The following is a 576,716-nucleotide window of genomic DNA, read 5'->3' as shown; positions in this document are numbered from 1 at the left end:
GACATTTGAATAGATTTTTAATGTACTAAAATAGCATTGCTAATATGTACCATAAAAATAATTTAAATGCTAAGTGAAAACACTTTTCCAAATCTCTAGAAAATTCAACATCATTAAATGCTCCCGGTATCCTAATCGTTCATCCCAAGGAGAGGACAAAACCATTCACTCACAGACAAAAATCACTCACAAATTCTTCAACATTTTCCATGTTCAACATATAAACAAAAATTGTCATAATTTTTCATTCTTGAGATTATTGAATTTTCACAAGCATTAAATTTGTTCACTACATTGTTCAGTACTTACAAGAACAGTTGAGTTTGTAAGCAACCCTTCATGGTGAGTCTCGATACAAGGATTCTCTTAGCAACTATGCTGTAATTGTCAGGGGAAATACTAAAAGAATGACGTTCATCACCGTAAACATGAAAGAGAATATTTTGTCATCGTTAGAGCACTACAGCATTTCACACAAAAGGAAATTAATTGTATACATATGGTATGTGTTTGCAGCAGTAAAATACAATATTTATTAATAATTCATAAGAGAATCAAAAAGCCAGAACTTTTTAGAGGGAAATTTTTATTATCCACATTTAAGTCTACTACTAAATTTTACCTGCTGAAACCAAAATTAATTCCTCTTTGAAAGTAACTCGATTTTGCACAGGACTTCATGGCACTGTCTGTTCCAGTTTCTGTAGCACATTTATAGTTAGATTCTAGAGCCCCCTGCTGACTTGTTGAAGAACTACACGTAATTTATGGAATTTAGAAAATGAACATTCCCTCTTTTGATTGGGAGCACTAAAACAATACCACAGAGAATGAGTCAGTATAATGTGACTGCGGCATATGTCTACATACACATTAAGTTCTTCCCACAAAATAACAAAAACAAACATTTACAATGGATTTATGACAGCTAAATCAAATTTCATTTTTATGGTATAGCATTCTGGCAGTTTACTGACATTTTTTGAATTGATTTCTGTATACCTGTTCATTTGTCAATGAAAACTATAGTTAATGGCCTTAATAATTATACACTTTGTTACCTGCTGCATTTGATTACTTTTGTTACATATTTGGACATTTTTAACCTAATGACTTAGTCCATTTATAAAGTCCTTGATGCAAATTGCACTATAATTCACCTTTTGTGTTTGATGTATATTTCTTGAATAAAGTACTTTTATTGTAATTGCTAATATAATCAGTTTATAAAGGTATGGTGTGTTTGATGACATAAATTAGTATTGCATTTATAAGACGGAGGATGGCCTAGTGGTTAATACAGAAACTATTAATGCAGAAACTCAACTAATACCCCAGGGATAACAAGATATGGAGCTGGATGAACACAGCAGGTCAAGCAGCTTCAGAGGAGCAGGGAAGCTGACGTTTTAGGTCTAGACTCTTCCTCCAAAATGGCCGTTTCAGCCATTTCTGAAGAAGGGTCTAGGCCTGAAACGTCAGCTTTCCTGCTCCTCTGATGCTGCCTGGCCTGCTGTGTTCTTCCAGCTCCACACCTTGTTATCTCAGATTCTCCAGCATCAGCAGTTCCTACCATCTATGTAACAATAATATCCCAGGGACCTGGGGTTTGAATCCTGCCATGGCAATGGTGCAATCTGAATTCAATTTTTAAAAAAGTCTAATTAAAAAGATAAAGTACCTTTATCCAAAAGAGCAAAGAAAATTCCAGCTTTCACGGCACTGAATGGCATGTCATGCCAGTTGGTATGAAGAATGCACCAGTTACATGTCAAAGCTGAACCATTTCAGTGTTACACAACTGTGTGATATACACGGATGATATTGCGATTTTTAGCCATACATGGAGGAACATTTGGAGAATCTAGTTGAACTGTTTGAATGACCTCAGGAGGTGGGCTTGGTGATAAAACTGGTTGAGAGTGAGTTCGCAAAAACCCAAGCTACATTTCTAGGCCATATCACCGGATGGCTGAACAGGACATGAAAACAAAGATTTCCCACATCGTTGAAATAGAGGGGAGTGCTGTGATTCCTGACCTTGCGTGGTTTTTATCAAAATTTTGCACCAAATTTTAGCAGTGCAGTGCTGAATTGACTGCCCTTTGGAAAGAATTCTGAGGGATAGGATTTATGACTATTTAGAAAAGCATAGCGTGATTAAAGGGAGTCAGCATGGCTTTGTGAGGGGCAGGTCATGCCTCACAAATATTATTGAGTTCTTTGAGGAAGTCACGAGGCAGGTTGACGAGGGTCGAGCAGTGGATGTGGTGTACATGGACTTCAGCAAGGCATTTGATAAGGTTCCCCATGGCAGGCTCATTCATAAAGTCAGGAGGTATGGGATACAGGGTGATTTGGCTGTCTGGATTCAGAATTGGTTGGCTGACAGGAGGCAGAGAGTGGTTGTAGATGGTAAGTATTCTGCCTGGAGGTCAGTGCGGAGTGGTGTCCCGCAGGGCTCTGTTCTTGGGCCTCTGCTCTTTGTAGTTTTTATAAATGACTTGGATGAGGAGGTTGAGGGGCGGGTTAGTACGTTTGCTGATGACACAAAGGTTGGAGGTGCCGTTGATAGTATCGAGGGCTATTGCAGGCTTCAGCGAGACATTGACAGAATGCAAAGCTGGGCTGAGAAATGGCAGATGGAGTTCAACTTGGATAAATGCGAAGTGATGCATTTTGGAAGGTCAAACTTAAATGCTGAATATAGGATTAAAGGCAGGATTCTCGGCAGTGTGGAGGAACAGCGGGATCTTGGTGTTCAAGTGCATAGCTCCCTCAAAGTTGCCACCCAGGTGGATAAGGTTGTTAAGAAAGCATATGGTGTTTTGGCTTTCATTAACAGGGGGATCGAGTTTAAGAGCTGCGAGGTTATGCTGCAGCTCTACAAAACCCTGGTGAGACCACACTTGGAATATTGTGTCCAGTTCTGGTCACCCTATTATAGGAAAGATGTGGAGGCTTTGGAGAGGGTGCAAAGGAGGTTTACCAGGATGCTGCCTGGACTGGAGGGCTTGTCTTATGAGGAGAGGTTGACTGAGCTCGGACTTTTCTCTCTGGAGAGAAGAAGGAAGAGAGGTGACCTCATCGAGGTGTACAAGGTAATGAGAGGCATGGATAGAGTCGATAGCCAGAGACTTTTCCCCAGGGCAGGATTGACTGCCACGAGGGGTCATAGTTTTAAGGTGTTAGGAGGAGGGTATAGAGGAGAAGTCAGAGGGAGGTTCTTCACCCAGAGAGTTGTGAGCGCATGGAATAGTTTGCCAGTGGTAGTCATGGAAGCAGAATCATTAGTGACATTTAAGCAACTGCTGGACATGCACATGGACAGCAGTGAATTGAGGGGAATGTAGGTTAGGTTATTTTGTTTTTGGATTAGGATTATTCCATGGCACAACATCGTGGGCCGAAGGGCATGTACTGTGCTGTACTTTTCTATGTTCTATGTTCTATGTTCTAACTGCGGAAAATTTCAGTGGATGGATGAGAGTGAGAAGGCATTTGACAGCCTGAAAGCTGTGTTGAACACTGCTCTGGTGTTAGCAACACCTAATTACATAAAATCATCCAAGGTAACAATTGATGTGAGTGATGTGGGTATCGGTGCTGTACTCTCGCCAGAAGATGATAAAAGTATCGAAGGATCTATCAGGTATTTTTACTAAGAGTTGAATGTTCATCAAAAAAAAATCACCATTGAGAAAAAAATCTTGAGTTTTCTAGTGTCATGGCAACATTTAAACATTTATATTGCTAGTAATGTATTTGAGGTGATTATGTGTACTGAACATAACCTCTCAATGTTTTTGGAGAAATTTAAGAAAAAAAATACTAGACTACTTAGATGGAGTTTATTGTTGCGGCCATTCAATTTAAAACTTTAAATGTGGCCCGGCAAGAGAATGTAATTTTGTCATGACTTTGATGAACGAACTCGGAGGTATTTGGTGGAGAAAGAAATGCACAGAAATGAACTTTGAATTATTGGCTATCTATATGCTTAGAGTTAGTACAAAGTAAATATAATGTAGTGTATTAATACTGTGAGATTAAACACTTCTGAAAATGAAGCTATCTTTGTACTTTAATGGTTTTTTTTAAGGGTGGAGGTATAATGATACTCTGCTTTTCAGAAATGTGTTCTGTCCTGTTTCTCTCACATAAAAGTGTTGTAATAATGGTGCTGAATGTCATCTCCAAACAGGCAGTTGTAGACTCATACAGTGATATTGCTGCACAGCATGGAAACAGAACTTTCAATCCAATTTGTCCATGCTGACCAGATAACCTAAATTAATCTAGTCCCATTTGCCAGCTTTTGGCACATATTCCTCTAAACCCTTCCTATTCATATACCCATCCAGATGCCTTTAAATGTTGTAATTGTACCAGCCTCCACCACTTCCTTTGGCAGCTTATTCCATAAATGCATCACCCTCTGTGAAAAGTTGGCCCTTAAGCCCCTTTTAAATCTTTCTCCACTTGTTAAGCTTATGCCCTCTAGTTTTGGCACAGCTACCATGGGGAAAAGACCTTGGCTATTCACCCTACCTATGACCCTCATGATTTTACTTCTAATAGGTCACCCCTCAGCTTCCAATGCTGTAGGGAAAATAGCCCCAGCCTATTCAGCCTCTCTAAAGATCAAACACTCCAACCCTCAGAACATCCTTGTAAATCTTTTCTGAACCCTTTCAAATTTTACAATATCTTTCCTATAGCAGGGAGACCAGAAATGAACGCAGTATTCCAAAAGTAGCCCAACTAATGTTCTGTACAGCCGCAAAATGACCTCTCGGCTCCAATACTCAATGCACTGACCAATAAAGGCAAGCATACCAAACACCTTCTTCACTATCCTGTCTACTTGGGACTCCACCTTCAAGGAACCATGAACCTGCACTCCAAGGTCTCTTTGTTCAGCAACACTCCCCAGAATCTTACCATTAAGTGTGTAAATCATGCCCTGATTTGTCTTTCCAAAATGCAGCACCTCGCATTTGGGGATGGAAAAATGTCTTGGGTGGTGGGGTCGGATTGTAAATGGCGGAAGTGACGGAGGATAATGCGTTGTATCCGGAGGTTGGTAGGGTGGTGTGTGAGAACGAGGGGGATCCTCTTGGGGCGGTTGTGGCGGGGGCGGGGTGTGAGGGATGTGTCGCGGGAAATGCGGGAGACGCGGTCAAGGGCGTTCTCAATCACCGTGGGGGGAAAGTTGCGGTCCTTAAAGAACTTGGACATCTGGGATGTGCGGGAGTGGAATGTCTTATCGTGGGAGCAGATGCGGCGGAGGCGGAGGAATTGGGAATAGGGGATGGAATTTTTGCAGGAGGGTGGGTGGGAGGAGGTGTATTCTAGGTAGCTGTGGGAGTCGGTGGGCTTGAAATGGACATCAGTTACAAGCTGGTTGCCTGAGATGGAGACTGAGAGGTACAAGCTGGTTGCCTGAGATGGAGACTGAGAACATTTTTCCATCCCCTCCCCTGTCTGCTTTCCGGAGAGACCACTCTCTCCGTGACTCCCTTGTTCGCTCCACACTGCCCTCCAACCCCACCACACCCGGCACCTTCCCCTGCAACCGCAGGAAATGCTACACTTGTCCCCACACCTCCTCCCTCACCCCCATCCCAGGCCCCAAGATGACATTCCACATTAAGCAGAGGTTCACCTGCACATCTGCCAATGTGGTATACTGCATCCACTGTACCCGGTGCGGCTTCCTCTACATTGGGGAAACCAAGCGGAGACTTGGGGACCGCTTTGCAGAACACCTCCACTCAGTTCGCAACAAACAACTGCACCTCCCAGTCGCAAACCATTTCCACTCCCCCTCCCATTCTCTTGATGACATGTCCATCATGGGCCTCCTGCACTGCCACAATGATGCCACCCGAAGGTTGCAGGAACAGCAACTCATATTCCGCCTGGGAACCCTGCAGCCATATGGTATCAATGTGGACTTCACCAGTTTCAAAATCTCCCCTTCCCCCACTGCATCCCTAAACCAGCCCAGTTCATCCCCTCCCCCCACTGCACCACACAACCAGCCCAGCTCTTCCCCCCCACCCACTGCATCCCAAAACCAGTCCAACCTGTCTCTGCCTCCCTAACCGGTTCTTCCTCTCACTCATCCCTTCCTCCCACCCCAAGCCGCACCCCCAGCTACCTACTAACCTCATCCCACCTCCTTGACCTGTCCGTCTTCCCTGGACTGACCTATCCCCTCCCTACCTCCCCACCTACACCCTCTCCACCTATCTTCTTCACTCTCCATCTTCGGTCCGCCTCCCCCTCTCTCCCTATTTATTCCAGTTCCCTCCCCCCATCCCCCTCTCTGATGAAGGGTCTAGGCCCGAAACGTCAGCTTTTGTGCTCCTGAGATGCTGCTTGGCCTGCTGTGTTCATCCAGCCTCACATTTTATTATCTGTATCCAAATGGCTAGTTCTCCCTGTATTCTATGTGATCTAACCTTGCTAACCAGTCTACCATGAGGAACCTTGTCAAATGCCTTACTGAAGTCCATATAGATCACATTCTGCCTTCATCAATCCTCTTCGCTACTTCTTCAAAATACTCAGTTACTTAGTAAGGCATGATTTCTCATGCACAAAGCCATGGTGACTATCTCTAATCGGTCCTTGCATTTCAAAATACATGTGAATCCAGTCCCTCAGGATCCCCTCTGACAATTTGCCCACCACTGATGTCAATCTCCTGGCCTACAGTTCCCTGACTTCTCCTTTCTTAAATAGTGGTACCATATTTGCCAACCTCCAGCCTTCTGGCACCTCACCTGTGGCTACTGATGATACAAATATCTCCGCAAAGGGCCCAGCAATCACTTCCCTAGCTTTCCTCAAAGTTCTAGGGTTTATACCTGATCAGGTACCGAGGATTTATCCACCTTTATGTGTTTTAAATGTGCAGCGCCTCCTCCTCCATAATATAGACACTATGCAAGATGCTGCTATTTATTTCCCCAAGTTCTCCAGCTTGCATATCCTTCTCGACAGTAAACACTGATGCAAAATACTCATTTAGTATCTCACCCATCTCCCGCGTGAATTCTCCTTAACCCTATTTGCCAAAGCTATCTTGTGTCCCCTTTTTGGCCTCCTGATTTCCCTCTTAAGTATACTCCTACTGCCTTTATACTCTTCTAGGGATTCACTCAATCCCTGCTGTCTGTACCTGACATATGCTTCATTCCTTTACTTGAACCAAACAGCTTTGAGTTCTCCCTTGGTGTATTTTTTTTAAAGATAAAAGAATTTGAGTGGGTGGGGTCAGGCTCACTGACCCAAATGGGACTTCAGTTTTGCTTGCAGTTAGTTGAGTTTTTTGCTAGCTGGCTGACGGAGCCAACAACCAGAGTGAGCTCTCTGCTGCTAAATTGAAGAGATAAAGAGAGGGTTTTCCTCTTAGAACACAGAGGGGCCAGACTGTTTCCTCCATTGTTTCTGTCTACTGTTACTGGAGAGAGGCAGCACATCAGACTAATGACTGTTTTGCTGAATTACAATTTTGCCAAAGGGTGTGTTTATTGGAAACTGCCTATAATGGAACAGTTGGGGATTGGTGATAAAATAACACATTATCTTGTTAAATATTACAACAAAGTTATGCCAATTATCTTTTTGATTATTTTAACTGTGTTGTAAGAATAAAGTGTGTTTTGATTAAAGCTTTGTGATGGCCCAATCAAATCATGTCAGGAACACTGCCTTACACTTGTCTTTTAGAAGGGTACAGGTTAGGATCGAGTGTATCTCCTTAAATACTCTTGGGAGTCTGGTCAGGTCCGTACACAAACACAGTTCAAGCAAGTGGCCAAGAGGGTATCTCTGCCTGCCTATGTTCTGTAATGTAATAAAATGTGAGGCTGGATGAACACAGCAGGCCAAGCAGCATCTCAGGAGCACAAAAGCTGACGTTTCGGGCCTAGACCCTTCATCAGAGAGGGGGATGGGGAGAGGGAACTGGAATAAATAGGGAGAGAGGGGGAGGTGGACCGAAGATGGAGAGTAAAGAAGATAGGTGGAGAGAGTGTAGGTGGGGAGGTAGGGAGGGGATAGGTCAGTCCAGGGAAGACGGACAGGTCAAGGAGGTGGGATGAGGTTAGTAGGTAGCTGGGGGTGCGGCTTGGGGTGGGAGGAAGGGATGGGTGAGAGGAAGAACCGGTTAGGGAGGCAGAGACAGGTTGGACTGGTTTTGGGATGCAGTGGGTGGGGGGGGAAGAGCTGGGCTGGTTGTGTGGTGCAGTGGGGGGAGGGGAAGAACTGGGCTGGTTTAGGGATGCAGTAGGGGAAGGGGAGATTTTGAAACTGGTAAAGTCCACATTGATACCATATGGCTGCAGGGTTCCCAGGCGGAATATGAGTTGCTGTTCCTGCAACCTTCGGGTGGCATCTTTGTGGCAGTGCAGGAGGCCCATGATGGACATGTCATCTAGAGAATGGGAGGGGGAGTGGAAATGGTTTGCGACTGGGAGGTGCAGTTGTTTGTTGCGAACTGAGCAGAGGTGTTCTGCAAAGCGGTCCCCAAGCCTCCCCTTGGTTTCCCCAATGTAGAGGAAGCCGCACCGGGTACAGTGGATGCAGTATACCACATTGGCAGATGTGCAGGTGAACCTCTGCTTAATGTGGAATGTCATCTTGGGGCCTGGGATGGGGGTGAGGGAGGAGGTGTGGGGACAAGTGTAGCATTTCCTGCGGTTGCAGGGGAAGGTGCCGGGTGTGGTGGGGTTGGAGGGCAGTGTGGAGCGAACAAGGGAGTCACGGAGAGAGTGGTCTCTTTTTCCATCCCCTCCCCTGTCTGCTTTCCGGAGAGACCACTCTCTCCGTGACTCCCTTGTTCGCTCCACACTGCCCTCCAACCCCACCACACCCGGCACCTTCCCCTGCAACCGCAGGAAACGCTACACTTGTCCCCACACCTCCTCCCTCACCCCTATCCCAGGCCCCAAGATGACATTCCACATTAAGCAGAGGTTCACCTGCACATCTGCCAATGTGGTATACTGCATCCATTGTACCCGGTGCGGCTTCCTCTACATTGGGGAAACCAAGTGGAGGCTTGGAGACCGCTTTGCAGAACACCTCCGCTCAGTTCGCAACAAACAACTGCACCTCCCAGTCGCAAACCATTTCCACTCCCCCTCCTATTCTCTAGATGACATGTCCATCATGGGCCTCCTGCACAGCTACAATGATGCCACCCGAAGGTTGCAGGAACAGCAACTCATATTCCGCCTGGGAACCCTGCAGCCATATGGTATCAATGTGGACTTCACCAGTTTCAAAATCTCCCCTTGCCCTACTGCATCCCTAAACCAGCACAGTTTGTCCCCTCCCCCCACTGCACCACACAACCAGCCCAGCTCTTCCCCCCCACCCACTGCATCCCAAAACCAGTCCAACCTGTCTCTGCCTCCCTAACCTTGCTATGGCAGTGAAGACCTAACCGAACAAGATGGGCCAAGCTCTTGCAACCTCCCTCCCTAACTCTCACCCATCCCTTCCTCCCACCCCAAGCCGCACCCCCAGCTACCTACTAACCTCATCCCACCTCCTTGACCTGTCCGTCTTCCCTGGACTGACCTATCCCCTCCCTACCACCCCACCTACACTCTCTCCACCTATCTTCTTTACTCTCCATCTTCGGTCCACTTCCCCCTCTCTCCCTATTTATTCCAGTTCCCTCTCCCCATCCCCCTCTCTGATGAAGGGTCTAGGCCCGAAACGTCAGCTTTTGTGCTCCTGAGATGCTGCTTGGCCTGCTGTGTTCATCCAGCCTCACATTTTATTATCTTGGAATTCTCCAGCATCTGCAGTTCCCATTATCTATGTTCTGTAATGCTTTGCTCTGTCATACTCTTTGGACAGCCCTCCTGGTTTATGTCCTCATTTACTAATTTTTATCCTCAGATGATTGCTGTTGATCCTCTGTTTTTACTGTATCCAGGTTATTCCAACACCCCTTCATTGAGTCCAATTCAGAAATTGGATGGATGAACAGTTGAGGAGGATGGCAGCCATACAGCATTCAGGGACATTGTGTAGAAGAAGCAGTTGCACGATGACTCGGACAGGTACCAGCAAGCTGCATTTACCAGATCTGTTTTATCCTTTAGGTTCTGGCACCAGGTGGTTTTCTTGCTGAAGGAGAGTAGAATTGGAGGTGTAGGTTGACCAGGGTTAGCTGAGGTATTAATGACATGCAAATGCAAGGAGAAAAAGTTGGTTGCTATTTAGGGCTCAAGAGGAAAATCACATGAATTTTTCTTGGTATTGAGAATCGATTCTTTCAGCTTTGTGATACTTTGCTACCTCAATTGCCATTACTTATGCTACAAAAGGGAGATGAAAATTCTGCCCAAAGCATTTCACCATTTATTAAATCCAAAATACACAATTTTTCTAAACAACGACTATATCAGACAGCATTGTGTCCTTTTTAATTCTAAAACTGAGCTCAAGCCCAAGGACAGGTTGCAAGAGCTTGGCCCATCTTGTTCGATTAGGTCTTCACTGCCATAGCAAGGACAAGCTGAGGGACTAGACGGAAAAGATATTGTATTCCTGAGGAAAATGTGTCATGTTTATTGTATCACTGTCTTTCCATTGGTGCCCAGGTCATTACCTAACTGCAGGAGGAAGCAGGAAGTCAAATGTGATTGATAGAGTTTCCAACTCAGGCTGTACATCTGCCTAGAGACACTAACAGAAATGATGCCACAGAAAAGTCTGGGTTCATGGCAAAGGCAGGTCAGGGGCACAAATTTCAAAAGTTAACCAATGGAGGATGATCAGTACAGCAAAAGTAAATTGTAGAAAATGACCACATAGAATTTATTTATCAGAACTTCATCAAGTTAGCGTAAACAACTACAGAAAGAGTATGAGAGATTATCGGAACTGCAGATGCTGGAGAATTCCAAGATAATAAAATGTGAGGCTGCCTCACATTCTATTATCACAGAAAGAGTATGAACAGCTATTCCCTAGATTAAAAACCTACCAAGGCCATTTTTTTTTTAAAAAAGAGACTTCTTTCATGGGTACAGGCTTCCTAAAGGTAGCTCAAAAGCATGGGTAAAACATTACTATCTGGGGGAAAATATGAGATTTTATTAACTTAGCAAAATATGGTCCAACTTAAACAGCTTTTTATTGAAATAAACCCTACAGCTTTTCAAGATAATAAAGTGTGAAGCTGGATGAACACAGCAGGCCCAGCAGCATCTCAGGAGCACAAAAGCTGACGTTTCGGGCCTAGACCCTTCATCAGAGAGGGGGATGGGGTGAGGCTTCTGGAATAAATAGGGAGAGAGGGGGAGGCGGACCAAAGATGGAGAGAAAAGAAGATAGGTGGAGAGGAGAGTATAGCTGGGGAGGTAGGGAGGGGATAGGTCAGTCCAGGGAAGACGGACAGGTCAAGCAGGTGGGATGAGGTTGGTAGGTAGGAGATGGAGGTGCGGCTTGGGGTGGGAGGAAGGGATGGGTGAGAGGAAGAACAGGTTAGGGAGGCAGAGACAGGTTGGACTGGTTTTGGGATGCAGTGGGTGGAGGGGAAGAGCTGGGCTAGTTGTGTGATGCAGTGGGGGGAGGGGACGAACTGGGCTGGTTTTGGGATGCGGTGGGGGAAGGGGAGATTTTGAAGCTGGTGAAGTCCACATTGATACCATTGGGCTGCAGGGTTCCCAAGCGAAATATGAGTTGCTGTTCCTGTAACCTTCGGGTACCCTGTTCCCTCCTCTAGATTTGGTCTGTTCTGGGTGTAAGAGGATGCCATCCACACCTGTGAACTCCCAATTCCAGCTTCCTGGTGGGAGCTACACCAAAAAGGCAGAACTACTGCGCTCACATTACACTTTCTACATGGCCATGAAGCAGCCATGTCCAGTTAACAGTGAGCTGAAATGTCTGATTATTCATTGACATTGGGATATAGCTTTCAGTACAGGTCCCACACATGCACATATGTAGAATTGGTTACCTACATTAACGATGGTGCAGATTAAACAAACACAGATATGAAACCCAATCAGTGCATCCCTTCACTACTGACACTGCAGTTATCTCGCACAACATTTCCTTTGGTCACTGCCAAATCCCAACAGATACTTGGCCATCCCAATGGTTGAAGACCCCATTCATATGATCCACCAGCCTCCTCCCAACTGAATCCAGACATATGAAAACTGAATCTGTACAGCTCCGTTGGTGGATATATACACTTTGACAACACTGTGATTATCCATCTTAAATGATGGGTCCCACCCTATAGGCCAGACTATTCCACATTGGATCACATTGACACTACACACTCTCCCATCCCAATTCACCAATGTCTCCTCGTTGCATTTTTTCATGCTCTAACTCCACGTTCTTCCCCTGCAAATCCCACCAACATGCAATCATGCCACTACCAGCATAGATGTGCACAGGAGACAACACCACCAGCCCCAGCCAGCATAGATTTAAACAATAGCCCAGGTAAGTGCAGTGTCTCAAGTAAAATGCAACACAGAGCATCAAAGGATGGTGAATGACCTTTGTGCTCCTCAAAGTAACCAGACCTTTTCTGTTATTTCACGTTCATTTGACCAGCATGCATTCTAACTCTGCCACTCACATATCACCAAACTCTAGACAAGGGTGGCGCAGTGGTAGTATGGCGCACTGACCTCTACATCGCCGAGGCCAGACGCCAACTCTCCGACACCACCTCCTACCGCCTCCTCGATCATGACCCCACACCCGAGCACCAAACCATCATCTCCAACACCATTCATGACCTCATCACCTCAGGGGACCTCCCACCCACAGCCTCCAACCTCATTGTTCCCCAACCCCGCACGGCCCGTTTCTATCTCCTTCCCAAAATCCACAAACCTGCCTGCCCTGGTCGACCCATCGTCTCAGCCTGCTCCTGCCCCACCGAACTCATCTCCACCTATCTGGACTCCATTTTCTCCCCTTTGGTCCAGGAACTCCCCACCTATGTCCGTGACACCACCCACGCCCTCCACCTCCTCCAGGACTTCCAATTCCCTGGCCCCCAACACCTCATATTCACCATGGACGTCCAGTCCCTGTACACCTGCATTCCGCATGGAGATGGCCTCAAGGCCCTCCGCTTCTTCCTGTCCCGCAGGCCCGACCAGGCCCCCTCCACCGACACTCTCATCCACCTAGCTGAACTCGTCCTCACACTCAACAACTTCTCTTTTGACTCCTCCCACTTCCTACAGACTAAGGGGGTGGCCATGGGCACCCGCATGGGCCCCAGCTATGCCTGCCTCTTTGTAGGTTACGTGGAACAGTCCCTCTTCCGCACCTACACAGGCCCCAAACCCCACCTCTTCCTCCGGTACATTGATGACTGTATCGGCGCCGCCTCTTGCTCCCCAGAGGAGCTCGAACAGTTCATCCACTTCACCAACACCTTCCACCCCAACCTTCAGTTCACCTGGGCCATCTCCAGCACATCCCTCACCTTCCTGGACCTCTCAGTCTCCATCTCAGGCAACCAGCTTGTAACTGATGTCCATTTCAAGCCCACCGACTCCCACAGCTACCTAGAATACACCTCCTCCCACCCACCCTCCTGCAAAAACTCCATCCCCTATTCCCAATTCCTCCGCCTCCGCCGCATTTGCTCCCACAATAAGACATTCCACTCCCGCACATCCCAGATGTCCAAGTTCTTTAAGGACCGCAACTTTCCCCCCACGGTGATTGAGAACGCCCTTGACCGCGTCTCCCGCATTTCCCGCGACACATCCCTCACACCCCGCCCCCGCCACAACCGCCCCAAGAGGATCCCCCTCGTTCTCACACACCACCCTACCAACCTCCGGATACAACGCATTATCCTCCGACACTTCCGCCATTTACAATCCGACCCCACCACCCAAGACATTTTTCCATCCCCTCCCCTGTCTGCTTTCCGGAGAGACCACTCTCTCCGTGACTCCCTTGTTCGCTCCACACTGCCCTCCAACCCCACCACACCCGGCACCTTCCCCTGCAACCGCAGGAAATGCTACACTTGTCCCCACACCTCCTCCCTCACCCCCATCCCAGGCCCCAAGATGACATTCCACATTAAGCAGAGGTTCACCTGCACATCTGCCAATGTGGTATACTGCATCCACTGTACCCGGTGCGGCTTCCTCTACATTGGGGAAACCAAGCGGTGGCTTGGGGACCGCTTTGCAGAACACCTCCGCTCAGTTCGCAACAAACAACTGCACCTCCCAGTCGCAAACCATTTCCACTCCCCCTCCCATTCTCTTGATGACATGTCCATCATGGGCCTCCTGCACAGCCACAATGATGCCACCCGAAGGTTGCAGGAACAGCAACTCATATTCCGCCTGGGAACCCTGCAGCCATATGGTATCAATGTGGACTTCACCAGTTTCAAAATCTCCCCTTCCCCCACTGCATCCCTAAACCAGCCCAGTTCATCCCCTCCCCCCACTGCACCACACAACCAGCCCAGCTCTTCCCCCCCACCCACTGCATCCCAAAACCAGTCCAACCTGTCTCTGCCTCCCTAACCGGTTCTTCCTCTCACCCATCCCTTCCTCCCACCCCAAGCCGCACCTCCAGCTACCTCCTAACCTCATCCCACCTCCTTGACCTGTCCGTCTTCCCTGGACTGACCTATCCCCTCCCTACCTCCCCACCTACACCCTCTCCACCTATCTTCTTTACTCTCCATCTTCGGTCCGCCTCCCCTTCTCTCCCTATTTATTCCAGTTCCCTCCCCCCATCCCCCTCTCTGATGAAGGGTCTAGGCCCGAAACGTCAGCTTTTGTGCTCCTGAGATGCTGCTTGGCCTGCTGTGTTCATCCAGCCTCACATTTTATTATCTAGAACTACCGTTCTCATTGCTGCATACATCCTGTTCCTTCAATGGCTTTCACTCGCCTAATTTTCCCAAACTCCTAATTCTTCTTGCCCTCTGCTTTTTCTATTCACTCACCTGATTTTTTTCTTCTCCTGCATCACGATTCACAAATCATAGAATCCATACAGTGTGGAAACAGGGCCTTTGGCCCAACAAGTCCACACCAACCCTCAGAGCATCTCACCCAGACCCATTCCCCCATAACCCACCTAATCTACACATCCCTGAGCACTACAGGCAATTTAGCACGGCCAATACACCTAGCCTGCTCATTTGGACTGTGGGAGGAAACTGGAGAACCCGGAGGAAACCCACATAGACACAGGGAGAATGTGCTAACTCCACACAGTCGCCCAAGGGTGGAATTAAACCCAGGTCCCTGGTGCTGAGAGGCAGCAGTGCTAACCACTGTGCCACCGTGCCAACTGACCACTCTTCCATCCACCTTCATCTTCAGCGCCTTCTTTTATCACTTCGCCTCACACCAGACTGAAATCGCACGAGCCCCTTGACAGACTGTGTCCAGATCCCGGCTGACTATAGTCCTTGACTATATTGAGGTCTGGTTACTTTGACTTCAGACCTGGTCATTTAGTTGAAGCAAATACACTGTATTTGCCACACAAGCTGCTGACACAATCTTTAACATAACACAGTGCCACATGTCAACATGCTCATTCCTTTGACTGTTCAATCCTCTGAATTGTCACAAGGTGCCACTTCTACCTATGCACTAAGAAGCAATGAAACTCACAGAAGCTACCAGCCTCCAAATAAGTGCAAGGAGAGTGAGTGCTAACAAACAAAGTTAGAACCTATGATAAATCATATTTAGCTGCGTGGGAAATGCTGTGTGTCCCTCTGTGCAAAGTGACCTGGGAGAAGCTTACAAGTTGTAGGTGTCGCAGAATTCCAAAGTGAAGTCCTGAGGACTGAATTAGTCCAACAGCAGGCATGATGAGGTAATAAGGTTGCTGGTGTGGCAATGCTGACTTGCTTTGGGGGGGGAGAGAGAACGCAAAGGGTGGAGTAGTACAGTTTCCATTGAGCACACAGGGTCATTGCAATGAAGAGATGGATGAAGACCCAGAGAAGCTAGCAGCAAACCACTCTGACATTCATTTGAGAATTGGCACCAGTTAGTTTCGCACACAGAGAGAAGTGGAAGCTGTATAGAAGTAAGGTGAGTTTGTATATTAGAACATGCAATTGCAAGGAAACAAGGCAGCTATTGCTGATTACAGAGATTCTGAACTTGGTAAATTAGCCTGGAGGGAAAAAAATCTACCTTTCTCCCCCCTCAATGTTGAGATTCTGATTTCAGTTTCCCCATATCTTCCCATATTTCAAACAAGTTGATCAAAATTGTACCCAATGATTGTTAATTTCTGACACAATTAAATAACCAGGGAATCAAATAGTAAAATGAACAGTTACAATTAATCCTCAAATTAAACATCAGTAATTTAAGTTATTAGACATATGGATTTTGTAAAATAAAATCCAAACTCCACTGCACAGTGCACCACAATATCTTGGATTCTGATCAACACAATTTACGGTGCAAGCATGCACATAAAGTCTGTGTGCAAATATAATGAATGCTCAGCATTATTTGTTTACTACTGACTGCAAAACATAGGCAAAATATTCAGTTTAGGCCACTAACCCCCAATGATAACCTGCTTTGTCAGTTCACTATTAACTTCGCACAAAATGTAAATTGCAGGGCCTTCATGTTGCGAAGAAGTTGCAAAGTCCTTAGAAATCTTTAATTAACTATCTACAGGCAGGGCAATCTATGAACAGAAGTTTGTTGACAGCCAACCTAATGCCAGTCAAGCAGCACCCATTATGCATGAGCAAAAGATATTTTTTAAAGAGAATGCAACTATTAAAGATGTGGGTGCAGGTACAACAGGAAGGGAAAGATCTGAGAAGAAAGTATGCCAGAGGAATGCGTGGGCTATAAAACAATCAACTATAAAACAGACTGCAAAAATTTCTAATTTCTGTCACACAGGCTTGCATCAGTTAATTGCTAGTATCAGTCATGCTGCTGGACAGAAGCTAGTTACTCCTTAAAATTAGGGAATAATTCAGCTGGACGAATTTCTAAAGAATGGGGCGGTAACAAATGAAGGAAAACAGATGCAGGTGAAAGATTTTGACAAGTTCAGTTAAAGAGCAGTTAATAATTTTCTGGTGAGAGTCACGTTTATGTAAATAAATTTCAATATTTTATTATGTTTTGTGTCCCCACTTAAAGTGTGCTACCGCATGTTAGACCACTCAGAAAATAAAGGGTATAAGTGCATCAATAACTGATGGGGTGCAGTGGCTGTTGGCAACTAACTAGCTGCCAAACGAGTGTCTTCTTCCACATTTCACTGACATACTGAACATATTTTGCATTGTCTCTCCAACTGCATAGAAAAAATTGTGCTGTTTACAATCCTATAGTTTTTTTTTCAAATGAGATTCATTACTTAGAATAATTACTTAAGGCTAACTCATTTAATACTGGATCTTAAAAAAAATTCCAGCCAAAACATGCTATAAAACGATACTGCACAATTATGTACAGTACAAATTAACCAAGTGTGACTTTAAAATACAGAAGCAACAGCTTTTATTTAAGACTGCAATCTTGCTTAATTACTTAATTATGGATTAGAAACTTATGTAACATACTAGGAGTATTTTACACTTTGTTACAACTGAGAATTGTGTCACAAATTACAGCAGTCAATAAAAAAGAACTAAATAATCAACATAGACAAAATTCTAAAGTAACTTGAAGTGAAACTATGCATGGTACAAATTAAGGAAGGAAAACAATGTGTACAGATTCAAAGCAAAACAAAAAGCATTTAAAATAATGTACAACATTGGTCTCAAGAAAGTACAGTATTTAAGTGTTACTGCCCATATTTCTGTTACAAAAGTTCTGTTCTTTTGTACTTGGAGTCTTGCTTATTCCAATCTTCTAATTCAATTCTGAAGAACTTAATTTGCCGGTTGCTATCCAGTTACAGCTGGTCCATTGGTCACATGACGCTGAAAAATGTCTCATCCGTCTGTCACCAGCAAGACATTTCATACCAAACAGTAGAGAATTCACTTCAGACGTAGAAAAGTCTGACTTTGGAAGTACTTACAAGAAGATCATCGTCATAGAATTTGGTTTCAATGACTACATTACCGCTGTTGATAAGGAATAAAGTGAACTTAATTAGAATTATAATATTTACAAATTACACTTGTTAAAACCTTCATAAATAATGAGGTTAAACCAAAGAACTAAATCTAACAGCTGAATCTAATAGGGCATTTTATACGCACATATATATTGCTCTCTTTCCACCTTAAAAGTCTAATTGGTAGCATTTATTAAAATACTTGAATTCAATATATTGTTAACATCTCAATGCAATCTTTCACAAACAGCTTTAATTTTCTTTATTCATAACTAACTATAGCATAAACACTAAGTACTACAGAATGAACGTTGATTCAGCTTTAGTTACAGAACTAGCTGAACGAAATGCTGACAATTAATCCATGACAATCCTGATTTCGAAAAAACATGAAAATGCATCAAATGGTGTATAATTTATTATTGTTCAACAGACTAAAAAACATCATTTTCTAATATCTCTTAAGAAATTTTGAAGGATACCTTATTGATGTTCAGAAACAGAACACTTCACATAGTACTGAAATGACATGCACATCCTAAGGCACAGATTTTCATTAATGTAACATTCACTCAAAGTTAAATGCTTCAGATTAAGCAGCAATATACTTAAAGTGAGAACACAGAAACTGATCAACAATCAGCTCCAATACAGAGAAGCATTAGTTTGGAAAAGCTAAAAATAAATCATAGAATCTCAATACTTCACAAATTTCCAGATATATTCAACAGGCTTCAATCCGAGTAAGATACAAGGTTTTTTTTTGTACTGTTAATATTAATCAAATTTCTGATAGGATTGTCTTCAATGTCAAATTGTACAATAGCAACAGATGTTTAATGTAATTCCACTGCTAACCTAGTTTCTTTGTCCTCTGCTTTCCTCTTCACAAATGTAATGAGCATTGCAATAATCATATGGTCTGCTCAGAATAGGATTAATCAACGAGAAACAAAAGTGATGGGTACAAATCTGGTTAGTACCTTTAATTGTCGGTGTTCCACTTAATCATTTTACAGCTATGTAACCAGAAGATGACCTATCTCTGAGAGTGTTTCTCCACTAATTCATCAATATATGAATAGCAGTGAGACAGCTACTGCTCATCAACTGAAGGCAGAAGCAACACGACCTGACTCTGATCCAATTTGAAGATATTATATTATTATTCGGATAACTCTGCCCAAAATCTTGATCGTAATTTCAGATAGGATGATTCTTTGATTCTTCAAAGATTGGATAAGTTATCCAAAGCTATAGCCTTTATGATATTCTTAGGCAGGACACACTGGTAGCAATTAACATCTCACATTTTGATAGAACTGCTTTTGCAAAGGGAGGAATGGTGAAAGAGAAACGTGACAGAAATAACACTGTAATCAATGACAACATTAGTAAATACCAGATAATCAAACCATCGGATTTAAGTCTGAAGGTCGAATTAGAGGTGGGTCAGGAATGAAAACCCTTTAAATATAATCGTGACAACACAAACCTACAACTTTGCCTGAGCCACTTGGAAGGTATTCTCAACTGGTATAATTGTATCATTAGTGAGTTAGTTCTTCAATTTTAAATTTAAATTACAATGTGAAGCAGGTGTTATTAGAAATAGAATATTTGTCAACAGATGATGATTGTATCTACAGCTATTGTAGAGTTACGACATACTCTCGAAAGAAGTATGCAACCCACAGTACCAATTTTATGATTTGTTTGTCTGAGGATTCTAGCCACAATAGCCTCACTGAGATGATTCAACAATGCATGATTGAAGGATGTATTAGAACAGTCACTGACTCCACCAAAGCATCTGTAAAAACTGGGATCTAAGAGTCACACCAAAATCTTACCCAGACAAGGCATACTGTAGCTTTTTTTTTTACTCAAAATGAAACATTTCACATACGTAGATGATAAGCTAGTAAATGAAGATACAAATTAGTATTTTCTTCAGAGAAGAATGCTGATTTAATATTCAATTATTACAGCTGTGTATTTATCAAGATTGATCAGTGTGTGTTTTTAGTGCATACGATTCTAGGACTTCCACTGAGTTCTCTGGCTTAACATTAGTCATGGGTCCATTTCTCTGCAGAAACTACAGCCACTATAACTGCTTAAGATTCAAAGCAATCATTCAACTCTTTAGGTAAGGAAAGGGATACAGGAAACCTCTCCTAATCCTCAAGCAAAATACAAAAGAATTAAATGAATTCAGCTTGGGTGGATACATTAAAGTAAGAGAAAGTCAATTTTGGAAGAGGAGATTTCATTTCTGATGAAGTTTTGTTCAACTGTAAGTAGACAACAAAAGGATGCACAGAGTCATACAGCATGGGAACAGTCCCTTCAGCCCAACACGTCCACGCTGACCAGGTTTTCTAAACCAAACTCGTCCCATTTGTCTGTGCTTAGCCCAGATCCCTCAAAACTTTCCTATTCATGTACCCAGCCCTACCATTTCCTCCAGCAGCTCATTCCACACACGCACCACCCTCTGTGTGAAAAGTTAGTCCCAGGTTCCTTGTAAATCTTTCCCCTCTCACTTTAAACCAATGCCCTCTAGTTTTGGACTTCCCTACCCTGGGGCAAAGACCTTGGCTATTCATCTCATCTATGTCCCTCATGACTGCATAAACCTCTATAAGGTCACTCCTCAACCTCCTACACTCCAGGGGAAAGAAGTCTCAGCCTCTCCTTATAACTCAAACCTTCCAGTCTTGGTAACATCCTTGTTAATCTTTTTTGCACCCTTCCCAGCTTAATAACATCTTCCTTAGGGCAGGGAAACCAAAATTGATCACGGTACTCCAAATGCGACCTTCCTAATGTCTTGTACTGCCATAACGGGGCACACTAACTGCTGTACTCAATGCTCTGACCAATGAAGGCAAGCATGCCAAATGCCTTCTTCACCAACCTGTCTACCTGTGACACCATTTTCAAGGAACCTGCACCCCCAGGTCTCTGTTTGACAGCACTCCCCATGGCCCTACCATTAAGTGTGTAAGTCCTGCACTGGTTTGTCTTAACAAAATGCAATACCTCAAATTTATTCATAAAGTCTCCGTGAATTTTGCAAATTAATGGAAACTTGTAACAGTTAATTCAATCTGTAGGTGTATCAGATTTGTGACAGAGTCAGCTTCCACCACAATGTATTTTTAAACTAGCACAGAAGATAACAAATTTAATCTGGGTTTAGATTTTTGAGTGCTATAACTGCTTTCCAGTGAACTGCAGTGAAAAACCATTTGGTTGGACACAGCCAAAAATTTCGGACTCTTTGGCAAATTTTCTTTTTCCTTGAAGATTATTTTCTAATCTTAATTTTTGCAGTGGCAAGCCTGGGTTTTAGAAATCTCAGTTGTTACAAGAGGACCCAAGACAACAGGTGAGAGAGAAGAATCTTCTGCATTTCTAAACAGATCATCAGGTTAATACAGGTCACACATGTTGTCCACAAACTAGGCTATTCCAACCAAACTGGGTGTTGGAAGAAAAAAAAATTTTTGGCAGAATTACACAACATTAAATAACTTCATTTAGTTGAAGCAAATACAGTGTATTTGCCACATGAGCTGCTGACATAATCTTTAATGTAACACAGTGCCACATGTCAACACGCTCATTCCTTTGACTGTTCAATCCTCTGAATTGTCACAAGGTGCCACTTCTACCTATGCACTAAGAAGCAATGAAACTCAAGAAGCTACCAGCCTCCAAATAAGCGCAAGGAGAGTGAGTGCTAACAAACCAAGTTAGAACCTAAGATAAATCATATTTAGCTGCTTTGGATACGTGTGTCCCTGTGCACAAAGTGATAGAAAGGCAGTGGAGTTCCTAACCACTATCCTCCTGCCCACCTGAATAGCTCCTGCCACCAAACTTACCAAACAGGTGGGCCATTAAATTCCATCCACTGAGTTTGGAAGGCAGTTAAATAGCAAATCCAAAGATGAGGTGATGTTGTTCAGTCTCTGTCTTCAGATATTGCCAGACCTGCTGGTATATCCAGCATTTTGTTTTTATTTAACCACCCAGTTATTTGGGAGGTTAAGGGAAAGCAAAAGTAGGACCTGTGATAAACCTGAGATGGAAGTAGAAATAAAGATGCTTTATAATACGACAGCTACGAAGGACGATGACAGGACATACTTCCTGAAGATACACATTAAAAGAATGTTACCAATTTATAGAATGGAAATAAAAATTCCTTAAAAGTTACCAACAAAAAAGTTGGGATTTGTCTTTAAAAGAAGACTAACGTCCATTTACTTGTTTAGGTACAAATCTTGCCATTTTCATTTACAGGAGAGAAACTTGCCACATCATTGTTTTTTTAAAATATGGATTATCCAGGTGTAGAATGTAAACATCTATATGGTAGAGGTGGAACAAAATCCCTAATGTTGCTATGTAGACTGGTAGAAAAATGTACAGAACAAAATGGCAATTCTGCCCTTACGGCAACAAAAATCACCTTAAAATGTATTGTTTCTGCATTATTCCATAACATTTTGTTCCAAGTAACACAAAACGGCCACCAATATGAAATATATACCTACCTGCAAATCAGAAACACAGATAATGATGATCAACCAGAAATACAATATTAATATTTTCACTATTCATTTATATTTCAGAAAATACATGTACATATAGGAGCAGCATATAACTGTAATTGATTACAATATTAGATTTGTAACTTTGGTTCTAAAGCAAAGCAGAGACCATGTTTCAATTTGACATTAAATACTCCATTCCTGGAGGTGCGTAATAACATCTCTGAACTGGTTGATTAGAAAAATAGGTTAAATAATCCTTTCACATAAGACATTGACAATGCAGTAAAGGCACCTCCTAAGCAGCAGCAACTACAATAAGCTTGAAAGATAGATGAATGAGTCTAAGACGAGCATTTTAAATCTAAATAAGGGCAGTTGTGCAGGTGAAAGCTGTGTTCGCTGAAGTGAACTGGGACAATATGCTAGGGGACATATAAATAGAGAAAACAGTGGCAAACATTTAAGAGTATATTTTAGAACACTCAGAATAAGTATATTCTTACAAAGAAAAACCTAAAGCTAAAAAAATTAATGAAATCATCAAATCTAAAGAAAAATCATATAACTGCAAAGATAAGTGGCAGGTCAGATGACTGGACAGATTATAAAGCGCAGCAAAGAGTGACTAATTTATATATTTTTAAAAAACTGCTAATGCTGGAAATCAGAAATTGATAGAAAAACTCAACAGGTCAGGCAGCACCTGTGGAGAGAAAGTAGAGCTAATGTTTCGGGTCCAATGACCCTTTTGAGTTCTAATGACTAATTTAAACCTCCTCCTCTAAAAGATTGATCAGGAGGAAAAACTGGTTATGAATGTAAAAATCGATTGCAGCTATTTAAAAAGTAGAAGGCAATGGTCAGCATGGTGGCACGGTAGTTAGCGCTGTTGCCTCACTGTACCAGGGTCCCAGGTTCAAAACCAGCCATGGATGTTTTTCTGCGTGGAGTTTGCATGCGTTTCCACTAGGTGCTCTAGGTTCCTCCTCCCACAGTCCAAAGATGTGCAGGCTGGGTGAATTAGCCATGGAAAATACGAGGTGACAGGGACAGGGAGTAGGTCTAGGTGGAATAATCTTTGGAAAGTTAGTCCGGACTCGGTGGACTAAATGGCCTCTATCTGCACTGTAGGATTTAATGATTTAAAGTGGGTATTGGTCTTCTTAGGAGTGAGAAAGGGGAGCTAGCAGTACAGAATAAGGAAATGACAGACGAAATGAACAAATACTTTGCTCCTGACTTCACTATAGAGAATATGGAAGCATCCCAGTAATAGCCATATATCAGGAGTGGAAATGGAGATGGAGATACAAACATTAAAAACTGGAAGCAGGATTCAGCAATTTACCTCCTTCAGCCTGCTCTGCCATTTGATATGAGCATAATTGATGTCATCTCTGCCTCAACTCCACTTTCCTGCCCATTCCCATAACCCATCAACCTTTCACTAATTAAAAATCTTATCTGTTCTGAGGAAGGGTCACTCAACTCAAAACGTTCACTCTGATTTCTCTCCACAGATGCTGCCAGACATGCTGAGCTTTTCCAGCAATTTCTGATTTTGTTTGTGATTTACAGCATCTGCAGTTCTTACTGTTTTAGAACTCTAAATGAATTCAAGTAGGAGACAATGTCCCAACATCCATAGCACTCTGGGGTAATGAATTTCCCAGATTCAAGACCCTTTCAGAAGCAATTTCTCCTGCTATCCCTTGTCCTAAAAATATGACCTCTTGTTCTAGCTTGCCCCACATGAGGAAATGTCCTTTCTACATTTGCTCTGTCAATCCCATTTAGTATCATAAATACGTCAATTAGAACTCCTCTTATTCTTCTAAACTCGAGAGAAAACTTGACAAGTTACAATCACCTAACAAGTGGTACTGAGCAAACTGATGAAGCTGTAGGCTGCCAAATCGCCAAGTCCCAATGGACTTCATTCTATTACCTTAAAAGAGGTGGCTAATGGAGATGGATAATGTGCTACTGTTAATTTTCCAAAATTCACTGGATTCTGGAAAGATTCCATCTGACAGGAAATTAGCTATTACAGCTCCTCTATTTAAGACAGGTTGGGGACAAAAAATAAAAAAAACTATAGGTCAGTTTGCTTGATGACTGTCGTCAGGCAGGTCTTAGAAACAATTAGAAAGGAGGTGATAGCATAGCGCTTAGGAAAATTTTGGGGAGGGGTAAAGTAAATTGAGAAGAGTCAACATGGATGTGCGAAAGGAAAATGATGTCTAACCAATTTACTGGAATTCTCTGAAAGAATAATATGAATGTACTGTACTTGAATTTCCAGAAGGCAAGTGACAAGGTTCCATGTAAAAGGTTATTGAACAAAGCAGGAGATCATGGTGTATGGGGTAAAATAATAGCATGGATTGATGATTGGCTGAATGGCTGGCACAAAACAGATAGTGTATATAAATGGATTTTATTAATGATTGGTAGGATGTAATAAGTGGAGTCCTGCAGAACTCTATACTAGTGCCTTAGTTCTTTACACTTTATAAAATGGCATAGATGAAGGGCGTGAAGGCATGGTAGCCAACTCTTAAAATAAAGATAAGGCGGAAAGAACGTTGTGAAAGAATATAAGGAGGATACAGACAAATTTAACGGGTTGAATGAGTTGGAAAAAAAAATCTGGCAGCTTAAGTAAAGGAAATGTTAGCATGCAGACACACCAAGTATTTAAGGTGGCTAGCGGAATACCAATTTTGATCATGAGAGGAATTAAACATGAAAATAAGGATTTTATGCTTCAGTTGTGTACAGCACTGGTGAGACCACATCTTGAATACTGTGTGCAGTTTTGTCTCCTTATTTGAAGTAAAGTTGTAAACGCATCGGAGGCTGTTTACTAGTTTCAAACTTGGAATGTGTAGGTTGTCTTATGGGCAAAGTTTAAAAGACTAGGCGTGTTTTCCTTGGAGCTTAGAAAGGTATGTGGTGACTCAATTGAGGTATACAAGATCCTGAACGGTCTTAACAAGGCGAATGTAGAAAGGGTATTTGCTCCATAGATGAGTCCAGAACTAGAAAGCAAGTTTAAAAATTATGGTCACCCTTTTAGGAAAGAGATTTTTTTGTAACTCAGAAGTTTCTGTGAGTTTGAAAGCCTGTTCCTGAAAAAGGTAGTGGAGGTAGGGAGACTTAATAATTTTAAACAAGTATATTTTGAAATCAGATATATTCTTGTTAGGCAAAGGGATCAGAGGTTTTCAGAGGTAGATGGGAATGTGAATTTCAGAATATGAATGTCAGCCAGGACGTACATGAAAAAACAGACTCAAGTGGCCAGATGGCCGATGGTCTGCTCCTAATTTGTGTTCATATCCATAATACTTGACCTTGCTAACCTACGCTGACCTATTCCAGGGTGCCTATTTCCACCACTCCAACAAGCTCCATTCTCAGCTCAACTGCTGGCAAAGCCCTCATTCACGCTTTTATAACCTATAGACTTGATAATTCCAATACAGCCTTGGCTGGTCTCTCACATTCTAGACTCTGTAAACTTGATGTCATCCAAACCTTTTCAGCTGAAGTTTACCTGCACAAAATTCTGTTCACCTGTCAGCCCTGTGTTCACTAACCTACACTGACTGTGGGTGAGGAACACCTCAATTATAAAACGTACATCTCGGTTTTCAAATCTCAAATTCACTCCACGTCTCTGTATTCCCCTTTAGCCTCACTGGTCTCAAGTATCTGCACTGAATTAATTCTAACAATTGGAGCATCTCCGATTTTAATTATGCCACTAATTGGTCACTATGCCTTCATCTACACCCTCAGTTCTGGAATTTGCTCTAAATGCTCTCTACTTCTCTTTCCTTCTTTAAGATGCTTCCTAAAACTTACTTCAACTACACTAACTGAAATGCCTTGGCCATTTTATTATGTTAATGGTATTATATAAATACAGTTATGGAAAAAGACATGATAAAACTAAACATGAAGTGCTCAAATGAAAGTGGGGCTAATTTTAATACGTTGAGAAAGAAAAAAAGGGTAAATGCCTGAACTGGAAAAAACTGCAGGGAGTGGGTATTACTAAACAGATCTCTACAGAGTCAACACAGTCAAAAAAGACAAACAGCCGTCTTCTCTGCTGTATTATTCCATGGACAGCAGCTAAAGAACTCAGCAGAAAAGACAGGTTATAGTTGCCACAGAAGCATGAAAAAATCTAAATCACAAAGCAGGTTTATACAATGTGCTTTCAGAATGGCATCAATCTAACATAAATTTTCTTTGGAAGTATTCCCTTAGTTCACATGTGGCAAGTGAAAAGGATAGAGGTATAATTAAAGAATTTGGTAAAGAAAACGGTAACATAAGAAAAAATAACTAAAAAGAGAAAACAATGATATGGTAGTAAGCTGCAGGTATGTTTTAGCATTGGTAATCTACTTTATTTTTCAAAATCACCAATTTTTTTTTAAAAACACAAATGTAGTGATACACTAATGAAAGATATCAAATCACAGGTCACTTACGTTAACACATTAGCTGGCATCATCTGTGATTCTGGTGCTGCTTCTATTAATGATTGCCAAGTGTTTGTGGAATTAGGAATGACAAAGCCAAATTCAAAAAACCATTCTGGAAAATAAAAAGTAAGTTTTCATAAAGATTAACCAAATCAAGAGTCATGCTACTGATAATAGTCTAATGAATGCCATTTGCCAAGGACTGATTAACTCTGTAAATTGGTTTTTAATAAAACAGTAAAATGCATTACTAACTATGAAGCAGACATTACAGCAAACCTACTGATTCCTGTGTGCAGCTTAAAAATCCACAGCAGCCTTACAACATTGTATATATAGATGTAGTACAAGGAGTCCTTAAAAGGCGAGTTACCTACAAGTATCATTTCTGATGAAATATTTGCAATTATTTAACTTTAAATAGATGTCTTCTGCAAATTTTCATGAATCATATAGGATCTGAGGCACAGCTTGTGACGCTTATATGGTCCTGCTATGAAATTCTTAATGGACACTTTTTCCCTGTTCTTGACTTATCAAATGGAAGACTGCATACTGTTTCAAACAATCAAGCATCGAAATGGTACAGTACCGGTCGTTAAGTGTAGCCTCAACTAGTCACTCACTGCAGTAATGAGTCATCAGGGAAATAGTGGCAATAAAGCTGACCCCTAGACTTTTCATAAAACTTATCCAATTTTCCTATCTACTTTTCTCTTTCAGCAAGCTAAGCGGCCTGCATAGTTTGCACCTCTGTGTTTTCTTTTACATATACCATTTCAAAGGTTGTATTTCCCTTGGGTGCAATTACCAAAGCATTCAAAATGCAGTTTGAGTAACACTGTGCAGTTTGTACAATGACACACTCCAACTTGTATAGTACTATTTTAGCTTTATGTTTTGGCATTCTGTTTGTAATGTTAACATCTACCCTACAATGACAGAGAATGATTAATCAAAGTTAAATTGAAGTCAAATACCACTGAATCTGTTAAAATTTAATTTGCACTAATCATGAAAGGTGTGTGTTGCCCAATTTTACACCTACTTGCAAAGTATAATTTAGAAATAGTAGAAAATCGAATACTATTTATTTAGATGCTTCCCCCAGTAAATTTCTAAACCATCACACCCCTAAAGCTCTGGTCTACCTTGAAGCCAACTTAACTATTCCCAGATTTTATCTCTAATCCTCAGTCACAGTATGCTTAAGTAGCTGTTTTCTGATTTATTTATTTACTAGATAAATTGGGGATTTCTTAAATGCTTTTCAGAATTTTAGATATGTCACCTAATAAGGATTTTTACAGTTTACTGAGGATATAACTCCCATAAAATATTTTATGAAGCAGAAATGCTCCCAGATGCACAAAAATCATAGTATGACAAATGCTGGACTTCTGAAATGAAAGAAATACTGCAAACAAGCAGGTGAGGCAGCATCTGTCTACAGATGAACCTGAAACATTAACCCTTTTCATGGCCTTTCATTTGTTGTATCTGATGAAGTATGTACAGAAGATGACTAATGCTTGAAGATGTTCCTACATATTTATAAACTATCATAAACTATTCCTTGGGAGGATATGACAATATTACAACGGAACCACCTTTGGTTGCTTAATATTTCTGCCTCAACAATAAACTTGAAATGCAATTGCAAAAGGTCGTAAAAATTAATTCTTTCTGGAATATGATAATGAATGGGATAGACTGAAACTAGTGAATTTACAAGCGGCACCCTTTAAATCTGTGGGTTTACTTGGAAATGCTAAAACAAGAGGTGCCTTCCAGAAAAGGGACAAAGGATCACTAAAGTTTTGGAGTAGATCTGTAGCTCGGGTTGTGGGTGTTGAGGTTGGTTGGCTCGTCAAACTACTGCCAGAGACAAGCACGAGAATTCCTGAAAGTATGGCACTTCTCGAAGCGTGTTGTTAATAAACACATTGAACTCGTCCCCATGTACATTCCACTACGAGGGTAAACCAGAAGTGAGGCAATTCATCTCAATGGACCTCAGAGTTTAAAAACCAGGCGGGAAAACACACCAACGCTTCATTGGAGGCTGCACTGAAGATGTTACCAAGCATGGTAACGAAATGTCTGCAAAACAACAAACTAGCTCAGCGAGTCAACCAGCCTCAACGGACAAAGGATTTCACCGTCACCAGCTGCATTAAAATCCCTATGCTGAAACTGCAGATGAAATGCAAACCATAAGAATTTCTCAGACATCAATTCCATTCTTCAGAAATAATTAGCTGCCTAGCTTGATTTACAAAGAGGAGATTCTTAGAAAAGCAAGGTGGCCAGTGACACTAGTGACAAAATGTTTGTTCATGCACATGAATATGGTTGCTTGAAGAATTAGAATGTTACTGCAATTATAATGTTGGAAAGTGGGAAAGGGTATCAGAAGATCCAGATCAATCGATGTCCTTACACACATATATGGAGAAAGTATAAAATTTTGAAAAGAACCAAAAGGAATATTCTCAAGTTAGTGATGTGTACTAATGTGTGACAGATTTCCTTTGACTGAATAAGTTCAGTACATGCATTTGGGTCTGGAAAATTATGAGTATTTATATATAATACATGGATGTCTTAAATGTGAGAAAGGTCCTGGAGAAGGAACAGAGGACAATCAAGATAAAAGCTTTTTAAAAATTTAGTGCAGCTAAGATGGTTAGGGAAAGGTTTAGGGTACACGTTCAGAAGTACTTCTGCCAGAAAGTCTTCAGCTTTTAACTTTTCCCAGAACATTAGAAGATTACGATGGGTCAATGTTATGGGTAGCTATAACATTTTCAAAAGGAGCAGGCTTAAATGGGCTAAATGGCTTTATCCCCTTTTCTTTCTGTTTTAATGAATGAGTTGGAATAAAAGGGTCAGGAAAAGAACAGAATGACAAACTGGATTGAGTTGCTCTTCATCTACAGAAGTACTATACAATGAAGCTCTAAAACGATCTCTCCTAATCAACGCCTACAGCCCAGCTTTACTTGTCTTCACACCTCTTCCCATAATTCTAAGCAGGATGGGCAAGTGTTTGGAAACAATGCACGTTAGTAAGAGTCATCAGCCTTAACTGGTAGTTTACCGAGGAGAACTCAGATTTCAAACAGCTATGGGTTAACAAGTTTGGTTTACACCAATCGACCATGCAGAAAATCATAAGTAGTCCAAATACACTAGACTGCAATGTCAAGAGTAGGTGCGACTCTTGAGCCTGCTCAGCAGCTCATCTAGAAGGACAACTTCAAAATCAAATCTATATCCTTTCAGCAGTACAGCAGTATTAGCTCCTTTGATGAGTAAATAGGAGAGATTCAACACAAACCCCACCCACTTCGATATACTCAATGACCAGAGGTTCAGCAAGTCATCAATCAAAGCAGACGTAGCAGGCCCTGTGGTAATGAGAAAGGAATGCTGGGGACGGGCACTACAGGCTTAAGATATAACCCTACACATAGGAGTCGTTGATGAAGAAACTTTGACATTTGAGGACAACAGAGTAAAGTATCTTCAGGAAGTGAGCATGTCTCAAAACAATGCTTCAACCCATTCTCCAGCACAGATGTCATATAGAATTTGCAATTGCTTACACAAATCAAGACTTGGTCTAATATCACATATGAAATGACATCAACTTAGACTATAAACCAAAACAGAAATTGCTGGAGCAACTCAGTAGATCTGACAGCACCTGTGGGGAGAAAGTAGAATCAACATTTTGAGTCTGGTGACTCACCATGAGAACCTCTAATATAATGTTACCACAATACAATTAAATAAGATAATCACCTTCTAAGCACTGTCCTTTGAAGAAAACCTTTTGCTCTAGTCTGAACTTTTCCATCTGTTCGGATGAGGAAAAGTTTAACTCTCGGGAAACAGCTTTGCATTTTAGGATCTTTTTAGGAACACGAGCTGCAGAGAAATCAAAACAAAGAGATATTCCATGATTTTCCATTTTGAACTATTCAACAGAATATCCAGTTATATAAATTTTATCATGAGGCCCAAGAGTTGAGTCCAAAATCATCATTTTTGGTGGAGACAGGAAGCAAGGAAATAAACAAGCACAAAAATTAAATTACAATGGAAACCAAATAGAAGGCCCATATTTCTGGTCAGCAATGTTAAGAGCATTGACACTGATTGCAATGATTTCTGTGACCCATCTCTTCCATGTTTTTCAGCTGAAACTTCCAAAGCCTGCTGAAGTACTGGAGGGTCAAATACAGTCATGCACAGAGTTGATTGTTGGGTGCAAGAAAAGACGGATGAAGAAAGGCCAAGGCCATTCTTCATGACATTAGCTGCTATATTCAGGAAAATGTTTAAAGGCCTAAGTCTTTCAGTGGATTAGTGACTGGGTGGTACATTGGATAATTGGGTTGCGCTGGGAGTCATCTGGAGAAAGATGGGATTGGATCGTGTCGGGGGTTGAGGGGGAATGATTTGTGGTGGGGGTGGGGTTAGGGGTGCAGTTCTCAGTCTAGTTACCCCTGTTAATCTCTAAATTAGATCAACTGTTTACTAGAATATCTTCCAGGATAAGTTTGCATGGAAGCCCTGCATCTAGTCAGAACATTTGATTAAGTTCAGTCGTGAAGGCTTTCAAGGAGGAACGTGGGCAATACAGAGCAGCCCATCGGAAGCTTGCTTTTCCAGGGAATTACAGCACTTGTGTGTTTATCAGGATTTCTGCAGGATCCTGACACACATCTCCCAACTTGCATCCAACGTTTAACAATCTAGATTCTGGAAGATTTAGGCCATTAAGTGAGATACATAACCAGACTAGCTGCATATCTCATCTTAACATCTGTCACAAAATGCTTTTCAGAGGAAAAAAAAATTGCCATCTTTCTTTAATAATTGAAATTCTCCAATGTCCAAAGCTTATTTTAGATAAGGAAATTAAGATCAAAAATGTGTGCCACAATAACCTGATTAAATTCATAATTTACATTTTTTATTTCTTATAATCCAAAAGAAACTTCAAGAGTCTCAAAACAGGACTTGGGACTTTTGTCCAGATATGTAGATATATCATCTGATTTGAGACTGCCCCGCACAAAGGACACATAATGCAACTAAAATCAGAATGCATTAGTAAGGTGTGGTGAACAGTAATTCACTAGCTTTGTTGCTGGATTAGAAACCAGAGATCTGGACTAATCATTTTCAGGAAACAAGGTTTTTTTTTAAGTCTTTCTCTTCTGATTGGGGCTTAGTGCACTACCCTAACTGCAAAACTGAAAGCAGTATGAGGATTTATGAACTTTACACTGTTCTTTCCTGTGTGAACTGTACTTTTTGGTATCATCAAAAGATCATCCATGGCGTTGTTCACTATCAGTTAACATTTTTGAAATAATAATAGGGTCACACGAAGACACATAATCAGACACACTGATTAATCAGGATTGTGGGGTGAAGGAACTGAGATCCAGTAGGGGTCAAAAGCCTACAAGCACTAGAATTGTGCTTCAACCTAGCTCTAACAATTCCAAATGAAGGAATAAGCCAGTCACTATTAATAGTTTCTTATGTAGATACATTCTCTTGGTATAATGATGTGTCATTTAGAATTCAGACAGAAGTACTGAGTGGATGGTCCATCTCAGCCTCCTCTTGAGGTCCAACATCATATGTGCCATTATTCAGCCAATTCAATTCACTCCACATTCCATCAAGAAATGACTGAAGGCACTGGTTATTGTAAAGGCTGTAGGTCCTGATGACATCCCAGCAATTGTACTGAAGACGTGCTCCAGAACTAGCTAGCCAAGCTGTACAGCTACATCATCTACCTGGCAGTGTGGAAATTTGCCTACGTATGTCCTGTACACAAAAAGCAGGACAAATCCAATCTGGCCAACTACTGCCAAATCACTCACCTCTCAATCATCAGCAAAGTGATGGATTGGGGCATTAACTGTGCTATTGGTGCCACTTGTTCAGCAATAATCGACTCACTGACACTTTGCTTGGGTTTCACCAGGGCCACTCAGCTACTGAACTCAGTGCAACCTTGAGGTGGAATGAGTGTGATTGCCTTAAAAGTAAGGCTGTGTAGGATCACCATCTTCCGCTGCTTTATCAATGATCTTCCTTCCATCATAATGTCACAAGTGGCAATGTTCATTGATGATTACATACTGTTTACCACCATTCTCAACTCCTCAGATACTTCAGTAGCTTGTACCCACATGAAACAATATCTTGACAATGTCCAGGCTTCAGCTGTTAAATAGCAAATAACATTCATACAACAGATGCTATGCAATGACCATCTAAACAAGACAGACTCCAGCTATCTCCCCCTAACATTTAACAGTATTATCATTGCTGAATCTCCCTTAACATTAATATCCTTCTGTTGCTAACATCATTGCCTGCTCGTTTACTGCTGCCCTAATTCCTCCTGACCGATGCATTATTGTGGAACTTGTGCTCCTACTGCTTACCCCAGCAAAAAACAAATTTATCAGAGATAATGGGAACTGCAGATGCTAGAGAATCCAAGATAATAAAGTGTGAAGCTGGATGAACACAGCAGCCCAAGCAGCATCTCAGGAGCACATATTCAGTTGTGGGTAGCCACTGCTGTCAACTCACGACCTATTTGCACTTCCCTCACCTTTATACTTCATTCTTGATTAATCAGCTACAAATAAATATATAAAATGTGTATGTCAGTGAGCGCTACCTATACCAGAAGGTTCAGCATTTCCAGATGTTTATATTAAGTTCTTGCACAAGGAAATATGTAGATCCATGTTGTTATCTAATTGTCACATATCAATGACTCACTCTTAGCCTGAAGCTGCACCAACTCTGCTTCAAATTTTCTTCCTCTCAACTCCTTGCCTCAAGATTATCTGAATATTCAGATTATAGAATCATAGAATTCCTACAATGTGGAGGCAGGCCACATTCTGCCCATCAAGTCTACTCCAACCCTCTGAAGACCATCCCACCCAGATACCCACCCCATCCTATCCTTTTTACTCTGCATTTCCCATGGCTAACCCACCTAACCAGAATATCCCTGGGCACTGTGGGTAATTTAGCATGGCCAATCTACCAAAACTGCACATCTTTGAACTGTGGGAGGAAACTGAAGGACTCAGCAGAAACCCAAGCAAATGTGGGTAGAATGTGAAAATTCCGCAGAGAAGGTTGCTGGAAACAAATTCAAGTACCTGGTGCCGTGAGGCAACAGTGCTAACCGCTGAGCCACCGTGCTGCTCTGATATGTTAATGGTTTTCTTGAGTTCATGTCACCAGTCATTCCTATGAGCAGACTTTGCAAGTCTCCACTATATGTTGCCTATCTTCTTTTATACAATATCTAAATTACTACTGGTTAACTTTGATTTCAAATAGTTGTCCACAAAGACATTCATTTTGGGTACATTTCTCATTGACCAAGGCATTACAAGTAAATTAACGAAATAACTTAGAAAGAGGAGAATAGTTCAATCACAAAAGTCTAACATTAACAAAAATTTTTTTAAAAATCACAGAATTGTTACAGGTGCAGAGGAGGTCATTCAGCCTATCGTTCCTGCACTGGTTCTAATACCGAGTGCCAATATCCTACCTTTTCCCTACATTGCTACACACCATTTCTATCCAAATAATCAACCAATGCTTTCTTGAATGCTTCAACCAAATTGGCCTCACCACATTTCCAGGCAGTGCATTCCATACCCTAACTCTCGCTACGTTAAAACTTTTTTCCTCACTTTATTTTTGCTTTGTTTACACATCACTTTAAATCTATACCCTCTAATTCTTTTTACTTTTACGAGTGGAAACAGCTTCTCCCTATCTACAATATCCTGCTCAATCGTGATTTTGAAAACTTTTATCAAATCTCTTCTCAACCTTCTTTTCTCCAAGGATAACAGTCTCAATTTCTTCAATCTATCCTCATAACTAAATTTTCTCAGTCTTGGAATCATTCTTGTAAATCACTTCTGCACTCTCCAAGGTAATCACATCTCTTCTACAATATGGCATCCATAGCTGTACACAATATTCCAGGTGAAATCTAACAAGTGTCTTATACAAGTTCAACATCACCTCTTTTCTCTTGTACTCTATGCCCTTATTAATAAAAGTCAAGAACACTGCATACTTTACTAACTGCTCTCTTGACCTGTCCTGCCACCTTCAACAACTTATTCACATATAGGCCCAGGTCTCTCTGCTCCTGAACATCCTTTAGAATTTTATCCCATACCTTACATTGTTTCTCAACATTCTTTCAACCTAACTGCATCACATCACACTTCTCTACAGTAAGCCTCATGTACTACCTATGAGTGATAATGGGAACTGCAGATGCTGGAGAATCCAAGATAACAAGTGTGGAGCTGCCTGAACACAGCAGGCCAAGCAGCATCTCAGGAGCACAAAAGCTGACGTTTCGGGCCTAGACCCTTCATCAGAGAGCATCGAAACGTCAGCTTTTGTGCTCCTGAGATGCTGCTTGGCCTGCTGTGTTTATCCAGCTCCACACTTTGTTCTCATGTACTACCTATCTGTCCAGTCCAGTAACTTGTTCTTTGGAATTCCAATGTCCCTTTGGATTTCCATAATGTCCGCCTCACAGTTTAGAACTCTTCAAAATTTAATGTCATCTGTAAACTTTGAAATTGCCCCACACACCAGGATCTGAATCATTAAATATATCAGGAAAAGCAAGGTCTTAATAAAAACTCCATAAACTTTCCTCCAGCCTGAAAAATATTCACTGGCCACTATACTGTTTCCTATCACTCAGCCAATTTTGTATCCATAAGACCATAAGACGTAGGAATGGAAGTAAGGCCATTCGGCTCATCGAGTCCACACCGCCATTTAATCATGGCTGATGGGCATTTCAACTCCACTTCCCTGCACTTTCCCCATAGCCCTTGATTCCTTGTGAAATCAAGAATTTATCAATCTCTGCCTTGAAGCCATTTAACGACCCGGCCTCCACTGCGCTCCATGGCAATGAATTTCACAGACCCACCACTCTCTGGCTGAAGAAATGTCTCCTCATTTCCCTTTTATATTTACCCCCTCTAATTCTAAGGCTGTGCCCACGGGTCCTAGTCTCCCCGCCTAACGGAAACAACTTCCCAGCATCCACCCTTTCTAAGCCACACATTATCTTGTAAGTTATCTGTGTTGCTACTGACCTGTAGCAATGTGCTACAACTTTCCACACAGGTCTGTTGTGTGGCATAATATCAAACACCTTTTGGAAATCCATATATACTGTCATCAGCCCTTTCTATTGCCTCTTCAAAAAAAACTCCAATAAGTTATTCAAACATGGTTTTCCCTTGAATAATGTATGCTGACTCATCCTAACTAACCCACGTTTTTCCATGTCATTATTGATTCTATCCCAAGTAATTTTTTCCAGAAGTTTTCATACCACCAAACTTAAACCTGCTGGTCTTTAATTGCTGGGATTATACTTACAACTTTTCTTGAACAAGGCTGTAATGTTTTCAATCCTCCAGAATGCTGGTACCTCCCCAAGTCCAGAGTAGACTGAAAAATTATGGCCAGTGCCCTGCAATTTCTATCCTCACTTCCTTCAAAACCTTTGATTGCATCTTGTCTTATCCCAGTGTCTTGTTAAATTTAAGCGTGAACATTCTATCCAAGACTATTCCCTTATCAATCTCACACCCAGCTCATGACAGAGTTTCTTCCTGAGCAGCATCCTCTTCTTTATTAAACAGCTGCAAAGTATTAATTTAATACCTCAGGTACGCCCACTGTCTTCACATTTAAATCCTGTTTTTGGTCTCCAATAGGCCCTAATCCTCCAGTAACCATTCTCTTACTGTTTACATGCCCACAGAAAGCTTTGTGATTTTCTTTACTTTTGTTGCTAGTCTTTTCTCACAGATTCTCTTTGCTTCTTTTATTTGCTTTTTCACCTTCCCCCTACCCTTCAATATTCATACTGATTCTCAATTGTTAATTTCTACTTCCTCTGTCATCCAGGGAACTCTGAATTTGTTTGTCTTGTCTTTTCCATTAGAGAAAATGTATACCAACTGTACCCAAGCCATCTCCTCTTTGAGGATTGCCCATTGATCACTTATTGTTTTCCTTTACCAAACTCTTATTCCAATCAACCCTACTCAGTTCTGTTCTTAACCCATTAACATTATCTCTCCATCAACTGATTTTTTTTTACACTGGATTGTTGCATGCCATTCTCCATCACCATCCTGAACTTTGCGATACAATGATCACTGTTTCCTATAAATTCCCCAACAACCTCATGATCTATTTTTCCCATCTGATTGCCAAGGAACAGATCCAACAATGCATCCTTCATTGTAGTGGCCAGGCAGTGCTGTCGGAAACGCTCCCAAATACAATCTGGGAACACTTACTCTGTGCTACCCCTTATACTACCATTACCCCATTCTATAATTGGGTTATTGAAGACCCCACTGTAACTACACCGTTGTGTTAGCATCTCTCTTTAATTTCCCTACAGATTTGCTTGACATCCTTTCCATAGTTGGTGGTCTGTAGGCTACACCAAGCAAAGTAACTGCACCCCTTTTTATTCTGTAGATCTTGCCAAATTTACTTTTACTTTAACTCTCTGGGACATGTTCCTTCTCTAGCACTGCAATGCCTACTTAACCAATGCAGCTATCCCTCCTTCTTTCTTTATTTTTCTATCTTTCCTGAATAGCTCCTTCCCAGGAATGGGTAATTCTTGCACCTTCTTGAGCCAGGCCTCCATCACTGCCACATTATAATTCCACACTGCAATCATGGTCTGTAACTCCCCAACCTTATGTGCAACATTTCTTGTATTTACATAACGTGCAGTTCAACTCTTTTGGACTCCCAGTCTTTCTTCCCTGTTCCAACTTCACCTACTAATTTGTTATTCTCTGTGCTACTGCCAGCTGCATCTCCAAGTATTTTGCAAGCCCAGGCATTGTCCTTTACTATTCTCCCTTTGTGCCCAGATATCTATTACAAACTATTGCACTCCTTTAAAATAATAACCTTGTAATCACAACTGAAAATTCTAATACCATACGTTGACTTTAGAATGTATAATTTATCTGGAATTGTTTTTGATACTATTCTCACATCTAATATTTCAAAAGATTCCCCTAGTTAGAGAAACCGAATAACTTTGGGTATACAATGTTAAAATTAAAAGCAGAAACATTTAATTATACAACTGTACTAGCTATTTATATAATTGCAGTGGTTAAGGAAAACAAAAGAATGGCACAGATGATGAATTTGGAAGATTTTAAATCAAAAGTAGGTCAGAATTAAACTATTGCTAACCCACACAACAACGCTACTAAAACGGACAACACCCCTCCTTCTTCCTTTCTGATACAGTTGACCTTACATAAAGGCGGTAAAACAAGTAAATTACTTTTCCAACTTTAAGGGAAATTTTTACAGGAAAATAGAATATGCTAAGACTGGGTATTAATGCAACTTATGCAATATTAAAGTGGCAAGATTTGTATGTTCTGCTGCAGATAGTCATAAAAAAGGAAAAATTCTACAATTTTTTTGTAAGCTAATTTACTCAAAGGTTTAAAGTGAAAGCTGTTTTTGATGCTTTCTAAATATTTACTGCATCTTCTTTTTCCATTCACCTCACTTAATTATGTACTGTGGTGTCAACTTATTTAACTATCTGCAGCTGCTTTATAAATAATCTGCATTGCATCATAAGGCTAGAAGTGGAGTTGTGTGCACACTATTCAGCACCATTCATATCTCACACTGAAACAGACCATGGCTGCATGCAGCAAGACTTGCACGTGGATGTGGGCTGGAAAGTGGTAAGCAACATTTGTGACACAACTGTGAGGCAACGAACTACTCCAACAAGAGTGAATCTAAACATCATCCCTTGAAGTTCACTGACATTTTCTTCGTTGAGTACCCCAGATAATCATCCTCCCGGAGCTAGCTATTGACTGGAAACTGAACTGGACCAGACATATAAATATTGTGGCTATGAGAGCAGGTCAGAGGCTACGATTCTACGCTGAGTAATCCACCTCCTGATACTTAAATGCTTGTCCACAATCTACAAAGGCACAAATCAGGATTACGATGGAACACCCTCCACTTGTCTGAATGAGTGCAACTTCAACAACATTCAAGATGCTTTGTTTGAATGAGTGCAACTTCAACAACATTCAAGATGCCTTACAACATCCAGTACAAAACAGACCACTTCACTCACACCACATCCACCACATTCAACATTCATGCCCTTCTTCACCTCACGACAACAGCAATATCTTGTAGATGTTGGTATGTTCACCGAGCTAGGAGGTTTGATAGCAGACATTTTGTCCCCTTACTAGGTGACATCCTCAGTGCTGAGGAGCTTCCTGTGAAGCGCTGTTGTCTTGTGCAGGTTCGGCACAAGACAACAGCGCTTCACAGCGGACTCCATAGCACTGAGGACATCACCTAGTAACAGGACGAAACGTCCACTATCAAACCTCCCAGCTTGGCGAACACACCAACATCTACAACCAGCACCCGAGCTACAAATCTTCACTCAAACCCTAAGCATCACTATATACCAGGTGCATGGTGGATTGCAGGAAGTCATCACATCTGTTTTGAATACACGTTTTAAATCTGTAACCGCTACTGCTAGAAGGATAAACCAGCAGATGCACAGGAACACCATCACCTGTAAGATCCCCTCCAAACCACTCATCATCTTCGTTCTTTCACTGTCATTGAGTCAAAATCTTGGAACTCTCTTCCTAATAGCATTGTGGATGTCTCTGTAACCCAAGTGCTGTAGCGGTTCAAGAGGTTAACTCATATCACATCCAGAGGGCAATTAGGAATTGTGAACAGTCCTCTCAAATTTTAATGTTTATGTTGATCTCGCTCTTTTTGTGCATTCTCTCCCTTGATAATATTACATTCTTCGCTCTGTTCTATTACCCTTATGCACTTCATATGGTATGATCTGCCTGTACTGAATGCTAAACAAAACTTTTTCACTGTACCTAGGTACATGTGACAATAATACATCAAACCAAACTAGAAAGCTTGCTTGGCCAGTGACACCTATATTCTATTAATAATAAAAGAATCCATCTGCAACTGGTTCAAATAAAACGTTTTTTCCAAGAATTAAAAACATGAATTTATTGAGCAAAATTCTTTTTAAAAAAAGACTTCTTTCACTTGAAATACAAACAGATCTAGGAGAATGGATTTGCAAAATCACTCAAGTAGAAATGTGAGCTAATTAAACCCCAGAAAGAGACTAGGGTCCATCTCAAGAAGAGCAGAATTAAAAATGTTCAAATTGTGCAGAAACACACTGCACTGCACTTAAAATACTGTACACAGTTCAGGTCTCTGATTTGCAGAATGTGCAACAATGATACCAGAACTAAAAAGATTATAATTATGAAAGTTCTGGATAGGCTGAAGCTCTTTCATCTAGAAAGAGAAGGTTGAAGGCTAACCAAACAGAGTTCTTCAAAATTATGAAGGAGCTCGATAGAATAGACAAAAAGAAGATCTTTTTGAGCCGCATCCTTATATGTGAGCCAGGCATTCTGGGTTTAAGTCCCATTGAAGGAGCTGAGGTCCACGGAGGCTTCGCTGCTCATATCGTGGTCTATCAGGCTGGTTATCAGTCTGGAAATCTTTCCAATATGCCTGTATCAGAAAGTAATGATGGAAGAGTTTCCTGGTCAGCTGTGCTTGACATGAAGTGGTTCCCCTCAAGCTATAGCCTCTTGTGACAGTTTTTCCTGAAACCGTTTGCAAGCCTTAAGTGTGGGAACAAAGTTGAGAAGAAATTTAAAGAGTTTTAATTAAATTCAAAAATCTGAGAGAAATCTCCTTACTCATAGTGTTTAGAACTTGCCATAACATAGAGAAGTTGTGGTGAATAGCATTGTTGCATTTCAGGGAAAGAGAGTTAAGTACAGAAGACACTAAGGATTAGAAGGATATTCCCATACAATTAGATTACTAAGAGTGGGAGGAGGCTCATGTGGGGCATAAACACTGGTACAGACCAATTAGGCTGAATGGCTTGCATATGCTGTAAATTCTATACAATTCCCACCCCTTGAACAATGTAATCGAAACCTCAGTGCAAACTGATCTCAATCATGGCAAAACTTTTCAGCTCCAGAGGCAGAAGGTTGTGGGTTCAAGCTCCACACCAGGACTTGAGCACAAAAATCAAAGTGATTGTTCTGATTCCATCAAAAAATCTACCAGTAACCAAAGAGGAGCCTGATTGCAGGAAGGTGTACAACCAGAAAGATCACAATCTTTGCATTTAGAATTACCTATTGTTGAGGGAGACTGTTGATAAGAGCTTTACTGATGTTGCAGTAATTTGGAAGTACTACCACTGTTGTAATCTAAGAAATATGACAGCTGATATGTGCCCAACAAAATGATGACCGAATAATATGTGGTGATGGTTGAAAGTGGAATAAATGTTGACCAGGAAACAGGAGAGAACTCTTCTGTTGTTCTTTAAAATAGTGCCATTAGACCTTTTACACCCACCTTAGACGCATGCAGAACCTCAGTTTAATGATCTCAAAAGACACCACCTTCAACAATGTGGCTCTTCCTCACTACTGCATAATAGGTAATTCTAAATGCAAGATTGTAATCTTCCTGTTTTCTGATTTTCTGATGGAATTAGGCCTCTGGGCTAAGAAATTCCAGCTATGTGCAGCTGCCAGTCAGTCAATCGGGGCTGGTAGCTCCAGATCAATGCTGCAAGGAAAACATCCCCTCAACTTCCAGGATGAAGGATCGTTAACGGGAAAGTGCTGGTTAAGGGCAGTGGGGTGGGTTTATGGAATCAGAGAATCCCTACAATGCCATTCAGCCCATTGTGTCTGCACCAACCCTCCTAAGAGCATCTCACCCAGACCCAACCTGTCCCCTTATCCCCATAGCCCTGCATTTACCATAGCTAGTCCACCTAGCTTGCACATCGCTAGATACTACAGGGCAATTTAGCACAGCCAATCCACCTAACCTGCACATCTTTGGGACTGTGGGACCAAACCGGAGGACCTGGGAGGTACCCACACAGACACAGGAAGAATGTGTAAACTCCACTCAGACAGCCACCCAAGGCTAGAATCAAACTTGGGTCTCTGGCGCTGAGGCAACACTGCTAACCACTGAGCCATCTCATCACCTCCAGGTTGGGTGTCCTTTGGTTCAAATTGTGGATACGAGTCAGCATGGTCAGAGGCAAGGGCAGAATGGCAGCTCTCAACAGCCATGATATCTGTCATTTACAAATCATTGCTGATCGAGCACATCTCCCTGAACGCAAAAATCAACAAGCTGCCCACACCGGCTATTGCACGCGCTTCTGCAGTATGTGGGTCTTGAATCTGGGTCTTGTGGTCTCACTTGGAGCTGAAATAGCAGGCCTGGCAGCATAAGGAATTTAAGTGGTTAATTGACTACTTATAGTTCTCAAGCGGAGCACAGCAGGAAAATTAAGCTTGGGTCTTCCCACCCAGAACTTAATTAAGGCAAAGACAAGGTGTTGTTGGGGTTTTGGTATATATTTTCCAGTTAGCCTGTTGAGAGGCATACCTCAGGAGCAAATGGAATTTGAACCTGAGTCTCCTGGTCCAGAGGCAGTAATACTACACTGCACCACAACAGCACCAGTAGGGCTTAGGTCACTATCTTTCCTAATTGAGCTCAGATCACGTTACTTGGTCTGCACAAGGGCCCAGAAGATTGTGTTCCAAGTCTTTCTTTGTGGTAAGGTAAGTTAAGGGGTGATCTGATTGAAGTCTTCAAGATATTAACAGAAAAAGGCAGAATGGATGATGATTAGCTATTTCCACTGATTGGAGATTCTAGAACTAGAGGGCACAGTTTGAGAATTAGGGGCAGATAATTCAGGAGAAATGTCAGGAAGCACTTTTACACTAAAGGATGAGAGATGTTTGGAACTCTCTTCCACAAATGTCAGTGGACACAGGGTCGGTTGTTAATTTTAAACCTGTAAGAAATAACCTTGTTAAGGAAAGGTATTAAGGGATAGGGGCCAAAGGCAGGTATATGAAGTTAGGTCACAGATCAGCCACCACCTAATTAAATAGCAGAATAGGCTCAATGGGTGAATGGCCTACTCGTGTTCCCGTGTAATTAAAACAAACAAGTATATGTGCATGCCGTACTTGATCATCCAAATCACATAATCCTGCTTAAACAATTCTTATAAATTTCTTGCTGCTCATTGTCTCATACACAATATGTACATTTCTTCCAGCTATCAGAGATTCACAAGTTAATTACCAAGATAAACCAGTCTATCTCAACTTTTCTAGCAAGAAAACAGAAGCATCCCATTTCATTAATTTAAAAAATATATGCTAAGGCATACTACTCCAATAGAAAACTACTGAACAAATGACCTGACCAAGAAACAATTTGTTAATATCTCAATATTTCCTGCCATATTACTCTCATGATGGTCTTCCTCTCCTTGTTTATACCTTGTTCCTTCTATGAGAGAGTGGTTCTTGTGTGGAATGAACTTCCAGAGGAAATGGTGGATGTGGCTACGGTTACAATTTTTAAAAGATATTTACATAAGCACTTGAAAAAGAAAGGATTGGAGCAATGTGTGGCAAATGCAAACACGTGGGATTAGTCTAATTTGGGATTATGGTTGCGTGGACTGGTTAGACCAAAGGGTCTGCTTCCATGCCACATGACTCTATGACTATGTGCATTTTCAAGATCCTTAAATTATATGGCTTATATTTAAAATCTTTCCAGTTCTGTAATAAAGTATGAAACCCTTATACTGGGGGTCATACAGGATTCCCCAGATACTGCTTTTCATTAGTGATTATTCATCCAAGGTTTGCACAATCGGGCTTTAGGGTTAGGTACTGAAAGTATGTCTATAATGTCAGAAACATTTGTGGCTGCTCAGTGGGTATGAGTAGTCCCTTAAAGCCTGCTTGTAAGAGTCCACACAAAATCCAGAAGAAAACAACAATTCTAGAGTCACTCAGCTCTAGCCCAATGCAACAGTAACTTGTAAATATATCAGTCTGTACAAAGATGCATAAATCACACAGAAATCAAGAATTTTCTAAAAGATAAAATATTAAGAGGAATTGCTGATGTTTAGGTGGAAATTCAGGAGGTAGTTACACTCTTAGGGTTAGGAAGTCTGTTTAGTAGTCAGGAACAGGGAATTTTATTCAGAACCAGGCTCATAAGGGAACTCCAGGTGCAGTATTGGTGAGCCTCAGCCTTCACCCAACTGATGAAGGGTCTAGGCCCCAAATGTCAGCTTCTGTGCTCCTAAGATACTGCTTGGCCTGCTGTGTTCATCCAGTTCCACGCTTTGTTATCTCAACAAGTAAGAAGTCGTTTTTGCCTCTATAAATGAAGAGTCTGCAGGGGTGTATTAGTAAACTGTCTATGAGACAACTGTACAATAGGCCACTCAAGTGCAGGAGGTGAATATAAATAAGAACATAAAGTTCTGCAGAAACTCAAGTTCTGGCAACTTCTGTCAGGATAGAAACACTTCATTTTAACATTTCAAGTCAATTTCCAAACTGAGGAGAACGGTGATGGGCTTTATGCTGTACAGAAACATGGGGAGACACCAATGGAACAAATAGGAGGGTCGGGAAAAGGTGAGAAGCAGAAACTAGGAGGAGTAAGTGATTCAGGTCTTTGATCCTGCAGCCCCATTCAATATGATTGTGGCTGATTCTCTACTTCAGTGGCAAATTCCTGTTTTCCCTTGAAACCCTTTGATGCCCATTTTAATATCTGTGTTCAGCAAAATTGGAAGTAATTCATTTGGCTCCCTCATCCAAATCATTTATTTAAATCATGAATAGCTGCAGCCCAAGCACTGACCCCTACAGTAAACCACTGGTTCTGCCACCCAGAAAAGCACCCTATTCTTCCTACCCTGTTTGCCATCTGAGAATCTATTCTCAATCCATGTCAGTATATTTATCTAGAATCCAATATGTTTTTATTCTGTCCATTAGCCTTTTACGTGGAAGCTTATCAAGTCTTCTAAAAATCCAAATACACCACATCCACTGGTTCTCCTGACCTATTCTTACAACGTCAAAAAAAACCCAGTAGATTCGTAAAGCATGATTTCCCTGTCATCAACCCATGGTGACTTTGTCTAATCCTATTAATGCTTTCCCAGTATTTTACTATAGACATTAGGTTAGCCGGTCTGTATTTCTCTTTTGTTTCCCAGTCCCTCCCTTTTTAAATTGTGGAGTTACATTTGTCACATCTGCTCCAGAGTCTGCAGAATTTTGGAAAGTGGCAACCAATACATCAAATATTTCCAGGGGCACTTCCTTTAGTAATGTGAGATACAAATTGTCAGACTTTGGGGATTTGTCAGCCTTTAACTCCATTAAGTTGTCAGCACCTTTCTTTTCACTAATACTGATTTTCTTCAAATTCTCTGTCACACTAGGCCCTTGGTTCCCTAAGCTTTCCAGGAAATTATGTGTTCTCTTTTGTGAAGGCAGAACAAACTGTGTTCAATTCTTCTGCCAGTTCTTTTTTGCCCTTTATAATTTCTCCCATTTTTGGCTGTAAAGGACCTACATTCGTGTTCACCAAACTTTTCTTCACATTTTTAGAAACTTTTACTGTCTTTTTATTAATGATCCTAGCAAGTTTCCTCTTATGCTCTATCTTCTCCTTCCTGGTCAATTTTTTTTATCCTCTTTTGCTGCATTCTAGATTGCTCTCAGTCCGAAAACTTCCATTGGAACTCGCCATGTTTCTTATTTAAAATACAGTCAAGATTTTCCACTTGCAATATCAACAGTAATCTGTTCACTTGGATATGAAACATATGATTAAAGTACCTTCATGCTCCACTCCAGGTAACGAGAGATCTTCTGTGCCTTGCCATAAAACTTTTCCTGTTTCTGCATCACGCAGATTCATCCAGTTACTGATGAATTAGAATTGTTAAGTAAACAGCAGCTGAGTATATCAAGCATCTCATTTTTCTTTGATAAAATCTAATTAGCACCGTTCTTGTGAACGGCTTACAGAAGGTCAAATTTTCCAATACAAGTTGTTATTTTTAATATAATAGTTTTAAGATCTGAAGTCTTCTCCCATAAAGATACATAAGAAAAACTACTTCACCAACAATTTGTATTCACAGGTTTTAGAAACAACCAATATAAATAATAAAATTTGCACAAGAGATTTGATTTTAATGCGCCTCAAATAGAGATGTTCAAACTTTCCAGTGGTGAAAAAATATCATACGTTAAGAACTACAATACAGATATAATTGTTCAGGTGATAAGAAAATGGTATTTATTATGCATAATCACTTCACTTCACTATACTATCAAGAAAAGCAATGGCTGTTATGTAAAAATGCACAACAACCTAATTGCACACAGTGACATTCTGTAGATGGTTATGAGATGAATAACTGCAAGTTCCAATTTTAGAAGGGGGCTGAGGGAGGTATAGTTGTATTCTAACTGAGGAACAGTCTATTTTAATAATTTGAAAATTAAGTCTTGTTGTTTGAGGTTCATCAATTGTAACATTTCTGCGGTAAAGTTGCATTTTCGTAGGTAATATATTTCACTAAAAAACATTAAATGAAAAAAAGCAAATACTGAGTGCTGTCTCCAAACATAATCAATAGGTTCCATTCGTGTGTTGTTGAAGAGGGAAACCATGAAGACAGTATTCTTTTCTGACATAAGAACTAAAAAGTCCCAAGGAGAGTGAGGAAGTCGGGTCATTTGGTGAATTGTACAAACAGGTAACAGGTGGGCACAGTGATGCATACAGCACATGTGAGCAGCAATAGCTAGTTGGAAGAGAGACCATAGATTAGAACCTTTCTGGGCTAGAGGGGACAAGGTTGCAAACCAATTCTATGCAGAAGTCAAATGTGGGAGGAAACCACAGAAACAAATTTCAGAAGCACGATAATGCGGGAGATGATCAAACACTTGGTTTAGTGGATAATCTGCTTCAATGATTATGGGTTCTGGCTAAGGATGTAAGAGTGCACTTTTGCCTTGGGTTGTGATTTCACACAGCCTGCAACCATCATCTCTATACAGAAGAGGCTGGACAATTCCAGGTTAAAAAAAGATCTGTGGAGCGAGATCAGAACTTTACTCTGCATTGCAAAGTCACACAATTTCTACGGAACAATGAGGTACAGAAATGGAAACTTATGCAACTACTGTGACAATTTTCTGATCCTTGAGTTGGCAGAACCCAATCCTTGACGTTAGTGTGGCAAGAATCACAGAGCTGGAACCCTCTGATTTATCTCTGAACGTCAGCATTTTTTTTTCCTCCCCAACAACTGATCACTGCCTTGCTCGGTAAGCTATTTTTCCAGACTGCTCAATCTATGCTGAGATGATTCAGCCTAAGGCAGGACCATCAGGACCCAAAACCTTTTAGATTTAAGAAGACTTTAAAGCCATTATATTCAGAATCTCAGCAGCCATCCAATTCACCTACCACCGAGGCTGCACTTTGCAGCTACGGCTCAGTAGGATAGCTATTAAGGTTCTTGTGGCACAGTAGTATTGTCCCTAGTCCTGGACAGAGGCCCAGTTGAAGTCCCACTGGCTCCAGAGGTGTGTAATATCTTCTCTGAACAGATTGATTTGAAATCAAAAAGAAACCACTTAAGGTTAAATATCAGTACACAAAAGTTTCATATTTGCCGGTTGTCATTTTTCTGATTACTGTACTTTGCGGATAAAAGACCAAATATGTCAAATGGAGAGTGGTGGAACGGGTGGTCATTTTGATTGTGATCAAGCCTTTGAAATGAATGAGAGTAGTGAACTTTCTGGTGGATCTTCAGTCTTGAAAAGGGAGAGCACATGGCATTGCCAACCGGTCTAATGGTTGAGTACATGTCTCAAAAGTGCTCTTCAATTAGATGGCACCTAGAATTCCTCTTTATTGTGGTCAGGTTATTTAAATCTAATGCTAAATTAAAAACCAAAAGAACGGCCGAGTTAATGTTTTGGGTCTGGTGACCTTTCTTCAGAACTAGACCCAAACCATGAACTCATATCATCTGTGAAGCAGAAATCACAGACCTGCTGAGTTCAGCTGAGGGAAGTAATCAGAATGCCTCTGATTAGGGGATTGGGTGATGATGGCTCACTGGACAGTAAACATTAACTATGTTTCTCTCACCAGATACTGCCAGAACTGTTGAGTTCTGCTGAAGGAAGGTGTACTTTGTGTGTTTTGTACTTTGAGCCTTTAGTAAGATCATGACTGATCTGATGTGGTCTCAGCTCCATTTCCCGTCTACACTCCAGCAGTGAAGCCCAATGGCCTTGGAGGTTTCACCAGATAACCTGGAGCGTGTTTGTGCCCAATTGCCCAGGCTTGCCAGAAGCAAAGAGATCCTCATCAGCTTGAATTCTTATGCATTGGGGAAGAGTGAGGCAGGGTGGAGGTGGAGGGCATGACCAAATATGGAGTGCTCTTGAGGCGACTCTTAGGGCAAATGTGTAGTTCCACTGTTGACTGGGTCCTCCTGGCAAAATTCTGTTTCGTTCTGAAGAAGAGGCACCTGAAATGTGAGCCAAGCTCCAATCCTCCTGTTGCCTGATGACCAATGACCAGGACAATGCAACACTGGTGTGCGCACTCTCCAGCAGACACTTTGGGTTTGGAACTGACTCTCCATGGCAGCTGCTAACCTGCTCATGGATGCAGCCAGAGAACACAAGTTTGAAGCAGCTGGATTTCCACAGCATAGCTGAAATTCTGCAACCTCTTGCCATCACCAACCACAAATCTGTCTGCTGCTCCTCTTCCTCATTATGCTAGTGATTGGAATTCCCAATGGCCTGGGGTGCATCTTCCTCAGCATGCTGAGGAGTTGATGCAGTGCGGTGCATGACAACTTGTGCTCCCAGACATTTTAAACATGACATTCCCACTGAGTTGTCAGTATGAGCTGGTTAGGGGATAAGTGTTAGGGATAAGCTGCCTTGCTAATTCTTCTTCCAAGATCTCAAATCTCTTCCTCATAGATCAAGGTGGTGGTTTCTGGCAGAGTGACTCCTTTCTCTACCAGGACCATGAAAATCCTGCAAGACACAAAGGAGAGAAGCATCGCAGTCAATGGTTAGAAGTGGTGTGCAATGGCTGTCGCTAACAGTGTTACTGTGAGAGTTGCAGAGGAATGAAGAATGGTACTTACTCTGCTTGCAGATATGTTGTCCCAATCTTCTCTTGCAAGGGGTAGAATTTTCTCCCCATGGTGGGTGAGGAGATTGATGATAAGCATCCCTCTAGGCCCGTTCTGCCCAACTGTGGGCTGCCTCTTCCTGGAATCAGAGAAAGGGACAGATTGAGTGAGATGAAAATGGGCAACACAAGTACTGGTACAAAGGTTTGAAAGGTGATGATGTGTCTTAGGTGAGTGAGGAGGTAATGCAGAGGCCATGCTGGGAAGTTGAGCGTGAGTAAAAGAAAATGTTGTATGCAATAGTGAGAGCTGCAGAGCATGAGCCTTGGTGGAAGTTAAGTGCAGTGGCAGACATAAAATAAGAGTAAGCTGGCACAGAGAAGAATGCGACACTTCCCTGGTGGAGTTATGAATGCCACTGAACTTCTTGTGACATTGCTACCCAATCCTCCAGGCCGTGGACACTGAACAGAACTGAGAGGGAACCTTAGTTCAGAAGCTGATGGTGTGGGTTCCTCTGCTGGTCATCTGGGATAAGGATACTCCACCTCATCTTCTATGCCTGTTGGAGAATCTCAGTGCCATTTTCCACTTCTCCAGCAACTTTTGAATGGATGTCTGCCTTAAGGGCAGCTTCAAAATGCTCATGCTTATTTAAAAGAGTGCTTTGCACCTAGATAAGGTACAGTTGCTAGGCATGTTGGTCTTTCAGCAGATATCCAATGTATGCCATGTTCTTCCTGAATAGCAAGTGACAAGATGGACTAGAATCAGGCAAGAGGGTGCCAGAGAGGCGAGGTTCATAGTTTATGAGCTAAGTTTAGTAAGATACAGCAAGAAATCCTTCATGAAACTCAATAAAACTATACTTCTCCAAAACAAGCGTTAGATTTGGCCTCTGACTTCTATCACCTCTGGCAGTCTCAACGTTTCAGTGGCATAAAAATGAAATGTTGTTGCAACCTTGACCACAAAGACTTTGCTGCCTCCTCTGACATTTAATTCAACATAGCCATAGGTACTTGTGACAACCTCCTTGGTAAAGCTCGAATTCTTAAAACAAGCAAGTTACTCATGCTTTATTTCCCATCTCAGGTTACCCTTAAAAACATGATGGTGAACTACCTTCTTGAACTATTGCAATCCAGTGCCACTGGGAAGTGAGTTCCAGCATAGTGACCCAGTGACACTAAAGGAACAATGATATATTTCCAAGTAAGGATGGTGAGTAGCTTGCAGGGGAACTTGCAGGTGGTGGCATTCCCATGTGTGTGCTGCCTTTGCTCTTTAGTTGGCAGTGGTTGTGGGTTTGGAACATGCTGCATAACGGCTCTTCAGCAATATTTGAAAATTTCATTTTTTTATTAGTAATGCTCAAAATCAACAACAATTTTCTTATCAGAGATAATGGGAACTGCAGATACTGGAGAATCTGAGATAACAAAGTATGGAACTAGAAGAACACAGCAGGCCAAGCAGCATCTCAGGAGCACAAAAGCTGACGTTTCGGGCCTAGACCCTTCATCAGAGAGGGGGATGGGGTGAGGGTTCTGAAATAAATCAGGAGAGAGGGGGAGGCGGACCGAAGATGGATAGAGGAGAAGATAGGTGGAGAGGAGAGTATAGGTGGGGAGGTAGAGAGGGGATAGGTCAGTCCGGGGAGGACGGACAGGTCAAGGAGGCGGGATGAGGTTAGTAGGTAGGAGATGGAGGTGCAGCTTGAGGTCGGAGGAGGGGATAGGTGAGAGGAAGAACAGGTTAGGGAGGCGGGGATGAACTGGGCTGGTTTTGGGATGCAGTGGGGGGAGGGGAGATTTTGAAGCTTGTGAAGTCCACATTGATGCCATTGGGCTGCAGGGTTCCCAAGCGGAATATGAGTTGCTGAGCTGAGTTGAAAAACAATTGTGCTGAAAACAATGAGTTGAAAAACAATTTTCTTATTGCTATGTAGCTGGTTGCAATAATGAGGAAGTTGTTAATTGAAGCATTATCCACCAAAATGTCACACAACCTCTTTAAAAATAACAGGCAGCCAATCCGATTATTAATCAGCTTCATTACTATTTGCCTGGCAGCCATTATTCACATGTGGTTCAATAATTCTGATAAGGCATTATCTTCCACTATATGTGTTCTATACCAGTGTTATAGTTTAAGACCCATCAGGTTCTATCTCAGAGACTCCTTAACAAGTATCCAACCAAAGCAGCCATCCTTTGTCCATGAGACAAAAAAAAAGCAAAAATATTTACAAGCAAAATGGGTTCAAGTGACTTTAGAGATAGTCGGAACTGCCGATGATGCTGTGGAATCGGAGATAACAAGGTGTACAGCTGGATGAACACAGCAGGCCAAGCACATCCAGACCCGAAACAGCATCAGAGGAGCAGGAAAACTGATGTTTTGGGTCTGGACCCTTCTTCAGCTCCTCTGATGCTGCTTGGCCTACTGTGTTCATCCAGCTCTAAACCTTGTTATTACATTTCTTTTCCCTTGACTAATAGACATTGCTTCAATTTTTTTAAATATATAATTAGCACTCCCCAGGATTTCAGCAAAGGTAATGAAGGAAATTGAAATTTAAAAACAGGATTTGTCAAAAAAAGAGAATAAAATAAAAGATATTCAATTTTAGTTTAACAACTACTACATCTAGTTTCAGGATTGATGGGAAAAATAATAACTCAAATAAATAAGATAGAAATATTTCCAAGTTGGAATCATGATTTACAATAAAATAGAAAACAGTCATAAGTGGTAAATATCTGACACGAACAAAAAAATAGAGATACACAGTAAGGCATTCAGCAACTTTTAGGTATAGGCAGATAATGATGTTTCAAAAGTGCATCTTTCACAAGAAGTGAAAGGACAATAACTAGTTATGATGAAATACCCAAACCCAAAAATAACAACAGGCCTTCTTCCCACAATCCTGATTTAGTGAACCCAGCCTTTGTAATCCGACTTCACCTGAAGGCTTTAATCCAGGTTCCTCATGTGGCCCAAGAGATCAGTTTAAGTAAATGAAATATCCCTTAATTTAAAAATAAGAAATATTTAAGGATGGAAAAGGTTGAATTAGAAGAGAGAAGTCAGGCGATTGACGAATATGTAAATAAGACATGGATTCTGAGGCTACTTAAAATTACATCCTCCTCAATCCCAAGACAATGGGCTCATTTCTTAAAACAAAATGTAGATTAGAACATACAACAGTACAGCACAGTACAGTACAGGTCCTTCGGCCCAGGACGCTGTGCCAAACTTTTACCCTGATCCTAAGATCTATCTACCCTCCACCCCTACCTTGTACTATCATTCATATACCTGTCTAATAGCCACTTAATGCCCCTAATGAGGCTGACTCCTCCACCATCTCTGGCAATGCATTCCACGCCCTGACAACTCTCTGGGAGAACCCACTTCTGACGTCTCCACTGTATCTACCTCCACTCATTTTAAAACTATGACCTCTTGTAATAGCTACCTCCACCCTAGGAAAAAGTCTCTGGCTGTCCATTCTATCTATACCTCTGAACATTTTGTACATCTCTATCAAGTCACATCTCATCCTTCATTGTTCTAAAGAGAAAAGCCCTAGCGCTCTCAACCTTTCCTCGTAAGACCTTCCCTCCATTCCAGATAACATCTTGGTAAATCTCTGTACCCTTTCCAATGCTTCCACATCTTTCCTGTAATGAGGCGACCAGAACTGGACACAATATTCCAGATGTGGCTGAAACAGGCTTTTGTATAGTTGGAGCATAACTTCCCGGCTCTTGAACTCAATCCCTCTATTTGTGAAAGCTAACACACCATATGCCTTTTTAACAACTCTATCCACTTGGGTGGCAGCTTTCAGGGAAATGTGGACATGAACCCCAAGATACCTTCGCTCCTCCATGCTGCCAAGAATCTTTCCGATAACTCTGTATTCTGTTTTTAAGTTTGTCCTTCCAAAATGAATCGCCTCACACTTCTCAGAGTTAAACTCCATCTGCCACATCTCAACCCAGCTCTCCATCTTATCAATGTCCCTTTGTAACCTAGAACAGCCCTCCGCACTATCCACAACTCAACCCACCTTCGTATCGTCCGCAAACTTACTAACCCACCCTCCCACTCCTATATCCGAATCATTCACAAAAATCACAAATAGAAGAGGACCCAGAACAGATCCTTGTGGTACATGACTCATAACTGGGCACCATGTTGAATATTTTCCGTCCACTGCCACACTTTGTCTTCTAAGAGTCAGCCAATTCTGAATCCAATCTGCCACATTTCCCCCTGTCCCGTGCCTCCTTACTTTCTGCATGAGCCTACCATGGTAAACCTTATCAAATGCCTTAGTTAAATCTACGTATACCACATTCACTACTGTACCTTCATCCACGTGTTTGGTCACCTCTTCGAAGAATTCAATAAAGTTTGTGAGGCATAATCTACCCCTTACAAATTCATGGTATCACAAATCAAACTGTGCCTATCCAAGTGATCATAAATTCTATCTCTCAGAGCCCTTTCCAATAATTTGCTCACTACTGAAGAAAGACCAACTGGCCTGTAATTTCTAGGATTATCCCTATTACTTTTTTGAACAAGGGAATGACATTTTCACTATACCCGTGGACAGATTAAAAGAAAGAAATGAATAAAAATGTTGAACAAATTAAAAATTTCATGTTAAAGGTATTTTTGAATACATTCAGTCCTCAATGTCCCTGAGGGATTGGGGCATGGACTTCATACGGATAACAAAACAGATGAATACCACACCCTTGTACCATAAAGGTCTGAGAGACTGGTTTACCAAAGACAATGAAAGAAAATAAAAAGATGAGATATGGAGCAAACCTCAAGTACGTGGATCTGTGGATAGCAAAATCAGCGGATAATGAGGTCCAAGTATACAATCCATCAACTCAAGTCATTCTACTAATAATCTCCAGTCTTAAATGGCAGCTGACCATAACAAAAGGGATGTAATCCAAACACTTCTCTAATTTCAGGAAACATTAGTTTCTGACATTCCCTGGTACTCACTGTCTGTAGCAGCTGCTAACAGTTCAATGCACCATGTAACATCAGCAAACCCTCTTATAATGTTTCCATTATTGCATAAGCTCAAAGGAAGAGAAATGATTGCCTGTCTTCTGTAAATGAATGTACTGTTTTAAATATAAAGTATAACTCAAAATTTCTGATGACTTTATACCTCATTGATTCTGATCAGGTAATGCTGAAGTCACTGACTACGTCTTTCAAAATTATTTAAGTGTCTGAATATCTTAAAGATGTTCTTTTACATAGAATCAATGTAGTATGTTTTTCAGTTTTCAAAAGAAGACAAGTAAATTACAGACTTGCAGATGAGGTTGCGAGTGGAATTTCAAATACACATCCTATGAATGAGCATCTCAGAAGTAATTCTTCTGCTGCAAACAGTAATGGTGATGAAGCTGTGACATCTGCCATGTCCATCTCATCTTCAGCGGTTTCTTCAATGCTAGGTTGAGGGGAAGAACCCACGTTCTGAAAGCCCTACCGAATGTTCCAAGAGGCCACATAAGTTTTGCGCCTGCCCAGTTTGAGAGGGTGCAGCTTTCAAAAAGATCCACGTGCTTGTTCAGAACTATCTCAACTTTGTGTGTCACGAGACTTGGCCTCACCTCGGCCACACCTCTTACCCATGCAGGGCCATTCCCATGGTTTTGGCACCAAGCTACATCACCTGAAGTAAACAGCCTGCCTCATTTTGTGGAGTCTTGCATCTGGCACTCGTGTGACTAATGCCATTTCACTTTGCTGTCACCCCAGCTCCTGGAAGATCCTGGTGTGGAGTCTTCTCCCTGTCAGCAACTCTACTGGAGCTGTCCCAGTGGTTGTGGAGGAGTGGTTCTATAATCAAACAGGGACCGGGATAGTTTTGTATCAAGTGAAGCCTGCCTTCAAAAGTTTAGACCACACTTTCTGCTAGATTATCGAATAATGGTTGGGGGGGGGGGGGGGGGGGCGCGGAGCTGTTCTTATGTGTCAAATGCCATTCCACTTTAGGAAATATTCAAATTCCCTGCTGGTAATTGATGGCCCATTGTATGCAAGCGATATTTCTGGGAGTCCATGTATTGCAAAAGATCCACGCAGATTTTCAGTTGTTGTTCTCATATCCAATGAATGAACTCTATGCATGTCCAACTGCTTTGAATGGGCATCCGCAATGGCTGGGAACACAGAGCCCATGAAAGGCCCAATATAGTCCACTTACACTAGAGTGCAGGTTTACCCGGTCATTCCCACGAATGCAGGGGAGCTGCTGGCAGTAATTTTTGTCATTGTTTGCACTCTGGGCTTTGCATTACAAACACAGCTATGTCTACATCCGAGCCTGGCCACCAGACATAACATCTTCATTTTGGAAACCCCTGGTTGACCTTGATAGAGTTTGGTTAGTTTCTGGCGGCGAGCTTTGCTCGGTACAATCACTCTCACTTCCCATAGTGAGTACACTGTCCTCTGTGGTGATCAGATCTTGCCAGATCCATACAGATTTCACTTCTGGATGTGGAGGTCCTTTTGATTCCCCCATCACCACCAACTATTTAAGTTTTGTGAGGATGCGATTATTTTTGCGTTTACAGTCTGATGTTTGTCAACTAGAAGAGTATCCAGAAACTTTAAAACCAAAACGGACTCTTCTGGTGGTGACATATCAGTAATGTATCCACCAGTGGGAGACAGCTCAGGGCACCCGCATTTGCCAATTGGCCTCGCAAATAATGTTTCAACTCATAATTGTACACACTCAAAATAACAGCCCGCTGCTGAATTTGATTTGAAGCTATGGGCAACACAGCCCTGTCCTCTTTGAGTACCCATGGTAGGGGTCTATGATCCATTACAATCACGAATTTACAACTGTGAAAGTACTGGTAGAACTTTCTCACTTCCCCAAAGGCTACATCTTAGCTACAAGACCATTTCCAAGGCTGACCCTTTGTCAATAGCAGAAGGATGCCAGGATGGAGGTCAGGTTATATATAAATTTACCATAATAATTTACAAAGCCAGGGTACCTTTGATCATTTTATCTTCCAAAGTGGAAACTTGGTCTTGGCAACGCTGTAGCCTAAACAGGACACTCAGAGTGCCTAGAACACACATTTTTTCCTCCTAAGACACGCACCTGCTTGGGGAGAAACGTTTAAACACAATGTCCAAGTTCTCTAAATGCTCTTTACTGGCCTTTCGTGTTATTAGCACATCATCCAAGTAAATAGCGACCTAGGGTAGACCTTGTAAAATGTTCTCCACAGTCCACTGGAAAATGACATGAGCTGATGGTCACCCACATGGCAGTCTCATATACTGGTACAAAGGCTTATGAGTATTAAGCGTACTGCTGGGAATCCTCATCTCATCGCAAGTGTAGGTACACATCGCTCATGTCCAGCTTTGTGAAGGGCAGCGCACGCCACCCAGGCCAGTTTTGTATGAGTTGTCTACTTGTACAGCTGCAAAAAGCATTTACTGTTTGTTTAAAGTCCCCACAAAGGCAAAAGGACTCAGACGGCTTCACAAGTGCGATGACTGGTGCTGCCCATTCCACAAACCGTACTAGTTTGAGGATTCCTTCGTTTTCCAGCCTGCTGATTTCTGCCTCTACTTTTGCCCATAAGGCAAATGGCACCAGGCAGGCAACGCAGAATTGTGGAATTGCTTCTTGGTAAACATATAAAAGGTGGCCTTAGTCCCCAGACCTTCACGAAAAATGTCCAGATATTTAGGCAACCACTTTCTAATCAAAAAAAATGTTAAGCCAATCAATTTGAATCTTTCTCAATCAATTTCACCCAAACTTGGGCCCAAGCCTATACCTACAATCAGTAGTAAACAAACCAGCTGCATGTCACAAGAGCCCGAACCGGAGTCATACCCTAAATCTGTAGGGTTTCCTGGTTTCTCGGCCTGGCCAAAGTCTTATGCAAACATAAGGGTTGGAGTCCAGATCAAATTTTGGTAAAGACTGAGTCTGCAATCACTGATACAGCTGCATCAGTATCAACATCCATTAGAATTTGGTGAACATTAATCAGACTTTTATTTTGATTCGTTCTGATTTAGATGTTGCTAAGCAATTTAACTGTTCCAAACCAGATGTAGGTGGACATAGGGTATGCATTCTCCTGGATTCCAGCCTATGAGTTTTCTTATTCAATTTAGGTCAAATGGGACTCTTTTGCTGTCGAGTCTGCATTACAGCAGCAACTACGACGGCCTGCCGAACCAGATCGTCAAGAAAGTTTTAACCATTACGCTGAGGTTTGGTTTTTGTTTTCGGGTTTTGCTGTGGGCACACCTAGAGTCCCTCTGTTTGGGATATGTCGTGAGTGAGGCTTTCCAATTACCTTCATTGAAGTGGCGTTCCCTAAGTTCAGTCATCCTGGCAAGGGTGCCCATTTCTGTCAGAATATTGTGTAACTTATCAGCGCCACTTGCTGCATTTTCTAAATGACACAGCCAGTTGTAGTGTCACATAACAAAGAGTCTCTCAGCATCTCCCTTAGGGTTAAAGCAAAATCACATGCCTCGAAACATTCTAATACTGATTTTCCTGGTTCTCAAAGTGCTGAGTAAAACCAGTAGTATTTCAGAATTAGAGTCTTGGGGGTTGTAATATTTTTCAGCTAAATCTGTCAACAGTCGAAGGATTTTAGTATCTGGTACCTCCGGTAAAGTTACGCCCCTAATCACCAAAAAAGCTGCGTTTCCGCAAGTTGTCAAGAGAATTCCTCATTGCTTTTTTGTCTACCCCAATTTCACTTGTCCAGAAAAAAATAATGTGTTCTTTCCACATACTGGGCCTAGCCTTTGACAGCAGTATCAAATGAGTCAAGCTTCTCAAATAGCAGCATAATGCCAGAAATGTTTACCGCAACTCAAAGACGGCTGTTGTGAGTGAATCTCTTCAGGGTGTGTTTTTCTCTCATTGCTACTAAAATAACTCCACGAGGGCCAGTATCCCATCATCAAGTCACCCTTTACTTACGCTTGCATAGTGCTTGACATTGACCAAACTAGCTCAGAGCTGGCTGCAGAATGAGCACAACCCCTGACACTTCTGTTTGTATCTGTCAGCCAGGACTCACAGATCGGAGCAAACAAACAGCTCCAATCAGGGAACTCATTCTAAGAGGTTCCCTGGTTGACCTTACTCCAATCACTATAGGATTCACAAGGTACTTGCTGAGGGAATGTTTCCCAGCTGGGGAATCTAGTACATGGGTTACAAACTCTTAAAGTAAGGAAATGAGTATTTAGAACTGAGACAAGAAGAAAATTCTTTACTGAAAAGGTTATGAATCTTTAGAATTTGCAACATCATAGACCTGCAGATGCTTAGTTACTGATTATATTTGAGACAGACGTCAATTAATCTTTGGATATAAAATGCAATCAAAGGGTATAGAGTTAGTACAAGATAGAGTTGAGCTAGCAGATCAGTGAGGTAGTTGAAATGGCTAAATGGCCTATTCCAGTTTCTATTTATGCTCTTGCGTTGCTATTTAGATTGGATAATAAAGGATCTTGGGGAGGCAAGACTGAAGCCTTTGTCTTTACATCCCATCTCCACATACAACTTCTGCCTCCTGTTAACACATGAAATCACCCAACGTCCCAGAAATCATCCATTTAACATTCCCATAAAACCTAACCTGTCAGGTATCTGGAATTTAAGTGTCACACATACAAGGATGTGTATGTTTATGATGAGACACGTTCTGGCCGTGTCTGTCCACATAACACATAATCCACTATAAATGCCAAAATTAAGACTGCATTCACTCACACTTTTTTCTATCCTGATGCTATTCTTCTGCTCGAGTATTTGCAGGTAGCCCATCCATTAATGTGTTTTACTTCTGAGATGCTGAATGCCTACCACTTACCGATTGTGAACTTCTTAAATCTATTTTGAGAATAACGCTCAGTTAATATTCTTTAAACATTCATTCATTCACAGGATGTGGGCTTGACCAGCTGGGCCAGCACTTTGTCACTGCCTGGCCAGCATTTCTTACCCACCACTAGCTGGCCTTGAGAAGGTGATGGTCAGCTGCCTTCTTGATCTGCTGCAGTCCTCTGGCAATGGGATGACCCACAATGCTATTAGGGAGAGAATTCCAGGATTTTGACCCAGCAACAGTGAAGGAATGGCGATATATTTCCAAGTCAGGATGGTGAGTGGCTTGGAGGGGAAATTGGAGGTGGTGGTGTTCCTGTATGTCTGATGTCCTTGTCCTTCTCCTGGAAGTGGTCCTGGGTTTGAACGGTGCCCAAGGCTAGCTACTGCAGTTCTTAAACCACTGCAGTGCACTGAGTGTAGGTTCACCCACAATGCTTTTCAGTTCGGAATTCCAGGATGAAATTTGTAGCATCACTTCCTCCAATAAGTTGCTTAAATTGTCCACCTCTATTCACATCTAGGATGTGGTGGGAACGCAGAGTTTAGATTCAATTTAGTAATGTGGAACCACTTAATTCTTTTGACCCCTTGCTGCTTGTGTTATCTGGTACACAAGTAGTCCTTCACCAGTTATCACCTCATTTTTAGCTACCCCAGGGGCTGTACCTGGCATGCCCTCCTGCACTCTCCAATTGGTTTGGTGATAATGGTAATACTTATTCCACATTTCACATTCCCCATACGCAGAGATCCTGAAACCTTCTTTTCATACATTCTACTCCAATACAAATCTTAGCAGTGCTAGATCTTGTCCACACCATTGTACTGTTGCATGGATTTTCTCAATGCTGACGGAAAAGAGAATCTTTACCCAACTTATCTTGAACCTCTTTATTGGCCTCTGAAAAAACTAAATTCCCCCAATTTTCAACAACTGCACTTCCAAAAGCTAAACTGTCTAGTCTTTTCTCCTTTCCACTAACCTATTCCTTCCTTTCCTCACAATATTTGTGCAACATCTTACAAGCTTAACTGAATTTGGAGGTGGGAATGCAATGTTCTGGTTCTAGTCCTAAATAAAACAATTACCCTTTCTCACCCCTCTGGTACAGCCCTCATATCCACTACCCTTAGTGCAAAGAATGTAAACTTGAACAGATTTGGTGGCCAGCTACCATAAGTGTCATGAGTCGACTTTTGAAACCCCCAAAAAATCCTTCCAGGCAAAAAACAGGGTTGACTTGTAAGGATAGTAGGAACTGCAGATGCTGGAGAATCTGAGGTAACCAAGGTGTAGAGCTGTATGAACGTAGCAGGCCAAGCAGCATCAGAGGAGCAGGAAAACTGACGTTTCGGGCCTAGACCTTCTTCAAAAATGCATTTCTAAAGAAGGGTCTAGGGCCCGAAACGTCAGCTTTCCCACTCCTCTGATGCTGCTTGGCCTGCTGTGTTCATCCAGCTCTATATCTTGATTCATGGGGGTTCTGTATAAACTACCAGAACGGGTGGTCAACATTTGAAATGTGAAAAAAAATTGGTAATTTATTTTAACTTTGTGTAGCACTATTTATTGAATAAACGAATTCTGTAATGGCGCCTCTAAACAAAATGACAGCTTTTAAAAGCCCATTAAATTCAGTTCTTCTGTATCCAATGCAAAGAGCTCCTAAAATTCATTCCAAGTCAGGGCTAAGGCATCATTGTAAGCATCCTACTCAGGACAGCACTTTTAGTTTCAGAATCATCCTTCTACCCACTAAATTGTATGTTCCACATTTTTTAAAGGATCTAATGACAGTTTGTGCACTAATAGCGTCCCATGATTTAATGATGAAATCATTCAAAACATTCAGCAGGACGGTGCAGACATTTCCTTTGTTTACGAAAGTTTGTTTTTTCATCAACTGTCCACCTATTTCATTTGGTGCAAATGTGGTCCTTGAAAGGCTTGTTGAAGCAGAAAAATTGATGCAAGACTTCATGGTTTGACTACAACGTAGGTGTTACTTCTTAGTAAGCACCTCTTGATATCAATCATAAGGGATCTATAAGACCATAGGACATACAAACTGAAGTAGCCCATTTAGCCTACTAGTCTGCTCTGCCATTCAATGCGATCATAGCTGATCGGATAATCCTCAACTTCACTTTTCTGCCTTAACCCCATAACCCGTGATTAAATGACAATGACTAGAAATCTATCTCAGCGTTAAAATTACTTAATGATTATGGCCTATCGTTCTAGACTTTCCCACAAGAGGAAATAACATCTCTGCATCTACCACGTTAGCCCCGTAACAATCTTATGTCTCAATAAGTTCTCCTCTCATTCTGCTAAACTCAAATGAGTACAAACACAACCTACTCAACCTCCTTTTATACCTGGGATAAACCACATGAACCTTCTCTGGACTGGGTCAAATGTTAACATATATTTCTTTAGATAACGGCACCAATATTGTTCACAGTATTCCCAGTGTGTTCTGACTAGTGCCTTGTATAACTTTAGCAAAACCTCTGTATTTTCCCTTTATTACCTTTGAAATAAAGGCCAACATTCCATTTGCTTTCCCTATTCCTGCTTAACCTAGATGCTTACCTTTTGCGATTCATGCACTAGGATTCCCAAATCCCTCTGTGCTGCAGCTTTTTCACAATCTTTTTTCCATTTAAGTAGTATTAATACATTTTCAGTACTTAACTCTTCCAAACATGCCCCACTAATAAGGTGTATTCTTTATGCAGTCTACCAGGATACCTATCCTACATCTTTTCGATGTGTAGCTTCTCTCCATCCTCATTCATCCATACAGCTTCACGGAGTTGTACAGAAAGTCCTGAAGGGAGCTTCATTTTCAGTAATGGGTCTACGTTTGAAAATGACTAAAGTCTTTAAGTTTGTCTTGCTGGCGGTGTAGGTTAGCAGGCCTACAGCACCGTTCCAATGAAGCTTAATGAAAGCTTGAGGAAAAGCACCATATCTTTCAGTTAGGCACTTCATAGCCTTCCAGACTAAGCACTAAGTTCAACAACTTGAGAATGTAATCTCTGTTCCACTTTTTCTTTACTTTTTCCATTTCTTTCTTTCAGTCAGTAGCATAACCCGCTCTAGGCACATCTTGTTTCTTTTCTTGCCCCATCACTTACCTCTTAGCTCTGGAAGACAACTCTTTTATCATTCAAACTCACCTCATCATAAAACTTTCTTTTATTTTCCCAATCAAACCTTATTCAAAGATCTATTACATCTGCCTCTACCCAGTTCTGGTAATCAATTGTAATAACGGTTTAGATAGTCCCATGGTCAGAAAATCACTGCAGCTGCATAGACCAGAGTTGCAGTTCAGGACTATGTGGAAGACCTGACATAGCTGACTCAAAGGGCCTGTGAAATTAGACGTGTGAAATTGAAAATTCTGATGTGTGATTTCGATGTCTGGAACACCTCATAAAACCTCTACAGTCAGAAAATACAGAGGGCGCCAACTCATTTAAGCTTAATAGTTACCCAGGCAAAAATCAGACGATTTAAAACCTACCTTCTGAATAGCCATTAAAGTGAACTTCCAAGTCAACACTGAATCCCCTCAACTACATCCAGTCCTGACACAATATCCCCCAACCTAATCCAATCATACCCCACTGCATTGGGCATAAACCCCAATCCAGCCTCTCTAAAGCCCCCCAACCTGACAGCCGCTACACTCCTACAGGGACCCAATCCAACATGGATCCAACACATATCTCGTCCATCCCACCAATTTAGAACAGACAGTCCTAGGCACTCATCCACTTGCCCAACTGTAACCATCTTACCACCTGCTATCCTACCCCGCACTTATCCTTTCAATGTATCTGTCAAAGTGTCTGGCCAAGCTGGAAACATTTAAATCTCAGAACATAACATACCGACTGATGTAAAAGGGAGCATAGTTTGGATGATGACCCTCTTCCTTGATGGCTACATGAACTGCCAAACAGGTTTCCCTGTTTTTTGACAGGAGGCTTCTGTTCAAGAATTTCTAAAGTAGAAATCATCTCACTAGACCTACAGTTTTTTTGGTTTGATCACAGTCAAAAATAGAATTTCTAACCTAATCAAACTTTCTGGGCCACAAACTCTATTTCTCTCTGCAGATGTTGCAATAATCTGCTGAAAATTTTCCAGTACAATTGCTTTTGTTCCAACGTACAGCGTGTCTTGTTCCACAATGCATATAAGCACTAAGGAATGTACACATTCTTACCAATGTCGATAATACCTAAAGATAACTACTTGAGTTGAGTTTTTTTTGTGAAACACTCTGGACCAGAAAATATCTGCTGAGCTTTAGACTTGATGGAACTGACAGTAAGATCTTTTGAGGAAATACTGGAGCTTCTATTCTGATTGCGACACATGCTACTGCAATCTAAACCACACAGAAACGTCATGATACATTTATATCTATGTAAACAGCAACATCCTGCTCCAGGAAACCAAATCACCTAATTCTTCAATAAAACTAAAACACTGCAAATGCTGAAAATCTGAAACAAACACAGCATGTTGGAGAAACTCAGCAAGTCTGGCAGAATCTGTGGAAAAAGAAATGGAATTAACATTTCAAGTTTGGTGTGATGGTAAAGAAGAACATTGCCTAGGTTTCTCTCTCCACCGATACTGCCAGATCCACTCAATTTCACCAGCATTATCTGTGTTCCCTTCATGCAATTCTTCTCTCATTTCCCTCAGGCACCCAAAAGTCTGCTTTTAAATGGGTATGGAGAGGAATATGCATAATTTATTGTCACTTGCATTTTACAGTGAATAATAGTAAAATACAGTGAAAAGCTTCAACTGTCACCACAATCTGGTGCCATTTTGAATGAGGAAAATGAAGTAAAAAGATAAACTGAAAGAACAGTCTATCTTTGTTCCGCCGGCTCCACCATAAATCCTGAGACAGCTCACCAGTGACACGACGCCGCCTCAGTGCTGCCTGCGCTGGGATCACCATCATAGCAGTCACCACTGTTTAGGCATCACGTCTTTGCTCCTGGAGCCACCCTGCTGGCACGTCCCATACCGAACGCACACTTGCCCCGCACCCAAGAGTCCACAGCTCCACTGCCATCTTGCCAAGGACCAGAAGTCCCTGGATCTGTTGCTGCCTTGATGACACCAGCAGTCCCTGCTCTAGGCATACCATGCTGTCCCTGCTGCAACCACCGCGTCACTAATGCCAGGAGTCTCTGATTCTGCTGCCAGACCAGGTTACTGTTGTGCCAGGAGTTCCACTCCTGCCGTCCTCCTCCAAAATGTCACCTTGCCAGTGCCGCCATCCTACAGAGTCCATTGCCGCTGATTGCTAAAGGAGCTTGGCTGCCACTGCCGCCCCCCGTCCCAAACGCCAGGAGGACATTCTTGCTGTTGCTGCGGCTCCTGACACCTCCAAATGCCTGGAGGTGGCATGTCCAGCGCCGCCTCCGACTGCTGGGAGGTGTCGCCATTCCACGCAAAGCCGAATCTCACTGCCACACCAATGCCAAAGAAAAAAAAGCAATAGGAAAAGATGAAAGAAAAAGAGCAGAAATAAACAGAAAATGTAAAGAAAGGAAGAAAGCAGATGGAATAAGCCCCCAGGCAAGAGCCCACACACAGCCTTGTATCCTACCCAAAATGGGGAATGATGAATACTACTAACAGGCAACTTAAACAAATGTTAAACTTTGCAATTTGAAACACTGTAGTCAATTCAGAACAGTTTGTGATTAACATACATTCAGAAGTTTAAAAAGTTGCATTCACATCAATGCTTAGTGAATAGAGGCATTTTCCACTACTGTGTTATAAAATCAAAGCACACATAAATCAAGCAGGGCAATACAGTAACCAAAGGATTACAAACCATGTGGCAAAATGGCAAAAAGCTGAAATTTATTTTGAACTATAATCTGCAAAAAGGAGATAACTGTACACAGTTTTTGTCTTTGTGGGTTATGAAATAAGAATTTAAACATAAATAGAATGGGACTATCCACACTACAAAGCCTGAATTTCCAGATCCCAAGCTGGGGTGGATTGTTCTGCTACACACCAACCTGAACCTAAAAATCAATTCATCACAATTTAAAGGTTAGCTTGGTTCTGTTCTGGCAATCTCACTTCAGTGAGAAAATTGCTAATTCAGCCTTGGTTTATACCCCAAGTTGTCACTCAGCACAACACTATCTGCCTTTGAGATGAAATGTTAAACTGAGATCCTGTCTAACTTTTCTGGTCGGTGTAAAGGATCCCTTGACTTCATTTTAAAAGCAGAAGATTTATCTTTAGTACTTAAGCCAGCACTTAACCAAAGTGCCAAATTTAACTGGTTAAGTGTCACATTTTTCTGTTTGATATTGACTATAGTTTAAGTGAATTAAACCGTGTGAAATGTAGATGTAAAAATGTGCAACATAAATGAAAGTTATCTTTCTTTTACTAGAATTTAAATTCTATTAATGTCACAGTAGGATAGAACTGTCTAACTTGAAGACATCTCTGGAAAATGAAACTCATATCATCCTCCCTTAGTTGTTAGTTAAATAAAGATAATAAAGTTGTTAGTTTTGTTCATAATTATATAGCTTTTGAAGCAGGAATTTAAAAATTTCAATCAGTTTTACTCAACATTTATAAAAATAAAACTTGCATTCATAAAGCAATTTTCACGAATTCAGGAATTTTTCAAACCATATTACTAAATTGGTGTTTGTTTGAGTCAATGCTTTAATGTAGAAAATGGAGCAGCTATTTACCACAAATGTAGCTCCCACAAATGGTAATAACAAGTAGATAATCTGATTTAACTGTTGATGATTTAGAGATGAATATTGGCCAGAACTCCGGGGATAAGTGCCCTGCCATTCTTTAATACAATGCCATGGAATCTGTAACACCTGACTGACAGCAAATTGGACCTTGCTGAATATCCCATATGAAGGACTACACCAGTGACAGCGTAGTAACAACCTCAGTACTGCACCGGAGCACTAAAGAGAGTCCAAGTGACATATTTAATCATTTAGAAGCCGTCCCTCTCCACAATTTCCTAACTACTGTTCCCTGCCAAAGGTAATTATTCTGTTTCGATAGTATCACAAGAGCAGGAAGTTAAAGGGCTAGGCTTTACGTGAACCTATAAATCAATTTATCAGTTTTAGGAGGGAACGAGAGCAATCACTGCTACATCTTACCGTATTTTTTTTCCACACATTATGCACACTTTTTAGCAAGCATCATTCATTAGCTTGCTGGGAGAACTTATCAAATAGAATATTCTATTTAATTCTGGTTATCCTTCTAAAAGGACAGATGTTAATAAACTTGAGAGGGTTTAGAAAATATTTACAATGACACTGTTGGGACTGGAGGGTTCAAATTATAGGGAGAGACCAAATAGGCTGGGACTTTTCTCCCTGGAGAGTCAAAGGCTAAGGGGTGTTCTTATCAAGGCTTAGAAAATCATGAGGGCCACAGCTAGGGTGAATAGCCAACGTCTTTTCCCAGGATGGGGAATTCAAAACCTAAAGGGCATTGGTTTAAGGTGAGAGAGGAAAGATTTCAAAAAGGAACGAAGGAGTAACATTTTCACACAGGGAGTGGTGCGTGAATGGAATGAGCTGCAAGAGGAAATGGTGGAGGTGTGTACAATTACAATATTTAAAATTTATCCAGATGGGTATATGAAATTGAAGGCTTGAAAGGAATATGGACCAAATGCTAACAAATGGACTAGGTCAGACTGGGATGTATGGTCAGTACGGACAAGGTGGGCCGAAGGGTCTGTTTTCATGTGGTATGATTCTATAACCCTTTCTTCATGGTCTGCAAAAACCAAAACCGAATAGAGGGTTAACAAAGTGTGGAGCTGGATGAGCGCAGCAGGCCAAGCAGCATCTTAGGAACACAAAAGCTGACGTTTCGGTCCTAGACCCTTCATCAGAAAAGGGAGATGGGGAGAGGGTTCTGAAATAAATAGGGAGAGGGGGGAGGCGGACTGAAGTTGGATAGAGGAGAAGATAGGAGGAGAGGACAAGAGAGTTGCAGTGGGAGAGAGATCCCCTGAGGTTGGTCCGTAGGGAGGAGGGTAATCTTCAGGTTAGGCATTCCTGGAAGAGGCTTTGCAGTGAGGTTAAAATTGTGATCAGAGATAATGGGAACTGCAGATGCTGGATAATCCATGTTGACTGACCTGCTGACTTACTACGGAATTTTCTGTGTTCATTTAACATTCTTCAGCACTGCTAACCTAACTGGCTTAAGGATAGGTCAATGAAACATATTATAAATAACCAAGTTCTAAAATTTGAATTACAGCTATGTCACCTCAACACACAGACCCAATTTACAAAGTAATTCGCACTGTACTTGTATTGGAGGTGCCAATGTACCATAAATAGCAATGAAATGACTAGCCAATAATCCAGGGGGTTTTTGGCAGTGGTTGACAGGAGAATATGAGTGGTGGCACTATAAGAGCTTCCTAAAATGTTTCGAACAATGACAGGTTTGCCTTGCTAAGGAGAAACTTTGTATTTGGGTAGATTGCTTATAAATTTAACTGGGAGTCTTTCAGGAAGTATCTAGTACAACTTATTCCATGCTTTTACTGCAGCAAAATGAGATGGCACACTCCAAGTCGACATCACTGAACAGGGATTGAACCCCATCCTGTTGATTTTTATTCTGAACCACAGTCTTGCCATTTACACAACTGAATTAATCAGCTCCCCTAGGAAGTAATTTATATCTGGGAAATGCAACTTTCCCAGCGTGATATACTAAAGGCTCATAGACATAGCCTGAAGGTCAATCTAAAGTTACAGCCAGTGTTTTCAATGAAGTTGCTCTCAGACGTTAATGGTTCCACAACCATCTAGACTGTACAGCAATGTATTTTAAAAAGTCAATCAAAATTCGTCTGAGACCATATCTTCTTCAATTTCTTAACTTTTGACAAAACATTGGTTAGAAAGATGAAGACTTCAGTTCAGTCCACACCACAAACCTGAGACATGAACTCCATTCTTCTTCCTAGCAATTGTCTGAAGCTAAACTGGACTGTTCATGAACTGTGTGTCATACATGATCCTGAGATGCACTTCCTACCACATATCCATACCATCCCCAAGTCTGCTAGCTTCTAGCTTCAAACATCAGACTTCATTCCTGCCTCATCTGCTGCTAACAATTCTATCCACCCCTTTGCAAACCCAAGATTTGATTACTGCAATGCAACCTTGCTTCATGATCTGACGAAGTTTCGGTTTTAAAGTTCTCATCTTTGTTTTTAAATCTCTCCGTGGCCTAACCCCTCTCCATCTCTAATCTTCCTTAGTCTCACAACGTTCCAAGATATCTCCACCTCTAATCCTGACTTCTTCAGCATCCTTGATTTACCTAATCCACAAACGGTGGCCATGCAATAAGTTGCAGGGCTTTAAGATCTGAAATTCCCTCCCTAAACTTCTCTGCCTCTTTCAAGATATTCCTTAAAACATACCTGTGACAGGAATTTTCATCACTACCCAAGTATCTCTTGTATTTTGTTTGATAAGAATCCTGGTGAAGCACTTTTAAAGGCACTACAGAAGTACAAGTTGCTACAACCTGTACATTTTTCCTTTCAAGTATTTACAGGATTATATCTATTTTCAAAATTAATACCAAATCTACTTTCACCTTTTGTTCTGGTTCGAGGTCAATGAGGTGGAGTGCAAAACAATAAATTGAAATGCTGCAGAAATTCAGCACGTCTGGGCAACATCTATGAAGAAAGAAACAATTAACATTTTGAGTCTGATATGACTCTTCATCAGAACTGCTGGAGTGTAAGTTTAAAACAATGACACTGTAACAGAGAGGGAGCCGTGTCTGGACAGTTTGCTCAACTACATATTTCAGCCAGACTACATTTTCAAAATTTTTTTTTCATAGAATGCGGGTGTTGCTGGCTTGGCCAGCATTTATTGCCCATCACCAATTCTCCTAGAGAAGGCAGTGGTGAGCTCATTTCTTGAACTGTTGCAATCCATCAGGGGTCAGGTCAACCACAGTGCTGTTAGGAAGGGAGTGGTACAGGTCTGTGTTGCTATGTTCACATTTCATGTTTTCCAGCTTTTCTTTTTTCCACCAATTTCTCTATGAAATACGATTTCAGATGCTGATTCTTGTAAGGGATCATGGTTCTTGTATTTAGCAGGGTCATCTTTCAGTAACTAGCGATAGCCTAGTTGTTAATAATTCTAATGGAATCATTAGTATTTTATTTAGGCATATATCCATTGTTTATAACTATGTGAGGTGATCTTAGATCTTGCAAAGGTGGATTTCAACAAGATGGTTGCTAGAATGGATGACACAGTTTAAAAAGAAAAAAAGAAACAGTCTTTCTTTTAAGATAGAGATGAAGAGAATTTTTCCAACCAAGGATCATTAAGATTGTGGAATTTTGTCTCCCTTGATGACAGTATAAACTAAGTCTTTCACATTTACTCATGACAGATAAATTTTGGATTAATTAGGGAGTCAAGGGTTATTGGGTGCAGAGAGGAAAGTGGAGATGAGGCCAAAACCAGATCAGCTAAGATCTTATTGAATGTTGAAGCAAGTTCAAAAGGGTCAAATAGCCTACTCTCCTCCTACATTTCTATTTATTTACTCCTCATACCCTTGCCAATTTTATTGCAGTGAATGTAAAGATATGCATCACATTCAAGACTCTCTGAAGAAAACTCTGTAATGCATCAATTTGGAGGTAGAAATATGCTAAGAGCACTATTATTGAAGCATAAATTGGACTGCAACTTCACATACACACAATTAAATGCAAAAGTCAAAAAAAATCAGAATCAGCTGTCCAAGCTGCCCTGTTCATCTATAGGCTTAAAGTACAATAATAAATTACAACAAAGACTTACCACTGAAACACACAGAATTTAGGTTATATACCCATTGAACTCATTTTATAAAGCTAAGAGTTTGACCATTTGAGTGTAAGTTTTTTTGTTAAATGGCTTAAATAAGTCTTAACTAATGCCAAACAGCCTACCAGGTTTGAAAATTAATTTCTGTATATGTGGAGTTCTCATTCCTTCAAATTTTACTTGTTATTGTGAATTTAAAAACAAAACCCTTTCTTTTCTACCTCATCTCTCTAAATATACTTCTTCCTTGCACATTAATTAGTATTTAATTAACTGTTCTAATCTACACTTCCTGGATAGGAATATATGCTCCAGCGAGGATCCACAAATCCCATTGGTTAATTAGATGCACAATTCTTTGTCCAGTTCAGACAGGTCCCAAATCTCAGTTGAGGGCACTGCACCAAAATAGCTTTCAAAATACCGCAAGAAACTGTACAAAAGCCCTGAGAGAATCTGTGGCCAAATGTAATGAAAGACTAACACTGTTTGCTTTATGCTAATCACAAAATCTAGGCCATCCAATATATTTTCAGACATAAGCTCAATGACTAGTTCTTTGAAAATTTCGAGGGCTTAAACAACATCAGAACACAACAATTCTCACCTAATAAGAACGAAATTAAAATAATGTACCAAACCCAAAATTTTATAATATTACTAAATTATACAGCAGCTCAACACCGCTCAATGCTAATTAGGGATGCATAACAAATACTGACCTTGCCAACAACACTAACATTCGCATGAATGAATAAAAAACATCCTTACAATAATGAAATCATCAAATTTTATGGTTCAAAAGGAGGCCATTTGGCCCATCATGTACTGGCTCTCGAAAGAGCTACCCAGCAACTGCTGTTCTTATCAGGGATAACAAGGTTTAGAGCTGGATGAACACAGCAGGCCAAGCAGCATCAGAGAAGCAGGAAAGCTGATGTTTTGGGGGCCAGAGGCCATTCTTCAGAAATATATTTCTGAAGAAGGGTCTAGGCCCAAGACATCAGCCTCCTGCTCCTCTGATGCTGCTTGGCCTGTTGTGTTCATCCAGCTCTACACCGTGTTACCTCAGATTCTCCAGCATCTGCAGTTCCTACTATCTCTGCCATTCTTATCATAACAGCTATTGTCAACTTACTATAATCAAACTTTCTGAACCAATATTTTGTTCGCTAAGACAGTAAACCTGTCCAACTGTCATTAGTCAGGAGTGACATGTATTGATTTAATAGGTAATGTAGAGCAGCTTGCAACCTGCACCATTTTTAATCATAAATGTCACCTACAACACAAGGACGATCTTGACAACATTTAAATAGCACTTTAACAAAAACTGTCGTGGGAGATACGTTTCGTCATATTGACAATTGGAACAGTACAAAACAATAATCCTAAAATGAGCGGAAATTCAACTGTTTGTCCCAAACGTGCCCATATCACGAGCTGAGTTACGCTTTGGATTATTTTTGCCTCAAAAGATGATAATTTGTCCTGACAGTAAAATAACGCGCAGTGCTGCAACCGCATTAAATCGCTGTCCCTTGCAGCACAAACTGAGATTGGGGAATTAGCCGGGTGCAGACTCCTTGGCCCTGTCCTGAGGAGTCACCTTCAACGCCCTGGGCCACTGCAAACTATCGTCAGACAGCTGCTGTTGGCATATCAGAGCTGAACATCCGCATTCACATGTGTCCAGGTCCAGGTCCAGGTCCAGGTCCAGGTCCAGGTCCAGGCCCAGGCCCAGGCCCAGGCCCAGGCCCAGGCCCAGGCCCCGGCCCCGGCCCCGAGCCTACAAGCCGCACTTACCCCGGGGACAGGCAGCTCACAAATTAGGTAAAACAGGAACCTTCACACGGGTAAAGGATACAGCTTAAAGCCCTTCAGAATCTCCTTAGCCCTGTCTTCCTTCGAAGACATTGCAGTTCTCCCGATCCTTCTCCGATAGATCGGAACAAAGGGATTAAAGCGATTAATGTGAAAACAAGAATATCTGTAATGTCAATAAATGTAAAATCGAGCAACAAGCTGATTATCGCCACAGCAACGCTCGGCTCATCGCAGCCCGGAACACCTCCACCCGCCAGCAGCCAATCAGAATGGCTAGCCGGTGCCAACGTCCGATTGACATGGAGATTGACCAATAACCTACGGGTATCTCCGTCAGTCAGCCATTCATCAGGAGGACCCACCCTATAGAGGCAGGGACTGTCGTAAAGCACAGGGCCGATTGGTCATCTTTACAGTCAATCACAGGCGGAAATGGTTTTTGTTACTGGCCTCCACGCTTAATTTTCCTGAAAAAGTAATTCATTGAACCATCTCATTATCCTGGATTAAACTGACACAGAGGTCTCACTGGACACTCTGGTCAAGTTTGGTCAGGTCAGAGGTCGGATATAGTGTCACCAGGATGTCGACCTGTGAAAGTATGAACAGACAGCACATGTATCATTGATAGGAAGAACATTGGGCCATTCAGCCCATCTGCCACAAGAGATTATCTGCTCATTGACATTTGCAGTGCTCTCCCCATATCTGTTGATATACTTTGTATGTTTACAACCTCCTGGGAAAGCACCATAAAGGGACCAAAAACAAAAGTGAGGAAGTGTCACTAGACCCAAAATGTTAACAGTGATAATGGGAAACCATTTCCACTCCCCGGCCCATTCTTTCGATGACATGTCCATCATGGGCCTCCTGCAGTGCCACAATGATGCCACCCGAAGGTTGCAGGAACAGCAACTCATATTCCGCTTGGGAACCCTGCAGCCCAATGATATCAATGTGGACTTCACCAGCTTCAAAATCTCCCCTTCCCCCACCGCATCCCAAAACCAGCCCAGTTCGTCCCCTCCCCCCACTGCACCACACAACCAGCCCAGCTCATCCCCTCCCCCCACTGCATCCCCAAACCAGTCCAACCTGTCTCTGCCTCCCTAACCTGTTCTTCCTCTCACCCATCCCTTCCTCCCACCCCAAGCCGCACCTCCATCTCCTACCTACTCACCTCATCCCACCTCCTTGACCTGTCCGTCTTCCCTGGACTGACCTATCCCCTCTCTACCTCCCCAGCTATACTCTCCTCTCCACCTATCTTCTTTTCTCTCCATCTTCGGTCCGCCTCCCCCTCTCTCCCTATTTATTCCAGAAGCCTCACCCCATCCCCCTCTCTGATGAACAGTCTAGGCCCGAAACATCAGCTTTTATGCTCCCGAGATGCTGCTGGGCCTGCTGTGTTCATCCAGCCTCACATTTTATTACCCAAAATGTTAACTCTGATTTCTCTTCACAGCTGCTGCCAGACCTTCTCAGCTTTTCCAGCAACTTCCGTTTTTGTTTCTGATTTACAGCATCTGCAATTCTCTTGGCTTTTACCATAAAAGGAGCCCTGCTTTCCTGGACTCATACCAAAGTTTATGTTTTGAAAAATATGCACAGGACCCTAACTTACCTGACTTTCAGAGCAAGGTTGAAGGATATCACGGACCGGGTTTCTGTCCTAAACAAAACCTATTGTTTTTTATAGATAATTTGACTGTAGTTACAGGTAAATATAACACCAGTAACAAAATCTAATCTTCTTATAGATACCCTATTATACACATAGAGACAAGAAAATAGGGAAAACAAATTATTGACAGGGATAAAGCAAAACTGGAATATCAGTTCAGTGGTCTTTGCTATCCAGTTTTAATGTTGAGATGTTCTTTCTTCAGTTAACCAGAACCTTCGTGTTCAGTTGACTTTCCCTGGAATCTTCTAATGATTTGCTATGAAGACTATATATAGACCAAACATCCTTGGCCTCAAACCAGTCTGGAACTGTTTTGAAAGTCAGAGAAAACAACAGTCTTTTATTGATTGGTTGATGTTACTGATTGATTTTATTGAAACATAAACAAAGCTTTTCACTGTATTTCAATATGCAAGCGATACAGGCAGATCACAGTAAGCAAGGATACACAGATCAAAAATACTTAGAGACATACAGGTTACATTATTTGAGGCTACAATCCATTTAACAGGCTGATAATGACTGTAAAGAAGATGTTTCTGAACATGCTTGTGCATGTGTTCAGGCTTCTGTATCTCTTGCTTGACGGAAGAGGTTGTAGGAGGTCATTACCAGGGTGCGATGGGTCTTTGCTGATGTTGGCCTTCTTTCTGTGGCAATGAGCTGTGTAACTAGAGCCCATGGATGGAAAGTTGGCTTCTGTGATGGTCTGGGCTGTGCACACAACCTTCTTTAGTTTCTTGTAGTCCTAGGCAGAGCAATTGCCATACCAGGCTGTTATGTAACTGGATAGTATGCTTTCAATAATGCATCTGTAGAAGTTGGTGTGGATCCTTATGGACATGCCAAATTTCCTGAGCCACCCGAGGAAAAAGAAGCATTGTTGTGTTTTCTTGATTGTCACATTTAGAACATAGAACATAGAAAAGCACAGCACAGTACAAGCCCTTCGGCCCATGATGTTGTGCCGTGGAATAATCCTAATCCAAAACTAAAATAACCTAACCTACATTCCCCTCAATTCACTGCTGTCCATGTGCATGTCCAGCAGTCGCTTAAATGTCACTAATGACTCAGCTTCCACGACTACCACTGGCAAAGTATTCCATGTGCTCACAACTTATGTGGGAAGTCCAGGACAGTTTGTTGGATATTGTCACTTCGAGGAACTTGATGCTCACCACTCTCCCAACCTCAATTCCATTAAATGTAGGTGGAGGCGTGTGCTCTTCCTTTCTTTCTGAAGTTGATGATCAGTTCTTTAGTTGTACTGTGTTGGAGTGACAAATTGTTTTCATTGCACCACATCACCAAGCCTACATTTCAAAAAACTCAAAACTGTGATAAATTATAGTTGGGGAATCTCCCAACTCCCATCAAGAATGATTCTGGACTACCACCTATAGTGGCATTTGTTGAAACCACCATGAAACACATGACGAATGGTAAAGCCACTGCAGTGGACAGGATTCCAGTGGAGATTTTGAACCTTGGAGGAGCAAAGCTTACCCATCATCTCCAAAAATTGGTCCTCAAAATCTGGGACAAAGAGGAAATCTCTGACGATCACAGGGGTGCTGCCAATGCCACCATCTTCAGGAAAGGAGACAAAGCGAACTGTGGAAGCAACTGAAGAATCTCCCCATTATTGGTCGCCAGGGAGATCACTGAGACACTTTCTCCCAGTCTCTGAATAAATCCTTCTGAAAGCCAGTGTAGCCTCTGACCAAACTGTGAAAATATGGACATGACTCCAAAATAAATGCCAGGAACAACACCAACAACTTTACATGACTAGCATCAACTTGACCATGGTTTTTGATCCAGTCAGTCGGGAACTGCTACTGAAGACCCTATCAAAGGCCAACTGTCCAGTGAAATTCATCAACATTGTTTGTCTCTTCTATGGCAAGATGTTGGCAACAGTCCTCACAACAGTAATGTGACAGAATCTTTTGAGGTTAAGGTATGAGTCAAGCAGGGATGTGTCACCACCGATGTCCTTTCTTTCCTTTTCATTGCCATCATTCTTCATCTTGTCAAGAACACAAGTTTCCCAGTGGTGTGGACATTGTCCACAGAATGGACGGAAAACTTTAAACCTCAAACAATTAAAATCCAAAAAGAAAATCACACGAGTATAGTTCATGGAATTTCATTTCTGCTCTCTCAGTCTTCAAACCTTGTTTAATGCCTTTGCAGAATCATATTGAAGAATTGGTATCATTCTCAACTCCAAGAATCAAGTCCTTTCGAAGCCCATCCCAGGGCAAGTTCTGTTCGGTCCCTCCATTAAGATCAATGGAGAAATCTTCCCAAACATAGAACATTTCCCCTTCCTAAACAGCCATCTCTCTTCTAATCCAATCCATAAGCACCACCAATGAATATCTGAGAATGAGAGTCTTCAAAGATTGTGACATCCACTGAGATCCTTGTGTATAATGTAGTCATTCTTCCAATTCTTCTATATGCCTCCTAAACTTAATTTACATATAGACACCGCTTCAAGGCCCTGGGGAAGTACCATCAATGCTGTTTGAGAGGGATTCTCCACGTCACCTGGGAAGACAGGCATACTAATATCAGCATTTTCGAAGGAGCCAATAGCACCAGCATCAAGACCATGATCATTCAAAACCAACTCTGCTGGGCTGGCCATGTGCTTAGGATGCCTGAGTTCCGACTACCAAAGCAAATCTTCTTTGTTCACCTCATGGAAGGCATCGAAATGAGAGATGGACAAAGAAAGTGCTTCAGAGACTGGAGGCTTACCTCAAGCAGAATAGACATCAGTGCCTGAGAGACGCTGGTTCAGAAGAAACCAACTTGGAAGAATCTGCCGTGTAATGGGACACAATTTTTTTGAGAACACTGATCAGTAAGTGGAAGTATGAAACTGGAGTCGGAGAAAGGAATACCAGTGATTGAGGTCAAAAACCAATTCCACCTGCCATATGTGTGGTTGGAGGTACAGCTCTAGGATGTGGTTCATCAGCCACGCGTGCACCCACAGAACTCATGAACAGTGACACAGAACTTCCTAGATGCACAATCATACTTGTTAGTGAGTGATAACTGATGATGACTGGTTTCTCCGAGGTAAAAGAGTGACTGCTTCACTTGGAAATGTCTCTGATTTATCAATTCAAACATTACAGCTGCCAGCAACTGCTGCATAAAAAGTAACTCATTTTAATCTCTGCTAGGGAGAACAGCGGTACACCCTTCTGTGTCTTTCTGTGAGCCTATGACTCATGTTTCTTATCATTCAGTTAGCTGAAAACCAATCAGATTCACTGTAAACAACATCCCAACTCATTATTGTCTGCACGTTGCAGGGTGCCTTAGCCACAGAAATGAAAGTTTAAAGAAAGTAACAAATTCCTTGCTGTAAAATTTTGTAGCCCTCCTAGTTAATTCCTATTTTCTTAAAACAGTTCTTTCTCCTTGTAACCCACTGTTTATAAAGACGCAAAATTAAAAAGACACAGTTATTAAAGCACGTAAAAAATTATCAATCTCTGTCTTAATATACTCAATGACACTGCCTCAACAGACATCAAATTACATAATTCTAATGGTTCATTTCTCTCCGATTGAAGAAATTCCTCCTCATTTCTTGCCCCACATGTCAAGACTGTGTTCCCCAGTTCTTACCCCATCACAACCATTACCTGTTACATCTCAGCCAACAAAAGCTAGGGTAAATATCCTTCCTGCACCCGGCCTATCTAGTCTTTTAAGAACTTTGCAAATTTCAATAAGATCACTCCTCATCCTTCCAAATCCTATATAACGTATATCCCCAGACTCCTCAATCTCTCCACATTGCAGAATCCTACTGTCCCAGGAATTAGTCACATCAACCTCTATGACAAATATATTCTAAGAGATAATGGGACCAAAACTGTTCACAGTACTACACAGGCAGTCTCACCAAGGTCTATTCAACTGAAGTAAAACGTCTTCATTCCTGTATTCAAATTCTCTTTTTTTTGTTGCACCTACTTGTTAGCTTTCTGTGAATTATGAACAAGTACACCCAGGTCTCATCAACACTCCCTAAACTCTCACAATTTAAGAAATACCTTGCATCTCAATTCCTTCTTGACTTTAGCTCTTCCTTTTAGATTAGATTGCCTACAGTGTGGAAACAGGCCCTTTGGCCCAACAAGTCCACACTGCCCCTTGAAGCATCCCACCCAGACCCATCCCCCTATAACCCACACACCCCTGAACACTGCGGGCAATTTAGCATGGCCAATCCACCTAGCCTGCATATCTTTGGACAGTGGAAGGAAACCGGAGCACCCGGAGGAAACCCACGCAGACACGGGGAGAATGTGCAAACTCCACACAAACAGTCGCCCGAGGTGGGAATCGAACCCGGGTCCCTCGCACTGCGAGGCTGCAGCGCTAACTACTGAGCCACCATGCCGCCTTCAGCAACATAATTCCAAACAACCTCATCTCCAAATTCCAAGAACTAGGACTTTACCCCCTCCCTGTAACTGGATCCTCAACTTGCTGACCCGCAGACCGCAATCAGTAAGGGTAAGCGCCAACATCAGCTCCACAATAGTCCTCAAAGCCAGTTTCCCACAAGGCTGAGTCCTCGGCTCCTTACTACAATCTTCTACACTCACAACTGTGTGGTCAAGTTTAGCTCGAACAAATTTACTGATGACACCACTGTAGTGGATCAAATCTCAAACAAAGATGACACAGGGCACAGAAAAAGATAGACAGCTTGGTAGCTTGGTGTAAAAACAACCATGTGCACCCAATGTCAGCAAAATGAAGGAGCTGGCCATTGACTTCAGGAAGTGGAGTGGAGGACATACCTCTTACTGTATCAGTAATGCCGAGGTGAAGGTGGTCAAGAGTTTCAAATTCCTGGGAGTAAATATCACAAACAATCTATCCTGATCCATTCACATCAATGCTTAAGTCAAGAAAGCACACTAACACATCTACTTCTCCACAATGAGTCTTACCAATTTCTATAGCTGCACCATAGAAAGAATCCTATCTGGATGTGCCAAGCTTGGTGTGGCAACTGCTCTGCCCAAGACTGCCAGAAATAATAGAAAGCTGTGAACACAGCCCTGTCCATCACAAAAAGCGACCTTCCTTCCATCACTTCCTACTGCCTCAGGAAAGCAGCCAATGTAATCAAAGACCCATCCCATTCTGGTTACACTCTCTTCCATTGTGCAGAAGATACAGAAGTTTGAAAACACCTACCAACACATTCAAGAACTTCTTCCCCGCTGTTATCAGATTTTTGAATGGACCTCTCATATATCAGAGTTGATCTTTCTCTGCACCTTCTCTGTAGCTGCGACACTACATTCTGCATTCTGTTCAATTACTGTGATGTACTTACATAAGGTATGGTTTGTCTGTTTAGCATGCAAAACAATACTTTTCTTTGTATCTTGGTACATGTGACAATAATAAATCAAATCAAATGTACTAAATGTATACTTACCTATATTATACTTTACCTGCTACGTTCTTTCCATTCAATCAGTCAATCTAAATCTTCTTGAAACCTTTTTTTGCATAATCCTCACAACTCACATTCTGACATAATTTTATGTCATCCAAAAACTTGGAAATATTACACTTTGTTGCTACGTCAAAATCATCAATACAGTTTGTATGCATCTGGGGCCCAAGCACTAATCCTTAGAGCACCTCACCACTTACAGCCTGAGAATGACCCATATATTCCTACCCTCTACTTACTTGCCATTAAATTAGCCTCCATACATGCTGGTATATTACCACGTCCCTCTTCCTCAACAGCATTTATATCCCATGGCAGCAGGATCTCATTTTTCACTCAGGGACCCTGCAGCCTTCAGGACTCAAATGTAGAACTCAATAATTTTAGGACTTGAATGCTTTCTTCCATGTCCTTTACAAACACCCTCCACATGCCCCATCCCACCCTACTCCCACCCCCTCTCTTCAGCATATACTCCACCTTATTCTAGCCTCTACTCTTCTGAAGAAGGGTCACTGAAACGTAAAAGTTCACTCTGCTTTCTGTCCACATATGTTGCCAGGCATACCTAGTTTCCCAGCAATTTTTGCTTTTGTTCCCATGCCCTCTAGTTTTGTTTACCATACTCCTGTGTGGGATTTTATCAAAAGTCTTCTGAAAATCCAAGAACATCACATTCTCCAATAGTTAGGAGCCCAACAAAACAATGAGTGACTTGAATCCCAAATACCAAGATCAGATGTCTCTGTTTGTTAACTCTCCAAGTATATTTACACACCTCCAGTCTGAGCAAATTGCAGCTTTGCTTCACATTTATACTACAATTAGAGTCTAAGTGCAACTTTAATGTGGATGAAAAAATATTATCTCACTTCGCTCCAGAGCCAGATTAAGCCCTGACACTCAAAACAATAGAATGAGAAATAGGACCAGGCTCACTCAAGCCTGCTCCCTCCTTCAATAAGATCATTGCTGATTTTTCCATAACTCCATTTCTCATATCACTTGATTTTCTTTCTTCCCAAAAAATCTGTCGGTAACAGTCTTGTGATGAAGCATTCATGAAGCCCACTGGAATAGTGAATTCCAAAGATTCATCTTCCCTTAAAAAGTAAATTACTCCTCATTTCATTCCAAAATAGCTGACGTCTTCTATTTAGTTTGTGACTCCGAAGCCTGGATCTTTGATGACTCAGAAGTCCTTTGAAAATGGTAGGTGGAACCCAACCCTGGGATTCCCAGCCTCTTTCCCTAGGTTTCTGATTTTTGGGAACGTTCTTTAAGGATGTCGATTGATGCAAGTCAGAAGCCTGCACCCAGCAATCCCAATCTGACCTGTTCCATTGTGGAAATAGGCATGGTCTACTGTTTTGCATGTTTTCTAGAGTTAGGCCATCATTTTAAAGAGTCATGGTTTGCAGGATCGCAGCTATTGTGAACCTTTGCCTACATGAAGAAATGCTTCGAAGGTTAATTCAAAATGCCCTTTTCAAACTCCACATGCCAGGCTATTCCACCTGCACCCCACCTGCCCTGAATAATCCCTACTTCCAATATGCCTTCTTTGCCAAAAAAAAGTGCCACATTAACAACCTCATTCCACTCCAAAACTGCATGCTAAACTATGGCATTTCTACGCTAATTCACACACTATGCACCATTTAAAAGCAATAAAGCCATCATGTAAACTGTATGTGTAAATAATATTTTTTATTCATTAATGACTTCCCAAATGTCAAAACAAATCCGACTTACTACAGACCGATTAAAGTGTCAATCATCCACACTTTTTAATTTTTAACAGCTGAAACTGAAATGACTTGAAATTTATTAACCTCCTTGCAAATAAACACTGTGAAATTAATAGCAGGGATCAAACAGCCAGAACTGCCAGTCAAGCAGGGTTTCAGATTTTTCAACAAAATGATGGATATCTGGGCTCTCATCCAAATCTCATTGTTTATTTTTGGCCGAGAGGCCAGGCAGCATTCATTATTAGTCTTGAGACCTTTCAAAACCTGTCTAAATATGGTAAGTACTCTTGCAAAAAGAGGACATTTGCTATCCTTGCTACATCTCTTCTGCGCTTGCTGTACTAACCCTGAAAATGTTGCATTGGCCCACTTCTGCTTCAGCTTGCACTTGGATAAACCCCAGTTGCAAATGAGCATTTCTTTCAGGACACCAAATACTTTGTGGGTAATAGCAAAGCTTCCAGCATTGCTGCAGACTGGAATACCTGGGCTATAATAAATTGCAGCACGAAGGAAGCTGTTGAGCCCATCCATCATGTTAGTGCCTGATCAAAAACAACTAGCCACCCTAAACATATTTTGAGGCCCCGAATCGATACATTCCCAGAAGTTACAACATTTCAACTGTGTATCCAAATACTTTTAAATACAATATGGGTTTCAATCAGTGCATCCAGACTGACATCCAATGCCTGCTAGGTGAAAATGTTTCTCCTCAATTACCCTCTAATATTTTTAACAAGTAATTTAGATCCATCCCCAAATGTATGAACTTTACCCTAAGGGAAATGGGGTCACTCATCCACTTTAGCTTAGGCCCCTCATAATTTTATCTACCTTAGTTAAATCACCCCTCAGCCTCTTCTCTTTCAAAAGAAACAAACCTCAGCCTAAGCAATATTTCCTCATAGCTACATCTTTCTAATACTGCCGACATCTTTGTAAATCTTTTCTGTACCTACTCCAGTGCAATCTTCTTCCTAGGACAGACATGAGTGGAATGGTATAGAGAAAGATGATTTGTTGTCTTTAGTCTGCATTGTAGCAAGTCATGATTTATCAATTTGTCTTGGAAAGTTTACTTTTAGTGGATTATATTTCAACATTTTGGTCAAGGAATGGCCAGTAACAGGGAGAAGGTGATGTATGAGACTACTGGTGAATGAGGAATTGGGTTGTATTCCTGGTATCAGAATCAGATATGTTAATTATAGATTGTTCAGTCAGAAAGGGGCCGTATTACTGTTTGCAGGACTTTACACAGTACCAATAACTTCGTGCCTTTCCCAACATTGTTAACAGTGCCACATAATTCAATAAAATTTTACTGGTTATGAAGTGTATTAAATGTACTGTGGTCATGAAAAGTAGAATAATAAATGGAAATTGTTCAGTGTTGATAGAAAGCACTTCACAACAATTTGTACAGGGATTGCCCTCTTAAGTATTAATTACCTGAAAGTTATTTAACAAGCTATATCTGAACGTAAGTCTTTAAGATTTTAATTTAACAGTTGCAGTTTGTGATTAGTTTTTAGAACAAGCCGTAACATCCCGCACTGCCTTCAGTTACTCAGGGTTATGGTTGGAAACAAGCAGGGAAGGAAGCTGGACATCTGCCTCGTCAGCTTGGACCAGGAGAAGGCCTTCGTCAGAAAATTGCAAAATGGATATGGTCTCTAAGATGGGATTTGCATAAGGAATCTGTAACTGTATCTAAGTGTTCTACAGTAGTACAGTTGCAATTAATTAATGGGAATCAGAAAGCTTTCTGACTAAATCTGGAAACAGGAAAACCAATCTGTCTTAGCTGTGTTCAGAGATAATGCGAACTGCAGATGCTGGAGAATCCAAGATAACAAAGTGTGTAGCTGGATGAACAGAGCAGGACAAGCAGCGCCTCAGGAGCTCCTGAGATGCTGCTTGGCCTGCTCTGTTCATTCAGCTACACACTTTGTTGTCTTAGCTGTGTATAGTGTTGAATTATTGTCAAGTCCACCAAGAAAGATGTGTGTGTCAGAAGGATGTTGATCTGAGGCAGCAGAAGGGCTTAAGTCAAAGACTTGCTTTATATTTAGCCAAGCTGTTGCAAAGATAAGGTTTAATAAATAGGAAGAGGAGACTCTGGGATAACAAATGATTTCATGTGATCTCAGCAGGCATGTGCTAGTAGCCTTTAATAAATTGGACAATGTACAGCGCAAAGTATGCTATTCTGTAGGTTTGTACAGTTTTACCTGTAAATGTAGCTTAATAGTGATGAAGAAGTCTGGCCTGTGCTTGTGCCAATGTTCAAATTAGAGTATAATGAAGCAGCATGTTCTGCTCAGAACCACTACCATTTGCACACTAATAACCATTTGCAATCAGCTCAAACTGCTTCAGGACAAAGGTAAATCATGACAAGAGCAAGCCTTTGGCAACTAAGCTGACAGATCCCTTGTCTCCTTTATGGTTTGATCAGACTATCTGAAGGTGCTAGGGATTGGGTCAGAGGTTTCCAAACAATGGAAGGAGGGTAAAGCCAGTTCAAATAAGAGCTACTCATGTAGGAGTGATGCTTCCTCTCCATCATGGTAAGAATATGGTTATCAGGTGCGTAGTACTCTTGCTGTTACTGCATGTGGTGCATGTGTTCTACCCCACATGTGTGCCATAATAATCACCCATGGGATCATCTACTTCATCTGGAGACTGAAATTTGACCATGTCTAAATCTCCATATAAAGGGAGGTAGATAATCACCAACTTCATCCTTATTCTGATGACCACCTTTGCGTTTTCTTCCATGAAGATGTCGCTAGTATTGGGAAATAGGGCCTGGCTATATTCTTACAGAATGCTCCAAACATCTGGGCCATAACGCACAAACTGGCCTTCCTGGAAAATTTCACTTCGCAAAATACCTCTAACCACAAATGGTTCACACGAAATGTCTTCAATATTGCAGATCCTGTTGGTTGACAACTTGAGCAAGCAGTCAAAGTCACTTGCCAGAATTCTTCAGTGTTAAAACAAGACCAAGGTGTAGCCTTGGTTGGCGGCAAGAAACGTCACACTTGTTTGACCCCATCCCCACCAACAAAACCTCTACTATGAGACATTGACATGCAGTCATCCATCTTACAGTCAGCTTAATAGAAACACAGTACATGCCAAACTCTTGTCCCGTGAGCTCATAACATGGTGCCAGACTGGAGCTGCAATTAAGAATTGGAGACCTGAATAGAACTACTAAAAGAGAATTACAGGAAGATTTGGAGCTGTTGAAATTTGCAAGTCATAGAAAAAGAACAAAGGAGTAGGACACAGATGAAAACACTACGTAAGGCACAAGGGCTGCAAATTTTCTTATGCCTTGTGCCAGTCAAAATGAAAAGCACTTGGAGTAGAACTGGAACTTTTTTCCAATCACAACAGCAAATTTTGACGCATTTAATGAATAAGCCAAAGTAGCTTGAAGTAGCTACACTTTTAGCACTATAGAAAAAAGACCATTGCAAGGAGTATTCCAGCCAGTATAGGCCTGTGTGGTCTCTTGGCTACTCGCAGTGATGCATACTGAGACAATCATCAACTACCATTAGCGGACCATCACCTCAGTGAAAGGCACTCTTTGGTTTACACAAAACTCTTGTTTTTCCAGTGCAAAGAAATAACTACTACTGAGTGTTCCAAAGTCAAAGACATGAGAGAGATATTCAAGCTTGAGGTAGTTCTACAAAGACTTAATAGCAGAGGACCACATATAAAAACCCTCCTACGTGGAAGAGCTGGAAAATATCCCCCAGGCTGAATGCACCAGAGAATGTTTGACTTGGAATTGAATTGGTAAACACAGCTAGTGTGGTGAGGCACCATAGACTGCCAAGCACTGTATTGAAAAGTAATGTACTTAAATTACACTAAGAAATAAAAAGGTCAATTATGTTATATATTTATGTAAAAAATTATGAGGAAAGAAATAATGTTTAAGTCAGAGTGACTGCCTCTCGCTCTGCAGTAAACCATGACAGCCTACAATGTAAGTCTCCAAAGCCATGCTCTGCTGTGCTACACAAGTCATAAAATTTTAAAGCAACTTGGATGAACCTAGAATGTCCATTCCCCACTATTTCTTGCCACCTACTGACTAGTATTTCCACTACACTGCTGATATCTCAGTTTTACTCCATTGCTGTAGACAATAGGCAAATTGGGAGTGAAATCAGGCAGCATCATTTTACACAGAGGCCTGTGGAAATATGGAACTCATGCTCCATAGAAATTGAGAAATTATGGTTGAAATAACATTTTCAAGACTGATTTTGTTGTGGAATTGTTTCACCAACATATATGGAACAAAGTTGAGGCACAAATTAGTCATGATCACATAGAATGACAGAATACACTTGAGTGGCTGAAAGAAATTGTCTATACCAGTCTTGTTTGTACTAAATAATGGAGCATCTACAATAGTCTGGTGTAGAGAATTTCATAGATTCACAAGCCTTTGAGTGAAGAAATTTCTTCCCATCCCCAGTGTTAAATGATTATGCCTTTATTCTGATTTCAGATTCTCTCATGAGTGGAAACAAGCTGTTAGTGTCTATCACATCAGCCCCTTCAGAATTTTACAGCTATCCATGAGATTGCCTCTCTTTTCTAAATACCAGAGGATACAGGCTAAAATTTCTCAGCCTTTCATTATTAAATAGCCCCCTCATGTAGTGAGTCTTTCCTGTACCATTTTACCCCATCCATGCCAAGTTCCATTCATTTACTACCCTTTTCCTCGCTGACTCAACGTTAGTTTAATCAAAATCCGTGCATGGCCTAGTTACTCCCCATCTCTATAAACTCTTCCAGTTCCACAACCTTCCAAAATATATGTATTTATCTAATTCTAGCCTCATAAGCTTCCTTGATTTTAATCATTCCATCATTGCTGGGCATGACATCAGCTGTTCAGGCCCTTGTCTCCCTCACTGTCTTTCCATCTCACTTTCTACATTTAAATACTGCTTAAAATATAACACTTTAACCAAGAATTTATTCATCCGACCTTATATTTCCTGAAAAAAACAAGGAACAGATGCTGGAAATCAGGAACAAAAATGAAAATTGCTTCTTCTGAAGTAAAGTCGCTGGACTTCAAATGTTAACTCTGCTTTTGCTCTATTGATGCTACTAGACCTGCTGAGCTTATCCAGAATTTTTTGTTTCTGATTCCAATATCGCCTAACTTGGTTTGGTGTCATATTTTAATTTAGAATGCTCCTAAGAAGCAGCATGGAATGTGTTATTATGTCATACATGCTGTATAGATGGAAGTTGTTATTTTGCTTTGCTACCTTAAGCTTTCTTTCTATAGTCTCAGATTTCACACATCATTTATCTTTCAGAATTGCTCAGCTACCCATTGCCAGAGTGGTTCATCACTTTTGATACTTTCAATTTTATGTGCTCCTTACCCCTACTGATGGCCCATGGGCCGATTCCTTCATTTACCCTGATGTCATAGATTTATCTTTCACTGTTCTTTGGCTCCTTGGGCTTCCCTGTTGTCAGTCTTTGTGTTTCACTCCTTTTGTAGTTTATTTCTACTGTTCCTCATTCGTCTGCAGGCAGAATAGATTCACCAGCACACCAACAACTGCGAGCTTATCAATAAGCTCTGTTGGGCTCCTGGACCAAATCCTGTCAGCTCATGATTGACTTTGATGAAAGACAACAATGCCTACTTTTATTAAGGAACAAGCAAAATAAATTTTAAAAAGGAGACCCTTGTATTAACTAGACAGAAGCACAGTAATAATAATTCACTTCAATTCTCCATTTTGGTTTATACAAAAATTGGGACCTCATGTCTATAATGAACATTGCAAATGAACAATTCCTCCAATTCTTTAAATGCAGTAATATACCCTACTTTGTTTTAACCATATATAATTTGCTGTTGATCTTCTTTAAATTGGACTTAACCAGCTGGTTTGGGGGAAACACCCCAATGCCTATTTTTAAGAAGAAGTCGAAAGTAAGACCAAGAAACTTTAAAAGCAGCCGCAAAGATAGACAATATAGAAGCTCAGTAAGAATAATTCACTTCATCTCTTCCTCTTGTCCATGACAAAAATTAAAATTTAATATTACAAATCTGCCAAAATTTATCAAAGTGCACACAAAAAGTGTGTGGAGTTCAAAGTTAAGAAACATACATAAATTAGTTAATAGTAATCAACTGGAAGCTGGAGGGAAAATTCAATGGCTTAAATTATTTTAAAGAAAAATAATCGCAACATTAACAGATTCTTGTAATTAACATCAGAGCAACATGATAAATTGTACGGCGAGAATGTGTACAGAAAAGTAATAATTAACTGGCAGAACCTTAGCCTAAGCCCATGACAGTTGGAAGTTGTCACCAAGAAAATACAGATCAAAGTGTCCATTTGAGATAAGACCGGAATTACTACAGTTGGTTTTCGGGCATTTGAACCTCAGCCAATATCTATAATAGGTAGGACAGTCAAATTCTAAAATGCATAGGGATACTTTTATCGTGGATAATTAAACCTGTTGAGCATGTTTGATAGAACTGGAAAGGAGGAGGCTAGAGAGAAAGTTTCAGAAGAGAGAGGGCGAGTGCTAGAAGTTCAGAATGGAGAAGATAGGAAATATCTTTTTCAAGAAAAGGGACCGAAGACGAAATTAAAAGTTCAAGATGAAGAAAGGGATGCCTGGGGAAAAGAAACAACAAATGAGCTGGATGGAATCAATTACATATTATAGGGAAATGGTTTGATAAGGTCCTAGGCTTTGTGCTAAAGGGTTCAGAATAGATCAAGAGATAAGACAGAACTTAAAGAGAAAGATTCTGTTCAGTTACCCATAGTTGAATAGGACCTGACCCTCTCAAAGGGAGGGCTTGTAGATTCAAAAAGGGTCAGAATATATCCAGGGACAGCCAAGAGAAGTTGGACAAACTGAGTCCTTTCCATCAGCATTCTGTAGTATGGTGGAAATTTGGAGAAAGCTTGAAGGCCCTACTGAAGTTAAAAGAATCCATCAGGGATCCAGGCTCAGTGAATGTCCCCTATATTTAAAAAGGCAGAGACTGGGCCAGTAAAACTAAAAGGGATTAGGGAAATAGTTTGCTAAAGGGATGAATACAGGGACAGAGCAAAGAACTGATTTAACAAATACATTCTTTGCTAAATTGAATGGAAAACAGGACCATCATGCAGCAAAGGGTCGCCAACCCAAAACGTTATCTTTGATTTTCTCTTCACAGATGCTGCCAGGCCTGCTGAGCTTTTGTGTTTTTGTTCCTGATTTACAGCATCTGCAGTGCTGTCAGTTATTATGAGTTCCCTGATTGTGGCTGTTACCCTGCTCGAATCAGGGAGTCCTGGCTGACAGATAAAAACAGGAGTGTCAGACATCCTGCTCACCTTGAGAGCTGACTCAGGGGGAGCTGGATAAGTGTCAAGGACTCTCCATGTGTAAATATAGGGTGACCTGATGACAGTATACCAGCCTCTGCAGAGTTCCTTCACAGGGCCCCCCAGTAGACTTGGGTAGAGGCAGGAGTGGTAAATACCTTCATGGCTACATTCGAGAAAAGCAATGCAGGTGGCTGACTACCAATTCCCAAGCATCCAACATTGTGCAATACAGAGATAAAACGCCTGGAATGAGATAAACCAACTTCAAATGAGATACAGCCAAAGTATGGCCAGTAAAATCCTTTTTCCCCCAGAGTAAAGAGGAACACAAATATCTCTCAGTGATAGTGAAAACTGCAGATCCTGGAGAATCCAAGCTAACAAAGTGTGAGGCTGGATGAACACAGCAGGCCAAGCAGCATCTCAGGAGCACAAAAGCTGACGTTTCGGGCCTAGACCCTCATCAGAGAGGGGGATGGGCCCGAAACATCAGCTTTTGTACTCCTGAGATGCTGCTTGGCCTGCTGTGTTCATCCAGCTTCACACTTTGTTAGCACAAAAATCTCTCCCTGCCTGCAAATTTAAATCAAAGTGATGCCTGTGCATCAAGGTCTAGCTAGCTGAAACTTTCTTCTCAATTTTACAACAGTGATAATAAGAAAGTCCAACCTCTCTGAACTATGACAGGTTCCCATTGAACCTGAGGAGTTTTTATTAATTGCAAAACTATACTTTATTCATTTAAAATTTTTTAATGCACATATGCATGTGCTAAAACAATTCTGTGCTGTCTTTACATACAAAGAAAAACCAGACATTAGAATTTGACATTGCCTGCAGTGGCAAAATCCAAAGGCATTTCCTACTTATGCAGGACAAAATGTACGTACATTTTGAGGCAAAGAGAGAATCTGAAACCTTAAGGGGCCCTCGTTGTACTTTGGCTGAAACCTCAGCCAGTAGTCTTTCCTGCTGTGCCTTGGAGGCAGCTGCCCCAAGTTTTAGGACATCTCTCAGCACATAGTCCCAGACCTTGCTATGTGTCAGTCTGCAACTCTAGGTCAAGATCAACTCTTTACACGAGGAGACGAGTTTCAGGCAGACCAAGGAGTGTCTTTCACAGTGTTGGTGGTCCTCCATGCACAGTCGATGACTGTCTCAGTGTGTGCCCTGGGAAACACACCATGGAACACAGAGTCCAGTGGCATGGAACTGCTCGGAATGAACTTTGGCCAAAACCACGACACCTCTCTCCACACCTTCTTTGCAAAGGTGTATTCCATAATGAGATGAGTGATAGATGCTTCATAATAGCAGTCACTTTGAGGGCAGCATGCGATGGTGCAGAGAGACCTGGTATGGATGAAAACAATGGAACACTTCACAAATTTGCTCAGGGGCCATCTTGAGCCCAGAATCCTGCATCAACCCCAGAGCCTAGAAGAAAACTGCCTCACTCAGTTGAAGACCTCTAGGGTGCAACAGCCAAAGCTAGGACAACACCTGTGAGTGAGCTTGTCCCCAGAGAAATGAGACAGGAAGAGAGGCAGGAAAATTTAACTGGAGAGGAACCCACACCCTTGCTAGGTGACAGAAGGCCTGGCTGGCCAGCAAGACGGCACACAGATTGTGAGAGTTGTAGTTACTTCCAATAATCTACCGCACGAGTCAAGTAGGAAGTTTTCTCAGTTTTTCAAGTGCATGCAGGGACAATGTATATGAGGATGTCTGAAAGAACTTAAAGCAATGTAGGGAAAGGTAATATCCTTCACAGTGTTTTTATTGCTGCACGCAACCTCATTATACAACTTCCAATTTTGCTTCATAGTAACATAAAAGGCAGTTGTCCATTATAGGGCCATAAGACCATAAGACACAAGAGCAAAATTAGGCCATTCAGTCCATCAAGTCTGCTCCACCATTCAATCATGGCTGATATGTTTCTCAACCCCATTCTTCTGCCTTCTCCCCATAATCCTCAATCTCTTTATCAACCATTAACCTATCTATCCCTGTTCAAAATAGACTCAATGAATTGAACTCCACAGCCCTCTGAGCAATGAGTTCTACAGATTAGCCATCCACTATCTGAAAAAAATCCTCCTCATCTCAGTTCTAAAGGGTTGCCCCTTCACTGTGAGACTATGCCTCCAGGTACTAGCCTCTTGCACTCGACAAAGAAGCATCTTCTCCATGTCCACTCATTCAGGACTCTCAGCGTTTTGTAAGTTTCAATCAGATCCCACCTTATCCTGCTAAACTCCATCAAATACAGACCCAGACTCGTCAGTTGCTCCTGATATGACAAGCACTTCACCCTCCCTGATGTGACACAGCGTTTGAAATTCAGACTGCAGCTCACCAACTCTGACCTGGAGTTCCTCAAGCAACTAACACTTAGTACAAATGTGGTCACTATAAAACTGAATTGATCCACCAGCTTCCACATCAAGGAGTTACAAACCTTTGCCTTGTCCTACATCTCTATCTAATGTACCTAATTCTTAATTTGATTATTAAAAATTTCATACTGGTCTTTGTGTTTGCAACCTGTAAATATTTTGCCTACTTACCTTCAATCTGATTGTTACCTATAGCATATAGCCCAACTAAATTATCAATCAATGAACTTACAATCTATTTGCGATGTCGCTCTTTTGTGCTGAGCCCATGATCCTGGGCTTTAATTTATCCTGTTAAATATAACCTTACAAATTAATAGCCCAAAGATGCGAGGAAAAAACTCCTCTTCCCCTCTCCACCAAATTCCCATGCTGCGTCCAAAATTCCCAGAATTACATACCCACATGGGCTGTGTCTCATTCCCAATGTCTTCTGTCATTTCTGACCATGTGAAGATTAATCACTCTGTGTCTGAAACAAACAAATCCCAAAATTTCTGGAGAAAGTCAGCAAGTGTGGCAGCATCTATGAAGAGAAATCAGCTGACATTTTGAGTCCAGTAACCTTTCTTCAGAACAGCTAGCAGCCATAACAAGGTGGTATTGAAGCTGTTGATAGTGGATTTAGGGGTGGGGGACACGGTTGCTAAACAAGAACAAAGATTAAAATGGAAATCCTGTTAGAGAGAGGAGCAGAACTCCTTCAAAGTAGGCACACCTGGAAAGATGTGGCAGTGAATTAAATAGTAAAATAAACAAAGATTTGCAAGTGCCAGCAATCTGAAACAAATAGGTGACAGGCTAATGTTATTTGTGTCTTCCTCATCCAGTCAGAGAACAACAAATCTTACCCTCTATGTTAATAAAATGTGAGGCTGGATGAACACAGCAGGCCCAGCAGCATCTCAGGAGCATAAAAGCTGACGTTTCGGGCCTAGACTGTTCATCAGAGAGGGGGATGGGGTGAGGGTTCTGGAATAAATAGGGAGAGGGGGGGAGGCGGACTGAAGATGGAGAGAAAAGAAGATAGGTGGAGAGAGTATAGGTGGGCAGGTAGGGAGGGGATAGGTCAGTCCAGGGAAGACGGACAGGTCAAGCAGGTGGGATGAGGTTAGTAGGTAGGAGATGGAGGTGCGGCTTGGGGTGGGAGGAAGGGATGGGTGAGAGGAAGAACAGGTTAGGGAGGCAGAGGCAGGTTGGACTGGTTTTGGGATGCAGTGGGTGGGGGGGAAGAGCTGGGCTGGTTGTGTGATGCAGTGGGGGGAGGGGAGATTTTGAAGCTGGTGAAGTCCACATTGATACCCTCTATGTTGCTGTTTTTCCCCATTCCCTGTCAATGCCTGGCAGCTTTGGTCTCTCAACTCTCTTCAAGCTCTCCAGAACGTTTTGATAGCACTAGTTGTTATTTGTAGGTTCCTGCTGACACCATCCTCGAGGATGCACAAGGTTAATCTAGTGCAAGGCTCATTGTTTGAAATCCGTTCTTTCCTTTTTTCCTATTTAACCCTTGTAACTTTGACAGTGAACACTTTAAAAGACTCACATACTTGATGAACTATGTGAGGGCAGTGCAAAAGGAACTGGGCAGCCACCTGATTGCAGTAGGCTCCCAAATGACTTAGGACAGGTTGAAACCAACCCTTCTCCAAGATAACAAGTGAGAAAAAGCCAATAGTCCCAACGCTCTACCACACTTGTGACTATCAGATGGGGAGTTCAAGTACAGTTAAAACCAATATTAAATTCTGACTCCAGCGAACTGGTGAGTCTCCACCAGAAGGAAGACATGTCCGAGGATAGCCATGAGATATCTGGTAAGAAGGTGGTACAGAAAGTAACACCATTGAATCCTGGACTTTTAGGCTGTGAAACTAGAATCTTAGCTGCCAGCTAACACTACTGACAAGAGCAGTTGAAGGAAATGGTTATCCTGTTTGGGAAATTCAAAGAAATCAGACTAACCACCCACTCCATAGATATAGGAGAACCCTGGTTGATACATCAAGAGGCCTATCAACTGAGCCCTGATAGGATTACCCAGGTCAAGTAGAAAATCCAGCCCACACTGGATGTGAAAATAGCTGAGCTGCCAGCAATTGGAGGTCCCTCAATGCATTGTTCCTGGAGTTGGGAAAAACAATGCAGATCCACCTTATAGACTGGGGTATACATACCGTGACCAGCACAGACAATTCTCAATTTCCATGCCTTGCGGCATGTGCAGATGAAGTGGGCCACCTACTCTACAATAGCAAGAGTAACCTTTGTTTTGTTTTCTGAGGGTATCGAGAAGTCCCCTTGACTCCCAGAGTGAGAGAAATCTCATTTCTCTCATCCTGGAAGGCCCATACCAATGTACAGTCATACTTTCGGCCCACACTGTAATACAACACATTCTTTACTTTTGATAATTCCCACCAAGTGCTCGGCAGAAAACACCAGACTGTTTTGCTAGGATTGGCTCTTTGCAGCTTTTAAACAAGTGAGGAAACCCCCAAAAAGAGAAATTACTCACATTGGGTTACGTTCTGCCCATGGGCTGATCCTAAGATTGCAGCCAAGAACGGACATATTCCCCTGCTAACTGTTTGTTTGTTTTTTGAGAGAGAGAGTGAGAAAATGAATGTATACATCCTTGAAATGTTTCTCTTTTTCTCCACGAACACACTAAAAAACTATTAGAACACGATTTTTAAAAAATTTCATGGTTAGATGATGGTTGGTAATGTCCAGAAATCAGGAAGAGAGTTTTTGTTTATACAAGACTATACTTGCTTGCTTAAATTTCTTAAAATGAACTTTTGCTGGAATTTTTAATGGCTGCTGTTGAACACAGAATGAGCAGGCTGCCTGCTTCTAGAAATTTCCGGCAAATACCAGGACAAAAGCAAACATATCACCTCCTGGCATCTGCCGCTCCTTGCATTGTATGAATTAGCCAACACAAAAGACAAGTAGATGACATGTTTATCTCAGCCAGTTCTAAATAGAGGAGACCATTGAAACACATTATAACAAGGTGTAGAAGCGATTAGAGCTGGATGAACACGGCAGGCCAAGCAGCATCTTAGGAGCAGGAAATCTGACGTTTCGGGCCTCGATCCTTCATCAGAATATTCATCCAGCACTACACCTCTACACCTTGTTATCTCGGATTCTCCAGCATCTGAAGTTCCTATGATCATTGAAACCCATAATTGCTTGGCTTAGTGTTGATGACTGCGTAATTCCCTGCTACAAATCACAATAAGTTTTGGTCAGGTCATTAAAGCCCACCTCATCAGCTGAATGGCTGAACCTAAAAGCCAGTCACATGACTAAAGTTAAAATGAAAGAAAGAACTGCAGATGCTGGAAATCTGAACCATGACTGAAGTTTCTAGTTTCTATGAATCACCTTTAGCTATAAAGCTTTGACTGGTAATGAAAGTAAATTAGTGTGGTGCTGAAAATCTGAAACAAAAACAGGAACTGTTAAAGAAACCCAACAGGTCTGACAGCGTTTGTGGAAACAGAAACAGAGATATGAGTCCAGTGTAACCAGGTGTAGAGCTGGATGAACACGGCAGGCCAAGCAGCAAAGGAGCAGGAAAGCTGACACTTTGGGCCCAGGCCTTTTTCTGAAGAAGGGTCTAAGCCCGAAATGTCAGCTTTTCAGTTCCTCTGATGCTGCTTGGCCTGCTGCATTCATCCAGCTGTACACCTTACTATCTCAGATTCTCCAGCAGCGGGCAGTCCCCGCTATCGATGAGTCTAATATGACTCTTCTAAGGAACTCAGAAAACTCTGAAGAAATGGCTACAATTATCTCATCCCTTTCCAGCCTCACTTCTGCTTTTCCTGAATGAACCCACCCCCAAGTAACTTAAAACAGTCCTTGCAACATTTTTAATACTGAAAGAACTGCAGATGCTGCAAATCAGAAATAAAAACAGAAATTGCTGGAAAAGCTCAGCAGGTCTGGCAGCATCTGTAAAGAGAAACCAGAATTAATGTTTCGGGTCCAGTGACCTTTGCTCAGAACCAATGATAACTCGGAAAATGTCAGGTTTTACGCAGAAGATAGGGTGGGAGGTGGTAAGGAGTGAACGATAGGTGGGGATGCATCATTCTAACTGTACATCTTCTGTTCCTAATTCACCATTACATTTCCATAGTGTTGATCTGTTCAATTATTATTTTCTCATCTCCTGAGTAGATGGCCATATCCTTCCACTGGTCTTGGGTCAGGAGTTTTGATTGGTATCTGATATTCATTTGTTTTATGAAAATAGTTAATCATAGTAAGTAGCTGTCTAATGTAAAGTCATCAGTTATGGCCCATCTTGAGTTGCTATTAAGAAGGTGCGTTTTGAACTGTTACAGATGGGTAGCTTATTACAGCTAAACTTTTCTCTGCCATTTCAGAAAGTGTTAAAAGTCAATCCACTTACTGTGGGTTTGTAATCATTTTTAGGCAAGGATGACAGATTTTCTTCCATAAAGGACTTCAGCGAACCAGATGGATTTTTGCAATAATCCAGCAGTTACATGTTCGCCATTTTCTTACCGTTGTTAAATTCCAAAATCATTCAAGAACTGAGGTTAGTGACTTGCTCAGTGAGCTGGCTTGTGTTCATTCAGATATTTCATTACTATGCTACATAACATCATCAGTGAGGCCTCCAATGAAGCGATGTTGTTCTACTCTGCTAAACAGGACAACATAAGCACAGTAGTCCAAGCCAAACATAGAGACACACGGGAATTCCCAGAGGCATGGCTCTCAACCCATAAAGCAATCAACAAACAGATAGAATTGGACCCCATATACAAACCCATACAGAACTAAAAGTAGTAAAAGCAGAATCTTTGAAAGTGGGGGTAAATGGGTTCTTGATAAGCAGGGGTGAAAGGTTCTCAGCTACAGGCACTAAGTGGAGTAATCAGATCAGCCATAATCTAATGGAATAGCAACAAGTGCAAGGGTCCAAGTGGCCTAATCCTAATTTGTATGTCTGTATGTATATCCACTACCATGCCCCAACACAATCTGGATAGCATTGAAGGCTGACGAGTGGTGGCGACTAACTTTTCACCTCTCCTCATTTTGGCCTGGTCTAAGCTTGTATATTTCATGAAAACTGACTGCTACTCTCGTATGATTCTAAATAAACCTGGCTATTCAACTTCTCTTGTCTGGACTCATGCTAGGTGCTGACATTGCAAACTGTTGTTAGTGAAGTGCCCGATTACGGCTGTCCTGAACAAGAGAATTTCTGTCACCTCCTCAACCTTAAAAGGCATACTCAACATTAACAATGTAATCCAATTATGTACCATTGCTCCTTTAAATACAACAGAATTAGAAAGTTGAAATTACTCCTTTATAACAAACAGGAGAACTACTTTTATAAAGAACTGCAGAAGTTCAAAACATTGACACATGATCATTTTCTCAAGGCAACATAAAAGACCTCTAAATGCCGCCTGTTCCCACTGCCAGCATCTTAAGGACAAATCTTCATGAATGCCAACAAGATTCTGAAAAAATATGAAAGATATGACAATTAACTCCAGATCAGATTGTTGTAACATACAAAACTATGATCGAAGGTTAAAAATATATCACTCTGCAAATACGTAAAAAAAAAAATTTAATGGCAACTTCACTTGTGACTTTGGAAAGGTTTCAAATTAAATTGCAGCCTTATTCTATACACCGTTTAATTCAAAAATAGGCTTCCAGAACTTTGTATGTCCACTAGGTGGTGCCAGTAAGGTTGTCAGCTGGAGTGGACACAGTGTCATGGGCAGTGAATGCAATAGAACGTATTGGAGATAGTAAGTACTGCCACTGCTGGAGTCAGAGATAACACAGTGTGAAGCTGGAGGAACACAGCAGGCCAGGCAGCATCAGAGGAGCAGGAAAGCTGATGTTTCAGGTCAGCACCCTTCCCGAAATGTCAGCTTTCCTGTTCCTGTGATGTTGCCTGGCCTGCTGTGTTCCTCCAGCTCCATATGGTGTCATAGAAAATATTAGCTTGTGTCATGCCTGGTATACTTAAGTCTGAGAACGAAGTGAGATAAACTATTTCTCCAATAGTCCAGTGACTGCTACTTTTGGAGCAGCATTTTTATTTTCGTAGAATTCTCACAAGCATTGCATTATGATGGAATGAAGTGTGAAACAAAGAATGCACATCTAGCTGAGATTTATAGAATCCATACAGCATGGAAACAGGCCTTTCAGCCCCACAAGTGTACACTGACCTCTGAAGAGCATCCCAGCCAGGCTCAACTCCTGACCCTATTACCCTGCATTCCCCATGGCTAATTCGCCTAACCTACACATCCCTGGGCACTATGGGTGATTTAGCATGGCTGATCCAGCTACCTATACATCTTTCAACTGTGGGACCAAACAAAAACAGAAATGGAGAGAATGTGTGAACTCCACACAGACAGTCACCTAAGACAGGAATTAAACCTGGCTCCCTGACACAGTGAGGCAGCAGTGCTAACCAAAGAGCCACCGTGCCATCCCTGGTATCATTCTGAAGCAGATGACATGGATCTAGAAATTCAGCTCCACTAATGTTGCTCACAATTTTTTGAATGAACCCGGACAGCATGTTAAATTTATGATGGGAGCTGATTAAAATCATGCCTACAGTATTCAATTGCTGTATACTGTATATTGGATAGCAAAGCTTTGGATAAAGCCAGTCTGAATATTACTTTAAATTAAATCATTGGAGTTAAACTAGGGGATACGGGTTCAAATGAGGTAAATTTATGGCTGATATTAGAATGACCAAAATGTCTGTTAATATAATGCTTCAATAAGATACACGTCAATACAATAAAATGCTCTTAGGTTCATTAAGAGACAAAATTTGAAAGCGAGTCACATATGATGGTATTAGGACAGATGGCACAAAGAAAATGAAGGTAGAGAGAAGGAGATGTTTAGAGAGGAAATTCCAGAGTTAAAGGGCTTTCATAACACAAAAATATACAACTTTTTTAATATGGAAACTATCTGACATCATTTTAGAAGCAATTAGTTGCTACTGTGGGAGTAGGAACATTTTGGATAGCTCAATCAAGATGGGTCAAATTGCCTTCCTCCTCATGATATTATGCAGAGTAGCTCAAGTGAACAGTGTAAATGAGGAAAAAATAGGTGTGATCTTGGAGGAATCAGCTGGAACAAAAATAGAAGTTGCTAGAAAAGCTCAAAAGATCTGGCAGCATCTGTCAAGAAAATAAATCAGACTTAACTTTTCTGGCCCTGTGACCTTTCCTCAGAAGTTTGTTTTTCTCTTCACAGATGCTGTCAGATCTGCTGAGCTTTTACAGCAACTCCTGTTTTTGTTCCTGATTTACAGCATCTGCAGATCTTTCAGTTTTTATTTAGAATCAGCTGAGTGATACAGATCTGCAGTAAAATCATTGAGAGTTGTAAGGACTAAGGAAAGGAGTAGCAGGAATTTCTGAACTGTGTTTAGGAGAACTTCCTCAGCCCAGTGAAAATTGAGATATTGCTGCGGATGGAAACAAAGTGGACCAGATGAGGGGAACATTAGGGTAAGTGATTATTATATTGTAAAGCTTAATAGTAGAAAACAGCAAGGAACAGTGTAATTTAAAACTTTTGTACTGGAAAAGGTCTAACATCAAAACAAAGAGAAAGGATGAAGCCAGGGTAAAGTGTAATAAGAATCTGACAAGAAAGCTGTAACGTAATAAAGGTTGATGCTTAAGCAAGGGTTATTTCAGACACCAACCAGCACATTCCAACAAGGTCAACAAGGTCCCACTTGCTACAGTAAACTTTAGTTAACTGACAACAAAGTGTGAAGCTGGATGAACACCGCAGGCCAAGCAGCATCTCAGGAGCACAAAAGCTGACGTTTTGGGCGTAGACCCTTCATCAGAGAGGGGGATGGGGAGAGGGAACTGGAATAAATAGGGAGAGAGGGTGAGGCGGACCGAAGATGGATAGAGGAGAAGATAGGTGGAGAGGAGAGTACAGGTGGGGAGGGGATAGGTCAGACCAGGGAAGACGGACAGGTCAAGGAGGCGGGATAAGGTGGTAGGTAGGAAATGGAGGTGCGGCTTGAGGTGGGAGGAAGGGATGGGTGAGAGGAAGAACAGGTTGGGGAAGCGGAGACAGGTTGGGCTGGTTTTGGGATGCAGTGGGGGGAGGGGAGATTTTGAAGCTGGTGAAGTCCACATTGATACCATTGGGCTGTAGGGTTCCCAAGCGGAATATGAGTTGCTGTTCCTGCAACCTTCGGGTGGCATCATTGTGGAGGAGGCCCATGATGGACATGTCATCTGAGGAATAGGTGGGGGAGTTAAAATGGTTCGTGGCTGGGAGGTGCAGTTGTTTATTGCAAACTGAGCGGAGGTGTTCCGCAAAGCGGTCCCCAAGCCTCCGCTTGATTTCCCCAATGTAGAGCAAGCCACACCGGGTACGATGGATACAATATACCACATTGGCAGATGTGCAGGTGAACATCTGCTTAGTATGGAAAGTCATCTTGGGGCCTGGGATAGGGGTGAGGGAGGAGGTGTGGGGGCAAGTGTAGCACTTCCTGTGGTTGCAGGGGAAGGTGCCGGGTGTGGTGGGGTTGGAGGGGAGTGTGGAGCAGACAAGGGAGTCATGGAGAGAGTGGTCTCTCCGGAAAGCAGACATGGGTGGGGTTGGAAAAATGTCTTGGGTGGTGGGGTCGGATTGTAGATGGCGGAAGTGTCAGAGGATGATGCGTTGTATCCGGAGGTTGGTGGGGTGGTCTGTGAGAACGAGGGGGATCCTCTGGGAGCAGTTGTGGCAGGGGCGGGGTGTGAGGGATGTGTTGCGGGAAATGCGGGAGACGCGGTCAATGGCATTCTGCAGTCACTGCCTCCACTTCCAGAACCAACACCACACTAATCACCCTCACCGCTGCTGCTGCCGCCCACTCCGCACAGCCCACAGCCGATGGAACCCCGCCCACAGCCGACGCCGAGGGAACCCCGCTCACAGTGGACGCCGATGGAACCCCGCCCACTGCCGACGACCACATCGCTCCGCCCACAACCTCCACAGCCAGCAACCCCGGAGAAGACAGCCATGCTGAGCCCTGCCGAATCTTCACCATCCCCCCAGACCTCCCACTGATTGAGGATGAACGGTCAGTCCAAAGCAAGGGGCTCACATTTGTCCCCCTCCACCCACACATCAACGAATACCACTCATGTTTGGACATCGAGCAGTTTTTTTCTGCCGCCTTCGCCTCCACGCTTACTTCTTCAACCGGGAACCTAACCCTCCCTCCACTGACCCCTTCACCCGCTTCCAACACAAGTCCTCCTCCTGGACACCACCCCCAGGCCTCCTACCCTCCCTCAACCTCTTCATCTCCAACTGCCGTCGAGACATGAACCGCCTCAACCTCTCCACCCCTCTCACCCACTCCAACTTCTCCCCTGCAGAACGGGCTGCCCTCTGCTCCCTCCGCTCCAACCCCAGCCTCACCATCAAACCCGCAGACAAGGGTGGCGCAGTGGTAGTGTGGCGCACTGACCTCTACATCGCCGAGGCCAACCACCAACTCTCCGACACCTCCTCCTACCGCCCCTTTGACCCACCCCCCAGCACCAAACCATCATCTCCAACACCATTCATGACCTCATCACCTCAGGGGACCTCCCACTCACAGCCTCCAACCTCATTGTTCCCCAACCCCACACAGCCCGTTTCTATCTCCTTCCCAAAATCCACAAACCTGCCAGCCCTGGTCGAACCATTGTCTCAGCCTGTTCCTGCCCCACCGAACTCATCTCCACCTATCTGGACTCCATTTTCTCCCCTTTGGTCCAGGAACTCCCTACCTACGTCCGTGACACCACCCACGCCTTCCACCTCCTCCAGGACTTCCAATTCCCTGGCCCCCAACACCTCATTTTCACCATGGACGTCCAGTCCCTATACACCTGTATTCCTCATGCAGATGGCCTGAAGGCCCTCCGCTTCTTCCTGTCCCGCAGGTCCGACCAATCCCCCTCCACCGACACCCTCCTTCGCCTAGTCGAACTTGTCCTCACCCTCATCAACTTCTTTTTCGATTCCTCCCACTTCCTACAGACAAAGAGGGTGGCCATGGGTACCCGCATGGGCCCAAGTTATGCCTGCCTCTTTGTAGGTTACGTGGAACAGTCCATCTTCCGCACCTACACAGGTCCCAAACCCTACCTCTTTCTCCATTACATTGATGGCTGTATCGGCGCCGCCTCTTGCTCCCCAGAGGGGTTTGAACAGTTCATCCACTTCACTAACACCTTTCACCCCAAACTCAAGTTCACCTGGGCCATCTTCAACACATCGCTCAACTTTCTGGACCTCTCAGTCTCCATCTCAGGTAACCAGCCAGAAACTGATGTCCATTTCAAGCCCACTGACGCCCACAGCTACCTAGACTACACCTCCTCCCACCCACCCTCCTGCAAAAATTCCATTCCCTATTCCCAATTTCTCCGCTTCCACTGCATCTGCTCCCAGGATGAGGCATTCCATTCCCGCACATCCCAGATGTCCAAGTTCTTCAAGGACCGCAACTTTCCCCCCACAGTGGTCGAGAACGCCCTCAACCACGTCTCCCACATTTCCCGCAACACATCCCTCACACCCCGCCCCCGCCACAACAGCCCCCAGAGGATCCCTCTCGTTCTCACATACCACCCCACCAACCTCCCAGCTCAGTTCGCAACAAACAACTGTACCTCCCAGTCACTAACCATTTTAACTCCCCTTCCCATTCTTTCGATGACATGTCCATCATGGGCCTCCTGCAGTGCCACAATGATGCCACCTGAAGGTTGCAAGAACAGCAAGTCATATTCCACATGGGAACCCTGCAGCCCAATGGTATCAATGTGGATTTCACAAGCTTCAAAATCTCCGCTTCCCCCACTGCATCCCAAAACCAGCCCAGTTCTTCCCCTCCCCCCACTGCATCACAAAACCAGCCCAGCTCATCCCCTCCCCCTACTGCATCCTAAAACCAGCCCAGCCTGTCTCCGCTTCCCTAAACTGTTCTTCCTCTCAGCAATCCCTCCTCCCACCTCAAGCCGCACCTCCATTTCCTACCTACCACCTCATCCCGCCTCCTTGACCTGTCCATCTTCCCTGGACTGACCTATCCCCTCCCACCTCCTTACCTATACTCCTCTCTACCTATCTCCTCTTCTCTCTATCTTTGGTCCGCCTCTCCCTCTCTCCCTATTTATTCCAGTTCCCTCTCCCCATTCCCCTCTCTGATGAAGGGTCTAGGCCCAAAACGTCAGCTTTTGTGCTCCTGAGATGCTGCTTGGCCTGCTGTGTTCATCCAGCTTCACACTTTGTTATCTTGGATTCTCCAGCATCTGCAGTTCCCATTATCACTCACATAATCCCTCTCGCTCTCTCTTTCCGAGGGTTAATTGGTTCCTGCAACCGTCAGCAGTAGATGTCATTGTTATCTTTTACGTTCTCAGCTCGCTGCTAGTTCTTTCCAATCATTGTTGTCATCTTCTTTATTTTTGAGAAGCAAAGAGGAAGAGAGATTATTTTAACCTGTTTTAGTCCTGTTATCAAAATTCTGTCTCTCTGCTTTACTTTTTTCCTTGAAATACAAACTGTTTTATAACCCATCAGTTTTGTGTCTCAGATTACCTCAAACTTGATCAGTACACATGATGTTTCCATCTCCAACTTGAAGACATTCTCACAATGGTGCATATTAGAGAGGAGATTAGGATCTTCTTACATTTTCCAGGATAAGTCCGGTTTCACTGCTTTTGCAGACTACTCAGGCTGTTTCTTGTCAAACCGAGGCAGTTGGGTGCCATCCACAGCCATTGTTATGTCAATGATTTTGTGCCTGTTTAAAACCATTTCAATCCACATAAATCCCAAGTAATGAATCGGACAACAGAATTGAAAAGACAGCAATTCATGATTCATATAATCATGACACCACATTTTCTTAAACACAAACGTAAAATTTTTTGAAAGGTGTTTACCAATGAGCTGAAAACTTCGCAGGAGCAGTGCTCTGGAGACATATTTGCAAAGCAAAATTGATTAGAGTACAGAAGGTCCAATGATAGTCAGGAAAAATTAATACATGTTCAATATGTTCTTGTGTGCAGCCTTGCAGACTCTGACAAATGTCTCAAGATCATCTTTGGACCCAATTATTAGTTTCTTGCCTTATATTGAGCAGAATTTCAGTATAGAACACAAAGTGCAGTGTATTCAACTTTTATCGTGATTTGTTTTTATCCAAATATAGCTGTATTCAATTTTCTTTTTGCAGTGAATGCAAGTGCAGCTAAAATGTGATTAAGCTGGTCTCCTATACATTATTCTAAGTAATTGGCACTCAATAGCTGACATAACATTTTCAGTAAACAAACTTGTTTCAACTCTCAAGGGTAGATTTTCATATCGTGTTTCTTGGGTGGCCGCATTTCTGGGTTTCCTGGCTGTGAACACTACTGGCCACTGACTGAAGCCCACTAGCTCGCCATTAATATGCATTCCACAATGCCTTAATCATTAACCAAATGATATCTAATCAGTGTTACAGGCAAATCAATTTCCTTATCCAAAAAGCAAGGGCGGGGATTGTGTCTTGCCATCTTTATTTTTTTTTGCTTTGCAGCTTGCCTTGACACTTCGGTCTCCCATCACTTAACTTTCAGAAGTTTAACCATGGCACACATCACTCCTGACGGCAGAATACTTATTGATGCAGCACTTCTGTGCTGCTGCTTCGCACCCCACCTCCCCCACCCCGGCCCCGGTTCCCACATGTAACATAGTTAGAATTAAAACTTAACATGCTGGCAGTGTGCACAGGAGACACATACCATCAAGCGGTGGGAAAAGCTTTTCATTTAAGGTTCTCAAGTAGATTTATTAGCCTGGGGTGCAGATGCTGTGGTTGATTCGCTCACCAAGCTGGTTTGTTAGTTTGCAAACTTTCATTACCCTGCCGGGTAACATCATTAATGCAGCCTCTGATGAAGTTCTGTTTTGTTTTCCCACCTGGTATTGAAACTCTGGGGTCCATTGGAATTGGTTACCTCATTTCCATCTTTCCTTTGCAGTGTATGGAGTCTAATTCAACATGTTTATTGATGGCCTTCTCGGTGGAGAACCAAGCCTTGAGAAATTCCCATGCTCGTCTCTGTTCGGCCTGCCCTAGGATCCAGATGTTGTCCCAGTCGGACAGATGGTTCTCCTTATCCATGTGGATGGAGATGAGTGAGTATTGGTCATGTCTTTTTGTTGCTAGTCAGTGTTCATGTATTCTTATGGCCAGTTTCCTTCCTGTCTGTCCAATGTAATGTTTGTCACAGTCCTTGCATGGGATCTTGTACATCACATTGGCTCTGTCCAGAGTGGGTAAGACGTCTTTGGTTTGAGTTATCATTTGGTGTAGGTTTGACGTAGGTTTGTGTGCCACTCTGATGCCCAATGGCCATTGTGGTCAGTTATGTTCTTTGTGTACAGTAACGTGATGAGTGTGTCAGGGCATACTGTACCTTTCTGTTGTTGTTTGTGTGATGGGCATTGTCGAACACAGCTTTTCGAGTATCCATTGTCTTTAAATACTTGGTAGAGGTATTCTTCTTCATTTTGGCATCATTCTGGGTTGCTGCAGAGTGTTGTTGCTTGTTTAAATAGTGTTTATAACGCAATTTCCTTTGAGAGTGTTGGTGTGGTTACTGTTGAAATTCAGGACTTGATCTGTGTTTGCGGCCGTTCTGTGTACCTTTGTCAGACATTCCCTGTTGGCCCTGCGTTCTAGTATGACATCCAGGAATGGGAGCTATACGTACTTGTCATCTTTCTTGAGTGATGCCGGTGAGAACGTTGTCTATCAGTTGGTGTGTCTCCTCTAGTTTGGTCCGTTTGATAATGACAAAAGTGTCGTCCACATATTGGATCCATAAATTGGGTTGGATTTGCAGGGAGGGTCATGCTTTCAACCCTCTGCATCACCGCTTCAGCTAATAGTCCAAAGATAGCTGACCCCATCCGTGTCCTGTTGATTTGTTCATAGATTTAGCTAATATAGGTAAAGTGGGCCGTGAGGCATAGGTCCAGTAACTTCAGTATGTTGTCTATGGAGATGGTGTCACTCAGGTCTCGTTCTTTCAGTAGTGTTGTTTGTGTTTCTCTTGTCAGTGGTATGTCTGTAGATGTGAATAGGGAGGTAACGTCAAAGTACACAATGTTCTTGTCCTCGTTATTTTTATAACATTGAGGGATTTGAGGAACTCCTGGACTGAGTGGATTGAGTGGGGTGACTTACTGACAAGATGCTTTAGCCTTCATTGTAACTCCTTGGCTAACCTGTGTGATGGTGCTCCTGGCAGGGCTGAGGGGTGCTTCTGGGTTGTGTGCCTTTTGGAGGCCATAGAATTGGGAAATGTTAGTTCCTTCAGGTTTCATTTTTAGTTAGTCAGCTTGTTGATTTGCCTGATCTGTTTGATTCTCTTTGGTATGTTGATTTTTTTATTAGCTAGTTGTGGTGTCGGGTCTATCTGCACTCGCCCGCATGTATTTGTGTCTGTGAGTAGTGTCTGTGCTTTAGTGAGGTAATCCTGTTTGCTTAGTATCACTGTCATGTGCCCTTTGTTCCTTGGTTGGATTATAATGTTTTTGTCTGTTTTAAGCCCTTCTAGGGCCTTCCTTTCTGGTGTGTTGGGATTGTTAAGTTAGCTCTTTCTGGTCAGTGTCAGGACCAGAGTCTGTCTTATGGCTTGTTGTGTTTCCTCATCGATGCTGTTGGTCTTCAGTGCGACTTCTAGCGTAGCTTGGAATTCTGCCCTGTTCGCTTCTCTGTGGTTGTAGTTGAGTCCCAAAACTGGAACAGCTTTCTCTGTGTCTGTTAGTGTCCTATCTGAAAGGTTTCTTACCCAAGTGCCTGATCTTTGGTTGTCATTTTGGTGGGTTAATTTGGCTAGATTTTCTTGTAGGATATGTCTTTTCTTGGTTCTTGTTATTTGCTGACTGATGCCAACAGGCTCTTTCTAAGTCTGTCGTCCAGTCTAGGAATAGGGATTTTTGGTGCATAATTTTCCTGTCATATCTGTGGAGCCAGTTGTGTGCATTGTTAATCATTACCTTTACCATTGTGTTCTGCTGTCTTATGTGCATGTGGGCTGTTGATGGGAGGTTTGTATCTAACACTTTGCAGGAATACCTGGTTCCTGAGGCATCCACGTAGGAAGTAGAGTTGCTCACGGGTGGCACTCTGGCATGTGGTGTAGATTTCTGATTTCCAGAATAATTTGAGCATGCTGTGCCTGAAGGTGTCTAAGGTTCTTGAGTAGATTTGTAGCTCAGATTGTGGTTGGTTCACACACCAAGCTAGTTCATTATCAAACCAAAGGCCCTTTACCCACTCTGGACAAAACCAACATGATATACAAGATCCCATGCAAGGACTGTGACAAACATTATGTTGGACAGACAGGAAGGAAACTGGCCACAAGAATACATGAACACCAACTAGAAACAAAAAGAAGGGAAAACACAACAATGCTCCACTGGAGGCTGCACTGATGATGTTATCCAACAGGACAATAAAATGTCTGCAAATTAACAAACCAGCTCAGCCAGCCAACCAAACACAAAGCGCTTCATTGCTGAAATGCACTAACAAAGCTGAGTGGACTATAAAAGAGCATTCTGGACAAATCAGGAGATTCCATACAGTCACCAAAATTTTGCTCCCGAGCTCAATTGCCATTCACACAAACTATATTGAGAGCATAACAGAGGCACAGTTCTTTTTCCAATTTAACTTCCACTTGAAAATATTTTTCGTAATCCTGGTTCAATTTATTCTTCTATGCAATGTCATTATTTGTTGAAAATTGCTTAGTGAACAATGTAATCTCTTTGGAATATCTCACACGTTTGTTTTTTTTCCCCATAATAAACTATGTCGTGATTTTGTCCACTATTTTTTGAATGTTAATCTTTGTTGGATGAACTTTCTGGCCCTCCTTTCTCTGTATTGGAAAGGATATGGTCTCCGATGACTCTCAGTGCAGATGATTGAAATATTGCAGGTGAAGTAAAAGCCCTTAAAATACTCTGCCAGTCAACATCCTAAGATGGACCCAAATATGGACAATGCAGACACTATCCTTTGGCCCCTCATTTGCTTATCTTGGTTGACTGTTCAACATGTCTACAATCTTCAGGAAGACAGGCATTCCAACTTTCCTACTCCTGGCCCCAGCCTTTGTATCCCATGGATCTCTCTTACACTCTTCCATGCACCTACCCATACTCCACACCATGCCCACCACACTGATTCACACTTACCTGGCCCAAGCCTCCATGCAAGCTACCATTCTCCGCTTCTTTTCCTTGGTCCGAGATCAAAAGGAAAACAGCCTAGTTCAAACATAACTGCGCAAAGTCAACTGTTGTATGCCACTTAAATCCAACATGAACAAGATTATTGTGTGCTGCATGAAGATAGGATGTACTTATTTATAAGTTTTAATGTAATGAGTATTCAAGGTATACATACATATCGCAAGGATGAAATTGCCTTGGGATGTAATAAGGCCATGCTGAGTAAATCTTTTAAGTTTGAACATTAGGAAAGCAAAATTTCAGCTCCTTTCAGAAAGTGAAGAAAGGTCCCGATCCGAAACGTCAGCTTTCCTGTTGCTCTGATGTTGCCTGGCCTGCTGTGTTCCTCCAGCTCTAAAATTTGTTAACCCTCCTGAAGAGCTTCATTGTAAGTGAATCCAGATTGATTAATTCATTCTTCCTCTTTTAGCATTCACCAAGGAAACAGCATCTTGAGTATTAGATACAAAACATTTTTCACATCTTATTGAAAGTTAATTTAATTGCTTAAAGATACACAAAATAAAAAGAGCTGAAATAAATTAAAATGCTGATTGTCAGATCCAGGCCAGCTTCTTTGGTTGAAAGACTAATGGAAGAGCTAATATAGTTCCACTGTTATTCTCGGTTTCTCTTTCTCTTCAGGCAAATCTTTTAATTGGTCTCACCAAATTTTATTATTTAGGATGGTGATGGACATTATTGAAAGCATTAACAGTGGAAGTGATGCAAGTCGAGTCTTACAAAGAGCAAAAGTGATTAAATAAATCACTGTTATACATTATTTGGAGATCAGTACAAGTGAAGCATTAATTCATTCAATATCAGTAAAAATTTACATGTTTTAAAATATCTATTTTCATAAATTCAATATTTTTGGAGACAAATATGGGAAAAACTCCACTTTTTGGATTACCTTACCTGGTCTGGCCTACATGTGACTCCAGACCCACAGCAATGTGGTTGACTCTGAACTGCCCTCTGGGCAATTAGGGATGGGCAATAAAGGCTGCCTAGCCAGCGATGTCCTCATCCGGTTAATGAATAATGGGATAATGTTAACTATGATCTGTTCAATACTCTGATATGACAATTATCTTTTAATTCTGTTTGTGACTGGAGGGAAATCTTTTGGTCAATTTGTTGTCTGAAGGACAAAGAACCTTAATGCCACGCTTATGTGAATATCCAAATTAAATTAGTGAGAAATTCACACAACTACTGTTTCTGTTTGCCTAGTTTAAAATGCCTAGTCATTCACCCTAGAATGACATTCCATTCAATCCATTCTAGTGAACTAAAACCCAGATCAAGAATACCAGATGTTAAGGGTCTCAAGTGAAAATAGGAACTAAAATCAATAAAAGCTGCATTCTTTACAAGCATAGAGTGAGGATTCACTCTCTGCAATGTCTCTTTTTAGAGGCATCCATCATGAGACTTTAGCTCGTTATATTTTCTGGTGCTGGATGGGTGGGGGGATATCACCATTTTGAGAAGTAATCACATTAGAATGAAACATTGCTACTTTTAATCAGTATTTTTGCTTCATTTAAATGACAACATGCCTTTTGAGGTATATTGTCATAGTCATATTGTATTGGCACTGACAGTAAAGCAATCAGAAGTTAACATAGTTAACAAGGTGTTGAGCTTAGTGAACATAGCAGGCCAAACTGCATCAGAGGAGCAGGAAAGCTGACATTTCGGGTCTGGACTATTCTTCAGAAATGGGGGAGGGGAAATGGAATCTAAATAAAGAGGCGGAGGAGAAGGTGGATGGACGTGGATAAAGGAGCAGATAGGTGGAGAGCAGATGGACAAGTCAGGGAGGCGGAGATGGAGCCAGTAAAGGTAAGTGTAGGTGGAGAATTAGGATAGGGATTCGTCAGTCAAGGGAAGACGGACAGGTCAAAGAGGCAGGTATGAGGCTGTTGCTAGGTAGGGGGTGGGGGTGGTGTAGGTCAGTGAGGTGAAAGACATCATCGCATCATTCTCCATCACTTCCACCACCTGCAATCTGACCCCAATTCCAAGGATATTTTTTCCTCCTCACTCTTAGCTGCCTTCCAGAGGGACCACTCTCTGTGATTCCCTTGTCTGCACCACACTCCCCACCAGCCCGGCACTTTTCCCTGCAACCACAAGAACTGCTACACCTGCCCCCACACCTCACCCCTCACTCCCATCCCAGGCCCCAAGTAAACCTTCCACATTTGGCAGATGTTTACCTGCACATCTGCTAATATGGTATACTGTATCCGCTATTCGGATGTGGCCTCCCCTACATCAGGGAAACCAAGTGGAGGCTTGGAGACTGCTTTTATGGGAAACATACGCTCGGTTTGCGACAAACGACTGCACCTCCCAGTCGCAAACCACTTCAACTCCCTGGACGACATGTCCATCCTGGGCCTCCTATAGTGCCACAACGATGCCACCGGAAGGTTGTAGGAACAGCAACTCATATTTCGCTTAGGTACCCCTCAGCCCAATGGTATCAACGTGGACTTCACATGATTCAAAATCTCTGCACCCCCAACCTCATCCCCAAACCAGCCCAGCTCATCCCTACCTTTTTGACATGTCCGTCCTCCCTTGACTGAATAACCTCCATTCTAATCCCCATCTACATTCACCTTTACTGACTCCATCCCCGTCTCCTTGACTTGTCCATTTCCTGTCCACCTATATGCTCCATTATCCACCTTCCATCCACCTCCCCCTTTTTCTCTATTTCAGAATCCCCTTCCCCTCCGCCATTTCTGAAGAAGGGCCCAGACCCAAAACGTCAGCTTTCCTATTCCTCTGATGCAGGTTTGCCTGCTGTGTTCATCCAGATGTACACCTTGTTATCTCAGATTCTCCAACATCGGCACTTCCTACTACTTCTGAAAATGTTAACAAATACTGTTGTGCTCTCAACTTTAGAAAGAGATAGGTTGCTAGATTACAACAATGCTGAACAAGCCCATTACAGAAATTATTTATTACAACATGTGTCTGATCCTGAAAAACCCATTAAAGCTGATGCAAGCTAGGTCTACATTCAGAAAGAACTTTAAAAAGAGGATTGTGTCAGAAAAGCTGAACATTAACCATTAATCATTATGAAGCATAAGGGGAATCAGCACATTTTGTGTGCACAATAAAATATTTCTAGCAGACCACAGTAAAATATGCAACATCCTACAGATCTGAACCGTCATTATTATCATGCTTTCTTTTTCAATTTTTTTTTATAGTTAATGACAAAGTAAATATTTTGATGAATGGGATGTAAGAGATTTTAAATTGTGCTGTGTGCTAATGAACATAGTTTTAGTAAAGACATTTATGTTGACCAAGGAATTTTATACCCGTATATTTGTTACTAATATGGCAAGAATGATTTGAGCCTTAAAATTAATTTGCATTTATTTTTAAAGCCTTCTCTTTCTGGAGTGAAAGCTAACCAAACACTGATGACATAGTAGAGACTTTCAGTGAGAATGTGCTGATTTTTTTTCATGATTTTGTGTTTTCTATTTAATTCTTGGGTTCAAATGCTCTGTCAAATATCTTGATTTACTGTCTAAGTTCCTTACGTTCCACATGATGGCTGAAAAATACGCAAACATTCTCCAAATTTGTTGCGAGATTAGAGAAAAACGTCCTGATGCTTACCTTAATGGGGCAGGGTTGGCGGGGTGGGGGGGGCGCAATAATAAAAGTAACATTCCAGAAACTAGGCTGTAAAATAGCTTTGTGACCATCATACCAAAATTCTTCATTTTCCTTCACCAGTTCCAGGTATGAGTATGCATAAAAAGTATCCTTTGGAAATAAACATTGACAGCAGAAATTGGACAGCCGGAGCTGTCAAAGATGGTCAGATGTTTCAAAAGTGTAATAGATGTCTGGACTCTTGGTCGAGGCTCAATAGTTATTCTTTGCTATCACCGAATGGCTGCTCATTTTTTTTATACTCCTTTGTGATGAGTCACTTACTATTTAACATGTGACGATCACACACAAGAGAATGGTCGTATAATGCTCAAGTTAAAAAACAAATCTTGCAATCTTGCCGTACAGAATAATGATCATGAGCATGAGGTTGAATTGTACAAACTAGAATCCCTGCATTCCTCACATCCCAAAAATCAGGAACTTATCTGCCAACGGAACTGTGAGAGTGCACCATGCGGACTGCAGTGGTTCTAGGAAGTGGATCAACAACACCTCCTCAAAGCCAATGGGATTTGTCTATAACTTTTCACTTTTCCATTGAAAACCACATCCCAAGAATGAATGAAGAGAAATCTTCATTCTGTGAGCAAATAAATGCCTATTTATCCATCAAACCTTTTTAGTTTAAGTGGAACCAGTGAGACGACAACAATAATCAAGAATTTACTAAAGCATCACGTTCTCTAAAATTGGTATGCTGTACAATCCTGATTAATTCCATCCTGTTAAGGCTTTATTCACTGAACACTGTGGTACCACTTACAATTCTCCCAATTCATTACAAAATAAATATGTTCACTACAGAAGCTCGAGAATGATTTTGAATTTTTGATTCCTCCGTGGAATTTTCTATTAATTGTTTTCTGTTGGCAATTAACAAGAATTTCCCGTGATACCCTATTACTTCATCAGGTGGCCCCAAAGGATATGCAGAACCTACTCAGTGAAACTGCCTTATAGGATGTTGCCACTGAATTGTTAATATTAAATATTTGTTATAAATATTGTACACTCCACATCTGTATTCTTAATTTGTTACATCTCACTGGGGGTAGTACGCTGGAAATTAAGCTTCACTATTCCCTCAGTCAACACAAAAAAGGTAAAGATTTTGTAAAAAAATGCAAATTTCTCCAACTTAAAATAAAAGAAATAGCCAAGAATTCTGGAGATCAGTAGGTCTGACAGCATCTATGAAGAGAAAACAGAGTTAGCGTTTCAAACCCAGTGACCCTTGCTGAGTTTCTCCTGAAATTTGTGTTTCCCTGATTTACTTGATTTCAACCCAGATTTCTAGTCAGCATGGATCAGGTTTCTGCACCAAACAAGGAGTATTATTTCTTTCAAGGAATTAAAGTTTAGCTACTGGCAAACAATTATAAATCATTGCCATATAATACAAATCATTAAAGCTCTATTCTCCTTATAAACTTTCCCATAGACATGAACAGAAATACACAAACAGTCATAGTTAAATGGGTTATAGACAGAGGGGAAAATCTGAAAAGATTTTGGTATTGTTTTTGGCTCCCAGGTTCTAATGTTGAGATGGTCATTGTAGTGATGGTAATGACTATTAATATTATCATCTTTATGACTCCTCTCTTCATAGTCACTTTCTCGCCCTCTACCTTTCAATTCCTTTAGCTCTGAGAACTATATCTCACTCCTTCTTGAAAATATTCAATGTTTTGGTCTCAACCACTTTCTGTAGCAAAGAAATCTACAGACTCACCACATCTCCTCATCTCAGTTCTAAATAGCCTTTCCTGTATCCTTAAACTGTGATCCCTGGTTCTATACTCCCTGTTCCTCAGGAACATCCTTCATGTAAACACCCAGTTCAGTCCTGTTCAGGGAAGGCAATGGCCTTAATGGGCTATTAATGGCTATTAATCCAAAAACCTAGGGAATATTGGGGGGGACCCAAGTTTGAATCCTGCCACGGCAGATGGTGGAATTTGAATTCAATAAAACTCTGGAATTGAGAGTCTAATGATGACCATGAACCCATTATCCACTGTTGGGAAAAGAAACATCTGGTTCACTAATCTCTTTTAGGGAAGGAAACTGCCATTCTTATCTCATCTAGCCTACATGTGACTCCAGACTCTCAGCAATGTGGTTGACTCAACTGCCTTCTGGCTAATTAGGAACGGCAATAAATGTTGGTCTAGTCAGTATTGCCCACACCCTGTTAATGAATAAAAAAATTGCATGTTTCTATGAGATCCCCTTCATTCTTCTGAACTCTATTGGATCCGGTCTCTCTTCATTTGTCAGCCCTGCCATTCCAGGAATCAGTCTGCTAAACCATCACTGACCCCCACCCCCCTCTCTTTAGCAAGAATACCCTTCTTCAGATAAAGGAGACAAAAACTGCACACAATACTCGAGGTATGGTCTCACCAAGACAGTGTACAATTTCACAACTGCATCCCTGCTCTTGTACTCAATCCTTTCACTATGAAAGCCAGCGCACCATTTGCCTTCTTCACCATGTATTGCATCTGCTTGCATCCTTTTGGTTGAGCACCATAACGTGAGGTATTACTCCTCGATTGCAGCATCTAAAGTACCATTCAATGGGCTTCTAATATGGCTCGAGAGATGCCACTGCCAGAAGTTGTGCAGTGATAAGCACTTCCACCTCTCTGGCTGCACGACTCCCTGAGAAGGATCCAGTTGCCTAATTAATGAGCTGAAGAACAAAAGATTACATGTAAAAAGTCACTCTGAACCATGATGGACCAAGCATCATGTATTTCACTCAACAAAACATTTTAATTGAAAATGGGAAAATTATATTCATAATAAACAAACTGCACGTTAAATGATAGCCGTGTAGCTAAATGCAATGATGCTTTGTAACTCAAGCAAAAAATAATGTTGGTAGTTAGGGTCCAATAGAAAAACTCTGTCTATTTATTCAGTTGCTTTGTATTATGTTGCAGTATCACAAAAATACTTTACATGCTCTCTAAGCTTGTAGTCTTTTGCTGGTTTGTGAAGCAATCACCAATGGAAAAAAGATATACAAGTATGATATAATTAAGGAATCCAACGTGCAACTATATATATATATTCAGAAAAAATGCCCAAGGGTTTTATGTCTGAGTTTGATGAATGAATGCTAGCATAGCAGCTGCCAGCAGGAGAAAGAATGAAACATGATATGGCTAAAACGCCGGATGGAATTGAAATGACTTATTCAATTGAAATCCAATTGAAAAAGTCAACGTACTTCTTAATTGGAAGATCTGGATTCCAACATTAAAAACAGTTCGCGGAGCATCGACAGCTAAAAAATACCATTTTAGTGCTTTTCTTGTACAGACATATATCTTCTCACGTGCATTGTTAACTACTCTATTAACCTGGCCTACCACCTTCAGGGTTTGGTGGACAAGTATCCTAAAATCCTTCTGTTCCTCTGACCTTTCCAGAGTCCTGTCATTCATTGATTACTCCCTCATCTTGTTACTTCTTCCAAAGCCCAACGCCACACACCTTTGAGGGTTAAATTCCATCTGCTGATGATCTGCTTATCTGACCGCTCCATCTCCATCTCCATCTCTTCCTATATCTCACAAACAAAATAATGCAGCTCGCTACTTCATCACTGCACAAGTTGCTTTTGTTTGTAATGCTGATTCCAGCCCACTTTGGGGCAGGAACAAGAACCCAATTCATGAATCAAAACAGGATGCATCTCAGAACTCTTAATTTGCTCCGTCAGTGCTGCTCATTTTGCGCATACTTGTACGCTTACAGCATCTCTACCTTGCATTTGCTTTTCTGTGCACTACTGCATCATTCACAATTTTACACCCTCACAAAGCTTTTGTCTTGCCTTGCCGTTTAGAACAAGCCCATAAGCAGGCAGCTTCTCATCATGGTGAGCAGTGATCAGTCAAAAGATAGACATGTTGCTGTTTGGCACTATACTTCATCAATGTCACGCCTTAAACATGTGTCTGCAGCTTATGCAGCAAATACACTGAATAAGCTTCAACATAACGATTATCTCAAAGTATAAGGGGAGTATGCCTCAGTCAAGTCAAAGAGGACTGTCGTCAGTCAGGGACACCATCTGATTTCAGCTCATGAGCTTGAACATGATCAGTTAGCCATTTGGTGTGTTCAGGATCAGGGATTTCTATCAATACAGTCTGGGCCTATGGTCTATGATCAGTCTTGGGTCTGCGTTCTCTTAAAGTTTAGGGAGTTTATCAGCAGCCAAAGCTGTGGTCAGAAATTTGAGAAGACACATGCAGGGATTGGAATGTAGAGGGGACAATAACTAAAGCAGATGGAGCTCAACTTATAAAGGTAGGACAGAATAGAGCACGAGAGGGGTTACTGCAGGAAGGTGTTTATCAATGATTTTCACTACTCAGGCTTCATCAAGGGAGAAAGTGCATACAGTCCTAAGTATTTATTGATTTTCCCTATTGTAAAATTTAATTAGTCAATGCTGCTCAGGGTTTCTAGAAGTTGCAAAAGTGCACATAGAAAATGCACACAAAAGAAACAGGAACTTAAGAACAGGGGTTGGTCATTCTGCTTGTAGAGTCTCTCCCACCATGCAATATGATCATGGATGATCAAACACTTCCATGCCAATTACTCAGAGATAGCAAGGACTGCAGACGCTGCAGTCAGAGACAACACAGTGTGGAGCTGGAGGAACAGGCAGCATCAGAGGAGCAGGAAAGCAGATGTTTTGGGTCAGGGCTCTTCTTCAGAAAAGGAAAATTTACCTTTTAGGTCAGGAATCAAGGTTCCCAACCCAAAACTTCAACTTCCCTGTTCTTCTGATGCTGCCTGGTCTCCTGTGTTCCTCCAGCTCAACACTGTTGTCCATTCCTATTACTCATCTTCTTCCCATAACCCTAAAATCATATGCATATTGAACTTGTTGAATCTTATTTCAAGAAGAGCACTTAAATATTCAGAAAATATCATTTCAAATTAGTGAAACTGATATCCAGCCAAAACAATGCAGAATCACAGGGCTGAATTTTACCAAAAATCTGCTCAATGTTAATTTTAGGGACTTTCATGTAGCAGTATCTCCTTGAAGGCTGGCAAATTATGCGACCATGCTTGCATTATCCTGTGCTTACCAACAGCACAAGGACTTGCTGTTGCTGGGACCTTCCAGGATTTTCACTGCCAATGCTATTAAAACCCCAACCATGCATCAAGTCACTTGCTGTCAATCATGAATAGCCCTTCACGGTACATATAGTAGGAAGGAATTAGAAATGAATAGCTTCCAAGTGGAAGTAGGTAGCGTGGGTAACATCTCATTTAAAATAGGACTCTTACATTTATAAATGCATTGCAAATTTAGTTCAAGATACACAGGTAATCAATTTTAATACTCTACCACATTAGATCACTCTGAGGACGTGCTAATTTTCCTAATGCTCAGTGTAGAATAACATATTTTCATCGTTCAACGTACAACCATCTCATGTTGGAAAGCTGGCAAACAGTTGAAAACATTTAACTTTTATCAAACTACAGATAAAGTAAGAAAAAGAAAATCTGTATTTGTTTTTGGAAATAACTGGAGGCTGTTTGACTTTCAAAAAAAAAATAAACAACAGACAGTAAGTCCAGCAGCATCTCAGGATCACAAAAGCTGACGTTTCGGGCCTAGACCCTTCATCAGAGAGGGGGATGGGGTAAGGGTTCTGGAATAAATAGGGAGAGGGGGGGAGGCGGACCGAAGATGGAGAGAAAAGAAGATAGGTGGAGAGAGTGTAGGTGGGGAGGTAGGGAGGGGATAGGTCAGTCCAGGGAAGACGGACAGGTCAACCTGTCTCTGCCTCCCTAACCGGCTCTTCCTCTCACCCATCCCTTCCTCCCACCCCAAGCCGCACCTCCATATCCTACCTACTAACCTCATCCCACCTCCTTGACCTGTAGGTAGGAGATGGAGGTGCGGCTTGGGGTGGGAGGGAGGGATGGGTGAGAGGAAGAACAGGTTAGGGAGGCAGAGACAGGTTGACCTGTCCGTCTTCCCTGAACTGACCTATCCCCTCCCTATCTCCCCACCTATACTTTCTCCACCTATCTTCTTTTCTCTCCATCTTCGGTCCGCCTCCCCCTCTCTCCCTACTTATTCCAGAACCCTCACCCCATCCCCCTCTCTGATGAAGGGTCTAGGCCCGAAACGTCAGCTTTTGTGCTCCTGAGATGCTGCTGGGCCTGCTGTGTTCATCCAGCCTCACATTTTATTATCTTGGATTCTTCGGCATCTGCAGTTCCCATTGTCACTCAACAGACAGTAAGTGATCACTTCATGCAACTCACATTTAATGGAACTAGGTGTCATTTACGTCCTGATAGGGTTGTTGGATCCAATTCCAATATTGCACCACCTCATGTTCCTGTTTGAAAGATTGCTGTCACTTTCCAAGCTCTTTAGTGTTTATCATGTACCCTCTTTGCTTGCTTCAGTTGTGCAGAACACAATATAAAAAAGACATGCCACATACTCTGCCTGGACTGCAAAGCCCCCAGCCCATCCCACCAAAACCGATCCAAGGGTCAGAAACTCATCCTCAGGAAGCCTTTTGTTTGCTCCTAGACTTTCCCCAGGAGGGGAAACATCCTCTCAGCATTTAACTTGTCAAGCCTCTTCAGAATCCAATGTGTTTCAATGAGATCACCTCTCATTCTTCCAAATTCCAATGAATAGAATCCCAGCTTTTTAACTTTTGCTCATAAGGCAATCCCTCCAGACTGGGGGTCATATTAGTAAACCTTCTTTGAACTGCCTACGTTGAAATAACACCTTTCCTTAAATAAGTGGACCAAAGCTGCTCACAGGACTTCAAGATGCTCAACATTTGCAGTCAGATTTCCCTATTCGTATATTCCAACCCCCTTTGAAGTAAGAGCCACCATTCCATTTGCCTTCTTGATTACCTGCTGTACCTATGTGTTAGCTCTCTGTGTTTCATACATAAGTACCCCAAATCCTCAATGTTGCAGCTTTCTGCAGTTATTCCTCATTTTAATAATACGCTATTCTTTTGTTATCCCTTCCAAATTGAAACATTTCACATCTTCCCATATTTGCTAACTTTCTGTTTGATGACTTAAATCAATAATATTTATTTGTAGACTATTTATATCCCTCTTAACACTTGCCTTTCTATTTACATTTGTGCCATCTGCAAATTTTAACCATATTTTCTTAGATTATACTGCAGCCAGTTTTCTGATAATATGGTACAACTCAGAAAATACCAAGGCATTGGAGCAAAGTAAAGTTTGTCCCCTGAGTAAGCATTTCTGTCTCAATTTAAACACCTAACAAGGTCCAAATGGATTTCATCCGTAGATTGATTCAAACAAAGAAATGCTTTTGGTCTTTATACTGTAATTCTTGTCTGATAAACAATTTGCTCATTTTAAAGAAAATGGTTTGGATTGTTTCACTTTTACTACCTTTTTGTGATAAATATTAAGTATTTTGGAAAAATGAATTTTGATATTTTCTGTGTAGTTAATTTTAGGTAAAATTTGAGCCTTAGGAATTTATTCTTCCATTTAATAAAAGATTCATTTTACAGGATGATCAATTATCCAATATTAAATCACATTAGACTACATTATGTTCATTTGATTAACTATTAAATACAACTTTAAATTAATCACATGATAGCTTATTTTTAGCATGCGAACTAGGTCTCGAGCATTACATTTTAAAGGGCAGTAATGCAACAGAGGTCTGTTCTGCTTCAGATGGTAAAACCTAAGTAGAAATTCTGAGCATTTACTTTCACATTTAAGTGCTGATATTGCATTCCCAGTGTACAATGTTTCCATAGGCATTAACCCACTGAAAATATATACCCTACTTTAAAGGAGTTCCATTTATCACTTTCAAACCACCAATTAAACAAAACTGGTTTGAACAATTCCTTGAAAAATAGGGCATGTTTTTTCCTGTTGACATGCATGTATTTAGTTCCAGGTAGGATTTAAGATCATTGATGGTATGATTGTATCTGGAAACTGGTTTCAATAAGTTAGATTTTGGCTCAAAGTAACCGCTGCTAGGAAAAAATGGGTTTGGAGCAAAGGCTCAAGGACCCTAATGGCCCCCTGCTGTTTCTGTCTCACTATTCATTGATATCATGGCTGATCTATGTCCTAACTCCATGTACTCGCATTTGGCCCATATCCCTTAATATTTTTGCCTAACAAAATTTATCCATTTCAGATTTAAAATTAACAACTGATTTAGCATCAACAGCCATTTGTGGAAGAAAATTCCACACACTTATACCACCCTTTGTGTGTATGAGTACTTCCTAACTTCTAACCGGAGTGGTTTGGCCTTAATTTTTTACAGACTTCAGATGTGGCTTTAGGAGACAAAGAAAACTTGCTACAAGTTTAGTTAATGATTTCTATGAGGAACCCAGCTAATGAAGCTAAAGAAGCTAATGAAGCTTATAGCAATCAGGCATGACCTTCAATCAGTGATCATGTTTAAAATGCTTGGGGAGATCTGGAGGATCCTTTCAGTTCACTAGCCTTGGACTCCAGGATAATTGTGGTTTGCTGCATTCTACAAGGGTTAGAAATGCAGAGGGTAGAGTATATTGACCATATAGGATGAATCTGATGAGTTGGAAATGGAGAAATGAAGGAAGATAGTAACCCAAAATGCATCATCAGCCATTCACCTTGCTGCCCAGGCTCTTAGAGTTGTACAAGATAATAAAATGTGAGGCTGGATGAACACAGCAGGCCCAGCAGCATCTCAGGAGCACAAAAGCTGACGTTTCAGGCCTAGACCCTTCATCATCTGATGAAGGGTCTAGGCCCGAAACGTCAGCTTTTGTGCTCCTGAGATGCTGCTGGGCCTGCTGTGTTCATCCAGCCTCACATTTTGTTATCTTGGATTCTCCAGCATCTGCAGTTCCCATTATCACTCTTAGAGTTGTACAGTTAGTTAGCAGGTATGGACTGATGTAGCAACTCCATTCAACACATACTCTCACTTAATCCTTACTCCCCAATCTCATTGACACAAAGGAGTCTCCTAACAAACCAGCCATTATTTTACTTTAAATCCCATCAACTTTTGCCTTGTTCATCAACCAAAAAACCCTGAAAACATGAGTTTCCACTATGCAAGAAAGCTGAAAAAAGAAGTCCAAATGATTAACCATATGCGTATCAACCAAACAGCAGAAACTTAACAAATTGTCAAACTCAGCCAGTGAGTGAGAGAGGCAGCAGCATGTAGGAGTTGTGCAATGGGTGATAAGTGAGAGTACTGAGTGGAGTTCACACTTCTATATTCTTATTTGTCAGCATCTTTGTTATAGGCCAGCTTGGCACAGATCAATAAAGCATTTAATGCCAAAGGTAAGATGACTACCAACCAATTAAATATTCTGGCATCCTGAGTCTGCATAGCCATTGTCATGGCCTTCATGGACTCCTTGCAGCAATTGAAGTTCCACAGAATTATTCTATACAAGGAGAAAAGGGGTCCTTGCAATGTTCTATGCCATCAACCAAATCATGCTTGAACTGGGGTCATCCATTCTCTGTAATTTTAGAGAATGTGTACAGAAGATCTGTCACTACATTTATGATTTTCTGATCCTTCATATCTATGGTTATTGAGGCAATTTTCTTTCAAAAGAGAAAATATTATATCTGTATCCATTCTATTAAAACATTTCAATTTTAAACAACATTTCTTGGTCACCACACAGCGTTCTTTTTGAGATATAAAAGCGATGCAGACCGTCAGTTCTTTAGATTTGCATATCATCATTGTAAATATTCTCTTTATCCTTAAATGCCTCTATTTTATGGATTGGGTCCTCAGTTCGTTTAGCAAAATATTTGTTCCCTACACCCTGCCAAACACCACTCAAGAAGCTGTCCATTATTGTACATTTCTGTTTGGTAACATAATTAACCATTCTATTTTCTGAAAATTTCTTCTCTGATCCTCAAAATTGGCTTTTCTAAAAAATTTTTCAGAGATTGTAGGAACTGCAAATGCTGGAGAATCTGAGATAACAAGATGTCGAGCTGGATGAACACAGCAGGCCAAGCACCATCAGAGGAGCAGGAAAGCTGATGTTTCGGGCCTAGACCCTTCTCCAGATATATTTTTCTAAATTTTTATGAAGAAGCATCTAGGCCCGAAACGTCAGCTTTCCTGCTCCTCTGATGATGCTTGGCCTGCTGTGTTCATCCAGCTCAACACCTTGTTTTCTAAAATTTAACAGTTTTCATCAACATCTTTCGATCTACATCAACAACTTTATCTAGTGATCCCAAAATGGAATATGTTAAGTTGTTGATGTAGAATGAAAGATGTTGATGAAAACTGTTAAATTTTAGAAAACAAGGTGTTGAGCTGGATGAACACAGCAGGCCAAGCATCAGAGGAGCAGGAAAGCTGACGTTTCGGGCCTAAACCCTTCTTCATAAAAATTTAGAAAAGTATATCTGGAGAAGGGTCTAGGCCCGAAACATCAGCTTTCCTGCTCCTCTGATGGTGCTTGGCCTGCTGTGTTCATCCAGCTCAACACCTTGTTTTCTAAAATTTAACAGTTTTCATCAACATCTTTCGTTCTATATCAACAACTTAACATATTCCATTTTGGGATCACTAGATAATGTTCTATCTTCCTAATTTTAATTTTCTGGTTCAAACCCCATTATTAGATTCAATAGTAATTCTTCTGTTGCATTGGACTCTTTTCAGTAGGGTTAAAAAGCAGTGCTTCACAAACATTGTCATTTATTTACCTCTTCTGACCAATCACTATCAGACTAGTTCCAATTTGTCTGCGTTTTTCTTCCTTTATCTGCGAGAGGGTGGCCTCTAGACTATACCTTTTTTGCATGAGGATCCATTCTTCATTGTCATGATGTTTTGTTTTATTCATTCATTATATGTGGCCATTAGTGGCTGAGCCAGTGTTTGCTGTCCATCCCTAATCCCCCAGGACAAAAGCTGGTCATTAGATGCAATTTGGATCACTGCAATTCTTATGGTGAGTTCCAAATTTTTGACCCAGTAAGAGTGCAGGAGCAATAGTATTGTTCCAAGTCAGAATGGTATGTGGCTTAGATAGGAGCTTGCAGCTATAGTTGATTCTCTGCATCTGCCATCTTCTGCTACCCTATAAGATGATAGAGATTGCAGATTTGGAATTAGTGAGTAAATGGTGAACATGTTTAATAGGATGTCAGTCAAGCAGCTGCTATATCCTTATGGTGTTGTGCTTCTTAACTGTTATCAGAGATGCACTCATCCAGTCAAGTGGAGAATATTCTCTCATTTATGAATTGTGCCTTGGACAGGCTTCAAGTACTCAAGATATAAATTACTCAATGCAGAATTCTCAGCCTCTGGTCTGATCTTATGGTCTCAGTAATTATATTGCTGGTCCAATCTAGGTTCTAGTCAATGGTAACTCCCAGGAGATAATTGGGTAGGTAGGGGCTGCAGGTAGCACTGAGGAGGTGGGGAGACTGCAGAAGGATTTGGACAGGTGAGAATAGTTGGCAACAAAGTGGCAGTTGGAATAAAATATGTGAGAAATTGTAGGTTATGCACATTGGTAGGTAGAATAGAGATGTAGACTATTTTCTGAATAGGGAAAAGCTTGGAAATTTGAAGTATAAAGGGGCCAAGAAGTCCTTTGTTCAGGATGCTCTGAAGGTTAACGTGCAGGTTCCATTGGCAATTAGGAAGACAAATGCAATGTTAGTACTCATTTCCATTGGAACAGAATGCAAGAGCAGAGATGTAGTGCCGAGGTTGCATAAGGCTCGGACCAGACTCTATTTGGAATATTGTGAGCAGTTTGGGCCCGGTGTCTAAGGAAGGATGTGCTAGCCTTGGATGGGGTCCAGAAGAGGTTTACAATTTTGATCTCAGGGATGAAGGGTTTGTCATATGAAGAGCAGTTGAAGACTCTGGGTCTGTACTCAATGGAGTTTAGAAGGATGAGGGGGTTCTGACTGAAATTTACAGAATACTGAGACCTGAATACAGTTGATGTGGGGAAGATGGTTCCACTTGTAGGAGAGACTAGGACCTGAGGGAAAAGCCTCAGAGTGAAGAATTGAGATGAGGAAGACTTTCTTCAGCCAGCGTGTGGTGAATCTGTGGAATTCATTGCTACAGAAGACAGGGAGGCCTTGTTGTTGAGTATATAAGACAGAACTAGACTAGGTTCTTGATTAGCAAGGAGACCCAAGTTATGAGGAGGAGGCTGGAGAATGAGGTTGTAAAATACACCAGTCATGATTGAATGGTGGAGTGGACTCAATGGGCTGAACAGCCTAATTCTGCTCCTATATCTATATGTCTTCTAGAAGTGGGAATTCAAAGTGCAATGGTTACATTTTCTCTTGTTGTAGATAATAATTTAAGTGATTAGGAACACTTGAGTTGCACAAATGTTATTTGCCACTTATCAGCCCAAGCCTAAATCTTGTCCAGGTCTTGCTGCACTTAGGCAGGGAGTGCTTCAGTGTCTAAAGAGATATAAATGCTGTCATCAGTTAACATCCCCACTTCTGACCTTATGATGGAGGCAAGCTGACGGATTCTTAGGCCGAAAGCACCTTGATACACCACTGTAAAGCTCTCTTGTGCTATGATATTTATTCTCCAACAATCCAATCCTTTTCATTTCTGCCAGATATGGACTCGAACAAGCAAAGAGGTTTGCCTTGAAGCCCATTGATTCCCGTTATTCTCTGGGGCCTCCTTGACACCACAATCTTTGAAAGCCTGCCTTGATGCGGAGGGCCTCAATTCCCTTCTGAAGTTAATCTCATTTGTTCTTGTTTGGAAAAGGCTGCAATGAGATCTGGAGGCTGAAACCAATCTATACCTCTGATAGCAGGTTATTGTTGAATGCCAGCTGTTTGATAACATTGTCAATGATGCCTGCTATCACTTTGCAGACACTTGTTAGTGTAGTAATTGAATGGGTTGGACTTGTCTTTTGTTTTGTGGACAGAACATTTCCACGTTTCTGTGTTCTGGAACACAAGTCTTCAGTGTAATTGCCAGTATATTGTCGGGGCCCATAGCCTTTGCTGTATCCATGTCTTTAGCTGTTTATTGATAGCATATGAAATAAATTATTCTCTTTTATTTCTGTCGATAAGGATTCTACAGTCTTACTGACAGTTTTTTTTTAACAGCCATTATGTTATTACGAATAATCACAGCTACGTAATCTTACTGTTTTCCCTCTCTATCTTAAATATTTTATATCCTGCAATGTTTAATCATTTGGCTCTGAATTACTAAGTAACGTCATCATAGTTTCAGGAGGACTACAGGGCTGTTCTCTTGTTAGAGAGAGGTAGCTGTTGGTGGTTTAACCTGAGGGACAAAGTTGAGAAGGAGGAAACTTCATGACAACCTTGTGTGGTATGGGAATTGGACCAGTGTTATTAGTGTCACTTTATACTACAAACCAACTGCCTAAAAAACCTAGCTAACCAATCCTCAATGCTAACCATGCCCCAGTGGCCATTGATTAACATCCCATCTAAAATAAGTACAATCCAGCACTCCATCAGTATTTAACTGGACTGTAAATCTGTATTAAATCTTCAAGTTGCAGAATGGAGCTTTGAGCAATGATCTAATGCTTTAGAAACCATAATGCTATCAATGAGCCAAGCTGACACAAAAGAACACATTCTAATAAAAGAGTGATTAGGCAGAAGGTCTGAGATAGGCAATGCACACAAATAATAAAAGCAATATGATACTTGGTCAATTTTAACTGCGACTGTTATTTACATGTAGTTCCCTGGCATTGGACAAACCCGTTGCATGGCTGTAATTATGCTATGATAACAAAGTGTGGAGCTGGATGAACACAGCAGGCCAAGCAGCATCTCGGGAGCACAAAAGCTGACGTTTCGGGCCTAGACCCTTCATCAGAGAGCTGTTCATCCAGCTCCACACTTTGTTAATGCTGCTTGGCCTGCTGTGTTCATCCAGCTCCACACTTTGTTACCTTGGATTCCTCAGAATCTGCAGTTCCCATTGTCACTGACGTAATTATGCTATATCTACTTTACTTTTTAATGCAAAGTGTTTGTACTACTTTGAGGCGGTGGCGGGGGGGGGAAGAAACTTTACAAAAATCAATGCAGATTGGTGACAACTCAAAAGGAATCACTACACCACATGGGTTAATTTGAAATTCTCATGACTGATGCAAATTTGTTTGCGTTTATCTCTCCAGGGATTCTTGGTTCTGGTTCACTTCATTGTTTATACTTCAAAATGCTTTCAAGGCAAGTTTCCAGATCCCAGTAGCATTCACACAGTAATGAATTGTTGGCAGATTTGGTTTTAAATTCGTGCAAGGCAGCTGAAAGGGATATGGAAATTCACTTCTTTAATTTAAAATGGAAATTTCTTTTCTATTTAAGGGTCAGTTATACTCATTAGCAAAATCCTGAAGCAGTCTCAGTTTGTCAGAAAGCTTCATTAAAATGCACTAATATCTTGTTGAGAATTTAATGGTATAAAACTTATTTATTGACATAAATTTTGTAATAGTATAAGAGTTTAAATCAACCAAATGAACATAATTATAAAATATTCTGTAAAAATCAGCATTCAAATCAATGATACACCTCTTATAAAACACTCTTTGGTGTGATCTGGTTTGAGAATCTTCAACAGGACAATTTTCTTTTGAAAAGAATATGATATATTCTCATTACAAAGTTTCACTAGATTTTTATCAAGTTCACAGTTGGCAGAGAAATCTGGTTATTAGCTTAGTATCCTGCAAGATAATTTTCTCATTATTACTGTTCCAAAACAATATATCATAAAAAAAATCAAATAAAAAGTTATACATAATTCAGTTAACTTCCATTATATTAGGGCTTATTTAATGGCAGCCACTATTTCAAATAGCTTTATACAATTAGACTATGGCATATAGCTAAATCTCTTCAATAGTTTCTGCCTAATATAGCTGTGTAAATTAATCCTCTAATGGCTTTGCACCAGTCTCACCCGAGGAGTTTGACAAATGAAGCGTTCCCAACCAGACCAGCCTCATTTCTGAAGAAGGGCCTCGGCCCAAAACATCAATCTTCCTGCTCCTCTGATGCTGCTTGACCTGCTGTGTTCATCCAGCTCCACACCTTGTTATCTCAGCCTCAATACTGTCCACGTTTGTAAGTGTAGCTTGAGAAAACATCCTGACTCTTTGCCTTTTCTTAATGGAAAAGTAATAGCCCTCACTAAAGACTTGCTACTAATAAAATATGAAAATGTACCCCAGCAGTGTGTGGCAGGGAAAGTTCCACCATCAGTCCATTTCATTGCAAAGTCACTCATTCACAGTAAATTTCTATACCCTCAGCCCATTGCTTCAACATCTTAGTCCCTTATTATGTCTGTAACGGATTTCATTATCTTTTTGATTTAGTCATTTTCTATTTGTTTCCACAATAATAGTGATAGATATATCTTGCTTCCTGTCACAAATGGTAAATTGAAACTAGCAACAGTACCGTAAATGTTGAGATTGTGCTTTCACAAAATTTCAGAAGACAGAACAACAAAACAATTTCTATGCTACTTGATCACAAAACACTGATATTTATAATTTTAGTGTTTGAACTCTCAAACGTACTAATAACCAAGATATTCTCATAGATAGTATAAACATGGTAGGCAAAAAAATGTGCAATTAAATAGTTTAAAGCTAAAAGAGCTGAAGAATACAAAATTCATGAACAAAATTTGTGTTTTTGTGTTTTAGCATTAATATTCAAAGCCTTACTTACAAACACGAGCTCACCTAACCTAAGGGTTGTGATAATGAGTGCAAAACCTAAAAGCACATCTGTAATGTCTTAACAAAGCTATTATTAATTTCAAGTTTGGCGTTAAATATGGGCTAGCAGCTGTGGTGTGGATCCACATATACAATCTCAACAGGAGAATTTAAAAGTAGTATCCAAATGGTGGAATTTGAAAGAATTTGGAGCTTTGACAAAGAGAAAGAGAGAGAGTATGCCTAACCTGAAGAAGTTACCCTCCTCCCTCCGGACCAACCTCAGGGAATCTCTCTCCCATTGCAACTCTCTTGTAATCTCTTCGGCCTTGAAACTGCTCGACCATGTCCTGAAGCAAACCAGGCTTCCCTGGACTGACCTATCCCCTCCCCATCTCCCCACCTATACTCTCATCTCCATCTTCGGTCCGCCTCCCCCTCCCTCCCTATTTATTCCAGAACCCTCACCCCATCCCCCTCTCTGATGAAGGGTCTAGGCCCGAAACGTCAGCTTTTGTGCTCCTGAGATGCTGCTTGGCCTGCTGTGTTCATCCAGCCTCCCATTTCGTTATCTAAGAGAGAGAGTAGTTTCATTTTGAAATCAGGACCGTCGGCATTACTCCATACACTGTAGGTTTCATTGAGGGATTGGAAGGAGATATATTCTTCTTCTGTAAGAGAGCAAAAGGAGCCTGAAGAGGAATTCATAGCTGGAAGCAAATAAGATCAGCAACTGGAGCAAACACCAATACACAGTTAAGGTTTTGCATGACCCTTCTGTCTTCTCTCCACAGATGCTGCCAGACCTGTTGTCTTTTTTTCAGCACTCATTTATTTCAGCAACTGGAAGCTATGCTTGCTCCTGGTTTCAATACAGTTGATGTGATAATGATCTAGGTGGTCAGGAATGGCGACTAGATCTTTAAATTTAACCAAAATGATTGTATTCATCATTCCATGCAATAGCCTTCTTTCACTATGCCATGGCCATCGCACAATTCTAACATGATTTCATACCCTTATTTTACTAAAACTGCTTCTCACCTTGAGCTTTAAACAACTTCATATAGCTCCCAGATATCAGCCTCACTAAATATTCTGCATTAGTTGTGTGAACACAATTCATTATAGGTACTAGAGATAATAAGAGCTGCAGATGCTGGAGAATTTGAGATAACAAAGTGTAGAGCTGGATGAACACAGCAGGCCAAGCAGCATCTTAGGAGCAGAAAAGCTGACATTTCGGGCCTAGATGAGGGGTCTTAGCCGGACACGTCAGCTCTTCTGCTCCTAAGATGCTGCTTGGCCTGCTGTGTTCATCCAGCTCTACACTTTGTTATCTCATAGGTACTCATTTTTCTTGCAGGACAGTTGGGCATAGAATAATAGGAAGAGTCATAGAACCATAGAGTTGTACAGCATGGGGACAGACCCTTCGATCCAACTTGTCCATGTCAAATCAAATGTCCTAAATTAATCTCCGCCCATGTGCCAACACCAGGTCCATATCCATCTAAACACTTCCTTTTCATGTACTCATCCAGATGCCTTTTATATGTTGTAATTGTACCCACCTCCACCACTTCTTCTGGAAGCTTGTTCCATTCAAGTACCTCCCTTTGTATGAAAATGTTGCCCTCACCTTAAAATGTATGCCTTCTAGCTTTGCACCCCCGCCCCCCCATCCTGGGAAAAAGGTGTTGGTTATTCACCCTATCCATGCCCTTCATGATTTTATACACCTCTACAAGGTCACTCCTCAGCCTCTAATGCTCCAGAGAAAATAGTGCCAGCCTGTTTAGCCTCTCTCTGTAGTTCAAACCCTCCAAACAGAGATGATCCTCCAAAAACATCAAAGTTGACAGCTGTTGAGGAGTAAATGCTGGCAATCAGATGCATATGATGTTCTGACCATCAAGGATACAGATATTGGGATGTCCAGCGATGTGGAAACTGAATGAAATATCAACATGGCAGTGTCAGTTGTGTTGTCTTTATTGTAACAGCAAGTGAAAAATACAATCATCCTCATAATGCTCAGTTGCAACATGCTTATTTTGCTGGTACAAATGTTTTTCTTCCAAAACAACCATCATCTCTTTTTCTTTTAGTTTATTCAAAAAAAATGTGGGTGTTGCTGGCCAGGCAAGCATTAATTGCCCATTCCTAATTGCTCTAAAAAATTGGTGGTAAGCAGTCAACCACTGTGCTATTAGGAAAGGAGAGCTGGGATTTTGACCCAGGGACAGGAAGGAACAACATTGTAGTTCCCAATTGTGATGTTGCGCAACTTGCAGAGGAATTTGCAGCTTGTCGTGTTATGTATCTGCTGCTTTTGTCCTTCTAGATGGTAGATGCTGCATGTTCATAACGTGCAACAGGAAGCGCTTTGGTAAGTTATTACAATGTTTGTAGATAGCACATATGCTGCCACTGTGCATCAGTGTTAAACGGAATGAATATTGAAGATGATTAGGGTGTACCAGTCAAGCAGGAGGCTGTGTCCTGGAATGTGTCAAGCTTATTTAACTTTGTCAGAGCCATACCCATCCAAGCCAGTGGGGAGTACTTCATCATACTCTCGACTTGTGCCATGCATGTGGTGGATAGGCACTGCAGAGACAGGAGATGAGTTCTTTGGCAGCAGAATTCCTAGATTTTGATCAGCTTTTGTAATGACAGTAATGATCTATGACTCAGATCAGTTTCTAGTCAATAGTAACCCTCAGGATATTGAAATCAGATAACTCAGATGCCAATACAATTGAAAGTCAGGGAGTGATGATAGAGTCTCTCTTGTTTTGGATGGTCATTGCCAGGCACTGGTGGCACTTGTGTTACTACAGCCTAAGCCTGGATATTGTCCTAGTCTTGCTGCATTTGGACGTGGGCACCTTCAGCATCTGAGGTGCTGTGAATGGTGTTGAACATTGTGCAATCATCAAAGAAAATCCCTGTTTCTGACTTTTTGATGGGAGGGCTGTCATTGATGAAGTTGCTGAAGGAGGTTGGAAGCAGGACACCACCCAAAAAAATTCTGTAAAGATGTCCAATTCCCAATATCTCCAGTTTTGCTTGGGCTCCTTAATGCTATACTCGGTCAAATGTGGCCATGATGTCAAAGGTAGTCATTCCCATTCACTTCAGAGTTTGGACTGATATGGTACCCAAGTCAGGAACAAAGTGGCTCTGGCAGAACCCAAATTGAGTGTCAGTCAACAAATTATTCCTATGCAAGTTCCATTTGTTGGCATTGTTGATGACCCTTCCATAATTTTTCTGATGATCAAGAATACTCTGAGAGGGTGGGAATTGACCAGATTGGATTTATCCTGCTTTTTGTCTATAAGACAAACCTGGACAATTTTCCACATTAAATCAGGCACCCAAAACACATCTCGAGTAGGTTGATCATCTGTTAAATTATATATTTTGTTGTCAGTTAATTATATCATACTTGAAAATCACTTGTCACATTCAGCACATATGTTATCATCTAAGGGGGAAAAGTGTCTTCCTTTAGACCTGCAAACAGGCTCCTAGAGATAAAGATATCGGGGAGTCATTATGACAACTCCCTAGAAAACTGACTCACACCAACATAAACCTTTTCTCCTGTGTGCACATCAGGTGTATCTTGATGTCATGGATTTTTTTTTTCTCTTTACTGATAGTCCTGGCCAACCTATAAAAGGTGTACAAAATGATCAGAGGGATAGATAAAGTAGACAGCTAGAGACTGTCTCCTAACGTGGAGGTAGCTATTATGAAGCAGCATGGATTTAAAGTGAGTGGAGGTAGATATAGGGGAGACGTCAGAGGTAGGTTCTTTACTCAGAGTGGTCAGGGTGTAGAATGCATTGCCGGAGAGGGTAGTGGACTCTGCCTCATTTGGGGCTTTTAAACTCTATTAGATAGGCATACAGATGATAGTATAAAGGTAGTTGTGGAGTTTAGATCAACCCTACCCTGATCCTAAGTGTTCAGCACAACATCGTGGGCTGAAGAGCTTGTACTGGGCTATGCTGTTCGATGTTTAGGTTCTAGGTTGCCTACTTGCTTTATATGTTATCCCATCCCTGTGGGAGACAAAATATGGAAGAAAACCTGAACATCTGCTATTGGTGACAAGCACCATTGTGGTTCCAATTTTCGTAAATGATAACTACTGCTCTGCCTAATTTATTTACGTGCAGCCGAATGGGAGATTTTAACATGTTTTCAATAGCATCAAAAGCAAGAGTTTGAATGTGGTGTCACTTCCTCTCCCATTAGTAATAGGTAGCTACCAGGTAACAGGTCTATGACACTGCAGAGGTTTGACAGCACTGGTCAGCCTCTTATGATCTTGTAAAATTATCTAATGTTGCCCTTCAGACTCTAAAGTTCAAGTGAAAACAAACCAAGTTTGTCCAATCTCTCATCAGAGCAAATACTATACAAACCAGGCAACATCCTGGTAAACTTTTTCGTACCCTCTTCAAAGACTTCACATACATCTGGTAGGGTGGTGACCAAAACCGTTAACAATACTCCAAATATGGCTCACTAAAGTTCTATACTTTCGCAATATAACTTGCCAATTTTTACACACTATGCCTCGACCGATGAAATAAAGCATGTCATATACCTTCTTGACCACCTTATCCATTTGTATTGCTACTTTCAGGAAACTGTGGACCAGTATGCCTAGATCCCCCTGTATGATAATGCTTTTCAGGGTTTTGCCATTTAGTGTATACTTCCCTCCTGCATCAGATCTTCCAAAATGCATCACCTCACATTTGTCCAGATTAACTGCCTTCTGTCATTTCTCCATCCAAGTCTCCAGCCTACGTATATTCAGCTGTATCGTCTGGCAATCCTCCTCACTATTTGCACCTCCCCCACGTTTTTGGGTCATGCGCAAATGATCTCACCCACTTCCTTCAGCTCCACGCATAAATTTGCTCCTTTGTATTTCAGTTGACCTATCCTTTCTCTAGATATATTCTTGCTCCTAAATAGGTATGAAGCTCTATGGATGTTTCCTTAATCCTGTTTACCAAGACCATTTCCTTTTAGCTCTGCTAACTCTTTGTTTCAGTTCTCTCCTCATTTCTTTATATTCTATTCTACGAGGGCTCTGTCTAACATCAGCTTCCGAAACTTATACACAATCCTTTTTCTTTTTGCCTAAACTCAGTATCTCATCATCCAAGGCTCTCAAATCTTGCCATCCTTATCCCTCACCTCAAGCATAAATTTTTGAAAAAGCAAAATACTGCAATTGCTAGAAAGAAAACAGAAAAGGCTGGACATGCTCTAATGATCTTGCAGTTTTTTTTTGAGAAACATAGAGTTAGCATTACAAGTCAACAACATTTCATCAAATGATTCTTTCATTTATGATAAACCTGCTGAGTATTTCCAACATTTCCATCGTTATCTATGCTAACTTTGAGACTTTACTTTAGATTACACTTTGAAACTAATTGGTGAAACTACTGAACTAAGCATTTATTTTACAGGGTGTTTTGTTACCGATTTCAGTTTGCTATTATTGACCCTGCCTCAACTGAAAACAATGGTCTTCCAAAAATCTGAGAATGATTGAGGAGGTTGATTCAGGATCTGCAGAACTTATATAGGACAATTCTTGTATTCTGAGATGTCTGGTCATTCATTCTTAATTTAAACCTTGGCTTGTTCTTTTTCCTGTTCTCACTTTTCCTCATCATCTTTTTATTGCTAGATCTCAGAATGCTAGAATCCTTCTCATAGACTCTGCCTTCATCTGGTTCAATCCGGACAGATAGTCTCAAAGCTTCATTTCATCATGTTGGCTTCCACCATAAATGAATTGCTCATCATATTCAAGTTTGCTAACACTGAAACTACATCTAGTATTTCATGAAACATCCCGATTTTGCCTACTTTACTGGAGTATTAGCGAAAATCGGGAATTATTTGTGTAATTAAACAGACAGACTTAAAGTACAGGGAAATTTATAATAATTATTCATTTAATTTGAAGGTTGCTATAAAAGTAATTTCACAGTTGGGAGTAAGTTATTTGTATTCATTTTTAATTAGATAAAGAAGTCTTTTGTAGCATGGGCCAGAAATCTCACATCAGTATTAAAAATGATGTTACAAATGCTTAACATTTAGAAAATGTGAATAGAATAATCCACTGAATATTAAAAATGCTCTGCCAGCCACCCTTAATTATTTTGTGTCACATTCTGTATATATCAAGAACACAGCATAAAATCTTTGCCTTGTGCAGTCACTTGGGGGTGTTTTGTTACAAGAATATGACAGTTAAATGTAACGATGCCACCACAAATTTCTGCACGGCATATAAAATGGAATCACCTGAAATATTTTTCTGTTTTAAAGTAACATTCCAGCACATAAACTGGATGTAAAATCAAAGACTATATTGCCAAATATTGTGTAATGATTATAAGAGAGTCCCAGAGTTTGACTCTACGAGAATCCTTGCTTTATGTAAATATAGGTTATATCAACAACAATCTTTATTGATTCTGACTCGTTTCAAACAACCAGAAAGGACATGTTGTGTTGCACAGGTGTTTGTGCCACTTTGAATTTCTCATGTTATTGTTGGTCTTATCAATTAAACTGATCTTGATGTGGTGGTTATCTTGAGCCATACAGGAGCAGCAAAGTATATCGTCAAGCAAGTAAAGAAGGAATCTTTCGTCTAATGTGTGTGCATGGCTTGCCAAGAATGAGACCACCTCATATTAAACCATTCACAATTATGTCATCAAAATGATAAGTCTAAAATTATTCTTCCAACTTCACAATTTCTAATGTTGCCAAAATGTTTTATTTTCCTTTCACTGTGCCAACCACAACAATCATTCTGTGAACCAGATGGCTTTGAATATCTGCAGGGATTTTAGATTCACAAAAAAAAATAAAAGATTTATTATGATTGCCCTGAAATCTTCAACACATTTACGTAGTATACTTGCTATGATTATTTTAAAGAAATAGATACTTAGTGAATGAAATTTATGATAAATTCATATAATATTCCAACCCTACTTTCCTGGCACAATTCAGATCTGACCACCAACAAAAAGGTAAACAAATTGAACAATTTTGAATAAATATGTTAGAATTTTATTAGTTAAAATACACGTGAATTTTCTTCATAAAATTGATTCATTATATGATGAGAAGAACAATGTGGGTTTTTTAAAGACACGATAATTCTGATCACGTTAACGTTCTGCAACTATAATATTTAAAGTTCCACAAAAAATTTAATTATAAAGTAAAGGCATAATAAAAGGGCCTGCAATGTAATACTATAATCACTCAACAATTGGATCTACTCCACAAAGACTCAAATTATGGCTTTTCTTATTCCTTAACGAGACGAGGATGTCACTGACTAGGTGGCATTTATTGTCCAACCCTGAATGCCCAGAGGGCAGTGCAGAGTCAACCACATTGCCATGGGTCTGGAGTCACATGTAGACCAGAACAGATAGAGATGGCGCTTTCCTTCCTTAAAAAGGACATTAGTGAACCAAATGGGTTTTTCTGACAAATGACAACGGATCACGGTGATCATTAGATTCTTAATTCCAAATATTTTATTGAACTCATCTGCTATGGTGGGATTCAAACTCGGGTCTCCAGGAGGTTATTCACATCTCTGGATTAACAGTCCGGGTGATGATACCACAAGGCTATTGCCTCCCCGGGTTATGTCTGGATTGAAATATGAATTGCAAACATGAGATAAGTATTTAAAAAAAATGAAACAGGAAGAGATAACATGGGCTTTCAAGCTTATTTTCTCCTAAGACTCCAGGAGGACATTTTATAAAAAGTCGCTGCAGGTAAAACATCCCAAAACAAAATAAAAACATGTTTATTTATGTTCACAACTTAAACTATCTTTTGATGTCTCCTGAATACTAACTTAATTACAACTTGCAAATCTGACCAGAACCATAAATTTATCTCTAAATTAAACTTTATAAAGTAGCTTGTCTCATAAGCAATGAAATCATACATTGGCAATTTGCATGCCACAAACCATGATCTTCTGTTGATTAATTGTAAAATTTTGAACTATAATTTCCCAATGAGCTGCTTTTTCTAGGTTTCTAGAACAGTTTTAACATCAAAAACTATCATCTCCTCATGTCTTTTTCTCCTTACAGAAGTAAACAAATAATTGAAAGTACTGAAAAAATTAAAATTTAAAATATTGTCCATTTCTGCTTTGGAGGTCCATTTTCCCCTCAGACGACTTTATAAAATGATGTTTTTTCCTGTTTATCTCCCTTGAACTAGTTATGCTAACTGCACACATGGGTTTCTAAACCCTAAGACTAAGGAGGATGCTTTTCTCATGCAGTGGCCAAAAAGATGCAGAATGCAAAAAGGAATCTAGATCTACAAGAGGTGCGTTTCCTATATTAGCCCCACCATAAAATTCCAGTTAGTCTAAATTATTGGTCTATATTATGTCCATTCATATAAATGACCATATAACAGCTATAAAAGGAAGGATATCCATTGCATGATACATATCACATATTTGACACTAGGGATGCATGTGTGGGAGGGGGGTGCGAGGGGGGGGGGAGGGGGGTACGAGGTGGTGGTTTGGAGATGGGATGAGGCCAGGGGTGGTGTAATTAACACTAATGACATCTAAAAGATTTGAAGAATATTCAGAAACTTACACTCAACATTACAAATGCAGTTTTGTAGCTGGTAGCATAGTAATATTGTTCTTAGACCAATAATTTTGAGACCTATGGGTTAGAATTTCACTGTGGCAGATGAAATTTGAATTAAATTAATAAATTTGAAAATAAATGATAGTTTAAGTTGTGAACATAAATCTATTCTTGAATGTTATAAAACCCCCCTCTAGTTTACTAATATCCATTAGGGTAAAAAAATTTGCCAGTCTCACCTGGTTTAACCTGTATATGACTCCATACCCACCAGTAATGCGGGTGACTCTGAAGTGGCCTGGCAAGTCACTGTTCTATCTAACCTTATAAAGCTTGATTAAAGAAATGAAGCTGCATGGACCACCCAGCAGCAACCAAAGGGACTGGAAACAACAACAATGCATGTAGCCCTGTCAAACATGGAAAGTCCTCATCATTAATAACTGAGGACTTGCACCAAAATTGGGACAGCTGTCCCACTGATTAGATAAGATGTAGTGATTTTCACAGAATCAAAACTCACAGACAGATGGACAGACAATGTCCCAGATACTACCATAACCATTTCTGGGTACGTTTCAGTAGGATAGGACATTTTCACCAGTAATGTCAGCACAACAGTACGGAGACAGAAAAAGTTGCTCTGGGAGTCCTCACCATATAGGCTGGAGTTTATGATGTGTCATGGCATCAGATCAAACACGGGGAAGGTAGCCTCCTGCTAATTACTACCTTCCAGCCAAACAATTCTCCATGTTGCCCACTAGGTTTGAGAATCCATAGAATGTACTCAATTTTAACTACTAAAGGCAGCTCAGTCATATCACTTTTAACTGAGCTGGTTGAGTTCTAATGGACAAAGCTGCTTGGCTGGGTCTGCAACAGGTGATGAGCAAGCCAACTAGAAGGAAAACCGTACCTGACCCTGTCCTCACCAATCTACTGCAGAGAAGCATTGGTCCGTAACATTGTTGGTAGGATTGACTGCTGCACAGTCTTTATGGAGAGAAACCCCACCTTCAGAGTAAGCTTACTTTCCATCATGTTGTCTGGTGCTAATCATAATGAATGGGTTGGATTTTGAATAGATCCAGAAATACAAGTTGGGGCAAGCATATGGCACCATGGGCTATCGGCAGCAGCAAAATTGTATTCACCGCAATCTGAAACATGGCCCTAGTGTGGCATCGAGGAGCCCTGGAAAAATTAAGTCAATGAGAATCAAGGAAAAACTGATTAGTTGAATTCATACCAAGCACAGAGGATGTTGTGGCTGTAAGTCAAATCATCTCAGCCACAAGATGTCAATACAGAAGTTCCTCAGGGTGGCATTCCAGACAGAAGCATCTTCGTCTACTTCAATAATGACTTTCCCTTTGTCATAAGGTCAGAGATATGGATGTTTGTTCATGATTTCACAATATTCAGTACAATTTGAGATTCTTTCTGATATTGAAGCAATCCTTGCCCAGATGTAGCTTCTCTTGCTGGCTGTCTGACTGCCCCATTGTCATTTTACTTTCTGTGCTCTTAACCAAAGAGCTCACGGTTCTTCTGACTTTTTCCAAAAATTAATAAGGGCCTCCTGGCTCAACAGGGTGAGATGAGACAAATAAGCCCCATTGTTCAGCTTGACGAAAACAGCAAGCCATAAAATCTCACAAATTTGTTTAATACATAACTCCCTGCCTGCAGGCTGCAATTAGTTTTGAACCGATGAAAATTCTCTTTGCTTAAAAATGCAACACATCAGCATAATTAATTCCCAAAAGCTTTATGTAATGATAAAAAGTCGAACATCAGCAAAGAAGTACAGAAACACTAAATTATTATGCTGGTTAGACTTATGTTCTCAACAACATTTAAAATAGGCATTAGGTTATGCCTCTACATTTCCATGTCTTTTTAAAGAAGAAAATTTACACACAGTACAATGCAAGCCTACACAACTGCCACAAACCCAAGCACTGGGGCTTTCCCCTCTATTAGAAGTCTGCTAATTACGTTCTCTTTTGCAATTTTGCTGTAACTATCTGGACTTATCTTTTGGTTTTGTTTTAATTCTCTGATAACACTTTGGCATTGCTGCATGATTTCTTTGTTAGTTAAATTAGCCCAGATTTCCACATTAATCAGAGATCTTTCCCATTGACCTTTTTCTCCAAGTCTGTCTTCTCGTCAAAATTTTCCTTGCCTCTTTGTGCTGCAAAACTGTTAATCAATTAATGTCTTACAGTTTATGAAAGATCGTTGACTAGAATGTTGGGATAGATTATTATGGGTATGAACAACTCAAATACTGTAGGCTTTGTGGCAGAATTGTATTTGAAGTGAAGTGAGGCCTATCTCAATATTGGGACCAATTTACTGCATTTTTAATGCCAGTGCTGGGGTCTGAGGTGAGATTTGCACAGCGAGTTAGGAGATTATTGCTTATCAACCACATATCTCAATCTTTAATACACAGCTTCCAATCTTGTCGGGTAAACTAGATATTAAGAATTCTTGACACAGAAGTCAGAGTGGTGACTGATGACTTCAACTTGTTGCCGTGTATGAAGGTCTCCATGTTGCGCAGCACTGTAAGCATTTTAGGACATTTTCCATGGACCCCAGTCACACGCACCAATCATCCACAGACGTTGACATTGAATAATAGCCAATTCCTCAGGATCCTCATGGCATCTCTGATCTACTTGTCGGATGCACTGGAAGCAGAAACATGCATTGCAGGATGCACTGACAACTACATTGAAAGGCATCTGCAGGGACAATTTGCACGAGATGCAGCTCTCGAGTTAGACCAGGCTGTATCTCGGGGCTTCCATTCTGAAGAAGAGTCACTGCATCCGAAATATTAACTCTGCTTTCTCTGTACAGAAGCTGCCAGACCTGCTGAGTTTCTCGACCAATTTCTATTTTTGCTATGAATTTCCAGCATTTGCAATTCCTGAGAAAACTCTGAAGAAGGGTCACTGGACCTGGAATGTTAACCTGGAATGATTTTTTTCCTCACAGATGTCACCAGTCCTGCTGAGCTTTTCTAGCAACTTCTGTTTTTATTTGCAACTCTGTTTTATTTTGATGTATCTCAGATCTGCTCACTTGCTCTTTTAATACTCACTCACTTAATGCCTACCTGCATGCGTACACCATTCATGCCATACCTTGCTTCGTGATACCAAGTTGTGCAATCACACAACCAGGCAGCGTGCCTTGCAGTCAAGGAGATGGGACGTCTTGTAGTATGACAGTGTGCTATGCCAGTTTCACAGATGCACCATGAGCCAGCAGCTTATGCAGCAAACACATTGCATAAGCAGCAAGGAGTCAGGTCTCAACATCTTAGAGCAGTAGTCCCCACCAAAGTCCGGGAGGGAGCCAGTCAGGGAGACCCGGCCTGATAGGGCAGGAGCAGCCTTCTATACGAGTCCAGGTTGTAGTGATTGTAATGAGGTCAGCCAGCTGGACATCATAGAATAGGAGTTCCCTGATTGGACCAAATTAACAGCCCCATTCAGGGAGCCCTGGCTGACAAAGAAAAAAAGGGTGATTGCCAGAGATATTGACCATTGCATGCCTGGCCCAAATGCTCTTGCCAAAGGCTATGCATTTGTAAATAAAGGGTGAACGGCGTTAGGATGCTGGCCCTGAAGAGTTATTTCACAGGAGACTGGCCATAGAAAGGTATTTATGGTCAAGGGTTCTGTGCCTCAAGAGTGCTAGAAATTGATCATATTCCTGTGGCTCCGTAGTCACCAATCCAAATGGAATAGGACTATCACAGTCAGGGAGATCTACAGGCATCAGTCAGGGTCCTGATTCAGCTCATCTAGGGCTGTCCAGTTAGCTCACTCAAGGGGTGAGCCACAGTCAGTCTTTTGGGTCTAACCAGAAAAGCTAAGGGGAATAGGGATTGGTGGTGAGTGGAATGATGAAGTGGAGGTCGGGTGCATTGCTGCAGGAAGGCGGTTCAGGCTCTTTTAACATGAATTGGGTGTTGCAGACTAGGGGATAGAGGGATTGCAATTGGGTCAGTTTCTTCAAGTATTTGGGAGGCCGGGGTGGGGGTGGGTAGAGGGATAACAATTATGAAACAGTACAAAGTTGAGGAAGAATGTAGAACTTTACAGCACAGTACAGGCCCTTCTGCCCACAATGTATTTATAAGGGAGGGATATAGTGAATATGGGTTGGAGCAGATAATGCGGGAGGGGAATTTGACCATGATCAGGAGCATCTTGACTTCAAATGGGGAACAGTGTATGGTCACCTCATATGCCAGGGCCTGAATGGTAAACATAGGCAGATGCAGGCTCTCATAGATGTCTTGGGCAGGAACCTGGGGAAGTGCAAAGCCTGTAGGATTCATGGGAAGAGCTACCAAAAAAAGAAGGGATCTGGGTGTTTGGGGTCTCATCGATGTACGGAGGTGGAGGCTGGAAGCTGCAAGCGAATAAACAACAACTCTCACTATGACTTACCCCTTATGTGGGAAATCATAAGTATGCACTGGGGTAGAAAAAAAGTTATCACCAAGTGGATGGGATAAGTGCTTTGCCAGACTTCAGGGAGAAAACAACCAAAACAGTCAACCTAATTGTGAGGACAACCCTTATTTAGCAGACAATGACAACCATAAAGGTAGTTGGTTTCCACATTGTAAAGCTATATGCCAGCAGCCCCGGGCTGAGGGCCATTGACATCTGTTAGTCTTCTGGGAAGAGGAGACTCCTTTACTGCACCACCTCATTCACCAGGACCTCTAGGTCCCTGTCAGAAAATTATAGCACCACATTCCCCTGCTCTGACATCTTCTGACTGAATATATGTCACTGATAAGGGCAGGTTTTGATTGTGACTGCTTGCTTGGTGCACAGCAGCCTTTTAAACATGGTGCCAAGATTCTGGTCATTCAATAGATATCAAATGGGTGGAGAGTTCTTCCCAGAAAGGACATGCTGTAAGGTGGTGTTAGAATTGGACAAGAAGAGCAACATTGATAGTTCATGAATTGAGTTAGATAAGATATAAAGAGAGGCTTTGGTAGACCTCCCTAGGAAAACCCTTCCAAAATACTTGATGAAATTGACAGCCAAAAGACAAGAGGTCTCAGTCTTTGGAGGGACTCTGTCTTGGTTTATGGTTGTGGGTGCTGGGAAGAGATCAGGGAGCTGCTTTGGGATAGCAACCAGATAGATTTCCACTACATGTAGTTTCATTTTTTTTTTCAGAATTAACCTACTTTTCTAATCAGAGATTTTATTACACAACTCTGGAGCAGGAGGTACTTGAAACTGGTTCTCTGTGTCCAGGGGTAGGGATACTACTACTGTACCACAAAAAGGACCCCTACATATAAATTCCCAGTTGCAGGATGGAATGTGATTTAGTTGCCAACTGAATGGAGGTAGGCAGCTAACTGGACTAATAAAGTACTGACTATTGCTGCTTTTCTTGGTAAAGTAACTGCTCAAGAGGCTGATATCCAGTCACCAAGTCACACTTTATCCGCGCATGCACAGCACATGGACTCTGATCAGCTAGGTCAGAGCTACCCCTCGAGTGAGTAGACTCCCTGAGACTGTTATTTCTATCTGTCAGCCAAGACTCCCTGTTTGGTGTCGTTAACCTGGTCCAATTAGAGAACTCATACGCAACAAGATCCATCTGGCCAACCCTGTTCTGGTCACTACACTTGGGCAGTGAGCATTTTGCCACTGACACATTGGATCGCCAGTTTCCCTGAGGCAGCCATGTGAAGGAACCATTGGAGTTAGAAGCTCCTACCCCAAAAGAAGGCAATGTTCAGGGTACACCATCCCTACGGACCAGTGGGCACTCTGGAGGGAGCTGCCTGCTTGCTCCCCCTGGCTTTTAATTCTCTATGTACCACTTCAATGGCACCTCCATTTAGTGGTTCTCTCTTAATATCAGAACTACCTCAGCAACACCCATCTCTCCTACTGAAGCTACTAGGTCTTTAAGCTGTTGTGATATGATATACATGTGCCTTTATCCCAAAAAAACGTGGTCTAGCGGTCACGAGACTGGGATACAATCTACAAGCAGTCAACTGGTAGGGCAATAATTACCTGGACTGCATTTATCCAGATTTTTACTAGGGGATTACTAGGCAGAGCATTATTAGGGAATTTTCTGCATTGGGATAGATGCTAATGTCATGGCCGAGTTGAAACAGCTTGGCTGAAGTGTAGCCAGTTCTGACACTCAAACCTTCAGCACCACAGCGGAGAGCAAGATGGCTAGTAGAAGTAGAAAAGTTAATGCACAGCAGGATCAGTCAGAGAGATGGGTGACTGTTGGGAATGATAAGGAGGTAGTTCAAAAGTTTTTGGTGGCTATTTCTGTATCGAGCATATATTCTGTTTTTTTGGGACGGTTGAAGGGGATAGTCTCTGAGGAAAATGGAAGGGCCAGTCAGTTATTGGACACCTGGAAGGATTCTTATGATAGGCAGCATTTGACAAGATTTAACAGAATCATTGTTATAGAGGACACTCCTGTCAGGGGCATAGGCAGGAGATTCTGTGGCAGTGTGCATAAATTTGGATGGTTTGTTGCTTTCCTGGTGCTAGTATTAAAGGAGGTCTCTAAATGTTGCAAGCATATTGTTTAAGTTGAGATTGAGAAGGCAGAAATTATTGTATACATTTGTAGGAAGGACATTTTTTTTTAAAAGGGAAAGGGTTAAAGCAGTGTAGAGTGAATTTCAGACGTTAGGTAGAAGTTTAAAAAGTACAAATCTTAAAAGTAGTAATTTTGGGTTTATTCCCAATGCCAAACTCAAATGAGGGAAGGAACAAAAGGTTAAAGGAGATAAACCAATGGCTGAAGAGCTGGTGTATAGTTCAGGGATTCAGCTTTTTGGACAATTGGAATGTCTTTTGGGATTGTAAAGATCTGTTGAAAAAGGATGGGGTCTAAAGTAAACTGAAAAGGGGCCAATATGATAGCAGGGAGATTTGCTCGTTCTATTAAGGGAGACTTTATTCTGATAAAGAGTGGGAGTGGAGGAATTTTAGGTAGCAGTGTACACAGAAGGATTGATGGGGAGGGTTCTGAAAGTGAGGAAAGTACATCAATTAGAAAAGAAAGACAAGAGAGAGTCGGAGTACGAAGTAACTATGAAGAACTAAATTACATTTATCTCAATGCAAGGGGTCTTACAGGTAAGGCTGATGTACTCAGGGCAGGTTTAAGAACAGGATTGGGACATTACAGCTATTGCAAAAACCTGGCTGAGAGATGGACAAGACTGGCAGCTCAATATTTCAGGTTTTAGATGCTGTAGGAAGGATAGAAAAGGAGGCAAGAAAGGGGGGAGTAGGGTGATGTTTCTGATTAAGGAATACATTACTGCTGTGACTAGGGAAGATATTTCTGAAATAATAAAAAATTATCCTGTGAAAACATATGGGTAGAAATTACAAATAAGAAAAGAAAGATCACTTTGATGGGATTGGGCTCTAGCCCCTCTCAGTAGTAAGAAGGAAATTGAGAAACAATTATGTTGGGAGAACTCAGCTATAATTTAAACTTAATAAGGTTGTAATAATAGGGATCTTAATTTCCCAAATATTGACTGGGGCTACCATAGTGTTGAAGGTTTTAATGGTGAAGAATTTGTTAAATGTGCTCAAGAAATTTTTTTAATCAACATGTAGGATGCTCCTGCTAGAGAAGTTGCAAAACTCTGCCTTCTTTTGGGCAATAAGGCAGGGCAGGTGACTGAAGTAAGTGTGTGGCGACACTTTGGGTCTAGCTATCACAATTCTGTTAGTTTCAAAATGGCAATGGAAAAGGGTAAGACCGCCATAAAAGTTGAAGTTTTAAAATTGGACGGAGGCAAATTTTAACGGTATGAGACAAGAACTTCCAAAAGTTGATTGGATAGACTGTTGGCAGGTTAAAAAGAAGTCTGACAAGTGGGAGGTGTTCAAGAGTGTGATGCCAAGAGTTCTGAGGCATTTTCTTCGATTAGAGTGACGGGTAAGGCTGATAAGATTAAGGTTCAATGGATGATTAAAGATATTGAGGCTCTGGTCAAGAATAAAACAGAATCTTATTTTTGGTACAAATAACTTGGTTCAATTGAATCTCTTAAATCAATATAAAGGGTGTAGGAGCATGCTTAAGAGAGAAATCAAGAAGGCAAAGAGGGGATATGAGATGCCATTGGCAGAGAAGGTTAAGGATAATCCAAACAGATTCTACATTTACATTAAGAGCAAGAGGGTGACAAGAGAGATGGTAGGGTCTCAAAGATCAAGGAAGTCATCTTTGTGGTGAACCCCAGGAGATGGGAGATACTAAATGAATATTTCACATCAGTTTTTACTATGATGAATGAAATGGAGTCCAGAGAATGCAGAGAAACAAACTTTGATGTTTTTAAAACACTTCACATTGCAGAAGAGGAAGTTCAGGAGGTCTTAGAAAATATAAAAGGTGGATAAATCTGATCTAATGTATGCCAGAATGTATTAAACAGTAAGGGAGGAAATTACGAGAGCCCTTGCAGAAATATTTGCATCATCTATTACTACAGGTGAGATGCCTTCTGATGGAATGGCTAATGTTGCACTTTCGTTTAAGAAAGGTTGGAGGGAGAATCAGGGGAGCTATAGACCTATAAATCTGACTTCGGTTGTGGGTGCGTTGTTGGAGGTAATTATAAAAGATAGGATTAATGGATACTTAGAGAGGCAAAAATTGGTTGAGGATCATCAGGATGGCTTTGTGTGAGGAAAATTGTGTCTCAAACTTGATGGAGTTTTTGAGAAAGCTACCTAAAAAGATTGACAATGGCAGAGCAGTAGATGTTATTTTGTGAGTTTCAATGAAGTCTTTGACAATGTTGTGCATGGTAGACTAATTAGTTAAAATAAGTTCACATGGGAGTCAGGGTGAGCTTGCCAACTGGGTCCATAATTGGCTTAATACCAAGATGTTGCAGGCTATGGAGGGCTTGAGTAATAAAGGATAAGTTGGGGCTTTTTTCTCTCCCCCCCCCCCCCCTACTGGAGAGTAGGAGGTCGAGAGGCAACCTGATAGAAGTTTAGAAAATAATGGGAGGCATAGAGAGAGTTACCGGTAGTTGTCTTTTCCCTAGGATGAGGGATTTCAAAACCAGGGGACACTTCTTTCAAGGTGAGAGGCGAGAGATTAAAAAAAGATATGAAGCAATTTTTTTCCCCTTCTTTTACACAGAGGGTAGTTTGTGTGTGGAATGAACTTCCTGAGGAAGCAGTGGATATGGGTACATGACGGGATAGCAAAACTTATGACTAGACAGGGCAGCATGGTGGTTCAGTGCCTAGTACTGCTGCTTCACAGCGCCAGGGACCCGGGTTTGATTCCACCCTCGGGAGACTGTGTGTGGAGTTTGCACATTCTCCCCATGCCTGTGTGGGTTTCCACCAGGTTTCCTCCCACAGCCCAAGAGATGTGCAGGTTAGGTGGACTGGCCGTGCTAAATAACCCTCAGTGTTCAGAGATGAGTAGGTTAGGTGGGTTATAGGGGGATGCGTCTGGGTGGGAGGCTCAGAGGGTTGGACTGGACTTATTAGGCCGAAGGGCCTGTTTCCACACAGTGGGGATTCTATGACCTATGATCTAAGATGCATTCTAAACAAAAGCAGCATGTGATACGCAGGAGCTATGTTGTAGCTTCTCCTGGTTGGCACCCATTGTTTGCCTGATGCAATTCTTGGTTTTCTGTCCTAATTCCCTCCTTGACCTGGGATTCATCTCCTGCCATGATAGTACTTATAGAGCAAGAGGTATGTGGGACCATAATGTTACAAATTGAACACAATTCTGCTGCTGGTGTTGAACTTCTCAGGTGTTAGAGATCTGTACTCTTCTAGATAATAGGAGAGTATTCCAATACACTCCTGGACTTGTGCCTTATGCCTTACAGATAGCTTTAGTCATCACATGAGAATTTACTTGCTGTGTATTACTGCAGTAGGTCAGTGGTTGGGTATTTATGTGACTGGCACACTTGAAGTTTTGGTCATTCAAGATGTCAACTGTGGGGGATTTGATGTAACAAATGAGGTAAAGAAAAGTAGGTCAAACATACCAGGAACTGCAGATGCTGGAGTCAAAGAAAACACAGAGTGGAGCTGGAGGAACACAACAGGCCAGGCAACATCAGAGGAGCAGGAAAGTCAATGTCTGGGATCAGGATCCTTCTTCAGAAGTGGGGAGGGGGTAGAGAGCTGGGAAATAAATAGATGGAGGAGGGGTGGGGCTGAGGCAAGGCAGATGGATGGTGATTGGTGAGTGCAGGTAGTGGGTGGTGTGGATTGGTCAGTGGGAAGGGTGGGCAGGTAGGTGGAAGAGAAGATAGACAGGTTGTGTCAGGTCAAGGCAGCAGGGATATGAGAGAAAAGGTTGGATGTGGGATGGGGCCAGGGGAGATTTTCAAACTGGTGAATTCTAAGTTCAGGCCATCAGGCTGTAAGCTCCAGAAGCAGAATATGAGGTGTTGCTCCTCCAGTTTGTGTGGGGCATCTTGTGGCACTGGAGGCAGTCCAGGTTCAACATGCCATCAAGGGAGTGGGAGGGGGGAGTTAAAATGATTGGTGACCAGGTGGTGTTTTGTTGATTATTGCATACAGAGCGCAGATACTCCATGAGTCTGTGCTTGTTCTCACCAAATGTACAAGAGAGCACATCGGGAGCAATGGATACAGTAGGCCAGTTTATAACACCTACAGGTGAACCCCTGTTAGATGTGGAAATTTTGTTTTGGGTCTTGGATGGAGGTGAGGGGATCAGTGTAGGGGCAGGTGTAGCAATTCCTGCAGTTGCAGGGAACAGTGTCGGGCGTGGTGGTGCTAGTGGGGAGTGTGGAGCTGATGAGGGAGTCATGGAGAGAGCTGTCCCCATGGAAGGGAGATAGGAGTGGGGAGGGAAATACCTTTGGTTGTGGGGTAGGATTGCAAGTGGCGGAAGTGGCAGAGATTGATACGCCAGCTGCAGAAGTTGGTGGGACAATATGTGAGGACCAGATAGCAATGGGAGTCAGAAGGTTTGAAGAGTAGTTTGGCTTTTTCTTACCGGTAATGGTAATTACCTACTACGTGGCAGAAATGTTCCCAAAAACAGACCACAGATGCCATTAATAGCAATTGTTCGAATTTCAAGGATGGATCCAAAATATTTCTATGTTCAAATTAAAAAAACTGAAGAGCAGAGATTTTGCAGGAATTTTTCTGGCTACGTGTTCTGCAAATACCACCTCTAGGTGGCACAAACAGCACACATGCGCAAACAGTAACTCTACATCATTCTTAAGTCATGGAAAGCAGTAACTAGTCTCAAAGATGGTGCAGAAGTTCTGCAGAAATAAATTCCACGATCCAGAACTCAATGAAGTGGAGGCCGAGTCCGAAGTCACAAAACGATCCCCGTCTGGTGGGGTCTGCAAAGTACCTCTGTTTACAGTGCTTGCCACACCTGGTGTTATTTTACTACCCAGCTCAGTCCAGCCATTGCACCATGCCTATTCCTCCCAACCTGCTGTTCCCCTTCTCCATGTTCTTGACCAGGTGCCTGGCACACAGCAGCAATTTCAGCCCTTAGATCCTTTCGGATCCACAGCAGCTGGAGAAGCCCTAGCAGTGATCCTTATAAATAATTGTTCTATTTGTATTTTTATTGTAACTAATATGACCTTTTAAATTTACTTTCTTTAATTTGCTAATTGTTTTATAGAAATGTGAAAGTCAGTTAATGATTTGGTAAGCATGACAAACTGAACTTACATCAGCAATATCGTTATCACTTTATTTGGGTATGGCTTTCCTTATTTGAGTCAGCAATTCTATCATCCAGTGAATCTGAAACTATGAAGGCCAAAACAGACTGAAATTCAATGACATGGATTTGCGTCCCATTATCCAGTCTAGCCATGCTAGAACCGACAGAATAATATTCAGAATAAAAGTTACCCCCGCCATCATGTTCAATCTTGGTACTGTGCAAGTGTTCATACCACCCAGCTTATCACAAATTGCTCAGTATTATAGGAAAATAGTTTTGGGTACCAGGGCAGTTAAATGAGGATTACAATCATTTTAATAGCTCATATTGCAGAAACACATTTTAGCATCATGCATTCAGACTAGACATTAATCCACAAGGGATCAGGCCAACAAAAGCATTAGCTTGGTAATATTTCTTAGCTGTGGTTAGTTTGACAGAATGACTGTCAGCTTTTGATACACTGTTGAACAAGAATTACAGAAAACTGACATGGATTGCCAAATTGAGAATAATTTTAAAATTTATCATTGAAGTACTTTACTTAATTCTTGGTAACTCAATACACTGGAATATTTATACATCGTTCCATGGAACGGAGAGTTTTTTTAAAAATAGAGATATTAAGAACTGCCAATGCTGGAGAATCTGAGATAACACGGTGGGAAGCTGGATGAATACAGCAGGCCAAGCAGCATCAGAAAGTTTGACATTTTGGGTCGGAACCCTTCTTCAGAAATAGGGGAGGAAAAGGGGATTCTGAAATAAAAAGGGAGACGGATAGAAGATGGATAGAGGAGAAGATAGGTGGAGAGGAGACAGACAGGTCAAAGACGTGGGGTAGAGCCAGTGAAGGCGAGTGTAAATGAGGAGTTAGGGAAGGGAAATGTCAGTCCAGGGAGGACAGACATTCAAGGGGGCAGGATGAGGTTAGTGGCTAGGAGATGGGGTGTGGCTTGAGGTGGGAGGAATGGCTAGGGAGGTGGGGATTAGCCGGGCTAGTTTTGGGATGCGGTCAGGGGAAGGGAGATTTTGAAGCTTGGTGAAGTCCACAATGGAACCCTACAGCCCAAGGGTATCAAAGTGACATGACATGCTGTTCCTGCATCTTTCGGGTGGCGTCATTGTGGCAATGCAGGAGGCCCAGGACAGACCTGTCGTCCAAGAGGGAGTGGGAGTTGAAATGGTTCACAACTGGGAGGTGTAGTTGTTTGCTGCGAACAGAGCATAGGTATTCAGCAAAGTCTGTAACATTGGCAAATGTGCAGGTGAACATCTGTTTGAAGTGAAAAGTCTTCTTAGGGCGTGGGATGGGGGAAGGTATACGGGCAGGTGTAACACTTGCTTCGGTTGCAGGGAAATGTGCTGGGGGTGGTGGGGCTGGAGGGGAGTGTGGAGTGTACAAGGGAGTCACAGAGAGAGTGGTTCCTCCGGAAAGCACATAAAAGAAGGGTGGGGAGGGAAAAGTGTCTTTGGTGGTGGGGTCAGATTGCAGAAAGCAGAAATGTCAGGGGATGATGCGTTGGATTTGGAGGTTGGTGGGGTGGTACGTGAGGATGAGGAGCTTTCTGTTTTGTTTATTATTGCAGGGAATGGGTGCGAGGGATGAGTTGTGGAAAATGCAGGAGATAAGCCCGAGGGCATTTTTGATCAAGGGGAGGGAAAGCTGCAGTTTTTGAAAAGAAAAGGACACCTGGGATGTTTGGGAGTGGAATGCCTCATCTCAGGAGCAGATGCGGCAGAGGCAAAGGAATTGGGAATAGGGGTTGGCCCTTTTACAGGAAGATGGGTGAGAGGAGGAATATTCTCAGTAGTTGTTGGAGTCGGTAGGCTTAAAATGGATATCGGATTCCAGGTGGATGCCAGAGATGGAGACAGAGGGGCCCAGGAAGGAGAGCGAGGTGTCAGAGATGGTCCAGGTAAACTTAAGGTTGGGGTGGAAGGTGTTAGTGAAGTGGATGAACTGTTCAAGCTGCTCGTGGGAACAAGGCAGCCCCAAGACAGTCATCAATGTAATGGAGGAAGACATGGGGGATATGGCCAGTGTAGCTTTGGAAGAGGGATTGTTCTACGTACCCTACAGAGAGGCAGGCATAGCTTGGGCCCATGCGGGTACCCATGAGCACCCCCTTTGTCTGTAGGAAATGGGAGGAATTGAAGGAGAAGTTGTTAGGTGTAAGGACAAGTTCAGCTAAGTGGACAAGCGTGTCAGTGGAGGGGGACTGGTCGGGTCTGTGGGACAGGAAGAAACGGAGGTCTTTTAGGCCATCTGTATGGGGAATGCAGGTGAATAGGGACTGGATGCCCAGGGTGAAAATGAGGTGTTGGGGACCGGGGAATTGGAAGTTCTGGAGGAGGTGGAGAGCGTGGGTGGTGTCACTGACATAGGTAGGGAGTTCCCTGGGCCAAAGGGGAGAAAATGGAAATGCAAAGAAATTTCCAATTCCCCAGTATCGATGGTATCAAGGGTGAGCTGGCAAGATGGATACAGAACTGGTTTAGTCATAGGAGACAGAGGATAGTGGTGGAAGAATACTTTTCAGAATGGAGGGCTATGACTAGGTGTTCCACAGGGATCAGTGCTGGAACCCCAACTGTTTGTGGTCTATGTAAATGATTTGGAGGGAAGCATAGCGGGTCTAATTAGCAAGTTTGCAGACAATACAAAGATGGGTGAAGTTGCAGAAAATTGTCAGAGGATACAGATCAGTTGGAGGCATGAGCAAAAAGATGACAGATGGAGTTTCATTCAACCAAATGTGAAGTGATGAATTTTGGAAGGTCAAGTACAGGTGGAAATTATACAGTGAACGGCAGAGGGATCTGGGTGTGCAGGTCCTCAGATCACTGAAGGTAGCAGTACAGGTAGGTACGGTAGTAAAAATGGTTTATGGCATGCTTACCTTAATTGGAAGGGGCATTAAGTACAAGGACGGACAAGTTACGCTGCAGCTTTATACAACTCTATAGTTAGGCCACACTTGAAATATTGTGTACAGTTCTGGTCTCCACACTTCCAGAAAAATGAGGATATGTTGGAGAGGGTACAGAAAAGGTTACCAGGATGCTGCCTGTTATGGGGGATTTTAATTATGAGGAAAAATTGGATAGTTTGGGTTTGTTTTCACTGGAAATCAGGATTTGAGATGGTGACCCGATAGAATATAATAAGATTGTGGATGCATGGATGGAATGGAAAGTATGAGGCTTTTTCAAAAAGGTAGTGGGGTCAACTGCTAGGAGACACAGGTTCAAGTTGCAGGGAGTGTGGGGAGCGGTGATGATGGAAGCAGACACAATAGCAACATTGAAGAAGCACCCGAGTACGTGAATAGGAAGGGAATAGAGGAGTACAGATCCTGTGTGTGAAGAACAGTTTTAGTATTGAATAATAAAAATGTGTCAACACACGCATGGAGGGCCGAAGGGCTGTTCCTGTGTTGTATTGTTCTTTGCATTCAGATCCAACATTTATAGAACATCTATATTTTTCATGCTCAAGGTACTAGCACAGCTTGAAAATGGCATCCAAACTGCTTTGGGCTGCACCCAATGCTTTTTGAGTGGGTTGATAAAGTGGGCATCAGCAGTTAACACTAGAATTAAATAGGATATAAAACCATGACATCAACCAGATCTAATACCGATTTCATGCCAACATCATTTTCAAACTCAACACTTCAGCTATTACTCATTTAACCTCACACATTTAGCAGCAGAAATCCGCCTCCAACTCAATTTCAATGGATCATTAACTATTTTCATGTTAGTTGGTGATTGATTTCTACTTGCTTATTTTGAAGTAAAAAGGGGGTTCAGAGATTCATTGTGTTACTTAAAGCCAAAGTTTCAGATTATGTGACATATGATAAAAGCTCTCAATTCCAGGGCTCTGCTTAGATCACCTGATCCCAGTCATGAACGATATAGCTTATCTCCTCCTTGGCCTGGTGCAGGGCAGGGAAAGATGAGCAGAGAAACTGAGGGATAAACACAAAGTGCTGGAAAAAAAATGTAACAGGTCCAGCAGCATCTGTGGAGAGAGAAACAATTGACAACTCAAGCCCAGTAGGACTTCCCTTCACAATGGAGCAAGATAAATTGCTTGAAGATGGAGGAGAGGAGAAGGCTATCAGCAGGGGTAATATCTTAACATACGTACGGCCCAAAGATTATAATGAAACCTCATGTTGCATCAGCTTTCTGGCAATCCTGACATATCACAGCAATGCTTGTTGCGATAGCAGGGACTGCAGATGCTGGAGAATCCGCGATAACAAGGTGTAGAGCTGGATGAACACAGCAGGCATTTTCTGAAGGAGGGTCTAGGCCCGAATGTCAGCTTTCCTGCTTCTTGGATGCTGCTTGGCCTGCTGTGTTCATCAGCTCTACACTATTATCTCAAGCATTTCTGTGTGCTGACCCATCAGTCTTTTCCTGTATACTGCCCAACCAAGTTATCGTCCCAATCATCTGGAGCAGAACTTGAATGATGTTAATCTTTCTTCCTGCCCTGGCTACAAATCATTCATGCCTACTGTCTCATTGCTTGCAAAGGTCACGTCTAAGCCATTGTCTAAAGGGTATGTTGTGTTGGTATCTGAGTTGTTTGTTGTAAGTCTCACAATCAGTAACAAAGTTTTGTCATTGTTATCCCCTCTTCTTCCTCAATCACTACATCGTCTTGCGTCACGGCCTCACCAAGTTCCAATATTTGGGTTTTGGAATAGCATCCAGGCAACTAATAAATCAGATTATCGTGCAATCTGCATAGGACGATGTAATGAGAGACGAGAGAGAGAGAGAGAGAGAGAGAGAGAGAGAGAGAGAGAGAGAGAGAGAGAGAGAGAGAGAGAGAGAGAGAGAGAGAGAGAGAGACACACACACACACAGAGAGAGAGAGATGGGCAATGTACTAGTTACCAACCAAATTCATCCCTCCCATTGACCAACCATGTCACACCTACTACCAGTGCCCACCTATCACCACCATTCCACTAGCCCTGCTCCCCTTAACCCTTCATTCAGTCCTGAAGAGCAATACCCGAAACATTACCTTCTCCATTCTTCATGCTGCCTGACTTGCTGTGTTCTTCCAGTGTCTACCTTGGATTCCAGAATCTGCAGGTTTTTTTGTCTCTTACCACATGTATGCCACTGGAAAGTCTCTTCAAAGGATGCCCACTCTAAAGAAGTTCTCTGTCTCCCTCAGGCATGAGCTCGGGGACCATTTTTCTCACCGCCACACTGCTGTGACCTCTTCAGCCCTTCAACTCTTCGACCACATCATGAAACAAACCTGCTACTGCAGTCACATGGCCTTCCTCAGCTCCTGTCTTAACCACCATCTCAGCCCTGAAGGCCTACAGGTACATTTTAAACCCTCAAAATTTGGACTCACCTTTGATGCCCCACACTCACTACACCTTCCATGCCTCCAGAAACAATTCTCTCTCCAGGTTCTCCACTCAACCCTCTCTGCAATGTGCCAGCACATCCTCTCCCTCTCCTCATCCCTCCCCCAGCTTAAGGCCTCCCTTTCCCAAGCTTGTGGAGGACCTGTATTCTGCGATAAATGATGCAGAATCCACACACACACACACACACGACTTTTCTGCTTCATTTCAGACATTAAAAGTCATAAGTTTGCAAGACTCTATTCATCTCTGGTCAGAATCTGTGCCCTGTTTCCAGCCACCTCCAGGACCCCCATGTAGCCACCATCATTATGCATGTGCAGACCTTATCCAGCACTGGGCCTCTCCAGTCTGATGCCACTTCCGCCACAACCTGAGCCTCTGCAACCAGTAATCTAATCTTTGCTCCACAAATAGTGCCTGAAGGACAGGGACCTACCTCGACTTGCCTGTAACTCCTACCTCCAGTCCAGACTGCCCACTCTCCAACCAACACATTGCCTCCTATTCCCAGGGTCACTCCTCGATCCTACTGTCCACTTGCAGCTAGCCCACACACTACTCCCTACATCTCTGTCCAACTCCCTACCACACCCATCCCTCCCATCCAGTTCTCCACCACACCTCTAAACCACTCCCACCAAACATAATGAAAATAGGTGTTTCCACACGTTCTCACTTCTCACGTCAGCAGCCTTCGCATCCAACACATCATCCTCAAATACTTCCACTAACTCTAATTAGACCCCACCACCCAGAACATTTTCCACCCGCCACCCCTCTCTGTCTTTGGCAAGGACCATTCCCTTCACCACTCCTTAGTTCACGTCACATATCCCAACAAGCACTCCAACCCACCTGGTACCTTCCCCTGTAACCGTAAACGATGCAACACCTGCCCATACACCACCTCCATCCAGGGCCCTAAACAGCCCTTCCAGCTGAGACAGGGTTTCATCTGTATCTCCTCCCAACTAGTCTATCGCATCTCGTGCTCCTGATATGGTCTTCTCTACAATCGGTGAGACAAAGTGCAGACTAGGTGATTGTTTTACCAAGCATCTTCACCTGGCCCGTAGCGGCCAGCCTAACCTCCTGGTCACCACCCATTTCAACCCCCCTCCCCACCTCCCCCAACATGTCCGTCCTTCGCTTCTTCCAGTGTCGCAGCAATTCAGAATACAAATTTGCTGAACAATACTTTAAATCTTCTGCCTGGGAGGCCTACAGCCTGGGAGGATTCAATATGGAGTTCCCTAATATCAAAAAACCTTCCCATCCATCCCCCTGCTCCCTTTCCCGCTCCACCCCGTCCTTTCCAGCTACCAACAGAATTCATCCCTCCTATCGACCAACCAGGTCATACCTACTACTGGTGCCCACCTATCACCACCATTCTGCAACCCTCTCCCTCGCATTTATCTGCAGCTCCCCTTACCCACACATCAAGCCGCAAAGAAGGGTAATACTGGAAATGTTGATTTCTCCTTCCCTCCAGATGCTGCCTGGCTTGCTGAGTTCTTCCAGCCTACTGTTTGGCTATCTTCGGTTCCAGCATCTGCAGTTTTTCAAATTTTGTCTCTAACATATCTGCAATGTTTGCTGAGCTGGCAGTGTGTACAAGTTGTGAGAGGGCAGTGAGACTTGCAGGAATGCTACATTTTTGACAGTCAGATCCAAAATGTGGGCCCAATGTGTTTTCCACCAACTGGTGGCATAATAAATTATTTCTGCTCTCAGTGAGCATTTTTATCAATGTACCCAGTGAAGTGTTCAAAATACTTTTTCCTCCTAAAATGAAACATTATTCTTTGTTGATTTTTTTCTTTAAGAAACAATTATGATAACATAAATTTCCTATTGTATTATTTCTACAGAATAAGCTTTGTAGGCCAATTCAAGCTGGATAACCAAGTCACTCACTGTTAAAGCCTTTTGTGGAATGCATTTTAAAAAAAGGAATGTCTTATGTAATCTGATTTTCTCTTGACCTGCTAATCTGTCTGAATCTTTTGAGAGTTTCCTTCCATTTCAGTACATTTTATTTGGGCCCTATCTTTTCAGTTATTCAATCACATAAGTCACATAAAGAGCAAAAAGGAAAAGAAACAGACACAGAAGCAAATGCCCCCATGTGAAATACAGAAAAAGTCAGAGTATAGAACTGCCAGATTCAGGTTTCGTCCATTCTGCCGAAAAAACATGTATTGGCTCAGCAGAGAACCCTCTAATGCACTGGTGTCATTTCAAATGACACTGCCAGCATGAAACACTTTGGGTCTGACAAAGCTGATTTCATAGTCAGAGAAGAAAAAAAAACACTTTAATCTCGGCGATCTGGACATGAATCCAAGTTCCAAAAGGTAGAATACCAATGTGTAATCACTTGCTTCATCCTATTCCCTATGTTTGTTTGTTATTTCGGAAAAGCTATTTAGCTACCTATTTCAAAGAGTCAACAACTTTGTTAAAGTAAGGTAACAGTGGAATCCTACGCATGCATGATGACAAGTTTGTTACTGATGTTTAAAGATTTTTTAAAAATACCATCTAATGAGAAGGAAATCAAGGCACATGACTTATAAACACAGATAAATAAGCTATATATATCACAAAGAGTAGTAGAAATAATTGTGAACAACATATATATTTTCCAAATCGTATTCAGCGATGTGATGTATTCTCAGATTTGACTGATGTATTACATTTTATGATACTTTTGAACAACTATTCATGTTCTCTTTTCTCAGGAGTAGCTTCAAAGACTTTCCAATGTCTCTGAGTAATCTGAATACATCATTCAATAATTCAGTGTTCAACAGAAACACATTACAGGAACTAACATAGGCACCATTCAGACAGACAGAGTAAATCATTTCTTGTGTAACACACACACAATGTCTTCAACTTTTTATATTATTTTTCTTTTTTCAACTAAAAAGGTCCTCAAAATCTCTCAAACATGGATCATGTTCCCTTGGAAAAATATCATTTACTAATAAAAAAAGTTTAATTTGAAACACCTTTCCGGGCTTAAAATTACCAGCATTCAAAACCTTCACCTATGCTCCCTCAAATATATAAATTGTCAGAGATAACATGGATAGTTTAAAACAGCATAGTTACTGATGCTTATTATTTTGCTGTGAATGAAACCTTTAAACTGTTAACTGCAGAGAACCAGGAGTTTGCCAACAAACACTTGTTTTGTTAGTTTTGATATTATGTGGTGTAGCCAACTGAGAATTGACAGAAACCTGGAATATTATACTTGGCACAAAAACTTATATCATAATACTCGATACAATTTGCCAGTACACAACCACCACCTGTCAACTCTTCCTATGCAATATGAAGTCTGTTGCTGTTAAGCAGACTTTCAGAACGCTGTTATTTTTCTTCTGTTTCCGTCTGATCATCCACGCAAAAGTAATTGATTTCTCACAGCAATACTGTTTTTGCAGATGCCAAGCATCCTCCAACATCTTTCCAAAATGCTTCCATTTATGTGCCTAATAATAAGTTTTAGCAGGATATTCAGACACATTTGCATCAGTCGAGTTTGACATTATCCGCACATTTTCATTTCCAACAAGGGCCTTTGGATGTAATCAAAAGTGGGAGTCATGGCAGATTTTCTCATCCGTAACTCAAAATTGCTGAGGACACTTGCACTACCTTTGTTGAATTATGGCAAGGATCGTATCTGGCAGCAGAGAGGGGGCATTAAACCTATTACCATCTTGATCTGTATGTCAAGTGAATAAAATTGTTTATTTAAAAAAAATCAATGGTGCTTTCTCTGCTCAAATTCATGTGTCAGTTACCTAGAGGAAAACAATTGAGTGTTTAAACATGACTACAGAGTAGCATATGTATCATTTTGTTTTGGAATGAACAAATCAAACAGGAGAGGCAATAGCCTAAATGGTACTATTGCTCGACTATTAACCCTGAGACCCAGATAATGTTCTTGGGATCAGAGTTCAAATCCTGCCATGCAGATGATGAAATTTAAAGTTAATAAAAGTATCCGGAATTAAGAATCTATTGATGACCACGAAACCATTGCCTCATTGTTGGGGGGAAAATACCCATGTGGTTCACAGATGTCTTTTTAGGAAGGAAACTGCTACCCTTACCTGGTCTGGCCTACATGTGACTCCTGACCCACAACCATGTGGTTGACTCTGATCTGCCCTCTGACAATTAGGGACAGGCAATTAATGCTGCCCAGCCAGCGACACCCTCACCCCATTAATGAATAAAAGAAACAAAATTATGGGCCACCAAATGAAATTACAATCTGCTCTGGTTCCTCAGCAATTCACAGTATTACAGAAGTATTGTGCAAAGAAGGAGGCTATTCAGTCCATCAAGCCTACACAAATTCATTAAATGAGCTCTACCTAGTGCCAATCTTCTGCTTCTTCCCCATACCGTAGCAAATTATTTTTATCCAATAATCATCCAAAGCCCTCTTGAATGCCTCTACCAAACTTCCAGGCAGTGCAGTGCAATCTATACCCTGACTACTCAATAAGTGAGAACATTTTTCCTCACTTGCCCCTTGCTTCTTTTTTGCCCATTACTTAATATTAATGTCCTCTTGTTCTAAAGACGAGCAGGAATATTTTCTCCCTGTCTAATTTGCTCATGATTTTGAAAACCTTCATCAAATCTCCACTTTCTTTCTCACCCTGCAACCACCCCCCCCACCCCCATCCTCCCCAAGGAGAATACTCCCAACAGCGATCTATCCTTATAGCTGGAGATCCTCATCCCTGGAACCATCTTTGCAAACTGCTTTTGCACCATCTCCATCTTCACATCCTTTTCAAAATTTGATGCCCACAACTATACTGTGTTTTCAGGAGAATGGCCACAGGAGATTCCTGCACTACCTGCCTGTCTCTCGTGCTCTGTCTGGTGGTCACCCATTCCCTTCCTGCCTGTAGAGTCTGAGCCCACAGTGTGACCCACCTCTCTATAAACGTGCTATCCACAATGCTATCTGCCTCATGGATACACCGCAGTTCCCCCAGCCGCTGTTCCGCTCTGAAACTTGAACTTGCAGGAGGTATAGCTGGACACACTTCCTGTACATATGCTGTCCCTGTCGGGGTTGGACTGGAACTGTCCCCGGCCTGCCACGTGCAGCAAGTGGACAAACCAAGACTTTGAGCTCTCCTGCCATGGCTTACCTCTTTAAATTGAACCCTAGAGAGTACTTTATATTAGATTAAATCAAATCCCGTTATTTGTGGCCCTGCTTTCCTGGTGCATGTATTAACCTGACAGATTAGAAGCCAAAAAAAAAATGTACATAGAAGTTGTGAGGACTTACCTGCCTTACCCGCTACTCACCAATCAGCTCTCTCCCTAATAGTCACCTGCAGCAGGGCAAGACCACACACTTTCCCTTGCTTCAGGTCCTCAGTGACTTTTTTGGTGGTTGGAGGAGGAGGGAGGGAAACTAACAGGTAGTGTTTATGGTCTACCTGTCCCTGGACAATACTCCTTCCTCAAACCCGTTTGGCAATGGTAAGTGTACTGACGCACATCCTCGCCCCAACTGCCAATCTGCATCATCACTGCCTTCTGTCCAATGATGAACTGTAGGATTCAATGCAAGGCAGAAAGGCTTTAGCCACAGAATGTTCTACATGGACTGGTCAAATGGAGAGGACAATGGCAAATGGGATTTAAGCATGAAAAGTGTGAAATAATGTATTTTGGGACAAAAAGGCAAAAAAGGTGTACAGGGCGAATGGTATGACCCTGGGAAGTTCAGAGGGTCAGAGAGCCTTTGGTGTGCATGTCCAAAATGTTTGTAAGCAAAAAGGAAGGTGGTTTAGGTGATTCAGAAGGTATATGGATTACCTACCTTCAGTGGTGGAAGCATTGAATAAAAGAACAGAGAGGGTACAAAGAACTATACAAGATGTTAGTCTGTACTCCAACTGTAACCTATGAGCAGTTCTGGTCACATAGGAATGTAGATACTGGCCTAAAATTCAGTGGGTTAGCCAAAATTAAGTTCAACAAAATTGCATTGAATGAAATTCGGAGGAAGCATTTGAAGACTGGTGATGACCTAACAATTAGAAGAGTCACAGTTTTTAGTGTTTGTGTTGGGCCAAATGAATGTGCTTGTTTACAATGTGTGACACAGAAGTAATGGAATGAACTGTCACAATAACGCTGGAAGAGCTAACTTTTCTTTAAAATAGACATAATGAATGTCATTGGATTGAATTGGCTCCTCCCATTGTCCTCGTTCTCCATCATTTAGTGGCCTACCTCATTGCTCCACCTAATTGTCACAGCACGGTACACCACAATGATGCAGCACACATCTGCCCAAGCTATGCTGGAGCTCCTGTACCAATCCTGACCAGTGGAACCATATCTTCAGAAGCCCTATCATCTGTTGCACCACAGCCCTGGTCACAGCATTGTAGATATCACATTGATGTAATGTGTTACCCAGCCAAACATAAAAAGGAGAGTCAGCTACCCACCAACCCCTTTTCCATCCCAGATCTACATCAATCTTACATTGAATTCAGTTGCGTCCATTGTCAAACTTAAATGACATATTACAAGGCAAAGATCCCCTCCACCCAAAAATGTCAGTGCATGCTTTAGAAGTGATGAGGTCTTTTTGGCCACAATTTACCTCTTAAGTCATTGTCCCTGTATAACTGAGAAAGCAATATTAGATTTGCAAGTATCATTGGCATGGAGTAAATGGTCCTTGACCAGCTTTTCATGCTTAAACACATTCACTCCATGTGCATTCCTAATGGGCAAAAAAAAAGATTGCAAATGAAATATAGAAGTTTACAAATGTTGCTTCATGTATTGATCCCTTCAATATCCTAGCGCCCAACTGTGGAGCACATCCTTTCACCTATCAAATTGACACTGACTTTGTCCACCCAGGGCACTATCCTAGTCATCGTCCAGTTACATCACACATCTGAGCAAGAGTTGGCAGGGAGCATGGTTCACAGTGGATACCATCAGCACCAGGCTTTTCCATCTCATCACCAAGTAACCATCCACAAAATTCCAATCAATCCTGAGCATCCATGTCCAACTTCATTTCACACAACGATGATAGCCCATCTATGTGATGAGGAATTATAACCAAACCTTGCCACAAGTTGCCCTCCTGACTGGGTCCTGACATTAAACCTCAATGATGGACACCCTGGTCATCTATGCTACCTCTGGACTGGTGGACACTACCAAAATCCCTCTCCCCACTGCCAGCCAAATCAATCCCAGAACTGACTAAATGCCAGGCATCTGGCTGATTTTGATGAACGGTCTCAGGTGACCCAGACCCATGGCCAATATCTTTGCTCCCCAATGAGATACATGATCCACCAACTGCTGCTCGTGGCCTATAGAATTGACTGTTGTCCACTCCTTGACTGTACCTGGCCTGAATGAACGAATGTGGCCAAACCCCTCGATTTTGTGTGTGACTGAAAGTATTCGGTTCACCTGACAACAAGCAACTGACCCCTCCTCACTGGACTGAGAGCTAGCCCCGGTATTATTACCAGTTGTTACCAATATTACCAGTTTAATAAACATGTTATTGTTTGCCACGTAGGCAGCTGGGACATACTGTACATGCTAGAATGATGTCTTCATGTGCTACATAAACCCTCGGAGGTAATGGCCTAACGGTATTGTCGCAGGACTGTTAATCGAGAGACCCAGACAATGCTAAATTGCCCAGAGTGTTCAGGGTGTGTGGTTATAGGGGATGGGTCTGGATGGGATGTTTCAAGGGGCGATGTGGACTTGTCGGGCCGAAGGGCCTGTTTCCACACTGTAGGTTATCTAATCTAAAATGTTCCAGTGACCAGCGTTCAAATTTTGCCATGGCAGATGGTGGAATTTGAATTCAATACCTATGTGGAATTAAGAGCCTAATGACCATGAATCTATTGTCAAATGCCAGGAAAACCCCATCTGGTTCATTAATGTCCTTAGGGAAGGAAACTGCCATCCTTACCTGGTCTGGCCTACATGTGACGCCAGACCTACAGCAATGTGGTTGACTCTGAATTGCCCTCTGGGCAATTAGGGATGGGTGATAAGTGCTGCCTAGCCAGCGATGCGGTCGTCCTGTGAATGACTAAAATAAAAAAAAAGCAACATGCTCATCCCCCAAGCAAATCCCTCGCAAGGGACATGACAAGTAGTTTTTCTATGTATCTGTGTGAAAGAGCATGTCAAATGACAGTACTGATAGCCTTTAGGTTCAGAAGAAAATGCCAGTGCACTAACAGGCATGGCAAGGCAAGGATGCTATAAGCATGCAGGTAGGCATTGAATGCTAAGAGAGCAAACGAGCAGTCCCGAGTTGCAGCCTGGTCCAATTTAAGTTGGGTGACTGTGTGTGAAACATTTCCTTTCAATGTTAGTTGTTGGAGCACCCTGAAAAGTCAGCCTTTACTTCCTAAGCAGTTTGCAAGTGGATTAAAAGATGTGCCATAAGGATAGAGAGAGTTGTCAAATCTCAGATGTCAACGTCTGTGGGTGAGGTGTGTGCACATTTGTGGATCATGCCCTGAATGCTGTGCCGTGGTGTGCTACATGATGGATCTTCATTGCCAGCAGTGAGATGACAACACCAGGTACTTGCTCTGACTTTGATGTTGAGAATTCTTGATAGCTAGCTTGTTTGGCAAGTCTAGTAAGATAGGAAGCTGAATATTAAGTAGGTGACATGCACTTAAGGCATTTAACAACAAATAATCCTCTAATTGGCAACTCACTGCCAACTAGCAAGAGATTTCTCTTGAAGCATAAAAGATGCCATGAGCTCCTACCACCATCAAGTTGGGCCTCATCGGACTTCTTACATGATTGTCCACAAAACTGGCCATTCGCCATGCCATTGAGGCCGCTATAAGATTCAGCCTTTAATCTTAGCTATTTGCAAATCTAGTAGATCACTTCAAACAATTAAAAAGTGGATAAATACCAGGTTATGGAAGTGTTAGTTCGATGGGGAAGAAGAGCTACTGGTGTTTTGGAATACTGTGACAAATAGTCAAACATTGCTTTTATGTCAGGCTCTGATATTTTTGTAATATAATCAACAATCTAACATACTTAGTATGGGAATGGAGGTTTTTAAATTTTGTTGTTTAGTCAGCTAATTATGGCATTTGACTTATTGCCCTGTCACATTGAATTCTTGTATTCATTGCACTCTCTTTACTTTGAGCTTTTATTACAATAACCCGTTCAGTAAATTATGTCTGTTTAATCAAAAGTATCGTTTCAGTCATTTAATGTATTTCTTGTTTGTTATGTGCATTTTTTCATACACAGAAAAAAATTGCATGGATCTTTGAACTTGGCTGATAATGTTTCGAAGCAATTTAGCTCATCAGCTGATGAGGCAAGTGTATGCTCATTACGACTGACTCAAGTAAAATGAATTTTTCAATCTTAATCTAGTTTCCAGAAAATATGCAATTTAAATTATCGGTAGCTTTAATATGTCACTGAAACAGCATTTTCATCATTTGTAGTAGAGCTTAATGCTTGGAAGAGGAGCAACATGCTGATGATGCTGTTTAAATCATTGGACCTGCTATTTCACTTCCAGTGAATATTTTGTGGCAATATTGGTCAGGATTTTGACTAGGCCTTTGGGATTCTGCATCAGAACCAAACCAAGGCTCCAGCCTCTAATTGTTCGGTATTAGCAAGTTCCTCGGATTCAGCCTCCAGCTTGTCATTCTTCATTAGAAGCCTGTTTGATCACTCCCAGTGTTACTGGTCCTGCAACCGCAGGAAATGGTTCACCTGCACATCTGCCAATGTGGTATACTGCATCCACTGTACCCAGTGTGGCTTCCTCTACATTGGGGAAACCGGAGGCTTGGAGACCGCTTTGCAGAACACCTCTGCTCAGTTCGCAACAAACAACTGCAACTCCCAGTCGCAAACCATTTCCACTCCCCCTCCCATTCTCTAGATGACATGTGCGTCATGGGCCTCCTGCAGTGCCACAATGATGCCACCCGAAGGTTGCAGGAACAGCAACTCATATTCCGCTTGGGAACCCTGCAGCCCAATGGTATCAATGTGGACTTCACCAGCTTCAAAATCTCCCCTTCCCCCACCACATCCCAAAGCCAGCCCAGTTCGTCCCCTCCCCCGACTGCACCAGACAACCAGCCCAGCTCTTCCCCTCCACCCACTGCATCCCAAAACCAGCCCACCCTGTCTCTGCCTCCCTAACCTGCTCTTCCTTTCACCCAACCCTTCCTCCCACCCCAAGCCGCACCTCCATCTCCTACCTACTAACCTCATCCCACCTCCTTGACCTGTCTGTCTTCCCTGGACTAACCTATCCCCCCCCTACCTATACTCTTCTCTCCACCTATCTTCTTTTCTCTCCATCTTCGGTCCGCCTCCCCCTCTCTCCCTATTTATTCCAGAACCCTCACCCCATCCCCCTCTCTGATGACGGGTCTAGGCCCAAAACGTCAGCTTTTGTGCTCCTGAGATGTTGCTGGGCCTGCTGTGTTCATCCAGCCTCACATTTTATTATCTTGGATTCTCCAGCATCTGCAGTTCCCATTATCACTGTTAGAGTGGCCAGCTTTCCCCAGAGATAGCCTTTTGATTTTGTTTTCCAATTGACCAGTTGTGAGCTCAGTATATTGACAACCACTTGACCAGTTTATGGGCAAACAGCTACAGCCTTGTGTGGATACTACAGCAGAAACACCAGCCTGTAAAATGAAAGCACCTCAAATCCTTCTCTTCCTCTGATGTAGAGAGCCAACAGAAAATCTCCCAGTATGTTTTCACTCACCATTTCCCCTCGAGACTGCGCTCTCTGCAATTAGTTTTTTGAAAGGAAAAGGGGGGGGAAAAAGCCTTCAGTGGCACTGAGTGGGCAAAATTTTGACCAGTGAAAGAAAGACTGAGAATCAGAGTATCCACAACTTCAACGTGAGGGAAAAAGAAGATTACAGGAGGAATCCAAAGCAAACAGATAGACATTTCTGATTATAAATGAGAAACTCACGTTTCTTTCTTGCTTTGGTTGAAGATAGTCTGATTCAAATAAAGGTTTAAAACTGCATATTCTTTGAACCTGAATTAGAAGGTGGATAAAATTATGCAGTTCAATGGTTTACTCATATTTATGTGGCTTGATTTCCAGTGCACTCTCTCAGTCAGTTGTGACAATTATTACCTACCAGTTGTAAATGTAGACTGTCCAGCCCATCCAGAGAAGACAGACAACTGTCAATGGGCAAAATCACAGGAAAGCGGACATGAGGAATGTCATGAACCCACTGAATGGCTAAACATCTATTTCCTTTGGTTTTCTTAACTGGCTGATGCCAACAAACTTAACCAGGCCAGGCATGAGGAGTTCAACACAAAAAAGTTACAGATAATGGTGAGAAGCTTAGAAGGTATAGATGGGCATTAAAGGGCCTGGTTGCTTCTGTTGAAATTGTGCCAGAGAATGGATAGAAATTAGACACTGTAAATTACTGATGTGAACGTCAGAGCAAGCACTAGGTGACTCCAGCTCACTTGTTCCTCTGGATCAAGATTGTGGTCATTCAACACCAATGCATCAACATGTTCCAGGGTACCAGATCACACCCACAGATGACATCTGGCATGTGCCAGTCTCTCCAAGCCACCGTAGCACATCTCCAATTCATTTGCACAATGCTGCATTATGACGTATTCATGGAGCTATCATTGAAGTGCTGCAGCAAAGAATGGACTAGCTATATCACAGGACTGCACATTTGCTTTGAGAGTGGTAAGTCATTTAATGCCTACTTATACAGTCACAGTATCTCTTCCTCACTGCCCCTTGCTTTGGTTATGCCACGTCTTTTAGCACATTGGCCCTTCAGGCAGTGCCTTCACAGTACTTTTGCCTTGACCTGCCTCTTAGCACATACACAAAGGCACTTAGCTTATCATGCTAGTCAGCAGTCCTCAGGCAAGGGGTGGATATCTTGCAACACAGTGCATTGCTGTATCTATTTCCTATTTGCTGCATGTGCCAACAGTTTACATGGCAAACGCACATGTTCTGCAAGCAAACAGCCAGATATCAACATCTAAGTGGAGCAGTCCTTACTGATGTACAGGAAGGCACTCAGTCAGTGGTTCCAGTACAGTAAGTCAAAGGCAGCCACCAAGATCAGATCAAGGGCTTGTCTGTAGCCAGGGGATTCATACCTCTGTAGTTGAGGGAGCAGGTCACATTCAGTTCTGCAGGTCCACTGTAACTAGTCCAGTGAATCATTCAAACAAAAATCAGGGAGTGATCTCCTCCGTTGGTCTAGTAGGAAGAGGACTGACTGCACCTGCACCACCCATCCCCCAGGATCACGGCGTCCCTTTCAGTGTCTACTTTGCATTATTAGACATGGCTTTGAGGAGCTTGTGCAGCCATGCAAAGTGGCTTTTGAATGCCAGTTGATATGACCTGATATCTAAGCAGTATTGAATAACTGTTTACAGCAAGTGACAAGAGTCATATGTACATTTGTGTGGTAAGTTGTTGATGAGGAGAGTTGGCATGAAAGCTTGTGAAAACTCACTGGGCCTCACAGAAGTAAGCCCTTCATGAATGTTGATGAAAATGATACATCACCAAAATAAAAGATTCAGCCAAAGATATTTCCTTTTTGTTTCAGTATCCCTGAAGCCTTCATCTGTCCTGTTTCATAGGCAGAGGCACTGCTTTGCCTTCCAGTGAGGTGTATCCTGGGCTGTTCCTGCCATCAGCAATTATTAACAGTGTTAGGTTTTTCATTAAAATGAAAACCCAACCTAATGTCCATGCTGGTATGTTGGAGGGCTAGACTGTATGTTTTCAGGAATTTAGTTTCAAAGTGGTTTGTGCAGATTGTTTTGTGACAAGCATTTGCTCTTAAAAGGATGTCAGATTGCTCTAGATTCTTCAGCTAGGGGTTTCTTTCTTCTGTGAAAAGCTTAGGTCTACTTTGACAAGTAGCCTACTGCCAATGAGGATATGAAAATTGAAAATTGTAGTCATTTTTATTTGACTTTGTGAATATTTCTCATTTCATGAGCTGCAATGGGAGTGATTTGCAGATTATTTTCATTTCTACAATTTGAAGATAGAGATTAGAAAATCAGTTAGCATAACATCCTTTATAAAGAAATTGTTCCCAGTTACCTTCATTTCACAACTCAACGCAAAGTGCCTTCCTACCTTAGGTTTTAAAAGGAACACTTTTCTTAGGTGTAAAAAGCTTCTTCCAGCTGAATGAAGGCAGAACATTTCATGCTGAGCTCAGCAAATTCAAAAATAGCTATTGATGGGAGAGGCTTAAAATGCACACAATGGAAGTCTGCAAGGGATAAAAGCATCTAAAATGGCAGAAAATAGTAAACATTGAAAACAATGATTTTTTTTTGCAGAGCTTACCAAACGAGCAAAATCTTTAGAGCAAATTAATGGTCTGATTTAGAATGTAGTCACCATTAGTTTACAGAATTGTAGAATAAAAGAAGGAAACAGTACGGGTTGAATTTTTCACCTTGCTCCCACCCCCAACATTGATGAAATGTCACTTCCTGAATGAAGGACTTTGGTGGCCTGAATACACTAGCTGCAGCATTTAAACAAAAATCCTTTGGTATTAACAAATATTCTCGATTCAAATTATTTTGAGATGCAAGTTTTGTCCTTTCTTACTTTAGAATGGCATAACTTCTAAAATATTACACATCATTAACTATGCCTTTTGGTTTAATAAAAACCACACATCCAATGCATAGATGTGCATACTCCAAACTTGTACCATTTCCAGGCAAATCTGCAGTGATTTTCTGCACATGAGTTTTTGTTTAAATCTTGATTCCACTGCAATTTCAGATCTAAATATTTTGTTATATATTTCCTGCTAATTCTCATTAAATTTTAAAATTGCAGGGCCATGTGCAAAATTTCCTAAACGCATTCCCAGTGATAAAGTCAGAAATTGGGAATAACATTTGTCAACCTGCTCTTCCAGTTTTGAAGATGGAGTTTCTTGTGGTTTCAAAGTACCTGGATTGAAACATCAGTATACTATGTTTAGAAGATACTGGTTGTGGAAGTTTGTGTTGTATGTCATATCTGATACCCACAGGACAAGTCACACCTCAGCACTCCAGCCATATAAATGTTGGCTAAACGAGACTTACCTACTTCTGACTCTGCCAAAATAGAGTGACATTTAAGAAAGCACCTCAAAGAGACAAGACCAGAACTCTTGTGTAGCATGGGGTGAAAGGGAGTTTGCGGTGTGAGGGGGGAAAAAGTAGATACCAGAGATCCGAGATAACCATAATAGCTCCCTTCTCTGCTGTAGAACTCTATTACACCAAAATAAATGAGGTTTCTTAGATTCTGCCCTTTAAAACAGTGAGTTGGTTTTCTGTTTGCGAGTTGAGAAGATTTGTAGCTCAGGTTGAGGTTCTGGATGTAAGTTTGCACGCTAAGCTGGAAGGTTGGTTTTCAGACGTTTCATGACTTTTCTTTTATTTGAAAAAAATACTTTGTTCATAAGATTACAAAAAAAAAACACTTTTCTACAACTACCCAGTCATGCAAGCCGCTCTGGGTTACCCAGGGGGTACGTACACCAACTAAAGGAAAAAACAAAGAAGAATAAAAAACAAAGAAAAGAAAACACCCCGGCAGTCGTCACCCCGCACAGTCCCATTGGGGAAGGCGCCAGCTGGGCCCAGTTACCAGATAGGGCCCTTTTTTCTATTCTGGACGAGGGGTTTCATATGGTGGTCTTTCCCCACCGCGCCTTGGCGGTGGCTGCCCCAAGCTTTAGCGCATCCCTCAGAACGTAGTCCTGGACCTTGGAGTGCGCCAGTCTGCAACACTCGGTCGGGGTCAGTTCTTTCAGCTGGCAGACCAGCAAGTTGCGGGCAGACCAAAGAGTGTCTTTCACCGCATTGATGGTCCTCCAGGCGCAGTTGATGTTGGTCTCGGTGTGCGTCCCGGGAAACAGCCCGTACAGCACGGAGTCCCGCGTCATGGAGCTGCTCGGGACGAACCTCGACAAATACCACTGCATCCCCCTCCAGACCTCCTGCGCATAGGCACACTCCAGAAGGAGGTGATCAACAGTCTCGTCCCCCCGCAGCCACCTCGAGGTCAGTGTGCGGTGGTGCAGAGATTCTGGGCATGCACAAAGGATCTCACTGGCAGAGGCCCTCTCACCGCCAGCCAAGCAATGTCCTTGTGCTTGTTTGAAAGTTCTGGTGATGAGGCATTCTGCCAAACGACTTTGGCAGTCTGTGTGGGGAACCACACGACGGGATCCACCCTCTCCTTTTCCCGAAGGGTCCCGAGGATACTATGTGCTGACCACTGCCTGATGACCTTGTGGTCAAAGGTGTTTCCTTTCAAAAATTTCTCCACGAAGGACAGGTGGTACGGAATGGTCCAACTACTCGCAGCGTTCCGCGGCAACGAGGCCAGGCCCATCCTTCGCAACACCGGGGACAGGTAGAACCTCAGTAAGTAGTGACACTTGGTGTTTGCGTACTGAGGATTTACACACAGCTTGATGCAGCCGCACACAAAGGTAGCTGTCAGGGTGAGGGTGGGGTTCGGTACGCCCTTTCCCCCCATTTTCCAGGTCTTTGTACATGGTGTCCCTGCGGACCCGGTCCATCCTCGACCCCCAAATGAAGTGGAAGATGGCCCGGGTGACTGCAGCGGCGCAGGTCCAGGGAATAGGCCAGGCCTGCGCCACATACAACAGTACCGAAAGCCCCTCGCACCTGACAACCAGGTTCTTACACGCGATAGAGAGGGACCGGAGCGTCCACCTGCCCAGCTTCTACTTCAGTTTGGTGATACGCTCCTCTCAAGTCTTAGTGCACGCCCCAGCTCCACCAAACCAAACACCCAGCACCTTCAGGTAGTCTGTCCTGACGGTGAAGGGGATGAAGGAGCGGTCGTCCCAGTTCCTGAAGGACATGACCTCGTTCTTACCCCTATTGACTTTGGCACCCGAGGCCAGTTCAAACTGGCCGCAGATGTCCAATAGTCTACTCAGTGACCGACGATCGGTGCAGAAGACGGCGACATCGTCCATGTACAGGGAGGTCTTGACCCGAAGGCCTCCGCTGCCTGGGATAGTCACGCCCTTCAGGCTCACATCCTTCCTGATGGAGGCGGCGAAGGGCTCCACACAGCACACGAACAAGGCAGGAGAGAGCGGGCAGCCCTGCCTGACTCCAGATCTAACAGGAAAACTGTCTGATTCCCACCCGTTGATCGAGATTGCGCTAACGATGTTGGCGTAGAGCAGCCAGATCCAATTACGGATGCCCTCCCCGAACCCCAAATTTGGAGAGGACGTCCCTCATGTAAGCATGAGAGACCCTGTCGAAGGCCTTCTCCTGGTCCAGGCCGACGAGGCAGGTGTCCACCCGCCTGTCCTGTACGTAGGCGATCGTATCCCTGATGAGCGCGAGGCCCTCAGCGATCTTCCTGCCCGGCACAGCACAGGTTTGGTCAGAGTGAATCACTGGCTCCAGGACAGACCTGACCCGGTTGGCTATGACCTTGGCCAGGATTTCGTAGTCCACGTTCAAAAGTGAAATGGGACGCCAATTCTTAATTTCTTCCCTCTCCCCCTTCCTCTTGTAAATGAGGGTGATGATGCGCTTCCTCATGGACTTGTACATTTCCCCTGCCCGAAGCGCACTATCGTACACCTCCAGCAGGTCCTGGCCGACCAGGCCCCACAGAGCGGAATACAGCTCGACCGGTAAGCCGTCGCTTCCGGGAGTCCTATTCCTCTCCAAGGACTTGTGGGCTCTGGTCAGCTCGTCCAGGGATAATCGGCCGGTCCAGCCACTCTCTCGTGCCGTCGTCTAAGACCTCCGTGATAGATGACAGGAACGATTCGGAGGCCGTGCTGTCCGTGGGCTTCGTGTCGTACAGTCCAGCATAGAAGGATCTGCTGATCCTCAAAATGTCGGGCCGAGATGACGTCACCGAACCGTCGTCTTCCTTCAGCCGGCTAAGCACAGAGCTCTCTTTGTGCACCTTCTGAAAGAAGAAACGCGAGCACGTCTCGTCCTGCTTCATGGAGCGGACCCTAGACTGGAAGATTATCCGGGAGGCCTCCGCGGCGAAGAGCAAGGCTTGCTGGCCTCTCACCTTGCGGAGGTCTTTCGTGACATCGACCCCCATCGACTGCAGAAGGAGCAGGTTCTGCACCCTTTTCTGGAGTCGCGACAGCTTTCCCCACCTCTCTCTCGCCTTCTGAACACGCTTGAGGACAAAGAACCTCTTGGATGTTCTCTTTCACCGTCTCCCACCAGTCGCCCGGAGACTCAAAGAGGGGTTTCAGTGGTCAGAGAAGAACACCGGCTCGACGCCGGTGGACCTGACTGAGAACGCCCGTGACACAAACAGGAAGTCTATCCTTGAGCGGATAGACCCGTCTGGCCGCGACCAGGTGTACCTCCGCTGCGCTCCGTCTGCAAGGGTGCTGAAGACGTCAGGCAGCTTGGCGTCCTTCACCGTGCCCATCAGGAATCTGGATGTGACATCCAGTTGACTCCTCCCACCCGCTGTCCCCAAGCCGGATCTTCCATCTGCATCGATGATGCAGTTGAAGTCTCCGCCTCGGATGACCGGCCTGGACGTAGCCAGCAGGGGTGGAAGCCGCTGCAGGACGGCCAACCGCTCACTCTGTACCGCTGGGGCGTACACATTGATCAGCCTCAGGGGAGTGCTCCTGTAGGTAATGTCAGCCACTAGGAGGCGCCCCCCCCACAACCTCCTGAACTTGAGAGATGGTGAAGTTGCGCCCCCGCAACAGAATAGCCAGGCCCGAGGAGAGACTGTCGTTACCCCCCGACCAGACCGAAGGCCCACAGGTCCAGGCGCCGGACCATTTGCCGTACCTGCCGAGGTGCAGTATCCCGCACTCATGCAGAAACAGGAGGTCCGCCTCAATGGTGGTCAGGTAGGCCAACGTGGATACACATCTTGCGGTGGACCTGACGCTGCGCACATTAATGCTCGCAACTCGTACCCCAACTGTGGGCAGTGACCGCAGCACCCTCCCCAAGTCCAAGGTCCAGCCCCTCCATCTGTCCCTTCATGCCCATTGCCCGGGCTAAGTGCTGGACGCTCTCCGGGCTCAGGAAACCGTCCGTGCTGCCTTCCGGGTGGCATCCCCCCGTCAGGGGTGCAGAGGCAGGAGAGTCCGGCTCCGGCTCAGGCTCAGGCTGGGGACGCGCTGTTTCCTCCTTTCTGCCTTGAAGTTCCGGGGGGCCCTCCAGTGCCCCAGCGGCACTTGACTGGGTGTCGGAGGGATCCTCAGGACGCCTCCCGTCACCTGGAAGCGGGTTGCTGCTTTCCTTCTCCCTCGAGATCTTTAACTTCTGCTTCGGGCGGGCCTTCTCCGAATCCCCCTTGTCAGAGGAGCTCTTATAGCCCCCCTGTAGCTGCCTCTTCCCGCCTGATGGTTGCGGTTCCTGGGCCCGTTGACGCACCTTCCTCGTTGCTTTCCGGACCGTTGTGTACTCGCCTGGGTCGCCGCCACCATCGACTCCGGGTTGTCGGGTGGGGGGGGGTGGTGGTGGGAGCGGAGCTGCAGGGGTGCTTTGCTGGCCTCGGGCCCATCCTGCAGGGCTTGGCCCTCCTGCGCAACCCGGCCCTCCTGCACATTAGTGGGGTCCTTGCTGGGCCCCGGTGCCTTCCTCTCCTCCGGGGGGGGGGGGGGGGGGGGGGGGGCTGGTCCCACATTGCCCCTGCCGGCAACCTGGGCGTAGGTGGCCCCCCGCTGCGGGCATGCCCTATAGAGGTGGCCCGCTTCCCCACAAAGGTTGCAGCTTTTCTCTTGTGGGCAATCCTTTGCAAGGTCTCCCTCCTCCCTGCAGATGGTGGGTTTGCAGTCGGCCGCCACGTGACCTGACCTACCACAGGCATGGCAGACTTTAGGTTGCCCTGCACAGGTCAGGTAGCCCTTGCTCCCGCCGATCGTGAAGCTGGACGGTGGGTGTACGACATTCCCGTCCGCGCCCATCCTCAGCGTCACCTTGACCTGCCTCTTACTCGTCCAGATGCCAAAAGGGGTCCATGATGTCAGTTAGGTCCCCTTCCACCTTCACGTACCTTCCGATGAAGGTCAGGACATCAACTGCCGGCACATGCGGGTTGTACATGTGTACAGTCACCATACGGCTCCTCTGCGCTGGCATCACAAACAGCAGGACAGCGGTCAATACAGAGAGGGGCCCCTCACCTCCTTTCTCCTTGAAAACCTCCAGGAAGCGCTCGCAAAGCTTGGCACTCCTGAAGGTCACGTCGTAAAAACCTCCTCCGGGGAAATCCTGCAGGCAGTACATGTCCGCAGCAGCGAACCCGCAACAGTCCAACAGGACCCTCTTCACGAAGAAGGTGCGGTCCACAGGTGCACCTTCATCCACCTTCTTTACGGAAACACGGATGGTGTTCCGGACCCCCTGACCTGGGGCACGAGCACTTGCCGCAGCCATCATTGCAGGTTGGCTGCTCCCCTGAACCAGCTTTAGGCCGAAGCCAGCATTAAGATCCACTGGTCGCAAGGGTGCACAGCCAACCCGACGTCTTCCTTCTACTTCCAACACAGCACTCTCGTCCTCTCAGTCCACAAGAGAGTGGGTCTTTATTTTGTTCCGGACGTAAGCTGGTTCACTGAGCTTGAAGGTTTGTTCCCAGATGTTTTGTCACCATTCTAGGTAACATCAACAGTGAGCCTCTGGTGAAGCGCTGGTCTTATGTCCCGCTTTCTATTTATCTGTTTAGGTTTCCTTGGGTTTGTGATGTCATATCCTGCATCGGTGATGTCATTTCCTGTTCTTTTTCCTCAGAGGATGGTCGATGGGCTCCATATCAGTCTGTTTGTTGATGGAGTTCCGGTTGGAATGCTATGCTTCTAGGAATTCTCGTGCGTGTCTCCGTATGGCTTGTCCTAGGATGGATGTGTTGTCCCAGTCAAAGTAGTGTCCTTCCACATCTGTATGTAAGGATACGAGTGATAGTGGGTCAGTGGCTAGTTGATGTTCATGTATCCTGGTGGCTAGCTTTCTGCCAGTTTGTCCAATGTAGTGTTTGTCACAGTTCTTGCAAGGTATTTTGTAGATGACGTTCGTTTTGCTTGTTGTCTGTATAGGGTCTTTTAAGTTCATTAGCTGCTGTTTTAGTGTGTTGGTGGGTTTGTGGGCTACCCTGATCCCAAGAGGTCCGATTAGTCTGGCAGTCATTTTGGAAATATCTTTGACGTAGGGCAAAGTGGTAATGGTTTCTGGGCCTGTTTTGTCTGTTTGTTGCTGAGAAATCGGCAGACTGTGTTCATTGGGTACCCGTTCTTTTGGAATATGCTGTATAGGTGATTTTCTTCTGCTCTTTGTAGTCCTTCTGTGCTACAGTGTGTGGTGGCCCGTTGATATAGTGTTCTAATGCAGCTTCGTTTGTGGGTGTTTCTGTTTGCATGAAGTGGATGTGCCAGTGTTGGACTAGGGTGGACAATGCCTGAAAGAGCAAGACTCTCAAAGCTTGTTTTCAAATAAACCTGTTGGATTATAGCCTGGTGTCTTGTGATTTTTGACCTTGTGTTTACAGTCACCACCACACAGTGTTAATTCCAGTGAGCAGTCGGTCAGATCAAAAGTAGGTTGTCCTGATGTGTGGTTAATATTTTGTCACAATTGCTACGTCCAATGCATGAAAAGCTTCTTTTATTTTGATTGTTTGAACGCAGCTTACCATATTATTTTTTAATGACTTTAGCAGCTGCTTCTCGCATAGAGCACCTCTTTACGACCAGGACTAACCATCTGCCAAGTTAGTAGGAAGTAAATATCACTGATTAATTTTATAGGTGGTGGGGGGGGGGGGGGGGGGAAACAGGCATATAAACACAGATATTTATTTTGCCAAGATCTCAAGCTAGTGCTGAATTTTACACTCGTCCACCAGGCGTGTTCTCAGCAGGGGAGCTCAAAATTACTCAGGCAGTTAGCTCATTATGAACTGACCCCCTATAAATGAGCAAAGATGAGCATGTGCCAAAACAGTCTGCCTGCCTGCCAAGTTAAAACAAAAAGCTTAATTAGGTATTGAATACAACGCTACCACAAAATAGCTCAGAGGTAGTATTCTCCCTCTAGCCCTGGAAAGGTGGGTCAAGTCCCATCTGTCCCAGAGGTAATACCATAATATTTCTGAACAAGTTGATTAAAAGTATTCATTTGGGTCTTGAGATGCAGCGATCGTCTCCCTACCTCTAGGGCAGAATGTACAGGTGGTGCAAGTCAAAACTATCCCAGGGAGGTGTGTCATAACATGTCCAAAGAGGCTGAATAAGAGTTAACATGGAAAGTCGCAATGCAGCGGTAGTGTCCTACCTCAGCACCAAGAAGTCTAAATTCAAATCTGACCTGCCCTGAAGCTGTGCCACAACTTGTCTGAAGAGGGTGAATAAATATATGCTTGGGCAGCTGGGTGCTTGTGGTCATATTTTATATATACATTCATGCATGTGTGCACACATATATCACAAATAAAAAAAGGACCCAGCACCAGTCCCTGTGGCACACCACTAGACACCGATCTTTAGTCACACAAACAGCCTTCAACTAATGCCCACTGTCTCCTGTCGCTAAGCCAATTTTGGATCCAACATGCCAAGTTACCCTAGATCCCATGTGTTTTTAACCTCATTATCAGTCTCCCACAAGGGACCTTGTCAAAGGTTTTGCTGGAATTCACAAACTACATCAACTGCACTACCCCCTCATCTGCACACTTGGCCGCCTCCTTAAAAAAATTGGATCAAATTTGTTTGGCAAAGCCATGCTGGCTATCCCAGATCAAACCTTACTTCAAGTGGAGATTGATTTTCTCCTTCAGAGTTTTCTCCCTACCACCGGTGAGAGACTTATTAGTCTATAATTCCCTGGTTTCTCTCTTCCACCTTTTTTGAAAAGTAGAACCACATTAGCTGTCTTCATACCTCTGGCATCTCCCCAGTGGTCAAACAAACAGGAATAAAAATTTGGGTCAGAGCCACAGTCATTTCCTTGCTTGTGTCACACAGCAGCATAGGATACGACTCATCCAAACCTGGCAATTTGTGCCATTTAAGACAATACTTCCAATACCCCCTCACTCTCTTTGTCAAACTGCTCAAGAATCTCAGTACCTCTTGCTGAATTTTGTGCCTTCACTCTCCTTCTCCAAAGTGAAGACAGGTATGAAGTTGTAGTTTTGGGTCAGAACCCTTCTTCAAAAAAAAAGGTCCTGACCCAAAATGTCAATGTTCCTGCTCCTCTGATGCTGCCTGGCCTGTTGTGCTCCTCCAGCTCCACACTGTGTTCTCTCTGACTCCAGCAGCTGCTGTTCTTACTATCTAAGAGATATGAAGTTCTTGTTTAACACCAAACCATTATCCTTCAGTTCCCCACACAGATTGCCCCTTGGTCTCTACTAGGTCCCACTCTTATTCTTATCTTCTTCCCTTTGATGTAGAATTTCTTGGAATGCTCCCCAGTGTTTAAGTCCCTCCTTTGGCCTCTTAATTGCTTTCTGAAGATCCACCTGAACTTCTTTAACGCCACGAGAGTCTGCATTGACTTGCTCCCTCTGTACCTGTTAAAAGTCTGTTTCTCATCTTATCCAGTCTTGAATATTTCTATACAATCAAGGGTCCCTGGGGCTTGTTGATCCTCTATTTCATCCTAAAGTGAACATGTTAGGCCTATACCCTTGCCAGTTCCATTTTGAATGTCCCCTACCCCACTGTTCTACTGCAGATATACCAGAACTAGCTTCATCTTTTCTATTTTCCATAAAAGAACTTAAAGCATATGGTATTACTGTAGTGATCACCAAAAAGGCTCTACCTTTGCCACCTCGAACACTCACCCAGCTTCATTCCCCGGAATTAGGTCCAGCACTGCACTGACCCTTACTCAGTCATCTACATGTTGATAAAATAAAACTGTCCTGATACCTTCAAACAAAACAAGAACTGACTCCTCTAAACACTTAGCACTTTGACAATCCCAATTAATGTTGGGGAAGTTGAAACTCCCCGATGTAATTATTCTTGGATTTTTTTAATAGCAAACCTTGGTAAATTGTCTATATATCTGCTCCTGTATTGCCTGCTGACTGTTTGGGAATCTATCATATGCTGTCAGCAGTGTGAATGCCCCTTTTAAATTGCTAAACTCTGCCCACAAAGCCTCATTCGAAGATCCTTCCAAGATGTTGTCCCTCCTGACCGCAGTAACTGACACCTTAATTAAGAATGCAACATCGCCTCCACTCTTGTCCTGCCTGAAGATCCTAGGCCCAGGAATGTTGAGACGCCAGTCCTGCCTCTCCCTCAACCATTTTTCATAGGTGGCAACATCATGTCATCCACATGTCAATCCATGCCGTTAACTCATCAGTCCTTACTTTGATGTTAGGAGCATTATAGGTGAGGTCATCCAGCCTCAACTTGCTCCCTTGAAACTTAATATTTCTGAACTCCCTTTGCCTTGGCTCCTTTACTAAAAGTATGCCATGTCCTAAATGTACTAACACTTCACTTCTCCTCCCCCCCCACCCCTGCTAAAATTAGTTTAAATTTCTCCCAACAGCACTAGAAAACCTATCTACAAGGATGTTGGCCCCATTCGGGTTCAATTGCAGACGGTTCCACTTTTCATGATATTTCCCAGAAACAACAATCCTTCTTGCTGCACTAATTCTTGAGCCACACATTCATCTTCCCTATTCTCCGATTTCAATACTCACTCGCATGGGACACTGGAGTAATCCAGGATTTTTTTTTCCTTTATTTATTCATGGGATGAAGGAATCACTGGCTAGGCAGCATCTATTGCCCATCCCAAAGGGCAGTTAAGAGTCAACCACATTGCTGAGAGTCTGGAGTCACATGCAGGCCAGACCAGGTAAGGATAGCTGTTTCCTTCCCTAAAAAAAGGATATTAGTGAACCAGTTGGATTTTTCCAATAATCAACAATGGATTCACGGTCATCATTAGACTCTTAATTCCAGATATTTATTGAATTCAAATGCCACCATCTGCCTTGGCAGGATTCAAACCTGGGTTCCAAAAACACTAATCCAGAGATCCAGCTAAAGGTCTAGTGATAATACCACCAGGCCATTGCCTCCCATTTATTACAACCTTGGAGATCCTGCTCTTTCATCTGTTGGCTCACTCACTAGATTCTTGGTGTGAGGCTTCATTCCACATGCTCTCTATCATTGGTGCCAAAGCATAGCACAATCTGTTATATCATCCTCCCCCTTCAGGAAGCCCAGCAGCAGATCAGACACATCCCTGATTCAGCACCAAGGATGCAATACACCAAACTGGAATCACACCTGCCCCCTGTAAAAATACCAGTCTGTTCCCCTAATTAATGAATTCCCAATTAACATAGCTCCTTTTATTTTGTCCCTTCCCTCCTGTACAGCCAGAACTTGGCTCTGTCTGCACTTCCTCGAGAAACCAGTGCACTCATCAGCTTCCAAATGAAAAACTGATGTGTGAGCAAGACCATAGAGGACTCCTGCACTACCTAAGATATCAGTGTGGAACCGGAGGAACACAGCAGGCAAAGCAGCATCAGAGGAGCAGGAAAGCTGACATTTCGAGCCAAGACCCTTCTTCAGAAATGAGGGAGGGGAAAGGAGCTCTGAAATAAATAGAGGTGGGCTTGAAATAGCTATCAGTTTCGAGGTGGTCACCAGAGATGGAGACAGAGGGCCCAGGATGGAGAGAGGTATCAGAGATGGCCCAAGTGAAGTGGAGGTTGGTGTGAAAGGTGTTAGTAAAGTTGAAGAACTGTTCGAGCTCCTCGTGGGAGCACGAGGCAGAGCTGATACAATCATCGATGTAGCAGAGGAAGATGTGGGGGATAGTACCAGTTGAGCAGCAGGAGTGGGACTGTTCCATGTGTGCTACGAAAAGGCAGGCATAGCTTGGAACCCTGCGGCTTCCCATGGCCACCCCCTTAGCCTGTAGGAGGTAGGAGGAGTTGAAGGGGAAGTTGTTAAGGGTAAGGATGAGTTCAGTTAAGCGGTTGAGGGTGTCAGTGGAGGGAGACTGGTTGGGTCTGCGGGACAGGAAGAAGTGAAGGCCTTTTAGGCCATCTGCACGGGGAATGCAAGTATACAGGGATTGGATGTCCGTGGTGAAGATGAGGCATTGGTGGCCAGGGAATTGGGATTCTTGGAGGTGGTGGAGGGCATGGGTGGTGTCCCAGACATAGGTGGGGAGTTCCTGGACCGGGGGAGGAAAATACAGAGGTCGAGATAAGTTCAGTGGGGCGAGAGCAGACAGAGGCAACGGGGTTGGCTGGGGTGGTTGTGTTTGTGGATTTTGGGAAGGAGATAGAAGCAGGTGGTGCAGGGTTGGGGAATGATGAGGCCATGGGTGGGAGGTCACCCGAGGTGATGAGCTTGTGGATGGTGTAGGAGATGTTTTGGTGGTCAAAGGTGGGGTCGTAATCAAGGGCACAATAGGAAGTGGTGTCAGAGTTGGTGCCTGGCCTCAGCGATTTAAAGGTCAGTGCGCCATACCACAACTGCACCTCCCTTGTCTGAGAGTTTGATAGTGAGGTTAGGGATATGAAGGATATATTTCCCTCCCCACCCTTATCTGCCTTCTGGAGGAACCGCTGTCTCGTCTGCTCCACACTCCCCACTAGCCCCACCACCCCCAGCGCCTTTCCCTGTAATCGCAGGAGGTGCTACACCTCCCACCCCACCTTCAACCCAAGCCCCAAAAGACTGCACATCTGCTCACGTGGTCTATTGTCTCCACTGTTCCCATGTGGCCTCCTCTACATTGGTGAGACCTAGCAGAGGCTGGGAAACCACTTTGTAGAGCACCTGCGCTCGGTTCATGACAAACGACAACACTTCCAGCCACAAAGCACTTTAAGTCCCCTTTTCACTCCCATTCCCTGGGTGACATGTCCATCCTGGGCTTCCTCCAGAGTCACAAGGCCCCACCTGGAAACTGGAGGAGCAGCACCTCATATTCCACCTTGGAAGCCTACAACCAAATAGTCTCAATGTGGATTTTACTAGCTTCAAAATCTCCCCACCCCCAGCCTCATCCCATGACCAACCATCCCTCTCATCCCCATCTCCTTGACCTATCCGTCTTCTCTCCCACTTAACTGACCAATCACCACTATTACCAACCTGCAAATCACCATTCCACCTACCTTCTTCAGCCCGAACTCCCCTCTCTTTATTTCTTTCAGAGTCCCCTTCCCCTCCCCCATTTCTGAAGAAAGATATCAACCCAAAACATCAGCTTTCCTGTGCCTCTGCCTGGCTTGCTGCAGCTCCACACTTATCTCAGACTCCAGCATCGGCAGTTCTTACTATCTCCTGCACTACCTGCCTGTTCCTCTTTGACTGCCCCGAACTCAACTATTTACTTATTTTCTCAAGTCTCTTGAGTTGTGATGTGCCTGTCTCTCTAACTATGCTATCCTAGTCTCATGGATATGTCCAAGTCTCCAGCCACCACAAGCTCCAAAATGAAGACCTCCTGTTTCTGCAATTGGGAACACTTCCTGGTCATTCAGAATGTTGCTAGGATCCGTGCCTTCCCACATATGACAGACCACACATTCCACTCAACTGACCTCATCTGTTATGACTTAAACTTACCTAGTTTTACTTGATAAGTGTTCTAATTACTTAAACCTTTTATCCTAACTTTAGTCTCCTTCTCATTCTCTAACCTTTACTCATCACTGATGCTTTCAAATTAATCCTTAAATCAATAATCTCCCAGCTCTTGGGTCTTTCTGTCATGCCAATTACAACATATTGTCACCATCTTCAAATTCAAGTCAGATATTGAACTTTTAAAAAAATATGGATTTCCCAGCAAATGATAAATAATTGCTTGCCAAAACTTCACATGCTAAGACTTTTACAGAACAAAGACAACAAGACTAAGTATTCCTTAATAGGCAACTCATATAGTTAAACATAGAAAAGGGTACTTCCTCATTAGCTACTGAAACACAACAGAAAATCCTTTATACCACATTACCCCAATGCTCTCAACAGCTATGAAGCCTTGTAGATTAAGTTCAAATTCCTCCCATTTTTTCAACAGGATCTTTTCTCCTTGTCACACCAAAAGAAGTCTTCCAGCACTTTTTGAAAGTCTGTTCACTCAGCCTTGTAAGTATTATCAAACTGACTTCCATTTACCAAGGTCCACTCCAGTGTATCATAGATTTGGGGAGATTTAAGGAACCAATGATTCAAAGACATTCAGTTCTCTAACATGAATCTTCTTCCTAAAATGCACCCATTGGAATCATAGGTCCTATTTGGACTGTAGAAGACACTTGTTAGACCTCAGCTAGAGATTCTATCTAGTTCTGGACACCACCTTTATCGATTTTAAAAAAAAAATGTAACTACATTAGAGAGAGGATAGAAGCAGTTGACAAGAATGTTTTTTGGCGATGAGGAAATTCTGGTATCAGGACAAACTGAAGAAGTTGAGGCCATCCTCCTTGGGTGGAACGTGACTATGAGGAGATTTAAAAGAAGTTTTTAAAATAAATTTGTTGCTTGGATAGTTTGGGATACTTGGTCAGCATCAACAAGTTAGACTGAAGGGTCTGTTTCCACTCTGTATGACTGTAGGAGTCTATTTTAAATCTGAAATCCTTACAGAGCTAATCCCTTTCAAACTCAGCCAGAGAAAGACAGAATCTAAAGATACTTAACTGGAGCTGCAGAACCATTCAGTCTCTCCAAATTGGGAAACAGTTAGCTAAGGTTATTGCCTTTCTCTGCACAGCACTTTTTAAAAAGAAGATGTTATAGCCAGGCAGTAATTTCCTAAGTTAGACAAATAAGGTAGAAAGATCATTTAGATACATAACAAAAGGATAGATTCAACCCTTTTCCCAGCAATATAAATCAGTCATTCCATCCCAGTGAAGTAGCACTTCAATTGTAACCCTTTAACTTCTTACTCAAATGATTCTTGCCAGCCCATCTCCTTTGACTGTTGAAGCAGCTTAAGCCTTCTTTGCACTCTGGTGACTTCTCTTCAGTTCTGCTAAGTTGGACACTTCTTTCCATTTCTGATTGACTCCTGGCTTTCACAATTTAAAGGCTCAGAGTCTGGAGACTTCTCCAAACTTAAAAAAAGTTGCCATTCTGTTTGGATAACATGAACTTAAATCATGTAATGGCCCCTTGGCAATCTGTTTTTCTGTATGCCATAAAAAGTTCAAACTTGCTAAGTACTTTATCAATTGATTTCCCAGGCAGCTGATCAAGTTGTTTAATGCAAGTCACATCCTTTCTTGGAAAAGTTACCTTTAGTCCAGCTCTCAAAATTACTGTGTTTTGGTTTAAAATGTCTGTTTCACAGAACTAATATCTATGTTGCACCCATTTTCAAATCCAAGCTCCCAAATATTGAGATACCACAAACTATACCACAGCCCTTATTCAGAGGGAGTATAGCATTGAGTTATTGATACAGAAGAATAAAAGAATTTTAAAACATGTACAGTAAACTCCTGCTATTCACATAACCATCAAGTTCACGTAACATTGTAATATTGAGTTTGTACCTTTTTGCCCACCACATCACCACTACTTGCTAACCCACGGTTTTCCAAAAGTAAGCATCCACATTTGTCTGCCTGTGTATCAAGTATATACAGTTGATCATTTTTGTTCTCTTGCTCTGAACTCATCTCCAGTGTGGCAACAAATTCCACTCTATGATTCAATTACAAAAATATTATCTCCAAGACAGCGAAAAAAAACACTATAAAAAATCTCATAATTCTACAAGACTCAAAATTCTAAGATGGTTATTTGTAGCCGTATTTTGAATTTGAAAGCAAGTGTTACTTTGTTCCAAATTATTGCTATTGTTGCAGAAACTAATGATTTACAATTACACCCATCAATGTTCATTTTTCCTGACATTGCAAATTAGTTTTTAAAATGTAAACAAAGTACCTGGATTATTAAGGTATTTCATCATTTCTTTCATATATTGACATGCCATGATTCATTGCCCAATCAAATGTATAGATGAGTAACCTTGCCTCTGTCAGCATCATTTTTCATGTCCCAAAGCACGAGAAGAATAAAATGAGAAATACCTACGTGTTGGATATTTTCTTGTGGTATCCTAGCAGCACAGAATTCACCATCACAGACCACACTTCATTTCTGTTCCAATTCCCTGGCAGGATTTTCCATCCAATGCTATTTACTTACTTAATCTATTTCTAACTTCTTTATTTGCTCTTCTAATTGGATTAATTACTCATTTCCTCTTCCTTCAGGTTTAAATGACCTTTTGCTTTCTAGTCTGTTTTGATAGTTCATTAGCTCTTTTTGCTCTGCTGAAGCTCATTATTACTGATATCAATGCCCCATAAAATGGAAACAGCCTTCCTGTTAGCCACTCATGAGCTGCCTAACCTTCCAGTCTAACATATGGCTGGGGAATAATCCAGACATTGTTACTCTTGAAATCCTGCGTCCCTATTTAGTGAACACATTTTGTTAGGATTCCAGGCTTTTCCTTTTTCTATCATTGGCACAGACCACAACAATTGATTGGTTCCTCTCACCTCACATTGTTGTTTGCATTCCTTCCAAATTGTTTCTTACACTCACAGCTAGGAGGTCTTCATGTTTCATGGATTCAGTCTTGGCTGAAAAAAAATACTCAACCAAACTAAGGTTCAAGTTTCCTCTGGTTTCTACATCAGCAAGTGAATTGCTAAACCTCTCCTCACCCAATCAATTTGATGGCCCTTCCTGCAGAGCGTCCTCTCACTCCAGACAGGAAGTCATGAGTTTTGCATATTTTTTGCTAGTAGTGAAATTACAGGGGTGGGCAAGGAAAAAACAAGGGGGTGAAAGAGTCAATGTGAAGAAAAGCCACTAATTTTAATTATAAATCAAGATAACCCTGAAGAAGTACAGGAACTTGGATGAAGGAGGGGATGTAAGTATCACTTTAGATGATCAGAATCTCTTTAAGGGTAAGGAATTGAGAATTCAAGCAATTAGAGGTACTATTACTGACTACTTAGAGGTCACAACAGCATCCAAATTATAGATGAACAGAGCTGGTGATTGGATGCTTGTTATTGATGCAGCTATTGGCCAAAGAAAATGATACTGGTAGTTTTGAAAAGTCTGGCAGATGTATCTGCATGATAGCTTTCCTTTTTTATGGTGTGATCATAAAATGTTTTCACGTATGATAAGTTTAATTATAGAACTTCCAGAATTGACCAACTCTAAGATTTCAGGGTCCTGGGAGTAAAATGGCATGGTTCAGACTGGGGAGTTTTTAGAGAGTGAAGCTATGTGGGCCCCAGAATAATTGAGAAACCTGAGGAAAGCAATCAAGGGGATTTCAGATTATGATAGGTGAGAAGTTACTTGAAGCAGATTGAAGAGAGGGGAAGAGATTTCGGGGAGCTGTCTGTCAGCAAAAAGCAAGTACATTCCAATATATACTCAACAGAAATATGAAGTATTTGGAACAAAGAGAAGGCAAACCATTATGGCAATAGCATAAATTAATGCAAGCAGATGCATATATCACAGCAATAAAATCAACTACATCCACATTTATTACAGAATAAAAAGAAATTAATGAAGCTCTTAAATGGCTTTTCAGAAATTTGTTGGATTCAGAATATTACTTCACCGCACAGATTATTAATGGCAGCTTTGACATATATCACTTCTAAATGCTGTTTTGACTACTATGCCTTGGTGTTCACTATACCTGCAAGATAGTAATTACATTTATAATCCAATTCTGTATGTGAATTTCACACTCCTCCTTTCCAACAGGAAGCATTGCATCTTGGGACCTCTTATGCCATCTCAGAAAATTTATTTTAGTTTGTTTGTTTGTTATTTTGGTTTTGGTTATTTGAAGATAGTGTATAGACCTGTATACATTTTTGTTATTTATTAACATTTCTATTTCATCAGTGAGAGAAAACACTGCACTGATTAGAATGGATGTCATAGCAGATATATATTAGAAGATTTTACAAATATCAACATAACCAACATAAGAATTCAGTTTTATAACAGTACGGTTAATTGTGGTTGAACAAGTTAAATACAATTATAGTTAGATATCATTCAGGAATTTTTTAAAACCAGTATGTAGGTATTCCAAGGGGCTTAGTTTAGCTTCATTGACTGGACAGTTGGTTTATGAAGGAGTGTGGATTCAATCCTCATCACTGGCTGAGGTTACCACAAAGGGCTTTCCTTCTCAATGTCTCTCCTCGTCTGAGGTATGGTGGCCCTCAGGTTAAACCACTACCATTCATCTCTGTCAAACAAGAGCAGCCTATGGTCTGATAAGACTGGTGATTTGACTTGAGACATCCAAGTCACATTCAATATTAAATCCAGTAAATGAGTTACCTAAACTTAAAATAAGTTTAGATGTATTATCGAAGGAGTTAGATCACAGGTCCAGGTACTTGGTGGTCTATTCCAATGTTTGTGTATATATTCCTTTGATCAAGTATTTCATAATGATCACATTCTATTCTTAAAATTTAGGATGCTCTGTAAGATGATATATCCATACATCAAATGAAAGTAGATATTTAAGAGTCAAAAAAATTGCTAGCCTTCAAGCATATTTCTTGAATAATTCCATGGAGAATCCATGGGAAGGGCCTGCATTTGTGTTGCAGCTCAGCTATATTGTGGCCTGTTTAAACTTTCAGTTTCTTCTGCCCTTACAAGGCCAATTTAATCAAAAATGGTGGTGCCACTGCTGCAGTTTCTTAATACCAGAGATTCCCTATCTTGGAATTTCAGACGTGAGATGAAAGGTGCATGACATTTATTACCATCAAATTTGGATTTTTACAAAACAAAATTGAGGTGGGGACATTTTGGTCAGTTCTGTGAAGGTTTCTTTCTTTTCCTTTTTAAGAAAAGCTCAGAAAGTTAATTTGGAAGAGTTGCCTAAATCCTTCAGTACCTAGGAAGCATATGATTGCAACTGTGTGCCTGAAAAAAACTAAGTAGTGCAAATGAATAAAATGTTTATACTGTCAGATTGATAGCAGGAAGAGGAAACATATTAATACTTAGTTTAGTTTTGACTTCAGAACAGTGTTAGTTTAGAAGATTGCACAGTTCAGTTCATATTAGCTTTTATAGAGTCCAATTAGGAATCAATGAACACTGCTTTCAGTATTACCTTTTTATAGGATGTCTACATTCACATTTTTTTTAGATGTTATTCAGGATCTCATGGCATCTATTTCTGGGCTGGATACTCATGCCACTCACATCCATCATTTGGCAAACCTGAACATCTAATCATATTATCTTTTTGTCAGCTTGACCTGCGTACAGCTTTTGAAAATCGATTTTGAGCTCTTCTTTATTTTGTTTAAAAAAATGAATTGAAAAGGAGATAACACAATGTAGAGCTAGAGGAACACAGTAGGCCAGGCAGCATCAGAGGAGCAGGAAAGCTGATGTTTCAGATCAGGAGCATTGTTCAGAAAAAAAGGAAGCAGCATTTGGAGTGAAATTTTTAGTTTGGCATAAATTTTGATCAGAAATATTTCAGTCTCCTATCCTGCAATTCTGTTTTAGGGATGTTTTGGGGAAGTACTTGGCTATCCAAGTATATTAATTCATATCTCCAATGGCATGTGAGCCATCAGAGCCATAACCAGCTGAGGGTGTGTCTGGTCCTTTGAGGAGAGGCACGGTGTTTCCAAGATAGTTGTATGATCTTAGAGGCTGGCTACTGCTCCAATCTCTGTTAGCATATTTGATTGAATGTCAATCGCATACCCTTGTGGATGCATGTGTCCATCCTGATTTGTATTGACAATCCTGCTTTAATAAGAATTTCACATAATTTGGACTACAGCATGCTCAATGATTGAACAGCAATTACAACAATTCCCAAATCTATTTCTCTGTAACCATACCCACAGGCTTGATTTAACAGCACAAAGAATAATCAACAGATATGCACAAACACCAAACAACTGAGCAGAACATCTTTCCTCTGCACAAAATCAAAGAACCAATTTTAAATTAAATTGTTATAAACAATATATGTACATCAAGTCACTTCTTAGAGAAAGTGGCTTTGAACTCCAAGTACAGAAAAAGATCTTGAGATATGAAAATTGCTAGTGATGTGAGATCCACGAACTTGAGTTTGTTGTTCCACGTACATCAGGATCAGGGTTGGGAAAAGGGAATGCATGCTTGTAATCAATGGCCTCAATTATCCTTGTTTGCTTGCTGTCAAGTGCCCTGTGTTCTGCATTGCTTTGCAATATAATAGTTGAGTATTGGTACTGAGCAACACTCAGCTTTGACTCTGATAGATATAATCCGAGCTTGAAGTTGTGATGTGACTGTTTGATGCAAACACAATTTCTGTTTATTTTTCCATGCACATATTCAATTGTTGAAATATACTTTTGCTTTACCTCATTGGAGCTGTTTGATTTCTTCCACTGTTAGTCTTTTGTTTCCTCGAATAGTGGAACTGAATAGGAATAGTAAACAGCATGCCAAAATTATGACCAAGGTACATGTTTGGCCAATTTCTTTCTGGCCAGTGTGGGATGAATTATATATTTGTGATGTAGGGACTGAATGGATTGTTCAAATGTTGGACTACAGGAGTTGGAATGTCATGTTGTGGCTGTACAAGACATTGGTGAGACCACTGATACACCCTGCTATAGAAAAGATGCTGTTAAACTTGGAAGGGTTCAGAAAGGATTTACAAGGATGTTACTGGGGTTGGAAAGTTTGAGCTAAAAGGAGAGGCTAAATAAGCTGGGGCTATTTTCTCTGGAGTGTTGGAGGCTAAGGGGTGACCTTTATGGAGGTTTATAAAATCATGAGGGGCATAGTTAGGATGAATAGACAAGGTATTTTCCATGGGATAGGGGAGTCCAAAACTAGAGGAAATAGGTGAAAGGTGAGAGGGGAAAGATTTAAAAAGTTGCACCTTAGGTCCCTTTTCATGCAGAAGGTGGTGTGTGTATGGTCGAGCTGCCAGAGGAAGTGATAGGGGCTGGTACAATGACAACATTTTAAAAGGCTTCTGGCTGGATATATGAATAGAAAGGCTTCAGAGGAATATGGGCCAAATGCTGGCAAATGGGGATAGATTAATTTAGGATATCTGGTCAGGATCGATGAGTTGGACTGAAGCTCAGTATCTGTGTTGTACATCTCTATGACTCTCTGTTTTCCCCCTGACACGTTGGATCTTGGACTGTCTTTGATCACCTGCTGAGTCATGTGACACCACCATTTGATTATGTATGGTAACACAATGCCACATAGTGATGAATTCATTAGCTTGCTAGGAGCTCCATGAACAGATTAGAAACAATTGGTAGCAATGGTCTCTGACAAATTCCATCTTATGTGTAAGTTGTGTAAAAATGTCGGCAACTAAAGTGGTGATTCTGGAAGACGTTACTTCAAGTTCCAGTTATTTGTTAATGAGCAGCAGCAAAACATGTTGATTGCTAGGAGTGGCACAGTGGCTCAGTGGTTAGCACTACAGCCTCACAGTGCCAGGGGCCCGGGTTCAATTCCCGCCTTGGGCGACTGTCTGTGTGCAGTTTGCACATTCTCCCCATGTCTGCATGGGTTTCCTCCAGGTGCTCCGGCTTCCTCCCACAGTCCAAAGATGTGCAGGTTAGGTGAATTGGCCATGCTAAATTGCCCGTAGTGTTCGGGGTGTGTGGATTATAGTGGGGTGGGTCTGGGTGCGATGCTTCAAGGGGCGGTGTGGACTTGTTGGGCCGAACGGCCTGTTTCCACACTGTAGGGAATCTAATCTAATCTAGTGAGCGCTTGTATTTATTTAAAACTAGCACTTGTTGCCATGGTTTTGTCAGCCATTTTTGCATTGGGCAATAAGACATTCAATGACCATGTGGACGAGCTGATTCACTCAATAACATAGTCTTTATGTTGTTTCAGCTCCTATGTCACTTTAGCACAAATTGCACACAACCATCTCACATTTCATAAAACTGGCAGAAACAATGTAGCAAAGTGAGGTACGCGACTGTATCCCTACTGGCCCAGAATCTGGAAATACCTGGTAGGATACATATGTATCGTCTGTGACAAAAATCACCTCTCTTCAGATCTTCCAATTCTGAAGGCTTTGATTATAGACAATAGATTGTAAGCTTTTCTAGGTTGACATTTCTGTAACACACTAAAATTATAATTATTTCCTTCCACAAACAGGAATAATTGTGTCACTGTAAATTTTAAACAGTGTCTATCTGGCAGGAGAGTGGGGCGCAACAGGGAAAGAAAAAGTGTCCTCAATTAGGTACTTTTGCAGCAACTTTGAGGATTGGCACTTAACTGCCCACAAACTCAACTGAACAAACCTTAAAATGACACGGTTTTACTGTCCTTGATGATTTATGCATGCTGTATTTCATTCTTGGGGAGATTTCTCTGTGTTGAACTAAAGAAGTCTGCCTTTGATAATGTGTGCATCTTTATGAAGTGCTTCATTCTTAACCACATTTTCTCGAGTTGGACATGGTGTCATGAATCAGCAAGTAGCTCTTTAAAGGGGACACATTTTATGGGAATCTGGCCATGAAAACAACTACTAATGAGGTTTTAATAGATAACGCTGGTTCAGCATGCTATGTTTCTAGCCTGAATCTACATACATTTATTCATTTCCTAGTAAATATTTTGGTGCTGATGAACTATGATCGCGAATGGCCGAAATTCACGTGATGTAGTATACCACAGAGCTGTTGGAAAGTGTTCCAGTATTTTGATGCAGCAACAATGAAAGAGCAGTGATCTATTTCTATGCCAGGTGGAAGTGTGACTTGGAGCAGTAATTCTGCTATACCTACGTGGATACTTTCCTCAATTTTCTGTATGTAGTAAATGTCCCTGAAGCTGTTGTTAAAAAAATGCTACAATGCATCTCAAGATGTTGGACATCGATACCACAAAGTGCTGATGTGAGGTGTGGTCAATATTTAATCAAGTAGGCTACTATGTCTTGGGTAGTGATGAGCTGCTTGAGTATTGTTGGAACCTCATTGCCTCCAGGGAGGTGGATGATATTTTATCATATTTTGACCTGCACCTTGCAGACAGTTGAAAGGATTTCAGGAGATGAAGTATTCACCACATTTGCACCATATTGCAAGTTTCTGACCTGCTCCTGGTGCCACAATATTTGGGCGACTGGTCAAGTTTATTTTCTCATAAATAGAGACCTGCGGATATTGATAGGAGGTTTAGTGGTGATAATACCACTGAATGTCAAGAGATTATAGTTAGATTTTCTTCTGCGAGAGATGGTCTCTGCCTGGAACATGAATTACATGAACATTACTTGGCACATATCAGCCCAAGCTTGAGTATTGTCTAGCTCTTACCACTTGCAGGCATGGACTGCTCCAATTATCTGGGTTGCAAATGGAAAGGAGCACAATGTAATCACCAACAAACACTCCCATTTATCACCTTATGATGGATGGAAAATAATTGATGGAGCAGTTGAAGTTAGTTGGGCCTCGGATACTCTCCTAGTAACTGTTGCAATGATCTCTCGGGATTTGAGGTAGTGGATTTTCAACAGCTGCAGCCATCTTATTTGTGTGCTCGATGACAGCACCATAGAGTCAAACAGCAAGGAAACAGACCCTTTGGTCCAAATCATCCATGCTGCCCAATTTTTCCCAAACTCAACTAGTCCACCTGCTTGCATTTGGACCATTGTCACTGCAAACCTTTCCTATTCGTGTACTTTTACATGCTGTAACTGTCCCTGCAACTAGTACTTCCTCTGGCAGTTCATCCCACATACAGACCACTGTGTGGGTGATAAAGTTACCCTTCAAGTCCCTTTTAAATCTTTCTCCTGTCCCCTTAAAAATATGTCCCTTAGTTTGGAACTCCCCCACACTAGAGAAAAGGATTTTTTAATTCACCTTATCTATGCCCCTCATGATTTTAAAAACCATATTTTGGTATTGTCATAATCACTCAGGGCTCATATTAACATTTTGAGGTGACTGTAGTTTTGGGGAGATTGAATTTAAATGGATCATTATAATTCTGGACTTTAGAAACTGCCAGGCCACTTCAAATAATCACAATGACCTCTGTTCGTTTAAGCAGGTCATAGTAGGATAATGAGAGTTATGAAACAGCAGGTGGACTCATTAAACTGGATAACTGCAGATAGGGCGTTTAATCTGTATTGTCCTGTCGTAACTTGAGAGGTTATTATTCATGTACGTATCAGTGTCCAGAAATTTTATTTCGAGGTAAAATGTTATTTAATGTAAATATTTGTTGGACAACTCCACTAACCTCTGGTACAACAGAAGTATTAAACTGCAGATGCTGGAAATCTGAAAGAAACAGAAACTGCTGGAGAACCTCCGCAGGCCTGGCATCTGTGCAGATAGGAACAGAGTTAATGGTTCAAGTCTGGTATGATTTTTCTTCAGAATCTCTGGTACTACTGAGGTAAGAGACTCAGGGTGATGTCTGAGCTGAAATTCTGGGAGATTATCTGCTGATTTTTAAAAGGTCTTTTCTGTTGGAATTGGAACAACCAAGTTGGCCTTCAGTTTATAGGCCAGAGGAAAAGAATTTGCCAAGAGCTGTCAAATAGCTGTAGCCTAGTAGAATAGAATAAATGAAACTTTTCACCCAATTTCTACTGACTTCAATTTTCTTAAGGCCCCTTGGTGTCAGTCAGTCAGTCAAATTGCAGCCTTGATGTTAATAATATTCTCACCTTCCCTCTCGAATTCAGCTTTTTAACTCGTGGCCAAGGCTGTAAAAACAGCTGGAATTAAATAGTCCTGAAAGAAGCTAAACTGACTATCGATGAAAGGGTTTTGGTGAGTAAGTGCTGTTTGACAGCACTGTTCCTAGCACCTGCATCATTTTATCGATGATTGAGAATAGCCTGATTTGGTGATAATTTGTCACATTGGATGTGGCTTGATTTTCTGTGGACATGATACACCTGGGCAACTTTTAATTTTTATTTGGTAGATACCAGTATTGTACAGGGGTAGCTAGGCTAATAATACAGCCAGTCCTGGAACACACGGGTTCAGCACTACAACCAGAATATTGCTATATCTCAATCACTTCCAGATATTACGCCATGTATCAGATTGGCTGACACTTCAGGAAGAGACTGAGATGAATCATCCACTTGGCACTTCTGCAAATGCTGCAGTTTTGTTTTTCTACTGCTTTATCTGCCAGCATTTGAGAGTAGTGATATTCATGAAGCCTCCACCTTCATGATTGGATGTGACAATTGCAGAGCTTTGAACTAATGTATTGGTTGTAGAATCATATGGTTCTGTCTATCACTACAGCTTCAACTGTTTACCATGATTCTGAACGTGATACATAATGGCAATGAGGCTGGTGAATTTGAGGTCTCGTTATATTCCTCCCACCCTTGGGGTATCGTCACCTGTTGATTCTCCCTTTTGGCAGCTGTACAGAAGCTGCTAGATGTTCCTGTTCTTGCTGGACATGGACATGACATTCTAATTTATAGCTTCTTCGACACTATTGCCTGATTTCTAACCACTAGAAATCCTCTTAGTGCTGGTTCCACTTAATACGAGTGACCAGATAATCTGTGGGAAACATCAGAAGTAGAACATTTCAGCAATGACACTTGTGATCCATCACATTGATTGCTATTAAGCAATCTATTATGGCTTCACACCATGATATGTTTAGATAAGGAGCTCTCTGCAATGTAACCACATGCAATTATATTTTGCAGAACCATGTTCAAATGCTATATTGCGGGAGTGAAATTCAGGCAGCAGTCAAGGGAAAAAAAATCACCTTTTAAATATCACAATTTTGTTGCAAACTTAGAGTTAGATGAGCAATGCGGTAACTCCAAAATGTTATGTTCCACTATTGGGTGTGAAATGGTCATTCTAGGTGAGACCTTTTAGTTGACATCTGCATAGCTTTGTGTAGACATGACAGCAGGTATTTGATGCAAAGTACGCAGCAGTCATCATTGTGTGGGACCATAAATTTTAATGTTAATTGCCAAAAAACTAATTTTCAATTAAATCCAATCTGATGGAGATGGGTGACATTACAGAATCTGTGGGTCTATGACTGATGTAATTGCAGCTAGCTGTGCCTTATATACAGAGAATTATACTCCATGCCGAAGAGAAAAATAGTGACTTACTCTGAGAGAAGTATAGAAATAGCTGGAAAAGCTCAGCAGGTCTGGCAGCTTCTGTGGACAGAAATAGTTAATGTTTCGGGTCAATTGATCCTTCGTCAGTAACTAACTCCGCCTACTTTTCAGGCAGTAGCAGCTGTTTTCTCCTTAAATTGCACAATTGAGCTTGCTGCTAGAATATCAAGGTTTCAGCTTCATGTCACTGTGAATGAATTTCAGGCTCTGTAAGACTTAACAATCATGCATCAATTTTGTGTTCTTGTCCCTGTACCCCGGTGACATTTTAGATACCTCTGTTTCCATTCAACCCTTTTTATAGAATGATTTAAACACCTAATTTACCCAGTTGCCATGCCTTTGTTGACCTTTCAGGGTAAATGTTACTTAAGATCCACCCTAATCCCCTGCAGATTCCTGCTCTCTCCTATGCTCTATGTAATCTCACTTTTTCCATCTTGAATTGTCCCCTTTCACTTTCATCATTCCCTCAGCTACTCTGTCCAATGAACGTCAAGCTCAGATTTGTGCTTCCTACTTCCCCAGGACTGCGTAGACTGTCCCTTGATAAACAACCAAAGCACTAGGACTGACCATGGTCCACCCCCCCGACTGACTTGGGAGGTCAGCTCTGATTGAGCATGTCCCAGCCCTGGGTCTGATATCTCAACAGTGACTTAACTGATCGTCAGACTCTGGACAGATCAAGTCCTTGACTAACCATAGCCAATCCCTGGACTGAGATAAGAAGATCTCGACAGCATCTTGTGGCTAACTGTATTCCCTTTTCATTCCAATACACTCTGTTCCCCTTTTGACTTTCAGACAAGGCCAATTGGTTGAGGCACACAGTGTGCTTGCCACAAAGTTGCTGGCACTTGTAGGTGTGGTATTGATGTATCCCAGCACAGTGATATGTCTGGATAATGATGAGTGGCCTGCTTCACCCTCTGACAACAAACAATGCAGGTCAGCTAAGTTACTAGCCTGTCAATTATACTCAAGATCTTCTGTACTAAAATGCAATCCATGCGACAAAAGCTGATAGCCTGTAGTTTAGGGTCAAAGGGCCTCTGTGCTTAAAGAGAAAAATGGAAGCCAGAGAGGCATGCACGTGAGCATTAAGAAAGTAAGTAATGAGATAGAAAATGCATCTTATGTAGATACATGATATGCCAGCGTGTGCAAAGCAACCTTGCCGTAGCATAAGAGGACAGTATCTCTGATAGGGCTGAAGTGGTGTGTGAGTTGTTTTGAAAGTAGCTAGGATGATTTAGTAAAGCTGATGATTTGGTGATGCTGACTTATGTGCTACAAACAGTGCAGAGGATGTTATCCATGGAGCATGCAAGGTAATGGCAGTGGCAGTGAATGAAGAGAGGCAAGCAGCAAGCTACTGCTGCAAGGTAACTGCACTGACTTTCATGTTGGAAACTAGTACCTTCTAATTTCTCAGGAAAGGGGACAATCCAGTGCTGCATGGAAATAAGGTGAGATGGGCCAATAATGAAATGCAAATGACAGGAAATAAGGTTGTCGCCATCATTAACAACATTAAAAACTCTCTGACGATTAAGTGAAAAATCACAACAAAATTTTTTGACGTCAGGTGTCTGATTTTTTTTCATTCTCACCATATTCTTGCAACTTTCTCACTATTACCAATGCTTCCCAAGGCTTTGGAAAATTCTAACAATCTTTCATGTTATTTGTTACAAATGCAAAGAATTTAAAAACAAAAATACTGCACCAATGCAATTAGATGTGCTCAGATATTTTGCTGAATTGACCTGCAACATATTGGCCTGAATTTTGCAGCAGGAATAACTTTAAGATTATCAGTACTCACCTATTAACAGTAAATAGGACGGCAACTTCTGGTGTCACCAGATGTACAGTTAAATCTGGAAATCATGACTTATGGGACGATTTGCCTTGCTACTCCAGAAGCTGCTTTATACCAATAATGAAACCAGTGATAATCTCACCTCAACAACAGTCAGCAGTAAAACAGATGATTGGCGCACAGTTGTGATAATTCAGTGGGTATCCATTAAGACACAGGGCAAATTTGGCTTGTCTAGTCAAAAGTAAGCAGTTGCATTCATTATGATAAATGCTACGTATACAAACAACTTTCCTTCTTTGTGCTGAAAATTAACTTTTCAAGTGTGCAGTCTTGTTCCTTCAAGTTCTAATAATTAGTGTTGTTAAAAATAATTTGTATTGTTAAACATTTTAACTTCTTTGTTCTTTTCTGCCACTGATACTTGTCTTAAAACTATCTTTCCTTTTTTAAATTTTGCTTGTTTTTAATGTTATTATGTTGATTTGATTCGGATCCCTTGGTTTAGATTCCATGTGCCTCAATAAAGATTATTCAGTCTGATTAGCTGAGGTTACATGCTGTTATTCGTCCTGATCCCAAACCCCCTGCCGAGGCTCCCATACTGTTCCAGATTCCTGAACACCATAAACTGCATGCAAAAGCCTGAGGGTAGCTCTAAGACTAATGAAAAGCAAGGCCATTCATTTTTTACTAACCACAAATTACAGCCAATAATGGTTCAGAATTGTCAAAATAATTTTGAAAATTAAAGATCTATCATACATATTCCCAGTGATTTGACAATTTCTATTTGATGCATTAAGGAATATTGCTCGAAAGTCAACAACAAACCTTTTGGCAGACTTGCTTCAAGGTAAAAATAACAAATTTTAAGGACTCTGTGATCAGAGATAATGGGGACTGCAGATGCTGGAGAATCCAAGATAACAAAGTGTGTTATCCGCCTAGCCGAACTCGTCCTCACCCTCAACAACTTCTCTTTTGACTCCTCCCACTTCCTACAGACTAAGGGGGTGGCCGTGGGCACCCGCATGGGCCCCAGCTATGCCTGCCTCTTTGTAGGTTACGTGGAACAGTCCCTCTTCCGCACCTACACAGGCCCCAAACCCCACCTCTTCCTCCGGTACATTGATGACTGTATCGGCGCCGCCTCTTGCTCCCCAGAAGAGCTCGAACAGTTCATCCACTTCACCAACACCTTCCACCCCAACCTTCAGTTCACCTGGGCCATCTCCAGCACATCCCTCACCTTCCTGGACCTCTCAGTCTCCATCTCAGGCAACCAGCTTGTAACTGATGTCCATTTCAAGCCCACCGACTCCCACAGCTACCTAGAATACACCTCCTCCCACCCACCCTCCTGCAAAAATTCCATCCCCTATTCCCAATTCCTCCGCCTCTGCCGCATCTGCTCCCACGATAAGACATTCCACTCCCGCACATCCCAGATGTCCAAGTTCTTCAAGGACCGCAACTTTCCCCCCACAGAGATCGAGAACGCCCTTGAACGCGTCTCCCGCAACACATCCCTCACACCCCGCCCCCGCCACAACCGCCCAAAGAGGATCCCCCTCGTTCTCACACACCACCCCACCAACCTCCGGATACAACGCATCATCCTCCGACACTTCCGCCATATACAATCCGACCCCACCACCCAAGACATTTTTCCATCCCCACCCCTGTCTGCTTTCCGGAGAGACCACTCTCTCCGTGACTCCCTTGTTTGCTCCACACTGCCCTCCAACCCCACCACACCCGGCACCTTCCCCTGCAACCGCAGGAAATGCTACACTTGCCCCCACACCTCCTCCGTCACCCCTATCCCAGGCCCCAAGATGACATTCCACATTAAGCAGAGGTTCACCTGCACATCTGCCAATGTGGTATACAGCATCCACTGTACCCGGTGTGGCTTCCTCTACATTGGGGAAACCAAGCGGAGGCTTGGAGACCGCTTTGCAGAACACCTCCGCTCAGTTCGCAACAAACAACTGCACCTCCCAGTCGCAAACCATTTCCACTCCCCCTCCCATTCTTTAGATGACAGGTCCATCATGGGCCTCCTGCAGTGCCACAATGATGCCACCCGAAGGTTGCAGGAACAGCAACTCATATTCTGCCTGGGAACCGTGCAGCCTAATGGTATCAATGTGGACTTCACCAGTTTCAAAATCTCCCCTTCCCCAACTGCATCCCTAAACCAGCCCAGCTCTTCCCCTCCACCCACTGCATCCCAAAACCAGTCCAGCCTGTCTCTGGCTCCCTAACCTGTTCTTCCTCTCACCCATCCCTTCCTCCCACCCCAAGCCGCACCCCCATCTACCTACTAACCTCATCCCACCTCCGTGACCTGTCCGTCTTCCCTGGACTGACCTATCCCCTCCCTACCTCCCCACCTATACTCTCTCCACCTATCTTCTTTTCTCTCCATCTTCGGTCCGCCTCCCCCTCTCTCCCTATTTATTCCAGAACCCTCACCCCATCCCCCTCTCTGAAGAAGGGTCTAGGCCCAAAACGTCAGCTTTTGTGCTCCTGAGATGCTGCTTGGCCTGCTGTGTTCATCCAGCCTCACATTTTATTAACAAAGTGTGAAGTTGGATGAACACAGCAGGCCAAGCAGCTTCTCAGGAGCACAAAAGCTGACATTTCGGGCCTAGACCCTTCATCAGAGAGAAGGTCTGATGAAGTGTCTAGGCCCGAAACGTCAGCTTTTGTGCTCCTGAGATGTTGCTTGGCCTGCTGTGTTTATCCAGCTTCACACTTTGTTACCTTACATTTTAAGGACTCTGCTTGTTTCGTATGTATGTACTCAATTAATGGGCTAGCACCTAAGGGTAACTTCAGCAATCCTACATTCTCATTAGAAAATTGTAACTGCTCGAGGGGAGAGTGGCTTGGTGAATAGGTACTAGCGTGTTCTATTCCTATCTGTTTTCTAGTTCTATTTCTGACCATGTTTTGCAGTAAACAAAGCTTTCCACTAACAATACAGGGTCACCAAACAGACAAGATAGAATTACATTATGCACAGGGTGTATCCGTTGTCAAAAGTCTTTGGTAAATTGCATTTTTTTTAGATTTGTATCTCTTGATCATATTGTTTGTTACCTATCCATGTTAACAGTAGACATGTCAAAGATGCACATCCCGTAGTACAAGTATTAGAACTACTGGAAAGATTGAGCCCCTTTTAAGCGTAGATGAACTTATTCAACAGGTGGACATTGTACCAAAATGGTAACACACCCTGCTGAAGTACAATTAAAATGACACAGTATGTACTTAGAGCCAGTCACTAAACAAATAATTGCATTAAAATTAAAACATGCACAATAGACAATTATGTAAAAAGGCTATAAATAAATTGTTACATCTGTGCAAAGCCTATCTAAATGAACCACAAATCTAACCTATTTCTAAGGCCTTTACTTACATCTCTCCAACACTCTCTCAACAACATAAGGGACACCCTTTGTTCTTAACTTCCACCAGTCTAACCCATAAATTGATCAGATCATAACAAAATAAGGACTTACTATTCAGCATGTCTTCCCCTTCCCCACTGCATCTTCTGAACAGACGATTCATTCCAGGCTTGATTTATTGACTCCTCCAACACTCCGAGATCTAGTTGCCCATCACCTGGGTCTTTTCGCAACAGTAGCACATGCATCCTTTGTAGATACAATGTCTATCCATTCACCTTTTGTTACATACCATTCAATCTTCATTGCCCTTTAAACAACGCTGTGATGCTAAACTTCTTAAATTAAAGGCGTTGTGTGAGTTTCAAGGAAAGGGGAAAACGAGCTGCATTCTTCTGCATTGGTGGTCACATACCAGTAGTGAAGTGGAATCAGTTGTAATCCCTGCAGGAAACATTCTTAGAAACAACATTAAATGTGAATTCCTGAACAATAAGTTCACAGAAAAGCCATTTGATAAATATGATGAATATAATTGCCTAGAAATATCACGCTATAAATCGTACCATTGTTGCCCAATGAAATGTCAGTGGTGCCCATTGCTGATGTGCAGAGGTACTGACACCAGAATTTCCTGTGGCCACGCAACTGTAAATTATTTCAGTAATGATTGACATAAAATCCAAAACAGGAATAACCTTCTGACATGCGTGAAAATTAGAGTGCAGCCCTTAAAAATCAATTCTGGCTAAAAGTTGCAGTAGCATCCTCAGAGCAGCATATGAGTAAGGAACAGTGCTAGCTTGGATCAGTTCATTGTTAACTCATTTGACTGTGTGTGTCATGACCGTTTCTTTACTACATTACAGATCAGGAATGTCTAACACTGGGCAACTTAGCAGAGACGGCCACACCAAGGAGACAGAAAATTAATGCAGACTCAAAGAATAAAGCGCTGCAATGTTTCAAAAATAGATCTGCAAACCTACCTAGATGAAATGCAGGAGAGGAGAGACATACCACTATGCCCAAAGCAAGAAATCTAGCAAGAATATCACTTGTCCTGTATTTGCACTCTCTAGCAATTATTTGCTTCCACAGCCCTAACACTCCCTTCCCTCACTTTAACTCGGTATAGCACCACATTTCCTTCCCTCCTGCTTAGCACGTTTCTCAATTATTAGTTTTCATCTCAACTGAATTATAAATTGTAGCGGAAATAGAGAAGGAACAGTGCCCTGATAATTTCCAGCTTGTGTAAGGAACAAAGCATCTATAACCTCTCAGCTTTCTGAATCTGGTAGCTACTGTTACATTAGTTATTCCACAGAGAAATGGGAACCCAGGTCCAGGGCCCCTTGCATTGGTGATGACTAGAGTTAGCATGCCTGATGCTACTATCTCTCAAGACAGCAGCACCTATCTAATGCTCTGTCATCACCCTATAAAACTAGGCTACCCAGGAGCAAGTGTCAGAGATGCAACCAGCATTGTGACCCTAACAGAGGACAGATGTGCAAAAGAAGGACTATTTCAGATCCATGATCCTTATCAGATAATGAGATATGAAACACAACAAATTATACTTAAGCCCCTGATTGTAATAAGAGAAGCAGCAGAAATAGCACACGGAGCCATCGAGGGGGAGCATTATGTTATACCAGGATTGTTTGGCTTCTCTTCACTTTGTACTTGACTGTTGCATTACAATGAAAATTTAGATGATTTGTTGTTACATATGGAGGTCATAAAGCATCATGAAGGAGAAGTTATTTTGCTCATTTACAGGATGAGGGCAACATTGACAAGAGCAACATTTACTGTCTATCTTTAACTGAGTGGCTTGCTAAGCCCCTTTAGAGGAATAAAGCACATGGCTGTGGTTCTGAAGTTGCATGTAGATTCAATCTAGTAAGGATGGAAAACTTTATGGCAATTGGGTAACTTTTTAAAAATTCATTCACAGGATAAGGGTGTCACTGGCTAGGCTAGCACTTATTGCCTGGTTGTCCAGACCAGTTAAGATTGGCAGTTTCCTTCTTTACATAAAAACAGATGGGTTTTCCCCAACAATCAATCCATGGTCATCATTAGACTCTTAACTTCAGATTTTTATTGAATTCAAATTCCACCATCTGCTATGGCAGGATTCAAACCCAGGTCCCCTGAACATTACTGGCATCTCTAGATTAACAGCCCAGTGATAATAGCACTAGGCCATCATATCATTACTAATCCCAGCCTTTTAGTCAAGATATTTTAACAACTAAATATTTGAAAAGTGTATTGTATTAAATTGTTTTAAAATTCTTCAGCTACTCTAGTGAAATTTGAACTGTACTCTTCCGATTAATAGTCCAATGAAAACCATGACACTACTATTACCTATATATTTATCTGGCGTTTATTTGCTTAATCCGATACATATTATCGTCTCTGCCATGTAAAGTCAAAGAGGGCTAGTATAATGTTGTTGTAGGATAGGTCCTAGACTAAAGTTGCATCTTTTGAAGATGGATGAGGCAGTTGTATGAGGTAGCTGTGCTGAAACAATTAATGTTGGACATTGCATTCAGCTCCATTCAATCCAATGATGTCACACAATCTTTGGTGAAAAGTCAAGGAATTTAGCTCCAGATTTCAAAGGGGTCATGTTGGACAGGAGCTGAACAGACCATTCGTTCCCTCCTACCTCCTCGATCTTCGATTAAAATCATGACTGATCTTACTGTTCCACACTCTTGTCTACCCCACTAGAATATACACAAGTTAAAAAAAAAGTCAGGAGTGGGAGTTGGTTATTTGGTCATGTAACTTGCTCCATTTAATAAAATTATGGCTAATTTGACTGTAGCCTCAACACCACATTTCCACCTAGTCCCAATAACCTCTAATCACCTTACTTATTAAGAATCTAATTCTGCTTTACAAATATTCAAAAACTCTGCTTTCACAGCCTTTTGAAGGAGAAAGTTCCAAATGCTTATAACACTCAATAAGAAAAATTATTGCTTCATTCCTGTCTCAACTGTCCTCACATTTAAGATGATAACTCCTCATTCCAGATTCTCTCAAACAAAAACATCTTCTCCGTATCCAGCAGTGGTCTTTTTTTTTTGGAGCAGCACTCATCCAGGCAAGTGGGGAAAATTCCATCACACTCCTGTTTGGTGCCTTATAGATGGTGGGCAGGCTTTGGGGAGTCAGGATGTGAATTACTTGCTGCAGGATTCCTAGCTCTGATCTGCTCTTGTAGCCACTGTGTTTAAGTGATGAGTCCAGTTGAGCTTCTGGTCAATGATAGGACCCCAGGATGTTGAAAGTGGGACATTCAGTGATGACAAAACCACTGAATGTCAAAGAGCAGTGGTTAGATTTGTCCCTTTATTGGAGATGGTCATTGCCTGGCATTTGTGTGGTGTGAACATTCCTTGCCACTTGACAGCGCTAGCCTGGATACTTTCCAGATCTTGTTGCATTTGAACATGGACGACTTCAGTATCTGAGGAGTCATGAATTGTGCTGAACGTTGTGCAAACATTCCTGCTTCTGACATTATGATGAAGGGAAGGTCACTGATGAGGCAGCTGAAGAATGATTAGGCTTCACACCCCACCCTAAAGAACTCCTATAGAGACATCCTACAAGTGGGTTGATTGTTCTCCAACAATTACAGCCATCTTCTTATGAATCCAAACAGCAGAGAGTTTGCCTCCTGATTCCCATTGATTCCAACGCATCAAACCTCGTACTAGCTGCTCTTTTAGGAACCTTGAATGAATTCCATCAAAGCATGCAACCTGTCAGGCTGCAGCTCCAAGAAATTACTCAGTATCTTTTCTCTGGTTATTGCAATTTCCCCAAGTTCTGTCTTTCTTTCCATTTTTTAAACTTACAGCATGTTGCTATTGTCATCTAAAGTGAAGACCACTGCAAAATACTTGATCAATTCATTTGGCATCTCCTTTCCTTTTAATTTTCCATTATTAATTTGTTTTAAAAATTATTTTCTTAACTTTAGAACAAGTCTTGCCGTACATATATTTGCAGCTATATTCCTTGCACACTAAATTTTTCTCCTCATTAATCTTTTAGTCATTCTTGGATTTTAAAAAACTGTCCAATTTTATATGCCAACCAACATTACACAAACACATGCTTTTCTTCAAATTTAGTACAACCTTTAACATTTTTCAGTTAGCCACAAAAGCTGGATTCTACTACTAGAATTTCCATTCTCACTGGTTTGTGTATTCTGAAATATCCCCTTTAAATGTTTGCCACTGTATGCCTATGGACATGTCACAACATAGTTTGTCATTTTCACTTTAGCTCTACTTTCATACCTTCATAATTTGTTTCATTTATGTTTAAAATACAAGTCATTGACCCACTCTTATTTTCCTCAAACTGAATATAAAATTCAACATCGTCCTCAATGCTACTTGGGGACATCTTCGCTGTGGGGTCACTAAAAATCCTATTTGTTGCAGAATACATGATCTAGTATTGCTTGCTCACTGGTTAACCTCAAAACGAGCTATTCTGAGAAACAATCCCAAAGACAGGGAAGTAAAATCTGGAATTAAAAGTTTAATGAGGACCATGAATCCATTGTTGACTGGAAAAACCCATCTGTTTCACTGATGTCTTTTAGGGAAGCAAACTGCCATCCTTAGCTGGTCTGGCCTAAATGTGATTCCAGACCACAGCAATGTGGTTGATTCTTAACTACTCGCTGGGCAATTAGGGACGGGCAATAAATACAACCTAGCCAGTGATGCCCTCATCCCACGAATAATATTTTTTAAAAATGTCTTATTTCAATTTACGTATCACTCAGGTAATTACCTATCTCTTGAGGTTCTGCTTCCTAATTTGGTGCCCAACTCTTCATACCAATTATACAGGCCCTTTCTCCTTGACCTGCCTATATTAGTGGTGCCTACATGGTGGCTGGATCCTCCTTCTCCCAATATAAGTTACTCTCTAATCTTAAGCAAACCATGGCACCAGGCAAGAAGCATAGCCTTCTGAAAGGTCACTCTCTGCTGCAACGTCAATCTGTTTTTCTCCCCCCAACTTGAATGGCTTCTGTACATGATGTCGTTGTCTCCCTCCAGCCCTCACTGTCATTCAAGCAAGCCAAAACAACCTCAAACCTATCGGACAATTGCAAAGCTTCTTGGTCTCCAGGTTTCGTTGCCTACCTCAGCTACAGATAGGCTCTCCTGTTCCTGATCACTGATCAAATCAAATCAGGATCCCATTCTAAGGTACATTTAATCTAGCTGAAGTGTCATAATGTCTGCAGCTCAACCTCCAGCTCAATGTTTTTGTGCTGGAGCTCAAAGAGCTTCAAACATATTGCTGGATATGTTTGTCCTGGATCTCACTGGCATCCAGGGTTTCCTATCTGCTGCAACATTCACACATTTTCCCCCTTTATTCATTAATAGGATGAGGGCATTGCTGCCTAGCCAGCATTTATTGCCCATCCCAGAATCAACCACATTGCTGTGGATTTGGACTCACATATAGGCCAGACCAGGTAAGGATGGTAGTTTCCTTCCCATAAGACATCAATGAACCAGATGGGGGTTTTCCCAACATTTGGCAATGGATTCATGGTTATTGACAGTTTATACATCCCTCCATAAACCTGGATTAAATATAGAATTTAACTGGCAAACTGCACATCACTGTGAAATACAAATACGTTAGAAAGAGATCAAGATTTCCTTTACTCACCCATCTCTCAGCTCTCTGCTTGAAGTCACGTTTTCCTCCTCCTGATAAGCATAATTACTAGGACTAATTAGTTAATGTATCTATTGATATCATTCAATGAACTGTATGTTGCTGTTTAAACAAATGCCTCTTTTTGTTAATACATACTTGTCATTCATTCTCAACAACTGTTAGCTGAACAGGTCCTTACTGGCAGCAGGAAGAGGGATAGGTGGTAGCACTCTACCCAATTACAGGCTACCAGTAGTTGGTCCTGCGAACATACAACAATAAAGTTTTCACATTGAAGGCAAACCATGTTAAACACGAGAATACTTTTCACTATTGAATTGTGCACGGATGACAATTTGGATAAGCTAGCTGTGTGGTACTAACTTATTGTCATTTTGAGAGAAAACATTGCCTGTCTCATGGTGCTAATCTCACAGTAGTGTGGCTGTATCCCAGCACTCCCACTGTTCTGTGTGAGAACAGAATATTGCAATGATAAGATGTTATGTAGAATGTAGAACAATACAGCACAGTACAGGCCCTTCAGCCCACAATGTTGTGCTGATTTATTATCTAGCTAAGATCAATCTACCCTGCATGTTGTACATTTACTAACATCCATGTGCTTATCCAAGAGTCATTTAAATGTCCGTAACGTATCTGACTCTACCACCACCACTGGCAGCAGCACATTCCACTCACCCACCACTCCACCTTTTGTAAAGAACCTATCTGTGACATCTCCTCCATTCCTTCCTCCAGTCACCTTAAAATTATGCCCCATCATGATAACCATTTCTGTTCTGGGAAAAAGCCTCTGGCTATCCACTGTCTCTATGCCTCTCATCATTTTGTACACCATCCTTGCCTTTATGCTTTAAAAGTTGTTGCAGATGCTGAAAGCCAGTCAAAATGAAAGGAGTCCGTTTCAATTAAACTCAGTTAACATTAGAATTTCCATTGCCAACTGGTGCTCTCTGACTGACAGCTTTATTTCGAGTCCATTCAGATGGGCATAAGACTCCTCTATGCCCTCTCCATTTATGCAAATTTCCAATGCTCTGTTGTACTCAGGCTTTACAGTGCACTGAGGTGGTTGTACCTGAGATGGTTGGGACCTTGAAGTCATCACCTGTTTCTTGGACATTAGTCTGTGGGCTCACTCTCCGCAAAGTTGATGTTTGATTTACTTCAGCTTGCTGCTATGCACGTGTGCTGGGTGAATCTCCCAGTGCAGGTTCCTCGAGCTGATTCTTTACATTATCTTCAGCTGGCGTGTTCAAGAAGTTTCATTTTCAATGGGAAGAGGGTCTTTAGCCAAGATGCTCTTTAGATGTATGAATTCCACCGTCACCGGAACCGATAATGCCTTTAACTTGCCCAGTCTGGCAACAACGTCCTTTTTTTGTACCAGTGCACCTTGTAAAGAATGAAAATGTGTTTGACTTGTTTTTCATTGTGATGCAACTCACAACTTTAGAGCTTGCTGTACAAAGGATGCAATCTGTCCGAGTCAGCAGTGGGTAGGTACAAGGTGAAAACTCGCTGTACGGTTAAATCGTTGGAAGCGGACAGATCCCACAGACCTCCCCTCTGTGTGCACCCCTCTCCGGGTACAGTTACGGGGTCGACCTGCTGACCTCCAGGCTGATAGGAACTTGCCTGTGACATTGTGACGGAACACGCACAGCTCCCGAACCCGGCACGTGAGGAGGAGACTGACAGAGAGAGAGAGAGAGAGGGGCGGGTTCAATCCCAGCGCCGGCCCCAGCAGTACGGACATACAGCTCCAGTCACTTTCCCAGTCACCTTTGAAGAGAGAGCCTGTGAAAAAGCTCGAAACTGCACATCAGCCCCGACTGCTTCCAGACAGACCGCAAGTGTGCAGCTCGTCTGCAGTAAATAACCCATTCAGGATGTACCAGGGGCACATGCAGGTCAGTCAGAACGTAGCCAAATACGTATTTGTGTAATTTTGTGTTTTTAAAAAAAATTTAAATATGAGGTAACCTCAGCATGAACGTTGGCTTTCAATGGTCAAATGCAATTCAGAGCGAAACGAGAAAATGGCATGCAAAATGAAAAGGAAAATGATTGTCAAGGTGATCTGGCTGTGTTAGTTACAGAATGATGCACAATAAAACACAAGTTTTCAGTTGTGCATTCAGGATGCAGCGGCAGGCATATATCATCGCTGGTTAAATTTATACGCGTGTATGCTATCAATGACAGCAGCTTACCTTGGCATAATGTGGAATTACGATCCAGTTTATGGAGAAGGTTAACATGAACTGCGGTGTAGCTTTACATCTAGTACATGTTTTAATACATTTAAGTATTACGCAGAAATATGATGCCTGACACTCGTCGATTCAAGGGCGACGGATGATGGAAGGCGGAAAAGAATCTGCTACGTTTTGCACATTTTAATGCAAATGCTCAGTTGCTGAAGAAAGGCAGAAATTTACAATTTGTGTCTTGCAGATACAGTAGTGTGCCGCCGTGTGTATAACATGGACGCATTGCATGTTTGAGACAATAAATAACTATTACAGGCGTCACAAATTAAACATGCAGGAGTTTTGAACGGGTGTTGTGTATAAACTAATCTACTGATCAGTGCTGGGATTGGAAATCTTGGTGTGAATGATTGTCGGCATTTGGCTTTGTTGAATCCGCAAATTTGTTTCTTTATATAACCATTGTCATCACTGGGAATCCAACTCACTTCGAGTCTTCACATTTTTATTCTTGCTCGCATATCAGTATTTCGTCACGACATTCTTAATTTCTTTCTAAAGATTTCGTACATAATAAAGCAGTTTTCTTATTTATTGCGTGTATTGATCTTCTAATTTATCCATGTTCTGCACGAGTCGCGACATCGGAATGGGTCACGGAACCCTGTCAATAGTGACTGTGAGTGACAGCAACAGGCTTGTAGACTTCAACACTGCCCTTGCATCTCCCTCTTTGACTATCCGAAAACTTCTGTACGGGCATGTTTTAGCAACACAAAAAAGTGACGTTACTAAGGCACAGTGCAGTTTCGTTGTGAAAATAATATAAATCCGCAATACGACTCTTTTTAAATTGCTGGGCTGTCAGAATTTGAATGTCCCAGAATTTTGCTGATCATTCCACCGGAAAATCACAAAGATATATAGGATCAGATATGCTATTGAAAGTAGGCATAACGATCATTTTTTCTAACGTTTAATGGAAATATTATTAGGCATGTTTTTGATGTTGCTTTTCTTTCCCAAGTGTATACCTCTGCATATTTAGTTAAGGGCCTACCGGGATCAGGTGTGAGCAATATTCATTTTTAGTACTGGTTAGTCTCAAATCAGACACAACGTAGAGATCCCTCAGATCAATACGTGGACAACAGATCAATACCAATTCATGCAAAAACAGGCAGTTTTGCCAGTGCATTTTTACACAGTCCTGTGCTCGTAAATTTGTAATTGAAATAATTATTAAATCTTAAGTTTCCACCTTGATAGCTCACTTCTCAAATCTTAGCTATACGTTGACCCCAATAATTATAGATGATAGCAACATACAGTGTTTATATTGATAATTTATGTAGCAAATTAATGGCAATTTGAAAACTCTACAGTATCGTTTATTTGGTAGTTACACTTGAGATAGTTCTTCTGTACAAATTTTAGTCCAACTTGACTTTCTTTCTGTAAAATATTTAAATTCAGTGGAGAAATTGCTCATATAGGGCAAAGGTGTAAAAAGTGATGTTGGACCAATGTCACATTCTGCGTCTTTAATTTTCATTTTAATGATCTAGTGTTTCCTGTTTAACACTGTTGGCTAAAGTCAAAGTACTTCACTACACTCATATCATACAAACTAAATTGCTTTTCTCCTTGTCTCAAATCCAGCTGTATTAGGAGCATGAGGGTTTAAAAGCACTTGATTTGTTTTAGTGCAATTTTATTTGTGAGAATAATGTCCAGAGAGAACTTAGGTATCATGCAAAATTATAGTTTTAAGGGACCAGTTGTGAGATCTGTTTGGATTAGTAATCTGGAGCCCCAGACTAATGTTCTGGGGACAGTGGTTCAGATCTCACTGTGATGGATAATAGAATTTGAATTTAATGAAAAGAATGTAATTAATAAACTGGTATATTGTCAATTGTTTTACGACCCCCGAATTGACTTGATTCACTGTCCCTTATGGGATGAGTCCAGCCACCAAGAAACTCCAGACCCACTGCTATGGTCACAGTTGAATTTGAACTGGCCGAGTAAACCCCACAGTTCAAAGGCAGATCGGGGTGGCCAATAAATGCTGACCCAGCCAGTGTTATTCATATCCCATGAATAAATTTTAAAAAGAGAGATGTGTCATCAACTTCGGAAATAACAAAAATATTCTTACAATCACATTTTTCCACGAAGCACATAGGTAGAATAAATCTGTCGCTGGAATATAATCAAACATTTCAGGCAACGTTTATATGTGAAAATGAAAAGCTCACAACTACTATGTGTTCACCTATGTGTCATGGTTAAAACTTTTTATTTCTACTTAATACTATTGTCTAAATATTTGGCTGATTTTTACCTTTTTGATTTAATAAATTTTAAAATAGCATTTCATCTCAATCCTGCAACATTCCCTTGGCAAGCGTTTGGGTTCCAAATCATTCTATACAGAATAGATCATAGAATCCCTGCAGTGTGGAAACAGGCCCTTCAGCCCAACAAGTCCACACCGAACCTCAGAGCATCCCACCTAATCTACACATCCCTGAGCACTACGGGCAATTTTAGCATGGCCAATCCACCTGGCCCGCACATCTTTGGACTGTGGGAGGGAACCGGAGCACCTGGAGGAAACCCACGCAGACACTGGGAGAATGTGCAAACTCCACACAGACGGTCACCAGAGGCTGGAATCAAACCCAGGTCCCTGATGCTATGACGCAGCAGTGCTTACCATTGAGCCACTGTGCCACCCAAATATGTATTTCCTAATATGTAGAAACCTGTATTAAAGTACAGAAATCCTATGCAAATTTCTACAAGAGCAGTAATATATTTGAATAGGATACTGTCAGTATCAATCTGCCATGAAAAGTCGCACCGGGTCAGAGATGAGTTTGCAAGATGGAGTTTAAAAAAACAGGCTCAGTCATAGAAGACCGAGGATAGCAGTGGAAGGGGGCATTTCTCAATGGAAGGCTGTGACTAATGGCGTTTCTCAGGGATCACTGTTGGGACCTTTACTTTGTAATATGTACATGATTTGGAGGAAAATGTAACTGGTTTGCTTAGTAAGTTTGCGGATTACACAAAGGTTGGTGCAATTGCAGATAGTGATGAGGACCTCTAGGGGATGCAGCAGGGTATCGATCGTTTGGTGACTTGGGCAGAGAGGCGGCAGATGGAGTTTAATCTTGCAAAAATATGAGGTAATGCATTTCGGAATGTCTAATCCAGATGGAAAATATACAGTAAATGACAGAATCCTTAAGATTACTGATAGTCAGAGGGATCTGGATGTACAGGTACACAGGTCACTGAAAGTGGCAACACAGGTGGAGAAGTTAGTCAACAAGGCATAGGGCATGCTTGCCTTCATCAGCCAGGGCATTGAGTTTAAAAATTGGCAGGTAATGTTGGAGCTATATAGAACCTTAGTTCGGCTGCATTCGGAATATTGTGTTGAATTCTGGTCGCCACACTACCAGAAGGATGTGGTGGCTTTGGAGAGGGTACAGAAAAAAATTACCAGGATGTTGCCTGGTATGGGGGGCATCAGCTATGAGGATAGATTGGAGGAACTTGGGTTTTTCTCTCTGGAACGATGGAGGTTGAGGGGTGACCCGATAGAGGTCTGCAAGGTTATGAAGGACATGGACAGAGTGGACACTCAGAACGTTTTTTTCCAGGGTGGAAGAGTCCGTTATTAGGGTGCATAGGTATAAGGTGCAAGTGGCAAGATTTTTACGCAGAGGGTGGTGGGTGCCTGGAACTCGCTGTGGTGGGAGGTAGTGGAGACAGATACTATAGTGACTTTTAAAGGGCATCTTGACAAATGCACAAATAGGATGGGAATAGAGGGATATGGTCCCCAGAAAGGTAGGGGGTTTTAGTTGTGATGGGCAGCATGTCAGTGCAGGCTTGGAGGGCCAAAGGGCCTGGTCCTGTGTTGTAATTTTCTTTATTTATTGTTTTCTCTGATACTTCCCATATTATTCTGACATTTGGCTATTATATTTTTCCATTGTACTTTTTCTTATTCATTTATGGATGAGGGCCTTACTGGCTAGGCAGCATTTATTGTCCATTCCTAATTCCCCAGAGGGCAGTTCAGAGTCAACCACATTGCTGGTCTGGAGTGACATGAAGGCCAGACCAGGTAAGGATGGCAGTTTTCCGACCTAAAGGGCATTAGAGAACCAGAAAGGTATTTCCAACCATTGACAATGGATTCATGGTCATTGTTAGATGCTTAATTCCAGATATTTATTGAATTCAAATTCCACCACCTGCCATGGCAGGATTTGAATCTGAATCCCCAGAATGTTATCTGGGTTTCTGGATTAACAGGCCAGCAATAATACCACTAGGCCATTATCTCCCCTTTGCCTTTGCCTTAAACAAGTGATCATTGTATAGAGCATCAGCAGTCTGTGCTTTTGGAATGGAGACATTGTGCTGTCACCCAGTAACCACATACGCACTCTTACTAAATTTCCTCTTTGGGTAGCAATGAATATCATCTCTAGGCTGATGTTTACTCTTCCTGGTCTTTTGTCAATATGTTACTTTTTGAAAGGACCTTACTGCCTACATGTATCAGATCAGGTAACTCAGCACTGACTAGAAATATATAGTTTTCTTTCTGTACAATGAGAAATATATCACTTTTGATACTAGCGCAAGTCTTATATACCTAAATATTTAGTGCATAATTTTATTAGTATGTATCAAAGCACAGTTTAAGAAACTTACTGAATCCAGGGAGTAGGAACCCAGAAGTATGTGTAAGAACAGTTTTGGAATTGAGCAAACTAAAATAACAGATGCTAGCTTGCATTTTATTGGTAACTGGCAAATACAGCTTGATGTATTATATATTTTATTTGTCATTTCTAACAAAATAAATGAAGTAATGAATTTTTCCAATTGAAAATCAATCAATAGCACCTTGCAGTGTGGCAAAATTACCTAGCTGAAAAAACTTATTACAGTATATTCCACAAACAGTTGACTCACTATCAATTTCCCTATACTCCATGACATCTTGGAGCTGGATTGACAGTTCTACCACATTATCTGTCCAAGAAGCCATTATTTGCCAGCATGTGACTCAAGACCCTGCTTGATGGGGAAAGGGAAGCAGGTACCAGGAATTCTCTAAAACTATGACTAATTCATCCTGATTAACATGATGATCAGCACATCCACTGTAAAATAGTTTCAGCCCATTGTCATAACCCTCTTAATTGCAATTACACACCATCCTCATCAAATGGTTACAGCAGCTAGAGCTTAATAACTGCTGAACTGAATCCAGATTAGCACATCTTATTTTTAAAAAATAGTTTACATGTTTAGCGTCCATTTGTCATTTCAAGTCTGTATTTCCTGGGTACCCGTGATTAAAAAATTCCAATTCCTGCACATCATGCTGTAGTACAACAGTATTCCTGAGTTCAACCCTGCACTTGAGGCTTGTTCGTCCAAGGTTTGATTTAGCATCTAATGTTATTAGCTTTTGTGTGATGTTTCGTTAACTATCTCAAATATGAGAACTGAACATTCTACCTTCCTGATTGCTGTAACTGAGTAGTACGATGGGTGGTGAATTTATCCACAACACCATTTCATTGGGCTTTATTAAAGTTTTGATTATTCATGTATTCTTAAATGCCTTTTCATAATTGGTATAAACATAAGAGTGAACTGGCTGCAAGGCATAAGCAGATTGGGCTTGCAATCTACAGATCATATATATGAGCAGTTTTGACGATTGTCAGGTTGGTTGCTGATGACACTTCTCTTATTCAGTAATGTGTTTCTTGCTGGAATCCAGCCTGCCAGGTTCGCTACCTTTTGATTGTGATGTGTACAAAAGAATAATAAGTAATTCAGTTGTACGAAGCACACATCTCTATTTAATGTAATCCGGTGCTAGTTAAAAGAAACACAAGTGTGGAAAATAAGAACCAGAATAGGCCATTTGGTCCAACAAACCTGATCTGCCATTTGATGTGATCATGGCCGTTCCTCTACCTCAGCACTATACTTCTGGGTGCCTTTGTTTAGAAATCCGTCTTTCTTTTAATCTTTTTAGTGACTGGGTCTCGACCACCTTCTATGTGGAAGAAAAAAACCACAGGTTTCAAAGTGAATAAATGCCTCCATATCTCGTCCTGATTGGGTCTATCACATATATTGAGCTCAAGAATCTTGCCTTAAAAATATTCAAAGATTCTGTTTTTTTTAAGGAGAGAATTCCAAAGACTCTGCGAGATACTCTGAGAGAAAGGGTTTCTATCATCTCTTATATGGATGACCTTATTTTTAAATTGTAACTTCTGGTTCTAGGCTCTCCCACAAGAAGAAACACCCTTTCCACATCCGCCCTGTCAATATCCCCAGGATTATGTTTTACTCAAATTGCCTCTTAGTCTTCTAAACACCTGAAAATTATAGCCTAAACACTCCAACCTTTCCTCATAAGATGATGTCCCCATTCTCGATATCAGTATAATGAACATTCTCAAGTATTTCCAATACATTACATCCTTGCTTAAACAAATCTCTCAATACTGTGCATGGGGTACTTAAAATGTGACCTCACCAATGCCCTGAATAACTGAAGAATAACATCCCCATAGTCATTTAATTTTCCTTGCGTAGATAATATTCTATTAGTTTTCCTAATTACTTTCTTTACTGGCATATTCATTGGCGTTACCCAGATCCCTCTATCTTAATCTATCCTTAGTTACCTGGATGCTGACACCAGGAAAGAGGGAACTTTCATTATGATTGGAGTCTAATCTAGTGTAACAGATTGCCTGCTCATTGTGGAAACCATCCCATTTTCATTCCATTATTTTCAACAAAATGAAAATTGGACATGTCAACAATCTCCTCCACCAGAGTGCCACGGATATTCTCTGCACCTGAAATAAAACGAGTTTCATCTGCCACCAAAAGCATCATTTACCCTGTTAAGCATCAGTGCCAACAGAATGCTTGAAAAAGTGAAGGTTCTTTTGGCTTAATACCCAAGTGATTTGGTAGAAATCAACAGAACTCTTAAGATCTTTGTGTTGACATGAGTACATATCTTTTATTAAGATATAATCTGGTAAGAAGAGTGAAATGGGGGATTTTTTTGTTTGTTGTAATTGATAACAAGGGCACATTTTGGACCTGGTTTTTGACAAGAAACAAACTTAAAAGAACTAAGTTTACGTGTTAGAAAAACTGCTTTTACTATCTCAGTTCCCAACATGGTTCCATCAACTTGTCTGTGCAAATCATTAGAAACAGATTTCAATGAAACATGTACATGCCATTGAGAAAGAAGTCAAGCAAATTAAGATCAAGTACATATTCAGTTTCAAAGCCTTTTTTTATTGTTTGTAGAGAAAAGAAAATGGACATCATTGCTCCAGCTTTAAATCAATATATAATTCAAGAGCTAATGTACATATTGTTCCACATTAGCTTCGAAGATACAATGATTAATTGAAGTGGACTGAAGTTCCACATTTTATGTGCAAACTTTCAAATTGGAAAAGATATGTATACTGAATGTCCGATTTTCCCCAGACAGCTGAAACCTGTATTGCAAACTGTGCAGTAAACCAAAGACAGTGTGCAAGCTTTCAAATGAATTTGAGGTTTATTTGTGAACATGTGACCAGTTTGGAACTAGCTTTCCTTGTGTCACTGATTTTTGTTTTTCAAAAACTGTTGTCTTGCATTCAGTGTGAATTGCGTGTAGATTCCAAGCTAAACATTTTTGGATTTGTGATTTCATGACCATATCTGAAAACATTATTGTCATCAGCATTCAACACAGACCCTTCAGTCCAACCAGTCCATGTCGACCGTAATCCTAAACTAAACTAAACTGGTCTCACCTGCCTGTGCTTGGCCCATATTCTTCCAAGCATTTCTTTATTCTTGTACTTATCCACATATCTTTTAATAGTTATACGCCCACATCCACTACTTCTTCATCTGGAAGTTCATTCCACACAGGAACCACTGTGGTGTTATTTTAAAAAGAAGTTACCCCTCCGTCCTTTTAAAACCTTTCTCCACTTACCTTAAATCTATGCTCCCTAGTTTTGAACCCATCCTCCCAGGAAAAACACCTGCTATTCACCTTATCTATGCCACTCATTATTTTATAAACCTCCATAAGGTCACCGCTGAACTTCCTATGCTCCGGTGAAAATTGTACCAGCCTATCCTCATAACTCAAATCCTCCACTGCCGGCAGCATCCTGGTGAATCTCTCCTGAACTAGCTCCAATTTAATAATATCCTCCCTTTTAACAGGGTGACCAGAAGTGTAAGCAGTTCTCCAGAGAGCCCTCACCAATGTCCTGAGCAACCTCAACATGATGTTGTAACTCGTGTACTCAGTGGCCTGAACAATGAAACAAGCGTGTTCTTAACCACCTTGTCCATATGTGACGCAAATTTCAAAGAATTATGTACCTGAAATCCTCAGTCTCTCTATTCTACAACACTGCCCATGGACCCACCATTAACTGTATGAACCCTACTGTTGTTTGTTTTACCAAAATGCAATATCTTGCATTTATTCGAATTAAACTCCTTCTGCTGCTCCTCAGCCCTTTGACCTAATTGATCATCAATATTCTCATCGTCAGTATGAAACGCAGTATTGAATGTTCATCTGGATGCTTATTGTTGAGGAAAGCTACTTATTGAGAATTAATGATAATGGGAACTGCAGATGCTGGAGAATCCAAGATAACAAAGAGTGGAGCTGGATGAACACGGCAGGCCAAGCAGCATCTCAGGAGCACAAAAGTTGACATTTCGGGCCTAGACCCTTCATCAGAGGAAGGTCTGATGAAGAGTCTAGGCCTGAAACGTCAGCTTTTGTGCTCCTGAGATGCTGCTTGGCCTGCTGTGTTCATGCAGCTCCACACTTTGTTATTGAGAGTTAATTTTGTGTTGCATTGATTTGATGTGATAATTTAAGAAAAACAAAGACATACCGAAACTTCATTTTTTAGGTTATTTAAAAAAAATGTCCTCTCTGCAGTACAGTGGCAAACATTTTGTATTTTCCTTATCATGTATCTATCTGAGCTGATTTCTTGTTCCCTATTTCCTAATGTGCGAGATAGTGGCATTTGGTAATGTGACTGGATTCATACTCCCGACACCCAAACTGATGCTCTGGGGTCACGCTTCAAATCCCACCGTAGCTACTTTAAATCTGGAATTGAAAGATACACTCAAAAATGGTGGCCAGGAAATTATCATTGATTGTTATGAACATTCACCTGGATAACTAATATTCCTTTTAGAGAAGGAAATGTGCTGTCTTACCCTATCTGACCGACATGTGACCTCAGGTCTAGAGCAATGTGATGACTCTTAGCTGCCTCCAAAATGGTCTGCCAAGTTACTCAGTTCAAGGGTCATTTTATGGAAGGACATAAACAGCTGGTCTTGCCAGTGATGCCAACATTTCATGAAGCAATAACAAATACTTCCCTTCTGATCCCCCTTCTAAAATCAGCAATATCATGAAGGCTCATACTTGTAATAATAGCACTCAAGATATATAATTTGCACTTTGAATATCCTGAAGTAGCAGATGCACCTATGAGAGAGACAGATTGCAAATTCTACCAAGCATGCTATTGACAGAGCTCGTGTTGCCTAATGGGCTACTTTCACACTCCATGTGTCTGCCTTTGTGAATCGCAGAGTTTTCACTCTACCAGTGTTTAGCAAGTGAGTAATCCTATCATATAAGTTTGTGCCTCCTTTGTGTCACTCATCTCCTTTATTATGTCAATCATCCCTTGCTAATTTTTGGACCTGTAAAGCAAGTTAACCCCTAGCTGTCTGGAAATAAAAGTTTGTTATCTCAGATTCTTCAGCATCTGCAGTTCCTACTTTCTCTGGAAATAAACCCTGTCCCCTAAACTGTCGGCTTATGATTTATTTTTCAGTCCGCACTCAGATTTATTCTTGGCATGTATCCTCATCGAGCATTGAAGCCTTCAGACAATTTATCAAATTCCTGGACAGGTCTGACAGTTTACTACAAGCGTTTTACACAGAGCTTCTAGCACGATTGTGGTTCACTTACCATGCTGTGTAACTGGGGAAGTGCATGCATCTAGCATTGGAAGAGGGTGTTCAGTATGATATATATATAAAGGTACTGATGACATACAGGATGGTAAAGTAATGAGCACAATTGAACATTGCCTGCAGCTTGAATTGTCAGCAGCAGCTCATTAAGGTGAATTTCAGATGAGCAATCTATGCTCACCTATATTAATAGTCATGTCTTTGAGCATACAATCAACAGCATCTACTCAATATCAACATTGATTCATGGAACTGAATGCTATAAGATCAGCAACTACTGAAAAACCCATCGTGGCTTCAGTGATGACAGAGGCAAACAATTGTTTCACTAAATGAAAAACAATGCTGGAAATAAGAAACAAGAATGAAAATGCTGGAAATACTCAGACCAGGCAACATCACTCGAGAGAAACGGATGCAATGTTTCAAGTTCATGACCTTTCCACAGATCAATTTCTTAACTAATCAAAATGATTACTGGAGAGGCTGTAAAATGGGATGAGAAAAGCTTTTGAGGCATGATGTAGTGTCCATACCTCTGGACCAGGAGACTTGGGTTCAAGTCCCATCTCCTCCAGAAGTAAGTAATGACAACTCTGAACAGGTTGGTGTGAAAATATAAATGGGAGAAAAAAGGCTGCTTTGGTTCATCAAAGGTTAATGAGATGACAATGGCTCCTAATGTCCCAGTGAGAGATCCCAACTGCTGATCTTGATGCATTGACATCTGCCAGGGCTATCTGGCCCCACTGGCAGATGTGTTATTGGGGATGGCATCATGTGACATTCATATTAGAGAGCTGTTGCTGTTTCTGGGATGTGATTTAGTACAACTGTTGACCTGAGATTTAATTTGTTTGCTTTCATGGTCTATCTAAGGTAAAAATAGCTGATCCCAAAATGTGCATGACTCTAATCCATTCTCCGTGCTCCTGATGCTACATAATACTGAAAGTCTTCTGAATTGCAGTTGCCATGAAGATGAACACAATCTGTATGGTTGACTGCAGAGTGGTGATGTTGTGTATGAGAATTTCACCATTCTACACTATATACAGACCAGCCAAATGTGTTTTGCAATTTCTTATCATCAGAAATCTTCATTTTATATTTGGAGCCTGATGTCCATATCTGGTCAGCTGTAAGCTGACCCTCCATTTTGTTTTTCCCTTGGCCTTGCTTGGTACACCCACTTATTTCTGTTCACTTGATGTAAGGCAAGTGTCTATCTAAAGACATCAGTATAACTGCCAACAGTACTCATTTATCTTACCATGCTGCAATTTGATAATGTCTTGAGTGGCTCAAGTGGCAGTCCTTGCCACAAGTGAAGCAAGTATGATCATTGTATCAGATGAGGAATTCCAAATAGTATTAGCTCTTGAAGTCTGTGTTTTCTTCTTTACTGTTTTTATTTTCTGCCATTTCTCAATTCCTTTGGTTTCCCAATGCCATTCAGCTGTCCAGTCTGATCTGTTTTTGAGTGAAATGTTGCTACCTTCTGGTATCTACTAGAAGTGGACATGTGTGTATGTTTCTGTCTTTGTGTGTAGAACTCTATTAGAGCTTTCGAATGTGGAGTGTGATATACCAAAATGAACATCGCAGTCTCCTGAGTTGATTAGTTGCAGTTTGGCTACCATAATCCTCTGAATAAAGGGAAAGCAAATTATTTTGGTGCATGAGTACAGGACTTTACAGGGGTTTTCCAAAGGAGTGTGTCATACAATAGTCTGATGGCAATGAGTTCACGCACTGATGAGATCAATGAAAATTTAGTTACCATAAATCTCTGATTTCTTAGCACTGCATTAATTATTATTGTACTGCATGTGGAACAGTGCTAAGTTCAGGAATGGTTCAGGGAACGATAGTTGAAAAAAAATTCAAAATTATTGAAGTGCAAGAAGCCAGAAAAGGAGTGCATCATTTGCTTTTCCCAGTTGGAGAGTTCCTTACAATCAACATTTGAAGAAAATGGCAAGTACTTGAAATTCAATTCCTGATGGCCATGGAGAGAGATTAAGAAGTTGGCAGAATATCTGTGGCAACACCTTGGACTATACTGATGAAGCTGCAACAACTTGATCTTCCTGTTACTGAACTGAATACTTTTGATACTTTTTAAAATTAGGCTCTACTGTGGCCTGGCCAAGTTTGTAATTTTTGGCAGCTGATTTAGAAAAGATATATAGTTTCAATTTGGCCAAAAGTATACGATAAGTGCTGTTGACTAAAGTGTGAATATTTTGCGTTGTTTAGGTGCAATGTAGAAATCAATTCCACAGCTTTGGCTCAATGGACCAACAGTTAATTAATGTGAAATGTTCAATCTCTCATTTTCACTAATGCTCAGTAGAAAGATTTCTTTTTAAAAGTCATGTGCCTGTTATTTGATGCATACAGTATTTTCCTTTGTAAATAAGAATCAGCAAAAATATAAATATGTGATGAAAACTGGTTTGTAATTGTCTGTTGTATCAGAAGCTACCATGTTCAAATGTATTTGTTAATAGTTGCCGCAGTGGCAGGGGTTGGGGGTTTGAAGATGCTAATTTTGGGATTGTTACAAGCAATTAATAAGGTACAAAAACAGAAGTTGCTGGAAAAGCTCAGCAGACCTGACAGCATCTGTGAAGCAAAATCAGTCAACGTTTTGGGTCTTATAACCCTTCCTCATTGATTTAAGGCATTTTGTTCATGGTAGGTAAATATAAAGATTGGTGTTATTACTCAGTTATATCTGTGAGTAACTTTTATGAAATGAGGATAAGATTTCAATGGCTCACAGAGCACTGACAGAGGAGAATACTGCTGTACAATTTTCATTCTGACAGCAAGGTGCTGTCATTGACGGGTTTTCCTAGTACTGCAGACACTCCAGGAAAGAATACCTGAGGAATGCATCAGCTTATAGGGGACATACTGTTCACAGTATGGATAATGAATGCCTCCATACCAAAACATATGATGTTGACTTTAATTTTTTTTCTTCCAACATTGTCAATTACAAAGGCATAAGGTTGTACTTGGTTTATACCTTCCAACTGGTGAACTGGGAAAATGCTTAAAAAAAAATCTAGGATTGCATATTATTTTCAATGAGTACTTTTATCTGTTAAATCTAAGTAACTAATTTGGATTTCAAAGAATAGACAAATTATGTGCCATCTCCATTTTGATTTCTATTTGATATTTATAGAAAATAAGGCCATTTATCCTATATTCTTGGAAGACTGAAGTGTATTCCTGTGGGTTATTGAATTGATTGTTCCAGGAAGTGGTTTACTGCAAATGCTTTTGCAGCTTTTCTTGGAAAGTTATGGTGGGTTTAATAATCTTTTACTTCAAATGATAAATTCTAGCCTTATGTTATGGTGATCGAGGAGATTCAGCAAGCACTGTATGCATAAATGTACTATGCTTCTCAAAAATAAATTGCCTAATCTATTCTTATTCAAAATTGTTGACTGTTCATTCTTATGTTAATTGCTAATGTTTTAAAATAAGTAACAGTATTTTAATATTTCACACGCATCTGGGAATTCGAACAAGAGAAGTTATTTATTTTTGTGTATGAAGGCTTCATCTATTGCAGTATCTGTATGCAATATGTCATAGGAAACAAAAAAAGCAGAAGAGAGCCTTGGTCATTATGTTGCTTAAAGTTTTTAAAAACATTAAATATGTTCATAAAAATGGAAAAGATTTTGAAGTATGATCCGAGCCTCTGCATATTTGGTTTTTAAAATGATTTAAGCTTCTGCATATTCTTTTGGTTTTAATGTAAAATTTATCTAAAATTACATATTACTTTATATTAATATTACATATTAATTTAAACTAACAATCTTGGTAACATTGTGCATGCCACCATGCAAAGGTGGGCTACTTATGGGATTTAGGGTGCATTCCTGAAGGTTCAAAGCTCCAAATTCAGTTGCAATGTTTTGTGGTGGTAATGAAAAGAAGGTATTATACAGAACAAACATTTCCCTTTGTGTCTGCCAGCGGAAATGTTCTGAGCAGTATTACTGGAGTGATGTTCACCGACACCTCAATTATAACTAATTTGTAATTGAGAGATTGGGGTAATGGGATGAAATAAAGCAGATTCATGTCCACGGTGTCAATCTTTGGAGAGAATCTTGACAAACCAGTTTCATAAAGTACTGGCGGAATTCTGTTTGAGAATCGCAAGTGTGAGCATCCACATGAAGACAGCATCTGTCACTCAAACTGGCACAACACCTTGACATACATATCAAAAAATGGCTCCCCTGTTTTCAGGTGAACTATTTGCATATTTGAAAGTAGTTCAACAATACCTTATGGACTTCAGGCAATCAGCTGGGAGAAAATTGTTTTTCTTAATTTTCCATCTGCCAACTGTCCTAATTATCAGCATAAATGGGGTGGTAGACAAATAAAAATCAGTGACCTTAAATAACATGAGCAGGCTTGGTCACAGTGTTTTGATGGACATTTTTATTTGTGAAAGTATAGTAATAACTGGCAACTTGAACAACAGTTTGTAAAAGTGAGTGAAATGTGTGGTGAAAATGTGCTTATTTGATTAAAACTGTTGCTACTTGCAATAAAAAATAATTACTGTAGTAAATGTCATAACCTTAATGGTTAGTCTTTCATTCCTGGCTAGAGTAAAATTTCAGCCAAAAACCTATCAAAACCACAATAAATTAGAATCTGGTCATATATCTCAACTTTAGCTATGTGCCTTCTGACCACCAAGTTAATTTTAAGGTGAATTAAGCAACTTCTCATGCCTTTTAAACCTCTTACTCTGTATGAAATTGCTGTTTTAAGAATTGTTTAAAGCTCTGAATGAGTAAATTATTCCTATCAGATAAGTTGTGGGTGTTTTAAGAGAGGAATTGGAGGAAATTGGAAGAGATGCCTGGGCCAAGGGAACTCTAAATTTTCTTTGTGGGATTTGAAGGATCTTAGTTCCTCCTGGAAAAGCAAAGTTTTATTAACTTGCTTGATTGGGCATCTCCTGACCCAGAGTCATCTTTCTCCGCACTTCACTTTGTGGGAAGTAGCAATCACCTCCCCATCCAGACGATGAGTTAAAATTGGGATCTGATCCGCATTTTCAAGAAAGACCTTGCCTGTTTCGAGTAAAAGTCCTTGATTGCTGAAAAGCAGGCTCAAATAGAATAGCAGAAGATACCAAATAACTACACTTTGAATTCTGCCAGGGTTAAAGTTGTTCTTCTAGTCAACAACACAAGAAAAACAATGTTGATCTCACACATCAACTCCAGAAAGGTTGGAAATTTTCTCTTTCACTGTAAACACTCTCCCAGCATATTGTGGCTGTTGCTGTCAGCAGTTCTACTGCATGTCCTCTAGAAAGGTCATGTTCATCGACTAAAAGTATAATTCTGTATATTCTCAAATAGGACCCAAACCTGGTGCAAAGCAAAATGAATGTCCCCTACCTTCTTTCAAACCTGATGATGTGAAGTTTGAGTCATTTCCATGGAAAAGGCAAGTGATGGATCACACCTGTAGTCTCTCTAGACTTATCAGCATTGAATGTGACCCTGAAAGTTGCGATTGCCCAATTATGTAGAAAATGTAAGTCTTTCTGTTAAAGAAAAAGAGTCAAAGAAACTAAACAGTTTGTAAGCATTTGTGGAGAGATAAACAATATTCGTGTTTTGAGCCTAATATGATGTTTCTTCAGTAGATCATATTGGATTGAAGTATTAACTTTGTTTCTCCCTGTACAGGTACTGCTGGAACTATTGAGTTTTTCCAGCACATCTGTTATTATTTCAGTTCTCTAGCATTCACAGTATTTTGCATTTATCCTCTGTAAATCTTTTGTCATTCACTTTGTCTCTTTACAGTGTCGTTACCTGACTTGGTATGCCTATCTCTGTTTAAATATACATATGTCATTAATGTACTTCTGAAGGACCATTTATTCATGAGAGATCTTATTTTCCAACGCAGGTTTTTTTTTGTTTGTTTCTGTGGTCTCCTGCATTTCTTCATCTTTAATTCAAATCTCTGCTATCACTTGGATAGTCCCAACAGACTGTAGGCTTTCAGTCTTGTCAAACTTGTCAACGTCGCAATTATTTTGACTTTCCTTGTGAAAATTGGAACAGTGTTTCTGCTCCAGTTGATTCTATAAAGAATTTTTTTTTGCCTTGCCTGGATGGAGAACCCCTTTGTCCTTCCGATAAACTACTAGCTAGCTTCAGTGTAGTGGGAAGCTTATACAATCTGCCATGCAGGAACTGATTGTCATGTTATCAGGAATCCCAATTCACATAATTCATGAGGCTCCCATATAAGTTAACTTCAAGTTTCAGAGCTTATAAGTAAATATTTGAGAACAAAAGAGGTACTGAGTAATGTATGTATCGTTCATTTCTAATTGTCCACTTGGCAAGTTTCCACTGGATGGCTGTGTTAAATTCATTCCACAAATGAATATTTTACACATTCTTTCTCATGTTAAGATGAAACCTAAACTATTCTTGCAGTACAAATGCCAAGTGCTAGTCTTACTTGTAACTAATGCTTAATTTTTTTATTATTTTTGGCATTGAGTAATCACGATACTAGTTTTGAAAATTGTCAGTGAATTAATCAAACTACTTCCAACAAGGTAAGCAGTTCAAATATACATCTGTGGCTAACACATTGATAGGACATTTGTAATAAGTTACTTATTTCATTTGCTATCTCTGAATACTTATTAAACAAACAGAAAAATGCAGAGTATAGGACTGTTGTGGAGAGTTGCTATTTATCTATGCCAATATTAATGTAAGTGTCACATACATTATTAATAAGGTAATATAAATGTTTAATCAGTTATTAATGAACAGACTGCATTTGAAGAATAAATTTAGTATATTTGGGCTCAGTTTAAAATCTAAAATCAATATATTACTATTGTTGGTGCAACTTACCTCAACTGGAGCTGCCTCAACTCATCTGTCTATCCAGTATGCCAGTAGAAGGTATCAAATGAAGAAAAAAACATAAATTTGTATTAGTGAATTACACCAAAACACTTTTTGTTCAAGCAAGAAGATTCAAATACAAAATAAGATAGAAGGCAATGCAATCCCAAAAATTCAACAATTCTATTTCACTTTTCAAATGCACTCTGTGCACTTTCATAATAATACACTGCAGTGTATTATAAATGCTGCATTTTGTTTGCAAATTTTTGGATGGGGGGTTGGGAGGCTTACAAATGCCTTCGAGCTTATATAGACACTTCTTACCAGGTGAGAGAGAAATTCAATCTTCTCTCTTGATCAAGACTTATACCGAATCAGCACACTACTTTTGCCAGGATTGTAGCTAGACTTGTTAATGGTGCAGGATGCCACAGAATGTGAGCACATTGTCTCATCAGCACAGTTTGGCAACTCTTCCTACACTAAATCTGGAAAGGATTCTACACCATCCACATCCAGCAGTTGGGTGACCATACAGAGTGAGTTATCTAGGTCAATGCCTCATACGCTGGCAGCAGTCATTGTGTAGGAGTGACCATGCCAGCTGCACTTGAGGCACAATGACAAAGGAAAGGCTGGCTACTGGCTGACAAGGCTGATGATGCTTGTGAGTAAGGTAGGTGCAGCACAAGTGTGATAAAACATGATGGTGCAGACCACTGACTTGCTGAAACAAATGTTTGACTTACAGGTCCACTCAGGAGGAACCTCACAGTACTTGGCAGAATTGGTGTAAATATATTAGTTGTCCTCGCCATCAAGAAAGACCAGCTGTTTTTTGCCAGCTATCCAGAGGCAGCTCAAGAGTAGGAGCATGAAGAGATGAGGCAACCTGCACAACCTCTTTCTTTGTATCAGAGATAATGGGAACTGCAGATGCTGGAGAATCCAAGATAACAAAGTGTGGAGCTGGATGAACGCAGCAGGCCAAGCAGCATCTTAGGAGCACAAAAGCTGACGTTTCAGGCCTAGACCCTTCATCAGAAACGGGGGATGGGGAGAGGGTTCTGAAATAAATAGGGAGAGAGTGGGAGGGGAATCGAAGATAGGGAGAGGAGAAGATAGGTGGAGAGGAGACAGATAAGTTAAAGGCCTTTAACTTGTCCGTCTCCTCTCCACCTATCTTCTCCTCTATCCATCCTCAGTCCGTCTCCCCCTCTCTCCCTATTTATTTCAGAACCCTCTCCCATCCCCCTCTCTGACGAAGGGTCTAGGCCCAAAACATCAGCTTTTGTGCTCCTGAGATGCTGCTTGGCCTGCTGTGTTCGTTCAGCTCCACACTTTGTTATCTCCAACCTCTTTCTTTGTTGATTGCTGGGGGAAAGCACAGTGAAGTGCACAACTAGTTAGTGCAACCCCAATTCTCTATTCACCAAGAATCCACATTTTATTTTTCTTTTGTTGTTGATTTGTCATCACATCTGCTTGGCCACAGTGCAAAACCAAAAGTGCCCATAAAATGAATGTTCTATATTAATCTTATAAATCATTTCAAGTCATATTTTATATGTAAGTTAATAATTGCTGTTAGTGCCCATCTTTCCACATGCTTTTTCCTGCTTTAGAATTCCCACAGATTGTTAAGCCAGTAGTTGCAGTGTGGGTTTATGGAGGGCTACTACCTTTCAATGCTGGAGAAAGCAGATGACCTTGAATGACCTCAGGGACTTTGAGACTATAAGGCTGGGTTGCGGGCGACATCTTCTGATATCAGCACGCTGGAGCCTCTAGCTGACAGGCAGTAGAAAGAGCACTAGAGGAGCAGCAGGACAAGAGGACAAATGCTGTCATCCTAACAGAGGACAGAAGGCTCATGCTCTGTAGAGACCACTGCCACTCCGCTCAGATGGCACCTCCGCAATATCAGTGAACATTTTATATTAATAGTTTGCTATGAGGCTCCACAGATCCCTTATGAGCGCTGTATGCGACAGATGTATTGTCAGCAGTCTGACTTCGCATGGCAACAAGCTGAGCTTTAGAAAAGGAAAAAATGAGCTGAGCTTATGCCCAAAGTATATAAGCTTGAGTTTAGATGGTCACCGCTGGCAATGCAATGGAAGTTATGACATTGGGTATCAAGTACTGCATTATGGTTGGGCCCACAAGTGTGTAAATGGGGCTGACCATCACTTCCATACAGGAAAGGATGAGCTTCAAGTCCTGCACAAGACTCTGTGTGCCACGTTGATGTTGGACGGCTCCTCACTCCATGATATTGACAGCATACTTTTTGGCAGGCATCCTAATGCAGCAAGCAGTTTGTTGTGCCGCCCCATCATAGTTCTGTTGGAGTGCTCATCACTGCAGCAGCGCTTGTGTGCGGCCTCACCCTCCAGCTAGCTGGCATCTACACTGTCATTAATCCCAGCACAGGTTAGAGCTGCTTGTGGCGGTTCTCACCTTTTTAATTATCCTGTAAATTATACACAGTGTCACTTTTCTGAGTTGGAGGCCGCAAATGTGAACTAGACTGACAGTGTGTCTTCATCATCACTGCCTTCTTCCCGCTCCTGAAGCGTGACCAGTTTACACTTTTTAGGTATCTGCAAGGAGCAAGGTACAAGGGTAAGGCCATTGCATGGGGAGGGGGTGGTGGGGAGGTAGAGAAAGGTGCATGCTTATACCGTTGGCAACTTTTAAGTCAGAAGAGTGTGTGCGCGATGGTAGGGAGGTATGTTCAGAAGCAGAGGATTTAAAAATCAGGATTCCTTCATCCTCACTAGTTTCCTCCTCCTACTGTTGACCACATCGTCAGTGTTTGCCATAGTAACAATGACCAGCAGAAAATCCTTTAAGAGGGTTAAGGTCATGAAAATATTCCTGGCCCCTGCTAGCTCCATCCTGCTGCATCCTGTCAGGCTCCACCTTGATTTAAAGGGGAAAGGCAAGCACGTGTTTGAATATAGTGCAATCTGTTTTGGTGATATAATTGTCATGCTTTTAATAGCTGATAGTGTACCACCTATGAGAGCAGTAGAGTTTTGCAGCAGTGTTATGTATGTGAAGAGTGTGATGAAATGAGCAGCGTATGAAACTAGTGGTGCAGTTGGAATGATTCGGCTTTTGAAGATGCACTCAAACCTTTGATCACTTGTGTGGGGCCAGTGAGCTTTTGGCAGCAATGTGTTCACTCAGGGGTTGACTCCTCTGCTTGGCTTCCACAGCATTCTGCTCCTATTGTTTTCTGAGTATGTGTTTGGAAGGTCTGTTCATGACTTCTACAAGCTCCACAAGTGCCTCAGGTGGAGTGTTAAAAGAATCTAGAACCCATGTTGTGCCCTTCCTCAATGTTATCCAAGACATTATGCTGCATGACTGTAAACATCTACTTCAGCCATATTCCACCACCCATTTAAGAAGTGCATGATAACATTGAGAAGTGCTAGCCACTCATGGTATGAACTGTCTGCTGATGTATCCAGCCAGTTACCTCCTTTTAATGATGAAATCATTAGAATACTACAATGGGCACAGGTCAATTTGCCATCATGATCCACATGACAATTTTGGCTATTGACTTTACTGTACAATTTTCTGAAATTTCCAGACTGAATTTTTTTGGTTTATTTGCTGCCCTTCTCCCTGAAGTAATCTTGCTCAGTACGACTATTGAATATTAACTAATTATTGGTCTAGTTGATCCAGCCTGTCAAATTTCAAATGAAAATTGAATTCTTATGTTCTTCCAATACTTGATCAGCTTTCCTGTTTCCCTAACCAAGGAATTAACTGATTATACAAGCTGTGTAAATGCTGACATTGCAGCTTGTGAAGTGATTTGCACAGCACTATAGAGCATATTGCCCAAAACTCAGAAATGCTGATATTACAGAAGGCTTGTGCTTTGGGCACAGCTTATTAAGCGCATTTCTGGAAAAAAACAGGAGTGTGCCACAATAGCTTTCCATCCATTTTGTCAACTGGCTCAATTAAGCATGAGATTCAGCGTGAAGAAGTACAATTCTCTATTCCTTCGGGGATTCACAATTTCCACAGGAATTAACAATGTTGACTGAACTGCAACTAAATCCCTATTGGTTAATTTAAAACTACCTGACAAAGGATGGCTACATGTAAAATTATCCTTCTACATGCCTGATGAGTGAAAACATTTAGCTGACTTTTGAAAAATGATCTTTTTAAGATCCTGGTCATTGTCCACATTTTAATTATTTTTGTTTTATGTTGTTTTGGGCTCTTGCAAATAGAATTCAGATTGTTTGCATCCCTGTTAAAATTACGTCTAACTAAATTTGTGCTTTGAAGAAATGCTTCTCGAAGGATGATAATGCTCTGTGAAATTAGGAGTGGGAGTCTTTACAGTGTTTGAACAGCAATCCAGTAATCTGGATATTTGAGCGTGGAATAAAGTATATTTTACTATCAGGAAAGCTGACAATCCTCTTCTTCTAAAATGTATTCATTCTCCTTTGTGCTATCTCCTGTGTTATCTGCTAATTCAAGTCATGGTGCATGGTCAATGAGATTCATGTGTGTATTAATTGAACTCTTCACACAAAATTTTAATTTCCTCTCAAAACCATGAATAAAGATTTCTTTTATTTAAGTGCAGCAAAGTTGCAAGTAAGTATTTGTTTTCAGAGAGGAAACCTTCTTTGGAACATAAAATAAATTACAATTTTTTAACTTGCATATCATTTTAATTTAGCACTGTTTATAACTAGATGGGATTTAACGCCGTTGATTTTACTTCCTTTCTGTCAAATAGCAAATCATTTTGAAATAAAAATTGATTCAAATTAGTAAAGGTTGGAAGTTGCCATGGAGCACAGATGCAGAGGCATGTGTCCCTTGATAATTCATCTCGGCAGCAATAAATTGTGGGCAATGCCATTGAAGAAGCTTGAACTCAGCAGTCAATTGCTGAGTTCATTTGGGAATATCAGCAAGGTTTGTTTTCTAGATTTTTTTTTTCCCCTCTTCTCAAAGGCAGCCTGGAATATTTGTAATTCTAAAGGTGCCAACTCCTTCCCCCAAGCACCATTCTGTATCACGTCACTTTAGACAGTAAATAATTACAGGTTCTGTTTTAATCATGGGAACCGTCACAAGCATGACCAATCTTGTCCTGCCTTGATAAATGTATAGGTTCCAACAGGATGCTTTGGATAATGATCAGTGAAATTCCAAGTTTCAGCTCTTCCTTTAACCTGCAGTACAATGAGGCCAAATGCCTCAAGTACCAACATCAGTCTCCACAGACATGTGGTACCATGTGTAGATCCAAAGTTCTTGAACTTGACCTTTAGTATGTGAAATCATTCACTTCTCCACTCAATCATTTTGGCGCTCAAGTTACTCATCAGCAGCTGTAATCTGTCCATGGTCCCTAGATACAGTTGTCCCCCAAATGGCATATTCCAGCAGAAACTTTTCATATGGCTTCACAATAATCTCAAATGTTATAAATTCCCCAGAGCCTCATTTTAAGAAACTCCTTTCATAAACCACATTACCACAGGCAAAACTAAATGATCGAATTTATGGACTTCAAGGCATTTGACAAGGCTCCCCATGGTAGGCCCATTCAGAAGGTCAGGAGGAATGGGATACAGGGGAACTTAGCTGTCTGGATACAGAATTGGCTGGCCAACAGAAGACAGCGAGTGGTAGTAGAAGGAAATCATTCTGCCTGGAAGTCAGTGGTGAGTGGGGTTCCACAGGGCTGTGTCCTTGGGCCTCTACTGTTTGTAATTTTTATTAATAACTTGGATGAGGGGATTGAAGGATGGTTCAGCAAGTTTGCAGACGACACAAAGGTTGGAGGTGTCGTTGACAGTATAGAGGGCTGCTGCAGGCTGCAGCGGGACATTGACAGGATGCAGAGATGGGCTGAGAGGTGGCAGATGGAGTTCAACCTGGAAAAATGCGAGGTGATGCATTTTGGAAGGTCGAATTTGAAAGCTGAGTACAGGATTAAGGATAAGATTCTTGGCAGTGTGGAGGAACAGAGGGATCTTGGTGTGCAGATACATAGATCCCTTAAAATGGCCACCCAAGTGAACAGGGTTGTTAAGAAAGCATATGGTGTTTTGGCTTTCATTAACAGGGGGATTGAGTTTAAGAGTCGTGAGATCTTGTTGCAGCTCTATAAAACTTTGGTTAGACTTTGGCACTTGGAATACTGCCTCCAGTTCTGGGTGCCCTATTATAGGAAAGATGTGGATGCTTTGGCGAGGGTTCAGAGGAGGTTTACCAGGATGCTTCCTGGACTGGAGGGCTTATCTTATGAGGAGAGGTTGACTGAGCTCGGACTTTTTTCATTGGAGAAAAGGAGGAGGAGAGGGGACCTAACTGAGGTATACAAGATAATGAGAGGCATAGATAGAGTTGCTAGCCAGAGACTATTTCCCAGGGCAGAAATGGCTAACACGAGGGGTCATAGTTTTAAGCTGGTTGGAGGAAAGTATAGAGGGGATGTCAGAGGCGGGTTCTTTACACAGAGAGTTGTGAGAGCATGGAATGCATTGCCAGCAGCAGTTGTGGAAGCAAGGTCATTGGGGACATTTAAGAGACTGCTGGACATGCATATGGTCACAGAAATTTGAGGGTGCATACATGAGGATCAATGGTCGGCACAACGTCGTGGGCTGAAGGGCCTGTTCTGTGCTGTACTGTTCTATGTTCTATGACAGTAAAATTTTCCAATGCACAATCCCTGCTTAACGCTAACTTTGGCTTTCTGCATTGTTTAATTGCATAATACTTGCACAGTTCATGTAAGTGTACAATAGCACATGTAAATGTACCTTCCCTTTGTAGATCTCCTTCGCCTCTAGTTCTCTTTGTGTCTGTAAGTCACACAGTTGCTACTGCTTCGAGATTCATGATTACCAGGTTATGTTAACCAGTATTTCCTATAATTGAAGAAAATTACACCTGCTCCCTTTACAAATTCTTAGAACTTTTCTTTAAATTAATCTAATTAAAAATTCCATGGACATGTTAAAGAAATTACATGTTTTCCTTCCTGTACCACCACCTTTTCACATATCATCACATTGATCTCATCAGTTTAACAAGACCTGTAGCAGCATAAATTTTAACTAATTACATGCCTTTATACTAATTTACATACATTAGCAGGGTGACTTTTGGAGCACACCAACAGACTTTGTTCTGGTTTAAGTGGTGAGATTTCTTCCAGGCCTTCAACATGGCTATAGCCAGTTTCTGATAAATCAGTGCAAAATGGTCTTCACACTTGGGATCTTCTGGTTTACTATGGCTCAGGATCAAGCTATCTGTTATTATTTAAGTACTGAATCTATTCAGTAGCTTTGTCAGGGAATTTATCAAGCCTACCTGCTTGACAGGTCTGACTTAATGCTTTTAGTGGGAAACAACATTTGCAGTAAGAGCAGAGCCCAAGACAGTACATTGAATAAAATCAATAGATCAGAACCTACGAGGCACTTTATAGTTCAACTGGAAGTACTGGAGCATAGAATTGGTCCAAACAATAAAAGTCTACATTATTTTCAATAATGAGAGTCGTGTTGAATCTATCTCTATGTCCAAAATCAAATATATGTCTAACATTCTAATTAGATTCCAAAGGGTTGAACGAATCTATATTGAATAGCTTGTCACTGTAACCGGTATAACGTGAGAAGCAGTATTGATACATTATTTCCGGATTAATCAAATTTTGATCTATTGAATTCTTTATTAAGGAACCTAAATGCCACTAAATATGTATTTTTAGTACAAAACACTTACTGAATTATTAATCACCGCACTAAATCAGAAAATAAATTTGTGGAACTAAATTTCCATAAAATGATTCTCCCCAGGCTAAATTACAGATGAGCTTTGGACTGTGAGATGATGGGACTAGTGCTAAGAACTATCGTGATGACAGATCAGAACCTACTCGACAAAGCTCACCCACCACCATTGAATACCAGGTCACCGTATTAACCTTTAATATATCCATCACCTGTTCTCTTACTCCATTAGACCTCTCATCCTTCACCCATTTCAATTTGGAGATTTCTCCATTCCTCAGTGTCTGCTTTAAAACTGTAGAATTAATCCTCAGTCGTGTTATGTTCTCAAGTTATCTGTAAGTTATCCAATGCTGACTAATTATCAATGAAGGACTCAATGAGTTTTGTGGTTGAATCCCTTTTTAGAATATCTTGCAGTATTTTTGCTAAGAGAAATGCCACACCTCCCACCTCAACAATGGGGTGAGTTTCAGCCATTAAAGTATGTTTTATTATTCTTATCTTTTCACCGTCCCAAGCTAAAGGACTATATTTATGTCCCCTCCAACAGAACTCATGCAGTTGAGAACACATCACAGAGATTTCCATAAGAAAAAGGACAAAGTATTAAATTTCATATTTTACACATAATTGATACTCGCATGCATTTTTCACCAACAAAACCAAGAAAATTTTCAAAGTTGCTTTTCCTGCTATTAATGATTCTATTAGATCTTGGAACCCTGTGTTTCTTCAAAACCTTATGTCACTATCCTTGCTTTAGCCTTGGATGTCCCGTCAGGAAACACCTTTTAATTGCATAACCACCAATTCGATAGGGCTTGTTTTTCACCTATCTGGATACCTCTTTATACTGGAACCTCTTTATACACTTCAAATTCCCTCCTTCTTTGTAATCCTTGTTTGGCCTAGTCATTAACTTTGTCTTTTGAGTTTGTTTATTGGCATCTAAGACTTCTTAATCGATATGATTTTCTGCTGCTGATGGTATTTTTGGTTTGTATGACATATCCTGTCCTGATTAAACAGTGCCCTCTTGTTCAAAAACAAATTGTTGGAAAAGCTCAGTAGGTCTAGCAGCATCTGTGGAGAGAAATCAGAGATAATGTTTCGGGCCAAGTGATCCTTCTTCAGAACAATATCCTGTTTTCTATCTTGCTGGACTGTTGCTGTTTGACCTTTCCCTCTGAATAATTGAAATTCTTTCAAATCTCTTTCTCAAGGCATGTTCACTCTCAGATCCACTGTTTGTGCTTACAGTTGTTTTTCTTTTGCCTTTTTTTGTACTACTTGTTCTCAATCCATGGGTCTGACCTCCTGCCCTCATCCTGTACATCCATTCAGCTTTGATATTTCCCAGTGGCCTTCCCTGTTGTAGATATGATGGTGGCATTTTGCCATTGACTGGACCATTCTGGTTAATATTTCACTTTAACACCCACTTTTGGCAGTTCTGCCCCAGGAACTGTAGCCTGATATGGACCATCAGAACGGATATGTCCATCGGGTTTTGAGAAGATTTGTAGCTCAGGTTGAGGTTCTGGTTGTGAGTTTGCTCGCTGAGCTGGAAGGTTAGTTTTCAGACATTTCATCACTTTTTTTTATTTGAAAAAATATACTTTATTCATAAGATGTACAAAAAAAAACATATTTATACACCTACCCAGTCATGCAAGCCGCTCCGGGTTACCCGGGGGTACGTACACCAACTAAAGGAAAAAAAACAAAGAAGAAGAAAAAAACAAAGCAAAGAAAATACCCCGGCAGTCGTCTCCCCGCACAGTCCACGTTGGTCCCCTGACCAGTGGGGGAAGGCGCCTGCTGGGCCCAGTTACCAGATAGGGCCCTTTTTTCTATTCTGGACGAGGGGTTTCGTACGGTGGTCTTTCCCCACCGCGCCTTGGCGGCGGCTGCCCCAAGCTTTAGCGCGTCCCTCAGCACGTAGTCCTGGACCTTGGAGTGCGCCAGTCTGCAACACTCGGTTGGGGTCAGTTCTTTCAGCTAGCAGGCCAGCAAGTTGCGGGCAGACCAGAGAGCATCTTTCACCGCATTGATGGTCCTGCAGGCGCAGTTGGTGTTGGTCTCAGTGTGCGCCCCGGGAAACAGCCCGTAGAGCACGGAGTCCCGCATCACGGAGCTGCTCAGGACGAACCTCGACAAATACCACTGCATCCCCCTCCAGACCTCCTGCGCATAGACACACTCCAGAAGGAGGTGATCGACAGTCTTGTCCCCCCCGCAGCCGCCTCGAGGGCAGCGTGAGGTGGCGCAGAGATTCCGGGCGTGCATAAAGGATCTCAGTGGCAGAGCCCCTCTCACTGCCAGCCAAGCAATGTCCTTGGGCTTGTTTGAAAGTTCTGGCGATGAGGCATTCTGCCAAACGACTTTGGCAGTCTGCATGGGGAACCACACGACGGGATCCACCCTCTCCTTTTCCCGAAGGGTCTCGAGGATACTACGTGCTGACCACTGCCTGAGGCCTTGTGGTCAAAGGTGTTTCCCTTGAAAAATTTCTCCACGAAGGACAGGTGGTACGGGACGGTCCAACCACTCGGAGCGTTCCGCGGCAACGAGGCCAGGCCCATCCTTCGCAACACCGGGGACAGGTAGAACCTCAGTAAGTAGTGACACTTGGTGTTTGCGTACTGAGGATCTACACACAGCTTGATGCAGCCGCACACAAAGGTAGCCGTCAGGGTGAGGGTGGCATTCGGTACGCCCTTTCCCCCATTTTCCAGGCCTTTGTACATGGTGTCCCTGCGGACCCGGTCCATCCTCGACCCCCAAATGAAGTGGAAGATGGCCCGGGTGATCACAGCGGCGCAGGTCCAGGGAATAGGCCAGGCCTGCGCCACATACAACAGTACCGAAAGCCCCTCACACCTGACAACCAGGTTCTTACACGCGATAGAGAGAGACCGGAGCGTCCACCTGCCCAGCTTCTGCTTCAGTTTGGTGATACACTCCTCCCAAGCCTTAGTGCGTGCCCCACCTCCACCAAACCAAACACCCAGCACCTTCAGGTAGTCTGTCCTGATGGTGAAGGGGATGAAGGAGCGGTCGTCCCAGTTTCCGAAGAACATGGCCTCGCTCTTACCCCCATTGACTTTGGCACCCGAGGCCAGTTCAAACTGGCCGCAGATGTCCAACAGCCTGCTCACCGACCGACGATCGGAGCAGAAGACGGTGACGTTGTCCATGTACAGGGAGGTCTTGACCAGAAGGCCTCCGCTGCCTGGGATAGTCATGCCCTTCAGACTCACGTCCTTCCTGATGGATGCAGCGAAGGGCTCCACACAGCACACGAACAAGGCAGGAGAGAGCGGGCAGCCCTGCCTGACTCCAGATCTGATGAGAAAACTGTCCGATTCCCACCCATTGATCAAGACTGCGCTAACGATGTTGGTGTAGAGCAGCCGGATCCAATTGCGGATGCCCTCCCCGAACCCCAATTTGGAGAGGACGTCCCTCATGTAAGCATGAGAGATCCTGTCAAAGGCCTTCTCCTGGTCCAGGCTGATGAGGCAGGTGTCCACCCGCCTGTCCTGTACGTAGGCGATCGTATCCCTGATGAGCACGAGGCTCTCAGCGATCTTCCTGCCCGGCACAGCACAGGTTTGGTCAGGGTGAATCACCGACTCCAGGACAGACCTGACCCGGTTGGCTATGACCTTGGCCAGGATTTTGTAGTCCATGTTCAATAGTGAAATGGGACGCCAATTCTTAATTTCTTCCCTCTCCACCTTCCTCTTGTAAATGAGGCTGATGATGCCCTTCCTCATGGACTTGCACATTTCCCCTGCGGGAAGCGCACTATCGTACACCTCCAGTAGGTCCTGGCCGACCAGGTCCCACAGAACAGAATACAGCCGGTAAGCCGTCGCTCCTGGGAGTCTTATTCCTCTTCAATGACTTAAGGGCTCTGGTCAGCTCGTCCAGGGATATCGGCCGGTCCAGCCACTCCCTCGTGCCGTCGTCTAAGACCTCCGTGATAGACGACAGGAAAGACTTGGAGGCCGTGCTATCTGTGGGCTTCGCGTCGTACAGTACAGCATAGAAGGGTGTGCTGATCCTCCAAATGTCAGGCCGAGACGACGTCACCGAGCCGTCGTTCTCCTTCAGCCGGCTAAGCACAGAGCTCTCTTTGTGCACCTTCTGAAAGAAGAAACGCGAGCATGTCTCGTCCTGCTCCGTGGAGCAGACCCTGGACCGGAAGATTATCCTGGAGGCCTCCGCGGCGAAGAGTTGAGGCTTGCTGGCTCCTCACCTTGCAGAGGTCCACTGTGACATCGACCCCCATCACCTGCAGAAGGAGCAGGTTCTGCACCCTTTTCTGGAGTCGCGACAGCTTTCCCCACCTCTCTCTTGCCTTCTGAACACTCTTGAGGAGAAAGAACCTCCTTGATGTTCTCCTTCACTGTCTGCCACCAGTCGCCCGGAGACTCAAAGAGGGGTTTCACGGTTCTCCAACCAGCGTACTCCCTCTTAAGCTTCTCGACGTTCTCTGGAGTCAACAGAGTCGTGTTGAGTTTCCACGTCCCCTTGCCGGCCTGCTGGCCGTCCTGTAAGTGACAGTCGGCCAGCAGGAGGCAGTGGTCGGAGAAGAACACCGGCTCGACACCAGTGGACCTGATCGAGAACGCCCGTGACACAAACAGGAAGTCTATCCTTGAGCGGATAGACCCGCCTGGCTGTGACCAGGTGTATCACCGCTGCGCTCCGTCTGCAGGGGTGCTGAAGACATCGAGCAGCTTGGTGTCCTTCACCGTGCCCATCAAGAATCTGGACGTGACGTCCAGTTGACTCCCCACCCCCCCCCCCCCCCCCCCCCCCACCCGCCGTCCCCACGCCGGATCTTCCATCTGCGTGGATGATGCAGTTGAAGTCTCCGCCAAGGATGACCGGCCTGGATGTAGCCAGCAGGGGTGGAAGCCGCCGCTGGATGGCCAACCGCTCACTCTGTACCGCTGGGGCGTACACGTTGATCAACCGCAGGGGAGCGTTCCTGTAGGTGACATCAGCCACTAGGAGGCGCCCCCCCACCACCTCCTGAACTTGAGAGATGGTGAAATTGTGCCCCCGCAGCAGAATAGCCAGGCCCGAGGAGCGACAGTCGTTACCCCCTGACCAGATTGAAGGCCCACAGGTCCAGGTGCCGGACCATTTCCCGTACCTGCCGAGGTGCGGTATCCCGCACTCCTGCAGAAACAGGAGGTCCGACTTGACGATGGTCAGGTAGGCCAACATGGACACACATCTTGTGGTTGACTTGACGCTGCGCACATTAATGCTCGCAACTCGTACCCCCATTGTGGGCAGTGACCGCAGTACCCTCCCCAAGTCCAAGGTCCAGCCCCTCCATCTGTCCCTTCATGCCCATTGCCCGGGCTAACTGCTGGACACTCTCCGGGCTCAGGAAACCGTCCGTGCTGCCTTCCGGGTGGCATCCCCCCGTCAGGGGTGTGGAGGCAGGAGGGTCCGGCTCTGGGTCAGGCTGGGGACGCGCTGTTTCCTCTTTCCCGCCTGGAAGTTCCGGGGGGCCCTCCAGGGCCCCAGGGGCACGTGACTGGGTGTCGGAGGGAGCCTCAGGACGCCTCCCGTCACCTGGAAGTGGGGTGCTGCTTTCCTTCTCCCTGAGGTCTTTAGCTTCTGCTTCAGGCGGGCCTCCTCTGAATCTCCCTCGTCAGAGGAGCTCTTATAGCCCCCCTGTAGCTGCCTCTTCCCGCCTGATGGTTGTGGTGCCTGTGCCTGCCGGCGCGCCTTCCTCCTCACTTTCCAGACCGTCGTCCACTCCCCTGGGTCACCTGTTGCCTCCTCCATTGACTCTGGGTTGTCGTGGGCCGGGGTGGGGGGGGCAGGGAGGAGCAGAGCCTGCAGGGGCGCTTTGCTGGCCTCGGGTCCATCCTGCGGGGCTGGGCCCTCCTGCTTGACCTGGCCCTCCTGCACTTTCGGGGGGTCCTTGCAGTCCCCTGGTGCCTTCCTCTCCTCCGGGGGGGCTTGCCCCTCATTGCCCCTGCCAGCGACGTGGGTGTAGGTGGTCTCCCGCCGTGGGCAGGCCCTATAGATGTGGCCCGCTTCCCCGCAAAGGTTGCAGCTTTTCTCTTGTGGGCAATCCTTTGCAAGGTGTCCCTCCTCCCTGCAGTTCCTGCAGATGGTGGCTTTGCAGTCGGCCGCCACGTGACCTGACCTACCGCAGGCATGGCAGACTTTAGGTTGCCCTGCTTAGGTCAGGTAGCCCTTGCTCCCGCCGATCGCGAAGCTGGATGGTGGATGTACGATGTTCCCGTCTGCGCCCGTCCTCAGCGTCACCCTGACCTGCCTCTTACTGGTCCAGATGCCAAAGGGGTCCATGATGTCAGTTAGGTCCCCTTCCACCTTCACGTCCCTTCCAAGGAAGGTCAGGACATCAACTGCTGGCACATGCGGGTTGTACATGTGTACAGTCACCATACGGCTCCTCTGCACTGGCATCACAAACAGCGGGACAGCAGTCAATACAGAGAGGGGGCCCTCACCTCCTTTCTCCTTGAAAATCTCCAGGAAGCGCTCGCAAAACTTGGCTCTCCTGAAGGTCACATCGTAAAAACCTCCTCCGGGGAAATCCTGCAGGCAGTAAATGTCCGCAGCAGCAAACCGACAACAGTCCAACAGGACCCTCTTCACGAAGAAGGTGCAGTCCACAGGTGCACCTTCATCCACCTTCTTCACGGAAACACGGATGGTGTTCCGGACCCCCTGAACTGGGGCACGAGCACTTGCCGCAGCCATCGTTGCAGGTGGGCTGCTCCCCTGAACCAGCGTTAGGCCGAAGCCAGCATTAAGATCCACCGGTTGCAAGGGTGCGCAGCCAACCCGACGTCTTCCTTCCACCTCCAACACAGCACTCTCCTCCTCTCGGTCCACAAGAGAGTGGGTCTTTATTTTGTTCCGGATGTAAGCTGGTTCACTGAGCTGGAAGATTCGTTCCCAGATGTTTCATCACCATTCTAGGTAACATCAACAGTGAGCCTCCGACGAAGCGCTGGTGTTATGTCCCGCTTTCTATTTATCTGTTTAGGTTTCCTTGGGTTGGTGATGTCATTTTCTGTTCTTTTTCTCAGAGGCTGGTAGATTGATTTGGAGCCAATGTGTTTGTTGATGGAGTTCCGGTTGGAATGCCATGCTTCTAGGAATTCTCGTGCATGTCTCTGTTTGGCTTGTCCTGGGATGGATGTGTTGTCCCAGTCAAAGTGGTGTCCTTCCTCATCTGTATGTAAGGATACGAGTGATAGTGGGTCATGTCGTTTTGTGGCCAGTTGATGTTCATGTATCCTGGTGGCTAGCTTTCTGCCTGTTTGTCCAATGTAGTGTTTGTCACAGTTCTTGCAAGGTACTTTGTAGATGACGTTCGTTTTGCTTGTTGTCTGTATAGGGTCTTTTAAGTTCATTAGCTGCTGTTTTAGTGTGTTGGTGGGTTTGTGGGCTACCCTGATGCCAAGAGGTCCGAGTAGCCTGGCAGTCATTTTGGAAATGTCTTTCGTGTAGGGGAGAGTGGTTATGGCTTCTGAGCCCGTTTTGTCTGTTTGTTTGGGTTTGTTGCTGAGAAATCAGCAGACTGTGTTCATAGGGTACCCATTCTTTTTGAATACGCTGTATAGGTGATTTTCCTCTGCTCTGTTTAGTTCCTCTGTGCTGCAGTGTGTGGTGGCTCGTTGGAATAATGTTCTAATGCAGCTTCGTTTGTGGGTGTTGGGATGGTTGCTCCTGTAGTTCAGTATTTGGTCCATATATGTCCGTATAAGGAAACCTAAACAGATAAATAGAAAGTGGGACATAACACCAGCGCTTCATCGGAGGCTCACTGATCATGTTACCTAGAATGGTGACGAAACGTCTGAAAACTAACCTTCCAGCTCAGCGAGCAAACTCACATCCAGGATTTGTCTATCATCAGACGAACTGACAAATGTGACTGTCTAATTTTCTGTGCCACAGAGCTTTGCAACATTTGGACCTGAGAGATGAAGCAAAAACAAAAATAGCTGAAGAAACTCAGCAGGTCTGGTAGCATCAGTGGAGAAAAAGTGGAATAGAATAGAGTAAAATCCCTGCAGTATGAAGGCAGCCCATGTCGACTCCGTGAAGAGCATCCCAATCTCACCCCCACCCTGTATCTCTGCATCTCCCATGGCTAATCCCCCTGGTCTGCACATCCCTGGACACTATATAGACAATTGAGCATGGCCAATCTACCTAACCTGCACATCTTTGGACTGTGGGAGGAAACCAGAGCACCTGGAGGGGACCTATGCAGACACTGGAAGGTCATGCAAACTGGACACTGACAGTCGACCAAAGATGGACTCAAACCTGGGCCCCTGGTGCTGTGAGCGAGTGCTAACTATTGAGCCACCATGCCACACAAGTAAAGCCAATGTTTCAGGTTTGGCTTTCCAGCTTCCGCCATTCTGTTTGTTTTTCTTGGATATGAGAGGTACCTGGCTCCTCAGTAGTTTCTGTACTTGCCGAATCTGGAATTTGGAATAACCTACCAAGCAATCTTTATAGGCTGTGTCTGAACACATTGATGCCCAGCTGTCCAATTATTCTTACTAACAACCATCCCTGATCTTCTCCGTTCCTCAGCTCCTCTCTCTTAGAATAAACAATATCTACCTTTCATTGGTTTTTGACGGTCTCCCTTCGTACCTTAAGGCCAGTCAAATTTATTTTGAAACTTTGGCTTTAATAAAAGTCGTTCTGCCTGCAATGCATTCAAATATTTTTAAAAAAGGTAGAACCAATTGTAGCTGCTTCTTGAACTGGGGGCTGACCATTTAGTTTTTGCTAGGAATCCTAATGTTTAATTAATACGAAGTTCTATGGACAATATCCTCTCACCGTCTGCAATAAATTCTTAGCACATGCAGCCCACACTAGTGCAGATGTATATTTACAGTTTGGCTGATGTGCCATAACTTGAAACATTTGTCTCTTTTGCTTCTATTCGCATACCATACTGCAAAAAGAGCTTCCTGCTGCCTTAGGCAGAACTGTCACATTAATATTTGCACACACGTTTCTAAACCCATCATTAGCAAAGTCCTCCCTCCCTCCCTCCCTCAGCCTTTACCAGTGAGACATATTGCTGGTGGCTCAAGTCGAGTCCCTATCCACTTTTCTATTGCCATAATTGTTCACTTATTTTTACTATGCATTATTGATGCCTGACAAAATATGATAGCTAAATTTGTAAAATGATTTTTTTAATCCCATACCTTTAAATCTATAGCTGCTGATCCACTACCTTGTTGAAATTTCCTGGTAATGCCGACCAATCTAGGCCATGAGAGTGACTATTTCTTGCATTCTTTACTAAAACTTTAACCTCCTTAAAGAACCGAGAGAAAAATTACCTCTAATTTTAAAACGTGACTATTTGTGTTCTAAATGTCTACTTGCTGATTTTAAATAACATTTTGTTAAATTTATTTAGTGGAGAGGTTATGTTCCAATAAAGGAATATAGTAGTGTCCTAAACAAAAATAGAAGTTGCTGGAAAATCTCAGCAAGTCAGGTAGCATTTGTGGAGAGAAATCAGAGTTAACTCTTCAGGTTGAATGACCTTGACCCAGAGTTCTGAGGGAGGGTCACTTGACCTGAAATGTTAACTTGATTTTCTCTCCACAGATGTCACCAGACCTGCTGAGCTTTTCCAGCAATTTCTATTTTGTTTGATTTATAACGTTTGCAGTTCTTTTTGATTTTACAATAGTGCCCTAATTGTGTAAACTGCAAATTTTCAGATTTACCATAAACAATAGCTTTGTTTTCCATTCCCAGTTTCATCTGTGCTTTCTTGCATAACAGTATTTTCATTGGACACACCTACACTAATAAAATAAGATAACAGTGTGGAGCTGGAGGAACACAGCAGGCCAGGCAGCATCAGAGAAGCATGAAAGCTGACGTTTCAGGTCAGGACCCTTCTTCAAAAAAACCCTTTTTCTGAAGAAGGGTCCAGACCTGAAACGTCAGCTTTCCTGCTCCTCTGATGATGCTGCTGTGTTCCACCAGCTGCACATTGTGTTATCTCAGACTCCAGCATTGGCAGTTCTTACTATCACTGTACTAATAAAATGATTGATTCAAGCTACTTTTCAAGGAATGGCCATTCTTTTCAAAGTTTTTAAATGTTATCACCCCCCAATCTGAAACTGGTGGAAGTCTAAATTCCCTTAACTTTTCCAATCCTTATTACTCACAGTCTAGGTTTTAACCAGTTAATTCCACACACCATAGAGAGTACCCACTCTCTAACACTGTATAACCAATTCTGTGACCAAAAAATCCATCACTGAACTAAAAACTTCTAATGATTAATACAATGCCTTCTCTTTGATTTGCATGTCCATCTTTCTCTGTCTAATCCTCTATTTTGTAGGATTCTGTTTTTGAATATTCTATTGTACCATCTTGGATACTTTGTGATGTAATTGTACTTTGAATCATGCCCGAAACACTGAGAGATAACACTGAGCGTTTCTGGTGTTTGTTCTCTATTGCAAATCCCCAATGTGCTCTGCTTCTCAAAATTATCAATCACAGTTCTGTCCTCCTTTCTTTTAGTTACAGCTCTTCTTGGTGTTGTCTGTGACCTGCATCTATATGTCTTGTCAATTTGTCAAAATGTCCTGCATTTCTGTCATATTACTCATTGTCCACTTTGCATTATAAAATGCTGTTGGTAAGGAAGGCTTTGCTAGGAATATTTTAGAACCTCCTATATTTGTTCTAGCAATGTATGTTCATCTGCAGATTTAACTCCTGCCTAAACCAGGAGTCTGTCCATTTTCATATTTTGGCACAGTGCAATATGTTAAATGCAATCACAGATTGGAGAATTTCCAAATGAAATTTCTGCAGTCTTGCATATAAACTATTTAATTCCATTATGCAGTCTTCCACGGTACAATCATCAGTTTTTCTACATTTGCCATGATCTGACCATCCCTCGTAAGCAGCCAATACAACATCCTTTCGATTAATTTTGTCTGCAACGGTTACCAATCATCCAAATCTTCATCTGTGATCAAATCATCAGATTCTAATTGTAAAGAAAAGACTTTGCTTCTTGTCCCATCTCTATTTGTAACCACAGTGCAGTAGGTCTTAAGCACTTCTTTGAATGATGTTGCATGATAAGTTCTTGTTTTGAGGTTGGAAATTAAGATTAAAATTGCTCTTTAAGACTTTTCTTTTACATTCTATACTTAAATGCACACATTGGGAGCAGGAATAGGGTACCCAGCTTTGTTAGTCTGCTCCCCATTCAATGGGATTATGGCTGATCTGATGGTGGTCTCAACTCCACTTTACTGCCTTCACTACTTTTCTACACTCTGCATGTGTCAGAGGTGATTCATCAATATTGTTCAAGACGTTGCTGATAGCCTTGATAACCTTGCCACAGTTGCTATAGACCCCCTGAAAGCAACATGCTGAGAATAACTTCTAAATACTGTAAATTGCTATTCAGAAGTCCATGCAATGTCTATTTACAGCTCTAAGTGCGATAAACAAGTGACATTCCTTCACTGGTGTCTGCAACAACTGAGCTATTATTAACTTTGCAGAATAAGTGCCTGTCTTATAAATTAACAGTTGGACAGGCCCTTAGACTCAACATAGTAAACAGGTTTGGTAGCAGCACTGTGCGCAAACCAGCCGCAGCTCCAAATGTCATAGGGGGTAGCCTGGCACAAGGAGGATCTTTGAACTTCAAACTTTTCCTCATGCGGTGTATAGTTCATAACACCAGAGGTGTTTTTAAAAAGTTGGCCCAATGACATGAAACTGTAGAAGAGTAGACCACGTTTATCTCCACAATGGAGCTGGTCAGATCAGGAATGCTGCCTGCAAGCTTGTGAATCCATACCACCCTGTAAAAGCACTCCTGAGAATTCAAAAGCCTAGGATGACACCAGAATCTTGCAATTGGCACCTACCTGATACTTTTAAACAGCTCCTGAGCAAAATCTAGGCTGTTGTTTTTATCTCAGTGAAATCAATATAATAAAAATCAAGCAGGTGCTAATCTGGTTGGTTCATTCTACATTCCTGATTATAGTTCAAGCACTGACACTGATAGTTTTGAATATTTCTTCGTGTGAGATTCTAAGCCTTTCAGAAAAGGTGCATAATTTTAGAAACTATGATTAAGCAGGATTTTCGTGATAAAGTCAATAGTCTCTATTGTAAAATAACTGATGGAGAGCTGAGGACCTTGGGCTGTTAAATATCCACTGTTTCTGAAAAATATTATTGATTGAAAGCATTACATATTTGGAACAAATAAAAGTGGCTTCAGCATACCAGTCACATGATTTTTAAAATTTGCTTTCACATGTAATTTAAGAAAATAACTTTTAGACTGACATTATTGTGACAAAATATGAATTTGGTATATCACAGAAACAAGTTCACTGTAATAAACCATGGAAAATGCCTGTCAGTATGTGCAAAAATTGAAGTGCACAAATCATTCAAGGAAGATTTGAAAATGTGAGAATTGCGTAAGGTTGAGAGTAAGGAGATTCTCAATGTTGAGAGCAAAAATTCCCATTTCTCAATGAAATATTAAATGGTGAGATGGGATTCTCACTAGTGAGCTGAGACAGACCTATTTGTGTGCATTAACTTAGCATTGGTCACATCTTCATTGTTACATGATCCTGTTTTATTGATATGAAATTTTCTTTTCTCGAACCAAATGTACAGAAATTATACAGTAACAATTCCTGACATGAAAGTCAGAGCAGTGATTTGGCAAATAAAATTTTTTAAAAATGCTGAAGAAACTCAGCAGGTCTGACAACATCTGTAAAAAGAGAAACAAAGTTAATGTTTTGTGTCCAAAAGAGCTTCGTCAAAACAGTTCTGAAGAAGAGTCATATCAGACTTAAAACATTACTTCCATTTCCCTCTGCATAGATTTTTGAGTTGTTCCAACAATTTTTATTTCAGATTTTCAGCATCTGTGGGAGTTTGCTTTTATTTCAGTAACATGGTGTCTCCAGCCCATCTCCCTCTGTCTAGCACTCCATTTTGGACACCAACGATATACATCTCAGGGCACGCTCCATGAGCAGTGACCATATGCCATCCTCCATTCACTAGGCCTCAGCATCCCATCAGTGAAGCAGGATGTCAATTCCTCTCTGCCTGGGATGTCTCGGGGAATTGATGGGAGCTGTGCAGTACAGCAGAGATTGAGTGCCGCAATCCAAGTTCCAGGAATCCCAGGAGGTCCTGGCAGTGGCCATGACATTCACCTATGAGTAGCGCCTTACATGGCTGTGATGCATAGGTCATGAGGCAAGATTGGGTAGATGACATGAATGAATATGCTGGGGCTTATGGAGAGAATTCTTCCATGAAATTCACCAAAAATGACAGCATATTTTTGGTAATATTCACCTGTTTGTGCTTTAGTTTCGATTTGGAGAACTTAACAAATTCTTCCAAAGTACTACTGGGAAACATCTTCAGTTGCTCGTTGTAATGATTCCAGGTCACCCATTTGTCACAATGATGAATGTCTTTGTGCATATAAATAGATAGATGAGGATATTAACAGCCAGACTATTAAGTGTATTGATGAAATTAAAAGGAAAAATGTGTAGAAAGGGTAAGTTTATGCAAAGGGATTTGGAGAAGTTCAGGTATTGGATTAAGGATTGATGAATGGCATTTAACTAATGTGATTCAGATTATAGACCCAAATATTCCGTGATGTGTCTGATTTTCATACAAAATATGAATGCTTCAATCTTACAGATATAAAACAGAAGCAAAATGCCTTCAAAATATGTGCTTGCATGTGTGTGTTCATTTGGGGCACCAAATGGCTGTTTGCACCTTTTCACAAAATTGTTTTGTCCTGCAGAACTGGCACCAATGCAGACCAGCACCAAGAAGTATTTTTAAATAGTAATTGCCTGAATGTGGAAGGAACAGGAGTGTTTCTGCCATTAGGTACATAAACTTTGAACTGTCACTGGCCACCATTACAGCCACCTCACTGCTCCTGCACTATCCTGTTTAAATTCCCCCATAGCCCTGCCTCCTGGTCTTTTTCAATCCCTAATCTCTTAATTGACTGCCAAGCAGCTCCCAGAGTGATGAGCTTTAACAAGATGTAAATCAATTGGATGAATGCCTGATTCAACTCAGACCTTTACAGTCAGTCTATATTTTATACCGTACCAAAGGAGAAAAATGTTACAGAATTGCTGAATCAGAGTAGAAGATATTTAATGCAACATCCTCCCATTCTATATTTGATTGGGAAACAAAATTGGAAATGATACACTCTCTTCCATTTTTAACACATGGTATCATTCTCCAATAGTGAACTGAGCATGAAAAGATCCCAAATTATAAATAAAATTCCAGCAGGACAGTTAATAGTTATTGGGTTTTAAAAGAAACAAAAACCAAAAGGTCTGTGGATGCTGGAAATCGGAAAAAAAGCAAAAATGGAAGTTGCTGAAAAATCTCTGCAGGCCTGGCAGCATCTGTGGATAAAAATCAGAGTTAATGTTTCAGGTCTAGTGACCTTTCCTCAGAACTGATGGTAGCTAGGAAAAAGTTGATATTTTACACAGAAGATAGGGAGGGAGAAGAATAAAAAATGATAAGTGGAAATAAAGACCGAAAGAGACTGTAATACGCTTGAACAGTCAAAGGAGTGGTTAAAGGTTACAATCATAGAATCCCTACAGTGTGAAAACAGGCCTTTTGGCCACTGAAGTCCACACTGAACCTTGGAGCATTCCCACCCAGACCCATCCCCCTAAGCTTCACATCCCTGAACACCGAGGGCAATTTAGCATGGCCAATCCACCCTAACCTGCACATCTTTGGCCTGTAGGAGGAAACCATAGCACCCAGATGAAACCCACGCAGACACAGGGAGAATGTCCAAGCTCCACACAGACAGTCGCCGAAGGGTGGAATCGAACCTGGGTCCCTGGTGCTGTGAGGCTGCAATGCTAACCACAGCCAACATACCGGTTAGACTAGGGGAATGTATAGCTGCTAACGGGGCCCCTTAGTAGTAGACAATGGGTTGTGTGTGGTCACAGCTCATGTGATAACAAGGCCTGGTGTTTGGGGTCTGGCGGTAAGGGCATTGCCTCAAACCCTAAAATTGTTGAATTCAATATTAGGACCAGAAAGCTGCACAGTTCCCAAGTGGAAAATGAGGTGCTGTTCTTCCACCTTGCGTTGAGCTTCGCTGGAGCACTGCAGCAAGCCTGAGACAGATGTTGGCCAGGGAACAGGGTGTGTTGAAGTGGCAGGCAACTGGAAACTCAGGGTCTCTTTTTGAAGAGAGAATGTAGGTGTTCCTTAAAGCAGTCACCCAGTCTATGCTTTGTTTCCTCAATGTAGGGGAGACCACATTGTAGACTAGTACTGTACAGTAGACTAGATTGAGGGAAGTGCAGGTAAAGTGCTTTTTCATCTGGAAAGTGTGTTTGGAGTGGAAATTGGAAGCAGAATTGATAAACTTTCCCAATACTGGACAGGAGAAGGAAGCAGCACGGATGAAATCACCAATATGCAGAAGAAAGAATTCTGGGTGGGGGCCAGAGTAGGACTGGAACAGAGAGACAGGTGTAACTGGGGCACATGTGTGGTCATTGGGTGTCTGTTAAAAGAAATGAGCCATTAAATATTGCTCAGGAACCCGTCGTCCTGCTTGGAATAAACTTTCTATTTCAAGTCCCTGCAAAAATACAGATTAAATTGGTATTGCTGTTACTTTCACTGTTCTGCTCACTAGTTAAAGATCAGTCCAGTGCATCTTATAGGCAGGTAGTCATTATTATTACATGAATGTTGGAATAATTGTTCTTTAAAACTTAGCTGGATTTCTTCCTTGACTGAGTATCCTTCTGAATGGCTCAGCTTGATTAAACAGTAACATTAGTTTAATTGGGCTACATGGTTAGAAACAGATGAATCCTAGTTTTCGTATTTTCATTCTTCATCCTTGCTCTTCAGTATCAATGTTGATACCTCAGTAAGCCTTGTTGATTGGCTTATTGTCTACCCCTCAATGCCTATTTTGAAACGCCCGTATCAGTTCCCGAAACTGATCTCGAACTGCCCTCCCACTCCACTCTTCATTGATTTTCTTTCCTTCAACCCGCAACTTTCTTACTTCAACTATTGTCAATCCAAAACTCCTCTGGACACTCCCCTTTGCCAAGTGCACCCGATTCGGCGGGGGGGGGGGGGGGGGGGGGGGGGGGGGGGGGGGTGCGGGGGGGGTGCAATGGAGAAACTTCTTTGTCTACAATTATTATTATTATTTCTATCACCAAGGACACTTTGAATGACCATGCCTACCAAGAAATCAATAATGGTTAAATATCATTCTAATTGACGTCTTGGTCAGTTTTTCCCTCACTTTATGTCCCCTTTGGATCATTTGAGTACTGCCTTTTCCTTCAAGGATTCCTTGAACTAAAGCTCACGCAAGAAATGTAAACATCCATTCGCTTGCCAGAAGTTTCTATCTGTTCCTTTGAGTATCTCTCGCTATCTCATATAATACCCTATATTTGTGTCCAAAATTAAAGCTGCCTCTGGCTACCACTTAGCCAGGTTTCGAGCTCCGTTATTATGTCAAAAGCAGATAATGCTTTCACAGTTTCCATTTTTTGTACTTGCTACCTATTTGCTCTCAGCTTACTCAGTCCAACCATGAAACCCAATACTAAAATTCTCAAATATTATTCTGAGTATTTAAAAAACTCTGATCGTAGCTCCCACCTCGGCTAATCTTGCACATCCTTCTTTATTGTTCAGCAAAGCTGAATGCTGCAGAGTGAAATCTTGTTTCTTTTTTCCTAGACAGTGAGTTTCTTGAATAATTGCACCTGCACCGTTTTCTGTTTTCAAACCTTTCTCTCTTTGACCAAATCTTGAATTCTTTCATTCTTATGTTTCCATTCACCTCCCTGAATTTCAGTGTTTAGTTGGCTATGCTAAATTCCCCGTAGTATGCAGGGATGTGCAGGGTAGGTGGATTAGCCATGGGAAATGCAAAGTTAGGGGATAGGGTAGAGAGGTGTATCTGGGTGGCATGCTGTTCCACGGGTCAACATGGACTTGAGGGGCTGAATGGCCTACTTCCACACTGTAGGAATTCTGTGATTACTGATGTCTTGTTGTGCAATTGAGCACAGGCTCAACATCTAGAAGGTTGTCATTATTGTCAGTGGGCCTCAGTCAAATCAACATGGAGAACCTTTGCTTAAGTTATTCTCTCACAACAAGTAAAGGGCAACCTCTGATAGCAGCCCAGGCCCTGGTCAATGCAGTCAGAATTAGGATCCTCTCTGCATAATGGGTGAGAAGCAAAAGGATGGGCAGCGTACCATCTGCCTTGATTCTTGCTGCCCCACTGTGCGGGTTCCTTCTGGAATGAGAGAGAGGCAAGTATTACAGAAGATGCAAGTCTACTGGAAAAATATTACTGTAGGTGCAGATAGGGAAGTGTCCTCAGTCAGTCAGTAGGCAATGCAGAGAGCAAGCAGGGCTAGAAGTGTCTTGGATTGTGGTATGTGAGGACGAATTGGGAAGATGTTACGTGCAATAGGAATGTTAAGAGTGTGAGCCTTGTTGCGACGTTTGTACAGTAGCAGAGATAACATGTGTGAGGTATTGGAGAGCATATGGAGGCCCTTATGCTGGCAGAGGAGAGAAGTGACCTCAGGCAATCTGACATGGCCTGGTGTTGTGGGGTCCATTGTTTGCCCTGGGAAAGAGGATTCAGTTCTTCAGAGCATTCTGAAGAAGAGTCATTACCAGACAAATTGCCAAGTAGGCCGCCTTAAAAATGTCAAAAAGAAGAGAAAGGTTAAAGTGAGCATCGATCCCTTCAAAAATGAATCTGGGGAGACAGTTTCGAGGAACAAGGAAACAGCGGAGGTGTTGAACAGAGTTTGCATTGGCTTATATGGTGCAAGATCCTTTTGCACTTTCCATTAATGCTAATGAATACAGAGGCAGTATTAAGTACTATCACCATCACTAAAATCATAAAGTCATACAGTATGGGAACAAACACTTTTGCCCAACTTATCCATGCCGACCAGGTTTCCCAAACTGAACTAGTCCTAATTGCCTGCATTTGACCAATATCCTTCTGAACCTTTACTATTCTTTACTCAGAGAGTAGTAAGGGAATGGAGCGCTTTGCCTGCAACGGTAGTAGATTCGCCAACTTTAGGTACATTTAAGTCGTCATTGGATAAGCATATGGCCGTATATGGAATAGTGTAGGTTAGATGGGCTTGAGATTGGTATGACAGGTTGGCACAACATCGAGGGCCGAAGGGCCTGTACTGTGCTGTAATGTTCTATGTTAACTCTGATTCTCTCTCCAAAAATGCTGCCAGGCCTGCTGAATTTCTCCAGCATTCTGTTGTAGTTTCAGATTTCCAGCATCAGCTGTAGTTTGCTTTTATTTGAGATGTTGGTTGGGTGGTAGGAAAAGTACTAGCACTGCTGGTTCAGTGGCAGTGCTAAGAAAATGGAGCCATTTTGAGGATTAGCCTTCACTTCAGTATAAATGACAAGTTTGTATAAACTAGTGTTTGTAGGTGGTTCATCAGGCAAAGTGTGATGAGACATTTAAGAGCTTCATTGCAGAGTGAAGTCATACGTATGCACTTAAGGTGCTGAGGCAGTTTTGGCAGCACCCGAGCACTGGGAAAGTCACAGATTGGACAAAGGATTTATGAAGCTCGGAAGAGCATTCAGCCTCTTCTTGGCCTTTTACTAAACAGGAATGTACCTTTTCTGAGTAGCCTGCACTAGCCCAATTTGGGACTGTTGGTTTTACTGTTGATATAGAACATGCATGGTGCTCACTTCATTCACTGCTACCTCCAAAAGTATATTACACTACACTAGAGAACATTGATCTGTATGTTATACAAATGTTGCCTGGGTGACACATGTAAAAGCTAAAGTGATGTGGACTGGAAGCAGGACGTCATTTTAAAAAAAATTCTGTATTTAGTTTCAACATCCCTATCAGGTGGCAATGAAAAACAATGTATATCTGTTGATGGCTCATCCTTAATATTTTCTTTGTTCAAAAATTCTAAAGCCTCAGATGTAGCAGATTTGTTATTAATACCTGTACATTCTATCTCAAAAAGTGCACACACTTGTACAGTTCACCCCGACATCTGTTCACCAATGACCAGTAATAATCCCAACTATTCCTGAATTTATTTCTGAATGATAAATCATTAATTATTTTTAGCAGTTAATCAATAAGTTTGATATAGAAATGGATGCAAACTATTGTAGGGCATGTTGGCATGGCGTCAAGCTGGGATTTTTAATATTGCCACCAATATTATAACATATTTTCCACAAGTGGCTGTATTTCAGAATTGATGACATAAAAGTGGCTGCTTCCAAGAGATGCTGTTCAACAGTATACAATTGCAAAATGAATAAGGTTGACTTTATTTATCCTTACTGCATTTCTCATTGCCTTGCTAGTAATTGAAAGGTTGGCAATACAGAAAAACTGATAAATCGTATTTTTTACAATTAGTTAGACAGATAACAAAATGCATAAGCAGGTATACAATGTATCACAACATTTCTGTTGTTTTCAAACACCAGTTCCTTTGTTGAGAGTTTGAAATGTAGAATGTGCTTGTCAGTGTCCTGTGCCATTCCTTCCTCAGTTGATTTTACAAGCTGAAGTCCTGCAATGGAACAGAATAACATGAGCAGGTATTCCTGTGAGATCAGGGCTGTCTGTATGCAATATGCAGCACACTAAAACCTTTCCTTTTATTAATACTTAAACAGATTGAAGTAGAAGGCGCAAAGAACTAGGTTCAGGTGAACATCGTAGAGAAAGCTGTTGAGGGTGAAATATTGGGGGAGGGCTTCGTAGGCTGTGGAGGAAATGAAAAAGTGGACAATGGTTACAAGGGAATCTTGAATGAAGAGAAAAGGAGAGATTTATGGCAGTTACAGAGGGCTCAAAACAGCAGAAGCACCAGAGAACTACAGAATGCGCAAGGGTGATCTCAAAGGAAATTAGGAGAGTAAAAAGGGGCACAAAAGGATAACAGATAAAATAAAGGAAAATTCAAATTTGTTTTACAAGCACATTAAAGGTAAAAGAATAACCATGGAAGGAGTGGGGCCTGTTAAAGATCTAGTGGTAATTTGTGCAGGAGCTTGAAGTTGTAGGTAGGCTTCGAAATTAATACTTCATGTTGGCGATCATTAATGAGAGGGATGATGTGGGTATAGGAGTCAGGGAGGACTGTGATATAATTAAAGAATTTAGCACAGATAGAGAGGAGGGTTTGATGGCCTGACAAATTTTAAAAAGTGAATAAATCTCCAAGGCTGGCTGAAATGTTGACCAGGCCGAGTGAGGGAAGTGTGGAAATAGCAGGGCCGCTAGCAGTAATTTTCAATTCCTCTTACCACAACGGAGTTGACAGAGGACTGGAGGACAGCCTGCTGAAAGGGGCAGGGATAAACCATAAAATGGTCATGGTCCGTCTAATCTGTGGAATAAGATCTTTGGGCAACTGATGGCAAATGTGAGTCTCCATGGGATCCAAGAAAAATTGGCAAATTGGATACAGAATTGGCTGAGTGGCAGAAAGCAAGGAATGTTTTTCTTACTGGAAACCCATGTCCATTAACGTTACACATGGAGCAGTGTTGAGGCCCTTGTAGTTTATACTAAATATAAATTATATCAGAGGTTGGTTTATAAGTTTGTGGATCTAAAAATTGCTAGGGTGGTAAACGGTGAGGGGGAATAGCTTGAGATAACAGTAGGATTTAGGTTGGCTGTTCAGATGAGCTATCAAAGACAAGTAGAATTCAGTTTGGATAAGTGTGAGGTGATGAACTTGGCCAGGACGTACCAAACACGAGAATGTGTGATGAACATTAGAATTATAATTAGGTTTACTTTCAGTGTATTCAAATGAGTACAGTGCCATCTTAAGTACAGAGATACCTAGATACAGATTCTTGAGTACAAACACTTAAGAGGGGATAAAAATGGATAAATGAAGAAATAAAAAGCTCAGCATTACAGATTATAGGAATAAATTGGAAATATAAATAAATAATTGCTTTGGAAATAACAGTCCTTCCAACCCCGTCTGCCTAGCCACCAGTCAGTGCAAGACCTTGACTCCAGACCACATTGGGCTTTACCTCAAAGTTTTTGATGCCAGGAGACCACTCTGGAATCACCTGGAGGCTGGAAGTCTATGCTAAGGCCATGCTGGGCTGGGAACCCACCACATTGGGCTGCCAAGAGACTCGTGGGACCACAAGAACACCATGCTGGTTCCGTGCTGAGGGTGAGAGGCCGAGTTCGTGCTGTGATTGGGAGTGCTGGACATTGCCAAGAAGGACCCAGGAAAGGGGAGAAAAAAAACAAAATTATAAAGAAAGGAACAGACAGAATGGACAAGCTCTGGTTAGGGAGTCCTGCTGCACTGTCCTCTTGGAAGGACTTTGGGAAGCACTGAGGATTAGAGGAATCTGGGTTTGCATATCCTGTGATCCTTGAAGGTAGCTGGACAGATAAATGAAGTAGGTAAGAAAGCATATGGTATACTTGCCTTTATTAGCTAAGGCATAGCGTTTAAGAACAGGGAGAGTATGCTGGGGCTGTATAAAAGATTGATTAAGCTAGAGTAAATAGTGTGGGACTGGAGGAACACAGCAGGCCAGGCAGCAGCAGAGGAGCAGGAAAGCTGATGTTTTGGGTCGGGACCCTTCATCAGAAGTTAGGGAGGGGAAGGGGGTTCTGAAATAAATAGAGGGGGGGCTTTGGGCTGGGGAAGTTGGTGGGATAGCGATAGGTGAGTGCAGGTAGGTAGAGGTGGGGATTGGTCAGTGAGATGGGAGAGAAGACGGGCAGGTCACAGAAGCGGGGATGAGAGGGAGGGCTACTCATGGACGCCCAGAGGTGGGGAGATTTTGAAGCTAGTAAAGTCCACATTGCGACCATTGGGTTGTAGACTCCCAAGGTGGAATATGAGGTGCTGCTCCTCCAGTTTTCAGGTGGCATCATTCTGACACTGGGGGAGGCACAGAATTGACAATGTCATCTGGGGAGTGAGAGGGGGAGTTAGTGTTTCGCAACTGGAAGATGTTGTCGTTTGTCGCAAACTGAGTGCCTGTAGAGCACCTGCAAGACAAACAACAACAGCCCCAATCAGGAAATTCATGTCTGAGATCCACCTGGCTGACGTCATTCCAATCATTATTCTTCCTATAGCAGGGCAATCAGAATTGGACACAGTACTCCGTAAGTAGCCTCACCACTGTCCTGTACAACCTCCAGCATGGTGTCCAAACTCCTGTATTCAATAGTCTGAGAATGAAAGCAAGCATGCTAAATGTTGTGTTAACCATCCTGTCTATCTATGATGCGAATTTCGAAGAACAGTGTATTTGAAATCTTAGGTCTGTCTGTTGACAACACTACTATTATCATTTAACTGTATAAGTCTTGCCCTTGTTTATTTTACCAAAATACAATACCTCCATATCTCTTCAAATTAAATCCATCTGCTAAGCTTCAGCCCATTGGCCCAATTGATCAAGATCCCTTTATAGTCTTAGAAACCTTTCTTTACTGTTGACTATACCACAAATTTTGGTGTCAGACCCAGGATCCAACTGCATTAGGACTTCTGCATGCTCCTGATGTGCAATTTCTGACTACCCTACTGCAATGACCAACTTCCCATTGGAATGTCTAGGCCATGAAGTTTAGTACATTGCTGCAACTGTATTCAGGTTATATAAATATGACCTACATTAACCACAGAGAATATAAGGAGCACCGAGACATCAACCTATATTCTACCAGCCCCTTTTAATCTCTGAGCAAAAGTCCATGATATCATTCACGTGGATGGTATTTACAGCACTCGATTGAGTATTAACACAACGTACAACAGGTGGTACGAGGGGGAAGAAACCGAGTCCAGTCACAGACTGGCTGAAAATAGGTATTCTTCCACATTGGTTTTCTTTGAAGTACTGCTTACCAATCTGTTGCCTTGCATTTAACTGGCGATGCATCAGTGCATTTGTCACACTCCAAGATGGTTTGCTAAGACACCAAGTTCCTTTCTACATCCCAAGTAAGCAGCAATGAGAAAAGCAGTTAAGTTTGTCTATGGATTCACCACTCCAAGTCTTGAGTTCATAATCTTGCTGCCTTTCTTCTCTGTTACTGAACCTCTATCTAAATCCTGATAAACCAGCTCTTATTCCAGCCACTTACCATGATGAATATTACAACAACCGATAGTGAGTCCAGGAGAATTCATAGGATTTCGTTGGAAGAAGGGGTAAGAACTGCTGAGTGTGCAGGAGTGATCAACCCCAAGTCAAAGGTTGTGAACAGGTTGAAAAAGATGAGATAGGTTAGTCTAACTTTGTCATGGTTACAGAAGCTGTTGTGACACGGGTGGAAACATGATTGGATGGATTCCAACAATTGACTTTCAGGAAAGATGGGCACATAAGTGGGAGGCCTGTAATTTTTACGTATGCAGTGTGTCTCACTGAAATGGGAGTTGGGATAGCAATCTGCCTATGCAGTGCACCTCATGTTAGTTGTAGGCCCTCAATCAGAATGTGTCTAGATTTAAGCAAAGCTCATGTTATGCATGTTGTAACTGGCTGTTCTGAAACAAAAACAGAAACTCAGCAGGTTTGGCAGCCTCTGTGGGAAGAGAGCAGAGTTAATATTTCAAGTCTGGTGACTGTTCCAGAGAACTGTTAGCAGCTCAGAAAAGGCAGTATTCATTGCTGAAGGTGAAGTTGGGGGAGGGCTGTTCTGAGTCTTGAGTAGCCTCAACAGTTGATCTGAAGGGACTGCAAGAGGCTCCTCAAAGACAGCCAGAAATGTTATTTGTTATATTCCTGTAGAGACAGGAGGAGTACAAGTATATTTACTGGTTTCACACCAGGATACTTAGAGATTGCATGTGTTCAGGTCTTTTGCTGCTATCTAACCATAAACTCAGTAAAGATTTAGCGGAAAACTCATTTGTTAACTGGATTTCTGCCAAAATTACAACAGCACAGCGGGAGAAGCCGTGAGGAAATGTAATGCTGTCATAAGACACGGTGACAATTATGCATTTTGATTTGCAGCTCAGTAAATGTTGAGATACCCAGTCCTAACATTTACTAAATATTTTTGATATTTAAAATTTCTGTGCAAGTTAAGAACCCAATTTCAGGCAATTAAAACTACAGTACCAACTTAATGAAGAATAATAGGCTTGGGGGAGGTGTTATCGCAGGGTAATGTCCTGGGATCTGGGTTTGAAGTCGCCATGGCAAATGGTGGAATTTGAATTCAGTAAAAATCTGAAGGGTCTAATGTTGACGTTGGAAATTGTCAATTGATGACCATGTCAATTGTCAGGAAAAACCCATCTGGTTCACTAATGTCCTTTAGGGAAGGAAACTGCCATCTTTACCTGGTCTGGTCTACATGAGACTCCAGATCCACAGCAATGTGGTTGACTCTTAACTGCTCTCTGGGCAATTATGGTTGGACAATAAAAGCTGGCCAGTGACACCCACATCCTGTGAATGAATTAAAAATAAACTCTTACTGCAACAATTGTGCTAATTTTTTGCTGTTTTGTTGTCAATTTGATGGACATTGCTCTTGATACAAGTGACGAAAATAAATTGAAATTGCAATCATATTCAACTGTGAGAAAATTGGACAAGCCTCACTAAAAGATAAGTACCACAGGTCAAGGAAATCCAGCGAGCATTTTAATGATCATGATTTAAAAGCTAAGATAGAGAGAGCTCCCTGTCTTGTTGGTAGCATTCGGGTTAAGAGGGCAGAAATTGGAAATGATGCTGAGTGTGATTCAGTGACATTTACAAAATACAGGTGGTGGCATGAAAATTTCATAAAGACTATTGCTAATAATCAGAGCATCAGGCACAGACTCACCCAAGCAGGAAGCATCTCACAGGTAATGTATGCTCCATGAATTCTACTCCAGGAAGAAAGCAATGAACTGGGTAGGAAGGTCAACTGAAGAACGTACAAAAATTGAACATTCACATATGCACTTTCCAGGCAACTAGAAATGGCAAAACATTTGGTAAATCACAAAACTAATACTACTACTTGAAGCAGAATATTATGGATTGTGCTTTTAACTTGCAACAAATTTATTGCAAAGTTGACAGAGTAATTGCATTGTTCACGTCGTGATGTTGCCTTTTAAGAGCATACCTATTCCTAGGTTACCCTCTTGTTTAGTGCCAGTATAATTCATGGTGCTGCAAGGCCATTGCATATGGCCTCTGTACGGACAGTGGCACCAGTCTGCAACTTGACCTTTTCAGCCCCATGCTTAGTGGGGTGATGGTTATTTTCACCTTGATGTGCACAACGTAATTTGTGGGCAATGATGCCCTGCAGCTGGGACAAGCCTACAACTCCAACAAAGCCCAAAGCACTCTGATGTTTCCCAGCATCCTTTGAGAATGATATGTACTGATGGGTTTTGATACAGACTTCCAACCATAAGCTATTGTACACTGACCTACACAGTGACTGAGCTGATGTTGCAGATTTCCCCTGCGGCAGCCTGAATTGCTCTTTTTAGTGTAAAAGGTTCAGGGTCACTATTTTCACCAAGTTCCCATTTTACAGATTTTAGGATTTTGTTTTTGTTTGAGCTCATTGTTACTGCTCATAGATGTATGGCTGAGCAATGCAAAATGTTTAATCATAGATGTTTCCTGCTGGTAGACACCAGTCTATATTATCAGTCTATATGCCTGTTATTAAGACAGTAGTCTAATTATTAGTTAAGCTTTAAGAAATACATTTCAGCTTGTGATTGAGAATACCCTGTGATTTGTTTTTGATACAATGTTCTTTTTGCAGTCGTTACTCTATTTCCTTCCTGTTTGCCAGTGCCATACATCTCCTGGGGCCAGGCTTGCTGGAAAAATATTGCCATGAAATTCTGTGCGGTTTCTTCCACGTGAAAATGTTGACAAAAATCTGAAGAACCCATTTGAGAATTTAAGACTCTTTTCTAATTGATGTTTACACCCATTTGGGAGGAACCACAGTTCTACGTATAGAGAGAGCTGTTGACGCTTTAATCAATTTTAAGATAAAGATTAAAATTGTAAAATGATTTGTAATTCTTGAAAATATAGAAACATATAAAATTATTACCAAATGTAACAATTGGATGAATAGGGCTTTTGCTAGACACAAATTGGTTATGGTTTTTAAACCTCTGATAATATTTTGCAGACAAATCATTCCAGAAATAGATTCACTGTGTACTCATGATACTGTGGTAACCAACCTACAGTTAGACATGTTACATTTCCTCTGAGGTGTTTGACATTCTGTACCATCCAACTCCCTTGTTGTCTAATTACCCCAGGTTGTTTTTAATCACCTTGTCACCACAGGTGACCTCCTGGTCACAGCCTCCGACATCGTCATTCCCCAACCCTGCACCGCCCATTTCTATCTCCTTACAAAATCCACAAACCCAACCACCCCGGCCAGCCCATTGTCTCTGCCTGCTCTTCCCCCACTGAACTTATCTCCACTTAGCTTGACTCTATTTTGTCCTCCTGGTCCAGGAACTCCCCACAGATATACGGGACACCACCCACGCCTTCCAGCTCCTCCAAGTCTTCCAATTCCCTGGCACCCAACACATCATCTTCACAATGGGCATCCAGTCCCTGAACACTTGCATTCCCCGTGCAGATGGCCTAAAAGCCCTCTGCTTCTTCCTCTCCCGCAGGCCCAACCAGTCTCCCTCCACTGACACCCTCATCCGCTTAACTGAACTCATCCTTATCCTCAACAACTTCTCCTTCAACTCCTCCCACTTCCTACAGACTAAGGGGTGGTCATGGGAAGCCGCAGGGGCCCAAGCTATGCCTGCCTCTTCATAGGATACATGGAACAGTCCTTCTTCTGCTGCTCAACTGGCACTATCCCCGCACCTCTTCCTCTACTCCATCAGTGACTGCATTGGCACTGCCTTGTGCTCCCATGAGGAGCTTGAACAGTTCATCAACTTTACTAAAACCTTTCAGCCCAACCTCCAGTTCACCTCAACAATTTCTGATACCTCTCTCTCCTTCCTGGACCTCTCTGTCTCCATCTCTGGTGACCACCTCAAAACCAATATCTGTTTCGAGCCCACCAACTCCCATAGCTACCTAGACTACACCCCTTCTCACCCACATTCCTGCAAGAATGCTACCCCCAGTCCCAATTCCTCCGCTTCTGCCGCATCTGCTCCACAGATGGGACATTCCACTCCCAAATATCCCAGATGTCCTGTTATTTCAAGGACTGCAACTTCTCCCTTCAGTGGTGGAAAATGCTCTCGACCACATCTCTTGAGTTTCCAGCACATCAGCCCTCACATTCCTTCCCTGCAACAAAAACAAAGTCAGAACCCTCCTTATCCTGGCATATCACCCCACTAATCTCCAGATTCAATGTATCATTCTCTGCTACTTCTTCCACCTGCAATCCGACCCCACAACCAAAGATATATTTTCCTCCTCAACCCTATGTGCCTTCCATAGGGACTGCTCTGTCTGCAACTTCCTTGTCCACTCCACATTCCCCACTAGTACCGCCACCAAAGGGCACCTTTCCCTGTAACAGCAGGAAGAGCTACACATGCCCCTACACCTCACCCCTCACCTCCATCCAAGGAACCAGAAAAACCTTTCACATCAAACAGATGTTCACCTGCACATCTGCCAGTGTGGTCTATTGTATCCGCTGGTCCCGATGTGGCCTCCTCTACATTGGTGAGACCAAGCAGAGACAGCACCTTCCAGTCGCTAACCACTTCAGCTCTCCCTCCCACTCCCTGGATGACATGTCCTTCCTGGGCCTCCTCCAGCATCACAATGACACCACCCGGAAACTGGAGGAGCAGCATCTCATATTCTGCCTCGGGAGACTACAACCCAATGGTTTCAATGTGGACTTTACCAGTTTCAAAATCTCCCCACCCCCAGCCTCATCCCGTGATCAACCCTCTGTCTCATACCCACCTCCTTGGCCTGTCCATCTTCTACCTCGCTGACCAATCTCCACCACTGTCTACCTGCACTCACCTGTCACTATCCCACCAACCTTACCCAACCTGACCAAGCCCCCCCTATTTATTTCAGAGCCCCTTCCCCCTCCCCAATTTCTGAAGTAGGGTCCTGACTTGAAACATTAGCTTTCCTGCTCCTCTGATGCTGCTTGGCCTGCTGTGTTCCTCCAGCTCCACACTGTGTTATCTCGGATTCTCCAGCATCGGCACTTCCTACTATCTCCTGAATCAATTTCAACCCCACTGCGAAGCCTCTAAGTAACAGGGAGTAGCCATACCGCATTGTTCTCACATAAATGTTCTAATCACAAAATTCCCGATGAGGGAACAGCTGTCTTATAATGTCACTGGGCTACTAATTGAGGTATAGGCTAATGCTCTGCAAACTTTGGAGTCAAATCCCACCCCAGCAGTCCTGTTGGGCCTGTTTCACCATGTCCTGTAGGGAAGGAAATCAGTCAGTCTTTACACCCTGAATCTGGAGTACATGTAGGTTAAAGAAATATGGTTAAGTCTTCACCTGTCTCTGAACTGCCCAGCAAGCTAGCCAATTCAAGGGCACTTAGGGATGGGCAATAAATACTGGTCTTGTCAATGATGGCCATATCTAATGATAAAAGGTTAAAAATCATCTATTCAAACAGATCCCAATGGAAGTTCATCCCTTCTTTATTAAAACCCAAGAAAGCCAACTTGTATTTTTAACATGTTAAATAATAGCAGACACAGAGATGCATTTCCACAATAACATTTTCATAGCCATTCCTGTGATATGGGAGTTGCTAGCAGGCCAGCGTTTATGCCTATTTAAATTGGCATTGTGAAGATGGCAATACGGTCTATAATCTTTAATCTTTAGGTACATCTATATTTTTTATTAGATTAGGAAATTAGCTCATTAATCTGAATTTAAGGTTATAGCCCTGGAGACAATAATGGTGTGTGACCTGAAGGAGAACGTTCAGGTGGTAGTGTTCCCATATACTTGCTGCTGTTGTCCTTCAGATGATGGAGGTTAATGGTTTAGAAGATGCTGTTGGAGTCTTCTCAAGTTGCTGAAATGTATCATGTAGAGGGAACACACTTCAGCTAAAGTGCACCAGTGGAGGGTGTGAAATGATGATGGATGAGTGCCAGTCAAGCAAGCTGATTTGTCTTTGATGGTCTTGAACTTTAGATCTACATTCATCCAGCCAAGTGAATTGGACATGCTCATTGTTAGAGATGGGCAGACCCTTTTTGGGCCTAATTTTTACTTGTCATTTTTCAGTCCAGGTCTGAATGTTATTTAAGTCTTGCTGCATGCAAGCATGAATGAATTTATTATTTGATGTTTTGTGAATCCACTGGAATGCTGTACAATCATCAATCAGCATCCCCACTTCTGAGCTTATGACTGACCATGATGAGGTAGCAGAAAATGATTAAAGTCTAGAAAACTGACCTGATGAACTTCTAAAGAGATGATTAGCCTCCAACAATCTCAACATCTTCCTTTGTACTAGGCATGATTCCAACTGGTTGAGAGTTTTTCCACGATTCCCATTAACTTCAGTTCTATTTTGGCTCCATGAGGTAACAACTAGTCAAACGGTAACTTGATGCCCAGGCCTGTGAGATAACAAGTTGTAGAGCTGGATGAACACAGCAGGCCAAGCAGCATCACAGGAGCAGGAAAGCTGACATTTCAGGCCTCGACCCGTCTTCAGAGAACCTTTTCTGACTGCTGGGTTCATCCAGCTCTACACCTTGTTATCTCAGATTCTCCAGCATCTGCTGTTCCTACTAGCCCAGAGCAGTGATTTTCTGATTTTTGAATTTCACTACTTTTGTCTATGTTTGAAACAAAGTTGCATGCGGTCTGTAATTGTAACCTTGTCAGAACTCCAGCTGATTATTGGCAAACAGGATATTGGTACATGTGTTCCTTGATGGCACATTGAAAGTGGACTAAAGGGGCAGAACGTGGATTTGTTCTGCTTTTTATCGTGTAAAGTAAATTGAATTGGCAAGTCTGGTTACTGCAATAATAAAGACCTCAGGAGGAGGGTGAGTTGAATTATCCACTTAGCATCTCTGACTGACTGTAAATATTTTGTTTACAGTTGTGTTGGATCTGTCAAAGTTGAGAATGGTGATATAAGGGAATGTGTATATGACATAAGCTTCAAAATACCCCCACCCCCGACTTCATCCCAACAGCAGCACCCCCCCATCCCCGTCTCATTGACCTGTCCGTCTTCTGTCCCACCTATCCACTCCACTGTCTACCCGCTATCACCGCCCCCGTCCCTCTCTATTTATTTCAGAGCCCCCTTCCCCTCCCCTGATTTCTGAAGAAGGGTCCCAAACCAAAACATCAACTTTCCAGCTCGTCTGATGCTGCCTGGCCTGCTGTGTTCAGCCAGCTCCATACCTTGTTATCTCAGACTCCAGCATCAGCAGTTCTTACTATCTCTGCGTGATATTTATTTAGAGACTTGTTATCCCATCGAATCTTGAATTAATTACCATCAGATCAAAGTCCACTTCTGAATGATTTGTTAGTTTGTGGATCACTTTTTAAATCACACATGGAATGTGGATGTTGCTGACTGGGTAGCATTTTTAGCGGATCATTTGCTGCCCTTGAGAAAGTGGTAGTGAGCTGCCTTCTTGAGCTGCTGCAGCCCCCTTGTGCTGTAGGAAAGGAGTTCCAGCATCTTGACCAAGCAACATTCAACCTTGATGGACGCTGAAGTCCTCCACTCTTGCACCCCTCCATGTTTCTCCTGTGCTGTTTAACATGGAGATTCATCAGCAGGCCAGTGGGTATGGTCCGTGGTAATCAGCAGGCAGTATTCCTGCCCATGTTTGACCTGATGTGTGAGATACCATTAGGTCAAGAATCATTGCTGAGAACTCCGAGAGTCTCACGTACATGTTTCTTGATTGTAAGCATTGACTGCATTCTGGAAAACATCAAGTTAAAGAATGAATGAATAGGCACCTTGAGTTGAAATTCACCCTGTGACCATGTTAAGCATAACAAGGAAGTGCTGAATTTCTGCAAGAATATGTAACTGCCAATTAGATATCTTGCTGGAGAGTGAAGTATATAGGGATTTTTGAGGCTTAAGAGGATTTAGCTTTATTTGATGCAATTATTACCCATCTTATCTGAGTCAGAAAATTAGGAGAGGGATGTGTCCCTCTCCGGTCACTGGTGGAAAGGGCTACTGCCACCTGATGCCGTCTCCCTCCCACCCCGCTCTCCGCATCCTTATAATTTTCATGGCCCGTCCCTCACACCTCACAGAGGCCTATCTGACTGACGTTGGTGAACCACTGTACAGTCCTGTGGCTCTGATTTTTATCACCTTTGTAAAATGCCCGATACAAGTGGCATTTATGGCCTGGAAACAGAGTGGGGCCACCACCTCCATGTTAAATCCGAGTTGTAATGTTTCCTACAGGACACCAGTGACTACTTTTAAATAATTCATTGGCTGAAAAGTGTTTTGAGATTTTTTTTTGTTATGTGAAAGTGTGTATAAGTGTAAGCCTTTTTTTCATAGTAGTAACCGTTGCACTTCAGCATGATTAATTGCATATGAAATGTGGTAACACAATTTGAGTACCATGGCAGATTGCTGTATGAATTTAACTTGAGTGTATTTGCAGCTGTTTTTAATAAATCTTACCACCTTCTTAGTTATTTACTAACATGAGGATAATATTTGTTTTAAAACGTATTAAAATTCCTACCATATTTCAATTTGCAGTTCTCTCCATTTTTGTCCAGTTCGATGTGTTCTTTTTGATCTGAATGTTTTGTAGATCTCCTGGGTTTTAATGCATGCTTCACTATGAATCATTACTTTTTCTGTGAACATGGGTGATTTTTCTAATATACCACAGGCCAAAGTTAGAATACGTGACGTCCTTGGGAACAAAAAGTAATCAAATATCCCCCAAAATCCTCTATCTATTAAGTTTACATACATTTAGATTTATCACCCCAAGGCTGAAAAAGGAGTCTGCGTTTAAGTGAAGGGAGAACACAACATGAACAACATACAAGAAATGTTGGGAGACTCATATTTAGTGAGATGGAGGAACTGAAGGAAGTAAGGATTAGTAGGGAAATAGTATTGGAGAAATTGGTGTGTTTGAAGGCAGGCAAGTCTCCAGGGCTAATAATCTACCTCTCTGTACTGTGGCAAGTTGTTCAGTGAACTGTGCATGGTAAGTTGGGGCTGGAATTAGGTGAGAGACTATCATGGTGGCGGGCTATAAGTTTAGTGAGACGTCTTTGGCAAGAGATCTCACCGTGTCTCATAGCAAAACCCTCCAAAAAAAAACGATTGTAATTGAATCTTAGCCAGGAAAAAGCCCAGTTCCCAGGCAGATTTGATTGGAATATGCAGTGTGCATTTTTCAAACACTGGCCTTGGAACCAAGCGATCTCTGCGTAAGATAAACTTGACGCACATTTTAATGGGACCACGCAGCTTAAGCGCCACCAAAATAATGTGAGTCTCTTCAGGCCACGGGGATTTAATCATGGCTGATGTTCTCTCAAGTTTCCTGACTTTCTCTAGCGCTGGTCTCAATAGCTCCATCCTCTTCACCCCAGACCAGATGAACGACTGCCAAACTCCATTAATTGGGCAACCTAAGGACCAGACAATACTAAGAAGGAAAGTAAAGTTAAGCAAACGGCTCCAGTTTGAGAGTAATGCTTTTCCCTTTCTCTGATTTGTCCTGTTACTCCTGCTCTAGTGTTCATCCTCATTTTCCTAGCCTCAGCATTCACCTGTCTTTCTCCTCTCTGAACTATTATCTTAAAAAATGTTCCAAACAATATAGGGTAAAAACAAAAAGCAAATTCATAGGATGAAAGTAACAACTAAAAACATAACAATAAGAACAACACCAATGATTATCAAAATGATTTTTCAAAAGCACAATAAGCTGTAATTCAAAAGCTCATGGGTTTCACATAAAACAATTTATAGAAGGTAACAATAATATTCCTCTCTTTCAAACCTGAGGAAATCTTAGTTATCAATAGTGAAAGAAAGACTGCAATAGAGCCATCTGATGCTTCTGTAGGACAGAGCGGAGCCAGATAAATGATATGAACTTGTAATTCAGATGACGTTACAACTTTGATAAATGCCTAAACGTGGAAGGGAAGAATATTAGGGACAACATTTAGTATGTATAAATTTAAATACTTTTAAATAATCTCTCCTGAAGCAGCCAACAATTAAAATTAACTAATTAGAACTTAGGATCAAATATCATCATACACTCCTTTAATTAGACATTTCTCTTCATGTAGTTCAGGCACGGGTTACACATTGACAGGTTTCATATGATATAACCCACAGGAAAGCAACACCTTTGCTTACAGAACCATGGATCAGTACCAATTTCTAATGAATCACTGAATAAATTATTCATATTAAAATGAATTTGAGATTAAATGTCATTGTCTAGTTTTTCATTTTGAAAAGATCCAAAAATGTTATCAGTCAATGCCAAGTTGAAACAAAAGCAAAATACTGCAGTTTTTGAAAATCTGAAATCAAAATAAAATGCTGGAGATACTTAGTATATCTGGCAGGACTGAAGGAAAAGAGCAGCTTTTTTCTACAGAGGCAGTAAACTTGAATTGGGAAATTTTAAACCTCAGCAGGTCCACCTCAAAGTGAAGTTTTACTGCTGGAAGGCAGTATTCACTCTGGAAATACCTTGGGAATCATGAAAAGAGAAAATATATTTCTAAAGTTTTAACAGAGATCATAATCCATCTAAAATAGAAAAAAATTCTGCAACCTATTTCAAGATTTCATTATTCCCTCAAGTGTTCAATCTGGACCAAAATCATATACCTTCTTTTTGTTGTTATGATCTAGTTGACATATTTACTTGACAAGTCAGATTCCAGACAGAAACCTGACTTGATAGATCATAATATGATTTTAAAGAAGTGGTCTGTCACTGAAACACAAGCACACAATGCTGCAAAATTTTTATTAATAATAAATCAGAAATCTACCAAAGAAATAAAGATAACATAGAATAAATCAAAATATCTACTTCTAATACCAGTACAAAGATTTTGAAACAATACAAATGTAACCACATTAATCTCAAAACAATTGTTCATAAATGGAAAAGGAAAGAAAAATAAAATACCTTCTGTATGTATATGACACAAACTGGTGGTGTTGTTGATAGTGAGGAAGATGGTCTCAGGCTACAGTCTGATATTGATCAGGTGATAAATTGGGCACAGCTATGGCAAGTGGAATTTAATCCTAATAAGTGTGAGGTGATGCATTTCAGGAGGTCTAATAAGGGAAGGATATACACAATGAATTTGATTTTTATTGTCACATGTGTTTTACTTAAGAATATAAGAAAAACAGTGTAAAGCGTTTCTTTGTCACCATGATATGGCACCATTGTGAATAATTTTAAGAATATGGGAAAAAAGAAAGATATTGCTTGAAGAGAGTCCATCAGTCAGTCCTGAGCCAGCTCATTAACATCAATGACTCCTGTGCCACCATCCCTCTGCTGCCATTTCACCGCTGACTACATCGAACCCAACCAACATCAAAATCGTCGAACTTCAGGCGCCATCTTTGATGCTGGGCCAACAGTCTACTGCCAACACCTCACTGCTGCCTGCGCCAGACCCAACCAACGTCACAGTCTCATCTCCCGCTGCTGGGCCCACCACATTGATCTTCCTGTGATGCCCTGCTGCCAGTGTCAGGCCCAATCATCAACTAAGTCACCGATCCTCCGGTGCCATCTTTTGCTGCTGGGCCTACTTCCCCAGTGTTGCCTCTGCCAATGTAGCAGCCACTGATTCCATGCCCTGTGTTTGCTCCATAAAAGTAAGTAGCAGATCACTCAAGGGCCCACTGACCTCACTTTGGGCACTCTGCAGCCTGTCCCAGCTTGGTATCATTTGAGATCCACCCCCGGGCCCACTTGAAGTCTGCTGTAGACCTGCTGGACATTCCTAGGGACTCCTGAGGAACAAAGGCACCTTGGTGTAAAAGTCTATAGATCCCTAAAGGTATCAACACAGGTAGACAGTGCAATGAAGAAGGCATATAGGATAGCCAGGGCATAGAGTATAGGAGTGAGGAAGTCTTGTTACATCTTTGTAAAACATTGGTTAGGCCACAGATGGAATACTGTGTGCAATTCTGGGTCGCCTATCGGAAGGACATGATTGCACTGGAGGTGGTGCAGAGGAGATTCACCAGGATGTTGCCTGGGATAAAAAAGCCTCCGTTATGAGGAGACAGGATAGGCTGGGCTTGTTTTCCTTGAAGCAGAGGAGGTTGAGGGGGAATATATTTGAGATATATAAAATTATGAGAGGTATAAACAGTAGATCATGAAAGTCTCTTCCCCAGGGCAGAAGTAACTAAGACCAGTGGGCATAAGTTTAGGATGAGGAGCAAGTGGGTTACAGAGATCTGAGGAAAACATTTCTCACCCAGAAGGTGGTAGAATTACGAAACATGTCACCTGAGAGTGCAGTGGGAACACATACTAATGTAAAATTCAAGAAACATCTGATGAGTACTTAAAATGCCAGAGCATAACAGGTTTGGATCCTCTGTGTTTGCTTTATTAACTATTTTTCTAATCAACCTGTTCAGAGATGTTATTGCACACATGGGAGAAGGTTTACCTTGAACCTGGGTGCCTTGGTCAAGAGTAGGAATACTATCACTGTACTACAAGAGGGCCCTCAACCTTCTCTTCCTTAGAAAAACAATATTGTGCCTCCAGCTTTCTTAGTTTCCTGCTAAAGTGATTAATACGAATTGAACAAAGAGCTTTTTGTTGATTGCCAGTACAGAGAGGCCCCATTTAACAAGACAATTTAATCTACTCACAAGTTAGCTAGGTCTAGATTGTAGGCAAGAATTTGACTACTCATATCATGTTAAACATGGGAATTACTTCGTTAAATTCCCACTTTCAATTAAATTCCTTCGCACATACTCTATCTTGTCACACTCCAGTGTAGTCTCACCGTGTGCCCCTTACCAACTGTGCAGTTTCTTAGAAAAAGTCTTGTATAGAGATAAGTGGTTATAGACGCTTTGTGGGACTGTGAATTCCAGGCCTGCTTGTTAAAATGGGTCCCACCATCTCAAAATGAGTCTCTGCACTTGAATTAACAATTTTTTTGTTACACTGCTTAATTGAGTTGATGGAACGGAAATATAGTAAATGCCAAAGGTTACAGGTTAATAGCTGACATTTGAATTGTTTGTTTTCAAAATTTTAATGTAGTGACTGAAAACTCGTTATATGCTGGAACATGGCATGACTCCACCGTATGTGTGAACGTGTGAACTTGTCCACTTTGGTAGGAAGAATGGAAGAATAGTGTAATACTTAAATGGAGAGAGGTTGCAAAGCAAGGATCACAAAACAGAGATCTGTGTATCCTGGAAAATTAATCACAAAATCAACTATCCGGGCAGAGCAAGTGATGAAGGAAATAAATGAAATGCTGGTGTGTCTTGCATAGGGAATGGCATATAAAATTCGGAAATTTTTATGGCAGTTGCACAAGCCATAGAAACCCTAAGGTGTGAAAACCATGCTGTTCAGTCCATTGAGTCAAGACTGCCCCTCCAAAGAGCATCCCGCCCAGACCCTCCCCTATTCTGTCCCTGTGACTGTGTGTTTCCCATGGCTAATCCACCTAGTCATGCACATCCTTGGACACAATGGACAATTTAGCATGGCCAATCCACTTAAACTGCACATGTTTAGATTGTGGGTGGATATCAGATCACCCAGACGAAACCAACACAGACACGGGGAGATTATGTAAACTCCAAACACGTAATCATCCGAGGCTAGAGTTGAACCCGGGTCCCTGGCACTGTGAGGCAGCAGTGCTAACCAATGAGTCACCATTTCACCCACAGGGTTCTTAGTTTCCTTTACTGATGGACCTCTGTCTTTTTGATCACATCATACCTGCACTTATACCTTCCTGTGGCAGACAGTATCTTGGAATTCTGGCAAAGTGGTAACTCATAATCACGGGTGCAGTACCTAGCAACGCTTTGGACTTTACATTGAGCAGCTCTTTTGTAATTAATAAGAGTATGTTGCTGACTTCCAGAATGAGTTGTATCACAGCATTATGAAACTCCAACCAGTCAACAGTTTCCATTCCTGTTTACCACGTGTCGGGAATGTGGCACTGTAAGTCGACACAACTGTCAGCAGTATTCCTGTACAAGTACAGAATTAAGTTGGAACATATTTTAAAGGCACGGTTTGTACTATTACACTCTTTGGTTTCACCTGCAAGAGTAGAAACAATTCGCAACTTAGCAATACATCAAATAAGTGAGCTAAATAACTCAGAACATTTTTCAGAATATAAATGGCTGCCCTTTTTTCTCATGAACTGAAATGTAAAGGCCTAAAAATAGCTTTGTATGAATCTGGTAACACAAGCTTAGCCTCCGTTATACGAAGCTGCCAGGTTATGCTATAGGAGAAATAACTTATCCATAGAAACGAGATAGTAGGAACTGCCGATGCTGGAGAATCTGAGATAACACGGTGTGAAGCTGGATGAATACAGCAGGCCAAGCAGCATCAGAGGAGCAGGAAAGCTTGATGTTTCAGGTTGTGATCCATCATCAGAAAAAAAAATTCCATAGAAAAATCCAATTGTGGCTTTCTGAATTTCAGTTTATGCAAATTTGAGATGATTTTAATGAAATGAGGTGATTTTTAATTTGCTGCCTGTGTTTAAAATTGTCTGGTGGATCGGGCACATATTACAGAAGCCACTCTCCTAATTTACATCAAAAACATTGACAGAAATGTGGTGAAGTTTCCATAATGGGCAGCCGATCCTCCACCTTGGTTTCAAAATGAACAGCAGTTTGAAAATCTGCCTTCATAAGTTTCCAAACACTGCAGCAAAAGCATCTTTTTACTTCAGGAAGTGAAAAGCAGGAGCAGCAGTGGTGATCATTGGTGAAAGAGACAAGAGAGTTGACACTGTAATTGTAAACTCTGGGGAGTATCTTTTAGAGGCCTGAATAGCCTCCCTATCTCACCACACACTTGCTTCTCAGGCAAACTGCAGGGGCACCAGCTACAGACATCCACATCCTCAGACACTGGCATCTGTCTACCTTTGAAAGGTAAAGGAATTAAGGGTTATGGTGAGTGGGCAGATAAGTGGAGCTTAGTCTCAAAGATCAGCCATGATCTTATTAAATGGCAGGGCAGGCTCGAGGGGCCAGATGGCCTGCTCCTGCTCCTAGTTCTTCTGAATGTTCATATTATATACAAATCTCTTAACAACCTTCATGTCCAATGTCCAATCCACTTGCAGTACCTTCAGTGCTGCACCTCAGGGAACATTGTCAACTATCATTACAGTGCTGCAGCGAAGGCACTTTGTGGACAGGGACATGTACCCGAGGCAGCACGCTGCATCTCATGACTGTTTCTTTGCTGCCTTAGTGCTCACTCACGTTGAAACTCTCAGCATCCCTGCCTCGCGTTTTTAGGTCTTTGCGGCTCAGCCAGATTCATCGGACCCACAGTGCTACTGTATCTCTTGTCATTTAGCGTAAATGCAATGTCAGGAAGCCTGTCATGGTTGTCAGTGGTCCTCGGTCAACTCGCAGGAGGCAGCCTTTGGTAAGGGGATCCCAGCACAGTACGTCAACAGCAGCCTCCAATACCAATTCTGGGAGTTGGACTAAGTCAGTCAGCTGCTTCGAGCGATCAGAGTCCGGATTCTGTCTTCATAAGGGGCGAGGAGATGTACGTCAGGCAGCTATCACCCATCTTCATTCTTTCTGCCCTATTGTGGGCTGTTCTCTTTGATTGATGACAAGGCGAGAATTAGGAGGGATGGAAATGAGTGCAGATCTGTCACCTTTTGTGAAGGTGGAGAGGTGTCCTGCCTGAGTGAGTAGGCAGCGTAGCGGGCATGCAGGGTTAGCGATGTCAGCTGTGGAGTTGAGAAAGAGGGAAGATGTTGCCAGCAATATCCAGTGGTAGAGCATCAGCCTTGGTTGGGTATGGGTATGGTAGGAAAAGTAGAGTGTGGTGAGGTATCAGAGAGCAGATGGCGGTTCTTATACCGGCAATGTGGAGAACGTCATTCGTTGGGCATTGCTCCATTTGGATGAGACTGAACTGACCCACGTGGCAACTGCGAACCAGATTGGTTTAATCTAACATCATGGCCTCTTTTACTGGTCTTGGGAGAAGAGGAGGTCCAGCCTCAGTACCAGTGATCCCACAAGGCTGCACAGCAGCTACTCTCAGCTTCTTCAGAGGGTCTGCACTTGCCGATGCACTGACTTCGGCAATTCCATGCACAGAACTTGAAGACACCCACACCAAAAAAATGAGGGGGTATTGCTCTGCACCCTGTCCATCAAAATCTCCAGGCTTTGCCCAGAAAGCAAGGCACCAGTTTCCCCTTCCTGCCATATTCAGGGCAAATTTCAGGAACTTTGCAATGCTTATTTGGATGCACGGACAGTGATGCACTAGGGTGACATGGCAGCTCAATGCTTAGCACTACTGCTTCACAGTGCCAGGGACTAAGGCTTGATACCAGGCTCAGGTGATTGTCTGTCTGTCAGTCTGTGTGGAGTTTGCACATTCTCCCAGTGTCTTCATGAGTTTCCCGCATGTGCTCCAGTTTCCGCTCACAGTCCAGCGATGTGCAGGCTAGGTGGATTAGCCATGGGAAATGTAGGGTTATGGGTAGGGGCTGGGTGTGGGTGGGATGCTCTTCAGAGAGGCAGTGTGGAGTCAATGGGCTGAACAGCTTGCTTTCACAGTTTAGGGATTCCATTATTTGATGCCAGTCCATTCTGGCATGTCCCAGCAGTGGCACCTTGAGTAGTAAGATAGAACTATAATCAGATGAGAAGAGCCTCATGGCTGGGGTAAGTTGTTACTGAGATATGTTTGGTAAGGTGCAGTGAGAGCCCACAATGTCTTAGAGAGAGAAATGACACTTGATGAAACTGAAAATTAGCTGACAAACAGGATTGAATCTTACTTTTTTTTTAGTCTTATTTCTGAAGAGACAATATCATAAAATGCAAACCATTCAATTTTCAAAACTGTTAAGCAACAGGCTAATTACATTCCCTGTAGAAAAATTTTGAGTCCTTTAAGAGTTAACCCTTCATCTGAGTTAGCTGATTGTAAAAATTGGAATTAATTACCACAGTGTTCATCACTAAATGAGTATATGGTCACCAAAGACAATATGAAAGAATTGGTTATATTTAAAGATTGCTTTATCTTGATACTGGGCATCCGAGATTATGCTACGTGGAGTGTTGATTTGTCTGCAACCATCAGGAGACAGTCAGTACAGATTCTGCAGTGCTCCAGTTCAAAGCTGCCAGACTTCACATTCTCCCCCGTCAATATGACTCAACTCTTTAACGTTCTGTCCCACCATCCCACTCCATTAATTGCCCCAAGATTTCCATTATTTCTGACAATAAAAACAGAACCCTGGTTTCTTCCCACATTTGCTGCCAAGCCAACAATCCTAGATGTTGGTATTCCTCCAGCCAGTGCTCCTAGATGCAGGAGCCTGTTTGCTTCACACACTCAGACCCTGGCTGCCCCCAAGGTTGGCAGGCCAAAGGCACTCCTTATCAGATTGCAAAGTATAGGGACCCACTCATCAATATAACTAGATCTGAGAGACACACCCAGGGTACTGAGATAACAAAGTGTGGAACTGGATGAACACAGCGGGCCAAACACCCAGGGTGCAATGGTTTTTAAAGATGCATGGTTGGAAGGCATGACAGTTAATACTACGATATCCTGGCAGTGGAAAGTTGTTCTGGCAACAGTACTTTGTAAGATAGGGCTAGAATTAGATGTGAGGGACAGTAGGGGGTCGAGATTTGCAGTCAATGAGGTGATTTTGGTAATATACAGTGAGAAAAATGTGCTAGGCCTTGGAGAAGCAATCCATGCATGAAACTCGAGAAAGCTTGCATATAGAATCTAAACTTAAGATTCAGTACATGTTTCTTTTGATTCTATGTAAATTCTTCTGGCCAACAGTTCAAGAAACTATTACTTCATTCAGAAATAGTAATCAAGAAATTTGAGTTCAGGATTCTTTCGATAGTAGTCACTCATTTGTGTGATGATATGAAATGTAATTCTGAAATTGGCCATTCAGTCAGATTTTAACCCAGGGTTAAGGTCAAACCCATTGTTTCAGAGATGTAGTCAAGTAATTAAACCTAATTTCATATTTTAATGAACCTATGTGGCATTAAATAATAAATAATTCTCATTATTAAAATTATTTTCAGTAGATGCCATCTTGTTTTAAGTCTATTTTACAATGAAACGCCCATTGAAAAGTAATTATCCCAGTTTTTAATGTATAGCATCATAACTTTTATTTAAAAAAAGTCATGCGTGAGATGTAGGCATACCAGCTGTGTCAATGTTTACGGTTCATCCTTAATTGCCCTTGGGAAAGTAGTAGTGAACTGTATATAATATTTTTGTGCATAATATACATATTTTACTTGTCAATGAAGCCCAGTTGTTTATGGTATTAACCAGAGCAGGTAATTGGAACAGCTCACTACAAATGTAAAAGGATTTGGAGCTGATATGCTGATCATCAGTTTTTGCCTTGACCAGTTGTGTCAGTTTTACAAAACATTCCTGGAAAAAAAGTCAGTAGAAACACTTAACATTGTCAATGTGAGAATGAAAAATAAGAACTAATTTCTAATTAAACTGAAGTTGTTAATTCCCTCAAATATATTTAGGATCCATCTTTGAAAATGTCCATTCATGTGCAGTGTTTTAAACAAAAATTCCAAGAGATTCCACTAAAGGTAACAATGCATGTTTTGTTATATGTCAGAAATCTGTGTACCTTATCTTGCCACCCATTAGCACTATCCAGTCAATTTTTATCTCTTGGAGATGAAGACATAAAGACAGAAATTCCCCCACCCTCCATAAGTGGCAAGGAATATGGCAGGAAGGTCAAGTCATCAGGTTGGCACCAGGGAGATATCTGCCCCCTTAATGTCATCTCAGGAGTTAAGGTTTGGGCAGGAATGCCCAAAGTTGTTCTTTCAAATGAGCTGCATATAAAAGTCATTCAGCAATTAATCAATGGACGCTTAAGTAGTGGACCCACTATTCATCTGACTATCTGTGTTACTGGCTGGTGAGAAATACCAGCCTTCCTGATTGATATACTGGGATGGCCTGTCTGCCATGTTGAGAATGGGTCCTTGATCTTCCCCCCAACTGTGAACAAGCGGAACACAGATGGATGGCTGATGCCTGTGAATGCAACGCTCTACGACTCTGAGCCTATGATTCACTCCAACCTCAACTCCAACACCAAAAGCCGCTTTGAAGACCAGGAGACTGGGATTCTGAACTACTGTCAACCAGCATCCTGAGCATGCAAGGTGGTGCTGCTCCTCAAAATGGCTGCTGCTTCTAATTATTGAGCAGCTAAAGGTGGGAATCATGGTCACATGATTTGACAGATCTCCATCAGGTCACTTAAGTGCAACATTGGCATTTGATCAGGTGGACTTTCTTGTTGGTGAGGCTTGGAGGAGGGTCTCATTATTAAAGACATCTACCCCTCAAGTTAGAAGAAAAAATGGCAAATCCTGGCCTTGTGTTCCATTTTGAGCATTGTGACATGGATAAACATGACAAATAATGGTAACTACCGTCTGAATCTCAACGATCAAAGTTAGAGATGTGTCTGTGGAAAGTTGGCAGGACATTGTTTTTACTTGAGGAACTTCAAACCAAATTGAAATCCTTGATCAACTGTAACAAAGACCTGTTTCTTAAATAGAAAACTAAAAATACAGGAAAAAATATTTTGTAAGTAATTATGCAGTATACAGCTTAGCTATTTCACTGACATTAATTTCGTCCTGAATTCTGAAAGCATGCAAGAAAAATATAGCCACATAACTGTTGTTCTTTGTCATGGCAACTGAATAGTGATGGCATCTTGTGTGACATTTTTGTCAATGGAATTTAAACGCTAAAACCATTGTAATCATACTAGGACAGCTTCATTTAATGTAAACTGTAGGCACACAATATAACTGCAGGATTCAGCAATTTGACAGCTTGGATCTGAATTATATGCTCAGGATAGTTATAGGAAGTTGCTCTTTCTATGCTGGGAGGCTAATACCATAAATCAGCACATAAACGTGCAACCAGTAAATCTGTACTTTTATGTTTTATTCTTATTTTTTCAAGTGATTATTAAGTATATACATTTTAAAGATTTCAAAATCTATCTTTAAAGAGTCTCATCTAAAATTGCCACTTTAAGAACACAAATAATTATCTTGAGCACAAACATATATTTTTGTATTCTAGGCCCAAGAGTGATTTTTTAAAAAAAGTTTCTACTTAAACATGAACAAGGAAATTACTGTGCCTTACTGAGTGAAATGAGCTAACACACAAAGTCAAATATGAAACCCAGAATAGCTGCTTACTGATGTTATTTCAGATTCTTTATTCTCCCAGCCTTAAATATTCCTCTGACTAATGTCCTCAATTTCATCTAGTTTTGTCTCAATTACTATTGTGCCAAGAAAAATGAGGAAGAAATATTGTAAAAAAGAAGAAAATCTGTTTTAGACCATAAATTCTGTAAACTTCAAAATCTTATGTGCACAGAAATCTGTTAATGTTTCAATAAATCATATTAAATATGCATTTTAAAGAAAATCTCTGTTAAAATTTTAAAGACGAAAACAATTGTGAGCCCTGAAAGCATGGCGAATAATGAAAAACAGAAAGGAAATTTTGTTACTGTCTGCATTTGATAAACATGGTAAGAAGATTAATAACTTTATTTTCTTGGAAGCAAAATGCATACAATTTTTTTTAAAAATGTCTGTACAGCACCATAGTTAGAATGTTCCCTAATATTTCCTTGCAATTTGTGTGCCATATAGTCTTTACCCACAATGTTTCTTCTGGCCTGTGGGCCAATGGATCCTTTTTTTGTGATTGAGTTATCGGTGGCAAGCAGTTCCATGGTGAATATTAGTGATGGTGTGACAATGTTTTTGGATGTTTCCATTGTTCACTTCATGCTTTGGTTACAAAATAATGTTTTTGTTACCAATTTAAACCTTAAAGTTTATTTCAATTCTAAGAATGTTATAAAAGTGTTAGTTTGACAAAAACAAACATGTATTGAAAAGAAAAGTTATAAATTGAACAGTAAAAGCTTAAAGACTTTTGACACAAGTCATTGTTGATTTCACTGTTGTAGGGGAAAGGCGCTAGGGCTGCAGATAAGGGTGTTACCATGGTGATGAAGGAGATACCGAGGGAGGAGTCTGGAGAAGGAAAACCCCTCCTCACTGTGACATCACAGGTGGGCAGCATCATGCCAACATCAGGTTGGCATGTGGTCATTCAGTCATGTGAACTGAATGTATGAGGACAATGTTATGAAACACAATTTAAGATGGAAAACTCTTCCTTAAATATGATTAATTCAGTTAATGATGTAATATCGAACTAATGTTTGCCTAACTGTACCATTATTAACATCCATCCCATTCTGTGTTAATTGCTTTCAAGTCATGTTACCAGATGGACTCATTCTTTCAATTGATTTTGAGGGACATCAGTTTGTTCATAATTTTCTTAGTGTTGACAAGTCTAGACAAGTAGCATTTTGATACTTTACATGGACTAAGGTATAGTCTTAGTCCAACTTAAGTCTACTTGCATCTAGCATACAATGTTTTGAAAACCTGTACTGCCTCTATCCATTTAAAAACATAAGTTTAAAATGGGCTTTATCACAATAGCTACAAGTTGTATCAATTTTCAACCTTAAAAGTGCATCATATTCACTTATTTAACAAATGGTAACCCTGTAAAATAATATATTGAAGAATCTGATTTAAAGCACAAATCATATTCTTTCCCTTTTATCCAGCTGTGTCAAAGCATAATATTTATTTGCTCAAGCTTGTGTTGTATTTCCTAATTAGAGAGCTGAATATATTGATCCATACGCATTTGTGATGGCTCAAATTTATAGCATGTCCTGTCCTTTGTAAATGTGACATGGGTCCTTTCTTGCCTTTACATTTTCCTTCATGTGTCATCAGTGTTTTTGCTGGTTGTAACTAAATATGATACTTCTTAATGAACCAAAATATTTAATTTTACATTTAGTTGTAACATAAATATTTCCTTGTTGTTAATGCCAAAGCTGTAAATTGTTTATTTGTATGCAAAATGGTACATTCAGTCTTCTTTATTTCTTCATTGTGCAGTCGAGTTGAAATTGGTGGAGTTATATATGTAATTTTACCTTTACCCATGTGGCAATAGTTGCAAAAGATTTGGTGTTGCAAAGCTGTGGCCATTCTAGTGAACACCCATCATAACTTCTGTAGGAATCCGAGAAAACAGCTGAAAACTAACCCTAGGTTCATGCTGATGCTTTCTGTATGTCATAGTGTGAATGAATCACATACCTCTACAGTGTGATGATGCGGAGCTGCCAGTGTTGGACTGGAGTGGACAAAATTAGAATTCACACAATACCAGGTCATATCCCAATGAAGGGGCTGCACTCTGAAAGCTTGTCTGATTCCAAATAAACCTGCTGTATTGTAATTTGGTGTCATGTGAATTCAGACCTGCATAGTGTGATCAGTGGAAGAGGAATGCACATATTTGGAGCTGCATTGATCCTCGTTCTCAGTTGGACGCACTTTGTTTGTGTATCTCACATCAGTAAGAGTGGATGTGAGTCTCACCTGTATATTCAGGCCAGGATTAGTAACTGGATCCTTTAAGATAAATGAAGATAAAGTGTATTTTTATTTTAGTACAAGTGACCCTACCTCTTTTGAAGGAACATAAAGGTTGTCCATGAAGTCAATCTCAAACCATTAAAGGAAACATAGTAATTTAGACAATTTGAAATAACGTACGCAAGATTGATAAAGCACTCTCAAATTCCACCCGCCCCACCTCCCAAAAGCTGTTGTGCCCATCGGTCATATAGAAGCTGAATAGTATCAGCAGTCACATTGTGCTCCTTCTCCAGTGACACACAGATGTAGCCTCAGAAAGGAGGCAGGTGGTCAGATTAAACCACTTCCCCACTCACTCCCTGGTTGTTGCTGTCTGGTCACATTCATTGGCCAGACTTAGAAGCGGTTCACAAAAGTAGTTTCCCAATTAACAACTACCCTTGTCCACTGGGACCCTGCAATGAGTGGCTGGAGGAAGGCATCAAGGTGCCAAACAACCTGTTGGACTGACTGACTTTTGCTGGACGTGTCATACATTGGAGACAGTGCCATAATGGTACGTCGTCATCCAAGGCCCAGGCAAATATTCTGGGGACACGGATTCAAATGCTATAATGACGGCTGGTGGAATTTAATTTGAATTAATAATTCTGGAATTAAAAGCTCATTTCAGTGATGGTGACTATGAAGCTGCTGTTGATCGCCGGAAAAACCCATCTGGTTCACAAATTTGCTTTAGGGCAAAAAATCTTACCTGGTCTAGCCTATATATCACTTCAGACTCATTTTCATTAGCAAACCTTTCACTGTCCTCTGATATGATTCGGCAATCACTCAGTTCTAAGGGCAATTAAAGACGAACAACAAATGTTGTCCTCACTGACGCATATATCCCGTACAAAATGTGTGGAAATAAAAAGAATCTTGAGCATATGAGTATAAAACAAATGCACAGCAAATTCCCCTTACTTTGGTCCCTTTCTTGAACTCTCACTTGCAAACTTAATGTCAGCAGAAGTGGCCACGGGAAAGCTCCTTAATATTCTTTCCAGAAACGTACCCATCAGCACAAATTTTCATACCTTTTATATGCTTGTAAATCATGCTGTGTAAAACAGTAGTTCATTTTGAATTGAAAAAATAGAAATATTGAAAATAAACTGTCCGTTCTAAATTCTAAATTTCAACAGATTTAAGGCTAGCCTGTCTAACCTTTCCTGCTAAAGAAACTCACTCATTCCATGTACTGAGCTGGTAAACCTTCTCAGAACTGATTCTAATATATTTGCATCCTTCCATAAGTCAGATCATTACTGTATAGAGGATTCCAGATGTAGCCTCATTAATGTCTTGTATACCAAAAGCATTTACTTTCAGTTCTCTTTGCAATAAATGAAAACATTGTATTAACTTAGCTCATTATTTGTTGCTCCTGCATACTAACCTTTTACGATTCCTACACCAGGACAGAGATCCCTGTGCAATGTCTCACCAATTGGATGATGTTCTTTGTTATACTTTCCATCAAAATGAAGAAATTCACATTTTTCCACATAATATTCCATTGATTATTTCAGCTTCAATAAATTTCATTGACATAGATATTCTATTATAATTTTAGCAATGAATACTGAGTAATAAATGTAGTGATTATGAGGGCAGATCACAGATTGAGAATTCTGCAGTTGATTCCCAACCCTGTCCACAATCCACAAGGTGTAAGACACAAATGTGATAAAATACTCTCCACTTGCCTAGATGAGTGTAACTCCAACAACATGCCACATCATTTGGATCCAAGCAGCCCACTTGATTGGCATCCCATCTACACTTAAACATTGATTCACTCCCATCAGGTCTCAGTGGAAGCAGTATGTACCATTCACAAAGTATAGTGCAGAAATTCAGCAAGGCTCCTTCAGCAGCACTTTCTAAGCCTGTAAACTTGACCACCCAGGAGCAAATGGACAACAGACAAATGGGAACATCACCAGCTTCAAAGATAGCAAGAACTGCAGGTGCTGGAGTCAGCGACAACACAGCATGGAGCTGGATGAACACAGCAGGCCAGGTGGCATCAGAGGAGCAGGAAAGTTGATGTTTTGGGTCGGGACCCTTCTTTAGAAATGGGGGAGGGGTAAGGGAGCTGAGAAATAAATAGAGGAGGAATGGGGCTGGGGAAGGTAGGTAGGATGGTAATAGGTGAGTGCAGGTAGGCAGGGCTGGGCATTGTTCAGTGAAGTGCGAGCAGCGGATATGTGGGAGAGAAGTTGGACATGTTGTCTCAGGACAAGGATGCAGGGATGAGAGGGAGGGTTGGCCATGGGATGAGGCTAGGGGTGGGGAAATTTTAAAACTGGTGAATTCCATGTTCAGGCCATCAGGTTGTAGGGTCCTGAGGCGGAATAGGTGGTGTTGCTTCTTCAGTTTGTGGGTGGTGTCATTGTGACACTGGAGGTGGCCCAGGATAGACATGTCACCCAGGAAGTGCGAAAGGGAGTTAAAATGGCTGTCAACCAAAGGTATTGTTTGTCACGTACAGAGCACAGATGCTCCACAAAATGGTCTCCGAGTCTACACTTGGTCTCACCGATATTAGAGGAGACCACATCGGGAGCAGCGAATACAGTAGACTAAGTTGACAGATGTGCAGGTGAACCTTTGTCTGATGTGAAGTGTTTGTTTTGTGGTTTCAATGAAGGTGAGAGGGAAGGTGTAGGTGGCGGTTGCAGGGCAAGTTGCCGGGTGTGGTGGGGTTAGTGGAGTGTGTGAAGTGGACGAGGGAGTCATGGAGAGACGGTCCCTATGAACAACAGGAGTGGGGAGGGAAATGTCTCTGGTTATGGGGTCGGATTGTAGGTGGTGGAAGTGGTGGAGAATGATACGCTGGATATGGAGCTTGGTGGGGTATTCGCTGCTCCCGATGTGGCCTCCCGTACATCAGTGAGACCAAATATAGACTCAGACACCATTTCGTAGAGCATCTGCACTCTGTGTGCCACAAATGACAGGACCTTCATGTCACCAACCATTTTAACACCCCCTCCTGCTCCCTGGGTGACACGTCCATCTGGGCCTCCTCCGGTGTCAATGACGCTATCCACAAACTGGAGGAGCAACTCCTCATATTCCGCCTTGGGAGCCTATAGCCCAATGGCCTGAACATGGAATTCACCAGCTTTAAAAGCTCTCCACCTCCAGCCTCATCCCATGTCCAACCCTCCCTGTCAACCTTGTCTCCTTGGCCTGACACAAACCTCACCCACCTATATACCCCTCCAATCCCCACCACTCCCAATCTGCACTCACGTATCACCATCCCACCACTTTACCCAACCCACCCCTCCTCTCTTTTTTATTTTCTGAGCTCTCCTGCCTCCCCATTTCTGAAGAAGGGTCCTGACCTGAAACATCACCTTTTCTGCTCCTCTGATGCTGCCTGGCTTGCTGTGTTCCTCCAGCTCCATACTGTGTTGACACCAGCTTCAAGTTCCTTTTCAAGTCAAGTACAGCCTGACTGGGAAGAATATCATCGTCTTATCACTGTCTCTGGGTCAAAATCTTGGAACCTTGCTTTCTAATAATACTGTGGATGTACCTGGATCATAGACATTGCATTAGATGGGTACAAATGGTTCACCACCAACTTCTCAAAGAAAAGCAGAGATGGCAACAAAGGCAGTCTTGCCAGTGGCAAACTCATTACTTGAATGAAATGAATAGTACTTAATTGGATCTGGATATTGCACCCACCTCATGAGATGTTAACTGTCAAAAAATATAGTGATGTGCGGTATTTGCCTAGAGGGCTTCAGAAGAATAAGGGGAAAAATGAATATGTGACTGAATACCAATATGGACAACATATCTAGCGGCTAAATACCCAAGGAAATTGGATACGTTGAATCTACTGGAGCATCATGAGAATTTGGACACTACTCAAAACTTCTGCATTTTAGCCAGGTCTTCAAGAAGACCAAATACAGATTACCCTGCAGAATGTCAAATATCATAAATATGTGGACATCAAAGTTCCTAAGACTAGGAGTAATGTGTGACCAGCTTTGCACTGCTAAGTTTTTTAAAGGCTGTGGTATCAGAGCATGTGAGTGGCATTGAGACCCCAGAACATTACAAATGCACCAGGAGCTTCTGACATTTTGACGCTAAAGAAATCCCTGTTGCTTAAGCGTCAATGGCAAAGCTGCCCTGCACATTTCTATTATCATCTGTGTAAGATGCTGAATCTATCAAACCCACTGTTTAATCCTTATTTAGGGCCTAGAGATCTGAGTTGCTTTCCTGACCAGGATTACTAAATGCAGCACCCCCCAGCTTACATTCCACCCGAACATACACACCCCCTTAGCTGGGCCCAGTAGAATCCTTCTAGAGGAAATAGCTCAACATCCCAAATTGGTATCACTTCAGTCTCATTCCTTCAGTGCAAATGACCTTATAACCTACAGCTGAAGTAGGTCATTCAGATTAAGCTAGCGATTCAGTCCATTCGTGGCTATGATTTTTGAGAAAAATTCTGCAGACGGATCTGGAATTATGGAAAGTATCATGAAGTCACACCAATGGAATTCAGTTCCATAAGACTACTGGAAATTTAACATATTGGATTCACTATATAATCAGTTGATTCTTTGGAAGATAAACCAAGTAGGTTCACAAGAAATCAGATGAATCATACTATTAAAAAGAAAGCCATCTACCTAATACTTCATTGTCCCTTTCTAATTTGATTGGATAGAAGCTGTCCTGATACCCAGACTCAAATGCTGCATACTAGTGAGGCAACTTTCTTAAGAATTCAAGAAGTTTGCTGTAGTTCAAAAATACGGGTGTTCGTGAATTCCTCTTCATTACAATAATTCTAGACATGCATTCTGGTTTAGAACCCACACCTCGCATTTTCTTTTTGTAATCTATCCAAGAATATTGGACAGAAATTGTGCCCCACTGTGCAGCTTTTTCGGGTGGAGAAGAAAGACAAAGTATTTAAGTTTTGAGGGGCTATCTTGGGAGCTCTAAGAGCATTCAAAATGCAATTGATACCATAACTAAAGCTTAAAGCAGGCACTAGACCTGTTTGTGAGGTGCCTAAAGTATATCCCAGAATCTCCTCTTGGAAATTTGTCAACACTAAGAGCTATTGTAGTCCAAGCATTACATTTTAAAGGGGTTTTTGGAAGCAATCACCTAAACGTTCCTTTCAGTGAGAAAGGATTGCTCCTCTTCAGTGCACACCACCCTCTTTCTACCATGAAGCTTACCTCCATAGTACTAATAGCCCAAATGGAAGCTCAGAGTTCAATGGGCTGTGTCTGGAGACCTGCAAAGTAACTGCTCAGTTTTGCTCATGTCTTATGTCTCCTGGATCCTGATGTGCACTGTTCATTTCTCACCCAAATTTGGACCAATTTTTAGGCCAAGATAACAAAGTGTGGAGCTGGATGAACACAGCAGGCCAAGCAGCATCTCAGGAGCACAAAAGCTGACGTTTCGGGCCTAGACCCTTCATCAGAGATCTCTGATGAAGGGTCTAGGCCCGAAACGTCAACTTTTGTGCTCCTGAGATGCTGCTTGGCCTGCTGTGTTCATCCAGCTCCACACTTTGTTATCTTGGATTCTCCAGCATTTGCAGTTCCCATTATCACTGACACAATTTTTAGGCCAATGTTTTCTAGTAATGCAACCTGATACACAAAATTAATTCAACAAGGGTTTGAATTGTATTTGTCCTTAAGTTATATGCTGCAAAATGTTAGATATTAGACAGATTTAATTAACCAATTTTCAGACATTTTCTAAATCTGATATTCCCAATGTACACTATATTATTTATCATTTTTATTTATAGTTTAAAATTTTGATAGTTCAGAAATATATTGCTTGAGGGTTAATTAAGAAAATGAACTAAGCATTCATTCAGCTCAGATACGAGTGAAGATCCAACCCAGTCATTGGTTGTAGGCACCATTCTTAATGAATAATAGATTTTTCAGTTCACTTCAGAGTGAATTTGAGTCAACAATTCACACTAGCCAGCATTTCTTGACATTAAATTTGCTGCCTCGCTGTCAAAGCAACAAATCGCTGCTTTGGGAAATTAAATTGTTTTAAAAAGCATACTGATTCAGTATAGCTAAGGCACATGGTTGGTTGAAAGTACATTGGAGAGGCTTGTTTTTAAGTAACTAAATCCCTTTTTATTTAAGATGGAGGTCAGAATCTTACATGGGTTTGAATGATATGGTCTATGGAGAGATCTGTGTTAGACTTATGTGAGAAGTCTGGCAATGCCATCTCAGCATCAAGAGCAACTCACTGCAACTTCTGTGCATTTGCTGAGTAATGAGGGCAGTTTCTCATGAGACAGAGGTGGATTGCCAGTTAAAGGGGATTGTAGTTCATTAAATGCCCTCTTAAATGCACAACTTACTAATTAACATTAAGCTTCCTATTTTACTGAACACCCAGAATAAGCTTGACATTGAGAATTCTCAACAAGGACAGAACTTGTACAATTAATGCCCTGGGTAGTGTTGCAAAATGGAGATCCAGGCATTCAGGTGCATAATTCTTTAAAATTTGTGTCACAGGTAGACTAAATGGCTAAGAAAGCGCTTAGCACACTTGTTTTCATGCTCAGACAATTGAGTATAGGAGTTGGGGCGTCATATTGAGGTTGTACAGAACGTTGGTGAGGCCTCTTCTGGATTACTGTGTGCAGTTCTGATCGCCCTGAGATAGGAGTTATTAAATTGGAGAGGGTTCAGAGGAGATTTACCAGGATGTTGCCGGGAATGGATGGTTTGAGGATAGGCTGGGACTTTTTTTCACTGGAGCTTAGGAGGTTGAGGTGTGACCTTAGAGGTTTATAAAATCATGAGGGGCATGGATAAGGTGAATGGCAAAGGTCTTTTCCCTAAGGTGGGTGAGGAGAATGTAAGAGGAGAAATATTTTAAAAAGGACATGAGGGGCAACTTCTTTTACAGAGCGGGTGGTAGTGTGAGGAATGATCTGCCAGAGGAAGTCATGGATGCAAGTACAAATACAGTATTTAAAAAATATTTGGATAAATACATGAACAAGAAAGGTTTGGAGGGATAAGCGCCAATTGGTAGCAAATAGGACCAGTTTAGTTTGGGAACATGGTTGGCATGGACAAGTTGGACTGAATGGTCTGTTTCCATACTATATGACTCTGAGTCTGTAACATGGAAATCAGAGGAGGTGCCGAGTAACTTTAGTTCATTTGTTGACTGCATGGAGTTGCCATGTTGTTCCGCACCAAAACACCTAGCTCATGGACTGGATCAGGCTACATCTCAGAGCTGCTATCTTGCTGTCAATGTGTTCAATCAATTAGTGCCTACCTGCATTCTCATAGGATTGATACTTTGTCTTCCTTTGCTGTGCCATGCCACAAGACTGCCCATGACTCACTCCCTGGACGTCAGAGGCAGAGAGGCCCCCACCCTCCACAAAGAACACCTTGACGAGACAACTAACCATGGCCAATCCTGGACTGGTATGGTAGGCTGCCTCTAACTTACTGAGCCAGGATCCCCTGACTCTCAAATGTCTTGACGAGTTCAAAGAGGACTACTGCCCTAAGACTTTAAGACATGACCACTTACTCACTGCACCTACACTGCGTTTGCAGTGAAAGCTGCTGGCTTGTGGTGAAGGTGTGAGATTGATGTTTCAGAATGCCTTGCAGGAAGAAGCACACCCACTTGATAAGCTGAGCAGAAGGGCGAGCTGCTCATTTATGTGACTGCGATAATAGGCTTGTTGACCCACTAATATGAAGCCCTTTAGAGGGCAAGAACATCACACACAGATCCATATACTATGCAGGGCACAGATCTGTGAGACCCCTAATCTCGGGTGATCCTGAGGCATCGGACCTCTGTCTGCTGTTCACTTCCTGCCAAAGATATTGCTGATTACTGCATTCACACCAGCACTTTTAGATGCAGATACCAGGGGAAAGACTAATGCCATTCGTACCAACATGACCTAAAGCCCTACATACAACTTGTTCATCATGCTTCCTCATGCTGCAGCAGGCTTTTATTATGGACATGAATCCATGGATGTCCTGTATGGACATGAAGTTAGGAACCCTGGTGCCACAGTTACATTTGGGGCTACGGAAAAGTTCAATAAAAACAAGTACATTTATACAAATGTGACACTTCGTGTACAGTGCAATGGTACATGTGCAACCAAAGTGCCCTCAATAGTGTCATTTCTCTTCCCTCCCCACCGCCACTTCATCTTGTCCCAGTTACTACGGTTGGGGTACAGGCAGCCAGCTCAGCAGTGGAGCCTTTTAGCCTTCGTACTTTTAGGTGAACAATCCCTGGGCTGTTTGTGCCTGAGTGGCCCTGACATTCTAAGGGTGGTCTTAGAAGCAAGTAGTCTCCTCAGGCTCGAACTTCTAGGGTTCAGAAAGGGTGCAGGCAGGATGGAGGTGGAGGGCCTGTCCATTTCTGGAGTGCCCTGAGAGGAGACTTCTGAGGGGGCCATGTGTGGTTTCTCCTTCAGCTGGGATCAGTCTGCCTCCTTGAGAGGCACGGGCACTTCATGTATGTCAGATTCCCCTTGTCACACCTTCAGTCCTGAGGACCAACATTTGATGCAATGGCGTATACATTTTAGTGCCTCTTCAGCAAACCTTGAGATGCTGGACTTGGCTCCCTGTGGCAGCTACCAACCTGCCCATGAAGACAGCTAGACAGTCGCATGCTTGAAGCAGCTGAGAGCACTCCTGCAGCCTTTGGGTGATCAGGGTCATTTTGTCCCACATCCGTGTCTGTCATTCCCATTCCTCCCTGTGCATGTGGAGAAACTCCAGGATTGTTAGCATCACAGGGTCCTGACATACCTAGCGCTGAGCAGGGACCTGGTTTCCGACTGCTATCTGAGACCCAGTGGCCTGGCAGCTCCCAAATGTAGCGTTCATATCCGACCTGGACAGGAGTGCAGGAGTAAGCCTTTCTGATGCTTCTTCGGAGATCTTCGTCCTCAGAGGTTGAGGCAGTAACTTCTGATGGAGCCAGCTACAGAGGTCATGGATATTCCACTGAGACCTGCAGGACAAAAGAGAAAGGAGGCATTGTGGGAGGTTGGAATGGGTGAAAGTGCATGTAGGAAAATGTTGATGGTAATAATGAAGTGACACAGCATGAGTCTTGGTGGGAGGTCAACGCAGTAACAGAGAGTGTGCGTGTGAGCTGGCTGAGAGCGAAGCGTGGCACTTACCCTGGCATAGTGGAGAAGGCCATTGACCTTCTTCCAGCACTGCTGGAACCACAGATCAAGCTGCCAGAGTCTGGTGAAATGACTTCTTATATTGATGCCCCTCCTCTGGATCACCCCTTCCACAAGCACCTCACTGTGCCATCTTCCAATTCGCTGACATCTCCACATTGTGCCTGTCAATGAGGAGGACACCTTCAGAATGCCAGTGCTTCTCTGGGTGCACAGTGGCCTTTTAAAGATGGCGCAGGCACCAGAGGCATGCTGATCTTTCAGCAGATAGCTGCTGAGTGACAAGTTATCCTGTGAATGGAGCATGATAACAATGGGGCGAGACTTGGGTGAGAGGAATGACTTGGGGCTGGGTAGATGGTTAATAAATTGAGCTTAGTAAAATATGGCTAGAAATTTTGCTACAAATCACAGCAAAAACATTCTAGAAAACTCAACAGCACTCTCACTTAGCCATTAATAGGTAGGATTCAGCCTGGAGTATTGTTGATGTTGACAGTTGCTATTTCAACAGAGGTGAAGTGGGAAGGGGTATAATCATTGAGCTAAAACTGCATTGCTTGTAAACCATAACTTGAAAATGCTGCCATTGTTAAAGATACTAACAGATCTTCCATTAGTTATGTTTCTGTATTTTGGATATGAAGATATGGTGCTTTATAACAATAGGGATCTTATTTTATGTAAATAAGTAAACAAGTCAACTTCCATTATAAGTTTAAAACCCTTTAAACTACTAATTAATAGTAACTTGAAATTTGAATTCTGAAACCATTATCCAGAAAAGAAATGAAAATGAGTGCCTTTTATATTTCTATTTCTTCACCCTTCTTGCTTTGCATTAATTTTTATTCTAGCCGGTTTAACTCTGCACAACACAGTATGTAAGATATACTAGTTGAAGGTAAGTATTTAGCAGTACTGAGGGATGCAATGGGTTTAGCGTTCTGTGAGATTTAACAGCAATCTGGGCATTGCCCTGAGATTTGTAGCATGGGGCATACAGGTTTTGGTGAAGTATCATGTCTGACACCTCTGCAGAGAACTCGGGATAGAAAGTGTGTTTGGCTCCCTGGCAGATTCCAGTGGTCTGTTATTCAGGAATTGAAGTTTTTGATCCGGCTAAATGGTTAAATGCTTCTAACAGATCATTAAAACATTAGGCAGAACTTTTCCCATGCCACTCAATGGAAGGAAGTGGGAGAAATGTGGGAAAATGGAAAAGATCAGAAACTCAACATTGAGAACACATTTTCAGATTTCCCCCTTAAAGTTTGGAATTCCACTAATGGGTGGCACCTATTTTATTTCTGTGCATTTGTCGGTCCGTAAAAAGCCCATGCCCTTCATTTGTTTGCAGCTCCTGAATGTTCTGATATTCCCTAAGAATTTAAATAATGCCAGTTCCCAGCATGAAATACAGAGTGGTTATCTGGTGGCAGCTGTCCACCACTTCCTTCTCCGGACTGTCCTCCAACTCTACCTTCATCACAGTATCCTTGTTTGCACCTTTGACCCTGTGCTTCTCCAAACTTTTTTCAAGCAAGTTGACACGTAAGAAGATTGGGGCGGCATGTTGGCTCAGTGGTTAACACTGCTGCCTCACAGCACCAGGTAGGGGGGTTCAATTCCACCAACAGGCAACTGTCTGTGTGGAGCTTGTACATTCTTTCTGTGTCTGCTTGGGTTTCCTCTGGTTTCTTCCCACAGTCCAAAGATGTGCAGGTTAGGTGGATTGGCTGTGCTAAATTGCCCATAGTGTCCAGGGATGTGTAGATTAGGTGGGTTACAGGGGGATGTTTGTGGGTGGAATTCTGTGAAGGCTAGTGTGGGCTTGTTGGGCCTAAGGGCCTGTTTCCACACTGTTGGGATTCTCTGATCTTTCTCCTTCTTCCTGCCCTACCATGCATTGCATTTCAGCTGGCACATTGCACTGACCTGTGTGGTTTTCTCAGTCCAGCCTTGCTGAATCTGATGATATGGCTTCCTTTGCCAGACGATAATAACCAACTAGATTCATTTCTTAAATCTTTGGATATTGGTTTCTAGATATGGGCATCTTTTTCTCAGGCTTTATTTCTTCATTGCTTTGGTTTTATCTTTCTCACTGATTAGAATATTTACTAAATATTAACAAGATACATCCAGTAGCAAGTATTTTTGAGAAACATTCAGATCTTAGATGTGGTGATAGTGTCCCTACCACCAAACCAGGGCACTTGGGTTCACATTCCCATCTGTTTCAGGGGAAGTAATAATTTTTTTGTGATAACATTTAAATTAGCGTAAGGAACAGTATTTTTGCCATGGTTCTTTCTATATCGGTCTATCTTTGTCTCTCAGATGACACCGTTCCCAAAATAAGATAAATACCTTTAAAAGTTGAAATCCTGCTCAAATCTTTTACAAAATACACATGCTTAAATGTTATTGTGGACAGAATTGACACTTTCCACAAGAATAGATATTGATAATTTCAATTTCAAACCTAAATAAGACTAACAGATCAATACTTTCTATCTGAAAGTGGATTTGTTTGCTTGTCTATACATATAAATGCATATTGTTTTTAAAAGAAGTGCTTGCGCAATTATTTCCGTTTTCCTCACAAAAGGCAATGAAAATGCCAGCAACAGAAAGCTTTGTGGAAGCCATAGTTCCAAAGTCACTAATCCTCCCAAAAAACCTGGTTAGTTGGTAATGCTCCTTGACACTGAGTCATAAGGATCTGGATACAAGTCCCACACCAGGGCTTAAGCACAAACATTCAGACTGACACTTCAAAATAGCACTGCAATGTCAGATGTGTCATCTTTTGGAGATGGAAAAGATACCATGTCACTATGTGAAGAAGAGTGATTTATCCCCACTGTCTATTCCAATAATTATCTGTCAAGCAAACTCAGAAAAGCAGATTATCTGTTCATTATCTCATTGTTACTAATGAATATTAATTGCTGTGTTTCATATATCACAACAATGGTAATATTTCAGAGGTACTTGATTGGTTTTTGAGGCATTGTGGTCAGAAAAGGCACTCTGTAAATGCTGTATTTATTTTTATAGCATTTATATGATGTTTCATGTTACTCACAATTTGTGTACCAAAGTGTTTGCAGAAGAAATCTACCTTAATCTCCCATAAAAGAATCACTACTTTCTGCTTCAGCCATCTCCTTATAAAAGCCGAATCACACTGAAGCCGAGTTTATGCTCACGAGTCTCGAAACAACTACTGTTCCAACTCAGTGTGTTTTCTGGTCTGTCTTTTTGGGCAAGATGAAAACAGCTATATTATCTCTAGTCATTATAGTTTCTGGAATCCTAAAAGCAGCAACCATATCGCCTTACAAACTTTCTTTTTTCTCAGTAAGACAATGTCCAATTTACATAATTGGACAAAATAATACATTTCCTCCATCTCCTCAGTTATTATTTTGCTTCCTCCTACAGCCTGCATTGGCATCTTTATGCTGTGGCAAGTAGAATTTTGCACCACATTTTAAGTGCAGCCATTAAAATTTTTTTAAAATGTTTGGCGAGTCAGGAGCCTGTAACGTTTAACTAATTTGATCAGTTTCTCAACATATATTTCAATCAATCTGCTCCTTTCTTACATTTCTTTACCTTCCATTCTATTAGTTCATGGTCTACCTTTACATAACAATTAGCCTGTGTTGCTTTATGTTTCTCTTTCATTACCGAACATTTGGAGAGTTAAGCTGTTATTGTTTATGCTGTCCCTTCGGGCTTCTCATTTGCATCATCATTTTTAATAGCACAGTGCATCATCTATTCACTCTTCAATTGGATGCATTTCAAGAAGTGATTTTAAAAAAAAAACAGTGCAAGCACTTATTTTTGTCAGATGTTCATATGGTGCGACTTCTTTCTGTAAATATTTTGAAGAACGATTAATAATTTTGCATAGGTTGAAACTAGAATTGCTGAGACAGTTTGTGGAACGATAAATGCAAACTTTACACATCTAACTGAATTTTTCAATATATATATATATATATATATCAATGGAGTATGACAGGTGCAAGTCAGTCGCTATGAAAAGAATGCCAGTTCCCTCTTGATAAGTGTCAGCTTAATTATAATATAAAGTTTTAATCATGGCTAATTTGAGCTGTGAAGATTTGCCATCTGCATTTGTTTATTATGGTAACTATTTTTAGAACTTGCACCATCTAACTTGAGGACATTTTATTCAAAACTATATTCACCCGCTTTATCATAGCTATTAACAAAATGGGGATAGTTAATCAACTTAACTCAAAGATTAAATTTATTTGCATCAATTTGAGGCCCAGTGGCAAATGACCATTGAACCCGGAGATGTAAATAGAGGGAATTTCATTTAGTGGTAAACTGGGCTTCTTAATGGAGCATTAATAGTTTGGAGCATTGAAATGTTATTAAAAGTGTATAATTGTATTGAATATCAGTGTAATAGAAATAATCTCCCAGACCACATATGGATGTAGGTGGAATGGAGAAAAATCACAAAGGTAAATATTTGACATGTTGTATTATTAGAATTGCCTACTTTGGGTAGACCAAATCGTCAAAATCTTTTTGATGTGACTTACAGCTTCACTGCGCTGCAACCCCAAATCCCCCTTCATGTTAACTCCCTTGCCCAACACAACCATCATTGCGAAACAATTGACAATCAAGACTCATCCAGTCAGGGGAATTTCGTTCCTATTTTTAATAGTTTAATAAATAAGTGTTCAAGTGAAGTGAACAAGATGCACTGTGATACTCCAATGACTTTTCATCTGGGTTGCTCACAGCATTGTCCTGGAGCTTTAAACCTGAACACCTGTACATCCTAAAAGAATCTTGGAACATTGTGAGCACTATTTAAATTAGATATTTGCATTTACTAAGCAAGGACAGGTGTGTTGTTCCTCATTCCTGACTTTCATTGTGTTATTCCAAGATTTAAATTAAAATGATATTGTGCATACAATTCCCTGTGTATTTGGAGTATCAGCATAAGCTGGACCTACTATCAGTACAGACCAAAATGTGGAAAGTCATCAATGAAGGAAGTAGAAATCCAATATATTAACTTGTTCTCAGCAGTACTACAAAATATAAAAAGTATTACGAGGCTTTGTATTCATCTGTATTGTGCACACATTCAACTTTTATCACCTATTAATTACAGCAATAAAAAGAGAAGACATCTTAGAAGGGTCCTCAAATGAAGCCATATGAGTAAAGACTATTGTTGGGAGAGTACTATAGTTCCTCTAACAGTCTGAAAGGAATGGGAGAGCAGAGATGTAGGCAAATTTCAGAGAAGTGTAAAGTAATAGGGTAATGACAGTAGTGGATTGCAACTTCTGCCCCATTACCTGGGGTACTCCTGGTGTGACAGGTTTTGAGGGAGCTGAATTCCTAAAATGGATCTTAAAGAGGAGTGGCATCGATAGGGTGGGACAGTGGCTCAGTGGTAGACACTGTTGTCTCACAGCACCAGGGACCCAGGTACAATTCTACCCTCTGGTGACTGTCAGTCTATATGGAGTTTGCATGTTGTTCCTGTGTCTGTGGGAGTTTCCTCCGGCTGCACCAGTTTCCCCTCTCAATCCAAAGATGTGCAGGTTAGGTGGATTTGCCATGGAAAATGCAAGGATCCAGGGATAAGTAGAGAGTAGGTCTGGGTGGGATGCTCTTCAAAGAGTTGGTGTGTATTCAGTGGGCCGAATGGCTTGTTTCCACTCTGTCGGGATTCGTTGATTATACAAAGAGCATTTTAAGCTGGTATGTAAAATGCCCTATAAGAGAAGGAAAGATCTCATGTTTAGGTGAACATTTTACAGACAGTGATCACAGCTTCAAGATTGTTATGGAAAAGACAAAAAATGGGTATGAAATCAACATTTTAAACTGGGGTAAAAGACTGGTTTTAATAAGATCAGGTATGATTTGGCTAGGATCAGATACTTTCTGGTAAATCTATGTCAGACTGTATTCAAAAAAGAAATAGAGAGAATAAAGAGCCATTATACCCCCAATACAGATAAGGCTGGGGCCAACAAATCCAGCAAACTCTGGATACTGAGGATATACAAGATTAGATAAAGAGAAAACATTAGGCTTATGGCAGATACCGAGGGCTCAAAATAGCAAATACCTTGGAGGAATATAGAATGTGTAAGGGGGGGAAACATAGAAAGGAAATGAGAGCACAAAAGAAGGGGCATGAAACATAATGGCATGTGAAATGAAGGAAAATCTTATGTTTACTACAAATATATTAAGGGTAAAAAAAATCTAGGGAAAGAGTAGAGGATAACGTGGTAACTTGCATGTGGAGCCAAAGAACATAGAAGTGATTCTAAATGAATATTTTGTGCCAGTGTTCACAAGTGAGATGGATGTTATGGGAATAGAAACCAGGGAGAAGGACTGTGATGCAATTAAAGAAATTAGCATTGACAGAGAGTGGTCTGGCAGACTTAAGAGTAGATAAATAACCAGGGAGATGAGTGAAGCAAGGGAGGAAATAATTGAGGTGCTCGCAGTATTTTCAATTCCTTTTTGGCAGCAGGAGGAGTTCCAGAGAACTGGAAGGCAGCAAATGTCATTGCATTATCCAAGAAGGGAGCAAAGAGCATACCAGGAAGCTGTAGGCCAGTCTGTCAGCCTTTAGTGGTAGAGAAACTATTGGAAGCAATTCTAAGGGATGGAAGCAATTCTGAGGAGTGGAATCAATCTGCATTTGGAAAGACCAATATTAATCAAGAACAGTCAGCATGGTTTTGTTATTGGGAGGTCATGTCTTACCAGCTAGATTGATTTTTTTTGACAAAGTGACAAGAGTGTAGATGAGGGCAAAACCAAAAGTAGTCTGTTTGGACTTCTCAGCAGCTTTTGATAGGATCCCAGATGTGAGACAGAAAGCAAAGGTAAGAGCCTGTGGGATCCAGGGAAATTTGGCTAACTGGATCCAGAATTGTCGAAATGGCAGGAACAGAGGGTGATGGTCAAGGAGGGTTCTTCTGACTGGAAGCCTCTGTCCAGTAGGGTATTGCAGGGGTCATGTTGGGGCCCTCACTGTTTGTAATATATTTAAATGAATGTAGGAGGTTTGATCACTAAGTTCATGGATAATACAAAAATTGATGGGGTCGTAAGTAGTGAGGAGAATGGCCTTAGATTCAGGAGGATACAGACTGGCTGGTCAGATGAGCTGATCTGAGGCAAATTGAATTCAATTAGGGTATGAGCAAGGTGATGCACTTTGGCAGAACATGCAAGGTAAGAGAATATATCATGAATTGTTGGACCCGGGAACCATCAAATATCAGAGGAACCTTGGTGGGCAGGTCCCTGAAGGTAGCGAGACTGGACAAAAAGTTAAGGTGATATATGGAATATTTACATTTATTAGCCAAGGCGTTGAGTTTAAGAACGGGGAGATTATGCTGCAACTGTATAAAAGATTGGAGTATTGTGTGCATTTTTGGGAGGGATATGATTGCACTGGAGAAGGTACAGAGGAGATTTACCAGGATATTGCTATCCAGGTAACATATCTTGGTAAGATGGCAGTGGAGTAGGGCTTTTGAGACGAGGGCTCGACATTTTACTTAACTCTTGTCAAAGAGCTCGGTAGCTCACAACCATAGCATCAGTGACAGTAGGTCGGCCAAGCGCAGACTTGTGATGGCAGCATCAGAGAGAGCTTGGGTGCATCACTGAGGTGGTCCTAGCGCCGACTGTTGGCTGTTGTGAGTGAGACAAGTTTGAGCTCCCAGCAGCATCTGCATCCAGTGCAGATTTATGGAGGCAACGGAGGTGATTTTGTGTCGGGTATAAGACCCTATGGTATCAGCAAGGTGGGCCCAAAGCAGACCCGTGGTGGTGGCAAGGTTGAGTTTCAGCTGGTGTGGTACTCAGCAGCATTGGTGGCAGCTGCATTGGCAAAGTCCAGCTAGGGTGTCGTTGGAGGCGAGAAGAATGGCAACTTTCACAAAGGGATTTGTGCCTAGCCACCAGGTCCATGGCCCATGGCGGAGCACTTAATAAGAAGAACTGTAAAGTTGAACACTGTTTCTTTATTTTTTTATTTTTCTGCCTTTATATTCTATGGTTTGGTTTATTTTTGTGTTTTAAGATGGTGCTGGAGAGTAGCGACACTATACAACACTTCTCATAGTATTTTGTAACAAAATAAATGTGACAATAAATAAATCAAATCAAACTTGGCTAGAGAGTTTTAGTTGGAAAGAGATATTCGATAGATTGGGATACTTTCTTTGGAACTGACGATACAGAAGGGGGATATAATTGAGATGTACAAAATTTTGAGGGGCATAGATAGAGTAGACAGAAAGGAACTTTGCCTCTTTGTGGAGTAATCAATGACTAGGTTCTTTCAAATTTAAGGTAGGGACTGAAGATTTAGAGGGGATATGAGGAGAAACATTTTCACCCAGTAAATGGCAAGAATAGAGAACTCAGTGTTTGTGAAAGTGGTAGAGGCAGAAACTTTCATAACAGTTAAGAAGTATTTAGATGTACAATTGTGACGCCAAGGCGTAGCAGACTCTGGGGAAAGGGCAACAATTGGGATTAGAGTTGTTAGCTTCTTGTTTTTGATTGGCACAGACTGTATGGGCTGAAGGGCCATTTTCTGTTCTGTGGACCTCTTTAACTCTATGACTTTTAAAAAAAAGACATGAATCACATTTATTTTTGTCAAGTTAGGATGAACATATTTGCAAATGTGTAGAATTAGCTTCAATGCCCAAAATTTAGCCAGCCAATAGAATTGACATAGGATGACCTTACAGAAGTTCAGCAAGGCACTCAATCTCTTTTAGCCCAGTGTCACTTACGAAATTTAGCAAAACAGCAGGATTGTGTAATTTGATGAGAGAGCTCATGCTCTTAGCTGGCCTGCAAGTACGGACCTCACCTTAGTATATTATCTACAGATCAATTTATTCTAAGTGTACATCTCTTTCAATTTACAGTGCCTTTGGGACAGTGCAGCCATACACCATGTTAGAGCTTAATGTTACGTTAAGATGGAATGGTCTAGTTCTCAGTCTCATTCTAGTTCTAGTCTGTTCTCACTCCAAAAAAAGGATGTTGATCTGGTCTGTATATTTTGTTTCTCATTTCACAAATGACCATAAGACCATAAGCTGTCAGACTACTGAGTAATTCCAACAGTTTCTGGTTTTATTTCTTTCTTTGCTCTTCTGACTCCACAATTATGTCATCAATTATTCATAGGATACAGGAATTGCTAGGAAGGCCAGTATTTAGTGCCCCTCTTTAACTGCACTTTGTGGGCTCTTATTTTGGTGAGGAAGACCCAGATCTTTTGTTGGGAAATCTCAGGACAGTGTCAAAGCAAGTCAATGTCCAAGTTACTTAAACAGATATTTTAGGAGTCAATGTTCCGTCAACTGATAATTTCCAAGGAGTGCTAAATACTAGTCTTGCTTATTTTGAGAAAACGTCAATTTGGTGTAAGTCAGTTTCAACAATAATACAGCTTCAAGGGCTTCCATAGATTTTTCTTGTTGTAAATATCTAGTTCATGGATGATAGTATTCTCATTTGAATATAATTTTTGGTTTTCGAAGTTAAAGGTTAGTGTGTAAAAACTGGGTTAAATGCAGTTGAAGTACATGGAAGTCTATTACACTTAAAATGTTGGGGTCATATTGCTCTAAGAGATTTTCTTTACGTTTCTTTACTAGAATAAGAGTAGAAGTGGTGGAACTATGAAAAATTATTTTATGAAATGTGGGTGTCACTGGTTAGAATAGCATAGCAATGCCATCCTGAATTGCCCTTGAGAATATGGTGATGACTCATCTTTTTGAACAGCTGCAGTCATAGCAGCTAATATGCTTAGTGACACACTTCAGTTTACTTAGCTAGAGATATGTCTACAAAGATAGCAGTAATGACAGTACAGAGAGTTTGTTTGTTTGGGGAATTAGTGCTAAATAAATTAAAAGCGCTTAAAAAGTCAAAAGCATTTGAATGGCTGTAAAGTACACTTAACACAACAATGTAATCATGGAGATGGATAGAGTTAAGGAAGGTTCTCTGGTTACAATAGATTTGAGTTTGCTGGTAGAAGATAGTTGCAGTTACAGTTTGGAATTGGAAGAGTGCTGATACCAAGAAGCAGCCCTAGGTATCAGGTACTGTAGTCAGCAGGCTCAGGCCGTCAGGCAGAAGGAGTTCTTTGGAAATATGGATAGTTCCAATTAGCAAGAGTGGAGGTGAAGTAAACCTATCAGTAGTCGTTGCTTGGTACAGCTCGCAAACACTGGAGCTTAAGAAAGCCGAGGAGTGTTGTCATTTAGAGAAGCCAGCTATCTGTTTAAAAAAAACTGGATTGGTTCAGTGCAGTATCAGGAATCCAATGGAATGTAGTCTGAGAGGAAGAGGTAGAACTGCCGGAATGTGAACACTTGCTGTGGCAATCTGTGTTGGACAGGTTTGTGAAGGAGTACTGGAACCAGATCATCAAAAGTGAAGAATTGGAATTCCTTCCAAATATAACAAAGTTGTAATACAGTTTGGTGACTCACAATGTCCGTAAAATCTAAGTGAGGTCTGTCACGAACACATCAATCATTTAAAGTACAGTCTATGAGACGTTCAACCATCATTTGTCAGTTAACTCAGGTTTACCATATTAGTTTATAAATTGTGTGTATGTGCATAATTATGTAGTGAATTATTTTATTGCTCTAACTCTGTACAGTAAATATTATTTTGTTTATTGTTTTCCAAACAATGCAAAGGTGATGAGGGAAAATGTATTCACACAGCGAATAATTAGGGTATGGAATTTGCTGCTCGGAGATGTGGTGGAGGCATGTAATTGAGGCATTCAGGAGGGCATTGGAAGGTGTGCAAGGGATATGGGAAAAAGACTGGGAGATTGTCACTAAGTAATGGAATCAGTGCAGGCTCAGTGGGCTGAATGGTTTCCTTCTGCCCCATAACAATTTTGGTGATTGTATTAAAAATCATGAAATCTAGTGGTTTTATTCTCTTGTCAAGTAGCTGGTATCTCAAACTTTGTCCTTTTTAAAGAGAAAAGAAACCCAGAACCAGATTGGAACATAAATTTGGCAGTCTTGTCAAGGATCTTAACAATCTTTGGTTGATATATAACAGGTTTGGAGGAATAAAAGGGGAAAATTACAATTGATAGGCCCCTTAAAATCAGGAAAGTAACTCCTTTCCTTACTTAATAAATTGAGATACACATTGAGTAAGCACTGTAATGTTTCAATAAAATCCATTTATATTGTCACAAATGCTCTTAAATTATCCTAAAGAGGTGAGCATTCATTTCTTTAATTATTTCTGGATTTCTGTCAAAATACATTTTTTATTTGCTGTACTGTGAATTTCCAACATGATAGTTAAAACATAATTTTCCTAATAAACATATTATTGGGCAAAAAGCTATAAAAAACAAGAAAAAATGACAAAAAAACTAGTTAATTATAATGTTGTTTTAACATACCATAATTTCCATTTAAATATAAATTAATACTCCAATCCATAGTTTGAAATGAAACCTGGGTGTCAAGCACTTTTGTAAAGCAGAGTTCTTTTAAGGATTCAGAAACTGTGCTGTCTAACATACAATATATTTGCTTATTCAATTTTTTTGTAACACAGAATTAATTTGTTCCAGAAATTTACTTCTGGAATTTAACAGTGATGTATTACACAGTATATATTCATAAATTTGAATCTCCTTCATATGAATTAAGTTAAAAATCTTTATTACAAACTTGAATCTGCTTCACTGTCAGATTCTCTTCTGAGATTATATGGGAATAGATCATTTAATCCCTGACCCTTAAATTAAATCATGGTTGATTTACACCTCATTATTATTTATCCACCTTTTGATTCATAGTTCTTGATATCCTTAACTAATTTAACACTGGGGAAGGATTTGTAGTTAAGGGGGCCAAAGTCAGATTAGGAAGTAATAGATGAGCTGTTATGTTACATTGTGTGTATTATGAACCACTTTGTCTTAGGAAGGACTGATTTGGAGGTGCCAGTGTTGGACTGGCGTAGACAAGGTTAGAAATCACAAGAAACCCCATTATGATCCAACAAGTTTATTTGGAATCTCGAGCTTTCGGAGTACTGCTCCTTTACCTGATGAAGCCGCAGAGTTCTGAAAGCTCGTGATTTCAAATAAACCTGTTGGACTATAACCTCGTGTCATGTGATTTCTGTTTTCAAAATGAGATACAGCCACAAATTTGCAGATGAATTGCAGACTTGCAATGACGATGGAGAGGTGACAAAGGAAATTTCGATTGTTTTCATATTGATAGGATGTTAGAAGTTGAAGGGAAAAATGAGACGGTTGATGAAATGTATACAAGAATGATTAGAAAAGCTTTGTGTTATTAGGAAGGAGGCATTGCTGGATTTAGATCTAGAATTAAGTATGTTTTAGTGGGAAATATTTGGGAAAAGGTGTTCATATTGTTAATTGAGTATAGGATAGGAAAAGAGAAGGACAAGGAAAAATCAAATATAAAAATAATTGGCAGGGGACTAATTTTAGAGAGTTAACTAAGTTTCAGATTGAAAGAAAAGCTAAAATATCGTCTTTGAAAATATTCAACATGGATTTTAAGTATTTATTTTGTCATCACAATAGTGAAATACAGAATTAGTCTTACAAATCCAGAAAGGTTGTTCAAGAGTTATGAATTTACTCTCCCATTTTAAAATCCCAGTATCGTCTCGGTCAAAAAGACATTTTTATTTCAACGAGTTTGCTGCACCCTGTTAGCTTAAAAGGGGACGTTTATGTCTATTGAACTCATTTGTGAGATTTCCATGAATAGGGCCTTCAATGGCACACCATGTGGAGGAACAGAAAATCACCAACAGCAATTTAAGGATTTCCATTTCTAACCGCACATGACTACCTACCAGAAGTTGTTGTTAGTTTTCCAATACAAATTCACCATCATTAGAACTCCAAAATCTGCAACATGGAAATTAAAATACAACAGAAAAAGGAGACCTTTGTAAGGTTTGTAAGACTATTACTTATTTTGCCACTCAGTAAGATTGTAAGTGAATTTCTGCATCAATTGCACCTTCCCACTTTATCATTGTATCCTATACTTCCCTTGCTTCTTAATATACTCATTGACTCAACCTTTGTAATCTGCTGGAGTGAAGAATTCTGAAGATTTACAATCCTCTGAGTAAAGAATGACTGATCTCTAAGTGACACTTCGACTGTCTAGCTCTAAACTGTCAGGTCAGGGAACAACTATTTAGCATCTACCATGTCAAAACATCAAAGAATTTTCCAATGGGAGAAGTCTTCTAACACATCTCAACACTTTCACGATGCTGATTAATGCATTGGTCAACTTACCTTTTGTAGGACAGAGCCCCATAATCAATCATTGCAGTAAGCGCACATTGCATCCACAGGTGCTCCTCCATTATCTACCCAGCTAAATATGCCTCCAAAAAAAAACTCAAACACATATACTGAACAGGGGTTCTATTTCAAAAATTGTTTTGATTCCTACTAATCATGCTGTGATTTCACAAGTGCCCCTTCTGACTAATTGGTCTGTAGTTCCCTGTTTTCGCAGCTGAACTTTCTGAAACAGTGACAGTGCAGTTGTTATCATCCAATTCCTGAGGACCTTTCAAGAATTTAGGGAGTCATGTAAGATCAAATCTAGTGCAGCAACTATCACTGCAGTTACCTCTTTACTCTACAGTGTAGGCCATCAGATGGCATTGGTCGTCTTTTAGTCTTTACTGATTTTTCTTTGCGATACTAACTATCTCAAAGCTCAACACTTCCTTCAGACAGACCTGGATTTTCACGGTGACACTTCTGAACCATTAGAAATGACAGGCGGGACAAGATTTCAGATTCTTTCCCGTATTCCTCAATTTAGGTGATATTGAATAAAGATGTAGGTAGCAAGCCCACATACCACACTCCTGATCTAATCAACTGGATTACAAAGTTAGACATCTCCTAGCTTGGCTGAGAGCCCAGACTCCCTTTAATGATTGATTTACTCTGTAGTTGCAACAAGAATTGGATTGGAAGCTTTATGATATAATAATTTAATTTTTTGTGATCTCCTTTGTTCAGTGTTCATTTTCAGAAGGAAAGTGCTATCAAATCCTTATAGCCATTAGTATATTTATAAAGGACAGGTCATTTATACCTATTATAAGGATATAGCAACAACAGCGTTTTTTTGTGAAAGTAATTATAAATGGGTTTTTCTTACCCACATGATGTAACTGTGGGGTCAAATGATTCTGGAAAGAGCATACTGGTTGAGTGGTTATGAAAGTGAGATGGGAGAATTAGTGGCCATTGGGGTGGGCAGGATTTGCTGCAGAAGGTATAATGAGTCATTGGGAATGGGTAGAACCATGACTTGGCATTCACTTGATATGGAGACATGACTTAGCATTACACTGGCATGGAGACATGACATGGCATAGGGAACGGATTGAGGAGTAATTGGGTGTGGAAGACTAAGCCAAGGAGTCAAGGTGCATTTTTGGTCTGCCCAGTTTAACAGTTGTGTTAGGTGCCTACCAACAGCATCAGTGGGGTGTTGTCCCAATTACATCGTGCACTCACCCACACCCCTTGGAGCAAAGATCACTCCATTTTGGACACTTTTTCTACCAGTGGGTAGAATGCTGCAAACTGGGCAGTTTTCCATCTTTAGCCAACTGTCTTATTGATGAAATTCCAGGCCTTTGCTTCCTTTAATTTGTTTTTTTTTGTTTGTCCTTTACTGAAAAAGTACATTAAAGAGGCATTTACAAAGTTGGGACAACTCTGGAAATGTTTAAAAATAGTAAGCAGGGACTCAAGGGCAGAAGTCCATCACCTGTTTCTAGCCTATACCACATTCAATGAAGAGACGCTGGATTAGTTAGGACTATATTCATTGGACTTTAGAAAATGAGGGGGATCTCTGGAATCTACAACATTTCTAACCAGACTGGACAGGATAAACATAAAAAGGATCTTCCTGACGACCATGAAGTCCAGAACCAGGGTCACAGTCTGAGAAAAAGCTCAACAGTACTGGCAGCATCTGTGAAGGAAAATCAGAGTTAACATTACGGGTTTGGTGTTCCTTCCTCAGAACCCATTCTGAGGAAGGGTCACTGAACCCAAAACACTAACTGATTTTTCATCACGGATACTGCCAGACCTGTTTAACATATCCAGCAACTTTTTTTTGTTCCTAATTTACTGCATCTGCAGGTTCTTTCAGTTTTCACAGTCTAAGGATACGGGCTAGGTCATTTAGGACCGAGATGAGGAGAAATTTCCTCACAGACATTGGTTAGCTTTGGAATTCTCTGCCACAGGGTGGGACTATGGCTCAGCAGTTAGCAGTGCTGCCTCACAGCGCCAGGGACCTGGCTCAATTCTAGCCTCGGGTGACTCTCTGTGTGGAGTTTGCACATTCTCCCTGTGTCTACATGGGTTTCCTCCGGGTGCTCCTGTTTCCTCCCACAGTCCAATGATGTTAGGTGGACAGGCCATGTAAATTGCTGATAGTGCCTTGGTATGTGCAGGCATGGTGGATCAGCCATGGAAAATGCAGGGTTACAGAGATGGGGTGGGTCTGGTGGAATGTTCTTCAGAAGGTCGTTGTGGACTTGATGGCCCAAATAGCCTCTTCCACATTGTAGGGATTCTATGATTTAATGATGAGGAAAAAGGCAAAACAAAGAAAATAGAATGGGACGAGGCTATTCGGCCCTTCGAACATGCTCTGCCATTCAACACAATCATGGCTGATCATCCTACTCGGTATTCTGTTCCTACTTTCTCCGCATACCCTTTGATCCCTTTGATGCTAAAGCTATAGCTGGCTCCTTCTTGAAAACATTCCAATGATTTGGTGTCAAGTACTTCCTGTGGCAGAGAATTGGACCCTAGGGATTTATCGGCTTTTCATCTCATCAATTTCTCCAACACCATAAAACTGATTTCCTTCAGTTCCTCTATCTTATTAGATCCTGTGTTCCCCACTACTTTGTGGATGTTTTTTGTGTCTTAATTTGTGAAGACAAACCAAAATGTGTATTTAATTCATCTGCCATTGCTTGATTCCCATTTTTTATTCCCATGTTTCTGATTGTAAGGGATCTACATATGTCATTGCTAATCTTTTTCCCTTCACATTCCTATGGAAGCTTCGAACATGAGTTTGTATATTCCCTGCAAGTTTACTCTCGTATTCTGCTTTGCCCCTCTGAATCAATCCTTTCAACCTCCCTACTAAAAGGTGGCTCAGTGGTTAGCACTGCAGCCTCACAGCACCAGGGACCCGGGTTCAATTCCAACCTCAGGTGACTGTCTGTATGGAGTTTGCACATTCTCCCTGTGTCAGCATGGGTTTTCTCCGGGTGCTCCGGTTTCCTCCCACAGTCCAAATATGTGCATGTTAGGTGGATCGGCCATGCTAAGATGTAGTGCCCAGGGGTGTGTGGGTTATAGGGGGATGGGTCGGGGTGGGATGCTTCAAGGGGCGGTGTGGACTTGTTGGGCCGAAGGGCCTGTGTCCACATTGTAGGGAATCTAATCTAAACTGCCCCCAATTCTCAGGCCTGCTGTTCCTTTAGTCAATTTATTGGATCAAATACTATCCCTGATTTCTCCGCAGAGCCATGGCTGGACCACCTTTTCCATTTTGTTTTTGTGCCAGACAGGAATGAACAACTGTTGCAGTTCCTCCATTCTCTGTGTTCTGATATTTAAATGCCTTTCTCACAGTCTAAGAAACAGTATGAAATTTTTTTTTCCCAAATGACTAAACCAGCATGATTTGGCTATTTTTAGCCTCTAAAATGATGCCAAAATGTTTCGATATCAATCACTCCTCACTTGCCTGTGAGCCCACAAACTGCAGTACAAGAAAACACTGAAATGTCTTTAGGCAGCTTCTTGTACAGAACACCTTTTAAAAGAGATCATTCAGATGGAACTTGTGTACGAAAAAATATGTTTGTGGTAATTAAGAAATATGTGGTAAGATACAACTTGAATTCTAAGACTGACTTTATTAAACTTATTGCAGGCGATTACTAAGTTAGAATTTCAAGATGGAACATTTGGGACCCCATGATATGCTAATGCAAGTAGGACAATTTATTCAATGATGCATGAATTATTATTTCATTTGGTATTTTATTTATAACCTAAACTAACCTGACCAAATTCAATTCTCAGCAGACAGTTTAGTAAGATCTTGTATCATGTGTAGTGCATGTGACATAATATTTGAAAGTACTGTTGATTCCTTCTGAAATAGTAAAATATTCTAATTAATTTGACTATGCCTGAACACACAGGATTTTACTGCAGAAAAGGGTTACTGCTTGTGAGATCCAGGAGGACTATTACATATAATTCTAGGACTTTGATTAAGAATATTGTTATTTTTCTTTTTTTTCTCATTTTTGGCCTGGAACTGAGTTGCACTTGGGAATTGAACTTTGAGCTTTGAACAGCAGCTTATTTTCTAAGAAAAAGAGAGAAGAAATGGCTGATATTTGCCGTTGGGAGCCGGCCTGGAGAAATGAAACAAGTATTGTTCTAACAATACAATATGATGAACCAGCACTGAGATGGCATTATACACAGGGACTGGCAGCTGACTGGATGTTGAATGTTCAATCAAGGGAGATGAATGCTGGCCAGCCAACTACAGCTAATATTGAAAAGTAAAAGAGAAATCAAAGGGTGATCTGGTTTTGGCTGGATTTTTAAGGAGGAGGCAGTGTTGCTTTGAAAGCTGTAGGACTGAGATTTTCAGTTTTGCTCTCTCTTGTTATTCTCCAGTTATTCTCTTAAGACTTGTTGAAAGCCCTAATAAAAACATTCCAGTCTACAGGGAATCTGGGAATGTCTCTGGAAGTTTGCAGAAGCTTTTTGCATTGACCAGTGACTTCAGAATTCAAACAAAATCCAATCCTATGTGCGTGTTATACGACCGATCAAATTCCATGAAGGCTTGGCATTCATCATTGAAATGGTTATTGAATTAACAACTTAAAAGTCCTTTTTTAAAATTTATCCCTTAGCTGTGTCTGCCTGTCAGTATGTGTGTTGGTGTTTGTGACCAAAGAAGCTTAGGCTTAGACAATAGATACTAATTAGATTTGCCTTGTCTTTCACCTTTGTTCTGCTAAGTTACATTATTAATAATAAATTATTCATTTTTGTTTAAGTTGTAAACTTGGTGTCCAAGATCAATTATTTTGTAAAGTCTGGATAGGAACAGTTAAATAATTTTGAGGGTCGTTGAATGTTTTAATTTCACTGTGTTGTGGATCCAGTGTTAGCCAGTCTAGCTTGCTATCCCTGCATCGTAACACTTATGTAAAAACTGGCAGACAAGAGTGGTGCTAAAGAACATTATGCTGTTAATCAGAGATCCTCCCTAAAAACAACAGAGTTGTGAATTCCTTTCCATAGATCAATAATCTGGAGAGATTTGACCTTCTTTCTTTCATTCAATTAAGTGTTTTTACAATTCAGCACTGTTTCCCTTTTTTTTACGTTGCCATTTCATTCTATTAGAGAGCTTTCCATATACAAGTATATTGGTGACTTTTTAATAGAAAAATATTATACACACAAAAACATTGGTGTAAGAGAAGAAATTATAATAAATATATAGCTGTTGAGGGGTTTATAAATGAGAGAAGGGGATTGTTTTAGAAGGATGTGGACCATGGTGATGTCAGTGAAATGCTTGATGTGATTATGAATGCATTCTTGGATGAGCAGAAGATTGAACACACTTGAATATCATTGAGTCACTATATTCATAAATTGTTAGACTGAAATATTAACTGGCACAAGGGACCCAGAATTTCTTAAAACAAGCTTAGCTTTGTCGTCACATAGGATGTATCGAAAAATTGTTATGTCCTAACACTGGAGATGCTATCCAAACAGGGTTGAATGAATGAAGCAGGATGAGTGACTTGAAGGTCGGAAAAGCTTAAGAAACAGTGACTTGTCAGCTTAGACTCATTTGATAGCATGTGGTTCAAGCCCTGCTTTAGAGTATATAGGTTAGAATGGCACTTGTGAGGAAGTGTTGCACTGTTGAAGATGCCCTTGTGAAAATCAAAACCTCGGCTGTTTGTTCCGGTTGCTTAAGTGGAAATTGAAGGAAATTTCCTACCTTCTGTCCATGTTTTGTAAAGTGAGGTTCTTAGTGCCAAATACACCATTATAGAGTCATAGAATCCCTATCTTGTGTAGGCAGGCCATTCAGCCCATCGAGTCCACACTGACCCTCTGAAGACCATCCCACCTAAATCCACTCCTTTACCCTATCTCTGTAACCCTGCATTTCCCATGTTTAAACCACCATAGCCTGCACGTCTCCGGACAATTTATCATGTCTAATCCACCTAATGTACACACCTTTGGATGGTGGGAGAAAATCGGAAAACCCGCAGGAAGCCCATGCAGACTCCGGGAGAATGTGCAAGCTCCACACAGACAGTTGTCTGAGAGAGGAATTGAACCTGGGTTCCTGGTGCTGTGAGGCAGCAATGCAAACCGCTGAACCACTGTGGCACCCCATTTTGATAGTTATCCAATAACCTACTGAAAGCCAAAACTGAATCTGCCTCCACCACATTCCCAGGCAGTACATTACATTACAAAAATATCAGTAGAGGAATTCCTTGTTCTATGCTGATTTGAGCAATTTGTTTCAATATCACGGAGACAATGGATAGTGCATAGACCTTTAAAGTCATGGCTTTCACTGAAAAGTTGTTTGCACGTCGGCACTGATGATAAACTGACTTTCAAGTGTCCCATAAACAGTGGAAATGAAATATTGAGAGTCAGGGCAGGAGGAAAGAGTCAAAAACATTTCTTATTCCACAGAAGAGAGTAACGTAAACAAAATTTATAAAGACAACACTGGTATTTTAAAGGAGATGGGATGTTATTCAGCAGCAGATTACTTTGGAAGAACATAATTTTATTTCAGGAATTACTAGTCAATGTTAGACAGTATTTGGGGTGCCTTGGTAGGAGGTAATTATTATTACTTCTATGTTTAAATCGGAGGTGAGGAAACGATAATACATTTGCATCCATGTACAAGTGCATAGACCTACCCTCTAGCATTGCTTAAAAATACATGTAAACTGGATGACTTTCTTTTCCAATGCTTTCACAGAATGTGGTCAGGCCACCATTAATTGTCAATTTCTAACTGCCCTTGAATGACTTCTCTCAAATTTCTGCAATGTGTATCCAGGCTCTTTGGAACCCTTTTCATGAAATCACTTACCCAGACAGTCAAATATGCTCACTACTGCAGTCAGTACTCCCTCAATAGTTTTTTTTCAGTGCGTGGACCTCCAAGATCTATAGGCTGAGTGACTCCTAACACTGACGGCAGGATCCTTCTGGTGTTCACAGTACTGGTGTTGTATTTACATCCCATCTGCATGCCAATTCAGACACTACAAGCCAGGAACTGCCCCTCACGATGTGATGCAGGGTCATTACCACTGAGGACATGACCCAGAAAGGCAGATTTGCACATTGGTTCACCAACGGCATCCTGGATGCGCTGGTGGACAGGGTGGTGGAGATAAAGGCCAGCTTTTCACCAGCGAAGTACCAAAGGAGGCCAAACCCCCAGTTTTAGGCAGGCTATACTGAGATAGCTATACTGAGCTTTTGTGGTGAAGGTCCAATTGGATGATGGCTGAGACATGTAATTGGTGTGCTACAGCCACCGAGCATCCTGTAACTTACATGCCAGGAATATGTTATGGGCTTCAGATCAGTATGACAGGTCGGCACAACATCGAGGGCCAAAGGGCCTGTACTGTGCTATAATGTTCTATGTTCTATGTCCTCCTAGCTTTTCAGGGAAGGAGAGGGAAATTTGAAGTGATGTATAAATAAGGTCAGTTAAGGCCGTTATGAAATGCAGTTGCATGGAAACAGTCACTGTGCAGTAGTGAAATTTGGAAGTTGTCATATAGAATTTAAGGGGAAAATCAGAAAGAAAATTCCCAACATTGAAATTTGAATATTTTTTCATTCTCATCATATTTTCCCAACTTTGCAGCTATGCCCGCTTCACATCAAGATAGGTCAAATTCCACATTATAGGTCTCTTGACACTTCTCAAAGTAGAACAGTGAGTTTTACTAAGTATACAGGCTGTCATTCCTTCTGTAACCACTTTGGATGTCACACTGGAAATGGTAGCATTAATACTCTTGAAAGTTTGCAAAGACAATGTATTGTTAGGCTGAAAGTACCGAACATGTTCTTTAACATCAGATCAAAATTAGTACAAGAAGACATGTAGACTTTAATATGAAGCAAATTTATTAGCTTAATCTACTTAATATATAGACACTCTCATTCACACTCACACTTCAATTCAGTGGGGACTTGAGTGACAGTGGTATGTAGAGCTGTATCTCAGATCCCATGGCACTGTCTCACAAACCCCAACCCAACAGTGAAAAGTCCAATGATTGGAGCAAAGTTTCTATTTTTTCTGAATCTAAAGTTACATGCTGAATCACCATTTCACAATAATTTCAGTGGTTTTCCAGCCCGGAAAAATAAGTGGAAAAAACGTCCCACGTATACAGCACAAGTGAAGTTCCTCAACTGTCCCTCAAGGTCAGACAGATTACCCTCAGTGAAAACAGGTCTGTTTTTCATGTACTTTTCCTCTTCAATTGCTCATTGTCATGTCCAATTACCTATTACAATCAGGCCTTAATGGTCTGGTTTGGAGATATCATTTTTTAATTAATTAACTACATACAGATAGTGATTAACAACAGGAGTGAACTGGATTTACCATTAATACAAGTTACTATGTTTAAGGTTCTCACAAAGATTTGCAGCTCAGGTTGTGGATGAGGTTGTTGGCTTGCTTGCCAAGCTGGCTGGTTATTGTACAGACGTTTTGTCACCATGTTATGTAACATCATCAGTTCGCCCTCAAATGAAGCAGTTTTGTTCAACTCTGCTTGGAATTTATATGAACTGGTCTATTGAGTTGGGTTGTGTAATTTCCGGTTCTTTTCTGCATCAGTTTGTATATGGGGTCTAATTCCAGATGTTTGTTGATTGCGTTACAGTTTGAGACCCAGAGGACTGGTTTTTCAACCTGTAATGCAATCAACAAACATCTGGAATTAGACCCTACATACAAACCCATGCAGAACAGAACCAGAAATGATACACCCCAACTCAACAGACCTGATCATATAAATTCCAAGCAGAGTAAAACAACTGAGATTACCAGCCAGCTCAGCAACAAGCCAACAATCACAAGGTATTATGTCCAAAGTGAACACCATTTTTCTTAGATTTAGACTTTTGTTGTCACATGTACTCAAGTACAAAAGTACAGGAATACAGTGAAAAGTGCACAATATCGCCACATAAAGTGACATCTTAGATACAAATACGTACATTCAAAATCATAAGAACAAAGTAGAAAGAAAACAAATTATAAGTTAAACATTACAGTAATGGTTAGCATTAAAGTAGAAAAATAAAGAAACAAAGCTAAAAGTCAAACATCACAGTCTTTTGAAAGTGCTTATCCACACTGGGACTGCACTTTCAATAGGAGCTCAATCTCTTCCTGTTTGCCATGCTTTCTCCTCACAATCCTTTCCAGGAGTTCCCCACACCGGGCCAACCATGCTACCACCCAAGCAACCACCGCTCCTATTGATCCACCCAGAGTATCAATTCATGCCTACGGCGTTGCTGCAGCTGACCACTACCGATCGTCAATGCTGCCTTTTCTGCCAACTGCAGACGGTGCCCTTCTATTGAGGACTAACGCCTTGAGTCCTGTGCTGGGCCCACGAATGTCAAAGATGCCCCTCTCCGAGGCCATCACTTGCTGTTGGACGCACAATCACTGCCATCACAAGCACCCTGAAGATTTGCTCCCTCCGTGCTGCCCTTGCTCTCCCCAAAGAGCCGACTCCTGTTGCCACACGTGAACACACTTGTCCTGCCAAGGATCCTGAAAGGTCTCGTCTTCAGCTGCTGCTGAAGCAGCCACAAGGAATGGCAAGATCATCTCAGCTGCTGCAGTCTCCCGGAGCCTCCTTCCTCACCTGAAGCCTGAACAAGGTGTTGAGCTGGCACTAAGACCACCTCGATAGATGTCGCCAGGAACGTGAACTCACATCTGCTTTTGCTGCTGGGTCCACAACAGCAGGGCAGCTTAAAAATAATCTTTTGAATATCAAATGATTTGGACATGGCCTTACCAGATGCCATCTAAAAGCTCGGTTTTTAAACTTTCATTTCACCTTTTGTGGTATCCTGCTTTATGACTGTTACCCAGATTCCTCGGAATAAAAATGGGCGCAAGCTATGCCTGCCTCTTTGTAGGATACGTGGAACAGTCCCTCTTCCGCACCTACGCTGGCCCTAAACCCCACCTCTGCCTCCATTACATTGATGACTGTATCGGCGCCACCTCATGCTCCCAAGAGGAGCTCGAACAGTTCATCCATTTCACCAACACCTTCCACCCCAACCTTCAGTTCACCTGGGCCATCTCCAACACCTCCCTCACCTTCCCAGACCCCTCTGTCTCCATCTCAGGCAACTACCAAGAAACCCATATCTATTTCAAGCCCACTGACTCCCACAGCTCCCTAGAATACACCTCCTCCCACCCACCATCCTGCAAAACTTCCATCCTCTATTCCCAATTCCTTTGCCTCCGCTGCATCTGCCCCAGGATGAGACATTCCACTCCCGTACATCCCAGATGTCCTCATTCTTCAAGGATCGCTACTCCCCCCCCCCCCCCCCCCACCCCCGCTGCAGTGGTCGAGAATACCCTTGACCATGTCTCCCGCATTTCCCGCAACTCATCCCTCACACCCCGCTAAAAGAGAATTCCCCCTAGCCCTCACATACCACCCCACCAAACTCCGGATACAACGCATCATCCTCCGACACTTCCACCATCTACAATCCGACCCCACCCTTGTCTGCCTTCTGGAGAGACCACTCTCTCCAGGACTCCCTTGTCTGCTCCACACTCCTCTCCCACCTCACCACACCCGGCACTTTCCCCTGCAACCGCAGGAAGTGCTACACTTACCCACACCTCCTCCCTCACCCCCATCCCAGGCCCCAAGATGACTTTCCACATCAAGCAGATGTTCACCTGCACACCCGCCAATGTGGTATACTGCATCTGCTGTACCCAATGTGGCTTCCTGTACATTGGGGAAACCAAGCGGAGGCTTGGGGACCGCTTTGCACAATACCTACGCTCGGTTCGCAATAAACAACTGTACCTCCCAGTCGCAAACCATTTCCACTCCCCCTCCCATTCTCTTGATGACATGTCCATCATGGGCCTCCTGCAGTGCCACAATGATGCCACCCGAAGGTTGCAGGAACAGCAACTCATATTCCGCTTGGGAACCCTGCAGCCCAATGGTATCAATGTGGATTTCACCAGCTTCAAAATCTCCCCTCCCCCCACTGCAACCCAAAACCAGCCCAGCTCGTCCCCGCCTCCCTAACCCTTTCTTCCTCTCACCTATCTCCTCCTCCCACCTCCAGCTGCACCTCCATTTCCCACCTACTAACCTCATCCTGCCCCCTTGACCTGTCCGTCCTCCCTTGACTGACTATCCCCTCCCTACCTCTCCACCTGTACTCTCCTCTCCACCTATCTTCTCCTCTATCCATCTTCGGTCCACCTCCCCCTCTCTCCCTGTTTATTTCAGAACCCTCTCCCCATCCCCCTCTCTGATGAAGGGTCTAGGCCCAAAACGTCAGCTTTTGTGCTCTTAAGATGCTGCTTGGCCTGCTGTGTTCATCCAGCTCCACACTTTGTTATCTCGGATTCTCCAGCATCTGCAGTTCCCATTATCTTTGATCACAACTTCTTGATGTGACTTTTTTTTAAAAAAGTACTTTTTGTATCAGTTTTCAAGACTTTGTTCTTAGCAATACCAGGAGAAGAAGGCTATTCTGTTATGGGGATATTTTCATACTCATCAAAGTGAAAGATGTTTGCATCAGGGAATGATTACTTTTGATACCTACTGCCACCTGCAGGCCAAGTATAAAAAGTATACACAAATAAAGCTTTCTGAACTCTACTAACACTATATCAACTAGATTTGTTGCAGAATTCCTGCTAATAGATTAGCAGAATGTACATGTGATTAAATGCAATACTGCTAAAAGTTGCAACATCTTAAGCATTAGTGAGTAGCACCCGTGACTGTTTCCTCATTGAGTATCCAAAATCTCTTGTGCAACTTTGGTCTGAATTTTCACTCCCAACTCTTGTGCTCAGTGTTGGGAAACTTCCCAACTCCACGAACCTGACTGAAGAAATGCCCACAAATGGCTGCACTTTTTGCCCCAGGGATGGGGAATAAGTTGCTGTTATCTGGACTTGAGTGCATCATCCCCAGAAACAGTGACAGGCAGCAACAGGAGTTGCTGTTCTCGAAGCAGGCTACTGAAACTTATATCAGTGATAATGGGAACTGCAGATGCTGGAGAATCCAAGATAGCCAAGTGTGAAGCTGGATGAACACAGCAGGCCAAGCAGCATCTCAGGAGCACAAAAGCTGACGTTTCGGGCCTAGACCCTTCATCAGAGAGGGGGATGGGGGGAGGGAACTGGAATAAATAGGGAGAGAGGGGGAGGCGGACCAACGATGGAGAGTAAAGAAGATTACAAGAGAGCTGCAGTGGGAGAGAGATTCCCTGAGGTTGGTCCGGAGGGAGGAGGGTAACTTCTTCAGATTAGACATCCCCCTCTCTGATGAAGGGTCTAGGCCCGAAACGTCAGCTTTTGTGCTCCTGAGATGCTGCTCGGCCTGCTGTGTTCATCCAGCCTCACATTTTATTAATTTTTAATTCATTCTCTTTTCTCGCAATTCTAAGGTCCAGGATTTTTAATTTTTTTACTGAAACATCAAAGATTAATTGCCCATGTTTTATCATGATATCCTTTAAAGGACTACAGATTAGGTCATGCCTAGCATATAGCATACACCATCCATCTATGTGGCATTGAAAACAGGTATCCATAATGTGCAGATTTAATTTACTCAGACTAAGTTGTTGTGAACTGAAATGTAATACTTGAAAGGACAGTGGACGTGGATTCTATGAAAAGTGGATCAGTTACCAGTAAGGGGAAAAGATATGGAGGGCTATGGGGCCAGAACAGGGGAATAGGGTAAACTGGATAGTTCTGTCTTAGATCATCTCCTGTGCGGTATAATTCCATGCTACTTCACTGGGACATGCATCGGGAGATTTAATTGGAAACTCTATGCTGAAGAATTAAAACATTTAATCGACAAAAAGAATAAATAACAAAGAGAAACTAACTAGATGATATGCCTTTTGTAAACAACTGTCCGTAATTCTCCCAAAAACAGCGACGTTTTACTGGCTAATGCTGAGTTGAAAAGTTAACGTTGCAGCTTGCTGCTGTTCGATATCTTTGATAAAGGATGGAATTTTCCTGACAGACGAAGAGATTTTAGAAAGGTGAGCTGGGGAACTTAATAGAGTGGAAGGTCAAAGATTAATTTCTAGTGGGTTAAGTTTTTGCCGCTAAACTGTCAGTATTTTTCAGCTGGATGAGCATTGTCGATCTCTCTGTTTTGTGTTAATTAGAATATAATCAATACACTTTAACACCCCTACCCACTGGAATTATAATAACGGGTGCAATCCTGTTAGCCAAAACAAGAAACACCCAATGTACATACGAGATGTGCACCTAGCTGAGCAAACGTCCTTCTTCAAGTTTCTTTAGAATCAAGGTGTCCCTTTGCATAAATGCTTTCAGTATTAAAACCTCTGCAAGGTGATAAGCTCATGAGAAGTTTCAGTATTACAAAGTGAGAAGCTTTTGTGCTCCTGAGATGCTGCTCAGCCTGCTGTGTTCATCCAGCCTCACGTTTCATTATCTTGGATTCTCCAGCATCTGCAGTTCCCATTATCTCTGAATTAAAAATTAACTGGGACATTTTAAAATGGCCTGCAAAGTCACCTGAAAGTAGCCAAACTCTCAGGTATGTTCAATGAAGTGGTCGGGACTGACTGCAGTATCCTGAAAAGGTAGCCAAGAAGTAGTTACCTATCCATTAAAATCCATCCTCTGGAATATATAACTCACAGTGAGACCTTCATATGTGTCTGCTTGGTGACAAAACTTTACAACTACAGTTATTGCTAGAGCAAAGACCTCAGTCTGAAAGATATGCAAAGAGGAGATTCAAACTCTGCCTTCCACGCAGTCCCCAACCCCAAAATCTCATCACTATCAATAGATGACAAGTGAATTCTGAGAATGGACCATTGAAATTTTTTATAAAGATGGATTGTTCCCATTAAGGCAAATTTCCACACATCAAAACACCACTGTATCAAGAAGACTAACAAATGCAACAAAAACAGAAATAGCTGGAAAAGCCAGCAGATCAAGCATCATCTGTGGAGAGAAAGCAGAGTTAATGTTTCAGGTCCAGTGACCCTTCATCTGAATGGCCAACCAAGACAAGGTACAAGATATTTTAACAATGGCTGTCACAGCCAAATGCATCCCAAGATCCTGGTGGAAATATATACTGAAACCAGAATTTCAAGGGTGATTCTGTGAACTCTTTGAGGGGGTTATTAAGGAGAAGTTGCGATCTCCACCTTGTCTCTCTGAAGAAGTTGGCACCCAGTTTTCACAAACACATCTAGCGTGAAACTTCATCAAGGAACCAAGAACTTGAATAACTACAAGATTTTCTAAAACTTATTTTTTTCAGTAAAGTACCTAGCAACATTAGCCTCAGATTAAAACATACACCACAAAGACAAGTGAAAGGCTTTAAATTCTACATTCATCTTTCTTCCCTTGAACTTTGTATATATATATATGTGTGTGTGTGTGTGTGTGTGGATCCGTGAATGCACCTAGAACATATGATGTGCATGTTTCATTATTTTCCTCAGGTTTAACAATTAACAAATAACAATCAAAAAAAGCTCTTTGATTAGCTCCTTGTTGCTGACAGCAAAAAGTTAAATACATTTTTAATTGAAAAGATTTATAAATCATGCAAAAAGAGCTTAAACTTCCAATGAGGAGGTTGAACAGAGGGGTACCAATTTACCCTTCTCAGATGGTCATAGCAAGGGGTCATGTGAATCCTGTTCAAAAACCAGTGTGCAAATGGGTTTTGATTTTAAATGTTCAACCAGGTCTCAAAACCACCATTACGTGGCAAAGAACAAGTGAAATTTCAGAGCAACTATAAGTGAGTTAAAAATTGAAGAAGGGGCTTCTGCCTCTCAGAACAGGTCGAAAGCAGATCCAAAAGAGTGGACAAAGAGAAAATGTTGAAAATATTGAGAACGAGTGCAGACGGATTTAAAGTGATTGGCAAAACAAATGACATTGTAAGGAAAACCTTTTATAAAGCGAACGATTACAATGCTGAATTCCTTACACAAAGACGTGGTGAAAGTAGAATCAATTTTGGCTTTAAACACCATAAACATTAGCACATGCTTCACCAGCCATTTGCCTTTAAGTCTGAACATTCTGAAACAAAACATTGGACTACAATTCCCAAGAACCAGAGCATAGTGACACCAATACAGTATAAACAAGCAACCAGACCACAACTCCCAGAAATACTACATGGCATCAATTGACAGCACCCCTTTCAGCACTTAGCCTTCTCAGTCACACATTTTGCAATTTGCTCAATCAATTGATTAACAGGCCCTCTTATCGCACTTCTTCTCTTGGCCCAGGAGACCGTAGGTAATGTTCCACCTGCTTTTAAGCTTTGTAATAGCATTTCAACAGGTTGATTCGAAAGATACAGACCCCATTCAATCCTTTCACTTATGTGGTTTTTCCTCCCAATTTGAATCCCTTTACTTCTGCTATTAATTTGAGTTCTGGCAGTATCTTTGCCTTAGCCTAAGCTGCTTGTTCCTTCCCCACTTGAAACAAATAAAGAACTTAGCCACAGTGATAATGGGAACTGCAGATGCTGGAGAATCGAAGATAACAAAGTGTGGAGCTGGATGAACAAGCAGGCCAAGCAGCATCTCAGGAGCACAGAAGCTGACGTTTTGGGCCTAGACCCTTCATCAGATGGCCCGAAACGTCAGCTTTTGTGCTCCTGAGATGCTGCTTGGCCTGCTGTGTTCATCCAGCTCCACACTTTGTCATCACAAACTTAGCCACAGCTTGGTTTACTAAAAGTCTGAAGCAGGAAATCGAAATTTCAATCAGGTGGTGTCCTTGTGAGGTTGAAGATTCATTTATTGAAGATAAAAATACATTTATTACAGGCAAAGATAAATGTGAATTTTCCCAAGCTAATTATGAGAATGTTAAATGTGCTTAAAAGTATTTTTGAGTTTCCAGTTAAATAGTAGAGACTAAAGAAGAAAATAACTTGATATCAAGAGCAAACAAATCACAGATAATTAAGATAATCTGTTAGTTGATTAATATTCAGTTGTGTATTTTTATCTCTACGCGATGACATGGGGGACAAATTAAACTGCTCAAAACAAAATCAACTTTGTTCTTCATTAATAGTTTCCATTCTTGTTCTATGCAATTCCTATTCTGATATTTGAAAATATTTCCAACGTGCCAGCCTAGGTATGTCTGTCTTCTGTGCCAGCCAATGTAACAAATCAACCAGCGAGACTTCGAACCTACAAAACGTACATGCATACTCTAATTCACCAGAGGCCTTATCAATTTTAGATAGATTTCTTCCTCCTCTAGTTCAATCATTCACTTTGACTGAAGGCTCATTACTACTTGTTTAAATGAGGCTTCAGCTATATTTGTTTTTATAATACTGGCTATAAATTACGTTTAACACAAGTTATCAGAAAAATGTCCTTTGTTTACAAAACTAGAAAATGGCTTCAACCAAAAAACATGTAGCAGATTTCAAAGTTAAATTGAACCACGTTGATTAAATATTTAACCTAGCTGGTTTGAAGCTCGACATTTCAAAAGGCCACACAACCAGGGCTTCTGTACAAATTGGCTGTCTTTAACTATTGACTTATATTTTCATTGCAAGATTTTTTAATATAATTTGAGGGCTCCCTTTCATCCTCCTCTTATGACTTGTTTTATTTCTCATTTTAGCTGGTAAATGAACAACAGGAGAGTCGACCCCTTCTGAGCCCCTCGATCGATGATTTCCTACTTGAAGCAAAAGCCGACAGAGTTTCACGTACACCAACATCAAACACAGCAGGTGAACATTAGCCTGAGTATATCAAAGAAAAGAAACGAATCTTGATAATTATTTAAAAGGATTTTGATCACTTACAGTCCAGCGTAATTCTGATTTATTTAGGATTTATAGGCAATAACATTAGATGTTATTTACGGAAATTGGAATTAAATGTTATGAAATTTAGAAATCTCTGTAATGTTATATTAATATCATTGTGATTTTTATACCAGTAGTCCTCAATTATTGAAAGTTTGTATCTTTATAATGTAATTTGACAATAGAATAGAGTATTTAAAAATAAATAATATAAAAATTGTTAACAGGGCATTTGGGTGAATATGAAAACAGAAAACGGTGGAAAAAAACTCAGCAGGTCTGACAACATCTGTTGTGAGAGATTTACATTTAACATTTCAGTCTGATATCACTGTTCAGCAGAATAGGGCATTCAAACTAACAGACTTGTGTTGGTGTTTATCTCACACATGGCAAGCATTCTCAATCTTCTGAACCCACAATCTCCCTCTGTTCCTTTCATTTTAATGTAAAGCAATCTTAATCTCCTGCACCCACACTGTCCGTCTGCTCCTTTCATTTCCTTTTCTTTCATTCACTCCTGAACTATTCTTAAATGTTATTATCATCTCCTTTTCAATCATTAATTCTGATCGTGCATTCCACATCCTCATCCTCCTCGTAAGTAAGAAGAAAAGTGTCTCCTATTATCTTGCATAATCTCTCATAGTTAGTAATATATGAGGTTTTCAGCCTTCTGTATAATAGTTTTACTTCTGCTTTAGATCTCTTGAAACTAATCTTCTTTCCATGCTCTAAAGCTGCGGTCACAGAAACAACCTAATGTGAAATTGAGCTTGGATGAAAGTCCAAAACAAGCAGTTGGCGATTAGCTGGTCAAAATACATCGTGTTCCACATTTCTTTCCATTAGCTCTAAAAATATAAAATGCATAAATAATATACTCAAAACATCTACATAATACATAATGTAAAAATATAAAATGAATCAACACTTTCTTACATATGGTCCATATAATATTTACATCTGAAGTTGACTAAGATATTTTATCTATTCAAGATCGTCAAAAAACATTGAAGAAGTAATATTAATAGGACGTTCAATTTAAAAACAAAGATCAATATCTAGTTAGTTTCTAGCAGATGTGTTAGTTCTCTACAGTTTTCTTTAAACTGGATATGGAGCAGTCACATTCACTTCATGAATAAAATATTTAAGGTTGAATCATTTAGTTTCAACAACTCTTAAATTTAAATCAGCAAATTATTAATTGATCACACGTGCTAGATATCTGGCAAAACAAACAAAAAAAAATCAGTAACCTCTGCTATAGAGTTAGTTTAGTGCCATACTTCATGATCTTATACGTTCCTCTTTAGTTACTCATAGATCCTCCCATTTTCAATTTCGACTTATCTAATGCTATTGTTCTCTGTTTCCTCTTGTTTAAATCCCAAGTCACCTCTTTCAGCAAGTTCTCATGCCTCAGAATATGGTTTTTCCAACTTTTTCTCTCAACTGAGAACTGAGTTCAAGATTTGAAAGCAGCTGATTCCAGCCATTGCCATTTGGCATTGGGTCCACCTGGTAGCAGTTGTTAAGATCGGTCTCACTTACCTTGTTTGTATCATTTGAGCTTCTTATCCTTGGAGCTACTTTCACAAAAGGCAGTCAGCAGTATCTTCTGTGCTGAACATAGGTCCCCTTCAACAGAGGAAGCTTGCCTTTAAGAGGTGCTAATAGTTGGAGCGTGTGCTGGCCATGTATATTGCTAGGCCTCTTGTTGACCGTTCAGCTAGTCAGCAACATGTGTCACACCTTAGCCGAATACTATGATCATTTGAATGAGGGTGCAGCACATTTCTGAACCACGTGCCTAGCAAACTGCAGCCCTAATCTTCGAAAGTGAGAAATATAATTTTTAAGAGATAATGGGAACTGCAAATGCCGGAGAATCCAAGATAACAAAGTGTGGAGCTGGATGAAAACAGCAGGCCAAGCAGCATCTTAGCAGCACGAAAGCTGACGTTTCGGGCCTAGACCGGTCTAGGCCCGAAACGTCAGCTTTCATGCTCCTAAGATGCTGCTTGGCCTGCTGTGTTCATCCAGCTCCACACTTTGTTATCTCTAATATAATTTTTAACCTTTTCCCTCAAAGTAACTAACAGGACTGAAGGAAAAGATAAAGAATTAGATGACTTGCAGCTCAGAATATTTCATTAAGCATTATTACTGAACTATGGATTTGCAACAGGTACATGTTGCAATTAAGTTAAGTGCAGTATCATTGCTGTTAAGACGACAGAGATTAGTAAGCATGATATTATATTTGAAGTATGCGCTCCTGTAACCAATCAGAAGAACAATGTTCATATAACACTTTATTTGTAAAAGTTGTTTTCTGATGAGAAGCAATTTGATGATATGGAAGCCTGTAGTTACAGGAAACAGGTTAAAGAATTAGGACTGCAAGGTAAGAATCTTTTCTCAGTCCCACAGTCCTTCTGAGCTTGGCTTCTTCATTAGGAGTGTGCTATCACAGAATCACAATTAGTATTTATATTGAATTTAGTTACAGATGATCTGCCTATATGCAGAATATTAAAACACCAGTAATTCATCCCCATTTTTTATGTAACAATTGCAGATAACTGACATTGCCTCTACTTCATCCTGCTGTTGAGGAGTCCCGTTCACTAATTATACCCAAATGTCAGACTGTAGACAGTTTTCCATTGTTTCAAATAATTGCATATAAAATGTGCACGAAGTTACAATTCATCTTACTGGCAGGTAAAGATGCCTACAGTGAAAGTAAATGCTATCATCAGGCCATTTACTAAAAAGACCAATGTAAATAAAGTTTACTAAGGTTACTTTGCTGTTCATTTACTTCTAATAACGCCATACAATATTATAGTTTTGTCACCAGCTTTGGATCTCTTGGACCTTACGGAGCCAGCTATGACAAGCAGTAATAAGACAAAGAAACCTGATGTTGCATCAAGAAATGAAGCAGCTAAACCTGCTTCCTTTAGAAAAGAGCAAGATGATACTGAGCTAATCAAAGTTGAAGTTGAACAAAATATTCAGAATGTCAAAGCCTCACATAGACCGTCCCTGGATGCTGGTATGAACTGAATGAATCCTGAAGTATTTGATTTTAGTCTGTTGGCATTAATATAATTTTCACAGTTTTCGTGCCGTTTGTCTATATATTGACATTTCATACAAATTTCTGTTTCCACTAGATATGAAAGAAGTAATACAAAACCTATCATCATACATATAATTTTAGCAATGGCTTATTTGATAACTTGTCTTTCCTCTTTGCAGATTCTGTCTAACCTGTCGAGGTTTCCAACACTTTCTGAATTGGTTTCAGATTTCCATCGTCTGCAGGTTTTTAGTATAGGAATTTTCTTCCCATACGCAAGTTTTATTTTTCATAACATAGCATCAACAAGATTAATATTTATATGTAAAGAAAAATTACACATCATATTTGTCTATAGAATAATTAGGACTGAGAGAGTTTTCATTCATGAGAACTTATAATCAGCTATCAATTTATGATAGATACACATTTCATAATTTCTAGCTAGGGTAGTGCAGTAGCTAATGTTCTGTATTTTACACATCATTGGTTAAATTCTCTACCAACACTATAACTTTTTGATGCAATAGGACAATTACATTTAACTTGCATATCTATTTTCACTAGGACAAATAGATAATAGAACAAACAATGGAATTGGAGAGCAAAAATTTAAAATACCATGGACTCTGGAAGGCTGCAATAAATCAGAGAATGCTGGAAATACACAAAGGCCCTGACCTTTATTCCCAGGTTGGGTGGTCAGAGTGGGATCACTGGCACTGGAGCCCAGTCACCTCTCTGACTGGCCGAGCCCAGCCGCCTCTCTGACTGGCCGAGCCCAGCCATCTCTCTGAGCGATGGACAGCTGTGGCAGATGAAGCAACCTCCCGCATGGGAGCAGAGGCCTGACAATTACAAAAGCTGATCATGACAGCAGAGGCCGACTTGTTCGTGATACTTTTCAGCCAGGAGTTTACGGTCACTGTCTACATGAAAAATTCCAGCAATTCCAGTACACCACTGCCTACCTCGTTGCTTTTCCTAGAAATTTAATCACCACGTTTCTTTATGTCCAAAGTTGATGCCTGTTTAACATCGTTGATATTCTGAATTAATTTCTGCTACCAACATTTTGGGTGTCAGCACAGAAGGAAAAGAAAACTTCAGTTACAACTTGTAATGCCTTATATTACTCAAAAATAACAGTCTGCCACTTCTCTTTCATCATGAATCTTTGTCAATTTACCAAGGTTGAGATGAATTCCCCTGCTGCATGCATTCTGATAGAAAATGCACTCTATGTCGAAGCAGCTGTGATGGATTGTTAATGTTTCCTCATCCATAGATTTAATTAATTTAAATCACCGCTTTATTAACATTTCAAGCTGTATTTATTAAACAAAAAGTGCAGAAACCTCAATAACCTCACACTGAAATGAAATATGTGAACGACCTCCAGTGAAGCCGACCTGTGGCCGCTATTAGTATGTGTTCATATGGTAATTCAAGTAACATAAACGAGAATGAGAAGAAAGCCAGAGAACTTAGTATTTCTTGAAGTCAGTAGAAAACCCACTATGCAACATTAGATGTGTGAAAAAAAAATCAAGCTCAGATGCAAAATACACATGCGTAGGTAGTCTGGGGCAGGTGGGTAAACATCAGGTAGGCCACCTGCTGCATTCTACATGCCCTTCAAAACTCATTGATTGGAGACCGTAAAATTCACTCCAGAGTGTGATATATTATCCAGTTTATAATCTAGTAGTTAGGCAGGCTCAAACAACAGAGTGCAGGGAAGTGGAGTTGAAATGCCCATCAGCCATGATTTAAATGGTAGAATGGACTTGATGGGCCGAATGGCCTTACTTCCACTTCTATGTCTTATGGTCTTATGGTCTAACATTGACTTGCAGCCTAGATAATAAAATGTGAGGCTGGATGAACACAGCAGGCCAAGCAGCATCTCAGGAGCACAAAAGCTGACGTTTCGGGCCTAGACCCTTCATCAGAGAGGGGGATGGGGGGAGGGAACTGGAATAAATAGGGAGAGAGGGGGAGGCGGACCGAAGATGGAGAGTAAAGAAGATAGGTGGAGAGGGTGTAGGTGGGGAGGTAGGGAGGGGATAGGTCAGTCCAGGGAAGACGGACAGGTCAAGGAGGTGGGATGAGGTTAGTAGGTAGCTGGGGGTGCGGCTTGGGGTGGGAGGAAGGGATGGGTGAGAGGAAGAACCGGTTAGGGAGGCAGAGACAGGTTGGACTGGTTTTGGGATGCAGTGGGTAGAGGGGAAGAGCTGGGCTGGTTGTGTGGTGCAGTGGGGGGAGGGGATGAACTGGGCTGGTTGAGGGATGCAGTGGGGGAAGGGGAGATTTTGAAACTGGTGAAGTCCACATTGATACCATATGGCTGCAGGGTTCCCAGGCGGAATATGAGTTGCTGTTCCTGCAACCTTCGGGTGGCATCATTGTGGCAGTGCAGGAGGCCCATGATGGACATGTCATCAAGAGAATGGGAGGGGGAGTGGAAATGGTTTGCGACTGGGAGGTGCAGTTGTTTGTTGCGAACTGAGCGGAGGTGTTCTGCAAAGCGGTCCCCAAGCCTCCGCTTGGTTTCCCCAATGTAGAGAAAGCCGCACCGGGTACAGTGGATGCAGTATACCACATTGGCAGATGTGCAGGTGAACCTCTGCTTAATGTGGAATGTCATCTTGGGGCCTGGGATGGGGGTGAGGGAGGAGGTGTGGGGACAAGTGTAGCATTTCCTGCGGTTGCAGGGGAAGGTGCCGGGTGTGGTGGGGTTGGAGGGCAGTGTGGAGCGAACAAGGGAGTCACGGAGAGAGTGGTCTCTCCGGAAAGCAGACAGGGGTGGGGATGGAAAAATGTCTTGGGTGGTGGGGTCGGATTGTAAATGGCGGAAGTGTCGGAGGATAATGCGTTGTATCCGGAGGTTGGTAGGGTGGTGTGTGAGAACGAGGGGGATCCTCTTGGGGCGGTTGTGGCGGGGGCGGGGTGTGAGGGATGTGTCGCGGGAAATGCGGGAGACACGGTCAAGGGCGTTCTCAATCACCGTGGGGGGGAAGTTGCGGTCCTTAAAGAACTTGGACATCTGGGATGTGCGGGAGTGGAATGTCTTATCGTGGGAGCAGATGCGGCGGAGGCGGAGGAATTGGGAATAGGGGATGGAATTTTTGCAGGAGGGTGGGTGGGAGGAGGTGTATTCTAGGTAGCTGTGGGAGTCGGTGGGCTTGTAATGGACATCAGTTACAAGCTGATTGCCTGAGATGGAGACTGAGAGGTCCAGGAAGGTGAGGGATGTGCTGGAGATGGCCCAGGTGAACTGAAGGTTGGGGTGGAAGGTGTTGGTGAAGTGGATGAACTGTTCGAGCTCCTCTGGGGAGCAAGAGGCGGCGCCGATACAGTCATCAATGTACCGGAGGAAGAGGTGGGGTTTGGGGCCTGTGTAGGTGCGGAAGATGGACTGTTCCACGTAACCTACAAAGAGGCAGGCATAGCTGGGGCCCATGCGGGTGCCCATGGCCACCCCCTTAGTCTGTAGGAAGTGGGAGGAGTCAAAAGAGAAGTTGTTGAGTGTGAGGACGAGTTCCGCTAGGCGGATGAGAGTGTCGGTGGAGGGGGCCTGGTCGGGCCTGCGGGACAGGAAGAAGCGGAGGGCCTTGAGGCCATCTCCATGCGGAATGCAGGTGTACAGGGACTGGACGTCCATGGTGAATATGAGGTGTTGGGGGCCAGGGAATTGGAAGTCCTGGAGGAGGTGGAGGGCGTGGGTGGTGTCACGGACATAGGTGGGGAGTTCCTGGACCAAAGGGGAGAAAATGGAGTCCAGATAGGTGGAGATGAGTTCGGTGGGGCAGGAGCAGGCTGAGACGATGGGTCGACCAGGGCAGGCAGGTTTGTGGATTTTGGGAAGGAGATAGAAACGGGCCGTGCGGGGTTGGGGAACAATGAGGTTGGAGGCTGTGGGTGGGAGGTCCCCTGAGGTGATGAGGTACACATTCCACATTAAGCAGAGGTTCACCTGCACATCTGCCAATGTGGTATACTGCATCCACTGTACCCGGTGCGGCTTTCTCTACATTGGGGAAACCAAGCGGAGGCTTGGGGACCGCTTTGCAGAACACCTCCGCTCAGTTCGCAACAAACAACTGCACCTCCCAGTCGCAAACCATTTCCACTCCCCCTCCCATTCTCTTGATGACATGTCCATCATGGGCCTCCTGCACTGCCACAATGATGCCACCCGAAGGTTGCAGGAACAGCAACTCATATTCCGCCTGGGAACCCTGCAGCCATATGGTATCAATGTGGACTTCACCAGTTTCAAAATCTCCCCTTCCCCCACTGCATCCCTCAACCAGCCCAGTTCATCCCCTCCCCCCACTGCACCACACAACCAGCCCAGCTCTTCCCCTCTACCCACTGCATCCCAAAACCAGTCCAACCTGTCTCTGCCTCCCTAACCGGTTCTTCCTCTCACCCATCCCTTCCTCCCACCCCAAGCCGCACCCCCAGCTACCTACTAACCTCATCCCACCTCCTTGACCTGTCCGTCTTCCCTGGACTGACCTATCCCCTCCCTACCTCCCCACCTACACCCTCTCCACCTATCTTCTTTACTCTCCATCTTCGGTCCGCCTCCCCCTCTCTCCCTATTTATTCCAGTTCCCTCCCCCCATCCCCCTCTCTGATGAAGGGTCTAGGCCCGAAACGTCAGCTTTTGTGCTCCTGAGATGCTGCTTGGCCTGCTGTGTTCATCCAGCCTCACATTTTATTATCTTGGAATCTCCAGCATCTGCAGTTCCCATTATCTCTTGACTTGCAGCCTAAGTGTTTTTCCTTTAGGCATGTCCCTAAATGTTGAAAAACCGAGGGCCTAATTTTTTGAAGAAAGAACTATTTCTGAAAGGCTTTTACTTCAAGTTTTGCCCGTTGTTGTGCCACTAAAGTTTTTTTAAAATTCATTTTCAAGACCCCATTGATAGGAAAGAAGGACTTGCAACCTGATACGGAGTAGAGCTTAGTGTCCTGTGGTCAATGTCATGATGATTAGCTCCTCAGAGTAGGTCGGCTGAACAGTATCTGTTTAGCTGATTAAAATTATATTGATGATGCCAGAAGACCTCAACACCATGTTTGCTGGAGCCAAGGAGAGGCAAATGAGAAAAATAAGAAATAGAAGCAGGAGACCATATGACTCTTTGAACCTGTTCTTTAAGATCATGGCTGATCTGATTGTGACTTTAATTTCATTTTCCTCTATGACCCCTGCACTACTAATTCCCCATTTCCTCCTCACACACCTACATAACTTTTGACACCCTTTTAGATCAAAAATATGTTTAACCCAGTCTTGAATCTATAAACAACACAGCCTACTTTATTCCCCAGAACTTTCTGTCTCAAGGATTGATGAACTTCTCAGAGGAGAAATTCCTTCTACTCTTTGTCTTAAATGTAAGACCTCTTAATTTGAAACTGTATCCTGAACTGTGAGGCCTAAGTCGTGGGAAAATTTATGTACTAGTTGTTGGAGCCTGTTTGTCACTGTTTATAAAATCATGGAATCCCTACAGTAAGGATGCAGGCCAGTGAGCTCATAGAGTTCACACCAACTGTCCAGAGAGCATCCCAAACCCCTACTCTATGAAACCCCGCATTTTACATATCCCTGGACACTCTGGGTAATTTAGCACCACCTAATCTACATATCTTTCGACTGTGGGAGGAAACTGGAGCACCCGAAGGAAACCCATGCAGACACAGAGACTGTGCAAAATCCATACAGATAGTCACCCAAGCTAGATCCCTGGTGTTGTGAAACAGCACTGCTAACCACTGAGTCACCGTGCCACCCTGCATTTACACCCGGTATATTACAGAAGGTGAACAAAGGGGTGAGGTTGTTTAGCACCACTGTGGAGTCAGGAAAATAGTTGCCAACCGAAGAATTCAGATCGGCACCTGCTAAGCACAACATAAAAAAGTTAGAGAGCACTTTTAGCAGATGTAACGACCCTAATTAGCATATATACATCCACTAAAATGTGTGGAAACCATGAAGTGGCCCTGTTTAGGCAAGTATAATGCCTCAAAATAGTTTTGTCCTGCTTTCCAATTTGAAAATAGATGTACTAAGAACCAATTTCTACCTCAGTTTAGGTGGTTCCTTTAAATACCTATTGTTTCTTTCTGATTTTAATTTCTCAAACAAACGTTCCACCTTGCTGTGCATTTGGCATCAATTACAGCTTCAGTGAAGCATAAATCAACCACAGTAGATACTGAGACACTTTTTCAACATAGTCATTAAGAAGTCTTATTTCAGTATGAAAGTGGTGATTTCTTCTTACCTCATTGACTTTGCCAGTGAAAACACGTTTTGTTCAGGTTTTTATTAAGAAACTTGTAGGTCAGGTCGGTGATTAAGTTAGATTTTGTGGCATTACCCATTCTTACTGCGTTGATTTGATTCTAATTTTTGACTTTATCTGAAGAATTGAATGCAACTTACTGTTAATATTGTTCCTTCTACCACTTTCTTTCAACGATAATTTGCTTTGTGTGTTACAACTATGTAAGTATTACTATATTGTTCTTACATCATAGAAAATGCTTTTCAGAACATTGCCAATTTAGTTGCGCCTGCTCTTTAAGTATTAGAACAGGTGTTGGTGGCAAAAGCAGTGAGTATGATCAAAGACTTTGTCAAAAGTGAGCCATTATATCTTTCTTCATTAAAGTTCTTACAGGGATTTTTTTTGTCTGTTACTTATTGTTATGATGATACACAGTATTGCGGTTGCTTGCCTTTTTACATTTTATGCATGTTTCACCACATTTCTTTTCCCTTTTTAGGTTCCCCATTTTCCAATTCATCTTCTATATTGTATTAAGGATAGAGTAGTCTATGAAGCTGATTTTTGCACCTAATATTAGTGCTGCATGTCAAGAAATGTGCTTTTATGGAAAAGGTATAATTGGATGTTAGCTCTTCGTTCTCCTTTCCCAGAGATAGTAATTACTGATTGAGTATCAGATAAGCTCAGTTGTAGCACTCTTGAGAGACCCTGAAGTATGAACATTGATTGATACTTCAGTGCAACACTAGGGACTGCTACGTTGTTAAGTGTTTACAAAATTCTGATTCCAAAATCTTTACAAGATAAATGCTGCCATTCAGTACAACATGTCCAGATTATCGGATCAAGGCCTGTTTTGATTTAACCCACAGCGTCACTCTACAAAGAGAGTTTTCTCAGTGCCCTGACAATGTCTCCTCCCTCCTCACTATGCCCAGAATAAGTAAACTAATATTTTATATAATTTCATGTTGCCTTACTTTATCAGCTATGTTTGCATATAAAACAAAGCAACTACACATTAGAAGTACAGAGATAGTAGGAACTGCAGATGCTGGAGAATCTGAGATAACAAGGTGTAAAGCTGGATGAACACAGCAGGCCAAGCAGCATCAGAGGAGCAGAAAAGTTTGAAAGGTTTCAACCTGAAACATCAAACTTTCCTGCTCCACTGACGCTGCCTGGCCCGCTGTGTTCATCCAGTTTCACACCATGTTATCACACATCAGAGGTGATTTCTTTTATTCGCACATGAGATATGGATGTCACTAGCTGGCCAGCTTTTACTATCTGATGCTAGTTGCCCTTAAGAAGGTAGTGATGAGTTAGCTTCCATTACTACTACAGGCCATGCGCTGTAGGTGCACCCACATTTGGTTGTGAAGCATTTTAACGTCGCTGGAGCACATGAAGGTCTCTTGAAAACACTGATTTTTCACCATTCGTTTATCCTTCCTGGACCATTGTGTTTTGTGTGACTAAGCAAGAACTAGATGATACCTCTGATGAGGACAATGAAAGCTGATTGTTAGGTTCAAGCTACAAATTGGATGGCCTAATTTGTATCAATCTTTTGTTTACCTCTTCTACTATTATGATGTTGTAAATGTTTTGTCATTTTCAATTTTAAATGGTTTCCTATCAAGGAACATATAAATGAAATGCAATGATTATTAACAAAAACGTCTAATGGAATGACAGAAAGGAAGTTCTTGGGCTGTTCAACACAAATTTAAAATTAAATGTAGAAATTTCAGAAGACAGGTGGACGCCTACAACTTCTTGCGTCAACAACGTTATTTAGCCAACCATCAATAAATTATAATGGGAAATAATCTTTTGTCTTATCTTTAATTGGTAGGGAAGTCATTTTATTCAAAATTAATAAAAGTTCCAACTCCTCACATAAGGCTCAAGAAAGATCTGAGTTTTACCTGGTGCCTGCGAATTTATACTTTGATCAGCTGCACAATAGAATTAATAGTTAATTTTCTTCTCAGAAATAACAAATTTTCTTCTCTACTTTCAGTCAGTATGCCTCCACATTTAGAGAAATGGGAAGAAGTAAATCTACAAAGTGCTAAAACCCCTGAGGATCACTGGGTACCAGAAAGAAGACGTTCCAACAGGACTACTTCACAGGAGTTTTTATGGTAAAAAAAAATCAACTTGTATGTTAATCAGAGTTGTCGTGGTGATCTACTCATTCTGCTGATTTCTCCATGCTTCATAGTCCTTCATTTTTCTCTTTCATTGCTAATAGCAACCTTCCATGATCAACTTCATGAACAATATTCCCGTTGCTTTCCTGTAACAAGACCTGAAAAAAATGTAAAATTTTATGCAAGATAGTATTTCATTAATACTCCACTATCTAATAAAATAAACTTTCTTTATTAATTTGTGATTATTAATTGCATACATTCAAAAACCAAGTTAAATTGCGCAGAAAAGTTCAAATGTTTCTGATTTCATGGGGACACAGCAGACCATGTCCTTTATGACTGGAAAATTGCATTGTTATTCTTTACTATTTTCAAAATAAGACATAGAATCAGTACCTGAACTGATATAATGAAATCCATGACTTACTGACCACATGCTTCAAGCACCTTTTGAAGGCAAGAAATAATATGTCACAGTTACATTCAATGTAAAATTATTGAGTTAAAAGTGTTTGCAAGGGAAACAATTTACAGATGCAGCATGTTGAAGAGGGTAAAATATCCAATCTTCCGTAATCTGCGCAAAGTGTTATAGTTTAAAAGCTTCTGAACCATTTGCAGTTTATTCAGTAAAGTTTTTGATAAGGTTCCACATGGTAGGCTATTGGAGAAAATAGGGAGGCATGGGATTGAGGGAGATTTAGCAGTTTGGATTAGAAACTGGCTTTCTGTGAGAAGGCAACGAGTGGTGGTTGATGAAAAATATTCAGCCTGGAGTCCAGTTACTACTGGTGTGCCTCAAGGATCTGTTTTGGGACCACTGCTGTTTGTCATTTTTATAAGTGACTTGGACGCAGGCATAGGTGGATGGGTTAGTAAGTTTGCAGATGACACTGAAGTTGGTGGAGTGGTAAACAGTGTGGAAGAATGTTGCAGGTTGCAGGGAGACTTGGATAAACTGCAGAATTGGGCCGAAAGGTGGCAAATGGAGTTCAATGCGGATAAATGTGAGGTGATTCACTTTGGGAAGAATAATAGGAAGGCAGAATACTGGGTCAATGGAAAGATTCTTGGTAGCGTGGATGTGCAGAGGGTTCTTGGTGTCCATGTACATAGATCCCTGAAAGTTGCCACGCAGGTTGATAGTGCTGTTAGAAAGGCTTACGGTGTGTTAGATTTTATTGGTAGAAGGATTGAGTTCCGGAGCCGTAATGTCATGCTGCAACTGTACAAAACGCTAGTGCAGCCTCACTTGGAATATTGTGTTCAGTTCTGGTCACCCCATTACAGGAAGGATGTGGAAGCATTAGAAAAGGTGCAGAGGAGATTTAGCAGGATGTTGCCTGGTCTGGAATGAAGGCCTTATGAAGAAAGGCTGAGGGACTTGGGTCTGTTCTCATTGGAGAGAAGAAGGCTAAGAGGGGATTTAATAGAGACATACATGATGATCAGAGGATTAGATAGAGTGGACAGTGAGAGTCTTCTTCTGAGGATGATGACGTTATCTTCTACGAGGGGGCATAGCTACAAATTGAGGGGTGATAGATTTAAGATGGATGTCAGAGGCAGGTTCTTAACTCAGAGAGTGGTAAGGGCGTGGAACACCCTGCCTGCGAATGTAGCGAACTCAACCACATTAGGGGCATTTAAACAGTCCTAGGATAAGCATATGGATGATGATGGGATAGTGTAGGGGGATGGGCTTAGATTAGTTCACAGGTCAGCGCAACATCGAGGGCCGAAGGACCTGTTCTGCACTGTATTGTTCTATGTTCTATGGTCTATGTTTTGTTCAGCAATTTCTTGAAACAATTGAGAATTAATTAGTAGGAGAAATAACTCCCAGAGTTCCAACTGCGTGGCAGAATTCTTTGAACCATTGTGTTGTCCCTTTTGTGAATAACACAGTAACACACCTTTAGTGATCTAAGGAACAAGACCCAGCCCAATGTAGTATATACCTTCCCTTTTGTTGAAGTGGTTAGTTGAAAAGCATAATTACGGTATTATTAAAATTAAATTGATATATGAAACACCCCTTGTCATATGATTTGATTAACTTGCTATCAAATACTCCTAAGCATATCAAGGAGTAGCCCATTTCACCACTCAATGAGATTGTGAAATGGGGTCTATATTGCCCCGAGTTTGGAAAAGTGAGAGGTGATCTCATTGAAACATGCAAGATTATGATAGGGTTTGACATAGGGGGCAATGAAAGAGCATTTTCCCAGACTGGAGAATCTAGGAAAAGGTGGCACCTTTTCTTCTTTCAACTTGAATGATTTTCCCTAATGCTGTGTGAATATTGCGTATACAGAGATAACAAGGTGTAGAGCTGGATGAACTCAGTAGGCCAAGCAGCATCAGAAGTGCAGGAAAGCTGTCGTTTCAGGCCTAGACCCTTCTTCAGAAATGGGGAAGGGGAGGAGCTTCTGAAATAAATTGGGAGAGAGGGGGAGGCGGATAGAAGATGAAAAGAGGAGAAGATAAGTGGAGAGAAGACAGACCGGTCAAAAGAGGCGGAGCTGGTGCCAGTAAAGGCGAGTGTAGGTGGGGAGGTAGGGAGGAGATAGGTCAGTCTGGTTTACAATCAAGCCTACTCCAGCTCAGAGCGTTCCTCTCCCAGACCTGCAAAGAACCAAAACCAGCCCAGCTCGTCCCCACCTCCCTAACCTGTCCTTTCACCTATTTCCTCCTCCCACCTCAAGCCCCACCCCCATGTCCTACCTACTAACTTCATCCCGCCCCCTTGACCTGTCCGTCCTCCCTGGACTGACCTATATCCTCCCGACCTCACCACCTACCCTCACCTTCACTGGCTCCATCCCCGCCTCTTTGACTGGTCTGTCTCCACTCCACCTACCTTCTCCTCTTTCCGTCTTCTATCCACCTCCCCCTCTCTCCCTATTTATTTCAGAACCTCCTTGCCCTCCCCATTACTGAAGAAGGAACCAGGCCTGCAACATCAGCTTTCCCGCTCCTCTGACGCTACTTGGCCTGCTGTGTTCATCCAGCTGTACACCTTGTTATTTCAGATTCTCCAGCATCTGCAGTTCCTACTATCTCTGAATATTGAGTATCTGCCTTGTTCACACACATAACACTGGACTTCTCCAAATATAGTGCAATTCTCCCGGAAGTCATAGCCTGGATGTTTCAGTGCACTATGTTTACTGCCTTCCTTGCTAAAATGTCATGGGCCCGTGATACTTATGTCCGCCTGACAGCAATTTGATATTGGGACCAGCATTATTAACTTAAAAGATGAGGCATTTGCCCTTTCTCTGTGGAGAACCTAACAGAGATGCCAACTAATCAATGGCCAGTAGTTCTTTAAGCCCAATAGCACCAGTTGGGAATAGCGACCACACTAGAGCTGTAAGCAGCCATACTACCAAAAAATCCAGTTCATTCCTGAACCAGGAGGCTCAGTGAAGATGTGTAGATCCGAATTGAAGAAGCGTGGGATGTGGGTTAAAGTGGGGGCATAACCTTAGGGTTGGTTGACAAGCAATGTCTATCTCCAAAAAGAGAGAGTTTCATCCCTTGACATTCAGTGAATCATTTCCATGAAATCACACTCCATCGATATCTGGTAGCCACCATTAACGAGAGACCTAACGAAACACAAATAATATGACTGCTAGAGCAGATTAGACGTTATCTTTCCCCCAGTGAATAGCTCATGTACAGATTCCCCAAAGCCTTTCTATTAGTCGAAAGTCAGGAATGTAGTACAATTATTTTAATTTTCCTGCGTGAGTGCAGGTCACTCCATTCACCACTGGTGTACCATAGCTCCAGTGAGTAACGCTTCAGAATGCACAACAACTAATTGCCAAGGCTTTTAGATCTAATCCCTCCAAAACCTGTAAACAAGAGTGGCAAGTGCATGGGAACACCACCACCTCCAAACTTGCCTTTCAGTCATGCCATATCCTGACTTTGAAATCTATTCCTTCATTTAAAATGCTGGAATTTCCCACCCAAACAGCTCTTAGTGCTCTTTCACCACATCATTTGTGGTGGTTCAGAAAAGTGACTCCAGAGCAATTGGAGATGGAGAAATCATCCTGCAAGTGAAGAAAATAAATTCACACAAATCTTAGTATCATTGCAAACTTGCAGATCATGCCCACACCATGTACGTCAAGGTTATTATTAAAATAGTAAAGTATAATGGACCCAACTCCAATCTCTGCAGTCCCCACTGATAATTAGTTTCCAAATTGATCTAAATCTATCTTTTAGTCAAGTCTTGCCTGACTGCCATGTAACCAATTCTTGATTATCCTTCAGACAGTTCTCTGACTCTTCACGGACCTGAAAGAACTTTTCTCATTACTTCCACAATTGTCTGTGATCCCCTTTTCTATTAGATTTTAGCTGATCTAATAGCATCTGTCTGATGAAAATCCTGAACCAATTATGGTTGCACTTACATTGCACAATAAGGACTGGATGTGCTATTTTGGATTTAAAATTATATTCTTCTATTCAGGTCTACAGAAAATAGAATCCCATCTGAACTTGCGTCTGGTAAAAATTCATTGGAACTACGTTCAACTTCGACAGATTTGGACCAAATACAAACAGCACAGGTAGAATATGTTACAGTGATTTAAGGGAAGTGAGTTACTAAAACATGTTACAAGGCTCAAATATTTGGCCCTGTAAAATAAAAATGGGACAATGATCCTTTAAGGACTTTTGATACTTCTGAAAGAATATGATGTTTATGACATTTACATCTTTGACATTAAAAGGGAGGGCTTTAACTCCAGGTGGAAAATGCGTAAGTGAGGATCAAGGCAAACATTAAACCAATTAATTGTATGCAGCATGAGATCTAAGCGATTTTACCCTTCCTATTCATCTCCTTTTCAAACCCAATAGGAAACAATAGCTGGCCAGAAAATTGATGCAGGGTTTAGGACAGAAGGCTGAATTTTGAAAATATACTTTGATATTCTATGTCTTACTTTTAACATACAAAGATTATCGCATAGTCTCTTAAGTGGAATGAAATCAGTGGAACACTGCATGAAATGCCCAATTTCAAGTCTTACCATTGCACATCGTGGATGCGATTCCAAGCTCAAAATATTACTTCAGTGACTTATGAGAATCTAAGAATGTAGTAGTATTTCAAACACTACAGTCCAAAATCCATTGATGTATTTGGACTTATTCAACAATTCTTTCCTTCAATACCTGATTCATAATTGTTATGATCGAAGTTATCGGAATTCTGGACATGCTGGATTTTTTTTCATACGATAATCTTATAAGGAAGCAAATGTGTGGATTAACCAAGGGCAAACAAAATGTTGCATGATTCCATGGTTGCAAAAAAAATTACACAAACGTGTGAGCAAACATATATCTATTTAATAATTATTGTTTACTGAACAATGAAGAAAATGTTTCTAAATTGTAAACAATGTAGATACAACATAAAAGTCGAATATTTACTTATTTACTATATTTACTAAAAGTCGAATATTTACTAAGAATTAACTTATAATTACCTCATGTTAATAAAGTGTGGTCAAACATAACATACACAGCACTTTGAATGGCTGACACACAATCAAAACATATTCAACACAGATGCTAGTGACCCTCTAGGCCACTGGGTTGGAGTCAGGCCAGGTTTTTACATAGAAGGGTCCTCAATTAATGTTTGGGCCACATTCCTGAAAATTGTGACTTTAAGTGAATAGGAATTAATGTCCAATTGGCTTTAGGTTCCAAAGACCCTTATCTTGTACCACAAAACACTACACCCGTATCTCTAAGTTGAAATATAGTTCTTAAAATAAGTAAATTTCTGCATGATAAATTGAACAACCTTAGAATATCTGTACAAAAGAAAAATGTAACAAATTAATTACAGTAGCTCCTGCAGAAGGCCTTCTGACTCTGGAGAGAGAGGAAGCCACTGACTAAGGTCAGGATCAATGGCCCTTTGTTCATTGAACTGGGACCATTGCTTGTTCCCGGCTGCATTGTAACCACTTCCTGGTGGTGCTGTTTGGGGTTCTTTGATGGCCCGTGTTAGCACCACTTCCAGACCCATCTTGTGCCACTGCTCCTCATGGCTGCAGGGGCCCTTCTGTTTCACCCATTACCTCAGACACCAGATCCAGCCAAGCTCAGTCCAGCTACGTACTGCTAGTGCCTTGCGGAAGCGTTGCAGCTGGCAGGGTACGTGTTGAGTTCAGTCCTACAAGCATCCTGCATGTCTGGGGTGGCTGCCAAGCTTATCCCTGTTGACAGGGCAGAAGGGAGGCTGCCAAACTTTGCATTGGCTGGCACATTGCCACTTGGGATGGTAGCTCTGTTGTATCTGTGGAGGTTCTGCGGCAGCATTGGCTTCTCAAGAAAATGCTATCAGGCAGATGGCAATTTTGATGGGTGATCCTTATGAGCTCAGTGGTTCCTACTGCAAATCTCCGGCAGCAGAATGGCACCAGGACAGGCTGCAAATCAGAAAGCGAGGGGTTGTGCCAAAATAGTGGCAATTGACTGTTGAAAATAGTGGCAATTGAACATTATAACAAACCTCATGCCCTCAATGAGATGTCCACTTATAATAAATTATTGAGATTAAAGTGAAATAACATTAAACAGAGCAAATTTACATGTGGAGAACTTGCATACATTTTACAGAAGCAACAGGTAGCTCTATACACAACAAGGTGCCTTTAGTGAAATAGGAATTTGACATCCTGTTGATTGGACGAGAAGTGTGCATGTTGCACCTGCTAAGAGCAGTTCTGAACTTTGGAGAGGTAATGTACCCTAATGGGTATGGTCTTGAGACCATTTAGAGGGACTCAGGTATGCTTGGGAGTTGTCAGGTACCTCTTATAGGGGTTCAGATACCTCTACAGTGCGTCAGGTTTCCTTTTGGCTTTTTAATATTATAGAAGGTATTTGAGAAAATTTATGGAGAAGGTATTATTGATGAAATGTTAGTGATTAAGAAAAGAAAACAATTTGTCAAATATACAAGTTTGCAGATGAAACAAAGCTCGGTGGGAGGGTGAGCTGTGTGGAGGATGCAGGAAGCTTCATTGTGATTTCAACAAGTGGGCAAATACATGGCAAATGCAGTATAATGTGGATAAATGTTCCGGGCAGGACGATGATTCTCTGAATGGGGATAGAGTGGAAAAGAAGGAGGTGGAATGAGACTTCAGTGTCCTTATACACCAGTCACTGAAAATATTCAGCAGGCAGTAAAAATGGCAAATCGTAAATTAGTCTTCACAATGAGAGGATTTGAGTACAGTAGCGAGGATGTTTTGCTGCAATTGTACAAGGTATTAGTATAACTATACCTGGCCCAAATTCCCTTCTGGGCACAGGGCTGTTGCCTGACATTGCTGGGAACAAGGGAACAGAATGGCTATGAAGCTTCAGGCTTAAGGGACCTGCAGTTACCCTCCAACTTCCTGAAATTGGGATGTTTTTGCTGCTGCTGGGTTGCAGCACATCTCTGAAATTGTGATGGTCATAAATTAGCGTACCTATTCAAACTTCCATTGCACGGCAGCAGGGTCTCTTCGGCATCCCTTGCAGACATTGAAGATTTTTTTCTCCCCTCTAAGTTTGAGCCTGTACCAAATGCAGGATGAACACTGCTGATTTAATGAACCATCATGAATCCTGGGCTATGTGACCGGACTGAAGTTGTACCTAATTGGCCTTTGCTGCTTCTACCTCTTTGCTGTGCTTGAGAACTGAGCAGCCTCTAGGTATAGACAAAAATCTATTTTATACTTCACTAATCTGATGGTTTATAGCATGCTATTTGCTTTGTGGTCTAATCTGCAATGACTGTGCATAGTCAGTTTGTTACTGTTTCCAGACTTCTTTAAACTTCATCGCTAGCCAGTTTAACAGTATTAAGCAAATGTGTTGAATACTTTCTTCCATAGTAGAAAACCTTGTAGTTCTGTATTGTATTTTTTACTGACAAAACAAACCATTTAATTAGAAGAAATTTTAAAACAATTAAGATTTCCCATAAGTCCTTTATAGTTGAGCTATCTTCTTCATAATAGAAATTGTGTTTTATTGTCCCTTTACAGACTCAGATGACCAAGGAACAACGCTGGGGAAGTGTGTTACTGACCCGGAACCACTCAACAGAGGAAGAATTTGAAAGAGCAAAGGCAGCAGTTGAGGTCTCTGAATTTTCCACACATTTTGCCTGAGATTATGTTTTGCACTTGCACATTAAAGACATCATAATTTCTTTTGGATTCTACTTAATGTATTTCAAAACTGCAAATTACATGCTATCGGTTTGTTGTTGACACATGTACTCTTGCTTTAAAGTGCCAAAAATGGCATCCTACTTACCTTAGAAATAGTAAGAAATGCCGCTGCAGGAGTCAGAGATGACACAGTGTGGAGCTAGAGGAACACAGCAAACCAGGTAGCATCAGAGGAGTAGGAAAGTTGATGTTTCGGCTGGTTCTGACCTGAGACCTCAACTTTCCTGCTGCTCTGATGCTGCCTGGCCTGCTGTGTTCCTCCAGCACCACACTATCCTACATACATTCCTCCTCCTCACATTATGATTCATCACAGTCTTCTACCTTAATGCAGTTTTTCCTAGAACTCCAAAATGCTTGATGCCATTATTTCACTCATTCTTTACTTCCCCCTTTTTCATTCTATTAACTGCAGAAGAGTTGAACTCCAGAGGTGAGATGAGAGTGACTGCTGTTGACATCAGCACTTGACCAATCATAGAATCAAGGAGCCTAAACAAAATTGAAGTCAATGGGTATCAGGGAGAAAATCCTCCACTGTTTGAATCATATCTTGCACAAAGAAAGATGGCTGTGATTGTTGGAAGTTAGTCATCTCACTACCAGGACATCACTGCAGGAGATCCTTAGGGGAGTGTCCTAAACCCTCATCTGCTTCATCAGTTATCTCCTTGATATCATCATGTAATGGGGCCTTCAACAGCAAGTGGCAATGTTGAAGTAGGGCAATAAACAGGTGGCTCAGCTGGTCGAGCAGACCCTCTTTTGAGGAAAGGGGAGAGGGAGATACATGCATTTTCTCAACCAGAAGTGAACAACAGGCGTAATTCCATATGAATACTCTGTTTTCCAAGTTTAAACATAATTCCCCCTGCATGTTATAAAGACCTGATGGCAGTGGAGTAAAGAATCCCTACTTTCATGAGTTTGGGCTGTTTGTGTGCTTGAATCTCATGTTACATTTCTGGTGCTCTCCCTATCTGTCTTCAATCACTCTTTCCTTTGCAAAGAATTTCTGGGAATCCCTGACTGACCCAAAAAATACTTCATTGAAGGTAAGGAAGTTAAGAATACCTCTGGTGTTGGAGTCACAAGTGTGAAGAGATATCTAGGTGCCCTTAGACAACATGTGTCGTTAATCTTATGAGTAGCATATGGCATACTCAAGGTCTATTAATCTGTATGGAACCTAGAACTGCTCGAAAAGCAGGGAACTGGACTGATCTTTTATGTGCCTGTTCCATTATTGATATTGATCGAACATGCCAGCCACCTCTAAGTGTCATGGGCGGTGGACCAACTAGAGGAGACATTTCTTACTTTGTTTTACAGACTGACATTGGTAAGTTGAGATCCAGATGAAGTAGCTTGTTTCTACTGTCAGCAAATATAGGACAACTTTCAGTAAAGATGATGGTGGTATTGGCTATTGTGACCTGTTGAGCCACAGGATTTTGAATAAAGATAGCCATCCAGCAATGATTCATTACCACCTGATTCCACCCCAACACTGGTAGGAAGTCTGGGATATCCACAGAAGTCTTTGGAGTGAGATGAAACCTTAAGTCATCATATGTATACCACCACCCTTGTCCTTGTGAGGAAGGAAATCAGAAAAATTAGGATCTGTGTGGATTATTGGGCACGCAATGTGAATTCTCACAGGAGGCTTACCCTCTACATAGGATTGAGAATGCATTGCATATTTTCAAAGGTGCAAAATATTCTTGAAGTCTTAATTTTGCCCACAGTTGTAACCAGTTAGCCATCGGTAGACAAGACATTGAAAGGCCAACCTTCCTGACAGGCACTGGGCAGGTTTACAAATACAGAGGAGTGCCATTTAAGCTTTGTAATGTCCCTCCTCCTTCATGTGATGAACAAAGCACTTGGCGACTTTAATTTCCAGCCTCTCTTCATATATCTGAATGATATATTAATCTTTGCTTAACATTCAAGAAGACTCTTGAAAGATTAGATGCCATGCAGACAATTAACTCTTCTCCCGGTTCCCTCAGGGGCTGTACACCATCTCTGACACAATTCAGGTTGTGATGAAAAAATCTACACTTGCCTTAATGGATGCAGGCCCAACAACACTCAAGAAGCTCCAAACCATCCAACAAGACGATATGTTTGAATGTCACCCTTTACCCCATCTTCAACATTTACTTCCTTCTTCATTCTTTTGACTTTCTCCTCTATAGCGGCAACTTATGCGATCTACAAGGTACACTGCAGCAATTTGTAAAGGCTCCTTTGCAAGCATCTTCTAAACCCTCTACCACTGCCATCTAGAAGGACAAGGATAGGTAATGCACAGGAAAACCAGGGCTGCAAGTCCTCATGCAAGCCACTCACCATTCTGACTTGGAACTATTTTGCCATTTCTTTACTATTGCTGGGGGAGAAAAGTCCCAGTAGTCCTTGCCTAACAGCATTCTGTGTGCCCATACACTTCAAGGACTACAAAGTTCAGGAAGGCAGATCACTATAATTTTCTTAATGGTTTTTAGGGATGGACAACTGATGCTGATCTAGCCTGCATTGCCTGCAACATGAACAAAAATAGTTACACAATCTTCTTGTGAATAAAATATGAAGCTATATCATAATCAGATTTACAGATATATTAGCTTTCATATTCATTGCAATTTCAACAATGACCTGCAATATGGGCCTTCTCCTTTGTTTCTCAATAAATGTTTGAATCAGTACAGATTGAAAAGATCCTAAGCAATGTAGCGTTGTTTCTTTTACACTCAACAGGGATGAATTGAGAATAATTCTTGATCTTTTAAATTGGAACATCAGTAATTTGCACAGTTTTTTATGCCATTTTAAATTCTGCTTGAAAGAGTGCATATACTTCCCTGATATTGTTGTGTGTGGATGATAAATGTTCAAAAGTCTTATCTCCCATATTCCATGATGATTCCAACTAGTTTTGATGCAGAATATCAAAGCAGAGAGAATCATTAAAATCAGAACCTAGGATACATTTCCATAAATACTGTGATATAATTTCAAATATCTTAGGCACATGGAGGATAGTATAGGCATACTGAGGGTAGTAAAATGTAAGGTATGCAGGGTAGATTGATTTTAGTAGGATAGTAGGTCAACACAACATTGTGGGCTGAAGAGCCTGTACTGTTCTATGTTCTATTTCTATGGTGACTGTAACTTTCATATTGTTACTCATGACATTCTGGAGCTACTCAGGAAATACAATGCAATGCCTCTAAAATTAGATCCTTTAAACATTACTTGCCTTGTCAGGAGTGATAATCTACATAAAGACTATTAAGCAAGACAATTACCACCATTTATATCATCCATGCCCCTGGACAGCACATATTTTGGGCAAATAGTACTAAGCATTTGCCAATACAGTGGGTCATTTTCAGTCATACTCCTCATAAGCAGAGAAGGAACGCTAATTTTGGCCATACTTACTGCTGTTCTGCCTTGCACTGTCATTTCTTTCCTTTACTGTTCAGCTGGATAACGTATCACCTCTCTGAGCTTCCATGCAGTAAAATATCTCCATTAAAGTGAGTGAGAACCTACACGTTAGTGCCCTGAAACGGACTCCTGAGCAAATGATTGGCTAGAACTGTTGTTTTTGATTAGATAAAAAGAAAATTATGTTATCAGGGTTTGAAATTGTACATTCAGAACTTGTCTCACTACTTTCCCAAAAGCTCCTATTAGTGGAAAATGTAATTAATTCCACCACTGTCTTCTGTCTTCCTACTATTATTTTGTACCTCTTATGTGCTTTAATCGCACAAACAAAATACCAACATGCCTGTTACAAGCAGTGGGGATATACTTATAACTTTACTTTGAAGACTTTGTCTTATTCAAAGTATGTAGAGCTATAAATTTTCAAATATAAAATCAATGTTGCTTATAACAATATGAATTAATTCACATTGGGAATAATTCATTTTTCTTACTGTAAAGTAATTCTTGATAAATACAATCTTAGTTGAGCCTTCACAGGCCAATTAATCTGACATGCATTGTCAGGAAAATACTCTTAATGATGAGGTCCTGTATGAACAAATGTATTAGGTTGTCATGTCTCCTCTCCCATTCAACAAGATCATGGCTGTCTGATTACTTCACATTCCCACCTACCTTTCCTCCTTGCCAATGAAGAATCCATGTCCACCTTAAAAATATTCAAAGATTCCTCTTCCACTGTCTTTTGAGGAAATGAGTTCCAAAGACACAGAACCATTTGTGAGGAAACGATGCTCCTTCTATTGCTTTTGTGTGGCCCCTTAATTTTAAACAGTAACTGCTAGTTCTTGATTCTCCTACAGGTCTGAACATACCTACCACATGCACCTTCTCAAAACTCATCAAAATGTTATGTGTTTCAATCAATCCAGCTAAACCTGCGCAACCTTTCCTGAAAAGACAACCAGCCCTTTTCAGATATGAATCTAGTAAACCTTCTTTGAACAGCCTCCAATACATTTACACCTTTCTTTAAATCAGGAGACACTGAGATACCTCAATCCCTCAGCATATCCCTCGACAGCCTTGCAGTCTTCCACTATTTACATAATGTGTTCTTTTTATTTCTCCTAGATGGACCAACAGACAATTTTACTTTTCCGCCATTTTACTCCATTTTCCAAATCTTTGCCCATATGAACCTAATAATATCTCTTGATAGCCTCATTGTGTAAACATAAAATATCGGAGCAGAAGTAGGCCATCTGAACTTGCTCAACCATTCAGTATAATCTTGTCTGATCATCCAATTCACTACCCTGTTCCTGCTTTCTCCCCAAGTTATTTGATGTCTTTAGTTCCTAAGAAAGTCTTCTTGAAAGTCTTAGTGTCCTCTTCACAACTTGCCATCTGACCTATCCTTGTGTCATTAAAAAAAACCATACTTTCAGTCTCTTCAAAAATTCATATTTAAAAAAACTCACATATATAGAATGGTAAAAAGGTTCAGGCACCAGGATTGATACCTGTGTCGCACCACTTGTCACAACCTGACAACCATAAAATGACCCAGTTACACCTATTCTTTTCCATGTTAGCTAGCCAATATCCTATCTATACCAATATGTTACCCACTGCACTACAAGCTTTTTTTTGCAATAACTTTTGCTACAGCACCATATGAAATGGGTTCTCAAAATCTTGTTGAAGTGTATCTATCAGTTCCTTTTATCCAAAGCATATGTTACTTACTCTAAGAACTCCAAAGGATTGGTTAAAAATGATTTCCCTTTCACAAAACCAATGTTCTCTGACTCTGACAAAGTATCCTGCTATAATTTGTTTAGAAACAGCTTCTAATGCCTTCCTTATGACAGTTAATTAGAGCTAACAATGCACATATAACATCAGAATCAACATGATTTACACAAGGAAAATTGCATTAACAAATCTATTTGTGTATATTTTTGCAGATGTAATGAGACACATGAAAGGAAGATGTCCTTTTCATGGGTTTTGAGAATTAATTAGGTAAAGTGCCTTACAAAAGGATACAATGCTAGATAATGACTCCTGGAGTTTGGGATAAGATCTTAGCATACTGAAAGACTGAAATGCTGCAGAAAGTAAGACTAAAGAGGATGTTTTCAAGTTGACAGGCTGCAACTAGTGGAGTGCCACAGATAGTGCCAAAGCTACTTACAATCTGCACAAATGACATAAAGAGACAGGAGTTAGGTATCAAAATTTGCCGATGATACAAAGCAAGATGGGAATGTAAGTTGTGAGGAAACTATAAGGAGATACACAGGTTAAATCAGTGGGCAACAAGATGACAGATGGACTATAATGTGGATAAGTAAGAATGTATTCACTTTGGTAGTAAGAATAGAAGTGCAGAATATTTTTAAAAAGATGTGGATCTTTTAATAGTTAAATGCCAGAGAAGTTTGGGTATATTCACAAGAAACACAGCAAGTTAACATTCAGATAGAACAATTAGGAAAACAAAGAGGATATTGACTATTATCACAAGTGGATTGAAGAAGAAAAATAAAGAAAGGTAGCTACATTCTGCAGGGCTTTGCTAAGATCATATCTAAAGTACCATGCAGAGCTTTAAATTCCATATCTATAAAGAATTTGAAGGCAGTACTGTGAAGATTCACTAGACTGGTTACAGGAATGAAAGTTGAGGAAATGGTCTTGAGTCATACAGCACAGAAACAGACCCTTCAGTCCAACCAGTCCATGCCGAACTTAATCCCAAGCTAAACTAGTCTCACCGGGATCCTCCTAGCTCAAATCCCTCCAAAACTTTACTATTCATTTGCTTATCCAAAATGTCTTTTAAACATTGTAATTGTACCCACATCCATCAGTTCCTCAGGAAGGCCATTCCACACATGAACCACCCTCTGTGTAAAATGATGGCCACCTTATGTCTTTTTTTAAATCTCTCACCTTAAAAGTGTGCCCTTGTCTTGAAGTCCCCTAAACTAGGGAAAAGACAACTATTTATCTCTATCCCTTATTATTTTAAAAACTTCTCTCAGGTTGTCTCTCAACCTCCCAGACTCCGATGAAAATGTCTCAGCCTATCCAGCTTTTCTTTATAACTCAAACCTTCCATACCAGCAACATCCTGGTAAATCTCTTCTGAACCCTCTTCAGCTTAATGTATCCTTCCTTTAAGTGGGCAAACAGAACTGGACACACTATTCCAGAAGAGGCCTCAATAATATCTTGTACAACCTCAACATGATCTCCCAACCTGTATACCCAAAAGGGCCTAAGCAATGAAAGTAAGCGTGCCAAATACCTTTTTAACGATCCTCTCTATATGTGACAAAAACTTCAAAGAATTATGCACCTGAACCCCTAGGTCCCTCTGTTCTACAACATTACCCAAGGCCCTACCATTAATAATTATAAGCTGTACCCTTTCTTGTTGTACCTAAATGCAATACCTCACATTTATCCAGATTGAACTCCATCTGCCATTTTTCAGCTCATTGACCTATTTGATCAAGATCCTTTGGTAATCTTAGAAAACCTTGGAGTAACTTGGGCAACACGTCCAGAGTTTAGAAGAATGAAGGGTGATCTATTGAACCATAAAGGTTGTAAATGGGCTAGATTGGGTAGACACTGAGGAGGTGATTCTCCTCCCTGGCAAACTTAGAAGATAAAGCCACAGCTTCAGGGAAAGATCAATCATCTAGTACTGAGTTGAGAAGAAATGTTTTCACTCAGAGGGTGTGAATCTTTGGAATTCTCCGCCCCAAATGGTTGTGAATGCTGCATTGTTGAGAATAGATAAGGCTGAAACAGATAGAATTTTAGCTTGCCAGGGAGTTGAGGGATATGAGGACCAGGTGGGAAAGTGGCATTGAATCAGATCAGTTGTGATTGCAATGAATAGCACAGCAGGCTCAACATAGAAAGTAGATGTATGAGTAGGCCATCCGGCCCTTCGAGCCTGCATCACCAAGAAGGCTCAAGAGGCTGTATGGTTCACTCCAAGTCTGATCCTCATGTTATTCATATTAGGTGATTTTTTTTGTAATGCAATAACAAAAGAATTCCAATATCAGCACAATGTAAACTAATAAATAAGTGAATCAGTTGATCTTAAAGACTAAATTGATTTGTGGTACAATGCATTTCAGATATATACTGCTGCTGAGAGTTATGAAAAGGACAACTTTCCTGGACAAGACAATTATTGACCACACTTCAAGTATTCAGCATGAGTATGCACTGTGAATATGTATAATTGACAAAAGAAACCAACAATCTTGAAGTTGCATTTTCTCTCAAAGGAAATCTTTGAGACCAGTCCTGTGAGAAACTTGAAAAGAACTATATTTTGTCAGTTAAAGCGGGCTTATCATCCTGCTTTCTTCTTAAGCATTCATACTTCATCTCATCTGGCAACCTCCTCATTGTTCTCTGCCTTAGAAAATACTAGCTTACTTGTACATCTGATGTTTAATGAATTGCTACCAAGTATTTTCTTTGACTTTCTTTCATTGAAATCAGATTGTGATTGAAGTATTTTTGTTTTTATATCTCATTGTTTTTTACTAGTCTGACACAGAATTCTGGGATAAGATGCAAGATGAATGGGAAGAAATGGCACGTAGGAATTGGATTGCAGGAAGTGAACAGCCAGCGACAAATACAAACATCTCCCCACATGAGAAGGTGCCCTTGAAAATATGATCTTCACAATTTGTTGCTTTCTAATTAAAATTTTACAACTGTCAGTTTTTTTGGTTGATTCTCATTTATATTCAAACTCGATGAGAAAATGGTGACGACAAATTCATTTACATGGCAGAAATGAGGAAAATACAGCAGAAAGAATTTATTATCACATCATTATTTACACAAGATAGATTCTAATCTTGTAATTGTAGTACTGACCATTTAAAACAGCGTACTAATGAGTGATGGAAGAGAATCAAACAAATGTTGAATGGATAGTATTTTAATTATTAATGAAGCCATTTAATTGCTGTAACCCAATAAACAAGAACAGCAAAGTAATCGTGAATGGGTTATATGCAATAGATGTCTCTTAAGCTATCAGTAAGCAGAACAATTTAGTTCTACAAATTAGATAATTAATTCTTGCAATTTGTTTCAAGATATATTATTCATTCCAATTAACCTTTGATACAGGGCTATTATTTTCACACCGACAATCCCTTCAAAGACTGGCCCAATGCATTTGAGGAAGCTCTTAAAAAGCAGAAAGAAGGAGATCTACCCAATGCTGTATTACTGTTAGAATCAGCAATTTTGCAAGACCCCTATGATGCAGAGGTAGGCTGATGATATTTAACAGTCACAGATTATATGTTAATGCACTGATAATTCCAAAGCATACATGCAAATCTGAGTGTTGAAATATTATTAGTGGGGTTATGCCTAGTAATACAAAACAGGTTATATAGTTCGTCGTCACTAATGTTTGCAACACACCATGAAAACTGATTCAGGCCTTTTAGAACAATAATAAACATTTTTATAGCACCACTATCGTAACAACTCATCTTTAGATACTTGCTGCTATAAATCTAGATACAAAGAGCCAAATCTTACTTTTTTGATTTTGAGTGGGGATTCCAGAGTTTGCCAGATTACAGGCTTGGTTACCAGCGGTGGCATGATTTAAAATTAGGGAAAATTCTGAGGCCAAATTGGTGGAACTCATTAGTACTGACCTTGCGTATTCTGTCCCTTTTGGTTCTCAGTGCCAGATACCTCACTGAAAAGTAGGACAGTTACACATAAACCATTCAGTCCATCTACCTGGCAGTGAACTTAGTGATTCAAATGCTACTTTATTTCTTTGCTGCTGCCCCATCCAATTGCTGCAATTAAACTTGGCTACTGAAAAACTCATCTCCATTACTTCCCTTTTGCATGGATTTATGCTGATAATCATGGCTATGCAAATAGACTGACGGGTTCTTGATTGGCAAGGGGATCGAGGTTTACGGGGAGAAGACAGGAGAATGTGGTTGAGACGCACATCAGTCATGATCAAATGATGGACCAGTCCTGATGGGCTGAATGGCCTAATTCTGCTCTTGTGGGCTTACAAAAATCTTGCATGTCAGTTCTGTAGAGCAGAAGGATCCCAGCTTAGATACCATTGTTCAAACCTAGCAGAACTTATCAAGCAGCGTTTCAAAATGTCAGTGTATTTTGTCACGATGGTAAAAAGAGATCAGCACTGAATATCGTACTGATAGAAAAGTGTGTTCGGAACCCTTGATGGGGAATTAATGATAGAGAGCAAGGAAACAGAAGATAACTTAAACCAACACTTTGCTTCGGTCTTCACGATGCAGGACACTATAAACATTCCCAAGGATAACAGACAAACAAGGTGTGAATGGAAGATTCTCAAAGGGAATATAGTTACCGAATGAGGGGATGCTCATTTAAAACTGAAATGCAAAAGAATTTTTCCTCCCAGAGGATAATGAGTATCTGGAAATATTTTCTCCAGACAGTTTTGGAAGTGTTTCAAGAGGAGGTTGGTATATTTTTCAACTATTAGGGAGGTGAGGACTATGGTGGCCTGGCACAAAAGAGGAGTTGAGGCCGGGGACATATCAACCATAAACTTGTTGAACAATGAGGCAGGTTTGATGAGCCAAATGGCCTACTCCTGCTGTTATTTCCTATGTGCCTACGATATTACATTTGCTGGTTTACATTATTTCAGTGCATATCTTATTCATCTTACTTTGATTGGATACACTTAATATGTCAATTTAAGAGTTCATGTTGAAACGATTTCCTATGTAGTCTAGAGATGTTGTATGTCACTCTATATGCAAAAGCCTAAGTTTTACTTCATCCACACAATACGTTGCATTGAGAGTAACTAACATTTTAGGCAACAGTCCAACTTGAAACAGCTTAGTCCTACTGGGAACATGGGTTGGGGAAATCACATGACAGTGTTGAAACCCTATCTCTTACCACTATTCCTTTAAAAAGTACAATTCCCCATTAAGAAAAGAACTAGTGAACTTACTCTGCACAGTCTAAAGATTAGTTTCGGCTCCCTATCAAGTGTTATGCAGTGAATTCAGTTTATTTACCTCCATGCTATTTGCCTGGTCCCTGCAGCTAAATTAAAACATAGCATTTTTCTTTTGAGAGGAACTTACTTTATTACAGGATAGCCTGTTTACACTGTAGGCCATTTTCCATCTGTATTTGTATGAATCCCGTCCTTCCTGCTTATTCTGCATAAAACACATAGCACTGTTAACTCAGAAAAATGACCTCGGGCACTTTATAGGAACAATTCTTAGAAGCAATCAATATGGAGAGATTTATTCAACTAATCAAATGCACCATTCCAAAAACTCTCATTTGTACCATTACCTCTTTTTTTGATGCTATTCAAATTTTTCCCTTTTAATTATTTGCTTACTGTATATGCTGGTTTATAAATTGACACTTCAAGCCTTGAAATAGCCCTTCAAAAATGCCGAGAATAAAGGTGGACCATTGACATGGTTTTATGTGGTCACCAACCTTGGTGTTCATCACGAAGGCACTGATCTGTTTGGTTATGATTTGGCAGGTCCTTACAGAACAGCATTTATTACCTGCATGATCTTTGCAACCAGTGATAAGGTACCACTAAGTAAGAAGTCTGTTTGTGGGTTGATGACTTGAGGTTTATAACTACTGTGAATACTGCACATTTGTGGCTGATTGGGAATTTGACCTGTTGGCGAAGTGTATGTAGAAACAATAACTCTTACAACTGAAAAAAGGGGATTATCTTACACACTAGATTGACTTGTATGCCATGATTTACTGTACCTCTCAGTGTATTTATAGAGATTTACCATAACTTTTTCTTTGTTTCTATATTTCTCTTTATAAGCTGAGGTTCCCATATGCCTTTTTGATACTCTATGTAAGTTGTCCTGCTACCTTTCGAGATTTGAGTACATGCACCCTAGCCCCCCATTCCTTCACTCCTTTTAAACGACCAATATGAAATAAATAAGCTGCCATTTAGCTTATATTGCATCTCTTCATTTACCCTACCAAAATGAAACACCTCATACTGCACCTTTTAGTGCAGACGCAAAGCCTGGTAGCTTATCATGGTTGTCAGCAGGCCTCAGTCACATCAAGGAGGCCAGCCTTCACTTAGTGGATCATTTTGCAAGAAGGAATAAGATAAGGGAGTACTCAATAAATGGTGCAATACTAGGAAGCTCAGAGGAACAGAGGGATCTTGGATTGCTTGTCTACAGATTGCAGAAGGCGGCAAGGCATGTTAAAAAAGCATACGGTATGCTTGCCTTTATCAGTCATGGAACAGATATAAGAGAGGGGAGGTCATGTTGAAGCTGTACTGAACTTTGGTTAGGCCACAGCTAGAGTACTGTGTGCAGTTCTGGTCACCATACTATAGGAGGGATGTGACTGTACCAGAGGTGGTACAAAGTAGATTCAAAGGATACGGCCTGGGATAGAGCATTTCAACTACAAAGAGATGCTGAATAAGTTGGTGTTGTTTACTTCGGATCAGGGAAGATTGAGGAGGGGCCTGATGACAGAGATGTATAAGATTATAAGGAGCATGGAATAGAAGGCAACTGTTCCCCTTAGTTTGGGAGAACAATGACAAGAGAATAATTTTGAAGTGTGAAAGGCAAGGAGTTTAGAGGGAATTTGGGGAAAAACTTTTTCACCCCAGCCCTTGCTGCTGTACTGGAGGCCTGTTTTCTTCATGGGATGAGAGACAGACAGACCGGGATTAGAGAAGTTGAACACAGATCGCACAGCTATTACATCGTTGGTGCAGGTGGAGAAGTGTCCTAAATGGGTGAGTAGGCAATGCTGAGGAGATCCAGAGTTAATGGTGTCAGGGGCTGGGGTGGGTGAGATCTCACAGGCAATACTGAGAGTGGTAAAACAAATACCTTGGTGGCAGGTTGGTAAAGTTGCAGAGATAGAATGAAAGTGACGTATCACAAAGAAAATTTTGGAATTTATCCAGGTGAGAGTGGAGAAAGACGTTAACTTTCTTCCAACAATTCTGGGCATTCCTCCAGACAACTGAAACTCTTTTAACCCAGGTGACGATCTTCGGACCAAGCTTGCATTGTTTTGTGTCATGTCTTCCGGTGTTGGTCCTGGGGCAGGGACAGGAAGAAGTCCTGTGTCAACACCAGTTTATCCAACTGGACCTCCAGGAACCAGCCGGCAAAGCAAGACATTGGTTTCCCCAGAATGCCATGTCTCGAGCAAATGTCAAGAACCCTTGGCACAAATGTAGATTAATCAGATCAGCCGTGACTTTATTGAATGGCAGAGCAAACCTGAGAGGCTGAGTGGCCAACTCCTGATTCTAATCTGAATGTTCACTTGATTTTCTAAATTGCTGTTCACCCAAAACATCCGGTTCCACTGTTGGTTTAAAAGCATTTCTTCTCATCATGTCTTCTAGTACACTTCTATGTTTATTAACCCTGTCCATTCCTTTCACATTCTGGTTACACAACTGTGCCCATATCGCTACCCTGGACTATTCCCTTGTCATCGTGCTTTAACTTGACAAATACTTTCACACGTGACACCCCACTGTTCTCTCTGATTCTCCCTATTTATAGCACTTCCCAGAACATGGTCCCAGCGTGGTTCAGGTGAAGAACATCCCAACAGTACAATCTCTCTTGTCACAGTATTGGTGCTAGTGTCCCATGACTCCAAACTCATTTCTCCCACACCAGTCTTTGAGCCGTGCATTCAAACTTCTTTTTTGATCCTATGCAAATTTGCTTGTAGCTCAGGTATAGTAATGCAGAGATCATTACCTTTGTGTTTCTACTTTTTCATTTAATGCCTCGTTATTTGTCTCTCTTAGCAGAACTTCTTTCTTACTGTAGCTTATATCATTGGTATGCATGAATACCATAACAACTGAACCTTCCTCTTTCAGTCCAGGCTCCTCTTCAGGCAGGAGGAAAATTCCTCAAATCTGCCACCAGACACGCAGTACAGCCTTAAGGACTCACTTTGTCAGCTGCAGAGAACTACCTCTATTCTCCTAATTATATTTTTTTTAGCCTTCACATTTTCAATGGTTCCCTGCATCATGGTGCAGTTGATCCACCCTTCAGTCTCTGCTCTCATCCACACAAGCTACAAGAACCCTGAACCTGTTTGACAATAACAGGCTAAGACTCTTCCACTTGCTGATCCCCATATCTGCTTCATTCACTGCCTCAGAGAACAAGGTGTCCAGGCATCTTCATCTCTCACTGATACATCATAGCATCTGTGTCTGTGTTTCAGTTCGTCAACTCTGAGCAGACATTTGGTCGTGCTGAAACATTTACAGTTGCTGTGTTATTGTGGTGTAAACTGGTGACAACCAGTCTCCATTTAGTACAGCTGCTACCTGCCATCTTTATTGTGTTTTATTGAATTAATTAGCTTTCAACTTCTATTTTGTCACTTATCATTTTTTACCCACCAGTCAACTTGAAAATCCTTCATCCGTAATTATATAAAATTACATACATAATATACATAAATATTGTAATTTGAAACAGGACAAAACTGACAATGTCAAAAAAACTTATCTGTAAAGTATTGTACCTTTTTCCATAAACATTGCAATTGCATTCTTGTGAATATAATTTGTTATTTAGTACTGTTGCTTCTTTGCACTGACACTGTTAGTATGTCCACAGGCATGGCAGTACTTGGGTACCACACAAGCAGATAATGAAAATGAACAAGCTGCCATTGTTGCTCTCCAGAGGTAAGCCTGATAAAACAAGATGTCTACGCTAATTTCCCTGTGCTGGAATAGAGAATATAACGTAGTTTGGTCCGTGGATGAATGAGTTAATTTTGTTAGTTATACAAAATTTCAGATAATGAAAATGGATTCAGTGGGGTGGAATCTGGTATGAGGATTTATAAATGCCAGAATGTTTGCGACTGGCTTCATGAACCATAGAGAGAAAACATGGCCAAAGTTGCAACGAACAAGACATCCCCCTCTTCAAATTGCTTTAACACGTATTTGCTTTCAACTTGGCAATTATTCTCGATGTATTATAAGAAAGTGCGTCACATACTAGGTCCCATATATTTTTTTGGTAGAGGAACCTGAGTTGAAGATGAAAACATGTGAGTGGTTTTGATCATATCATTTGAAGTTTTATTTTACACTGGTTGCTGCCTTTGGTTATAACAGCTGTCTCTGTAATTGAATCTTATCATCCATTGAATCACAGTAAATCATTTGGGCATTTCCTGAGTGGCATTTTAGAACAGAGGCACATGTTGGGCAATGCTATTCTGTTGCCTGTCCAAACAACAGCAAACAAACAGACTCAATTTCCCAGATTCTGTCATTGTCATCCAACTGGGCATATCCTGTCCTACCGATAGCTCACACCATTTTACACAAAATGCACATGCCACTAATCTTCATGCCAGACCACAAGACTGAAGATCAACCAAGAATTAAGATCAAACAAGAGTTATGATCAGCAGCTGTTACACCTCTTCAGTGTACCTCAAGGGTGAACACCCCTTAAAGGAAAGACAGTTAAAGCAGCGAGCACTGTCGGATCTAAGTAGTCCCACAAATAGTGGATGAAACCAAATCATCTTAGTCCCACCATTCCCAATTGTGAATCTTCATGTAATTAAAATAGTAGAACATCAGCAACTGTGACAATTCCCATCAAAAGTATGAAAGGTATGTGTGAAGACAATAATGACTCCAGATGCTGAAAGCCAGAGTCAATAGATGGAGAGTTGGAAAAGCACAGCAGGTCAGACAACATCTGAGGAGCAGGAAAGCCAATGTTTCAAACCATAACCCTTTGTCAGGACTGGGGAGAGGAGGGGAGCCCAAAAATAGAAGGGGGTGTGGGGCTGGAGGGAGGATAGGTAGATGGCGATAGGTGGGTACAGGTAGCAGGTTATTGTGGTTGATTAATTGGAAGGGTGGAGCAGATAGATGAGTCAGAAGATGGACCGTTTGTGGGAGGGAAGACTTTGAAACTGGTAAAGTCAATGTTCAGGCCATTGGGCTGTAAGCTCCCAAGGGAAAATATGAGGTGTATGATATGATTCCATGCAGCTTTAGCCAAGGTGAAAGCTGATGGTTCTGCTTGGTATCCATAGGTATGAATCAGCCGAGTTTGATGGACACTGCAAAAATCACAGACCCGAATTGTAGATTGGAATATGTAGAATTTGGGTTAAGTTGTTGGACTAATAAAGGATTATTGATTAAATTAACTTGCTCACTCCCCCAGCTGTGTTTCCTAAGGCTTCATTCTTGGTTGATCAGTTTCCCTTAATGGTTGGTGGGGATTTTTCTTTGGAAGATGGAAAGGTTGAATATTTCTGTTGAACTTGTCTCTTCCTAGTCACTCAATGTACCTATTGTCTGTCTTATATTCATTGTAAATAGTTCATCACTGCATTAATCATAATTTTAATCAAATTTAGTTTTAGATGCCCCCATCATCTGTCTATCACGATACAACGTTCCTTGTCCGCGTAACAATGTCTAACTAAAGAAGCCTACTTCCCTGCCTTATCTCCATAATCCTCAATTCTGTTACTGATTAAAAATCTATCTAAACCTTGAATGTACAATTGGTTCTGCTATAAATGTGTGTTTCTTCAGTACGAACTGGCTTTAACATGATTGAAGAATTTGGACCACTATTTATAGAACGCAAACTTTCCCTACCTGTATTGGCTGTAACATGATTCTGGCACGTTCCATTAGTTTAAATGGTGTGGCTATTGCGCAATTATCTTTTCATGCGAGATTGCAGGAGTATGGAACTCTTGCGTTAAATCAGAACTGACTGTACCCTATGATCCAACCTGAAAAGCACTCCGTATAAAGAATTCTACAGACTGTCTACCCTGAGAAAAGTTCTTCTTCACCTCTGTCTTAAAAATGAATGACCACTTACTCTGAGATTTTGCTGTCTGGCCCTAGTTTCTCCCACAAGGTAAAACAACCTCTCCACAACTACCCTGTTAGCCCCCCTAAAAATCTTAAATGTTTCATTTTAACCCCAGTGGGGTTAAAAGGTCTCCTCTCATTCCACTAAACTCCAGTGATTCCAGGCCCAACCTACTAAACCTCTCCTCATAAGACAATTGCTCCTTTCCTAATATCAGGCTAGTGATACTTATCAGGACTGCCTTACACAAGAGAACGAAAACTGTTCACAGTAATCCAACTGTGAACTGATTCATGCCAATGTGTAGTTATAACAAGACTTCCTATTTTTATACACCATTCCCTTTAACATCTAGGCCAACAGTCCATTTATCTCCTCCATTGTCTGTTGAACTTCGATGTTAGATTTTTTTTGTGATCCAAATATGAGGACCTTCAAATCCTCATGTACCACAACTTTCTGCAGTCTTTTTCCATATAAGTATTGTTCAACATCTCTATTCTTCACATTAAAATACATAACCTCACATTTTCTCACATTATATTCCATCTGCCAAGTTTAGATCACTCATTTAACCTGTCTATATTTCTCTGTGGTCTCTGTGTCAACCTCACTACTTGCCTTTCCACCCAAATTTGTGACATCTACAGACTTGACAGTGCATTTGCCTTTGTAATCCAAGTCATTAATGTATGAAGTGTAATGAAATAAATGTGGTCCCAGCACTGATCCCTGTGGCACTTCACTAGTTACAAGTTGCTATCCTGAAAATGGTCCCTTTAACCAAACACTTTGTTTTCTTGTGGTTAATTAATCATCAATACATGCAAATATATTACTTTCAACATCATGGGTCCTTTTCTTGTTAAGTAACTTCATATACAGAACATTACAAATACCTTTTGAAAATCCAAATGTATTACATTTGCTGGTTCACCTTTAACTATGCTGTTTGTTAGCTCCTCAAAGAGCTGTAATAAATTTGTCAGGCATGATTTCCCCTTCATGAAGCCATGCTGACTCTGCGTGATTTAATGCTCTACTATTGCATACTTCATAAACGAGTCTAGTATTAGCATTGCACCATGTAATTTCACAATTAAAGCAATAGATTAAATGTGAAGGGAATATAATTGTCAAGAAAAGAACAAAGTAAAAAAACAAAATTATGATCATAAGGAACATCTCAGCTTCAGAACAGATATATTGTCACCTTTTTTTCCCTATCTAAATAAGTGTTATCCAGTAAGTTAGCCCAAAGCCACGTGTCTAATTCAGAAGTGATAGATAACAAAGTGTGGAGCTGGATGAACACAGCAGGCCAAGCAGCATCTCAGGAGCACAAAAGCTGACATTTCAGGCCTAGACCCTTCATCAGAGAGGGGGATGGGGAGAGGGAACCGGAATAAATAGGGAGAGAGGGGGAGGCGGACCAAAGATGGAGAGAAAACAAGATAGGTAGAGAGGAGAGTATAGGTGAGGAGGTAGGGTGGGGACAGTCAGTCCAGGGAAGATGGACAGGTCAAGGAGGCGGGATGAGGTGGTAGGTAGGAAATGGAGGTGCGGCTTGAGGTGTGAGGAAGGTTTGGGTGAGAGGAAGAACAGGTTAGGGAAGCAGAGACAGGCTGGGCTGGTTTTGGGATGCAGTTGGGGAAGGAGAGATTTTGAAGCTTATGAAGTCCACATTGATTCCGTTGGGCGGCAGGGTTCCCAAGGGAATATGAGTTGCTGTTCCTGCAACTTTCGGGTGGCATCATTGTGGCAGTACAGGAGGCCCATGATGGACATGTCGTCTGAGGAATAGGAGTGGGTGTTGAAATGGTTCGCGACTGGGAGGTGCAATTATTTGTCTAATTCAGAATATTGATGTGGACATTTACAATTCTGGTTAAATAAGAGACAAGTCTAAAACATCATTGTTAGGGATGTAATCCTGACACTTTTAATTCATACTGAGTTTGCAGGTGTACTTTAACTATTTGTGCACTTGTTGGTAAAATGACAGGTGAAATGAAGAGTATATGAGTGTCTTTTGTCAATTGTGACTATAGCTTTCCTGATTACTGATAGGTACTAAATGTGGAATATTGACACAAAGTGCATTCACCTGCATAATATGTACATAAAGTGGTTCCTACTAAAATTGGCGCATATTGTCTGGGCAACAATTTCTGCCAGACATTACAGTCAGCCTTTTCAACTTTTCAGCTTTGTTTTAAAGTAATGCTTTAAAATTTAATCTACAAAAAAAAATCCACGTTGGATGTAAGACATCTAAATTGATTAATTAATCAATCCGATACAATGCAGCATCTTCTGAAAAGTGAATCATGTATTGAATGACTGTTATTTGAATATAATTAATAATATAATTACCCAAATTGTCCAGATTAATATTTTCCACATTATTTAAGTGTATTTATAGCAGAGTCTTGTCAGTCCTCCCGATCTTATAAAGTAATCTCCAAAGCATTTGAGTATGTAGACTGAAAACTGTTGTGCCACAGTTGTCTCTGGAACAACCATATATCTATTTGCTTTCTAGATGTCTAGAACTACAGCCTTGCAATTTGATTGCTCTGATGGCATTGGCAGTAAGCTTGACCAACATAGGTCTGCAACAAGAAGCTAGTGAAGCTCTGAAAAACTGGATTAGACATAACCCCAAATACAAATATCTAATAAGAGGGAAAACTGGGTCTCCAGCCCTTGGGAGAAAAGAATCTAAAGAAACAGATGACAGGTAACTACAAATCAGTGTTTTAGGCATTATGAAGAATTTGTTCTACCAACTCAATTACTGGTCCAGCAAAAGAAAGTAAATTTGCATACAATGTATTTTAATTGAATGAATTCACACCTGTAATTGGAAAATTAGCTTTTAGCTATTTGATACTCAATTACTATAAACATGTTCAGTTCATCCCTTGCAGAAGTGAAAGATCTGTTTTTGAAAGCAGCCCATCAGAATTCTGATGCAATAGATCCGGACCTGCAGACTGGATTAGGTGTACTTTTTAACCTCAGTGGAGAATACGACAAAGCTGTTGAGGCATTCAATGCTGCCCTAACAATTCGACCACAGGTAAAATCTCACTGATTTAAATGATAAATCATTCTATAATTTCTGTTTTAGCAAGGCCTTTTCACCTTCTAAACTAAATTGGAAAGAGACAATGACAATAGAAATTAGTTACATTTTGTCAGCAAGAGGGCGTTATTATATTTATTATCCTTTCTGTTTTTGATATTTCATTTTGGCTTCATTCTACCACACAGTCCTATATACCTAGAAATAATGACCATGTAAGATGAAATGAATATTGAAAAGTTGTAACAATCGTTGTTATGCCTGTGAATTGTTGGTTTCGTGTCCAACATTGTTATTTCACTAAACAACAGATTCAGTAATCATACAAGTAACACATAATGCCTTATTTCAACCCACTGTAATGTATGTAGTTTTCATCTGATTTGAGAATTACCTATAAACTAAGAGGTTTATTTCATCGTTCAGCAGTAAATAGCGGGACAAAACATTATTCAACCATATTTCGTGATCAAAGATAAATGAACACTTGGCCGTTACCATTCTGTAGGCTTTTGCACTAGAGGTTTTTGGCAACTAACTATCCAGAAAGCACAGAGTATCTGGCACCTGTGTGAACCCCTAGGAACTGTGTGTTCTCATAATCAATCAGATTGAAAAAATGCTAATTGCTGCTTCAGAACTTGCGCCAGGAGTCCCAGAACTGTAAAATTGATGTCAAATCAGGCAATTGCCAAAAGAGAGAGTAACGGAGGAGATGAGAGAGAAAGTTCAATAATAAAATCTGAACGGATGAAACTATTCTTGAAAAGCCAATTCTTGTTAGACATCTTCGGTTAAAACTAGATACACTAAAGACACAGTGAAATGGAAAAACCCCAAGTGTTTTTGACACATTTGTTGAAGATATCAGGTAAGTAATGCAGCCTCACACATAATATCATCAAGTTTGCAGATGACAAATGAAGGTGGATAAACTGTAAGGCGGATGGAGTGAGCTTTGGTATGATTTGGAGAAATTGAATGCTTGGGAAAATGCATGACAGATGAAGTATGATATGGATAAATATAAGATTATTCACATTGGTAGCAAAAACAGGAAATCAGATTGTTTTCTGAATGGCCATAGAGTGGGAAAGGGGAAGCTGCAATGGGACCTGGGTGCCCTTGAATATCAAGGGTAGCTTAAAGTAAGCAGGCAGGTGCAGCAAGCACCGAAGAAATGTATATTGTCCTTCATAGGGAGAGAATTCAGAACAGGAGTGAGGTTGTCTTGCTGTAATTATACAGGGACTTGGTAAGAAGACACCTGGAGTATTGTATGTAGTCTTGTCTACTTATCTGAGGAAAAATGTTCTGACTATAGAGGGAGTGCAGCAAAGGTTTAACAGACTGATTCCCAGGATGGCAGGACTGAGAAGAGAGACTGGATCGGTTCGGACTATATTCACTGAAATTAAACTTTTCAAGAATGAGGGGTTGGAGACAAAACAATGAATGTTTTCATGAAGGAATTTGATATAGTTCTTAGGTCTAAAGGGATAAAGTGGGAATAGGGTTCCCAACTAGATGATCATATCAAATGGCAGAACAGGCTCCGGGGCTGTTTTTTGATGTTAATTCAATGCCAAATTGTTTGAAGAGATACAATTATCATGCAATGTGGGGACAAGCAGAAATCTCTGACTGCAACTTCTTTATTTCCACATTTAACAAACCTGGACAATGCCCATGTTTCAGGTGGCAAGTATCATTTGCACCACATAGGTGCCAGGCAATGGCATCTCCAACAGGAGAGAATCTGACCACTATCCCTTGAATTCAATAGTGCTACCATTGCTTAATCTCCCACTAACTGCGAGTTATCATTGACCAGAGATTATGGTGACAAGAGCAGGTCAGAGGCTAGGGCTCCTGCTGTGAGTCTCTCCCCAAAGCCTTTCCATCATTCACAGGGCGCAAAGCAGGTGTGTTATAGAATACAGCCCTCTTGCCTGTTTGGATGCAGTTCTAACAACACTCAAGAAGCTTGAGCCATCCAGGACAAAGCAGTCCACTTTACTGACATTCACAACCTCAGCACGAACACTCAGTTGCAGTTATATCTACCATCTAAAAGAAGCACTGTAGAAGTTCACCAAAGCTCTTTTTCCAAACCCATAACCACTGCCATCTAGGACAAGGGTAGCAGATACATGAGAATACCACCATTCATAAGTTCCCCATCAAGCCACACACCATCCTGCATTGTAATTATATAGTTCTTCATTCAGTTTTACTGGGTCAAAATCCTTGAACTGCCTCCATCCAATGTGAGCCTTCCTCCACCAAATGCATTGGAGCAATTCAAGAAAAAAGTTCAATATCTCCTTCGTAATGCCAACTCTCAGAGTGAGCAGTAAAAATAAGCAAACTGTTGGAGAAACTCAACAGATTTGACAGCATCAGTGGCGAGAAAAACAGGTAATGTTTCAAGTCCAATCTGATTGAGCATGTCATACCAAACTCAATGTTAACTCTTCTTCTCTTTCTATAGACGGTGCCAGACCCACTGAGTTTCTTCAGCGTTGTCTGTGTTTGTTTCAGATTTCCAGCATCCACAGTATTTTGCTCTTATTATCGGGCTGGCCAATAATAAATACACTTACCAAGCAATGATGCCATATTCTATGAAGAACAACAATAAATCCTTGCATTCCAGCCACACTAAAATACCACAAAAAACAATTTTTGAAAGTTAGAATTATTCAACAAATATAATCAAAATTCAGTTTCTACATGCACAATTATTATGCAGCTGTCATTATATTTAAAGTTAATGCATTAACAATTTTTTTAAAGTAGCTAACAACTGACAACACAAACAGAAATGTGATATAAAAAATTAAATATTGTGATGTAACTTCTGTCTATCTAAATTTCTCTGACAATAGTTTTTAAAATGCTTTAATACTTCCAAGGATTATTTGTTGTGGAATCGTCTTGGAGCTACATTAGCAAATGGAGACCGGAGTGAAGAAGCTGTTGAGGCTTATCAAAGAGCTTTGGAAATTCAACCTGGCTTTATCCGCTCAAGATACAATCTGGGAATCAGTTGCATAAACCTGGGAGCCTACAGGTCAGTGCTAAATTCAATTTTTCTAGATATTTACATTTGTAATTTTGATTTCGACTTTGTTGAAGAGAGGAGTTCAGTACTGAGGATTTGAGCAAACTTCACTCCTTTTCACCATGTATTGGTTGACCCAAGTCCTTCAAAATGCACCATAGCACTTTTGCCCTTTCAAAGAAGGTTGATTACTCTGTTCAGTAAAGTGCAGGATACAGTCCTGGACCAAACTACTTCAGTTGTTTGATCGATTCTCCACAATAAGATCAGAAGTAGGGATGTTTGCTGATGCTTCTACAATGTTCAGAACAATTTGCAGTTAGCTCGATATAAAGGCTATCAGTATCCATGTGCAGAAAGACCTGGGCAATATCCAGGCATAGACTGATAAGTGGCTAGTATCATTCATGCTACACATCCCAGGTAGTGACAATCTCTAACATGAACAAATCAAACCATCGCCCTTCACATTCAATGGCATTACCATCACCAAGTCCCCCCACTGGTCTAAGAGTTACCATTGAAAGGGACTTGAAATGGACCACCAAATAAAACTTGTGACTGCAACAGCAGGTCAAAGACTGAGAGTTTTGGGTTGAGTAACTAACCTCCAGACTTCCTAGCACCTCTCCGTCATCTACAAGGTAAAAGTAGGAATGTGACGGAATACTGTCTACTTCCGTGGATAGGTGCAACTCCAACAACACTCAACAAATTAAAAAATATCCAGAACAACGCAGCCTGCTTGATTATAACCCAAACACCACCTACAATATATGCACTCCCTTCACCATCAACACACAGCGGTAGCAATGTACTATCTCTACATGATGCTTTGCAGCAACTCACCAAGATTCATTTCATAACAACTTCCAAAACAATGATTTCCACCACTTGGAAGGACAAAAGTAGCAGATCCATAAACTGCAAGTTCCCCTCCAAGCCACTTACCATTCTGATTTGCAACATTATCATTGTTCTTACACTGTCACTGGGTGAAATTCTTAGAACTCCTTCTCTATCATTATTGTAGGTGTTCCTCCACCCCAGCGATGTTAGCAGCTCAAGATAGCAGCTCACCACCACCTTCCCCAGGGCAATTAGATATAGGTAACAAAAACTGACCCAGCCATCGATGCACACGCCATGAATTAATTAAAACAATTCTGTTTTAAAAGTTCTAAATTTTCTGATGACTAGCCCTGCTGGCTAGTTAATTGGTTAACTTTCTCTCTGAATAATTTAGTCAGCAGTAGCAAACAGGAAACATTTTTACTGTGGTTTCAACATTGTCAACAACTTGGTGACAACATGAAATCTTAAAGTATCTTAGTCTTTCTTGCAGCATAGCCATTCAAAAGTCTGGTTCATGAATTTGATTTACTTCCCTCATTTTGGGTTCAAGGATATTTGAGACTACACAATATAAGATAGAAACTTGCATTTGCATGGTGCTTTTCATAACTTCGAGATGTCACAAGTGTTTTCGGGCCAATGAAGTATTATTTGAAGAGTAGTCATATTAATGTAGGAAACATAGCAATTGATTTGAGCACTGCATGGACCTACATACCATAAGGAGCTAATGACCAGATAATCTGTTTTAAAGATGTTTGTTGAGGGATAAGTATCAGCCAGAAGATCACGAAGAATGCTGTTCGAATAGTTCTATGAAATCTTCCATATTGTGAGTTTCACATTTCATTTGTAAAATGGTATCAACCTCTGCATTGCACTAAAATACCAACCTGGATTCTGTGTACAAGTCTCCAGAATAGGGCTAAAGCCCCAGAACTTAATTCCGAGGTGAAAGTTCTAGCACTGAGCCAGTGATGATATCTGATGGTGCAATGATTAGAACCAGAGAGACACGATAACACTGCAAACCTGGGGCCAAAATGTAACCTTCATATTGCCTAACTTGAATCATCAGACATTCTTTTGTTTAAATCATTTTAAGAATTGGATAAATGTCTAAAAAGTCAAATAAACACAGGTTATGGATCACATGATGATTTTAGGATTGTCTGAGTTGCCGATGGATTGCCCTTTCAAAGACAAGATGGGGCAAATATCCTCCTCCAGTCCTCTAACCACATATGTCATGTTGGAAAAATGTGTATTGATGGACAGACAGTAATCACAGCAAGAGCAGATCTTGTATTAAAGAATGCAGCTTTGAGGAAGAGACCAAAGCAGACAGTTCAGACTTGAGATTCAACAAATTTGGAGGGGTAACATGAAATAGTAGTCTCGGGATAATAATTGGAAATTAGATATCCAGGATTATTCTGGTCATTTCTCTATGTACTTCGTCCTGTTACCCACCTGTTGCTCAGTGATGCCATACACTGAGTTATCTGCGTCCCCATTGTTGGGCAATAATACTTTACATGTTAAACAGAGTCAGTTAGCTCAGTTGGCTGGATAGCTAATTTGCAACGCACAGTGATTCCAACAGCATGGGTTCAATTCCTGCACATTTACTATGAAGTCCACTCCTTCTCAACCTCCACCCTTACCTGAAGTCTGGTGACCCTCAGGTAAACCATCAGTTGTCTCTCTCTAACAAGAGATTAGGACTGTGGTGACTTTACCGTTTATATGTGTGTCACCAAAGTTCACACATCAAGTTGTTAGTAAAAACTAGAAGGCCGTCCTTCCTAACTGTTCCAGTGCAGAATCCTCTGCAGTGTTCCATACCTAACAACATCCCTCAAATTCACCAAAACCCTGCAAGCTTCATAAGTGCTGGAAATGACAATTTCCTCTCCCCAAAAGCATGCTTGCTACATGTTGCCTACTATTTCCACATTTATCCCAGACTTTTTTGAAGGCAAAAGATAAGACGATAACTGTATAAGGAAAGAGATTACAGAAATATTGTTGATTTATGAATTCACAGAGTGAATTTCATAACTCAAATTAATCTCCAAAACAATTATTGCAAAAATTTCAGGATACAGTGTAATGAAAACAGAATTTGACTTAAGCCACAATGAAATAATTCTCTTGATTACTACCTTGTTTATAATGTAGTAATGCACACTATCATAAAGTAGCATTACCTATAACGTCTGTAGCAGCACAATAAAAGATTTGTCAGTCATACAATAAAATCAGTGTGCATTGCACACATCTCTTGCGTCAGATTTATTTACATCACATCAAAGAAAAATGTAATAGAATTACTCAAGAATTATCTCTCAAGTCTTGTTTAATGTTCATATGAATTTGAAGTGTTTATTTCACAGTAATTTGCTTTTCCAGTCTTCAAGGAGCACAAACTTACACTTTAGCATGAGTTGAAATTATATGATATTGTTTTGTAAAGCAGAAGAATAATCTGGTGGAAGGATATTAATACAAAAGAGAAAATAATGCTAAATGAATAGACACAAAGAACATGAGCTTTCTCTCAAAAAGAATCAAAGGATGACTGTTATTTTTAAAGATTGCAAAGGTTTGGAATTTAGTAAATAGCAATAAATTACTCCCAGTGGTTAGTGAAACAACCAAAATCGAGCACAAATTTAATCAAAAAAAGTTAAGAGATTAAAAATGTGCTGAAACACACTTGATTGGAAAATAGCTGAAAGAGATCTGTAACTTCCTTTATAAAAAGAGAAGTAATGTCTGAAGAAAAGAATTTCTAAACAGTGAGCAAACAAGAGAGGAATTCCTGTGGAGAAAAACATTGGCACAAACAAGATAGATGAAGTAAACTGTCTCAGTTCTGTAATATTCTGTTTCTAATTTAAAGATCTTTCACATATGTAAGTCTTCATTAGGCAAGAGAATAGTGCTAAAGGACAGATAATGCTGTTCCTGTATTTTTGTGAAGATTTAGAACAAGTCCACTAAAACTATAGATTAATTAACTATAGAAAACATTCATTCCAGAGTGTTCAGTTCTTCATACTCTAGTGACCATTGTTCCTCCAAAATGGTGCCTACAGCATGCAGACACACTACTGACATTACCCACAGCAGATAATATTCTGCTAAGGCCAAGCAACATTGATTTTGCGTCAGCACAACCATTTTTCAGCTTAACACTGCAATTAATTCCTTCCTTAACCTTGTACACATCCTCACTTGTACACCAACACAGCATCTTTCTGCTTGAGCTGTCCCTGATCAGCTCATTTGACTGTGAAACCATTTAACAGAACTCTAATTGCCTATTCACCAACAGTCCCAAACATTTCTGTATCTACATTACTGACCTTCGTATCATTCACTTAGCCATAATGCAGAAATGAAAGCCGCTACAAAAATAAGTATCCCAAACCAAATTGATAAATCAAATTATACCAAAGTGCATTCCCTTAGCAGCTTTCCTTTCTGTGCCTTTGTCTGTTGTTGGGCTGTGGCATGGCTGGTAGAAAGTTGCTGACTTTCATTCAGGCTGAGTGCAGATGGCCTTTCAGGTTGATCCCAAGCAGCTCTGGATCTAGAGGGCTATTTTCAGAAGTTCTACTGATTGGGAAAGATTGAACAGGCTAAAGGCTATTCTCCAGAAAAGTGAGAGCTGCAATGTGATCTGATAAAGTCTTCAAAAATGATTAAGTGGTGCAAATGGATTGACATTCAGGTCATGTTTTTGAATCCACGATAAGCTGAAACAAAAGGGCATCAACAGAGAATTACTAATAAATCAAACACAAAACTCAGGAACTCAAAGAATGAATACAAAACAGGAAAACTGCTACAAGTGTTTAAATGTATTGAAGGAAAAACTGTATAAAATACAAGGAAGAAGGCCATCTTGACAGGGTTAGATATCAAAAAGTTTAAAGAGGCTAGGAGGGAGCATAATAGCTGAGCTAATTGAGTAGATTCTGTGTTATAGACCCTATGAGGGGAGTTTTGGTACACACAAGCATATGGGTCAGATCCAGAATATGTGATGGTGCAAATTCTAAAATCCTAATTCCTAGCTCCAACCCAGCAATTTCAGGACTTTAAGAATGTGTAAAAATAGATAGGAAACCTCCAGGTACAACATGGTTGGAAAGACTTATAATGAGTGACTGCATGTCCTAGGCCTCAGTAAAGCCAAGAAAAGACAATTTCAGGGAGACATTAAATGCTTTACCCTAACTGCTTAGCAATGTTGTTGAGGAGGAACAGCAGTGATCTGATTAAAATAAAGAAATTAATTGTAAAAGTTAATCCAGAAGGATATAATTGAAATGCTGAAGATGACTTCCGGAAGGATGGAATTAAAAAGCAGAAAGTCATGCTTTCATGCAATGAACCTTTGTTTAGACCATACTTGTAGGGCTATGGAAAATTGTGGTGTGCATGTCATGAAAAAGACTAGATTTCCTCCGTTTTCAATAAATGGTCCCAGGATCAGACGCTCCACGCTGGAGTTGTACATTGAACGTTCATGATATCTCCAAATGGCTCCATGTCAAACATGAAGCTAAATTAGTCAATCATGTGGATTCCTGGCCAGGAAATCTGCAAGGACCAAATAATGAAAGCTGTGGAGTTAAAACTTTAGCATATACAATTTTGCGTTTCTGTCATCCCTGTCTTCTAGTCTCCAAAATTTGATTGTGCACCGTAGTGTCACAAGTTTGCAGTCACCTTATGTATTGTCATTGGTTAACAAGTAGGCACTTAAAGATTACAACAAAATTATTGCTTACGTTGTGACAGGCACTGCCAGCTCCTTCTCAAGTCTGTATGCCTAACAATTATAATTGACTGCTTGTCCAAATAAAGTGCCTTCTAATTTTACTGCTAAATGAATGTTAATCTTCTGCAATAATCTTCACTCGTGGTGTAATCTAAAATAATTCATATTCTCAGTCATGCACGCAAGCAGCAATTTCCCTTGAAGATAGTGTTTGTTCAGCGACTGGCTTTGTTCCTTGGTACATCGGCAGCATGACTGCTATAATATTGTTAACACTTCAGTGATATATTCTGCCCCTTTATTACAAAATGCAACAATCCAACTTTGATAAATGTTTGTTGTATTGTACTTTCATATTGTTCAATTTAAAAACAAACATTCAGCTGATTTAATGGCAAGGGGATGTGCATTGTTACAAAAGCAAACCATTGCAGATGGTGGAATTACTCAGTAAGGCAGCCTCATCCATGCAAGAGAGAAACAGATTTAACATTCCAGATCATAACCTTTCACTCAAACTAAGAACAGGTAAAAATGCAAAATAAAATAAAAAATTGCAGATGCTGGAGATCTGGAAAAAAATACAGAAAGTGCTGAGGAAACTCAGCTGGTCTGGCTGCATGTGGGGGGAGTGAAGTTATCGAGTCCAGTGATTCTTCATCAGAGATAGGAATATGGTAGGTGAAAGCGTAACAGGTGGAAAAGATGTAAATGGAAGATCTACGATAGGGTGGAGGGCAGAGAAACTAAATGGCAAACTGTTTCATGGTAAAAAAAAACCATAGGGAATGATAATGGGACAAACAAGGAAACAAAAAGCTGATTCTAGGGTAAGTATGAAAGAAAGGTTCACAGTTGGCTGAATGATGTCTCTTTCAGTCCTTTTTTGCACAGAATCTTTACTACAAAAAGCATGACAGAACAAAATTGGGGCAGAGGTTATAATCTAAAATTGTTGAACATAACATTAAGTTCAGAAGCTTATAAAGAGCCCAGTAGGACGCTGAGGTGTTATTCCTCAAGCTTGTCTTAAGCTTCACTAGAACACTGTAGCAGGCCAAAGACAGTAACGTCAGTGTGGAATAAAGTGGAAAATTAGACATAACAGGCAACTGGATGCTTGGGATAAAATGTACACAGACTGAATGGAGATGTCTCCGTCTACATTTGGACTCTTCAGATTATTGATGATATTGTGAACAGTGAATACAGTAAACTAAATTTAGAGAAGTACATGTCAATGCTTTGACACTTAAAAGGAGTGTTTGGTGCCTTGGATATAGAGAAGGGAAGAGGTAAAAGGGCAGAAGTTGCATAGAATCATGGAATCCCTACAGCGTGGAAGCAGGTCATTCGCCCCCCTTGAGGCCATGCTAACCCTCCGAAGAGCATCCCACCCAGACTCACCCCTGTCCTTGTAACCCTGCATTTCCCATGACTATTCCACCAGCTTGCATATCTCTAGACACCATGAGCAGTTTAGTACAGCCAGTCAACTTAACCTCATAGGAAGCTGGAGCACCCAGAGGAAACCCACACAGACACGGGGAGAATATACAAATTCCACACAGTCACCCAAGGCTGGAATTGAACCTGGGTCACTGAGGGGCAGCAGTGCTAACCACTGTTTTGTGCTCCATGGAAGAAATGGAAATGTTGATACGGATAAAAGGAGGACTGTGGGATTTCAGCTATGACTGAAAAGTGGACTGATGAGTTACAGAGAACAGTCTCTTGAGAATGTTGAAAGGAGAGGGACAGAGGAAGACCAAGAAGACAATGAAGTCAAGGAGGTGAATTGAAGACTCAGATATGTGCTATGTGAGAGAAATAGAATGCTGGAATTGGAAGTAAAATCAATAAAATTTTGAAAATCAGAATATGAGCAGGAAATGGCATCAAGACAGTCAATGTATAGGCACTGTTACTGTTTTTATAGATTTTGCGGAATTGAATCTTTCAATCACATGCAAACTGTTCACAAAGAAAGACTCTTTTTATGCAAAGAGCCAGATTACCGTTCACTCTTGCTATTGGTAAAAGCATTCTTAATGTTTCTGCTATGTTTCTGTGATCTGCTGTCTGAATGTTAAATGACAGCTGAATAATCTTCCAAAGCAAACTTAGGAGAGGGAAAGCAGAACTTAGGGAATCAATACTCAGTGTAGCTCTCTTGATGTCTTTTTATTCAGACTTGCCCTTTCTTGAAATAAGATGCTGTCACAGATTATTTTCAATAATATAAAAATTTAATCACAGTTTCCAGCAGTTATAGGTCATAATACTCTGATTCAACACTGTTCATTTTAGTTTACCTGAAACAATTATTGCCTTCAATATTGAATGTTCAATAAATCCAATTTAGGACATTCTCTTCAAAAGTGAGGAAGAAATCTAGAAATACTATTTTGAATCATTTGCAGTATTTAGCACACCTTCCCATGACAGGATGTAAGACAGGATGGGGAAGGTCTAAAATCGGGGCTGTGCTTGCCTTCCAGCAGCCTCCATTATCGTTTTACCAGAGGTGGTGGAGGCAAGGGGTGGGGACATAGGCTAGGTAAGACCCTCTGTCGACTAAATAATGGCTGATAAAGTGTCAGCATCAGTGACTGCTTGGATTTTACCGGTGTTGAAGAAGCTGACACCAGATGTCCTGTATATTAGGTGAAACCTGTGGACCAGTGGCTAGGCAAGGTGGGGAATACATACCACCTTTAGAGCCTCCTTGTGCAAACTGAAGCCCACCCCTCCTCTACCACCTTAAGCTTGATCACCCCTGACAGACTCCCTTGAGATGCTAATGCAACATGATTTCTTCAAGGACTGTTGCAGACCCAGCAATAGCCATCATTCTCATTGGTGCTGCTGGGATAAGTCAGACACTAGCCATTTGATTGATTGGCACGTCTCAGTGGTAGGTGGAGTTTCTCTCTGAGTCAGAAAACTCATTCAATAAATGATCAGATTATCATTAAATTGCTGGGGACAATTGGCCAAGTTGGGTCATCCCTAATGTTTACATCAGGGATGGGGGTCATGGGTGCCTACATATTTGTGTGCAAACTGTTTCTCTTCATACATGGTGCTGACCCATGTAGTTTGCAAATACATAGAATTAAAGTAGAAAGCTTAGCACGTTAACATAGCACTTGAACCTGAATTGGCAAACTCTGTTTCCAATGTACTTTGAAGCAGAGGTGCAGTCATCAATAATATTCCTGATGTTTTGCTGGTTTTAACACTTTGTCTTACTTTTTGGAGAGCAGGAGTAGAATCAGTTCCTTAATTGTACTTTTTGTAAATGTGTTCCTTCTTTGCTTTCCTATCGTTGGTTTTTTTTCTAGTTTTAAGCAAGTCTACTCTACATCTATGATGTTAGTTTATTTTATCAATTGGAATAGTTTTCCCATATGATATGACAAACTAATTAATTAATTTGACAATTTATCTGAATAATTAAGTTGGGAAACTAATTAGGAAAATGCTAAATAGGGTCTACTGGAGGTTGAGAGGATTTGTAGCTTGGGTTTTGAATGAGATTGTAGACATGCTCACCAAGCTGGTAGGTTTGGATGCCAACATTTTGTCACCCTGCTGGGTAACGTCATCAATTCAGTGTGGTTGTTGATGGAGTTCCAGTTGGAATACCAGGCCTCCAGGAATTCCCTGGTATGTCTCTGTTTGGCTTGTGGGATTATGGATGTATTGCCACCATCAAAATTGTGTCCCTCATGGTCCGTGTGTAGTGATACAAGTGAGAATTGGTCATGTCTCTTGGTGGTGTTCAAGTATCCGTACTGTCAGTTTTCTTCCACCTTGGCTGATGTAGTGTTTCTCACAGTCCTTGCAAGGAACGTTGTATATTACACCGGTTTTACTGGTTTTGGGTAAGCGATCCTTTACATTTGTCAGTAGCTGTGGTAGGGTGATTGTCGGTTTGTGGGCTACTCTGATACCTAGGGGCGTGTGTCATCTTGTGGTCATCTCTGTAATGTCCTTGATATACGATGGGGTGATTAGTGAGTTTGATTGTGTTGTGTCTTCCTGTTATGGTCTGTCTTGGAGGTAATGGCGGATTGTGCTTTTTGGGTATCCATTCCTTTTGAAGACTCCACTGTAGGTGCTTCTGTTCTGCTTTGCATAGCTCCAGGTTGCTGTATTGTGTTGTGGCTCATTTAAATAGTGTCCTGATGCAGGTCCATTTGTGGGCGTTGGGGTGGTGTAATTGAGCAACTGGTCGGAATGTGCAGTCTTTCTATATACGGTAGCCTGGGGTTCCCAGGGTTGTTTTTGCATTCTACCATTACATCCAGGAAGGGTGGTCAGTTGCTGTCCTCTTCTTTTCATGAATTTTATCCTGGTGAGGAGGTTGTTCATGTATCAATGGGTTTCTTCTAGTTTTGTGTGTTTAATAATCATGAAGGTGTCATCTACACATCAGACCCAAAGTTTGGGTTGTACATTAGGGAGTGCTGTCCGTTCTAACCTTTGCATTGCTGCTTCTGCAATCAGTCCTGATATTGAGGATAGCATTGGTCTTCCGTTGATTTGTTTGTACATGTTGTCGTTGAAAGTGAAGTGGGTTGTGAGGCAGAGATCTAGTAGTTTCATGGTGGTGCCCTTGTTGATGTTGTTGGTGTCCTGGGTTGCCTGCCTACTTGATTCATCCAGCAGTGTGGCAATTGTTTCTTTGCCTCGGTCGATGTTTATGGATGTAAATAGAAACAATTGCCACACTGCTGGATGAATCAAGTCGGCAGGCAACCCAGGACACCAACAACATCAATAAGGACACCACCAAGGAATGGATATCTGAAAAGCACAATTGGCCGTTACCTCCAAGACAGACCAACAGGAAAACGCAACAGGACCAGACTCACTAATCAACCTACTGTACATTAAGGACATTTCAGAGATGACCACAAGACCACTCAGACCCCTAGGTATCAGAGTAGCCCACAAACCGACAACCACCCTACGACAGCTACTGACAAACGTAAAGAATCCCTTACCCAAAATCAGCAAAACAGGTGTAATGTGCAAAATACCATGCAAGGACTGTGAGAAACACTACATAGTCCGAGCCAGAAGAAAACTGACAATAAAGATACATGAACACCAACTAACCACCAAGAGACATGACCAATTCTCACTTCTCTCACTATTCATGGACAATCAGGGACACAAATTCGGCTGGGACAATGCATCCATTAATCGCACAGGCCAAACAGAGACATGCCAGGGAATTCCTGGAGGCCTGGTATTCCAACTGGAACTCCATCAACAAACACGTTGAATTTAGACCCTGTGTACAAACCACTAAGGAACAAAACTGGAAGTGATGCCAACCACCCCAGCAAACCAAGGCTTATCAATAGCAAATGGGACAGAACACTGACACTTCACGGACAATGCCATCTAGCGGGGTGACGAAACATTTGCAAGCAAACCTGCTGGCTGAGTGAGCATGTCTACAACCTCGGGGTCTAATAAATACTTTTTCATTTGCTGGAACAAACAATTTTTCATTCCCATTATTACCACTGTGAGAAGAAATATTCAAGAACAGCTCAACTGAGAAGAGTGATAGCATCCAAAACTTTATTAGGACCGTAATTGGAATTAATCTGCCAAACCAATATTAGTTTTAAATATAGATACTCAATAATACTACAATTTTGTAAATGTCACATTACATTTATGACAATATAATGTAGTGTACAATTATTTGGGGCGACACAGTGGCTCAGTGGTTAGCACAGATTAGCCATGCTAAATTGCCCATAGTGTTAGGGATGTGTAGATTAGGTGGGTTATGGGGAATGGGTCTGGGTGAGATGCTCAGAGGGGTGGTATGGACTTGTTGGGCCAAAGGGCCTGTTTCCACACTGTAGGGATTCTATGAGTTTCTATGAGAAGTCAAATCATGCTAATTATATTAATATGTTTTTACCCTTATCAAGATGATAGATGCCATTGTTGGAGAATGGAACATTCTCCAGCCTGCTATGTAGCATAAGCAATAACTGTCAGCATAGAAGAGGCAATGGCTTAGTGGTAAGATCAATGGACTGGTAATCCATTGAACCCAAGCTGATGTTGTAGGAACATAGATTTGAATCCCATCTCAGCAAATGGTGAAATTTGAATTCAATAAAAATCTTAAAATACTTATTTAATAGCGGTGAGTGGTTAGCACTGCAGTCTCTCAGTGCCAGGGACTCGGGTTCAATTCCAGCCTCGGGTGACTGTCTGTGTGGAGTTTGCACATTCTCTCCGTGTCTGCGTGGGTTTCCTCCGGGTGCTCCGGTTTCCTCCCACAGTCCAAAGATGTGCAGGCTAGGTGGATTGGCTGTGCTAAATTATCTATAGTGTCCAGGGCTGCATGGGTTAGGTGGGTTAGACATGGGAAATGCAGGGGTAGGGAATAGGTCTGGGTGGGATGCTGTTTGGAGGGTCGGTGTGGACTTGTTGGGCTGAATGGCCTGTTTCCACACTGTAGGGATTCTAGGATTCTATGATTCACATAATGTGATTGTTGTAAATACCTGGCTGGTTCACTAATTTCCTTTAGGGAAAGGAATCTGCCATTCTTACCTGGTCTGGCACAAATAAACGTGAATCCAGACCCACAGAAATGGGGTCGACTTTTATCTGCCCAGGATGGAGACTATATGCTGGACGAGCCATTGACACCCACATCCCATGACAGAATAGCAAAAGTTCTCGGCTGTCCTTTTACAGCTGTCATTGTTGACTCGGACATTGTTAGGCGCTGTGGACTTATAAAAAGTGTGCTCAAGGTTTTTAAAAATCTCAATTGAATGTAAATCTGTATTTTTAAAAAATAGTAAATCTCAAACAGGACTCAGGTTTCATATGGTAATAGCCTTCCAAAATGACAAACTATTCATGTATCTTCTTTGTATTCAAACAGAGAAGCTGTCAGCAACTTCCTCACAGCATTGAACTTACAAAGGAAGAGTCGAAGCACACAATTCTGCCATCAATTCATTTCAGGTAGCATCTGGACAGCTGTCAGGATAGCGCTTTCTCTGATGGACCAACCTGAACTCTTTCAAGCAGCACATGTGGGAGACCTTGATACCTTATTGAAAGCCTTTAATATGGACTGATTTACATTGAATCGAACATTTAAGGATATACATGGTAGGGATTTCCATGTAAATGTAAAGTTTGCTGTCTGTATCAGGATTTTTACAGTTAAGTTTAATTCAGAATTTTCAGGGGGAGTACTTGACCATTCCTGAATGTTATCCAATGGTTTTGCAGTCATTTTCGTAAAACAGACAAATTGGATTTAATCAAACTTCAATCAAAAATGTGTTATTTGCAGTCAATTATTATTTTAAGATACAGTATACTTTTTAGGTGAGAGAATTTAAAAAGATGTGACAATTATAACAATGTTTCATACATTTGATAAAGTGAGATAATGTTATTTTTTTCCTCAAGTAGAATGTATAAGCAGTGCACAAGTCAGTATGACTGTTTAGACTTATCATTGTAACTGTTTTCCCCCAATTGGGAGTTGGGAAATAATGCACTTTAGTTAAAACATTGAATATGATCAGAACATCTCCTCTCAATAAAGGCTACAATTTGAGGTAAAACTCAATATAGAATGAATGAAAGAATCTAAAGATCAAGTGAAAATTTCAAAACTAATTTACGTACATGGTATAAATTTGAACATTGAAGTCTAAGTCTTACCTGCACCCAATTTACAGAACAGCAGCTCAGATTTGTTACTGAAACAAACCAAATATTTACACAATAAATCTACCTAAGCTTTGTTGCAGAAAGTGGAAGTAAGCTGGACGGAAACACGTCAGTAATTTGCATGTCATCCTTGCAGCACTATTTAGATCTTATTTGTATCATTTCAGTTTTAGAATAAGTTCATGGAAAGAAAATTTGAACATCAATTACATTTTTATTTGATAGCAGTAATTAAGACTGTCTTATATTACTGCACAATTTTGACTTTTATTAAATATCCCCTCTCACCAAACTTGTATCTGATTGCATTTTTCGTCTTTGATGTTGACAAGCCCACCTATATTCTATGAAAATTCTGAAATGATGAGACACAACTCCTGCTAGGGTGAAGAAAAAAAGGATGGAAAGTGTTAGATGCATAGTAAAGTTAATTATGTTCCTTAAAGCATACTGTTATTTACAAAAAAGTATATTCATTAAACTGTAAGGAATATATTGTGCATCAAAACAGTTCTGTTCAATTCCACCAGGTCATGCCCTTATTATAGAATATTTTTACTTCTGTCCAAAAGATTGAAAACTAATGAATCTGTTTGAATCTATTTTCTCCTGTTTGGGTTATTCCTGTTTGGCCACCCAAAAGGATACTGTATGTTAAAAGACAACTTTTTAAAGATTAAGATAGTCAAATAAATTTTCTATTGAATCCAGCCTAGAATAGAACTAAATATGAAAACAATTAAATGTTCTATTTCATTTTAATAATTTTGTGATTTTCAATAGTGCACCTATAAACTTACTTATTTTTCAATTTATTTATCATCTTCATAATTTTGTGGTACTTTCAACGCAGCCACTGCAAATTTTACATATTTTTGTACTGGGCTTAAAATGGCACAGTATTTAAACTAAGTAGAAACTGAAACCAAAAGTGTATACCAGAAATGCAGAACTGTCTGATTTAAGCAGAATGAGCTGCCAAATCTGCAATCAAGGATTCAAAACTGAATATACCCTGAAGATTTGGGTTTTATTATTCTAAAAAAAGCATGCAAAAGGGATCAGTCTAATATCAATACATTATGAAGCAAGTTGTATTCCAAAAACAATTTCTTTGCCAGTAACAAGTTTTCTTTAGCAATATTGTGCCGTAGTAGAATTAAAATGCTGCAATGCACTGAATGAATTTGGTCATTAGGAGTATGTATTTAGTCCGCGCCATTCAGAAAATGTATTTCCTATAAATATAGGGACAGAAAAACACTGTTGTGGTTTTGGATTACCTAACTAGCATGCAAAAACCTCACCATATGAAAGACAATTCTTCTTTCCTTCATGTTCCATAACTTTTATTTTACAGAAGTTGCTTTTCCTTAATATGATGTGGTTTACACCATACTTGATGTAATCTGTTAATGCATGAGGTGAGGGGTAAGTAGCAAATCAATTATTGAATCGCATGAAATGCATCTTGCAAGTGTACTAAAAATCAGTGGGAATTTCAGATCTTTCAAAATTACAAGCAGAGATGTTTTAATAGATATAATAGTATTCATATATGCATTTTCATTGCTACTAATTGAAAACTTGGCTTAGCTGAGAAATCAATGGTTTCTGGTGGAGAACTGTGTTACTTCCAAATGTTTTCAACATGACAATGAACTTCAAGAAATGCTGCAACGTTCACACACCATTTTAACAATATAGAACATACTTAAAATACTGAAACTTGTTCTAGAGAGTATTTCTACAAACTCATAGAATAGTCAATGGGACTGAATGTAACATGAATGTCAGTACATTGTGAACACTTATACACTTTGTCATCTGCTGCTTTTAACACATGAAACAACATTAATGCTATGAATATCCAGTCTTCAAGCACTATTATTATTGCTTTAGCTGCACATTGAAAATCGACTTTCATTTTGAGTCATCTAGCAAACACAGATTAAAACTTTTTAAAATTTTTGAGAATTGCAACCAAATGTAATAATTTAATCTTATAGATATTTTTATTGGTAGGTCAACATTATTTCTGATAATTATAAATAATGGCTCCATTTGAAAATATACATCTGCATGAATTTGTCAGAAGCATCAATGATGACATTAAATGCATGAATTATAAAGTAACAATGCTCTAGGGTATAGCTTGCTACCAGAGGGACAAATATTTCCTCACACATGGTGTAGCAAAAGGATTAACCTATATTTAGCAAAGTTTTTAAGACTTTGTTACACCTAAAGCACAAAGGATATCTTACCCCATTTTTCATTGTAAGTAAATTCTGGTTTGCATTAATAATACACACATCTGTTTGTCTATTTATAAATATGTTTTGATAACATACAGAAACAATTTATGTAAACATTTTTAGTTCTTAAAGCCAGGACCATAACCACACACTATTTTTCTCAATGCCCTTATATTGTTTAATATGAATTTAGTAGCATGATTATGCTAGCAACAATTGGTAACTTTTTTTCCGAAACAATTCGTTTCCATTTGGGAACTATTTGTAAGAAATGAACTGTCTAGTTCTGAGGGACTTTGACCCCATTGTACATTGAGTGATGAAATCACTAGAGTGTGAAACAACTTGCAGGTAATACAAATGAACAAATACTTCTTGAGGCTTCAAACTGGCATTTGCACAAAATGAAGACTGCCAGTGTAGCATGTGAGGATTTCTGCTATGTACAGAACATGATAAGTTATCTAAAATAAAGTCAAATATGCACAAGTTATTTGCTGTTCAAATTTTCTCAATTAAAATACTGCCTTTGAAAAAGGTAACTGCTTATGTCATGGTTCCGAATTCTCATTATTATCACAAATAGACACTAACAAGTGGGTATATTCAAGTAAGTGTTATTCACCTACATAGTTTTCGCAATCACCACCATATACACATGAAAAAAACTTAACAGACTCAGAAGTTAAGAGGTCAAGACCATTGTTCAAATGCTTCAAATGTCCTGTTTACATCAAGATTCAACTTCACCATTTAAATAAGCGTTGTCCCTTTGGGACAGGCAGACTATCCCTGCGCCTGAATTTAAGGAAATTAAAAGACATCGGAAATGTTTAGAGACACAGCACAAACCTCACACTTTCGCTACAGTGTGTACCAACCCCTCATCGACTCATGCAGTTCAAGGCGACAGCTCGTCAGCACTTATCTGGTCTGGTTTACATGTGACTCCAGACCCACAGCAATGCAGTTGACTCTCAACTGCCCTCTGGGCAATTAGGGATGGGCAATAAATGCTGCCTAGCCAGCAATGCCCTCATCCCATAAATGAATAAAAAATTTCTTTCGGGAAATTAGATAAATATTAGCAACTCTCACTTCCCATGAATGAATATAAAGAAAAACAGAACAAAAGGAGTAGATTTGTCATTTAAAATTTTTTGAGAAGTTTTGCAGCTGGGGTTGTGGATGAGGTTGCAGATTTGCTCACTGAGCCGATGTGTTTGATTGCAGACTTTTCATCACCTCGCAAGGTAACATTGTCGGTGCACCTCCAGTGAAGCTTTGTGGTTCTGGGCCGCTTGTTGTTTATATGGCTCGGCTTGCTGGGGTGGCTGGCATCAATTCCAGTTCTGATTTTCAGTGGTCTGTATTTGGGTCTAGTTCAATGTGTTTGTTGATGGAGTTCCAGTTGGAATACCAGGCCTCCAGGAATTCCCTGGCATGTCTCCATTTGGTGTCACGGTTTCATAAGATCTCGGCTCACTGCAAAGTTTGGACTCTGCAATTGGTCGTATCTCTTGGTGGTTAGTTGGTATTTGTGTATCCTTATTATTAGTTTTCTTCCAATTTGGCCTACATGATGTTTCTCACAGCCCTTGCATGGTGTTTTGTACATTACAATAGTTTTTTCGGTTGTGGTAATGGGATCCTTTACAAATCGCTGAAAAACAGAACTGAAACTGATGCCCACCACCCCAGCAGACCAAGGCATTTAAATAACCAGTGGGACAGAACACCAACGCTTCTCCAGAGGCATACTTATGATGTTACCTAGCAGGGTGACAAAATATCTGCAATCAAACACACTGGCTCATTGAACAAGTCTACAACTAGATCTGTCATTATAGTAAAAGATTAAGAGGTTGTCAAAAGCTTGGTCACATTCAGGCTTTTAAGAAGGTTTCTCTCAGTGAAGAGAGAAGTAGAGACAAAAAGGAAGTTCTCTGGACAAACTTCTGACGAGTATGTCACAGTCAGTGAAAGTTTCACAAGTAAGGGATTGTGCAAAATGCACATGTTTGACACATAAATATTCTTTTGTTATCTAAATGTAACACAAATTGGGTACATGAATTCGGCTTACTTGAAGATCGCCAGTGGGTTTAGCGAGTATGTAAGAGTCCATGTATCATTTCAACAATTCAAAACCTCTTCCAGGTCTTATGATGTAACCAGAATTCCCTGAAATTTTGTTTATGATTGGACAGGCCTCTGAGGTGTATGTGTGACAGTGACCTCCAGCCTGTGGATGCCAGTCACCATGCACAGAACCTTGGAGAGAAAATTGAGGGAACGCTGCACTAACCTTCTGGAAGAGTGGATTTTGCTTTATCTGGGTATGTTCTTGAATGTTCATTCTGCACAATTCAGGTAGTGTTCACTACCCTTAACTGACTTCTGTTCCCCCTCAAAGGCACTCCATTAGGTGTCATGGTTTCATGAGATTTTGGCTCGCTGCAATGTTTGGATTCTGCAGATGTTCACGTTCTCACCTAGTAGTGTGTGGCCCTGATCTTTTGTGGCACACGATATCTACGTGTAGGTCAACAGCATGCCAGTCGTACACCATTTTTATCCTCCCTTGTTTGTTGAGAAAAATATCCTGCATTTTGAAGAATTTGGATAGGCAGTGGTTTAGCAGCATAATTTTCCCTTGCCTTCCCATACATTATCTCTGCTGGTGATGGTGACCTCATCGTCAGAGGTGTACCTCTGTCCATTGTCCCATTGTCAGCAATAATTATTTCAGGTGCACTGAACAGACCGAACATGGAACTCAATGTGTCAGCTGTGGTCAGATCTCAAGCATTTTTTACGTGTCTGGCAACAGGAAATTCAGAGAATTAATCAATGACTAAAGTGAAGTCCTGTAAATTCACAATAAATACATCAGTGTCAATATCTGTTTGAGCGACTGGGAATGTTGAAAGGTATAAAGGTTCACCACATTGTTTCGTCTGGTAGCTCTGGTGTACCTCACATGTTCTCACTAACTTTTCAATGTCACCATTAATCTCTGGCCAGTGAACAGTATCTTATGCTAGGCATCCTGTATGCTCCATGCCCCATGACTGCAGTGTGATTGTGACAATACAGGCTGGTGTAAGGTGTCAGGTACAAGTACTTATTTTCCTTTGAAAGCGATGTCTGTCTGAGCTATTTCTGTAAGACCAAAATTCACTAAGAGTGCCCAATACCTCTTTTATTGTGGCAGGCAACCCTTCAATGATAATTTTCCACAGTGCCTTCAGTAATGAATTAACTGTTTGAGGCTCGTAGCATTATGCTGACCACAATGCAACAGATAGATTTTGAGAACGCCAATTGTAGATACATTCTTGGTCAAGTATGCCAGGCTGCTCAGTATATGTCAGATAACCATTCTGGTACTAGTTCTGTACTGGAAAGCAAAGTCACATCCCTTTACCAGAAGCCATTGTAGTTCAGATCATGCATTTGTTAGTGGTTGTGACAAATCATTCGTGATGGCTTCTGATGGGTTTCCACAGTGAATTGCTTATCATATGGATGGTAAGCAACAAATCTTGTGATAATTAATACCAGTGAAAAAAATTGTAATAGACTATTAGATTCAAATGCAATTGGTTTTCCATTTCTGTTTACTCCTAACCCTTTCTACATAGCATCGACTTCCAGGAGTCTCTCTCTCCTCGAGTCGTGGTACTGCAGAGTGTCATTTGCTGCTGACAATGTTTGTTGCGACACTCGGTCATATGTTGAGGCTCCCTCTGCCATATGCATGGCATGTCTTTCTTTCACTCTCTTGATGATACTTTGTTGAAAAGTTCATTGTGTACAGTGCTAAGAAGTTGAAGAATCCAAGGCATCTGTGTTGCTCTGCTTTGCCTCCCAAGGGAGAGTTTTGTCTTGCATCTTTGATTTTGCCTGAATCAGGATCAATTCTGCGACCTAAATGCTTGGATACCTCTACATATTTTCTGTAATTCTGATCCTGTGCTGACAGATAAATCAAAATGTAATCTCAGAAGCAAATTTTTCCCAGTGTGGGTCTGACAGTCATGATTTCCCGAGATTCCCTGGTTATGTGTATAAACCAATATCCAAGTTTGACATCCAGTTTGAATTATTTTGCTCTGTTGAACTTGGGATGTAATTCCTGTAGTTTTTGGGGTCTTGTCTGGGCATTTCTTTAGAGGGCATTTTAGAGATTTGGGATCTAGAGACATCAATTACACCACACTTAAACTATGACAATCATTGTGATGTGATCCACAGAGTGAATGATTCCATTGCATTCAATATCATGCAGCTTGCCCTTGAGCTTTTCTTGAATGTGAATGTTGCAATTTCTGTGAGGGTTTATTGATAGAATTGCATCTTCTGAGGTGCAATATGGCATCACCTTTGAAACTGTGTACAGTATTCCACCTGTCTGGGTACAATTGTTATCAATCTTAGATAGACGTTATTCACATCTAAGATAATCCTTACATATGGTGGGTTTGAATCAGCTGCCTGCCTGCACAAAGCTGGTTGACTTGGAGATACTGTTTACAAAGAAATCTTATTTTCTTTTGCCTTCTACCTTATGGAACCTATGATTTTTTTTTGTTATTTGCTGCCCCTTGACCTTCAAGTTTTATGGTTTGTTTGTCTTTTTTAAAAACAAAAAAAATCCCAGTTATGTAACATATTACAGTGTCCTTGTATTATGTGAATATAACACAAATGAGGCACGTAGCTTCCATTTACTTGAAGATTTCTGGTAGGTTCATTTACAGCTAAAGTAAGATATAATGTACAGAACAATCAACAGACTCAGCTTGTGCTGACTGCAGCACTGCAGAGATCCTCCAGTCATGTGGCAATATCTGTGTACCTAGCTCATTCTCATGTTAAGCTCTAAAAGGGACATCACTCCAAAAGTGATGAAACAACATGAAAGACCAGAAGTGTTTGCAGCCAGTGGACTACTGGAGAAATTTCAACATAAGGGGCAAGATCAGAATCAGGGTCATTCCGGTATATTTAATCTCTTGAAGAGGATATTGGGATCCCAACATCATCACGCTAGCCCTTGGAGTTTCCTTGGTTGGATTTGCAAGTGAACAAGAAACACCTTGGCACTCAGGTAAGAAATTGTATTGCATAAATAATTTAATAACTCCTATTTTAACCCAGCATTATGGCCTTGACAGCCAGCACGTGAATTTCCCAAGTTGTGATCTACTTTCTAGGACCAATTTGCGGAGTGCCCAGTGGGGTGTCCATGCCAGTGAACATATAAGCTAAATCGGTTAACAGGTCAAACCAAAATCCTTTCCTTGAACCGACATATACCTGATTCATGACAAGCCTCAAGGGGTCGTGGTAAGTACTTTACTCTGAAAACTCAGCAATGAAAGGAATCAGAAGCTTGTTTTCAAGAAGGTAAGTGTCTTTTATAGCACTTCTTGTCAGCATATAAAGCCAGGTGCTCCTCTCACGCCTTTTTGCCAACCATGGTGTCTAATCTATCCCACAATGATCTCTTACCCCAGAACTTCCCAAAGCCTGGATGTCTCAGACTCCCCAATACATTCTCAGCCCCCAGTTCCTGGTTTCTGGCTGCAAGCACTCTGCCATTGTTCCTTCCTCAGACTGTCATTTTTGTCAGAGAAGCAGAAAAAAATCTTAATATGAAGTCATTAAATTTGAAATATCTAGGGCATAGAGATCCTGGTAATTTTTTTTTATGCTCCTCAACTTCCTTCCCACAACACCCCATAAAGACTGGTGAATATAGAACAAAGAACAGTACAGCACTGTACAGGCCCTTTGGCCCACGATGTTGTGCCGACCTATATCCCGACCTATTATCCTACTACGATCAAAATACCCTGCATTTTACTATCCTCCATGTGCCTATCCACGAGTCGCTTAAAAGTCTCGAATGCATCTGACTCCACTACCACTGCTGGCAGCGCATTCCACACGGCCACCACTCTCTGTGCAAAGAACCTACCTCTGACATCTCCCCTATACCTTCCTCCAGTCAGCTTAAAATTATGACCCTTGTAATAGTCATTTCTGCCCTGGGAAAATGTCTCTAACTATCTACTCTATCTACGCCTCTCATCAATGTACCATAGCTGTGGTCATATAATGAGGTTATTTCATGAGGGAAGGTAATGCTTGAGCTGTGCACGGAATGGAAGCCAGATTCAAGTGAATCCATTAGTTTTGAGAGAGTCAGCATTGCTCTGAAAGACAAAATCTTAGCATATACCACCATCACCCTTCACCCCCATATTGCCAAATCTTAATCTAATTACATTTCTAGACCTCCCTGACCTCTGACCATCACAGTGTTAACAAAACTCGCTATCCTTATTCCCTTTTCTGCTTTTGCGAAAGTTAGAAATTTCCTTCCTGGAATTCCCACCTGGATTCTGCCAGACGTCGGGTCCACTCTATTGCTCCTTATTGTCCAGGACTGCAACAGCCTAGACCCTGATCCACTGAGTTTCCATAAACCAGACTTAAGCTCTCCAGTAAGGAACAACTGATGCCATTTTGGAATAACAAAGGAATTAATTCAGTTCAGCAAAATCCTAGGAATCACCTCCTCTACCACCTTCTCCACTTCAACCATACACCAAACACCTACTTCAGTCTACAGCCTCTTTTCTGTCATTGAATGTTAAACCCTATTACTGTCTTATGAACACAACACAACAATGTATCTAATGCAAAGTCTTTACTAAATTGAAGCAAAGATGTCTATTTGTAGTGCCTCCAATTCATGGTCGAGGTCACAATGACTACAGACAAGAAAGAACTTTGAACATAATTGTATTTCAGCCTAAATATCCGCTTTTTATGCAAAGAAAATTGGCGTAGGAGCACTAACAGCACTGTTAGAAAGCAAGGTACAAGAATTTTACCTTGGAACTGTATTGCCATTCCTTCAATGTTGTAAATCAGGATGGTGTGGGTATGGAGGTGACTTGTAGGATCCAGTATTCCCATGGGTCTGTTGTCCTTGTCCTTCTGGGTGTTGGATGTCACAGCTTTGGGAGGTTTTGTAATAGGAGCCACGACAAGTTACTGCAGTCCATCTTGTAGATGGTACACACTGCTGCCACTGCACATTTAAGGTGGTAATTGGGCTGATTTGTCCAGGATTATGTGGAAATGAGGAAAAGAAAGAAAAAATGGAGGAATAGTAGTTAATAACAATTATGATGAGCAAATTAGCCAATGATAGTATTGCATTAATTAATGCATTATTTTAAGTGACAAATATTTCAAAACAGCATTCTGTACTTAACCGTTGCATATCCAAGTGCTCTGTGCTCATTTACCAGAATTAGAAATGAGAACATATTGTTTCATTGTTCAGATTCCCTACCATCTGGTCTATTCCACTTTTCTTTGTGCAATATGTAACAATGCCTCACGCTTTATTTTTTATATTGTTCTGTAACCGCAAGAGATGACTATTTTAGGTTTCATAATGTGCAGCCAATAATACGTGTAAATGAAAACTCAGCAATACTGGATTTCAACAAAATTTTATTTAATTACTCCAAGTTGCAACTGTGCAGCAACGAAAATTGTGTGTCAACATTTTTCAACATGTCCAGTTTACTGATGATACTAATTTCTGCAAACAGCAGCATTTGAGGATGAGATACAGCTATCCAGAGACACCCTGCCCATTATGGGAAGTAGATTATCTCTTTTAAAACAAAAACTCAATGATGTTACAGTTATTTAGTGCTGAAAAATACCAGCGCTGCATTTATACAAAATTAAAAATAGACGAGAGTGTAACAGAGAAAACAGAAGACAATGGCTTCAGTATCCACACATCAGTCAAACTGCATAGCTTGAATCTTCACCAAAGCAGTAAAATGGCAGCTACAATGGATAAAGGAAGGATAATAGGAACGCAGGGCTACAACATTCACTGTAAGTGTTTCAAAAGTATTTAAATTTGAATGTTGGCACTCACAAATGTGTAAAACCATCTTGCTAGTAAAAAATACAAATTCCTGTTACATTCACTAGTGGCCTTTCCCTTCCAGGTCATGTCCATCCCACAATATTGCCTCCCCTCCTTTCAGGCTGACAGCAGTCTTTAGATTCAAACTGATGGAGATGAGGTACAAGTTAGGGTTTAAATGGATAGAAGGTAGATGTAATAAGTGATGAAACGAAATGGGAAGGACAGGGAATATATATGGGATGAGGAGAAGCAAAAAAGAATGAATTAAACAAAATTAAGGATGGATGTAAAAAGGAGTGAAATAGAAAGGGGATAAAGGGGATCACATTTTTTGATGCACAAGAAATTGTTCACTTTTTGAACGTTTTTGAAATATTCAAAATCACAAAGATCGGCGTTTTCAAATTTGCAAAAGCATCGATGCTGCATGGCTTGCTGTGTTCATCAATTTCTGCACTTTATTATCTCTTCATAGATCCTACTGTGAGGTTCCTCTACTTTACTCTGCCAGTAATGGTAACCACGTGACTAAAGGGATTTATAAAAGTTCAAAGTTAATCTGGAATTAACAGTTCTATGACCAATTGATAAAATGACACCATGAAAGTTTTGTTTATCATCTAAGTCTACTGTTTGAGAGATTATTGAAATTGTACTATGGTCATTCAGGCACATAAATTATAAGAAGAGTAATCTTATGAACAAATAAATTAGGAGCAGGAGTAATCATTTCATTCCCTTCAGCCTGCTCCATCATTCAATAAGACCATAGTTGATCTTATTATGACCTTAATCATTTTGTGGTAAACATGCTAAGTTCTTAATATCGATGTCACCCAGATACTGACAAACTAACCATTCTTCAGAAGGTTTATGATTTGCAACAACGGTGGACATAGATATTTTTTCTTTTAAATGGTTCTCCCAACAAATTCTAAAGCATGTAAAGTGACTTGTCAGTCTGGTTGGTACTGCATAATAAACTGAACAACTGCAAAAACAAAATCTATTGCAAAATACTATCTCTAAAATCCCAATCTAACCTTGAGCAAGAGCCCATTATCACGAAAAGCCAAATGGAAGTCAAAAACCCAAAGAATTTGAAGTTTATTTTGTGCTGTACTATCAGTGGCCCAAATTGAACTTGGCTTGGAGAGTAAAATCAGTTCAGTATGATCAATTTTTAAAGAATTTCCATTTAGTTAATGGATTGACTTAATGAAAGGTATGAAAAGTAGTCCTGCATTTTAGAATTCAGTCATTGAAGTAGTGTTGCTGATATAGACTAACTTAATAGATTTCTGTCAAAATAACATTTCCTCAATAATGCGATATCTGAGCAAAAATATGGTGTGCGATCAAGTGAGCAACTAAAGCTCCCCACAGTAACATTGTCAAGTATTTTGCTTTACAGTTAACATTAGAGATGTTGAATGTTTCTTAAATTTTAAACTTAACATATAGGGAAATAAGTATAGAAATGTAAAAAATAATTACTCAAAACAAATTTTACTGACACTGCAGTGAGTGAAAAATTAGCGTTTTGTAAAGTTATGAACGTTGCAACATGTTTACAAGTTGGGATTTGTATTACCAATTCATTAGTCTGTACATAATTAATTTTAAGGGCAATCTTCCAGCAACTCAAAGAACTGTCACTACCCTTTTTTCTACAAACGAACAATCACTGTGCATTGCTTTAATCAACAAGTGAGAAGTCTTAAATGCTATTAATGTTGCAAATATCAGCGAAGAAGGCCAGAGATTTTTTTCTCTGGAGGTAATTTTGTTTAATGCCCATACTCCAGTGATATAATTGTTGACATATTTACAAAAGCCATCATTTTAGCTGATGTCAACCATTCTGGTCTACAAACTTTACCAGCTGTTGTGGGGGTGCTTTAAAGCATGAGGAAAATTTTATGAAATGTAAAAGGCAAGAAACCAATGTCTTGAATATTCCAAATGTTCCCTTCTCCAGTATTGAAATCTCTCTTGAGTCCGGTGGGCAAATGAAATACAAAAATCCTCCAAGGATATATGAACTATTCTTCTCACAAGGCATGGTTTTGCCTCTCTTTTCAATCTAATGCCACCATGTCGAATAGTTCATACAGTAAACACACCTTTGCACTTTAATGCAGCGAGACTGACAAGTTTTGAGATTCTTTCCACTTTGCTGACAAGCTTTCACTTTTGCTCTGGGTACATTTATCAGTATATTAGATATTCTTCCAACTTGGGAGGTGATGACTTAGTAGTAGTTGTTGCTAGTCTATTAAGCCAGAGACTCATGTAATGTTCTGGGACCCTGGGCTCAAATCCTAATTTGGCACATGTCAAATTTCAATTCAATAAACTCTAGAATTGAGAGACTAATGATTGTCTAATGAAAGTTGATTGTCAGAAAAACCCCGTTTCACTGTTGTTCTTTAGGGAAAGTAACTGGTCTGGCTTACATGTGACTACAGACCCACAGCAATGTGGTTGACTCATAACTGCCCTCTGGGCAGAACAGATATCATTTAGAATGAAATTACAACCTTATTATCAGATGCGTTGCCATCCCCTAGATACTACTTTGGTGCACAAATCAGATAGAACTTCAATAAAACCAAACTCCAGCACGTTTTCCACTGCCAAATTCTCAATTTATTCCACCACAGTGCGGGAAAAAAAAATCATGATATCACATCGAGCAATCTTACCAGCATACCTCAAATCATTAGTCTCATTTGACAAAGGATAAATGGCTTAGTCTTTTTGTTCCAGTCATTTGGGGAGGTGGTGGGGATTGGGGCAGTGTTACATGGTGTGAATCAAAAATTCTTGACATAGATATTCTTTGATGCTATTTAAATAGCTTCTCTTATCACACAGCAAATTGAGGTTATTTTCACTTGAAGGATACACATTGCTTTTCCAGAGGGACATACCTATTTGGAATCAAGTTTGAAATGAGCCTTTTTTTAAAATTAAAAGCACTTAGTAAAATCTTCTGTCTCCTAAGATCAATTACAGGGTGAATCTTATTCCATGCTCACGTAGGCTGGCAGCATGCCTAGCAGTGTGATTTTCCGGGGATAGCCTTCTCAATTAGATACGTGAGCTGGTAAGGATTGCTGAGGCTGCAGACCAATCCAATGGACTGATGGTTTGGAAGGATGGCAGCTGTGGATGCAATGTGATGGGCACAGCTGCAGCAAGGGGGTCAACCTGAGGGCACTTCAGCTATTGTAACCTTTGAAGAATCTGTGAGTTTTAAAATTAACATAGGCCACAGCTTTCTGTGCAGCCAGCAGAGAGGAAACTCCTACAGGATTGTCTGCCACTGCATTTATGGCTTACTGATCCATTCATCTTCAGTGGCAGAGTAGTGAAGATTGAAAATGATCTTCTGGGCCCACTACATAACTGCCTGCATGTAATGGTGAGGCTTTGGCATTAGCAGGGAATCTAATCACTACCAAGAAGATCCCCGCAGCAACTGAACAGCTAATTATGCAAAGCAACTAGATATTGCTGCTTCCACCCACTTCTGACAAGATTAGCCAAAGGCAGGAGCATATCAGGCCAATGCCTATCTGTTGTATCTTCCTCCTAGTTCTGTCAACAAAGTGACCGCAGTTGACCAGTAACTTTCCAACTATCGTTTGCTGGCACTAAACACCACCTTTAAATGGAATAACAATCTGATTCTATGTGCAACAAGAAATAAAATGATGACAAATGAATGACAAAGTGGAATTCTAAAAGTTTGGCTTCTGATCAGTCTTTTTATTTAGCTTGGATGAATGGACATGGTGAAGATTATGTATATTGCACTAAAATTGACTGTGTAACACATTTTAAAGTTCCAGATTGTACGGTCATATAGATCTTGTGCTCTATGTCTAACTTCATAAATGTAGCCTTTAATATGAATCCATGGATTTATTCAAAATTGTATATTTATCAGTAACTGCAAGGCACATCTATATGTCTAAACATCTGATTAGTGCTAAATATAATAACTCTCCCTTTTATGAACTTCTTTTTAGAAAGGAAAACTCTAAAGTTAGTGATAACGCAGTGTGGACCTGGAGAAGCCCAGCAGGCCAGGCAGGAGGAAAGTTGACGTTTCAGGTCGGGACCCTTCTTCAGAAAGCATTTCTGAAGAAGGGTCCCGACCTGAAACGTCAGCTTTCCCGCTCCTCTGATGCTGCCTGGCCTGCCATGCTCCTCCAGCTTCACACTGTTATCTCTGACTCCAGCATTGGCAGTTCTTACTATCTCTAAACTTAGTGGTTTTCTGGGCAAGATGAATGTATTCTATGAGAGAGACATGTTTTATGGAGTGCCCATTCAAACGAGAAACAGACAAATGGAACAATTATGTTCATTAAGGATGTAAAATAAGAGGGCAAGAGATCAATGAAACAAATAATGAAGATGTTTCAATATGTTAAAAAAAATGCTAAAGTCAGTTAAAATTAAACTGATTGCGCACACCTCTGATATGCTCCTTCAGTTTTTCCAAATGTAGTTTAAAATAAAAACAAAAAGGTCAATATATTAAACAATAAAAATTTTCCCTCTCATATCAAACATATTATTGGATTATAATTATGTTTTCTATAAATAAGATAGTTGCACAGTAATGACAGAATCTACAGTTTCCCCAAATCTTTGGCAGTTTGTAATGTTTTGATCTTTGGAAAGAAGGTCACGGTTTTCATACATAGGTCGCAAGTTTAGTAGGGCATCCGCTGATAAAAGTAAATGTATCCCAGGTCTTTAGGGGGTTTCTCTGAAGCACAGACTTTATGGTCATTGTAGATTACCCACCTGAATGGAGAAAAATGAAGATGCTATTAAATAATGCAAAAATAAAAGAACAAGTTATTGTTATGTACAGCCTTTAACACAATGAAACATCCCAAACCACTTCACAGAACATTATAGATCAAAGTACTGAGCCACATAAGGGATTTTGACATCACAGATAATGGGAACTGCAGATGCTGGAGAATCCAAGATAATAAAATGTGATCAGAGATAATGGGAACTGCAGATGCTGGAGATTCCAAGATAATAAAATGTGAGGCTGGATGAACACAGCAGGCCAAGCAGCATCTCAGGAGCACAAAAGCTGACGTTTCGGGCCTAGACCCTTCATCAGAGAGGGTGATGGGGTGAGGGTTCTGGAATAAATAGGGAGAGAGGGGGAGGCAGACCGAAGATGGAGAAAAGAAGATAGGTGGAGAGAGTACAGGTGGGGAGGTAGGGAGGGGATAGGTCAGTCCAGGGAAGACGGACAGGTCAAGGAGGTGGGATGAGGTTAGTAGGTAGATGGGGGTGCAGCTTGGGGTGGGAGGAAGGGATGGGTGAGAGGAAGAACAGGTTAGGGAGGCAGAGACAGGTTGGACTGGTTTTGGGATGCAGTGGGTGGAGGGGAAGAGCTGGGCTGGTTGTGTGGTGCAGTGGGGGGAGGGGACGAACTGGGCTGGTTTAGGGATGTGGTGGGGGAAGGGGAGATTTTGAAACTGGTGAAGTCCACATTGATACCATTAGGCTGCAGGGTTCCCAGGCGGAATATGAGTTGCTGTTCCTGCAACCTTCGGGTGGCATCATTGTGGCACTGCAGGAGGCCCATGATGGACATGTCATCTAAAGACTGGGAGGGGGAGTGGAAATGGTTTGCGACTGGGAGGTGCAGTTGTTTGTTGCGAACTGAGCGGAGGTGTTCTGCAAAGCGGTCCCCAAGCCTCCGCTTGGTTTCCCCAATGTAGAGGAAGCCACACCGGGTACAGTGGATGCAGTATACCACATTGGCAGATGTGCAGGTGAATCTCTGCTTAATGTGGAATGTCATCTTGGGGCCTGGGATAGGGGTGAGGGAGGAGGTGTGGGGGCAAGTGTAGCACTTCCTGCGGTTGCAGGGGAAGGTGCCGGGTGTGGTGGGGTTGGAGGGCAGTGTGGAGCGAACAAGGGAGTCATGGAGAGAGTGGTCTCTCCAGAAAGCAGATGGGTGGGGATGGAAAAATGTCTTGGGTGGTGGGGTCGGAGTGTAGATGGCGGAAGTGTCGGAGGATGATGCGTTGTATCCGGAGGTTGGTGGGGTGGTGTGTGAGAACGAGGGGGATCCTCTTTGGGCGGTTGTGGCGGGGGCGGGGTGTGAGGGATGTGTTGCGGGAAATACGGGAGACATGGTCAAGGGCGTTCTCGATCACTGTGGGGGGAAAGTTGCGGTCCTTGAAGAACTTGGACATCTGGGATGTGCGGGAGTGGAATGTCTTATCGTGGGAGCAGATGCAGCGGAGGTGGAGGAATTGGGAATAGGGGATGGAATTTTTGCAGGAGGGTGGGTGGGAGGAGGTGTATTCTAGGTAGCTGTGGGAGTCGGTGGGCTTGAAATGGACATCAGTTACAAGCTGGTTGCCTGAGACGGAGACTGAGAGGTCCAGGAAGGTGGGGGATGTGCTGGAGATGGCCCAGGTTTTGACATCAGCTGCCCAAGACGTGGTTTTTAAGAAAGGTCATGAAGGGAGAAAGTGAGGCAGAGTAGTGCAGGCAGTATTCCAAAGCTTCGGGCCTTTAGGCGACTGAAGGCGTAGCAGAGAACAGTTGTGCAATGAAAAAAAACAGGTTTGCATGAGTATAGGAGTGCTGCTATCTCAGAGGGTTTTGAGGTTAAAGGAGATTACAGCAACTGGGCAGGGTCAAGCCATCGATAGATCTGGAAACAAAAATGAGAAATTTAAAATCAAGACATTGCTTGATCGGGAGCCAATGTGGATCAATGAGTGCTGAGGTGAATGAAGCAGTGAGTGAGTGGGGAACAGGACTTGATGCAAATAAGACATGGACAGCAGGATTTTGATGGAACACATCATGTGGGATGTGTCAGGTGTATGCCGAAAAAGAAAATCTAGAGGCAACAAAAACATGAAATTACATAACTTTGAACCACAGCAATCAATCAATTAAATTAGTAATAAATGCTGAAATATCTTGGTGCATTCAGTGTACAAAACAGTATCACTTTGTTGGATCTTTCAATTTTCTTTCTCAAACAAAACATTTTTCAATGGTTTTTCAACAAATAAAACAGCGCTTCAGTAACTCAAACATTCTTTTACAGGTTCATCAACAGAAACAATTGGACCCACATTAATTATAATTAAAATTGGATTGATGCTAAATACAGAATTACACGTCCTTTCAAAAACCAGAGTAGTGCTTACCTTCCCTCCTTCCTGATATGGCATACATAATGACCAGACATCGTAGATGGTCCCACATGGCTAATAAAGGCAAACAGCTCATATCCTGCAGGTAAAATCAAATAACACCTCTGTGAAAAATATTTTGCTAGTGTCACTTGTTGAAAATACAGTTAAATATGTGTAGGATAATTCAGAAATTCTACACAGAATGTCCTGCAACAAAAGCCGTCATTTTGAAAAATAGAGGTTTGATCAGTCAAGCATCATTATGTTATGTACCAAACAATTCCCATGTAATTTAGCAGTCCTATGTAAACTGATTGCATAGCTTATACTTTTTTTTTGTATTTTAAGATTTGGCTTAGCAAGAAACGTGGCCTTGAATGTGTGTACCCAACAGGTGTCCTTACATCAAGAACCAGTGAATAAAATTGAAACAATAAATCTGGAAAATGACTTTATCATGTATAATACAAAAAGCACCACCAGGACATCGATAAATGGCAAATTTAGAAGTGAGATTTGGAAATTCTTCAAATAAAGAGTAATCAACACATGGAAACATCTTAGAATTGGAAAAGCAACAATCCCTGGCATCATTTAGGAAACAATTCAATGCTACAATGCATGAACATTAAGATTTTCCTGGGTACGTAAACTACAATAAGCTAAACAGCTGCTTCTCATCTACAGTTATTTTGCTGACTTGTACTTTGACTTTGGCGATTGGATTAAGACTCCCAACTGTTGTTGGTTATGTCCCTGAGAGGCCAACAGTATACTTTATGGGAATAATTGTTCCAATTTGATATCAGGAAGCCATCAAGAATTTATTCATGGATTTCAATATCACAGAATATAAAAAGCCCATAAGCTCATAAGACATAGGAGCAGAATTAGGCTATTCAGCCCATCAAGTTGATCATGGCTTTTCACCTTATTCACCTGCCTTCTCCCCATATCCCTTGATCCCCTTCTTAATCAAGAAGCTATCTAGCTCTGCCTTAAATACACTCCATGACTTGGCCTCCACAACCTTGGTGCCGATGAGTTCCACAGACTCACCACCTTCTGGCTGAAGAAATTCCTCTTCATCTCAGTCTTACAAGGTCGTCCCTTCACTCTGATAGTCTGCCCTTGCCTCTTATAGTCTCTTCTAGTGGAACATCTTCTCCATGTCCACTCTGTCCATGACTCTCAGTATTCTGTAAGTTTCAGTGAGATCCCTTCCTCATCCTTTTAAAATCCACCAAGCACAGACCCAGAATCCCCAAATGCTACTCATACAACAAGCCCCATAAAAGTACCTGTGTTTGCAAGATCAAAACGTGTTTTTATTTATCCAGTATCTAGGAAAATTCAGCAATCCTAGACATTGATTAGTGTATCATTATTATTGAATAAACCATTGCCACATTTGGTAGGTATGTGGATGTGGGATATATGGACATTGCTTGTGCTCACCCCTTGCTTGGAGGAACAAGAGTCTCCAGATATTGGGCATCTGGTTACATTTCAATATTTTCAGTAAAGACTAAGACACCACTGGGGAAATGCAATCTTACTTTGCTCACAGTGATGTTCAGGCAAGTATTGACAGTGATTATATTATTTTGTACCTTAAAAGGGGCCTACCGTCTGAAACAGGAAGGCTGAATGTCCACAGTAAGCTGCATCATCAGGGTCACAGAAATATGGCTTCTGTCCCCATTCTGAGATCATTATTGTCTTGTTTACAGTAGCTGAACTAAATGAAAACTGAACCAATCAATTACTGACCTGATTAAAAAAAAATTAACTGAAGCTTAGAGAAAATGGGTGGGAGCAGCAATACCCTGCAATGTGAAAGAAAGACGTTCATCACTATCTTCTCAAAGGCAATCAGGGAGGGACAACAAATGCTGGCCTTGTCAATGAACCTCATATCCCAGAAATAGAAACAAGAAAAAAATTGTATGTGCCAATCAGATAATTACTGAACCAATAATATTTGGAGTTGTGTTTAAAATACGGAATGAAGAAGTTTGCCTTTTGTAAATGAAATATTTCAAGCAAAGGCCTTAAGCCCTCAGATAATAACATGAAAGTCCCAGTTTCAATGAAACTAGAGGAAATTTTGACCACAACCTACTTTTTAATCAAGAATTCTAGAAAATGCAACAAATACAACACTGTGTTTGGCTGATTACCACCTTTTAATGCAATCAAATGTTTAGCACTAAACTGGAAAATCAAAGAATAGAAGTTCTTTGGTGAAGGGTTATGGAGAGTGGGCAGGAAAGTGAAGATGCTGTCAAGATTAGATCAACCATGATCATACAAAATAGCAGAGCAGGATCGAAGGGCTGAATTGCATGCTCCTGCTCCTAGTTCTTATCTTTCATATAAAGCAAATGCCACCACTGAGAAAGAGATTCTACAGTCAAATAGATAGTTAATGTTTTGTGAATATCTTGTTTAAGGTTTATATTTTCCTCAGCTCTTACTATTTCCAGAGATAAAACTACCCTTACCCCTTCTTGATGGTGGATGCCTCAGCCCCTGGATTTTCCCAAATTTTCCAGCAATTCAGCTGGCTGTTTTCTACTGCCACAGGATACTGTGAGGCTCACAGTAGGTTTTGCCACTAGCTTTAAAGTAGGCAATCTTCTAGCTTCCATTCCAACGCAAAACCGAAACTGAGATTAAGCCTCATCTGCATTCCACACTGTCAATGATGAAATTAGTTCTTTTTCTTTATTTATGTCCCTTCATGAGCTGTGAACCACATAAAGTCCACTGCATGACTAACTCTTTTAGCAAGCACCCAGAAGAGCTGAACCCAAAGAATATGCCAAACTTCACTCATTTCCATGAAGCATAGCTTGTTCTGGAATGTCCTCAGGCTGATCTTTAGATTAATTGCTTTGTTTTAAAACAAATGTGAAATCTTATGGGACAGTTCTATTGGTTAAAACAGGATTCATATCTTCAGTCTCCAGATAGCTGGAAACCAAACATACTCAGGTGAAATGCGTATCATGTCCTCTCAAAGACCAAGCCAGTAACTGTATAGTAATCGCCCAAGGAGCTGGAAATTCCAGTGGCAGTTACCCAGTGTCTGGAACCAATCAAAAAAGTTTTCAATTCCATGTCAGAATCAGAGATTTGCTGGACATTTCTGACATGCGTGAATAGCTGGGAAATATTAGAAGAATCAAAGTCTGCTCAAACCTCCAGCTAACTATAAAATAGACTCCACACCATCCACGACTCACTCGTGCACCCAATTACACACACTGACCCCAGGTGAAAACTAACCCTAACGCACCTCTGATACCCGATGGCCCTTTCATCAGCTCTCAGGTACCTGACCGCTTCCCTTGACACCTGACCCAAACTATCCTTTCACTTATCAGCCTCCTTCATCTCTCCACCAGTAACCAGTTATCTGCACCCCCTCATCCACTTGCCACCCATACTCAGCTGCCACAATAAACCTTTACTCACCTACGAGCACCCAACTCTATATCCTCTCACACCTACTTTCCCTCAGTAGCTGTTAGAGAAGCTTTGGGACATTTTTTTAAAAAGTGTTTTGTTTGACTGGAATATCAACTTTATGAAAAGGGGATGTAGCTTTTACAAAGATCTATTGTAATTTTCGGGACTGAGGATGGATGCCACAATAGAGGTCAAGCCCAAAGTATCCTGAAAGGTAAGTAGGTATTTTTTTTTGTCTGACACGGGTCAAAAAGAGGGCTTCCTAAACAAATAAGGTGGCCCAGGCCAAGGTATTTGGATTTCCCTCTGAATGTTAAATATCCCTAAACATATTGTGACAAATGTAAGAAATCAGCATTATGTAAACAAATGATACACACTTGTACTGGTAATTAACTATGGTATAGTTGAATTCTTGTGTTTTTTTGAATTACAAAATTAAGCTATAAAAGCAAATTTATCTTTGCCAACTGGCAGTATGTGTTAAATGCACATTTGTTGACTTACTTCCAGGTCCATCCTTGATTCTGGGCCCTGCTGGTTCTGCTTCTGCATTTGTTTCAATTTGTGACTGTGTATCAATATCAGAAACTGTCTCGCTCTCATCCTCATTGTCTGCATGTGTGAAGATCCAGTCCAGTGCTCTCTCCAGGTTGTTATTCTACAAATACAGCCAAGCAGTAATGAAATTTGTCTACATGAATAGTGCCAGACAACTGGAGGATAGCAAGTGTGGTTCCCCTGTTCAAGAAGGGGAGTGGAGACAACCCTGGTAATTATAGACCAGTGAGCCTTACCTCAGTTGTTGGTAAAGTGTTGGAAAAGGTTATAAGAAATAGGATTTATAATCATCTAGAAAATAATAAATTGATTAGGGATAGTCAGCATGGTAGGTCGTGCCTCACAAACCTTATTGAGTTCTTTGAGAAGGTGACCAAACAGGTAGATGAGAGTAAACCAGTTGATATGGTGTATATGGATTTCAGCAAGGCTTTCGATAAGGTGCCCCACAGTAGGCTATTGCACAAAATGCGGAGGAATGGGATTATGGGAGATATAGCAGTTTGGATCGGAAATTGGCTTGCTGAAAGAAGACTGAGGGTGGTAGTTGATGGGAAATGTTCATCCTGGAGACCAGTTACTAGTGGTGTACCGCAAGGGTCGGTGTTGGGTCCACTGCTGTTTGTCATTTTTATAAATGACCTGGGTGAGGGTGTAGAAGGATGGGTTAGTAAATTTGCAGACGACACTAAGGTCAGTGGAGTTGTGGATAGTGACGAAGGATCCTGTAGGTTGCAGAGAGACATAGATAAGCTGCAGAGCTGGGCTGAGAGGTGGCAAATGGAGTTTAATGCGGACAAGTGTGAGGTGATGCACTTTGGTAGGAGTAACCGGAAGGCAAAGTACTGGGCTAATGGTAAGATTCTTAGTAGTGTAGATGAGCAGAGAGATCTCGGTGTCCTTGTACACAGATCCTTGAAAGTTGCCACCCAGGTTGACAGGGCTGTTAAGAAGGCATACAGTGTTTTGGCTTTTATTAATAGAGGGATCGAGTTCCGGAACCAAGAGGTTATGCTGCAGCTGTTCAAAACTCTGGTGCGGCCGCACTTGGAGTATTGCGTACAGTTCCGGTCACCGCATTATAAGAAGGATGTGGAAGTGTTGGAAAGGGTGCAGAGGAGATTTACTAGGATGTTGCCTGGTATGGAGGGAAGGTCTTACGAGGAAAGGCTGAGGGACTTGAGGGTGTTTTCGTTAGAGAGAAGAAGGTTGAGAGGTGACTTAATTGAGACATATAAAATAATCAAAGGGTTAGAAAGGGTGGATAGGGAGAGCCTTTTTCCTAGGATGGTGACGGCAAGCACGAGCGGGCATAGCTTTAAATTGAGGGGTGAAAGATATAGGACAGATGTCAGAGGTAGTTTCTTTACTCAGAGAGTAGTAAGGGAATGGAATGCTTTGCCTGCAACGGTAGTAGATTCGCCAACTTTAAGTACATTTAAGTCGTCATTGGACAAGCATATGGACATACATGGAATAGTGTAGGTTAGATGGACTTCAGATCGGTATGACAGGTCGGCACAACATTGAGGGCCGAAGGGCCTATACTGTGCTGTAATGTTCTATGTTAAATTTACTTTCATGATTAAATCTATTGCATCCTACTAAAACTACAAAGCATCTATATTTCATCATCATATTGAAAAGGCACCAGAAAATCTCACATAAATATAAATATACAGCCCCACCATTTAAGTCATTCATGGGCAATCACTATCATTGGACAAATGATACTAGCCATTTGCCACTTCCAAAGGCCTCAAAAGTCACTGTGTGCAGATCTTGAAAATTGATACAATTTTATCTGATGTCAAGCATCACATTTTTCCGATCTTGCCATATTTTCCTAGCTAATGGCCACAGCATTTATAAACTGGGAAAATTCTACTCTATGAAACACTCACAACAGATGCTACAGGCCTGCTGAGTGTTTCCAACATTTTCTCTCTTCATTCCAGGTTTCCAGCCTTTACAATGTTTTGTAATACGTTCAGTCACTGAATATGACAACATTATTAATGTGGTCTGAACAATTATTTAAAATGCATCACTGATTTCAGGAAATGTCAGATCTTCTAGGAAAGGTTTGCATCTCATTAAAGTGCAATTATGTGTGGCTGAGATTTTGCATACAGTGACTTTTATTCCCAAAGATATACTTACAAAATTTATAGGAGAGTCACAACATGACGAGTCAAAGTTGGCATCATAAATGATACAAACTAAATCAGTCTCTTCTGATATGTTACTCATTACATTTACAGTTAATGTTTACATGATTTAGAACTTGCCAAACACACAGCCTTAGGAGTTTTACCCAGTTTCCAGCCCCTCATTGGCTGAAAGGACTTAGCTGGTGGCCCTGCCTGTGGCAGTCCTTAACTTTAGTGCATACCTCAGCAGGTCGTCCTAGACCTTGGAAACTGGCTGTCTGCAACAATCAGTCACGGACAGCTCTTTGCACTGGAAGACCAGCAGGTTTCAGACAGAACAAAGAGCAGCTATCACTGAGGTGATGACCCTCTAGCCATAGTTGATGATTATGTCCATGTGCAGCCCTGTGAACAGCCAAACAGAGTACAGAATGCTGGAACTGCTTGGGATTACCCAATACAAAAACAACGGTATCCCTTCCAGCCCTTCTTTACAAAGGCACATGACAGAAGAAGATGACTTGCAACTACTGCTAGTTTGCAGAGGTAGTTACTAAATAAGGTTTGCCTGTTTACTTTGTGATTAAATCCATATCTTGTATGTATCTTACTGGGGAAGCTTGCTCTTAGTGATTAATGAGATTCTAAGCACACTCAGTCTGAGCGGCGCTCGGTGGTGACACTGAATTCTGCCAACAATAGAAGGGTTTATTGCAAAGTTTTAGAAAGACCACTCAGGACAATTCTGGGGCCACTAAAAAATGAGTTCAAAGATCACAGGCTGTAAGCAAGTAGGAAAAGGGGAGAGGGAGAGAGATGTGGCCTCCATATTAGGAATGCTGCAGTTAGCAGTACCACTTGGAAGATAACCAAACTACCAGTCTTTTGGGAAGAGTCGCAGTTACAATTCAAGAAGTAGATGGATGGCACAGTCCAGATTTGGGAAGAGTTTACAGAAATTAAGTGTTAGAGTCTGGATTCAGAAGTCCCAGGAAGCTTAAAAAGTGGGATGGTCACTAGCTGTGGGTTGGGAGTAGCCTGTGACCACATTTTAATGCGACAGAGAGTCAGGGTGAAAAGCTCACAAACAATATTTGCCAGATGCAATTCTAGAGGTCAGGTAAAAAAGGCACTTTTGGCTCATTGAAGTTAGATGTTGGCAAAGAGTTATGGTTATGCATGCACACAAGAGTGTAGGGGAGTTCAGATCAAGGAATGGGGAATATTGGGGCTGGGTGTTGAATTAAGGAGTTATAGTTAACAGTGGGAGCTGTCAATGAAGAAGTTCATAACAGAGTAACTTCAGCTGAGTTTCAAGGCCAGATCAGCAGAAAAAAATAACTGTTACTCCTTGCCAAGTTTTATGACATTTGATGACCCACTGTGTTATTAACATCTTGGGGAATTGCCGAGAAATCTATAGGAACTGCCTTGATCCCAATTGCTATTTTTAAAGAATTATTACTCATTCATAGGCAACATTTATTGATTATACCTAATTACTCTCTAGGCAGTTGAAAGTCAACTATGTTGCTAGGAGTCTGAAGTCACATGTATGCTTGTTCAGGTAAGGACAGCAGTTTCCTAGCCCAAGGAACATTAGTGAACCATGTGTTTTTTCTGACAATTAACAATAATTTCTAGTCATCATTAGAGTCCTAATTCCAAACTTTTATTGAATTTGAATTCAATCATCTGCCATGAAGTGCAACAAAATTTATACAGCATGACAAGAAGATGCTGATTAATTGGATCGTGGTTGGCATGGTGAGGCAGCAGGAACTGGTAATTGTCAATCTCAGCTGAAAGGAACCTCAGGCCAGCCAGGTAGACCAGATTGGTCAGGATGTTACCACAGGGTATTCAGGAAGGACTGACACACAGTCTCCATTACACTTACCTTGTATGAATGAGGGAAGTGTATTTCTTCATTCATACAAGAAAGTTTATGGTAATATATGTAGATTTAAGCATCCAGAAATGAATCACACTGGACTCTCAACTGATTAAATTAAATTGAGTTCACGCATAATTCTTAGTACAGTCAGGATTATTTAGTAAATGCTGTGCAATATCATTATCACATTAAATGTTGGACACAGTGTTTATAGGTTTGCAAGCAAGGGCTCATTGAGCCCCATCAATGCTGTCCGCTGCGAATGGTGAAAGGAGCCATTCATGCTCACTACCAGCTAAACACTGAACTGTTCAGCTATTAAAACAAAAAACAAAGAATTGCAGATGCTGTAAATCAGGAACAAGAATGGAAGTTGCTAGAAAAGCTCAGCTGGTCTGGCAGCATCTGAGAAGAAAAGAATCAGAGTTAACATTTCGAGTCCAGTGACCCTTCCTCAGAACTGATGGTAGCTGGGAAACAGTTAGTTTATATGCAGTAAATAAGGGTGGGGGATGGGGTAGGTAGTAAACAATAGGATAGAGCCCAGAGAGAGAGAAGTTGGACAGACAAAAGAGTTGATAACGATCTGGCTGGGAGGGTGAATAGTTGTTAATAGGGACTGTTGGTGATTAACAATAGGTAGTGTGCAATGGCAGGCTATGTGATAACAAGGCCTGGTGTGTGGGGTAGGGGGCTGGGACATGGGAGAGTTTAGGCCCTAAAATTATTAAATTCAATATTGAGTCCGCAGGGCTCCAGTGTCCCCATGCGGAAAATGAAGTGTTGTTCTTCCAGAGATAATGGGAACAGCAGATGCTGGAGAATCCAACATGATAAAGTGTGAAGCTGGATGAACACAGCAGGCCAAGCAGCATCTCAGGAGCACAAAAGCTGACGTTTCGGGCCTAGACCCTTCATCAGAGAGGGGGATGGGGTGAGGGTTCTGGAATAAATAGGGAGAGAGGGGGAGGCGGACCGAAGATGGAGAGAAAATAAGATTACAAGAGAGCTGCAGTGGGAGAGAGATTCCCTGAGGTTGGTCGGAGGGAGGAGGGTAAGTTCTTCAGGTTAGACATCCCTGGAAGAAGCCATCCCCCTCTCTGATGAAGGGTCTAGGCCCGAAACGTCAGCTTTTGTGCTCCTGAGATGCTGCTTGGCCTGCTGTGTTTATCCAGCTTCACACTTTATCATCTTGGATTCTCCAGTATCTGCAGTTCCCATTATCTCTGATACAATTTTAACCTCACTGCGAAGCCTCTTCCAGGGATGCCTAACCTGAAGAAGTTACCCTCCTCCCTCCAGACCAACCTCAGGGAATCTCTCACCCACGGCAACTCTCTTGTAATCTTCTTTTCTCTCCATCTTCGGTCCACCTCCGCCTCTCTCCCTATTTATTCCAGAACCCTCACCCCATCCCCCTCTCTGATGAAGGGTCGAGGCCCGAAACGTCAGCTTTTGTGCTCCTGAGATGCTGCTTGGCCTGCTGTGTTCATCCAGCTTCACACTTTATCATGTTGTTCTTCCAGCTTGTGTTGAGATTCAATAACAAAAGTTGCTGGAAAAGCTCGGGTAGCAGGATGGCAGAATCTGTGAAGGGAAAAACAGAGTTAACGTTTCAGGTCCAGTGACATTGCCTCAGAACTGAAAACATTAACTCTGTTTTTTCCTGCTGCCAGACCTGCTGAGCTTTTCCAGCAACATTGTTTTTGCTTTTGTTCCTGATTTACAGTATCCGCGGTTCTTTCAGTTTTTATTGCATTGGGGTTCGCTGGAACACTGCAGCAAACCAGAGACAGAGATATTGGCCAGGGAACAGAATGGTGTGTAAAAGTGGCAGGCAATGGGTAGCTCAGCGTTTTTTTTGCGAGCAGAAGCGGGCACCCAGTCTACACTTTGTTTCCCCAATGTAGAGGAGACCACATTGTGAGCAGCGAATGCAGTCGACTAGATTCTGGGAAGTGCAGGTGAAGTGTTGCTTCACCTGGAAGGTATGCTTAGGCCTTGGATAGTGGGGAAGGAGGAGGTAAATGGGTAGGTGTTGCACTTTTGCCGGTTGCAGGGAAAGGTGCCGGGGGGCTGTGGAAGGGGTGGGGTGTGGGGGGTGAAGGAAGAGTGGACCAGGGTGTCCTGGAGGGAATGGTCCCCGTGGAAGGTAGATAAGGAAGTGGGGAGGGGAGGGGAATATGTGTCTGGTGGTGACATCTCGCTGGAGATGGCAGAAATGGTGTCTGATGATCTTCTGGATGTGGATGCTGGTGGGATGGTAAGTGAACCCTCTATACTCTATAGGTGCAGAGCTATTGATTTTGCTAGAAATGCCAACCAGTCTGATTGGCTGTCAGCTGTTGAGGGTGGGACTCCCTCACACTGAGAGCAGCCTTTCTTTCTAACGGTCAGTTAGCTTGTCACCAGGTTTTGTCATGGCAGGGAGGTGTGAGCAATACATATCCTGTCCTCTCACCTATAAATTTCAGCTCTTTGTTTTTCGTGATTGGTGAAGATTTAATGGTTTAGCCACAGATGTCCCATATTACATACTTTTAAAAAAGGACAATCACCGATTTTGCTGGAAAAATATGACAAATTTAGACTTACGGTTGCTTTCAATGCATGGATGGCCTGGTTCCTGGAAAATCCCATTGATGTAATGATGGCAACAATTTCTTCTGGTGGCTGGTTCTCCACTGAAGAGGCCCCTCCTGCTAGACCAACCTCATTATGGCTAACATCATTATAACCTGTCGGTAATAGTGGTTCAGCAAAATCTACCAGAAAAATAGCAAAGCATTGACATTTTCATTGATTAAAGTGTCTGGCATCACTTGTGAGGTCAATAATTTTACTGGTACAGAGTCTATCTGCCAAGGTAATAATAGCTTTGAACAGATACATACCACAGAAACAGCCTCATTAACTGAAAAGGGTGACAATTGGAGCTGTGCATTATGCCCTGAGGTTGTTTCATATTCCATGTATTATACAACAATAATTTAAAAGATAGAACCAGATCCAAACAGTATAACATTTTGGAGAAACTATCCAGATTAAAACCATAGGAAGCTCTTTTTTTCCTCCAGTCAGCAACACAGATAAATAAGTACATCAACATTTCCTCTTTCAGATATTTCATACTATTTTTAATTTTATCCTTAGCAGCTGTGAATACTCCCTGAACAAGAAAGGTCTGTCAACAATGCTATGCAACTCAGGGAAAACTGTAAATTGAATTTACCATTGCACACTTAGTCAAAAACCGGGAAGGTTTTATGCTTACGTGTTGGCTGTCTGGTTTCTAAGCTTACCAGGTTCTTCCATGTGTGCTATGATCCAGTTAAAGGCCAACTCAGCCCCAAGATTCCCTGTGTAGTAGACTGCTTTACGACACGCTTCTAGTGGAAAACCCATCTCAGCCAGCTGCATCACTGCTGATTCATCAATTTCAGGAGCTGCAGGAAAAGGGACAAAAATAGGCAATGACCATCACGGTAAATATAATGCATTCAGAGAATGCACAATGTATCAATGAAGCAGATAGCCCAAAGGCCCGATATCTGCATAAGCAAGAAACAATCTCTCTACACATTATTGAATCATATTACTTGAAAATTACTTTGAATATTTGAATATAAACAATACACATTAATAAACCAGGAAATGTCCAATGTTAGGATCAATAATGCACAAATTATACCTAGACTGGAATTGCATTCACAGAAAAAAAAATTATGAGTTATATACATTCCTCATTTTTTTTTCAGGAAGGCTTTTATCAAACTAGCAGCAGAGTTTGGCATACTAACATGAAGTGACAATGGTTTTTAAATATGAGACATAAAGCATATCACATATCCACAGCAATATTTTTCAATGTGAAAAATGAGGACAGTTTTCATGAAAATTTAAGTATGAAGGTTAAAACAGAGAACAATCTGTTAATAGTTAAGTTAAAAACTACAAGCAAAACTTTCTAAAATAGGAAAGAGAAAATGATACATACACTCCATGAAATGGTTCAGCAGACTCCCTGAAAGAGAAAAGATGATTATTTTACCTTCTTTTCCATCAGTTTTAATCTCCTTCCTTTCAGTTCCTTCAAAAACACTGATTTTTAAATGCACAGGCACGAGGTAATTTACAAGACCTCATGCAAAGTGACACCAAGTTTCAAACTGATCCTGTATTAACAGTTTCACCACAAGAATATCTCATTCCTTAACAGCAGGAGCAACAACTAGTGGCCAACTTCTCTCATGACCAATCAAACGGTGCTGTAGACCCAACAGATGCCTGACTCCAACTGAACCAACTCTACAAACATTAAAAAATGAATTTAGGGTTTTACTGTACTTTAGGACATGTAAAAAAGTGCTTCAGAAAGTATAAACAGATGTTGTAAAACAGAATAGTTTGAAGAGAAGACAATAAACAATGTTTAAGGTATAAATGTTGAAACGAAATTTTTAAAATAAGGATGAGAAGTCACAAAGCAGACAGTTTTGGCAGTGAGTGCCAAGAATTAAGGCCAACATAGCAGAAGGCGTAGCTATTAATGGAGAACGAAAGGATGCAGAGAGGCCACAGTATGACTGATGGCTAGGACATAAGACTAAAAGAGAAACAATAAAACATGTAGGACAAAACCAGGAAAGAATTTTTAAATGACAATGTAGATTATAAAATGATGCATTCTTTCTCAGCGTTTTGGAGATTTGTGAGGATTGAGCAATAGGTGAACAGGTAGAAAAATATCAGATAGGTTCGAGAGATATACCAGCAGTGGAGGGGATGCAGAGGAGATTCACTCGGTTGATTCCAGAGTTGAGAGGGCTGGATTATGAGGAGAGACTGAGTAGACTGGGATTACACTCATTGGAATTCAGAAGAATTAGGTGTGATCTTATAGAAACGTACAAGATTGTGAAGAGAATAGACCATTAGCAGGTGCAACTAGGATTGAGGAGCATAGCCTCAAAATAAAGGGAAGCAGATGTAGGACTGAGGTCAGGAGGAACTTCTTCACCCAAAGGGTTGTGAATCTGTGGAATTCTTTGCCCAGTGAAGCAGTTGAAGCTACCTCGCTGAATGTTTTTTAAGGCAAGGCTAGATAAATTTTTGAACAGTAAAGGAATTAAGGGTTATGGCGAGTGGGTGGGTCAGTGGAGGTGAGTCTCAAAAAGATCGGCCATGATCTTATTAAATGGCGGGGCAGGCCCGAGGGGCCGGATGGCCTACTCCTGCTCCTAGTTCTTATGTTCTTATGTAAGTAAATTAGGTCACATCTTGAGGTCTCACAGACACCTGTTCAGGAGATATTTTGCCTAATTCCCAATCCATTAATTGATTCCCAAGGCTGTTTATCCCGGGTGAAGGAACACTATTCTATACCTCCACTTTTTTACAATATCACTGCCATAGGTACATTAACTGAGACTACGATCGATAGACGTGAAACGACAGTGAAAGAAAATGACAGACAAGGAGCAGAGGAATGGCAGAAAAATAAAACACCTTGTACCTGCCTCAGGAGCTACATCACAATCCTAAAACAAAACTGCTATTTTTTCCCTATATTCAAACATATTTATAAAGTGAAGGAAGAAGCTGTACAATTAGATAACTATTTTCTTAAAATCAGTTCCCAAGTTTGCTCAGTATGATTTTGCATCAGCTATTCAGTGAAAAAGTGCAGCATTTTCATGAGCACAGAAATAATCTACTTCATTTTTCACATTAGATCCTGCCAAATTAAAAGGTTGTACTTTTCAATTTGTTGTGTCTTTCTACATTTCATGGAATTTAAAAAATTACCACATGGTCACTTTGTTTCTCTAACAAAGTCGCTAATGTTAAGTAGTATTAACCAATATACTTACAAAAATTGACAGGACATTATTTAAATGGGCAATCAGACTTGTTGTGACTGTCTCCAGTGAGAATATATCTGCAATTAGACATTTTTTTATTCTAGGCTCACGTAACTATATTGGAAGTTTCAACTAGTTTGAGTTCACGCCATTAAAACACTAGATGAAGTAAGTAAAATTTCTGGATCTTAATATGCAAGTGTGAAGAATATGTCAAAAGTCTTTTGATCACTTTGCAATTTTAAATAAATTAGAATGTTGCAAAAAAGGAAATGGCTGAAACGATACCAAAAACAAAAAGAAACAGTCATGACTGAAAAAGAATGACCAACTAAGCAACAAATATTCACTGCCAACAAGGGAACGTTAATGGCTTGGATTTTACTTTTATAAATTCAATATTTAACTCTGAACCCCAGTCAGCTTTTCATAATCATGCAGACTTATTCATATTGTTGTGAAATTGTGTAGAGTACTTGTGAATTGGAAGGCAGGAAGTTAGAATTTGTTTATAAAAATGATAGGGGGAAAAGAGTGTGCAGTCCCTCTAACAGGTGATGAACTTTTCTAAGCTTGGAGATTTAAATGAAAGTGTGTCTGTAAGCGGCTGAATTGGTACAGCCAGGTCTGAAATTGAAACATGTATCAGTTGGCTGTGTGAATGGAAACCTTAAGCTAGTTTTGATATTTTGGCAACTAGTTTGAAGATGAACTAGTTAATTTAAACCAAACGCTTACAGACTGAAAACCAACTGAATTTAAATCTGATGGTGTTGACAACCTTGAACCAATCCTATTATAAGAAAATTGACAGGTCATCGGAGGATTTTTGAGAATTGGTGCGAGAGCGAACTGTCACCTGAAGTGCAAATATCTGCCTCTCATAGAAATCTGTAAGCTATCTGAGAAAGCACCATCTATTTAAAAAGGTACTACAGCACTCCTAGTTAAGATCCTTTACAGGAGAATTCAAAGAGAAAGCATTTCTGACAGAAGGATCAGCGGAGAAGGCAAAGAACATTCTGGAAGACTTAACCTGACTGCACTTTTAACAGTCTAAGTTTAAATTTATTTTTATTATTACATAGGTTTATGTAGTAGGACTTGGGTTTATTGAAACAATATACCATTAGAATTTTGTGCAATTAGGGAATAGTTGGTAGTTAAGGGGGAATTTTTCGATTTGTTAACAGTTCTGTTAATTTGTTCACTGTTAGGGTTAAATAAATGAGTTGTTGCCTGTTGGTTATAAAGTAAATATCAGGGATTTTCTTTCATTTAACTACTTCTTTTTAACAGTTTAGGCGAGGTAAGGCAAGCTTCTGTGGGTGTTTCTGGTTTAATTATCAAAAAGGAACTTCTTATATAGCGGCAACAGTATTGAGTCCAAAGGTTACAGATTTAATGGTGGATAATTGGCTTGCCCATTCAACCCCAGATCTGCTGAATTACAAAGCAATATCAAATTGTTGATTACATCTCTCAAAACCTTTCTAGGATCACTTTGATATTAAAAAAGATTATGTATGGCTTTTTTTTTCTCAATTGTGAACAATCTTCTCAAACCTTGTTCCTCTGTCTCCACCAAGTATGAGGAGTTCATGAATATTTTTGTCACCAGGACTACTGCCATCTAATAAGATACCTCTGCTACTGTACTCTCTTCCTCAGCCTACTGGGCTAAACTTCTCCAAGGATCCCCAGGTCCTAGCCTTGAATTTGTATCATCTGTAATTACTATCTATTTCACCTCATGCTGAATGAACATGATTATTCTTCAAGTTCATCATATCCATGAGAGACATCCCCTCTTGCTCCCTTAACTCTATTCCTACTCAACTCTTAACATACCCTATTTCCCTTGCTGACTTTCAAGTTAGCTGAAATTGACAGTTCTCTCTTCAGGTACTGTCCCTCTCCTTCAAATCATCATCCATCTCCTCAAACAAAATATTTAACTTTTCCATCCTTGTTAACTATCATGCTACCTCCAATCTTTCTTCCCACCCAATGTATATGAGCTTTTCACCATTCCCACCTCTTTGCCATTCTTTCCCAGAACTCCTTCCAGTCAAGTCTTCATCCCTGCTTTTGTAACAAATCAGATCTTAGCAATGTCAGAAATTACATCCAACATGACTGTAACAAAAGCAAACTAGCTGCAGCCAGGCTGAGTAGTGATATTGACATGGCTGATCAGACCATTCTCCAACGCCACTCCATCCTTGTTCAGCTAGATTGGACTACATGCACCTGTTTCCACTCTTATCTGTCTAGTTACAACCAAAAACCTCCTACAATGGCATTTCCTCCTGCTCCCCGTCCCATTTCCCATCTACATACTCAGTGTCATGATTTAAAAACACATCAATTCTTACATGTATTCTGATGACAACCCTAGTTGATGACCATCACTCCTGACCCTGTCACTGCCTCTGATCTGTCATGTTTCTCGTTCAACAACCACTACTGGGAATGTAGAAATGTTCTCTAACCCTCTAAAATCCAAAGATGGATGCTATTGTCTTCTTTGTTACCTTTGGGTTGATCAGGCATGATGATAGGTGGAGAAATATCAGGCAGTTCCTCCTCGCCAGGCTGTAAACCTCTTGCCCTCAGGTGGGAGATATCCAGGAGATCCGGCATATCTATGGAGACGTCTGAAATAAAATGCAAAGTTGTGGTCGACATTATAGGATAATGGCTTGAAAGAACTTTCAGGATTTCAGATCCAAAGCATTGTGAATGGCTCTTAAATAATCTCTGAAATTGCCTAGCAAGACACTCACCTCCACGACTGGAAGATAGTGAAAGCAATTCCAATTGCAACAGCCTTTACATTCTTATGACCCAACTTGTCAGGACATTGCATAGCTCTACAATGTGCAGTATGTTCACCCACTTAGCAATGATGGCAGCTCCACTTTCATATTCATTTAAGTACAATGAGCATCTTTACAGAAGTATGTATATAATGTAATAAATTGTTATATTTAGAACAGGCTTCTAGGAGCTTACCTAATTTCTTTGGAACCCAGTCTATACCGAAAGTGAATTTCTTTAGTTGAATAACCAAGTATTCAGGAAATGAGGCAAATTGGCTTGTTCTGTAAACAAAAAAAGTTATGTTTTAAATATCAGCATGTGTTTATCTATTTTTTTTTAAATTACATAGTACTATAAATCAAAATTCTTTGGTAATGCTTGGTACATAAATTTGGATATCATTTTTAAATCCAAATTTTCTATTTTGCATAAACCAGAAATATAGTGCAAGGAACCTCCACTATGTAGCCAAATTTAAAAAGGAATTAATGAAATGATATTCAGAACATCAGGCTAAAGTAAATGATTGAAAACTTACACTTTGGAACAAGTTATTTTGGTTTTACACATGCTCACAACAGCAGAGTCTATTCTATAAAGCTGATTCATCTTAAATGAGATCAAAACACAACATCTGCACAATATCGCGGGCCAAAGCGCCCGTACTGTGCTGTACTGTTCTATGTTCTCTGTTCTTAAAAAGCATTCAGTATCATTAACCATTCAAAATTGATGGAAGCTTCAGGATTTAGTGCACAGGTAGTATCATGCTGAAACCTCAAGTGACTAGCCACATTCCTGATCCAAATAACTCAATGTTCTTGGCTAAACACGCTCTGACACTAGTTGAACCCAATAAAATCCTTCAACGTAAAATGGATGAGAGTTTCAACATGGAAACGAAATCATCTACATGACATAAAAATGTGAAACTGTTGTATCTGAAGAACAAAAGCTGAAAGAGAAAATTATCAGTGGTGTGTGTTGTTATAATTTATTCCTTTTAAGTCTCCAATCCTCTATGGTGTATACACAGGTGTGACAAAGTGTGTTCTCATGAGTTGTAATCTCATTTGTAAATCAAACCAGGTGCACAAAACCACTCAAGTGGTCATCATCACACACTTTCAGTGATTTTATCTTTTGATAAACATTACAATGGACCTTCTACCAAAAGAGTACCTGTACTCAGATAATGTAGTACTAGTAACATACCAGTGGGTCTGGTACTCTGATGATTTCAAGTAGCTTCCTAAATTGTGACCTCATTCCACTAAGGAAGTTGTTTTCAGTTTAAAAATGTATAAATCAAAGAATCCCTACAGTGGAAACAGGCCCTTTGGCCCAAAAAGACCACACTGACCCTCAGAGCATCCCACCCAGCCCCACCCAATCTACACATCCCTGAACAGTACAGGCAATTTAGCATGGCCAATCCACCTAGCCTGCACACCTTTGGACTGTGGGTGGAAACCAGAGCATCCAGAGGAAACTCATGCAGACACAGGGAGAATGTACAAACTCCATATAGACAGTCGTACAAGGGTGGAATCGAACCCGGGTCCCTGGCACTGGGAGGCCGCAGTGCTAACCACTGAGCCACCATGCTGCCCTAATGTATAGCATTGTGTTTTTTCTGAATGGGTAGCTTTATGTTCAGATTTCATCCACAGAGGAGCTGACCTACCTATGCAAGACTAAGAAAGTTAACAAACCAAAGTAAGACATTTTAGTTTTAAATCTAACCTGTATATTTCTGGAGAAATGTATGGAAGAGACTGCTGTACTGAATTTAAGCTCACTGCAAAAAAAAGACTGTCTGTCTACTCCCTCTATCTGCAAACATTTCCTTCTGTGTTGCTTTCCTTTATGAAAAGAAGATGATTACTATTCCTTAATAGAAAGAACAGACAGAATCAGCCCCAACCCGTGGTTCTCCTATTTTCTGGAATAAACAAGACTTTTGAGCAAACAACAATAGAGCTCATTTGTTTCAGCTGGTTATTACACAGTTCAGAGGAACAATACCTACAATCTTCATCAATATTGTGTTACACTCAAATCAAACTGTAAGAATTATTTGGTATAGTAACTGCCATTGGACGAGAACAGGAAAATATTTCTGCTGTCCATGTCCAAGTATGTACTATAATTATAGTGTGTAAGTATGATCAGTGAATGCATTATTTTAAAATCTTCAGCATTACAGAAATCCCACTTCATTAGTCAGTACCAATAATCATATTTTTCAAAATTCCACATACTTTATTGCTGCTGACTTTGCTTGGAGAGCGCTGCTCCAGAAGTCAGTGACATTTTCTGGCTCTTGAAAAGCTTGAAGGCAGGCACTAAATGGAATCTTGGCACGGACAACTTCTCGTAACTGTCTCTTTGCTATCTCAGCCTCTCTCCTCCTCAAATCATATGCTAAAAGCTCCTCTACAGAACAGCATTATTATTTTTTAAAATTTGTAGTGAAAAATTACATAGTATAAAACATTCACAAATAATGTTACTTGATGTTTCAATCATAATTCGAGGTATTCCCTTATATTTTAGTATGCAGTCTGAAATGAATCTCAAGTCTATTGTACAAAATGTGTTGGAATGGGATTGTGGGTGATATAGCAGTTTGGATCGGAAATTGGCTTGCTGAAAGAAGACAGAGGGTGGTAGTTGATGGGAAATGTTCATCCTGGAGAAAGTTACTAGTGGTGTACCGCAAGGGTCGGTGTTGGGTCCACTGCTGTTTGTCATTTTTATAAATGACCTGGATGAGGGCATAGAAGGATGGGTTAGTAAATTTGCAGACAACACTAAGGTCGGTGGAGTTGTGGATAGTGACGAAGGATGCTGTAGGTTGCAGAGAGACATAGATAAGCTGCAGAGCTGGGCTGAGAGGTGGCAAATGGAGTTTAATGCGGACAAGTGTGAGGTGATGCACTTTGGTAGGAGTAACCGGAAGGCAAAGTACTGGGTTAATGGTAAGATTCTTGGTAGTGTAGATGAGCAGAGAAATCTCAGTGTCCATGTACTCAGATCCTTGAAAGTTGCCACCCAGGTTGACAGGGCTGTTAAGAAGGCATACAGTGTTTTAGCTTTTATTAATAGAGGGATCGAGTTCCGGAACCAAGAGGTTATGCTGCAGCTATACAAAACTCTGGTGCGGCCGCACTTGGAGTATTGCGTACAGTACTGGTCACCGCATTATATGAAGGATGTGGAAGCTTTGGAAAGGGTGCAGAGGAGATTTACTAGAATGTTGCCTGGTATGGAGGGAAGGTCTTATTGGAAAGGCTGAGGGACTTGAGGCTGTTTTCATTAGAGAGAAGAAGGTTGAGAGGTGACTTAATTGAGACATATAAGATAATCAGAGGGTTAGATAGGGTGGATAGGGAGAGCCTTTTTCCTAGGATGGTGACGGCAAGCACGAGGGGGCATAGCTTTAAATTGAGGGGTGAAAGATATAGGACAGATGTCAGAGGTAGTTTCTTTACTCAGAGAGTAGTAAGGGAATGGAACATTTTGCCTGCAACGGTAGTAGATTCACCAACTTTAAGTACATTTAAGTCATCATTGGACAAGCATGTGGACGTACATGGAATAGTGTAGGTTAGATGGGCTTCAAATCGGTATGACAGGTCGGCACAACAGCGAGGGCTGAAGGGCCTGTACTGTGCTGTTATGTTCTATGTTCTATGTCTAGCTGTCTCAAAGTAAAGGAATCTTTAACTATTACTATAATCCAATGCAGCATTCTTCTATACAACTCCACCGACCTTAGTGTCATCTGCAAATTTACTAACCCATTCTTCTACGCCCTCATCCAGGTCATTTATAAAAGTGACAAACAGCAGTGGACCCATCATAGCAAATCCTCAGATGACACAAATTCTCCACCAGACTGAATATTTGCAGGATAAAAGTTCTGACCTGTTGTGACAGTCTGCTAAAGTGTTCTAAATTACAGAGAGGGGTCAGCTACTGCCATGTTGACATTGCTCCACATTGAATACTCAAGTGGATTCTGCAACTCAAAAGGGAGGAACCCAGATAATGCACAAGCAGGAAAAAAAATGCACTGGCAAAAACATCAGTCATTTCTATGGGTTATTTCTGTAATTCTTTAAGTTAACAATATGAATTCAGATTGTGGAGCAACTAGATGTTTTAATTACACAAGTACCACTGCAAATCACCATCACATAATGACTGCAGGACACAATATTCTACAGTTACTTTTAAGCTGGCACGGGTTATTATATAAAAGTTATTTTGAATAAGTAGAAGAAATCCAGACATGTCTAAACAGTATTTTCTGTAAATCAGTCTTGGCTAAACAAACATTCATACATTAGAGAAAAAAAATCAAACACCACTATTTCAAACTTATTCCAGTTTTATATTGTTAGATATTCTTTTAAAAACATAACCATAATTATTTTGTCCCAAATCTTGTCAAAAACAAAATGCAGTCATTAGAGAGTCCTTTGGCACTGTGAGTTTAGTGGGCAGAGAACTATTAAATCATTGGTACCCCCTTTTAAAAACATAACCATAATTATTTTGTCCCAAATCTTGTCAAAAACAAAATGCAGTCATTAGAAAGTCCTTTGGCACTGTGAGTTTAGTGGGCAGAGAACTATTAAATCATTGGTACCCCCTGTAGTTTTCCCATTGGCTCCTCTAAGTTGGACATAAAGATGAGAAAATACAATATGCACCTTTATTACTAGCAGCCTCCAGGACAATAGGAAGTTGCATGATATAGTCCACTCTCTGTTTGTACTTGACTTTCCTGGACTGGCAACACTGGACCCGGTCTTCTACCATAAAACGAAAGACTTCACTGGGATCATCTGATCCGTTGTTGTTTCTCTGGGATGCAAAAAATTCATAAGAGCACTGAATTTAAAAGGCTTTAATTTCAGAAAAATCAGCAGCACATTTTAATGGAGGAAGATTCTCAATCCAAATACAAATATTGTTTAAAAGTAAAATCTTAAAATCTTGTAGTACAGGAAGTCGATCATACCACATCAGATCTTTGAAACAGTTGTTCAATTTAGTCTTATAGCTCAGATTTCTCCCTATGACCCCATAAATTTAGTCCTTTTAAGTACATTTTTAATTCTTTTTGAATAATATAATGGAATTTGTTTTCACTACTACTTCACTGGTACATTCCAGATGTTAACAACCATTTCTGAAAAAAAAGAATATTCTTAATTTTCCCTCTTGTTTGCTCATCAACTACTTAACCCTGGTTACTGACATTTGCCAGAGGATACAATCTTTTCTTACTCGTTCATCAAAACATGCCTCATTTTGAATATCACTACTAGGACTACACTTAACATTCTCTGCTTTAAGGAGAGAATCTCAGCTGGTCCAATCTCTCCATACAACCGAAGTCCCTTCTCTCTGAAACCAGACTGGTAAGCCTCTTTTGCAGCTTCTCCAAGACACTAAAAATTCCCTCCTAAAGCTCACTGAAAAGAACTATAGGCATTAATCAAACTGAGGCCTCATCCCTTATTTGTAAAGGTCATGGGTCCTTGTTTTGTATTTAATAGTCCCTATTTATAAAATGAAGCGTCTCTTGTGCTTTCATAACCTCAACTTTTCCCCTTCAAGGATTTATGAATATGCACCCTTTTCTTGCATCGTCTTCAAAATAACTGCTCCTCTGATGCTTCGCAGTGAGGTTAAAATTGTATCAGAGATAATGGGAACTGCAACTGCTGGAGATTCCAAGATAACAAAGTGTGGAGTTGAACGAACACAGCAGGCCAAGCAGCATCTGCTCCTAAGATGCTGCTTGGCCTGCTGTGTTCATTCAGCGCTACACCTTGTTATCTCAGATTTTCCAGCATCGGCAGTTCTTACTATCTCCGTAACTATTTAGAACTCTCAGCCTTCCACTGTTGTCCTCCTAAATGCCACACTTATTCACATTGCATCTCTTTTCATTCAGTCATGAGCTGTGGGAATCTCTGGCTTCATCAGCATTTCTTGCACATCCATAATTGTCTTTTCTCAAGGTACTGGCGAGCCTCCTGTATATCGACTTTTTCATCAGTCTACCCACATTCTCCTGAAGCCTGCTACTGTCCCTCTTACTGTTTTCCAAGATGACAAGTTTTAAATCATTAGCAAATTTCAAACTGAATTCCTTATACCCAAATCCAGATCATTAATGCAAAACAATAAAAGCTTTGTGTCATGATGCCAATCATAGGAAGAAGAAATAGGAACAGGAGCCACTTGGCCTCTTGAGACTGTTCTGCCCCTCGATAAGCACCCAATATGCCTCACACCCACTTTCTTGCATTTTCCCCACAACCCTTGATTCTCCTACTGATCAAGAGTCTACCAATCTCAGCTTTAAATATACATAAGGACTCTGTCCCCACAGCTCTCTGTAGTGAAGAGTTCCAAAGACTCTCAATCCTGAGACAAGAAATTCCTCCTTTTCTCAGTCTTAAATTTGCACTCTTTTATTCTGATCTTTCAATCTAGTTTCTTTCTCTAGTCAGAAAAACATCCATTCATCAGTACTCTCTGTCTCTTATCATTTCAGTAAGCATGCAGCCTAGTTGCCACCATTCATTTGATGTGCTTCTATTTCACAATAAATCTGGTATACAGTGTTTTATCAAATCCCTTGTGAAAGTCAATCTCAGCAACAACTATGCCATATTCTTTTTGAGAATTCAGACTATTCAGACATGATGTGCCTAAACCTCCAGTTTACTTCCTTAAGTGAACCTTGTTCCTTCAAATAAATTTATTGTTAACCATTTAGATTCACTTCTTAAAAGAAAACTTCGACTAACATTTTGGACAGTAAAATTTCATCTTCTAAATAACAAACAGCATGGTAATACTGAAAAGTCCAGCATTGCAATGATACAAAGGTATGCACAGATTGTATGCCGACTGACTGGTTAAATTTTTCAGAGGTGACCCAAAGTTCTTGAGCCATCTCATATCACAAAAGACCCTTGAAGAATCCAATATGGTCGTTGAAGCATGCTTGTTTTTTTCAAATAGATTGCTTTATCATACATTTGTATGGGTTTGCATACAATATAGTTTTTGTTTTGAAAGGAAATACATTATTCCTATATAAAGTTACATATGGTGTCAAAATAAAGAAGCATTTTATGAAAACTAATTCTAAATCACAGCATTTTTCATTTGCATGCGTTTCCAGAAAAATGTTCCCTTTGCAGGAACCGAAGGTTCAGTAGGGACAATGTGGAACAGATAAATCACACTTTATATGAGATTGAAAGTTAGTCGAGTCTAGTTTCTAGAAGATTTCATGGAAAAAGGGACCAAGATTGAAAGTTGTGTCATAACTGAGCGCAAAGTTGTTGTAGATAAAGTTGGCATCTTGTTTGATCTACTAAGAAATCCATTTCTTTCTTCTGTAAATAGAGCTATCCATCAAGAGAAGACTAGGCAATATCCACATGTAACCTACTGAAACCAACACTTGAAAACTAAGAAAATTACAAACAATTACTACCTTTCAGTGACTTACATTAATAAGATTGATCAAGTGTAGAAAAAATTCTAACGCATCCTGCTGCCGATTCGATGAAAATTCTGGATGTCCTTTTCCAATTAATGCTTTAAACATTCTGGGCACGAGCCCTTGTGGGTGAGGCTGCAGTTAACAAAAAGAATCAATAACTTGTTAGTATCTCAAATCTCAGCAGTATGAAACAAAAAAGGGTAAAAGAAATGATGGTACAGGCCAGCATGATGTAACTAAATGGTGGAACAGACGCATGTAGCTTATTCTTATTCCTATGTTCTTGTGAAATATTAATACCAGTAGAAAGAACAGATTGTCACTCAACTACCTAAATAGTCCTGACCACCAGTCAATCATTGTCAAACTAAACAGTACCAATGTGTACATTAAGGCTGAGTTTCAAAATTTACCTCCATGTTGCGGTATTTTTCCTGAGGACCACTCCCAGTAACTTATGATTTTTGACACATCTACCGGTTTGTGGTACTGGGTAGGGGTTGTTTGAAATAGTCCAGCGCCACCAATCCTGCTTTGTCTTAGGCCTAGGAAAACGGTCTTGGATCAGATGATTGGACAAGCATATGGACGTACATGGAATAGTGTAGGTTAGATGGACTGAGATCGGTATGACAGGTCGGCACAACATCGAGGGCCGAAGGGCCTGTACTGTGCTGTAATGTTCAATGTTCTAAATGTGGGCCAGAAGAGTTGGAATAGCAAGGAGTGCTTTGGATTCCTGGATCACTGGATTAGTTCCTGGGGAAGATGGGATCTGTACAATCTGACAGGTTGTACCTGAACTGGAAGGGGATGAACATCTTTGTGGGAGTTGTTAAATGAATTTGTCAAAGGGATGGGATTTCAAATGGAGGTACAGCAGGAGGCCAGATGGCTCTCAGCATATTGTCACTATCAAAAGTCACATGACACCAGGTTATAGTCAACAGGTTTATTTGGAATCACAAGCTTTCACAAGCTCTCCTTCATCAGGTGAAGTGGAAGGAAGAACACCAGCTCACAATTTATAGGCAGAGAGAGCAAAATATAGTACAAATGGTGTGAGCAGAGTGTCAACAGGCTAAATAACAAGTCTTTTCAGGCGATCAAAAGTGTCAGACAATGTGTGTGCAACTGAATAGCAAGGGAAGGATGACACTCCCTCACATCATTTGCTCTCTCTCCCTATAAATTCTAAGCTGGTGTGGTTCCCCCCACTTCATCTGATGAAGGAGCAGCACTCTGAAAGCTTACAATATCCAACAAACCTGTTGGACTATAATTGAGTGTCACGTGATTTCTGACCTTGTCCACTCCAGTTCAACACTGGCACCTCCACATCATCTAACGTCACTGAACAGTTTTTTTTTCTTTGGGTTCAGATGTTTCACTGACTGAATTAGCAGAAGAATCACCTCATTTGACAATCAGCTTATCCACTTCTTATTAAACTCTAAGATATAGGTGGTATAAGTAAAAAAACTCCAAAAACATTCACATTAAAATCCATGCTAATATGGAAACGGGTCCAGGCAGACAGGCCAGTTTAACAACTGTTTCAATGTATGCCTCTTTATTGCACATGTGCAGCTTCTTCTCATTAGAAATGTTCAGTCTTGTGCTTGCACAAGTGATGAATCTCCACACATGTATTATGCAATGCAGTGCGAGCCTTGGGAATTTCACAGCACAGTGCTCTCTGCTTGTTGCAAATGATTTGTAAATTTTAATAGTTCACACATCTATTTAAACACTGGATAATTAAATACTTCATAATTTCTTCTGGCAGTTTTGTGTTCAATTTTCTTTTTTGAATTATTTAGGCTGCATTCTATTTGGAGTCTCAAGTCTTAGTTCTAACACTTTTCACCCCAGGGAACTCTGTGTAAGAGCATTTAAAATCATGCTTCATTATTTAGTGCGGCATTTCTCAACTCTTCATGTCAGATGCAGTATTAGTATATTTTTCCATTTTAAGCCATATATAAAAGTTATGTCCATTGCCCATTTTAGTTTGGGTGAAAAAGCTTTTCCTCAAATCCCCTCCAAACCTTGCTGATTTATGGGTCAAGAGGAGTGAGAGGGTTTCATGCAAACCCAACAAGTTCATTCATACCAACTCCTGAAGTCTGACACCATGTCCCACCTTACTCCAAACACTGTCTGCTCCTCATGAAACACCATCAATTCTTCCCCACCCCATAATCTGTATCTTCCTATGATTTAGACACACACCCCTTACTCTCTCCCCACATACAATCTTCCTATTTCCCTATGATCACACTCTCCCCACCTGTCCGAGAGCTTGACCCTACGAAGACAACATCCAGTGCAAAAAACCTCCAATCATTCAACTTCCTGCAAACAGGAATCCCAGATAAAGAGGCCCTGCAGTTAAATTCTGTGAAATAGCCAGGAAGTCAATTTGCCCAAATCTCCCAACCTTATACTAGCCCTACTCCTCAGAGCACAATTGCAAGTTCAAACACAGGCCCAGAAATGTGAAATGGAAACCAAAATAGAAATCCAACACATTACAGAGGGATTGTTTCATGCACTGACCGACCTTCTTCATGTTCATAAAGCTGTTAAATGTCAAAAGATTAGAATCAGCATGTGATCACACTCCACAAATTTAGCATCAACCTAAAGTGCAAAACATCTGACAATGAAGGTAAACGTTGAATGGAAATCAAGTGTCGCAGCCCAACATAACTCCAAAGTGAAGCAGAATAAGACTATTTCCACGTGACTCCAACATAAAGTGACTAAATTACAGTGTTATTCAAACCAAGTATGACAATAGCCACTTATTGAAATTCTTTTTAAATGTGTAGTTGTTCCAAATATGGCACCAATTTAAGGGACCTCAAAGTTAGAATACAAATCCCATGGTCAAGAAATTGTTTTTATTCACTATACATGACATCAATATAATTATTTCCACTGCAATTCATTATATCTTGCTAGTTTCACCCTCTAACAACATTTGGTCACATTAATTTTATTCCCAAAAACTTGACAAAGTTACTTTCATAAATAATCAATCATTTGCCTCAATATTTCTGTAAATCTAGTTGTCATAGTCTTACCAGACCACAGCGCTGCTATCTCATTAGAGACAGAAAACTGGTAGTTGTTTAACCTGAGAGTCACCACACCTCAGGTGAGGGGAGAGGTTGAAAATGAGAATCCTTCATGGTAACCTCGGCCATGCAGGAACTGAATCCACAACGTTAGCGTCACTCTTCATTGCAAACCTGTCATCCAGCCAACTGATCTAACCCAGCTGACACTTCATTAGTTTACAGCAAATAAGCTAAGAACCCAAATCAACTAATGAAGAAAAAAAGGGAACACAGATGGGAACAAGCATCAATCAAATGATATACCTCTACACAAGGAAAAGGTGTCATTTCAGTCAAAACTTCCAGAGACTCAGGTTCATACTTCATCATGTTCAGTGTGGAAGGATATGTTCAACAATTAAAAATAGAAATGGCATTGTGACTTAAAATTCACTAATTAAAACAGCTGTCAAAGTGATATATTTGCAGTTAAAATAAGTCATTGATTGTGAGAATGCTGCCAGATAGGAAACTTTACACGGTTAACCTCCAAAATGCCCAGAGTTCTTAAAAGATCTATGGGAAATGATCCCAGCAATTACATCTGGATCCTATTCAGAGAGCCTCCGTCAGAGGTTTCAGGAGCTTTTCTGAGCCGGAGCATTCCAGAGTGTATCTTGGATATCTACCTGCCTCAGAACTTTAACGCATAGTGTACAATGTGCTTTCAAGGACAGTAGTCAGTTTAACATTCCTGTCCTCCTCAAAAAGAAAAGTTTTCTTTTTAGATTGGGAATCACTTACAGGATTCACCTAGGTAACAGTTGTAACCTGACTCTCAGGTGAAGCCCATGTGCACTTTCAACAGTGTAGTTTAACAATTGTCACTGAGCACACCAGTTGCCAATCCTGTATTGGTTACTCGTTCTAACACACGGAGTTCCAATCTTGCCCTGAACCCTCTAATTGGTAGATGGAGTCTCCACTAGTTAGAAGGTGAAACAGAATCCCCAATGTCAGTCAACTGAACACCAATTTCCAGTCCTTCTACTGTGTCTCTAATGTAGTTGTACTAAATGTGCTGCAGAAGGATGGAGTATTTTTGCCTTTTAAGGTTTCCCACAAGTTCCTTACAAAAATCTTTAAAATAAATTCCAGAGACTTTGTTACCTCAAGTGTGGAGTGCCATCACTATTCGGAAGACTGAAAGTAGAACTGCTTGCATGAAGTTTAGCATGCCTTTGATGGGCCTAAAGTTATGTCAATGGCACACAACATTCTCCCCTTAGCATTACTACCATTCAATACTATATGGTTTGAAACCAGTTACTGACATTTTTTCTGCACATCATCTCTGACAGATGTAGGTATCAAGCTGACACACACAGGCAATCAAATACCTTGTATTCTTCTTTCATCACTTGTTCAATCACCTCTGATTTCATTGGAGGTCTGGAGTACTGGCCTGAGAGAAGTCCATGACCTAGTTTGGCCCTGTATAAATGTTTGGAATGCTCAGTTCAATTATCTACAGCAAACATACATTTTCTCATCTTGTTTTGTTATTTATAATACTATTTTCAAACATTGTCTCCAATGCAAAACAACGGTACACAATATTTATTTCACGTGAATGCACCCATGTTCCAAAATTCTGAGGCTGCCGTGAATGCAGTACACCAATTACTGCATTAACCACTTGTAAAAGATGCAAAGCCATTTTGATTTTTAAGAATCCAAGTATAAGGTCCATGAAGATTCCAAGCAGAGTGTTAAAAAAAGTGGAATAAATTCCGAAATGGCATTGATAAAAGCAGGGAGTAGGTCAGGTAACATGTAAATAGTTGTAGTTGGTTGGCTCACCGAGCTGGTTCGTTGTTTCGCAGGCGTTTCATTACCCTGCTGGGTAATATCATCAGTGCAGCTTCTGATGAAGCATCGGTGTGTTTCCCACCTTTCATTATTACCTCACTTCCGGTTTCTGGCTTTCTTCGTGGAGCACCACGCTTCTCGGAACTCCCGTGCTTGCTTCTGTTTTGTTTGTCCCAGGATCTCAGTATTGGCCCAGTTGAATTGGTGGTTCTCCTTATCCATGTGGATAGAGGTGAGTATTTGTCATGTCTTTTTGTAGCCAATTGATGTTCGTGTGCCCTTGTTGTTAATTTCCTTCCTGGTACTCCATGAAGAAAGCCTTCAACAAATACACAGAGCTCAGCCCCACACACACTCCACTGCGAAGGAAAACCGGAAGTGAGGCAATCCAGCTCAACGGACACCAGAGTTAAAATACCAGGCGGGAAATCACAATGGTACTTCATCAGAAGCTGCACTGAGGATGTTACCCAGCACAGTAATGAAACGTCTGTGAAACAACAAACCAGCTCGGCGAGCCAACCAACCACAACATCAGCTACAAATCTACTCTAAAACCTTAAAGAAGCAAATAGGTCATGGCACATTTGGGTGACAAACTACTGAAACTGCGGAATTTTTTAAAATGTTAGTGAGTTGTGACTGAGACTCATACAAGCCAGTCTAGATATTGCCAAGGTGGAGGATTTGAGCTTTCGGGAGAAGCTGATTAGGCTGGGGGTGTTTTCCTGCAGCATCAGATGCAGATGGTTGACCTTATTGAAGTTTATAAAATCCTGAGTGGCACGGATAGGGTGAATAGTGAAGGTCTTTTCCCCAGGGTAATGGAGTCCAAAATTAGAGGGCATAGGTTTATGGTGAGAGGGGCAAGTTTTAAAAGGGACCTAAGGGGCAATTTTTTCATAGAGAGGATGGTGCATGTTATGGAATGAGCTGCCAGAGGAAGTTGTGGAGGAAGGGACAATTACAACATTTAAAAGGCATCTGGATAGTTACATGAATAGGAAAGTTTAGTGGGATATGGGCCAAATGCTGGCAAATAGGACAAGATTTATATTGGATATCTGGTCAGCATGGACGTGTGTGACCGAAGAGTCTGTTTCCATGCTGTACAGCTCAATGACTCTGTATTTAGTCTGTATCATGCTTCACCCAGTGGAGCAATTGCGAAAGGCAAATGAAACAAGCAAAATAATAAATCTCAGTCATTTAGATCTGGGACCAAAATCTGTGATCATTTGTGATCACATCATTTGTACACCACCGTGGATTTAAAAAAGGCTGCATTCCCAACAAATTTTTATGATTTATTCCTGGTGCTTCCATCAAGAGTGAAAAATAAGTAAGTTTTGAATGCTAATGAATCAGGACTTTCTAAAACAAACAGGACAACTACTAGGAGAGAATTATGGTGAAAAGGGAGGCGAGTGGGACTAACTGAGTTGCTCTTTCAAAGAGTCAGCAATGACATATCGGGTCAAATAGTCTCATTCTGCATTATAGCTATTCTTTGATTTGTTTGCAGTAAAATTTATGATGAATGTCAAGTGATCACAGCTGCATTGATCCCTATTATATCACAAGCAAGCTGAAAAAGATAAATGGTGGCATTTTCCTCAAGAAAGGAAATATTGAAAGAATTATGCCGATGTTGTCAAGTCATCAGAAATGACTTTCAACAAGTAGTATTTAGATTTTTCATAGTTTGTTTTTACAATATCAGTTTATAGGAAGTTGATTTCACTTGTTAGGCCAGCATTTACTGCCCATCCAATATAGCCCAGAGAACAGTCAAGAGTCAAACTGCTGTGGATCTGGACTCATGTGTAGGCCAAACCAGGTAAGGATGCCAGATGTCCTTCCCTAAAGCAAATGGGTTTTTACAATGTAGCCATTAGGCCAGTTGTTTATCTCAAAGTTTTTAATGACTTCAAATTTTGCTATCTCCCATGGTGGGATTAAAACCCATATCCCCAAAATATTAGACTGCAGTTCTGGATAACCAGACTAGTCACTTTATATTGCTACAGTGGTCAGAGATAATGGGAACTGCAGATGCTGGAGAATCCACGATAACAAAGTGTAGAGCTGGATGAACACAGCAGACCAAGCAGCATCTCAGGAGCACAAAAGCTGACATTTTGGGCCTGGACCCTTCATCAGAAAAAACTTTCTCTGATGAAGGGTCCAGGCCCGAAACGTCAGCTTTTGTGCTCCTAAGATGCTGCTTGGCCTGCTGTGTTCATCCATCTCCACACTTTCTTATCATATATTGCTACAATGCTGCCTTCCCTTGCGAAACTATATTTCTACAAAAATTCCATGATAATGTTGACATTTTATTTAACGTAATCATTGCATAATGCTTATTCTCATGTTTTTAAAAGCTGTATGAAATTTTCCCACACTTCAGAAGCCCAATATTAAATTATAAATTTAATCTCATGGCAGCACAGAACTTGAATATTATTGAAAAGAAAGACACGTCAAAAAAGCTTTTCATCTTACACTCAGTAAGACAAACACAAGATGAATCACAGTAATTCATTCTAAAGGAGAAAAGCGTGCTATATATATAGGAACATGGAGTTCAACAATTCTGGCCTGTGAACTTAGTTGTCCTTCTCATTGTGAATGGAAGTCATTTTCTCATTTCAGAACTCATTTTCTTTCCTTTTTGCCATGTGCTACTTTACATTTTGTTTTTTCATTTTTTTTTACTTTTGCACAAAGCTGTTCTCAATATCCTGGCATTTACACTCACTGTGTAAATGCTTTGTTTGCTTCACTACAACAGTTACTAATCCTGAGGCCTTTAGCATCGTAGAGTCATTACAGCACAGAAAGAGGCCATTTGGCCCATCCTGTCTCTGCAGGTCATAAAGTTCAATCGATTCTAATCACTTTTTCATGCACAAGGGCAATAGCCGTGTATGCTTTGATGTTTTAAGTACACATCTAAATATTTCTTACATATATTGAGGGTTCCCACCTCTACCAGCCTTTTAGGCCGTGACTTCCAGATACACACTACCTATTGGTGAAAAGAAATTCCTCAAATCCTCACTAAACCACCTGTTCCTTAACTGAAAACTGAGCACCCCTTCCCACTCCTAGTTCTCCCCAACGATCTTATCTATGCCTTTCATAACTTCATACTTAAGGGTCCATAGCCTTCTCTGCTTTAAGGCAAACAACTAGTGTATCTAGTCTCTCTTCATAGCTGAATTGAACTAGCCCAGGCAATATCCTGGTGAATCTCCTTTACTCACCACCTCCCCCACCAAGTGCAATCACATTCTTCCTTTAACGCGATGACCAGAATTGCACAGAGTATTGTGTTGTGGCCTAACATTATATACAGCTCTCTCATAACTTGCCTTTAGTTGTTTGCAATTGCTTCATTAACAAAACAGGTATCCTAAATGCCTTCATAACTATCTTATCTACCTGTTTTGCGACCTTCATGGATCTACGGACATGCATGTGAAGTCCCTCTCATCCTCTGTACTTGCTGGGGTACTTCCATTCAATATGTACTCCTGGCCTTCTCAGTCCTCCCAAGCATCATCTTACACTGTTTAGGATTACATTCCGGTTCACAACGTACAGACCATCTAACCAGCCCATCTATTTTACCTTGAGAGTCCAAGATTTTCCTCCTCAATATTTAATACACCACCAATTTTCATGCTGGGAACTTACAAATCATGCCTCCTACATTTATGTCTCAACCGTTAGTATACAAACAAAGAGCAAAGGACTCAGTACCAAATCCTGTAGTACGCCACTGGACACAGGCTACCAGTCACAAAATTTACTGGATTCCCCTGGATTCCATGGGCTCTTAGCTTCTTAACTAGTCTGCCATGTGATACCTAGTCAAAAGACATAATGAAGTCCTTACAGAGATTACTTGAACTACAATACCCTCATTTACACCCCTCTAGACAGTCCTTGGAAAATTCAATCAGATTTGTTAAACATGATCTCCCCCTTTGCAAAGACATGGCAACTACCCTTGATTAATTGTTGCATCTCTGAAGTGGAGATTAAATATTTTGTAACAGTTTTGTAATCTAATTTCTCCTGTCCTTTAGCCTTGAGCTTCCAAATGGCTGTTCTTCTCCCCTCTCATACACATAAAACCAATCATAGTCGTACCTTCCATCAATTCTGAACAAGTCATATTCAATTCAAACATTAATGGTTTCTCTCTCCACAGATGCTGCCAGACCAGTTATTCCAACTCTTACTGTTTCCAGATCAGATTTCCAGTGCCCACAATATTTTGCTTCTATTAGAACTTCAGTTAGCCATTTCGAGCCAAGGATACTTCAAAAATTTGACTTCCCTATCATCCGACTCGACATCCCAAACTATTTGTGTCGGTAGTCAACATTAAAAATATTTAGCTCAAAAGTATAACTTGAACTCATAACCCATCAAGCAAAGCTTGCAAAAGGTGGAACGCAGAATAATTTCCAAACATTTCTACTGATTTACGAGCTATAAATTAGTCTGTGTTCTTTTTAATTACTTATTTAATGAGAGCAAACAAAATTGTGAACATGCAAAGATTTGTTTGAAATAAATTATTGACAGCTAACAAATACATTTGAGTACAGCTGAGCAAGAGCAGTATTGTTACAAATCCAATACTTACATCTGTGTATCAAAATCTTGAGTTGGATCTAGAGGGGAGTAATCAAATATTCTTTGGAGATTTCCAACATATCTGTAATACAAAGGCACAGCATTCACACTGTAATAGTTTGGATTTTGCATAGATAACAATGATGAGACTAACAGAAGACTATCAGAGGAAATCTGACAACAACTTGGGGCATCTGCAAACATGGAAATCAGACGTTGCTATCAAAAATGTGCCATTCCTCTATAAGGTGTTGTGTGACAGTCCTCATCAATAGAAACAACTGCAATAACATGTCCTAGGGTACTTATTCACTGGGTCTGCACCAAACACACCAGAAGTTGTTAAAATTGCTGCATTCACGAGCAGATGAAGTCTTAACGGCATGATCAGTGACAATTTCATCCAATCAAACTTCCTGGCCCTAAAAATGTAATTTAACAAACATGGAGTCTAATATTTTTTCAAAATGTTTGTAGAATTCTTAGAATCACAAAATCCCAACAGCGCAGAGACAGGCCATTTGGTCCATTGATACCACACTGACCCTTCGAAGAGCATCCCACCCAGAAACCTCCCCCAGCCTCTCCTTGAGACCCTGCATTTACCATGGCCAATCTACCTAGACTGCACGTTCCTGGACACTATGGGTAATTTAGCATGGCCAATCCACCTAACCCATACATTTTTGGACTGTGGGAGGAAACTGGAGTGCCCAACAGAAACATAAGTAAACTGGGGAGAGAATGTGCAAACTCCACATAGTCATCCAAAGCTGGAACTGAACCCAGGTCCCTGACACTGTCAGGCAGCAGGGCTAACCACTAATTGCCAAGTGCTAATTGTTATGGTGCAGAAGGCATTTGGACAATTGTGCCTTCACTGGCTTAGTACGAATCTTTTACCTGTGACTCTGGACATTATTTAAATTGAAACAATCATTTAATGCTCTTTTCAATAGTTCAATTGCATGTGCCTTCACCACACTTCCAGACAGTACAGTGGAGGTTTAAAAACATACCATTTACAATTATTTTTACTGTCACTTCACTCTTTTTCTTCATCCCATTTATTTTTCTCAATATTCATTTTGCTTTTGGGACACAATTTAAACTAACATACATTATCTGTTTTAGACGGCATGGCCCCAATCTTCACGAGAACATTGGGAATCTAGCGATGGGATATATCCTGGATGCACAGACCTAACCAGGGAAAATTGGCCCGAAGGTTGGATTTTTGTTCTTAGGTAGCAGGGTTCACAAAAAGACAGGCCAAACAACCAGAACAAAAGGATGCTGGCTGCAGGCCATCCTCAGTCCACAGTGTGTCACACCCCTCTTTCCCCCATAAATTGTCCTAACCTTCTTTGTGAACTCACTCTCCAGTCAAACTGGGCTCCCCACGCACCCCCCCCACCCCATATCCACTATGCCAACCCAAGTTCCAGTATCAACCACCAGCCTTTATAACTCCTATATCATGCTAATTCATCTAGCCCATAACCCCACCCTCCATCCTTTACGTTTTCTCCAATGATGTCAACTCACCCACTAATCCAAAATGACAGATCTCAAGGCCAATGTACAGATGAAAAAAAAGGATAGAAATAAAAATCTTACTCTAAAATTCTATCAAGCTACACAGTGGTAAATTGTGCTGTAGTGCAATGAACTAGAGAAAATGAAAAAATGTATACATTGAAAAAAAACGTTTGGGCACCTCTTTGCCAAGGGAAACAACTAGTTCACACATTAGCTGGTGCCAAGAATCTATAGATCGCATGGCTACATGTCTGCCCAATTCAAAGTAAGGTGATAATAGTGTAGTAGTGCGAACAATAACAAATTATACACTATCACACATTGTTTGGGGTAGAAATACAATACTGTACTCATGTGTTTTCTGTACAACCACAGCCATGGGACCTCCACCATGAGGCAGACATCCATTTTTAAAGTTTGTTCAATAAAAGACACAGTATAACAAAACTATTGCCTTGTGAGCTCCTTATAGGGTGTCAAAGTGGTGCTGAGATCAAAGTGTTGAAGAATTGAATTGACAGCCCAAGATCTGCATCCTGTACAAAGGAATTAGAGTTATTACCCTTAAGGAGTTGAGAGGAGAAATGTTAAGGTGAATCCATGAAAGCTACATAGGAACTGAGTCGAGTCTGAGGAAGCCAAGTGCTGTATTAGCCAAATGTGAACAATGAGATTGAGGCCCACATCAATCAGTGCAGTGTTTGTAAGAAGTCCAGAGCTAAACAAGCTACTGAGCTACTGATGCCACTTGCTATCCCAGACAGACCATGAATGAAGCTGAGAAAACAACACCTCACTCTCTCAGGAACTGATTATCTTGTAATAATAGACCATTATTCTGACCACAGGGAATCAGAACAATCTGACTGCAATGGCCACCAGTGAAATTGTTGAGTGCCTGAAAGCACATTTCGATCAGTGGCTCTGACCATGACCCTCAGTTCATGATTGAATTAGTCAGCCACTTCACAAAGGATTTGGAAATTCAACACTATACATCATCTCCATAGTAGCTTCAGTCAAACGAATGGCTGAGGTCCCCGTGAAAATCACTGAAGGAATCAGAAAGAAATCAAGCACAGATGTATACAATTAGTATTCTCTCTAAGCTCCAATCTGAGGGTGCAAGCATTTCCATCATTCCCAACACTGATTTCCAGTTTCAGGGTATTCATGCAGAATTAAAAATGTTGAGAGGAAACATAATATATAAGGCGAGCCTTGAGTGGAAAAAACATCCTACTGACGGCATGGAAAATAGTCCAGTGCAAAGATTAATGTCATGCTGGAGCTGAACTAATCTACCATTATCAAAAAGGCTACTGGAATCAGTAGTAGTAATATGTGTGAGCAACAACATCAAAGTGAAATGATACAGAAAGCCAAATGTCAATTTGACAAAATTGCTGGGCCATTGTCAGAGATGTGCACTGGAAAGCCAGTCAGGCTAGAAATTTCCAACCATCGGTCCAAATGGCAACTGGGACCTGGATAGTGCAATTGTTACATTGATCATATATGGCAGAAGTGGTATTCAGGTATACTCTAGTGACTGAGGCACAAATGTATAACTGGAGAGACTGTTCATTCACCACAGCCAGCCAACCAGGAAGATGAGAACTTGTCATCTGAACAGACCACAGATCAACTGTTCCAGAGTTCCACAAACTCCAACAATAAAATGTTGAATATTTACAAGAAGGAGATCAATGTGGTTGTTGTGGTGAAACGATTCAAAGGTTATGAGGAAAAAGCATGAACATGGTACTAAGTTGTATAATTAGGCATGATCATATTGAATGGTGGAGCAAACTTAAAGGGTTGAATGGTCTACTCCTGCCCCTATTTTATACCTTTCTAAGAGGTGTTCCAGTACTGGGGTAGGACAAAAACCCATCTGAAGGGATTAAAATCTGGAATTCCAGGAAAGGTGAGTAAGAGTCAGGAGCCAACAACATTTTCAAAGGGCTTTGGTATGAAAAAGGGTTGGGAGCACAGCAACAGGGAACATCTTACAAAGAGCAAATGATATAAAATGAAAGCTCAAAATCATGCCTCAGTAAACAACAAAAGTTTTACACAAATACATAAAATTTCACATAAAACCCACCTTCTCTGAAAATCGGGTATGCTGAAGATTATCTGCATAACAGAGCTGAGGTAGCAGCTGTTTCCAAGGTTCTTGATGCCCGTGTATCCGGAACCATACATTGGCTTCAACTTCATCCCGGATTCTTGAACCACCTCCCATTCACTGATCCGTGGTTTGATATCAACAGGATGAACATTTTCTGACTATTAAAAAAGATGTAATAAATGATTACCTGATGATAAACCTTCACAAATCTGGATGTGAGTTTGCTCGCTGAGCTGGAAGGTTCGTTTTCAGATGTTTCGTCACCATTCTAGGTAACATACTATCACTCGTATCCTTACATACAGATGAGGAAGGACAGCACTTTGATTGGGACAACACATCCATCCTAGGACAAGCCAAACAGACACACACACGAGAATTCCTAGAAACATGGCATTCCAACCGGAACTCCCTCAACAAAAACATTGATTTGGAACGAATCTACCATCCTCTGAGAAAAAGAACAGGAAATGACATCACCAATGCAGGAAATGACATCACAAACCCAAGGAAACCTAACCAGATAAATAGAAAGCGGGACATAACACCAGCACTTCGTCGGAGGCTCACTGATGATGTTACCTAGTATGGCGACGAAACATCTGAAAACAAACCTTCCAGCTCAGCGAGCAAACTCACATCCAGAACCTCAACCTGAGCTATAAATCTTCTCAAAACTTCGCAAATCTGTATCCAAGGCATTATCACTAACCAGTGACATGGTTGATGCCATACTGATGCATTGTTTGCAATAAATAACATACAGCTTGATCAATGCGGTGATATTAAAATCTATAGCAGTTCCAAATTTCTGATGAAACTACGGTGTCTATTTTAGTTGGTGGCTTCACAAACAAGGAAATTGTCAGTGACAACAAGGCCGCTATGACTGTCACCATAATAAGGTTGCCCTTCTTATTTTATAAAGCAGTTTTATAAACAACTTATCGATATTTACAGTATCTTCCAGTGCCACATAATCAGGGTGAAATGTGAATGGACACAGACAGTTTGTTGGAAATCATATTTTTATTTTAATCACCTCAACCTTCCTTTTAACTCCATTATGGTTATTCCAGAAAATAAGAACTGATTTTATTCCACCAAAATTGCTTCTGTTTCCTGTTGTAATAAGATAATGACTGGTTCATTATTTTAATGCTGATTAGAAGCACCTCAGTTGGATTCCTGATTGACACAAACAAGTCATAATATTTTCGACACACCTTTTGCATTGCCATCATGTCAATACCAAAGTGCATCAAGTGTTCCGCAATATTTGCATCTAGCACTGCTTCCTCTTCATCGAATGAGTATACATCTGCATTATAAACAAAAATACAAATATGACACGTCTAGATTTTTTAAAGATCATACTTACACAGCTTACAAAGGTAAAGTGCATTCAAGAAAGAAAATAATATCTAAAAAGTGCATCCTGCTATGGTTTTTCTGAGATTTTGAGCAATATTTTCACATATTATGAGCTTGCATGGTGCAAAATGACTAAATAAGATGTAAATGAGCTATATTTAGGGTCTGTCTTTTATACAGTGCTACTCAAATTACTAACAAATTGATGAGAATCCACAAATGTAGTACTGAAGAGCAACAGCAGCCATGGTGAAAAGGACCCATTAGCTCCCAGTGACATTGCTGCTGGGATGAAGAAGATTTCAGTTGGGCTGTGTGGTGCATACCATTCCGTACGTGGTTGTGCTCCTGAAAGATAGTCCACAGCAGACCAGACCCACTCACTAATTTCTCAGAACTGCAAACTAAGAAGAAAACTACAACTGCAGAAATGTTAGGAAAATTAGAATGTGCTATCGACTTTGGCATACTCAGACAATGTCTGGAACAGTTTCCTCAGTGAAGAGACTGCTGCAAGGTGCTAAATGCTAAATCTGATTAAAGTCTGTTTTCTGGCTAAGAGGACATTTTCACAAACAACTAGACTGATTTTGATTGAGTTCTTTCTACCTCAGGGGACTTACAAATATTTTATCATGAGCACTCGTATTCACCTTGAGTGCTTGCACCCAAGCTGTCCATGCATGACACTACGTATCACTGTTACTGAGAGCAATAGCGAATAAAGGCATAGTTACTGTGTCATTGCTAAATTTGAAAGCTCTGACATCTGGCTCTGCCAATGAAATACATCAGAATGTTCAGAAAATCTGAGGGAGTTTGAGAATTATGCAGTGCCCGTACTGGAAGAATGGACATGTATTTCAGAACTATTAATGCTTTGGAATTTTAATATGAAAGTAAAGGGGCCAAGACCCAGAACAAGGCAATTCTTGAGCACAGGAAAGCAAGTTTGCTAATGGGGACTCTCCACGCTCCCAAAAGCCATACAAATCAGATATCAGCAAGATGGAGGAATATTTTAACCTGAGAAATATACATCGAACAGAAAGCTCCAGGTTTTGATCTAGAAATCAGAAACGTGCTGAAACATTCAATGAGTAGATTGTGACACTGAAAAAATATCATTACACTGAAATCTTGACACATACTTAAACTGCATTATATGAAACGTATGAAACGTGCGTGAATGAGTGAACGAAAGGATCCTGAAGTTACATAAATCACATAACATTGTAATTATGTTGGTGGTGTGTAAGATTGCTCATTCATGGAAACATGAGTCAACAATGCTGGAGAATTTCTTCCTTCGCAAGTGTCTTGTGCAGCTTTTATCCACAGTCAGTAGGTTTCTGCCAAGTCTACTAAATAAGTTTTCCTAGTTACAGGGTTGGAGATAATAGTTTAGGAACTTAATATTACTGTAATGGCAACCACATGAATGCCATTTGTCGTCAATTGCCTAACACTTCAACAAAGTAGGTTTTAAACTTAACTGTGCCCTCAGCCACAGTGCATCACTGAATTTTTTTCTTGATTGAATGTAGATTCAGTACAGAAATGTCAAATGCTTAAATTCTAAAGTGAAATGGCCCTATTGCTATCATTTATTTATTGACATACAAAAGAGGAATCATCCCGATCATAAGGTAAAACAATAATGTCCAAAGGGTAGAATTGCAACCTTGAAATTAATTCAGAGTGCCTATGTAAACAGAAACTTGGTCTGGACAGCATTTATGACAGCAGCAATCATTTGTACATTTGTGCATTGACATGACTGCAGATTGTTCCATTTTGAAAACAGACACGACCAAAAGAAAATTCAGTAATGCACCACTAACTGAAAGTACAGTTTAGTTCAAAACCTACTGTGGTTGAGATTTTAGGCCCATATAGACAAATACAGTATAATATCCATTACAACAGAAAATCCAACAGCCCATCATTGTAGCAAGTTAACAAGGTGTAGAGTTGGATGAACACAGCAGGCCAAGCAGCATCATAGGAGCAGGAAGGCTGACGTTTCGGGCCTAGACTCTTCACCAGAAGGGTCTAGGCCCGAAACGTCAGCCTTCCTGCTCCTATGATGCTGCTTAGCCTGCTGTGTTCATCCAGCTCTACACCTTGTTATCTCAGATTCTCCAGCATCTGCAGTTCTTATTATCTCTATTGTAGCAAGACACTTGACAATTAAAAAATTTTTGAGTGCAAAGACTAGCATTCTAAACTTCCTAATCAAGGTGAATGAGTGGTTTGATCAGCTACTGGATATTTATAACAAAATTTTCAAGAACAACTATGTGACTATAATAGATGTGAAAGTGTACATCCAAATTAGATGCAAAATCAGACCTCACAAGACTGGTTCTTTACATTCTCAAAACCCAGGTTGAGGAAGAGGTAAGAAACAAGAAGTACATGGTGTGTTACAATATACTGATCACAGTAAATGAGCAAACCCAACAGTAGCAGTGCCAAAAGGAGTCAGAACCATAAGGCAGTTCAAGGCCTATAAAAGCATTGCGAGCCAGTATGTGGATGGTGAGTAGTATCTATTACCAAAATCCAAAGATTTAAGTGTGGAGTATTATGATCCCAGCTAATGTTATTACTGGACTAGTCAGATCTCAGACTAAAATAGGGCTTGACACATCACATTTTTCAATATTTTGGCTTTAATGAGGTAGTCTTTCACTTAATCATAAACACGAATGCTGCAGATTTGGGTTTAACAATTGAGTGTATTATACAAAAGAAATGAAGATAAAATAGATTAAACAAAACCATTTATATATAACACAAAGTTAAAAATCTCAGACCAACAGTAAAGTACAATCACATTAATCTCAACAACATTCCTGTACACTCACACCAAGTCACACAATACAAGATTATAGCTCAACATGTTTATTTGAAATCACAAGGTTTTTTTCTTCAATTTCTCTCCAAAAAGTCTCTCTCTCTACTTAATACAATGTTTTAAAAGAAATTACCATGCTACAGATGTATTTCCAAGTTAATCACAGAAAACTCATATGCCACAATTTCAAAATTCAAAAATCCAAACCTAAATGATATTAACAGATCAAAACACCTTATATCATAAGAGTTAATGGGAACTGAAGATGCTGGAGAATCCAAGATAACAAAGTGTAGAGCTGGATGAGCACAGCAGGCCAAGCAGCATCTTAGGAGCACAAAGATGCTGCTTGGCCTGCTGTGTTCATCCAGCTCCACACTTTGTTATATCATAAGAGTTAGTAGGATCCAAGTTATTAAAAGTTGGATGTCTCTTACTCTTATACACAGCTCAATGTTGATTGAGACAGCCAGCAGTATCTCATGGCCAAACATTCATATGGTATTAGAAAACTTTAGGTAGGAGCCTATGATCTGAAGTCTGCTCCAAAGGCCTTCCAAACTACAATAGGTAAGATTTTGCAAGGAGTGTCTCATTGTTTGTATAGTCAGGATGATAGCACTGACCATGACTGCAGAAAGGAAGAGAAGCTTTGAGTGTTAAGAAAACAAACTTGGTTGAGAAGTAAGCTGATGTGGCTTCCTCTACATCAGGGAAACCAAGCGGAGGCTTGGAGACCACTTTGTGGAACACCTACACTCGGTTCATAACAAATGACTGTACCTCCCAGTTGCAAACCATTTCAACTCCCCCTCCCACTCCTTGGACGACATGTCCATCCTGGGCCTCCTGCAGTACTACATTGATGCCACCCGAAGGTTGCAGGAACAGCACCTCATATTTCACTTGGGAACCCTGCAGCCCAATGGCATCAATGTTGACTTCAGAAGCTTCAAAATCTCCCCTCCCCCCGACAACATCCATAAAGCAGCCCAGCCCGTCCCCGCCTCGCTAACCTGTCCTTCCACCTATCCACTCCTCCCATTTCAAGCCCCACCCCCATCTCCTACCTACCAGCCTCATCCCGCCTCCTTGACCTGTCTGTCCTCCCTGAACTGACCTATCCCCTCCCTAACTCCCCATTTACACTTACCTTTACTGGCTCCATCCCCACCTCTTTGATCTGTCTGTATCCTCCCTACCTATCTTCTCCTCTATCCATCTTCTATCCACTTCTCCCTCTCTCCCTATTTATTTCAGAACCTCTTGTCCCTCCCCCATTTCTGAAGAAGAATCTAGACCCGAAATATCAGCTTTTAGCTCCTCTGATGCTGCTTGGCTTGCTGTGTTCATCCAGTTCTACACCTTGCTACCTGAAAAGTAGGATATGTGGTTTCATGCACTTGACATAATATACTGTAACCTAAAATTCAATGAAAAAGAGGTGGAAGCAATAAAATAGAAGATAGAGGTTATAGATAATATACCAAATCCAAAGAAGGTTACATTTTTTTAAGGTGTGACGCAATACTGATTTATTCGAGAACGCTATGAAATGGGAAAGATCTAAAGCACAACAAGAAACAAGAAGCTAATGATGCACATAACAGAAGCTTGGCAAATGATCCATGACTCATTAATTATGACACAAATCACATCTTGAGACTAGCATATGATACCTTTCAGGCTATTGAGTTAGAGCAGTGACCAGCAATGTCATGAGCGATAGTTGAGAGAAACTCAGACCAAGAGAGACTGCAACTAAACGTAAGTAGAAAAGGAAGCACTTGTAATCATTCTGAAATGAAAACATTCTACCCGTCTTTGTTGGATTGAAACTTCGCAAACAGATCACAAACACCTAGTAGCAGTCATTGATATGGCAGAGCTGCACACCTCTGACTGTATGATGACAATATGGTACATTAAAAAAAAACCTATAACCATTTATTCTGCTTTCTATAGAGCAGACACCTCAGCATCAGATTTACAACACCTTCCTTCAAGCAAAACAGGACAGAATAAATCCTTCTTAAAGGCACATATTGCCACACAATTTAGAGAAGTGTATCAAAGTAAACCACACATCCAAACGCCAACACTGAATGAGGAGCAGACAAGTTATAGTCTAGGTTTAATGTGAGAGGGGTAAGATTTAAAAAGGACCTGAGGGGTAGCATTTTCATGCAGAGGGTAGTGCATGTATAGAATGAGCTACTAGAGGAAATGGAGGTCGTGGATATAATTACAACATTTAAGAGACATCTGGGTGAGTATATGAATAAAAAGGGGTTAAAGGGATATGGGTCAAATGCTGGCAAACTGGCTTAGGTCAGATTGGGATGTCTGGTCCAAAAGGACGAGTTGGGCCAGTGGGTCTGTTTCCATGCTGAATGACTTTAGGACTCTGTCTATCATCATGGATTACCTGAGAAGCTTGCCTCAGTTATGAACCCCCCACCCCACCTCCCCATTTCAATCGGCTGCATTCTAAAATTTCTTCAAGCAAAACAGTATCAAACATATTTTCATTCATCCTTATCATCTGGCATTGTCAGCTTAAAGATCTGGATAGTTCAAGAAGCATTTAAGATACAAGCACTGCATGGGTATTGAAAACTGAGAATGAAACAGTAAGCTAATTTCCTGGTTTTAAAAAGAGCAACTCCACACACCACTAAACATAGCTTCCAATAAGGCAAAAGTTTAGGAACATGTTTAAGTCTGAGTACAAACTCTACTGTCAAAGGTGAACACAAATGGTTCTATTAAAAACTTCAGTACAACACAAAGAAGAATTCACTTTCAGTCAAATGTGCATTCTGAAACCCCGACCCCTCTCCCCTTCACACGGTTTGTAAGCTATCCCAGTGGCATGTGGGAAATGTAGAAGGCAGCTGAGCAACTAAAAGGTGCTGGGTTGAAATTGGTAGAAAAGTGAGAAATGTGCATTTTCATGATTCCAGCTAAAGATAAACCAAAATATGAACATGATTCATTTACAACAAGCTCATGTCAGAATTTAAACCAGATCTGACTTCAGTATCTGAGGGAAAAAATTCTAATAAATAATTTAATAAAGACAAATTTCTAATAAAGTTATACTACTATCTAGGCAGGTATATCAAAACACAGAGAAACCATAATCATCTACTGTATTGACTCATGACTTGATAACAGGTTGCACAGATCAAATAGAATATATAATCCAAGATTAGGTATTCTGCCTGTGTGAAAATGTCAAGCTAAACAGTGACATATTAGCACTTGGTACTCAGGGTAGTTACAACAGTTGGATAAAAACAGGTCCTGTCATGTGAGATGGAAATATTTAACAGGCATTTCACATCTTTGCATTAACCCAGTAACATAGGATCAGATGTAGGTCATTCAATCTCTCAAACATGTTCTGCCATTCAGTGAGATCATGATTGATCTGTATCTCAACTTCACCCACTCACTTTGACCATATTCACTTTATGCCTTTGCCTAGCAAGAATTAAAAGTTTGATATCAATCTAATAATTATCGCTTTTTGTGGTGAATACTCTATACTTATACCACCCTTTACACAAAGATGTTTCCTCATCTATTTCCTGAATGAGCAGGCTTTGATTTTAAGATTACATCCCTTCCACTACCAGAAAGTCACTATCCATCTGATAAAATGCCATTGACCTCAAGCATTAACTCATTTCTCTCTTGTTGATGCATGACCTGCTGTACCCTTCCAGTATTTTCTAGACTTAATTATTTTACAAATCCATGGTGGCTTTCTCTAAATAGCTTACATTTCTCTGTCATTCTGCCCTTAGTTGCAAATTTCAAAAACATCCAAATAACAGAGGATTTTGAACAATGTTACCCTTAAGTCTGCTATTTAAATGGATTGTTACAATGCATATTTTCTTCATTGTGAAATTTTACTTGATCAATACTTTGAACTCTCATCACAACTTAAATCATTAATAAACATTTTCTCATTTAAAGAGTAAACAGACTGTTCTTCTTCAAAGGCTTGTTTCCTGAAGAGTTGAGGAATGTAGGAGCAGGAGTAAATCATTCTACTCTTTGCGGTTGCTCTGCCATTCAATAATATTGTGGCTAATCAGTTTCAAATATACATTCCTGTCTGTCTCCAGAATTCTCAAATCCCTGCTGCAAATCTATCAAACTCTAGTTTGATTGAATTCAATGACCTCAACTCCATTGTTTTTGAAGGAAGAAAATTTGACAGATTAACAATCTACTGACAGAAAAAAATTCTCATCCCTGTCCTATGAGAAGGACTTCTTATTTTTAAGTTGTATTCTGTAGTTCCAATCTTGCCTACAATAGGAAATATCACCCAGTATCTACTCTAGCAAGTCCCCTCAGAATCTTATATGTTTCAGTATGATCATTACTTATCAGAATTTAGAAGAATAAGTGAAGACCCAACTTGTTCAACATTTCTACATAAGTCCTTCATTCTAGGAATAAGTTGAATGCATCTCTTCCGAACAATTTGTAATGTAAGTAAATCCTCCCCAAATAAGACTAAAATTATACATCCTTCGAATGTAAACTCCTCAAGGCCACACGTAGCTGCAGGAAAATTTCCTTCCTATTCTATTCTTTTTTTCTTAGAAATTAAAGCCTTTTGCATATTTCACATTATTTTAGATTCTTGCATTGTCAGATTTTGCAATTTCAACTTTGCTGTGAGCAAAATAAAATGAAAAGCACTGCTTGCATTTTCAAGATACGCAATTCAGATAATTCAAAAGATGTACATTTTGGAATCAGTGCCAGCAACAATAAGATTATTATTTAGTAAACCAAGTCATCAAATTGCATCTTGTTATTTAAAAGAATGAACTAACCTGCACCATCTGGCGTGATGGTTCCTAATTTAACTGCCAAAGGATAACCTGTCTCACGGTAATGTTCAAGAGCATGTCCATTTCCACCACTGCCGTCAAAGAACCATTTCCCACATAATATGGTGCCATCTGTCAGGTTTAGCCAAAGATTCTCCCTCAGGTCACACCAAGCACATTTCCAGCCACTATGACAAATTGAGAAAGGACAAGAAACACTGGTGTAAGTGACACTGAATGTTCTTGCTACATTAAGTCAGTGATTTGGGAAACATGTTCAACAACAGGACAGTTCTGCATCTGCACTTTCCCAGATCCATCATTCACTCTGGATCATTGCACCATGGCTGAAAATCTTGAATTAAAGAACCTAATGAGGATGGTGAAACCAGTGATTATTTGAAAAACCCATACACTTCACTAATGTTCTTGAGGGAAGGAAACTGTGATCCTTACTGGTCTGACCTACATGTGACTCCATACTCACAACAATATGACTGACTCTTAACTGCCCTCTGGGCAATTAGGGATGGGCAATAAATGCTGGTATAGCCAATGACCCACATCACATGAATGAATCAAAAAATTTCAGGCAATTTTAAGTTAACAAAAATATAAACACTCACAACGTTAACAAGTAACATAATAATACCTATGAATGATGAAGTGGTGACAAGATAAAATATTCTATTTCATGATTCAAAAATATTTCAATTATATCATCTACAATAACCCCTTCGTCAGTGAAAACTCAGAAGTAATAGCATAGAACTGGAAATGTCAAGGAAGAAATAGCAGGTTGGTAGTGCCACAATCAAACGCAGTTCGAAGTGGCATTTAAACAATGATATAATATAGTAACAGGCAGGCAATAGGCTGGTGTCAGAAATTCAAGCATTCAACTGCACTCCAGAGACTTGAGCACAGAACACATTTTGTACAGCACTGTCAGTAATGCCATCATCTGGAAGTGCAAATGAACCGAGGCCACTTCCTCTGAGATATATGTAAAAGATCCTTTAACATTTTTCAAAAGAGGAGTGCCATCCTCGGCATTCATTATTTCTCAATCAAAATCATTTAGATTAGGTGGTCTTATCACAGTGTCATTTATAAAACCTTGCTGTGCTCACATTAGTTATTGGATTTTCCTATATTAACAACAGTGATCATACTTCAAAACTACTTAATTAGCTAGGAAGCATTTTGCACTGTTCTTTGGTCAAAACATATGTTCTTACGTCAAGTAATCCAGTTATAAAACAAAGTGAACAAAACTCTATGGGAATAACAAGAAAGTATCACTAATTTTAAATTGTATCATATTTCATCTTGTCACATTTCACGAAAAAGTTGTTACAAAAGTTACGACTGATACCTGAACAGTGCTCAGAACAAATGAAAATGAAGACCAGAAGATACCAACAACTGCAGATGCTGGAGTCAAGAGTCAATACAGTGCGGAGCTGAAGGAACACAGCAGGTCAGGCAGCATCAGAGGAACACGAAAGTCAACATTCCAGGTTGACCCTTCTTCATATGATGCTCCTCTGATGCTGCCTGACCTGCTATGTTCCTCCAGCTCCCCACTGTGTTGAAAATGAAGACTGGCTGTTTGACAGTATCTAGTGTAGGTAAAATGTTGACCTGGGTGGAATACGGACTCCATTGTCCAGTTGTTGAAGATTGTTCTCATGTTTTGAGTCTTTAAGCTCCTCTTCCCAAGATTCAGAATCCTGTTTACCAAATGGAGACCTTGTAGCAAGGACAGCATCACATGCTATTGTTACCTGGTGGGATGGAAATAAGAATAAATTAAAATAATGACTCAATAAAGAGTCACAAAATAATATTCGCAGCCTTTCATGATTAACATCAAAGTCTTTTTTGGAACTCTATCAGAGACTGCTCTCCAAAATAATTTATCAAGACAACTTAAGAAAAGTGTTTTTTATTTAAAACAATGCACCTCTTCAAAAATCACCACTTTAACACTGTTGTGCTCCCGTGTCCATTGAGGCCATCTATACTATAGTGTTCAGTGTCTTTTGGTATTCTATGCACTACTGGTTTATTTTAAATGCTGCAGTTGTCACAAATACTGAGACTAGTTATAATTATACCATACTATCATAAATGGGCTCAGATGTGTTTGCTAAGCTCAACAGATAGTATGCTGCAATTAATTTTGGTTTTCCTTAAGAGCACACAAAAATCAAACACAGAGTTTTCACTTCAACAGAAGTTTCTGGAAAACTGCTGTATTTAAGATTAGTTTACTGGTTGCTCTGGTTCTGAAATGATTCTTACAATGGAGTTCTAACAATTTTAATCTTGTCTCCTATTCTTCATGGCTGTACAGTAACATATGTTAGAAAGGGCATGAATATGGACAAGATTTCATTCACTTTCCATGCTCTAGATTCACAAACAACCTCCATCCGTTTTTTTTCTACTTACAATGAACACGTCATCAATGTTAGACTGTCAAAAAGATGGAAATATCACAAACATTTTTCTAATGCTTTGTATCAAGATGCAAGATGCATATTTAGGCATCATAAATTACTGTAATATGCATTTAGCAGGTCATGAACGCTCTATTCTGCAGGACCTGTCCCTATTTTCTCATCTTGCTCCAATGAATGGCAAATCTAAAATATGTATTTTCTAATTTAACAATTTGTTTTGAATTACTTACGTGCTTCCCAGAACAAAAGAAGTTTTAGACATATTGATATTAATTTAAAGGCTTTAAAACAATTGCACAGACTATAATTCTACAGATACTAATGAAATCCATGCTCAAATCAAACTGAAACTTAGGTAACTTTTGACTTGTGTATTAAAACTTGTTTCTTTAATTATGTACTACATTTTTGTTGTTTTTAATGTCTCTGCCATAACAGGATTAGCATGCCCAGGCTAAAAAGGATCATCCTTCTCCACTCAATTCCAAATTTAATGAAGCTTGAGTCTGTTACAGGATAAATAATAGATGCTGCTGCACAAACTCACTGACCAGTGCTGGCAACTCCTCTATATTTGGCAAAGGAATTTCATAATGGTCAGGAAATATAACAAGTTTAGCTTCGTCTTCATACTCATAATCTTCATTGTTGAGGTCTTCATTCTGCTCCAATTCTGAGAGAAAAAAAAGAGATAAAACAAATCAGACTGCTGCTAATGCATCTCTGATGATTTATTTTAAGAGGTGGGTTCTGCATGACTTCACACTTCATTTAAATTTATAACTAAAAGCAGATGTCACTTCAATACAGAAAAATTATAACAACACAAGAATAGGGTAATTTATCCCATCAGCATTCATCACATTATGTATGTAATTTCTGACTAGCATCAATAATACCCTAGAAATGGAACAAAGCCTGAATTCATACCACAGGAGATAAGTACCCAAACACCATGCAATTTTAATTTGTACATCCATTAGAAGACAGGTACAACTTTCAAAGTACATTATATAGAAAATTGTATTAAAGGTACACATATAAAGAGTCAGAACTATTGCTCCCAATGTTCTGACTTTAATTTGTAATTTAAAAACTACATACTATGCAACTCGATACAATAGTTCCCACCTTCCAGTTCACCATTTCTTTCCAGTGTGGTGACATGGCAACATGTGACAAAAATAGCATGTGTTTCTGTCTGCAGTGATTTGCAAATATTAATATTCAACATCTGCTGAGATGTAATTGGTCAAAAGCAGAGAGAGAACTTCTTCCAATTCTGTTGTGATAAATCCATCTCCTCTGCTCTACCAAACAACCGCTTGAAATGCAGCTCATTTCTGTATTGCCATATCATTCTTTTCAAGCTGGATAAGTGCAGGTGAATCCTTCATCTCCAATATTATTATACAAGTGTAAACTAAAATTAGGAATTGAGACTTTATTCATACTGTTTCAAAAATCTTGAAAGGAATGTTAATTTCAGATCAGATTATTTTGTTTATTGCATATTAGTTTCCTGGAGCTTGGCTCGACCTGCGGTCAAATGATCACTCTCGTCATTTTTAAGTCAGTGTGTTCCTTTTTAAAACTATTTCTGTCCACGAAAGACCCAGGTGTTAAAATTAAACAATGGCAGCAGAAAATTGATAAACCACATTTCATTCCCATCATGACAATGTCCCACCTCAGGACTCCATGACTCTAAACGTCAGTTATTTTATTGGCACTGTAGGACTTCCAAACCATTCTCAATTTCTGGCCCCTCTGCTGGTTGCTACTGGCTTTCTCCAGACTTTCCAATCTGTCTGGAAGATCCTTTTCTGTTTGGGGGAAGATATGCTGTTGCCAGCCAAGTCATTTCCCAATAAAATATCTTTCTCTGGCAATGACAGACCTGGGATAATGATGTGTGGCCAGTGCCTGGAACCAGAGGTAAAAGCAGTCTAAGCCTCTTGGAGATTTGCTCAGTGAAATCTGTCCCACATCCCCACCAAGGCAAACCACAACTGACACTGAAGATATGCCTATGAATAGCCAGGAATTCCATCCTCAGATGATCTCTAGTGATCAAAACTAAAACCAGCTGCCTCAGTTTCAGACTTGCATGTTTTCAATAAAGAGACTGATATAGTTCTTAGGGCTAAAGGAATCAAAGGCTATGGAGTGAAAGCAGCAACAGGATGATCATATTCTACGGGGTAGCAGGCCAGAGGGGCCGAATGGCCTACTCCTGTTTCTATTTTCTATGCTTCTGTTTGCCTCTAACATTTTGGTCATCAGGTTTTGTTTTGCACTATGGCCCTGTGTGTATTTTTCTGCTTTCCACTTTTGCTTCGTACCTTTCTCTCTTTTGCTTCTATCCTTATATCCTCTTTCATTGTCTCCCTGCTCAGGTTCCTATCCCCCTGCCTTTCTACTTTAAACCCTCTACACAAAGTTCATAACATGCTTATTCTGCAAGTAAGCCTTAGCCAGTAATACTAGTGTACATTTCCCATGATCCCTTTTATCAGCACACTTGAACTTAATGTACTTTCAGGTGGGAAATCCTTATTTTCTCACTAGCAATGTTTGTGCACGCCCAGTGGCTCAGAGACTATCAATTTATCTCTGAGGAAGGGTCTGATTTCTCTCCACAGATGCTGCCAGACCTGCTGAGCATTTTTCTGCAATTTCTGTTTTTGTTTCTGATATACACCATCCGCAGTTTTTCTTTCGGCTTTTACTGATTTATCTCTGTTGGTTAAATAATAAACAGCAGCCGTGGGTTCGATTGAACACAAACTCCTGACAGCTGGCCTGGTCAACAGTAATGCCTGAGCAGACATTGGCCACCTTTGTTGCCACAGACACCGGTTTTCCTGCCTGTCTTTCTGTGATACCAGAGCTAGCACTTCCTCATTACACATCCAGATTTTCCACATTGGAAACAATTGTTGCACAGTTCCCGACCGGTCTCCCATCCAGACCACACTATGTCCACTGTTGGACTGACCGATTTAACTAATTCTCAAAGAGATGAACAAAGTGTCTCTTTTTCATTAAATGTCAGAAGTACAGCAGCATGCTTGAGTACCTCGGCCTTAAAAGGTGGAGTTGAGTATGGTTCCTTCATCAGAGCTGCCTTCGATGGAATTCTTCCTTCTCATCTTGAGAATACAATATAACAAAGTTAATGATTTGAGTCCAATGACCGTTCTTCAGAAAGTTCAAAAGTCAGTCTTTGGATTCAAAACATTACCTCTACTCCTCTCTCCACAGATGCTGTCAGACCTGTTGAGCTTCTCCTGTAGTTTTTGTTATTATTTTGGCCTGAGATTCCATGGTTACCCATGTCAAGGGCCAGCAACATTTGTGAACATTACGCATAACTTTGAGTTCTCAGTATTCAAACACTTCTCCAATTTGTTCTGTCTGTGATTGTTTCATCCTCCTGAGCAAAGGGAGAGGCAAACACACACACACACGAGAGAGGGTAAGAGAAGGCAAGTGAGAAACAGCATGCAATAGGCAGATACAGCTTTTTCAGTTCTGTTGTTACAAATCCATCTCCTGCACTTTGCCAAAGCAGTTGTTTCAAAGGCGTTCCTGTGTCGTTGGGGTCATTGTTTTCAACCTGGACAATTGCAGGCAAGTCTTTCACATTCAATATACGAAGCGTATTATATATTAAACTAACCAATGGTCAGGTGATCTCTGCACCATTTTCAAGTCAGAGTCTTTCCTTTTTAAAACCATGTCAGTCCATAGAAGCACCAGGTATAAAAATCAGATGATCACTGTTGAAAATTCATATTCTACATTTCATCACTATTGTGGCAAAGGGAAGTGAGGAAGTAATAGTGGATTGGCACATACCTTCAACTTGAGACCTTAGTTCAAACTAGCCCAAGTCAACAGTTTGCCATGAAATGAGTCAGTTAACTCCAATCCACACTTGGCTCACAACAGTCCATATTAGAAAACTGCTCATAATTCAAGGTAAAAATTAACTAGAACTGATATTAATGTGAAATACGTAGATATTTTGCAACAACCCTGTTCAGAATTGCTTTTAGACATCTCTGGAGCAGGACGGACTGAAGCCTCAGCCTCAGGACTCAGAAGAAGGGATACTACCACTGTGACAGCAGTGTGCGAAATAGATATCAGGTGAACAAAACTTTGTTTTGCACTCCATCTTACTATACCAATTCAGTCAGCCTGATGGTTGAGCTTTTCTCATGATCTGAATCACTTGCGTATAAACGCCAACCTATCATTACCAGTCATGTTTCACCAAGCAGCTCATTGACAGGGCAGGAAATACAGTGGACATGATAATATTTGAAGACCACCTGCAAAGCTTTAAAAGCAAGGTACATTTAGAAATGTTTGTCAGTGAAAACCAAATTTTCTGAGGCTGCAGAGAGATGACTTCATCCAAGACCCTAGGATTGCAGCCAGGATGTGATGTACTGTAGGAGGAAACAGGGATTTCACCAGGACTGTCCTATTGTCTATATTGCCCAGGACTGGTGATCGTTCCTTTTTTTACTTCAGTCATAGGAATGTGGGCATTACTGGCTAGGCCATCGTTTACTGTCCATGCCTAATTACTTTAGGGCAGTTCAGAGTCAACTATATTGCTATTGGTCTGGAGTCACACATAGGCCAGAACAGGTAAGGATGGGCTGATTTCCTTCCCTAAAGGACATTAGTGAACTAAATGGGCTTTTGGACAATAGGCAAAGATTTCATGGTCATCATTAGGCTCTTAAATCTAGTTCTTTATTGAATTCAAATGCTACCATCTGCCATGAAACATTGTATGGATCTTTAGATTAACACTATCATGACAATACTGCTTGGCGATCACCTCTCGTACTCCACACTATGCTGCTAATCTAATCTAATCTAACCACAAAGGGACACTGATTAACTTTCTTCTGCATGAACCTGCAATGATATCCCCTCTTGGCCATACTTCCTGGTGTATCATCAGCAAAATTCTAGGCCACCTCAGAGCTCATCAAAACTCTTAAAAGGATTATTCACACAGAATGGAATCGTGAAAATCGGCCTCAATGCATCAACTGATACTATTTTGTTCATAATTATTTCTGCAGTCAGATTGTAACAGATCTGAATCTATACTAGACATGGCCCCTTTTCGTGCCAGAGTTAGATTTGTTTACAGCACAATGCAGATTCAACTGAACAGCTGCTGTTTTTTGTCAGGCTCAGCCAACAAATACACTTTTACTGTCCTTTAATTACATACATATCTTTGAATGGATGGCAATACGTCTAAATTAGTCTTCTGACAACACATTGGAATTATGAGCCATCCCTTCTTCATTTCAAAAGGAAGATCCTTTGCAGCCCAGCCACTAAGTTTGAAATGGCAAGCAGTAGACAGTTATGAAATGACAACGTACTATTTTTGTGAAAATGACATGCTCATAAAAGGGAACATTACTATAGCGTGCAAATATTGATTACAAATCATCTGTGGGAAATTCCAACATTTACTGATGATATATCAGCAAAGGCTGAACATTTGTTTGTGTTTCAATTAATATTTCCGATTGTCACAAATATTTCTTTCAAAGCGATAACTTACATAAAAATTTTAAAAGACGTTGAAACATTTTTTTCTAGTTTAAAACACTTCCGTATTCTAAAAGCATGATTCCTAAAAGCAGCAAGACTTAAGATAACATGGATATAGAAAGTGAAGTATACCAAACTGAGCCTTTTTATAAATAAACTATTTTCATAATTGCCAATTTATAGCTGATGCAAAACAACTTGGATAAAATTATGAAAGGTTAAAATTCCTTTCTGAAAAATTGAAGTCTTTTCAACAAATTTGTTTTGGAAAGGACGCACTTCAATGAATTTACTAGACACTCAGACAATTAGATTTCACCGGAGGTATTTGCTCTCTCATATCCATGGATGAATATTAAACATCTTATAAATTTGTCCATAAATGTGCGACAATACATCAGCAGTAGTGGAAATGAATAGTTAAAGTAATGGATAGAATGCCAATCAAGTCATCTGTCTTGACCTGCATGGTATTGCATTTCTTGAGTGTATTCAGAGCTGCACTTATCCAAGCAAGTGGAAATAATTCATCACAATCCTCACTCTCACTTACAGATGATGAACAAGCTTTTGGGTATCTTGGTAATGAGTGAGGACCAAGCACAGGGGTGGAGTTACCATGTTTCTTAATAGCTCTTGTCGCCATGGTAATTATATGGCTGGTCCAGTTAGGTTTCTAATTAAATGTAATTCCCCGACCCACCAAAGGGTGTTGATGGTAGAATGGTACAGTGAACGCACACTGTTGAACTTTAAAAGGGAAATTATTACAGTCTGCCTTGTTTGTTACAGCCATTGTCTGGCACTTGTACAGTGCAAATGTTTCCTGCCACTTTTATGCCAATACTGAATGAACAGTCTCACTTCTGATCTTGTGATGCAGGGAAGGTCATTGATGAAGCAGTTGAAAATGGTTGGGTCAAGGACACTTCCCAGCCAAAATCCTGCAATGATCTGGAGTTAAGACGGCTGGCCTCCAACAACCACAACCATCTTACTTTGTGCCAGGTAAAATTCCAACCAGTAGACAGCTTTCCCTTCTTTCAACTGAGCTCAATTTCACTTGGTCTCTCTAATGCTACCTTCTGTCACATGCTGCCTCACAGTGAAATGCAATGGCTCTTGCCTCACCTCTGGAATCAAGCACATTCAATCCATGTTATTCAGTGTGCGCTCCAGCATAACCAAATTGAGAGATGATTGCTAGTTACTTCTGAGTGGATGTTGCTCAAAAGGATTGTCATCTATTATTCCAATGATGATTAACACTACACCATTGGGGTGGTAACTGACCAGATTGGATTTGTCCTGCTCTGATGAACATGGTACACCTAGACAATTTTTCAGATAGTTAGGTGGATTCCAGTATTGACACTGCTCTGGACCAGCTTGGCTAGAGGCGCAGCTAGCTCTTCAGCACTACTACCAGGAATGTAGAGTAAAGGATTAATTATACCAATAATATCTATTGGGCATGTGTGTAAGGCACTACATTATGGTGACATAATATCACATGGAACTGGAGCCAAAATATGTAGTGTTCCAGAAGATGTCCTCTCTCAACATCTCCTGAACATAGTAATGTTTAACAAAGCCTGTTAATGTTTATCTACAAGTCAGCAGACATGAACCTATCTCAACAGTGCCAGGTTACAAAGTTGTTACGGTGTCCAGAGCACTGTAATGTTGCCTAACAGTAAATAAAATTGGTTGATGACTGCCATCAACATAGGTGGTGTCCTCAGGAGAAGGTCAAAGGGATTTTCTACTCAGCACTTCTGGCTGCAGAGGTTCAAGTCTTGAATTTTGCACAAAAGTGATGGGCATCCCTATTACTGAAGATGGAGATGTTTGTGGAGTCTCTGCTTCCAGCCGATTGTTAGTTATCCATCACCATTCATGACAAAATGTGTTAGAACCACAGAGCTTTGATCTGAGCTGTCAGTTGTGGGATTTCCGTTAATAGCATTTTCCAAATCTGCAACCTAGGTCTACCATCAAGGAGGACAATGGGCAGCAGATGCACAAGAACACAATCACCTGTAAGTTTCGTTCCATGTCACGTCACCCTAATTTGGAAACGTCACATGGAAATATGTCCCTTCATTATTGCTGAAACAAAATCTGAAACTCCTTCCTAACAGCACTACAGGCGTAGTTACACCAGGTGGTCTGCGACAGTTCTCAATGCCAATTAGCAATGAGATAAATGCTAAACTAATCAGTGTGCCTAACATCCCACAAACATCTTTTTTAAAAAAAACTTGATGATGAAGTTGAGCCGGACATGGTGATGAATGTCAAATCCAGTTATGCATCAGACATACTGAAGTCTGAGTCCATTGGACTTGAACTTGCAAAGATGGAAGCAAAAGCAAAAGGTCTTGAATGAGATTGGAAAGTATAGAGGTTTGCTTAGCATTGGAATCAAAGATAGATGCGATTATGTGCATTTGCATATTTTCTTAGAAATTCCAATTGTCAAGAATAAAGCTGATAAATACATTTGTCTTCTGTTGGGATATGCATATCTGTACAATTATAACTTCACTAACGCAAGTTTACTTTTTTTTCCCCTTTAAGACACTGTCAAAAGTTTGTGTTTTGCACTGTCTTATGTTGTGGTACCAGCCCGTGATGGCTTGTGATTTGTGTAGAGTGCTGTCTCCAATTTGTATTTCTACTCTTCCAAAAGAACTGCAAGAAGTGGGTTGAACGGACCTTTGTAGGGCACAGTAGCAAAATAAAACCAAAAAGATCCACGGAATCCTCCTCTTAATACATTCTTAATCAACGTGTTCAGAAATGTTATGACAAACGTCTGGAGCAGATTGGGCTCTGGTCAGAGATATGGGCACTACCACTGTGTCACAAAAGTCCTCAATTAATTAAATATGCAAACATGACATTACGTTTACATTGAGAAATAGTTTCAAACAACTGCGCCACATGGGACTTCTGGCCCAGAGGTAGGGACATTACCACTGTGACATGAGATCTGCTACATGACCCTTTCTTTGCTGAAGCTCAGGGCAATTAGCAGTGTTAGAGGATAAACCACACTATATGGTGTACAGTTCTGGTCCTCACTCTAACTTAAGGATGTGGACGCTTTGGAGAGGATAAAGAAAAGATTTACCAGCATGCTGCCTGTTATGGGGGATGTCAGCTATGAAGAAAGGTTGGATAGACTGGATTTGTTTGCACTGGGATGCAGGAAGTTGAGGGGTGAGCTGATAGAAGTTTGTAAGGTTGTCAACGGCATGGATAGATTGGAAAGTATGAAGTTTTCTTTTCCCAGTGTTCTAGGGGACACAGGTTCAAGGTGCCAGGCGGGAAGTTTAAAAGAGATGCATGAGGCACGTTTTTCACTCAAAGGGTGTTGAGCGCCTGGAACATGTTGCCAGAGGTGGTGGTGGAAACAGACAAAATAGCAGCATTCAAGAAGCATCTGGACAAATACATGAATAGGAAGGGAAGAGAGGGATACGGATCCTGTAAAGTGAAGACAGTTTTAGTATGGACGGGCAAAACATGTCTGTGCAGGTTTGCGGGGGGAGGGGGTGGCGAAGGACATGTTCCTGCGCTGTATTGTTCTTTGTTCTGAATCACTTTTGGGTCTTAACAAGAAGAGAGACTTCATGTAGCTTATCCCACAACAGTAACAGCCCCTGCAGGTTGTAATGGCTATTTCAGCATGGTTACAAAGGTGACATGCCTCTCTTCATTGGACCTTGTGCTAGACTTCTCCTCTTCCACACAAAGATTATGTGACATCATCAAATTCTGTGATGCTTTTTGCAGGTTCAACAGTAGCTCTTCTTGAAGCCTTACTTTTTACAGCCATTACCATGTATTTTAGCTCACCTGTGGAAGATATTGAAATATGTCCCATCTCTGAAGGGAATATTTTTAGCAATGAAGAGAAATATCAGTTTCTAAGGCTCGGCAAAGCATTTGTGGCGTAAATGTGCCAAACGGAGGGCAATCACTGCCTTACTGTTAAGGACGGAGAACAAAAATTGTTGATCACTTGACCTCATCCTTGCAGATGGCTTAAGGATCAACATGAGCAAACGCCTGGGATCAGTACACTTAGTATAAGGGATTATAACAGTCACCCTGGTCTTGCTAGACTGCAGGGTTGCTCTCTCATTAGAGAGACATTACTGGTGCTGGTTAAACCAAAGGATTATATCACACCTCAGTGAGGGGAGAAGCTGAAGAGGAAAGTTCTCCATGGTAACCTCAGGTGGTGCTGGAACTAAACACATGCTGTTGGCATAACTCTACATCACACACCAGCGATCCAGTCAACTGAGCTAAACAACCCCGATTATAAAAGGGGGATAACCAAAGATAGAACTGAATTCAAGTGTACATCTCAAAACCTGTTTTTGTGAAATTACTTTTCAGATCATCCATAAACTTACCAAAAATGATCTGAGATTTCTTCTTAGGTAGACCTCCGCCAGAAGCTCCAGTGGCTTTCTGTAATTTTAAAATCAAGAGAACAAAAACTTGTTTGATTTAAATCAACATTCACAAAGATGTTTGTTATCCTTTTTCTTTCCAACTACAGCTGCAGTTAAAGTCCAAAGTTAGTAGTTTATGTATTTAGCAAAAGATTCTAATATTCTCTGGGCATCTTTCCAAACTGTGGTAACATAAATACAAGTGGATTACAGCTATCATGTCAGGTTTATTCAAACTATGCAACACAGTGGAACTTCATAGTGCCTATTTATTTTGGTGACAGCATAAACTTACTTGTTTGTAACATGCTAAGTAGGAAACTTCACAATAATAAAAGTAAATTATTGTGGATGCTGGAAATAAAAAGGAAATATTGAAGAAACTCAGTAAGTTGGGCAGCATCTATGGAGAGAGAAAGAGAAACAGAATTAATGCTTCCAGTCCGATAGGACTCGTCTTTGGAACTTGAAGGAGCAGCAAAATAGTGGGATTTTTTTTCATGCTGCTGACCGAGGAGGAGGAGGAGTAAGTGGAACAGATGGTGATTGTCCCCAGAGCCAAAAACAAATGAATTGCTAACGTTGGTAAAGGAGAGATAGATATGCAAAATGGTTGTAACTGGTGCACATGAGAAAGAGAAAATAGATCCACTTTTACTCTGCCGAGAGAAAAGCTAAAGTACTAAAGCAACTTAAAATAATCAAAGGCTGGTTTCATGCTCTGAAGCTGTTGCCCTAAATCCTGGAGGTTATTCAGCTGAAAATAAGGTATGTTATTCCAGCTTGTGTTGAGCTTCATTGAAACATTGGGCCAGGTCCCCTAAGGATGTTTTAGCACGAGATCAAGATGGTTTATTAAAAAGACCAACTGAAAGGTAAGGTTCATTCCTATGATCACAGCGGAGGTGTTCTGTAAAGCAGAGATAACAAGGTGTAGAGCTGGATGAGCACAGCAGGCCAAGCAGCATCACAGGAGCAGGAAAGCTGGCGTTTCTGGCCTAGACCCTTGATGAAGAAGGGTCTAGGCTCGAAGCGTCAGCTTTCCTGCTCCTATGATGCTGCTTGGCCTGCTGTGTTCATCCAGCTCTACACCTTGTTATCTCAGATTCTCCAGCATCTGCAGTTCCTACTATCTCTGTTCTGTAAAGCAATCTGCATTTGGTCTTGCCAAAGTAAAGGCTATTATGAGCAGTAAATACAGTTGACTAGATCGAAAGAAATACAAATAAAACTCTGATTCACCCACAAGATGTATTCAGGGCCTTTGACAGTGAGGAGGGAGATGGTAAATGGGTAAGTGTTACACCTTCTGTGATTGCATTGGAAGGTGTCATAGCTGGGAAGAGCTGATGAGGAAGATTAGGAGTAGTAGAGAAGTGAATTAAGATGTTGTGGAAGAAACAGTCGTACTGAATATGAACAGTAGAGGCAAGGGAAGACGTGTCTGTTAGTAATATCCTGTTGGAGGTGACAGAAATGGCAAGGATAATAAATTTTGCAAGTTCATATTTATATTTAGATACATACTCATACACAAATGTGCATCATACTTGCGTATGAAACAACAACATAGAAACAGCAAGGGAATCATGTACAAGAGAATCAGGCTGTTGGACTGCCAAGGAGAAACTTAGAAGAATTTAAGATAATAACAGAAAATGACCAAAAGCTGATTTTCAAGCATTAACATTACTTTGGCAATATTTCTATTAAAAGGTTTATTCCTGCATTAGGAATCAACACTTGAATTCATTGGGTTTTTCAAAAGTAAAGTACTTGTTATCTTATTGGGCCATTACTTCGGCAGTCTGAACAAATAAATCAACAGAACTCAAACAAACCCTACCACAGCATTTTCAGAATTTTAATTTAGTTTCAGACATGTGGAAATAGGAAACTGACCTAATAAATGTCCATGAAGCTGTTACATTACTGTAAATATCCAAGTGATTCATTAATGTCCTTTCCAGAAGGAAGCCTGTCACCATTACCCATTATGTCCTGTGCGATGGCATTCAATATTAATGTGGTTGACTCTTAACTACCCTCTGAAATGGTTTAGCAAGCTCCTCAGTTGAATCAAGCTACTTTCGATCAAGTGAAAGACCCCTTGTCAATTACACAGGGCAACTTGATTTGATTTTATTAGAAAGACCTCTTGATTTAAGGCAATAGGGAGCACTATTAGGGATAAATAATATTGGTGTCACTAATAAAAATTCACACAGTCCGCCTGCAGAGTCACAAATTTGAACGACAAACATGAGGCTGTTCAGCTCATCTTAGGCTGTCCCTTGGGACCAAGGATGACTTACTTTTACTCCAGACCTGTGGGTCCTGAGGTAACTCAATATTTCTATGGTAGATTAACACGCCTTGTCACAGATGGGACAGGTAATGTTTGTAGACATAGTGGGCAAGATGTTCAAATTTACATATGCTCCTTCTGTTGTTGTAACTGGCATACAGTTGCTCGTCGGAAATGTTCAAATGGTTGTCATCCTTCACGGATGCATTATCCTTGCTTTGGGAAGTCTTGGGCAACAGATTCCCATGAGTCAGAAAGGATACTGCATTTTTCAAGGAAACTTTAGAGGTGTCCTTGAAGCAATTCCTCTTGTCTCATGGTAACTGTTGGCTGTGGCAAACCTCAGTGCAGTGTGCTAGCTTTGGAAGTCTGGTGTCAGACATGCAGATGATGTGGCTTGCCTAACACAGCATAACAAGTGCTTCAACACTCTACAGCCCCTAGCTTGCCAGCGCATTGGCAAAGGCATCGCTGGTGATGTCTCACTTGAGATTTGAAGTGTACACATCTTTGATGCGTGCAGAGGGTAGGGAACACTGTGCTGGCTGATAGGATTTTGGTGCCAAGTTCAATGTCTTCGCATTCCAATGCTGTTCTTCAGATGGCCAAAGGTTGTGCTGACACACTTGAGACAATGTTGAATTCCACCATCAATGTCTGCTCCCATTGAGCAGAAGCTCCAAAGGTGCATTGATTCATCTTGTCCAGTGGCTCACTGTAGGTCATGATTGTTGGGGAACAGTGTTGTGCAATGGAAGCAGGCACATACAGGACTATTGTCTTCTCAAAGCGCAACTCCCATGCCCATTCTCTCATCCTTCATGAATATCTCAACACTGGCTAGGAGCTCAGCCTCCAAATGTACACAAATGCAAGCATTGCCTCCATTCTGCAGCTTAGGATAGTCTTGGTTCTGAACTGGATATGGGATGGGGGGTTGCAGTGAGGAAGATAAGGAAGAATGGTGTTGCAATGGCACCAGTTTACAGAGATATTTGATCTGTGGTGGATCCACTGATGAGGATCATGCGCTGCAGGCAGAAATGGCGACAAATTTCTGTGGTCAGCCAAATTTGAGTATACACTTTGATTCTGGGCAAGGTTATAAAGGCCTTAAGGTTGCTGCTGCTCCCTGCACTTTTTCTGGACTTCTCTTACTATGAACATTATGTCCACTGAATCTCTTGATGGACAAAATGCACATTATTAGTCTGGAATTAGCCATTGGGCAGGAGGCAATTGAGAAGAATTTTTGCAATGGCCTTCCGAAAAGCTGGTCACAATTACAGCATGCATTCATTTGAGACTGCTGCCTGCCATTTCACAACAGGGATTCCATCTGCACCAGTGTCCTTACTGGTTCACAATTCTCAGCCTTTTCAATTTTATCAGACCATTACTTATGTGGGGAATTCCCTGAATAGGTTCTTCTCCCCAACCCTCTCCAAATTATTTTATTAAATCATCATCCTTTCCTTTTAAATGTTATTATTAATTCTGTGTCTACCATGGTTTCTGGTTGATCATACCATATTCAAAAAAACACCAAGAGATTACCAAACATCTAGATGTACATTTCATCCACATCCTCCCTAAATTACTGACACAATTATGTATGTCTGAATATTGGAAACTTCTCATCTGATCCATTCAAACTATAGATTTTAATAACATTTAATGTCAACTTTTTTCCAGTACAATTATTCCGTCTACTTTTACAATTCTTCTATGTCAATTTGTCACGTAGCGATTGTTCAACTTAGTCACAACATGGTTGAATTTTGCATGCAAGATCCCACTCAACACCACTAAGATCAACTTTATTAATTTATTTTGTTTTGAACCCTGAAATTTTAGAAACTGCTTGTTATTTCACCTGTGGATTGCACAGTTGATTAGAACTTCTGGCATGTAATGGCAGGGAAGATTGAATAGTAAATGCAAGGAATAAAGTAAAAAATTGAGTTTCAGCTCAGAATGTAAATTCACTGCAACAGTGAGCTTTGATTCAATGCCTCCAATGGGAAACCACACTCATAAGATAATGATAAAGCTTTATTCAATTCAAATTCTCTGACTAGCATTTCCTGATACCATCACTGCCTTGTGTGAACCCAAAATTATGCCTTTCATCTGCAGAACATAATTTAATAAGCAAAGAGAGTTGGTATATTTTCTGATCTGTAATAATACTGTTGAACCATCATTTCCCACCTTCAGATTATCCACAAGGTCCTCAATATCTTTGTACCAACCACCATAATCTAACTCCCATAAGGCCTCTTACTTCTCACTTCACAAAAGCATAATTTCCAATGTCATCATATCATGTTATAACTTTAAACTCTTAAGAAAAAAAGTCTCAGCATAAGGAGTTTAGTTTAAAAGTTGCACACCAGTAGCATTTGGTTAAAAACCTGAAGGAGTTATTTGTCGCTGAGGAAGTCTAGGTTCAGTTGTATGAAGGATCCAGGAAGAGGCTTATCAGATTCTGATGATGTGAAATTGAAGACACAGTTAACTTAAGTCCTATAGATGTGAATCGGAAGGAAATGCTCTCTGATGTGTGGACTGTAATGGAATATTGTTGGGATTAATGGGATTGTGTTTTACCATGTGTTTCAAAGTCTTCAAAGGAGAATAAACCAGTTCACATATAGTTTACCTTCATTTCTTTTGCAAAAGAAACAATTTGGTATTATTGTTAAACCCAAATCAGCAGCATTAGATTAGATTAGATTCCCTACAGTGTGGAAACAGGCCTTTCGGCCCAACAAGTCCACACCGCCCCTTGGAGCATCCCACCCAGACCTATCCCCCTACAAACCACACACCCCGAACACTACGGGCAATTTAGCCTGGCCGATCCACCTAACCTGCACATCTTTGGACTGTGGGAGGAAACTGGAGCAACCAGGAGGAAACCCACGCAGACACGAGGAGAATGTGCAAACTCCGCACAGACAGTTATCCGAGGCTAGAATCGAACACGGGTCCATGGCACTGTAAGGCTGCAGTGCTAACCACTGACCCATCGTGCCACCCACGGTGTTTGTGTTTCAGTGAAAGACCACCTGACTAATACAAATAAAAAGTATGATCTATCAAGCTATATTTCAGTTCTGGGCTCTGATTTTTCCAGTAATAACATTGACAGAGCTATGCTTCCATGTAAAACAAAATCAGGACAATGGCACTTTAAAAAAGAGGAAGACAGACAAAGGTAATGACAACATGGGAAGTGATTCAAATGGGGAAAGAAACCTACAGGGCTGTCTGACCCAGCAGTGAATCTGCACAGCTACTGCCTTTGCTGTTTGATTTTCAGGTATCTCTGGATATCGGAATTATTCAAGAAAAATTAACAAACAGCAAAATTCACAGCTGACTTTGGAGAAACCTGTGTGGGAGAGTTCCCATCAACGGAGCAGCTAAGTGTCTTTTTAAAGTGTAACCTTCCTGTTTATTGTGTAAAGTTACAATTGTGAATAGAGTGGGATTTTTTATTGTATGTTGTATTAAGATTTGTCTCTTGATTAAACTTTAAAAATATTAAATGTAAGTACTAAGTTAGCCTGGAGGGGTGCTCTTTTGGAACAGTAAGACAGTGCTATTTTCAGGGTCTGCCTCTGACACTCCAGGGAAAGAAACCCCTTCTACTTCAGCTTCTACTTGTAGCTCAAACCCTTCCAGTCCTGGCAACATCCTTGAAAATCTTTTCTGCACCCTCTCAAGTTTAACAACATCCTTCCTACAGAAGAGCGACCAGAGTTGAGCGCAGTATTTCAAAAGTGGTCTCATCAATATCCTGTAGAACCACTACATGATACCCCAACTCCTGTATTCAATGCACTGACCAAAAAAGGCAAGTGTGCCAAATATCTTCTTCTCTATCCTGTTTAACTGCGACTCCACTTTCAAGGAACTTTGGACCTGCACCTCTTGGTCTCTTTGTTCAGCAACATTCCCTCAGGGCCCTACTATTCACTATATATATCCCGCCCTGGTTTGCCTTACCAAAATGCAAAAATTGTCATTTATCTAAAGTAAACTCCATTTGCCACTCCTCAGCCCAGAGGCTGATCTGATCAAGGTCCCACTACAGTCTTGAACAATCTTCTTCACTGTCCACTACACAACCTATTTTGGTGTCATCTGCAAACTTGCTACCTGTACTTCCTATAGTCACATCAAAATCATTTATAGAAATGATGAAAAGTAGTGGACCCAGCATTGATTCTTGTGGCATACCACTGATCACTGGCCGAAAAACATTCCTTTCACCACCACCCTCTGTCAATTTTGAATTTAATTGACTAGCTTCCCCCGGATCCCTTGTGATCTAAGTCTACCAAGCAGAACTTCTCAAACACTTACTCAAATCCATATAGACAACATCCACTGCTCTTCCTTCATCAATCTTCTTTGTCACTTCTTCAAGACACTCAATCAAGTTAGAGAGACACAATTTCACACATACAAAGCCATGTCAACTATCCCTAATCAGTCCTTGCCTCTCCAACTGCATGCAAATCCTGTCCCTCAGAGTTCCCCCAACAATTGACCTACCACAGACGTAAGGCTCACTAGCATTTAGTTCCTTGAATTTTCCTCACTGTTTTTCTTAAATAATGGCACCATATTAGCCAACCTTAAGCTTTCCAGCACTTCACCTGTGGCTATCGATCATTCAAATATCTCAGCAAGGAGCCCAGCAATCTCGTACCCAGCTTCCCACAAAATTCTAGGAAACAGCTGATCAGATCATAACCACTTGCTATCTCTTCATGTTGCAGTTGGCACTATTGCCAATCACCTTAAATCTTTGCTGACTATTTCACAACCTTGCCAGTAATGAGAATAGTTTTACTCTATTTACACTGTCCTGACTATCATAATTGTAAATGCCTCTATCAGCTGTCCTTTCAACTTCAGCTTCCTCAATCTATTCACCCAACTGAAGTTCTTTATCCCAGGAACCATGCTCATAAATCTTTTCTGCATTATTTCCAGTGCTGTAACAGCCTTCCAATGGTATTGCATCCAGAAAGGAATATAATACTCCACTGAGGTCAAATCAATGTTTTATAAAAGGCTGATATAATATCCTTACTTTTGTACTCTACAACTGTCTGAATCCCAGTATCTAATATGCGTTTTTAATTACTTTCTCAACTTGTTCTGCCTCTTACAGCAATCTAGGTATTTCAGTTCCTACATCTAATCACTTCTTATGTAAATGATGTGAATTTCATCTGTCATATGATCCACCCTTTCCACCAGCCTGTCTAGGTCTCTCGAAGTCCACTGTCTTCACAATGAGCAATAGAGTCATAGAAGTCTACAACATGGAAACAGTCCCTTTAGCCCAACTTGCCTATGCTGCTCAGTTTTCACAAATTAAACTAGTCCCATATGCCTGCATTTGATCCATATCCCTCCATACCTATCCTATCCATGTGCCTGTCTAAACACTTCTTAAAATGATGAAATTGTACTCAATTCCACAACTACCCTTGGCAGTACATTTCAGACATTCACCACCCTCTGTGTGAAAAAATTGCCCCGAACCCTTTTGTATCTCTCTCCTCTCAAATTAAACCCATGCTCTCTAGTTTTAGAGTCCCCTACCAGGGAGAAACACTGTGAGCTATCTACCTTATCCATGTTTCTTATGTTTCATATACCTCTATCAGGCCACTCCTCGGTCTCCTACGCTCCAGGAAAAAAGAAGACCCAGCTTCCATGTTTAGAGTTATGACCAAATTTTCATTCAGAAAATGGTACAAAACGAATCATACCAGAAAGAACATTCACAATAACTTAGCATCTTAATAAGTAGGAAACCAAACAGGCTGCTATTATTATTAATTATTATTATTATTATTATTATTATCAATAACTTGATTGTAGAAGAGAGACTAGACTGGAAGGCAACAAAATTCTGTTCTGCTACATTCTAACGCCTTGTCAGCCAAAACCACAGACAAATAAAACAAGCTAATCATGTCTGAGCCAAGTGTTAATAATCTAGCATCTAAAAAACCTGGCAGGAGTCCGGGGGATAAAAAAATCTGATTGATATAGCAAAATTGCTTTGATAGTATTCTGTCTCTATGGCTGACTTAAAAGCTCATTGGCAGAGAAACCCGGTAAATTTGGGGAACAAGTATAATCAATAATGAAGGATTTTGTTTATGTCGTAATAATATTGATGGTAGCTATGAGAAATACCCAACATTAGCTATCAAACAAGCCTCCCTGCAGTGGCAAGAGATCAGATTGCTTGTCCCTGATGCTATTTAATTCTTATCACATTTCTTCCAACATCTCATTAGAAGCAGTTCAGTAGCAGTTGTCCAAAGTGCTCCTAGATTATGATCTTTGCCTCTTCTCCTTCCACCAATCATTCTGAAATATCTGACACTCTTCAAAGTCACCTCTTAACAATAACAGAGGCAATATACTTGGTGTCCTAGCATCATGTTACATGAACATTCTTTCCAAACTGAAAGTAACAAAAGGTGATGATAAAAGAAGACTGGGATCTGAGAAATTATTATATCAGTTTAAAGGAGAGGGCTGTTTAGCTTTAATACTGTCTGTGTTTGGCAGAATGGGGAAAGGCTGCAAGTTGGACGACTTTGGGTAGCCTCAGGTATGAGAGAAAAGAGAGACCATGTCAAAATGGAGCAAGCAGGACAGGTAATATACTGCAGTAAAAAACTTCAAAACAAACTTTCACAACACCCAACAACATTTCTGATCCTTAGTAACATTAAAGCAAAGCAATACCAAAGGGTTAAATGTGGACTCCCTGTATCTTGTATTAAATGTACATTTCAAAATAAACACAGTTGTTTTACACATCAAGAACCGATGTGTCAGAGATACAAAATGTTCATTTAAATGATATCATTGATCAAAGGTTAATGAAAAATCATTTAAATAAACATATCTGTACAAGTGTTTTAACAGATGTCGAATTTAGCAGAAAGCAAAAGGAATAGAAATAGTTATCTTGGAATAGAAATAGTACTGGTTTCAATCAGTTTACTTAATGGCTAGCCCATCTGAAGAAGGCAACAGAAAATAATTGCAGCTTCTCTTCCAAAAAAAAATTATTGTTTTTGTTTAAACAGCATACCAGAAGCTCTTGCTGCAATACTGAGCAGAAAGTTGCTTGAACAAATTTCTCGCTAGTTGACCAAAGGTGATTCAGCACTCGTATCAGCTGTCAACTATATCCAATGACTCAATTGTTAAATAACGTAAAATTCAAGAATACCACTTAGAAATTTTCCTTTAAAAAATAATCTTTGAGATTTTCTCTCCGAACTCTCCTAGAGGTCCTCCCTCTCTAATAACTTTGAACTGGTGCTTCATGGGCACATGTATGCATGCAACTGCTCCAACCCAAATTCCAAACTTATCCACATTGAAAGATATCTGCCATCTTAAATGATCCAGCTCCAAACATATCTGCCTGAGAATTTATTTGATCCAAGATCTTGGCTTTTGCATACTTTTCAAGTCATCAGCCAACTTTGCAGATTGTTTCCCCCAATGTCTTCACTGAGAAAATTATCAACAACGATGAAAATAAATAATCCAAACACAAATTGTTAATGATGAAACTCCAACGGTGATCAATTCTATCCACTTTACCCACATCTCCTGCATAGAGCTGCAACATCAATAACTGTCCTTTCCATGTAAACAAAGTAAATTCATTATTTAGTCAAAGATCAGCCTTTCAATTACAGGCTACAAAGTTATACATAGCAGCTTATTTTTCAATTTTATCACTACCAATTCTAAAGTCAGAATACATAAACCCATATCTATCAACTTCAGAATCTCTTATAAAAAATGCAAGAAAGTTGGCAGTGATAATGGGAACTGCAGATGCTGGAGAACCCAAGATAATAAAATGTGAGGCTGGATGGACACAGCAGGCCCAGCAGCATCTCAGGAGCACAAAAGCTGAAGTTTCGGGCCTAGACCCGTCATCAGAGAGGGGGATGGGGTGAGGGTTCTGGAATAAATAGGGAGAGAGGGGGAGGCGGACCGAAGATGGAGAGAAAAGAAGATAGGTGGAGAGGAGAGTATAAGTGGGGAGGTAGGGAGGGGATAGGTCAGTCCAGGGAAGACGGACAGGTCAAGGAGATGGGATGAGGTTAGTAGGTAGGAGATGGAGGTGCGGCCTGGGGTGGGAGGAAGGGATGGGTGAGGAAAAACTGGTTAGGGAGGCAGAGACAGGTTGGACTGGTTTTGGGATGCAGTGGGTGGGGGGGAAGAGCTGGGCTGGTTGTGTGGTGCAGTGGGGGGAGGGGACGAACTGGGCTGGTTTTGGGATGCGGTGGGGGAAGGGGAGATTTTGAAACTGGTGAAGTCCACATTGATACCATTGGGCTGCAGGGTTCCCAAGCGGAATATGAGGTGCTGTTCCTGCAACCTTCGGGTGGCATCATTGTGGCACTGCAGGAGGCCCATGATGGACATGTCATCTAAAGAATGGGAGGGGGAGTGGAAATGGAAATGGTTTGCGACTGGGAGGTGCAGTTGTTTATTGCGAACCGAGCGGAGGTGTTCTGCAAAGCGATCCCCAAGCCTCCGCTTGGTTTCCCCAATGTAGAGGAAGCCACACCGGGTACAGTGGATGCAGTATACCACATTGGCAGATGTGCAGGTGAACCTCTGCTTAATGTGGAAAGTCATCTTGGGGCCTGGGATAGGGGTGAGGGAGGAGGTGTGAGGGCAAGTGTAGCATTTCCTGCAGTTGCAGGGGAAGATGCCAGGTGTGGCGGGGTTGGAGGGCAGTGTGGAGCGAACAAGGGAGTCACGGAGAGAGTGGTCTCTCCGGAAAGCAGACAGGGGTGGGGATGGAAAAATGTCTTGGGTGGTGGGGTCGGATTGTAGATGGCGAAAGTGTTGGAGGATGATGCGTTGTATCCGGAGGTTGGTGGGGTGGTGTGTGAAAACGAGGGGGATCCTCTTTGTGCGGTTGTGGCGGGGGCAGGGTGTGAGGGATGTGTCGCGGGAAATGTGGGAGACGCGGTCAAGGGCATTCTCGATCACTGTGGGGGGAAAGTTGCGGTCCTTGAAGAACTTGGACGTCTGGGATGTGTGGGAGTGGAATGCCTCATCGTGGGAGCAGATGCGGCGGAGGCGGAGGAATTGGGAATAGGGGATGGAATTTTTGCAGGAGGGTGGGTGGGAGGAGGTGTATTCTAGGTAGCTATGGGAGCCGGTGGGCTTGAAAGGACATCAGTTACAAGCTGGTTGCCTGAGATGGAGACTGAGAGATCCAGGAAGATGAGGGATGTGCTGGAGATGGCCCAGGTGAACTGAAGGTTGGGGTGGAAGGTGTTGGTGAAGTGGATGAACTGTTCGAGCTCCTCTGGGGAGCAAGAGGTGGTGCCGATACAGTCATCAATGTAACGGAGGAAGAGGTGGGGTTTGGGGCCTGTGTAGGTGCGGAAGAAGGACTGTTCCACGTAACCTACAAAGAGGCAGGCATAGTTGGCAGGACTGGACCACCCTTCCTAAAATCTCACCTTCTAGTTTCTATACGATTATATAATGCATCTAAAGAAATGAAAAGGTGCAGAATACTCCATTCAGCTATCCTATCATTCAATAAGATCATGGCTGATCAATTTGTTTTTTCAAATTTCACATTCCCATCTATCCCCAGTAAGGTTCAATTCTTATTAGGCTTGGGAGGAAGTGAGTTCTAAAGTCATGCAACACTGATGAGTTGAATTTCTCTTCATCTCTGCCCTAAAAAGGTGACACCTAATTTTATAATAATGCTCCCTATTTCTGGGCACCCCAAGAGGAAATATCCTTTTCATGTGGTACTAGTCAAGGCCATTCAGGATCTTATACATGTTATTATGGGCTTTAAACTAGATGTCAAAAGCTGAATGTTTTAAAACCCGCATTGGTGAACATTTTCTCCATTAAAATAGAGCCGGTATTGAATTTAACAATATATGAATTACGTTAGAGAAAACTTAATTTACTTGGTAATTGAAAAATTAAGATGATCTTTTACAAAAGGAAAACATAAATTTGCTCCTTATATAGTTGAATCATTTAGCTTAAATTAGCAAATTTCTAAAATGGATCGGTTAATAGAACACATATTAATATTATGTAAAAGCAAACAATTTAACCCATTTTAAGGGATCAGACTTTTGTTCTGTGAAGTTTGAATTACAAAAGAAAATAGAACAAGCTATTCACAACATTCAATGCAAGCACAATCACATTGGTCATCGCTACTCCTATACATCTCAGACTTTGCAAAATTATTTTCACGCGAGCAACATTCTTATTCATCAAAGTAGTTTAAAGATACTTATGAAAAATAGCTGTGAATGGTGGCTTTTAAATTATACTAAGTGCTAAAAATAAACTGTCTGGGCTATTACTGTTACCTCCTTTATGGTACGTTTCAGATGCATGTAGACACATTGCCCTGTTTTGCGATAATGTCTTTCCACATGTTCCCTTCCAAACCCGAGAAAAGTATTCATACACACATAAAGGCCACCTTCAGATTCCTGCAATTTAAACAAAAGAGGAATTTGACTAATGTTAGGGAAAACTAGGAATAAATGAGAAATGTAAAATTTCAAACAGTAAGGCAAATAACTTCAGTGTTGTACACACACTATCTTTCAAGTTATAATTTAACTGAAAAACCACTTTGCACAGCTGACATAAAAATTGCATTAAACCACATTTTTCAGTTTCCCTTCAGGCTAAAAAATACCTTCCATAAGTATCACATTTTTGATCAAATCATTTGAACCAATCTCATTTAATGAAAATGGCAAGGTTGCGTTAACATACTGCATATTTCTAAAACACTATTTGAGAAATCCTGGCCTCAAGATGTCACATCCAGTCAGTTTAATTCACTCCACATGGTGTCACAGAACATCTCAAGGCACGAAGGCTGTGGGCCTTGACAATATCCCAAAAGTTATAATGAAAACTTATGTTCAAGAACTAGGCAAGCTGCTCCAGTACAGCTATAACTGACACTGGATAAAACTGATATTGTGGACAATTGCCCAAGTATTTTATGTTAACCGAAAGACAAATCTATTGCAGGCAATTACTATCCTATTAATCTGCTCTCAATCATCAGTTAAGTGATGGAAGATGTCATCGAGAGTCCTTCAAGTAGCACTTAAATAATAATAAGCTGCTCTAGATGCTCAGTTTGGATTCCACCAGCAGAATTCAGCTCCTTGTCACACTGTAGCTTTGGTTCAAATATGGAGAAAAGAGCTGAATAAAAAAGATGAGGTGCGAATAAGTACCTTCAACACCAAGTTCATCCCAACAAAATTGACTTGAATGGAATTCAGGAGGAAAACTCTTCATTAGCTGAAGACATACCTGGAACAACAGAAAGCAGTTGTGGCTGTGGGAAGCCAAGCAGTTCAGTTTCAGGTGATCACTGCATGAGTCCCTTAGGGTAGTGTTCTGGACTCAACCACCTTCAGTTGCTTCATTAATAACCTTTCCAATGTCGGATCTTATGGTGGCAGGATGTTCACTGATAGCTGCAAAATGCTCAACACCATTGGGAACATTTCAGATGCTGAAGCAATCTACTTCAATTTGCAGCAAGAATTGGACAACATTCAAGTGTGGGCTGTTTCCTCAATCAGGCAGAAAATACAGAAGCTTGAACACAAGCACCAGCAGGTTCAAGAACAGTTTTTTCCCTGCTGTTATTGAACTGATGAATGGATTCTCTGACAAGATCAGCATTATTTGAAGTGAATGTTGATCTTGTTTGGTGCACGTTCTGCGTGGTGTAACCTGCATTCCTGACTCTGTCCAAACTTTTTTTTTCACCCTATGATCTATATGTCCTTGCTTACTATGGTCTGCCTGTACTGTTCATAAACAAAGCTTTTCACTGTGCTTTGATACACATGAAAATAAATCTAATCAGTTGATAATTCAAATGATAAGTGCAAGTGACATTCACTCCACACAAATGTCAGGCAATGACTGACTGTCTGCAATACTAGAATCTAATCAACTCCCTCTGATATTAAGTGGCATTATAAGCACTACCACCCACTAGAACACCCTGGGAGTTGCCAGTGAACTGAAATTGACCAAATCATATCATTATTGTAGCTACAACAGCAAGTAAGATTTAGGAATTCAGTGACAAGGAACCCATCTCCTGTCTTTCCCAAAGTCAGTCAACTACATACAGTACACATCAGGAGTGTGACAGAATATTTTCCACTTGCCTGAATAAATGCAACTCCAACAACACACAAGAAGCACGATACCAAACAGGTCAAAGCAGCTCTCTTGACCAGTACTCCATCCGACAACTTAAACATTCGCTCCCTCCACCACCAATGCAGGTAAAGATGCTATAATCCTATTGGGCCACATGGACCTCATTACAGAGAGACAACTGATGTCAATGATAGTTATGCTTACCTCACCTTTTTGAGTATTCATCGCTTTTGTTCATGTTTGAAACCAGGTTATCATGAGGATTGAATACAAACTGGTTTCCTACTAGCGTCACAGAAACAAAGAAAATATCAACACCAGTAGGTCATTCAGCCCTTCATCTTATATCCAGCACCTGAGAAGACCATTCCTCCACTTAAATATTGGAAAGACCAAAGCTGTTATCTTTGATTCCCCCCTACAATACCCACACCCAGCCAATTTTCCCTCTAAGACGCACAATCCCTGCAAGGGCCAATGCATATCTATCTGTGTGCTGCCACCATTCTCAGCATTGAATTCCAGTTTTAGAAATCACTACCACACATGAACCTCAGACATCTGCACAGAAAAGAATTCGAGGGAGTTTAGCCTCCAGCTACGAATTCCGTGTCTTTCAATGACAACTGACTGCAATGAACAACAACCCTTGTGAGGGAATCCAGACCATGAGGGCACAGTTTCTGAATAACGGGTTGTCCACTAACATAAGGAGGAATTGGTTCTCATAGACCATTGTGAGACTTTCTAATTCTCTGTTGCTAAGAGTTTTGGAGCTAAGGTTTAAAAATCAAGACTAATAAAAGACAGATTCTTGAACTACAGGAAAATTAAGAGTTATGGGAAATAAGTAGGAAAGTGGAGAGAATGACAAGTCTAGATCCATTGAATGACAAAGCAGATGCAAGGAGCCATGTGGTCCACTCCTGCCCCCACTTCCTATGTGCTAACATTTAGACTGTTCACAACCCAGGTGTCAGATTCCAACCATACATCTGCTCTATCACAAAGACTGCTATTTCCACCTCCAAAACCATCAGCTCACAATGCCCCACTTCAACTCAGTTACTTCTGAAATATTTGTCCATGCCTTTGCTTCACTGTTCCAACATCAGAGTAATTGTCCCAAAAGGTCGCCCTCAAAATGGTCTTCTGAGCATGTGCAAATATGTCACAATGTTCTCTGTGTAATAATGTCACCGTTTGCATTTGCACAGAATAGGAAACACAGGCCCACAACTGTGCTTGCTTTTGTGCATCTGCCTAATGAACTAAAGTGGAGCTGAGGTCAGGGACTGCATGCTGCCAGTTGTATAATGTCATCCTTCATCTGTGGAATGATGTGCAACAGAAGAAGCATGTCACCTTTAAGTTAAAGCTCGAGTAGTATGTTTATAGTTGTGGTCTCCCTATCTGAAGGTGGATATCTGTTTCTGGAGAAAGTGCAACACAGGTTTATCAGGCTGATTCCTGGGATGGCAAATATGCAGACATACTGGATCGGTTAGAACTCTATACTCTTGGGTTAAGAAGAATGATGGTGGAGGGGCTGTTGAATTTCATAGAAAACTATAAAATTCTAACATGACTACACAGCACAAATGCAAGAAGGATGTCCCCATGACTAGGGGAGCCCAAAAACAGAAGTCACAGTCTAAGGATATGGGGTAAGTCATTTAGGACCGAGATGTGAAATTTCTTCACCCAGAGAGTGGTGACCATGTGGAATACAGAAAGTAGATGAGGCCAAAACATTGAATGCTTTCAAGAAGTAGTAAAATATATTTGTTAGGGCCAGAGGGATAACAAGCGTGTGGCAAACATTGGAACTGGCTACTGAGTTGGATGATCAGTGATGATCATGTTGAATGGCAGAGCAGTCTCAGAGGGATGAATGGCTTATTCCTGCTTGTATTTTCTATGTTTCTATGACACTAGTGGAAAACCAGTTTGCAATACCTCTTCAAACTACTCCAGCAAGTTCAATTAACAAGAAAAGCCAAGCTAGCACATTGTTTCAGGTACTTTCTCAATATGGCAGACAAGCAACTGATAAGAAGGAATGGAAGCCTTGATCAGGCAAGATCTATGAGGAACATGTGATGTTTTGTTACTGCCAGTGTGATTATGTTTGCAGTGCCATCTCTGTGACAGGCAACTGCAGGCACTCCATCACCGTGCAGAGTCATTGCTTTGCAACGCTCTGTTACTTCTGCCATTCATAATAAATGTGGCATTCCAAGATACTCCTACCCAGCCCTAAATGTTCTACCCCATAATAATTTGCTGTTGTACGAAACTCTTCTTCCTGTATCCTCTCACCTATCAGCTCTCTGCATGACAAGCAACATTAGTTCCTCAAGGAATCTGTCATTTTTACCGTGCTCATCCTTATTTTCATTTTTCACTCCAGCCTCACTTCTCTCTATCTGCATAATCTCCCATATCCAACTGTTCTGTATTGGATACTTTGGAGGGAAACAACTAGGTCTAGCTTGCTGCCTTGTAAAGTGAATGCATTTTCACTAAGTGAATACTTAAGAGCTCTTAGATAACAAGGTGTAGAGCTGGATGAACACAGCAGGCCAAGCAGCATCAGAGCAGCAGGAAGGCTGACGTTTCAAGCCTAGACCCTTCTTCAGAAATGATTTCAGGAGTCGCAGGGAGAAATGTTTCTGAAGGTCATGGTCAGGGCCAAATTGGGAAGGCCTGAATGTGGACTGTAGTCCATTGGGGATGATCTAATTCTGTAGGCAGGTATTAAGAAAGGTGATGGGACTGTCGTACCTGGTTTGCTTCAGGATGTGGTGGAGCAGTTTCAAGGCTGAAGAGATTATGAGAGAGTTGCAGTGGGAGAGAGATCCACTGAGGTTTTTCCGGAGGGAGGAGGGTAACTTCTTCAGGGTAGGCATCCTTAGAAGAGGCTTCGCAGTAGGGTTAAAATTGTTTCAGAGATAGTAGGAACTGCAGATGCTGGAGAATCTGATATAACAAGGTGTAGAGCTGATATGTAGGTCTAGGCCCAAAACATCAGCTTTCCTGCTCCTCTGATGTTGCTTGGCCTGCTGTGTTCATCCAGCTCCACACCTTGTTATCTCAGATTCTCCAGCATCTGCAGTTCCTACTATCACTTAAAAGGTGTTGTTGTTTTAAATGTCGTGGCCTCTCATCCTTCTTGAAATGTAACACAGGAAGAAATTTGGCAACAAGGATAAAATCTGCTTCAAGATCCATTGGGGAAATTCACTGATTCATTGAAAAAATGTCATGGTTCTCACTACAGATGTTAGAGACACTTCATAAAAGAAAAGGTAGGTATGGTTAGGGTGGATGAAAGCCAAAGTACACTCCTGGGAGGAGGTGAACAATGCTGAATAAGCTTACCATATGTACCACCCTGAGGGAACACTGCACTCAAGATTACTTTGTTTTAAATGGGAAAACCAAAGTAGTGCTTAAGTTTTCACGGTACATCGTGCAACACAAGCTATTTCCATTTGAACAAGAAAAATCTATAAAATGGCTAGAAATTTGTCACCAGACAGCTAGAAGTCCGATAAAAATGAGGTTCAATTATTTGGTTCAGGCTAAGAAAATTGAAGATATAGGCATCTTTGCACTCCCAATGTAAAATGTTTAAGATCTTGATGACAATGGTACAGCCAGAGAAGCTGGATTCTAAACCTTATGAAGAAACAGTAGGAATCCTACAGAACCAGTTTTTCACCAAAAGCACTGGTAATTGCTGAAGAGTTCAGATTTCATAAACACAATCACCATCATGGTAAATGTGAAGGTAAAATCACCACCATCTTATCAGCTTTAAAGGCTGCATTCTCACTGTAGAGATAGACTACTGGTGGTGGGTTAACCCAAGGGTCACCATGCCTCAGGCAAGGGGAGACGTCAAGAAAGAGAGTCCTTCCTGTTAACCTCAGCCATTGTGTGAACTGAATCCTTGCAGTTGGTGTCACTCTGCATTGCAAAAACAGCCATGTAGCCGATGAACTGTCCGCCTCTGATGTATCTCAGTTTGTAGCAATTTTAAAGAGGTTAGCAGAATGTTGCAAATTTGGAGACAACTTAAATAATGTGACTTAAGCCGTAAAGCAATCCAGAAGAGACTATTGATGGAAAGGAACCTGGGCTTTAAAAAAGAAAGCACTGGAAATAGCAGTCTCAGTGGATTGGCATGCAAGGTATCTCAACAGCTAAGTTCAAGCATGAGAGCTCATTATGTAGTGAATAAGTGACAAGGACCAACGCAGACTAAAAACTGTCATCTATATGAAAAGACTGGTCTTGTAGCAGCAACTTGTCCGTAAAAAGAAGCTGTGTGCAGAAATTTTAGAAATAAGGGTCACATCCAACAAGCACGTTTGATATGAAACATGAACGACAGATACTGCAAAAGTACAGAAACTGAAGATTATGAAGAAAATCTACATGATATAAAATGACATGAATAACGCTCTGAATCCCATTGCAAAGAGGGGCTGTTATTAAATATTCTGACAATTGCTGTCAACGTCAAATGATATTAGGTCACTCCCTTACTGAACAGAAAACCAGTAAGAAAATCGAGAATGAGGGTCAAGCAAGATATTGTGCAAAGCCAGATCAGTGCCCCATGTAATCAAGGCAGAATTAGACAAGCTAGTCAAGACAGGAACCCTCGAACCCATAAATATGAGAGATTGGGCCATACCTATTGAACCAATGAAGAAGGATGGATTAGTACACTTCTGCAGTGATTTTGCAGTCACTATCAATACGTTGCTGTACACTGAGTGTGATGGAATATTTTTTCTTGATTTGCATCAACCAAAAATCTTATTCACATAGTGAACAATAGAAGTCATTCAGCAGCAAAGCTTATAAATGGAGGGAGAAATATGATAAGGACGTTGCTGATTATCCTGCCAAAGCAAGGATGATAGTGCAATAAGGTCTCTGCTAAGAAGGATGCATATTATGACAATGACAAAAATGAAGATCATCATAACTAAGTTGTATATTTGTCTCAGTTTAATTACTTGCTATATAGCTGAAAGCATTTAAACCCTGTTATAAGTTTTGCAATCTTTTAATTATGTAAATTGGTTTGTGATCTTAAGAAAAAAGTAAGTTGAATTTTTAATTCCAGAGGTATTCTTGAAACATTCACATTATAGTAAGCATTTTAAGCCTGCCACACTTATAGGTAACATCACTCGGTGTCGGTCCCCTGTATTAGAATGGTCATGCAATATATTTTTGACTTCATCCAGAATGAATAAAGTATGCTTTATACAAGTGGAGGAGCAAGTTGGCAACCACCCCAGGGTAGTGATCAGTTAATCTCGACATACCGGATTGAAAAAAAGAGGTAAACATCATTCAGTACTGATTTCCTGTGCCCACGTACATCATGATGCTGAACTCTAAGAAATATAGGTGAGAACAGAAGTCAAATCCAAAGGGTTGTGATTCTTTCCATTTCTGTGAAATCTCATATATCTGATGATGAAAATTATAAATGTTTTCAGTGAAGGAATTAAAAGAGGAGTATTGTACAGTGAGCACCTCATTAATAAAGGCTGTTGCTTTAAATACTGTTGTTCCTAGTGCTTTCTGAAACATAAGATAGAAATTCCGGCCCTCTTCCAGTATTATGCTTTCAGTATGCTTCATTTATTTTATTCTGTCCTTGGTAGCTGGCCTTTAACTGCTGAAGCCTTAGGATCTATAATTCCCTCCCTATCTCTTATTTTGTTCTTTAAAATGTTATTTAAAAATCTACCTCCATGATCTAGCTTTTTAGTTTGTTCTCCAAAGATCCCCTTATGCCACTTGGTGTCAAAGTTGGCTTTGTAACATTGCTGTAATTTCCTTAGGGTGTTTTATTATATTAAAGGTGCTACATAAACACAAATTATTGTTGTTCTCACAATGTTCTGGTCTCTACCCAATGTTGTTTTGCTTTGCAATCCTTAGGACATTCATTTCTATTTTTCATTAGAATTATAAATCTGGAATATTCTTCTTTCTAAAACATCATTCAAATAAGCAATGTCAGAGAGATATGTTCAATAATACACACATATCGTGCTTTTGTTCAAGTTTATCTAACTTGGAAATAAAAGATTTTATGGTATATATACTATTTAATATCAACTCTCACTTTCTCAAGTCTGTTTGTTCAGTTTTCACAATATAATCAGCTCAAAAATCTATCTCAGTGGGAAATAAGAATGATTTCATTTACATGAATGATTTAGATCAGAATATAGAAGGCATGGTTAACAAGTTTGTGGATGACATTAAAATTTGTGGCATTGTAGACAGTGAAGAGGGTTTTCTAAGATTACAAAGGGGTCTGAATGAAACAGGTCAATGGGCTAAAGAATGGCAGGTGGAGTTCGATCTGGATAAATGTGAGGTATTGCATTTTGGCACAACAAGGGTAGGGCTTATACAATAGGTTAGGCTTTGGGTAGCGTTGTAAAGTGGAGAGACCTAGGGGTGCAGCTACATAATTCTTTGAAGTTTTCGTCACAAGCAGGCAGGGTGGTTATAAAGGAGTTTGGCAGACATTGCTCAATGCTTTGAATATAGGAGTTGGGAAGTTACATTGAGGTTGTACAGGGCATTGGTGAGGAATACCCCGTACAATTGGCTGGCCAACAGAAGACAGCGAGTGGTAGTAGAAGGAAAATATTCTGCCTGGAAGTCAGTGGTGAGTGGAGTTCCACAGGGCTCTGTCCTTGGGCCTCTACTGTTTGTAATTTTTATTAATGACTTGGACGAGGGAATTGAAGGATGGGTCAGCAAGTTTGCAGACGACACAAAGGTCGGAGGTGTTGTTGACAGTGTAGAGGGCTGTTGTAGGCTGCAGCGGGACATTGACAGGATGCAGAGATGGGCTGAGAGGTGGCAGATGGAGTTCAACCTGGATAAATGCGAGGTGATGCATTTTGGAAGGTCGAATTTGAAAGCTGAGTACAGGATTAAGGGTAGGATTCTTGGCAGCGTGGAGGAACAGAGGGATCTTGGTGTGCAGATACATAGATCCCTTAAAATGGCCACCCAAGTGGACAGGGTTGTTAAGAAAGCATATGGTGTTTTGGCTTTCATTAACAGGGGGATTGAGTTTAAGAGTCGTGAGATCTTGTTGCAGCTCTATAAAACTTTGGTTAGACCGCACTTGGAATACTGCGTCCAGTTCTGGGCGCCCTATTATAGGAAAGATGTGGATGCTTTGGAGGGGGTTCAGAGGTGGTTTACCAGGATGCTGCCTGGACTGGAGGGCTTATCTTATGAAGAGAGGTTGACTGAGCTCGGTCTCTTTTCATTGGAGAAAAGGAGGAGGAGAGGGGACCTAATTGAGGTATACAAGATAATGAGAGGCATAGATAGAGTTGATAGCCAGAGACTATTTCCCAGGGCAGAAATGGCTAGCACGAGGGGTCATAGTTTTAAGCTGGTTGGTGGAAAGTATAGAGGGGATGTCAGAGGCAGGTTCTTTACGCAGAGAGTTGTGAGAGCATGGAATGCGTTGCCAGCAGCAGTTGTGGAAGCAAGGTCATTGGGGTCATTTAAGAGACTGCTGGACATGTATATGGTCACAGAAATTTGAGGGTGCTTACATGAGGATCAATGGTCGGCACAACATTGTGGGCTGAAGGGCCTGTTCTGTGCTGTACTGTTCTATGTTCTATGTTCTATGTTCTAATACTGTGTACTGGAATACTGTGTTCAGTTCTGGGCACCCAGCTATAGGAAGAATATTATTAAGCTGGAGGAGGTGCAGAAGAGAGCCCTCTTGGGTATGGAAGGTTTGAGTGATAAACAAAGGCTGGATAGGCTGGGACTTTTTTCACTGCAGTGTAGGAGGTTGAGAGGTGACAGGATGGAAGTTCATAAAATAATGAGGGGTATAGTCTAGTGGGACATGTCATATCCAGAGATGGTGATATAGGAATAAGATATGATTTATTGAGTATAACTGTGTTGAATGTTTTCTTTTCTATGGGACAACACTCAATTTTGGCATGTGCCCGGATGCTAGTGAGGGAGGCTTTTTCAGGATCAACTGTGCAAGGTGTGCCATGGTTTTTTTCTAGTGACTAGTTGAGTAACAGATCAGTCTATCAAGTTTTATTCCTTTTTGACTCATTCCACAAGAATCAGTGCTGGCACCTTTGTTGTTTGTAATATATGTAAATGATCTGGAGGAAAAATCTAGGTGGTTCTATTAGTAGGTCTGCGGTAACACCAAAACTGGGGGGATTGCAGGTGGTGAGGAGGATTGTCAAACGATGTAGCTGGATACAGATATATTGCAGACTTGGACACAGAAATGGCAAATAGAGTTTAATCCAGACAAATATGAAGTGATGCATTTTGGAAGATCAAACTCAGGTATGAAACATACAGTAAATGGCAGAACCCGTGGGAGAATTGACATATTAAGGAATCTGGGTGTACAGGTCCACAGATCCCTGAAAGTGGCACCACAAGTGGCTAAGGTGGGCAAGGCGGTATATGGTACACTTGCCTTCATCAACCGAGGCATAGAATTTCAAAGTTGGCATGTTATGTTACAGCTGTACAAAACTTTGGTTACATCACATCTGGAATATTGCATGCAGTTCTGTTAGCCACACTACCAAAAGGATGTGGATGCTTTGGAGAGAATGTTGCCTGGTCTGGAGGGTTTTAGTTATCAGCAGAGGTTAGATAAACTCTGATTGATTGTCCTTCCTGTGAAAACAGAAGCTGAGGGGTGAGCTGGTAAGAGTTCTACAAAATTATGAGGGGCATAGATAGGGTGGTCATAGGTAGTAATAGGCTTTTTCCCTCAGAATGGAAAAGTCAACAACAACAAGGCACAGGTTCAAGATGAGAGGGGGAAAGTTTAGGGGAGAAGTGCGGGAAAAAATCTTCACACAAGTGGTGGGTGCCTGGAATGCACTAGCAGTGGAGGTGGTGGAAGCAGGCACATTAGCAACATTCAAGGTGCATCTTGATAGACATACGAATGGGAGGCTAACAGATGGACTCAAACTGCCGATGGGCAATAATTAGTAGGTTTAAATAAGGAATAAGAATCGACACAGGCTTGGTGGGCTAAAGGGCCTGTTCTTGAGCTGTATTGCATTCATAGAGTTAACGATAGTTGCCTTTACTCTCAGATAGGGGATTTCAAGACTAGTGGGCACATTTTTAAGGTCAGAGGAGGTGAGCTATTTAGAAAAAGACATGAAAGGCATTTGTTTTTTTAAACACAGAGGTTGGTTTGCATGTGGAATGAACATCCTGAAGTGGCAGATATGGAGACAATTACAACATTTAAAAGGACATTTGGAAAGGTATACATATAGGACAGATTTGGAGGGATATGTGCCAGGAATTGCCAGGTGGGTCTAGTTTAATAAGAGTATATGCTGGTCACGAACTGGTTGGACCAAAGGGTCTGTTTCTGTGCTGTATGACTCTATGACAAAGTAATCAACTATCTTCCAAACATTACTTCTTGGTGCCACATTCTGTGCCAATGTTTTTCCATTACAAAGTTCCTACACTATATTATAATCGAAATTGTGTAAATTGGTCACTTTGGGCAAAAAAAACCTTAATATATTTTATCTCTGGTGTAGAGATTTTTACACAAATCTAATGAAAGTTTAGAATTGATGAGCTCCCACTGTAAAGACAGGAATATACATTAAATTCATGTAGTTTGCCCTCAGTTTTTTAGCATTTTTTTTTGCTTGGAATTAGGATTTACACAAAGAAAACTACTAAATTTGCAATCCATGAAACTTTAAAGATCTCTACACACCTCAAATTCCATTTTTTGATTTGGCCTGCTATTGACAACCAGGTCTTTGGTCAACTAGACCCAAGTTTGAGAATTCCCTCCACAAATTTCTTTGCCTCGCTCCCTTTTATAAGAGAGTCTGTAAATACATGGCCATGCCTTTGGTTAATTACTCCAGCATTTCCCTACATATCTCAGCATCAAACTTTGTTCAATAACTCTTCTGTCCTGTACATTACGGTGTTTTACTTTGTTGAAGGAGTTTCATTTCTGCAAGTTATTATTGTTAATGTATGAACTTCCTCCTACTTTAAATAATCCAAACACTTACACATTTCCTCAATTAATAATTCTTTCAAATCTATGTGCAATATTTCATTAACCTATTCCTTTGTGGTAGCAAGTTTCATATTCTCTTGGTTTTCCTTTTAACTAAATAGTGAGAACCGTGGATGCTGTAAAATCAGAAATTACTAGGAGAAGCTCAGCAGGTCTGGCAGCATCTGTGGATAGAAATCAGAATTAACATTTTGAGTCCAGTGACCCTTTGTCAGATCTCCCTCAGTTGGTTGGAATTATAACTTACACAAAGTTAAAGTTAAATTTACACCCTCTCACTTCTGAGGAAGGGTTACTGGGCCCAAAACATTAACTCTGGTTACTCTGCGCAGATGTTGCCACACCTACTGAGCTTTTCCACCAATTTCTGTTTTTGTATCTAGTTAGAAGGTTTTTCCTGACTACTTGTTTGGTCTTAAGAACAAATAATGAAAAAAAAAATTCTGTGCCTTCAGAGGAAACAGCAAATAAAAACTACTCAAACAGTACTATAACAAACCATGACAAGGTCTGGCTTGGATTTTACACCGGGATGGGAAGGCGCTCCATATACCCGTTCACCACTTGATGGCGGGCAACACACGTTCTATATTTTCACCGTGATCACATTACATATCAAATAAAAGAAACATAGGATTAACTAAGAATATTTTCGAAATTACCACTACCACAAAATCAATAATTGGTAAATACATTAATTTATTGTTTTTTTAAACTAAGAAGTACACAACCTTCAGTGTATTAATAAAGAAATACGATACCGCGACCCCCAAACTCTCCGTATATAAATAACTTGTCTCAGGCACTGTTGATGCACGCCAAACAGCTGAGTCACCTTTTACTATACTTTAACATTTGTATTTAATTTTGATAAAACAAAAGTAGCATTTCTATGTGCCATCTTTTTGAATTTTCAAAAGTTTTTTAAAAAGTTATTTTAAAAAGTATCTTCCTTCACCTTTGACTTTAATTCTCTTCCTTTCCATAACTCTTTAAAAACATATTTAAGAAGTCCCTTACTTTTAACTTGCCTTTTAAAGTGCTTTTTGAAATTGAACGTTACTCGTTCAAATAAAGCTGACAAATCATAATACTAGCTGACTCCTGACGCTTTGCTTTGTAAGACTTTCCTCCTTAGTTCTGTTTAAATGATCGGGATCACACGCCCACTGACATGTCAAGCCCCACACACTTTTTGTTTGCTTTCTGTTACATTCTGGCCCCATTAGGTTGCTGAGTTGCTGCGGTCTCTCTCTGTTTCGTTTAACAAAGTCCAGAACTGCCACACTGTCGACAGCCTGTCGCTATCAGTTAGGTTCCTAAATCCAGAGGAGCATCGTTAGTTTGTGCAGTCATTCACGTGTCAGTGGAAAACTTCCAGCGAGAAAGTTTCCGTGTGCGCGATCCCCCTCCCAAAAGGGCAGCCTGCCTACTTACAGGGGAGTCAAAGGAGAAGGCGCATTCGCTCTTGTAAACCCTGTCCCCTGATCTAGGGACTCGGATGGTTGGCATGTACGGCACCAGCAGTTCTCCGATGTCTGCAGCCATGTTGACATTCCTAACCCAGAATGCTGTTCAGGGCAGACATTGATAGCGAAGTGAGCAGAAGCTGGGCGAGCAAAGACTGCAGGACGATACACTATTTTTAACCCAGTGCAAGCTCGCAGCCCTCCCTCCAGCCATCGGACCTGCTGACGCTTCTGCTCTCGTCTTTAAAAAAAACCCGGACACTGGTGGAGATTACAGGGACCTTATACAGAGAGAGCTGGCAATAAACAATCGCAAAGTACCAGCGTTTCAACAAATCTCCTCGAGCTGGTCCTCAATTAATCGCCCAACTTCCTTGCAGATGAGTTCCAAGAGTTTATTGCCAAATGATAGCGCAGCCGACCCGGCATCAGAGAAGAATACGAGAGAAAAGGTACCAGAATTCCGAAATACAGACAGGAAATGCAGGAAACTCTCAGCCGGTCAGGCTGGACTCCCCACTCTGACCCACTAAATCGGGCTCAACATAGAGGAGACGACAATGAAAACACTGGTTTGAGAAGGTGGATGTCGGAACAAATAATCACGAGTGTCCCAGAGCAGAAGGAAGCCATTCAGCCCATTATACCTATCCCTGCTGGTTAAATGAGCATCATTGCCCAATTCCAATGTCCGGCTTCGCCACACCCCGCCCCATATTCTTGCACGTTATCTTTTATCCAAAATGCCTCAATTGAACATGCGTCCACCATACTTCTAGACAGTGCATTCAGATTCTAATTACTCATTGAGTGAAATAAAATTATCCTTACTTCTTTCACTTATCATTTTAAATCTATGTCCTTTAGTTTTTGTTCCTTTTACATTTGGGAACAGTTTCTTCCTTTCGATTCTATCCAGCCTGCTCATGATTTTGTAAACTGCTGTCAGAGTTCATGTTAGCCTTGTTTGTCCAGGGAGAATAGTCCCAACCTTTCCAATCTAACTGAAGTTCCTCATCTGTGGAACTGTTCTTGTAAACAGCTTCTGTACTCTCTCCACAATGCATCAATAATGTGGCACCCAGAAATGTACCCAACACTCTGGCTGAGATACCTTATGTAGTAATGAAGAAGTTAATTAGAGTAATCTGTGTTTTCAAGGGATGAAGCATAGAAAAATGGCACAGTGTTAAAATATAATGTAAATTTATACTCTGGACAAACCAAAATGAAAGAAGGTATGGTGAATAGCAAGGATCTTTCCCTGACAGTGGGAAGTTCAAAACTGGGGGGCATATTTTAAGGTGAGAGTAGAAAGTTTTAAAAAGGACACGAGAGGCAACCTTTTTACGCAGAGGGTGGTTTGTACATGGTTTGAAGTGCCAGGGGAAGTGGTGGATGCAGGTACAGTTACAGCATCTAAAAGACATTTGGATAAGTATGTGAATAGGAAAGGTTTAGAGGGGTATGGTCCAAACGCAGGCAAGTGGGACTAGTTTAGATTGAGAATATGGTCAGTGTGGTCTAGTTGGACCAAAGGGTCTGTTTCCATGCGTTATGACTTTATGACTAATCAGATTATTTACAATCCTCAAATCTAAATTGTCCAGTTTGGTGATAAACAGAAGAAAAGGACAAGATAAAGACTTAACAGCTGGTTAATCTGCAAAGTAAAGAAGCCATTTAAGATTGCAGGGAATAAATCTTTCTCTAAGTACATCTGTATTTGAAGAAGGTAATACCTTGAATGGCATTAAGTGGGAATATGGATGAACACTCAGGAAATCAGAGATATTTTAAGATATTTCTTTGTATCATTCACAAGATTTAGACTTTAGGTAAGAAAAGCAAAAGGCAAGTCATACTTTACCATTCTCTCATATATTTCAATATAGCAACTGATTTCAAAATTCCACAGCCTCTCCCCTGGAGTTGGACTTTGTTGATGTTTGACAGGAGATCAATGGGATGGGGTATCTGATCAGAATGAATTTATCCTGCTTTTGTGGACAGGACATACCTGGATAATTTGCACTTTGTTGATTAGATTCCAGTGTTTTAGCTCTAGTAGAACAATTCAGTTATGAGTATGGTTAGCCCTGAAGTGCAAGTCATCAGTGCTATGGCGAGGATGTTTCCAAGGCTCATATGCTTTGTCTATGAAGTTGCATTGACATCACGTGGGGTAAATAGAATTGATAGAATTGGCTAAAGACTGGCATCTCCAATACAGAGACCTTCAGTTTTAGCTTGGAATGCATCGTTCGCTCAACACTTGTCATTGAAGACAATTGCAAGCATTTCAGCATTGTGTTCACTGGTCAACTGAGATATATTAAATACCAGGAAAGGAATGATTGTGGAGTCTCCACCTTCTGTTTAATTATTTTCATGAAATTCTATAATATTTCTGCTTCCAGTAGTTTTCACATAAAATGTATTCAGTTAAGTGCTGGTTATAATTTATATTTTGTTTTCTTACCATATGTGCAATTGACATGAGATCTAGATTGCAAAACAGATTTACTGCCCAGAGCAATCATTCTTGTGGTAGTGTCATCAATTAAATACTTTTAATATTTTCAAAGGATGCAAGAAAGAATCCTGCAGAAACAGTTCTGATTCAGCTGTTACATATAATTTCTGTGCTGTACTTTAATGTGGTAAAGGTTCCAAAGTGCATCACAGGAATAAAAGACTTTCAAAACAAAACTTGATACTAACTCAGATAAGAAAGTAGTACAAGGGATGATTAAAAACTGCTTTTAGGATTCATCCCTATGGAGAAAGAGGCTAATTGGTTTAGTGAATGAACTTCAGACCTAAGGTCTTAGGCAATTGACAGCATAACCACCAGTGGTAGAATGATTAATATCAGTGATAAGCAAAGCAATTGAAGTGCACAGAGATCTCAGAGAGTTGTAGAACAGGTAGGAGAATACTAAGACGCTAAAGGAATTTGAAAATACAGGCGCAAAATTAAAAATTGATGCATTCTCAGACCATGATCAACAAACTCAAAATGTTGTGGTTGAACAGGACTTTGTATAATATACAGACAGCAAGAGATTCACATAACCTAACATTTTTGGAAAGTAGGAGGCTAGCCATAAGTCCTTGGGACAACTAAGTCTAGAGATAACAGAATCATGGATGATAGTTTCAACAGCAGATGAGCTGAGGTAACGGAAGTAAGAGGAACCTTGCAGCAATTTTAAAAAAACGGCAGTTTTGATGCAGTGGTTATGTGATCAGTAGTTCAACTTAGAATCATATAGATACCAACTTATGAGTAGCAGTACAGCTTAGTCAAAAGTACAAATTTTGATGGACTTCGTAGCTAAAGAATAGACAATGAAGACAATGGTTTTGAGATTCCTGTTATTTAGCTTGAAGTTCATTAAGAAACCATGAAAGAGCTGAGCGAGGATATATGTAATGGAGATGGGTGTTGTCAGTATACATGTGGAAACATATTCCGAGTACAGTTTATAAGTGAGAAACTAATTGAAGTAACTCCACAGAGGCTAGTATCCCTTCACCAAGCCCCCTTTATTTACACGTGCGCAGTACCTGACACTGGGTTGACTTCCTCAGAGCCAGATCTCAAAGTGAACAATACCTCTGATACTCTTGTTTCTGTCTGTCATCCAGGGTTCCCTGATTGGACCAGGTTAACAGCCCCAATCAGAGAACTCATATTCTATGAGGTCCTCCTGACTGACCTCATTACAATCACTACACTAATGTTTGATTCAATATAATTTAGATTCTGATACAGTCTACTGATAAGTCAAAGTAATTTATTTTTCAGTGCAATAATTGAATTATCTAATCATTTGAATTGAAAGAGTAGACCTTCAATCCATTCTGAGTCAGAACAAGAGAACAAGGAGTGTTAATAAAATAAATTGATACTGTAGCAAATTGATATTACTTTAATTGTCCTCATTGCGGCAGCAAATCTCTAGAAGATTTACAATTTCATGCACAGCACTGTTGTACAATTCATTCATGTTAATCAACACTGATGATGATGTGGAAAGCGAATTTTGCTTAATAGAAGATAAAAGGCTTCAGCTGCTATTCTAATCAATGAGTAACGAACAATTGAATATTGCATCAATTACAAAATTAATGAATTTTAAATACATAAACAACAGAAATTGCTGCTGTATAAAAACAAACTTGTTTACTTCATCATTATCAGCATCTGGGAAAGTCATTATCAGGTTGTTTTTATACCACTGTACTATATGGTGAAAACCAGTGAGACACACTGTTATGCACTGTAAAATCAAGTTGCCATGGGGGTTGATGATTTCACTAAAGAAACAAAGAACAACCTTAACACCAGTGAGACTCCATGGGGAAGGGAATATTTGCATTTAGGAAAGAGATATGCATCAATTCATAGAGAGCAGAGGTGTGCATAATAAGAGAAAATGTAGAGCTTAGGAGGCAAAGAGGTACTATGGAATTGAATTATATAGGAACACAAAACAAAATATGCAATCTGGAAGGAACAGCTCCAAAAGTGAAAAATTGAGAACCTGTTGGCAATAAAACAAACAAGACTTCAATAAAGTTTACATATTTGCATTTAAATAATGCTGGGAAAAGCTGTCCAATAAGTTTGCCAATATGATTCACAGCTCAAAAGTCACAAAATGACCATCACAAATGGTAAGAATCCATTGACTGCAAATTAGGTCTTTTGTATCTAGTTTTTAATTGATTGGGCAGTTGTGAATGCCACATGTACAAAAACTCGAATGAAAAAATATAACATGAGGAAGGTCATTTTTGTCTGTGAAGTTTATACTTCCATAGATACTTGCAGTTATACCACCACAGTTTATAGAATGATTCCAGATGTTTTGAATGTGATTAAATTCCACAGGCAAAGTACATTCACTTGTGCTTTACCAAGTGTAATTTTTTTTTCCATGTAGCTTGCATCTTTTTCCCAGTAGGGCATTCTACAACTTACAACTCTTCATGATTAAAAAAAATCCTAAACACATGTTTATTTTACATATATTCTTATATTTATTTGCTTCAGTTACCATTGGCAAACATTGTAAGTAGGTTTTCCTCATCTGTGATTTCCTTTCATAAGTTTGAACACTATCAGATCTCAAATAATTATTGGGAAATTATTGTTTTTCATAGCATTTGTACAGTAGCGGGGTCTAGGAAAAATGCATTTTTCTGAAAAAAAACAAAATTAAACCAGCGAGACTCCATGGAGAAGGGAATATTTGCATTTCAGAAAGAGACATGCATTAATACACAGACAGCAGAGGTGTGCGTAATTATAGATAATGTAGAAATTAGGAGGCAAAGAGATACTACGGAATTGAATAATAAAGAAACACAAAACAAAGTATGTATTTTATAAGTATTTAACATGCACAGCAATAAAAAAGAAAAGCTAGGAATAGGGCTTTTAAGAAATAAAAGAATAGTGCCACAGATAACAATAGAGTGATAGCAGAAATATTAAAGAATTCATTTAACATGACCTATATTGAGTCCCTGAGCAGGCATGATGGGACAAATGGTCTAGCTATTTTTGTATACTCATGTTCATATTCTACTTCAGTATATAACAGAGACAGAACTTGTTGACATTCCCACTGAACAATAAGGGTGACACAACCTGTCCACCTTCTCTCCTACCTATCCGTTCCTCCCACCTCACTGACCAATCCCCACTGCTGCCTACTTGCACTCACCTATCACCATCCTACCTACCTTCCCCAGCCCCACCCCTCCTCTCTCTTTTGGAGCTCCCTTCCCCCTTCCTCATTTTTGAAGAGGGATCCCAACCCAACCTGAAACAGTAACTTTCCTGCTCCTCTGATGCTGCCTAGACGATGCAGCAATATAATTTTGGATTTCCAAAAAGATATTTAATAAGATGCTCGTAATGAATAAGCTCAAAGAATGTAGAGTCAGAGTAGAAGTGGATAAAGGGATTGATTTATAATTTAGAATAAACAAATTCACTTTCTAAGTTTAAAGATGATGCCAAATTGGAGGCTTGTCAATATTGAGGAAGTCTGCCATTAAATTGCAGAAAGCCATAAATAAATGTAAAGAATGGGCAAATAATTGGCAAATTGACACAAGTAGGTGTGAGGTAATAGATTTTGATTGAAAGAGTAGAGAGGCCAATTTTTACATGGAAAGTACAAGTCTCGATGGGGTAGAGAAACAGATTACAGATTGTAGATACACCAATCACTGGAAATTGCATCACAGATTAGCAAGGCCATTATAAATAAACTAACCAAATACCAGGCATTATTTCAAGAGGGATAGAATTGAATCATAGAGAAATTAGACTAAACCTATCTGGAATAAAAGAAAGATACTGCAAATGCTAGAAATTTGAAACAAATGAGAAAATGCTTGAGAAATTCAGTCGGTCTGATACATCTGTAGGGAAATCGCTCTGAGGATGCTTTCAGACTTGCTGAGTTTCTCCAGCATTTTCTATTTGTTTAAGCTATATAGAACCTTATTTAGATGGCATTTGAGAGTACTTTGTGTATTACTGGTTGCTATATTATAAGAAATTATTTGGAAGCATTGGAGAGGGTACATAGAAGCTTCATGACAATGTTATCAGTACATGACATTAGGAATGGATTGACAGGCTGTGATTCTTTTCTAGAAAGAAGCCTGAAGGGTGACATAACAGAGGTGTTAAAATTATGAAGGGTTTTAACTGATTGGTAAAAGATGAAGTATTTCTTCTTGCAAGGAAAAACATAACCAGGGACTATCAATATAAGGTAGTCACCAAGCGTCCAATGGGGAATTCAGAAGAAAATTCTTTTCCCAATGAATAGTGAGAATGTGAAACTTGCTAATACAATCACTGTTAGAAGCAAATAATACAAGTGAGAAGAAAGACAGTTTGAAGAAGGAGAGAATCAAATCCAAGTGGAGAGTGTCTGTATCAGAAGATAATGGAATTGTGTGTTTGGGCTAGATTTTTCAATCATAACTGAATGGATGGAAAATCTAGTACTCTGATCTAACCCTCCATCATAGAATGAGAAGCCCTCCACCTAATGGTGAGATATCTTCATTTATCCTCACTCATTTACACACGGGGTAACTCTCAGTGTTGAGACTTGCATGTAGATGCTATTTGTGAAACAAAGAATAGAATTAAAAACAGAATTTGTAAGTAAACAGCAGTGTAATGATGGTGGATGACTTTTTTTCAGAATATTTAGTTGAATGTTTGAGATTATTGTTTATTCTACCTTTTGACACAGGAGCCTTCTATCAATTTAGCGTAGATATCATTTGCAATATGAAATATCATTGTTTTGGAGGCAAGTGGCCAAAGACTTAAACCGATAATACCACTACAAGTTTGATTTTGGAATTGGATTTTAAAGCACCTCGAAATGGTGCTGAGCTTATTGACCATTCCATAATGAACTCCTGCACAAAGATACGAAAGACCACAATTCTAGCTTATGACAGCAAGTGTGGCAAGTAGTAAATATTTGGGTGTCTCACATGAGGCTTGATGAAGTGTAACAAAAATATTTTCTACTTGAAATTGTATATTTAAAGCAAAGACTTGTGAAATGCCAAGAATATTTTGATAACTGACTAGTAGCTTCTGGGAGACTAGTCTGATTCTTTTAATAGCTGAGTTATCAGTTGAACTTCTACTAGAATGAGATTTCAAAATTCAAGTACTTTGTATGGCAGCAAGCTTATTACTCAACGGCAGGAGCATTAGTTGAAAATTCGATTCAATTCTTTGTGACAAACATTGGTGATTCTGAATCAATTCTTAGAACCAAGCATTCGGCTCAAGTCTGTTCCAACAGGGAATCAAATGCATTTTGATTACAACCAGGATTCAGCAATCCTCAATTTTACTGGCCTCAAAATCATGAGATGCACTGTTTAAAAACACTGGGATTTGTGTTTGTGGACAACCTGCACTACAAAAATGAAGTTTACAATCAATAACAGCAGCAGTTTAAATTTGTCAAACTGCTGGACATGAAGAAGTTCAATTTGTGAGAATCCTTACTTAATAGCAAGTATAGAATTTTGTATAATAAAATGTGAGGTTGGATGAACACAGCAGGCCAAGCAGCATCTCAGGAGCACAAAAGCTGACGTTTCGGGCCTAGACCCTTCATCAGAGAGGGGGATGGGGTGAGGGTTCTGGAATAAATAGGGAGAGAGGGGGAGGCGGACCGAAGATGGAGAGAAAAGAAGATAGGTGGAGAAAGTATAGGTGGGGAGGTAGGGAGGGGATAGGTCAATCCAGGGAAGACGGACAGGTCAAGGAGGTGGGATGAGGTTTGTAGGTAGGAGATGGGGGTGTGGCTTGGGGTGGGAGGAAGGGATGGGTGAGAGGAAGAACAGGTTAGGGAGGCAGAGACAGGTTGGACTGGTTTTGGGATGCAGTGGGTGGAGGGGAAGAGCTGGGCTGGTTGTGTGGTGCAGTGGGGGGAGGGGACGAACTGGGCTGGTTTTGGGATGCGGTGGGGGAAGGGGAGATTTTGAAGCTGGTGAAGTCCACATTGATACCATTAGGCTGCAGGGTTCCCAAGCGGAATATGAGTTGCTGTTCCTGCAACCTTCGGGTGGCATCACTGTGGCACTGCAGGAGGCCCATGATGGACATGTCATCTAAAGAATGGGAGGGGGAGTGGAAATGGTTTGCGACTGGGAGGTGCAGTTGTTTGTTGCGAACCGAGCGGAGGTGTTCTGCAATGCGGTCCCCAAGCCTCCGCTTGGTTTCCCCAATGTAGAGGAAGCCACACCGGGTACAGTGGATGCAGTATACCACATTGGCAGATGTGCAGGTGAACCTCTGCTTAATGTGGAATGTCATCTTGGGGCCTGGGATAGGGGTGAGGGAGGAGGTGTGGGGGCAAGTGTAGCATTTCCTGCGGTTGCAGGGGAAGGTGCCGGGTGTGGTGGGGTTCGAGGGCAGTGTGGAGCGAACAAGGGAGTCACGGAGAGAGTGGTCTCTCCGGAAAGCAGACAGGGGTGGGGATGGAAAAATGTCTTGGGTGGTGGGGTCGGATTGTAGATGGCGGAAGTGTCGGAGGATGATGCGTTGTATCCAGAGGTTGGCGGGGTGGTGTGTGAGAACGAGGGGGATCCTCTTTGTGCAGTTGTGGCGGGGGCAGGGTGTGAGGGATGTGTTGCAGGAAATACGGGAGACGCGGTCAAGGGCGTTCTTTATCACTGTGGGGGGAAAGTTGCAGTCCTTGAAGAACTTGGACATCTGGGATGTGCGGGAGTGGAATGTCTTATCGTGGGAGCAGATGCGGCGGAGGCGGAGGAATTAGGAATAGGGGATGGAATTTTTGCAGGAGGGTGGGTGGGAGGAGGTGTACTTTTTTTTCTATTCATTTGTGGGATGTGGGCATTGTTGGCTTGCCAGCATTTATTGCCCATCCCTACCCTTGAGAACACTGCAGTCCACCTCCTGTAGGTTGACCCACAATGCCATTAGGGAGGGAATTCCAGGATTTTGATGCATCGACAATGAAGGATCAGTGATATATTTTCAAGTCAGGATGGTGAGTGGCTTGGAAGGGAACGTGGAGATGGTGGTGTTCTCATGCCTCCCAGATGGAAGTGGCCATGGGTTTGGAAGGTGCTGCCTGAGGATCTTTGGTGAATTTCTGCAGTGCATCTTGTAGATAGTACACACTGCTGCTACTGAGCATTCGTGATGGAAGGAATAAATGTTTATCAATGTAATGCCAATCAAGAAGGCTGCTTTGTCCTGGATGTCGGCAAGCTTCTTGAGTGTTGTTGGGGCTGCACTCATCCAGGCAAGTGGGGAGTATTCCATCACACTCCTGACTTGCGCCTTTTAGATGGCGGACAGGCTTTGGGGAGTCAGGAGATGAGCTACTCACCGCAGTACTCCTAGCCTCTGACCTGCTTTTGTAGCCAGAGTGAGTCCAGTTGCATTTCTGGTCAATGATAACCCCCAGGATGTTGATCGTGGGGTACTCAGTGATGGTAACACCATTGAATGTCAAAGGGTAATTTTCATAGAAACCCTACAGTGTGGAAACAGGCCCTTTGGCCCAACAAGTCCACATCGACCCACAGTGCATCCCACCCAGAATCATCCCCCATAACCCGCCTAATCTACACATCCTTGAACACTGTGGGCAATTTAGCATGGCCAATCCACCTAGCCTGCACATCTTTGTGATGTGGGAGGAACCCACAGCACCTGGAGGAAACCCATGCAGACACAGGGAGAATGTGCAAATTCCTCGCAGACAGTCATCTGAGGCTGGAATTGAACCTGGGTCCCTGGCGCTGTGAGGCAGCAATGCTAACCAGTGAGCCACCGTGTGGTTAGATTGTCTCTTACTGGTGACAGTCATTTGTGTGGCACGAATGTCACTTATCACTTGTCAGCCCAAACCTGGATATTGTCCAGATCTTGTTGCATTTGAACATGGGCTGCTTCAGTGTCTGAGGAGTCACGAATGGTGCTGAACATTGTGCAATCATTGGCGAACATCCCCACTTCTGATCTTTTGATGTAGGGAAGGGCATTGATGAAGCTGCTGAAGATGGTTGGGCTGAGGACACTACCCTAAGGAACTCCTGCAGATATGTCCTGTAGCTGAGATGACTGACCGCCAACAATCAGATCCATCTACCTATGTATCAGGTATGACAGGACTACTTCCATGCCAAACAGTGAAAGCAGCAAGTGATAGACGGAGCTAAACGATCCTACAACCAACCGATCAGTTGGCGGTCAATCACAGGAGAGTTTGCTGCCTGATACCCATTGGTTCCAGTTTTGCCATGGCTCCTTGATGCCACACTCATTGCAGACTTGATTTCAATGGCTGTCACACTCACCTCATCTCTGCTGCTTGATAGTGCTGTTAATGACACCTTCCATCACTTTACTGATGATTGAGAGTAGACTGATGGGGCAGTAATTGGCCAAGTTGAATGTATCATGCTTTTTGTGTACAGACATACTTGAATAATTTTCTACATTGCCGGGTAGACACCAGTGTTGTAACTGAACAGAAACAACTTGGCTAGGGGAGCACAAGTTCTGAAGCACAAGCCTTCAGTACTATTGCCAGAATGTTGTCTGGGCCCGTAGTCTTTGCAGTGTCCAGTGTCTCCAACAATTTCTTGATATCATGTGGAATGAATCAAATTGGCTGAAGACTGGTATCTGTAATGCTGGGGACCACTGGAGGAGGTCGAAATGGATCATCCACTCAACACATCTAGATGAAGATGGCTGCGAATGCTTCAGCTGATCTTTTGAACTAATGTGCTAGGCTTTTCCATCACAGTGGATGGGGATATTTGTGGAGCTTCCTCCTCCAGTGAGTTGTTTAATTGTCCACCACCACTCATGACTAGATGTAGTAGGACTGCAGAGCTTAGATCTGATCGGTTGGTTGTAGGATCGTTTAGCTCCGTCTATCACTTGCTGCTTTCACTGTTTCGCATGGAAGTAGTCCTGTTTGATAGTTTTACCAGGTTGATATCTTCAGGTATGCCTGGTACTGCTCCTGGTATGCCCTCCTGCAGTCTCCATTGAACCAGTGTTGATGTCCTGGCTTGATAGAAATGTTTGAGTGGGGAATATGCCGGGCGATGAGGTTACAGTTTGTGCTGGAGTACAATTCTGCTGCTGTTAATGGTCCACAGCGCCTCATAGATACACAGTCATGAGTTGCTAGATCTGTGCAAAGTCTGTCCCGTTTAGCACGGTGATAGTGCCACACAACACAATGCAGGTTATTCTCAATGTGAAGATGGGAGTTCATCTCCACAAGAACTGAGTGATGGACACTCTTACTGAAACTGTCATGGACAGATACAACTGCAGTAGGCAAATTGGTAAGGATGAGGTCAAGTATGTTTTTCCTTTCTGTTGGTTCCCTCACCACCTGCCACAGAACCAGTCTAGCAGTTATGTCCTGTAGGACCTGACCGGCTCAATCAGTAGTGCTGCTGCCAAGCCACTCTTGGTGGTGGACATTGAAATCCCCCACCTAGAGTACATTTTGTGCCCTTGCCATCTTCAGTTATCCCACTAAGTGTTCAACATTGAGGAGTATTAATTCATCAGCTGATGGAGAATGGTATTAGGTAATTAGCAGGAGATTTCCTTGCCCATGTTTAATCTGAAGCAATGAGCCTTCAAGGGGTTCGGAGTCAATGTTGACGACTCCCAGGGCAACTCCCTCTTAACTGTATAGCACTGTGCTGCCCCCTCTGCTGGGTGTGTCCTGCCAGTGGGACAGGATATATCCAGGGATGGTGATGGTGATATATGGGACATTGTTAGTAAGGTATGATTCTGTGAGTATGAATGTGTCAGGTTGTTGCTTACCTAGTCTGAGACACAGCTCTCTCAATTTTGGCAGTAACCCCCAGATGTTAGTGAGGAGGACTTTGCAGGGTCAACAGGGCTGTTTCTGCCGTTGTCTTTTCCAGTATCTAGATTGATGCCAGATGATCCATCCAGTTTCATTTCTTTGAGACTTTTCAGTGATTTGGTACAACTGAGTGGTTTGTTAGGCCATTTCAGAGGGCAATTGAGAGTCAACCACATTGCTGTGGGTCTGGAGTCACATATAGGCCAGACCAGGTCTAGATGGCAGATCTCCTTCCCTGAAGGACATTAGTGAAGCAGATGGGTTGTTCCAACAATCAGCAATGATTTCATGGTGATCAGTAGATTCTTAATTCCATTCTACCATGGTGGGATCTGGGGTCCCCAGAAAATTAGTTGGGTTTCTGGATTAATTGTCCAGCAATAATACCATTTGGCCATCACGAACCCCATTGAAAACAACGGAAAAAAAGGACAGATAATTTAAACTATTTCAAAATTGTCAATACCTTGCATGTTTCATACAGAGACAAGCCAGAGATATGTGGTATTTCATTTTGCAGGATCTGTTATCTTATTCATTATATGCAAAGTAAGAAACTTTGAAGATAACTGGCAGTTCCATCGAAGATTTTCCCACACATCCTAGGCCAAGACAATAAATAACAACGAACTAAGGAATAAAGCAACACTACAAAAACAAATTATACCACAAATTATCACAAAAACAGAAACGGCTAGAGAAATTCAGCAGGTCTGGAAGGATCAATAGAGAGAAAACACAGTTAACATTTTGAGTCCAGTGACCCTTCTGCAGAAATTGGACTTGAAATATTTACTCGCTTAAATTTTAAATCCTTTGGCAACTATACTTCCTGACTCTGATTGGCCAGGTGCTAAGAGCAGTTGTGTGCGCATCTACCAAGGCATGTGATCTCTCCCAGCATTGATCTCATTGGTGTGCACTCCTCATCCATAATGAATAAAAATTCACCATAGAACCAGCAGGCTTCTCATCAGAGAAAGAGACAACTGGTGGGACGTTTAACAGAGGGTCATCACGCCCTAGATAACAAAGTGTGAAGCTGGATGAACACAGCAGGCCAAGCAGCATTTCAGGAGCACATTATTAGCCTACTCCCTATGGAACACCAAACCCTCTACTGATCCCTTGCTGTGCCACCCAGCTGTGATCTACTATGTTTGCTATCCCAATTGTTGTTATTTGTGCTGCTCTACAAGCAACATGTACACAACATGTCAATTAGTTAGTATTTCTTCAAAGCAATGCAAAATTCATCATTTCTCCCATCCACAAATTGGGTACCTAGCCCAAGTTAATGATTGCCAAATGAATGGAATCAGCTTTTCAGGCAGTGGTGATATCTATCGATAATCAGATTAAAGCCACATGCTAATAGTTAGACTACATCATCAGTGACATCAAATGATATCAAATCACATGGAACTGGGACCTTGATGAAGATGATTCCAGCAGAGTTCCGCTCTAACATCTCCCTGTGCCTAGAGTAAATTATAATTAAATGTTCATCAGCTTGCACCAGTGAAGTGCCCGTACTGGTCTGTCTCAAGCATCTGGACACTGGTTGCAGTACTAATACATGGTTGACAACATTGGACTATCATCTGAGCATTTTACAAGCGTTCCCAGCCAATGTTAACAAAGACTGGGAAAGTGAAAAGTCTTTGGCTGTGAACACACACTCAGGAAAACACCCATTACTGTAATCAGAGTTTCTCACTATTAGTAGAGGTTAACCAGAGCCAGCAAGAACCACACAGAACCACTGAATAAAATTCCCTCATACTGCGGATAGTGAGGAGGATTACCAGAGGATAGAGCAGTACATAGATAGGTCAGAGATTTGGATGGAGAAATGCCAGATGTAGTATAACCTGAACAAATGCAAGGTAATGTGTTTTGGAAGATCTGATGTAGGAGGGAAGTATACAGTAAATTTGCAGAACCCTTAGCAACATCAATATACAGAAATACCTAGGTGTACTGTTCCACAATTCCCTGAAAGTGGCAACACAAAGGGATAAGGTGACCAAGAAGGGATACAGCACACTTGCCTTCATTGGCCTGGGTATAGAGTATAAAAATTGGCTGATCATCTTGCAGCTATACAGAACTTTAATTTGGCCATATTTGGAATATAGTGCACAGTTCTGGTTGCCACACTACCAGAAAGATATGGAGACTTTGGAGAGGGTACAGAAATGGTTTACCAAGATGTTGCCTGATTTGGAAGGTATCAGCTCTGAGGAGAGATTGGACAAATCTGGTTTGTTTCGACTTTAATATCAAAGATGAGGGGAAACCTGAAAGAAGTTTACAAAATCATAGGAGGCATGGATAGAATGGATAGTTTGAGGTTTTTTTCCTAGGATAGAAATATCAATTACTAGGGGACAAAGATAAAAGTGGGTGTGAGAGGCAAGATTTTAAATAGAAGAAAGTAAGTGCCTAGAATGCACTGCCAGAAGAGGTAGTGAAGGCAGATACAACAGCAATGTTTAAGACACATCTTGACAGATATATGAATAGGTGGGGAATAGAGAGGTATGGACTGCATAGCGGGAAAAGGTTACTGGTTTAGAAAGGTATCATCTTGGTGACCAAAGGACCTATTCCCGTGCTGTAGTGATTTTGAACCATTTGAGTATGTAGAAGTGCCTGAGCAAGCTGGCTCAACAGTAATGGACTGCCTCCAGCCTCAATGAGAACACAAATAAGGACCAGGTTAGTGTATTGTAACTCCAATCTGCAATAATGCCATTGCCATTCTCATTAGTCAAGGAATCAAAACAAATTACAAAATATGACAATGTTGTTTGAGGCCTTTGATGCTTGTTTTTGTTTACTCTACAACCTTTACATAAGCAGGGTAAGGTTCAGTTGCACAGCCAGGAGCTAGGGAAGACTATTCATAGTACTAACCATCTATATCCCTTCTCTGGTAAATGCCAATATGGAATATTGAGAGTTGACGTCATATGGGAACACATCATCATGGTGGTGCTGGATAAAGTTCTAACAGAATTCCTGAAATGGGAGAATTCTTCACAAAGGGAAATACAATGCTGGCCCAAGGCTATGAAAGACTGTCTCCAGGACTGCTTGGAATCGGTGGACTCCACCATGTTCAAGTGTTCAGAGGAAAACCTAGACGAGTACAGCACCACCGTCACAGACTTCATTAGTAAATACATGGAGGACTGTGTATCAAAGAAGTCAATCTGAGTGTTCACAAACCATAAACGTCAGATGAACCAGGAAATTCACTCCTTACTGAAGACCAAACATATAGCATTCATTTGGATGGCCCAGACCAATATAGGAAATCCAGATATGAGCTCCACAAAGCCATCAGGGATGCCAAGAAGCAGTACTGGATCAAGTTAGAGGCCCAGACTCACCAGACAGATTCCTGCTGTCAATGGCAAAGCCTAAACAACATTACGGGATACAAAATGAAACAGTATAAGATAGCGGACAAAGACACACCCTTCCTTAACGCGCTCAATGCTTTCTATGCTCGGTTTAAGCAGAATGGCAGCAGCACAGTGACATCTGCCTTGACAGCCCTAGACACACTGTTTCCTCCTTCCTCATTTCAGAAGTCAGACCGGTCTTCCTGGGAGTCAATCCAAGGAAAGCGATTGGCCTGGAAGCTTCCCTGACCGATCCTGCACAGACCAACTGGCAGAGGTATTCACTGATATCTTCAAACTCTCCCTCCTACAAGCCAAAGTCTCCACCTGCTGCAAGAAAACCACCATTATCTCTGTACCTAAGAAAGTACATACAACGTGTGTTAATGACTACTGCCCAGTGGCTCTGACCTCAATTATCATAAGTGCTTCGAGAGCCTGGTCATGGCCCACATCAACTCCAGCCTGCCTCTATCCCTTACAATTTTTCCCATAACAGGTCCACAGCAGATGCTATATCCCTTGCCTTGCACTCATCCCTGGAATATCTGGACAACAAAGACACCTACATCAGCTCCCTGCTCATTGGCTACAGCTCCACCTTCAACACCATTATCCCCTCCAGGTTCAACACTGGAGCTCCACAAGGATGTGTCCTCAGCTTCCTACCGTACACCCACAACTGTGTTGCCAAATTCCGAATGAATACCATCTACAAGTTCGCTGATGACACCACTGCAGTGGGACAGATGTCTAACAATAATGAGTTAAAATACAGAAGGGAGATAGAGGACTTGGTGACATGTTGCAAGGAAAATAACCTCTCTCTCAACATTGGCAAAACTAAAGAATTGACCATTGACTTCAGGTAGAAAGAAGGACAACACACCCCCATCTATATCAATGGAACTGAGGTTGAGAGGTGGAGAGTGACAAGTTCGTCAGAGTGACAATAACCGACAACCTGTCCTGGACTTCCCACATAAATGTGACAATCACAAGGCATAACAATGCCTCTTCTTCCTCGGGGGGGGTGCAGGAAATTTGGCATGTTCAGAAGGACCCTCACCAATTTCTACAGATGCACCATTGAAAGCATACTGTCTGGCTGCATATGGCCTGGTGCAATGGTCCTGCTCTATCCGGGACTGTGAGAAAGTACAGAAGGCGGTGTGCACAGCCCACACCATCACGGAAGCCAACCTTCCATCCATGGACTCTACTGACACACTTCCTGCCACAAAAAGGCTGCCAACATCATTAAAGACACATAGCACATTGGTAATGATCTCCGACAACCTCTTTCATCAGGCAGAAGATACAGAAGCACAAGCAGGTTCAGGAACAGCTTCTTCTTGGCCTTTATCAGACTGATGACTGGACTCTGCAGCCTCAAATAATGCTGATCATGCTAATGCTGATCTCACCAAGTGCACGCCCTGTGCAATGTAAAATGTATGCCTCTATCTATATCTTTTTGATCTGTACCTCCCTGCTTACTATGATCTGCCTGAACTGCTCGTAAACAAAGCTTTTCACTGTACTTCAGTACGCATCACAATAAATTAATTAATCAATCAATTTTTTGCAATATACAGAGGACCTTAGGTTAGCAAAACCTGCAGTTCACTAAAAAGGTTGAACTTTGCAAACAAAATTCTTATAATAGACATTTTATCTATGAAGCCAGGGAAGCTTCACAGGGCAAGACTATCAATTCCAACTTGGTCCAGTTCATCAATGCAATGTAAGAGGGTGTAGACATTGCCATTGTTTTACATCTACATTATGGCAGGGAAACTCCACATGCCATGTAGTCTGTCTTACCTTTAAGGCTCAGTGCCATGTACTTCATAAGACATGTCATGCTAAGCTAGGTTACCCAAGCAAGTAGAAGACCTCAATCTGTGAGACCCATTAAAACCAATTTATTCCAAACAGCAATTGTCCAGGAAGCAGATGGTATTGAAGAAATTAAAGTATTCTTCTTTGGGGAAGCAGTAGGCTCATAAGATTATATCACGGTTAATGGCAAGAGAACTAAGGAACAGGATATTCATTCTTTTGGAAATGACAATGTAGTTGCAGTCTAAATTTCTACATCTGTCTTCCATTTAACTTCAGGAAGTAATTCAATAAGAGTGCTAGGGCAGATGCATGCTATAATGGGTGAGAGTTTACCCACAATCTGCATGTTATTTCTAGTCAGCACTTTCATTTTTAAACAGTGGTGTTTGTACAGCTTTGAATCTTCTTTGCTCACCAACCGCAGAACAAATTGAAGTTAAAACATTATGATGTGAATCAGAGATATTTGAAAAAAGACCAACCTGGTACCAGAGGATGATTCTGCAGATCTTCCATTTTTCTTCGAGGGGGAGCCCTTCGAGGGAGAAGAAGTGTGAAACCAATATATCCAGATAAAGTTGACCAGCTGGAAGATGACGTTGTAGACCTTATATTACTCTTTCCGGAAAACATAGAAGAGAATGTAGATGATTTGTTGTAGGAAGAGATTCTGAATCTTCTTTTGCTCTTGCGTATTAGAAATTGGGATCTCCTTAAACTTGTGTCCTCTTAACATTCCATATTTAGCATTTCCTGTGTGGCATGAAGCCTTATTTAACTGTGCCACATTAGTAATTAACCTTCTGCCAATATAAACAAATCTCTAGTAAATGAAAATAGAGGAGAGGTTATATGACTCAAAGTTCATGACTCAAGTCAAAGAATTATCAAGTGTCACGTTAATCCATAATGTATGCAGTGCATTGAAAAACAGGAAGTTTTTGTTCTTAGAAGGAATGAAAACTAACCTTCGAATGGAAATGGACAGTGGGACAATAATCATTCAATATTATTAGGAGCTGTCCCATGTTAAATGGCCAACAGATATAGACAGGTGATTGACATAGCATAGATGACCAGCCTCCAAAATAAGCTATATTAACAGCGAGAAGTGGGGAGAAAGAGGCAAAAAGATCCTTTGGAGACAAGCCACACCATCTCCTTGGGAGAACGTAGAACATAGAACAATACAGCGCAGAACAGCTCCTTCGGCCCTCGATGTTGCGCCGACCTGTGAACTAATCTAAGCCCCTCCCCCTACACTATCCCATCATCATCCATATGCTTATCCAAGGACCGTTTAAATGCCCCTAATGTGGCTGAGTTAATTACATTGGCAGGCAGGGTGTTCCATGCCCTTACCACTCTCTGAGTAAAGAACCTGCCTCTGACATCTGTCTTAAATCTATCACCCCTCAATTTGTAGCAATGACCCCTTGTACAAGCTGAAGTCATCATCCTCGGAAAAAGACTCTCACTGTCCACCCTATCTAATCCTCTGATCATCTTGTATGTCACTATTATATCCCCTCTTAGCCTCCTTCTCTCCAATGAGAACAGACCCAAGTCCCTCAGCCTTTCTTCATTGGCCTGTGCTCCAGACCAGGCAACATCCTGGTAAATCTCCTCTGCATCTTTTCCAATGCTTCCACATCCTAGACCAGGAGTTCCCCCAAAGACCATCAAAGACAACCAGAGGCCATCAAAGATAACCAGACTACCGCAAATGACCACAATATGTCTGAGGTTTAGGAGTGCATGGCCTCTACTCTTCTTTTTTACAGAATGGCTGCAGGATTGGAAAGCGTTCTCATCTGTCACAAGTCATATATTTCTTTTCTTTTCCTAATTACCAAATGTGCCATATCTAAATGACTGCTTCGCAATAAACTATTAGAAAATTGCTACAAGTTGTTGATGATCAACTTTAGGAAATTATGGAAGTGAATTTCCTAAAATCAGCATATGAGACAGCACAGATGATCTCCCTGTAATCTCTACCATCTCTTTTGAGGAGAATCAATGGAATTCAATTTGTCTGCACATTCCGAAGAAGATGTTAACATGTGGAGAAGCAGCAAACACACCCTGTGATTAAGACCTGAGCAGTGTAGGTCCAGTTGGCTGTTTGTATTCATTCATGGGATGTGGTTGTCTCTGGCTGGGCCAGCATTTATTATCCAAACTTCATTATCCTTGAGAAGATGACTGTGATTTGATTCCTTGAACCACTGCAGCCTCTGTAGTGTATGCACACTAACATGTTGTTAGGGAGTTCCCAGGTTTTGACCCAATGACAATGAAAGAATGAAGATATATTTCCAAGTCAGAATATGTGTTGTTTCGGGAGGAATGTGTAGGTGGTGGTGTTACTATTTATTTGCTGTCCTAATCGTTCTAAATGGGAAGTCTTGTGGGTTTGGAAGGTGCATTCTAAGGACCTTTTGGTGAATTTCTGCAATGCCTCTTGTAGATGGCACACAGTTTCGCTAATGTATATCAATCGTAGAGGGACTGAATGTTCAAGTTGATGGATGGGGCTGCTGACTGCTTTCCTCGATTACCTTCTTCAGTGTTATTGAACATGCATTCATCCAAGCAAGTAGAGATTATTCCATCACACTCCTAGGTTGTGCCATGTCGCTGGTGGAGAGGACTTCAGGAGTCTGGAAGTGTGTCATTTGTGCAGAATTCCCAGCGTCAGACTTGAACATGTAACTACAATATTTATTTGGCTCAGTATTTATACAGTGCGGATAATAATTCACATTCATTTGCATAAATTGACATATGCAGAATAAGTCTACAACAAAGTCTAAAGCCAAAATGACTGGGATGCATTGAAAGAAAAGCTTGAAACCTTAAAATCGACCTCCCAAGAAGTAGTGTTGAACTACAACTGCAGGTTGTCCAAGAAGAATAAGACCCTAAAATCCAAAAAGGATCAAGCCCATTTTAAAAATTCAGAGTATTAATTGTGGAAATGTAAACTGAAGACAGCAATTGAATATCATCAGCATGCCATGGAAGAACTATTTATTTTCTTTGAAGTGAAACTGTAAAGACCCAAATTACAGAGCTTCGACAACAGGTGAGTATCTTAGAAAAATGTAAAGATGAGCATCAAATAGTACTTGAGACTTTTAAAATTAAGCAAAATTTGGACAATTTCCCTGGACACTGAGGGGTAACCTTGTGCAGGTTTATAAAGTCATGAGGGGTACAGACAAAATGAATAGCCATGGTCTTTTTGCCAGGGTAGGGGAGTCCAGACCTAAAGGACATCGGTTTAAGGAAAGGGGAAAGATTTAAAAGGGACCTGATGGGCAACTTTTTTTCACAGGTGGTGGTGTGTATATGCAACAAGCTATCAGAGGAAGTGATAGAGGCAGTTACAATTACAACATTTGAATGACATTTGGATAGGTATGTTGATAGGAAAGGTTTAGAATGACATGTTCACATATGCTTATGCTATATAATTTCCTCCATAAGTGTTCGCAAAAAGCAATTGTAGTGTGAAAGATATCATACATGTGGTGAAATGCAGTGTTACTTTGATGATATGAAAGGCTAAGGCCATTTGGGAATAATAAACATCTTTAGCCCCTGAAGCAACTGAACGTTGCATTAATATTGCAACCGTGTTCCGTATACTTTAGACAGATGAGGACTATATCAATTTAGGAAACCTGGTCAGTATGGATAAATTGGGTTGAAGGGCCTGTTTCAGTGCTGTACAACTTTATGACTTAAAAAACACTATATAAATAGTATGTCCAGAAAGAGAAATTCTTACTCCAGGAATAGTTGAGAGATTGTCATTTACTCATTTTCAGTATTGTCTTCAGAATGTTTTCCAGTTTTGTTTTCAGTTATCCTATTTGTTCCTCAATGAGTCATTGACTAACTCTTTCATCATCGCAGCAGCAGTGAATGATGCATCTGTGTACTTCTTTGATAAGAGCTGGGAAAGTCCTAATTTTTCAAACTTGCACCTTAACCTATCTCCAGTGTGAAAAGGAGAAAAGTGGAAATTTCAGATTGCTGGCTTCCTCAGGCTTCACCATCTTTATGTTCAATTAATTGTCATAGCCCAAGCTCCAGCTGCTTTATGAAGGAGAAAATAATGGAGCAAATACATTGCTCATTTCTTCGTAATGGACAAAGAATACTTGAAGACAGTCCAGTGGAGGTTATGATGTTAACAGTTGATGGGTACAGCAGAAGTGTAATATGTGTGATTAATATTAATAGTTGTATTGTATCATCAGATCATGTGAGGAAGGTTTTAGTGAAATCCTGCTCCACCACTCTAAGTACCTAGTGTAAATATTAATCGGTTTGCAATCATATGGTGTCAAGACCTCATCTGTCTAAAGCATCCAGAACTCAGTTGTGATATGAATGCAATGTTCAGTTGCTTCAGATGTTTATAATTCTGGAATGGCCTCAACCTTTCATATCATCAAAATAACACTGCATCTCACTACATGTATGACAATCTCGACATCTTTCATACTACAGTTTCTTTTTGCAAACACTTATGTGGGAAATTATGTGACAAAAGCACATGAACCTGTTTACACTACAAAGGAATAATGTAAAGCAAAGTGCAACTGTACCATTTGATTTGCTTCGATGGAGAGTAGAGAGCTGGGCCCCACGTACACTTTGATCCAGGTATAAATCTATAAATCTGCCTCAAAATCTGAGATGTCAGAAATAGTTTTGCATACTGTGCATTCGTCATCATCAAACATCCCCACTTCTGGCCTTATGTTGGAGGGAAGATCATTGGGCAATTGAAATTGGGAATTGCCTCTTTCTCCCCACTTCTCGCTGTTAATATAGCTTATTTTGGAGGCTGGTCATCTATGCTATGTCAATCACCTGTCTATATCTGTTGGCCATTTAACATGGGACAGCTCCTAATAATATTGAATGATTATTGTCCCACTGTCCATTTCCATTCGAAGGTTAGTTTTCATTCCTTCTAAGAACAAAAACTTCCTGTTTTTCAATGCACTGCATACATTATGGATTAACGTGACACTTGATAATTCTTTGACTTGAGTCATGAACTTTGAGTCATATAACCTCTCCTCTATTTTCATTTACTAGAGATTTGTTTATATTGGCAGAAGGTTAATTACTAATGTGGCACAGTTAAATAAGGCTTCATGCCACACAGGAAATGCTAAATATGGAATGTTAAGAGGACACAAGTTTAAGGAGATCCCAATTTCTAATACGCAAGAGCAAAAGAAGATTCAGAATCTCTTCCTACAACAAATCATCTACATTCTCTTCTATGTTTTCCGGAAAGAGTAATATAAGGTCTACAACGTCATCTTCCAGCTGGTCATCTTTATCTGGATATATTGGTTTCACACTTCTTCTCCCTCGAAGGGCTCCCCCTCAAAGAAAAATGGAAGATCTGCAGAATCATTCTCTAGTACCAGGGGACTTGTCCACCCTAATGCATTTTAGACTACCCAACTGTACCTTTGAATTCATCATCTGCTCTCTGCCTACTCTTCCCCTTCATCACACTGACTTCATCATCTAGTTCCTTACAGGCGGCTTTGGTTACTACCTCCTCACTGTCCATTAACCTCCTCATTTAGTTACCATCCCCCTGCCACATTAGTTTAAACCCTCCCCAATAGCGTTAGCCAAAGCATCCCCTAGGAAATTGGTTCCAGTCTGGCCCAGGCGTAGACCGTCTGATTTGTAATAGTCCCACCTCCCCCAGAACCGGCGCCAATGTCCCAGAAGTCTGAACCCCTCCCTCCTGCACCATCTCTCAAGACAATCACTTATCCTGCCTATTCTTTCATTTCTACTCGGACTAGTACGTGGCACTGGTAGCAATCCACGCGTAGGAGTCAGGGACATCAGCCGTGTCCCTGAGCTCCCACATTGAGCAAGAGGAGCATAACACGAGTCTGGGATCTCCTGCCATTTTTACTCTTAAGCTTAGCTTAGTCCTACTATAATATCAAATACTAAATAAATAAAATGAAAAAAATTTTACCACTCTACTTAGCACACAATAAAAAAAACCTTACTTTATCAACACACCACAGAGTCTTTTTTTTGGTCAGAGGGTGGTGGTGTAGTGTTTCAGGCGTAGCCACTGCCCAAATATATCAGTTCACTCAACTTCTGAGAGTGCAATTCAACCGCTCCCACTCAGCTCTGCAGCCGAAATGGAGAAATTACCTGCCGGCCGTACCCTGGTCCTCACTCTTACCGCTCTCGCTGCTGCTGCTGCTGCAAAAAAACGGAGGCTGCTGATTCCATGAGGTAACTCTTTTAAAATGAAAAGCTCACCTTCCCAGCAGTCCCCTTGCGCTCTCTCCTGCCTCCCCCTGCTGAACAAACGGAGGCCGCTGATTCCACGAGGTAAGTCTTTTTAAAAAGAATGATGTAACACTGCACCTTTCAGACAGCTTTCCTAAAAGGTTTCTTATCCAGATGTCTGCTCTGTTGTTGCCATTTTGGTGGGTTAGTTTGTGTAGTTTTCCTTGAAGGATTTGTATTTTCTTCGTTCTTGTTATTTGCTGGCTAATATCAATGGCTCTTTCTAAGTCTGTTGTCCAGAAACCAGAAGGAACTAACACCTCCCAATTTTATGACCTCCTGAAGGTACACAAACCGGAAAGTACCCCTCAGACCCACAGTCTACCTCCCAGGCACACCATCACATAGGTTTTCCAAGAAATTACAACTTGTCAGTAAATCACCCTACTCAACCCAGGAGTTCCTCACTTCCCTCAAAGACATAAGACTAGATGACCATGAGATCATGGTGTCATTTGATGTTACCACCCTATTCACATCAATAGACATACCACTGACAAGAGCAACACTACTGAAAGAACGAGACCTGAGTGACACCATCTCCACAGACAACTTGTTGAAGTTACTGGACCTATGCCTTACAACCCACTTTATCTTTTAATGGCCAAATCTATGAACAAATCAACAGGATACCCATGGGGCCACCTATGTCCGGACTAACAGCAGCAACAGTGATGCAGAGATTCGAAAGCATGGCCCTTCCGCTAATCCAACCCAAACTATGGATCCGATACATGGATTACACCTTTGTCATCATATGTGGGGAGGCAATGGCCTAGTGGTATTATCACTGGACTGTTAATCCAGAGACACAGGTAACATCCTGGGGAAGGGTCAGGGCCGAAACGTCAGCTTTTGTGCTCCTGAGATGCTGCTGGGCCTGCTGGGTTCATCCAGCCTCACATTTTATTATCTAACATCCTGGGGACCCTGGTTTGAATCCAGCCATGGCAGATGGTGGACTTTCAATACAATAAATGTCTGGAATTAAGAATCTAATGATAACCATTTGTCGATTGTCGGAAAAACCCGTCTGGTTCACTTGTCCTTCAGGGAAGGAAATCCGCCACCCTCACCTGGTCTGGCCTACATGTGACTTCAGACCCACAGCAATTTGGCTGGCTCTTAACTGCCCTCTGGGCAATTAGGGATAGGCAGTAAGTGCTGCCTAGCCAGCGATGCCCTCATTCCAAGAATGGAGTAAAAAAAAGTTAAATGGAGACATACCAACTAATAAACACCACTTTCACTGGGATCAAATTCACCAGGGAAAATGAAAAGAATGAACAGCTTCCATTCCTGAACATCATGGTAGAATGCAGGGCCAATGTGGCATTCCTGCCATAGGTACGTAGAAAAGCCATACACACTGACCAAGTACTGAATTTCAATAGCAACCACCCTAAAATCCACAAAGTTGCGTGAAAACACTATTTAAACAAACAACACACTGCAGCAACCCAAAACTACACCTCCACCAAGTATTCAAGGACAACAAATACCCAAACTGGATTAAACAGTGCCCATTACACAAACAACAACAGGAAAATACTGCATGCCCTAACGCACTCATCAAGCTACCATACATCAGGAAAATATCTGAACTGCCTACAAGACTCCTACAACCACTGGGCATTAGAGTAGCACAAAAACCCTATGCCTACTACTAACCCAAACCAAAGACCTATTACTCACTATGGACAGAACCAATGTTATAAACAAAAACCCTTGCAAAGACTGCAACAAACATTATGTTGGACACACAGGAAGAAAATTAGCTACAACAGTACATGAACACCAACTGGCAACAAAAAGACATGACCAACACTCACTCATCTCCATCCACACAGATAAGGAAAACCACCAGTTTGATTGGGACAACACCAGGATCCCAGGACAGGCCAAATAGAGACAAGCACAAGAATTCCTAGAGGTCTGGTTCTCCACCAAGAAGGCCATCAACAAACACAAAGCTAGACCCTGTATATACTCCACTGCAAAAGGAAAACCAGAAGTGAGGTAACCCAGCTCAATGGACAGCAGAGTTTAAATACCAGGCAGGAAAACACAACAGCGCTAAATCAAAGGCTGCACTGATGTCGCTCAGCAGGGTAATGAAACATCTATGAACTAATGAACCAGCTCAGCAAGCAAACCAACCACAACATTATATTTATATTTCTGGCCAGTTGGAAATTTGTCAAGGAATAAAAATATTTGTAATGTATTTGTAATGAAGTGACTATTACAGCAGGGGGCAGTAAAACATAGTTGTCTACTGGAAAAGTACCAAATGTTCACACTGATGGACATTCTGGTCCCCATTATATTGAATCTTTTGAAACAAATGTCCAAAGGCACATAAAAATTAATTCCAATTTAATTGGAAATTTAATGGATATTGGAAGTCAAACAACAAAAATTGATCAAGTAAAAATACAGCTTTGATAATATCCAAGTAAAAATAATTTTAAGACTTTAGAAATTGGAGATAAGAGATTTATGCAATTATTCCATTGTTTGAAAAATTGATTTTTTCATATTTAATCCTAATCAATTAGTAAATTGAAACAAGTTAGTAAAATTCCACTACTAGCAATAGACTCAAATTTAGTTTGACATTCAAAAGTAAAACGCTATGAATTCTGGAATTCAAATAACAGAAAATGCTGGAAGTGCTAGTTGTCCTGTTGCAGAGAAGATTGCATCTGGGAGCAGGAGCTGCTACTCCCAGCAGCACCATATTTTGAGACGATTGCCACCTTCTATCATTTTCCAAAGATGTCTGGTTCCGACTTTCATTTAGGCCATCTTCAGCATTCAGAGCTTTCACTTGAAGTCACTATTTTGAGGGATACAACTTCAAGTGAAAACTTACTATAGTGTAGTTTTTTTTTAAAAATCAACCATTTCTTGCCTTTGTTCCTTGTTTTCATATGCTGATCTAATGTTTGATTCCTGCATTAGCTGCCAAGGCTGACATATTACTCAGTTTAAAAAGACTTTGCACTTACAACACATTTATTTACTGAATAGGCAGTGTGGCTGGAGCAGGGTGTGTTTTCTCATTGCACTTTTTCAATACAGATCAAGTGGCTTGTGGTCAAACATCCATGAAAGTGGCCAATCAAGCACACAGGGTAGAAAAGAAGGCATACAGCATACTTGCCTTTATTGGTCAGGGAAGTGAGCACAAGAGTCAGGATAGTCAGAACTGCTGATGCTGGAGAATCTGAGATAACATGGTGTAGAGCTGGATGAACACAGCACGCCAAGCAGCAGAGGAGCAGGAAAGCTGACGTCTCAACGCAAAACGTCAGCTTTCCAGCTCCTCAGATGCTGCTTGGCCTGCTGTGTTCATTTAGCTCTACACAAGAGTCAGGATGTCATGTTGCAGCTTAATGAAACTTTGGTTAGACCACACCTAAGAGTATTGTGTTCAATTCTGGTCACCACATTACAGGAAGGATGTGGAGGCTTTAGAGAGGGTGCAGAAGAGTTTGCCAGGATGCCACCCAGATTGGAGGGCATGAGTTACAAGGAGAGGCTTGAAAAACTCGGGTTGTTTTCTCTAGAGGGGAAGAAGCTGACAGGAGACTTGATAGAAGTCTATAAAATTAAGAGATGCATTGGTAGAGTTAAAGGTCAGAATCTTCTTCCCCCAGAGATGAAACGTCTGAAACTAGGAGGCATGCATTTAAGATGAGAGGAGTAATGTTCAAAGGAAATGTGAAGGGCAAGTTTTTATTTTAAAAAAACAGAATGGTAGGAGTCTGGAACGCATTACCAGGGCTGGTGGTGGTGGAGGTAAATAAGATTGGGGTGTTTAAGGGACATTTAGATAAATACATGAATATATAAGGAATGGAGGGATATGGACCAAGGGCAGGCAGAAGGGATTAGTTTAATTTGTGTCATGTTCAACACATCATCTTGAGCTGCTTAGTCCATTCCTGTGCCGTACAGTTCTATGTTCCATGTACTCAGCAGATCTGGCAGCATCTGTTTGGAGACACACAGGCCTAGCTTTTCAGATCATCAGAATTTGGAAATGTTAAAATTATAATAGGTTTTAAGGAAGTGAAATGAGGGTGTGTAAGGTAAAAGAAAACAAAATGAGAAAGGGGACTATACAGTATAAGGAGACATTAAATAAGTTAGTGAAATTTGACATTGCCGAGTTTGATCATGTCCGCAGAAAATAGGGCTGAGTGAATGACGATCATGATTGCAAACCCAGGTAAATTTCTTCTCCAAAATCTGTCACGTACTGATTGACCCCAGGTGCAATACAACTACCATAATAACTCAGGAATTCAGCACATACCAGCACTAAGCACACAACTTTTCATAACTCATTTTATAAATTTTCTTCCATATCTTTAGGTTCCTCCTCAATTTAAAAGAAAAATCTTTTTGTGGATTTAAGTAGCAAGACCAACATTTAAATAAAAGCAAAAAAAAACTGCCAATACTGGAAATCCAAAATGAAAACAGAAAAATGCTGATGAAACTCAGCATGGAAGTGGAGTCACAGATACTAAACAAAGATGTAGAAATTTCCCTATTAAAATTACATCAGTACAATCCTTGGAGATTTTACAACTACCCAACAATTTCATGATAATTTTTATTAAAGTCTATTCTTTATTCCAGGTGTTTATACAGCTGCCTTAAAACTTACAGCATAGAAATTTTCCATTTGTTCCAGTAGGTTCATACTACATACAAGCCTCTTTGCATCCTTCTTCACCTATTATCCTTGTGTGATTATCTAGCCTCACCTTAAATACACCTTTACAAATGGCTTGAATTCCTCCATGTGAGAGCAACTTCCATATTTATTCACTCCCTGAATTCATTATTATGTGTTTTAGTGGCTATTTAATATTTGATTCCAAACTCTCATTTTGTCCATAAGTGGAAACATCTTCACTACATCTATCCTATGAAACCTTTTCATGACGTTGACCTCTGTCAAGTCATCCCTGGATTTCTCTTTTCAAAACAGCCCAGCGTGCTAAATATTTCCTATTAGATTAACTTCCCAGTTTTGGTACAACTTCAGTAATTTTTTTTTGTATCATCTTCAGAACCAATTATCTTTATAATGTGGATTCCAGAAATGCTCACAGCACCCTCACTTATGCCCTATAAAGATGACAGGAAATGCTTAAAATAATCACTGAGAGTAAGTGGGGAAAAAAGCAGATCTTAGAAAGCATTTTCCATTATCCTGTCATTGCAGAGAAACACTTCATCATTAAATATGTCACTCATGACCTGACTAAAACAAGAAACTCACTACATCAACAACTGCAGGAGGGAATATCAATGACTAAATGGTCTCTGAAATGTGCAACTTTAAAAAGTTGATAAGTTTGATTAAAAAAGGAATATTTCAACTAAAATAAGAAACTTGGCCAAAAGAACATTGACATGATATAGTTTATTAAACAACGTGTTTTCACTTCCTACGTATTAATAATTAGCACACCCAAGCAATCTTTGTCTTCCTAATAATCTGGGTCTGACTTCTGAGAATTATCAATCAAATTTTTGTCCAAAGTTTCATATTGATACCAAGCACCATCACCTCGCTCCCTCATAAGACGACGAACCTCAAGTTGTTTCAGCCTATAATTAAGAAAGCAAAACTGAAATTAATAATACAAACAGTTTAAGCAAATCTGGGAACTATAAAGTATATCTACAAGGAGTAATCCATTCCCAGTGTACCAAAAATGTGTAATCCCCAATCTTCAGAATCATGTTTTCACCAAGACTCTGAGTAGAATATTTTCTTTGAGGCCTCTGCAACATTAATTTCACTCAGCCAGCAACTTATGTGGAAGTCTATTTTGTGATAACTTCCACTAACTGCCTTTATTGGATCATCCAAGAGTTTAAAATAATCTGATGAGCCTGATTTCATAAATCTGCCTCTTCATAACTGTTTTTTTTTGCTCACATTTCTTCTTCTCCTAACCTAATATAAAAGATGCAAATTGAAAGACAATGGGCTATGTCAAATAAATCACAGTTGACAAGAATAGAGGATGTAAATGAGAGACCTCAGCTGTATCAGTTTTTTTGAAATTCTACAAACTAGCAGGATCAGTTATCTTTTTTTAAGGTTACATTTGTCTCATCTTTAAAAAGGCCTGTGATACATGAAGGTGGATGCTTGGCAAATTGATACCACCTGTCTTTTTTTAAACACATGAAATTTTCATTTTAGTATATATTTAGAAAAGTACAGCTTTTAAGAGCATTGTTTGGGTTGCTTTATTATAAGTATGTATAGATTTGCAGTTGGTTACCTCAGGTCTGCTTTCTCTGCTTCAACAGAAATAAGGGCCATCATTTTCTCATAACCCTTCTCAGGTGGGTCGTAAAGATATTTTGAAATCCATCTTGTTATGGGATGCTGTAAATAGAAAACAGTGTAACTAGGCATGAGATTACTAACAAAAAGGTGCCTAACACATTTAGCTCGCATCTTCTGCAGAATTTACCAAGCATGAAGAAAGAAATCATTTATTTTATTATTTTTCCTCTAGCCGGCATTTATACTTTTGCTTAATCATTTCCAACAGACAAGCCTTAGTCAGGTTTAATGCCAGCTCAGTAGTACCACTGTCACCTCTTAAGATTCAAGACCCGCTCCAGAGACTTCAGCACTTACATCTAAGGTGACAGACTCTTTAATGATTCATCTAAAAGATGGCATCTCATACATTGTAGTATTTTTTCAACACTGAAGCATACAGAATATGCACTCCAGTTATGGTAGGGTTTGAATTTTCAACTTTTTAAACAGAAATAAGGATGTTACCAGAAAAATACCACAGGGGGCTTTAATAAAAACATCCCCAATTCACCCATGAAATTCTCCACAGTTATTACTTCCAAATTTGCTGAGTGATAGGAAACAGAGTAACAGTCAATGGATATTTTTCAGGCTAGAGGAAGGTTTGTAATGTTCCCCAGGGGTCAGTATTGGAGACCTAGATGATGAAATCCCTACAGTGTGAAAAATTCATCCCATCGAGTCGGCATCAACCCTCTGAACATTTCACCCAGATCTAAACCCCCATCATACTCCTATAACCATGGCTGATCTACCTAATCTACAATCCATGGACTCTACAGGGCAATTTAGCACAGCCAATCCACCTAACTCGTACATCTTTGGACTGTGGAGTAAACTGGAGCACCCGGCGAAAACTCATGCAGACACAGGGAGAACGTGTGAAATCCACAAAAGAGTCATCTGAGACTAGAATCGAACCTGGGCCCCTGATGCTGTGATGAAGCAGTGCTAACCACTGAGTCACAGTGCCACCTGTGATCTTGGCATGCAGAGGGCAATATGAAAGTCTGCAGATGATAAAAAACTTGGAAGAATCATAAACTGTGAGGAAGATTGTGTATAACTCCAGAAAGAGACAGACAAGTTAGTGGAGTGAGCACATTGGTGCCATATGAGTTTCAATGTGACATGATGCATTTTGGTAAGAAAAACAGGCTGCACTTTCAGTAGTTGTTGTGGTTTATAGTTGATTGTGGAAGCAGTTACATATCTCTATGCCACATTTATGGGTGCCACATTACAGGAAGGATGTGATTGCATTGGAAACAGTACAGAAGAGGTCTACAAGAATGGCTTGAGGGGTGAGAAACTTCTGTTAGAAGGATTGATGGAAGAAGTTGGGATGGTTCTGAAGCGAAGAAGACTAAGAGGAGATCTGGTAGAAGTTTTCAAAATCATGAGTGAGCTGAATAGAACAGGTAGTGAAAAAATGATCCTGCTTATACAAAGGAACAAGAACAAGAGGGTATTAATTTCAAATGATCAGCCAAAGAAATACAGATGAAGTAAGGATACACACAAAGTTAGGGTGTGGAGGAGTTCAGGTTCAATTGAGACATTCAAGAGAACACTGAATGATCACTTGGATAAATATAATGTGAAAGAGTATGAAGAAAAAGCAGGAGGTTGGTACTAGGTACAGATGTCATTTAATGAGCTGGTGCAGGCATAATCAACTGAAGTGGCCTCGTTTTGCATCATAATACTTCTGTGATTCCGTGCAATTCCCAATTTTGTTTTCAAATCACAAATAGTCATGCCTGAATGGCATACTTATTATGAAAATTGATCTTTATCTATTTCTTCCCTTTAACTTCCTGGTATTTCTTAGCCTGTCCATGCAGTGTTTTCAGCTCTCAGTAGCTCAAAGACTTTATTTGCCTTTCTTCTCCAATAAAACTTTTCATCTATTTATTTCAGTTAAGACGATTTATTTCTACATCGAAAGCTCATTAATTTGGTTCTTCTTCTATAGCTGCAAGTGCAGATTCCTATCTCCAAGCCATACCAGTTTAAATATTTCCCCCACCATGTTACTTAATCTCCCCACATGGTATTTCACTTCAGATGCAAGCAGTCGCTAGTTCTCAATACACAAGTTAACAAAGAGTATGTCTTCAATTGGAATCCCAGTTGAAACTATCAATTAATTAATGTGTATCTAAATGGTGCTGAGGAAATATTGCAATTCATTGTTGACACCCAGTGCATTAGTTTAATAATGATTACTAAGAAGCTTACTGTACCTTGTAGTATTCCCAGTGCTCTGGGACATAACCTTCAGGAATCTCTGCAAGCTCAGCCTCACCTGAGAAATGCAACAACAGAGATACATCTTTAGAAAAGCTGTTTATTCTCTTCCAAGAGTCATAATATTTGAAAATTAAGATTGCCACAATAGGGAACGAAAATGTGAATATCTAACTACATAAGAGACAAATAAAAACATAGATGCTGGAATCCAAGGTGCAGTCAACATTTCAGGCAGTCCTGGAGAAGGGTAATGTATGAAACGTTAACTGCTCCTTTCCTCCAGATGCTGCCTGGCCTGCTATGTTCTTCCAACTTCCTGTTTATCTATCTCCACAAGACAGAGGAGCAGAAATTAGGCCCATCAGGTCTGTTCTGCCATTCAAGAATGGCTGATATGTTTCTCAAACCCATTCTCCCACCCTCTCCCCTTAACAATCATGAACCTGTATCTCCATCTTAAATATACTAATGACCTGGCTTCCACAGCCTTCTGTGGCAATGAATTCCATAGACTCATCACTCTCTGGCTGAAGAAGTTTCTCCTTATTTCCATTCTTAAGGGTCCTCCCTTAACTCTAAGGCTGTGCCCGTGAGTCCTAGTCTCTCCTACTAATGAAAACATCTTCCCAACATCCACTCTGTCAAGCTGATCAGTATTGTGCACTTTTTAATTAGATTCCCCCACCCAATCCTTCTAAATTCCATCAAGTATACACCCAGAGTCCTCAAACGTTCCTCATATGTTAAGCTTTTCATTCCTGGGATCATTCTTGTGAACGTCCTCTGGACCCGTTCAGGGCCAATACATCCTTCTTGAGATATCGGGTTCAAAACTGTACACAATACTCTAAATGTAGACCAGAGCTTTATCAAGCATCAGAAGTATATCCCTGCTTTTATATTATGGTCCTCTCAAAACAAATGCTGACATTGTGTTGGCCTTCTTAACTACCGACTCAACCTTATCTTAACAGAAACCTGGACTAGGACTCCCACGACCCTTTTCACTTCAGATTTCTTAATGTTTCTCCCCATTTAGAAAATAGTCCATGCCTCTATTACTCCTACCAAAGAGCACAACCTCATACGTTCCCACATTGTATTCCATCTGCCATTCTTTGCCAGTCTCCCTGCCTCCTCAAGATTACCTGTCCCTCTACCTATCTTTGTTTCATCGGCAAACTTAACCAGAATGCCCTCAGTTCCTTCACCTAGATCATTAATGTACAGATAGTTCTCCTATGACACAATAGTTGCGTTCTTGCATGACCTCGCACTATAGAAAACTGCCACAGAAAATCACGTTATAGGGAAATCTGTACAACAGAAAATTTGCATTATCCAAACAGCATCTACTATTCGTCACTCACATTACACCCAATTTGCATTAACGAAACATGAGTTACAGTTGAACTACCTGTATAAAGTAAAAAGTTATGGTCCCAACACTAACCCTTGTGGAACACCACTAGTCACCAGCTTCCATCCTGAGAAAGACTCTTAACTCTAGTCAGAGATAATGGGAACTGCAGATGCTGGAGAATCCAAGATAACAAAGTGTGGGGCTGGATGAACATAACAGGCCTAGCAGCATCTTGGGAGCACAAAAAGTGATGTTTCGGGCCTAGACCCTTCATCAGAAAAGACTCTCAACTCTAGTCTCTGATTTCTGCCAGATAGCCAATCTTCCATCCATGCTAATACTTGCCTCTAACACAATGGGCCCTTATCTTACTTAGTAGCCTCCTGTGTGGCAACTTGTCAAAGGCCTTCTGGAAACCCGGGCAGATACCATCCATTGGCTCTCCTTGGTCTAACCTGCTAGTTACCTCCTAGTTACCTCCTCAAAGAATTCTAACAGATTTGTCACGAATGACCTCCTCTTGATGAAACCATGCTGACTTCACCATATTTTACCATGCACTTCCGAGCGTTCAGAAATCTCATCCTTCACAATGGACTCCAAAATCTTATTAATGATTGAGGTTGGGTAATTAGCCCATAATTTCCCAGCTTTTGCTTTCTTCCCTTCTTAAGTAGGAGGAATTACCTGAGCAATTTTCCAGTCCTCTCCCTGACTCGTGATTCCTGAAAGATCACCACTAATGCCTCCTATCTCTTTGGTTATACATTGCTGAACATATTGGTGAACTGGTAATCATTATGTTTTAAATTGCTAGTTAAAAATATTTATATTTTAGTTGAATACTATCATTGAATCCCTACAGTTTGGAACAGGCCCTTCAGCCCAACCAGTCCACACCAAACCTCAGAGCATCCCACCCAGACCCATCCCCCTATAACCCACCTAATCTACTCATCCGTGGTCACTGTGGGCAATTTAGCATGGCCATTCCACCTAGCCTGCATATCTTCAGACTGTGGGAGGAAACCAGAGCACCTGGAGGAAACCCACGTAGACACAGGGAGGATATGCAAACTCCACACAAACAGTCACCTAAGGTGGAATCGAACCCAGGGCCCTGGCACTGTGAGGCAGCAGTGCTAACCAGACTTATTGAAGGCAAATTCAATCTTCTACAAAATAAATATAATAGGAAACTGATCACCTGAATGCTGAGCTCTGATTTACAGAACGCATCTCTTTCTTTGTTTTAAGTGTTGTGTGCGTTGCTGTCAAAGTCAGCATTTATTGTCTACAGCTAATTCTCCTCAAAGTTAGTGATGTACACCTTGAATTACGACTTCTGAGATTCAGAAACACCCACAGAACTGTTAAGGAGGGAGTTTTATTCAACAGCAGTGAAGGAACCTTGATTTGGTTCCCAGATGGATACTCTGCTAGACAGCTCTCACAAAAGTCTCCAGGTATCAGTAATGACCACTTTGCAGGATTGACTCGGCTGGGTGTGCCTGATTCCTTGGTCAATGTCAGGTGGTTCATCCAGTTTTGTTCTTTTTAGACACTCTCAGAAATTTGATACAGCTGATCAGATTTCTGACTATTTCAGAGGGCAACTAACCAGCAGTTATACTGCATTGAGTCTAGCATCACACCAGATAGACAAGGACAGCCTATATCCTTCTCTAAAGGATACTAATGACCTAGATAGGTTTTAAACAAAAATGCAGTAATTTTTGATCATTTTAATTTTAGATCATTTTATTTTCAATGTCAATTGACTTACACCAGTCACTTAAAAATAATCTTTTTGCATCATTTATAATTACCACTGTAATATACTTACCGATAAAAATATTCACAAGAGTGATGAAAACAGCCACTGGTATTCCAGTTAATAAAGTGTAGAATGTCTGCAGAAAGAATCGAAAATGTATCAGTGCAACTGTCATTGTATGTTTAAAGCTGCATACACACAATGATGTGAGGGTTTGAACTTGTGAATATTTCTATTAACACAAACAAGCTCCTAAGTAAGAACTCAAGTAGAATAAGATAGATGCAATGGTTTAACATGCATTTATTAATATAATATTTACTTGATCAGTCCTCACGTGTTAGGCTCCATGAAGTTTAGGACTTAGGGTTCTGTCCTGCACTGCTGAAGTCTGTACTGCCATCCAACACTCAGTCAATTGGTCAATCACATAATGTTGGACAGTCAATCTCAGTCCTTCAAACACCACCTACGTTCCTTTTAAGTGATGTGTACATGTCAACCATCATGCTACTGCATGACTTCCACCTTTGGAAGCCATTGCCATGCACTGAGCTCATATTTGCACACGACAAAGAAAAATTATGGGAAATGTTGCCATGTCTCACATTTAGTGTCTGTGACATAAGAAGCCAACCCAGAATCTTGGATACAAATCAAGACCACAGAAATGACTTCTGTGCCTCCACACTTGGGAGCAGCCGACAACATTCCAGATATTCCAGCAGTGTGGATCTAGTGACCTTCCTGCAGCTTGCCCAGTGACAGCCTGGTGTCAGAGGCCACGAGGTGAAGCAAGTGCAGAAGAAAGCAGCTTTCAGACCTTCATTTAAAACTCATTGGTTGCAGGAGCAGAATTTATGTTCATGTTTAACCAATTGTAAAACCTGGTTTTAAAAAAAGCCTTTTGTACTGTTATTTATCATGTGTTGTGCACATCTCTAACCCCAGGTGTGCTCTCAGTTGTAGGTTAGTATTTAGTGTTATGTTGCTTTTTATCCTCGCTAAAAAACTCATCCTTGTTAACCAGGAACATATGATGAATGAAGTTGAACCATCTAAAAAGATATTGCAAATTTACAACTTCCACACAGTATGGAAAAATGAATTTAGTTCACAACTATAAAAGATAAGAGCATTTGCCTTAAATGCAACCGAAGCATATCAATAAGTGAAGAGTGGAATTTGGAATGACACCACAACAATGCATAGTAAATTCAAGGGCAGTTTTTGCTTGAACAGCATACTTTGGACAAATAAATTAGGGTTTTCTCTCACATAATGGAAGTTGTTAATATTGTAAACTCAATTTGAGCACTGCCCCATGGCAAACTAATGCTCCATGCTAATATGAGATGATTAAGTCAGAGGAAGGTCCTGAAAAGATTTTTTGATCTGATGCCTGAAATCAAGGAACAAAGCAATGCAGTGAATTGACAGATGAAATAGTGGTTGCTCGACTTTGGGCTCCTTACAGAAATGTCAAAACTGAGTAAACTGAACTGTTACCTGCAGGAAAAGGACAGAAATTTAGCAGGTAAGTGCTGTCAATGTATTCAAACAGAAACTGGGCCTATGGTCCTATCACTTAAAGAACAAAACATTGCAACACCTTGAATCTTTAAAATACTAGCGAAAATAAAAATCAGAGATAAAGATAATTGGTTCGATCCATAAATGTTTGTGCATACCTAAAAATGTTGGCAGAGGAATTCAAGAGGTGATTTCAGGAATTGGAATTGATGCAACAAGCCATCATATTTGTCTCAATTCCATTCCTTTAAGTAGAAACTGGGGGTGAGTAGGCTACCAAATTCCATGAGGTGTTTGATTTACACAGCAGTTGATTTGGAGATAGTTACTATGCAAATGATGTTGAGTTGAAAGTCAGATCAAGGGACAGCGATTTTTGCAGACTTAGTAAAAAGAGAAAATACTCACTCCTATCATGCTGTGCTTTTAAAATGAAGGCTTACTTTCATTCCACACAGCCTTGTGACAGTGTTCTTCCAAATGAAGAAAATCAAGTCTAAATATTGCACCTGCCTCTCAGATGCCCACTTGATGGGCTGTAAATGACTAGCAGTATCAAATTATAACTCTGTTTAAGGCATTGGCAGATAATGGGCAGTCGTCAGTGTCACGCAGACTTGGTAAGTAAACAACAAAATGAATAATGATATATATTTGGTTTTAGATTATATAGCACTAAAAATAAAGTATATACTCTACTTCTTAAAGGTAGAAAAGTCATTAATGCCTTTTCATTAAATATTTCTAAAGCTTTACATCAAAGACAACAAATATGTTCAACACATTTGTCCCTCTTTGTACAAAGATAATTGGACCTTCAGTACATTCACACATTCCAATCGAATAGATAATTGGAATTGAGATGTTATTATTTATCAATGCTGATTGCTAAAAAATGGCTTTATATTTGAATTATATACTTTACACATTCAACCTCAGGCAGAATTATCTTTTCCATGCTTGTAGACCAATTGGCCTGAATTCAGATGCAACTTTGGTACATACCAAGAGACGCAGAAAGCGAGTATCATAATATTGACTGGATTTGATAACAAACATCTGTTTTCCGTGACTACCATGACGGACTGCAACTAGAATAAAACAAACCAACACAACATTTGCAGGTAACAGAAAATAATTGTATATTAGCTACAACATCATTTCTGGATGACTCCATTGTTGATAAATTATCAGACATCTGACATTCAATATTGGATAAGCAGAAATTTGTTCAAATTAAATATTGGGAAGGCTTAAGTCATCATTATCGGGGTCTGCTTCAAACTCAATTCCTCAACCACTGACAACATTTCTCTCATGGCAGCAAGTTGATTTTAAGCCAGTTTGTTCATAGCTGTGGTATCGTATCTGATCCTGAGATGAACTTCCAACCCCATTTTAATGCCCCACCAAGAAGACCACTACATTACACCCTATGTAGGACTCAGGTCTTCTGCTGCCTAAACCTCAAATTCCTGCCATCACTTTTTCTATGCTCAAACATTCAAGTACATCCTAGTTTGTTTCCTATATTCCATAGCTTTAAATCATCCAAAACTTGGCTGCGTGCCATGCTAACTTGCAGCAAGTCCTGTTCCACTATCATTCCTGTGCTCACAACGTTGGCTCCCAAAAATGGCACATCTGGATTTTAAAATTCAAGTTACTTTCGAATTCCTGTATGAATTCACGCTTCTCTATATCTGTGATTCTACCCAGCTCTTCAACCCTCTGAAATATCTCTATTTCTCTAACTTAGGAGCTACAACACCACAGCATTTCTGGATGACTCCATTGTTGATAAATCATCAGAGTGCTCATCTGACATTCAATACTGGATAAGCAGAAATTTGTTCAAATTAAATATTGGGAAGGCTTAAGTCATCGTTAATCAGGGTTCACTTCAAACTCAATTCCTCTACTGCTGGCTACATTTCTCTTTGGCAGCAAGTCAATGTTAAGCCAGTTTGTTCATTACCTTGGCATCACATCTGATCCTGAGATGCACATGTCCAATTTTAATTACTCTACTATTAGTGGCCAATCCTTCAAGGGCCTCAGCCCCACACTCTGGAGTACTCCTCAACACCACCCTACCTTTCTTTCCTCCATTAAAATTTCTGGTCAACAGACCCACTGGAGTAGCATTTCTGCTGGCCAGACAGTCATTATTCCAGCACTGACATGAGCTATACAGGGAACTTTGAAGAATCTCCAACTTAGCAAACTCCTAAGGAATTGCCCAGAAAATTGCATTTTCCTTTGAACAAATCTTCTATGCCTTAAAACTTGGAGACTTTCGATGGTTCTAATGAATAGTTACTTCGGGAAAGTTTAAGTATTAAATACATCATCCAACTCTAGATGAATACCAACAGAGACTGGACATCCACCCACTCACCACTCTGCAGGATCAGGCACCCAGGGATCTGACACCTCAACCCATACCATGACCTGCCCAACCCCACACCACCAACGCCCTACCCCTGCCAAACCCAGAATCTCATATCATAAATACAGATCTCCCTTCTTTCCTAAAACAGAAGGTGCAAGATCGCCAATGCCTGGAAAATCTGTCTCAATATCTCACATGACTTATAATGCTCATTAAGCATCTTGGGACATTCCATTGTGTGAGAAGCACTCTGATAAGTTGGTGCTGTAAATATGAATTGTGTAAATTAACATTTAGTGCTTACAAAAATAGAACTTTAAATATATCGTAAATTCACTCAGCAGTATTGCTATTTAAGTTTTATCAGATTTGTTTTCCAATGGAAACTTTATTTTCACATGTAACTGTGGGATATCATCAAAATTGTTATCCAAATACAGACTGTTGTATGATTTGGAAGACAGGCTGAATGCAAAATATGTATTTTTGTTTAAAACAACAGAAACTATATCATTTAAGAATTACACATTTAGCATTAAAGCATTTTGACATTACGACGACCTATTGCGTGGACTTTCAATGAAAACAACTTTCAGAGCTATAAAGGAAACACTAGGCCAAATTTTCTCATATGATTCCTGTTCATACTCCAATGATTCAAAACAAGGCTCATGTTAAGGATGCTATCGCCACTCAAGTTTCCATGGCAGATTTACCATAATTACACAGATTTTCCATTTGTAGTGTACCCCAGTACAGACACCTATTTTCTTTCGATAAGATGACAAAACAGTGGGAATTAGGCTAACATACCAGAACTGCTATAATGTGTAACAAAAGCAGAAGTTGCTGGAAAAGCTCAGCAGGTCTGGCAGCATCTGTGAAGAAAAAATTAGAGATAATGTTTCGGGTCCAGTGACCCTTCCTCTGAACTGCCTTAATGTGTATTAACCTAATTTAAAAACAGGAATAAACACAAAATAAATGCAGGTGCATAACACCAAAACAAAAGGGATAAATATAAATGTGGATAAAATTCCTGCACTGTGGGTTCCTGTCCAATTTTCCAAACAGGTTCCCTTAACTTGTGAATTAATAGTTAACAGGAAAGAAAAATACACTTCCACAATGTCTGCTACACAAGTTAAAATCAGTCTGACTTTCATCTTGTATTAGAAGCATTCCGGAGACATACGCACAGGCAGAACTCAGGAGACTGACCGTAGAGGGAATCGTACTGTTCCAAACATCACAGATGCACAAAACATAGAACAAAGATTCACTGTGGTGCGGAAGGAGGCCAATCAGCCTATCAAAACACACTGACCCTCCAAACAGCATCCTTGCCAGACCCACATCCCTATCCTATGACCCTGCATTCCACATAGCTAATCCACCTAACCTACACATCCCTGGACACTATGGGCAATTTAGCTCGCCAATCTACCTATCCTGTACATTTTGAGACTGTAGGAGGAAACCCATGCAGACACAAGGAGAATGTGCAAACACCACACAAACAGTCGCCTGAGGGTGGAATCAAACCTGGGTCCCCTGGGTCTTGGGATAGGAGTGCTAACTACTGAGCCACCCTGCCACCTTACTGAAGAAACAGGAAGGCAGCTTTACACAAAGTCAGAATAGGTAAAAAGGAAAAGAATCTCAGACATAAGCTCTTACAAAAACAGAAATGATTTTAAGGGACATGCAAAAACCAAAGTTCTCCCTCATCACAAAGTGCTATGTAACGGCTCTGTATATACAAGAATAAAGGGCCCTTGGGGCACATTGGTGATGTCCTACCTCTGAGCTAGGGTTACCTGGGTTCAAATGTGACCTGCTCCACACTGTGAGATAATGTGTGAACAGGTTGATTTTTCTAAAAATAAAGAACGGTGTTCTGGGTTCACATTCCACCTGGTCCAGAGGTGCAGCAGAACTCATCCGAATAGATGATTAAAAATATTTACGTAAGAAATCCTTTAGAAATGTACTTTTTTTAATAAAGGTGAGTTGTTCCCTTTGCACATTCAGCATGTATTAAATACTCTCTTTATTTTGTTCCACAGGATGTATTTGGGTGGTAACTGCACTATTACAGTTAAGTTTAAATTTTCACTGAGTTTTGTCCAAAAATATTTATTTCTAGAGCTTTGATTATCAATTCATTTTATTTTAATCATTCATAAGATAATATCAGATTTGTTGCTCGACTGTGTTCAGCTATTTCTCCCTTAACAGTGGATTCTAGCATTTTTCCAATGACCAGTATTAGGCTAACTAGCTTATACTCTCTTTTCCTTTTAAACAGGAGCATCACAATTATTTTCCAATCTATTGGAGCCCTCACAGAATCCAGAATGTTCTGGAATATTTTGACCAATGCCTCCCCTATGTCTGAAGGTACATCTTATAAAATCCTTGGATGCAGGCCTGGCAACTTGTCTGCCTTTAGTCCTATTAGATTGTCAAATACTTTGTTTCTTGTGGTAGAGACTGTTACAAGGTCTTCTTACAAGCCTTGACTGTTCAGTTCTGAAGAAGGGTCACTGGATTTTAAACAGTGACTTCATTTCTCTCTCCATTGATGCTGCCAGACCTGCTGAGTTTCTCCAGCAATTTCTGATTATGTTGACTGTTACTTGTCAGGTTAGCCTCACACATATTACTCTGTGAATTTCCACTAAGTCAAAAAACTCTTCTGCTTCTGTCTCAACTCACTCCAGGTCCCATTCAACCATCACCAGTTGGTCGTCTGTGTCAGGGAACCGATTGACCTTATGAAGTGCATCAGGATGCAACAAAAACTTACATTTATGTAGCGAACCAACATTCATAGGCTTAGGGCAACTTCCAGTTGCATCTTAATTTTAAATTCATCCACGACTTCAGTTGCAAATTCTTCCGACCCGAGACCCTTCTTTATTCCTCTAATTCTATCTCTTGAGTATTCCGAATGTTATTCGCTCTACATAAATGGCCGTACTTTTAGAGGCTAGGTCCTAAAAAAAAAATCCGTCTTACCTCCATTTTCGTACATCGCTCCTTTTCCCCTTGTGAGATACTAATGAAGCAAACTCTAATCAAGAGGGTCTAGATCCGAAACATCAGCCTTCCTGATCCTATGATGCTGCTTGGCCTACTGTGTTCATCCAGCTCTACACCTTGTTATCTCAAACTCTGATCAAGCTCTTAACACCTGTACTGACACAGCACCCACCTAGGGGCTGAACGTCAAAACTGGCCTTATAACACCCCTTGAGCAAGTTCGCTACATAAATGTAAGTTTTTGCTGTATCCTGATGCACTTCACAAGGTCAATCGGTTTCCGGACACAGACGACCAAGCTGAACTAACAGCCGGTTAGGGCTAGCCATACCTTTAGCAGCTGCAGGAAAGGCCTTGAGCAAGGAATTTCCAGCCAGATACTGCAGTTTGGGTGAAGGTCGCCGCGCCACAACAGCAGCCGCAACCCTCAACACACTTAACACCGCCATCTTTGATACTCCTTGATCGCCCCAGGGGTCGCAAAACGGATGCAGGCCAGCGCCATCTTTGATAGTCCTCGACGCTTTCGTCACCGAAACGGAAAAGGCCAGTTTGCGCCATCTTTGATACTCCCCGGGTTGCCTTAGTGATCACATGAGACGGAAGCCTGCAGGCGCCATCTTTGACCATGGCAGGATTCAGAATCATTTCTCACTATCCCACACTGTACAGCGAATAGTCAACAAACTTTCAAATCAGATTCTTTATAAATTTCTGTCAACATGTTCTTGCGCTTTGTGAAAGGGTGGAGTGAACGTTGTCGACGTTAATATCGTATTTTCTGTTTCAGATTGAAACATCCATACAGTGTTTTATTGTATTACAGACATCAAGACCGTGCTTTCTTTGGTTGCACAAACTAGCTGAAATGACAAGATTATTTACTTCGGATAATGTACAGGATCGATTTCTTTTCATTTAACCTGACGTTTCCAAACTTGACACATTGCCAATGAGAAAAAATGAGTTAATATTGATCAGTGAGCTGCTCTGGCGGCCGGTTGCCAGGCTACCAGTGACGTTGTGCATTCTGGGAGTAAGATGGCGGCGCGTGTCGTGAGCTGGTGCTTGCGTCTGAGTAAAACCTTCCGGATCGGCCCGTGAGTAACCGCGGGGCGCGGGGCGCGGGGCGGGGGGGTCTGAGTTGGCCCGTGACTGACCGGGAGGTGGGTTTGGCCCGTGAAGACGGGGACCCCTGTCCAAAAGTGTAATCAGAGGTTACAATAGACTCAACCAAACAAGAAGACTGCAGCATGGAGTACATCAGAGACCTGCAGTACCTTTCGTGAAAGAAACAAGAATTACCAGATGAGAGTAGGACGGATCAACTCTTGTTTTTGGCGCTACTTCTATAGCATATGGGATCCGTTACAACACAGGCAAAGATGTAGTACATATGCCCCCTACCCAAGACACAAAAGATCGGCCGAGACGTCCTTGCACCATTTGTGACAAACTTTTGAAGCATTGCCTTTAGGAGAATCTTAAGGAAATGTCAGAGAACAATTAACTCGCGGTGAATCACTCCAACCAATGTTGTTGGCAGAAACTTGTATTCTGCAGCACTCTGACCAAATGGAAGAAGACAATCTTGGATATCAGTGCATTTCATAAAGACCAAGAGCAAGCAAAACACATTTGGATACAGAAGTCTAGTGCAAACGTAGTGGTTAATACTTTCACCTGTACGATACCTGTTAAGTAAGTGGTCCACTGTGGAAACCAGTCACAAATCATTGGAAACAATTTGATACATACCAGTACGGTAAAAGTACTACACTACAGTGTAGCAAAAGCACAAGCATCTTCTGCAAACTGGGATTAAAATGGCTACCTTGAACAAGAGTACAGAAGTTCCACTGGATTTATAAGTAGATAACATGGATGAATTTTGGCCAGCACAAATGCAAGCAACTTCAGGAACACTCACATATATGGATTATGAACAGAAGTTGGCCACATGGCCCATCAAGCTTTTTTTTTTAACTTGCCTGATGTGGGTATCGCTGGCTGGCCAGCATTTATTTCTTATTCTTAGTTGCCTTTTTAGAAGGTGATGGTGAGCTGCCTTCTTGAGTTGCTGCAGCCCATGTACTGCAGGTACACCCACAATGCCATAAGGGAGGGAATTCTGTGATTTTTTGACCCAGCGACAGTGAAGGAATGCCAATATATTTTCAGTTGGTGAGTGAGTTGGAGGGGAAGTAGCAGTTGGTGGTGTTCTCATTTATCAGCAGCCCATCCCCATCCCCACCACTATCCTTCTGAATGGAAGTGGTTGTAGTTTTGGAAGGTGCTGTCAAAGAATCTTGCCTGAGTTTCTGCAGCGCAACTTTAGATAGTACACACTGCTGCTGCTAAGCATCTGTGCTAGAGGGAGTGAGTGCATGTGGTGCCAGTCATGTGGGCTGCTTTATCCTGATGGTGTCAAGCTTCTTGAGTGTTATCGAAGTGCACTCATCCATCCAAATGAGGAATGTTCCATCACACACCTGACTTGTGTGTTCTAACCACTATTCTTGACTTCTGACCTGCTCACTTAGCCACTATTTATATGGTGAGTCCACTTCAGTTTCTAGTCAGTGGTGAACTCCAGTATGTTGATAATGAAGGATTCAGTTATGGTAACTCTACCGGATGTTATGGGGCTGTAGTCAGATTGTTTCTTATTAGAGTTGGTAACTGCTTGGTATTTATGTGGCATGACTGTCACTTGCCAGTTTTTAGACCACATAGGGGTATTGTTCATGACTTGTTGCATTTGAACATGAACAGTTTCAGTATCTGAAAAGTCATGAATATGCTGAACGCTGCAGTCATTGGTGAACATGCCCACTTCTGACTTCACAATGGGAAGGTCATTGATGAAGCAATGATTAGGCCAAGGACACTCCACTGCAGAAATGTCATGGAGCTGAGATGGTTGACCTCCAATAACATGCATACTCAGTCAAATGTAGCCTTGATGTCAAGAGCTGTCACTCTCACATGTCCTCTTTTGTCCATATTTAAATCGATGCTGTAATGAGGTCAGGAACTGAGTGGCTCTGGTGGAACCGAAACTAGACATCAGTGAGCAGATTATTGTTATGCAGGTGCTGCTTGATAGCATTATTAATGATATCTTCCATTACTTTACTGATAATTGAGAGTAGACTGTATGGGTTGGTTATTGCCTGCATTGTATTTATCTTGTTTTGTTTTGTGTACAGGACATAACCAGGCAATTTTTAACATTGTCAGGCATATGCCAGTGTTGTAGCTATACTGGAACAGCTGGAATAGGGGTGTGGCACATTCTGGAGCGTGTCTTTAGTACTATTGGCAATATTATGTCAGGGCTCTCAACTTTTACAGGATCTAGTGCCTTCAACCGTTTCTTGATATCACACAGAGTGAATCAAACAGGCTAATAAATGGCACCTGTGACGCTGTGGACCTTTTGGAGATTCACCATTCAGTTAAATCGTGGCTGATCTGATTACTCCACATAATAAAATGTGAGGCTGGATGAACACAGCAGGCCAAGCAGCATCTCAGGAGCACACCATCCAGCCTCACATTTTATTATCTTGGAATCTCCAGCATCTGCAGTTCCCATTATCTCTGATAAGCTTTTGTGCTCCTGAGATGCTGCTTGGCCTGCTGTGTTCATCCAGCCTCACATTTTATTATCTTGGAATCTCCAGCATCTGCAGTTCCCATTATCTCTGATTACTCCACATACTTGCCTACTTCTGAGAGTCAGGCGTTTTGCCCTGTTGCTTATCAAGAATCTGTCTATCTCTCAGCCTGAAAAATATTCAAGTACTCTGCTTCCACTGCTTTTAACAAAGACTGTTCCAAAGAATCAACAAGAAGAAATGGCTAATGGTGCACAACTAAAAGGGCTATAGGAGGGGGAGGCCTCATACATTACAAGAAATGCCAATCTCTCTCCGATGCTTCTGACTGTACAGAGATGAGCGATATAATTTGAGGCATAATCTTAAAAGAGATAAAAGTAATGTGTCCCAAGCTGTTTTGTTGCATTTATTGTTACAGCTGTGTTAAGAGCTGCTTCTACTCTTAGCACGTTGTAATTAACAGGTATAGGGGACCAAAACAGCTGATACAGGTTATAAGGTATTGGTCAGTTATCAACAACGACCGAAGAATAGATGTGAGAAGCATGCCTGAGTCACCAATCACATCAATGCAAAAATACCCTTGCAAGATTCCATCGATCCCATGGTCTAAAATCACAACAGATTTATTCACCATACGTGGTATTGATTTTCTCTGAATCACTATTTTTCCAAATTCCCAAATGTGAATATAAGAACACTTCAAGTGCATCTGCAGCAGATCTATGGCGTACAATACTCAGTCTATTTTGTAGACCTCAAGAATTCATCCCTGACTATGAGCAACAGTACTTTTTAGGGATACATGTGCCAAATGGGTCATAAACCTTACATCAGCTTTACTACATTATCCCACATTGGATGGTCTTGCTGATTGCATTGTTTGCACCATTAAAGCAATGATCATTAAACAACATGGTGATGACATGCATGATTTTCACACTATTTATGTATCATAGTGTTTCCCAGTAAGAGTGATACTTTTAGATGTATGCTCACTGTAACTGGAAGACATTATTCTTCAAAGACAACCCTGCCTAACCACAACCTGCCCACCAAGGAGTAGAAGACAATACATAACTGTAGGAGTGAACCCCTCCGACCAGAGACAAAAACTCAGGAGGCAGGCAGGATTCAGGCAAGTGGAAGATGTTTATTCAAGCACAAATCAGTTAAGGCAGGGAGAGGGCCAGAGAATTTTCCCTGAATTGGAAGGGAGATCAATGACACATTCTCATTTTTACAGTGAAAAATACAGCATTTTATACACAATCGATTACAATAATCAAATACAGCATAGTCGCCGTCCTTCCATATTGATCCATACACACAATTCCGCGGGACATCAAATAATGGGCATTCCTATGGACAGCTCAGCTTCCCGTGATCTGACATGGTTAATTTCTGTTATAAAGTTAGTTATTGAATGTAAAGTTGTACAGCTACTTCTACTCTTAGCATGTTGTAATGAATGGGTTGTGAACAATCTATCTTGCTCAGAGCATAAGATAAAGGTGTTTATGCCAAGGTTAATTAACTTTTCACATCTAGGTTTAAATACTTTTTCCCTAATGCGTGTATTATACTTTGGTTATATGTTGAAACCTACCTTTAGAGTCTATCTAGTATTGCAGGTAGCTTCAAAGAAGCAACTACTTACTACAAAGTAACTTTAGCTGTTGCCTTTGCAGCTGTTTAGAGAGTTAGTCTTGGCTACCTCATGGGCTGAGACCTGCACTTGGTGTTATTCATTTACTGGCGCAATCATTCTTTCATTAATGAGGCTGGAATGATTGCTCTTAGGCATTCCTTTAACTTGGGTAGTTGGTGGTAAGGCTGTTTTGCTGACCTTGAAGTAGTCTTATTTAAAGGTACCATTGTGTTTTAATTCAATTATTCTAACCCTTGTTGGCCTTTTTGTGTCTTTCAAATATGGGCTATTTTGGCGTAAACAGGTACAGGTCACCACTGTGGAACTGCCTGATATGTGTGTTGGACAGATAGTTGAAGCCTACTCAAAGAATCTGGTTATCCACAGGTGCAGTGTAAGTGTGCACGCTGCCTATTTCCCACAGTCACAATACATAATGGTACAACATTGAAGAGAAACAAGCCACCTTAGGGAACTATACAGAATTCCCATTGTGCACTGAATACACAAATAAAGATATGCTTGGAAAATGAAGGTGTAGAAGACGAACATGCCAACAACCAACACTGGTAACAATGTGCAAGAGACATACACATGCTGTAAAACCCAAGTGAAGTTAACAATCACAACAGCCAGAGAAATTGTCAAACACATTGTAGAGACTCTTAATCTCACACACAGAAACATTCGGCCCATTCCTTAGACATGTCCATCCTGTGCTTCCAGCAGTACCATAATGATGCCACACGTAGGTTGCAGAAACAGCAACTCATATTCCACTTGGGAACCCTGCAGCCCAATGGTATCAATGTGGATTTCACCAGCTTCAAAATCTCTCCTCCCTCCGCTGCCTCTCAAAACCAGCCAGCTCATCCCCACCTCCCTAACCTGTTCTTCCTCTCACCTATCCCCTCTTCCCACCTCAAGCCACAACTCCATTTCCTACCTACTAACCTCATCCCGCCCCCTTGACCTGTCCATCCTCTCCAGACTGACCTATCCCCTCCCTACCTCCCCACCTATACTGTCTTCTCCACCTATCTTCTCCTGTATCCATCTTCAGTCCGCCTCCCCCTCTCTCTCTCTTTATTTCAGAATCGTCTCCCCATCCCCCTTTTCTGATGAAGGGTCTAGGCCCGAACGTCGCTTTTGTGCTCCTGAGATGCTGCTTGACCTGCTGTGTTCATCCGGCTCCACGCTTGTTATCACAGCATTAAGTCACTTGTCTTTATGGTATAGAGATTCCGTAATTCTTTTGTTTGAGTATGTTCTACAAATAAATACTCAGATTTCTTGATATTTCAGGAATACTAAACAGTTGTTTTTACATATTTGCGCTTTAGAAGGCAGCTGTGAAGGGATTTTTTATGCTAAAAATGCTCCATGACTATAAATTGTCTACAGTTTAGACCTGCAATTAGTCAGATTCCTCTTGATCTTGATGCATTGCAAGGTTTGCACTTCACATTTGTAATGTCATTACATTGTATAATAACATCTCTGTTGTGACATACCCATGTCCCAGGACTTGACTATGGGGTAGATCATGGATGAGAGGTTAAGTTCTTTGAGGAGTATGAGAAAGTTTTAAATAATTACAGAAGGCATCCTTAACTGACCTATGAGACCTGAAAAAAGTGAATTTAAGAACCTCAAAATAAACCTTTTTTCTGCCTAATCAAACAAAGTAAGCATTTATAATTTGTAATGGAGAAGGATCCAGAAAGAAATGAAAATATCCAGCAAGAAATGTGTCCATTAGGAGCTTTCATATTCTGGAATGATAGCCTGTGAAGCAAATGGAAAATTTCAACAACTTTTCTTCATTTGTTCATGGGATTCACTTGAGAAGATGGTGGTGTGCTACCTTCTTGAATCGCAATGGTCCTTGGAGGTCTAGGGTACACCGATTGTTATGTGGGAAGCAAGTTCCAGGATTTTGATCTCGCAGTAGTATACAACAAGATAGTTCCCATTCAGGATAGTGTAAAACTTCTGGAGTGTTGTAGGAGATGTACTCATCCAGGCAAGTAGAGATCATTCAATAATAACCAAAAGAACTTCAGATGCTGTAAATCAGGAACAAAAACAAGGTTGCTGGAAAAGCTCAGCAGGTCTGGCAGCATCTATGGAGGAGAAAACAGAGTTAACGTAGAGATTATTCCATTGTTCTGAAGATGTGTGGCAAAGTGAAGCTGGCCTTCCATAATTTGTCAATGTTCATGTAATTAAAGGAAAAACTTGGACAAATTTCAGAAGTTTGGAGTGGGATCAAGCCTGTCTGCACAGTGTAGATCTGTGCATACTTCTGGTTCCTGTCAAGGGCTGGATGAGTTCTTTGATGACGCTAAGAACTGGGGAGAACCGACTGTAAAATCTGGTGAGTTGCCTTTTGCAAAATCCTAAATTGATCCTTTTTAACACATCCAAATTGTTTTATTAAAATATTTAGCTGTTCTCCTATTGCAGATTGTTTTTATTTCATGTTTGATTCAAAACAAAGCACATCTATGTGAAGTGCAGTATATCTGGTTATTTAGTTATAATTGATAGGTGTGTCCTTGCAGTGTCTCTTATTCATGGCATTATAATTGATAACATTGTCAGACATCTTGCCTGTCTAAATCCATCTACTTATTAAACTGTACTTAACTTCCAATCCAATGGTGGAATCATGAGAGCTGATCTCCATGCCTTTTAATGAGACAATAAACATTACTCCGTTACTTTGAATTACTCAGTTTCTTCATATCTGTCAGAACTTTAATAAACAGCTACAACTGTTATCTTTGACCAAGGTGCCTCTTTAAGTGCCCTTATTTTTGTCTACTCTGCCTTCTATGTCCATTAGTAGATTTCATCATCTTCACGTCTAAAGATATTTTCTTTATCATATACTTTTTAAAAAATTTAATGACAAATGTTACTTCAGAATACAACTGTCCTTGATCAGATGGGCCAAGGAGTGGCAGATGAAGTTTAATTTAGATAAATGTGAGATGCTGCATTTTGGAAAGGCAAATCAGGACAGGGCTTATACATTTAAGGGTAAGGTCCTGTGGAGTGTTGGCGAACAAAGATCTTAGAGTGCAGGTTCATAGTTTCTTGAAGGTGGAGTTGCAGGTAAATAGGATAGTGAGAAAGGCACTTCGTATGCTTGCCTTTATTGGTCTATTCATTAAGTAGAGAATTTGGGAGGTCATTGTTGTGGCTGTACAGGACATTGGTTAGGTCACTTCTTTGGAATACTGCATTCAGTTCTCCCTGCTATAGGAAGAATGTTGTGAAACTTGAAAAAGTTCATAAAAGACTTACAAGGATGTTGCCAGGGTTGGAGGATTTGAGCTATAGGGAGATGCCAAATAGGCTGAGGCTATTTTCACCCAGAACATCGGAGGCAGAGGGATGAGGTGAGCTACTGGCTTGGATTGAGGATTGGCTGTCTGACAGAAGGCAGAGAGTTGGGATAAAAGGCTCTTTTTCGGAATGGCAACCGGTGACGAGTGGTGTCCCACAGGGTTCAGTGTTGGGGCCACACCTGTTCACCTTATATATTAATGATCTGGATGAAGGGACTGGGGGCATTCTGGCAAAGTTTGCCGATGATACAAAGATAGGTGGACAGGCAGGTAGTACTGAGGAGGTGGGGAAGCTGCAGAAAGATTTAGATAGTTTAGGAGAGTGGTCCAGGAAATGGCTGATGAAATTCAATATGAGTAAATGTGAGGTTTTGCTGGAAAAAAGAATACAGGCATGGACTATTTTCTAAATGGTGAGAAAATTCGCAAATCACAAGTGCAAAGGGATCTGGGAGTGTTGGTCCAGGATTCTCTAAAGGTTAACTTGCAGGTAGAGTCCATAATTAAGAAAGCGAATGTAACGTTGTCGTTTATCTCAAGAGGGTTGGAATATAAAAGCAGCGATGTGCTTCTGAGGCTTTAGAAGGCTCTAGTTAGGCCCCATTTAGAACACTGTGTCCAATTTTGGGCCCCACACTTCAGGAAGGACATACTAGCCCTGGAGCTTGTCCAGCGGAGATTCACACGGATGATCCCTGGAATGGTAGGTTTAGCGTATGATGAACAGCTAAGGATCGTGGGATTGTACTCATTAGAGCTTAGAAGGTTGAGGGGAGATCAAATAGAAATTTACAAGATAATGTATGGTTTAGAAGGGGTGGACGCTAGGAAGTTGTTTCCATTAGGTGGGGAGACTAGGAACCATGGGCACAGCCTTAAAATTAGAGGGGTAAATTTAAAACTGAAATGAGACGACATTTCTTCAGCCAGAGTGGTGGACTTGTGGAATTCATTGCTGCAGAGTGCAGTGGAGGCCGGGACGTTGGATGCCTTCGAGGCAGAGATCGACAAATTCTTGATCTCAGAAGGAATCAAGGGCTACGGGGAGAGTGCAGGGAAGTGGTGTCGAAATGCCCATCAGCCATGTTTTAAATGGCAGAGTGGACTTGATGGGCCGAATGGCCTTACTTCCACTCTTACGTCTTATGACCTTATTAGAGGTTTATAAAATCACGAGGGGCATAAGATAGGATAAATGGTGGAGGTCTTTTCCCTGTGCTGCAGATCTGCAAAACTAGAGAGCATAGGCTTAAGGTGAGAGGGGAAAAGATTTAAAAGGGGGCCCAAGGGGAAACTTTTTCATGCAGTGGGTGGTGTGTGTATAAAATGAGCTGCCAGGGGAAGTGGTGGTAGCTGGTACAACTACAACATTAAAAAAGGCACGTGAATTGTTACACAACTCGGAAGGGTTTAGAGGGATATGGGCCAAATGTGATTAGATTAATTCAAGATATCTGGTCAGCTTGGATGAGTTGGACCGTTGGACCAAAGGGTCTGTTTCCACGCTGTACAGCCCTATGACCCCACTCTTTCTCCTATGCCAAATCTGATAGCTTGTCCTTGTATGGATTCATCTTACACCTTGATTCTAACGTAAATAATGTTTTTGAATTTGCTTTTTAGGTGCACCTTGGACAGCAAAACAACTACGAATAAAAAGCAATGAAGATTTACACAAGCTCTGGTACTGTGCAGACTTCAGTTGGATGCTTTAATCTGATATTTTAAAAAAATTTCCTTTTGTGGAAACTTTTATTTACTGACCATTGGGCCAAATAGCATCTTCCTGTACTATAACTTGTTGAAACTGCAGTTATGCTGTACGTTTCTTAGAAAAAGGAAACCTTCTTGACTCTGAACTTTCACTTTTTGTATTTCATAACATTAACTATTCCTTCTGCAGGTACATTCTTCTCAAAGAAAAGAACATGCTTTTGACTTTAGAACAAGAAGCAAAGCGACAACGATTACAAATGCCCAGTCCAGAGCGTTTAAAGAAAGTAAGAAATAAAACCTATTCAGGTCCTAACATTTCTTGCATGATTTATGTTAAGGATGTGAAAAATAAGACTTTCTAATCAAGAATCAGAGCAGTGGCACAAGTTATTTTAGATGTAGTTCTTCACTATCCCACAATCTTATTTTGATCAGCTTGAAATAATTATAGTAATAACATTTTCAGTAAGGATCTCAGTGGACTTTTATTGTGTGCCATATTAATTCATGCTAACTAAATACTTCAAAATGTAGAGAAACGGGTCTCTGACTTTTTATTAATAGGTAGAACGGTCTATGGCTAGAATTGACTCAATCGTTCAAGAACGTGAAGATGCTCTAAGGTTGCTGCAGACTGGGCAGGAGAAAGGCCGTCCCGGCGCTTGGAGGAAGGACATCTTTGGGCAAAATCTTTGGTGAGAAAGATTTGTTTATTACAATCAACTCTTATGAGATTGTATGTGCTTGGTATTTTTATTTTAGTTTGGAGTTCTTTGTGCTAGAAGTGAATTATTTTCTGTTTTACTAAATGGTTCAATAATGTATTGTTTAAAGTTATTAAGAAATGGCATTTCTTTCTTTAAACAGTTCAGAAGCAAAATCTCTTTAGAGCTGATGCATGTACAATTAATATGTAAATATAAGTGTTATGGTATAATCATACACAATTATAAAAATAAATAGACTTCCTATGGCACTGTTCACAGAATTCTAGGGGTGGGTGGGGGGGTAAAATTCATCTTTCTACCACAAAGTCAAATGCTGAATAGAAGGTCATAGTGGGAAGGCCATGTCATTCAATGAATCAAATATTGGTGTGATATTAAGTAGTGTTATTCAGGTTACTAGTGCTTTAGAAATATTAAAGCAAAAAAGTCAAATTTTGCTGGTAATTGAAAAAAATTACAAAATTAAAATTTGTACAATGATATTCTGGTTCCAATACCTGAAATTTCAGTCATTTCTTAAACCTCCTCAAGATCTCAATAGCTTAGATTTGCTTTCATCTAAAGTTGTGGTTTGTACTTTATAATCTGTCCGGCTGCTATTAGACCCAGTTTTTCCAACTGCATTTTATTAATGGCATACTACTTTATTCAAGTATCAGAAGCTAAATGTACAGAATCAGTTTGCTAAGCATATTTAGAAATTAACTTCATAGTATATGTATCATTTCATTTAAAGACAGTTATGTTATTACAATGTATAGTGCATTAAATGGCTAGTTATGCATAATGCATTTAATTAATAAATTCCCTTTTGTTCAGATCATTTAAGCCTCAGTAGATCTTTAAGGCAACCAGGTCAGATTGACTGAAGAAATCACAGTGCTAAACAGAAGGTAGTTCCTTGGTTTGGGGATATTTGGGATCAGGCCAAAGTTTGAATGAAAGGAGCGATGGGGATTTTAAATATCCAGCAACAAATAATGATCAATGTTGGAAGAAAGCCTCTAAAAACCCTTTAAAACAGAGGTAAGAGCTGGGTAGAAGGTCCAGTGTAGTTTCACTGTTATGTCAAACCGACTAAGACACAAAGCAGTGCAGGCACAAATGGTAGAACTGATGGTGAGGCCTGGCGATAAAAGCCAGAACAGATCAGTCAACTGAATGTGACAGGACAAAATGAAAAAGATAGGTGAAGAATAGATACTGGAGGAGGACAAGATGTGAAATTAAGCGATTTAAAATTAAAATTAAAGTTTGCAGCAGTGGGCATATGTATCACAAATGACCTGATGAAGTTGGGTGATTTGTGACACTAAAATAGGGTAGACAAAAAACACTTACAAACATCTCAAAAAAAACAAACAAAAACAACACTAATTAAAATTTAAGCTGCAATACAACAAATTCAGCATGCTGGCAAATGGTGGCTCAGTGGTAAGCACTGCAGCCTCACAGCGCCAGGGACCTGGGCTCGATTTCAGCCTTGGGCGATTGCGTGAAGGAGCACAGCAAGGAGGCAGCAGACTTCAAGAACTGCCTCAACTAAAACAAATTGAAGTGTTTGCATTATTTGGCATATTATAGTTTAGCCAACTGAGCTACCTACCATGATATACACAACCATGCTTGAGGAATATTACACAGGATAGTTATTCCAGATGAGACAATTAAATATTTAACTATTTCCAAAGCAACTAACAAAAAAACTTAATGATAAAGGATAAAACCTATTGCAAGTATAAAGATAGATACTTCACTGCTAAAAATGCCAGGATTTGCATTTGTATTTGGCAGTCGACATGAACTTGCCATGTTGGAGTATGACATGAAAACATGGTGAGAAATGTTATTTCTAGTAAACACATTAAAATACCAGAGGTTGACCAAAAAATGTCTCCTGTCCAAAAATATGAGCAGGAATAGAAGATAACTTTAATGCCTTCATGTTTTTGATTGCTAAAAGAAAAAAAAAGTTATTAAATTACTCCTAACAAGATAGGAAGCACAGTTTGACGTGAGAGGATATACTTTCTCCAAAATTATGCTCTGCCGCACAAGTCTTCCAAATTATTTAAATACACGTGAATTGCAATTCACAGTTCTATAATCCAATATATTGCAGTTTATTGAAGGTAGCATTCTGAAAAATAGTCTGCTTTTACGATGCTATGACCAAATCATAATTAAGCCTTTTATTTCAGATTTAACCAGATTATTTTTTTTTCTAGGTACAAGTTTAAGGAATGGCCTATTCCTTGGTACCTAAACAAGATATACAGAAGGAAACAATTTTACACACCACCATTCGTGGATATTTTTGTTAGGTAATAAATTATCTCAACATTTACTATTCAGCTGAATTTACAGTCATATCATGCATTAGTTTCTTCAACTTTGTAATTTATAGTATTTCATTATAGCATGGTTCCCAAGTAGTTTCTGTATTGAACGATTATTACAGTATATCAGATTTCTGAAATATTGAAGCATTGTCTTTAGTGCACGTGAGGACAAGTCTTAATGGCAGCAAGGATCACCTTTACATGCTTGTCGGGGAAGGTGATGGCCTATTCATTTTATTGCTAGACTACTGATCAAGATAACTTGGTAATATTCTGGGGACCTGGGTTTGAATCCTTCCGTGGCAGACGGTGGAATTAGGAGTCTAATGATGACCGTGAATCCATTGTTAATTGTCAGAAAAATCCTTGTGATTCACTAGTGCCCTTCAGGGAAGGAAGCTGCCATCCTCACCTGCTGTGGCCTACATTGACTCTAGGCCCACAGCAATGTGGTTGACACTTAACTGCCTGTTAGGGGTGGATAATAAATGCTGGCCTGGCCAGTGAAGGCCCAGATCCCATGAATGAATTTATTTTAAAAATACTTTTTGTAGGATTGAAAGTTTAGTTCTTGATTTATAGTCATGTGTTGCTCCAGCTTCACTTCCTGTAAAACTTGTTTCAGAAAAGCTTGCTGCATTAGCACCTAATGCTGTAATGGTAAAATTCAAGTTAAGTTTCACCTAAAGAGAAAAAGGGAAACCAAGAAATCTATGTGCTTAGTTGGGAATAAGAAATGGTAAATGTATGGCCTGTGCTCTTTTACACTACCTAAAGTATTTTTCTAAAAAGAGTTAAAGATTTAAAATGTTTAATAAGAACTGAGTCATTGGAGGTTCAAAATCTGAATCTCCAGTCATGCAGACTTAATTAAATCCTGCTAGTTAGCAGTAATTAGGCTGGTTAGAAGGCTCCATCCTGGAAAAGCTGGTGCAAATCAACAAAGATACTACTCGACAACCAGCATCTACTGTCACCAGTCGGAAGTGGATGGGGAACAGGTTTAGACTCTGCTCTGATATTTCATCCAGCTAACCAGCCCATTATTAGTCAACACTTAAGCTGGAGCATAACAGAAGGGAAGTTAGATCCCAGTACTTCTCTCTAAGGTAATCCTTTAAACTCTGCCTCCAATCAAAAACTTTTCTTCACCTGCCTTAATATTGCCTTGTGCTTGGCATAAAATCTGTTCTAAAATGATCAGCTTAGAGGGATGAAAGATTTCGTGGTGGAGAAATTAAGCTTTGATGCAGAAATGTTAGCATTGGAGATGTGTGGATAATTTTTGAAGTTGCTGAACTGGAATAGTTCACAGATACGGAAGAACAAGGAATTTGAAAACAATGTTTAAGAGGACAGTGGGTAAATGATTAAAACACATTTGGGGCAAGGAAGGACATGGGCAGAGTTTGATGGAATCAAGTGTGGCTGTGCAAGAGCTGAGTGAGAATTAACAATGTCAATTTTGTATTTTATTTCTCGTAGACGACGTATTGAGAAGCACCTACGTAAAATCAACAATGCCAGAAAGGCAAAAATGGAGGAAGAGAAAGTACTAAAAGAAAAATTCCAACGTTACTCTGCATCAAATTAACCTTGCACTGAAAGATAAATTTGTATAAAAGATATAATTGCTTACACAATTCACTTAATTTAAATATGAAACCCCTGTGAGCATGTTGCCAAGTGCACAGGTAATGGAAAAATTTTTAAACAGCAGTTAGGGATAATTAAGATTATCGCAAGTACATTTATTCTATTGTACTGTACCTCCAGACTTACCCTTGGCAAACATGTAAACAACTGATATCATTTAAAAGGCACAAGATAAACTGTTAATCCGTACAGTGTAGAAAACATAACCAGCTACAAAAATATCACTAGTTAACAATATTTGGTGTTCCCTGAAAATGGTGTGATTTGTATCTAAATACAAATAGTAAATTGTAAGTTTATAAACACATCTTTGGGGGTCTGGTTGATTAGTAAAATTAGCTGAACGATTTAAAAAACCTTTATAAAATATACATTATCTATCCACTATACAATGAAGTCCAACAGGTTTGGCACTGTTGCGGAGGACCATAGTTGGGGCATCAAAAAAACTGGTAAAAACTTCACAGGTGATGTATCTATAATATTGTTAATTAAGGGCATTTCCTTTCAACACATTGTTTTCCTCCTTCTTCATATTCCTGTTTGGAAATCCACATTTGTTGGAATGTACCCTTCAAGACAAAAAATGTAGGTAACTGTTAGTGGATTGGTCATTGACAATTATTTTACACATCTTAGCAATAAAAAAACTTCAGATCCAGAAAGCAGACAGGAGTGCTACTTACTTGATTTCTTAGCACTGCAACCTCAGGTTTTTGTTTAGACATGGCAGACTTTAAACAACAGTATTGTTATGCAAAGACAACTGAGGAAATGGACAAGCCAGTATCAGACAGATAGGGGTTGTAGTCAATGGAGTGAAAATGTAAAGTGGAACGTTGAGGGGTCAGAGTGGAAGCCGAGAAAAAAAAAAATTCAAAAGGAGCAGACACAAACAGTGCCAAAATCCATAATTTTCAAAAGGCAGGGTGTGCAGGTAGAGAACACAATGGAGTTCCAGTTATGCAAGGAAGTGGTTGAGACTTTTTGAAACAAAAAAGTCAAGGGATACAAACATTGCTGGTAAAGCCACCATCCTCCACTGCCATCAAAAATTATGGTAGGAGGAGCAGTAAATTCTTCAACTGGGAAAGCTTTATTATACCAGAAATATCAATAAAAATCTCATAAGATTAGTCACAAAGGACATACTCAAAAACCCTACAAAATGAAATAACTTGCACAAAACTAAATCCATAAGCTCATAGATAAATAATATTGACTAAGGGCTCAAATCTGTGCAGCAGTCAAATGCCTGGCAGAAACAGGCCAATTTACTGAAACTACTGCACAAGAACCAACTGTATACAGTCAGCTTAAGAAATGCACCTCTATAGATGGGAAACAAAATCAAGAGCTGTTGCTCCATACACGGGCAGTTTTGTACTTTCTTCTAATAGAAGCAATCAGAAGCAGTTGGAAAGGCAAGTGGCAATATTGAGACAGCTGGAGTTTGGAAGGGGAAAAAGATAGTTTAAAGAAAATATGTAAAATACTTAAGCAAGACAAAAGCAAAAGCCAGCAATTATTACTCACCAAAGAGGCTAGAATAGAGCCACCAATCCAGGAGCTAAATCTGCGTTCCACTGTGGTGTTATTGGCCATTAACTTCAAACGCATGCTCTGAAAATAAATGATTTAGGCATTACTTACAGTCTAATATTTGATCAGCCACACGCAGTGTATTTTAAAAATATTATTGTTGAACTGATTTCTGAAATCTAAAGTAGTAACATTCAGTCAGAATCTGAAGTCATTCCCTACTCAGAACTGTTTTACGTTTTTCAAAAAAAATTCAGGTGAAATAACTTGTGCATTTTTTCCAACATGCAGCTGAACAGTGGCAAGGATCTTAAAACGGTTTTAATGCAAATGTAGTGTGTGATTTTGATGAGACTTTTTCAACTTCAGTTATCTACAGTTAAATTTTAGTTGTACTAATCAAACCTTTTCACTTCATTGCCAAGGTTTCAAAAGTGTATTTTGTATCTCTCCATTGCTCCTGAGGTTTTAGTGGGCCACACTTAAACTAGGTGCTAAATCGCAAAACAGTTAAAAAGTAAAATTTATGTCCCAAATTTTCAGTAAAACAGAAGACAGATTATCTGTACTCCTCACTCAGTGAAAATTCAACCAGAAACTTAGTGATCACATGTGCAAAGTTAAATTTGGAAATTAGTAATTGCTCTTCCAGAAGATACATTACACCAATATCTCACCAAGAAATTTAGCAATGAAACTTATTTAAGGGAGTAAGATTGCAACAGCTACAAAACATATCTTCTAGTAAGTACTCCAAAACAAGTTAGGTTTGTCTTAACTATTATCAGTCTTCCCGGCAGTGAAAACTAACTTTGTCAAGTCTGGAATTTCATTCCTTCAGAATTCAACTTATCTTAGATTTTCCTTAAAAAATTAAAAAGCCATCCATTTCCCTTAAATTAATCTCTTAGACCGACAGAATTTACTTGCCCAACAGTTCCTGGTTCAGGCTACACACCTCACTAAGGATTTGTCAGTCTAATTGAACAAAGCAAGCAAATCTATCAGAACCACATGCACATCAAAGATCCTGTGAAGGCTTTAGCACAGAAATTATTTTCTAATCATCACATGTTCCATTACAAAAATGTTTAGGAAATCTATGAGCAAACTGTAAGTGTAATAATTTGCTGGCATCTTAGTTTGCTGCTGACTAAGTTCAGATTTTAAAAAAATATATATTACTAGTTTGTATCTCAGTCCAAATTGTCCTTTTGCAAGCAAAATAAGTATTTATTAGAATTAAGTATAAGCTAATTATTCATTATGCAAGAAACTAATATTTTCACTTTGGAGACATTCTTTGAAATGGATACTCACAGGTGGCGTTTTCTGGGAGAGCTCCCTGTTCAAACGGTCTGTGAAGCTCTGTATTAATGTGTTTCCACCTGCTGCAATCACACTGCCATATAAACCCTGAGAAAAACACCACAAACAATAGATAATAACAGCCAAGTAGTAGGGATAAATCCAACATAAGTTGCTGGTTGGTACAATATTCGATGAACTGTTGTCCACATTTCATCTGTGAAAGATCTGGGTGGAATGTTTGATCCATGTCCTCCAGTCCTAGATTTCTTAACCAGTGGAAATAGATGTTCTTTATTTAGCCTGTTCTGTTAAAGACTTAATAAAATATCCCCTTAATCTTCAAAATTGCAGAAATACTGATTTCTCCAATAAATTAACCTTTGGAACTAGGGATCATGCTAATAAGTCCCAGTTGCATTCCATGCAGGGCCAATATAATATCCATCACAATGGATGAAGTCCAAAACTGCTTAGTGACATTCAGCCACACGTATTCTAATCTTTCAGATATAAAAACCAACATTGTACTGGCCTTCCTGGATTATCGTTTTCCCCCTGTACATGTCCAAAACACTTTATGATCAATATACCCAGAATGCCAAGTCTCTTTGGGTCTCTGGCATTTTCAATTACATGGCCAAAAGTTGCAAGAGTTATTCACTTATCGTTGCTGTAACGTTTTAATGGATTATTCAAACTGTGTCTGATTTGATCCACAATATATTTAATAGTCTAATCATAATTGATAGATGCAAATAGGCGGTATGAAAAAATAGATTCAAACAGAAAGCATGTCCATCAGCATCCTTTGAAGGGCACAAAAAAAGACATTTACACACAAAGTCCTTTCTCCTTTTCAGATGAACAGGAAATGAACTACTTTCAGATAGTAAAATGTGAGGCTGGATGAACACAGCAGGCCAAGCAGCATCTCAGGAGCACAAAAGCTGACGCTTCGGGCCTAGACCCTTCATCAGCTCTCTGATGAAGGGTCTAGGCCCGAAGCGTCAGCTTTTGTGCTCCTGAGATGCTGCTTGGCCTGCTGTGTTCATCCAGCCTCACATTTTATTATCTTGGAATCTCCAGCATCTGCAGTTCCCATTATCTCTGATACTTTCGGATAGTCTTTTGTATTTCTGGCACTCAGATTAAGAGGAGATTTTTTTTTCAAAAAGAAAGAAAACATTAGACAAGCTTACAGCTTTGTCATTATGGGTTCAAATACTTACTGGTCTAATATCAATGTCACACATTCCAACGCTTGTCGTCACTACATGACTGACACCCAACATTGTGTTTCCAGATAAACCCTAAATGGACAGAAATAAATCAATTAAAAAAGTGAAGAGGAACAGCTGTTCAGCTAGGCAGTATCTCACCGATGCCAATTGTGTAGGGAGCTCTCGAGGCATAGTGGTAGTGTTTCTGCCCTTGGACAGAGACAGGGTCCAGATATATGCAATATTGTCTCTGAACAGGTTGGTTAGAAAAATTACTTTTTTTTTAAAAACCTATGTTCTTAACATTTTATAAAAAAAAACTAAAGAGGTCATGGTGATTTGGTGTTACCAAAGTTATCCAGTTGTGCATGATGGTACTTCTGGATATTAAAAGAAACAAACAATACTGCGAGGACTCTTGTGACACAGTTTTAGCATCCCTGCATTTGAATCATAAAACCTGGGTTCAAGTCCCACTGCTCCAGGGATGTGTCATAACATTTCTGAACAGGCAATTACACAATTTTAAAAAAAAAAATCCATAGTGCAACAGGACAATGGCTATGAAAGTCAGAGTGTGATAAGGAGTTTGTGATAACACACCTGATGAATCAACTAGCCCTGGAAAGTGGATGGCGCTGGAGTGATGGGCCTGCACCCAGCTGTTGCTTGTGGAATCAGTGTATGTATTGATTGTGGGCCATTTGCACAGCCATCTTAGTTAACTGAAAAAACCTTTTGTTGCACTTTTGGTGGCACTTCAGCTCCACATTCCTGATCTTTGGGCAGTTGGTTTGGAGGGATGTGGGCAGATTTGAGGACCTCTTCATGGGGCTGCTCCTCAGCATGTCAGGCTAGCTATGAACAGGTCCAGACAGCAGGCTGTGGAGGGAATCATAACTGCCAACTATCTGCCTCTCTTCTGCAGAGATGATTGTGCCTGGGTGTTTTTGGAGAGGGAGCACAGTGTCCATCAGTGCTTTTTGAGAGAGGCAGCACTTGCAGGGTTTACAGTGCTTTATTTCCCCATCCAACACCATTTTGATTTACTCTCTTCCCATTCTCCCTACACATTGATGGATTGTGTTGCCATTATGGGCTTTTCATGTAAACTTCTAATTGGCAGCATGGCTGATCGCTTTTAACTATTAGCCACCACCAGTTTAAAAAAAGTCATGCGATTTGATGGTGGGAAAGTCGTACAGTTTGAGAGATAACACTTTCAAATACAAGAGAATAATAAAAAACACCCAACTCTGCTAGGGCTCTGTAGTGGTAGTGCAGTTGAAGGTGTCCATAACTGAAAAGGCAATTCAAGAGGTATGTAACAGGAGGGCAATGTGAGCTGTACGGTCCAGATGAAGAATTTCAATGAGGCCTTGAAATGTCTTTGGGGATGTAACTTCTCAAAGATTTCAATCCAAGACTCAATATGCAAAGAGGAGGATTCACAGTGCCCTGTCTATATCAAAATGTTCAGGTGGATATTGATAATGGACCACTGAACTCAAACTATCACCATTGTGGGCCAGCAGCCGGATTGAATACTTAGGACCCATGACCCTTCTTTCTTGCTGATAAGCCTGTGGCTTTTGCTAGAAAAGAGGCATGCAAAAACTAGTTGTAACAACAAGATTTGGTTAGAAATATAGGCTCGATGGTGAAGTGGTATAACTAATCAAAAGTAGGTCACATATTTAAAAAGATGAATATTCATGTCACAATTAGCAACTGAAGACTCCACCATAGCTAACAGGAAAAGCCAGCACCTAACCCACAATTGATTTTAAAACATTCAGAGCTAGAATTAGTCCAATCTGCTAATAATATACTTTAAATTAATTATTACAGTTTTGTCTGACAAATTAAATCCACTGTGAAATTCTTCACAAAGCGTTTCTTTGCCTTTCCACTCAGTTCAGTACCTTGACATTCGAAGGATCAAACAAGCCTTCTGGAATTCTCAGTCGTTCAGCACCAAAATCACAGTTATAGCCATTAGGAAATTCATAATGAACACTGGGCATTTGGGCAGCCACTCTGTGGAGAAAAAGGGAGAGAATACCATACATTCACCATGTAAAAGAAAACCCAAATTACAACAAATGAAGTCATGAAGGAATCAACTTAATTGTTCAGCTTTCTGCCACTTACTGTTCATCGTATGAAGAATCCGACACCTGGAGCACTGATGCTTGGAAATCCTGAATCACTTCCTGAAAAATTATTGATCCCATAAATAATTGTGCAAAACTGTAGTTTCTATAACTCTTTAGAAACAATTACACATTTACTGTCATGACCAGCCTTGCCTATAAATTTTACTTTTCAATTCTAATGTGGCAGTTGGTTGACAAACTGATCTCCAAGAGGAGTTGCATTCTTCTCTCTAATTAAGAGATTATAGGGATGGCCCTCAAACCTGACGTGGAATGCTCCCATCCCTTTCCCACAACTGCTTCATCCTGCCAATGTGTAACCTGGCCCAAATGAACTTGCAGGTATCACAATCAGACTTCAGCATGTGAAGGATGTATTGAAAAGGGTTTCCTCAGCATCGATTTGGGTGAAATTTGAGAGGGATCACTGCCACTGCATCCAAGGTGGTATCAATGGTGCACTTAAACGTGTAACAGAGTCCTCAGATCATTGGTAGGAAATCTCTTTAGAATTATCACATTCCTTTCCACTACCAGAACCACACACAGTCCTCTGCTAGTAAGCCAAGACCTTGCACCATTACTGACGTCTGAAGGAAATCCATTCTCCAGTACATGATGATCCAGAACTCATTTCCATTCCGTAAGTCGGATCATTATTTTCACTCCAGTTTTCAAATTCCTACCCTCCTCACTCTTTTATCCAAAGATAAGCTTCCAAAAAATTGCAGAAAAACCATTAGGATTATGAATCAACTTAAATTTCGGCTGCTGCTACTCGCAACTCTAACAATCCTAAAACCAATCTACAATTTTTCTTTGTATTTAGCCATTAACATTTATTTTTGAAATATTATTCATGAAACTAAATGGTTGTTTCACATAACACATCATATGGTCCAAATCACCTTGAGCAAACATATCTGGATAACTGCTTATATTTAAGTCAGTTGATTTCAAAACCAATACTTTGATATAACCGAAAACATTTAAGAAAATGTTTCTCATTTGCTACATCCTACGAACACAGTTATTACTCACATTGCACATGTAGTTGTGCCAGGACCTTGTGACCTGAGGTAGTTTCTCTTTCTTTTTCCAATTCGGCGGTGATCCCTCACGCACTGATTCCTAAGAGAGCAGCAATAGAAAATTTAATACTACTCATTTCTAATTTTCTTGGCAGTTTCAATTTTAGATGTGTAATAAAAACAAAAGAAAATTTCAAGGCACGAGATGATCATGATTTCGAAAGAAATATTATCATTGCTTACATTTGGAAGAATGTATGCATTCATCACATAACTGGAAACAAGTAGTGATACTCCGATGCTTGTTCGGGAAAAAGCTTTCCCTGGTTTAATACAAATTTAAGACCGAGAATATTTCAGCAAAATTGAGTTTGGTTCTGGTAGAGGAGAGGAGAGGAATGTGATAATTCAGCATTTCATTTCTTAGCTGCACTGATCTCATCTGATGCAGCAATTTAGAGTCTGGAGTTAATTTCAGTAATACAGACCAAGATACTGAGAGAGCCAGGATTCCCGCTCCTGATGGTCATTTACTGATCTTTGTTGCAAGTTGTACATTTAGACTAATGGAACAGCTATCATGTGTGTTAACACTGTCTTCAGAAAATAACAACAGGGAGAAAACCGGAAAATCATGATCTATAGTGTTACAAAGTAGTGCACAAATCAGACATGCTACATGAAACATACTTAATATGCACAATTTCACTGCAAAAGATGACTACCTTGCTTCTTAATTAATTCAGGTGCGCATACCATATAAAACCAGTTTGGGTCTATGGCCAAATAACTTCATTTTGCTTTGTGATAACTCAAAGGCAGGAACACTCATTTTATACGTATTGAGCCTCAAGTTAAAACAAATCACTAAATAATACAGCTAATTTAATTTGATCAAATAATATCTAGCATAGGCATGTTCAACATTCCACGTTGCTGTTATGAGATGTCAAACAAATATTTCAATTTGCATTGCATGAACAAAATTCTGTCTGCTGTACTGGAATATCAATTTTGAACCACTGGACAAAAACAGGTTGTTCATTTATAATCAAGTAAAAGGCAAGACCCCTTATGCAAAATCTGTAACCATTCTTTCTGAATTGCTGGACAGCAGAAGTAGTAAGATTAGGCAGACAAAAAGCAGAATTAGGTACTGTATGTCAGTCATTTACAGTAGGGTATTTAAAGCGCTTCAGCAACAATGATTAAAAGGGAATTTATGCTCCAGCCTGCAAAATAAGTATTTGTTCTCTGCCCCAAGAGAAGTCCATTATAAAGCTTTAAAAATCATTAAGAGCTTCCAATTTATTATGGACATGGATAATTTGAGTTTATATTGCTCAGTAACTTGGCCATAAAACAGCAAAGAAAGTAGTCTCTTGGCAGGTGATTATCAGAAAGCTATAAAGACTTACAGTTCTGCATGTTTCTTGTCTGCAACCAAGGCACCCCCCACCCCCACCAACCTCATCACAGTTGACAGTTGCCTCAGCAGTGTCAAAACCATTTCCTGGCCTTCTGTTCTCATTCGCAGAACAGCAGGCTTCCCCTTGTCCTCACCAATGTCTACACTCAGAAGATCATTATCCAGCATTTCCACCACCTCCAACAGAATACGACCCACCAAGCACATCTTCCCCTCCCTCCAGGTGTCAGCATTTCAAATGGACCGTTCCTTCCATGAACCGAGCAGTTGGTTCGAATGACATTTTAAAATTTTGTTAATCACACACTGACAAATCACATATGTTTGGTGTGAATAAGACAACCTGAATCTTGGGAAAAGCATTAAACTCAGGTACATGGACTGGTTGTAAAAAGCAACAAGATCTTCACTAAGTAAAGGATATTGTATATTTACACTAAAATGTAATCTGAAACAAGCTTACACTTTCACAAAATGAAATGAAAAATGAAGCACATATTTCCAATTTATTTTCATCTGGTGCTCCAAACATATGCAAAGGATTTTTTTTAAAATTTATGCATTCCGACTGCAGGCACCACTGGTTAAGTAAGTTTTTTTATTAAAAAGAAGCATCTTTGGTTTTCCTTACCTTGGACGCGATCATGTAAGGTGGGATAATTTCCACATTCAATTCTTGAAATAATTCCCTGCACTGCATGGAGATGAAGTCTCCTGCAAGTGGTGACTTAACAATGCCTGAATGTCAGAGGATAAAATACTCCGATTACATATAACGAAGAAAGTCAACATTTGTTTTCCAAACAACAGCATGCACATAAAAAAGCTTCATGCATGCATTTAAAAACAATATATGCTTTAAGGTTTCAGATGAAAGCAGCAAGGGAAACAAAACCAAAAACTGAGCACAAAACTGTATAAGGAATAAGTATTCTAATCTGATGGCTCAGCAGAGAGCACGCAATAGAACTTGTGGGAGCAGAAGAGAATACAACACAGAAGAGCATTTTAAAAGCTATTTTTAAGTCTGCTTCTTGTTTTAAAGTATCGTGCAATAAATCAATGAATAACCATTTAGCTGCGTTTCAATATCAGGGTATACATTTTTTCTTACTTTGTTGAAGAACATATCCATCATGTACCGGAATAGCTGTAGTGTGCGTGGCTCCACTATCTAACACTAAACCTGTAGAGCGGCCATTTGCAAATCTGACACAAAATGTGAAGGGAAACGACATAACCGATATAATCAAGTCATCCTATATTGCAAACTAAAACTAGCTTGTATTTTCATTAAACATCTAAACTGTAAATTCAACAAAAGAAAAGTATCAAGTAGGCATTCTCACGCTTCAGTGCACCCCGTGGTGTCATACTGAAACATCTGAATCCAGTCTAGCTCCATATTTGATCACTGATCTGGTGTATGCCAACTAATCTCAACAAAAACAATTGCCACATTCCACAATTGGTTTGTCTCTTGACATTAATTTGAGGTGGGAAGAGTACATTGATCAGGCTAAACTTCAATTTGCCATTCTTAAACAAAAAGCAATTCGACTGATGTTCAATGAAATACAGCCATTTCAATGAGACACCAGGTGTCAGTCACTTTTGTAAAATAGTACTCCAACACAAGATATTTGAGGACCACACCATTTTGAATATAAAGTAAATGCTACTAATTCAAAGATAACACACCAACTTCCTTCAGATCCTTCCATTTGAAAGGATGCTGAGGGAACAAAATCTGGTCATCTATAAAACAGCTTATCATCTACAGTTAGCCCTCATTATTCATTGATTTTCTGCTCACAGATCCATGTACTTGCAAGGTTGGCCCCTTTCTTTATCTTCCCTATTGTCTTTGGTAAATGGAACATGGTATCAAGGTCCTTCATGGTACAAAGGATAAGTATGGAGAAATGATATCCATGTTTTTAATATCTGTGGGAAATCAGTTCCTGTATCCTAGTTATCTGAGGTTTTTTTTATAAAATTCATACAAGCATGTTCAAAATGATAACTGGGTAGTTATCAGTTTAAATTTAATCTTGAGAGATTTGTTTTCTGCAGGGCTGTAAGACTCTACAGGGAGAGCGCGGGGGGGGGGGAAAGAGAGAGCGCGGGGGGGGGGGGGGGGAAGAGAGAGCGCGGGGGGGGGGAAGAGAGAGCGCGGGGGGGGGGGGGGGAGAGAGAGCGCGGGGGGGGGGGGGGGAAGAGAGAGCGCGGGGGGGGGGAAAGAGAGAGCGCGGGGGGGGGGGGAAAGAGAGAGCGCGGGGGGGGGGGAAGAGAGAGCGCGGGGGGGGGGGGAAGAGAGAGCGCGGGGGGGGGGGGAAGAGAGAGCGCGGGGGGGGGGGGAAGAGAGAGCGCGGGGGGGGGGAAAGAGAGAGCGCGGGGGGGGGGAAAGAGAGAGCGCGGGGGGGGGGAAAGAGAGAGCGCGGGGGGGGGGGAAAGAGAGAGCGCGGGGGGGGGGAAAGAGAGAGCGCGGGGGGGGGGAAAGAGAGAGCGCGGGGGGGGGGAAAGAGAGAGCGCGGGGGGGGGGGAAAGAGAGAGCGCGGGGGGGGGGGAAAGAGAGAGCGCGGGGGGGGGGAAAGAGAGAGCGCGGGGGGGGGGAAAGAGAGAGCGCGGGGGGGGGGAAAGAGAGAGCGCGGGGGGGGGGAAAGAGAGAGCGCGGGGGGGGGGAAAGAGAGAGCGCGGGGGGGGGGGAAAGAGAGAGCGCGGGGGGGGGGGAAAGAGAGAGCGCGGGGGGGGGGGAAAGAGAGAGCGCGGGGGGGGGGGAAAGAGAGAGCGCGGGGGGGGGGGAAAGAGAGAGCGCGGGGGGGGGGGAAAGAGAGAGCGCGGGGGGGGGGGAAAGAGAGAGCGCGGGGGGGGGGGAAAGAGAGAGCGCGGGGGGGGGGGAAAGAGAGAGCGCGGGGGGGGGGGAAAGAGAGAGCGCGGGGGGGGGGGAAAGAGAGAGCGCGGGGGGGGGGGAAAGAGAGAGCGCGGGGGGGGGGGAAAGAGAGAGCGCGGGGGGGGGGGAAAGAGAGAGCGCGGGGGGGGGGGAAAGAGAGAGCGCGGGGGGGGGGGAAAGAGAGAGCGCGGGGGGGGGGGAAAGAGAGAGCGCGGGGGGGGGGGAAAGAGAGAGCGCGGGGGGGGGGGAAAGAGAGAGCGCGGGGGGGGGGGAAAGAGAGAGCGCGGGGGGGGGGGAAAGAGAGAGCGAGCGGGGGGGGGGAAAGAGAGAGCGCGGGGGGGGGGGAAAGAGAGAGCGCGGGGGGGGGGGAAAGAGAGAGCGCGGGGGGGGGAAAGAGAGAGCGCGGGGGGGGGAAAGAGAGAGCGCGGGGGGGGGGGAAAGAGAGAGCGCGGGGGGGGGGGGAAAGAGAGAGCGCGGGGGGGGGGGAAAGAGAGAGCGCGGGGGGGGGGAAAGAGAGAGCGCGGGGGGGGGGAAAGAGAGAGCGCGGGGGGGGGGGAAAGAGAGAGCGCGGGGGGGGGGGAAAGAGAGAGCGCGGGGGGGGGGGAAAGAGAGAGCGCGGGGGGGGGGGAAAGAGAGAGCGCGGGGGGGGGGGAAAGAGAGAGCGCGGGGGGGGGGAAAGAGAGAGCGCGGGGGGGGGGGAAAGAGAGAGCGCGGGGGGGGGGGAAAGAGAGAGCGCGGGGGGGGGGGAAAGAGAGAGCGCGGGGGGGGGGAAAGAGAGAGCGCGGGGGGGGGGGAAAGAGAGAGCGCGGGGGGGGGGGAAAGAGAGAGCGCGGGGGGGGGGGAAAGAGAGAGCGCGGGGGGGGGGGAAAGAGAGAGCGCGGGGGGGGGGGAAAGAGAGAGCGCGGGGGGGGGGGAAAGAGAGAGCGCGGGGGGGGGGGAAAGAGAGAGCGCGGGGGGGGGGGAAAGAGAGAGCGCGGGGGGGGGGGGAAAGAGAGAGCGCGGGGGGGGGGGGAAAGAGAGAGCGCGGGGGGGGGGGAAAGAGAGAGCGCGGGGGGGGGGGAAAGAGAGAGCGCGGGGGGGGGGGAAAGAGAGAGCGCGGGGGGGGGGGAAAGAGAGAGCGCGGGGGGGGGGGGAAAGAGAGAGCGCGGGGGGGGGGGAAAGAGAGAGCGCGGGGGGGGGGGGAAAGAGAGAGCGCGGGGGGGGGGGAAAGAGAGAGCGCGGGGGGGGGGGAAAGAGAGAGCGCGGGGGGGGGGGAAAGAGAGAGCGCGGGGGGGGGGGAGGAGAGAGCGCGGGGGGGGGGAGGAGAGAGCGCGGGGGGGGGGAGGAGAGAGCGCGGGGGGGGGGAGGAGAGAGCGCGGGGGGGGGAGGAGAGAGCGCGGGGGGGGGGAGGAGAGAGCGCGGGGGGGGGGAGGAGAGAGCGCGGGGGGGGGAGGAGAGAGCGCGGGGGGGGGAGGAGAGAGCGCGGGGGGGGGAGGAGAGAGCGCGGGGGGGGGAGGAGAGAGCGCGGGGGGGGGAGGAGAGAGCGCGGGGGGGGGAGGAGAGAGCGCGGGGGGGGGAGGAGAGAGCGCGGGGGGGGGAGGAGAGAGCGCGGGGGGGGGGAGGAGAGAGCGCGGGGGGGGGGAGGAGAGAGCGCGGGGGGGGGAGGAGAGAGCGCGGGGGGGGGGAGGAGAGAGCGCGGGGGGGGGGAGGAGAGAGCGCGGGGGGGGGGAGGAGAGAGCGCGGGGGGGGGGAGGAGAGAGCGCGGGGGGGGGGAGGAGAGAGCGCGGGGGGGGGGAGGAGAGAGCGCGGGGGGGGGGAGGAGAGAGCGCGGGGGGGGGGGAGGAGAGAGCGCGGGGGGGGGGGAGGAGAGAGCGCGGGGGGGGGGGAGGAGAGAGCGCGGGGGGGGGGGAGGAGAGAGCGCGGGGGGGGGGAGGAGAGAGCGCGGGGGGGGGGAGGAGAGAGCGCGGGGGGGGGGAGGAGAGAGCGCGGGGGGGGGGAGGAGAGAGCGCGGGGGGGGGGAGGAGAGAGCGCGGGGGGGGGGAGGAGAGAGCGCGGGGGGGGGGAGGAGAGAGCGCGGGGGGGGGAGGAGAGAGCGCGGGGGGGGGGAGGAGAGAGCGCGGGGGGGGGGAGGAGAGAGCGCGGGGGGGGGGAGGAGAGAGCGCGGGGGGGGGGAGGAGAGAGCGCGGGGGGGGGGAGGAGAGAGCGCGGGGGGGGGGAGGAGAGAGCGCGGGGGGGGGGAGGAGAGAGCGCGGGGGGGGGGAGGAGAGAGCGCGGGGGGGGGGAGGAGAGAGCGCGGGGGGGGGGAGGAGAGAGCGCGGGGGGGGGGAGGAGAGAGCGCGGGGGGGGGGAGGAGAGAGCGCGGGGGGGGGGAGGAGAGAGCGCGGGGGGGGGGAGGAGAGAGCGCGGGGGGGGGGAGGAGAGAGCGCGGGGGGGGGAGGAGAGAGCGCGGGGGGGGTGGAGGAGAGAGCGCGGGGGGGGTGGAGGAGAGAGCGCGGGGGGGGTGGAGGAGAGAGCGCGGGGGGGGTGGAGGAGAGAGCGCGGGGGGGGTGGAGGAGAGAGCGCGGGGGGGGTGGAGGAGAGAGCGCGGGGGGGGTGGAGGAGAGAGCGCGGGGGGGGGGGGGAGGAGAGAGCGCGGGGGGGGGGGGGAGGAGAGAGCGCGGGGAGGGGGGGGGGGAAGGAGAGAGCGCGGGGAGGGGGGGGGGGGAAGGAGAGAGCGCGGGGAGGGGGGGGGGGGGGGAAGGAGAGAGCGCGGGCCAGACAGAAAAATCTGCTTGACTTTGTCCTCACTCGGTCTACCTATCAGAGGCACCTGTCCATATCAGTATTCAGGAAAAGTGACCATGTAGAACTTCTCCACAAGTACTCTCTTTGCATGGAGGATTGCCTCTGGCATGTTGGTGTGTCACCACCACTGTGGTGACTAGGATAGATTTTCAACAGATCCAGCCTCTTAAAACATAGCATCCATGAGGTGCTGCAGGCAACAGCTGAATTGCATTCAACCACAATCTTTCACCTCATGTTGCAGCAAAAATCCCAAATGATTTTTAACATCAATTGAAGAGATTAGCCTTGGATTAATCAAGTGTGCAGGAAGGCATTCCAGGCAAAGCACTAGACATCCCTAAAAATAAGCCGTGAATCAATGAAGCTATAATACCTAAAGCTCTGCAGTCCTGCTTCACCCAGTTGTGAAAGGTGGTTATCAATTTTACAGCTCACTGGAAGAGGAGGCAGTCCCACAAGTACCTTCAACAAAGGTGGGAGCTCAGCACATCAGTGCAAAAGACAAAGCTGAAGTACTTGTACCAATCATCTTCAGCCAGAAGTGTCGAGTTGATGGTCCATCTCTACCTCTTTCCAGTGCCTCATTTGAAGACATCATCCCTCCTTACTGCAGTAACTAATTCCTTAATAATACAACACCAGCTCTTCTCTTATACCCTCACTTGTCTTCCCTGAAGAACCTATACTCAGGAATGTGGAGTTGTCAGTCCTGGTCCTCCATCAACTATATCTCTGTACTAGCAACAACTTTGTAATTCCATGTGTCAGTCCATGCTCTTAACTCATCTGTCTTACTTTTCACACAATTATGGATTAATAAGCATCATAAATCCAGACTGCAATTATAACACAGTTGATTCACTTGAGACGTTTCCCTGGCAGAGAGGAATTGGTCTTGGCATTCTAACAAAATGCTCTAACTCTGCATGCATAGGGGGTGCTCCCTCTAGTGATAGCGATGACCTTATCTGCAGACTAAGGTGTGATATTTGACAGGGTTATGTTACTTTAAAAGAAACAGCTTTCTCTGCAATACATAAACTAACATGTTTTCTTTTAAAACAGTTTTCACCAACAGTGCAGCAATCCAAGCAGGAGGAGCAAACCCATCGACTTCAGTACCACAAATGCAGTTGAAAAATTGATTCAATAAAGGATACGCTGTGAGCACAGCTGTTTTACACAGGAAAAAAGCTGGGATATTATAATGTTCAAACATCAACTCAGTAAGCCGCTCCCTCTTTGCCCTTGTATTCCACTGTGAATACAAAAGCAAAAATGTCAAATAATTGTTAGTTAAAATATATACACTACAATGCATAGAAAAAAAGTGGATAAGTGCAAAATTTTACAAAATAAATAATTTATCCAAAAAGTCAATTTTGTAAACTTGTGCAGCAAAAACATCTGAATTTTACAAACCCAGTTTCAGATTAATTTTTGGCGTGAAGATCATTAATTCCCCTATTTGCAAATGGTGAGGTACTCAGAAGTATACACAGAGGCAACTAATTGTTTTAAACAAACAAAGTGATGGTACTTTTTCTCTGTCAGGTATCAAGTCTCTCAGGACAGTATGCAGGACCTTAACTTCAGCCAATGCCAATTGCTTAGATGTAAAAGACCACACAATAAGTAATCCATCATTTTCCTTTTCCTTCTCAAGTGTAAACTTTCAGATGCAAAATGCAAAAATCACTTCCATCCGACCACAGCATATTACCGTAACAAAATACAAAATCACACTGCCTTCAGTGATATGTTTATCCAAAAATATTTCAAACACAGGATATTATGCTACACAAATAAAAACAGAAATAAAACCATTTTGTATGGCAATCAAAAACTTACTGGGGCTTCCGACATCAAAACAGGATGTAGACTAGCTTCAGATTTTATATGATTCTTATATGTGTGATCGAGAATTGCTTGAAAACTGTCCCAATCTTCAACTGTAAATACAACAGAAAGTAAGGAACGTTAACAAACAAGCAGGCTTTCAGAAGAAAGATCCAGGCCCGAAACATCAGCTTTCCTGCTCCTTAGATGCTGCTTGGCCTGCTGTGTTCATCTAGCTCTATGCCTTGTTGTCTCAGGCTTTCAGATGTATAACCTTGTAAAAAATAAAATCTAATCTTCAATCTCGCAGTTGCAAGCTAAAAATGTTATGAAGTAGACAGGTTCATAGATCAGACTGTTAAAATTTCACATTTAACGTGTTATTAAAAGAAATCAACAAGAATGCTTGAAACTTGAAGACTGATGAATACAGATTAATGGGCATTTAGTATAGGAGTTGGAAGGTCATGTTGTGGCTGTACACGACATTGGTTAGGCCACTTTTGGAATACTGCAATCAATTCTGGTCTCCCTGCTAAAGGAAGGATTTTAAACTTGGCATAAATTTCAGGTGAGAGGGAAAAGATTCAAAAGGGACCTAAGGGGCAACATTTTCCTTCGAGGGTGGTGTGTGTATGGAACATTTTGCCAGAGGAAGTGGTGGAAGCTGATACAAATCCATTTTTAAAAGGCAGCTGGATGGATATATGAACAGGAAGTGTTGAGAGGGATATGGGCCAAATGCTGGCAAATGAGACTAGGATATCTGGTCAGAACGGACGAGTTGGACGAAACGGTTTGTTTCTGTGCTGTGCATCTCTATAACTGTAATACAATGCCCAGGAAAAAAAATTCATGCAAAGCTATACACTTGAGCGCTAGGTATAGCTTCAGTAACCATGGTGTAGAATGCAAATCAGGTTTTATCCAAAAGTAACATTATTTTATTTGGGGGGAAATGGTGAGGCTCATTTATATATGTTAATGTAAATTTGCAACTTGTTGCCACAGTGGGGGAAGGGTGTGGTTTGCCTGACGAAGATATTTCAATGTGGTTTCAAGCCCACTAAGCAATTTTAGATTACGGTACTGCTAAATTCTTAGCAAAGCAACAGATAATTTACACATATTAAGCTTTCAAAAACACCAAATTTTGAACTATTTAATTAAGGAATAAATCTTGACTGGGGCACGACTCCCTTGCTCTTTGAAGTAATGCCATGGAATCTTTTTTTCCACCTGAGGGAGGAGACGGAACTTCAGTTTAAGTTTCATTTGAAAGATGACTTCTCCGAGATTTCTGTAGTACTGTGGTACTGCACTAAAGTGTCACTCTAGATTATATGTTCACACCTCTGAACTGAAACCACACCGTTTGACTGGAACTCCAGAGAGTTTAACTAACTGAGCCAACACTGAAGTTAAGATAGATGAGGAGGAAAAGCAATATGCAAAAAACTAGAGGGAAAGGTGGAGACAGTAGTGGTTTAGCAAGGGTGGGAGTGGTCACACATAAGGTAACCTTTGTGACAGGGTGAAAGGCAAGAAAGATTAAATGACAAAAGCTGAACAGCAAAAGACAATGAGAATAGACAGGTATGTTACAGAGAGGAGTTTGACACCTCTCATAATTAAAACTGAAACACACAGACGCTCATCTCACATTGTAATCTGTTAAAGGGAACATGAAAAATGGTATACCTGCCTCTCACCTCCTAATCTGCTACAAAAGGAGAGGTAAACAAAATGAATTCCTGACAATCACTCTATAATCAACAAGTAACAATTTATTTATCTAACTCTAACAGTTAACAAACTAACAGACCTAACAAACCAAACAATTCCCCCTTAACTTGTAATATTCACTATTAAAACAAAATTCTAATGGTATGTTGTTCCAATAGATACAAGTACCATTTATTTTTTAAAAAATTAAAGCTTAATGTCTCAAAATTACAGCCAGGATAAGACCTCGGGAATGTTCTTTGTCTTCTCACTTTTGTCCAGTCAGGAATGCCTTCCTTTATCAAACTGTTGTGATGAGTATTAGCTGAGAGTGTCTTAGTGCCTTTATTTAGATGATGCTTACTCTGAAATCGCAGATTTCTGCGAGAGTCAGTAATTGTTTTCCTTCTTTACAGCTGATTGCTGTTGAAAGTGGTTCTCTTAACAGATGGGAGTTTGCTCTTACCCAGATTTTCAATGCTCTCTTCTTTATACCCTTATGACCTATTAATTTCTTATAATAGGACAGGTCCAAGGCTGTCAAATCCATTAGATCTAAATTTAATTGGGCTTTGGTATCTGGGGCCTGATTTAAATTAATTGGCTAAACTCAAAATCTGTTGCCTTGGTAAAAATGCTGCTTTGCCTGCAAATATACCCCTATGATACGTATGTTTCAATTCAAGAATTCTCTATACACCTGCTGCTCCTGCTTGCAGGCTTGGAGGCCTAAAAAATACCTGGTTTACCAAAAAAAAACTCTGAAAAAGGGATCACGCACTCTTTCCTCCTTATTTTACAAACAAATATTTTAACATCCTACCTTCCAATCCACAAATACTGTAAATAATTTTGCAATGGGTACAAGTAAAAAAAACGGAAAGGATATCGCTAAAGGCCAATATGAAGAGCACAGCAACAAATTGCTGTTGTCCAAAAACAGAAGGAAAAAGTCAAGCCAATATAGAAAAAGCAAATAAAATTGAGTTGGAAGTTGAAGTGTAACGGAGTTCAACTCAATGTTGAGTTCACATGGAGCAATGAAAATTTTTTAACAATCACATCGAAATGGCTGAAAGATATCCTTGACGGAGTCATGTGCTGTAGATGAGGCCAGCGAAGCAGACCTGGGCAAGGTTTCAACTAAATACCAACTTGATGGTTAGTATTTCTTGATCACTGCAGACGTATTGTCAGTGACAGAATTTAGTACAGGACTGTGCAAGAATTATTAATCCAGAAGGTAATGGAAGCCTGGAGAATAGTGGACCAGGCAATAGCAAAACTAAAGTGAGCAAGTGGAAGTTATCAGCATAATAAACAACCGGCAATATGAGTTTTGCCTTTTAGTTTCACATGAAGGCCCATGTTATAAAATAGAAGATCCTTATGCTGAACTTTATAGTTGCTTAACGGCAAAAAAAATTGTACCCTTCTGCAGATCATATGCTTTACCAAATAAATGCCATATCAAAATTTTGATGGGAAATCTCTACAGAATCATTTTCCACGATATTTGTTTAGTCACTATACCAAATAACGTAAAATCATACATGTATTAATAATCTGCAACAGGCAATGGATTTTTTGAGATTCATTGTGCACGTAATATCCACATTTATTCATTAATATGGGCATGACTACATTTGACTCAGCCTACAGAATCAGATTTAGAGTTCAAAATTTACTATTTAAAAACGAGTTCAAGAATCACTAACCTCAAGAGTCTTAACATTATGTAAACAGTTGTCATTAATTTATTGTACATATAGCAATTCATGGGAACAAATTGCAAACGATCCCTTTAGATACCAATATAGAAGTAGCAATCAACCCCAAGCTGCAATGTAGTAAATGAACTCAGTCACGACGATAGCCTGGCCTTACTGACTTCACTTGGCACAGCCGGTTGGATGAAAATCAGACATTTCGCTTATCCGTAATTTTCATGGGAGAATTAGCGTATGAACATAGTGACGGGTGACCTGGGCTTGGCACAATTCTTACCCCTCCTAAGCTTGATTCAGCTTGCATGCACTCGCTCCTATGGTTTACACGTCAATATGGAGTAACGAGATAAAGAAATCCTATCAGTGAGGCTGATCTACAGAGACTGTCAGGATAGAGAAAACAGTAATTAAATAGCCAACGTACTCATTCCATTCTTCAAAGGAGAGATAACTTCCATATTTTCCCTTGGAACGCGCAAAGAGTTTGTGTCAATGAAATAAGTTGTGCCACTTGACTTTCCTTTGTCTCCTTCGATTTCCATAGGTGCACTTCCATCATCCCTCTCCAAGAGGATGCCAATTGCCGTTGGAAAGTCTGCCTTTAAAACAGTTAGATTATGGAGTTCAAAATATATTTTCAGCTAGAGTAGTTTACTTAATATTAGAAATAAAATATACATAAAGTACTATTTAAAGTATTTGTTTACTTATAGATAAACAACTTCACATTGAATGTTCAATTAAAAGCTACTTTACCATACAAAAACTTCTTACAAGTATATCATTTAATATCAGAATAATCAAAATACATGCAAGGATATGAATCCCTACTGAATCCTGCAAGCACCCCAGAACTGTTGCCATCACCTTTTAAAGATGCATACAATCAGTACCACTGTTTGTAATAAAGAAAACCGAGGAAACACAAACCAACTTTAACAAATCAAAAGCTGGTTCTTCTGATGGCTCAGCAAGTGAATGAAACACTCAGAAGATAATTAATTCAGTCTCCAGCCTTCAGATTTGTGTTGGTGTCCGCTTATTTGTAAACGGGATAAAATTAAAAGTCCATCAATCTTGCTCCCATATACTAGCTGGTGATTCTCGCTGGTTAATTTACTAGGAATAACGTTGCCAAATTAGTGACAAGGTAAAAGCTATACTGTCCTACAGCAGCAATTATGCTGTAGTGGCTTGAGGGTCAAAGTATCAAGACTGCTTTTCCCCATAAGTGGTGATACAACCATGGAGGCCAGAGAAAACGTGAATGACAAGAGGCCAGGCCATGACCAATGAGTTCTACATCAGTAATTAAAACCTTGGATGTAAGATAGAGATATTGATATAATTGTAAACTCCTCATTGAACAAGGAAAGGGCCACAAAGGCAGTAATTTCAGTGGTGAAACAAGAGCAGAGACTAGAGGAATTGATACAGTATGTTGATAAAATAATCATCAGTTGCTGCTTAGGTAGAGACAAATCTAAAGCCAAGGGTATCTCGTGCTTGGGGTGGATTATTAAATGTAGGTTATTTACAGTGTTAGGTAGAGGAAAGAGTGCTGCCCATATTGCAAAACTACAAGAACATGAGAAACCATTGAGATAACAAAAGGGTATAAAACTTGTCAATGAAATACAGAAACTCTGGACAATGCCACAAGGTCTATGACAATGTAAGAGTGTGAGCTCATGATCTAAATAAACTGTTAATCATTGCCTTTTTTGGATGCCCTTCAATTAAAACCAGCAGAAAACATGCTTTAGGCTCTGTTTTATAGATGTCAGCTATTTTTCCCTCAAAATAATTCACGTAAAATCCCCGAAACCTCAATTGCTTGCACAGATGTGATAGTGTCAAATTACCTTTGGACAATCTTCTCCAGCATAACCAGCCCTGACTGTGTACGAGCCAATGTCAAACACAAGGGCTCCAACTTCATCTGTGAGAAATTGAAGTCACATGAGAAAAAAAGATTACTTAACAGCAACACAACAACATTTGAAAGAAAGACACGCAGAAGAAACACATTGCAGAAGAAGAATATTTTCATTGTATTTGGAATTGTGATTTATTATTGTTTCTGTATTTTTCAACTTTTACATAAAACATCTACCACCAAATTCATCTACGTGCAATACAAAATTACACATCCACCTGCCACAATGAAACATTAATGTAAACTGCAACTGTTTCACTGTCAGAGAAAACGGAGAGAAATTTGATTTCCCAGTGAGCAACATTAGAGGAATTGGACGAGATTTCAAGGCAAGATGCTTGCTGCAACACAAACAAAACAAAATTAAATATTAGTTCAATAAGCAACCTATACTCTGAAAGATTAAAAAAATTTCCTTGTTAGCGCTTTAATGACCAGAAGTCTATCTCCCTAGTTATGCTTTTTTTTTTGCTTTGTCCATTCGATTTGCAGAATATTCGCCTGGGAAAATGCCAAAGTGTTCCTGAGGGCTTGCTTCTCTTCATTTCTTTTTGTCTCAGGTAACTAACTCTTGAACGTTTTATTTACAGTGCAAATTTTCTTGAAAATTGCTAACCCCTGTTAAATATAGACAAACATTCCAGGTTCATTTAACTCTTCAGGAACTCTGTCTCTTTAAGCAGAAGATTTGGCACATGGAGCATCATAAAATGTCAGGTACGTGGGGTAGATGGATCGTCGTAGGATAATAGGTCAGCACAACATCACGGGCCAATACTGTACTATGTTTTATTAGCATTCCCTAGTGATAAGCCATGGACTTGCAATCTCCATCACTTGGGTCACTCTCTTGGATTCCAGGAAACAGACATTATCTGCAAGATTCAGCAATATTATAAGAGAACACTCTAAGCCAATCCTACAACCGTTTCCTGTGGGCTTATCTCCTCTCAAAGCCCATCTCCACAGCATTGTGAATCATATGGGTCTTGTGTTGAGGCAGAAACTTTAACTAGTTATCCTTTAAATCCCCAACTTCATTCTACCTTGAAACTAAATAGACAGTTTAAAAATACAACAGTTTACAAAACCTGACATTCCTGAAACCTTCCTATGATTTGAGATTAACAGTTCATCCACCATTAGACAAAGACTTTGATTAGTGTTCATTCTTCATCTCCAGCAAAACAACCTGGGTCCAACTTTACTTCCAAGCAGTTCACTCTTACCATCAGAATTCAGAACCGGTCATATGACAACCCTCATTCCTCCATTTTACTCAAAGACATAATTTTATAAAACCTTATTTTCCAACTAAATGCTTACATTGGAAGCTAGAATATGGTTGCTGGAACGTGCCAAATAGGAGAACAGTAATGTTCAATGGAAAAGGAGATTCAGATTTTGCTCAGTTCTTGCTTCGAACCACACTTAGTAGACAACAACCTTGGAAACAGAGCCATTACATTCAACCAGGCTTAACTTGAAAGAAGTACCAACAGTTTCAAAATACATTAAGAATAAATACAATTCTATAGAATCAAAACATTTACACCGCATAAAGAGGCCATTTGGCCCATCATGTCTGTGCCAGTCAAAGACAAGGCACCCCGTCAAATCCTCTAGCATTTGGTCTGTAGGTCTGCAAGTTAAGGTACTTGAAATGCATGTGCAGGCACCATTTAAAAGAGCTGAGGATTTTGCATCTCTACTCTTCCAAGCAATCAGTTCCAGATGATAATTTTTTTAAAAAACACTTCTCTTCTAATCTATATCAATCATTGAATCACTGTCCTCCCTGCTAATAGCAACAGGCTTTTCCCACTGTCTAACCCAAACCTTCCAGCAGCTGTTGTATCAGAAAGAAAAACCCGCAACTTACTGATTCAATCTCCCCTCAAAGTAACATTTTTCCAGACCTAACAACATTGTTGTAAATTTCTTCTGTAGCCTTTACATTAATTATATTCTTGCTGCAATCCATTGACCAGAACCGCACACTACATAAGAGATGGTAGGAACTGCAGATGCTGGAGAATCTGAGATAAAAAGGTATAGAATGGGATGAACACAGCAAGCCAAGCAGTATCAGAGGAGCAAGAAAGCTGACGTTTTGGGCCTAGACCCGGCATAGGACTGAAGCGTCAGCTTTCCTGCTCCTCTGATGCTGCTTGGTCCGCTGTGTTCATTCAGCTCTACACTTTGTTATCGCATATTACTTAAGTTGTGCCCTAACCAACTTTTGGTACAGTTCCATCATAACCTCCCTGGCTCTTATATTCTTAACTTTGGCTAATACAGACAAGGATTTCACATGGCTTATTTACCACTTGATCAACGTGTACTGCATCTTTCAGACATACATGAACATATACTCTAAAATCTTTCACTTCCCCTGCACCTCTCAACATTCGCCCAATGGCTATCTTTTGCTTTGCTTGACCTCCTAAAAATGTATCATCTCACACTTCTCTACGTTGAATACTATTTGCTACTTTTCTACCCAACTGGGCTAAAAGGCAATGGGGTCCACTGACATCTTTCTGCAGTCTAGGTATCCTCCTTGTGATCAACCACAATTGTTGTCTCGTCACAAATTTTTGATCATGTTTCCTACATTTACATTCAAATCATTTAAGTACACATACTCAAAAAATCAGGGGCATTATATTGAGCCTAGAAGAATGCCTATAACAGTCTTCCTGTTGACAGGTAATTGTGCAACTATTACCCTTCATTTCCTGCCTGTGAGCAAATTTTGCATCCAATTGGTTACATTCCACTAGATGCCACTGGCATTTATTTTGTTTACTCAGCCTGCGATTTCAGATGTTGCCAAAAGGCTTGCTTGTAGGCCACACATCAACTGCATTATCTACCTGAATCCACCTTATAGTTAAAACAGCCAAATTCAAACATGTTTATGATGCTTTTTGTTCCTCCTCTGACAGCAATGCTATGACACAGAATTGAAAAACAAGAAATGGCATCTGTGATTCTCTGAAGAATAAGCTGCAGCCCCAAAAGCAGTTTCCGGATACGGAGGTAGATGAAATAACAATTCTTGGAATGGTCTTTCATGCTCTCCACTTATTTAAAAAGCAGCATTAGAAACAAACTGAATGGAACTGATGGCAAGAAATATTGTGACTGAGAAATCAATTAAAATGCATTAATACAGTAAAAAATAACTTTTCAATCAAAAGAAATAAATTCATTGTCTATGATAATGGGGCAGCTCAATGGTTAGCACTGCTGCCTCAGTGCCAGGGACCCAGCTTCAATTCTAGCCTTAGACGACTATCTGTGTGAAGCCTGCAAATTCTCCCACCGTCTGCAAGGGTTTCCTCCCACAGTGCAAGCATGTGAACATTAGGTGGATTGGCCATGCTACATCATCCATAGTGTCCAGGAATGAGTAGGCTAACTGGATTAGCCATGGGAAATGCAGAATTACAGGGAGGGGGCATGGGGGTGGGTGCTCTTCAGACGTCAGGGTGAACTCAATGGGCCAAACAGCCGGCTTCCACACTGTAGGGATTCTACGATTGCACGAATGGAGGGCATTGAGTAGTAGCTTTAATCAAACAATTCCCACGACGTTGGGATTGCTCTCAAGAGGTTGAGCTTGTGTTCTCTGGAGTTGAGGGGAATAAAGGTGCAATTTCTTGAAACTTATAAAATTTATAACAAGAACAGAGTAGAGGTTTGCAATGGCTGTGGGAACTAGAACCGGGAGACACTGTCTCACAAAAGGCAAGCCATTTAAGACTGAGACAAGGAGAAATATCTTTGTTCAGAGGGTAGCAAATCTTTGGAAACCTCTCTCAAAGGCTGTGAAAGCCTTGTCATTGATTAAAGTCAAGAGAAAGACTGATAGATTTCTAGAGACAACATGGCATTGAGATAAGATGATCAGCACCATCTAGAATGTCACAGCACGCCCAAGGGTCTCAAAGACCCACTTCTATTTTCAGATGAGACAAAATCTCAATTAGATTTTTTAAGCTGGCACAACTACACTATGCACGACCTAGTTAGAATCAATGATTGTGTAACTTGTTATGTTTACATACCCTTTAAAATGTAATTTCCTAAGCGCAACTTAAATCCAAGATACGACACGCACAAGAACTCAATTTTAATTTGTCAAGACAGTCCCAACTTTAAACATTTGCCATTCCTTTCGCGTTCGTCATATCGTCCAACCTTAATCCTAAACCTTCATCTCAGAAATACAGAAAAGGCTAGCAATACTAGGGTCAGACTGAGTTTGCCGTCTGCAACCTAAAATCAAAAGTTTTGCATCTGGGCCTGTTTATATGAAGTAAGGAGAAGTTTTTAAGACAAAGCAATGTGAGTGAGAAATGAATGAAGCAGTGACTAAAGGGGAGCCAGTCCACGAGATGAACTAGCAAGAAGTGCAGACGCTGCAGTCAGAGATGAAACGCCTGGAAATCTCGGTCTTCGAGCCTAACTGCCTCCAACCTCACGCTGCCCTTCCCGCTCCCGCATGCGCCACTACCCCTCAAGCTGGGGCTACAGCACCGTACGCAGGGCCCCGCTGTTGCTCACTCACCTCCACCGTACACCCCGCCGCTCATGTCCGCTCCAAGCCGCTGAGAGACTGTCGCTGATGATTATGATTATGATCCACGAAGGCCTCTGCCCTCCCAACGCCGGCTCCAGACCGAAAACCCGCTCTGGGCCAACAAAGAGCAACTAATGGCCGATCCCAACCAATCCAGAGCCGAACAGGGTGGGGACACACGTCGCTGACTGTCATCGCAACCAATAGAAATAGATATCCCGCCCACATCCTACGTCAATCAAATATCAATAACCAATAGACTGGAGCGGCTTGGAAGGACAATAGAGTGGTTTTCAGATGGAACCAGCTAACAAATTTGTTTCGGGAGGGGAAAAATATACACGAAAGTTCGTGGTGTGAATGTTGAGGTCCGTCCTACCCAGAAGTCAAATAAAATTGAGTCTTACTTGCAAGAAGAAATGTTGTCTTACGGCATTCGTTGTAGGCCCAAGATAATACTGCAGAAGTGTTTGAGAAGAGTATCCTCAATTTAACCTTCATTTTGCGGGTGAAAATAGACCATTGAAATCGCGCCAGCATTCATTTAGATCGCAACTGACCTATAATTTATTTCTAGTAAAATAAAGAACTGAAATTGTTGAAGTTCTGAAACAATCACAGAAATTGCTGGAGAAACTCAACAAGTCTGGCAGCATATGTGAAGAGATTAACATTTCAAGCCCAGTGACCCTTCGTCAGATAGTTTAACTTTATCTGCCGACCACTCACTCCATAATCCTTGTAGTTAATTATCTACCAATTAATTAAAATAAGTATCAATTTCAACTTTGTAAGCTCCAAGTGTCTCAACATCCTTTGCCTTTTGGTGACAAATCCAAATATCTTGTGAAAAAATACTTCTTATCATCCCTTGAAATTTGGATCAAACATTTAGATGATACTTTCACTTTCCCAGCTGACGGAAGAATTGTTTCAATCTATCCCATCAAATTCAAAGTTTTAATCACCTCAAAGAGATCACGCCTCACATTTCTGCTCTGTGAAAACGGGTATATGGAATGTCTCCTAATAACTTAGCACTGTCTGCCAAGATATCATTCTCATGAATCTGTGCCAAATTACTTTCAAGGCCAATATTTCCTTCCTGAACAATACCCAAAGCTAAGTGCGGTGTCCTAGACAGGGTTCAAAGATCTATATAACTGAATTATTACCTCCTCTTTGTATTTAGAGCCCCCTTCAGTAAAAGGCTAAAATTCTATTAGAAATAGTGGGAACTGCCAATGTTGGAGAATCTGAGATAACAAGGTGTAGAGCTGGATGAGCACAGCAGGACAAGCAGCATCAGAGGAGCAGGAAAGCTGACATTTCAGGTCTGGACACTTTTCTTAAGAATGGCAGTTTCAGCATCGGCATTTCTGAAGAAGAGCCCAGACCCGCTCCTCTGATGCTGCTTGGCCTGCTGTGTTCATCCAGCTCTACACCTTGTTATGTCCAAATGTGTGTGTAACTCTTTGACATTGCAGCCATCTAAATAGTTTGTATTTAAAGTGAACTTCAAGACATCTGTTTCAAGAAGAACACATTTTCTCTGGTATATGCATAACATGATAGTATAACTATTATGTTATTGGAGTAAGATGAAATTTGAACTACACTTCAACATAGAAATTGTGCATTCATAGCAACAAAAAAATCTAAATAATTGTTCAAGTTTATCATTCTCAATAGCAAAATAACCATGAACATAAATAGTGTCTGTCCCTTTTAACAGTAGATTAAAGTTCTTGAGTAGATTTTTAGCTCGATGCTGTGGTTGGTTCACTCGCTGAGCTGGTTTGTTAGTTCACAGACATTTCGTTACCCTGCTAGGTAACATCATTAGTGCAGCCTCCAGTGAAGCGCTGTTGTGTTTTCCCTCCCGGTATTTAAACTATAGGGTCCTTTGGAATTGGTTGCCTCATTTCTGGTTTTTCTTCGCAGTGTTGTATATATAGGGTCTAATTCCATGTATTTATTGATGGCCTTCCTAGTGGAGAACCAAGCTGCTAGGAATTCCCATACGTGCCTCTGTTTGGCCTGTCCGAGGATCCTGATGTTGTCCCAATCAGACTAGTGGTTCTCCTTAGGAGTGTGAATGGAGACAGGTGAGTACTGGTCATGTCTTTTTGTTACTAGTTGGTGTTGATGTATTCTTATGGCCAGTTTCCTTCCTGTCGCATGTAATGTTTGTCACAGTCTTTGCATGGAATCTTGTATATCACATTGGTTCTGTCCATAGTGGGTAAGGGGTCTTTGGCTCAAGTTAGCAGTTGGTGTAGATTTGACATAGGTTTGTGTGCCACTCTGATGCCCAATGGTCATAGAAGTCTTGTGGTCAGTTTGGATATGTTCTTGATATACGATAACATGACAAATGTGTCAGTACTGCATCTTCCTGTTGTTGTTTGTGTGATGGGCATTGACAGACCCAGCTGTTCAGGTATCCGTTGTCCTTAAATACTTGGTAGAGGTATTCTTCTACATTTTGGCATAGTTATAGGTTGCTTACTGTGTTGCGGCTTGTTTAAGTAGTGTTTTTACACAACTCTGTTTGTGAGTGTTGGGGTGGTTGCTGTTGAAATTCAGGACTTTATCCATGTGTGTGGCTTTTCAGCGTATCTTAGTCAGAAATTCCCCATTACAAAGTTCAACCTGAAAAGATTTTCCTTCAAAAAGTCTACTTCATTAAGAAAAGTTTGTGGAATTATAGTACCAATCAGTAATGACGCTGTATAACTGACAGTACATATTAATTTATTTTAATAGCTTATACAGCATTCTGAAGTAGTTCATTGCATTAATAATTGCAAGCTACATTTACTATTTGTATTGATATTTCATTTAAATAATACGCTGTTGAGTAAGCCCCAGGGGTTTTAATCAGGTTCCAAGCACTCAATATAATATTACAAGATAGCCTTACTCATTTGCATTTCCTATGTGGCTTTTGCAGCCTCTGCATCAAGTTTTAATACATCCCTTTGCAAGTAGTCCTGGGCCTTGGAATATAATAGTCTGGAACACGTAATCATGAACAGTTCATTTCATTGAAAGACCAACAGGTTTTGGGCAGATCAAAGAGCGTCTTTTACCAAGTTGCTGGCCTTCCAGCAGAAGTTCATGTTTGGGTTAGTGTAAGTCTCTGGAAACAGCACATAGTGCTGTACAGATCCCAATGTTACAGAGTGGTTTGGGATGAATCTCAAAAGCCACCAGATCTTTTTCCAGGGTTTTTTCGCTAAAACATATTCCAGAAAGAGGTGGGAAATGACCTCTGCCTTGAAGACAGCACATCATGGTGCTGAGCCAAATTACACCTTGAAGCTTGTCTATCACCTACATGATCCACCCCTTCCTTTTGCTATCTAGTGGGTCTGCAATCAAAGGCAACACTTTGCCATGTGTAATAGGTTATAGCAACATCATCTAAATGAGTGGAGCATTGTGTGGCAAAATATCATAGAATTCTTATCGTATGGAAGCAGGCCATTCAGCACCTTGAGTCCACATGAACATGAAGAACATCCACCTAGACTCACTCCCCTACTCTACCATCCTGTATATACCATGCTAATCAAACCATCCCACAAGTCCCCGGACACTATGAGCAATTTAGCATGGACAATCCACCCAAACTGCATATCTTTGGACTGTGGAAAGAAACTGGAGCACCTGGGGGAAACCCACACTGACATGGGGGAAATGTGCAAACTTCATGCAAACTTCATGCCTGAGGCTGGAATCAAAGCCAGATTTCTAACACTGTGAAGCAACAATACTAACCACTGAACTAATATGCCACCCATCTTCAAGTCTTCAAATGACAAGAGATAGACAGCACAAGTGTGTGCATACATACGCATATGTTTTGATTCATCTCAACATAAAAGTGGTCATCAAGATGAGGACTATGTTGGGTATGTTTCTCCCCACACTGTTGTCTCCAGAATTGTACTTTGTGGCCCTGTGGACAAGTGTGGAAGCTGGCTCAGGCAACTTAAGAACTGGAATATGGTCCAAAATTGTGTCATGCACAACAACTTCGTACGTGATAGCCAGTGTGTTATACATAATGGAGAGTGAGCATTGTTCCCACATGCCCAGCTTCTGTTTGATCTTGGCTATGTGCCTCCATGCCTCAACACTTCTATACAGTCTGACTTGACAGTGAAAGGGGCAAAAAAAATCAAATAGTCCATTTCTCAAACAATATGTCTCGTTCTTGTGGTAATTTTCTTTGATGCCCTAGGCCAGTTCTAACTGGTCATAGATGCTCATCATCACAGGTGCTCTTTAATTATCCCTGAATTGGTTGATTAAAGTACAGATAGTGGCATCACAAAACTTGGCAGGCTTTGAAAGCTGAAGTTCTCAGAAACTGCAGCAGGATGCAATTGCAAATAAGTGAGAAAGAGGGTTACTCAAATGGACCTCCCACCCACAGCCTCCAACCTCATTGTTGTCCAAACACACACCGCCGGCTTCTCTCTCCTTCCCAAAATCCACAAACTTGACTGCCCTGGTTGGCCCATTGTCTCTGCCTGCTCTTGCCCCACCGAACTCATCTCCACCTATCTCGACTCCATCTTCTCCCCCTTGGCCCAGGAACTCCCCACCTACGTCTGTGACGCCACCCACGCACTCCACCTCCTCCAAAACTTCCAATTCCCCGGTCCCCAACACCTCATTTTTACCATGGACGTCCAGTCCCTATACACCTGCATTCCCCATACAGGTGGCCTAAAGGCCCTCCGCTTCTTCTTGTCCCGCAGGCCCAACCAGTCCACCTCCACTGACACCCTTGTCCGCTTAGCTGAACTCGTCCTCACACCTAACAACTTCTCCTTCAATTCCTTCCACTTCCTACAGTCAAAGGGGGTGGCCATGGGTATCCACATGGGCCCAAGTTATGCCTGCCTCGTCGTAGGGTACGTGGAACAGTCCCACTTCCAAAGCTACACTGGCCCTATCCCCCACCTCTTACTGTATTACATTGATGACTGTATTGGCGCCGCCTTGTGCTCCCACAAGGAGCTCGAACAGTTCATTCACTTCACTAACACCTTCCATCCCAACCTTAAGTTCACCTGGACCGTCTCCGATGCCTCTCGCTCCTTCCTGGACCTCTCTATTTCCATCTCTGGCAACCACCTGGAAACCGATATCCATTTCAAGCCTACTGACCTCCACAGCTACTTAGAGTCCACCTCCTCTCACCACCTTTCTGGAAAAAGGCCATCCAATAGTCCAAATTCCTTCACCTCCACTGCATCTGTTCCCGAGATGAAGCACTCCACTCCCGGACATCCTAGATGTCCTTGTTTTTCAAGGACCACAACCTCCTGTCCACAGTGGTTGAAAATGCCCTCAACCATGTCTCTTGCATTTCCCAAAACTCGTCCCTCACACCCCCACCCCACAATAACAACCAAAACAGAATCCCCCTCGTCCTCACATACCACCCCACCAACCTCTGGATCCAACACGTCATCCTCCGAGATTTCCGCCATCTGCAATCTGACCTCACTCCCAAAGACATTTTTCCCACCCCACCGTTATCTGGTTTCCGGGGGAACCACTCTCTCCGTGACTCCCTTGTCCACTGCGCACTTCCCACCAGCCCCAGCAGCCCTGGCAATTTTTCCTGCAACTGCAGGAAGTGCTACACATGCCCCTACACCTCCCCTCTCACCCACATCCTAGGCCCTAAGAAGACATCCACATCAAACAGATGTTCACCTGCACATCTGCTAATGTGGTGTACTGTATCCGCTGTCCCCATTGTGGCCTCTTCTACATCGGGGATACTAAGCGGAGGCTTGGGGACCACTTTGTGGAACACCTATGATCGGTTCGCAACATACAACTGCACCTCCCAGTTGAGAACAATTTCAACTCCCCCTCCCCCTCCCATTCCTTAGACGACATGTCCATCCTGGGCCTCCTGCAGTGCCACAACGATGCCACCGAAGGTTGCAGGAACAGCATCTCATATTTGGCTTGGGAGTCCTGCAACCCAAGGATATCAATGTGGACTTCACAAGCTTCAAAATCTCCCCTCCCCCGACCCCATCCCAAAACCAGCCCAGCTCGTCCCCACCTCCCCAACCTGTCCTCCCACCTATCCACTCCTCCCACCTCAAGCCCAACTCCCATCATCTCCCTACTGGCCTCATCCTGCCTCCTTGACCTGTCTGTCCTCCCTGGACTGACCTATCCCCTCCCTAACTCATCTTTACTGGCTCCAACCCTGCCTCCTTGACCTGTCTGTTTCCCCTCCACCTATCTTCTCCTTTATCCATTTTCAATCCGCCTCCCCTTTCTCCCTATTTATTTCAGAATCCCCTTCCCCTGCCCCATTTCTGAAGAAGGGTCTAGATAGTCCCGAAATATCAGCTTTCCCGTTCCTCTGATGTTGCTTGGCCTGCTGTGTTCATCCAGCCGTACATCTTGTTGCCTCAAATGGAGATGCCCGCAATGACTTTTTCAAATTTAAAACAAGAAATCCCCTCAGCAGCCAGGTTACCGCTGTCAGGAAGGAGCCTTTGTACATAAGGACAGTGGTTGTTGCTGAAGCCAGGCCAATTGGGATGCCCTCTAAACCTGCCTGGAGAGCTGCTTCTCTGTCCCACCTCCCAATCACAATCTATTGCTGGGAGGCTTGCTTCAAGTAGCAAAACAGTCCACTGCCATCATTTTTTAATAGGCATTAACAAACCTTTAATTAGTTCAGTTCATTATAAACCACGAGTGACAAGATGGTGTCAGGGAATTGGCATACCAGCCAGCAATATACTATTTGGTACATACCTGACTTGTTTTCCTCTAAGTAATTTTCCAATTATTTTATGGGGTGCAAAAACTCTATTTGAGAAAAGAAAGGTGTAATGGAGTTTTTAGTTCACCAGATGGCATGAGAGTCAGAATTTTTTTTACCTCAGCTCAGCTGCTTATGTTTAATCTGAACATTGGTAACTTTACGCTCCAAAAATTGGGGGTTGCAGTCCCATGGAACATAAAACTTTAAAAGAGTTTCAAACCTAATGTTAACTTGGATTCATTCAATCCACCGTTCTGGGATTAAGAGAGAAACATTCCAAGAGCTGAGCAGTTCATTTAAATATTTTGAAGCTAATAGACTCTTACTTAAGAGATAGTAGGAACTACAGATGGGCCCACTGCTGAACATAGAACATAGAACATTACAGCACAGTACAGGCCCTTCAGCCCTCGATGTTGTGCCGACTTGTCATACCAATCTGAAGCCCATCTAACCTACACTATTCCATGTACGTCCATATGCTTGTCCAATGATGACTTAAACGTACTTAGAGTTGGCCAATCCACTACTGTTGCAGGCAAAGCGTTCCATTCCTTTACTACTCTTTGAGTAAAGAAACCACCTCTGACACCCGAAACGCCAGCTTTCCTGCTCCTCTGATGCTGTTTGGCCTGCTGTGTTCATCCAGCTCTACACCTTGTTATCTCAGGCTCTTACTTAAACTGCCTTGCAGGTTTAATCTTGCCACCTGTCCTCTGGAAAGGTAGCTGCTCAAAGAAGGCAAGGCCACCATTAGGAAAACAATAAGTCAGGAGGAGCAAACTACTATCTTCACTCCCATCCCACCAATCAATGTCCCTCGGCATCAAGCCTCTCTAAAAGTCCTCTCCAAAGATCCTCCCTGCTCTTGAACATGCTGTGAACCGCCATATGGTTCACCATGATCCAGACATCCCATAATCATCCTGTCATAGCAAAACTGCCTTACCTACTCCTACAACTGCAACCTCTTTCAGAATGCCCATGGGCCAACAAGGAGCCATAACGGCCATTTACGATCATGTGGGTGAGGAGTGTTGGTGGTTTTTTGGGATGCCCCTTTGAGAAACACTATCACTTTGGAGTTAAAGCTTTGAAGCCCGTAGGCTTCCTGATCAAAATTTCTCCCTCCCACTGTCAATATAACTTGCTCTGATCAATATTGAGGCAAATGTAAATAAAATTGTTGCAGTGAATGGTAGCCTGAGCAAAATGGTCATTACAATAAAATAACTTCTGTCTTGAAATTGTAAAACCTATCATTGAGCCTTTAGTTTCAATCTTGTTTTTATTTATTCACGTGATTAGGGCATTACTGGCCAGGATAGCATTTATTGCCCATCTCTAATTTCCAGATGGCAGTTAAGAATCAATGATGTTGCTGTGGATCTGGAGTCACATGTAGGCCAGACCAGGTAAGGATGGCAGTTTCCTTCCCTAAAGGTCATCAGTGAATCAGAGATAACACAATGTGGAGCTGGAGAACCATAGCAGGCCAGGTGAGTGGATGAATGGATGAGTGAATGACTAAGTGAAAGGATAGGTGGATGTAGCAGATAAGTGAAAGGTTAGGTAAGTAAAACGGTAAGAGTACAGGGTTGGTGGGGTAGTTGGTGGTTTAGAGTTGGTTTAGCTGGATAGGATCGGAAAATGATGACACAATGGCTTTAAGAGGTGTATTTTGTCCTTTTTTTTAAGAGAGGTTTTTAAGATACAGGTACTAAGTTGGCTAATGGGATCTCATAAAGTAAACAGCTTGAGAGGCCTTGATTGTTTTTTAAAGTTGAAACACTAGAAGCAGACTGAATGGGTGGGACGAACTCAGAGAAGCAGGATTTTTAGTTTTTTTAGTTTCAGTAGGCTTTGCTGGAATCTCAGCAGGGTTTGGAAGCAGTTGTACATCGCTCCCTGTTACAATCTCTGTGAGTTTTCTCTTGATATTTTCCTGCTGCTGGAGATGCATATGAGATAACCTGTTTTTCTGAATTTGCCTCTGGCAAAGGTATGCTTATGGGATGTTACTATGTTTGAAACAGTTAATTAGCAATAGTTACTGTACCTATTAATTTTGCAAGCATTTTGATAAGAGTTACAGCTAAGCTAATTCTTTCCTTTTTTGTTGTTTTGTTGTATTTTACTTATAATATATGACTATAGTATGTTTTACGTACTGTTGAATTGTTGACCAATCAAATTGCATCTGGAATGCAACACCTTATGCTTATCTTTAAAATAAGGAAACGTTAGGGTCTAGGTTATTTTATTAATATATTGTGAGGGAGTTTGGTCTAGTCCACAAGAGATGGTTGGGGTGAAGTCATGTCAGGTCAGGAAGCTGTTGGGCCAGGGCAAAGGTTGGGGTGTTGAGAGGATTGAAGGTAGCACTCAAATTGGGTCGAGGTGGTAATCAAAAAGTTAAGAACTAGTTTGATTGGATCGGTTGGAAGGATAACTAGGCCTTTGGAGGGTAATTGGTTGGTTGGGGTTAGTCTGGGAGTTAGGCCATGTCAGTTCAGAATGGTGGATGAATAGTCAGTTGAGATGAATCAAGGGTAGTCATTCCAGAAAGTACTTTTCAGCTCAAAGGTGTGATTAGAAGGCCAGCTGGTGTGTCAGTGGGGGATTTGGGAAAAATAGTTTTGGAATTATTCATGTATTAAATTCAATTTCAATTGACTTAATATCTCCTGGATAGCTATCTGGTAAGTACTACAGATTTCTCCCAAGTTTCTTGCTCTAGCTCAGAGTTAGAGACATTTAAAGGGGTTCTAGGGACTGAGGCAATTGGCCATCAGAAGACGAAAATTCCCACGCTCACAAATGTCTTTCAGGAAAAGAAATATGCCATCTTCACCTTGTCTGGCCTAAATGTGACTTTAGGCCCACAGCAATATGGGTGATTTTCAACTGCTCTCTGAAATGGCCTAGCACGCCACTCAGTTGTATCAACAGTATGAAGTCTCAGTAAATGCATGAAACTGGACAGACCACTCACATCAACCTTGGCGCTGGAAAAGGCAACAGCAGAAACAACACTGTCAACTCTGCAAAGTCGTCCTCATTAACATCTGGGGACTAGTACCAAAATTAGGAGCACTGCCTCACAGACTACTCAAGCGATAGCCCGACATTACCATTTTCATGGAATCATACCTTATAGATAATGTCCCAGACACCACCATCACCATCCCTGAATATGTCCTGTCCCACCAGCAGGACGGACCCAGCTGAGGAGGTGGACTGGTGGTATACAGCTGAGAGGGAGTTACCCTAGGAGTCCTCAACATTGACGTTGGGCCCCGTTATATCTCATGACTTCAAGTTATACATGGAGGAAGCACTGAGGATGGTAAGGGCCAAAAAAGTACTCTGGGTGGGACATTTCAATGTCTACTTCCAAGAGTGGCTCAGCAACAGCACTACTGATCGAGCTAGTCAGGTCCTAAAGGACATAGCTGCTAGACTGGGTCTGCAGCAGATGGTGAGGGAACCAACAAGAGGGAATCATATACTTGACCTCATCCTTACCAATCTGCTGCCTGGAGATGAATCTGTCCATGATAGTATCATTAAGAGTGACTGCTCTCCAGTTGTTATGGAGATGAAGGCCTGCCTTCACATTGAGAATACCCTCCAAGATATTGTGCGATCCTATCACTGTGCTAAGTGGGACAAACTCTGAGTGGATCTTGCAACTCATGACTCAGCATCTATGAGGCATTGTGGGCTATCTACAGCAGCAAAATTATACACCAGCACAATCATCAACCTCATGTCCCAGCATATCCCCCACTCAACCATTACCATCAAGCCAGGGGATCAACATTAGCTCAATGGAGAGTACGGGAGGGCATGACAGGAGCAACTGCAGACAGAACTTGAAATGGTGAAGGTTACCAAACAGGACATTTGTGTCAAAAAGAGAAGCAGCAAGTCATAGATAGCGCTAAACGATCCTGCAACAAACAGATAAGATCTGGAGGATGAGACTCCACAAATATCCCCATCCTCAGTGATGGAAGAGCCCAGCACATCAGTGCAAAAGATAAGGCTGAAGTATTCACAGAAATTTTCAGCCAGAAATGTCGAGTGTATGATCCATCTCGGCCTCTTCCCATGATCCCCAGTATAACGGATACAAGTCTTCAGCCAATTCAATTCACTCCACGAGATAATGAAGAAACGATTGGAGACACTGGATAGTGCAAAGGCTATGGGCCCCAATAACATTCCAGCCGTAGCCCTGAAGACTTGTGCTCCTGATCTTGCTGCTCCCCTAGCCAAGGTCTTCCAGCACAGTTACAGTACTAGCATCTATATAGAACAATGTGGAAAATTGCCCAGATATGCCCTGTACACAAAAACCAGGACAAATCCAAATGGGCCAATTACTGCCCCATCAGTTTACTCTCGATCATCAGTGAAGTGATGGAGGGTGTCAACAACTGCGCTACCAAGCAGCACCTGCTCAGCAATAACCTGCTCAGTGACACCCTGTTTGGTGTCCACCAGCGTCACTCAGCTCCTGACCTCATTACAGTCTTGGTTCAAACATGGACAAAAAAGCTACATTTCAAAGGTGAGCTGAGAGTGATAGTCATCGATATCAAGGCTGCATTTAACCAAGTGTGTTATCAAGGAGCCCTGGAAAATCTGGAGGTGGAAAACTCCCTGCTGGCTGGAAATGTATCTAGCACAACGGAAGATGGATGCAGTTGTTAGTGGTCAGTCATCTCAATACCAGGACATCTCTGCCCGAGTTCCTCAGGATCGTGTTCGAGGCCCAAACATCTTCAGCTGCTTAATCAATGACCTTCGCTTCATCAAAGTCAGAAGTGGGGATGTTTGCTGATGAATATACAATATTCAGCATCATTTGCAACTCCTCAGGTACTGAAGCACTCTAACAAGATCTGGATAATACCCAGGCTTGGCTGACAAGTGGCATGTAACATTCATGGCACAAAAATGCCAGGCAATGACCATATCCAATAAGGGACAATCTAACCACTGCCACTTGGCATTCAATGGCATTACCATCACTTAATCCCCCCAATCCACATCTTGAGGGTTACCATTGACCGGAAATGCACTGGATTCACTACGTAAACATAGTGGCTACAAGATCAGGTCAGATGCTAGGAACACTGTGACAAGTAACTTACCTCCTGACTCCCCAAATCATGTTCGTCATTTCCAAGGCACAAGTCAGGTGTGTGACAGAATACTTTCCTCTTGCCTAGATGGGTGCAGCTCCTACAATACACAAAGTTTGATACCATTCAGGACTAAACAAGCTGGTTGATTGGTATCATATCCACAGACATCCAATCCCTCCATCACCGATGCTCAGTAGCTGCAGCGTGTACTATGTAAAAGATGCAATACAAGAATTCAGCAAAGATCCAATTACAGTACCTTCCAAACCCATGACCACTTCCATCTTGAAGGACAATGGCAACAGAGATATGGGCTCATCCCCTATTTCAAGTTCCCCTCCAAGTCACTCACCATCCTAACTTGGAATTATATCACTGTTCCTTCACTGCTGCCCTGTCAAAATCCTGGATTTCCCTCCCTAATGGCATTGTGAGTCAACCTAGAGTTGATGGGCTGCATGGCTCAAGGAGGCTGCCAACCACCACTTTCTCATGGGCAGCTAGGAACAGGCAATACATGCTGCCCAAGCAGTGGTGCACATGCCCCACAAGTGAATAAAAATAAGTCATTCCCATGTAGTTCCTTTAGTCAGACTTCCAGAAGATCACAAACAAAAACAGGAGTTGCTGGAAAAGCTCAGCAGGTGTGGCAGCATCTGTGCAGAAAAAATCAGAGTTAATATTTCGAGTCCGGTGACCCTTCCTTAGAGTTCAGTTCTGAGAAAGGATGACTGAGGAAGGGTCACTGGGCCTAAAACATTAACTCTGATTTTTTTCTGCACAGATGCTGCCAGACCTGCTGAGCTTTTCCAGAAACTTCTGTTTTTGTTCCTGATTTACAGCATCCACAGTTCTTTCAGTTTTTCCAGAGGATCACAATGTGCATTTCAGTCATACGGCTGTCTCTAAAGATTCGGAGACTTGCCCCCATGCGTTTGAAACTAAGGAGATGACATTTCCCAAGCTAATTCCTCTCTGTCATATGCTTCTAATCAATGCAGAAAGTGGCAATTCTGTACAATGAGATCAAAGAACTGTGGAGGAGCAAATTACTGCAGGTACTGGAATCTGTACCGAAAACAAAAAATGCTGGAGATCACCGTGGGTCAGGCAGCATCTATGGTGAGAAAGCAAGCTAACCTTTGTCTCAAAACATTAGCTTGCTTTCTCTCCATGGATACTGCCTTGTCTGCTATGATTTCCAGCATTTTTTGTTCAAAGAACTATGGATGCTAGAAATCAGAAACAAAAACAGAAATTGCTGAGTATCTGTTCTGACGAAGGAGCACTGCACCTAAAATGTTAAATCTGCCTTCTCTCCACAGATGAGTTGAATTTTCTGTTGAGTTTTCCGAGCAATTTCTGTATTGCTGGTGGTAATACTGTTGAGAATACAAGAATACAACATAATTGGCAGTAGCAATTATTTTCTTTAAAAATGAAAGCAGCAAAGCTGGAAGCCACAGGAAAAGTCTCAAGCAGGATTTGGGACAGTACCGATGTTGCATTTACACCAGGATCCCAATATGAAAATCTCTATAGAAATGCTGCTGTCTGGACTACGAGTGCTTGATTTGTAAGCTGGCCTGATTGGTGGTCTGAGTGGACAGCAAGCCCAAATTGGGCTGTATAAGTTGCAGTGCCTTCCAGACTACCTAAAACCATTGCAGAACCAAATAAGTAAGTAGTGAAAATCAAGTGAGACATTGAAAACAAGAGGTTGCATAGAATCTACACTTCAGACCTCCCTAGGACAACCTGAGAGATTTTGCTGAGCTACAGGAAATTCTGCAGGATCAACTCTGTGTCAAAATTAACTTTAGAATTCATTGCCTCGAGCTGATCGCTTACCGACAACAGCTACAAGAATCAGTTGATCGGGTCATTTCTAGGTGTTGTGACAAGGGCAATAATTATAATATTTTAGAGGATGAACAGTCTGCGAGTATAATGGAATTGATTAAAGCCTGAAAGCCTTCAGAAGCTTTGCAGAAAGAACTTGGGTTTAAAAAAAGGGCCGTGACATCAACACATTGCTGAAAGACAACAGAAAACCTGAAGCCACTATGGTCAGACAGCAAGAATTGAGTGCTGATACCAATGTCAGGGCAATAGACAGGACACAGAATTAAACAAGTTATGTGGGAAGTGTAGTCTGTTGCACTCACTGTGAGATGGTTCTATGTTCCAAGATCTTTGCAAATCATGCAGCACAAGAAGATAGTGGGTTTGCCTATGCAGGAAATCTGATTCCAAAAAGCTATCAGAGGCTAAATTAGGATACAACCAAACATAAAAATGAACATGCATTACCTGATGTGTTATAAAGCAGAGGTTAACACCACCCCCACTTCTGAGAACCAATATTGAAACATCCGAAGCGGAGCACCTCCCCCCATAACCTGTTAAAAGGAGTGTGAAAAGGAGTGTAACCCATCTTTCAGTATCTTCCAGTGGTTAAATCAAACAAATCCCTGACACTCAGAGACAGAAAGGATTGTAAATGCCTGAAGCTAGAGTCAAAAAACGTGGAGCTGGAAAAGCACAGCAGGCCAGACAGCATCTGAGGATCAGGAATGGCAACATTTCTGGCTGAAACCCTTTGTCGCAATTGGGGAGGGGGAGGGAAGACCAGAAATAAATAGTGAGAGGGGAATGGGGCTGGGGTGTGGGTAGGTGGGATGGAGATAGGTGGATGCAGATAAGGGATTATTGTGGTCTGTCAGTGGGAAGGTTGAAGTGGATAGGTGAGTCGGAAGAGGGACATATTGGGGGTGAAGAGATTTTGAAGCTAGTGAAGTCAATATTAAGGTCATTGGGCTGTAAGTTCCCAAGGTGAAATATCAGGTGTTGTCCTTCCAGTTTACATTTGGCCTCACTCTGACAGTGGAGAAGGCCAAGGATGGACATGTCACTAGGGGAGAGGGAAGGTGGAGTTAAAGATGGTGGCAACCAAAAGGTTGAATTGGTTGGTGAATGCAGAGCACATGTGATCCAAAACCTAGTGCTCGAGTCTGCATTTGGTGTCCTCGATATAGGGGAGTCCACACTGGGAGCAACAATGGATAAGGTTAGTTGAGGTGCAGGTGGATCTCTACTGAATTTGGAAGGATTGTTTGGGGCGTTGGGCAGACAGCTCAGGTGTAGCGCCGCCTGAAGTTGCAGGGAAAAATACAGGGTGTGGTAGAGGGGTTGGTGAGGACTGTGGAGCTGATGAGGGAGATGCAAAGTGAATTTATCCTGAGGAAAACTGACCAGGATGGGCAGAGAAATATCTTTTTAGTGGTGAGCACTGATTGTAGGTGGCAGAAATGTGAGAGGATATATGTTGTATTCGGAGGTTGGTGGGTGGTATGTGAGGACGAAGGGGACTGTATCCTTTATGCTGCTAGGGAGAGAGGGTTTGAGGGCAGAAGAGTGGGAAATGTGGTAGATGTGTTTGAGGGTATCCTTAATCACAGAGGAGAGGAAACTATGGTCCCTAAAGTAGGGGGATACCTGGGAAGTCCCAGATTAGAGAGCTTCATCCTGCGAGCAGATGCGGTGAAGGTGGAGGAATTGTAGGTATGGGATAGAATTTGTGCAGGAAGGTAGGTGAGAGGAGGTGTAGTCGAGGTAATTGTGGAAGTCGGTAGGTTTAAAATGGTTGTCAACGTGAGTCGGTTACTGGAGATGGAGACAGAGAGGTCCAGGAAGTAGAGGGAGGTGTCAGAAATGGCTGAGGTGAATTTGAGGTTGGGGTGAAAAGTGTTAGCAAAGTTGATGAATTGTTCAAGCGCCTTGTGGGAGCACAAGGCAGCACTGATGCAGTCATCAATGTAGTGTAGAAAGAGGTGAGGGATGATGCCAGTGTAGTTGTTGAAGAGGAACTGTTCCACATAACCTACAAAGGTACAGGCATAGCTCAGGCCCATGTAGGTGCCCATGGCCACCCTTTTGATTTGTAGGAAGTGGGAGGAATCAAAGGAAAAATTGTTAAGGGTGAAGACCAATTCTACCATGTGAATGACAGTGTCGATGGAAGGTGTTTGGACCTATGGGAGAGGAAGAAGCCACACTCATGGGGGACACAGGTGTACAGGGACTGAACATTCATAGTAAAGATGAGGTATCGGGGCTGGGGAATTGAAAGCTTTGGAAAAGTGGAGGGTGCGGATTTGTCAACGATGTAGGTGGGGAAATCCTGGACCAAAGGGGAAAGTAGGAGGAGATGAGCTTGGTGAGGCAGGAGCAGGCAAAAACAATGGGTCAGCTGGGGCAGTCAGGTTTATGGATTTTGTGTAGGAGATAGAAACAGGCGGTGCGAGTTTGGAGAGCTATCAGGTTGGAGGCTGTGGACTGGAGATGTCCCAAGGTGATGAGGTTGTCAATGGCCTGTGAGATGGTGGCTTGGTGATCAGGGGTGGGGTCATGTTAAGGGACATGGTAGGACGAAGTGTTAGAGAGTTGGTATCTATTTTCAGCAATGTAGAGGTCAGTTCGCCATACTACCATCGCACTCCCTCTTGTTGGCAGGTTTAATGGTTAGGTTGGCGTTGGAGTGAAGGGAGGAGAGAGCTGTGCCTTCACTAGCTGTAAAATCCCTGACACTCACTTTATAATCAACAAGTAACAATTTATTTAGCTAACTCTAACAGTGGACAAATCAACTACACTATTAACAAACTGAATAAATTCATTCTAACTACTAAATATTCTTGAATAATGCAAGATTCTAATGGTATGCTGTAATAATAAATATAAGTCCCACTTACATAACAAAACAATAAAATTTAATCTCTTAAAACTACAACCAGGTTATGTCTTCCGAGATGTTTTGTGCCTTCGCTGTTGATTCTTCGGTCAGAAATGCTTTCTTTGTGAATTCTTCTGTCAAGAATCTTAGCTAGGAGTCCCGTGGTACCATTGTGAACAAATGGTGTTTTCTCTAAGAGCTGAGAGCTGTTCTCTCTAGCAGATGGCAGTTAGTTCTCGTGATTTTCCAGCTGCTCCCCTCTTTTATATACCTGATGACATATCAATTTCTTTAAATTGGATTGGTCCTAGGTTGTCGAAACCATTAGATACCATTTTTGAGGACCCTCTGTACTTGCATACTTTCAAGCTGTTCACAGACATCTCCAAGCATAAAAAAGCACAATCTTTTAAAGGGACCATGCAGCTCTTTTCCCCCTTACATTTTACAAGTGCTAATATTTTACAGATACCAAATTCTAACATACTGCCTCCCACTTCCACAAATACTCTATCCAATTTTGCAATACTGAGAGCAATAATGCAAGCACATTGATGAGTTTGGCAGCAAGACAAACCAGACTGAAGATCCTAAGCAAAAGAGCCTTCAACCAGATGGTGAGAGGCTTTCACACTG

The 576,716-nt window shown here is 41.2% G+C and overlaps 6 protein-coding genes and 2 long non-coding RNA genes across 13 annotated transcripts in view; 2 read left to right on the top strand and 6 right to left on the bottom strand.

Moving 5' to 3' along the window:
* Nucleotides 1–928, bottom strand: part of LOC125457906 (uncharacterized) — a 2,568-nt gene extending 1,640 nt beyond the window's left edge. Inside the window, exons 1-2 of the long non-coding RNA XR_007248694.2 lie at nt 623–928; nt 310–399 (exon numbers count right to left, since the gene is read on the bottom strand). This is a non-coding gene — a long non-coding RNA (uncharacterized LOC125457906). The remainder of the gene's footprint in view (nt 1–309; nt 400–622) is intronic.
* Nucleotides 929–17,527: 16,599 nt separating this feature from the next.
* pde6d (phosphodiesterase 6D, cGMP-specific, rod, delta) lies at nt 17,528–72,511 on the bottom strand. Of its 2 annotated transcripts, XM_048541955.1 has the most exons (5): nt 72,305–72,511; nt 46,165–46,253; nt 31,010–31,135; nt 27,206–27,311; nt 17,528–18,130 (listed from the first exon to the last, which is right to left on the bottom strand). In XM_048541955.1, the coding sequence occupies exons 1-5, from the start codon at nt 72,352–72,354 to the stop codon at nt 18,049–18,051; spliced, it is 453 nt and encodes a 150-aa protein (XP_048397912.1). In that variant the 5' UTR covers nt 72,355–72,511; the 3' UTR covers nt 17,528–18,048. The 2 variants fall into 2 exon arrangements, with proteins under 2 accessions (XP_048397912.1, XP_048397913.1); XM_048541956.2 differs by lacking the exons at nt 17,528–18,130; nt 27,206–27,311; nt 31,010–31,135 and adding an exon at nt 40,463–41,052.
* On the bottom strand, nt 46,260–71,355 carry LOC125457571 (uncharacterized). The gene is made up of 3 exons (XR_007248659.2): nt 69,194–71,355; nt 49,527–49,653; nt 46,260–49,413 (listed from the first exon to the last, which is right to left on the bottom strand). It is a non-coding gene; the product is annotated as an uncharacterized LOC125457571 (long non-coding RNA).
* Nucleotides 72,512–205,136: 132,625 nt separating the features above from the next.
* On the top strand, nt 205,137–375,177 carry pex5la (peroxisomal biogenesis factor 5-like a). 3 transcript variants are annotated; one of them, XM_048542788.2, is made up of 15 exons: nt 205,137–205,339; nt 275,154–275,258; nt 316,261–316,372; nt 319,311–319,520; nt 327,897–328,020; nt 332,537–332,636; nt 336,138–336,233; nt 344,394–344,510; nt 344,991–345,134; nt 350,558–350,628; nt 355,359–355,556; nt 355,733–355,898; nt 358,823–358,980; nt 371,565–371,797; nt 373,731–375,177. In XM_048542788.2, exons 1-14 carry the CDS (start codon nt 205,319–205,321, stop codon nt 371,761–371,763), a joined length of 1,821 nt encoding a protein of 606 aa, XP_048398745.1. In that variant the 5' UTR covers nt 205,137–205,318; the 3' UTR covers nt 371,764–371,797; nt 373,731–375,177. The 3 variants fall into 3 exon arrangements, with proteins under 3 accessions (XP_048398745.1, XP_048398744.1, XP_048398747.1); XM_048542787.2 differs by having other exon boundaries at nt 371,565–375,177; XM_048542790.2 differs by lacking the exon at nt 275,154–275,258 and having other exon boundaries at nt 371,565–375,177.
* A 6,976-nt stretch (nt 375,178–382,153) lies between these two features.
* usp13 (ubiquitin specific peptidase 13) lies at nt 382,154–475,505 on the bottom strand. The gene is made up of 21 exons (XM_048541576.2): nt 475,246–475,505; nt 461,822–461,947; nt 449,024–449,081; nt 439,541–439,662; nt 438,166–438,308; nt 436,522–436,706; nt 428,646–428,740; nt 427,393–427,577; nt 423,751–423,822; nt 418,613–418,706; nt 414,151–414,276; nt 411,323–411,476; nt 408,863–409,037; nt 406,791–406,879; nt 406,310–406,432; nt 401,906–401,932; nt 401,211–401,354; nt 400,504–400,673; nt 393,805–393,958; nt 389,833–389,917; nt 382,154–387,433 (listed from the first exon to the last, which is right to left on the bottom strand). The coding sequence occupies exons 1-21, from the start codon at nt 475,354–475,356 to the stop codon at nt 387,340–387,342; spliced, it is 2,532 nt and encodes an 843-aa protein (XP_048397533.1). The 5' UTR covers nt 475,357–475,505; the 3' UTR covers nt 382,154–387,339.
* A 29,294-nt stretch (nt 475,506–504,799) lies between these two features.
* ndufb5 (NADH:ubiquinone oxidoreductase subunit B5) lies at nt 504,800–518,577 on the bottom strand. Its single transcript, XM_048542878.2, has 6 exons — nt 518,442–518,577; nt 513,673–513,758; nt 511,204–511,270; nt 507,988–508,049; nt 505,689–505,795; nt 504,800–505,002 (listed from the first exon to the last, which is right to left on the bottom strand). Exons 1-6 carry the CDS (start codon nt 518,557–518,559, stop codon nt 504,882–504,884), a joined length of 561 nt encoding a protein of 186 aa, XP_048398835.1. The 5' UTR covers nt 518,560–518,577; the 3' UTR covers nt 504,800–504,881.
* Nucleotides 518,578–518,758: 181 nt separating this feature from the next.
* On the top strand, nt 518,759–536,386 carry mrpl47 (mitochondrial ribosomal protein L47). Of its 2 annotated transcripts, none has more exons than XM_048541750.2 (7): nt 518,759–519,210; nt 525,622–525,767; nt 528,370–528,430; nt 528,650–528,746; nt 529,027–529,157; nt 531,419–531,514; nt 533,018–536,386. In XM_048541750.2, exons 1-7 carry the CDS (start codon nt 519,152–519,154, stop codon nt 533,124–533,126), a joined length of 699 nt encoding a protein of 232 aa, XP_048397707.1. In that variant the 5' UTR covers nt 518,759–519,151; the 3' UTR covers nt 533,127–536,386. The 2 variants fall into 2 exon arrangements, with proteins under 2 accessions (XP_048397707.1, XP_048397706.1); XM_048541749.2 differs by lacking the exon at nt 518,759–519,210 and adding an exon at nt 519,842–520,106.
* actl6a (actin-like 6A) lies at nt 533,015–559,516 on the bottom strand. 2 transcript variants are annotated; one of them, XM_048541748.2, is made up of 14 exons: nt 559,352–559,516; nt 554,699–554,775; nt 553,258–553,432; nt 549,391–549,491; nt 548,700–548,797; nt 542,995–543,089; nt 542,512–542,618; nt 540,462–540,551; nt 539,416–539,477; nt 539,187–539,301; nt 537,271–537,351; nt 536,051–536,146; nt 534,725–534,811; nt 533,015–533,760 (listed from the first exon to the last, which is right to left on the bottom strand). In XM_048541748.2, the coding sequence occupies exons 1-14, from the start codon at nt 559,374–559,376 to the stop codon at nt 533,680–533,682; spliced, it is 1,290 nt and encodes a 429-aa protein (XP_048397705.1). In that variant the 5' UTR covers nt 559,377–559,516; the 3' UTR covers nt 533,015–533,679. The 2 variants fall into 2 exon arrangements, with proteins under 2 accessions (XP_048397705.1, XP_048397704.1); XM_048541747.2 differs by lacking the exon at nt 533,015–533,760 and having other exon boundaries at nt 534,524–534,811.
* Between the last annotated feature and the right edge of the window lie 17,200 nt (nt 559,517–576,716).

This window comes from Stegostoma tigrinum, chromosome 14, assembly GCF_030684315.1.
Source record: "Stegostoma tigrinum isolate sSteTig4 chromosome 14, sSteTig4.hap1, whole genome shotgun sequence".
NCBI classification, from domain to species: Eukaryota; Metazoa; Chordata; class Chondrichthyes; order Orectolobiformes; family Stegostomatidae; genus Stegostoma; species Stegostoma tigrinum.
This window is presented reverse-complemented; position numbering and strand designations above follow the sequence as displayed.

Coding starts and splice junctions, on each gene's coding strand:
- pde6d (XM_048541955.1), bottom strand. CDS start 72,354: ATGTCTTCGAAGGAAGACAGGGCTAAGGAGATTCTGAAGGGCTTTAAG. Junction 27,312..31,009: donor CAAAGGACAGTGCTTAGAAG/GTGATTATCTTA, acceptor TTTATTTTCCAG/AATGGTTTTTTGAATTTGGC. Junction 18,131..27,205: donor ATGCCAGCTAATGTGTTAAC/GTAAGTGACCTG, acceptor CCTTATCAACAG/CGGTAATGTAGTCATTGAAA.
- ndufb5 (XM_048542878.2), bottom strand. CDS start 518,559: ATGGCGGTGTTAAGTGTGTTGAGGGTTGCGGCTGCTGTTGTGGCGCGG. Junction 513,759..518,441: donor CTTTCCTGCAGCTGCTAAAG/GTATGGCTAGCC, acceptor GTTTTATTCTAG/TTGCAGTCCGTCATGGTAGT. Junction 505,796..507,987: donor AGCACTGGGAATACTACAAG/GTACAGTAAGCT, acceptor TTCTATTTACAG/CATCCCATAACAAGATGGAT.
- actl6a (XM_048541747.2), bottom strand. CDS start 559,376: ATGAGCGGCGGGGTGTACGGTGGAG. Junction 542,619..542,994: donor TGGATATGTTCTTCAACAAA/GTAAGAAAAAAT, acceptor TCTGACATTCAG/GCATTGTTAAGTCACCACTT. Junction 537,352..539,186: donor TTGATCCTTCGAATGTCAAG/GTACTGAACTGA, acceptor CTGTCCATTTAG/GGTTTATCTGGAAACACAAT.
- pex5la (XM_048542788.2), top strand. CDS start 205,319: ATGTACCAGGGGCACATGCAG. Junction 205,340..275,153: donor TGTACCAGGGGCACATGCAG/GTCAGTCAGAAC, acceptor TCACTGTTGTAG/GGGAAAGGCGCTAGGGCTGC. Junction 328,021..332,536: donor ACTTCACAGGAGTTTTTATG/GTAAAAAAAAAT, acceptor TCTTCTATTCAG/GTCTACAGAAAATAGAATCC.
- mrpl47 (XM_048541749.2), top strand. CDS start 519,991: ATGGATGAATTTTGGCCAGCACAAATGCAAGCAACTTCAGGAACACTC. Junction 520,107..525,621: donor TTTTTTTTAACTTGCCTGAT/GTGGGTATCGCT, acceptor ATGTAATTAAAG/GAAAAACTTGGACAAATTTC. Junction 529,158..531,418: donor ATCTTTGGGCAAAATCTTTG/GTGAGAAAGATT, acceptor TTTTTTTTCTAG/GTACAAGTTTAAGGAATGGC.
- usp13 (XM_048541576.2), bottom strand. CDS start 475,356: ATGGCTGCAGACATCGGAGAACTGCTGGTGCCGTACATGCCAACCATC. Junction 461,948..475,245: donor CCTTCTCCTTTGACTCCCCT/GTAAGTAGGCAG, acceptor TTTAAATTGCAG/GAATCTGAAGGTGGCCTTTA. Junction 389,918..393,804: donor AATCAAGGATGGACCTGGAA/GTAAGTCAACAA, acceptor TTTTACCTGCAG/GATATGAGCTGTTTGCCTTT.